This window comes from Diabrotica virgifera, chromosome 1, assembly GCF_917563875.1.
Source record: "Diabrotica virgifera virgifera chromosome 1, PGI_DIABVI_V3a".
NCBI lineage: Eukaryota > Metazoa > Arthropoda > Insecta > Coleoptera > Chrysomelidae > Diabrotica > Diabrotica virgifera.
The window spans coordinates 297,589,620-298,020,340 of NC_065443.1; the positions used below are offsets into that span (position 1 = coordinate 297,589,620).

The 430,721-nt window shown below is 33.1% G+C and overlaps 6 protein-coding genes and 1 long non-coding RNA gene across 20 annotated transcripts; 3 read left to right on the forward strand and 4 right to left on the reverse strand.

Moving 5' to 3' along the window:
- Window positions 1-955: 955 nt before the first annotated feature.
- On the reverse strand, window positions 956-108,652 carry LOC126879163 (transient receptor potential protein-like). Of its 6 annotated transcripts, XM_050642173.1 has the most exons (21): window positions 108,571-108,652; window positions 102,708-102,903; window positions 99,906-100,050; window positions 96,634-96,729; window positions 92,199-92,341; window positions 90,073-90,274; window positions 69,028-69,198; window positions 63,562-63,796; window positions 59,544-59,696; window positions 56,929-57,074; window positions 55,506-55,612; window positions 51,099-51,232; window positions 50,730-50,853; window positions 50,478-50,673; window positions 38,439-38,603; window positions 35,297-35,519; window positions 34,630-34,947; window positions 33,907-34,236; window positions 28,670-28,755; window positions 11,391-11,442; window positions 956-1,368 (listed from the first exon to the last, which is right to left on the reverse strand). In XM_050642173.1, the coding sequence occupies exons 2-21, from the start codon at window positions 102,863-102,865 to the stop codon at window positions 1,031-1,033; spliced, it is 3,522 nt and encodes a 1,173-aa protein (XP_050498130.1). In that variant the 5' UTR covers window positions 102,866-102,903; window positions 108,571-108,652; the 3' UTR covers window positions 956-1,030. The 6 variants fall into 6 exon arrangements, with proteins under 6 accessions (XP_050498130.1, XP_050498131.1, XP_050498132.1 ...); XM_050642174.1 differs by lacking the exon at window positions 108,571-108,652 and having other exon boundaries at window positions 102,708-103,015; XM_050642175.1 differs by lacking the exons at window positions 38,439-38,603; window positions 108,571-108,652 and having other exon boundaries at window positions 102,708-102,961.
- Window positions 28,773-204,124, forward strand: LOC126879162 (transient-receptor-potential-like protein). Of its 6 annotated transcripts, none has more exons than XM_050642172.1 (19): window positions 28,773-29,003; window positions 128,609-128,733; window positions 128,980-129,220; window positions 141,165-141,307; window positions 152,983-153,163; window positions 169,851-170,042; window positions 175,864-176,098; window positions 177,787-177,939; window positions 178,223-178,478; window positions 180,059-180,192; window positions 180,353-180,476; window positions 180,588-180,783; window positions 180,837-181,004; window positions 181,058-181,283; window positions 184,071-184,206; window positions 195,690-195,770; window positions 195,841-196,028; window positions 202,275-203,323; window positions 203,382-204,123. In XM_050642172.1, exons 2-19 carry the CDS (start codon window positions 128,648-128,650, stop codon window positions 203,496-203,498), a joined length of 3,906 nt encoding a protein of 1,301 aa, XP_050498129.1. In that variant the 5' UTR covers window positions 28,773-29,003; window positions 128,609-128,647; the 3' UTR covers window positions 203,499-204,123. The 6 variants fall into 6 exon arrangements, with proteins under 6 accessions (XP_050498129.1, XP_050498124.1, XP_050498125.1 ...); XM_050642167.1 differs by lacking the exon at window positions 28,773-29,003 and adding an exon at window positions 124,267-124,376; XM_050642168.1 differs by lacking the exon at window positions 28,773-29,003 and adding an exon at window positions 124,655-124,694 and having other exon boundaries at window positions 203,382-204,124.
- LOC126879164 (rho GTPase-activating protein conundrum-like) lies at window positions 71,416-74,378 on the forward strand. Of its 2 annotated transcripts, none has more exons than XM_050642179.1 (2): window positions 71,416-71,846; window positions 73,858-74,378. In XM_050642179.1, exons 1-2 carry the CDS (start codon window positions 71,453-71,455, stop codon window positions 74,370-74,372), a joined length of 909 nt encoding a protein of 302 aa, XP_050498136.1. In that variant the 5' UTR covers window positions 71,416-71,452; the 3' UTR covers window positions 74,373-74,378. The 2 variants fall into 2 exon arrangements, with proteins under 2 accessions (XP_050498136.1, XP_050498137.1); XM_050642180.1 differs by having other exon boundaries at window positions 71,419-71,846; window positions 73,854-74,378.
- On the reverse strand, window positions 164,552-166,302 carry LOC114325671 (uncharacterized). The gene is made up of 2 exons (XR_003651717.2): window positions 165,895-166,302; window positions 164,552-165,010 (listed from the first exon to the last, which is right to left on the reverse strand). It is a non-coding gene; the product is annotated as an uncharacterized LOC114325671 (long non-coding RNA).
- Window positions 204,125-215,565: 11,441 nt separating the features above from the next.
- On the reverse strand, window positions 215,566-287,528 carry LOC126879165 (calcineurin subunit B type 2). The gene is made up of 5 exons (XM_050642181.1): window positions 287,330-287,528; window positions 287,099-287,138; window positions 269,270-269,446; window positions 262,327-262,448; window positions 215,566-216,733 (listed from the first exon to the last, which is right to left on the reverse strand). The coding sequence occupies exons 1-5, from the start codon at window positions 287,330-287,332 to the stop codon at window positions 216,563-216,565; spliced, it is 513 nt and encodes a 170-aa protein (XP_050498138.1). The 5' UTR covers window positions 287,333-287,528; the 3' UTR covers window positions 215,566-216,562.
- Window positions 287,529-292,203: 4,675 nt separating this feature from the next.
- LOC126879166 (coronin-7) lies at window positions 292,204-371,349 on the forward strand. 2 transcript variants are annotated; one of them, XM_050642182.1, is made up of 16 exons: window positions 292,204-292,784; window positions 323,318-323,554; window positions 327,963-328,230; window positions 333,701-333,908; window positions 336,874-337,018; window positions 337,217-337,492; window positions 340,362-340,544; window positions 347,396-347,820; window positions 355,410-355,633; window positions 356,247-356,360; window positions 362,030-362,350; window positions 363,308-363,717; window positions 365,314-365,520; window positions 365,824-365,959; window positions 367,706-367,845; window positions 368,778-371,349. In XM_050642182.1, exons 1-16 carry the CDS (start codon window positions 292,440-292,442, stop codon window positions 368,868-368,870), a joined length of 3,732 nt encoding a protein of 1,243 aa, XP_050498139.1. In that variant the 5' UTR covers window positions 292,204-292,439; the 3' UTR covers window positions 368,871-371,349. The 2 variants fall into 2 exon arrangements, with proteins under 2 accessions (XP_050498139.1, XP_050498140.1); XM_050642183.1 differs by lacking the exon at window positions 340,362-340,544 and having other exon boundaries at window positions 368,778-371,348.
- Window positions 371,350-399,129: 27,780 nt separating this feature from the next.
- LOC126879167 (RNA cytidine acetyltransferase) lies at window positions 399,130-428,309 on the reverse strand. 2 transcript variants are annotated; one of them, XM_050642185.1, is made up of 12 exons: window positions 428,141-428,309; window positions 427,401-428,088; window positions 420,403-420,704; window positions 415,059-415,331; window positions 412,633-412,863; window positions 407,909-408,202; window positions 405,601-405,869; window positions 405,000-405,232; window positions 403,288-403,460; window positions 401,217-401,599; window positions 399,313-399,359; window positions 399,130-399,261 (listed from the first exon to the last, which is right to left on the reverse strand). In XM_050642185.1, exons 1-11 carry the CDS (start codon window positions 428,246-428,248, stop codon window positions 399,335-399,337), a joined length of 2,979 nt encoding a protein of 992 aa, XP_050498142.1. In that variant the 5' UTR covers window positions 428,249-428,309; the 3' UTR covers window positions 399,130-399,261; window positions 399,313-399,334. The 2 variants fall into 2 exon arrangements, with proteins under 2 accessions (XP_050498142.1, XP_050498141.1); XM_050642184.1 differs by lacking the exon at window positions 399,313-399,359.
- Window positions 428,310-430,721: the final 2,412 nt, after the last annotated feature.

Here is a 430,721-nt window from a genome sequence, read left to right on the forward strand (position 1 = left end):
CTTATTCTCCTACCACTACAACCCGGGATGGGTGTTGGGTTACATGCATAACTCGCTTCCATCTGGAACAGTCTTCCATAATAGTTGGGTCAGTGGTTAGTTCCATTCTTCTTAAATCTAGTCATATCTCTCCATGATTAACCTGGCAAAGCGGTTATTAGGGAGTCTATTGACATGGCCAGTACATCTTATAGGCCTGGATCCCGCGTACCAAAAAAAGTTTATTGATAGCAAGCTGAAAATTTGTTAATAGTTTAACGGTGTCTAGTCTGGCAAACTTTGATGTATGGGAACACTGGAACAGGGGAAGTTTTAATTGTGGAACAGGTTAAAAATTTGGAACGTCAGATTACGAAAACGTTCCATGTTACGAATGGTTACCATTTCATTAAACTCTCATGCAAAAATCAGACTGGTATTTATCACCAACTGGGCATTTTAATAAGTCCAACACAAAGAACATGACAAATGACAGGAATTATATTGGTGATAAATAGCCGTCTCATTTTTTTTTCATAAGAGTTTAATGAAACGGTAACAAATCAATTGGAAGTTCTGTCCGACAAAATACATGGAACGTTTTCGTAATCTAACGTTCCAAATTTTAAACTGTTCCACAATTAAAACTTCCTCTCTTCCAGTGTTCAAGTACATCAAAGTTTGTCCGACTATTGAGAAATTCACACCGAGAATGCAGTACGGCAAAGATATGGCAATACTTCTAATGGGGAATAAACGCACAGGGTTGTCGGTCTTCACCAGTTGTTGATTGCTCCCTCAAGAGCGCCGCACAGGAACTGTGGCAACACTGAATGCGCATTCCTATCTTAACCGTACTGCAATCCCAGTGTGAATTTCACGTTAGACACCGTTAAGCTATTAACAAATTTTTAATCAACTTTTTTTGGTACGTGGGATCTAGGCCTAAAACACCTAGTAAGTAAAACGCTGTTGATGTTAGATAAGTAAACTCTTTATTCTCAACGACATATTCTTACAAACTACAACTCATTAAAGCAAAAGTTACACACTATATCCATCCTGTACGAACGCGACCTGTCAGTTTTGATTTCGCTGATAAGGGAGCGCTAGGGGCTTGTTGTTTCTTGTTATCACCTGATGGGGCGTCCTTCGACTTTGGCTCCGGTAATGACTTTTTTACAGGATCGTCTTTTCTTTCTGAGACTCTGGGAGGTTTGGGACTCTTTGGTTTTTCCTCCGCACTTGGCGGCTTCATAGAGGGCTCGTCTTTTTGCTTAGATTCTTGTAAAAGCTTGTCAGGCCTTAGTGTAATAGGAGAGGACTCTGGTTTAGATTTCGCATCTTCTTGGAGTTTGGTATCGGTAGATGGTATAGTGCAAGAGTGACCTAAAATAATGTAAGTAATTAACAATAAAACAATAGGTAATAAAATGTGACAAAGGCAGACATTTTTTATGCTATAGACGTGGTATAGAAATGCATTTTTTTCTTTCTTGGTAATTTTTTTAAAAATGATTTCTTTTCGAGTTATTTGCAATGTTTTATTGAAAAAATGCAGTAGTTAGTAATTTTTGTAATTTTTTTTTCTAAGACTACTAAATGAATTTCAATTCTACACAAAGGTTTATTATCCTTAAACCTTCAAGTACAAGTGAAAATATCTTGATAAGGATAAATGAAAATATCTCGCTGAAAACATGGACCCAAATATTTTGAATATTCGTTTTGAGCAGTTTACTGCAAGTGGGGATTGCAATCCAGCAGCATTTTCAATCCAGCTGGATTTTTGCAAGATTGGCCTGAATCCAGCTGGAAATAAAAACACGATTTTAATGTTTTTTGCCTGTATGCTAAATTTCTAAACAACAGAAACATTAATTATTTAGTTTTTTGAAAGTGATACCTTAAAAACATAGGCCTTACCTACTTGGCACAGAACTGTATAGCCGGTTGCACATATAGCCCCTGTACTGGTCGGTTTTAAGGTCATCAAATAGTCATAGACCATTGACAAACGATCGCCGTTCACTACTTCGGTCTCATAAACCTCCATTTACTTTTCCAAAATATTTTCGTAATATTTTTGAGCACCAGTTTTTTTTTTGGCTATAAATGTTTTGTCTTTCTCGTTTCAATTTAATCTCAAGTTCTTGTTCCAAAGTAAAATTCATAGGCTCCGGATTAATTAGCCCATCTTCTTCCATTATCTCTTGCACTGGTTCCAGTTACTTGTTTATTTATACGAATCAACAAATGTTTCATCTCTTATCGCATTGCATTCTTTTTCGGCATGGGGAAGTAACCAGGATTGTTTAGTCCTTCGTCATACTTTTTTTGATTTTGTAAATACACTAATGTACCTGAAATGGAGGCGCCGTTCCCTGATTCTGTTGTATAGTGCTTCTGATAGATCGTCATTAAGGCTAGAGTCTTGGCTATTTAGTTTATCCTAAGACAAATTTCATGGTTGTGTCGGCCGTTATCAAAGTGGACTCTATTCTGCAAAGAGCTTCTACAGCCGGTTAAAAGTGGCGATTAACTCATTGATTATTGACAACTCGCCAGCAGAAAATTTTATCGCAGAATCAATGTACAGCTGGTTCCAAAAAAAACTGATACGACTCTTAAAGCGTATTTTGTAGAAAATTGAGCAGTGTATTTTCTTCTTCTTCTTTTTGTTTTTGGTCTCGCTGCAAGGCAATAACCAGCACGATTTATTGGCGATCTTGATGTAGTCTGGCTCTAAGCCATATCAAAATCGTCGACTATGTTCTTGTAAAAAGCTTTTGATGAGGTGTGATATAATGAGTATTAGATAAATTATATTTAATTTATTATATTTTGAAGGATAAATACTTATTATTTACATACTGTCACTGTCACTGCCAAATCTTAAAATTTGTCAGATAACTTCAACCTCAAAAAATGGCTGTTTGTTGTTTATTTTATTATTTGTCTGTCATAATAAATATAATATAATGTCAGACCAATCATACACTGCTCAAAATGATCAAATCTTACTAAGAGTCGTATCAGTTTTTTTAGGAACCAGCTGTACATATATCAACGGTTTATCAATGCAAACTTTTAAGCTATAGAAACTTTCCAGCATATTGAGCTATTGCCGCCGCGATAGAATGACAAGTTGCCGACTCACGGCTTTGAATAAAGAGGCTAATGAAGACATTAAGTAACTTATTTCGAATTTGACACGTTTGCGGATCCGCGCTGCTGGATTCAGCACAGCATGTAAAAAAAAAGCGCTGGATCCATCTGGATTGCTGGATGCTGGATCCAGCAATTGCAACCTCTAACTGCAAGTCTACTGCCGTTGCAGGGATGCAGGAGCGCGGCGCGTAGAAATTTTGTTTAATTTTTAATTGATTTTAGCAAGATAGAAACCACTTATTTATTTTGCTCAACAGGCCATGTAGGCCCTAGGCGTGAAAAAGACAATTACATTTTTTTTTTACTATACATATCTACAATATATAATATTAATTTGTCTATTTAAAAAATACATCATATAAATATACATATATGCTCTCATTTTACAATTCATCGCACATTCTTCTGTTACAATTTCTCTTTCGCTCTTCTTACCACTCCTCTCCATTCTTTTCTGTCTAATACCTTGTTTCTCCAGTTATCTATTTTTAATTCTCGTAAATCTGCTTGGACGCTGTCAAACCATCTTTTACGGGGTCTTCCTTTCCTTTTTTTCCCTACTGGTTTCCTGTTCAATATCATCCTGGTCATTCTATGGTTTTCCAATCTTTGCACATGTCCCAGCCATCTTATTCTATGCGCCTTTATTATTGCGGTTATTTTTGGTTCCGTATACAGCTCTTCCAACTCTTTATTTGTCCTTCTTCTCCATCCCATTTGTGTATTTATGCCGCCGTAAATTGATCGGAGAATTTTCCTCTCCCATCTTTCTAATCTTTCTTCATCTGCCTTTCTTAAAACCCATAATTCAGCTCCATATACAACCGTAGCTCTAATCACTGTCTTGTAAATTCTTTCTTTTGTTTTTCTTGAAACAAACTTCGACTTCATTAAGGATCTCAGCATTCCGTATTTCTGGTTGCCTTTTGTAATTCTGGATTCTATTTCTTTATCTTCATGTCCATTTTCCTTTACTTTCACACCAAGGTAAGTAAACTCTTCCACTCTGTCAAAACTGTATAATGTAATCTTTCTCCCCTTGTATTTTTATAAACTCTTCATTGTCTTGCTGTGTATCACCCATTATCATGTATTTAGTTTTCTTTTCATTTATCTTTAGACCAAACCTATTTGCTTCTTTTTCTATCTTTTTCACAATTCTTTTCAATTCTTTCTTTGATTTTGCTAATATTGTTAGATCATCCGCAAAAGCAATACCAACCAATAGAAACCACTTAGCCTTCTCAAAATAATCTTATCTGTACTTGAAAAAATATATATAAAATCGAATTAAAAAAATTTTGGTGCAGTGGAAACCCCAAAAAATTAATAATGTACTCTCTCTTAGATGAGCCACAAAATTTATTAAAAACAATTTTTAAATATTAAAATATTTAAAAATTGTTTTTAATAATATAAACAAGTTAAAACAATAATATTAATAATTAAAATATTAAAACAAGGTTAACTACAAGCAACTACAGGAACAACCGACCAACAGGAAGGAGAAAATTTAATTAGTTTAATTGATTGGTTCAACTTGATTAACAGTTAATTTAACTTTATCGAGCCTAATTGATTCTTTCTCCTTTCTGTTGGTTGGTTGTTCCTGTAGTTGCTGATAATGAATGGCCCGTGTAGGCCGAAACGCGTCCAAATATTTTAACCCTATAAGTGTTTTTAATAAAATTTGTGGTTCATCTTAGAGAGTACATTATTACCTCAAGGTGGTCTAGACTCTAGACTCTAGACCACATTTGTGAAACATGGATACTAGGGATGGGAAAAACCTACCGGTTTTAACCTAAAACCGGTTTTTTTTACTTCGCAATAAACGGTTTTACCGGTTGTTTTTTCGTCCCGGTTATAACCGGTTTTTTCTTTTTAAAGTAAAAACCGGTTATTAGGTTAGGTATTATTTTGGATCCCAATCATAAATATTTTTAAGTAATTATTCCTAACAAAACCATAATTCAAATTTTATTTTACAAATGCAGAAGCAAACTGAAAGTGCAAACTCACATCAGCCAGAAACAATTAAGTTTTATTATAATATTTCGTTGAAAAGGTATTTATTGTAATCATAATATTTACATAAGAAGTGATCTGGTTGACGTAGAGGCAAACATCATCTATTTTTCACACTTGACTCTTGACATTGAAAGTGGGTGAATGACTTTTTCGGATTACCAAAAATAATGTTCTGACTATGATCTGATTACGAATACGAATCTCCAAGGATTTCTCTACGTTTTCAAAACAATACACCCATACAGGAAATATTAAATGAGTTAAAATGTACCTATTATACAAATATACAAATGTGTTAAAAGAAATACATGATACATGATAAATTTTTGAAGTTACACTTCTTTGGGCGCGATATGAGGGTGATTATTTATTAATAATCTGCACGAATGCGCACACCGACAGTATGGTATTAGTCGTTATACGGGCTCTGATTGGGTGTTGAAATGATCTGTCAATAATAATTGTTTAATATGGAGGTAAACAAATGTTGTATAATATATTAGTTTTATTGTTGTGAGGACAGAAACAAAAAAGTTTATAATTGTAATGACTTTTTAAATAGTTTTTAAAAGCAACAGGTACGTAATAATTGTAAATGTTTCAGTGTCCTAATAAAAAATTTCATAGGTACCTACCTATTTGAACCTACCAAAATACATAGTATGTAATACTTTTATTTACATAATTTGATTACCATCAAAATTTCTATCAATATTCACCTAATATACTGTTTTCTTCTCTGTTTTGTTGTATTTTTTCTAAATCTAAATCTAAAAAAGTCTAAATCATTTCAATTCAAAATCAAAATAATTTGATTTAATTCAGAGTTGTCAAAAGTTTAATCGGTTTAGTTACTTGATCTTCGCACATGATGACGTATAGTCTCCGTGGATAAGCGTTTAAGCCGAATTAACCTCAACACCAACTGCGCCAATAAGCGGGTTCGAACCCCAATAGAAACTTTTATTTTTTTATTTTTTTATGCATTTTATGATTGTAAGTATATTTATTATATAATTTTATTTTCAGAAAATACGTATTTAGTTAAAAAATTTTCCGAAAATTATTGTTCAGAAATTATTTGCGGCATTTTTCAATGTGTTTGTGTGTGTTTTATTCTTTTATTATTTTAATTTTTGGCACTGTTTTAATAAAAATGTTTGAGAAGTAGTAAGTATAAATTAGTTTAATATTTAAATAAAATATAAATAAAAGTATATTAATTTCGTTTAAATCATATAATAGAAGTATAACTTCTTACGTGCGTACAAAATACACACACACACATTCTTTTTTTATGGTAGTAAAAATAAAAGATAAATTGCATTATCCAATTTATTTTTAAGTAAAATATTTATGTTGATATTATTTTTTTAAATCCCATTTTTTTTTATTTACATTAACGTGCCCGGCAACTATGGCCACTCGCACGGGACGATTACAAACAAGATTACAAGAGGTAATTAAAGAGCATTAAGAAGTAATATCATAAAAAGAAAAATTAAAGTTTATGATACAATGATATTTTTTTTTAAACTGAAAAACTCTGTCAACTGGTTGGTATCACTTAGAATGTCACATAGCTGCGGTTTGAGTTTGAGCTGTTGTCTTACTACACTGAACTGATGACATTCGGTAATAATGTGGTTCACGGTAAGTTGGCACAATAGGGCTTTTCATCGATTGTCATTTGTTTCGAGTTTCTGTCATGTGTCACATAATATTATAATATTAATATATCTACGTCATACGTCTTTGGTTTGTATGATGGGTATATACCAATAACATACGACGTAGATATATTAATATTATGTGACACATGACAGAAGCTCGAAACAAATGACTGTGAATGAAAAGCCCTATAATGGGTAAATCCCATTTGAAAGAGTCTGGGAAATTTTTTATAAGTTGAAATGGTTGGGTTAAATTGTATATTATTGCAATATGTATAACGCTATATTATATTTAATAATAATCAATAAATATATAATAATAATAAAATAATAAATAAATATAATAATTAATAGAATAAAATGGTTTTATTAAAAATTGTGTTTTATTTATATTGATATTGATGTTCTTTCGATAGTACTAATTTTGATCATATTGATATCGAGTATCGAATCGAGTGGAATATCGCAAACTAAAGTGCATTGTAAATGTAACATTGTAACCCATTGGATTAAAAAAAACGAAAACCGGTTTTTGGAAAAACCTGTTGTTTTGGTCGGTTATAACCGCCAGGTTATACCGTAAGCAAAAAAACCGGTATAACCGAAAACCGGTGTTTTGTCAAGAACCGCCATCCCTAATGGATACTTCTTTTCCTTAAAAAAATTAGTCGGTTTATACTCTGCTTATGGGGGTAAGACACTTGCCTATAACTAGTAGCGACAAATTGGAACTATTATTCTACGAAATAAACTGTAAGTTGTCAGTTTATAATATAAAAATATAGCAACTTGTCTCACATTCTTCTTCTTCTTCATGTGCCGTGCTCGATTACCGAGCATTGTCTATCAAATTGGCTGTAGTAATTGTGTTGACGGCAGCTCGGAAAAGGGATGCAGAGGATATGTTAAGCCATTCACTCAGGTTTTTAAGCTATGACGTTCTTCTTCGACCTGGCCCCCTTCTTCCGTCTACCTTGCCTTATATTATTAAATGGAGTTGTTCTGAAGCTATTTCCTTGTGGCATTTTTATGATTAATTATTTATATGGGAAATAAGCCACAATTAAAATGAAAAAAATAATTTTATTAACGTTTCGACGCCCAAATCGGGTGCCGTTGTCATAATACAAAATACTACTAATGGAAACAAAAATGTTGTTGCTTAGTAAAAAAAATTCTTCTAATAATTTATTTAATTTGACTCATTTATATCGGCAATTCAGATACAAATGATACATTTTAAAGTAGAAGACTTTAAAATGATATTGCCAATATTTATGAGTTGCGTTCCTGGGACGACTTTACTGAAAGATAGTTCATTCGATTACATGAAATCAACCCCAACTCAAGAATATCCGTCATAAAAAAAAATCATAGCATGTGATCTGTCTTTAAAAAGACAACCACATGCAACGGTGACATTAAAATTCTAGTGTTAGAGATCTCATAGTAAATCACGAGGGAAAACCAGGAAAAAACTCGTGATACTATCCCGACATCGTAAGTATTTGGTCTTAAATTTAAATTACTCTCAAAATTAATACCAAATTCTGACTTTACTATAATTTTGTTTAAATTATAAATAATATCAATAATATATGGATATATAAGTAATACTAAAATATAAAATATGTACTAACTCGACTATTGACTTATTAATTGTGGTATTTTCTTTCTATTAACTTCCTCTTTCAGTATGGGTATCCACATCCTACTGCATTCCACCGAGGAATTTGCGACACAATTGGTTTCGTTTAGCATAATTAGAGCCGCTTCTTTGATTTTCCTCTTTTTACTATCTGTTTCTTTCAGGACTATACTTGAATCTCTCCACTGAACTCTATGTTCATTATCCCATGCGTGTTGACATATTTGAGATCTATCAAACTCTCTATTTTTAATATAAGATTGATGTTCACTTATTCTAACGTTTAATGGTCTTGATGTTTCACCTATATAAAACTGTTCGCATTCACAAGGTATTTTATAAATACAATTCTTTGTCCTTTCTTGTTCATTGTTAGGTTTAGTCTTAGATAGAATAGATCTCAATGTGTTGTTTGTTTTGAATGTTGTTGAAATGTTGAATTTATTTCCTATTGTTTTAAGTTTCTCGGATAGTCCTTTTATGTATGGTATTGATATTTTCCTCGTATTATTTCCTGTGAATGTTGTAGGATCCCGTTCTATGTTGTTCTGTTCCATTCGATCCAATCTTGACAATTCCTTATTTATAAACGATAAAGGATAATCATTTTTTAATAAAACAGATGTTAAGAATTGTTTTTCTTCTAAAAATGAATTTTCGTTAGAACAAGTAATTTTGGCTCTATCATATAAGGATTTTATGATTCCCTTTTTAACGCTGATGTTGTGATTTGATTTGTAATTGAGATATCTGTTGGTATGTGTTGGTTTTCTATACACTTGAGTCTCATATCCAGTATCCTTCTTTGAGACTAAAACATCGAGGAAAGGCAGGGTGTTATTATATTCCTTTTCCATTGTAAATTTTGTTGTCTCTTCTTGATCGTTTATAATATTCAGGAATGTATCCAACAATTCTGATCTATGAGGCCATATTGAAAACACATCATCTACATTATTGGCTAATATATTTATGGAGGATTTCGAAACTTATATCATTTCTAAACAAAATTTAAAACCCACTGTATGGTGGAGATATGTAGATGATGTGTTTTCAATATGGCCTCATAGATCAGAATTGTTGGATACATTCCTGAATATTATAAACGATCAAGAAGAGACAATAAAATTTACAATAAAAAAGGAATATAATAACACCCTGCCTTTCCTCGATGTTTTAGTCTCAAAGAAGGATACTGGATATGAGACTCAAGTGTATAGAAAACCAACACATACCAACAGATATCTCAATTACAAATCAAATCACAACATCAGCGTTAAAAAGGGAATCATAAAATCCTTATATGATAGAGCCAAAATTACTTGTTCTAACGAAAATTCATTTTTAGAAGAAAAACAATTTTTAACATCTGTTTTATTAAAAAATGATTATCCTTTATCGTTTATAAATAAGGAATTGTCAAGATTGGATCGAATGGAACAGAACAACATAGAACGGGATCCTACAACATTCACAAGAAATAATACGAGGAAAATATCAATACCATACATAAAAGGACTATCCGAGAAACTTAAAACAATAGGAAATAAATTCAACATTTCACCAACATTCAAAACAAACAACACATTGAGATCTATTCTATCTAAGACTAAACCTAACAATGAACAAGAAAGGACAAAGAATTGTATTTATAAAATACCTTGTGAATGCGAACAGTTTTATATAGGTGAAACATCAAGACCATTAAACGTTAGAATAAGTGAACATCAATCTTATATTAAAAATAGAGAGTTTGATAGATCTCAAATATGTCAACACGCATGGGATAATGAACATAGAGTTCAGTGGAGAGATTCAAGTATAGTCCTGAAAGAAACAGATAGTAAAAAGAGAAAAATCAAAGAAGCGGCTCTAATTATGCTAAACGAAACCAATTGTGTCGCAAATTCCTCGGTGGAATGCAGTAGGATGTGGATACCCATACTGAAAGAGGAAGTCAATAGAAAGAAAATACCACAATTAATAAGTCAATAGTCGAGTTAGTACATATTTTATATTTTAGTATTACTTATATATCCATATATTATTGATATTATTTATAATTTAAACAAAATTATAGTAAAGTCAGAATTTGGTATTAATTTTGAGAGTAATTTAAATTTAAGACCAAATACTTACGATGTCGGGATAGTATCACGAGGTTTTTCCTGGTTTTCCCTCGTGATTTACTATGAGATCTCTAACACTAGAATTTTAATGTCACCGTTGCATGTGGTTGTCTTTTTAAAGACAGATCACATGCTATGGTTTTTTTTATGACGGATATTCTTGAGTTGGGGTTGATTTCATGTAATCGAATGAACTATCTTTCAGTAAAGTCGTCCCAGGAACGCAACTCATAAATATTGGCAATATCATTTTAAAGTCTTCTACTTTAAAATGTATCATATGTATCTGAATTGCCGATATAAATGAGTCAAATTAAATAAATTATTAGAAGAATTTTTTTTACTAAGCAACAACATTTTTGTTTCCATTAGTAGTATTTTGTATTTTGACAACGGCACCCGATTTGGGCGTCGAAACGTTAATAAAATTATTTTTTTCATTTTAATTGTGGCTTATTTCCCATATAAATAATTAATCATTAAATGGAGTATATTATATCTCTCTGGGTGTCGCATAACATGGCCAAAATATTCAAGTTTTGGATTTTTAACTGTTCTGACGACTTCCGTAACTTTTCCCATCCAGTGCAAAACAATCCGGTGTCTCACATTACTGATGAAAATTGAACATGATGGTTCTGCAATATTTATATTACAGAAACATATTGCGGTATTTACGAATTCTTTGAAACATTTAACTTTAACAGTATAAAGGCTACTTATAATATGTATATGAATTTTTGTTTAATGTATACTCACTAGGACTTTTCTCCAGTTCTATCAGTGGAGATAAACGACCTCTAGCCACGTTCTAAAACAAAACAAAAATGTATATAAGCTAAAAGTCAAACAATTAGGAATGCACGTCATTGATTTAATGACATCATAACCCCAGGGCCGGATTTAAGGGAGGGCAGGCTGGGCAGCTGCCCGGGGCCCCCACAAAATCCCAAACATAAAAAAGTCAGCACATTATTCACATAAAATAATTTTTGTTTTATGCAAACATAATCATGTATATCAAAAATAATTTCTTATTTACCGTTATTTTGACTTGGCACTACTCCACTGAGTATAATAACATTTGATCAAAACATTACTTACTCCACATTTACAAAGTCTGAACTTAAATTTAAGCCAAACTTGCCTCCTACGCCTACAATGATTTATTTGTCTTCTAAATCATATTCTACATCATGCATATTTTTTAGATACCTTTTTGCATGGATTGCAAAATACTCAAAACATAATCAAGTGGAATTCAGTTTTTTTGCTGTCATAATTTGGTTACGAGTTTGACCTTAAATTATCCCGTTGACAAAAATTGTTTCATAAGCAAATCTGAATATCTGGCGCTAAACCACTCATTTGTTTTGTGACTTTGCTGCTACTTGCAGAAAGAATAATAATTGTCAGCTGTAATACAATTTACGATAATCTAGTAAAGGCAAGCGTCCACAGACCCGCATCGTACGCATCGGACGCAACGTACGCAACGGATTTTAGTTTGCCTTGTACAAAAACTTATGTACCTGCGTCCACTGACCCGCATCGTACGGATCTCACCATCGGGAATGCCGAAGGGTTGCTTCGGGAGGCAACTTTTGCGATGCGTGCCGATGAATCATTCGGAATGCCGATCAGTGGACGCACCCGACGGAATTTCGCTTGGGCCAGTGGGAGCTAATATACGGCTATTTGCATTTTGACGATCGTCTTGTCCGTAATGAAACAAGTAAACTCAGTTTTAACTGATATTTGATATATAGGTATATTCAGAAAAAAATATTACAGGCCATGATAAGTTGATTATGGGGATTAAAATATCATAAATTACTCACTTTTCATGTTTATTAGTCTTTTTCAAGATATCTTGAGTATCTAACTATGAAAATTATTCTCCTTAAAAAGAAACAAACACATTTTTCTATCACAGCAATGAACTTTTTAAAAAATATTAGACGTGCTAATGATGTTTCTGAGAGAAGTGTAAAATTGATGCGAGACATTTTATTATCCCTCACAAAAGATGAAAAAGAAACCAAAGTGTGTTACAAGTAGTTGAAAACCAAAAAAAGTATTAAAGAGTACACAGTAGCGATCAACAGGTAGCAACAAACGCGGTGCAAGATTGCGAACTTTCAAAAGTGAGGCAACAGTGCGTAGGTAATTCGACACTGACAGTGACGTTTATGCTATCAAGAACAATAATTTTTATACACATATGCGCGAAATGTTGTCAAGTCAGTGACGTTCGATTTCTTGTTATAAAAAAATTGATTTTTAGTAGTTCCAATGTGACCCAAAATCTAGGCACGGGATAAAAAAGTTTATTTGAAGAATGTGTATTTTTTGTCTTTCTTAATGACGGTAGAGGCTCCTTTTTTCAATATTCTATTTAGTTATAGAGTAATTTCCACATACTAACATATTTCTGAAATTGGGCTCTGTACCGCCATTCTTTATTATATTACGAATATGTGTGCCAAATATCTCGACAAAATATTCAAAATTAGAGCCGCAATCTTGGAACGCGTTTGTTGCTACCTGTTGATCGCTAATGTTTGCTCTTAACCGGTTTCAGAAAGGCAACTTTAATTAATCTTTAAAGAAACTTTTACTAATATAGTTACTATTTTCCATTTAAATCAAATTGTAACATCTTTGTGTATTCCTTTATATTCAAATGTATAATTACTTAGAAAAATCGGTGCTATTATGCGGTCTACCATCGTGTTTCTGCTATACCTTGCGGTCTACCGAGAGAATTGGTGTGTAAGCTGTAGTATGCCGATAAAAAAATGTTTACAAATAATTTTTGAATCTATTTTTTAAAAACATGTAGAGTTTGTGTAAGGTTTTATAGGTCCAAAGTTGATAACTTTCGAAATATTTAAAATGACATATGAGAGTTTTATCAGTATAGTGTCATTTTTAAATAATTTAATATCTTTGACATAGGTATATGGTATATCAATATAAAATACAATGTGATCACTATTTGCAAATACATTTTTTTTCATTTTTTTAAGTGGTACACCCTGTATATTGTATATTAGTATTGCATTTTGTAGTACATATTACAGGCTTTCTTTTAATATCAGGTTGTATGTACCTAGCATGTTTCGTTTTGTAGATATTTAAAAAAGAACTATACATTTTACGTTTTTGTGGATTTTTTATTACTAAACAGATACATTAAAATATCATACTAATAAATGCAGTTAATATGCATAAATTAATTATTAAATTAAATAAACAACCAATAAATAAATAAACAACCAATTTTAAAGCATACCTTAGTAATTTTTCTACCCTAGCAGGTAGTGGCATCGGTAATCCGATCGCTGCCGATACAGTGGACGCAGTATGAAAAATTAATCCGATGCGTACGATGCGGACCTGTGGACGCTTGCCTTAAAACAGCAATATTACTCACCTGTTTGTATTATTTCGTACTGTTACCCCTGTTGAAAAAGGTAAGTTTTTACTTTATTTTTGTGATAGCCTAGAAGCCTAAAACGTACCTAATGGGTTCTCATCGCTTTTCGACAGTGTCCATGTCTCTGATCCATATAATATAAGGACCGGTTTTATCAGGGTTTTGTTTATTTTGCATTTGGTTTTTCTTGTGATATTGTTAGACCTTAGATGTTTAGTTAGTCCATTTAATGTTTTATTAGCAATATGTATTCTTCTCTTAACTTCTTCAATGACATTGTTGTTTGCGGTAACTAGCGAACCTAGATTATGTACAATTTTTAATGCTTTCGATATTATTGTCTCCTATTGTCAGATTCTGTAGCTTTTTTTTGGCCTGTCGATTTGCTGGCGTTTATGTATTTGGTTAATATTTCATTAATGTTTAGGCCACAGTTTTGTGTCGCTCTGTCTATGGCTTTAAATGCTTCTATCATCCCTCTTTCGCTTCTAGCTATGGTATCAACATGATTTGCAAATGCCAATATTTATACACTTTTTGTTACTATTGTTCGTCTAGTGTTAACTTTTGACTCTCTAATTATTTTCTCTAATGTGATGTTGAATAGAATACAGGATAGGGTCTATCGTAGGTCCGTTCTAACATCGATTGTATCTGTTAGTGCGTTTTGAATTCGAATTTGGATTTGTACTTTAAGGGCCGGTTGTTCGAACGCTAATCAAAACTGATCATTATCAAATATTTAATTACAATTATATTTGATTAAGCGTACTTCTGACAGATGTCGCATTTTTAGGTTATGTTGACTGATTTATTTTATTATTTTGGTTTTAATTTAAAATAAAACATAATTAAACTCTTTCTGATGTTAATTTCTTGTTTTTACTTACAAATCAATAATAATAATAAGCAATTTTTAATAATTTAAGAGCTGCGGCTATATTTTAATTACTGTTTTACCTACAATCAATAACTGATTAGTGTTTTACATGTATTTTTCATGTCACGATCTGATTCCCATCAAGAAAATTGATTACAATAAACTGATTGATTATAATCAAGTTCTTGATTAGCGTTCGAACAACCGGCCCTAAGTGTTTCTTTTACTATGAAAGAGTTGAGTTGGAAGATTAAACTCTTTCAGGGTGTGGATCAGAAATTCTGGATGGATGCTATCATAGGCACTCTCAAAATCAATGAAGAGATGATGTGTGTCTATATTAAATTCACTATCCTTTTCCAAGATTTGCCTCAAGGCTCAAGACGAAGATCTGATCTATTATGGACTTCTGCCTGCAGAAACCAAATTGATATCCCCCAACTATTTGTCCCGCATATGGTGTCAATCGCTCATACACAAATATTTGATAGTATTTTTGACAGGATTTTTATTGTTCATATTATTGCGACAGTCAGTACCGTCATTGCTCGGTAGTTTTTACATTGAAGCTGATCTCCCTTTTTGTGTAGTGGAATAATTACTCCGGTATTCCAGTATTGTGTCAGTGGTTTATTATTCCATATTTATCTTCACTATTAGTTTGTGTATCGCTTTCAATAGGGAGTATCGGCTTTTTTTTATTAATTCTGCGCTAATATTGTCTAATCCAGGTGATTTGTTGTTTTTCACTCTGGTTACTGCTTCTTGCATTTGGCATTTCAGCTATTAAAGAGGGTTGTTCCTCTGGTATCCGTTTGATGCAGTAAAATTCCATCATATAGTGGATCTCCGTTTTTTTTAACTTTTTTTTTTAAGAAGTCTGTTATTATTTCAGTTATTTGCAGTAAATTTTTAGAGTGAATATGTTCATTTTTCAACAAAAAAACATGTTTTAGACGGTTTTTTGCAAATGACTAAAAAAGTAAGTATTTTATCGAAAAAACATTCTTGTCAAAAATATAAGTGTAGGTTATAAATAAGTGAAAAAAATGGTGTATGTATGAATTCTAGAGAGCAAGTCCAGCCTTGCTGTCTTTAATTGCAGTGGATCATTCTCAAAACTAAAGTTAATTAAAAATCGACTTCGGTCTATGATGGGCCATGATGGGCGTGTCATCTCTCTATAATGAGCATTGAACACGATGTCTTAAAGGAACTGGATATGTCAGACATAATTAAGGAATTTTCAATTCAAAAATCTAAAAAGTACCCAGACTTTAACCATACATTTTACAATGTTTATTTTTAATATTTTACAAGTTACACCTCTTGTATTTTTTATTATTTAAAAATATATTTATAAATGTAGATCAACATTTTTTTTAATTTTTAACAGGGAAAACTCTGTACTTGGCTGTGTAGCAACAACAATTTTTTAATGGTAGGAGGTAGGGTCCCACACCAATTCTGCCCAGGGGCCCCCACTGCCTTAAATCCGGCTCTGCATAACCCACCGGGTCAAACTTGACGGCAAACAAATTCAACAAAATTTTTCTCATATTTTAGTTTTTTCGCTACTGTCTGACTATCAAGTTTGGCAGGAAAGCGCTGTTGCCAATTAAAAAACATATAATATGTATTTACCACAGCAACTACCGGCTACAATGTTTCTCTTTGTCTTTATTTAAGAGTGTGAAATAAAGATAACTATCTGTAATAGAAGTGTCAAAGTCATGTTGTCATATAAAAGGTTACGTAAGATTTTTGATTATTGAAGTTATTCTTCTTTAGGCGCGATTGAGAGTAAAATTTTTCATAAATCTGCGCGCATGCGCACAAAGACAGTATGTGGTTCGTTTCTAATCTTTCAAGATAGTATCTGTATCAGCGCAAATAAGTCATTAAAATAATATATTAGTGTTTTTAGTAAATGTATTATTGAAGTTATACTTTTTTAGGCGCGATTGAGATTAAGGGTGAATTTATATTGATCTGCGCGCATGCGCACACCGACAGTATGTTATTAGTCGTTATACGGGCTCTGATTGGGTGTTGAAATGATCTGTCAATAATAAATAATTGTTCAATATGAAGGTAAACAAATGTATAATATATTAGTTTTATTGTTGTGAGGACAGAAACAAAAAAGTTTATAATTGTAGTGACATTTAAATAGTTTTTAAAAGCAACAGGTACGTAATAATTGTAAATGTATCATAGGTACCTACCTATTTGAACCTACCAAAATACATAGTATGTAATACTTTTATTTACATAATTTGATTACCATCAGAATTTTTATCAATGTTCACCTAATATATTGTTTTCTTACTCTATGTTTTGTTGTATTTTTTCAATTCTAAATCATTTCAATTCAAAATCAAAATAATTTAATTTAATTCAAAAATGTCAAAAGCTTAATCCGTTTAGTTAGTCGATCTTCGCACATAATGACACATTGCCTTCGTGGCGAAGCGTTTAAGGCGAATGAACCCCAATATACCAACCGCGCTGATAGCTGGTTCAAATCCCAATAAAAACTTTTATTTTTTTATTTTTTTTATACATTTTATGATTGTAAGTATATTTATTATATAATTTTATTTTCAGAAAATACGTATTTAGTTAAAAATATATCCGAAAATTAATGTTCAGAAATCATTTGTGGCATTTTTAATGTGTTTGTGTGTGTTTTATTCTTTTATTATTTTATTTTTTGGCACTGTTTTAATAAAAATGTTTGAGAAGTAGTACGTATAAATTAGTTTAATATTTAAAAAAATATATAAATGAAAAGTATATTAATTTCGTTTAAATCATATAATAGAAGTATAACTTCTTACGTGCGTACAAAGTACACACACATTCTTTTTTATTTTAATTTTTGTGTCTTTGAATTTCTCTTCTTCTGTAGTAAGATAATAAAATATGTAGGTATAACATTTTTATCACGATACCACTCAATCTATTTGTCACCGTGTTGTGTAATTATATCCGAAGCTTACGTGTCAATAACAGGAGACTCGGTGGTCTAGTTGATGAGCGTTCTGTCAGAGATCGAAAGGCCCCGGGTTCCAATCCTGGACGATTCATTTTTTTTATTTTTGGTTGTTTTAATAAAAATTTTTGAAAGTGGTAGATAAGAAAGTTAGTTTAATATTTAAATAGAATACAAATAACCTGTTAAGTATATTTACTTAGTTAAAATTATATAATAGAAGAATAACTTCTTACGTGCGTACAAAGTACACACACATTATTTTTTTTATTTTTCTTCTTCTTCTTTTATGACCTTTGGGATATTATGGGGACTTTCTTTGTCAAATCACCATGGTGGCTTTACCAGTTAACTTTTTTATGTTGTTTATTCATACATAACATTCTCATGGAATGTCTAAAGCGAAAAGAAATAGACACAAATGATATTAACATAGTGAGAAATCTCTATTGGAACCAACAGACTGTTGTAACATTAAATGGAAATAGTACGGATACGCAACAGATAAGTAGAGAAGTGAGACTCGAGACAGGACTGTGTACTTTCACCATTACTATTTAATATATACTCCGAAGAGTTATTTACACAAGCACTTGGAAACTTTACAGAAGGGATCAAGATAAATGGTGAAAATATAAGTAACATTGTAGTAAAGAAAAAGAGAGACGTTCTCACAAACAATTTAGTTTTACAACTGACGACCGGTTTCGCTGTCTATACTTTGCACAGCATCTTCAGGTCCCAGTTAAAGTAAAATTAAATGCTACAAACAACAAAAAACCAGAGTTAGTTTAGTTAGTTTTTTTTGTTTTTTCTTGTTGTTTGTAGCATTTAATTTTACTTTAATCGGAACCTGAAGATGCTGTGCAAAGTGTAGACAGCGAAACCGGTCGTCAGTTGTAAAATAAATTGTTTGTGAGAACGTCTCTCTTTTCTTCACTACAATAGTATGGACTCATACAAGCAACCCATTTATTATTATAAATAACATTCTCTATGCTGACGATATCGCTGATCGCTCATTATCTCTGAAAGCGAGAAAGACCTGGAGACACTAATAGGTCTGGATCCCGCGTATGAAAAAAAAGTTGATTAATAGCAAGCTGAAAATTTGTTAATAGCTTAAGGGTGTCTAGTCGGACAAACTTTGATATATGGGAACACTGGAACAGGGGCAGTTTTAATTGTGGAACAGGTTAAAAACTTGGAACGGTCATACCACGAAAACGGCACATGTATTTTGTCCGACAGAACAGACTTAAACTCTCCGAACAGAGATTAAACTCTCATGCAAAAATCAGACTGCTGTTTATCACCAAACGGGCGTTTTAATGAGTGGAACATGTAGAATATGTCAAATGACAGGAATTATGACAGGTGATAAATAGCAGTCTGATTTTTGCATGTGAGTTTAATCTCTGTACGGAGAGTTTAAGTCTATTCTGTCGGACAAAATAAATGTGCCGTTTTCGTGGTCTGGCCGTTCCAAAATTTTAACCTGTTCCACAATTAAAACTGCCCCTGTTTCAGTATTACCATATATCAAAGTTTATCCGACTAGACACCCTTAAACTATTAACAAATTTTCAGCTTGCTATTAATCAACTTTTTTTTCATACGCGGGATCCAGACCTATAAACACAATTTGTGAAACTGAGGAACAGTTTGGTTTAACAATAAACATCAAGAAATCAAAAACCATGGTAATCAGTCAGAGGGACAAAGTCATTACAAGGATCCAGATAAAAAATGAAGTGTGAAGTGAAGGAGTTCAGTTTGGAAAAATTGAACAAGTGGACAAAATGAAATACTGAGGAGTCTGGATTACGGAAGATCTAAATCCGAAATCAAAAGTTCGATTAAGAACAGAGCAATCAAGAACAGCCATTTTGAAGATGAGTAAATTTCTGAGTGACCAAAGACTCAATCTACAAATCTGATATCGGATGGTAATAATGTTGTATCTACTATATTCTTATTTATGGTGCCGAACCCTGAACTATTATTGTTGACTTAATGAGAAAGCTGGAAGCTTTTGAGATGTGGCTTTCTAGGAGAATTTTAAAAATATAATGGATCGATTATATTATTGTATATACACCGTTCTTAGGCGTCAACGCCCTTCGGTAGGGCTCTATGGGGGAGTATCACCGAGCCGCAAGCCCTTTATCCCTTGTCATACTGCTCCCTCATAGGTCGATCAGATGCCCGCATATTCCAGATCGATTGGATCGATTATATTATTACGAACAAAATTGTGTTACAGAGAATGGAAAGAGACAGAGAACTTTTGACCACCATTAAAAGGCGAAAGACAGCATATTTGGGACAATACTCAGAAATGATAAGTAGGAGCAGCTGATTATGAAGGGTAAAATAGAAGGAAAAAAGAGTACTGGTAGATGAAAATTTACTGGCTGAAAAATATTCACGACTTCTTCTTCTTGCAGTATCGTCTCCTATCGGAGGTTGGCTACCATCAGGGGCGGCTCGTGATAGTACAAGATGGTGCGGCACACTACACTTGAGGATTATTATTATTATGATTAGCTTTTCTTTAATAGCCAGAAGGTCGATTTTGTGACCTCATAACGTCACAGAACGGCACCGTATTTATTTTAAGGCTTGCAAACGATATTAAATAACAATTTTATTCGCAAAAGAATAGCTACGAAAGTTCTAAGTCTCTAACAGGTTCATACTCATCGTAGCTGTTTTTTTAGCTAAAAATAATAATTAATATGATACCACATATCAAAACAGCATGAATCAGATGTTTTGTCCCGGGTCTCATCAGCGTTGAACACCTGAACAGCCATATTAAGCAAAATTTACATTATATACTACATGACAACAACGGACAACTGATTCCAGTGGCGTAACTCGGGGGGGTTGGGGGTTATAAGCCCCCCATACGCTTAACATCCTCCTTAAATCCATACCCCCAGAGACCCACCAGTTGTAACCCCACCTAGGATCATCCTGGTTTGGCCGTTGACTGATTCTGTTATGATTAATCACTTTTTATTTTCATTCATATTTTATTCATCACTTCAATTTCATTTTAGAACCAATTTTATTATATTGTAAATGTATTGAATATACAGAAATAGAAACAAGCAAGTAAGCAAATTACGCATATTACGGTAATATTATAAGATTGTTTTTTTATGTTAAATAAACTAAGGGTTAAATTTTAATTTTTTTTGGTTTTTTATTTATTTTATAAACAGCGTGCTTAAAAGTAAATGAATTATTATGAAAGAAATCATAATTTCTAATTTTTTTATTAATTAATTTATTTAATTGACATTGGCAAATGGCTTTCAGCCAGTCAGAGCATGATAACATATTCTAAACATCTAATTATACTAATAGTAAGTACACGTAACTAGAAAAACTGCTCCAACAAACTACCTAAAACTGCAAAACCCCGCTAGAGGCATATTTTTGCCTGCCTCTGAAAGGATACTTAATCCCGCTTCCAAAAATTATTCTGTCATGCTGCCGGCCGATCTCCGTCGGCGTCGTAATATGCTACACAAGGCACCATCAGAGGCACTGCCTCTGCTATATAATTTGAGTAGAGTAGGTATCGGTGTGTTTATGAAGAACGGGTCAGGGCCGTATCTATTTTTATTTTTTATCATTAAAATAAAGTTAATAAAAAAAGTTTTATAATAAAAATTAAATTATTTAGCAAATTACAAAAAGTTAAATTGTATTTAAAGAATTATTGATGACGAAATAACAAAAGTAAAGTTATTTAGCAAATTTCAAACAGTTAAATTGTATTTAAAGAATTGATGATGAAATAACGAAATAACGTAAATAGTCGATTGATATACTGGTGAGGCACTGCCTCACCTGCCTCATAGGACCAGCCGCCACTGGCTACCATCACAGCAATCTTAACTTTGTTATCTGCAGCTCTGAACAACTGTATTGAACTGCAGCCATACCACTCCCTTAAATTTCGCAACCAGGAAATCCTCATACGTCCCACATTTCTCTTTCACGAGATTTTTCCTTGGATTATGAGGCTTAGCAGAGAGTACTTTTCTCCTCTCATTATGTGGCCTAGATATCCCAGTTTTTTCGGTTATATGGTATTTATGACTTCGTATTCCTTCCCCTGGATGTTAACCAGGATATATATATATATATATATATATATATATATATATATATATATATATATATATATATATGTATATATATATATATATGTGCTTTATTGACTACAACAAGGCGTTCGATAAAGTTCGCCACGAACACCTGATGAGACTGTTGGTAGAGAAAAACTTGGATAAAAGGGACCTCAGAATTATTTTCAATATTTACTATAACCAGAAGGCGAATATTAGAGTAGAACGGGAAACAACCGAGGAACTCGAGATCAAAAAAGGCGTAAGGCAGGGATGCATACTTTCACCAACCTTGTTTAACTTATATTCAGAAGATATTATAAACAGAGCCCTTGCTGACCAAGATATAGGAGTTAAAATAAATGGCACTTTAATAAACAATTTGAGATACGCTGATGACACAGTATTAATAGCAGAAACCCCGGAAGATCTCCAAACACTGATAAACAGAATAGTAGAGTGCAGCGAAAAGTTCGGTTTATCACTTAACATCAAAAAAACAAAAATAATGATGGTGTCGAAATCTCCACAAAATTTTTCTGACATAACCGTACATTATCAAAGAATTGAGCGTGTTAGAAAATATAATTACCTGGGAACTGTGATTAATGAAAACAACGACAACTCTGAAGAAATCAAGATCAGAATAGAAAAAGCTAGAGTTATTTTTACCAAAATGAAAACAGTTTTATGCGGAAGAGAGCTAAGTTTAAATCTTAAAATTCGCCTGATGAGATGTTACGTGATGTCAGTTCTTTTCTATGGAATGGAAGTTTGGACACTGAAAAAGATCGATACAAGGAAAATAGAAGCATTCGAGATGTGGATGTACTGCAGGATACTGAGAATATCGTGTGCAGAGAGAGTGACAAACATGGAAGTGTTGCGAAGGATGCAGAAAGAAAAAGAACTTGCGCTTACTATTAAAAAGCGCAAACTGCAATACTTGGGACATATAATGAGGGGACAAAAGTACCAGCTACTACAATTAATTATTCAGGGAAAAATAATAGGTAAAAGATCCATTGGCAGAAGAAAACATTCATGGTTGAAGAATTTAAGAGATTGGTACAAGTGCAGCAGCTGCCAATTATTTAGATCTACGGTATCAAAAATACGCATAGCCTTGATGATAGCCAAACTTCGGAACGAGGACGGCACCTGAAGAAGAAGAAGATTCCTTCCCCATCTTCAGCAAAACATCTTGATTTGTTACTCTTTCTGTCCATGGTATTATTTAAAATATCGAACTACTTTTTTATTCCTTTTTTAAATTGTCTAAAATAGGTCTTTCATTTTCAATAACCTCATTTTTTTCTTCAAAATTATACAAGGAGAATTACTTTTCAAGTATTTGATCGATTACGCAGCGACACTCATCCATGGTTAATTGCACGCACACTGTAGTAGGTACTGTAACCAAATCAAGATCTGGTAACAGGCCTACTGATATACACAGCGCACCCACGCCGTTGTTCCTTCAAAATTTTCAGCCACTAGGCGGTCCCGACCGACAGCGAGGAGCATCACATTGTATCACATGTAATCACAACTGAAAGTGGTAACAACGTATAATAATAGGCTATTGATTATATTCAAAATAAGATAGCTAAAAGGAACTACAACGTTAACGGGGTTTTATTATTTCATATGGTCAATGGACATCTATATATGAAAAAACCGCGGAGTGCTACCACCTAAAGGGGTGCGCTTTGAGAAATGGGTGAATTAGTCCCTGGGCACAGGTTACATTAGGGTGAGTTCTATGCACTTTTGGTACAAACACATCTACATAAAAATTGTTCCTGGTTAAATTTCTTATCTAAATATCACTTTTTAAAGTCGATGATACTTTTTTTTACAAAAATATATTCAAAAGAAAAAGCACAAAGAAACCCAAAAGAAAGAAATTTTGTTTTTTGTCCCATAACTTTTGTCCACGAGGATATAGGTATAGACATTGAAATCTTGAATGGGTTGCATGTGAGAGTTCATTTTAAATGAAGTAAAAGTCAGACTTACTCTCAATCTTTAGATTCACTTAAAAGTCAGACTTACTCTCAAGATTGAGAGTAAGTCTGACTTTTACTTCACGTATAGACATTGCTTTACAGAAAAAAACCTACATATTTTTTCTTTAAAATTGTGTTTGGTAGAGGTAATTAGGGTTTATATTTTTCGAAATACGATTTTTCAAACTTCGCCACTCACAGCAATTTTGGGCAATTTTCCTTGTTATTTCGCAAATATTGTTCTGTAACTATTTTCTACGTAACTTTAGGTATATGCAATCATCATCATCATCATCATTTGGCTCTACAACTCTATGTGAGTCTTGGCCGCGTTTACTATTTCCCTCCATTGTTGTCGGTCCTGAGCAGCTATTTCCCATTGCTGTATTCCCATTTTGCGTAGATCGCTGGCTACTGCGTCCTTCCATCTCTTTCTTGGGCGACCAACTGACCTTTTTCCATCGGGCCTTTCCCAGAATGTGGCGTTTAGAAGTCTTTCGTCACTTGATCTTAGTACGTGACCCGCCCATCGTATTCTGTTTGATTTAATGTAGCGTACTATGTTTTCATCTCCGTATATTGTCTGAAGTTCATCATTGTGTCTTCTTCTCCATTCTCCTGTTATCTCTTCTCTGCAAGGCCCATAGATAGTCCGCAGTATCTTTCTTTCAAGTACCAGTAATTTTGTTGTTTCCCGCTGATTCAGAGTCCATGTTTCGCTTCCATACGTTATTGTGGGACGAATTATTGTCTTATATACTCTTATTTTTGCTGGTCTTGAGAGTATTTTTGATTTAAGTAAGGTCCTTAATGAGTAATATGCCCTGTTTCCTGCAATAATCCTGGCTGCCACGTTCTTTTCATAGTTATTTTCAGATGTTATGATCGCTCCCAGGTACTTAAATTCTTTGACGACTTCAAAATTGTATTCATCAATTGTTACGTTTTGTCTAACCCTTGGTCTTGGGTTCTTCGTAACCACCATGTACTTGGTCTTGTCCTCGTTGACCTTAAGACCAACTTCCTTGGCTCCGTTCTCGAATAGGGTGAAAACTTCTTTTGCATCTCTGGTGGATTGTGCAATTGTGTCCACGTCATCCGCAAAGGCTAATAGTATTTTTGATCCTTGGGCGGCAAATCCGTTTGTCAGTTGTGGCTGAGCTTTCCTCACTGCATGTTCCAGTGCGAAGTTAAACAGCAGGGGGGCGAGAGGATCTCCTTGTCTAAGTCCGGTGTCAATGAGGAATTCCTCCGACGTGGTGCTGCCAATTCTGATTCGTGCGGAAGCGTTCTCCGTGCTCACCTTTGCTAATCGTACCAGTTTTCCAGGTACTCCCATTTCTACCATAGTCTCCCACAATGCTTCTCTGCTAACAGAATCGTAAGCTTGTTTGAAGTCCACGAAGATTTGGTGGACATCGCGGTTGAATTCCCAGTTTTTTTCCAACACCTGGCGTAGGACGAAGATCTGGTCTATAGTCGACCTTCCCGGTCTGAATCCGCTTTGGTAGTCGCCTATTATTTCCTCTGCGTATAGAGTTAGTCTTCTAAACAGTATTATGGATATAATCTTGTATGTTGTATTAATTAACGATATTCCTCTATAGTTCCGACATATTTGTTTGTCTCCCTTCTTGTGAATAGGTATTATATGGCTTTCATGCCAGTGTTTCGGTATTTCTTCTCTTTCCCAGACTTCTCTTATAAGATGATATATCTCAAGATGTAGCTTGTCTCCACCTTTTTTTAGTAGTTCCGCCTGTATGCCGTCTGGGCCTGGGGCTTTATGGTTTTTTAGGGACGAAATTGCGGACTTTACTTCAGCTAGTGTGGGCCCTGGTATTTCAGGTTCGGCTAACTGGTACTGTCTTTGTTGCCCTGTCGTTGTGGGGTTTTCTGTATTTAAGAGTTGCTCAAAATACTTTCTCCATTGGCGGCGTATCTCGTTCGTCGTCTATGAGCAATTGTCCTGCATCGTCTTTTATAAATCTTGGGCTGTTGATCGTGTTGCCCGTCATTGTTTTTATGTCCCTATAAAACTGTCTAGACTGACCGGTTCTATGGTATATGCAATGGTACATGTAATAGGAATAGAAATCAATTACCTTTAAAATGGTCTACTGCATATCGTTGTACGACTTTTTTTTAAAGAGATTATGGTTTTTCAAGGTTTTATACCTTTAACGATTTTTTATAATATAATATAAAAATAAAATAATATTATTATATAATATATTACATATTATATAATATTATATTATATATAATATAATAGTATATTATAATATATTATATAATACCTAATATAAAATATAAAAAAATATTATTTCTTGCATTTTTTACGATTATTTTTGAAATTTGTCATTATAACTTTTTTTTCTTGTACATGAATATATATACTATATATTGCTCAATAAAGAGGGCTTACTTTCTGTTCTTTAAAATGGTGTATCATCTATATTTAAATATGTAATGGAAACCGAGTGATTCTTTGGTATTTTTTTACCTGTATTATTTAATATTATTTCTTTTACAAAAATTTCATAAACATTAGTCTTAGAAAACATCACTTTATTTAAAATTATTTAAATGTTGACATTTAAAAAATTTTCAAAATCAAAGTCCATCTATTCTTTATTATTAGCTTCAATAAATTCCTCTGACACCTCAGTTATCTTAGAGTTCCCACAATTAGTACCCATGCACATGCACCCATTGCAGAATATTGAACAACTAATTCCTATCTTCCTACAACCGCAGTTTTTTGTACATCCTTTGGTACATTTACATGCTATTTTTTTCAAGCAAAGCTTGTGGTGCAGGAGCTTTGACAGTAAGTATTGGAATTAATCCATATTTTGAAGTTTGCCCGGCCGTGTCAAGTGTATTCAAAGTATTACCTATAATAAATAAGATTCAATCATAACACACAATCACATAAAAAGTTATAATGGGGAATTTAAAAAATAATCCTAAAATCAAAAATCGTTGCAAGTACTTATTACATTTTGAAAAAGCATATCTTATTCACAAATAATCCTAGAATTTTTTATAATACACCATTTTAAAGTAAACAGAATAAGCTATCTTTTTTATTATATAATATATACCTAAATCTAGAAAAAAAGTTATAATGGAAAATTTAAAAAATAATCGTAAAAAATATAAAAACTCATTAAAAGTATAAAGTCTTGGAAAAGATAACTCTTTAAATGAAGTCGTACAACATTATACAGTAGAATATTTTAAAGGTAATTGATTTCTATTCCTCTTACATGTACCATTGCATATGCCTAAAGTTACGTAGAAAAAAGTTACAGAACAATATTTGCGAAATAACAAGGAAAATTGTCCAAAATTGCTGTGAGTGGCGAACTTTGAAAAATCATATTTCGAAAACTGTAAATCCTAATGACCTCTACCAAACATTATTTTAAAGACAAAATATGTAAGTTTTTTTTCTGTGAAGCAATGTCTATACCTATATCCCCGTGGACAAAAGTGATGGGACAAAAAACAAAATTTCTTTCTTTTGGGTTTCTTTGTGCTTTTTCTTTTGAATACATTTTTGTAAAAAAAAGTATCTTTAACTTTAAAAAGTTATATTTAGATAGGAAATTTAACCAGGAACAATTTTTATGTAGACGTGTTTGTACCAAAAGTGCATAGAACTCACCCTAATGTAACCTGTGCCCAGGGACTAATTCACCCATTACTCAAAAACGCACCCCTTTAAATGGTAGCGCTCCGCGGTTTTTTCATATATAGAGATTTATTGACCATATGAAATAATAAAACCCCGTTAACGTTGTAGTTCCTTTCTAGAGTACATAATCAATTGCCTATAAGTGCAACTGAGTCACAAAAACTCGCTAATATTTTCGTGTGTCTACGAGTAGTTGGCATTTCTCGCTATTTGCTGAATTAGGTACTAATAATATATTACATATCATATTAACACATAATAAATTTCTATTGGTAAAAAATAAATGTATTTATTTCACAGTAGTCATAAAATATTTATTTGCAATATTTTTAACTGTTACCAATGGTAACAGTGGTTACATGGACGCTTCGCCAGTGCCCTTACTGTATAATATAATATGTGTATCCAAAAAATGTATATTATACGGTGAGGGTTTTTCCCCTTACTGTACAGTGTTATTATCTTATTATATAACACCACGTGTTATATAACCCAAATATTGTAGTTTTCTTATTTTGATGGAATCCAGTATCTCCAAGCCGTTCTCTATTTTTCTTAGTACTTCTTCATTGGTTAAATTGATTATATAAAATATATAAAAGTGGACTTAAAATACTACCTTGTGGCCTATACTGGACATTCGAGGAGATAAAATTTTCTCATTGAGTCCTACTGTTTTATGTGCTACCAACATTCTATTTACGTTTGCTGAATGCTGAATATCGTATCTCTTTTAATATTTGATTTTAATACTCAACATATCCTAAACATAAAAACACATTAAAACTAGCCTTAAATCGTAAGTTTAGTTAAACTACTTGATATTTTAATAACTCATAAACAAGCACTCACCTCCTGCGCAGATATAGAATCCACGGAATCCCGTTTTCCTGGAGCGGCAATCGCAGGTTTGGCAGTTGTGTCTGCTCCCGCGGTTCCTTTCAAATGTAATCCAAATAAATATTACTACATCTTTTCCAGATTGAGTGTGTGAATGTTTGGCGATAAAAATAAACTGAATTATGGGTTTTTCTGTGATGATTCTATGAGTGTGCTGTGATTTAATACATTTGGAAGTTGTTATATAGTGGGATTGTAAAAGATAGCACAAAACTATAATACCTGCTTAATAATAATAATTAATAAAATAGTTGCCTTGGAAGAGTTTGCTGTTTATGGAATTGAGGTAAGTTATACCTTGATTTAAATATAAGAAGAAAACGGGGAAAAGTTGACCGCAATAATGGTTATCGGTAAAGGAGAAAAATGTTTATAATAAATAAAAAATAGTACTAATTTAGTTGGGAATAAGCCACAAAATTTTACTTTGAAATGATTCCCACTTTGGAAATCGTTATCAAAATACAAAACATTAATAAATTAAACAAATCTTGTTTTTGTTGCTTGGTTCAAAAATTTCTTCCAATAGGGAACTTGCATAAAATTTTAATTTCGAAAAAAATGTTATAAATCACAACAGAACATAATTTAAAACATTTATCAAAGATAAAAAAATTTGTTTGTCTTTCGTTTGGCCCCTAAAGACGATTAAAAATTCAACTTATACCAGCCAGCCCAAAACGCGTCGTGACGTCACGGGGTTATATGTTTACATTCGTAAACAAAATTGTATATAATTTTAAATTAGACATTATGAACGTCAGTAGAAAATACAGTTATGTGACGTTACAAGTGTTTTTGATCGTTTGAACTATTCATAGAAAACTTGTACTTTTACAAAATAGGTTTTATTTTCCATAGCAAACCTTCTTTACTTTCCTTCAAAAGCTGTATCCAACTCCAATCTGAACAAACTGGTATATATTATTACAATGACATACGATAAATGTCATTAGAATGTAAATATTTATCCTTTAACACGCGACAACGAGCTGGCCAAATACCCAAGTAGGTGGAGGCCAATAAACTAAAGAAGAAGAAGAAGAATATACCTAAATATAACCATGAACGGAACCATATAGTTAAACTCTGTGACCTCACGGATCGTTTGAACTATTTTAAGATACAGAAGACTTTAAATTTGTACTTCTAAGTTATTATCAGTTTTTAAAGCGTGAACTTTTGGAAATCTCATTTTTATACAAAACTGAACATTATTATGTAATAAAAAAAATGTGCAATTTCCCTATAATTTAATTTTATCTGACTCATTCATATTGACAATTATTTAGACATGATCAACATCTGCGACCACTGACAGCCCATGGAAGGTCATGGTCGCCTGTTGGGGTTTCTAGGCTCTAAAGTTTTAAATGGTGTGGAGCCCAGCCACACGCATAGCAGCCACATGCATAACCCCTTAAAAGTCCAACGTTTTATATCTAAAATAGTTACTTCCTAGTTTGTGTTCGGTGAGAAGATCATTCCAGTGTAATGTATATTTTGCTACCTTGACTATTGTTAACCATGTTTCTCTTTCCTTTGCTTGGGCAATGAAAAAGCAGATATAATTACGCCAGTCAATGGGAGCAAGAATAGGATATTACCTCCGAATTCTATCCTACTGCACGGATTTTAATGAAATTTTGGAAATAGCCTCTACTTATCTCCTAATTCAAAGTCTACCCTATGCCGATGTGTGCTTTTATCTTGGGGGTGGTTCCCACCCCTTCTCAGGTGTGAAATTTTTTTTGGTTAAAATAACCACGGAATTCGCTAGAGAATCTAATTCTAAGCAAAAACTGTTCTATATATTTTTTTTGAAAACTCAATACTTTTTGAGTTATTCGTGGTTGAAAATTGGTCATTTTCAGTAGTAATAACCCAAGGACATTGATAATTGTTCGAAAAAATTTTATAACAGATTTCGAAAGCTTGTTGCTTGGAAACAGACCGACGCCGTAGGCGGAGGTCTGTTGCCTGTAAGCAACAAGCTTGAGAAAGTTGTTAAAAAATTTTTGAGCATTTATCAATGTTCGAGGGTTATTCGGATAGAAAATTTTTTGCTGGTTATGAAAAAAAAATACAGAGCAGAAACAATTTATTTAAATGTGCAATTAACAATTCTTCCACCGTACGATTTCCATCTAATTCATATTTTCTATCATTGCAAAAGTCAATAAACGCTTTCCATACAAATTTTTTACTGTAAACAGTATTCTTTGGTATATTTGATTCGATAATTTCATTAATATTCTCATCAGTATTACAACCAAATCGTGACATTTTGAAATATTGAATAGTTGAAATGTCAAAATCGAAATGAAACGAAATGTAGGTATCCATAGCTACATGATTGAGTGAAAACAGCCCATGGGATCTGTTTTCAGTATAATGTTGGTTTTATTGGTTGTATTCAATCAGATGACCACAAATTAATTGATTTCATTGGATTTCTAATTGAGCAAAAAATTTTCACTAGTAATACCACTAGAGGTCAAATTATTTCCGGAAATTTTCTAAAAATATTCATGATAAAAAAAAAATTTCCGGATATTAATTTGACTTCGCTTGGTATTCGGTAAGAAAATTCCACACCAAATTTGCATTTGAAAATCCAAAGCTGCATGAACAGATTAATAGCGCGCCATAGCTTTGTCAGCAATTATTTAGGCTTTCAAATTCGTAATTTCTACTCATTGTAGTTGCATGGGAATACCATTTCAAGATAGAAAATAGTATATTCTTCAATTTTACATACGTTTTGAGTAACTACAAGTGATAGAAAATTATTTTTTGGCGTTTTATTTTAAATTATGTAAACAAATAAAAACCAGTCTGTCAAAAATGTTCTGTTATTGTAAACGTCAAAAAATTTCCACTATAATTCGCTGTTGGGTACCCCACGAGCAAAAATTTCCGATAAAATACCTCCGTTGCCATGGTGATCTGTCAAAATAACGTATTTTGATTGGTTCAAAATTACAGGTGTGGAATTTTCATTGAAACATAACAACTTTTCGAACGGTTTTTCGCAAATACCTTAAAAACTATGCATCTAATTAAAAAAACTATATAAAACATTTTTGTAGGTTATAAAAAAACAAAGAGACGCTTGCCTTCACAAATCTTCCACTTATAATACAAAAAGAGATATGGTAGATGAAAATAGTTTGTTTTTTTTGGTACATGCCCAAATTGATGTATTTAACTTGAAATAACAGAGACCCGGTGTTTTATGTGTATATTGGTTTTAGGTGTATTTAATAATAATTTTAGGTGTATAATGATCCTTTGTAGTACTTAAAAAGACCTTTAAAATGAGCAGTATTAAAGATCAATTTCATTCAAACTAAGCGAGATATGCTGCAAACAAAATTGATAACTAATGTATTTTAAGAAAAAAAGTGAGAAGTAATTTTAACCCCCATCCACCAGAATGTAAATGCATCGTTTTCTTTCTACAATACCTATTATTATAGTGTTATTTCTATGGTCAAAAAGTTGGACGGGTTTAAAATGAATGGTTTAAAAAAACGAGATCAAATTATAGAGCGAATTTTTAAATTTTCTTAAAATATTCCTTTTTCTCCATGTAACCCAAAAATGATGAGAGATACAGTAATAAAAAATAAAAACGAAATTTTTATCCAAAAGAACTTCATATTTTTATGTGGTATCTTTTTTTCGTATCTCTTATCATTTTCGAGTTATATGGAGAAAAAAGAAGATTTTCAAGAAAATTTAAAAATGAGCTGTATAATTTGATCTTATTTTCTTCAAAAACTGTTCATTTTAAACCAGTCTAAATTTTTGGACATAGTAATAACACTATAATAAAAAGTATTGTAAAAGCAAAACGATGTATTTTAATTTAATTCTGATGGATGAGGGATTAAATATACTTCTCATTTCTTCTTAAAAGACATTAGTCATCAATTTTTTGTAGCATATCTCGCTTAGTTTGAATGTAATCGACATTTATTATTGCTCATTTTAAATGTCTTTTCAAGCACTACAAAAGTTATTAGTATCATTATACACCTAAAATCGACCGTTTCTCTGTTATTTCAAGTTGAATACACCGATTTGAGTATGCACAAAAAAAAACAAACTCTTCTCACCTACCATATCTCTTTTTGTATTATAACTAGAAGATTTATGAAGGAACAAATCTTTTTGTTTTTTTATAAGGTACAAAAATATTTTGTATAGTTTTTTGTAGATGCATAGTTTTTAAGGTATTTGCAAAAATCCGTCCGAAAAGGTGTCATTTTTCAATGAAAAGGCCAATTTTCATTCACGAATAACTCAAAAAGTATTGAGTTTTCAAAAAATAATTATTGAACAGTTTTTGCTTAGAATAAGGTTCTCTAGCCTCTTCCGTGGCTATTTTAACCAAAAAATTTTCACCCACGAAAAGGGGTGGAAACCATCACCAAGATAAAAGCGCACATCGTCCTAGGGTAGACTTTGTTTCTTAAGCTATTCCCTACTTACTGTGAAAATATCAAGTAAATCGATGTAGTAGGATGGAATTCGGAGCCAAATACTCTCATTGACTACCTAAATGGCCAAACAAGGCTCATTAATACCATCAATTCAACTGGAATTCTTCTGCGACGTTGCAAAGGCGGTAAGACTATAAGAAAGTGGGTAGCACACAAATCTCTGGATTTTTGGAGGAATTCACAAGGACAAAGACAGGTGAAATAGTTCATTATAGAACATTCGCCAAAATTTACAGCAGACCGGAAAAAATGTCAGGAAAACAGTCAAAGCTATTGTAGGTCTGTTAACAGGGTCTGTAAGCTGAATAGGCAGTTAAGGCTGATGGCATTGGCAGATGATGACCTATGCAGAATATTATGTCACCTAGAGGAAGAAACAGCAGAGCACATTTTGTATCATTGGTAAATGTGCGGTTCTTTATATTAGGCGTAGAAAAGCCACAGGCAAAGTGCTATATGAAAGACTCAGTTTCAAAGTTATTAGATCTTTTAAAAAGGGTCAGGATACAGGTCTAATATAGGACTAGATGACCACAATTGATCTAAAAAGATCGCAGTGGAAAATACCAAATGCCACGTCATTGATTATACTTATCTATATTAAAATATGAATGTATAATTTCTACTCTTCTGTATTTCCAATAACCAATGAACTGATAATAAAAAACCTGTGCTTACCTCCAAATGTGACCGACTGTTTTCTCCTATTCTGCGCATCTGCGCCTTCTGACGTTACAGACCCTTTCCTTTTACCTTGATCATCTTTGCTTTCCTGTGTCATCGACTGTTTCCTCTTTTGTTCTTCTTTTGCTATTTGTGTCACAGATTGTTTTCTTTTGACTGATTGATTTACATCTTCTTTAGCTACCTTGGCATCTTTTGATTCTAGAGCATCAGATGGTATGTTTTGGGTTTCGGTATTGTAGTCACCTTGAATCTTCTTCGCCATAAACTTGACGTAGGCTACGCGTGCCTTTTTGGGTATTTCGGTTAAATTGGGGTTGTACTCTGCAACAAAAAAATCTTAGTTTTTTGCATTAGGGTCCGTACACATGAGCGCTTCATACCGCGCTTAACGTCACGATTATCACCGCGGTTTACCTGTTTACTTGTTTTGTTTAACAGATTCTTCTTTTATCAGGTAAAACGCGGTGTTAAGCGCTGTCATGTGTACGGGCTGTTGGTTCTTAAAGCCCGTACACGTGACAAGGCTTAACGGGGCGATTTATCTGATAAACCCTAACGTCGCCTTTTAAGTTACCAAGGAAACAGGTAAACCGCCGCGTTAAGTTCTCATGTGTACGGTACGGGCTGTTAGGGCCTGTACATATGAGGGAGCTTAACGCCGCGTTTTGCCTATTTTATTTTGTTAAATGTTTAAAAAAAAAATAAAAATCTTACCCAATAGTTTATCATCGTCTACAACAGTATTGCTCAAAATATGTCTTCTTAAACTCTGCCGCTTGATTCTAACAGCTTCCAATTCCTGGGCGGTACCTATCGGATTATTATGCAAACTCTTCTTTTTAACCAAGGCATTCCAGTCTTTCTTGGTACTCTTGAACGTAGCTCTTCTGCCGATTACTTTGGCAATGTGGCCAAAGACGTTCTTGCTTTCTGCTGGGTTCATTTTCATTTCTTGGACGATGCCCTCGACTATTCCGATGTGGAAGTCTTTCATAAGTCGCCTTTCCATCATTTTGCCTTTCTTTCCAGCCACTAAATTAGAGAAAATGAATAATAGTTAATCTAGTAATAACAGTAATAATAGTTAATTCATTCTAATAATTTTGGATTATAGGACAATCTATTATGTCCAGTTCACACGATTCCATTCCAGAATTCCAGTAGAGTGGTGGAATGCCAATGCTAAAATGAAGCATGCCAGTGATCAATCTAGTCCAGTGGACTGGAATGATGGTTCAATCCAGCTCACCAACTTCAGCTCCACTGAAGTGTTACCGATCTTACAGCTTTTGATTGAGTGGAATAATGTGGACGATATGATCTAGTCCAGCACTGTACTTGTGAACGGGACATGGCACAAAAGTTTTATTGCATAACTTACGTTGAGTATCCTCTAAATTGATTTGAGGTGTCTTCATTCCGTTTCTTCTAAGGATATCTATCAGTTCGTACCTCAGACTGGAAATGTCTTGTCTTATTTCCATAACGTCGTCTTCTGTAACTCCATAATCATCTCTTTTCCTTTGTTCAGCAGTGACGTATCGTCTGACCAATAGTTTCATCACTGTCTCGTGTCTTTCTCGAGCCATTTCCCTGGATTTTGCCTAGAAAGAAACGTAAAAACATTTAAAGTCTTTTACAATTAAAGCAACCTATAAAGAATCAATCGCATTTTAGCCCGATCAGGGAATACAAGATTTTACGAAAACCTCCAAAAAAATTAAGGAAGGATGAAAATTTGGGAATAGGTAGTTGAAATTGTCTATTATTATATAAGGAAAAGTTTACAATTCTACATCCCCTCCATTTTACAAAAATTGGGAAATACAGGGTAAAAAATATTTTCTCAGGGGTGAAAAAATATATATTCTAAATAAGTCCGAAATTGTACAAAATGACTAATTCTAAGTAACTTTTGTTCTTTAGAGTTTTTTTCACTAAGTTAATACTTTTCGAGTTATTTGCGAGTGAATATGTTCATTTTTAACAAAAAAAAACATGTTTTTGGACAGTTTTTCGAAGTTAACTCAAAAAGTAACTATTTTAGCAAAAAAATATACTTAGCAAAAATATAGCTTATAAAAACAGAAAAAAATTATGTATGCATGAGGTCTGTAGATCCAGCAGAAGCAGAGTTGTAGCTAATGAAAAGTAGGTTCTTCTTCGTCAAATTCCAAATCGAAATTTCAATTTGAAATAACCCAAAAACGGAGCTCTTTTCGGGAAAAATTCATTACAATATTTTTAAAGTGTTTAAAAAAAGGTTTATTTTTGTTTTATAAAATTTTCTAACATTAAAAGTAAGTGAGTTATGCTCAAAATATTGCTGGTCTTTTTTATTTTTTGCTAAAAAAATCGCGAAAATCACCCCTAATTAGCTTCCCAAATAAAATTAATCGTTACCGCTTCACAAGTTGTTTTACTTATGTATTGTTTATATTATCTATAAATTTCATTGGTTCAAAGTGCTCATTTTTGAAAAAAATTGGGTTTAAAATAAAACATTTTTTTAATTTTGAAAAAAATGAAATTTTTAAGGAAATAACTTAAAAATTATTAGTAAGGCCAAAAATATCAAAGAGTAATAAAATGTTCGTTTTGTTTTTCTGAATATTTTTGATTTTTTGTTTTCTTGTAAGACAAAAATTGGTTATGCTATGGCTGTTCAAAATTGGCCTAAACTCGTGATTAGTTACTCGTCCAAGCCATTTTAACTACAGTTTTTTCAAAAATAAGCACTTTGAACCGACGAAACTTACAGATCATATAAATAATACATAAGTAAAGTAACTTGTCAGGTGGTAACGATAAAATTTATTTGTGATGTTAATTAGGGGCCGATTTTTGCGATTTTTTTTACCAAAAAATAAAAGGGACCAACAATATTTTATGCGTAACTCACTTACTTTTAAAGTTAAGCGCGTGATACACACGCAATCTTTAAGTACGCGGATTTAAAGATCGCGGACTTACTCGGCTCGCCGTCGGTGATACACGGCAGACTTAAAGTACGCGGTTTTAAAGATCGCGGTCGCCGTCGGTAGCAAAAAATTTAGAAACTGTCCTCGTGGTTAAATTTTTTATTTTCTGTGTACCTAATTTTGCTGAAATCTTATGTTTTTTAGTAGAGTTTGATTATTTTTTTGATCAGGTTTTGTTAAATAGAAGAATAATTTGATTTTTTATAAGTGTGGTAAGCTGTCAAAATCATGATGTGAAGTATAGCACTTTTTTTGATCTATTTTAATTTAATACAAGGTAGGCATAAACAAACAAAATATCATAGATAAGATGGTAATATTTTCATCAGGAGGATAAAGCAGCCTATAAATAATTAGGTTTACTCAAAAACAAATAATCAAAATAATTTAGTATAGCTTAAAATAGTGTTTTACAGTTTTCTCAAAACTTATAAAATGTAACTTGTCTCCTTTCAATAATAAACGATTAAATTATTTCTAGGCAATTTGCTTAATTAGTGAAAATATAAGTGTAACTTTAAACGCAATAACATGATGGCTCGAGGCTCGTGGCTCGTGGCAGTGATACACCTACGGGTTACGAGTAAGATTTCAAACTTGTTGGATCGACGGCGTACTTACTCGGCGGACTTAAAGTACGCGTACTTGCGGTGATACACGCGCGTAAAAAGTTGCGAGCCATAAGTTCGCGTACTTACTCGCGTGTGTATCACCCCTTTTAGAAGTTTTTTTAAAAAACAAAAATTAACCTTTTTTTAAACACTTTAAAAATATTGAAATGAATTTTCCCCGAAAAGTGCTCCGTTTTTGATTATTTCACATTGAAATATTCGATTTGGAATTTGACGAAGGAGAACCTACTTTTCATTAGCTACAACTCTGCTTCTACTGGGTCTACAGACCTCATGTATATACCATTTTTTCAATTTTTATAAGCTGTATTTTTGCTAAGAATATTTTTTTCGATAAAATACTTACTTATTGAGTTATCTGCGAAAAACCGTCCAAACATGTTTTTTTGTTAAAAATGGACATATTCACTCGCAAATAACTCGAAAAGTATTGACTTAGTGAAAAAACTCTACAAAAGTTGTTTAGAATTAGTTCGAATTTTATCGAATTCCGGTCTTATTTTAAATGTATATTTTTCACCTTCGAGAGGGGGTATTCCGCTTCGAGAGGAAGTATGTAGAATTGTAAACTTTTTCTTATATTATAACAATAGACAATTTCAACTACCTATTCCCAAATTTTCATTCTTCCTTTATTTTTTTGGAGTAAGATTGTTCTTTGATCGGGCTAATTATGTTTATAAGGGAATTATAATGCATTTTTTGCATCTGTGAACAATAATATGGTGGGGCGTAGATCTTCTTTTTATTCTTGTAAAAACTCTGTTCTATAAAAAATATATCAATGACGTCATTATTTAAAAGTGGTTGATCGTGTACATTTTCTTGTAGCATAAAATTTGTTCCAGAACATTTTGACTTGTTCCAGAATTTTTTCGCAAGTTTAAAATTAAAATATTTTATGTCTTACCTTAAAACTCTTGGTATTTCGTTGACCTTTGTTACACCCCATACTTCGGGTGATAAATTTGGGACTGGGCATAATATTAAAAGGAGGGGGTAAAGTATCTCCAGATTCAAAATAGTTGACCCATAAGCGACTTCTGGCAAATTTCCATTCTGTATCTGATCTTTCCTATAGCATAATGTGACATGTTTTTAAAAAGAACAAATAATATCTACATATCGACGCTGCCAAGCCAAAACGGCATAAACGCCAAAATGACCAGTTTTGAGGTAGATGCACGAAAAAATAGGATTTTAATTTCCACACCAGACAGTCACCGCGGCATAACCGAAAACAAAGTGAAATAGGTGTAATATTGGTTTAAAGTTTTTATAAACGCCAGTCTAGTCACGCACGTGAAGGTCGACATGAACACTGATTGACACAACCGCCAGTGCCCGTAAGATTATCATTGTGCACAGTTCGGTCCAGTAATAATAGTAAAGGTATGTATTTTTACAATTTTTATGGATAAGTAACATGATACTACTTACCTCTGCAATATTTTCAATTTGTATTGATTTTTGAAGCGTAAACACCCTGAATTTCTTTAAAAACTATGAGGCGTTTATGCCAAAACCAAATATTTACATCGTGGTTGACACAAGCGCCATTCCTCAATGGTATTCTTATGCAAGTTTCTTTTTTAAAAATTGAGCAAATAAAAAATATATTTTAAAATTTTTTATTGTAACTTTGTACTAGTGTGATGAACAATTCCTTTTGTACTACCGCATATAGTTCAAATCAATTTTATATAGCTAAAAATGGCGATCGATTTTTGGCGTTTATGCCATAGTATTTTTGTTGCAGATGAATAGCAGAAGTAAAAAATAATGGTCTTGCTAAATGAAAATAAGCCATATACCGAAGTAGCACAAAATGATATACAGACTGGCAATAATTCCCCTATATTCCCCTTAGAGGTTTATGACATTTATAATGCCAACATGGCAGAAGATTTTAGCAATGACATTTATCATCTTTGAGGAACCATCAGACGTTGCAGCAGAATAAGAAATATTTAGTCACGATCTCACATTCATGTATCAACTTAGCAACAGAATTATTAAACCAGAGTATCATGCAGAATATTTATCTCTTAAAATGAACAACATAGTTCCAGATCAACTGGATGAAACAGATATGTAGATGATCAAACGGAGTGAATTTTTTTTTAAATTGTTTAAAAGTTAAAAGTTGTTAAATATTTTTCTGTTATTTTTCTGTTTTTTTTAATAACTTTTATTTTGAACTATATAAAAGAAGTAAATCTTATGTTATTTTTGTGAATAATTATTTTCTTATTTGTTTTAGAAATTAAAAAATAACTATTTTTATGTACACCTCTGATTTTTGTGTTTTCTTAGATTTTAAGTTGTTGTTCTTTGAAAGTGTTTTTTGAGTTTTATTTTTATACCAATTTTTGTATAGCTCTTCTATTTGAGTATTATTTACTTTTAAGTATTTCATCCTAGCACCAAAAACATGTTTAAAGAATTTAGGGTTTTGTCTTTAACTTAGAATGTATTTTTGATTAATAAAAAATAAAACCTATCAAAAATCTTCGTAATTTCATAATTTTTCTTGTTGACATAAACGACAATTTTTAATTTTCGATTTTTTTTCCATTAATGGCATATATCCCTTTTAAGCGCCATTTTGGCTAACCTTACAATAATGCGATCGACGCAAACGCCAGAGGTAAGTTTGGCATATTCACCAATGTTATATATTGCTTGGACATAAGCGCCATTTTCTAGTTTTTAATTTATTTCACATAGTATTTTCAGCCACATTAATGTTTACAAAATATTAAAATTTGAAAAAAAAAATCACCAATGTTTTTGAGTCAGTTTGCAGATACGCAGAATTGGTAAAAATAAAAATAATCAGTTTTTTGTGTCTCCTGAAAAATCAAGTTAATGTCGTTTATGCCGTTTTGGCTTGACAGCGTCGATATACAGGGTGAATCACCGTTGACCCGACCGACGGTCTATAGCCCATTTCAGGATTTTGACGTTAATGTCACCGCTGGGAGGAAATTAATAAGTGTATTCGCAGAGACAGTCAGGGACTAGTCGACGACAAGCGAAGCATTCCAAGACTAAAAGATATTGTGTTTCTTAAATTTTTTACCGCTTTAATAGTTTTTTAGTTGTATTTTGCGAACATTTTGTTGTTGATTTTGTGTAGTGTTTAGTTGTAGAAGTATTTGAACGCGTTTATTTAGTTTTAAGCAGTGAATAAATTTAGTGTTGACCAAATGCAAGACCAAGACGAGGACAGTCTTATGGTAGTCAATGGTAGCTCATTTCCATGTAAATAACAAACAGAACCACTGTAATGGTTTCTTAATTTGAAGTTCTAATTTGCGAATTGCACCATTATGAATGCCAGTATTTACCGCTGTTCCATCGCATCCAATTGCAACCATAGTAGAAAAGTCACATTTCGATTTTAAGAAATTGAATAAATTGTCTGCAATATTATTTGCTGAACCAGATTGTAAAGTAAGATGTCCAAAATACTCAGAGTTTGGTTCTGAAACGAACACAATATGTTCTTCGGTAATCAACTATTCTAAATGAGAAATAAGCCACAATTTAACTAAAAAAATGATTTTAATTTTAATTCATGAGGATTTTAGTGTCACCGTTGTACTTGGTTGTCTTTTTAAAGACAGATCACATGCTATGATTTTTTTCGACGGATATTCTTGAGTTGGGGCTGATTTCATGTAATCGAATGAACTATCTTTCAGTAAAGTCGTCCCAGGAACGCAACTCATAAATATTGGCAATATCATTTTAAAGTCTTCTACTTTAAAATGTAAAATATATATGTCTCAATTGCCGATATAAATGAGTCAGATTAAATAAATTATATCAGAATTCTTTACTAAGCAAGATAAAGCGTCTATTCACAAATGTGGGTGATTATAGTCGGCATATGAGAGAGAAAGTATTCGAAATCATGAAACAACAAATTTTATATTATTTGTTATTTGATTATTTCGAATATGTTCTTTCTTTACACCGACTATAATATTACGCATAGACGCCATCCCCATCGGTAACTTTAGATTCTCTACACTGTGACAGAGTAGGTACATTTTAATCTTGAATTACCATAGCCAAAGTAATGACCAATAAAATTAATAAATGTCTATTGGGTAAGGTGTGAACCCACGATCTAAGCGATCCGTGCCTATGCTCTAACTCTAACAGAACTATCCATGGCACACGATAGCCAGTCTGTTAACATGGTTAAAATACAAAAAACCAAATTAATGACATAAAGTTGACTGAAGAATGTATTTCAAAGAACATTATCTGTCTAGAAGGGGATTAATCGACCGTCACCTTATATGAAATGGAATAAAAGAGTATACATGCCATTTATTTAAATAAAAAATAAAATACATTATTACAAAGTAATACAATTATACAATTCTTTATACTCGTTACTATCCAATAACCTAAGTAGGATATTGTTATATGTAATTGTTTTTACTTTAACTTTTCCTATTCCAATACCCTACCCTTACTTCTTACGTTAAATATTTCTAACTCCAAAAGTTTTCGTTTTATCAAAACAACTTTACTTAACAAAAATGTACCTCTTGAAACAATAAACAAAACCGTTTCTTTTAGTTTTTTAAGACCAATAGTAATCGAGCTATACATTATTAAATATTAGCTCTTCTTCGTCAAATGCTAAATACTGTAGTTTCAAAGTCAAAAGACGGGAAAAGTATGCATTTTTCGAGGATAACTTGTCCAAACTAATTTAAAGCATTTTAAAATATCTATCTCCAGAAATAAAAACAAAGTCTTTAGCTCAAAAATTAAGTGACGTATATTGAAAAGAATGTTAGTCCCTACTTTTTTCAGCGAAAAAGTGATCCGAAGCAACCTCCTAATCACCACCCTAATTAAAATTAGTCATTATCCTTATTTGGTCTTCTTTATTTTTATATTATTAATAGGTTTTAGAAGTTTGACCGGCTTAGAATGATTAGTTTAAAAAAAAATGGCATTAGAAGCGAATAACAAATTTTTGTGGTTTGGAAAAAAATGGCCTTTTCTTCAGAATATAACGATTAGCATCAGAGATACGAAAAAATGATTAAATATGAAATTGTAGCTAATTTAATTGTCAAGAAACTGGTTTGCAAAAATTTTTACTACAGCAAAAATTGAGTGAGCTATTGATAATTAAAACTTGTAATAACATGCAAAAACCACCTTTACCAACCCTTTCAAAGTCACCTCTTTTTGTGACTGAGGATTTTAAAAAGAATTAATATTAATAGGCTTATAGACCTTACAACAGCCTACAAAATTCTTTTTTGCCAAACTTTCTGAGATAAAAAATAGAAAAGTTGCGGTTAAAAAATCAATATATTTTTATGAAAAAAAAAAGGAAAAATCCAATTGGAAGCATAACAATGTAAGTTAGCGATGTTTTTAGTCATTGGTCTTATTCATTCTTCTTTATTTATGTATTATTAATAGATTTTAGAAGTTTGACTGGCTTAGAAAGATTAGTTTTTAAAAAACTGGAGTTAAAAGCGACTAACGAATTTTTGTAGTTTGGTAAAAATGTCGATTTCTTCAGAATAGAAAGATTACCATCAGAGATACGAAAAAATATTTAAATATGAAATTGTAGGTTATTTAATTCCCAAGAAATTGGTTTGAGAAAATTTTTTTCTAGGCAAAAATTGAGTGAATCGTAAATTAGTATATTATTGAAAAACACTTATTTTTTCGATATAAAACTAACACTTTCAATAGGGAATAAATCGAAAACTATTCATTTTATTAAAAAAATGTATAGAACATTTTTTGCTTAGAATGAATGTTTTTATCAACTTTTGCGGTCAAAATATAATATAAAATTTCCACCCCCGGGGTGGGGTGGCAACCACCCCCATAGTAAAAGCGCTTTTCGGCATCATATAGATTTTAATCCTTGGACTATCCACTACTGGTTCTCAAATTTTCAAGCAAATCGATCCATTCTGTAAAAATTGCGAGGTGAAAAGCTTCAGTTCCTGGACTAATATAGTAAATTTGTATTTCGATATCTATTAACTAATCGTCCTGTCGCCAGTGGGGGTACAACGGCCTCCTTAATTCAGATGGACTTACCCAAGTTTTTTTTATGTATTTTGACCCGTAGAACACGAATCTTTTGGGTAACAGTCGATCCGGATGTCGATAAGATTGTTATAAACAAAGAACTTGAGGAATCGCATAACAACGATTTTTCGCAAAACAAAACATTTTTTTGTATTTTTTGGGTCATTCTAAGCAAAAAATGATTTTACAAGTTTTTTCGTAGGATGCATAGTTTTCGACATAAACACGGTTGAACTTCCAAAAAACCGAAAAATTGCAATTTTTGAAGCCGAATAACTTTTGATTGAAAAATAAAATAGCAATTCTGCTTACCGCATTTGAAAGTTCAAGTCAAATTCTATCTGCTTTGATTACTTTCATTGCTAAAAATTAATTTTTTATTGTTAAACAAAGCTATAAACACGTAGTGATTGAATGATGTTTTCAATGCATTTTTCATTTGAAATCGAACGAGTAGGCGCGCATACACACAATTTCTACGTAGATTACGTACATTAAAACGCATGCATTGGGCACGGGAAACACTATGTGTTTATGGCTTTGTTTAACAAATAAAAACCTTATTTTTAGCAATGCAAATAATCAAAACCGATAGTATTTGAATTGAATTTTCAAATGCAGGAAGCAGAATTGCTATTTTATTTTTTAATCAAAAGTTATTCGGGTTCAAAAATTGCACTTTTTAGATTTTTTTAAAGTTCAACCGCGTTTATCTCGAAAACTGTGCATCCTACGAAAAAACTTGTAAGATAATTTTTTGCTGAGAATCACCCAAAGAATACAAAAAATGTTTTGTTTTGCGAAAAATCGCTGTTAGGCGATTCCTCAAGTTCTTGGTTTATAGCAATCTTATCGACATCCGGATCGACTGTTACCCAAAAAATTCGTGTTCTACGGGTCAAAATACATAAAATAAACTTGGGTAAGTCCATCTGAATTAAGGAGGCCGTTGTACCCCCCTGGCGACTGGACTATAACTGATTTTAGATTTTAGAAGGAATAATCGAAAGATTAAATAAAAATAATATGAGGGAAATACTCACAGCCAGTTCGACACACAGCCAGAGCTTGCACTAAGTAGATTTTCCATATCAAACTGTACTCGTAACGCAGTGGATATTAATCCTGTTATTTAAATGAAAAGTCAATTAGAAGGATTGATCGCAATGCTATGACATGTACAAGGGTGAATGTAAGATACGTCAATGGATTAGGAAGTAAAACGTGCCTGATAAAATTAAGTAATTAAACGGAAAAATATAATGTGATGAAAATCAAAAGCAAATTAAAAGAAAAAAAGGGGAAAATATACATCAACCATGATATATCTCCATAAAAAGAGATATACGGGGAAAATTAAGAAGAAAGATCCAAGTAGAAAGAGACAATGGGAAGAATGTAGGGATCCAGAAACTTATAATAGACAAAATGGAATGGAGATGGAATAAAGAGAAGGACGAATTAATTTTCGAGAAGTCATATAAAATGCGAAAAGTCGCGATGAATACCTACACTCAATAATCTGAATAACAAACTGGACAAACCGAAGATGAAGACCTGGCAGAAAAGAAGGAAGACGAAGTAGCATGAATGAACAGACAAGAAACAGCTAACAAGAAAGGAAACGAACAGAGAAATATAAAAAATAGGAAAGCAAGAATTGTTACTAAGTTAGGGACCTGGAATATCAAAACAATAAATAATAAAAAGAACAATTCAAAAACGCGAATTTATATTTCCTCTAAAAGAAAAGAAAAGATGGTTCAGATTTGATTGCAGTACAGAGCCTCTACTATGTGCTTATACGTATTATTCCTGACTTATTAGACTTATGATTTATATTTCCTCATTTCTACCAAAACGAAAAAGAAAGGATAAGGAGAGGTTTATTCTTTGCGAAAATGAAAAACGCTATACCAAAAAAAAATAATGATATGTAGTTGAAATTATATATAATCAGAAAACCAAAAATTTAAACATCCCTTATGGACCGAACGAGGATGAAAAAGCAGAAAGAAAAGAATGTTTCTGGGAAGAATTATCAAAATTAACTGATGCTAGCAAGGGACATAAATATGCTATAGAAGATATTATTAACAGTATAAAAAAGAGTTTGCCAGTACCAGTACATCAATAATAGGGAAACAGGGAGAATCAAAAATAAATGATATATAAAGGTAGAAGACTGTTCGATTATGTCTAGTGCATAAATTGTTACCAATAACTTACACGAACACAAAGACATACACATGTACAGTATGTCTGCTATAACTTTTCCCATGCGGTACGATTCATTTTCAATCAAATTAAGTCAAAACATAAATTGAAACGAACGTCGATGTGTATATACATTTTGTATACTGTATACTATATACTACACACATCGGCGTACGTTTCACTTTCTGTTTTGACTTAATTTGATTGAAAATGAATCGTACCGCATGGGAAAAGTTATAGCGGACGGACTATATAATATAAGAGAAGAGCCTAATAGAGGCGAAAAGTCAACAAGAAACTATATATTGACAGAGAATGACAACAAAAGAAAATAACTGATGTAAGAGTGAGATGTGAATCCGAAATAAACAGCGACCATTATCTGCCGGTAGAAATAATAAAAGAGAAACTAAAAAACAGAAAATGAGAGTGGCATAATAAAACAGTATTAAACGAAAAAATTATACCCATTGTGAAATAAAATGTTAGCCAAGAAATATGATGAAGCAATTAAAAGAAATAGAAATAAAAGACTGGGACAAACAAAATGTGGAGAATGTATGGCAAACACTGAAAGAAAGAATACTGAATACATCAGAAAAAATATGGCTAAAAATAAAAACAAAATGATTGTATGGTAGACGAAGGAAACTAGGTCTCAGATACAATTAAAAAAAAAGAATGTGTGTGTACTTTGTACGCACGTAAGAAGTTATACTTCTATTATATGATTATATGATTATAAACGAAATTAATATACTTTTTATTTATATTTTATTTAAATATAAAACTAATTTATACTTACTACTTCTCAAACATTTTTATTAAAACAGTGCCAAAAATTAAAATAATAAAAGAATAAAACACACACAAACACATTAAAAATGCCACAAATGATTTCTGAACATTAATTGTCGGAAAATTTTTTAACTAAATACGTATTTTCTGAAAATAAAATTATATAATAAATATACTTACAATCATAAAATGTATAAAAAAAAATAAAAAAATAAAAGTTTCTTTTGGGATCTGAACCAACTTACCAGCGCGGCTGGTATTGGCGTTGTATTGGGGTTCACTCGCATTAAACGCTTCGCCACGGAGACAGTGTGTCATTATGTGCGAAGATCGACTAACTAAACGGATTAAACTTTTGACATTTTTGAGTTATGTAAATCAAATTATTTTGATTTTGAATTGAAATGATTTAGAATTGAAAAAATACAACAAAACATAGAGTAAGAAAACAATATATTAGGTGAATATTGATAGAAATTTTGATGGTAATCAAATTATGTAAATAAAAGTATTACATAATATTTTTTTTCTTAGGTTCAAATGATAGTTCAAATGATATTACATACTATGTATTTTGGTAGGTACCTATGATACATTTACAATTATTACGTACCTGTTGCTTTAAAAACTATTTAAAAATCACTACAATTATAAACTTTTTTGTTTTGCCATATTGGATAATTTTTGTCATGTCATTTGAACATCCAATCAGAAAAAAGTTGTAATGCGACTGCGCCGGGATCAAAGGTTTTAATCCTATTAAAATTCACCCTCATATCGCGCGTAAAGAAGTATAACTTCAAAAAAGAATGTGTGTGTACTTTGTACGCACGTAAGAAGTTACTTCTATTATATGATTTCAACGAAATCAATATACTTTAAACAGTTTATTTATATTTTATTTAAATATTAAACTAATTTTAATACTCACTACTTTTCAAAAAATTTTATTAAAACAATACCAAAAATTAAAAAAATAAAAGAATAAAACACATGCAAACACATTGAAAAATGAAACAAAAAATTAATTTCTGAACAATAATTGTTGAAAAAATATAATAAATATACTTACAATCATAAAATTATAAAAAAAATAAAAAAATTAAAATTTGCATTGGGAATCGAACCTGCGTCTATAAGGTTGTTAGATTTTGAACTCACTGCACGCAGAACTTAGCTAGCGAGACATTTGAATGATGTGGGAAGATATAGCAACTAAACGTTTTAAACTTTTTTGACAGTTGCTTATAGTTTAATAGGGAACTTGCATAAATTTTTAAATTAGAAAAAAATGTTATAAATCACAAACAAAAAAGTTTTGTTTGTCTTTCGTTTGGCCCCTAAAGACGATTAAAAATTCAAATTAAAACAGGTGGTCCAAAACGCATCGTGACGTCGCTTGGTTTTACATTTACATTTTTCCAATAAAGTAAACAGAATTTTAAATTAGACGTTATAAACGTCAGTAGAAAATACATTTATGTGACGTTACAAGTGTTTTTGATCGTTAGACCTATTCATAGAAAATTTGTACTTTTACAAAATGGTTTTATTTTCAATAGTAAACCTTCGTTCCTTTCCTTCAAAAACAGTATAAAACTACAATTTTAACAAACTGATATATTATTACAATGATATACGATAAATGTCATTAGAATATAAATATTTTTGACTTATTCCACGACGATGAGCTTGCCAAATACCCAAGTAGGTGGAGGCCAATAAACTAAAGAAGGAGAAGAAGAATATACCTAAATATAAGGTTGTGTCTAGGTATACGCTAACGTGTACGCAAATAAAAAGTTAGAGGGTCAGTGATTTCTTATTTTTTATTTGTTTAGTGTTTGTTTTTAAATTAACTACGGAGTGTGGACAATTATTTAGTTCTTTTAATGAGTTTAAGAACATTCTAAAACAGTACGAAAAAGATAAGAGACTATAGATTAATATATATTTTTTTTAGTTATAAATGAAATAGTATTACCGTAAAAGATTAAAATAAAAGGAAGACCTAAAGCTTTCACAATAATAATTAACTTATTCTGAAGCTATTATCCTTGTGGCATTTTTGTAATCAACTATTCTAAATGAGAACTAAGCCACAATTTAACTAAAAAATTGATTTTATTAACGTTTCGACTTCTTACCGGATGTCGTTGTCAAAATACAAAATATTATTAAATTAAACAAAAATGTTGTTGCTTAGTAAAAAATTTTTTCTAATAATTTATTTAATCTGACTAATTTTTGTATTTTGACAATGACATCCGATTTGGACGCCTAAACGTTAATAAAATATTTTTTTTTAGTTAAATTGTGGCTTATTTTGCATTTAGAATAGTTGATTATAATAATTCACTTACGTATAAAAATTATTTTAACAATATTTTGTACCTACATGTCATGTAAACTAAATACATATAATTATTTTGCTAACCTAAATATATACTTTTATATATACATTGATTTATTACAATTAAGTTTGAAACATTTCTGTCCTTGTGGGATCGGTACTCTCCGGAGGGACCGCAGACGTTCGGAAACAATTAGCGTCTCTTTGCAAAGACAATGACGTCGACTTTGTAAAGTAACAAGACACTTACTCAACACACACACTACACATTACTCCCCTGACTTAGTGATAAGTTATACAATTACGTGGCTAAAGGTTCTAATTCCCTTAACAAATATGTTTCTATCAAACAAACACTAAACATATCAAAATAGCATGTACCAAAATATATAGTCACTGCGCAAGCTAAATAATGACGTCACTGGCTTGATGAAGTTTAATTCGCGTCTACCTAACTTTTTTATTTGCGTACACGTTATCGTGTACCTAGACACAGCGAAATATAACCATAATAAAAACTAATGCAAAACTATGTGACGTCACGGGCCGTTTGAACTACTTTATACCGCAGAAGATTTTAAATATTTATTTCTAAGTTATTACGAGTTTTTGAAGCGTGAAATTTTGTAAATCTAATTTTTAAACAAAACTGAACATTATTATCTAATAAAAAAAATGTGCAAGTTCCCTATTAGATAAGTTTGATTCTTGCGTAATTAAAATATTAAAATACAACAAAATATAGACTAATAAAGCAATTTATTAGATATGAAGATTGGTAGAAATTGTATTGGTAATCAAAATATGTAAATCAAAGCATTACCTACTATAGGTACCTACATTTTCCAAATAGGTATGTAGATGTAGGTCCTAATCTTTTATTACAATACTGAAACATTTAAAATTACGTACCTGTTGCTTTTAAAAACTGTTTAAAAAGTCACTACAATTATAAACTTGCTTTTTGTGTCTATCCTCACAACAATAAATACTAATATACTACATACAATTTGTTTACCCATAACCATTGACGTATTAATAAAATAACCGACATATTGAACAATTGTCGACAGGTCATTGTAATTACCCAATTAGAGGACGTATAACGTTTAAGCTCCGCCGGGTACCAAGATTTTGATGAATTCGCGCACATATAAATTTACTCCCATGCGCCTAAAGAAGTATTACTTCAAAAAGATACATGGAGAAAATATCTAAGTAATAAAACAGACGAAACCTATAAACAATAGAAAAAAGCATATAAAACAGTAAAAAATGTAATATTCGATGCAAACCAACGATCCTGGAAAGATTTTTGACAGACTAGAAGAAGACTAAAAAATTGTCTATAATCATAATAGACCATCGCGTCAACCTTGACTCACCCTGTGTAAATTTAATTATAAATATCTTCGAAAATATTACATTAAATGTGACAATACAGTAGCGGTATTACATAAAAATATATAAAAAAAATGTACTTACTGATATAATTTGGTAAGAGTTTGACATCATAGCAATCAACATGTTTAGTAAAACGATTATATTAATAACGGAGTATGATCCAAACATTAGCAAAGCCCAGAACCTGGTAAATCCTTTTATTCCCGTTAATTCAAAACACATTAAGTCCACTAATCCGAAGCTGGCCCAGAAAAGTGACTGGGAAGTTTCAAACAAACTAAAATTGATTAAAAATCGGGCATTTGATATCTGTTTACAGATTAAGTGACTTACTTGGCGTATCTCCTCCAAATAGTGCACGCCTTGTCGTTGTTATCAAAATCTGGCAGACCGCTGGGCAGATGGTAGCATTTCTTCTTTTCCAATTCGGCATAGTACCAAAGTAACTGATTTAAGCCTGCAATGTTATGTTTATAGTAAATACACAGTGTTAAATGTTTGATTAGATATAGCTCACTGAAGAAAGCGCTAAAATCGGCAACATTGCTTATGAGAATGAGGTACATTATCACTGTAGAATGATGAGTAACTGAATGAATCGGCGCGAATGAGTTGCATTAGGCAGTGTTGCCATTTATACGGCGCATATCTAATTTAAAACTAAAAAGTCTGTATATGAACACGGTTAGTAAAAGTACTTACCACAACCAAACGCGAACAACACTAAAGTGTAGATGAAGAAAAATTTAACAATATCTATTATCATCCGTCCAAGGGATATTTGCAGTGGTCCAAGATGAGGGTTAACACTGAATATGTGTACCAATTTCAAAAAACTGCAATAAAATATAATTTTTAAACTTACTAGGTAGGTATATGGTTACAATCAAGAATGAAGGGAAGCCAGTAGGACAGTTCTAACTGTAGTTGTTCAGTTTAATGTCCAATTGATTTATTCGCAACAGTAGCGATCAACAGGTAGCAACAAACGAGGTCCAAGATTGCGGCTGTAATTTTAAATATTTTATCGAAATATTTGGCACACATATTCGTATAGTCAATGTGGTGAGACCGCTCCCGTCTGAAAAACATTTCTAATTCGGTTTATCTGGGGATTCATATTCAAAAATGTCCTCTTTAAACAAATCTGAAGGGTGCCGGACGGAATTTTTGGACAGAAATTGTTTAAACAATTTTTTTAAACAAATACATAAGGTCACCTTTTATTGCTCCAAAAAATATATTCTTAGATTTTTTGGGTCATTCTAAACAAGAAAGGTATCTTGTGATTTTTCTCAAGAGTTGACAGTTTTCGAGTTATAGGCGATTTAAAATCTAAAAAATGCGAAAATACGCATTTTCGAGGCTTAAAAACTCATATTTATATTAGTATTTTTAAGGGTGCCAATAACTTGGATTAAAGTTTAAACATTCCTTTTCAAGATTCCGAAGAGTGATCGGGTCTAACTTTAATTTTGACTGTAGTTTTTTAATTGTTAATTATGCGCGTCCATCCGGTTTTTTGCCGGTGCGCACTATTTTCAAAAATCTCCTATTTTCTCTGAAAAATATTTTTTTTAGATTCTTTGGGAGATTCTAAATAAAATAAGTTTCTTGACATTTTTCTCAAAAGTTAATAGTTTTAAAGTTATAAGCATTTTAAAATCCGAAAAATGACAAAAAAAAACACATTTTCGCATTTTAAATCGCTTATAACTTTAAAACTAGCAACTTTTGAGAAAAATGTCAAGAAACTTATTTTATTTAGAATGTCCCAAAGAATCTATAAAAAATATTTTTCGCAGGAAAATAAGAGATTCTTGAAATAGAGCGCGCCGCACCGGCCAAAAAATCGGATGGACATGAATAATTAACAATTAAAAAACTACGGTCTAAATTGAAGTTAGACCAGATCACTCTTCGGAATCTTAAAAAGAAATGTTTAAACTCTAATCCATGAAAAATACTAATTTAAATATGTGTTTTTAATCCTCGAAAATTCGTATTTTCGCATTTTTTTAGATCTTAGATCGCCTACTCGAATACTGTCAATTTTTGAGAAAAATTACAAGATACCTTTCTTGTTTAGAATGGCCCAAAAAACCTAAAAATATATTTTTTGGAGCAATAAAAGGTGATCTTATGTATTTGTTTAAAAAAATTGTTTAAACAATTTCTGCCGAAACATTCCGTCCGGCACCCTTCAGATTTGTAAAGGGGACATTTTTGAATATGAATCCGCAGAGAAACCGAATTAGAAATGTTTTTCAGACGGGAGCGGTCTCACCACATGGACTAGTAATATAATAAAGAATGGCGGTACACAGCTCAATTTGAGAAATATGTTAGTATGTGGAAATTACTCTATAACTATGTAAAATATTGCAAAAAGGAGCCTGTACCGCCATTAAGAAGAACAAAAAAATAAACTTTCTTCAAATAAACTTTTTTATCCTATGCCTAGATTTTGTATCATATTGGACCTAGTAAAATTTTTTTATCTCTAACAAGAAATCGAACGTATTATAACTAAATAATTGATTAGTCAACATAGAGAAAGTGTCACTGTCATTTTGACAAACCTACGTCAGATTTCTGTTCTGTTATCTGCATATAGGGATTACGAACACTCGATACGAATCGTATCCGCCATGTTTTACTGTAGTGCCTTACGGTATAACATGACGGATACGATTCGTATCGAGTGTTCGTAATCCCTATGCTCGGCCTCGGCCATACTTACTGGTGCGTCGGATACAGTGCCTCTGTGCTCGACATACAGCTTATAGGAAACCATATGAACCAGTAGTGGCCTCTGTAGTCTGTCGCTGCAGTCTGCGGTCTGCGGTTTGCAATTTGTGATTTGCAGTCGTGTTGGGAATCATACCTTTAAGTTTAAAGCTGTCATCCCTGATCCAAAACAGTCACAAACTGGTGAAATATACTATATATTTATGTCATATTCTCTGCATACTCCTATAAGCTGCATCTTGCATCACAGCATGATTGATTATTAAGGTTTTTTGTTTAGATAACTGGTCTATATGATCTACAGCTTAATTTCCGTATCGACAACCCGGACTAACATTCTCTCAGAAATAGAAAAAAAAATAGGTATCAATTCGATGGAGATACTTTCCAAATAGATTCCATTTCTCAATCGGATCAATAAAAGTAATTGTTTTGATACAAATAGAGTGAAACACACCCCAGTTTGGTTAATTATTTTTCTAGTGCTTCCCAAGCATTAGCGATATGATCATCCGTGTCTAATGAAATTGCTGCTGTTGTAGCGTCACTTTTCGCATTTAGCTGACAGTTATATTAAAAAAGTGAGTGTTGAGTTTTGAGTAAGCTGTCGGTGTTATTTGTTTTATGGTGAGTTATTTTTGATTGGTTTGAAATTCTAAGGTTATTTCATCTATATTGCCGGAACAAATCCGAAGAGTTTGTAATATAAAAATATGTATTATATTTGAAGTATAATTTATTTCAGCACATGCCTGCAAAAGTACACAAACTACTTTCAGATTTCAATATCGAATATCGCTCACACGTGAAGATATCTTAGGGGTCTGCAAGTAATTTTATGTGAAAATTTGAATAAGGTCCAGAAGAAAAAACAAATAACATTTATTATTTTGGTACATTCTTAATGATAAAACAAAAGACCTTAAATTATTGTGGAAAATTGCACCGACGGTCTTGAGCTAGTTGTTTTTAGTCTGGTTCTCGAGTCGAACACAATGGTCGAACAGCAAATTCGAAGTGTATCTTCGAGGTGGGTGTTAGTTATTTGGGGGGATATTTGTTTTTAAAAAAATTAATTTTTAAGAAAGACGTTTCGCACATGTACGTTGAGCCAAACATAGTGGCCAAATTGATTGCAAGTTGTCTACAATTTTCATATTTTGTTGGCCACATGTTTGGCCCAAAATTCTTCGGCTGATAGCGATTTATAAACGTGCATGGACAAATCTTTGTGTAATTCAATAATCTCCATTTGAAGTAATGCTTTTGACAGATTAAACAGCTTCGCAGCCATATCTGTTGATTCTGCTGCTGCATCAACTTAAAATGACGATTTTAGAAATGAAGATAGTTTGCTTACCTGTGCAAAGTCTTGGAATCTTGAAGCACATTCGTTCCTAAGATCACCCAGAAATTTTACGAACACTGCAATGTGAATAATTGGAAAATGAATTGCTTGATTTCCCCAGCTATTAATCATTTCAAAAAAGTTTTTCTCCAGTCCCTAAAGATTCTCAATATTGCCCGGTCCGCAGTTCAACCTTTCGCGGTCCGAATTCGGACTGCGGTCCGCCTGTTGCCGACCGTTGGTCGACCGAAATCTAAGACTTAGAGTCTTCTACAGAGATGTTAATTTGTTAATAAAGCGCTCACACTGTTCCTTGTTTTTTCTCTTATAACAAATCTACAGTAACATATCTGATTTCTTCCTGTGCGATTATCTCTTGATGAACTCTTTTACGGCTACCAAGTTTTGATCATTATTTATTAGTCAGATAGTACTTGTATGGTCAACTTAGTTTTAATTTATTTATTTTTGTCAGTTATATATCTATTTATTAAAATTACGGGATCACCCAATTACAGCATAATATCATAACAAATAATTATTTAAAAATAACACTAAAATTATCTAACGGTGCGCTTATACAGGCAATTTCTTAAGCAATAATTGCTCCACAACACAAATAGATAAATCTAGAGTAATTAGTGGAGTAATTTGAAGCAATTTCAAAAAAAAAAGCGCCAATTGTTTCATATATTCATGAAATAAGATTCACGAAACCCTATTCTATTCAATCTAATCATGGATGAAGCCATGAAGAGCGTCAATAAAGGAAGAGGTGTTAGTTGAAGATAGCACAAAAATTTTGGAGGAGAAGTTGGAGAGTTGAAGAAGAGCCATTGAACAGAGAGGACTTAATGTAACCTGGAGTAGATGTGGTTGAGAAGAACAGGAATGTTCGGTGACATAGAATTGGTTGAAGAAAAAGGAGAAGGAGGAGAATTTAAATATTTTGGCTCCAAAATGACAGAAAATGGGACACTATACAATTATTGAAATGTTATAAATATTACCTAAATATCATTCCAGCTGCAAAGGCTCCTTCTGATAATAACATCGGTTCAAAAGAGTCCCATTCTTCTCTTGGATACCATGTTGTTTTACCATTTCTTTCATCTCTCTACAAAGGTAACATTCATTAAATATATTGCATACAAACATATGTACAAGAAATATTTTCAAATATTGTGTTATACGGCGATATCAATCGAATAATACAATGTTGGTGAGAATTCTCTTATTATAAATGCAATGAAATATGAGCAAAATTTAACATATATTTGTGGTATTTTAATAGATTGGTTGGTGATAAATTACGTGACAAAAATAACATCCGATATGCGGACGATACAGTCGTACTTGCCAGTAGTATCGATGAACTTCAGTATCTTATGGACAGGGTACAAAGAGCGAGTGAAGAAAGTGGACTATACCTCAACATAAATAAAACAAAATGGATGCTGGTCAGCAAAACTCAAAAACCAGCCACACAATTGAAAATAAAAAACCAATTCATTGAACACGTTGACTTCTATATATACCTTGGAACAGTCGTCAATTCGAAATGGGATCAAACAACCGAAATACGATCTAGAATTGAAAAGGCCAGAGAAACATTTAACAACATGAGAAATATATTCACAAATTCCGACATATCCCTTCCACTAAAAATACGGCTGCTAAAATGCTATGTATTTCCAGTCTTGCTATATGTCGCAGAGGCATGGACACTAACGGAAACATTAATGAGGAAGCTGGAAGCATTCGAAATGTGGGTGTATCGACGTATCCTCAAAATATCCTGGACGATTCACACCACCAACGTAGTGGTATTGCGCCGAATGGGAAAACAAAAAGAAATCTCTTTCACAATTAAGAAACGGAAACTTAAATACCTCGGTCATATTATGAGACATGATAAATATCATATACTCCAACTGATAATACAGGGTAAAATAGAAAGCAAACGCGGACCCGGAAGAAGAAGACACTCGTGGCTTCAAAACTTACGTCAATGGTTTGGACTAACATCGAACGAGTTATTCAGAAACGCCGCAAACAAAATTAAAATTGCTATAATGAGAGCCAACGTTCGCAACGGACAAGGCACATGAAGAAGAAGAAGACTAGTTACTTGGACCTATCGAATAAAATTGCGCAATAGTTTAAATAGTGAGAATTATCTCTTCTTTTACAAAATAGGCCGCCAAAGGACCAACTAATCGGAAGAGTCGGTTTTTATTTTTGACTAGATTTTGAACCTCATGTCACGTTTGATGAGTCTATTGCATCTATTCCTGATCTATGTATATCACCATAACTTTAGGTAACCAAGGCTATGCTTATTAGTACAGATATGGCGAGGTCTTCTTTAGAATAGTTTTTTTCACAATCCCTCTAAAACTCGTATGAGGATGAAAAAATCCATATACTTACCCAACATATATACACTGAGGTCAGCCTTAGCGCCAACCATATGACATAGAAGATATTGGTAATGAAATCAACAATATTCCACAAATCTGATATATACTCTTCAATACCATCACACCATAATGAGCGTAATTCTCCCCATATTAAACCTAAAAAATTTAAATAATTATAATAAATCTTTCAGCCTAAGTCAATATACAATTGTGTTATAAATATGCTGAAGTTTTTGCTTTGGTGGCCTGCATTGATGAAATCATGAATTGAGGAGCTCCCAAAAGAAAGAGAATCAACATTTATACACATTGGCTAGTCTGGCAGTAAAGAGCCTACTTACCAATTCAAAACTGGCGAGGAACTGCAAAAATCTCCTCAACAACCTGGCGAAACAAAATAAAGTGTCTTTCATACAGGGTGAGTCATGAGGAACTGTACATACTCCTGCCTCGTGTAGAGGCTCCTATGAGGAATAACAAATGACCAGTAAAAAGTGTCTGCTCCCCTTGTTTAATAATATACAGGGCGAGTTTCGCATTTTGACAGAAATTTATATTCGTCATAATTTTTGAACGGTCAGATCGATGTGTCTCTTATTTTGGTCAATCATTACACTATTACCACCTAATCAACTGATTTATTAAAACAAGAAAATAATCAGGTCCGGCTTTAAAAAATTAGTTCGTTTGGGTCTTAGAAAAAATTTCACCCTGTATACGCTTTTTGAAAACTCTAATATGATTTTTACAAATTAGACAAATAGGCAATTAAAATGGCATATTTATTTTTTCCCCACGTGATTACTTAATGTTTTATAAAAAAAATCAAATTTGACTATGAATAATAATTAAAAGTTTGGTAAAGTGAACCATAGATTTTAAAAAAATTACTTTTATTACAAAAATAAATTTTTTTTGAACAAATATTTAATTTATTTTACCACCCAATCAACTGATTTATTCAAACTAGAAAAAAATCAGGCCCGGATTTAAAAAATTATTTCATTTTGGCCTTAGAAAAAATTTCACCCTGTATATATAAGCTTTTTGAAAACTCTAATACGAATTTTACAAATTATGCAAATAGGCAATTAAAATGGCATATTTATTTTTTCCCCACACAATTACTTAATTTTTTATTAAAAAATAAAATTTGTCAAGATCGGATTTTTAACCTAAAAATAAAAAAAAAAGATGAAATCACGGTTTTACTCGCTACAACGTTTCATTAAAAAAAATTTTTTCTGACATTTTTACAGCACATATCTCTTACCATTGTGAAGACTATGACAATTGTTGTAGACTTTCAGTCTACTTCTCGTAAAAGTTATGAATTTTTAAAAATAAAAGGTGCAGCTTCGTGAATTGCAAAGTTAAATCGCAAAAATTAAGTGAAAAAATTTAAAAATTTATCTATTTGATCACGTCTATGTTAAGCTATAGAGTCCAAAGAGAAGTGTTATGAGAAGTTTTAGATCTAGACGTGTTATAGAAAAAAAAATGGTGAAACTTCTAATTTTAAGAAAAACCTTGTTTAATTTTTTTATGGTAAAATTGTGATTTTGACAAATTTGATTTTTTAATAAAAAATTAAGTAATCGTGTGGGGAAAAAATAAATATGCCATTTTAATTACCTATTTGCCTAATTTGTAAAATTCATATTAGAGTTTTCAAAAAGCGTATACAGGGTGAAATTTTTTCTAAGACCCAAACGAACTAATTTTTTAAAGCCGGACCTGATTTTTTTCTAGTTTGAATAAATCAGTTGATTAGGTGGTAATAGTGTAACGTTCAAAAATTATGACGAATATAAATTTCTGTCAACATGCGAAACTCGCCCTGTATATTATTAAACAATGGGAGCAGACACTTTTTAATGGTCATTTGTTATTCCCCATAGGGGCCTCTATACGAGGTAGGAGTATGTACAGTTCCTCATGACTCACCCTGTATAGGTGTCAGGCTATGAAGGGATACATGGGAATGATGGAGCAGCTTTGTTGGAAAAACAATACTCAAGAAAAACCTCTGTAGGTCAAAAACCACTGTATGGTATCACAAAAGATACTACCGAAAACAAACTTCAGAAGTGGCTGATAAGGATTCATCAAAAGAAATTAGTAGAAACATTCAAGGGTAAACCAGACCAAGAAAATAATCGAGAATATTGACAAAAATCTATCACACAATTTGATGAATCTCAATAAAGGAGAAATTAAAACGGTCCCCAAAAATGGTGCCTGTACATTAAGAACTCATCTAAACCAAATAGGTAAAGTAAATGAACTAAAACTTTTACACTTAACTTTTATAATGCAGAAAATTCGAAATGTAAGACATGCCATTGGAATGTGCTTAATTATATGAGGCAGAAATTTACTGGTCAACTAAGGATTGACCAACAGGACCAACATAAGAGGTCCTGATACTCCCAATGAGGAAACTGTTAAAAAAACAGAGTCTGGTACAAAGGTATTATAACCAAGTTTCTCACGACTCACGTGAACTAATAAGAAGAAGAAGGCGATTTACATGATTAAATAACATTTCTCGGAGCAACAGCTATGATATGGAAAAAATATTACTCACTTCATGTAGTATTCACAGTATTTATACAAACTTACTAACAACATAAAGAATAACTCCACATTCAGCTATTCCGAAGAAGGCTCCTCTTTCTTTTCTCTTCCACTCTTTGACTATGTCTTGTACCCAATCCGTGCCAAACCATTCAAGAAACAAGATCTCCACCCTCTGTGACGCTGCTCCCAACAGGGCTACATGGAAAATACGGGATGTATTAGTACAAATAAATACAAAATAAAAACAAATAGTTAATACATAAAAATATGTACAAAATATAAAAATATAATACCTAATAAATATATCAAAAATATAACAATAAAAATGAGAAATATGTATGCGACTACTTTTCTCTTTTTTGTTCTACTATAATTTTATAGACAAGGCGAAAACGGCGTGTTCATTGGAAAAAATATTCCCATGAGATATTTTTGCATAATCACATTCGTGAAAAATCCTAGAATAATGCTCAAAAAAGGCTTCGCCCACGCGAAAAGTGGTCCAATTTTTTTTAAACATTGTTTTTAAATCAAATTGCAAAAATCAATATTTTCGGCCCGAACATTTTTTTATGTTTTTGGGACCATTCTGAATAAAAAAGGTCACTCATAATTTTTCTCTAAAGTTAATCGTTTTCGAGTTATAAGCAATTTGAAATTTGAAAAACGCGAAAATGGCCATTCTAAGACTTAATAACTCGGTTAAAAATTATTATTATGAAAGTCAGAAAGTGACTAAATCAAAGTTTAAAGCCTTCCCTAGAGGATCCTGAAGAAATTTGTGTCATGAATTTATTACTAAGCTGTTATTTTTAATTATTAACAATGAGCGGTAAGATCGTGTTAACGCGGCTGTAAATGTGAGTGCACCATTGGATGCACTATTAAACTGCCGGAATGGCATCTCTTTCGCACTCACCATTGACGGCCGCCTAATACGTGCATGGCGCTCATTATTATTACTTAAAAATAACAGCATAGTAACATAATAATTACAAAAATTTCTTCAGAATCTTTTAGGGGGAGATTTAAACTTTGATTTAGTCACTTTCTGATTTTCATATTAATAACTTTTAACCGAGTTATTAAGCCTTGAATATCGCCATTTTTCGTTCTATTCAATTTAAAAATGCTTATAGCTCGAGAACGATCAACTTTAGAGAAAAATTATAAGATACCTTTCTTATCCAAAATGGTCCAAAAAACCTAAAAAAAAACTTGTCTTGGGCCGAAAATATAGATTTTTGCAATTTGATTAAAAAAAATTGTTTAAAAAAATTTGGACCACTTTTTGCGTGGGCGACTTCTTGAACCTTTTTCTGGGATGTCTCACGAATGTGATTATGCAAAAATATGTTATGGGAATATGTTTTCCAACGAACCCGCCCTTTTTTCACTTTGTCTATTATGCATTTTTAGAAATTCACATTCCATTTATTTTGAAAAACCCGTTTTCACTAGCCTTTATTCTTAAAAATACCAATTTTTCTTAGTAACGTACTTTGGAACCGGAGAGACCGCAGACGTTCGGATACAATTAGCGTCTCTTTGCAAAGACAATTACGTCGACTTTACAAAGTAACAAGACACTTACTCAACACACATACTACACAAGATACTAAGTACCTCATGTTGTGACTTGCTGATTGACACACAATCCATGCCATTAAAAAAAAACGAACTTTGGATTTTTATTGTTTTTCCTTTTGTTTTCTTACTTTTTCTAGTTTCTTTAGTATATACTTACTCTTCTTGATTCTTGTAGTAAAGTTTATCTTCGTCCCCTATTTCACTTTTTCTGTTAATCTGCTTTTTATTTTTCTTTTTTATTTTATTGTTTGTCTTCTTCAGTTTCACGTTTTCATTTATATGATTACTTTTTTTTTTGACTTTTGCTCACTTTTTTATGTCCCCATTCTACTGATACGCTTGTCCTGATTATTTACTCTTTTTTCGTTTCTAATACTTCCTTTTTTCCTGTGTTGTTTTTCTATTGTTTCTTTGTTTTTCTTTATGCTTGGCGTATTTTTGATCCAATTTATTCGTTTCTCTTTGTATACCTCCATAAGACTTTTTAAGTTACCCACCAAGTCTTTTGAAAAAAATAAAACAGGTATTGTGGCATCGAAAAAAAAAGGATTTTTCTACAATACCATTACTTACTAGAAGATTCACTATTTGAGTCAGGAAACAGAGTATAGAAAACAGAGTTTATCTAGTAAGTATATTTTTCTTTGGATTTTGTAATCAGTTTTCTGTTATTTCTGATATTTCTCCTTCAATTTTTGGTATCATGTCTTCTCGATTTGTAAACTCCTGGACAAAATTAACGCACCACTCATATTTTTCTCAATAATCTTTATTTATTGATAATTTACTATACGACAAGTTGCCTATGGACTGTGTTTGACAGTGACAGTTGTTTTGTAAGCTAGTGATAGTCTTGTTTTAACAATAATTTATATAATAATCGTCTTGTTTTAACAATAATTTGTATTAAACTTCGTTTTAGACTAAAAGTGACTTAAACTTTTCATAAAAAGTGCCTATTAAAGCAAAGTGCTTGTGAGAAACAAGCTTATTATTGTGATATTTTTCATCACATGCATGTTTGGAAGTTTATTTGCATAAAAATCAAATAAAAAAATGAACTGCCAAAGAAATTTGTCAATGGAGGAGGCAGTGCGAGCATCGACTCTCCTAGATGAAGGATATTCAATGCGATACGTTGCAGGTTTGTTAAGAAGACATCATTCCAGAATCAGTCGCAAGGTGAGGCGACATAATGAAACAGGGTCGTACCTTCGAAGACCAGGGCAAGGGCGAAAACGTTGCACTAATCAAATTAACGATCGTTTTTTTAGACAACGTGCTCTCAGAGATAGGAGAGTCATCAGCAATTTGCTAAAAAATGAACTAGCAGATGTTCGAAATGTCACGATATCGTCTCGAACAGTTAGAATACGTTTACATGAAGCAGAATTGAGCAACAGGAAACCGGCCAAAAAACCCTTGCTTACCAGAGAACACAGGGTTCAGAGATTAAATTTTGCAAGATTGCATCAAAATTGGACCATCGATGATTGGAAACGAGTTCTTTTCTCCGATGAGACTAGAGTAAGCCTAAAAGCTCCAGATGGTCGTGAGCGTGTCTGGCGAAGGCGAGGAGAAAGGTTTGCCAGATGCAATATCTCTCCTAAAGTAACTTTGGTGGTGGCTCTAAAATGTTTTGGGGGGGAATTTGTTTTGAAGCTCGTATGGAGTTGGTCCCCATACGTACGAGGTCTATGAATGCCCATTATTATTTAGACAACATTATTGTCGAACATGTAATGCCTTTTGCTCCGTTTCTTGGACATAATTTTTTATTCATGCAAGACAACGCTCGTCCTCATGCGGCTCGACAGGTTATTGGCTATCTAAATGATGTTGAAATTCCATTATTAGAGTGGCCACCTAACAGTCCGGACATGAGTCCTATAGAGCATCTATGGGACTATCTCAAAAAAAAAAGATTCGAAGTCGTAGACCCCCTATTGCCAATCACAACCAACTCATTGAGGCCGTTATTGAAGAATGGGAGAATATTCCGCAAGCTTTTGTTGAACATTTGATATCAAGCATGCCTCGACGCATAAATGCAGTCATAAGAAGTAGATTAGGGCCTACACGGTATCAGTGTTGACCCAGATGTATTTTATTGTGTTACTTTACTGATTTTTTTTCTTTTTGCAATTTGGAGTTATGCTAGCTTATTTACACATTTCCGGCAAAAACAAATTTTTAAAGAAACAATAAGGCAAATTAAGGTCATGATAAAGTCATGTTGGACTTATTTGTAGGTGTTTATTATTATTTCAATGTAACTTAGGCTTATCTTGTGTTCATATTGTAAATATTTAGATTAATTAAAGCGGTGCGTTAATTTTGTCCAGGAGTTTATGATATTTTATGTTTATATTATTTATGTCGTTTTAGTACTGAAGAAATTATTCTGGCAGAAATTTCACTACCGTTTTTTATTTTTATTTTATAAAAGTTTTATAAATTAATTACTTACTTAGAAAGAACGCATAAGAAGCAGAATGAACGATAAACTTGACAAACGGTTTCTTCATAAATACTCCCATATTTGACGTTGGCGATATCATGTATATCATACAATATACTGGAAACATCATACCTATCTTGGCCACCTGAATTCCTTGACCGATCATGTTTTTTCTTCTAAATCCTGGTAATCCTTCGTACCAGATAGAAGCCAATAGTTGCTGGACGTTGGGATGGGCGATAAACTGGAAGAGATAAATAATCAGTTCACAAAAAAAACCGATACAATGGTCTAACAAAGTAGACAGAATTCTTTAACAGTACATACATCAAGTGGAAAATAGTTCGAAAGTTTTAAGATCCTATGACTATTCCTTCAAGAAATGTAAAGCTTATACATATGAGAAGAAGAAGAAAAAACATATTGAGCTCAAATTTAATAAGATTTTCCCTTACATTAAGGAAAACTTTTGTAAATAGTTTGAAGAAGTCGGAATGAAAACAGTAGTTAGAAGAATTCAAAACTTCATATGTTTGGTTTCAAGAAAAAGAAAACGAATAAAAATATTAGAAGAAGCCCTACTGACTTCAAGTTTCAAAAGGTGTTGCCTTCGCCAATAGGAACCTCTGTAATAAGTTTCAAGGTAATTGCTTTAAAAATCAAAAAGACATAAGAATAGGAGGATAACAAGACGACCTATTGACTCCAAAATCAATAGAATTCTTCCATTTCCTGAGAGGAACCCATGTTCTAAATGTCAAAACTCTAAAGACTTTTCCTTTATATCATGCGCGCCTTTTATCTTGAACTAATGCGTACGCCGCTGAGCATTCCCCCTCTGGAGATCCTTTCTATTGACCAATTGATCTGGAAATCTCAATAACCCTACTCAAGGGCCCAAAACCCGTGTATAAATATGAGTGATTCTTAGCTCATGTCAATCAGTCTTTCAAGGGCTCCCACACAGTGTCATCTATACTCTGGGAGCCATCTCCTACTCCACATCCAGTCTACCCTAGGTTCCGGGGTTAATTTTTGCTGTTTAAAAATGGGTGTTTATTTTTGATGTAAGAATAACTAGTCTTGCTTAAGGTTAGCTACTACTACCACTAACCTCGGAAATCCACCCATAGCTGGATTTGAAGATACAATTCCATTATGAACCTGTCGAGTCATTAATAATAATAAAAATAGTATGAGAAAAAGCATACAAAAGATAGACTAAGGCGATGGATGAATAATGAACTACAAGAATGAGGAATATATAAAGAGAAACCGAAGATACGAAGAAAAATACTAGATTTGATGTAAAAATATACAAGAAAGATAACAACATGGAACTGATAATAAAAAGAAGACTTGTTTACAGAAACCATGTACGCATAATGATAAATAAGTAAAAAACAGGGTAGCGTTCTATCATTTTTTGTAGCTGCCATATCGAAATTTGAAGAGTCGAAAAGTATTCAAAGCATAACAGAACTGTTTCGATCACATGATACTTAAACTAGGAAGTAAACACCAAAATATAACTGACAGTTTATGTCCAATGCAATAAATATAACAGCAAATCCAATGAGGTATAAATTAGAGCTGAAGGGGCAGATAATAGAACAAGTGATATAGTTTAAATATCTAAACATCATACTATCTAGCTACCGAAAGCTTGAAAGAGAAGTGGAAGCTTAAGTGAATAGGACAGAGCCACAGGTTGCCTAAATGAAACAATAATAGCCCAGTAAATGAACGGAAAATACTCCACTCCAATCCAATGAACTCCACTTCAAAGTTGAAATTATGCCGTTGGTTGCTTTTACTTGGGAGGTGACAGTCACCCTTTCTCGTGGGTGAGAAAACATACGTTCAAAATAAGACCGGAAATTGATAAACTGATTGATTTTAAGCAACTTTAATTATATAGAGTTTTTTATGTAACTCAATACTTTTTGAGTTATTCGCGATTGAAAATGTTTATTTTTCAAAAAAAAAAACTACGCTTTCAGACGGTTTTTCACAAATAACTCAAAAAGTAAATATTTTATTTATCGAACAAAATATTTTTAGGAAAATTATAGCTTATAAAAATTTGAAAAAAGGTGTATGAGTAATATAAAGTATATAAATTGAGTAAAAACAAAGTTGTAGCTCATGAAAAATACGTTCTTATGCGTTTAATTTAAAATCGAATATTTCAAGGTGAAATTACCGAAATATTAAGCACTTTTCGGAAAAAATCCATTTAAACTTTTTTTTCTACCACCACGTTAAAAATGCAATTTTTAGCACTCCATACGAGCTTTAAAAATGCTACTTTAAGGCACTAGTGCTTTAAAATATTTATAAGGCACTGCAGTTCGTATTGACCGTATATGCAATTTTGATTTAATGTCAAAAAAATATAAAATTGGAATGTCAGCCAAGTTCAAGTAAAAGTTTTTGTAGATATTGTCCTGTAATTACGTTTGTAGAAAAAATATTGTATGATATGCGTGTTAAAAAGTACATTTTTAAGGCACTCATGTGAATTGCAGAACTCGCTTTCGCTCATTCTGCAAACTTTCACATGCGTGCCTTAAATGTGTACTTTTAACACTTATATCATAAATAACTATTAAAGTTTTTAAGAAAAACTTTAGGTATTTTAATTTTTTAGAAAGGTTTTTAGCATTAAAAATTAGCAAGTTACGGTCAAAAATACGCTCTTTTTTTTTGGTAAAAAATCATGAAAATCTCCCCGTGTTTAGCTCCCAAAATAAAAATAATCGTTACCGCTTTACACACAATTTACTTACTTATTTATTTTTTATATGATCTGTCAGTTTCACCGGTTTAAAGTGCTTATTTTTGCCATATCTTAAACAATTTTTGTATTACGTAAAAATAAAATGAAACTAGCTTATTTATAATATTACCTACATTTACAATACAATAATAAACCTACATTTTTTACTCTTTAAAATTTTTCCTATGCCTAATACTTTTTAAGTTATTTTAAAACAATTTTTTTACTACAAAACCAATTTTTTTTTAAAATAAACACTTCAAACCAATCAAACTTACAGATCATATATAAACAATACACATATAATACAGTTAAAGTAAATGGTAAAGCGGTCAGGGCCGTAACTACCATTGGGGCAACCGGGGCGATGCCCCGGGCCCCCAGACAAAGGGGGCCCCGCAGCGGCCCTCGTTTGTTTGACCGTGCATATATTTTAACGAGGAAAATAAAAATATGTATTTTAAAAGCTAATTCCAACGAAAAACGAAATATTTTCAAATGACACAATTTTAAAAAGACCTACCGGGCACCCTAGACCTCAACATAAAGTTTTAATTTTCCACTGGGGAAATGAGTCTTTTCGACTAAAATTGGAACAGAGCAGGGGCCCCTTAGGCTTGAACTAAGCTGGGTCCCCCCGAGACTTTAACATAAAAATTTAAATAATGAATGGTTTGCATGTGTGAGTCCATACTATTGAAGCAAAGAAAGAAAGACGTTCTCACAAACAATTTATTTTACAACTGACGACCGGATTCGCTGTCTACAATTTGCACAGAATCCTCAGGTCCCGGTTAAAGTAAAATTAAATGCTACAAACAATAAAAAAATAAATAAAAAAATTTAAAAAATATGATTTTTTTTATTGTTTGTAGCATTTAATTTTACTTTAACCGGGACCTGAGGATTCTATGCAAATTGTAGACAGCGAAATCGGTCGTCAGTTGTAAAATAAATTAAAAATAGAAAATCTACGGTTTCGTTTTTGAGTTAAATTTGTCTCCTGCCATCCCCCGATAGTACTATTTCTAGGTCTACCTGTTATCAAGGAGGCTCTGCAGAAAACAAATTCACACCAACACGTCCGTAGTTTCTCGGTATAAAATAAAACTATTTATACCGCAGTATGTTTAGAACGCCCTCTAACGGGGAATAAGTGAAATAAATAACGGGGAATAAATTGTTTGTGAGAACGTCTTTCTTTCTTTACTACAATAAAAATTTAAATTATTACTTAGGAAATTAGTTATTTCGGCGTAATAAAACCTAAATTGTCATTGGAAGAGGGGCCCGGGATAAGCTGGGGACCCCGATACCATTCGTAAAGATATAAAAATGTCCGGGATACAAGTCCAGGAAGAAATGCCTCAGGGGAGTATTAAATCGCCCATTCCATATAACATTTTTGTTTCAGATTTGCCAACAGATGTAAGAACATTTTCTAAAAAATTTGTAACATCAGTTTCTATGGGTATGTCTTTAGAAACTTCAGTCATGGAATGCATTAAGATGCGTTTTCAAGGGGTTAAATATCAAACATTTTTCCCGAGCCCCCTTCACGTTTGCCCCGGGGCCCCAACATCGTACTTACGGCCCTGAAAGCGGTAACGATTTATTTTTATTTATAGTGCTAAATAGAGGGATATTTTCACGACTTTTTTTATCAAAAAAAGGAGCTAACTTTTGTTTCAGTATCTATTTATTTTTCATGCTAGAAACTTTTGTAAAAAACAAATATAAAGCTTTTTTTAAATAATTTAAAAATGTTAATAAGCTTTTCTCGAAAAGTGCTTAATTTTTCGGTGATTTCACGTTGAATCATTCGTTTTGGAATTAGACAAATAAGAACCTATTTTTCATGAGCTACAACTATGCTTTTACTTAATTTATATACTTTGGTGATAAACCATTTTTTTCCTTTTTTATAAGCTACACTTTTACTTTTTTTGATAAAATATTTACTTTTTGAGTTATTTGAGAAAAACCGTCTGAAACGTAGTTTTTTGTCGAAAAATCAACAGTTTCAGTCGCGAATAACTCGGAAAGTGTTGACTTACATAAAAAACTTTATAGAACGAAAGTTGCTTATAATCTGTCAATTTATCCATTTCCGGCGCTTATTTTAAACACGCGTTTTCACACCCGAGAAGGGGTGACTGTCACCCCTAAGTAAAAGCAAACAACGACACAAATTCAACTTTGAAGTGGAGGGTAAGCAGAACCTAAATCCAAATTTTCATGCAATTCGGAGTTGCCCCTGAAAATTATATTCCAAAACGGTCATTTATTGGGCTATAAAGAGAAATAAAATTATCGGAAAAGAAATGAATGATAGAATTTACAAAACAGTCATCAGAAAAATCATGACATACGCGGCAGAAACACGATCTGATACAGAAAGGATAAAAAGAATGCTAGAAAGAGCAAAGATGAAAACCCTTCGAAAAATCGATGGTAAGATACAATGGAACAGAGCTAGAAGTACACATATTATGTGACGAAGATGCAAGGTGGATAACATTAATAACTGGGTAAGAAACAGACGAGTAGAATTGAATGACAACATAAGCCGAAAGACAACAAATAGAGATAAAAGGATGGCGAGAGACGATTCCCCAATAGGAATACGACCAGTGGGAAGACAAAAGGAATAATAAGAAGAAGTTTGTGTCCAATAATTGCCTATTACTTACAGCTTTTTGCTTGTATTTAATTGCTAATTTCAGTCTTTCCAATGTCTGTCTTTCTCCTGTTACCCAGATATCACCTTCGGTATCATAATTTAACATTATCTCAAGTTCGTGGGATGTTCTGGCATGGTCTAACAAACTTGTGGCGAATTGCTGAACTTGATTCCTCATATCCTAGAAAAGATATTGATATTAGTAACACAGTGGGATCCAAAATTAACTGAACAGAATTAAAAGAAAATTATAAAACTAACCATAACTTTTTAAATATCTTCTTTTTTCTCTTCAACCTTTTCTCAACTTTTTCTATTTAACACTCAGTTATTAATATATTCTACTGACACACATCACTAAGCAGCAAGCACCGATGCAATCCTACTTTCACATGAAAGTCAGTCTCTCCCACACCTCTTCTAACACTAGTTGTTTCCTCATACATATCTCTCACAATTTTTAGATATTCACCGTCGGATCCTTTTTTTATTGAGTGCTCACCACATAGTCTCTCGAGGAGCTCTATCATACATGCTTTCTCAAGATAATGAATATCATATGAGTATTTGTTACTGTATTTTCCGTCAATTGCCTTATAATGAAAATTGCATCTGTAGTGGATCTGCCTTGCATAAACCAATTTATTTATCGGATATTACAAATTCTTCAGATCATTGTCTATCTATTACTCTGTCCCATATTTTTATGTCTTACTTTCATAATTCTATTAAACAAACCTGTTAACCAACATATTCCTCTCTCTCCCAAAGCTGTCCAGACTTTACTAGGAATATCATCTGGTCTAACTGCTTTAGCTTTTTTTTTTATTTTTTGAAGTGCTTCAACAATTTCCGCAATTGTCATTTTGATAAATTTGTAAATGATCATAAAGAGATGAAATAGATATTCTTGCCTTCCAGTTTTCTTGGATTTTTTTCTTATAGGTATATGGATATAAAATTGGTTAAATTAATTTATTAGTTTAACTAAGTTTTACTGAGTGTCGTGTCTACCCTACGAATAGCGTAGTGTCTACCCTCTTACGTATTTTGCTATAGCAAAAGCCTTTATTACTAATGTATACTAAATTTACATTCAAGATGTAGTAGAAATAAGCAAACCAAGACACGTTAAATGCTACTATAGTAGCACTTCCGAATCATGTCAATAGAGGCACAATTCAAAAAAGTAGATTTTTGGGAAATCGCGTTTAAAGGTTCTGGTTTCCAAAATTACCTACAGCTTTTTTCAAATAACATGCTTATTAATTAAGTTATAAATGTGAAATTTGGCAGATTTGTTATTTCATGAATGACTATAAATAGCGATGAGAAAAAAAATAATATAAATTCCATTAATTACATGTGATTGAAAAAAATACTTTCAAGTTAGTCCCATATAGTACAAAAAAACATAACAGAAATAAGGAACTGTTTAAGTTTGATCCCTTATATTATTAATGCCCTCTCACTGTTTATGCAAAACAACGATCTATTATAAATTAGACCCATTTATTTATTATATTTTGCATAATATAACGGCTCAACTAAAAACTATTCTATATAATACAAAATGTTAAAACACAAACTAACCAGGATTTTCGTCATAGAAAGACATGTTACTGATTACTTCCTTGTAGCAGTAAAAACCAGAGGTGGCCGAGGAGAGAGAGAGACATAAATATATTTACCGAACCATTCATGTTCTTTTCTCTCTCTGTCAACGCTAACCGGTAGAGAATTTCATTTTGTGCCCATATCATTCAAAATCACAGTTAACACAAATTTTGAGTTGAGCCCTTATATTACTGAAGGTGCGATATATACATTATAAATTATGATTCGGGAGTGCTCCTAGTAGCATTTAACGTGTCTTGGTTTGTTTATTTCTACTGCATCTTGATTGTAAATTTAATATAGGATCCTAGATAATTTGTTAAATAGCTAGATAACTCGTCACTCATTTCAAACTGATCCAAGGCTCCGATTATTTGGAGAGTTTGAATAATCGACTGTCACAATTTTTTTTGTTATTTATTGATCTTTCTACTGCTTTCGATTTCCACTAGCTGTAGGAGGCCTGCCATTTATTCTTAGGATGGAGTTATTAGATAGAGTTATCATCATCTGCATATGTAAGGTTTGAGATCATTTTGCCTGCTATAGAGATACCGCCATTCCATTCCAAGTACTTGTCTCATTATAATATATTCCCCATAGAACTGAAGATACTTGGAGATAGAAATACATCCTTGATGGATTCCTCTACTGACTTTAAAAGGGTTGGACTCACGGTTTGAATTCTTATTGTGGTCTCTTACTTTCTGGTGTGTAACTACGTCTCAATTTTATTTAATTTTCTTCCTCTTCTTCTTTTTCCTATGCCACATTTTGTTCTATCATTACTGACGTTTGTCACTTTTATTCTCCTCAAAATGACTGACGAATGTTCAAAAATATGCACATGTATTCAGTTTTTCGGAAGCTATGCTCATAAAGATATCGTGAGAGAAAACGTTGTAAAATACCTTGCTGGACTAGGTATACAATACCATCCGCCTGAAGTAATGAAAATACAACCAAGCAATAACAAGAAAGCTCCAAATAATGGGAAACTACAACCAACAAAATGGACACTTTGTCGACGAAAAGCAATTTTTGAAGATTATTTGTCACCTCTTGAACATTTAACAATGAGGACAGTGAAGTTGAAGACAAATCAAATGGTAGAGGTGCCAGAATACTTACACAACATGTGCAGTTTTGTTTTAAGACATGCTGATACAAAGGGTATTTTTAAGAAACGTGGAAGTAATACAAAACAAGAAGGTATGATTTAAATTCTTGTTTTTTACAGTTTATCATCATCCAGCCTCAAAATTCCACTGCTGAATATAGGCCCCTTTCTCGTGTTTCCAATCTCGTTTATCTTGTGCTGCTCTCATTCAGTTTTCATGTAACATTTCTAAATCATCAGTCCGTCGTGTAGGTGGTCAACAGACGCTTCTTTTTTCTTTTCTTGGTCTCCATTCCAACAACCTCTTTGTCCATCGCCAGTCTGTCATTCTAACTATGTATCCTGCCCATCTTCATTTTAGTCTGGCTATCCTTTCGATTGCGTCAGTCACCTTGGTTCTTCTCCTGATCTCTTTGTTTTTTATTTTGTCTCGCTGAGTTATTCCGAAAATGAATCGTTCCATTTTTCTCTGTGTAACTCTCAGCTTGGTAGCCGATGCATCTTTTTCTCTTGATCTACATGACTCTGTGTAAAACTCTTCTACTATTTTTAATATAATTTCATCTATGTTCGTAGTTTCTTCTCCAGGTCTGTTTCGTAGTTTATTAATTTCTATTTTTCCACTTCGCGCGCTCCGTCTCAAAATTTTCATGTCCTTAGTTTGCTCTATTACTAGTTTGTGTTGTGCTTTTTCCACTTTCTAGTTTTTTATCTTTTCTTATTGCCTTTGTGATCATGTTATCTCCTTTCATCTATCGTCTTAGATCTATAAGGGTTTTCGTCGGTTGGCTTAGTTTTTCATCCTTTTTGTTTGTTAGACAATATTTAGTTTGAGCCTGTTGCATTGAGTTGACTGTTTATTTGTTCAATATATACAAGGTGTCCAGAAACTCTACCGACAAATAAAGAAGGAAATTCTTCATATAACTTTAAGATAATTTAACCTGAAAATTCACTTACCCCGAAAATGAGTGAGCTAGAACTCTTTGAAGATGGCGTCTTGTAATTAGTTTTTCTTACATACACCAAGAACGCTTTTATTTAGAAAGACGAAAATTAGTACGCATATTTATCATCCAGAGATAAGTCAATTACATTTATTGTGAATTTCTAGTACCGGTCATAGGCGCCCGTTTTGGGTAGGGCAACGGTTATTTTATCCCATAACTCTTTTGTATTTAATTTTTAAGCATTTTTTACTGTGGATTATTAAATTTTGGAGTTTTCTAGTAATAAAAGGTTCTCTTGCTTTAAGTCCATAGCATACACCGTTTTCTAGAAAAATCGATTGGAAAATTTTTCGCTTCTTGAACTTAAAAAAAATAAAATAAAAACTATTTAGAAAAACGAAAACTGGTACATATTTTTATATTCCAGAGATGAATCGATTTCATTAATTGCAAATTTCTAGTACCGGTCATGTGCGTCCGTTTTGGGTAGGTCCACGGATATTTTATCGCATAACTTTTTTGTCTTTAATTTTTAAGCATTTTTGACACTAGATTATTAAATTATGAGGTATTCTGGTAATAAAAGTTACTCTTGCTTTAAGTTGGTAAGATACGTTTTTTTTGAAATTTTTTTTGAAGTTTTTTTCAAATTCAAAAAACGAAAAATTTTCAAATCGATTTTTCTAGAAAACTGTGTGTCCTACCGACTTGAAGCAAGAGTACCTTTTAGTTCTAGAATACCTCAAAATTTAATAATCCAGAGTCAAAAATGTTTAAACGTTAAAGACAAAAATTTATGCGATAAAATAACCGTTGCCCTACCCAAAACGGACGCCTATAACCGATACAAGAAATTCGCAATAGATGAAATCGATTTATCCTTGGAAGATAAATAAGCTTACCAAATTTCGTTTTTCTAAATAGAAGCATTCTGCAGGTATTTAAGAAAAACTAATTACCAGACGCCATCTTCCAAGAGCTCTAGCTTCCTTAGGAAGCATTTTCGGACTAGGTGAATTGGGTTAAATTGTCTTAAAATTATCTGAGGGATCTCCTGTCTTCATTTGTAGTTAGAGTTTCTGGACACCCTGTATATTGATGTCTGTTTTTACAGTTAGACAAATAATAATGTTTTGTCCTCTTTTTAAGGTAGCTGTTTTACAAATGATATTGCATGATCAATGCCTTCCTCTAGATATTTACTCACCTATAGATATTGCTATGGTAATCCTAAAATACCTTAAGAGGCTTCCCACACCACTAATACCAAGCACATACGACGAATTGTTTTTCAGCTGCTACGAATTAAATGAACGAGAAGAAGTCTTACTTATAGCTTGCTTGCTGCTGCCAACAGTACACATCAATGTACTGGCATACCTACTGCAGTTTTTCAATGAAATCACCAAGCATCAAGCTTCAAACCAAATGGACCTGGACACATTAGTGAACAACGTGGGTCCTCTAATAATGCCATCTATCAATAAAAAATCTACAGCTAACAGTATCGTGAAGATATTAATTTTTAGATCAGATGTGATCGGCATGATACCTGAAGCTATGACAGCGAAGTCTCCATTACGAAGAAATCAAACGATTTGCCAGAAACTTACTTCAATTTTTGTCAACTTTAACATTCGAAGACGTTTTGAGGAGAATAAAAGTTAATAATGATTTTTTTTTATTTTAAACTACGGCCTTTAAATTATTTTATATCATATCTTTTTTTAATTTCGTATACCATCAGCCTCTTTTATCTTCTGGTGTATTTGAATACCTCGTGCTTCTTTTGCAGATCTTTAATTTCCAGATATTTCTCTTCAAACCACTCTTCCTTTGCTGTTCGTATTTTTCTTCTTATTTTTTCTGTATCGTTAGCTTAGTGAGAAAACCTTGTATCTCACGATTTACAACTGTTAGAAAAAATCCAAATACACTACTATAGACTATTTTCTACAACCGAAAAAGAAACCACGTACACATACCCAAACTTATATGGAATCATCTGATATTTCTTATTATTTCGCGCGAATTTAAAAAAAACAAACACACGAAGTCAAACAATATTTATTTTAAAGCAACTTAATAACAAATACATAACGATTAAATAAAATAATAAAGTATTTAACAAACAAATTGAAACCAGTTGCTTTAAAGTCAATAGCATAAAAAATGTCAATGTAAAACGAATAATGTTTAAATTGTTTTTATTTTTTTTTGTTTTTTTTTTGAAGTCAGTGTTATCACCTCCAGTCCTTAAGCAAGCTTGTTTGCGTGGGCATGCTCCTAATCAAATTATCAATATTTTTTTGTGGTAGGTTGCTTCATTCTTCAAGAGCAGCTTGTACTAGCCGTGCGGTGTTTTGTGGATTATCTCGGCGAACTCTAATTTTTCTTTTAAGCATATCCCACAAATACTCTATAGGGTTAAGCTCGGGTGAGCAAGTAGGCCACTCCAAACAAGGGATACCTTCTGCTTTAATGATGTCTCTAGTCACTCTAATAGTATGTGGAGGTTCATTATCTTCTTCTTCTTAACGTGCCCTATCAAGTCCCCTTGACGTTGGCGATTAACATGGCGAAACTGTCTCTGTCTCGAGCTATTCTAAATAGGTGTTCTGCTTTCTTTATTCCTGTCCACTCCCGGATAATCTTCAACCAAGAGGCCTGCTTTCTACCAATTCCTCTGCGTCCTTCGATTTTACCCATCATAATAAGTTGAAGAATATTATACCGGTCTCCCCTTACTACGTGTCCAAAATAGGCCATCTTTCTATATTTGATGTTATCAAGCAGCTCGCGGGTAGCATTTGCTCTCTTAAGGACTGCCACATTTGTCAGCATAGCCGTCCATGGTATTTTCAGAATACGTCTGTGAAGCCACATTTCAAAGGCCTCCAAACGGTTAATGGTGGATATTTTTAATGTCCATGCTTCGACACCATACAAGAGGACTGACTAAATGTAGCATTTAATCATGCGCTTTCGAAGTTGAAGTTGCAAGGTATCATTACAGAAGAATGACTTCATTTTTAAAAATGTCGTGCGGGCTATCTCGATTCTACATTTTATCTCTTTATCTGTATCTAGTTGTTCAGTAATATGGCAACCAAGATATTTAAAACTGGGTACTCTTTGAATTACATGACCATCAACATATAACCGTGAATCTTGATGGGCCAAACGGCTAAATACCATGTATTTTGTTTTTGAACAGTTTATATTCAGGCCAAACTCTCTTCCCACTGTGTCAATGGCATTTAAAAGGTGTTGTAATCCATTCATATCATCACTTAAAATAACTGTATCGTCTGCATATCTGATTGTATTTATCAGAATTCCATTAACACCCCATTCCAAATTATGCAGCGCTTCCTTAAATATTCTATCTGAATACAAATTGAACAACAGTGGGGACAGTATACAACCCTGTCTGACACCTCTTTGTATTTTGCATATTTCTGTTGATTTTCCATTTATGCAAGCTGTCGCTGTTTGACGCCAGTATAATTTTTCTATGATTCGTACATCTTGACTATCAACTCCTTTATCCTTTAATATTTTAATTAATTTGTGATGTTGTACCCGATCAAAGGCCTTCTCATAGTCAATAAATACAGCAAAGACGTCTTTCCTTTGATCTCGGCATTTCTGCAATAACACATTTAGTGCAAAGAGTGCGTCCCGGGTTCCCAGTCCATTTCTGAAGCCAAATTGTGTTTCATCCTGGTCTTCTTCACATTTATCTCTGATTCTACTGTGGATGATACGTAGAAAGATTTTCAAGGTGTGGCTCATAACGCTTATCATTTTATAGTCGCTACAGTTTTTCGGACGTTGTTTTTTTGGTAGGGTTATGAATTCGGACTTTAACCAATCTTCAGGGATATAACCAGTCGAATAAACATCATTGAAAAGTTTGACTAGTATTCCAATGTTTTCCTCATTTATGAGCTTTAACATTTCTGTAGGTATGTTGTCGGGCCCAACGGCTTTCTTGTTTTTTGCCAATTTTATAGCATGTTGTATTTCTGATTTTAGTATTTCTGGTCCTTCACCTTCATCTAAAGTGTCCAGTTCTTCGGGTCTATCATCATTATACAGTTCATTTATATAATTATACCAGGTAGTTCGAATTTTTTCCCGACGAATCGGGAATAGTATGTGGAGTTTTCTTATAATAAAGACCAGCTACTTCTCTAACTTTTTTAAACATATTAAACGTATCATGTTTTTCATTCAACTTTTCTAATTCCTTGCATTTATCCTCCATCCAGTTTTCTTTAGCTACCTTTATTTTTTGTTTAATTAGTTTCTGTTTTTCTTTGTATTCTGTTTTGTTATCTTTCAGTTTTCTTCTCTGCTCCATCAATTCCAGGATTTCATCAGTCATCCATTGTTGTTTTTTGTACCTCTGCGTCGTTGTTGTATATTTTTCCATTACTTTCCAGGTAAGATCTTTAAACGTGTTCCATATTTCTGTATTGTTTTCATTTGTTGAATTCTTTAGCTGATTATTCAGGTCATTTTCTATTAGCGTTTTGTTGGATGCTGATATATGTAATTTTGGTGTTTTGGGGTTTTCTTCGACTTTTTTGAGCTTCACTTGGATGTCAGTTATTAGAGGGTTATGGTCTGAACCGATATCTGCACCAGGATATGTCGTTGATCTCTTGACACCATTCTTAAATCTCTTGTTTACTAGAATATAATCTATCTGATTTCTAATTATATGAAGTGAGTTATCTCCTGGTCCATTCCATGTATATAATCTTCTTTTGTGTAATTTGAACCATGTATTTGCGATTATCATGCCATGTTCTTGACAGAACTGGTATAATCTATCGCCTCTTTCATTGCTCTCCCCTAGTCCATATTCACCTATCAGGTCAGATCTTCGTCCTTGACCAATTTTCGCGTTAAAATCTCCAATAATATATGTGATTTCGTTCCTTTTTAGATTATTAAGTGTCTGTTTTAATTGACTATAGAATGATTCAACATCACTGTCATATTTCTTTTCTGAAGTAGGGGCATATATCTGGATAACATTGACATTAAATGGTTTACTATTTAATTGGAGTATCGCTAGTCTGTCGTTTACAGGTACAAATTTTTTTACATATTTCTTGAATTTAGATGTTATAAATATGCCAATATGGTTCATTATCATGCATGAAAATTAAATTTTCTCCTGTTGCACCTCTCCAGAGTCTAACTACAGGTTATCAACATACCTGTGAGCAGTTAAAGTTTATTGGATGAAAATTATAGGAGTTTTTGTACGAATCACAGTTCCTCTCCAGAACATTACACTTCCCCTTGTATATTTGTGAACATATCTGACAGTTTTCGTTCTTGCTTGTCTTCCTCGACCACTAAGTACACGATTTCGTGGGTCATCTGATTTTACACAAATCCTGACTTTTTCTGAAAATACCACATTTTGTCAATTCCAGTTTTGGTGTTAAAGACATCAATTTAGGTGATCAATCTTGTGCTGCCTGGATAACTTGAGAACCCATAACTCTCTCCTGCTGTATACTTCTAGACACGAACTCTTCTTCTTATCGTTTCAACTGAAACAGTTACACCTGTATCTTCCAAAAGCTGCCTTTGGAGCTGAAGGTGAGAGATGGGTAGGTGTCTTCCAGCTTATTGGACAATTAAACAATCGTAGTGAGCCGTTATTACTTTTTGGCGACTTTCCCTTGCTTTATTTTTGAGCTTCCTATTTCCTGTTATCCAGCATAGGTTTTGGACAGAACGCCCTATATTATGACTAGCTCTACCCCTATCTCCCTTTGAGAACATTACTTGCTCCACAAGACCAATAATCTTTCCCCATTCTAAGTTCGATAACCCCATCATGAGGCATATTTTTGTTTTTGGACGCAAAAGTTAGTTTACTTATTTTCGTTCAATTTGCAACTCAAGCAAATAACCTATACCGTACCGAGCTGTACTATCTGATTGTCTTATTGATCTGTTTATTTTCAATAAAAACCCTTATTCTTCGCAACAATAACACATTTTTTCAAAAGAAATAAATATTGCTTTGAAATACATGGTGATTCCATATAAGTTTGTGTGCGTATATCAATTGCTCTCTGGATTTAGTATGAATACCACGTATATTTATAACCAAGAATTTGGTACTTAATTTGGAGTGTTTGTTTGAGATATTCGACTCATAGAAATGTTTTTTGTGAACAATAAAAGGTAGTCCGGCATATAGAAATATTTTTTGAACTTTAAATCAAAAGATTAGTACTGTATCAAATCAAACTAGTAAACTGCTCGTCAAAAGTTAGGGATATAGAAAATTCTGTTGAATTTTTATAGTAGATTTTTTCGTGAACAGATTAAAGGATTCCGCTAATTTTTTTTTATTATTTTAGACTTTTCTTTAGTAATTACACAGTTATGCAAAGGTTTACTCAAACTTTTTTTTTGTACTTATAGCAGATGGAAGAAAAGAAATGTTTTTCTTATGTTAAGTTTGAGACTCCCTGTAGGGAGGACGATGTACAAATGGGAGTATGTATATATCGAAATCCTATTGTAGTCTTATATTTTGTGACCATTTTGTTTTTTAAATGTCCCTGATATCATTAAAAATAAAAAAAATAGCCGGTTTTGTAATTCAACATGTGTTTTAACCGAAACAAAAGTTTGAGACACCTTGTAGGGAGAAAAAGGCACAAAGGTGAGTATATTTAGATATTTTTTTGTAGTCTTATATTTTGTGAATATTTTATTTTTTTAATTTCTCTGATATCTTTAATAACAAAGAAACTAGACGATATTACTCTTTAATATGTGTTTTAACTGACGACATGCGTCACATCACACATGTGAAACATAGAAAAACATATTAAAGAGTAATACCGTCTAGTTTCTTTGTTATTAAAGATATCAGAAAAATTAAAAAAATAAAATATTAAAAAAATATGAAACTACAACATAATATCGGGGTATACTCACCTTTGTGCTTTTTGTCCCTACAAGGTGTCTCATACTTTTGTTTCGGTTAAAACACATGTTAAATTACAAAACCGTCTATTTTTTTGTTTCTAAAGATACCAGGGACATTCAAACAACAGCACGTTCACAAAACATAAGACTACAATATTATTCTGATGTATACTCACATTTGTACCTCGTTCTCCCTACAGGGTGTATCAAACTTAACACAAGAAAACATATTTTTTTCTTCCACCCGGTATAAGTACAAAAAATAAGTTTGAGTAAACCTTTGCACAACTATGTAAATACTAAAGAAAAGGCTAAAATAAAAAAAAATAGCGGAATCCGTCTGTTCGCGAAAAAATCAACTATGAAAATCAGCATAATTTTCTACATCCCTAACTTTTGACGAGCAGTTTATTTGAAGGTGTGCAATAAGCTATGAAAAATGAAAACCTCGTAAATAATAAACACAACCTCATTTTAGATGAAAAACACGTATATCAAGATATACGAGGTTATCATAGTTACTTGGGCAAAGGCTCTATATACTGTAAGGATATTTACGTGTTTTTCGTAGTTAATATTTGTATTTCCAATTTAATAGCAACATTCAACACTTTTGGCTCTAGGAAAATATCAGATATTTGTCTCAATGTGCTCGAATTAAAAATATGTAACGGTAATTTTTGTTTTTAGGTTATATTATGCAGAAAATCAGTTTTTTGCCTCTCCTGTAAAATTGTAATTTAATGAGATACGAGGTTTTCAGACTAAGCCATCGGTATGTCACTGTATTTTTGAGGATTTCTGTTTTATATATATATATATATATATATATATATATATATATATATATATATATATATATATGTATATATATATATATATATATATATGCTTTCTGTTGTTTTCCGGGTTTGACTCCGCGTTGAATAATTTTGGTTTTGATAAAAACCATTATTTTGACGACGTTTCGGCAAGATCTCACTTGCCATTGTCAAGTCAGGTAGTTCCGCTTCTCGCTGCTGCTTGAAGTAAACTGAATTTTTACTCACGATACCGTCGCTTATGTAGTTGATCCTGATGCTGCTTGCCCTGCGCGAACTCTGGCTCTTGTTATTGGTCCGGTGTAGGTTGCAGTCGTCGGCGGGATGTTACGCGTGGATGTTGCGGCCTGATTTATTTTGGTCTTTTTCTTCAATACCGTTTTCCAAGTTGTAGGAAGCCGTTGCGCATCATCTCTTTGGTTTAAGCCGTTGGGATTTCTTTCAATTTCTATCGATTCTCTGATTTCCCGTTTTCTTTTTATTTCGATGTTAGCTAACATCGTTGTTTGGTTCAGGTTTATTGTGTGTCCTGTATTTGCGACATGTTGAGCCAGGGATGACGTGGTTTCAATAGCATTTCGGTGTTCTTCTCGTCTTACCTGGATTCTTCGGTTGGTCTGTCCAATGTACGACTTTCCACAATCCCCACACGGAATCTCGTATACACCTTGGCTTTCTAACGATATTTTGGTCTTTGGTGTTGGTAAAATAGTTGAGATCTTTCTGTCCGTATTAAATATCGTTTCTATGTTGTGTTTTCTCAGCACTCTCCCTATTTTCTCTGTCGTACCCTTCACATATGGCAGAATGGTTTTGCCGATCGGCTTATTGTCTTCTGTAGGGTCCTTATCTCTTCTTCGAGCATTTTGAGCTTTTTCGATGTTGTATGTTAAGAAGCCGTTTTTTCTTAACGCTGTGTTCACGTTATGCATTTCTTCATTTTGATGTTCTTGGTCTGTCAGTCTTTCGGATCTTGTAATCAAGGTTTTGATGACTGAATGCAATTGTGCAGGATGGTGGTGTGAAGCAGCATTTAGATATCTATCGGTATGTGTCGGTTTCCGATACACTGTATGGCCTATGTGTCCGTCTTGTTTCTTTATTATTAACACATCTAAGAATGGAATTTGATCGTTTTCTTCCAGTTCCATGGTAAACTGAATTTTATGGTGGATATTGTTGATGTGTTCTAAAAAAGCCTTTAGTTTTTCTTCTCCGTGGGTCCAGATAATAAAAGTGTCATCCACATATCTAAGCCACAGTTTGGGTTTGTATTCAGCTGTTTCTATTGCCCGCTGTTCTATTTCCTTCATAAACAAGTTCGCTATTACTGGTGACAGTGGAGAACCCATCGGTGCTCCCTCAATTTGTTTATATCTTTGTTCCTTATAGATGAAATAAGTGTTATTTAAACAGTGTTTGGTTAGGTTTAGTGTATCCGGTGATATTGGATACTTTTTGCTTATGATGTCCAGTGATTCATCTATAGGAACATTCGTGAAAAGTGAGACAACATCGAAGCTGACTAGCAAATGTCCCGGCCCAAGAGTCACACCTTTTATACGCTCGATGAAGTGGCTCGCGTTCTTGACGTAAGACTCCGCTTCTGAACCAAACAACGATGACCTGAAACCTGAACCAAACAACGATGTTAGCTAACATCGAAATAAAAAGAAAACGGGAAATCAGAGAATCGATAGAAATTGAAAGAAATCCCAACGGCTTAAACCAAAGAGATGATGCGCAACGGCTTCCTACAACTTGGAAAACGGTATTGAAGAAAAAGACCAAAATAAATCAGGCCGCAACATCCACGCGTAACATCCCGCCGACGACTGCAACCTACACCGGACCAATAACAAGAGCCAGAGTTCGCGCAGGGCAAGCAGCATCAGGATCAACTACATAAGCGACGGTATCGTGAGTAAAAATTCAGTTTACTTCAAGCAGCAGCGAGAAGCGGAACTACCTGACTTGACAATGGCAAGTGAGATCTTGCCGAAACGTCGTCAAAATAATGGTTTTTATCAAAACCAAAATTATTCAACGCGGAGTCAAACCGGGAAAACAACAGAAAGCACATATAGCTCCCGCGGAAACTTCAAGTGTAACATATATATATATATATATATATATATATATATATATATATATATATATATATATATATATATATATATAAAACAGATGAAATAGAGAATGTGGAAAAATCCCCTTACGAACAATTCACACATCCACCATTTCGGGTTGGGAAAAATTTTTTGAATAGAATCAAAGATCCAAACACCAGTTCTTAGAAATGTGTTTCGCCCTCTTCAACCTCTCTGGGCTTATCAATAAAGATGAGAGGCTGAATATCTTTAGACACATTCCAATCAAAAAACAACATTCGAGACCTAGACATAGAAGGTGCGTAAATCTACGGCAAGTCCGACAATGACAGTCTCAAGTTTTAATTCCCTAATTACTTAAAGTAAGTAAAATATATGTTTAAAAACATGAGATGTAGATCCTTGAAACACACTCAGTGATCAAAAGATCCAAGGTTAATGGTTTGACGACCACTCGTACGAAATCAAACAGATGAAATAGAGAATGTGGAAAAATCCCCTTACGAACAATTCACACATCCACCATTTCGGGTTGGGAAAAATTTTTTGAATAGAATCAAAGATCCAAACACCAGTTCTTAGAAATGTGTTTCGCCCTCTTCAACCTCTCTGGGCTTATCAATAAAGATGAGAGGCTGATATTTTGATTGGAATGTGTCTAAAGATATTCAGCCTCTCATCTTTATTGATAAGCCCAGAGAGGTTGAAGAGGGCGAAACACATTTCTAAGAACTGGTGTTTGGATCTTTGATTCTATTCAAAAAATTTTTCCCAACCCGAAATGGTGGATGTGTGAATTGTTCGTAAGGGGATTTTTCCACATTCTCTATTTCATCTGTTTGATTTCGTACGAGTGGTCGTCAAACCATTAACCTTGGATCTTTTGATCACTGAGTGTGTTTCAAGGATCTACATCTCATATATATATATATATATATATATATATATATATATATATATATATATATATATATATATATATATATCATTGTTCATCCACTGTTATTTTTTATATTTGTTTTGTTCATTGCATTTTTAAAATGATGCTAGTGACCTTCAATATCGTGAAACTCTTGGCCTTCATCAAATTTATTCTCCAAACTAGTTGTGAGTGGTTGATGAAGGTAACTTAGAGCGTCGCGATCGAATCCGCTATGCTATAAGATTGCTGTATACCAGGGGGATGATGCTTTATAAGTTTCTTGAGTCTAAATTCCAAATCACCAACTAAAAGGACAAGATCGGATAGGACATCAGCTCCAAAATATATTTTGACTACTTTTAAGGAGTTTTGAAAACGCTCATTAATAGAGATAGACCAGTAAGGATCTGTTTTTAGGTGGATGTGAGAGGTGGCATTCAGATTTTTGCGAATAAAGTTAGTTGATAACTTCGTTAATAATAATTGATTTATGCTCCTTCTCAAATATGCCCGGAACATTAATAAAAAAATAAAATATTTAAAAATTTCAAGAAATTTCGTTTTTTTTTCTAATTTTTTTGCTTATAACTGAAAAACTATTCATTTTAGAATAAAGTCCTATAGGAATAAAATAAAGATAATTAAATTTTCTATCAGATGCGATTGGTTAAAAATGTCTTAATTTATCACCCTTGCTCAAAATAGCAATACATATAAAATAAGGGGGCAAAACAAGCCTGTCCTTATTCAATGATTTTCCATCACTTACTTTACACTAGGAACCTTCCTAATTCGCTTAGAAAATTTTTGTAATGTGCTAAAACCTTACACCAAATTTCATTAAAATTGACTTACTAGATTTTGCATAATAATTTTGCAATCTAAACTTTTTTTAAAAAATTAAAAATTTTTAAACTCTTACACAACAAAAACTAGAAAATACAAAGATTTGTCAATTTTTTTACATATAAAGAAGTACTCCACCTATCTAACGCACTTTACAGAATTGAAATCGGATTATTTAAGCAGCCTCAGCAATGTTTTAAAGTTATAAACAATTTTTTGGCTTATAAACAAATTAGTGCTGTGGCCAGGAGGGGGTGCTACGGGCTCCTTTATTTAGATGGACTTACCCAAGTTGTTTTATGTATTTTGACCCGTAGAACACGAATTTTTTGGGTAACAGTTGATCCGGATGTCGATAAGATTGTTATAAACAAAGAACTTGAGGAATTACATAACATCAATTTTTCACAAAATAAAACATTTTTTTGTATTTCTTGGGTAATTATAAACAAAAAATGTTCTTACAAGTTTTTTCGTAGGATGCATATTTTTCGAGATAAACGCGGTGGAACTTTCAAAAAATCGAGAAATTGCAATTTTTGAACGCGAATAACGTTTGATTAAAAATAAAATAGCAATTCTGCTGACAGCAATTGAAAGTTTAAGTCAAATTATACCGGTTTTAATTATTTGCATTGCTAAAAATTAATTTTTTTATTATTAAGAGGATCGGTACGTATTTTCGGCTGCAATGCTATTCAAGTGGGGATTAATTTCTTTCGAATCCTGAGAAAACTAATAAGTATTTTTGAAAAATTTAAACGCAGAATGAAAGATTACGTTATTAGCGAGGGCCGAAAGTCCCTGAGAACGTCTATAATGTTTATTTTAATAAGTTACAGGGGTGAAAAACTAAGAGAAAATTTAGTGTGATTTTTATTATCAAATATCTCATTCAAAATAAACTTTAAATTTATTCTAAGGGACTTTCGGCCCTCGGTAATAATTTAGTCTTTAATTCTGCGTTTAAATTTTTCAAAAATATTTATTGGTTTTTTCAGGATTCGAAAAAAATTAACACAATGCCGTGGTAATATTTTCCAAATCTATCTTTGTCTTACAACGCACTCAGCCGAATATAATATTGTCAGCATATATTGTCAGTCAGACACTGACAATCAGTGACAATTTTAAATATTTGACATTGCATCGGGAATATTTTGAGTTATTGATTAAATATTATTGATATATAGTGTATTTGATAAATAATTGATTTAAGACGTGAACTTAATAAAAATTTATTTATTGTGTATTATTTGTGGAAGATCCAAGCAGAGAATACATCAGGATAATATATTCTGTGATCCAAGTATTTTGTTGTTAAAGATGTTCAAAATTGTAAGCGTTCCATAATAACAATATATTATTAAAAAATCACTTTAACACTTTTCTTCTTTTCTCGATTGAGTATTAGTTTTTGTTGTACAAATAAATTATTACAATCACTGAATACATAGTTAGTGAAAAAATTATCACATTTATTAACTGAATTAATAATTTGCAATTATAAAAATAACAGTTATCCAAGAACATTCAAAAGCCATCTCTTTAAATTAATGATGACATTTTCAAGTAGAATGACATTTTAGTAATGTTTACATATCCATACCAGTATGAATTTTACTACACGTAATTTGCCGTGTAAAGACAGAAAAAGTAGGGATACACGTAAAATATTTACGAATTATGTACCCATAGCCTTAAACAAAGCTATTTGTTTATAAGCCAAAAAAGTGTTTATAAATTTAAAACATTGCTGGGGCCTCTTAAATAATCCGATTTTAATTCTGTAATGTATTAAATAGGTAGAGCACCTCTTTATAATGTAAAAAAATTAGTCAACTTCTAAATGGTCTACTTTTTCTTCAGAAAGATTTTAAAAAATTTGAACTTTTTTAAAAACATTTAGATTGCAAATTTATTAGGTCGATTTTAATGATTTAAGTATGTTACACGATATCGTGTATCGTACACGATTTAAGTATGTTACAAAGAATTTCCTAAGCGAATTTACTAAGGTTCTAAGTGCCACCAAAGTGGTTAAAAAATATTGAATAACAACAGACTTATTTTGCCCCCTTATTTTGTATTTATTGCTATATTGCAGAAAAGGTAATATCTTAAGACATTTTTTACCAGTCGTATATCATACAAAATTCAATTATCTTTAAAAAAAATATATCAATGGGAAAATCCCAATAGCTGGCTGTATACCATAGTTTAAAAAACCAATACAGAAGTAAAAACTTCGAGATGTATTCTGGTATAAAATCGTTTATTTAAAACTATAAAATGTCATCGATTGCAGAACGTTTTCGTTCTAAACAGAACATCTTCAGTGCATCCTGCCATCCAACTCAGTTGGTCTGTGCCCATTGAATTGGCAAGTACCTAGTATCTTCGAGCAGGGAACCATGGCACCCTTTTAGCATGTGTTCCACTTTATCCATTAACATCGACTTGTAGTCATAACATTTTAACATATTACATTATGTAAACCATATATGATGATGTTAACACTATTTACGGTGTGCTAGTTTCAAAATACTCGGCAGGATGCACTGAAGATGTTCTGTTTAGAACGAAAACGTTCTGCAATCGATGACATTTTATAGTTTTAAATAAATGATTTTATACCAGAATACATCTCGAAGTTTTTACTTCTGTATTGGTTTTTCAATTATCTTTATTTTATTTCTACAAGACTTTGTTCCAAAACGAATCGTTTTAAAGTTATAAGCAAAGAAAGAAGAAAAAAATCGATGTTTTTCGAAATTTTTAAATATTTTAATTTTTTTATTAATGTTCCGGGCATATTTAAGAAGGAGCAGCATAAGTCAATTATTATTACTGAAGGTGTCACCTAACTTTATCTGCAAAAATCCGAATGCCACGTCTGACATCCAAAAATAGACGTTTTTTCGCAGATCCTTACTGGTCTAAGATGTATTCTATCTGATTTCTTCCTATATTTTCAGGACCATCTGCTGAAGCTTTCCAATAGTAAACTCTCATTTTCGGCATTTTAAATTCATAACACACAGATTTACTTCTTTATAAAATGCAACAAATTGGTTCACTCTATCGTTGGTTCTCCAAGACCAAACTCTCCTACAATATTTTCTTCTTTTCCTTCGCCAATAATAGCATTTAGATATCCCATTAGTATTTTAATATCTCTACTATTTATCTTGTCAGTGACACTCGTCGCCAGCGATTTCTGCTGTTGTGTTGGTGCATGCATACTTGAACGACATTTATATCAGAAATTTTGGAATTCAAAAGAAATTGTAGTTATGTTGTTTTTTTTTTATTTAATGGCATAGACTGGGTGTCAATCTGCCAGTCACAACTTTTTTTTGTATAATGACCCGCAGAAACTTTATGGCAAATGGCTCTCTGTCAAATGCTCTGAAACTTTGGGTTCTGGTAGTCCTTGATGTGTAGAGCAAAAGACTTATTGGGCACATTGCTCTAAAAAAATCATGGTTTTAAGATATAAGCCTCTGAAGTTATAGGTACAGTGAGGACGTTTGAATTGGAATAATTTCATTTTCTCGATTAGTTTTTGTCCCATTCGAAAATCTTTTTTCACATAATTTTCGGACACATAATTATCAAAAATAAACTGATATTTATCTTGATTACTTACTAACCGACTTTATTTTAAAAAAATGTGTTGAATAGACGATCGAAGAATCCAAAACTATAAAAAAATGTACAGGGTGCTATTAAAAAAATTAAAGTTAGGGGTTGTAACTAAGGGATGAATATTTAGGGGATGATTTTTTCTAAGCCATATTACAGTGTATTACAAATGGAATAGATCAGTTTTTGTCCCATTCGAAAATCTCTATTCGTTTAAGAGATATAGCCTGGGTAAATTAGTCTGGGAAACCCTGTATATCATACTAGTGACGTCATCCATCTGGGCGTGATGGAGCAATCGATGATTTTTTTTAAATAAAAAGGGGTCGTGTGATAGCTCAAGTGAAAGATTATTCAATTCTATATTCAATAATATAAACATTAACATAATTATTTATACAAAGTGCCCAAAAATTTTTGAAGTTATTCTTCTTTAGGCGCGATTGAGAGTAAAATTTCATAAATCTGCGCGCATGCGCACACAGACAGTAATAGTTCGTTGCTAATCTTTCAAGATAGGTATGTATGTATCTGTATCAGCGCAAATAAGTCATTAAAAGAATATATTAGTGTTTTTAGTAAATGTATTATCTATTATAATTTTTGGATTTGTCTTTCTCTGTAGTAAGATAATAAAATATTATGTAGGTATAACATTTTTATGTGTCTATTTGTCACCGTGTTGTGTAATTATATCCGAAACTTACGTGTCACTTAAAGAAGCTCGGTGGCGTAGTTGGTAGAGCGTTGGGACAGAGATTGGAAGGTCGCGGGTTCCAGTCCTGGGCGATTCATATATTTTTTTAATTTTTGGTTGTTTTAATAAAAAAATTTTTTGAAAGTGGTAGATAAGAAAGTTAGTTTAATATTTAAATAAAATACAAATAACCTGTTAAGTATATTTACTTCGCTGAAATTATATAATAGAAAGAATAACTTCTTACGTGCGTACAAAGTACACACACATTCTTTTTTTTTAATTAAATTAATTGAGACAAAAAGAAGAATGTATATAATTTATTTACGAAATACATTTTACTGTTGTCCGAAAACAGGAAAAAATGTTTATTTTTCTGTTTTCTGACAGCAGTAAAATGTATTTCGAATTAAATAATTTATATACATTCTTCTTTTTGTCTCAATTAATTTAATTCAAAAAAAATTGGGCACCCTGTATAAATAAATATGTTAATGTTTATATTAGTGAATATAAAATTAAATAACCTTTCAAATGAGTTATCACACGACCCATTTCACTTAAATTAAATGTTCAAACTGCTAAGAGGCAAGTGGCTGGCAGCTTTAATTTATCAAATAAACATTTTTTCCTGGTTTCGGACAACAGTAAAATGTATTTCGAATTAAATAAATTATATAAATTCTTCTTTTTGTCTCAAATAATTTAATTTAAAAACATTTTTTGGGCACCCTGTATAAATAATATTGTTAGTGTGTATATTATTGAATAGAGAATTTAATAACCTTTCAAATGAGCTGTCACACGACCCCTATTCTTATTTAAAAAAATCATCGATTGCGTCATCTCGCCCAGATGGATGATGTCACTAGTATGATATATATGCCAAAAAATTATAATTTAAAAATAGAAATCGACCTGATTTGTAATTTATCTCCAGAGACGCTCATTCTCGAGAAAATGAATTTATTCCAATTCGAACGTTCTCACTGTACCTATAACTTCAGAGGCTTATATCTTGAAACCATGATTTTTTGGAGCTACGCGCCCATTGAGACTTTTATTCTACACATCAAGGACTACCAGAACTTAAAGTTTCAGAGCATTTGACAGAGAGCCATTTCTCATAAGGTTTCTGCGGGGTCCTTTATGTTCATATACAAAGAAGGCAATGAGGTCCTCAGACCTCAGAGTTATGTTAACATGATAAAATCACTCTCACTCACAAAAACAAGGTATTGGCTAGCGATGCTCCAGGGAGCTACGGGATTATAGGTTTAGTACGACACGGGTGCACTAGCCTCACTAACAGGTTTTGTTCCAATTTGAAATTGAGATTACTTACTATATACTCGTTTTTGAATTCGGTCTCCATCCTACTGAGTCTCCTAAGGTCCCAAGAAAGTTCAAAAGCTGTCAAAAGTGGATCGTTCGAAGACAAAGATATTAAAGAAGGGGATGATAGTGCCCTATATGCATTAATCCTTGATTGGGAATGCCTTAGGGAATCTGCCTTGCTTGAGAATACACATTCGTCACAACCGCACCTAAAAATTGTTTTATTTTCATTATAATGCCTACTTATGTCAAGGGGACTTTTACTTTCTCAATAAAATAATCTATTTTTTCCCAGGTTCCCATTGTTTTCAATCTGGTAGAATGTAGAATAGCATTTTTGGATGTTGTTTTATGCGCTATTAGATTGAAAACTTAGTTTTTTGATAGCAGTTGCCGCTAGGTCATCCCTGCCTTTTCGTTCGTTGCAATCCGTTACTCCACGCCGGGGTTTATCCTAGTTGGGTCAGAGAGAGCAGCATATGTGCCTTCTGATGAGAGACTAATAAGTTTGGAAACCGGTAGAGGTGCTTGCTGCACTCTCTGATTGAACTGGAATAATGATGCGGCTGTAGTTTCGTGTTGTAACGAAATTGAAAATGGTTATTCATTTTTTATTTACATGTTTACTCCGATCGGAGTACGAAGGGAACCATTCTCGTTGGAACTTTACCGCGCTGAGCAGATGGGACGTGAATTATAAATTATAAAGTTCCCTCGTCTTCCTTAGTCTCAGCATCCGTTATGGCTTGCAAATTGTAGAAGCCCCGGAGGTGTTACCAGAGAAGGTTCCCATTGTTTTCAGTCTGGTATGATGTAGAATAGCATTTATTTATGGATGTTGTTTTATGTGCTATTAGATTGAAAACTTAGTTTTTTAATAGCAGTTGCCGCTAGGGCATCCCTGCCTTTTCGTTCGTTGCAATCCGTTACTCCACGCCGGGGTTTATCCTAGTTGGGTCAGAGAGAGCAGCATATGTGCCTTCTGATGAGAGACTAATAAGTTTGGAAACCGGTAGAGGTGCTTGCTGCACTCTCTGATTGAACTGGAATAATGATGTGGCTGTAGTTTCGTATTGCAACGAAATTGAAAATGTTTATTCATTTTTGATAATCTATTTTTGTTTTTTTTTGCGTAAAACCGTTCCTTAGTTTCATAGAAATACTCTTCCAATTTGATTAAGAAATTCAAAATAGAAACGAAGTTATAGCTGTATTTATAACGATTACTAGAGCTAAAACTAGTTTGTATACAACAACGCGCGGGACGCCTGACCTGTGCAGCCGCAACTCGCACTTGAGTTTATAGGTAATCAATATCACAGTTCCTGTGCAAAAACAATAAAATCTAGTGATGCATGGTGTGCAACTTCTGGGAATAAAAATTGGAGGAATAGTAACGAGTTTAGAGATTATATTGCTCAAGCCAATAGAATGAGCAGCGAGACATGTAAAGAGGACAAAATTATGAAAAAAAGCTTTGACCTACCCTTCACAGATTTTACTGAACAGTGAGGGCATCCAATATGCACCAGTCGCTGATTAGAGAGAAAAAAATAAGAAGTATGACCATTTAGTCATTAAAATTACAGCAAAATACTTTAAACGCGTTTATCTCAAAATCACATTTTTCGAAACTGGGAGACATTTTTCCCAAAATCTACTACACCAATCTCAGTAAACCAAATTTTGTTTAATACTGATAAATATATACGAATGCTCAATAAACCTCTAACAAGTTATAAAAAAAACCATCTTTTTAGTACAGGAGTAAATTCACCCCAGAGGTTTTTTTCGAAATCTTTATAAAATCGCGTATATAGGCCATAAAAATATTAAAAAAAATTGCTTTTTGAAGGTTTATTTCTAGTGTTAAGTCTCACGAATTGAATTCCGTTGGAAGTAAAAAAAAATGTTACGGGAAGGCAGAAAAGTGTCTCCCAAATTAAAATGTATCTTTTGAAAGACGCCCTTGCCAAAGTTTTTGGTATACCTCGAAACCTTCTTAGCAATGTGTAAAAAAATTAAATCCATAAATACATATTTTATAATAATTTTTTCTTAAAAAATATTAAAAATTTTTTTTCAATTTGAAAGTAAAAGTGTCCTTAAGAGGAAGAAAATGTAATAGATTACCTTACGTCGTGGGGCATTGGCAAAGTTGCACCCCTATCTAGAAGTAATTTTATTATTTCGTAATTGTTTTTGTGAGCTGCTAAGATTAGTGGAGTTATGTCTGACGTAAATGTTGATGCTGATCTATCTATCCTTTCCCAACTCTGAAAAGTATATTTTATATTATATTTCAATATTTAATTTTAAAAACAAAAAATTAAAAGCAAAGCAAAAGTGGGGAGAAACTGGTACCAAATAGCATAAAATAGAGAAGAATGGAGAACTCTTGTGGAGGCTTTTGTTCAGAAGTGGATGCAAACAGGCTGAAGATGAAGAAGAAAATATAGAAAGGCAAGTTAATGAATTTTGACGGCAAAAATGCAAAGACCATAACATACAAAGGACAGGTCGAGGAAATGAAGCATTTTGGCTCGCAATTTTTTCGTCCAGCATGGATTTACTTCAAATTTTCACAGAAAGTAGGGAATAGTCCAAGGATCATTTTCTATATCATGCCGCTATACGCTAAAACCTTGGGGTGGTTGCCACCCCATCTCGTGGATGGGAATTTTTTATTACATTTTAACCATGTAAATCTACGTATTTTCTTCGTAAAACTAATATTTTTCAAGTTATTCGCGCTTGAAAGTAACAATTTTTCGTCGAAAAAATCGACTTTTTAGACGGTTTTTTGAGAATACCTCGAAAAATATGCATCTAATAAAAAAAACTGCAGATAACAAAATTGTATCTTTTAGTAACACAAACTAAATTCTTTTTCTAGAATATCTTTAAGACTAATACAAACCGAGATACGGCATGTTAATCGTTAGCTTTTCTCGTCAAATGCATAATTTAAAATATTTAAAGCCAAATAACGGGAAAACTTTGCATTTTTCGAGGAAAACTTAAATTATCTTTTTTCAAGTATACAATTAAACCTTTCAAATAATAATAATAAAAAATTTCTGGCATGAAAATATAGCGACTTATGATCAAAAAAAGGTCGGTACCTGCTTTTCTCTACGAAAAAATCAGTGAAAATAACCCCCTAACTACCTTCCTAATTAAAAATTGATCTTCACCTTTCTGTAATTCCTTGTATATTTGTATTGTCAATATACCCAAGAAGTTTGACCTATTTAAAGGGCCTAATTTTAGAAAAATTGGAGTTTAAAGAAAAATTGATTTTTTGCAATTTCGTATTTTTCACCTTCTACTTCAAAATATCTCCGAAAATACTGGATATACCAAAAAAAAATGATTAACTACTAAATTGTATCTTTTCATTACATTACTATATTTTCATTACAGTGAATAGTTACCGAGATATAGCTGTTTAAAGCCTCTATTTACGAGCAAACACCACCACATTCGAGCCCTTTAAACCAACCCCAATTAAAAACTAAGGGATCTAACGGAATTCTAATTTACACAGTCTTATAGCTTTTCAAAAATCCTACAAAGTCATTTTTGAAAAAACTTTCTATCGCCAAAAATGAAGGAGCTATGTTTATAAAACGAATTTTTTTTTTTTTTCGAAATACAGTGGAACCTCGATTATCCGTCTCTCCATTAACCGTCACCTCTGTTAACCGTCAGGGTACATACAGAAGTTGTATTGACTACATAAGCAAAAATTTTAAGGTAAAAAAATAAAAAAAAAGTTAATTTGATTTGTGATGAGGACACAAACGGCTATCCATTGCTTACAGATAAAGATATCGTTGAAATGGCATCAAAGGTGGACCAAACAGATTCAGAAGCTGACACAGACTTGGAATTTGACTGTAGCTATGTTGATGAACCTATTATAACTAACAAAGACTTGCGTAAATAATCTAGGGAAGCTGCATTACATATGCAATAATTCATCGAGTGGTATTCTCAACAAGAAGAAGCCAATAAAGTAGATTGCATGATCTTATGCCAATTAAGAAATTCAGCCGTCTCAAAATGTGAAGCAACAGTAAAACAAACACAGATTTCAGAATATTTTAAATTTATTCGATTGTACGAACACAAATCCCTCTTATATTGTCAAACAAACCATATAAATGAAATTTGAGAGTTGTACTATGAATTTTTAATTTTTTTTTAATGTTCTGTTAACCGTCTTTTCGATTATCCGTCATACCCTTGGTCCGGTGCCGTGACGGATAATCGAGGTTCTACTGTATTCGAATAGTCCGATTATGGAACATTTTCAATGCATGTATAATACCACAGAACTGGTTCGTATACTGGAAGATGACTTAAAAACTATTTGTATTTGTACTTCTACATATTTGTAAATTCGTATTTTTGTGTAAATAAATGTTATTGTAATTCTTTAATTCTACGTTTTTTTCTGTATAGATCTATTAAATTATCTACTTAAAAATATTAAATTGTAATGTTTTTAAGGGTGGTTTTTAAGGGTTGAAATATTATGATATTATGTCCTAAAGCATAAAACAATCATTATTTTTAGCCAATCAAAACCAAATTTTACCCATATAAAAGTTTACAATGTTTTTATATAATTTTTGACAATAAGGGGTAGTTTATACCCCTAAAAATAATCGACGCCCTTGAGCATGTTACAGAATCTGAAGTATAGGGTGAGATGATCCTAATCAAAAATTTTTATGTAAATCGATGCAAGCCGAAATTATTCTTTTAGGATAAGTAATTTTTTATATATAGCTCCAACAAGGGTGGTTTTAAGGGTTGAAATATTATGATAGTAAATCTTAAAGCATAAAACAATCATTATGTAACTAATAAAAATCAAATGTTGACAATATTAAAGTTTAAAATGTTATTTTATATTTTTTTACAAGTAGTTTTTTTAGGGGTAGATTTCACCCTTAAAAAACCAAAAGCGTACAACTGCTCAATATAGAAAATTAACTAGAGGGTGAAATGAGCCTAATTCCAAATTTTTGTACAAATCGATGCTGGACGAAAAAATTGCGAGGTTTTGCCATTTTTTCAGTTTCATTTCCTCGACTATAAAGGAAGTCTCCATATTTAAATACCTACGAAATATCTTTTCAAGTGAAGGAAAATTCGATTCGGAGATGAATACCTCATAAAAATTATGAAGTAAAAGTGATGAGTTAGTTTTGTTCAAACGTTTATTATTTTTAAAACACCTAAGAGATATTGATATCAAAGCTTCAACAAATCCTCTATTACATAAAATGTACTTTTATCTATATATTTATAGGCCAATCTGCTTTTGACCACCTGAGACTATTTTTTCAATACGTTTCATCGCTTTATACTGACATGTTTTATTTATTTTTTTAAGAAGAAAACTCAGAGATTTAAAATAGTTAATTATTATATACGGGTTGTCACAAATAAGTTGTCTAACTTATGTACTCGTAGATGTTATGTGCACTTACAAAAATGTGATGAGAGATTTTGATGTTGTGGTAAAGCGGTTTTAACGTAAAACTGTACATACAACTGTACGTTGTTAACACATATGAACCAACAAAACCGAAGATGCAATTTTTTCTCAAATTTTTGTTTATTGATAGAGGAGGTCACCACTTATCTGTCCCCACTTTTATGGTAGGTACATGTAAAAGCTTTATTTTGAAAGATACAGTTTTTTTTTAAACACCATCGTAAAAATAAGTTAAGGGGTTATCCTAGTGTAAAAGTACGAAATTCATATACTTTTTTTGGGAATTTCTTAAATAAAAAGTAGTGCACGAATTGTTTTGAAAATTAGCGTGAGCATTTATTATAAAAGAAGTACATTTGAAACAATATTTATAAAAATTTTTGAAAAGTAAACGAATTATGCGCCATCTACTGACGCCACGGCGCGCCGTGAAAATAAAAACATATCCACTGCTGCAGTGATTGGGACTAATAGAGATCCTGAAACATAAAATTTCAAAGTTATTATTGAAATATAAGATATTTTCTATACCATCAACTAGGGGTTTCTTGATCGGATAAAAAGTGTCAATTTCACGGTTTTTGAAACTGAAAATGTTTTAGCTAATTCTAAAAAAATTTTCACCACTCCGTCATTTTTCCTAATTTTAATATTTTTCAAAAATCCTAGTTGATGGTATAGGAAATAACTTATTTTTCAATAATCACTTTAAAATTTTATCACTTTTATCACTTTGATTTTTTATTGATAATTTTTAGGATCTCTATTAGTTCCAATCACTGCAGCAGTGGAGCCATGTTTTTATTTTCACGGTGCCATTAGATGGCGCATAAATCGTTTAATTTTCAATATTTTTTTATGAAAATTGTCTTGCATGTACTTTTTTTTTAAATAAATGCTGATGAAAATTTTCAAAACAATTGATACAGTACTTTTTATTTTAGACATTTAATCATTCGTAGTCTTACTTACACTTAAACGTAGTTTTCATTTAATCATTTAATGTCAAACACTATTACACAAATTAATATCATTATAATAATGGGTACTTACATACGGTTCTCCAGCAGCATGATGCTCTTCTTCCCAGTTCAACAAAATTTCAACTGCTTCGACATATTCTTCTTTAATTGCATGTAATAAACCATCCTACAAAAATATAAAGTACTAATAAATATGACACAATCTAAAGGTGGCTACGCAGATAAATGCAAAGCTTGACAAACAAGATTGTGAGGTCTGAAGGTTTTAGTTTCATTTTGTTCGATCTAAAACTTGAGTTTCTAACCCAGAAACCGTCTCCTATGATCTTCAAGATCATATCTCTGATGGGGTATCAGAGGAAACTAAAGAGATAAAGAAATAAAAGGACTATGACAAGGAAATCAACCCTCTGAGCTGGTCAAAGCAACAAGACATATGATTCCTCATTTCCACTGCTGTGTATGCTGGAAAATGTGGAAGAAAGCCAGTACAACCCCGTCCTCGATGACCTCACGAACCTACCTCTGCAATTCATCACAAAATAAAGCACTTCTCCAGAAGACTGTTGGAGGTAGCATATAGAGCACTGAGAGATGAAATTGAGGAAAGCCTTCTACGAGAGTTCACCATTGACGAAGACTCTGCATATGGCACATTAAACGGAGAACAGTGAAAGCTCGTAAGCTCTTAATGCTCATGAGCTGATATACTACGAGTTTACCCCGACTCTGAGAAAGCAAACCGTCCAGAACAGGACGAAACAATCACAGGTATTGATCAAATATCTGCTACTAGCCAATTATGTACAAAGGCGGTAACCAGGCAGCCACTAGCGCTTATCATACCTACAAAAAACTGCCATGGGAATATTCTTGAACAACCTGGTATCCTACTGAACAGCCCAAGACACCAATAATAAATACATTCTATTAGCCATGGATTGACTAAATAGTTGGGTGGAATTCCGTTGCATCCTATCTGCAAAAAGCCGGGAAATCATGTATTTCGTCCAGGATGAGATCTGCAACCTCTGTTGGAGAAAACCTTTTACCATCATCACAGACAATGGTTATCAATTACAGGTTGAAGCTTGGGAACGAGTCCTCAGTAGAAAAAAACAACATTGAAGCGGAAATGAGCCCGATATATGACCAACGAGATCAGTAGGAAAATCAGGAGAAACTTCATCAGAACTATGGCTTGAATACAGCAGAACTGTTACTTGAATACACTATCAGAAGAGCAAAAAAGAACAATCGGAAACAGAGAGAAGTTATTACCGCAGCTACAAAAAAAGGAATAGACAAACCTATCCAGAAGAGTGTACGCCACGAATTTGTTCCCAGAAGCTCCACAACACAGAAAACACGTCCGAGGCAGTGGCGTAGCTAGAATGGGTGACACCGGGGCGGTAATCGATGGTGTCAGCCCAAATCCTAAAAATAAAGATTGTTAAATTCAACGAAAATCCGATAAACATATGTTTTGAATAATGGAAAAATTAAGAGCTTTAATTAATGAAACTGCAGTAAATAAGATACATAAAGCAGTTTATTTATTTTTTGTTTTACATTATGTGAATGAATTAAACTATTTTTTTTCTAGCTTTACTAGCAGAAAACTCTGAAATCACATTTTCTCTAAGATGTATTTTTTGTGTTGCTTCATGTTCGATAGTTAATAAACCGAGGTTATTTGGCCTTGTTTGCACCATTGTTGCTCGCAAGTAATTATTGATTAATTTTAGCTTACTAAAACTTGTCTCACATGAAGCAACCGAGACACAAATGGTCATTATCAATTATTTTAACGTGACTATTAAGTTTGGGAGCTATTCCATGAAATCGTATTTCACAATGAATTTTAAAAAGTCTACAGCTAACCATTTAGAGGCTGTATTATTGGCCGCTTGTATTGAGACTGAGACTTGGTATTTCTAGCAGGAGGTCTGCTTCTGATACCTCTTCTTGGTAAAAGTCACAAATTGTTGAAACATATAATTTCATCTGTTCAATGTTCGTGAAAAGCAAAGTGTGTGTCTGTACAACCTAGAACAATGAAACCACATCATGAATGGACTTTGATCTGGTTTCGAGTCCAACAGTGAATCGGTCAAAACATTCCAACATGTCCTTTTGAAGTTCCGCTCGAAGTGTGAGCCTTATATCGGTAGCTAACTCACCATCCATTCGTTTTTGACCTCTAATTCGTTTTTCGGTGGGAATGTCGTCATCCTCATATTTTTTCGTGGCAAAATCTATTACTTCATCTATAATATGACCACATTTTTCTTCAATATAAAGACGAAGTGCTCCTCTTTTGGTCGCTGATTGATCAACGGTTATGCCTTTACTTTGCAATTCAATCTCAGCAAAATTTATTTTTCTTAGTACCTACATCGTTCCAAAAGAAAAGAAATGTGAAATTACATACTGCGGACATAAGATACTGTGCAGCACCTCTGATGTCTAAATTTTCTGGTTGATGACATAATTCCTCAATTGCAGCAACAACACTATCAACATGATCTACCAGTACTTTAACTGCAGCATAGTGAGCACTCCAACGCGTTGTGGAAAGGCGTTTGACAGATGCTTTGCTGTGTTTAATAAGCACTTCCTAGCGGCTAGTGGAAACAGAAAAAAAATTAAAATTGCCTCTACAGTTCCAAAAAAATGTTAGACAAGATGTATTTTATGCTAAAGAGTGCTGGCCATATAAATTAATTAAATGATCAATACATCCAACGAAAATAGCCTTTTTGTGTTTTGCTTTAATAATAGTTTGTATTCTTCCATGTATGCCGCTCATAACAGCTGCTTTATCGTATTCCTGTGAATGGACCTTCACATTTAAATCATCAATTTTAAGCTTATTGAGAATTTCGTTACTTAGATCAATCCAAGAAATGCCTCTTTGACCTCGACTTTTCTCGATTTCGTGTGTTCACAAAATAATATCGAATTGTATATTGATTGTAAAGTGAGTAAAGTTACAAATTAAAGATTCATTCTGTTGTGATCGGGTCTCTCGGGTGTCACCCCCGAACGGGTGACACCCGGGGCGGACCGCCCGCGCCCCCTCCGCCCCACTCTAGCTACGCCACTGGCCCGAAGTGAACAAGTCCTGTTAGAGGGAATTTTAGAACCTGGAGGGAACCTCAGATAATTCTGAGGATCCTGAGAAATCACACATATGAAGGACAATTTCCAAATCCATATAAGATCCACCTATTGATCAAAATCTGAAGATCAAAGAAAGTCTGGAGGTATTAGTCGAACTAAGAAATCGACGTCTAAGTTTCCAGGATGACAAAACACAATATTAAAACTAACTGTTACCTTGACTTGAATATTTTCGGCTAAAAGTAATTTAATAAGTTCAATATTTTCGTTTTCTATGGCTGAGATTAGAGCTGATCTATTAAGGGGATCCACACAATTGATATCAAACTCAGAGGGATTATTTCGATACTCATCGATAATTCTGAAACAAAAACAAACATTAAAGTGTATTATACTTATTTACGAAAATTTATAAAAAAAAAAGCAACAAGAAATCATTAGACTTCTCTTCTATATGGCAAATTAGATGAACTGCGAATCAAAGCTATTAGATGATGTTAGGAAGAACTTTTTATTCGAGCTCCATTATTCTTTTACACGTGTTTCAATGTTTCACCTCTCAGGAAGAAGACTTGTAGTAGCTCGAATTGAAATGAAATGCGGTTATCTATATGGTCATTATAGTAACATAGCATGCCTTAGTACGCTAGCAGCACCCTCTACATGACGCAACAAGAAATCAGGAAACTTATCTTCGATGGCAAATTAGATGAACTGATTATTAGACGATGTAAGGACTAACCTTTTATTTCTGCAAGACATCTACAAGTTATAGGCTATTGATTATGTATTTTAGAAAGGAACTACAACGTTAACGGGGTTTTATTGTTTCATATAGTCAATGGACCTCTAAATATGAAAAACCCGCTGAGTGCTACAATTTAAAGGGGAGCGTTTTTGAGAAAGGGGTGAATTACTCCCTAGGCACAGGGCGAATTAGGGTGAGTTCTATGCACTTTTGGTACAAACACGTCTACAGGAAAATTGTTTCTAAGTTAAATTTACTATAAAAACATCACATTTTAAAGTCAAAAATATTTTTTTGCAGAAAAATATTCAAAAGAAAAGCAAGAAAAAAACACGAAAGACAGCAATTTTGTTTTTTGCCCCATAACTTTTTTACACGGAGATATAGGTAGGAATTTCTACACATGAAAAAACTTCCATTCTTCCTCTTTAAAATGACGTTTAGTAGAAGTCTCTATAATTTATAGTTTCCAAAATATGATTTTACAAAATTCGCTGCTCCTAGCGATTTTGCCCCATTTTCCTTGTTACTTCTCAAACATTGTTTTGTAACTTTTTTCTACGTAGCTTCATGTATATCTAATGTTGCATTTAATAAGAACAAAAGTCAATTATCCTTAAAATGGTCTATTGTAGAAGGCTGTATGACTATTTTTAAGCAAGATATTATGGTTGTTCAAAATTTTATTCTTTTAATGATTTTTCATATATTTTACGATTATTTTTAAATTTTTCATTATAACTTTTTTTATTGCATATTTAGGTATATACATTGTACAATAAAAAAGAAAGCTTATTTTCTAAGATGTATTGTAAAAAATTCTAGGACTATTTTTAAACAGGGTATGCTTTTTCAAATATGCATGGAATAGGTCCCACTAAGTTAAAACCATATAGAAAACTTTTTTATTATTAACTTTTTGAAAACAAATTATCCTTTATAAAATGTGCTGTATAGTCTAAAACCTAAGATGCCATCATCAGATATAAAATTTTATCAATAGTGTACGAGGTATATTAAAAAACATGTATTTCGCTCAAGAATAAAGTACCTTTATATTTCACAATATCGAAAAGTGTTATTAAGAAAAGTTATTGGAATTAAAAATGGAAAAATATAAAAAAAATAAAATTTTTCTCAAAATTCGGACTCTTGGATATCCTACGGATATGTTGTTTAAAAATAGTCCTAGAATTTTTTGCAATACAACATTTTAAAGAAAAGAAAATAATCGTGTTTTATTCCTCTTCCAATGTCTATACCTAAATGTACAAGAAAATGTACATACAAATGGGAAAATGTACAAAAAGTCATAATGAGAACTTTAAAACATAATCATTAAAAATATCAAAAATCATTAAAAGTATAAAACCTTAAAAAAGCATAAGTTGCTTAAAAAGAGCCGTATATCCTTATACCTCCGACGCCCCTGAGGGGCATAAAGGGTTTCGAGAAAGAAGAAGAAGAGATATCCTTATACAATAGACCATTTTAAAGGTAATTGACTTCTCTTTCTAATAAATGTACCATTGCATATACCTAGAAATGCGTAGAAAAAAGTTACAGAACAATGTTTGCGAAATAATGGAGAAAATGGCCCAAAAACGCTGTGAGCGACAAACTTTGAAAAATACTATTTCGGAAACTATAAATCCTAGAGACTTTTACCAAACTTTATTTTAAAGAAGAAGGACGGGAGTTATTTTTCGCTGAAGCAATGCCTATACCTATATCCCTGTAGAAAAAAGTTATGGGGCAAAAAACAAAATTGATTTCCTTCGTGTTTTTCTTGCTTTTCTTTTGAATATAGTTTTGTAAAAAAATATTTTTCGCTTTAAAATGTAATATTTGGATAGTAAATTTAACCTGAAACAATTTTTCTGTCGACGTGTTTGTACCAAAAGTGCATAGAACTCACCCTAATTCACCCTGTGCCCAGGGACTAATTCACCCCTTTCTCAAAAATGCACCCATTTAAATGGTAGCACTCTGCGGGTTTTTCAAATATAGATGTCCATTGACCATATGAGACAATAAAATCCCGTTAACATTGTAGTTCCTGTTAGCCCTCTTATTTTGAACATAATCAATAGCCTATTACCCTTGCAAAACACCATTTGGTGCACTCTACATAAAGAGTTCAAAAATGCATAAAGAACCGACACCTACAGGAGGACAATAAAAAAATAAGACGAAAAAAATTGATAAAAAGGCATAGAAAAGTGCCTTGATGTTGATAGACTAGTTTGCAACAACGTAAAAGAACTTACCTTTGAACTGTGGCACAATCACCTCTTTCAGCATGAAGCAAAAAGGTTTTTTCAATTTGTGACAGAGGTCTATCCAGTGGGTCTTTGATGAGAGGCTCTTCGTCTACATCGTTATTCCCGTTGCCTATTAGCTGCTCTAGGGATCCCGTTTCCTTCATTATATTCTTTTAAATTTCATCTATCACTCTAAAAATATCTGGAAGTCATCAAAACAACAAAGTATATACATATTATTTAGTTAAACTAAAATATAACTATAACAATCGCATTCTTTAAATTGCAAAAAAAATAACTCATGAACTAATTACTATGTTTTCACAAAATTCTGTGAGTATCTTTATCTTAAGGATATCAAAACCAACTTATGAGATAAGTTTTAAAATTACATATTTATCCATTTCCGGGTATTTGCATTGGTTGTAGACTAATATTTCAAATTATTATTTAACTTTCATATTTATTTATATTCTCTGACAATGAGAGCATTGATAGAGAATGCAATAGTCCAGAAAGCCGCTGCGCATCCGCTAGGAAAAATATTCTAATTCGGATTTTTTGCACAATCTTACTCAAAAAGGACCCCTTTTAACAAATTTGCATGTTGCCAGGACCAAAAGTTGGTCAAAAATTTTTTAAACGTTTTTTTTTTTGTTTTTTTCCTAAAATTATTTTTTTTGCATGGAACAAATTTTTTTAGGTTTTTTTGAATCATTCCAAATAGAAAAGGTCTTTAGTGACTTTTCTCTAAAGTTGATAGTTTTTGACATATTAGCGATTAAAAATTGAAAAATTGCGAAATCGGCCATTTTTAACCCTCAAAAACTATGTGAAAAACTGAAAATTTATATGTTGCCAAGGTAGGTAGATATTCTATAAACATCGATTGATGAAATCCCGAAGAGTTTTTTGCAATACAATATCAAAAACCCCTTTGTTTTTTAATTGCCAATCAAGCGTGCGCGACACTATTTTCCACCTTTGCATGTGTATACAGTATGGTGGAAATGAAAGGAATAAATTCGTTATTTCGTAAACCGGTGACTTTAAGGAAAAATACCAAAGCAGGTCGGTTTTTATTTTTAAGTTATAATGTTGTGGCATATATAGTATACTAGTGACGTCATCCATCTGATCGTGATGACGTAATCGATGATTTTTTAAATGAGAATACGGGTCGTGTGCAGCTCATTAAAAAGGTTCTTCAATTCTCTGTTCAGTAATATAAACATGTACATAATTATTTATACAGGGTGTCCAAAAATTTTTATTAAATTAAATCATTTGGCAAATTGACAAAAAAATTAAATTATTGGACACCCTGAATAAATAATTATGTAAATGTTTATATAACTGAATAGAGAATTGAAGAACCTTTCAAATGAGCTAGCACACGACCCCTATTCTCATTTAAAAAAATCAACGATTACGTCATCACGCACAGATGCAGGACATCACTAGTATACCATATATGTCACAATATCATAACTTAAAATAAAAATCGACCTGTTTCGGAATTTTTCCTTAAAGTCGCCAGTTTACGAAGTAACGAATTTATTCCTTTCATTTGCACCATACTGCATACACATGCAACGGTGGAAAATAGTGTAGCGCACGCTTGATTGGCAATTAAAAAACAAAGGGGTTTTTGATATTGTATTGCAAAAATCTCTTCGGAATTTCATCAATCGATGTTTAAAGAATATCCACCTACCTTGGCAATACTTAAATTTTCAGTTTTTCACATAGCTTTTGAGGGTTAAAAATGGCCGACTTCGCAATTTTTCAATGTTTAATCGCTTATATGTTAAAAACTATCAACTTTAGAGAAAAGTCACTAAAGACCTTTTCTGTTTGTAATGATCCAAAATATCTAAAAAAAATTTGTTCCATGCAAAAAAAATAACTTTAGCAAAAAAACAAAAAAAAAACGTTTAAAAAATTTTTGACCACCTTTTGGTCCTGGCAACATGCAAATTTGTTAAAAGGGGTCCTTTTTGAGAAAGATTGTGCAGAAAATCCGAATTAGAATATTTTTCCTAGCGGATGCGCAGTGGCTTTCTGGACTACAAATGAATAACAACTACCCGTATTTCTTGATAGTATCGATATGTGGACCTTAGAACAAGCATATTCTACAATATTCTACAATACTACTATTCTACTATTCTATACAATAATTGTAGAATAGATTCGAGATATAGAAAACTAATACATAATATGTATGAAAACGTAACTATGATAGTACAACTATCTGGGAATTTGGTAAACTTAGTTGGATACTTAAGAACTGCAAAATACCTCAATACTTGAGAAGCAGAGTGTTCAACCAATTCATTCTTCCTACTTCTTCCTATCATGTCATATGATGTCAAACATGCACCCTGACCAAGGCCAACATGAATAAACTAGCCACAATAGAAAGGGCAATGGAAAGAGCAATGTTAGGTATACGACTGTCAGATAAAAAGAGGAACGACTGACTGGGTAAGATCAAAAACAAAAGTCGAGGACATAACAACAAAAGTTGCCAAACTTAAATGGAGCTTCGCAGGCCACAGTGCTAGACAAAAGACCAACGTTGGAATACAACAATACAACACTGGAGACTTTACTAAAGTAAACGACCAAGAGGAAGACCACAGATGAGATGGGCAAATGACATAAGAACAATAGCCGGAATAAGTTGGAAGTATGTTGCTCACGATGGACATCGATGGAAGAAGTTGGCAGAGAAGTCTTCCTAGCCTTTTATCGTCCATAAATGGACGATAGAAGGCTACGAAGAAGAATAACATTTATTTACGTATCCTTTTGTTAAGTTTTTAGTTAGAATAAATGTGTTAAAATCAATTTCCTCTTTTATATTTATTGGACTAGAATTAAGCCTTTTGGGAATCTCGCTAGTGTCTTAATTACACAGCTAACTACCTTTTATCAGTGAACCAGCTTCTGTAGAACCTGAGATTGATTCATAATGTCATACACATAGGGTCTGATTATAAGCTCCCTACAAAAACATCTATAAAAAAAGAATATTATGTTTATGATGAAGTATGCAGAAAATATGGGTCATACAATTTTACGACAGCCACCGTATAGCCCAGTAAATCAACGTGAAATACGGCGATACCGTGTAATGTTCCGTTTACCGTTGGTTTCTTTTACTAGTTTCTTTCACCCCCCTTCTCGCGGGTGAAAAAACATTCGTTTAAAAAAGAAATCCGGAAATGGATAAATTGACTAATTCTAAGCAACTTTTGTTCTATACAGTTTTTTAGCTAAGTCAATACTTTGCGAGTCATTAGCGAGTGAAAATGTTTATTTTTCAATAAAAAAAAATACGTTTTCAGGCGGTTTTTTCAAAATAATTCAAAAAGTAAGTATCTTATCGAAAACATATTCTTAGCAAAAATGTAGCTTATAAAAAAACGAATAAAGGTGTATTGTTGAAGTCTACAGACCTAGTAAAAGCAAAGTTGTCGGTTATGAAAATTACGTTCTTATTCATCAAATTCCAAATCGAATACTTCAACGTGAAATAACCAAAAAATTTTTTTAGTATTAAAAAAGTTTTTTTTATTTCTTATAATAGTTTATAGCATCAAAACTAAGAGAGTTGCGCTTATAATAAAGTTGGACAATTTTATATGGAAATATGGAATATGGAAATATAAACATTATGATATACATACGAAAACTAAAGTTTTTAAGTTAGAACCAAGACATGAGTACACCGCATTATGACGTACATTGCAGAAACAAGATCTGGTACAAAAGATCTAGAACAAAACGAATAATGCAAACAACGGAGGAAAAAGTACTAAGAAGAATTGATAACATTAAAATCATTGAAAATATTAGAATGTCGTACAGACACAGCATACCTATGCAGTACCTGATTTCGAGATAACAAAAGATCAGAACCAGAATAATGAATTAACATACACAACCACAAGACAAGAAATAATGGATGCCATTAAAGCACTGAAGAATAATAAAGCCCCAGGGATTGACACACACTGATAGATAGATTCCATAAACTAATACCAAACGTGTGGAACACAGAAGGAATTCCAGAAGACTGGAAAAAACCAATTATATGGCCAATCCACAAGTACTCTATGTGAGTTCTAAGGTGTTTACGTGGATCATAAACCGGAGATTAAGTCACTTCACAGGAAAAATCATAAGAGAATATCAGGACGGATTCAGACCAGGACGGTTTAATATTGACCAGCTATTCAATCTAAAATAAATATTAGGTAAAGCCTGAAGTGCCAGTATAACTTCAAAATCAATTGACAGCTCCCTTCCAGATAAGCAGATAACTAAATGGGTAAAGTAAATGTTTCCTTGACGGATAACTTTTAAAGGGTTTTTACCCACATTTTTTGCAATATTGTATTTTGGTGGTTAGCATGTCAGATCACTTAAGCACTGATGATGATTGGTCATCCAACCGAAAACTAGTTCTGTGATGTAGCCCTTTTTAGTGATTTTTAAATATATACCTTTTATAAAGGATTTTACTCGTTTTTACATTATATGGTATACAGCCAACTACAGAAAAACTTTTTCCTTGTGGATTTTTTAAAATTCAGTTTGGCAACATTATATGAATAATAAGGTCCTCTGATATCAACAAAACCGTATGGTAGGGGGGCCCAAGCAAGCGGGGATTTTTGCAGTTACTCGAGCGCGTCAGGTTATATGGGGAGAAACCTTGTACCCTGTAAATGTACCTCTACCATATATTGGCTCTTAATACAGGGGAGTTCGTTAAGGGGGGGTCCGAAAAAAAATCTATGCTTAGAAATACTCTAAAACGTCAGATTAAGATAAGGAAAATCTGACAATTTGAACAGGTTGTAAGGAAATGGGCGAGTTACTGTTTTATAAATAAATTTTTATAATTAATGTTTTATAAGTTTTACAAAAAAAAGCGAATATTTCGCGAAGAGGGGTGGGGGTATATTTAAAATTTTAAATACGAACTTCGCGATATTTCGCGAAATAAACATCAGATCGAAAAACTGAAAAATACACGTATTCAATATTTTTGAAAAATCTATCGAATGGCACCAAACACGACCCCCTAAGGAGGTGGGATGGGGGTTACTTTAAAATCTTAAATAGAAGCCCCCAATTTTTATTGCAGATTTGGATTCTTTACGTAGAAATAAGGAACTTTTATTCGAGACATTTTTTCGAATTATGGATAGATGGCGGTATAATCGGAAAAATCAATTGTTGGATATGGAAGATTAACTTAAAAAATGGAAAATCCCCACTTAAATCGAAAACTTGACTTAACATTTTTTGGTTATAGGACCTACTCTTTACAACCTAATAGGTCCCCATAACGCTCGAGTAATTGCAAATTTAGCATACTTTCCTTCCGTACTAGTAATTTAGTCCAGACAAATTAATATATATTTTTACCAACAAAAATGAGATATTTTAAGTAAATAGCGTTTCAAAAATGATGTGAAGAATAATTTTGAATTCGGTTCCGCTAATGAAATTGTCCTTAAAAGTAGAAAAAAAGTTAAATTTATCTTGCCTTATATTTTATTGTCTAATAATTGTAACTATACTAATATGCAAGTTGACTGCTAAGGACTAATCTACATGATTAATGGGATGTTAAAATATCGGCCAGCTCTTATTTTTAAAGGCGGCGTATCGAATTTCTTAAACCTTTATACCAAACATTGATATGGCCAATTTTTTGCGCATTCTGACAAAATTCCGTATCTACTACACCAGCTACAGTTTCACTACCCACAAATAACTAAATTTATATATATTCCTTGCACATATTTTTTCCTGGTTTCTTGTTTGATCGGAGTAACTTACTTACTTAATATTTGAGTGCTACGAGCACAAACATTTCAAGCCATCACTCCCAGATCACATCAATGTCACTAAGTCACTTATAGACTGAATATGATAGATAACAAGAGACAAATAAAACTACAAAAACCCTTCAAGTGCCATCTCAGTCGATTACAGGTCCTTAATTGAATTAATATTTACCAGATCGATTGCTAAAATGGGTAATAATCCTGAGATTAGCCGAGTTTTTTCTGTGGTTTCAGCGAATATTTTGAGGGACAAGTGTAGTAGTACATAAACTTGTAATGGAAGGGTCACCTAATGAGTCCCTAATGTGCCCTACTTTTCTCGATACCCTCTTATAGATTATCAATCATAATATGTCACTTTTATATACTTGGGCAGACAAAGTAGTAGGATTGATTTTAATTATCTTCTTAAAGAAGCAAATTTTGATATGCAAATAAATCCTAAAACCAAAATGTTTTCATAATATGTATATTCTTTTAGTATTGTCAATTATTTGCAAACAGTCCTATCAAATTGAAAATTTTTCAAATCACAATATTATTCTACATTAATGTTAATTCTTAAAGATAGAGGAATCCAAGAAAATCTCCATAATTTTTGCTTTCTTGCGAGATCTATCTAAAAATATCTAACTAAATGAGCCCAAATTGTTCACTGCTTAACGTAGGCTTCCCTAAGTTCTTGCCACTCCTCTATATCTTGTGTCCTCTTTATCTATCCATACATCCCTCCAATGGCACTACAGCCCAAACCGGGCCTATTCCTCCTTCAGCAAACTTCTCCAATCAGTTCGATTTACTGCTGTTCTTTTCCATGAATGCGTTTTTAGGGGGTTTTTGGCATCCTCATCTACTTTGTCCTCCCATCTATTTTATGGTCATCCAACAGGTCTTTTTCCTTGCATTCTTGCATTTAGCAAGTTTTCTGTGGATTATTTTCTCATGCATGCGGACCACGTGCCCTGCCCACCATAATCTCTGCAGTTTAGTGTAATGTGCTAGACTTGGTTCGCAATATTGTTCGTATATATTTATTTATTACATATACCTAATTCGCCAGTTGTTAATTTCACTTATTGGTCCCAGTATCCTACGTAATAGTATTCTTTCAGACACGTCTAATGCATTGACGTGATTTCTGTTACAGATAACATAACAGATAGCATAACTTACTATGGGCATGATTATTGTTTTATAAACCCAAAGTTTTGTTTTCTGGTGTACGTCTCTAATGTAGGCTTTATTTGCAAGCATAAGCCTTCTATTTATTTCATGTTCTTCTTCATTATTTGCGACCAGGTCCATTCCTAAGTACGTGAATCTATTCACATGTTCTATATCGTCTATAAAATGTTGTTGCGCCGGTCTATTTGATCTAGTTTGTATGAGTAGTTTTGCTTTATTTGTATTTATTGCTAGTCCTACAGCTTCTGCACTCTGTTTTAACATAACGTAGGTTTCTGCCGCCGCTTTCAGTATTCTGTTCCTTCTGTCTTTTTATGCAGTATCTAGCAATTATCTTTATATGATCGATCCACCTGATGGGCCTGTATATACTTCTGTACGTCTCATGTCTTGGATACCCTTCTACTATCTTTCTTGCCCACCGCTCAACAGTTATTCTACCAACATCTACGTCCCAATTCCATTTTTCAACTCCCATTTAAGGGGTGTCAACAAGGGAGAAAGATTTTTTCCACCTGTAGTGGTTACACCTGGTGGATGACTTTCACCAATTATGTTCCCTGAGGGTCCGTTTCGCAAACCTATGGCACTTGCGGGGTCCGGATTGAATGCTGCCTGTGTCTGGTTATTCTGATTCGGTTTATTTGCGGATTCTTGTTAAAAAATATCCCCTTAATAAATCAGAAGGGTGACGGGCGAAATTTTTGGACATAAATAATTGTTTAACATTTTTTTTTTACAAATTCAAAACATCACCTTTTTGCCCCCGAAAATGTGTTTAGCATTTTTTGGATCATCTTAAACAAAAAAGATCTGTCATTTTTCTCAAAAGTTGATAGATTTCGAGTTTTAGCGAATCAAAATTTGAAAAATGCGAAAATAAGCATTTTTGAACCTTGAAAACTCATGTGTAAATTATTATTTTTGAGGTTTTCAAGTACCTAAATTGAAGTTTAAACATTCAGTTTCAAGATTCTGATGAGTAATCGGGGCTTATTTTAATTCATTGTTTTTAATTGTTAATTATGCGCGTCGTCCACTCAACCTCAACCCTTAAGCCGACGCTGCGTTGCGACGCGCTATATGGTGTGTATCGCACTATATGATTGGCGTATTTAATTAGCACGTTGACAATAATTACCTGAATAAATAAATAAATTATTTAACAAAAACTATATTAATAATATATCACACAATTTTAATAAATTTTCGCTTAAGTACATAATATATACTATATAATTTCGCATAAGTATGTAAAATGTGTATGTATACGTGCGACAGAGACGCGCGCACATATAAATTGCGACGCGTGACGATAAACAATTAAAAAACAACGGTTTATACTAAAATAAGCCCCGATTACTCGTTAGAATCTCGAAGTTGAATGTATAAACTTAATTTTAGGCATTTGTGATAACCTGAACAATAATAATTTACACATGAGTTTTCAAGCCTCGAATATGCGTATGCATATTTTCGCATTTTTCAGATTTTAAATCGCTTATAATTCGAAAACTACCAACATTTAAAAAAAATAACAAGAGAGCTTTTTAGTTTAAAAATACCAAAAAAAACCTAAAAATACATATTTTGGAGCAAAAAGGTAATTTTAAATTTGTTTAAAAAATTGTTTCCTCTGTAAAAAAATAACCAACCTGTCTGAAGTTTGGAATGCGTTTAGTGCAACTGAATCTCATTAGGGAGTTGAGATATTCATATGTTAGCTGAGATGTGTACCGATTTTTAATAAGTTCATTATTGAAAAAGCTGCTTCGCACACATAAGTTGAGCCAAACATAGTATAGTCTGTTCGCTAAACTCAGACGCAACTTTCTAGATATTTTAGTCGGTAATTTTACCAATTTGAGCAAAATTGGCAAAAAATAATTTTTAAATAGTTAATAATCACTAAATATTTAGTAATTTTGCCAATTTTTGCAAAATTGGTAAAAAACAAAAAAAATATCGACTAAAATATCTAGCCAGATGCGTCTGAGTTTAGCGAACCGACTATACATAGTCTTATGTTTTAAAATTGCAAAACACTATATTCGGAATTTAATCGCGGTCCGCACAAAACTAGCCTACGGTCCGGATGCGGACCGCGGTCCGCCAATTGGTAACCCCTGATCTAGGTAATTATAATTGTAACGTGGTCGTTGCGTTTGTTGCTCCAGGTGACAAAATCAGTCGAAGACAAAAGTTCACTTTTTAAGACATTTTTATTTGGAATCAACACGTACAAAAGATAAGATAATTAGCCTTAATTACACGTTAATTTCGTTAATAAAATAATATTTATGTGACGATATTTTGTACATAAATGAATGAATTTTAAAGTCAAAAGGCAGATATCGAGCACTGAATTTAATTAAATCTTGCCCAAGTATACTTTCGCTCACAAGAGCATCCTCAGGGGCATTTCGTCAATAAAAAGAAGGTATCCTCGAATGTCATTTAATTAGTATAAATAATTTTGGTGGCAAACTTAAATTAACATCTAACTAAACACTGAACAAGGGATAAAACAGATAACTTAGATTGCCAGTAGGTTCTACATTTTACAATATGGAGGCAGAATGTAAAATTGTAAAATGTAGAACCTACTGGCAATCTAATTTATCTGTTTTGTCCCTTGTTCAGTGTTTAGTTAGATGTTAATTTAAGTTTGCCACCAAAATTATTTATATTAATTAAATGACATTCGAGGATACCTTCTTTTTATTGACGAAATGCCCCTGAGGATGCTCTTGTGAGCGAAAGTATACTTGGGCAAGATTTAATTAAATTCAGTGCTCGATATCTGCCTTTTGATTTTAAAATTCATTTATTCGAGCATTCAACCATTTCCTAATAAATGAATGATATTGATGATCGCGTGGATTAGGAATTACTTTTTAGTGGAGTCAATGAAGGTTTTCACCTCCGATTTCGTTGAACCTCCATCGATTTTCATGAAAATTGGTAAGTATCTAGAGGATACCTCAAGAAACAAAGGTGACATGGTTCCAACTTGCGCTTTTACCCTGGGGGGGGGGGATGTCACCCCTTCTCGGGGGTGGAAATTATTTTATTAGAAATAATACCACTAATCGATATGGGGACAAATTATAATTAAAATTTTTATATAAAGTTATTCCAATAAATCAATAGTTTTTGAGTTATTAAAGATCAAAAGTTTTGATTTTTCCTGAAAAAATCCATGTTTTAAAGCAGTTTTTCATAAATAACTCAAAAACCATAAGTTTCCTCAAAAAAGTTGTTATTACCAAAATCGAAGTTAATATAAAAATAAATGAGCTCCTTATTCGAAAAATCCTTTATTACATATACAAAGTGAGTTATATGCAATTGAATGTATATTTCTTTCCGCGAGTACTCAAATCTTAGTATTCAAGCTTAAAAGGAAAACGATGCACTTTGTTAAATATAGACACTAAACATTTTAATAAAGTGCTTAAAGGTAACTATCAAAAAGCTATATAAGAAGTCGATAGCATCAAAATTAAGCAAGTTATGATGGAAATAAGAGGACTCTTTCAGATTTTTTAGGGAAGAATGAAAAATTAAACATACGTCATTTCCACAAAAATTAAAATTTATAGTAACCCATTAAAAACTTTATTTATTTTAACATGTTTAATAACTTCAACAATTTTGACCGGTTTAGAATGCATATTTTTGAAAAAAAAATACGATTAAAAAAATTAGAACTTTTCAAATTTTCGTGAATTTCATTTTCTTTTGATAATAACTCCAAAAATACTCGATATACTTAAAAAATGGTGGAGAACAAAATTTTAGTTTTAACTTTATTTAAGCTTTCTCTTTTTTAATATTTTTTACGACAAAAAATAACCGAGATAGAAACATTTAAAACCTAAATTTTACTGCGAGAACCATGTAAGCGGGGCCCTTTCACCTTGTATTAAAAAAAAATAAAGGATTTAGAAAATTATGTTTAATACAGTGTTATAGACCTTTTACTAGCTTTGTAATGGATTTTGGATAAATCTCATATTTCAAAAATTAACGGAGTTATTTAAAAAAAAAAAACCAATAACATTTTCTTTGAAAAAATTTTATAGCGGAGATTTTGTATGTATACAGGTTGTGGGAAGTCCAATTAGTCGTTTGTTGTAGGAGATGCGAAAAAAGTTTATTTCGGTGAGATTGGGGCGTAGATAATATCAGAATTTAAATACATTTCCAAATATACAGGGCCACCCACATTGACAGGGTGAAACAAAATTATCTTTTGTTTAATGGAACACCCTGTATATTTTTACATTTTTGGATTTTCCTCTATGTTTTATTTCTTAAAATATCAGGTTTTGTGATGTTATACGAAGTAGTTTAAAAGATAATTACGTTTTTTTTTTTCAAATTTCATAGCAATATTCACCCCCTGTATAATTGTAGTGATTTGACATCAGAAAATCAATTTATGTTCAAGTGATTTTTAATGTAGTCTATTATTGTTAAAAATTATTAATCTAGCAAAACGTTTAATTTTAGCTAATACAGGGTTGGTCGAAACTGAATGACTGTTTTCTCAAAGTTTGAGAGTATGAGTTTTCTCAAACGGAGCAGCCTGTAATGTCTGTAATGAGCATTGTAATGAAATGCTATTGTATGGCACTTTATTATTTCCCACCCTGCCAGTGAGAACTGAATTTATTTTTGAAATCCCTAACTTTATGTCTTTAATTATTTTAAATATTGTAAACGATTAAAAAACAATCAAATTAAATTGAAATGAATAACCAGTGTATATCTTCCACATTTACTTCATATTTAACGTAGCCTGTACCATAACATTTCACAGATTATTATCCCTGTATAGCAACGATATACCATGAATGTGACTTCATACTTGAGAAATGTCCTATATCCAGTCTCACAAAAAAAGTGATTCCTCAAACATAATATATATGCAGACAAAATCAGCCAAAGTGATTTGCGATATCTAATTAAAGACCGTACCAAGTTGGTTTTGTTGAATATAGCATGAAAGCACGACGATACTTTAGTGATAAGCGTATTTTTCGTAGTAGCTACAGTATGTTGTTTTATATTATGTATTACCTATATTAAATTAATTTTAGTATGTTTCGTTTATCTAAAAAAATGTAAAATAAACAAAAATTCTGTTTTTCTTGTAGTTGTTTTTTCGTATAGATATTGTTTTATATTGTAGTAAATTGAATTTAGTTTTAGTTAGTTCCGTTTGTTTGTAGAATTATATTTAATTAGATTTGCTTTAATTACTAAAATAAATAAATTTTCAATTATATTTTATGTATTTGTGGAAAAGGAAACCTAGCATTAGCGGCCACATTTCTATAACGGCCAATTGTTTTCTATTTTTAGTGGCCGTTATTGTCAGGTTTTACTGTACCAATAATATTTTATTAAATTATGAAATATTATTTAAATAAAAAATTTATAAACTTAATAAAAGAAAGTTTGCTTAGAATTTACTCCTCTATCTAATTATGGGGTCATTTTAAAAAAAAAGTGTTCACCCATGAGAAGGGGTAACATGCACCCCCAGGATAAAAGCGCAAGTTGGTACCACATCATTTTTGTTTCTTGAGGTATCCTCTAACTACTTACCAATTTTCATGAAAATTGATGGAGGTTCAACGAAATCAGGGGTGAAAACCTTCAGTGACTGCCTTTTTGGGAATATAAAAGGATAATTTTTTTCGTGATTGTCGATTTGCTAATTTTCTGATTTTTGGTTGCTATAAGGTTTGAAAAATTAATAAAAATTATAAATCATGCACATAAATGTAAAAAACTATTTATTTTACTTAATTAAACGAGATTGCTTGAGCCAGAATGCTGAAATCTGCATTTTTATCATTAAAAAAAAAAAAGGTGGATTTCACCCCTAAAATGCAGAAAGCGCAACTTGGTGCCATATCACTTTTGTTTTTTGAGGTATCCTCTAACTAATCAACAATTTTCATGAAAATCGATGAAGGTTCAAAGAAATCGTGGGTGAAAACATTCAGTGACTACACTTTCAGAAATATAGAAGAATAAGGTTTTCGTGATTTTCGACTTGTTAATTTTCGGATTTTTGGTTGCTATAAGGTTTGAAAAATTAAAAAAAAATGTAATTCATGCACATAGATATAAAAAAAATATTTATTTTTCTTAATTAAACGAGTTTACTTGCGCCATAATGCGGAAATCTGCATTTTTTACAATTTAGAAAGTAGGGGTGTATTGCACCCCTAAAATGCAAAAGCGCAAGTTGATGCTATATAACTTTTATTTCTTGAGGTATCCTCTAACTACTTACCGATTTTAATGAATATCGATGAAAGTTCAACGAAATAGGAAGTGGAAACTTACAGTGACTGCACTTTCAGAAATCTAAAAAATAATTTTTAAGAAAGGGGTGTATTTCACCCCTAAAATGCAAAAAGCGCAAGTTGGCACTATGTCACCTTTGTTCCTTGAGGTATTCTTTAACCACTCACCAATTTTTATGAAAATCGATGGATGTTCAACGAAATCTGAGGTAATAACTCATATCCACCTTCATTGACTCCACTATTTATTAATATGAAATGGACGTATAAGGAGAGGAAATCTCGCTCAGCTCGCCAGGGGAAAAGGCATGTTGAGAAATACGATCACCGCTCGTATAAGGATAGGTAAAAGGAAAAACTGTCGGATTCGTTTTGCGCACCAAAACGACGGCGGAAAATAGTTTGGATAACTCACCTTTTATACCTCGTTGTTTTTTATTATTCTTCGATGAACGCTCCAATAATAATCAAATAGGCTTTTCGTTTCGACTTTTATATCATCCGAGGCCAACTATTATAGTTAATCAGGATAACCAGGTAATGCTAGGTGAAAAAGTGAAAATTCATATATGGGAGAACTATATCCAGGAGCTCTTTCATGACGAAAGACCCATGAGTGAAGTTTATACAGACGACCAGCTGACTGGCCCTTCAATCACTAAAGAGGAAATAGAAAAGGCAATATTATATTCAAAAAACAATAAGGCACCTGGACCTGATGAAATCCCTTCAGAAATACTCAAACTACTAGATGAAAGGGGAATCTCAGCACTACATAAAATATTTAATTTTATTTATGAAACTGGTTGCTATCCTCAGCAGTGGTTGCTCTCTACATTTATTCCCCCACCCAAAAAAGTCAATGCAAAAAGATGTGAGGATCACAGACTCATTAGCCTGATGAGTCACACTTCAAAAATATTCTTAAAAATACTACATCAAAGATTATACCAAAAATTAGAATGGGACATCAGTGATTCTCAGTTTGGGCTTAGGGAAGGTTTGGGAACAAAAGAAGCAATAGTAGCAACACAGGTCTTGGTCCAAAATTGTTACGATCAGAGGAAGGACGTATTCATGTGCTTTTTAGACTACGAGAAAGCCTTTGATCGTGTCCAACATCACAAGTTAATGCAGATCCTCAAGAAGCTTGATATAGACCAAAAAGACATAAGATGCATTGAAAACTTGTACTGGTATCAGGCAGCACAATTAAAAATAGACAATTCTATATCCAAATCCATACATATAAGAAGGGGTGTTCGGCAGGGATGTGTGCTCTCCCCTCTTTAATTTAACATTTATTCGGAAGCCATATTTCAAGAGTCTTTGGAAGATGCAGAGATGGGAATCAAAGTGAATGGAGTATTGATCAACAACATACGATATGCTGATGATGCTGTCTTAATTTGCGACAACATAGCAGATCTTCAACAACTTGTCACTATAATCGGAGAATACAGTAAGCGAATGGGATTAGAGATTAATACCAAAAAGACCAAATTCATGATGATCTCCAGAAACTTGAATGCATTTGAAAACTCCACCATAACACTGAATACTAAGTCCATTGAGAGAGTGATCAAATTCAAATACCTAGGAACATGGCTTTTTGAATACTGGGCATCGGACAGGGAAGTAAAATGTCGCATTGAGCAAGCTCGACAAGTTTTCGTAAAATTCAGGAAGGTACTGACCTGCTCAGAGTTCGACCTTACACTGAGACTAAGGTTTACTAAATGCTACGTGTGGTCGGTGCTGCTATATGGCATAGAGGGCTGGACACTCAAAACGAGGGATATAAACAGATTAGAAGCCTTCGAAATGTGGCTTTATCGCCGTATCCTAAAGACACCATGGACGGCGAAAGTCACAAATGTGGATGTCCTTAAAAGAATCAACCAAGAACGTCAGCTTTTCGAAAACATCAAGAAAAGAAAAACGGCGTATTTGGGTCACATCATGCGAAACGAAAAATACCAGTTTCTTCAACTTATAATCCAGGGAAAATTGAAGGCAAGAGAGGAATAGGACGCAAGAAAATGTCCTGGCTCCGAAACATAAGGCAATGGACAGGGATTAATGACATACAATCTCTGATACACATTGCAAGAAACAGAGAGTTAATGGAAAATGTGATCGCCAACATCCATTAGTGGATTTGCATTTGAAGAAGAAGAGACGGTACAAAAATACGTTTTACTTAATTCATTGGCGTACTCTAGACGATAAAATTATATTATCGTAACATAGTAAGAAGAAAATATGGTAATATTCTATCCAGCACACTCCAAAGAAGCCCGTGTAGAGACCTCGAGCAGACAGGAGAAGCAGAGGTAGACCACCTACATAATGGACAGACGACGTCAAAATGTTTGCTGGGAATTGGTTGCAGAAAGCCCAAGGCCGACAAAACTGGAAGAAATTAGGGGAGGCCAATGTTCAACTTTAGACGCAGAAGACTGAATCACAGTGTAAAGAGGGACAGTAGAACCACTCTCCGAAAAATTGGAAGTAAAATCTGTAGACGCGCATGGCGACCGCGCAATGTTCGTAGTCGCTTTTGCCCCACTCTCGCATTGCTAGTCGCATAGAAACGTATGTACGGATTTTAACAGGGAAAACCCGCATCCACCACTGGTGAATTGCCAATTGCGTACTGCCGGTATTACTTCTTGAGATCAAAGCGCCGACAGAGGAGTGATTTTACTGTGGAACCTCTATATACTGTGACTGAATGAAGATGACTATTTTTGCTGGTAAACTAATTAGAATCTATCTGTTAGATATAAGTCGGCTTTTAACATAAAATTAGACTGCCAGCTATTAAGAATTGCTTTAAAAGTAAATGTACACGCGATATCTTCGGCTTTCTACTTTTATGAGTTTTGTGGACACTCTTTATAAGACATGTTGATAGACGCCAAATATCTTAATGTATTTGATATCCAATAAAATTTAAAGTGCAGGTAATAAATATGTCCTTAATCTTTATTCAATATTTTATGTATCATCAATAGTTAGTTTGTTCGGTCCATTCTTTCGATCAGCTTTAATTTTCATTTTGAACTTTAAAAATCATAATTAAAAAAAAGTACTAATGCGGCATGTTACATTTGCAGAAACATTGGAAAACTTACTGGAGGTAATAATTATAAAATTTCCTATGGTATACGTCATCTTTATGTATGAGTTAAGAATAAAAAGAAAATAGCTTAATTTTAAAGTGAAAATTCCCATAACCCGTTTTCACGGATCATTTCAATTCAAAACAGTTTAGGTAGTATAAAATAGCACATCAAGTTGATTTTATTGGTAACATAAAAAGTTTCCTTTGTCACGTGATGAAAATTGGTATATAAATAATATGCAACCCAATAATACGCAACCTAAATAGCATATCTAATAATAAAATTATTTACAATAATAAATTAATAATGATAATAATTCATAATGATTCAATTAATAATCATAAGAATTAATAATTATAGAGGGAGTGTGAGCCGTACCTATGGCTAAATCTGGATAATAACTGTAATCGATTTTCTGCATTGACAAGCAATCATTCTCCCTCGATGTTTAAATACACAATGATGGTTTATATAACTTTTTTAGAAATGTTATTGAAAGTTTACAGTTTTGTTTCTTAATTGGACACATGTTACACTCTTGCAAAATAATAAGTTTAGTATTTGTACCACATTTGGGCCTTGTATTTTCTGCCGAATGTCCCGTTTCGATGTTCTTTTCTTCGCTATCACTGTTTCTAAGTACATATCGACGCTTGAAAGGTAAGGGTAAAACTGCTAATACGCCAATTACGAATTTTACAGGAGAACAGTTTAAAGTTTGAAATTTTATAAAAAAAATTATAATTTTTGTTGCAAGCTTACTATCTTGACAAATCTTAGAAATATAAATGTTTTAGAGTAGAATGCTTTCATGGTATAAATTTCTAAAAGAAATATTATTATCTAGTTTTAAAATTAATGGCGCATTATACAAAGTAATTCTTGAATGCAATCAGGAGAAATGTATTATAAGCATAATGCGTTATATAACCAGGTAACTGAAAACGGCTAATTTACCAAATGTGAGTAATTTTATGAGAAGGTGAAATGTTTTATAATATATTTATCTTATGAGTGCAAGCTTAGAAGTGTCTTTTGAGAAAATTACAAGAATATAAGTCATTCTCGGTTTAAATTCTAAAATTATTTTATTATACTTATTTATTGCATAATTATTAGATATTCTAGACATTTTACATTAAAAAACAAAAAGAAATAGTTCAAGTTACTAGATAATATTACTAAAGAAGTAAAAATCTTCTCTTGTAGATGGTATATAATTTAATTAAAATTTTCTAAAATAGATCCAAGTTGGACTCAAAGTGGGTACATCACTAGTACAATACAAACAAACATTTTCGGACTAATCAGTCCATCATCAGGTTAAAGCTCCAGATCCAAAGTAGTTGAAACTAGCTATTGAGGTAGGTCGAATGACCTTACCAATATAAAAAATTAGCCATTTCGGCTACATCGAGAGCGACAATAAGTCGATGTTACAAGAATAAAACGTATTTAAACCATAATGGAGTCTTCATCTTGGCTTCAAACTACATGAAGCATTCAAACTCGTGTAGTTTGAAGCCAAGATGAAGACTCCATTATGGTTTAAATACGCTTTATTCTTGTAACATCGACTTATTGTCGCTCTCGATGTAGCCAAAATGGCTAATTTTTTATATTGGTAAGGTCATTCGACCTACCTCAGTAACTAGTTTCAACTACTTTGGATCTGGAGCTTTAACCTGATGATGGACTGATTAGTCCGAAAACGTTTATTTGTATTGTACTAGTAATGTACCCACTTTGAGTCCAACTTGGATCTATTTTAGAAAATTTTAAATAAATTGTATACCATCTACAAGGGAAGATTTTTACTTCTTTATTAATTTTTATTATGGTATACAGCCAATGAGCGGGAGTCATTAATTTTTATAATACTAGAAAACACTTTATTTCTACGAAAAAAACAAGTGAGGTTCATGACAAAAACAATAAAAAACACATCAGCAATACAGTCGAACCCGCTTATTGGAATAGCCTTCGTGCCAAGCAAAAGTATTCCTATAACCGGTGTATTCTAATAACCGATCATTGGTGGCTATTAGAAACGTTTCGGGACCTCAAATTTGTATTCCTATAACCGGGATATTCCTATAACCGGTATTCTAATAAGCGGGTTCGACTGTATTAAAGTTGAACTCAATCTTCTTCATCAGTCTCTGGAAGGACATCATTTACACTATTGCCTCTAGGTAGATTTGAATATTCATTATGTTATTGCAAGGGTACATTCTATATTTCTATCTTAGAGAAATAGACAACAATAACAAGAAATAATAAGAGGAAAATAACAATACCCTATAACAGGATTATCGGAAAAACTTAAAACGACAGGAAACAAATTCAACACAATAACATTCAAAACAATAAACACATTGACATCTATTTTATCTAAAACTAAACTTAACAATGAACAAGAAAGAATAAAGAATTGTATTTATAAAATACCTGGTGAATGAGAACATTATTATTTAGGTGAAACACCAAAGCCATTAAATGTTAGAATAAGTGAACATTAATCTTATATCAAAAATGAGAAATAGGTAGATCTCAAATACGGATGGGAAAATGAACATAAACTTCAATCAACGAATATAGTATTATACCTATTCGTTGATTCAATGAAAAGGTTCAAGATAAGTTGTAGTTTCTTGATTGCTAATAAAGATTTGTATGAACAATACTGTTTAATATTTGATTTACATGACGAAAGGAACTTAAAACATGGTTTTCAACATTTGGAAAACAACATTTTCTGAAAGAAACAGAAGGTAAAAAAAATAATCGCACAAGGTGCTCTAAATATGTTAAATTATGTTAAATGAAACCAATTGCTTCCCAAATTCCCCTGCAGAATGCAGTAGGATCTGGTTACCCATATAAAAGGGATAATCAACAGAAAGAAAATAGTACTATTAATAAATCAATAACATATCGAGGATACATCATTTATATTTTAAGTAACATACATATAAATAAGAGTTTGATGTTACTATTGAGAGTAAACTAAATGTAAGACCAAATACCTACCATGTTGGGATAGTATCATGAGGTTTTTTGTTTTTTTCCTAGTTTTTCCTCATAATTTACCATGTGTAAGATATATCTGAATTATGAATATGAATTAGTCAGAAAAAATTAAATTATAAGAATTTTTTACAAAGCAATAAAAACAAAATTTGTTTAATTTATAAATGTATTGTATTTTGAGAACGATTTCCGAAGTGGGAATCAAAATGTCAAATAAACTTATTTTATCGCCAACCGTCACTAAAGTCATTCATTATTGTACTCATTTGACGCCATTTGCGGCAGTAAAGTAACACTTTATTGTACTGAAAGAAGAATTTTACTTTACCTGCCGCGATTAATCAAATTAACCGAGATTGAATGTAAGTGGCCGATGGCAGTAATCGAATGGCGAGTATTTGAGTAGACTTACAATTTATTTACTTTAATTATTAAAAATATTGTACGCAATTTGCGATATTATCAATTAAATGTATGTCAAAAAGTGAAATTCTGTAGTATTTTGTAATTATATTCGTATAAAATAAATTAAAACTATACCGATTGGTCAAATTATATTCATATAAAATAAATTAAACTGACCGAAAGCGGCCATCTTGCAAGTTATCTGTCACCACTGTCATGAAATTATTATGACGTTTAAATTTTTTTTTATATTTTATTCTGGCCTTGGTTCAGAACCTTTAGCCACTAGTTTAAACGTTTAAAAATTTAAAAAGTTCTTAAATTGTAAATTGCAAGTAAGTGTTAAAACCAATATCAAATTATGTTGGCAAATATTATTTTATATCAATAAAACATATCTTAACCGATTATTGTCAAATATACCAGCAAACGAGAAGTAAACTCAACCTTCCCAGGGACATATGTGAGCTTCTTAGAGACAATACAAATATCAACAATATCATACATTTTTTAACGGAAATAGGAATAAAAGACATTTAATTGTATCACAAATTTTTCAGGTATACTTTTTGTTAGTACATATGTATTTACTTAATATTAACCTCTTTTTATTTTTAATATGTATTTTCCATTGTTATCGTTTATAACCCCAGTGGTTCGGACGACATTAAATTTAAAAAATATATGTTGGCGATAGAATTTTGTATGCACCACGTCAGTAAAGACTCCTTATCGAACTCGTCTGTTACTCGCCCCGCTCGCTACGCTCGCTCTTCTCGTAATATCAGACTCGTTCGATAGTCACTTACTGACTTGATACATAAATAACTATTTTCTACAATCACTTGATAAAGAAGACTTTTTCGCTTGTCAATGGCAATGAAAAGTTGACGTTTACTGAGTACCGTCACTTTATCGCTCTAGCGCGTGAAGTTTGATTTTACGCGCGTTGTCCGTAACAACCGTACAACCATACAATACAAACACATTAAACGTTCATACTGAAAGATATAAAATGTTATGACATTATAATGACAGATATAAAATAGTTACAATAAAGTTAATGATTTAAAAATAGTTTCATTTTATTAAGTGATTGTAGAAAAAATGTTGTATCTATTACAAACGCAAAGTGACATTATTGCTTTCGAGTAATTACCGCTCTCCGCCACGCGTCGAGCGGTAACTCTTACTCTCAAGCAATAATGTATCACTTTTCGCTCTTAATACATAAATAACTATTAAAGTTAAATTGTGGCTTATTCCCAATAAACATAGTAAATTGCATTAAGATGCCACAAGAAAAAGTTTCAGAATCTTATATGTAATTAATAATTAATAATTTGAGTTCTCTAACCACCAAATACTTACCCAAACGGAAAACATTGTGCTTTAGCTTTAGCTCTACTGTACGTGAATTTTTCACCGAAAATAATAACATCGAAGGCATTTTGCTCTCGATATTTGTAGGCTAATATGGGATTATATAAAAAGGCCACTTTCCTCATTTCCCCATTGATTTTTCAAGGTCGTAAGTATAATCCAATTATTTAATAACCTGTAAGTCTAATGGAATTAAATCCCTGCGGCCTAGGAAAATAATTTGGTTTCTTGGTTTCGTCGTGGTCATAAGATGTTTTAGTTTCGTCAACTTTGGTAGTTTTTCATTTTTTATTTCTCTTTATGGTCTAGGCAATATTCTTCAAAATGGAGAAGGACGTAAGTGAAATATTATTTATTTGCAAAAACAGTTTGTTTGATATTTTTTTCTTTAGTAAACGATTTCTTTGATTCCTTTTATCCTTGTTTTTTTAGGTCTCATTTTTACCATTTACTTGAATTAGTGCAATTTCTGTATTATCTGGTTTATCCAATAAAAACTTATTGTAATTGTAATTTATTGTATTTTTATCTATTGATAATATCAAATCTACCGTTTCTGAACTTTTTTGCTTCGTCAACTTTGGTACCTACCTAGTTTTTCAATTTTCAGTTCTTTTTATGGTCTAGACAATATTCTTCAAAATGGAGAAGGACGTAAGTGAAATATTATTTTTTATTTGCAAAAACAGTTTGTTTTTCTTTAGTAAACGGTTTCTCTGATTCCTTTTATCCTTATTTTTTAGGTCTCATTTTTACCATTTACTTGAATTAGTGCAATTTCTGTATTATCTGGTTTATCCAATAAAAACTTATTGTAATTGTAATTTATTGTGTTTTTATCTACTGATAATATCAAATCTACCGTTTCTGAACTTTTTTGCTTCGTCAACTTTGGTACCTAGTTTTTCAATTTTCAGTTCTTTTTATGGTCTAGACAATATTCTTCAAAATGGAGAAGGACGTAAGTGAAATATTATTTTTTATTTGCAAAAACAGTTTGTTTTCTTTAGTAAACGATTTCTCTGATTCCTTTTATCCTTATTTTTTAGGTCTCATTTTTACCATTTACTTGAATTAGTGCAATTTCTGTATTATCTGGTTTATCCAATAAAAACTTATTGTAATTGTAATTTATTGTATTTTATGTACTGATAATATCAAATCTACCGTTTCTGAACTTTTTTGCTTCGTCAACTTTGGTACCTAGTTTTTCAATTTTCAGTTCTTTTTATGGTCTAGACAATATTCTTCAAAATGGAGAAGGACGTAAGTGAAATATTATTTTTTATTTGCAAAAACAGTTTGTTTTCCTTTAGTAAACGATTTCTCTGATTCCTTTTATCCTTATTTTTTAGGTCTCATTTTTACCATTTACTTGAATTAGTGCAATTTCTGTATTATCTGGTTTATCCAATAAAACTTATTGTAATTGTAATTTATTGTATTTTTATCTACTGATAATATCAAATCTACCGTTTCTGAACTTTTTTGCTTCGTAAACTTTGGTACCTAGTTTTTCAATTTTCAGTTCTTTTTATGGTCTAGACCAGCGTTTCCCAACCGGTGGGTCGCGACCCACCAGTGGGTCGCGGGCGGATTTCAGGTGGGTCGTGGCGTAGATCTTACAGTAGCTGAATAACGTACATATATATAATCATGGATGAGGGATGGGTCGCGAATATGAAAAAACATCAGAAGGTGGGTCGCCAGACATAAAAGGTTGGGAACCACTGGTCTAGACAATATTCTTCAAAATGGAGAAGGACGTAAGTGAAATATTATTTTTTTATTTGCAAAAACAGTTTGTTTTTCTTTAGTAAACGATTTCTCTGATTCCTTTTATCCTTATTTTTTAGGTCTCATTTTTACCATTTACTTGAATTAGTGCAATTTCTGTATTATCTGGTTTATCCAATAAAAACTTATTTTAATTGTAATTTATTGTATTTTCATCTACTGATAATATCAAATCTACTGCTTCCGAGCTTGTGGTCATGGAATTGTTGAATTATTTTGCATCGTAACATTATTCATTGGCTAATTGACAACCTACATCATCAGCCTTTATGATTTTGTTAAGAGATGTAGTGTTGACCACCATTTAATATGAAAAGCATTGGGTAAAATATCAAACATGACTAGCTGAATAAAACAGCAACAAAGAATCTCACAACAAATAAGGAATTTCTGAATGATAACATCAAACTCTCAGCCAATTACGCAAAAGGACTATGATCCAAAGATTATACAGATACGTCTACGGCTCATTATCACTCAATCGCATAATACCAATACATTTACAGTAACAAATGCGACTTTTCCAAAACTACTTCAAAACTTAAAAATGAATAACCATTTTCAATTTCGTTACAAAACGAAAAAGCACCTCTACCGGTTTCGAAACTTATTAGTCTCTCATCAGGAGACACTTATGCTGGTCTCTCTGATCCAACTAAAACAAACGCCGGCGTGCAGTCACGGATTGCAACAAACGAAATGGTATAGATTTGTGGCCTAGCGGCAACTGCTAGCAAAAGACTAAGTTTTTAATCTAATGGCATATAAAACAACATATTGTTACCCTACATTTCATTGTTTTCAGTCTGGTGGGATGTAGGGTAACATTATGTTGTTTTATATGCCATTAGATTGAAAACTTAGTCTTTTACTTCAAAACTCTTTATCAAAGGAAAAACATCTTTAAATTAAATATTAACATCCACATTGGTACCACATGCTTATAGTAGATCCTCGATCATTTCAAGTCTATTTAGCCAGTAAGTCCTATCCATTGCCAGCCGTTACTAGTTTAGTGTACCTATTTTGCTAGCATCTTAATCTACATCATCTTTCCTTCCAAGTTTTGGCCTATCTTTCCATCTACTTCCCACCAGCTGTGACATGAGGATTGATATGGGCGATTTGTCCTGCTGCGATTATGACAGGTGTGCTGCCCGAGATAGTCTTTCTATTTTTTTGGGAGATATCACGTCTTTACCACCAGATATCTGTTTGTATATGTAGTATATCTCATAGTTGTATCTCCTCCCCCAAAAAGGGTTTTCAGAGGGAGCACCGAATATTCTCCTCAGGATTCTTCGTTCAAATATGAGCAATAGGTTTTCATCTGTCTTGGTGATGTACCTACCATTCCGATCCATATGTCACTACTGACAGTTTGCTGGCAGTAAGGTTGCAGGCATAGTTTAGATGAGACCAAGGATGGATTTGGGTTGGAGCGTCATTAGAGAGACTGGACCGGCAATAACGGGTTGCAAGGGGTGAACCGCAGACGGGCGTCCATGTTTGAGGGGCGCCAAAATGGGCTTTTTTCTTCTACTAGTGTTATACAAAATAATAATTTGTAATAATAACACCAGTATATACAAAAAGAGAAAAGAGAGAGAGAGGAACAGAGAGAGAGAGAGAGAGAAAGAGAAAGAGAGAAAGAGAAAGAGAGGTGTATTATGTAGCGATCGAGGTTAACAATTTATTTATTTATTATATTTATCTTCCCGCGGCAACACCGCATTCGGAAACAAGCCAAACTCCAAGCCTATTCTATCTCTCTCATGAAAGCTTTTTTTCTATTTCCGCGCAAATGACCAGCCTTCTCGCTTGTTAGCCCTGTCGCCAGGCAGGGTACAACGGCCTCCTTTATTCAGATGGGCTTACCCAAGTTTTTTTTATGTATTTTAACCCGTAGAACACGAATTTTTTTGGGTAACAGTTGATCCGGATGTCGATAAGATTGTTATAAACAAAGAACTTGAGGAATTACATAACAGCGATTTTTCGTAAAACAAAACATTTTTCTCTATTTTTTGGGTCATCCGAAGCAAACAATGTTCTTACAAGTTTTTTCGTAGGATGCATAGTTTTCGAGATATACGCGGTTCAACTTTCAAAAAATGGAAAAATTGCAATTTTTAAACCCGAATAACTTTTGATTAAAAAACAAAATAGCAATTCTGCTTACTGCATTTAAAAGTTCAAGTCAAATTGTACCGGTTTTGATTATTTGATAGAATTTGACTTGACCTTTCAAATGCGGTAAGCAAAATTGCTATTTTATTTTTTTGTCAAGAGTTATTCGTGTTCAAAAATTGCAATTTTTCGATTTTTTGAAAGTTCAACCCCGTTTATCTCGAAAACTATGTATCCTACGAAAAACCTTGTAACAACATTTTTTACTTAGAATGATCCGAAAAATACAAAAAAATGTTTTGTTTTGCGAAAAATCGTGTAATCTTGTAACAACATTTTTTACTTAGCCTAAAAATACAAAAAAATATTTTGTTTTGCGAAAAATCGCTGTTATGTGATTTCTCAAGTTATTTATTTATAACAATCTTATCGACCTTCGGATCAACTGTTACCCAAAAAATTCGTGTTCTACGGGTCAAAATACATAAAAAAACTTGGGTAATCCATCTGAATAAAGCAGGCCGTTGTACCCTGCCTGACGACATGACTATGTCGTACTATACTTAATAAAATCCTCGTTGCCACTTTTATCATTTTTTTTTTGTCATCTAATCAAAATATATCATTTATCTTTTATGCAGGTGGATGTTGAATCACGCATCACCCGTAAGGCATTAATAATGCCCAAACTGCCTAATGTCCTAACACTAGAAGAAAAAAAATTTCTCTTGGCAGTTGAACGCGGAGATTTAGGCAACGTCAGAAGGTAAGCATATATTTGTTAAATAAAAAAATATCTATGTAGAATGTTTTTCTAAAAATATATAAATTCTAAAACAATATATAAATTCTAAAAAAAATACATATATTCTTATATCTACCTAATAACAGCCTCAGTAAGTAACTAGCTAAGTACCATAAAATAGAAACTGTTTTAACAATTTACTAAAAGATCACCTACTACATAAAAATTGTCACCTTGTGATATCAACAAAATGTTTTTTTATTACAGGATGCTCCAAAAAGCTTATCGAAAAAAAACCTCTTTGGACGTTAACTGTATGGACAGCCTCGGCAGAGGAGCATTAACAATAGCAATAGATCAGGAAAACTTAGAAATGGTCGAACTGTTGGTGGTAATGGGGGTGGAAACCAAAGATTCTTTACTCCATGCCATCAATGTCGAGTTTGTGGAAGCTGTAGAGCTGCTTCTGGAACATGAAGAGCTTATTCATAAAGATGGTGAACCATACGTAAGTTGTATAGTTTAGTTACTTCTAATACCTTTCAAAACATACTAGTACTTCGAGTACCAGTATTAGTGTGTTTCGAAGACGGAGAAAGAGCAGTAGAGAAGATGGGAAACCATCCGTAAGTGGTAGAGTTACTTCTAATACCTTTCGAAACATATTAATACTAGTACCTACTTCGAGTCTCTGCAGCCTATGGTGGTCCTCGACCTTACCACTTTTTCTCATTTTCTGACTCACAATTTTCTCAGATCTTCTTCAACACTGTGAATCCAGTAATCGAGGAGTTTTCCTTGATAAGGCATGCTTTTTATGTAAGCTAAATATTTTTGTACAGGTTTCTTTATCTCTGTAAAAGTTAAAGTGACAAAAACTTTTCTTTCTTTTGTATGCATTGCCATTAATCTTATGGAACAGTTACAATGTATTTTGCAAACAAAATTATATGTGACATCAAGTTGGTAACAGCTTCTTTTTATATGTTATTAAGTATCGCACCTCTATACTTTACTGACAGGTGAGAGGAACAAGTTATTAAAATAAATGGACAATAGGTATCTTAATCATCTGCAAGATTTAGGCGATGTAATTCTGATAGCTGATCCAGCAGTAGCCTAGCTAGCCCCACAGGGACCCCCTATCAAAGTTTGTCGCGTGGCTTTTTCCAGGACTGATCTGGGATATTGCTAAAAAATATTCAACAACAGCTGCAAAAACGCTTGTATTAGAATATAATAGAAATATACTTTATTGTCACTCAAGATTTTACAATTTTATGGACAAAGCTTACAAATGGTAGAAAAAAAAACAACAACAAATACAGTTTACTTAAATTGTAGTAGGGGAGGCAGGGATGCTAAATTTGCAGTTACTAAAGCGTTATAAGGACCTATTGGGTTGGGATGTGAAGATTAGGTCCTAAAACCAAAAACAGTTAAGGTAAGTTTTCCATTTTAGTGGGGACTTTCCAATTTTTAATTTAGTTTTCCATTTCCAACAATCGTTTTTCAGATTATAGCGCCATCTATCCATAGTTCTAAAAAATGTCTCGAATAAAAGTTATTTATATTTACGTAAGGAATCCAAATCTGCAATAAAAAATGGGGCTCCTATTTAAGATTTTAAATTAGCCCCCCACCCCATCTGCGTGGTGGGTCGTGATAGGTGTCATTCGATAGATTTTTTAAAAATTGAATACGTGTATTTTTCAGTTTTTCGATCTGATGTTCATTTCGCGAAATATTGCGGGGTTCCTATTTAAAATTTTAAATTTACCCCCACCCCTCTCCGTGCAGGGTCATCACATTCGATAGATTTTTGAAAACTATTGAACAACTATATTTTAGTTTTTCGATCTGACGTTCATTTCTGACGATTTCGAGTTTTTCTAAGGATAGATTTTTTTCGGGTCCCCTTAACGAACTTCCCTGTATTAAGATCCAATATATGTATATGCTAGGGGTACATTTACAGGGTACAAGGTTTCTCCCCATGTGATTTTCTGAGGCGCTCGAGTTACTGCAAATATCCCCGCTTGGGCTACCATTACATAAACTATCAATATTACAATATAAAACAAAAAAAATATATTGCAAAATTTAAATAAATTACAAATTGCATAATACAATCTTATAGGCCTGGATCCCGCATGTCAAAAAATAGTTGATTAATAGCAAGCTGAAAATTTGTTAATGGCTTAAAGGTTCGGACAAACTTTGATGAAGGCGAACACTGGAACAGGGGAAGTTTTAATTGTGAAACAGTTTAAAAATTTGGAACGTCAGATTACGAAAACGTCCCATGTATTTTGTCGAACAGAACATCCAATTGATTTGTTACCCTTTCATTAAACTCTCATGCAAAAATCAGACTCCTATTACTAACCAACACGATTCCTGTGATTTGACATGTTCTTCGTGTTCCACTCATTAAAATGCCCAGTTGGTGATAAACACCAGTCTGATTTTTGCATGAGAGTTTAAGAGGAAACAGTAGCGATCAACAGGTAGCGAAAACGCGTTCCAAGATTGCGGCTGTAATTTTGAATATTTTTTCGAGATATTTGGCACACGTATTCGTAATATAATAAAGAATGGCGGTACAGAGCCCAATTTGAAAAATATATTAATATGTGAAAATTACTCTGTAATTAAATAAAATATTTAAAAAACGAGCCTGTACCGCCATTAAGAAGAACAAAAAAATACACTTTCTTCAAATAAACTTTTTTATCCGATGCCTAGATTTTGTGTCATTTTGGAACTACTAAATTTTTTTATTTCATTAGTAGTTCCAAAATGACACAAAATCTAGGCATCGGATAAAAAAGTTTATTTGAAGAAAGTGTATTTTTTTGTTTTTCTTAATGGCGGTACAGGCTCGTTTTATTAATATTGTATTTAATTACAGAGTAATTTCCACATATTAATATATTTTTCAAATTGGGCTCTGTACCGCCATTCTTTATTATATTACGAATACGTGTGCCAAATATCTCGAAAAAATATTCAAAATTACAGCCGCAATCTTGGAACGCGTTTTGGCTACCTGTTGATCGCTACTGTATCACCTTAATGAAATGGTAATAAATCAATTGGAAGTTCTGTCCGACAAAATATATGGAACGTTTTCGTAATCTGACGTTCCAAATTTTTAAACTCTTCCACAATTAAAACTTCCCCTGTTCCAGTGTTCCCGTACATCAAAGTTTGTCCGACTAGGCACCGTTAACAGCTATTAACAAATTTCCAGCTTGCTATTAATCAACTTTTTTTGGTACGCGGGATCCAAGACTATTAGGAAATAAAAAGTTCTCCGTGCCACACCTAAATTTAGATAAATATACTTTAGTAACTTGTACATAAGGGTAATTGTACTTTCGTAGTTATTCAAAAAGAAACACTTCTACTGAATAATATGGTCTTTCAGATAGATAGGCTTTTGTCGTTTTGCGGAACTTGGGGAAATATGTTGCAGATTTAAGTTTTAAAGGGAGATGGTTGTATGTTTTTCTTGCAGAATATAGATAATATAGATTTCTTTACTAACTCATTGGACGAGATCAGTAAATAGATATCAAAGGTTGAATTTCTGGTGGAATCATGATTAGGTCTTGCTGGAAAGACATGTAGGTTTTTACAAATTAAGCAAACAGTTACTGAAATATAGAAGGAAGTGTTAAAATTCCGTGATCTTTGAAGAAGCTTCTGCAATGTGTTGTTCTTTTGAGGCCAAACAGATCTTATTGCATAGCAAACTGAGGCTAGTTTCTTACTTAACAAACCAAAAAGAAGGGACTATTGAAGTTTGCTGCCTAAAAAAATACCAAGAAATTTTACATAGTCTACGCAGCGATACTAATCTGGATGTTATTAAGAAAGAAGCAATGGTTAAATAATGCTGCTGCCTTATCCACCTTAAAAGAGAGTAAATTAAAGTCGAACCAGGTGTTTATTGTAAGTACATAGATCAAAAACTATAGTTGCATGAAGAGTTGCAATATTTGAGTTGCTCCAAGTGATACTCGTATCATCACAAAAAGAAAATGTTTCCATCGATTTTTAAATTAGTGATGTCATTTATAAAGATAAAAAAAAGTAGAGGACCCTGTGGTATAATTTTATAGATAAAGAATAGATTACAGGAAAATATACCCAAGCAATACACACTGTTTCAAATATTCAAAGGTATAGCGATTACAAAAATTGCAATTCGGCATTATACATTATACAGTGTCTCACACACAGCCAACGGTGAATGGACAATGAAAAGTAGCTTGAAAACAAAAAAGCTCTGTTGTTATGGAATAACGGCGAGCAGCAGCAAATAGATATATAGGTACCTGTACCTTCATACAATTTATAATAGATAAAGAATAATAGTAAAGATAGATAAAGAATACATTACACAAAAATGTTGATATCCAAATAATACACACTGTTTCAAAGCGTTTTAATAGTGAAATTGTAGAATATTTTGTTCAATTTTTTTAAATGGAACTTTTGTTTCGACGTGCAACTCCGGGGCCCCTGAATGTTGGGGCCCCGCATAATTGATACGGCTGATACGGCAGAAGCTACGCCTCTGTGATCCAGAAATATATGTTAACTTGGAAAAAGTTGGAAAAGCATGAATTTCTATGAGGCGCGAAGACTGAAGCAACATTTAAAGTTTTGTAATTAACTATTCTAATTGTGGCTTATTTCCTAGTTGGAATAGTTGATTACAAAAATGCCACAAAGAAATAGCTTCGGAACAATATTTAAATTTTTAAAAAAACAAGAAATTTTGGAGGCAATTCTTTTTTCACATTGATTACCTTTATATTTACCACGGCTATGTTTGTTGGAACTGATTTTTAATTATTTCAATTGCACTGAATTACAAATGGTATGTTGTTGCTGATCAGAAATCTATAGAATAAATCATGACGAACTGATGTAAATATTAAATGCACTTGGTCTAACAGCAGAGACCGCCGTATAATAAACAATATCTATTATGAATGAACTGTAACTGTTACTGACTACAACTAACTGAGTTAGGGGCCATTTTAACAGACGACATAAATATATAAAAGAGATACAGATGTTTACTCTCCAATGTATATTCAGAGCACAATATAAACCCAGCGCTAGCTGATTTAAACGAGGGAATACTACTTATAAATGGAGAACGACTAAACAACATAACATGGCAGTCTGAAAGGTCTGCAGACGCTTGTCTTCAGGCAGGGGCGTAACAGAGGGCCCCGCAGCATGAAGCTTGCGGGGGGGCCCAATCGCTTAAGGGCCCCATCTTGTCATCTGATATTATGTAAAAATCTGTTATTGTTATATTATTTTTACGTTGTCTGTTTAAATTTAAAAACGTAAAAATTTCTAACTAGACGTATTTGCCAAGTGAATCATCTCATAATATCTAGAAACTTAATCCCTTCCGGGCTACCGAAATTTTATGGCAGCGACAATAAACTATATAATGCTTTGTACGTGACTATTGAAAGATATTAGAATTGCAATTTGCCGAACAATGTTTTTAAATCTAAAAATGGGTTTTCTTTCTCTCTGTTCTTTACCTACTTTTAGTATTTCGATACAATATTATCGCCAGTAATAGTAATTTCATATTGGTTGTTTGCATTGACATTGAATGTTATTTATGTTTGTGTTATTTTACAATCAGTTTGGTACGCATTTATTTAACAATTATTGACGACTTTTCTTGTGTAATCATTGGACAATCTCTCAACAGATAAACGGTAAGATAAGGAAATTATAACACTTACGCTTTAGGGAAGTCAATGTAGAAAAACTTACATTGTTTCGGTTTCGGAAAAAATCAAACAAGCTTATATTTTTCTAAAACATTTTTTGTTAGTTTATATATCTTATCTTAAAGTGAAAAGTTCTACTCACAGATGCCTCTAATTGTTTATTAATTATTTAAACAATAAAACTGTTTTATATTAAATAATTTTAAAAGATATCGGTGAATTCATCATTTTACTTTGTTCAAAAATGTTTCTATTTGCTTTTTGATTATGCTGAATTCGAATATGTCATTAAATCAGGGCCATAAGTACGATCTACCGGGGGGTCTGGGGTTAATCACCCAGCGGAAGGAGTCCGGGAAAATTGATATTTAACCACTTGAAAACGCATTTTAATGTAATCCATGACTGAAGTTTCCTGTACCTACCTACATGTTGCTATTTTAGTTGACCAACACAAAAAAATTTTGAAATCAGATTATTTTAAGCTAAATATTTACCATCAATATAACATCTTTTTTGTTTTCATAAAAAATATACTGCATATAATGTTACTTACATTCTTCGGCTATAATGTAGGTTTTTAATCGCGTTATATTGCCTATAGGCAGTATAACGCGATTACAATCGCGGGGCCCCCTTCGCCGGGGGCCCCGAGGCACTGCCCCATTTGACCCAATGGTAGTTACGGCCCTGTCAGACATTACAATTTGAAAATTCAAAATAAATTTTTTTGAGCACTTATACAGTATGTCTGCGTGACTTTGAACCATATGGGAAACATTTTTATTATCAATTTTACGAAAAAAGTTATTCTTCATGAAATGCTCTGAATGGTCTTAAATCTGAGATACAAAATAAGCCAGATAAACCATCAGATATCAAAGCTTATCAATTTTATACGAGGTAAGTCAAAAAATAGGAATTTAACTCAAGGATAAAGTACTTTTATATTTAACAATATACGATTTTAATTTTAATATGTAATTACATCCTTGCAAATAAAAAACTAATTTTTCCAAATATTTCTCAAATTACCGATAACCAACATCATTTTATTACAAATATAATAACTATTTTATTATTAATTTTTTAATTTTACGAAAAAATTCTTTATAAAATTCTTATCAGATTCTTTATAAAAAGCTCTGTATTATCTCAAAACGAATATTCAATTGTAATATATCACATTTTACTAACTTTATACGAGGTATGTCGAAAAATATGAATTTCTCTCTAAGAGTTAAGCACCTTTTATTTATAGTTCACAATATTTCAACTGGAATGATATAATTGCATATTTAAACATAGTTTTTAATTGCGAACAACTTTTTATAATAAAATTTTTCAATATTGTAAAATATAAAGGTGGTATAGGTACTATTGAGCGAAATTAATATTTTTTGATATACCTCGTATAAAATCAATAAAATTTAATATCTGATTATTGCAACTTAAGTTTTATACCATGCAGAGCCTTTTATGAAGAATAACTTTTTTTTGGTAATATAGATATGTAATAAAAAAGTTTCCCATAGGTTCCAAGCTACGCAAACACACTGTATAAGAAATTAAGAAAGAATTGTTTGAAACATTTACTAGTTTTAAAGCTGGTTATTAAATGTATTGTAGGTTTGTACAGAAAACAACAAAAGAAGTTGGTTATTAGGAATGGGTCTGTATACCTACCAATAAAGATGAGAAATGTAAGTTGTTATAAACAGTGAATTATAACGCTAACACAAAAAAGTTTTTGTGTAAGTCGTATTTAGTAATTGTTTAACGCGGGAGCAGTCACGCTCACTTATGCCACGTAAGCAGTCACGCGTAGAACAAAATCTAACAATACGAATTTAAAACAAAGTTCAATTTTATAATATTTTTGTTTGCTTGTTATGTTACAAATATCTATTTCTAACAATTTTAAAACTAATTGGTTCCCACCAAAGCCATAAATTCCACAAAAAAAATAAAAATTAAATAAAAAGATTAAAAAAAAATTCTACGCATTACTACAATCTTCTTCGAGGCACTTACAAGCGGAAAGTTATGTTGCAAAATTTTTCATTAAGTTATCACGGAAAATGATAAAAAGTTGGATTTTTTCTAACGGCGCGACTGCTCCCGGGTTAAAAGGGGCCCCATTTCAAATGCTGCGGCGGGGCCCCGACGGAGTTTGTTACGCCACTGTCTTCAGGGTAGCAGAATTGAATTAAGGAGCAGATTTAGGCAGCTTTCGTCAAAGTGTAACTAATATTTAAGTCACGATATAAAATTGGAAATAAAAGTTCGTTTAAAATGCTACGTTTTCTCCGTTCTTTTATATAAAGTGGAAACATGGATCTTAACTAAAGCATCAATGGAGAGACTCGACGCATTTGAAATGTGGTGCATGTTGTGCATGTGGTAAAATAGACGCTTCTTGAGGATTTTTGGATAGACCTCATTAAGAATTAACATAAGTTCAATGAAAAAAATAAAAAAACGTGAAGTTCTTATTATAATAAGTAACGGAAAGTAGAGTACTTTGAACATATTATGATAAAGAATGAGATATATTGTTTATTTCAGTTAGTTTTAAAAAAAAGTGTTTGGTAATAGAGGCCCGGAAAGACAACATATTTTCTAGATCCATAATATGTTGTACATATCGCACCTCCGCTCAAATAGTGTCATAACTCAAAAAATTTTAAAATCGGTTTTATTGCACCAACAGTTTAATGAAACTTTAAACTCCTATCTCACAAAGTGTCACGTCTATGCTTCAAGTATTTATCGTTAGATGACACTAGTGTCATTATACGATTATCCAAAATCAATGACGCACCGAACACAAATAGTGTCACATATCGACTTGTGCAAAGTATTTGTCCATCTAAGATATGCATAATAGGGTGGGTCGAAAAACAATAATGTTTTATTTTTTAATCGCTATACCGCGGAAAACTTGCCTTTAGGGTATATAAGTAAAATGCAAAGTAAAATAAAGTTATATATTGAACCCCCAGCTAGCGCATCACACTTAAAATTTAGTTTTTTCAGAAATCAAGGCATTTTTCAATTATTTTTACAATCTTTAGCCAATAACATTTGAACGTGCCATAGTGAAAACTGTTCAGTTAATAGTTTAAAAAATAGGAAATAAATTTAAAACAGACAACATCTTTTAATTTGCGGTAGCGCAAAATACTCAAAAATTGTTAAAATACACATATTAGCACCTTAAAAGAAGGTGTGGTCTAGTATGTTGTGTTGGGTGTTATTAGCACAATCCCTTCTTTGTTCTTTTACTTTACACTCCATTTAAGTGGAATAGAATTATTATAGTGTGTTTAAAGTTATAAAGGATATAAATAAAACAACTTATAATTTTAATAACATGTTTAATTGAAACAAAAAAGAAACCAAATTATAACCAAACAATGTCAACAAATTAAATAAAATTTTGACTTTAGAAAGAGTCTTTTACTCTTGAGTGGGTACGTTGAAGCTGCGATTGCTGTCAAACTTTGGCATCAAAGCTCTGGATGCTACGGCAGATCTTCCATGTCATTACTTAGCACCATCTGAAACCATCTCATTACTTAGCACCGACGACTTTTTTAGATGCTTCAGTCACTAACTTGACGCAGCGTTCCAAGGCTTGAGTATGACATGGAAATTTTCCAAAGTTCCAATCCTCGGGTGTTTCACCAGCGTGATTTTAGCCCAAACTTCATCGTCAGATACTCTCCGTAACAGTGATGGTGATGTAATTTCAGTGGTGTTCCAATCAAATAATTCAGTAGAGTCAGTCGCATGAAAGGTGATTTTTGGAGGTCGAAAAACCCTAACTGTTTCATCCTTGCTTTGATTATTCTTCGGAATCCTAATTCTCTTATGTGTTTCCTTTCATCCACTATCATCCTCAGTAGTCAATTTTCTGGGTGGGAAAAAATGCATTTCTTTCGATTACAGGATCAACTACTTTAATTAAATTCTCTGGTAGAAATCTGGTTGATTTGATAGTCTCAAAAACGTGTTCAGGTCCATCTGTTATGTATTTGCTGTACTTTATTTTGAACCATACAGGCATGTATGATTTAAAAATGAAGAATACTAACAATCTATATTCAACTAAAGACGTTTCCACACTTACATACAGTCTCAAAACTCTGTTAGCTGTAGTCAACCATCGAGAGTGGGAAAGTGGACCCGGTTCTCGAACAGATAAGTCCACAGGGCAGTTGCCTGACTTTATCGCACAACTTATGTCTAGAAGATACTATTCTTCTTTACTCAAAAGATTGTGATTAACTAGTCCTCCTAGTGGTTAGAAACGAGATGGTTTCATAAGATCTGCCGTAGCATCCAAAGCTTCCATGCGAAGGTTTGACAGCAAGCGCAGCTTCAACGTACCCACTCAGAAATAATGAGTAGAAGACTCTTCCTAAAGTCAAAATTTCATTTAATTTCATGACATTGTTTGGCTACAATTTGGTTTCTTTTTGGTTTCAATTAAACGTGTTATTAAAATTATAAGTTGTTTCATTTATATCCTTTATAACTTTAAACACACTATAATAATTCTATTCCAATTAAATGGGGTGTAAAGTAAAAGAACAAAAAATGGATTGTGCTATTAACACCCAACACAAAATACTAGACCACACCTTCTTTTAAGGTGCTAATATGTGAATTTTAACAATTTTTTAGTATTTTGCGCTACCACAAATTAAAAGATATTGTCTGTTTCAAATTTATTTCCTATTTTTTAAACTATTAACTAAACAGTTGTCACTATAGCACGTTCAAATGTTATTGGCTAAAGATTGTAAAAATAATTGAAAAATGTCTTGATTTCTGAAAGAAACTAAATTTTAAATGTGATGCGCTAGCTAGGGGTTCAATATGTAACTTTATTTTACTTTGCATTTTACTTATATACCCCAAAGGCAAGTTTTCTGCGGTATAGCGATTAAAAAATGAACAATTATTGTTTTTCGACCCACCCTAATGCATAAAGGGGCTTTTGTCGAGTTAAGGCAGTATATGTGATTACTTTGTTCAAAACAATCTGCGTATGTGCTCAAGAAAAGTGACACATTTATCATTTATTCATCTTTCTGTTTGCAGTATTTTGTCTTTACCTAATGTTGTTACTTGTAATTAAATTTACATCATTAAAAAGTATAAGTCTGTTATAATGATGATATTATATTCTCTACTGCAAGTTTCACTTTTTACGTAGGATTACGTAGGATACTGGGCCCAATAAATGAAAATAACAACTGGCGAATTAGGTACAATAGAGAAATATACGAGCAATATAGCGAACCAACTCTAGCACAATATACTAAACTGCAGAGATTACGGTGGGCAGGGCACGTGGTCCACATGCATGAGAATAGAATCCCCAGAAAATTGCTAAATGCAAGAATGCAGGGAAAAAGACCTGTTGGAAGACCTAAAAAGAGATGGAAAGACGAAGTCGATGAGGATGCCAGGAACTTCCTGGGAACGCGTTCATGGGAAAGAACAGCGGTAAATCGAAATGATTGGAGAAGCTTGTTGAAGGAGGCCAAGGCTCGATTTGGGCTGTAGTGCCATTGGATGGGATGGATGGAAGTGTCACTTTTCACAAATAATATATCGTAAATTTTTCGTTATATTATCTGTATAGTGTCACAACTAAAAAAAAAATTTTTTTAAATATTTTTAATATACTTAATGCGCTATTTTATAGAGCTTCAAAAACCGTTGTAACTGACTAGAATAGTTATTATTCTAATTTTAATAGTTTTTAAATTAAATCCGAAAATGTAGGACAAACTTTAAACATCGCTTTCTAGAAAGTTTGCTTTTTTGACTTATGACACTCTTTGAGCGGAGTTGCGATATTATTTTAATATGACGACCAGCTACAAACAAAGTCAAAATTACCATGATGATTGTCAACTCCAGGAATTGATATGCACCACAAGAATAAGATAAATTAATATATTCTCTCATAAAGTCTACAACTTACATTCTGACACAAAGAAGTGTTACATACTTACATGATAATATTATATTTATGTTCTTTTTTTCTACTTAAGAGCGTAGGCGCAACATGCATTCTTTATTTCGAATCCTGAGAAAACTAATAAATATTTTTGAAAAATTTAAACGCAGAATGAAAGATTCCATTATTACCGAGAGCCGAAAGTCCCTTAGAATAAACAAAAAAAATTTAGACCTTAGAATATCAAAAATACTTATTAGTTTTCTACGGATTTGAAAAAAATTATTGCATTTAAAAAGCATTGTCCCGAAACTTAGTGTCTACGAAAAATTCTTTCAATAATTATTCATCTAATACCAAATTCTGCGTTTTATAAGTTAGTTTTTCTTGAAGCTATAATCTTGTTTTCAGTGTGAAACCAAGTTATACCGTTTGTTTACTTTTAAATTAGATATAGGAGTACACCCAATAGATGGCAACACTGCTTCCCCGCTTCCCACACCCGAGTCGCGCGGATTTATTCAGTCATTCGTCGATTCTACAGTGGCAATGCAACTCATTCTCATTAGCAATGTTGCCGATTTTAGTGTTTCCTTCAGTAGCGTATCTCTAACCTAAAACTAAACGTATAGTATGTAATGTAAATTTTTGTTAGAAATCTATAATTACATGTTAATTCTTATATTTTTCAGAGCTGGCAGAAAGTAGATATTAACACGGCTATGTTCACCCCAGATATTACTCCCCTTATTTTGGCTGCTCATAGGAATAACTACGAAATCCTTAAGATTTTGCTGGACAGAGGAGCTACGGTTCCAATGCCTCATGATATAAAGTAAGTATACTCAAACTTTTTGCTTCAAAATTCAAAATTCTTACAAGGCTAGTCAAATCAAAGAGAGGTTTTGATTACACAATGTTATAAATACAGGATGAGTCAAAGTGACAATATAAATATGGTCTACGAAAGAATGAAAGAATGGTTTAACAGATCCTCTGCATCCTTTTTCCGAGCTGCCGTCAACAAAATTAGTATAGTCAATTTGATAGCCAACGCTCGATAATCGAGCACGGCAAATGAAGAAGAAGAAAGAATGAAAATTTTCACATTTTCCTCTATGGTTTGCGAAAAAGCTGTCAATTGGTCCAAATCGATATTGGAACTTTTATTGTGTCTAAGAAGAGGTTTTCTATTTCCTAGCGCTGAGCTACATCTTGTTTAGTTGCACACTATCTTCCTTTCGATTAAAGTTGATTGGGTGTTTTTAGAGTTTGATAGCCTCTTTGAAAAGGCCTGTTTAGTAGTGTTAACTTCTACTAAACACCTCCTCATCATCACTGGCTCTACAACCCATAGTGAATCTTGACGTCTTCTAGGATCAACTTCCATTCCTTCCTATCCTTCACCTTTGTTTTCCAATTTCGTACTCTTAGCCCTCGTAAGTCGTCTTCCACTTGTAGACCAAGAGGCAGAGCTGAAAAATCTCTTTGAATTTACTAAAGCTAGACTTTCACAGTTGATTACTGTGTTTGTGTAGAGAAACATACTGCGGTCGGTGAAGCAAAACGTAGAACAGGGGTTACTGAGAGGGTATCAAAGTTGCTTACCTACGAAGGTAATTAAATCCATTTACTAAGGCTGAAAATCAGTACACACATTCTAAATTAAATATAAATAAAGGTTATTATAGTCGGTCAGCTGTATGACGGGACAGAGCCGGTCGGTCGGCCCCAATAGTCGAATGAGGAAATGAAGCATTTTGGCTCGCAATTTTTTCGTCCAGCATGGATTAACTTGAAATTTTCACAGAAGGTAGGGAATAGTCCAAGGATCATTTTCTATATCATGCCGCTATCATACGCTAAAACGTTGGGGATGGTTGCCATCCCATCTCGGGGAGTGGAAATTTTTTATTACATTTTAACAATGGAATTCGATGGAAAAAGTGATTCTAAGAAAAAAAATGTTTTTTACATTTTCTTCGTAAAACTAATATTTTTCGAGTTATTCGCGCTTGAAAATAACAGTTTTTCGACGAAAAAATCTACTTTTTTAGTGGGTTTTTTGAGAATACCTCGAAAAATATTTTATATATTTTTGGCGATAAAAAGTGTCTTCAAAAATCATTTTGTAGAATTTAAAGTACGTTTTAAAGAGCTATAAGACTGTGTAAATTAAATTCCGTAAGATCCCTTAGTTTTTAATTGGGGCGGGTTTAAATGGCTCGAATAAGGGGGTGTTTGCTAGTAAATAGAGGTTTTAAACAGCTGTATCTGGCTAAATATTCACTATAATGGAAATCTATGTACAGAGTAATTTTAGTCGTTAAAAAAGCTCAAATTTAGTGGTTTATAATTTTTTTCGAATCTTCAGTATTTTTGGAGATATTTTGAAGTAAAAATGAAAAATACCAAATTGCAAAAAATCAATTTTTCTTTAAACTCAAATTTTTCCAAAATTATACATTTTAAATAGGTCAAACTCCTTGAACGTATTGATAATATAAATATAAAGGAAACTACAGAAAGGTGAAGACCAATTTTGAATTAGGAAGGTAGTTAGGGGGTTGTTTTCACTGATTTTTTCGTAGAGAAAAGCAGGTACATGACATTTTTTTGATTATAAGGCGCTTAATTTTCATGCTAGAAACTTTTTATTACTAAGGTCTAATTGTATACTTGAAAAAAGATTATTTAAGTTTTCCTCAAAAAATGCAAATTTTTCCCATTATTTGGCTTTGAATATTTCAAATTATGCATTTGACGAAAAAAGCTAACCTTTAACATGCCGTCTTGCCGTTCAAAATAATTTGGTTTGTGTTACTAAAAGATACAATTTTGATATTTACAGTTTTTTTGATTAAATGCATATTTTTAGAGGTATTCTAAAAAAAAACCCTCTACAAAAATCGATTTTCTCGTCGAAAAACTGTAATTTTCAAGCGCGAATAACTCGAAAAATATTAGTTTTACGAAGAAAATTACATGGTTAAAATTTAATAAAAAATTCCCACCCCCGAGATGGGGTGGCAACCACCCCCAAGGTTTTAGCGTATGATAGCGGCATGATATAGAAAATGATCATTGGACTATTCCCTACCTTCTGTGAAAATTTCAAGTAAATCCATGCTGGACGAAAAAATTGCGAGCCAAAATGCTTCATTTCCTCAATCGACTATTGGGGCCGACCGATCGGCTCTGTCCCGTCATACAGCTGACCGACTGTAACAACTTTTGTTTATATCTAATTTAGAATGTGTGTACTGATTTTCAGCCTTAGTAAATGGATTTAATTGCCTTCGTAGGAAAGCAACTTTGATACCCTCTCAGTAACCCCTGTTCTACGTTTCGCTTGACCGACCGCAGTATGTTTCTCTACACAATCACAGTAATCAACTGTGAAAAATCTGGCTTCAGTAAATTCAAAGAGCTTGACGGCTTCTCCGTCTATTCCTCTTTAAATCGTGCTATGGGCCTGCACTCTTGTCACTCTATTCAATCTTTGGTTATAAATGTGTTTCGATAGCTCCATCTCGTTCATTCTCTCTATGTGGCCTAGCCACCGCAGCCTGTTTCTTTGATGGCGGTAAAGCTCAAAATTATAGCACCTATGCCATAATCCATTTTCCTGCAAGTCTTTATAAATATTTCTGAGGATTTTACGGTCAACACTTCCTAAACGTTCTTCATCGCTTTTCCCATTATTCCTCAAATAAAATTTAATGAATTTTACAAAGTGAAAGGCAGATATCGAGCACTGAATTTAATTTAATCTTGCCCAAGTATACTTTCGCTCCTAGAGCATCTTCAGGGGCATCTAAAATAAGTCATTAGTAATCATTCATAAAATAATCATAATCATTCATAGATTTTTTGAATAAATAGGCGTAACCGGAAGGGGTTTTGGGGGTTATACCCCCCATTGGGATCTGCTTTGAGCTCTATACGCTTAACACCATTATGTGTTGTTGACAAATCAAGCCATTTTGAAGTTGTAACTCCCCCTTAGGATCTTCCTGGTTACGCCGTTGTTTGAATATGCAGTTCACTCTGTAGTGACTGTACGAGTCGCGGACGTTTCCCCAACTGTCATCAATACGACTAACTTCACGCGTAACTTGATACGAGAATTATAAAAACAAATATGCATTGAAATCCAGATTACCGTAATTTTTTGAGCGTTATAAAGTGAGTACAAAGACATACATATTTCTTTTTTTGTAATTACAGCTTCAATTTACCGTACACTTCTCGTAGACTCTGCCGATAAGGTATAGTCGTGTTGGAGAAAAGTCGCTCGCCCTGAATGTACAGCCGGTTCCTAAAAAAACTGATACGACTCTTAGTAAGATTTGATCATGTTGAGCAGTGTATTTGATTGATCTGACATTATATTTATTATGACAGACAAATAATAAAATAAACAAACAATAAGCAACTGATTACATATTATGTTAATTCATAAATTGTACTAATTATTAAGGTCTAAATGTTTATATTATTTTGAATTCCTGTATTTTATAAAGAGTATATTATAAATGATAGTTTTTACATCAAATAGATCACATAATTATTGTAACCGTGGATTATACAACAAATTATACAACAAATACACAACAAACGTGGATTACGTTACGAGAGTACTGTCATTTGAATCGTAATATGATTTTTTTCGAATCATGAAAAAACTAATAAGTATTTTAGAAAAATTTAAACGCAGGATGAAAGATTACATTATTACCGAGGGCGGAAAGCCCCTTAGAATAAACAATCAGTTTCTATTGAATGAAATATTTGAAATTAAATATCACACTTCTCTTTTATTTTCAGCCCTGTAACTTATTAAAATAAATATTATAGAAGTTTTCAGGGACTTTCAGCCCTCGGTAATAATATAGTCTTTCATTCGGAGCTTAAATTTTTCATAAATATTTATTAGTTTTCTCAGGATTCGAAAAAATGAATACCTACAATTAAAATACATTGAGAATTTTGACATGCGTCACAATTTTGCATTAACTCAATGTAAAATTCTAAACTGTTGAATTCCAGCTTCCCTAATTATTTGACATCAAAGGACATTAGAAACTATTTGTAGAGTATTGAAAACAACTGTTAAAATTGGTCTACATAATTAAACATATTCCAAAATTTTGTAAAAATGTAATACATTTCAGTTTTCAGCCCAAACTTAGGCCACACACAATGCAATAATGTTCACATTTTTGAACTGTCAATATTTTTATTTTATCATCTATTGTTTAAAAACAATACAGTTGATAAGATACCCTCAGCTGCGGAGAAAGTATTCCTAATAATAAAGATTTATAATAAAGTCTAATAACCGTGGAACAGAATAAGCTATCTGACAAATTTTAAGATTTGGCAGTGACATTGACAGTATGTAAATATTTAGTATTTATCCTTCAAAATACACTGCTCAATTTTCTACAAAATACGCTTCAAGAGTCGTATCAGTTTTTTTTGGAACCAGGTGTACATATCACATAGTCATAGTCTTATCAAGTTGTCACTGTCAGTCATCACTCGAAAATTTACGTTAAATAAGAAATACTTCATTCTACCTCCATCTTCAAACAATGTAGAATTATACCGGCACCCGGCACTCAAATTTATCTGTTGGTCCTTTGTTTAGTGTATTGGTAGTTATACGTTAATTTAAGTTGCCAGAAATCTAATATTATAATAAATGACATTCGAGGATACCTTCATTTTATTGACGAAGTAATTTTAAAACGTTATTGAACTTTTTTATACACATCATCTTCGATTTTTTTGTCGAAGATTCCAACTTTTTCTTGCTTTACCATGCCCCTGAAGATGCTCTAGGAGCGAAAGTATACTTTGGCAAGATTAAATTAAATTCTGTGCTCGATATATGCCTTTCACTTTGTAAAATTCATAATATATTCGAGCATTCAACCATTTCCTGTTTTAAAATTTAATGGTTATCATAAAGGCCAATAGACTCAGATGGGCAGGACATGTGATACGCAGTAACGACAATCGCTTTATAAACAATGTGTTCTTCTTCTTCTTCATGTGCCATCTCCTCTAAGAAGGTTGGCAACCATCACGGCAATTCGCACTTTCGATACCGCTGCTCTAAAGAGATCAGCAGAAGTGCAATTAAACCAAGCTCTCAAATTGTTTAACCAGGAGATGCGTCTTCTTCCGCGACTCCTTCTACCCTGTATTCTTCCTTGCATTATCAATTGTAACAAGTTATAACGCTCGCCCCTCATAACATGTCCCAGATATTGCAGTTTTCTGACTTTAATTGTATTTAAAACCTCTTTATCTTTTCCCATTCTTCTCAACACCTCGATATTCGTGACTCTATCCACCCAACGTATTCTTAATATTCTTCTGTAGGCCCATAACTCGAAGGCTTCTAATCTGTCCGAAACATCCTTTTTTAATGTCCAAGCCTCCAACCCATAGAATAATACGGAGAACACGTAGCATCTCAGAAGTCTTATCTTTAAAGAAATTGTAATGTCCCTGCTACAGAGTACTTTTTTTAGTTTGTTGAAAGCATTTCTTGCCTGTCCTATTCTTGCTTTAATCTCTTCTGTGTACTCATTAGTTTCATTAATTATTGTACCCAAATATTTATATTTTTCAACCTTTTTAATTTGTTCTCCATGTATTGTTATGCTTTCTTGGCGCTGTTGAACTTTTGTGATTACCATAAATTGTGTCTTTTTTGTGTTTAGGGACAGTCCGTTTTCTTGGCTGACTTCTACCACTCTGTCAACCATTTGTTGTAAATCCTCAAGACATTCGGCTAATAAAATAGTGTCGTCGGCAAACCGTATATTATTGATTGGTCGACCATTTACTTTTATTCCCGTGGTTAGGTCTTCTAGTGCTTCCTGGATTATTTCCTCTGAATACAAATTGAACAAAGTAGGAGACAGGACACAGCCCTGTCTGACGCCCCTCTCAATACGTATTTCATTTGAAAAGGCGTTGTTCTCTTTTACCACAGCGATCTGATTATAATAGATAGCACTAATGATCCTGATGTCCCTCATATCTAAGTTTTTCTTTTCAAGTAATTCGATAAGGCGGTTATGTCTGACCTTATCGAAGGCTTTGTTGTAATCCAAGAAACACATATATACTGGCTGATTAACATCCATGCACCTTTGCACAAGTACATTTACAGCGAACAGGGCTTCCCTCGTTCCCATTGCATTTCTAAATCCAAATTGCGTGTCGCTTATGTCCTGCTCAAGTTTGTTATGTATTCTCCGGTGTATAATTTTTAAAAATATTTTGAGTGTATGACTCATTAAACTTATTATCCGGTGGTCTTGGCATTCTTTTGCATTTGGTTTTTTTGGCAGTGTTATGAACGTTGACAGCAGCCAATCTCTGGGAATGATTCCTGTACTGTATATTGTATTAAATAAGTCGACCAATATTCCAATTTGCTGGTCCTCTATTAATCGTATTATGTCTACAGGTATTTGGTCAGGACCTGTTGCCTTGTTGTTCTTTGTTCGCTCTATCGCCTCTAGTACCTCATCTTCTGTTATGTCTGGGCCGTTGTCGAACTTTTCCTGCTCTAGTACTATTTCAGTCCGTTCGTCTTTAAATAGCTCTTGAATATATTCCTGCCATCTTTTAAGCCTTTCACCGACGTCTATAATTATTTTTCCGTTTTTATCCAGCAGTATGTTTGATTTTTTCTTAATATTAGTGCCTGTTATTTCACTAATTTTCTTATGAAGGTTTAAGTTATCATGTTTCTCTACCAACTGTTCAATCTCTGCGCATCTGTCACTATACCATCTTTCCTTTGCCTCTCTGATCTTTCTCCTTATTTCTGTGTGTATAATATTATACATGTTTTTGTCTTTGGTTTTATAAGATCGCCTTGCTTCCATGAGATCTAGAATCTCCTCGGTCATCCATTCATTTTTATTCTTAATTAGTTTAGGTGTAAGTGTTGTCTCACATGTGCGGATAAGAGCATCTTTTAACATGTGCCATTTCCTGTTCGCATCTTCAGTAGGAATAATTTCTATTTTGGTGAGCTCTTCTTTAATTTTTAGTGTGACTTGCTCTTTTGTTGATGGATCTCTCAAACGAGATACTTGTATCGTCTCTACTTTAGTTTTAACCACAGGCTTCTTTAGATTAATTCTAAACCTTCCTACAACTGGGTTGTGATCTGATCTCACATCAGCTCCAGGGTATGATTTTACTGATTTTATGGAATTTCGGTATCGTTTGCAGATGAGAAGGTAGTCAATTTGGTTTCTGATGACGTTATGTTGGTTGTCTGCTGGTGATTTCCATGTATAGAGTCTCCTGGTCGGCAGATCATAATAAGTATTCGTGACAATAAAATCGGTCTCTTGGCAGAATTGAGCCAATCTTTCTCCTCTCTCGTTACGAGTGCCCAGTCCAAAGTTTCCAATAAAATCACCTTGACTTCCTCTACCGATTTTTGCATTTAGATCTCCCATTACTATTGTAACGTCTCTAGACTTGGTTACTTCTAAAGCTTGTTGTAATTCGTTATAAAACTGTTCGAGCTCTTCATCCGATTTATCTGCTGTGGGAGCATATACTTGAATTATATTGACTCTAGACTGGGCTGTTTTGAGTGTTACCATCATAACTCTATCCGAGATGGGTAAGAAGCCAGTTACAAATTTCTGGGTGGTTTTATCAACTAATATCGCTACCCCGTTCCAGTGATTTGGGTCATTGTCATTACCAGAGTAGTATATCTTTGTTTGACCTACTAAATATGTCACCTGAATTGGGCCATCTGGTCTCACTTAATCCTAATATTTTTATGTTAAGTCTTTCCATTTCCTGAATGACATTATGGACTTTACCTGCTTGGTATATTGACTTAACATTCCACGTGCCTACCTTCATGCACTTTTTGTCGATTTTAGTCTTCTTTTTGGACGATGTGTTACTGATGGGTATTTCACAGGGATTTCGTTTGATATCGACCTGAGAGGCCCTGTGGTCTATCTGTGATTTGCCTCCCCTGCCGGATCTTGGTCTCCGATATCCATGATCAGTAACAGAGTTACTTTTTTGTACAGCCATGACAATTGTACTAGGGATATCCGTATATGATCTTTAATGTAGTGGTTTCCCCTTGCCTTCTACATCCTTATGCCGTTGACCGTTTTTTTTTTTTTTTTTTTTTTTTTTTTTTTTGTTCATCCGCCTTCGAGGCCGATTTCTCAACCCCAGGACAAAAGAGTGCCCTACCACTTACTAACTCATCCGCCCGAAGCCGTTGGTCGGTAAGTGGGAGATTGCTTATACCGGCAATCACTCGGTGAAATTATCGCCATATCTGGCTACCCTCACTTAGTTTAGCCTGCAGACCAATGCAGTTGCCCGGGGTGTGGCACGTGGAGCCATAAGTGAGAGTTAGTTGTCTTATGAGGACCAGTTATCAAGAACCATCTCCCGTCTATGACGCTTGATGTGGTCGTTCCGATAAAAGGTGCTACCTCTATAACACAACCCTACAACCCCAATGTGTTCTGGAAAAGGCCAAATAGAAGAAGGTCTGTATGGCGGCCTAGAAAAAGGTGGAAAGATGCAGTCAAAGAAGATCTAGAGAAAATGGGAGTGCGACAATGGTAGTTAGTGGCACAGGATCGACAAACATGAAAGGCAATAGTAAACGCAGCAAATACTCACGAAGAGTTGCAACGCCATTGATGATGAGCATGCTGTTGTCTTGTGTGATGGTCTTAATCGTAGAGGGATGCTTATATCTCCGTTGCAGAAGAACAGTATACCCTCTTGCATCATTGCCTTAGTAACTCAAAAGATCAGCCATAACAGAACACACCATTAGACATGACAACTACCAAATTGTATTTTAGTAAACTCAAGTAGGACATCACATCAGTTTCCACAGGTATTCAGAAAGTTTATCGAATTCAAAAAACATTCGACTCATAGAAGATTTTTCCTCGTAAGTGTACCTAATGATCCTGATAGTGAGTTTCTCTGTGCACTTTGAGTTTGAGGTATATATATGTAGGTACTATGTACTAAGGATTTCCACAGTTTTCACTGCATTCCTTCACTCAATCCTTCTCTCCAGTTCTTTCTGTTTTGCCAGTCCTCTTCCTGTAGATTTATTCTCTCCATTGCTTCGTCCACTTCATCTTTGAAGAATCTTCGAGGTCTGCATCTCTTCCTTTTTCCTATCGGGCTTCACTCTGTTATTCTATTTATCCGACGATTTTGATCTGCTCTTCTGACATGTTCGTATCAGGTCGGGTACCAGAAGAGATTTTCTATTCGATGTAGTATATTATATCTGAGTTCACTCCCACTCCTTTCTTAATCTTTATGTTATTTATTCTATCTCTTCTTGTTACTCTGCAGCTTCTCCTTAGGAATTCCATCTATGTTGCTTCTATTTTGTTTTTGGTTTTCTTATTTATTGTCCAATTTTCACACTCATAAGCGAGGATACTTCGTGTACTACATCTATCCGATTATTTTATATCTGAAGTTACATAAAATGTACAGTTAATTGCGAAACAAATTAATTGTGGAGTTTAATTCAAGACGCAATCAATTTATTCATAAATAATACGTCACCTTATTCGTCACCTTTTAATAGTAGGGAAGCCCAAGCGGGGATTTTTGCAGTTACTCGAGCGCGTCAGATTATTACATGGGGAGAAACCTTGTACCCTGAAAATATACCTCTACCATTTATTGGCTCTTAATACAGGGGAGTTCGTTAAGGGGGGCCCGAAAAAAAAAATATATCCTTAAAACTATTCGAAATTGTCAGATTAAGATAAGCTAAGTTAAGTACATGCAAAACAGTGTATATTTCAAAAATCTGACGATTTGAGCGGGGCGTAAGCAAATGGGTGAGTCGCAAAGTTTCACAAAAAAAAGCGAATATTTAGCGAAATGAACGTCGTATCGAAAAACTAAAAAATTCATGTTCAATATTTTTCAAAATCTATCGATCGATACCAAACACGACCCCCCACGGAGAGGGGTGGGAGGTATATTTAAAATTTTAAATACGAACCCCGCCATATTTCGCGAAATGAACATCAGATCGAAAAACTGAAAAATGCACTTATTCAATATTTTTGAAAAATCTATCGAATGGCACCAAACACAACCACCCACGGTGGTGGGGTGGGGGGTTACTTTAAAATCTTAAATAGGAGCCCCCAATTTTTATTGCAGATTTGGATTCTTTACGTAAAAACAGGCAACTTTTATACGAGACATTTTTTCGAATTATTGATAGATGGCGCTATAATCGGAAAAAACGATTGTTGGAAATTGAAAATTAAATTTAAAAATGGAAAGTTCCCCACTTTATGGAAAACTTAACTTTTTTGGTTGTAGAACCTACTCTTCACAACCCAATATGTCCCCATAACGCTCGAGTAACTGCAAATTTAGCATACTCTCCTCCCCTACTACAACATTGAGATGATCCTTAAATAATCACACTCAGATTATGATACTTGCGTGAATAAAATTTATCTAAAAATAAAATTAATTTCATTTCAGTGTAATGTTTTGAAACTTCCATAAAATTATTTTTAGCTTACATAGAGATCTGACAAGTATCTACGTAGTAAATCTTTTTTTATGGATTTGCTTTCTTTAAGATAATATTATTATTAAGTTTGTGACTAGGGTCATGGTTAAGAATTATTGAAAACAGTTTTGAAGAATTTCCTATTCTGAGTCTAAAAAAAGAATTAAGAACTAAACATAATACAAAAAACCGATTGCAAAAGCCATCCTATCATATGGAAAGGGTACAACAGAGAAAATAGGCTAAGAAAACAAAAAACAGAAACTATATTAATTTAATACCGACAGAAAAATCTTAACTATTTTATCATTCCCAAAAACAAAAATATCGTTAGAAAATTAAGGAGAATAGGAGATTCCATGTGGGGACTTATACAAATCGTACAACGGACAGACCAATCAAAGAATCCATGTTAGAGGAGAAGGAACATCGAAATGCCATTGAAATGGGAGAAAAATCGTCGTTCCTTACATAACATGCCTCAAATACAGGACATACAATAAACCTGAGACAAACGACGATGCTAACATTAAAACTAAAAGACAACGCGAAATCACAGAAGCAATAGAAATTAAAAAAAAAATCAACAATCTAAGCTAAAGAGATGATGCTCAAAGGCTTCCAACACGGAGAACGGTATTGATGAAGAAAACAAAATAAACCAGGCGACAAAGCATAGGAAGAGATTAAAAAAAGAATTCCGGCAGCAAACAGATGTATGTATAGCCTCCACAATACTATTAAATCTAAGAGCTTAACACGAGCATCAAACATCAGAATATATATAAAACAGTGATTAGACTAGACCGGTGCTCATGTATGGGTGTGAGACGTGGACTCTGACCAAATCAAGCATGCCAAGCGTGCCAAAATTGACTATTCAAGTAATTATTTATTTTTAGATGCGGCTGTGATGAATGTATACAAAAATCCGAAGAAGATTCTCTTCGACACTCCTTATCGAGACTAAACGAATACAAAGCCCTTGCCAGTCCGTCCCTAATAGCTCTCTCCTCAAGTGATCCCTTACTGACAGCTTTCCAGTTGTCTTGGGAGCTACGAAATTTGGCATTCGCTGAACCTGTAAGTATATTCCTCTTATTTTTTTTTTCAAATATATTTATACCACTTAGTTTAGAATCATACTAATAAACAAGCTATACTGGACCACACTGTACTCACAGATCAAACAGTGGCACATAATAGACCAGATCTCTAAGATTGATTTATGTTAAAATGGGGCGTGCAAGATACGTGCCGTAGAACAATAGAAAGCGCATTTCTCCACTCCGTTGTCTCTCCGCCACGTTGTCGCTCCGCCCCGTTGTAACATAAACTAGACAATGCTTTTCATATCAGACGATCTTCAACGTGCCCCGTAATAGAAGGAGAGCTAGAGCCGAAAAATCATAGTCATAAGTAATTTTTTTTTATTAACTTCCCAATTTATTACAATTTGCCGTTTTTACAAAGTAATAAGCATTAAGTAATATTTAGGTCGGCTAAACTATTGACATGTGGCGAACATACCCATTAATATGACGCTCTTAATGTTAGTCTACTAAACTATTATTGGTTCTGGGAAAACCTAAATAAGCACTACACTTATTTTCAGCTCACACTAAATCACTAGTCACTTTACGTTGTGACCTGCGCACTGCACACATCCAGTGGCGGCCCGTGAGGTAGTGCCATAGAGCTATGGCACTACCTTGCTAACTATGCAGAAACATATTTTTTATCTTAAAAACATTTTAATGCCTGTTTATTTTTTTTTGTGAATATTTCTCTTTATTTTTATAAATTATATCAAATCTGGCAACTGTGTAGCGCAATGCAAATCTACCGACTCTGGCCACCCACAGCTGACCGGATAAAGGATGAAAATCATAAAAATCCCAGTGCCGAAAAAATATCTGCGCCTATTTTTTTTATTTATATTTTATATCCTTTTTGACCATATCGTAAAACCGCCACAAAAAATTTAGGCAGCTGCCCGGATTCTGGCACTACCTTCCTAAAGTTATACGAGCCGCCACTGCACACATCTGCATCAAGTTCCTTGCTAGGTGGTTTGGTTGTTCCCGCAATCGGTCCTTGTATTTTTTTTATTCGATATGTAATTTCTTCCTTTACATAAGTTAGCAGGTAGCAGGTAGGAACTCCTTTTGGATAGTCCTATCAGGGAAATTGAATCAATCCCTGCCTTCTGCAGATTCCAGGTGTTTCCTGACCCGGGAAACTAGTACCTGCTAAGGGTCCCCTGTCCAGGGTCACGGATGAAGCCCACAACGGCATCCAGGGCGGAGAAGAAGGTCTTCACAACGGTCTGGAGGACGGAGGGGGCAGCCCCCTGGTTTTAGGGCTTGTATAAAATCGAACCTGGAAATCGGCAGCTGGTTTTTCAGTATCTGTATTGAGCGGAAGTCATTTAGGCCAGAACGGTCAATACAGAATAGTACTCGGTGCGGTGGCAACCACTTAAACAGCGTGTACACAGCGGTGTAGAAAGCCAAGGGAATGACTACTACACTATTTTTCCCAGGTTAATCAATATGGCTGAGGAAATAAACGATGGCCCCGAGTACGGGCGCTTCTTAAATGGGGTAGGGGTGCGAAGAATCTCCCGCTTGGCCAAATTTGATATACAGAGAAGTTGTAGAATAGGCACATGGAATGTGCGGAGTTTATATGAACCAGGAAAAACACACAATGCCATAAATGAGATGAAAAGGCTGCAAATATCAATTCTGGGTATCAGTGAAATGCGATGGCCCGGATCTGGCCAATGCCATGTGGATGATCATGAAGTATATTATGCAGGAGAAGAGAGTAATTACCATCGTCATGGTGTAGGATTCATAGTCTCAAACGAGGTTAGCAAATGTGTTAGAGCGGTATGCCAGGTATCTGAACGAGTCATAATGATTCAGTTGAACGCGAAACCCAGAAACATAAATTTAATACAAGTGTATGCACCGACAGCGGAAAGTGAACTGGAAGAACTTGACAAGTTCTACGCCGATGTAAAAACTGTTACCGACCAACTCAAGACTAGAGATCTCACCATTCTGATGGGTGACCTTAATGCTAAGATAGGAAAAGGCAGACAAAGTAATATTATTGGCTGTTATGGACTGGGCGATAGAAATGAAAGGGGAGACTATTTCGCAGATTTTTGCAAAGAACATAATCTATGTATAATGAATACCTTTTTCAAATTACCTAAAAGGAGATTATATACGTGGAAATCTCCAGCAGATACCCCCAATAATATCGTAAGAAACCAAATTGACTACATAACCATCAGTGAGCGTTACAGAAATGCAGTAAAGTCTGTAAAAACCTATCCTGGCGCCGATGTGCCATCTGATCACAATCTATTGTTAGCCGAAATAAAATTAAAACTTAAACGGATAAAACAACCACGATCCTCTAACAAACTGGATACCGATTTTATTAGAAACAACAGTCAGGGGATTTCAAACAATTTAGAGAGCAATTTTGAGAATAGCGAACAACAAGAATCCATCGAGGATCATTGGAACCAAATCAAAACGATTATAAGCAACTCAACTCCAAACTTCAAAGAGAAAAATCAAAAGAAGCAACAGTGGATGAACGATGAGATTTTGAATTTGATGGAAAAAAGACGCAAATTTAAGAATCAAAACATCGAAATGTATAAACGCATTAATAAAGAGATAAGGACTAAAATACGAGCGGCAAAAGAAACATACTTTGAAAAAAAATGTTTAGAAATTGAAGAGTTGCAGAGAAAACATGATTCATTTAATATGTATAAAAAATAAAAGAACTCACCGGTCAGAACAAAAAACATGCAAATAACATCGTTGATAGAGACGGAAAACTGATTATCACTGATTTGGATAAAATAGACAGATGGAAAGAATACATTGAGGAACTGTTTAATGATGAAAGGCCCGAGCTTGAAATTAACGAAGTAGTTACAGGACCTGACATAACTATGGACGAAATTGAACAAGCAATAAGATTAGCAAAGACCAGAAAAGCGACGGGACCAGACGAAATACCGAATGAAATAATAAAGTTCTTCGAAAATTCAGGTAAAAGATCTCTCCTTCATCTTTTTAATAAAGTTTATCAAACTGGCTATATACCAACGGATTGGCTGCTGTCGACTTTTGTGACCACGTGACCATATCTAAAAAAGCAAGCGCGAAAAGATGTAGTGACTACCGAACCATTAGCTTGATGAGTTATGTTTTAAAGATATTTCTACGAATTTTGCACTCTAGGATGTACCAAAAAATAGAAGAACAGCTTGGTGATACACAGTTTGGATTCCGCAATAACCTTGGGACCAGAGAAGCACTGTTTAGTATTCAGATTATGGTACAGAGATGCAGAGATGTCGGACATCCGGTTTATATGTGTTTCATTGACTTTGAGAAGGCCTTTGATCGGGTAAAACATACGGAAATGATTGCTATTCTTCAGAAAGTGGGTATTGATGATAAAGACCTACGCATTATCAAAAATCTTTACTGGCATCAACGTGCAAACATCAGGATTGGCTGGGACACGTCTGAAGAACTTCAAATACGAAGAGGAGTAAGGCAGGGCTGCATTTTGTCCCCACTAATATTTAACATCTATTCTGAGTTTGTTTTCAATAAAGCAGTGGATAATGCTCAATGTGGTATCAAAATGAATGGCGTCAATATTAATAATTTGAGATATGCGGATGACACGGTGTTAATTGCGAGCAATTATGAAGAACTTCAAGATCTGATTAATAGGATTACCACAACGTGTGATGAATATGGACTCAAGCTAAACACCGCAAAGACCAAGGTGATGGTTGTCAGTAGGACGCCAATACAACCGGAAGTAGTAACAGCTTATGGTAAACAATTAGAGAGAACTAACAGTATCACCTACCTTGGTTGTAATCTAAATGAGAACTGGGACATGAGCAAAGAAATTAGAATACGTATAGAGAAGGCCAGAGCTGCATTCTTTAAGATAAAGAAACTTTTATGTGGAAACAACATTACTTTGAATCTTAAAATTAGATTAGTGAGATGTTATGTGTGCTCTACTCTTTTGTACGGTGTCGAAGGTTGGACTTTAACAGATACTCTTCTCAAGAAATTGGAAGCCTTTAAAATTTGGGTATACCGAAGAATCCTACGAATAAGTTGGGTGGATAGAGTTCGTAACGAAGTTGTTTTGCACCGGATGGGAAAAGTCACAGAAGTCGTCAGAACAGTTAAAAATCGAAAACTTGAATATTTTGGCCATGTTATGCGACACCCAGAGAGATATAATATACTCCATTGAATAATACAAGGCAAGGTAGACGGAAGAAGAGGGCCAGGTCGAAGAAGAACGTCATGGCTTAAAAACCTGAGAGAATGGTATAACAGATCCTCTGCATCCCTTTTCCGAGCTGCCGTTAACAAAATTACTATAGCCAATTTGATAGCCAACGTTCGATAATCGAGCACGGCACATGAAGAAGAAGAAGACATAAGTTACCTCTGCATCTCGATGTACGGCGTTGTTGGTGATATACCACGGTATATTTAAAATCATCCTTAGTATTTTGGATTGGAACCTTTGTATAATTTCTATACATATTAGAATTTGCGGCTGTTCCCCACAGTTCTATCCCATAGGTCCAAATTGGCCAAAAATAAGTAATATGGAGTTTGTTTTGTGAAATGTGTCCATTGTATATGGACAATTATGACCCCTTTCAGGCTGACACCTCAGTGGATACAGAAAGTAGCAGTAAGGGATGACAAGGGAAAGTTAGTCCAGTCATTAAAGGTTTTCACCTCCTATTTTGTTAAACCTCCATCGATTTGCATGAAAATTGGTGACTAGTTAGAGCATACCTCAAGAAATAAAACTGATTTGGTGCCAACTTGCACTTTTACCCTGGTGGTGAATACCACCCCTTCCCGCGGGTGAAAACAATTTTATTAAAAATAACCCCACAAATCGATAGAGGGACAAATAAGTAAAATTTGTTATTAAAATAAATCAATACTTTTTGAGTTATTAAAGATCAAAGATTTGTCTATTTAAGAGCATATGCGTGAAGTTACGGATGATAATAAGAACATATTAATTTAATTGTATGTAGTAAAATATTATTTTTATATTATTTCGATATTTCATTGAATTTTTTCTTGCAAATCGATGGAAGTTTAACAATATAGGAGGTGAAAACCTTTAAAGACTACAGTAACTTTCCCCTTTCATCCCTTATTGCTACTTCCTGTATCCACTGAGGTGTCAGCTTGAAAGTGGTCATAATTAGAGAGCAACGTCTTTTAAGTCGACCTGTAATAAAAGATCCTTTATTTTGACATATAAGCATGCGCAGTATTGGGATAAACCGTAATCGTACCCCCTCCTAACTGCCAAAGTGTCATGGCCGCCGTCGGGACCTATTGTGCTGACATTTACAATGTTTACATATAGAAAAGTTTGTTTTTTTCTGCTTATAATGCCGTTTTCTAAAGATATTAGTGAACAAAATCGATTTGCTAACAATATTTAATATATTTTAAATGTGCTAAAATTGGATTCAACAGCAAAAGTCGCATAAATAACATATAAATAACGAATTTGTTCACCTATTACAAATGGGGTTATGTGGTTGTAACTGTTTATTTTGGGAATAAAATGAAAATGATCAATTAAACGACTGGAAAACTGTAAGTATTACAATTAAAACATGTTTATCCTATCACAAGAGTTCACTTCATTTTAAGAAAGCTAATTATTATTATACAATAGACATTTATAAACTGCCATGTACTTTTAAGGTTACTTTTGATCTGTTTTCAAAGCTTATGATTAAATGTTACCTCTTTATTAATTAGATTTGCCAACAAAAGATGCATGATTAAGGCCAAATGCAATTCCTTTGCTAAAGTCATAAAAAAAGTACCAATACAGTTAAAAAAATTATTTTAAAAAGGTCTCTCAAAAGACATGAAAATATACAACAACTCAAAAAACTAGAGAATGTAAAGAAAGCCAGGTTATTGGAAATGGAATTCCTGTTTAATTGAAAGCCAGTAAACTATCCAAGACTTTTCAGAATCAAATGTGTCAACTTGTAAAAACGATTCTTCTGAAATTTTTAGTAAAAACCAGATTATCCTCAAGAAAAATTCTGTTTAAGTGAGAGTTTTAAACAATTTTTTTACCTAAACAATTAAATGTATGGATCTAATTAAAAACAATGCTGAATCAAGTACAGTTACAGAAATACAATCCTTTGAACTTCTAAATGTGATTGTTGAAAGTGTTGAAATAGCTACTGCATAGGGATTCGAAAGGGATAGACTTGTTATGAACGCACTTGATCATGTACTTCTTACTGTTATAAAGTTGAAACAAAACTTATTTTATGCTTTTTTATCAGTCACTTTTAATTGTGTATCAACTTTACGTGGTACATCGTGCAAAAATTGCTAAAAATGCAAACATTATATTTATTTTCTGTGTTACATTGGATAGTATGATTGAATGTCTTCCTCTTTTAGATAGTGAAGTGAAGAACATCTTGAAGTTCCAATGATGTTTCAAGATGAGGTAAATCGAAATAATTGTATGTTAGAAGGACAGAGAATATGAAGAAATGTTATTGCTGCATATTTAGTGTAGTGAAATACAAACTTCAAACATTATAATATATTTTTTGATTTCAAACATTTCATATGATTATGAAAGAACATCTTTCTTTTTAAAACAATGAAGAAGTGAAGAACATAATAAAGTTCCAACGAAAATGATTCCAGATGAGGAAAATCGAAATAATGGTTGTATGTTACATGTATAGAGAATACGAAGAAATGTTATTGCTGCAAACTTAGTGTAGTGAATTAAAAACTTATTGTCAAATACAAATCAATTTATTTCATACTTTTATAATATATAGTGATATAATTTTATGTGTTCAAATAAAAATATTAATAAATAAAATACAATAAACACAAATCATGTATATCTTACAATGAATTACAAAATCAAAAATTAATTACAAAAATATCAAAATAAATCTAAAATATTAAAAAGTTACATTTAATTTTTATAGTACCTACATACTTTGGTTGGTACTCTAATAATTTGGAGATCCATTAAAGTTTGTAGATGGAAATTGCAGGTATCTAAAAAATATAATAATATAAAGTAACTCAACAATCTCTTTTTAATTAGGGTAGCAGTTGATAAAGATGACCCTTGCTCGGGAAATCAAATGTATCTAAAAAAAAATTAAGTAACAGCTTTCTAACAAAACAATCTTAGCACTAAACGGAAACAAAGATACTGGTAAGTATTAAAACATTTTTTGAAAAATCTTTCTGAAAGTGAAAATAAAGACTTTTCTCTATGGGAACAACTAAAACTGGGCATGCTTTACAAAAAAATGTATCCAGAACAAACTTCTTCTCTATAAGGCAATACTACGACAAGTCTGGATGTACAGGATTTAAATCTGGGGAACTGCCAGTAATACAAATATGCAAAAACTATTAAGATTCTAATCCGAAGTCTTTTATGATGTCCGATGTTTTTAGTACCACTACCAAATATCATGCTAAACTGAAAATTATAGGGTAAAAATCTGTCTGATCACCCAAACTTTTAAAAGCTGGATGCTTATCTGATCTAGTCCAGAGGCTGGTTTCGGTATTGCAGCTATAAAATACTTAAATAGTAAGCATGGAAATTTTTATTATGGTCCGCCTTGAGGCAAACTAGGGCACTAGAGGGTTAAGAAAAGTTACAGATCTCTACACCACTGGGAAGTAGATAGTAGTTACTAATTTGTAAAAAAGTCAGAAATATGGTAATGTAGACTAAATTAATATAAATATGTAAAGAGTTCTCACCCCTGAGTGTAGTTCCCACTGTGTCATTTTTTATATCTGTCATATTGTTATAATGATAACAGATTGCATTAAAGTTAAAATAAAAAAGAATTAAAGAAGTTCATAAAAATATTCTATTTTTGAAAAAATATTTAAGTGATTAATTATTTATATGGGAAATAAGCCACAATTAAAATGAAAAAAATAATTTTATTAACGTTTCGACGCCCAAATCGGGTGCCGTTGTCAAAAAAAAATTATTTTTTTCATTTTAATTGTGGCTTATTTCCCATATAAATAATTAATCATAAAAATGCCACAAGGAAATAGCTTCAGAACAATATTTAAGTGCTTAAATACTTTTTTAGATAAAATATACATAAAATTTATTTTTTCTACAACTGTGTTAAAAATGCAACTTTCAGCACTCTATACAAGCGTTAAAAACGCTACCTTAAGGCACTAGTGCTTTAAAAATTTTATGGCACTGCAGTTCGTATTGACTGTATAGGCAATTTTGATGTAATGTCAAAAAAATATAAAAATGGAATGTCAGTTCAAGTAATAGTTATTTATGATATAAGTGTTAAAAGTACAAGTTTAAGGCACGCATGTGAAAGTTTGCAGAATGAGCGATAGCGAGTTCTGCAATTCACATGAGTGCCTTAAAAATGTACTTTTTAACACGCATATCATACAATATTTTTTCTACAAACGTAATTACAGGACAATATCTACAAAAACTTTTACTTGAACTTGACTGACATTCCATTTTTATATTTTTGTGACATTACATCAAAATTGTCTATACGGTCAATAAGAATTGCAGTGCCATAAAAATTTTAAAGCACTTGTGCCTTAAAGTAGCATTTTTAATGCTCTTATGGAGTGCTAAAAATTGAATTTTTAACACGGTTGTAGAAAAAAGTTTTTGTAGATATTATTCTGTAATTACGTTTGCAGAAAAAATATTGTATGATATGTGTGTTAAAAAGTACATTTTTAAGGCACTCATGTGAATTGCAGACTTTCACATGCGTGCCTTAAATGTGTACTTTTAACACTTATATCATAAATAACTATTAAAAAACTAACAGAAAATAGTAAAAATATTTGATTGAGCATAAGTAAAAAAGTCACTCTCTCAACCAATAAACATTTGTGATTAAAATTAATATACTTAATTGATTATAATATGAATGTGTTCTTGTAGAGTTTCATATAATAATTTCCATTTGACTAAAGAGACACAAGCTGGAATACTTAGGTCAATAATACTTAGGTATGAAACACCCTAAAAAATATGAACTTTTGCATTTGATAATTCAGAGAAAGATACAAGGTAAATGTGGTTCTGGTAGAATCTCACAATCATAGCTGAACAATCTAAGACCATAATATGGAAAATCGACTCCATCATCATTAGTTAGAGCTGCTGTCAATAAAGCCACAATAGCGAATATGGTAGCCAATATGATATCCAACAATTGATAACAGTCATGGAACTAAAAAATGTATTATTTCAAAGTGTTTATGGGATAAAATTAGTAAGAGTGACATGATACCTAACAAAAATTTGATTCAGAAGATTTAACATAAAACTTGTAATTCTCTTATACTAAACTCACAATAAGGATGCACCAGAAATAAACAACCCAAGACATGTTGAATGATACAAATAGCACTCCCGAATCATGATTTACAATGTATAAACTTTGTAAATCATGATTTGTGAGTGCTCCTCATAACATTCATCATGTCTTGTGTTTGTTTCTTTCTAGTGCATCTTTATTGTGATTTTAGTATTATAATTATATACAGTGTGTCCACGGTTGGGGTGCCCAAGAGGAAAAACTTTTTTATTTTCAATTTTAGCGAAAAATGTCATTATTGATAAAAAGTTTTGCTTGTTCTAAAACCCCATAAAACGAAATAAAATTCAAGTTTTTTAAATCCTGCTTAATTTTGTAGCCAATTTTATGTAAATCCCTATTTTATGTAAATTTTTGCACTAAGTTTGAAATCTTAACAATAATCTAGTGTTGCCAAGCCACAATGTAGCTTAGTAACTATCAACTTCGATAAATAATTTGCGAATTGTCAATTTTTTTGACAATGTTAAGCTATCAATAAAGAATTTATCTTGTGATAAATTTCATTATTAAAATTGTTGTATTAATAATTATTTAATTAATAAATAATTGGATGATTCAAGGAGAACGACAAAGTCTGGCTTCGTAATCCAGAGAAGTGAAAGGGTTGTTCTCCCAAGTTATTATTGTTACAATTTCGAACTTAGTGCAAAAATTTATAGGGATTTACATAAAATTGGCTATAAAAATAAGCAGGATTTGAAAAACTTGAATTTTAGTTCATTTTATGGGGTTTTAGAACAAGCAAAAGTTTTTATCAAGAATGACATTTTTCGCTAAAATTGAAAATAAAAAAGTTTTTCCTCTTGGGCACCCCATCCGTAGACACACTGTATTACTATTTTTATAATAAAAAGATTATAATTTATAAAATGTGATGCTGTATATGATTTCAAATATTAATCTTTTCTATTACCATACAAAAAAAAAATATTGCCTTTACTCAAAAACATTTTATTTATCATAAAATTTTTAAAGATATATTTAAAAAGTTCATAAATATTAATATTAATTTATACAAAAACATTAAATATTTTAGTTTTACGGGTTTATGGCTGTAAGGTGTCTCTGAATATTTTTCACTCTTTTATAAGATGTTTCGAAAATTGAAATATCTCTGAAAGTTTTTAATATTTAAAATCAGTTTTCATAAATTTATCATCGGTGAATATTAGAGATCTTAAGTTCACAGTGGCACAAACAACTGAAAATATCTTCTGCAAGTGGAAGAAGACTAACATACATTTTACATACATTAATTGTTTTTATTTATTTGGTTGGATCTATCTATGTGTACTCAAGCTTTAGCTATCTTCATTGTAAGAATTTTAAGTTTAGCGTGATATTTGGTAGTGGTACTAAAAAAATCGGACATCATGAAAGACTTTGGATTGGAATCTTTGTAGTCTTTGCATATTATGTGTTACTGGCAGTTCCCCAGAATTAAATCCTGTACATCCAGACTTGTAGTAGTATTGCCTTATAGAGAAGAAGTTTGTTCTGGATACATTTTTTTGTAAAGCATACCCAGTTTTAGTTGTTCCCATAGAGAGTAGTCTTTATTTTCACTTTCAGAAAGATTTTTCAAAAAATGTTTTAATACTTACCAGTATCTTTGTTTCCGTTTAGTGCTAAGATTGTTTTGTTAGAAAGCTGTTACTTAATTTTTTTTAGATACATTTGATTTCCTGAGCAAGGGTCATTCATCTTTATCAACTGCAACCCTAATTGAAAAGAGATTGTTGAGTTACTTTATATATTTTTTAGATACCTGCAATTTCCATCTACAAACTTTAATGGATTTCCAAATTATTAGAGTACCAACCAAAGTATGTAGGTACTATAAAAATTATGGGTTACTTTTTAATATTTTAGATTTATTTTGATATTTTTGTAATTAATTTTTGATTTTGTAATTCATTGTAAGATATACATGATTTGTGTTTATTGTATTTTATTTATTAATATTTTTATTTGAACACATATAAAATTGTACCACTATATATTATAAAAGTATGAAATAAATTGATTTGTATTTGACAATAAGTTTTTAATTCACTACACTAAGTTTGCAGCAATAACATTTCTTCGTATTCTCTATACACGTAACATACAACCATTATTTCGATTTTCCTCATCTGGAATCATTTTCGTTGGAACTTTATCATGTTCTTCACTTCTTCATTGTTTTAAAGAGGAAGATGTTCTTTCATAATCATATGAAATGTTTGAAATAAAAAAATATATTATAATGTTTGAAGTTTGTATTTCACTACACTAAGTATGCAGCAATAACATTTCTTCGTATTCTCTGTCCTTCTAACATACAACCATTATTTCGATTTATCTCATCTTGAAACATCATTGGAACTTCAAGATGTTCTTCACTTCACTATCTAAAAGAGGAAGACATTCAATCATAGTATCCAATGTAACACAGAAAATAAATATAATGTTTGCACTTTAGCAATTTTTGCACAATGTACCACGTAAAGTTGATACACAATTAAAAGTGACTGATAAGAAAGCATAAAATAAGTTTTGTTTCAACTTTATAACAGTAAGAAGTACATGATCAAGTGCGTTCATAACAAGTCTATCCCTTTCGAATCCCTATGCAGTAGCTATCTCGACACTTTTAACAATCACATTTAGAAGTTCAAAGGATTGTATTTCTACTGTACTTGATTCAGCATTGTTTTTAATTAGATCCAAACATTTATTTGTTTAGGTAAAAAATTTGTTTCATTCAAAGATGACACATTCACAAAATTATATTTATATATATGACTTTGAGTTTCACTTAAAACAGAATTTTTCTTGAGGATAATCTGGTTTTTACTAAAAATGTCAGAAGAATCGTTTTACAAGTTGACACATTTGATTCTGAAAAGTCTTGGATAGTTTACTGGCTTTCAATTAAACAGGAATTCCATTTCCAATAACCTGGCTTTCTTTACATTCTCTAGTTTTTTGAGTTGTTGTATAATTTTCATGTCTTTTGAGAGACCTTTTTAAAATAATTTTTTTAACTGTATTTGTACTTTTTTTATGACTTTAGCAAAGGAATTGCATTTGGCCTTAATCATGCATCTTTTGTTGGCAAATCTAATTAATAAAGAGGTAACATTTAATCATAAGCTTTGAAAACAGATCAAAAGTAAGTAACCTTAAAAGTACATGGCAGTTTATAAATGTCTATTGTATAATAATAATTAGCTTTATTAAAATGAAGTGAACTCTTGTGATAGGATAAACATGTTTTAATTGTAATACTTACAGTTTTCCAGTCGTTTAATTGATCATTTTCATTTTATTCCCAAAATAAACAGTTACAACCACATAACCCCATTTGTAATAGGTAAACAAATTCGTCATTTATATGTTATTTATGCGACTTTTGCTGTTGAATCCAATTTTAGCACATTTAAAATATATTAAATATTGTTAGCAAATCGATTTTGTTCACTAATATCTTTAGAAAACGGCATTATAAGCAGAAAAAAACAAACTTTTCTATATGTAAACATTGTAAATGTCAGCACAATAGGTCCCGACGGCGGCCATGACACTGTGGCAGTTAGGAAGGGGTACGATTACGGTTTATCCCAATTGCGTCTTTTATTTTTGTCTTTTAATAAAATACAGGCATTTAAGGAAAATTAGAGGACACCTTTATTTTAATAAAAGTTCCTTTATTTTGACATAACGTGTCAAAAATGTGAAGAAAGGTCTAACTTCACTTCTATTTTGAATTTATCTTGTCGCTTCTTTGGATTGATATATAATTTATGTATTGTGGGATTGATATTTGATTAAACTTTCATCATTAAAGTTGTATGTTGGGTTTTATTTATTAAAAACAACTCTAAGTAATATTCTGAGATATAGATTATTGATGTTTTGACCCAAACGAATATAGAAAAGAACATTTTATTGAAGCTTGAGTTATTACAAGAAGTTGTAAAAAGGAATATTACCTAAATAATTTTAAATTGTTACTAATTACAATGATCAGACTTAAAATATCAGTAACTCATTTATTAAACTCAATATATTTTACATTTTTCTATAGAAATAAATATTTATTGAAGATATAAGAGATTGAAGATATAAGATCAATAAATTTTAATGAAAGTTAGGATTTGTTAAAATTCTAGATTCAAAATAGAGTTCTATTCAACAGATATATAACAACAGGTTAACAAAATAAAACAAAGGTTCAAGTATTTATTTTTGAAAATTTAATCTTTTATAGATTAGATTCTATAAAGTTTTTAATCAAAAGTATTAATACACTTTCATTTTCATGCCATCTTCTTCTTTTGGTTCTTATCCGTTTCGAATGTTGGAAATCATATAGCAATCGTAACCTTGCTAGCTGCGATTCGAAACAGTTCCATTGATATTCTCCCTCTACCAGGTCTTCGCTTACCTTTGACTGTACCTTGCAATATGTACTGCAGCAGGGAGTAACGGTGCTGATTTATCATATGTGTCCCAGATACTGCAGTTTTATGCGTTTAATGGTAAACACAATCTCCAATTCCTTCTTCATTCCTCCTTGTTCGTGATCCATTTCATGCCATCAGTATTTGTTTATTTAAACATCGCCAAAAAAATTAATAAAAACCAGCATAAAGCTTAATTCTTCTATTATCTTTTTGTATATCGGGAAGTTTATCTGACAGATTAGAGGTCTTTTCATTTTCAGATAACTAATTATTGGGAAGTTTATATAACAGCATCCTTAGTATCTGTCTTTTCAGCTCCGGATAACTAGTTAACGGGAAGTTTTTCTCTGTCAGATATCTATTAGTATCTAATCTGTCAGATAAACTTCCTGATAACTAGTTATCCAGAGGTGAAAAGAAAGAAAGAGAGGGCCATAATGGATAAAAGATCAAACGCCAATAGCATGTATGTATATATTTATAAATTTATTATTTAAAACCTGCTAATGATCATAAAATACTTAAAATCAGTCACCAATATAATATTTATATTTATTTATAAATTTATTAACAAACTGCAGTCCAATAAAAATAAAATTAGTTTAAGCGCTAGCTTTAAATGTCGAACAATAATTTTAAACAAACACACACACAATTTAGTCGCATTAGATTAGCTCCTGGTTGAAAATGTACTGCCACAGCTTCTATATCAATATCAACACAACACTCATTTGCCAGTATTTCAACGTTTTCTCTATTATGTACTACTGCAATATGTAAAACTGAACAAGCTGATATTATTCTTTGAATAAAAGGTAACTTGCATCTCATTACATATGGTAAAATGGGAAATCTCTTCACAATACCAAATGTTCTTTCAATAACAATTCTTGAAGGGATTTGTGATGGATTATAAAAACACAACTTCTGTCTGAAAATTCTGGAATGGTGTCATTCGGTAGTTGTAGTTGAGGAATGGATATCCACTATTCCCTAATAATATATTCTCCAGAAATTCCCCATTACATATACCCATAATGCAAAAGTATTTAAAAACTCCTAAAATAGTATTTCCAATTTATTGCACTTCCATATTATTGAACGATGAGTATTATGGGATATATTATGTTGTTCTCTAAACATCTTTAAATGACAAAATAATTAAATTTAACGTTTTACTCTTCAATTATCTTATTTTAATTTATATCGACAAATGGAATTTTATAGGTTATTTTTATATTTACAAAAATATTTCATGTCATTTGTCAAAATAAAAGATTCTTTAACTGCGTTTGCAATACCACTCTTTTAGACCCGTCCTGTATTTGTCCTTTATTAAAGTATCCTGTAATAAAGGATCCTTTATTTGCCGGTGGCAATAACTCTCTATTATCGATATACAATACATTTCACATGCCAAACTCCATATTACTTATGACGATGATTAAAAACCTGATTTTACAAAGACTTGTCTGATACGATACGTTCCGGACAGTGTGAATTGTTCATATTTTAAACCACTAAAATTAATATTGTTCGGAAACTAAACGCTACGTGCCGGAAATTATACGTGCATGATAATATGCTGAAACCTTAAGACAGCCGTCCCGTCCACGTCCCCGTTGTAACATAAATTTGGCTTTATTAGTTAATAAATTAACGAGACCAACAACACTCATTGATCGATACCTAAAAACAATAACCTGCGTTCTAAATACACTGAAAAGATCACCAAGTACAGAGACCTGGAAATTCAAATACGAAGACAATGGAGAATGCGAAGTACCCAGACCATACCTATTATAGTCTCTACTACTGGAGTCATTCCGAAGAACTTCCTAGAAAACATAAAAAGCTCGGTCTGAATTAACATCTCTATAAGACAATGCAGAAAGCTGTACTACTTGAGACGGCCAGATTTGTACGAAAATTTTTGGAAGATACTCCTTCCTGCATACCAAGTCACCTAGAGCTCGATAACATGGAAAGAGTCCCACTAGAGCTCAATCCTTTTGATACCATAGGTATATGTGATGAGTGAATTGTACCCTTAGAGGGAGTGAAGACCGTATGGCTACATCTGGATATTAATAATAGAAGTTACCTGCACTATATATTAAAATGAATGCCTACACTACGCTGATCCATAGCAGATTACACAACAAAGGCGTAAGGACAGATCCTTGCGATAAATCTTAACTCTTGGAAAAACCAATATAATATTCACGGGATAATTGTTTTCACCCATTTTACAACATAAACAAAATGATGAAAATCTTAAATTATCCATGTCTGTCTGTCCGTGAACACAACTCCTCCGTTATTAGAACAAATGAGGTGTAGAATGAGAGATTATAACCCAAAGATTGTATTGAAGGTGAGAAATTTGACCTCAAACTGCCGGTTCCAAGTTGCAATCGAAGTACTTTTTTAAAGACTCCGAAATAGTACAAGCGATATATTATTCGGCGCGTCTTAGCAATGCAAGAATAAATAAATATATACCTCCGGTTTTATATTACTTTCGGTTAAAAAGTTTTTACCGAAAGTCTACCAAAATAAACAAAATAACTCTAAATTAAACAAAAAATCTTTTTTGAAATCACATTTAAAGCAATAAAAAACGCTAGATGAAGAGTTCAAATATCGACTTAACCTGGTCACGTTGAGTGAAAACCTAGGACTTCGAAGTTGAATTGGTTGTTTAATCCTTGATTTCAGTTTTTTGTTACTTTTAATCACTTCCAATACCTAGTTAATTTTTTTCTGGATATTTTTCTAGGAATGTAAATCGGAATATATGGATTTGCGTCTTCAGTGTCAGCAGTTCGCCGTAGATTTGTTACACCAGTCCCGAAATTCTCAGGAACTAGCTATAATATTAAACCACGATCCAGAGAATCCTCCGTACGAAGAAGGAGAACACATGAAACTAGCTAGGTTAGAGTTAGCTATACAGTACAAACAGAAAAAAGTAAGTTGATATCAATGTAAACTATATTTGATATATCAATATCAACGATATTTGATTTGTGTGTCTTTCTATATTTATATACCCCCAACCATTACCATCATCACCAAGAATTAAATGATTGTATGCAAATCGTTTTTCACTGTCCGTTAATCCCTGCTATTTAATTTTGCTTGTTTATCTTCTCCAATATTTTTTTGTCTCTATCTCACCCTGTTTCCCCTGCCAACCCTCCGATCTGTTAATGCTCTTAATGTCCGACTGGTCTATTATTTGACAAATAATGACATTATTTCGAAGTTTATCTATTAAGTACGATATACCGCCCAAGGACGTGTTATTGAAAAATATCGCCCTACGGCCTATTAAATTTAAATAACGAGTTAAATACTGTCAATTTATATTAATAGACCTGGATCCCGCGTATGAAAGTAAAGTTGATTAATAGCAAGCTGAAAATTTGTTAATAGCTTAACGGTGTCTAGTCGGACAAACTTTGATGCACGGGAACACTGGAACAGGGGAAGTTTTAATTGTGGAGCATGATAAACGTGTCGTCCTGACAAGTTTATGATTGTGAAAAATAGCAAGTTGTTTTTAAGTTTATTCGATAGCCAACGTTATGTAATATATGCGAAAATGTTTGTCCGACAAAAATGTTGGGCATTTTAATGAGTCCGACACGTAGAATATGTCATATCACAGGAATTATGTTGGTGATGAATAGCAGTCTGATTTTTGCATGAGAGTTTAATGAAAGGTTAAAAAAGCAATTGGAAGTTCTGTCCGACAAAATTAATGGAAGTTTTCGTAGTCGGACATTCTAAACAGGTAAGATATAGACAAAAATTCTGGTGATAAATAGCTTTCCGACAAAGACGAAATTTAATTAAGTAAATTATTCCTTACCAAGAATGACTGTTGTCGGAAAAAAATAAGGGGTAGATTTTGTAGTCGGACAATTTAAAAAAATTATTTTTGAAATTTCAATATGGGGTGATTATTCTATGTCAAAAGTACCTGCAATCAATTACAATCGATATCTTTCGATTTATCTCAACATCATTTAGATACCTCACTGTAATACATTTATAGTAGATCAGGCAAATTATATTATGGATTGAGTGGTCTAGTTATCTTTGTCTGCCACATGCGCGGGATCGCTTGGTTAAAAGAGATAGATAGACCACCTATCGACTTTTTGCACTGTATTCCCTGTCTACCCTTATGTCTATGAATACATTTCCATTTAAGAAAAACTGTCACTTTTGACAATAATTCATAATAAATTGCAATCGTAACTTCAAATTTAAACTAATCGATTTATTTTGGCAGCAAATTATTTCTTGCCATGTTACATATTAATTACATTATTATTTCATTTGTAGAAAGTTGAAAAAAAATTACGTTATACAATTTTAGTAATAATTTATTTAGGTACCCTTTTTCAATCAAGCAAAGCATTATTGGGACAGTGCAAGTTCGGCAAAGCGACCTCTATTTCTACGCTCTGTACTTTTATTCGCACTTTTAATTATATTGGCCAATTATATTAGTCCTGGTTGCTGGATAATTGTCAAGACCATAGTCCAAAAAAATAATAAGAAGAAAAAATAAGATGCAGGTTATGTTTAGCAAACGTAAACAATTGTATGTAATAAATAAAATCAGTTATTAAAATGCAGTACTGCAAGCAAAATACAAGTAATTAAATTTACCTTTATATAATAATTGCATATCATATCAATATTGTAGAGCAATATATAATTTTTCTGCGTCAATGACAGAAGGTATGAAATATACGTCAATTTGACAATTTCAATTGACAATATGAATTATTTAAGATAGTTGCAATATTTCTCCGCGACTCGCGCACGGTCGTTTCTCGTTTCCCTTTCTAAGTACTTGCACACCGCGAATAGCACGAAGAATGATATTCAATAGAACTTTCACAATTATCTGGCAACTGAACCTCATTGAATTGATGACCAAGTATTTTACTAACTTTGTAAAATGTTCGAAAATTACTCAAAAATGTTCCGTTGAATGGTTTCACTTTTGATTTGGCGACTTAAAATTTAAACTGTTGACACTCAAAAATAGACACAAAAACACTCCATAGTTAATATAAATTTTAATTTCCAACACACGTGGCAAACAGAAACTCAGAGACCATGTACTTTCAAATATGTACTACTTTGTATAGCACAAAGTGTCACACTGACAAATGCAGCCTTCTAATACATACTTCTAAGCATAATGTGTCATATCTACGTCTATTCTTATAAGCATCGAAGTTTTAGACTCTTCACATTTTTTAATGTCGTTTACAGGGTTAAGATTTGAGTATGGAAAAAAATGTATACAACGTTTTTTGTAGGAAATTTTCCGTACTTTCCGATGCGCCTAATTAGAAAACCGTAAGAGATTGCTTTCACATGTTCTTTGACATTTTTTATTGTCATTTTGAGAATATCTAGAACAAACTCCACCCAAAAAAATAAATGTTTTGCAATATATACATGCATTGATACTTACCTCACTGTTTTTGGAGTGTGCATGTATATATATGCACATGCAAATATGTGAATATAAATAATAAATATACAACTAAAATAGCTTTATCAATATGTGACTAAGTCATTCTGAAAAAATGTATTTTATTTATTTCCTTCGATTTGCCCAAACTTTTTGTCCGACATATAACTTTTTGCGTTACAAAATATAATTTGTAATAAACAAATCAAAATTAGCTTGCTATTTATCACCAACATTTTTGTCTATATCTTACATGTTTAGAATGTCCGACTAGGAAAATTTCCCATTCATTTTGTCCGACAGAACTTCCAATTGCTTTTTTAACCTTTCATTAAACTCTCATGCAAAAATCAGGCTGCTATTCATCACCAACATAGTTCCTGTGATGTGACATGTTCTACGTGTCGGACTCGTTAAAATGCCCAACCTTTTTGTCGGACAAACATTTTTTCATATATTATATAACGTTGGCTATTGAATAAACTTAAAAACAACTTGCTATTTTTCACCATCATAAACTTGTCAGGACGACACGTTTATCATGCTCCACCGTTAAAACTTCCCCTGTTTCAGTGTTCCCGTGCATCAATGTTTGTCCGACTAGATACCGTTAAGCTATTAACAAATTTTCAGCTTGCTATTAATCAACTTTTTTTTCTTACGCGGGATCCAGGTCTATAAATATTATAGATATTTATTAAATACTGTCAAGTTGACAAATAAAACTTTAAGTAAAATTATGGTTACCACAATTACGTTACGACTATTTCTGGTAAATGTACTTATTTGAAAATTAATTAATTCAAAATTCATTCAAATTGTTTGCATATAAAGAATAATTTAGTCGGACATTAAACGTTGAAGGCACCACGGGTATTATAATAATAACGCTTTCGGTCAACTTATATACCTCGGGCCGAAGGCCCTCGGTCTATACACCATTGACCTCAAGCGTTAGTATCCTTATAAGTTATAATACCCTTGGTACCTTAATAACTATAACAGAAGTGTCTTATCAATATATTACCCATAATTATTTTGTTATTTGTAGAGCACTACCATCTTTCTAAGAGACTTATTAATATTCAGCTCAGCGAGGTACTATTTTTCGAGGTATGAAATTCCATAAAAAAGGAATTTTCCTGTTTTATAAAATGATCCATTGTTTATGTAATTTCAGGCCTCGAAAAATTGCACCCCGCTGAGCTGGACATTAATAATATTTTAGAAAGATTGTAGTACTACACTAAGGTTACTCCGATATTTAAATGTCTTTTTCTTCTTCTTCATTCCATGGTTTAGGCGCATTGCCTATTCCACTATTGTTCGTCCGCTATAACTTTTCCCATGCGTCACGATTGTGGTGTGTTTGTGTTTTATTGGCACTGGTTTAAGCAACCAACTGGGCAGTCAATGTGTTTTCAGTTCTCACTTTTACAAAGGATATGCTTAGTATGTTAATTTAAAACTATTAGTGCTACTAAGTTTTTACTCTGTTTTTTTTATTTTTTTTTATTATATTTTTTAATTATATTATTTATTTATTATTTTATTTAGTTTCTTTTTGTTTTTTTTTTCTTTTGTTGTTTATTTATTTTTTTGTATATTTTTTTACTACGCTAAGACCTAAACCCGATTCAACACCTCGACCATTCGTCACGATTCATTTTCAAACAAATTAAGTCAAAACATAAAGTGAAACGTACGCCGATGTGTGTAGTATACAGGTTGTAACAAAAATACAGGTCATACATTAAACCACATATTCTGGGACCAAAAATAGTTCGAATGAACCTAACTTACCTTAGTACAAATATGCACACAAAAAAAGTTACAGCCCTTTGAAGTTACAAAATGAAAATCGATTTTTTCGAATATGTCGAAAACTATTAGAGATTTTTTATTGAAAATGGACATGTGGCATTCTTATGGCAAGAACATCTTAAAGAAAAATTATAGTGAAATTTGTGCACCCCATAAACATTTTATGGGGGTTTTGTTCCCTTAACCCCCCCCCCCCCCCCCAAACTTTTGTGTCCGTTTCAAATAAATTATTATTCTGGTGCCATTAGTTAAATTAAATATTTTTAAAACTTTTTGCTTCTTAGTATTTTTTCGATAAGGCAGTTTTTATCGAGTTGCGGCTTCTGTTTTAATATGTTTACATAAAAATTTTATGAGGGTTTTGTTCCTTTAAACCCCCGAAATGTTTGTATACGTTCCAATTAAACTATTACTGCGGTACCATTAGTTAAACACAGTGTTTTTAAAACTTTTTTGCCTCTTTGTATTTTTTTGATGAAGCATCTTTTATCGAGATGTGGCTTCTTTTTTAATATGGTTCAAAATATACCTAAAAATGTAAATCATAAATAAATTTTCATATTATTACCAAGTCTCCATAATCTTACTTTACCATATACAAATATGTGGTGGATTTGACAAATATTCAAATATCTCGATAAAAACTGACTTTTGGAAAAAGTAATAAGAGACAAAAAAGTTTTTAAAAACTTGTGTTTAACTAATGGCGCTACAATAATAATTAAATTGAAACGTACACAAAAGTTTGGGGGGGTTTAAAGGAAACAAACCCCCATGAAATTTTTATGGGGTGTCCAAATTTCATTATAATTTTTTCTTAAAATAATACTGCCATAACAATACGACATGTCCATTTTTAATAAAAAATCTCTAATAGTTTTCGATATATTGGAAAAAAGCGATTTTCATTTTGTAACTTCAAAGGGCTGTAACTTTTTTTCCGTGCACATTTGTACTAAGGTCAGTTAGGTTCAATCGAACTATTTTTGGTCCCAAAATCCGCGATTAAATTTATGACCTGTATTTTGTTACACCCTGTATAGTACACAGTATACAAAATGTATATACCTACACATCGACGGCGACGTTCGTTTCCCTTTATGTATTGACTTAATTTGTTTGAAAATGAATCGTGACGCATGGGAAAAGTTATAGCGGACGAACAATATCAGTGTTCACTCCAGTTTTTCAAGGAGTGTCCCACACTTCATCCTTCCGATTTTTATTTTGAAGTTTATTTTAATCGATTTTGATTCATTTTATTCATTTTCTAAGCAAAAGCATAAGCATATGTGTTCGCCTGGAAATAGATTTTAATTCTTTCCTAGCTTCCCAGTTTATTTTTTGTTTTCCTGTTTCTTGTTTTGCAAATATGTATATGTACTTATGATAAAATATGTATTGTTGTCCAATTCCATTTTTTAATATCATACATGCAATGAATATATGTGTACCGTTCTAGTTTGTATCGCATCCAAACATTCAACAACTGCTAGCAGCTATTTGGTACGAAGGTGTTCCAGGTTTTAGAAGAAAATCCTCAAAAGAAAAAATAATGATCACTGTAAGGGTAGCAGTGTTATTTCCGTTCTACTGTATGCTGTATATGATTGCTCCAGAAACACATACAGGAAAACTGATGAGGAAACCGTTCATGAAGTTCTTGATACATGCATCGTCGTATTTGTTTTTTCTATGTAAGTTATTTAGCAGTAAATCTATATTTTTCTATTCTCATACTATATATCAATTATGATGTCACTACCTGTATCATAATGAACTTCATTATGATACAGATTTTTAATAAGAATAAGATACATATTTTTAACCAATAGAATCGCGATATGGCATTCGCGATAAAGGTGGTACACGCGCAGTAATCAATGGCGAGTCAAATACATACGCTTTGACAGTTCTCAATATGTAAACAAACCCTCAAACTGACAAACTACTGAATTTATTTGTGTTACAAAATTAATAAATTTGAATGCATTTTTTGTTGTGAATGATCATAGAAAAAATAGTGTATACAACTTGCATTTAATTATCATTATGAAGCTCGTACTCTATACGAAACTCGCCGCATACGGCTCATTTCGTAACCCTCATACTCGCTTCATAATGACCATCATTAAATGCTCGTTGCATAATATACTATTATATTACTTATGAACAGCTAAAATCTATAATGTCTGATTTTATTCTTTAGACTTTAGACGACTATACGGCTTGTTTGAATATTTGCATACAAAACGTGCTGACACAGAAATTTACTTAACTAACGGTATATTTTTCGTTAGAGCCTTTTAAGGGATTAGTTTTTATATTAGCAGATAAAAGCTAACGCAAGTTAGTCAAAACATGTCGTAAAAATTATAGAGAAGATTCTCAATACAGTCATAAAACGATAAAGCTCAGCATATTTGGGTAAATATTTGGGTGTACAGTCAACAAAATGATTTCTTGAGAAAAAATTTACAAAAATTGAAGTTAAAATCCACGAAGAAAATAAACTTCCTGTAGCTGGCTGTATACCATAAATCACAAAAAATACCAGGTTTTTTGTAAAAGGTATATTTTAAAATACCCTAAATAAGAGTCACAATAGTACAAAACGTTTTCGGATTAAGAAATCCATCATCAGTGTTCTAAAAACCAAAAAATAGCATGCCTGAGCCACCAAAATGTGTTGGGTAAAAACCCTTTAAATGTGAACGGTTATGTTACGTTACATATTTATATACATTTAATCATTATATAAATATGTAACGTAACATAACCGTTCATTATACCGTAATACATTCAATCATTATATAAATATGTAACGTAACATAACCGTTCACATTTAAAGGGTTTTTACCCAACACATTTTGGTGGCTCAGGCATGCTATTTTTTGGCTTTTAGAACACTGATGATGGATTTCTTAATCCCAAAACGTTTTGTACTATTGTGGCTCTTATTTAGGGTATTTTAAAATATATACCTTTTACAACAAATCTAGTATTTTTTTAATTGAAGCCATATACTGGGTGTTTTTGATCAAATTTAATAAAATAAACAAAAATTGGACAAGATAATATAACGTACCGGATTTTTGACAAGTTACACTGTTTTCTAGATACCTAATACTTCTCTTGCTTTAATGATGCAACCCATTCACAACCACTTTCATTTTATCAATGCTGATTCAACTAAAAAAACTAATTGAAAACACTCTCCAATAAACGAAATAAATGCACAGTTGAGTCTATCATATCGTATCTATCGTATTTAACATCTGATTCTCTATCAAAAATCTGATTATTTGTAAAAACTTGGTTGTATTGAGTATTTTTGGTTTTCGTGTTTAAGTTTTTTTTATATCGTACTTATTTTTTTTTTCAGTGCTACTTATTTTGGTGTCACTAAGAGCTGATGACTTGGTCTTAGAACATTTTGGATCAGATTCTATGAAAGCATATGTGATAGAGAAGTATGAAAAACAAAGAGGGAATCCTCCCACCATACTGGAATATGCTGTTCTTCTATACGTCATAGGTAATTTTTACTGACAACTGTATAACACTTTTATTCAGTTGATTCAATATTTTTAAGTGAATCCATTTGATATTATAAAATTTTAACAAATCATTAAGATACCTACAGGAAAATTTTAGCAAGAATATTTTTCTTTATATTTTTATAGAGAATTTTTTCTTGAAATTTTTCTAGTTTCTAGAGGTCTTTAGAATATTCTAGAAATTGTTTAAAAACTGACATAACATTGCAATACGATTTAAAATGTTTGAAACATTGTATTAACATTCCAATACATCTTCAGGTTTCATTTTCGAAGAGACTCAGGAAATATTCGTTGAAGGGATAAAGTCGTACCTAAGAAACTTATGGAACTTCATTGATTTCACTAGAAACGTATTATATACAGCAGTATTCTTGCTGCGTGTGGCTTCGTACTTTCAGCAGGCGGCTGAGATTAAAAACGATCCGTCCACGGCGTACATCAGAAGAGAAGAATGGTATGCCTTTGATCCGCAGCTCATTGCTGAGGGTTTGTTTGCGGCTGCAAATATCTTTAGGTAAGTACCTATGGGATTGGTTGATTGTCTGATAACCCATTCTTTAGACGAAGTACTTGAAGTTTAAAATAATTTGTTACTTATTTACTTTATCAGTCCGGACATGTCAATTATACAATTTCGGCCCAGTGTCGGGCTACGTCGGCGTCAGTTCCATCTTTGTTAGCGAGCCACAAATCTTCGAAGCTACACCGAGGAAGACAGTTTCTGCATGTAAGAAGATGTTCCATATTCTGTATTTCTCCACAGTCACAGTCCACATTATTTTCGTCTATTTTCCCTCATTTTACCATATTTGCATACATGCACCCCATTTACTTCTTGTTAGCTTTCAGAGTATGCTGTTCCTACTTGTTACTAATGTCTGTAAGTGAGGGACCGGTCCAGAATTACTCCCAGATAATATACATAGGTTGGTCTGTGTGTTCTAATGTATTACCATTCCACGCAATTTGGAGTTTTCGCTTGGCTTCCTTTGCGCGAAGATGGAAGGCATAGACTAAGGTTTTAGAGGGATTGGATCTCAGGGCTGAATAACAGTTTCACAAATGTCACAATAGAGAGATAGAAAGATGTTTGTAGTAAAACGTACAGAATTAATTATGTACCTTAGCTATGCAACACTTGCTGGTTTAGTTTTATAAAGATAAATTATACTTTTCAAGTACCCCCAGTAACAATAATCTATAGGATTCAAATTGGACGAGCAAGGAGGCCATTCAATACTACCTAACCTACCAATCCATTGTCCGGGAAATGTCTGATCTTGCAACAACTGGATTTTGTAGGGTCTAAATGAATTCTTTTGTAAGACAAGCAAGAATGAAGAATGAATTACAGCATGTATTTGTGTAGTTCTGCGTGAGGATGTATGTGTCATCTTTAGTTATTAATACAATTTATTTTAAAAAACTTTGTAATAAACGCCAAGCTATTGTTAGTTTGATGAATTAATGTCAAAATAACAGCATTCTATATTTGAAGTTTTATTTATCTAAGACCTTCGTGACTAAATACAATACCTAAAGTGTTACATATGATTGAACTAGAATAGAATAGAAATATGCTTTATTGTCATGAAAAATTTAACAATTTTATAGACAAAGCTTACAAGAATCATAAATAAGAACAATAACAAATAACAAATACAATTTACTAAAATGATATAAATCGTCTACATAAATAAAAATAATGAAGATAAACAAAAAAAAACAGTAACAATCTATTGCAAAATTTAAAAAAAAAATGCAAATTGCATAATCTACCTTAAGAACTTGTATTGAAGTGAGGATTCCATGAATAATACAATATACAGAGTGCTGCATTTAAGAAACCAAAGTGACTAATGCTATCAAAAAAATAGTAAATGTGGCAACATTGCAACCATCAAATTTGAAATCTTCATATGGCAGAATAAGCGTATCCCGGTTTTTGTACAATTCAGACTGTCCATTTAAGAGATAATTAGTTGGTTCCATACTTTTGGTCCAGTCTTTATAATATACGTCCATTTTATTTCTCGAAATTATTAAAATAGTTAAACTTTTAGAATTAGAACTTAATATTCTCTTTTATTTTAGTGCCTTAAAACTAGTCCATCTCTTCTCTATCAATCCGCACTTGGGACCATTGCAGATATCTTTAGGCCGAATGGTTATCGACATCGTCAAATTTTTCTTTATATACTCATTAGTTTTGTTCGCCTTTGCATGTGGTAAGTAAAAATGTCCTAAATAATCCACAATTTTCAATAATTTGTAAATATACATAGTAGAAAATATTATGTGTTATTCATCAAACATATTATAAACTATAGAAATAAATAGTATAGACCACATCACCTTGTAGTGATTTAAGCTTTTTAAATATTTTAGGCCTTAATCAACTATTATGGTACTTCTCTGACTTAGAAAAAAAGAAGTGCTATCACCTACCAAATGGTGAACCAGATTTTGATGGAGCTGCAGATGCATGTATGAAGTGGAGGCGATTTGCAAAGTTAGTACTGACTTAAAAAGAGCAACCATAGTTTTTAAATACACCAACAAGTATTAAAATACGTCTTTCACTTTTTGTTATTTGATTTGACTAAATTGTCTTCCATTTCAGTGTCTTTGAGTCGTCGCAGTCACTGTTTTGGGCTAGTTTTGGAATGGTTGATCTTTCCAGCTTTGAACTGACAGGAATTAAAACGTATACCAGATTCTGGGGTCTTCTAATGTTTGGTTCATACAGTGTAATCAATGTAATCGTACTATTGAATCTTCTGATAGCTATGATGTCAAATTCGTACGCTATGATAGATGTATGTAATCATTTATTATTTTAGTTTTGGTTTTAATTCATAAAAATTTTTAGGAACACTCTGATACCGAGTGGAAATTTGCCAGAACGAAGCTCTGGATGAGTTATTTCGAAGAAACTGGAACACTGCCCCCACCTTTTAACATTTTCCCCAAACCAAAGATGTTGTTCAAACTTTTAGGATTAAGGAAGAAGGACAAAATGAGAAGAATGTCGACTAAGGTATCTGTCATTTGATCTCAGTAAATATCAAAATAATTTTTTGGTTATTTAAGAGGAGAAATCGAGAAGAGAAAGAAAGGGACTACCGATATACAGCAGTTATGAGAGCTCTTGTGTGGAGATACGTGTCTGCCATGCACAGAAAATGTGATGAGGCAATGGTTACCGAGGACGATGTTAATGAACTGAAAAGTGATATTTCTTCCTTTAGATATGAAATCCTAGAGGTTCTTGGAAAGAATGGAATGGATATTTCATCCGCAGAAAGGAAAGAAAAAGGTAAGTATACAGATTATTGTAATATACGAATCTAATATCTAAGTTTTTTCAAGATCAATGAATAACATTGATTACATTGTCTCACAACATTGTTTAACAAAATCTTAGACAGAGCTGAGATACCACAAGATTGGCACACCAGTATCACAATACCGATTTTTAAGAAAGGACAAATATCATGCCCGGACAACTACAGAGGAATAACTCTCCTAAATATGACAATGAAGTTATTCACAGGCATACTCACCGATAAATTGGAATCACATATAAAGAACAGAGAAGAACAGCAAGGATTCAGAAAAGACAGATCGACGACGGACGCAATACTTGTCATGAAACAAGTGAAAGAGAAGTCGATAGAATATAACAAACCTGCATATATTTGCTTCGTAGACCTAACGAAAGAGTCAGACTTAGCGATATAATAAATAAAATTAAGCAAAATAGGATACCGGCAAACATTGTTGAAGTCATAAAACAAATGAACAATAACAACACGACAAAAATTAAAACAAACGACACCACTACGGCCAACATACCAACACCAAGAGGAATCAGGCAGGGAGACAGCCTCAGTCCATTTCTATTCAATATGCTAATGGATGAAATAATAGAAGATGTGGAAGCGCAACAACTAGGATACAGACTCGGCCACAGTAGAATCAGTATAGTGTGCTTTGCAGATGATGCAGAACTGATTGCAGAGGACGACGATGACCTACAAAGACAACTTTATCGATTCTATCAAGCATATCGACGACTCAACATGAACATATCCACGCAGAAAACAAAATGCATTACCATTGCGAAAGACCCAATTAAATGCAAGCTCGTGGTAGAGGGGAAACCCATAGAACAGCTAAACCAGTTCAAATATATAGGTGTAAAGTTATCAAGTTATCATGACCCAGCCAGAGATCTAAGAGGACAAATTAACATGGCCGCTTTTTGTGAGGATGTTTGAGAGATGTGGTCTGGAATAACACATATATGAGAATAGACAGTAAAGTTAGAATTTATAAAACTTGCATCAGACCTGTTATGGCCTATGGCATTGAATTAAGAGAAGACACCAATAAAACCAAAAGCAGGCTACGAACAGCCAAAATGAAGACACTAAGAGCAATAGCAGGGAAGACAAGAAGAGATAAAATACGAAACAACATCATCAGGGAACAATGTGGCGTGCAAGATGTAGTCAAATGGGACAGGCAAAGACGAAGAGAATGGTTCAGTCTTGTAAAAAGAATGGAGGAGCACATACTACCAAGAATTGCGCTAGACGGAAAACCAGCAGGCAAGCGTCCACCGGGGAGACCACCAAAAAGATGGAGAGATAGCTGGCAGTCTACCTCTCAAGAAATACTTCAACGTCGGAATTAACAGATCGACAGATCTACAACAAGTATAAGAAGAAGAAGAATGAATAACATATTATGAGCGTATGTTTTCCTTTATTCCTTTTCAATCAGTTGTGTTATAATGAAAATTGAATCTGTTGTTATTCTGCTTTTACATATTATATATTTTCTTTATGTATACGTCTGTAAATTACCCCCTTCCATATTTGTTGGCTCCCATAACTTATATTTGTGGCTTGCAGTATCACCATTAACTGCACCCTTAACATTCACATATATCTCCTTTCGCAGTCATAAAGAGCCTATTTAAGAATGATCTTGTCTCTCTGTAGTAAGATCTAGGATGCTTTCAATTTCCATTCAACATTTCTTTTATCATCAGAATTGGCTCTACAATACACTGTCGATCTTGGCCTGCTCGCAGAGAAGTTACCACTCCCGTCGATTTCTAGGAACTTCCCTCCATCTTCTGACCATTATAATCTTAAAGTTTTTTTCCACATCATAATTCCATATTTTACGTCCTCAAGTCGTCTTTAACTTCCTCTGTCCTCTGGGTTTGAGAATATCAATATCTTCGTGTACTCCTTATCTGACATCCTAGCAATGTATTCAGCCCATATCAGTCTCTGCAGCCTAACTTCAGAATATCTGGATCTGTGTATAGCTGCTGTAATTCAAAGTTAGGTCTATCTTCGACGTCATAGACCATTTTCATTTACGGCCTCAAAATTATTTCGAAGTATTTTCCTTTCAAAGATGCCAAGTAGTCTCTTGTAGTTTTGGGACAAAGTCCATGTGTCAGCCCCATATATCAAAACTAAGTTAAACTGTTAAGTCAAACAAAAAATGTTAAGCTTTAATGCACCATCTAGGTTTCTATGTAACATTTCTTTATTAACTACAAATCACTCTGATATTCAACCAATTCTATCCTAGTGTTACTTTTCCCTATCAAAGTTGTTATCCTTTACCTAGTTATTTCACCTTTTGTCCTTTACATTTCGTCTTAGTAGAGGAGGTTATATTATTCCATCTCACTGGACGACAGTATACATTACGACAAGCCATAATTTTAATATAATTTTATTTTTATTATGTTTAAGTTTCTTTATTATTATGGCGCAATCATATTGAATACCTTTTGTATTAGCATCATGCTCCCCTGCACTATTTAGCCAATACACTCTCAATGCAATCAAAACACAGAACTATCTCCTTGCATTTTTCTGTACTTAGTTCCAGGATCCATGCTCTACCTACACAGTCCCCTGTATCCAGTTAATATATCAAAACTTACCAAATGCGTAAGATATTTAAGATGTTTCGAAATTTTGGCAAAATATTCCTCTGGTCCATACTTGCTACATAAAGAATTGCCTATTGTGTTGAAATACATAGGTACTTATTTTTTTGTATTTTTTAGCAATATTGGGTAAAAAGATGAAAGTTTGGGAAAGGCGACTAATGAAAGACTTCAAAGTAGCTCCAATATCTCAAGAAGAAGATGAAGATTTAGAGTTATTTGCGCCTCCTCCAGAAAATGAAAACTCCTTGGCTAGGTAAGATCAGTTAGTTGTATCTATACATATAATACTAATATCTACAGTAGTGTGGTCGGCTGACGAAAGCAGACATGACTAAAGAACCAAAAAGAAGAAACCGAAGTTAATAACAAATAGATCAACATAACATGGGAAGAATGTTATGAAAAAATATTATATATTAGGTATATACAAGAGTATACTCTTGGAACTACGGTATACAAAGAAGGTAACACGGCCAGCGCTAGTCTTCATCCGCCTATTATTACCCCTGGTTTTACCCAAGGTACTCATTTTATTCGGGCTGAGTCGACCTGCACCTCGATTTTTGACCCTTCGCTTGGTTATCGATCATTCGCTATCTGTATACTAAACAGATACGAAGCGAATACGTTCGATAACGAAGCGAAGAGTCAAACATCGAGCACCTGGGGCCTGTAGATATTTAAAAATATCTAGTTGTTGAGGCCAGCGCTGAAGATCGATCCCTGGTCTTCTGCGTAAAAGTCAGACATTCTACCGCCTAAGATATCTGACTTTCCAAAAAGGTATCTAATAATAAATAAAATCATACCAATGATCAAAATATGTAGGCCACAAACGATAAGATAGATGTGTGTGTGTGTGTGTGTGGTTGAAAAAAAATGACTGCGGATTACTGGATCCATTCGCCTAACCGATTTTTATATTTTGAGCTCATGAATTGCTGCACTTTATAATCTCTTTTTCATTTTTTTTTATTGTGGTTAACAAAAGTGTTTGGTTTTATATATTATATTTTTTCTTATGTATATATTTTTTCTTAATCAATTGGCGCCAAAAGTATCCACAATTCAACCTTGCGGATGGAAAACTTCTACCTATTGATATAATTACATTTTTTTTAATTCTATTTTTTTATCCTTTTTTTTTCAATTTTTTTTTTTAATTTTTTTATTTTTTTTATTTTTCTATTTTTTTATTATTTTTTTTTATTTTTTTTCCTATTTTTTTTTCTTTTTTTTATTCTATTTTTTTATTATTTTTTTTTCCAAATATATACATATAATTTACAATTTTAAACCTATATTACAAATGTGTTTATACAGTGTTTTATATACTTTTATATCTTTAGATATAAGTAATTGGGCAAGATTGTATGGATTTTTAATACATTTGAATTTATTCAATTCATAATTTAAATGTTGTACCTTATCCTGTATGGTGTTACAATTTAAGATCATATGTTCCGTTGTTCCTATTTCACCGCAATCACATAAGGGATCTTGCCTTAGTTTAATTTTAAAAAGATGTGATGGAACCAAAGTGTGATTAAATCTTAATCTACAAATCGTTTTGACGAATGCTTTTTCGAAAATGCCCTCTTTGAACCAAGTAGAAGAAGGAATAGAACTTTGTAAGTTTTTATAAAATTTTCCCTTGTGACTTTCACTATACCAACTTTCCCATTCCTGCTTCACTTGGTTTTTTGAAAATATATTTAAATCTGATGGGGTACATTTATAATTACTAATGTAATTTACATTTAGGGCCCCTTTTGCTAAGTTGTCGACTATTTCATTATGTTTCAAACCTCAGTGCGCTTTAATCCATGCTAGTTTTATGCTTTTTCCACTGTTCGTTAATTCCATAGTTTTTTTGGCTATATTTAGTTCAATATAATTTAAATTGGTTTTATTTGGAGTTTATTTAATTTTTCTAGGGCGCTTCTGCTGTCAGAAAAAATAATGAAATTTTCTTGATGGCAGTTAGTTTCTATATATAATAATGCCTCAAAAATAGCTGTCAATTCTGCGGAGTATATTGAGAAATGTTCATTTAATCTTTTTGTTACTTTATATTCGATATTTGGATCCCAAACTGCACACGCTACTCTATTATCTTTTTTTGAGGCATCAGTATATAACTGATAACTGTTAAGTACTTGATCATTAACATCTGATACAAATAATTGGTTTGGAATGAGTTGAGGAAATTAAGAATAATCCCTAAAGAAAATTGGTTCAATGTTAATAATATCTTTTGAATTTAGTTCAAAATATGGTAATATATCGGTAGTATGTACTAATTCTTTAATACTCAAATATTGGTTGTAAGCTTCTACTATTAATAAAGATTTTTTACTTTTCCAGTATGTACTGGTAAGATCTGATATAAAAAGTTGATGTATTTTTTTTATTAAATTACTGTTTCTAGAAACAATTTTCCATAGAAATTTTTCGGTTAAGTATTTTCTTCTTAACTCCAGAGGTGGTTCGCAGCATTCAATCATTAAATTAGAATTTGGTGTACTCATCATGGCTCCAATGCATTTTTTTAAACTTTTAGTTACTATACAGTCGAGTTTGTGAAGGTGGCATTTCGCAGCTTGTGAATAGAATATAGAACCGTAGTCTAATATGGATCTAATGTATGATTTATATAACAGAAGAGCAATGTTAGGGTCTGCTCCCCAGTTACAACCATTTACTGCTCTTAATACGTTTACGCCCTTTTCTGTTTTTGTTACTATGTGTTCTATATGTTCTTTCCATAGCAACTTCCTATCTAAAATAATTCCAAGATGTTTAATCGATGGTTGAACTTGAAAAGTAATATCTTTGATTGTTACTGAATTCGGTATCTGCCGTTTTCTGGAGAAAATAACTAGCCTTGTCTTTTGACTAGAAATATTTAGACCTATGTAATTGCACCAGCTTTTTAATTCACTATACGCTTTCTCTACCATATTGCTTCCGAAGGGGATTTCGCATTCGTCTTTGTAAATTATGATATCATCTGCGTATTCTAATATTTTGACATAGGTAATTTTGAACTTTGCTTTCGATTTCGGCTGTGTATATCAAATATAGTGTGGGACTTAAAATACTGCCTTGTGGAATACCGATGTTAACTTTTCTTTCACCTATTATTTTATTTCCTATTCTTAATGAAATTGTTCTGTTACTGTATAATTTTATAATTCGTTTAGCAAAATCAATATTAAGACCGATATTTTTCATCTGATTAAATAAAATTTTTAGGTTTACATTGTCATAGGCACTTTCTATGTCTACAAAGAGGCCAACTACTGATTTAGAATTTGAAAAGGAGGTGTTGATATCTGTTACTAAGTGTCCTATATTTTCCATTGTGGAGTGTCCCCTGCGAAAGCCAAACTGATACTGTGGGAGCTTCTTATTAATTTCTAACCAAGATTCTAATCTTCTTTTTATCATGCGTTCCAAAGTTTTTAAAACACATGATGCTAGTGAGATTCCTCTGTATGAATCTGATAAATGGGGTTCTTTATTTGGTTTCTGGATTGGAACCACTACGTACCTCTTCCAACTGCTTGGGTAATCTTGAGTTTCCCAAATTGAGTTAAGGATATCTAGCAAAATGTATTTACATTTTTTGGGCAAGTTAGACAGCATATTATAGTATATACCGTCTAACCCGGGAGCAGAATTTTTACGGGAACTTAGATTATCCTCCAATTCCATTATGGTGAATTGCTTTAACAAAGTGTCTTCTTTGTGATTTTTTTGTCTCTCATCGTTTAATCTCCATATATGTTCTAAATCCTCCTCAGCCCAAGCTGGCGCTATTCTATCTAGGAAGACTTCGTTCCAGTCGCCTTCAGTTATCTTGCTAACAGGTTCTTTATAGGTATTTTTCAACTTTTTAAGATAACTCCATATTAAGGTTAACGGAGTGTTTCTATTCAGTTTTTTAGCACAAAAATCGTTAAACGAAGCTCTTTTACTTTGTTTTATAATTTTTTTTGTCTGTGCTTCTATCTTACTTAATTCTATAAAATTTGTTATGTTTGTATTTCTTTTTAAACGTAAAAGAGCTTCGTTTCTCAAGTTAATCATATTTGTACACTCTTGGTTCCACCAATGTTTATTAAACTTAGCGTTGGTTATTGTTTTCTTTAATGGTATAGCGAAATCCGCTGCATTAAGTATATATTCAATAAATTGATCATAAGAAATTTTATCATTTTTTATTGTGTTTTTTTCTACTATATGAGAAAACAACATCCAATCTGCTTTATTAAAATTATATTTTTGACTATTTGTTACATTTTTATCTACACTTATGTTATTAAATATATCAATTATAATAGGTAAATGGTCAGACCCTAAGGAGACTTGTTCAACTCTCCAATTACAAAGTGTAGCAATTCCATTAGAGCAAAGTGTTATATCTACTGCTGATTTATGAACTTGCTGTGGAGTAGAAATCAAAGTTTCCTCTCCAGTATTAAGAATTACTAAATTGGTATTTTCTATTGCCGCGAGTAAATTATTACCAGCTACGTCAGTCCTTCCGCAACCCCACACACTATGGTGGCAATTAAAATCACCTGCCACAATAAAAGGTTTTTCTAGTTTTTCAAAAAATTTAGTCCAGTCCCTCTCACCTATTTTTAAATTTGGTTTAGCATATATAGAATATATATTAATTTGAGTATTTTTATCTAATAATATTTTAATAGACACACACATTAAGTCATTTATTCTGAAAAAAGGTTTAGTTTTACTGAATGCATATGATTTTTTTAGTAATATGGCAGAGCCAGCAAATCCATCCTCTCTATCATGTCTAAAAATATTAAAATTACTAATAGAAAATTTATATTCTTTTTTTAACCAAGTTTTGCATAAAATAGCTAAGGAAATATTTTTGTCTAACAGAAATTTTTCTATGCTTCCCTTATTATGAACTATAGATCTAGTATTATATTGTAAAACTAAGAAAACTGCGATATAAGACTCTGGTTTACATCTATTTTAAGTGACTCTAACAATTTTTGATCTGGTGAAACTTGAAAGTATTTTTGTAAAATATTCTTAATCATGTGTAACATGAAGTCCTTCATTTCTTGATTTATATTTTGTGTCTCTTCGGCCTGGCATCTATAATTTGGTATGCTTGTATATTGTTCAAATTCCACTGAAGCTGATGATCTTGGAATTTCAATAATTTTTTTATGTTCTTCTGAATAACCTGATCTATTGTTATTGTTTTCAATACGCCTTTTTTTATTTATGACCGCTGTATAATATGGACTGTCTCGTTTATTTTTGGCTACGGTTGCGTAGCTGTTTTCGTATTTATCTTTAGCTTCTGTGTATGAAATGTTTTCAGTTACCATCATTTTCTTAACCGATTTTTGTTTTGAAAATTCATTACAGTTTTTTCTATCCTTTGCTGCATGATTTTCACCACATAAAACACATTTTGGTTCCTCCTTTTGGTCACACTCATCGGCTTCATGTTCACCCCCACAAAATACGCATCTCACCCTTCCTCTACACTGGCCAGCAACGTGGTTGTACCGTAGGCATTTATTGCATTGAACGACCCTTGGAATATAGATTTCTACATCATAAATAAGTTTTTCTATAATTACTTGTGATGGTATCATTTGTCCTTTAAATGTAACAATAATTGTCGGTGTAATGATTTCTTGTTCACCATTTTTTCTTTTCATTCGTTTTACATATAAAACTTCAAAATTATTTCCAAATTTAGGTTTAATGATCTGGCCTAATTCCGATTCTGATAATTCAATATCAACTTGTTTAATGACTCCTTTTTTTTTGGGTAAAAAATGTGGGTACATACGCCTCGTATCCTTTTTCTTTCAACTTTTCTGGCCTTATTAATAAATTAGCGCTACTGTAAGAATTTAATTCAACTTTGATTTTGTTAATACCTACCACATCCATTCTTAGAATATTATTTTTAATTTCTGGGACCGCTCCCATAATCACCCTCGCAGATCCAATACGGTGAAGCCTCCCGATGTGGCCGTGGTTATTCTGAACGAATACATAATATGGACCGGCATCCGCGGCAGAATAAAAATTTATTGGCCTTTCAGATATATTAGTATTAGGTGTACTTACCTCTATTTTGCTATTATTAGATTTGTTATTATTTTGTATTTCAACCTGATTATTTTCCTCTCTTTTTCTCTTGTTCCTGTTACCTTCCTCGTCCGTCATCATCATTTCCGTGTTGTTCTCTTCTACATCTTGTTTTCCTCTATCTGGTGGGACCGTTTTTTCACTTTTAGTCATATTCACAACACCAAATACCAAACGTTTTTGTAACTAACCGTAACCAGTTCTCTCGAACACAAAATCCAACCGTATTGCTTGAATTATCGTACTCGACTCCCGATAAGATAGATAATTACAAAAGAAGTGGATATAATATCTTTACAATATGGAAAACCTGTAGCGAAGCAGAAGAAAAAAATAGAAATTTCTTTCGTCGTCTTATAAATTGTAAAAGTCGCAGATTAAGAATGTACCAGAAATAATTTCCAACAAGAAAATTTTCATATTTAAATAATCATTTACCATTTCGATTTTTCTTATAATGATGGATTCTACACCTGAGACTTTCCAGTTCATTTAAAAGATGTCGCCGAATTGCGTCCCAATGTGGCTTTCAAATGATCTTTGAAATTTACCTTAAATAGATGGGCTGGCTCGTTTTCGCCTCAGAGGTGTGAACCTCTTCTGAGGAAACCTGTAAGGCAGAAACAGCTGTCCAGAAATTGTGCATCCCTCTGAATCGAAAGCAACCAAAACCGTATTTTACTTTTCTATCTTTATTTAGATTTGAGTACTATTAGGAAGTTTCTTTCTGTCCTTTTCCTAGACGAATGAAAATGGAATGTGACTGCATATAGTGGAGTCCTTTTTGTTTTCTATATTCGTCGTCTGCTGTATTATAAATTGTAAAAGTCGCAGATTAAGGATGTACCAGAAAGAATTTCCAACAAGAAAAGTTTCACATTTAAATAATTATTTACCATTTCAATTTTTATTATAATGGTGGATTCTGTATCTGAGACTTTTCAGTTCATTTAAAAGATGTCGCTAAATTGCGTCCCAATGTGGATTTCAAATGATCTTTGAAATTTCACTTAAATAGATGGGCTGGCTCGTTTTCGCTTCAGAGGTGTGCACGCTAGCTCTGGTGAGGAAGCCTGTAAGGCAGAAACAGCTGTCCAGCGATTGTGCATCCCTCTGAATCGAAAGCAAGCAAAAACCGTCCTTTACTTTTCACCATTTTACAACCATCTTTACTCAGATTTGAGTACTAGGAAGTTTCTTTCTGTCCTTTTCCTAGACCAGTGGTCGGTAAAGTGCGGCTCCGGAGCCGCATGTGGCTCTTTGGGTCCTTAGGTGCGGCTCTGGCACAAATATTCACGGAAAGTGCAATAATATTATTTTCCTTTAAAAAAATTGGTAGGAAAAACATTGCATCTTATTCTGATAAATTAGCTTTTATCAAACTTACAAACTTTAGCATTTGTCAAAGATCCTCTTAATGCTACAACAACCGAGTTGAAATTTTCTACTTTTGAAATTGGCATTAATGGCTTTGAAATACAATATCTGGATTTAAGAATCAAGGAGGTATGGCGCTCTAAATGCGAACGTCTTTGTGTTGAATTAGAAATATTGGAGAAGAAAAAATATTCACAACACAAGAAGTAGTCTGCTTTGAATGACCTGGAGAAGGAAGACATAATCATTTTCATCGCTTGAAATAATATTCCTGATTCTTATGATCAGCTAAAAAAGCTCACGTTTCCTGTTCTTTTCCTATTCGGTTCTACACATCAACATTAAAAAAAATTGGATATTGCGCCAAAAATTTTGTAAAAAATACAGTGTTGTAGGAAATAAACCCCTACAAAACGAAAGAAAATATAAGTTTCTACGATGGTTAGAAACGAAGGTATCACCAAAAAAACAAAAAACACATTTTAATTTTTTGGGGGGTTATGGATGGGACTAGGCCTTTAAACATTTTTTGGTCCAATAATTTTTGATGTAGAACATTCTTTTATTTTTGGAATATCGCTGGGAGCATTTTTCACTATCTTAACCGACTGACTAGACCCTTTACTTTTATTTAGAATAATAAAAGTTTGCTGAACAAGAAGATTTGGCTCCCATTTTTTTTAAATTGTTGTAATTTTCATATTTGGCTCTTTGGCTAAAAGTTTGCCAACCACTGCCCTAGAAGAATGAAAACGGAATGTGACTGCATATAGTGGAGTCCTGCTTGTTTTCTATATTCGTCGTCTGCGGTCTTATAAATTGTAAAAGTCGCAGATTAAGGATGTACCAGAAAAAATTTCCAAGAGAAGTTTCAAATTTAAAAAAGATAAAGTCAGTTTTTGTTTTTATTCGCTACATTTCAGATTTATAACTATTTGTATAACAAGAGAGGAAAGTGCTACTTTTCCTCCCGAGAATGAAGTTTACTGCCCGACGCGTAGCGGAGGGCAGTAATCATTCAAGGGAGGAAAAGGCACTTTACTCCCATGTTATACATATGGTTTTTCCACCTTCCTCAAATAACAAGTCATTTTATCATTTTTACTTAATTTATTTATGTAACTAACCAACAAAATTTATTAGAACTAAAACTAACAAGTAGGTACAATATACCTGTCAGCTGTCAAATATAAGTCAAATTATTAATGTAAACATTGTTAAATAAAAATAACAATTTACTGTTTTTTACCATTCTGCAAAATACAGGATGTTTTATAAATAAACTTTAAAATGTATCGATACTTACGTAATAGAAAATAGATATTGTACAGGGCGTCAATAAGATATATTTCATGAATGAAATACCATGACGTCACTTTTACTTTTCCTCCCTAGGGAGGAAAAGTACAACTTTGCTCCCTACCAGGTCCGGAAAAGTATACTTTCGGTAGAGGTAGGTGGAAAAATAATTATTTACCATTTCAACTTTTATTATAATGGTGGATTCTGTATCTAAGACTTTTCAGTTCATTTAAAAGATGTGGCTGAATTGCGTCCCAATGTGGATTTCAAATGATCTTTGAAATTTCACTTAAATAGATGGGCTGGCTCGTTTTCGCTTCAGAGGTGTGCACACTAGCGCTGTTGAGGAAGCCTGCAATGACAGAAACAGCTGTCCAGCGATTGTGCATCCCTATGAATCGAAAGCAAACAAAAACCGTCTTTTACTTTTCTATTTTTACTCAGATTTGAGTACTAGGAAGTTTCTTTCTGTCCTTTTCCTAGACGAATGAAAACGGAATGTGACTGCATATAGTGGAGTCCATTTTGTTCTCTATATTCGTCGTCTGCTGTCTTGTAAAATGTAAAAGACGCAGAAAAAGGATGTACCAGAAAGAATTTCCAACAAGAAAAGTTTCAGATTTAAATAATTATTTATCATTTCAATTTGTATTACATATAATGGTAGATTCTGCATCTGAGACCTTTCAGTTTATTTAAGAGATGTCGCTGAATTGCGTCCCAATGTGGATTTCAAATGATCTTTGAAATTTACCTTAAATAGATGGGCTGGCTCGTTTTCGCTTCAGAGGTGTGCACGCTAGCGCTGTTGAGGAAGCCTGCAATGACAGAAACAGCTGTCCAGCGATTGTGCATCCCTATGAATCGAAAGCAAACAAAAACCGTCTTTTACTTTTCTATTTTTACTCAGATTTGAGTACTAGGAAGTTTCTTTCTGTCCTTTTCCTAGACGAATGAAAACGGAATGTGACTGCATATAGTGGAGTCCATTTTGTTCTCTATATTCGTCGTCTGCTGTCTTGTAAAATGTAAAAGACGCGGAAAAAGGATGTACCAGAAAGAATTTCCAACAAGAAAAGTTTCAGATTTAAATAATTATTTATCATTTCAATTTGTATTATAATGGTAGATTCTGCATCTGAGACCTTTCAGTTTATTTAAGAGATGTCGCTGAATTGCGTCCCAATGTGGATTTCAAATTATCTTTGAAATTTACCTTAAATAGATGGGCTGGCTCGTTTTCGCTTCAGAGGTGTGCACGCTAGCGCTGTTGAGGAAGCCTGCAATGACAGAAACAGCTGTCCAGCGATTGTGCATCCCTATGAATCGAAAGCAAACAAAAACCGTCTTTTACTTTTCTATTTTTACTCAGATTTGAGTACTAGGAAGTTTCTTTCTGTCCTTTTCCTAGACGAATGAAAACGGAATGTGACTGCATATAGTGGAGTCCATTTTGTTCTCTATATTCGTCGTCTGCTGTCTTGTAAAATGTAAAAGACGCAGAAAAAGGATGTACCAGAAAGAATTTCCAACAAGAAAAGTTTCAGATTTAAATAATTATTTATCATTTCAATTTGTATTATGTATAATGGTAGATTCTGCATCTGAGACCTTTCAGTTTATTTAAGAGATGTCGCTGAATTGCGTTCCAATGTGGATTTCAAATGATCTTTGAAATTTACCTTAAATAGATGGGCTGGCTCGTTTTCGCTTCAGAGATGTGCACGCTAGCGCTGTTGAGGAAGCCTGCAATGACAGAAACAGCTGTCCAGCGATTGTGCATCCCTATGAATCGAAAGCAAACAAAAACCGTATTTTACTTTTCTATTTTTACTCAGATTTGAGTACTAGGAAGTTTCTTTCTGTCCTTTTCCTAGACGAATGAAAACGGAATGTGACTGCATATAGTGGAGTCCATTTTGTTCTCTATATTCGTCGTCTGCTGTCTTGTAAAATGTAAAAGACGCAGAAAAAGGATGTACCAGAAAAAATTTCCAACAAGAAAAGTTTCAGATTTAAATAATTATTTATCATTTCAATTTGTATTATAATGGTAGATTCTGCATCTGAGACCTTTCAGTTTATTTAAGAGATGTCGCTGAATTGCGTCCCAATGTGGATTTCAAATGATCTTTGAAATTTACCTTAAATAGATGGGCTGGCTCGTTTTCGCTTCAGAGGTGTGCACGCTAGCGCTGTTGAGGAAGCCTGCAATGACAGAAACAGCTGTCCAGCGATTGTGCATCCCTATGAATCGGAAGCAAACAAAAACCGTCTTTTACTTTTCTATTTTTACTCAGATTTGAGTACTAGGAAGTTTCTTTCTGTCCTTTTCCTAGACGAATGAAAACGGAATGTGACTGCATATATAGTGGAGTCCATTTTGTTCTCTATATTCGTCGTCTGCTGTCTTGTAAAATGTAAAAGACGCAGAAAAAGGATGTACCAGAAAGAATTTCCAACAAGAAAAGTTTCAGATTTAAATAATTATTTATCATTTCAATTTGTATTACATATAATGGTAGATTCTGCATCTGAGACCTTTCAGTTTATTTAAGAGATGTCGCTGAATTGCGTCCCAATGTGTATTTCAAATGATCTTTGAAATTTACCTTAAATAGATGGGCTGGCTCGTTTTCGCTTCAGAGATGTGCACGCTAGCGCTGTTGAGGAAGCCTGCATTGGCAGAAACAGCTGTCCAGCGATTGTGCATCCCTCTTAATCGAAAGCAAGCAAAAACCGTCTTTTACTTTTAGAAATTTCTTAATCTCATATTTTTAGAGATTTTGAATATTTATCTGTTGTGACATACCGGGACAAATAACTTACTCTTCTCAGATTAGATCAATCTTATAAAAAATGTAGACGATTAATTCAATATTTTTTTATTATTTGCAGATTCCGAAGAATAGCCAAACTGGCGGTCCTGGACACGAACACTGTCAAGTGGAGACAAGTAGTAAAGAGTGCTCAGATAGCGTAAGTACTAATGATCAACATCCAACTTAACCAGCGATGTTATAAGTAAACTCTTCCTAGTTCTTTGTAGGTCTCAAATTGGTCGATGCCATAGAAAAGATTCCTTAAAGAAACAGCAGAATTTACAACGAGCCATCGAGGAAGCGAGACGAATATCGTCAAAGAGCCCTGAAAACCTATCAAGGGCAACTACGCCAGTAACTCCTATAACATTACCAGATCTGAGTGGATCAGAAATGGTGGGATTAATTACTGGAGGTAAGAAATCCTGCTGTAAAAAATATTTTTGAGAAATTTGGGATCTTCTTCTTTAAGTGCCATCTTCCAATCGGAAGTTGGATATCATCATAACTATCTTTATCCTATCTACCGCTGCTCTGAAGAGTTCTATGGAATTGCATTTAAACCAGTCCCCAAATGTTTCAACCATTACACTCTTCTTCTTCCTATATTCCTTCCTCCTTTTATCTTTCTCTACATAATCAGTCTTAGCATTTCATATCGCTCTTTCATATTACAGTGGAACCTCGATAAGTCGGATTAATCGGGACCGCCGCAGATCCGGGTTATCGAATATCCGGGTTAGCCGGAGAATAGGGTAAACATTAATAAAATACATATAAATAATAAACAAATACTCATTATAATTGCAAAAACATGAAATACATATTAGTCCAGAGAAATAAGAAAAAAAATATCATGTTGGTGACACAACCCCCTCCAGGCCGAAACGAAATTTTTTGAGTAGTATGGACATCTATAATAATAATCTATACGTTTACTGCAGCCGATTTTGATGATATACATAGTTATAAACAAATGAAGATCAAAAAACCGTAAATTTTCGCATTTTTCGTCTATAACCAAAAAGTTAAGTATCTTAAACAAATTTTAGAGTGAGAAACTCATATATCGTATAAAAGACTTCAATATATCGTTCGCTGAATATGTCCATCCTTATTGGTTGCTTAGAAAATTGCAAAATAAATAATAAATTTTGAGTTTTTATAAATATTCATAACTTATGTAAAAATTAACTTAGAACGTTCTTGTTACACGAATTGCTGAGACTTGTGGTGCTTAAATTATATTTTAAATTTTAAAGCAATTAGTCAAATAGTTTAAAAGTTATTTAATTTGTTTATCCCAAATTAATTTTTTTTGCAACGCTATAAGTCAGAAAATGGTGAAGTTACACTAATACTTTGGATAGTTTATGAAAGAAGAAAATTTATACTATTAATTTGATTAAAAAGAAATGACAAAAAATAATTCTAAATACTGCAAAATTATTTTGCAAAAACAGGTGAATTAAAAAAAAGGGGGGCTAACTTCGTCCCTAATTGTCCTAGGACAATTGTTTTTCTTTCTAAATGTGTATAAAAATTCAGTCTTTCCAAATCTGAAAAAATAATTTTTCTACGGGTAACGGTTAAAAAGTTATCCTAATTGTTTATAAGTAAGCAAAAATTCGACGTGTTCTTGCAAAATAATTTTACACTGTTTAAAATTAATTTTTGGTCATTTTTTTTTTTATTAAGTCAGTAGTATAAATTTTCTTCTTCCATAAACTGTCAGAAATCTTACTGTAACCTCATAATTTTCTGACTTATACTATTGCAAAAAAAATGAATTTGGGAAAAACAAATTAAATAACTTTTAAACTATTTGACTAATTGCTTTGAAATTTAAAATATAATTTAAGCATCACAAGTCTCAGCAATTCGTGTAATAAGAAGGTTCTAAGTTAATTTTTACATAAGATACATATATGAATATTTATAAAAACTCAAAATTTATGATTTATTTTGCAATTTTCTAAGCAGCCAATAAGGATAAACATATTCAGCGAACGCCATATTGAAACTTTTTAGACGATTTATGGGTTTCTTACTCTCAAATTTGTTAAAAATGCTTAACTTTTTGGTTATAGACGAAAAAAGCGAAAATTTACCGTTTTTTTGATTTTCATTTGTTTATAACTATGTATATCATCAAAATCGGCTGCAAGAAACATATAGGTTATTATTATAGATGTCCATACTACTCAAAAAATTTGGTTTCGGCCTGGAGGGGGATGTGTCACGAGAAAAATCTTATTTCTCTGGACTATATGCACAGTACATCTAAATCACGTACAGTTGTATACGATATTGTTTATTTCTTGGTAAAAAAAAACTCAGTCAAAGTTAAAATTGTTTGCTTTGTCCGATGAAAACCGGGGTTAGCCGGACTTCCGGGTTATCGGAGGCCGACTTATCGGGGTTCCACTGTACCTGTCCCAGATATATGGTAACTTTCTTAATTTTATTATGTTCACTATATCATATTTGCCCATTTCTCGCAATACTTCCGTCTTCGATTTCTTCTGTATCCATGCTATTCTAGGCATCCTTCTGTAACAAAATATTTCAAATGACTGTAACTTACTTATGTGTTCTTGCTTCAATTGTCCAGCTTTCAAGTGCTTATAGACCAGGGCGCATCTGTAAAAATATTAGTACATTTGGATGTTGAGGTGACTCATATTTTTTGCAGAAATTGCTTGAAAATTACTCATATAATAATATTCGAAAAAAAAACTAAGTTTTCAATCTAATAGCACATAAGACAACATCCAAAAATGATATTCTACATCCTACCAGACTGAAAACAATGGGAACCTTCTCTGGTTACACCTCCGTGGCTTCTACAATTTGCAAGCCATAACGGATATTGAGACTAAGGAAGATGAGGGAATTTTACAATTTATAATTCACGTCCCATCTGCTCAGCGCGGTAAAGTTCCAACGAGAATGGTTCCCTTCGTACTCCAATCGGAGTAAACATGTAAATCAAAAATGAATAACCATTTTCAATTTCGTTGCAACACGAAACTACAGCCGCATCATTATTCTAGTTCTATCAGGCAGTGCAGCAAGCACCTCTACCGGTTTCGAAACTTATTAGTCTCTCATCAGGAGGCACATTATGCTGCTCTCTCTGACCCAACTAGGACAAACCCCGGCGTGCAGTCACGGATTGCAATGAACTAATGATGAGAGATAAATAAGTTTCGAAACCGGTAGAGGTGCTTGCTGCACTCTCTGATTGAAATGGAATAATGATGCGGCTGTAGTTTCGTGTTGCAACGAAATTGAAAATGGTTATTCATTTTTGATTTACATGTTTACTCCGATTGAGTACGAAAGGAACCATTCTCGTTGGAACTTTACAGCGCTGGACAGATTGGACGTGAATTACAAATTGTAAAATTCCTTCATCTTCCTTAGTCTCAGCACCCGTTATGGCTTACAAATTGTAGAAGCCTTGGAGTTTGTCCAATATCAAACATTCATTATTCATATCCGATATTGAACAGTATATTTTTATCACCCCGTATATCACATGAGCCAATTTGTTATGGTATAATACATGTACGGGTTACTAATTTAGTTCACGAATTGTAAACTGTAAACAATAATTCGGGCAATTGCAATATTTAATTTGATGATCAAATATATTTCTTTGTTCTCAATATTTGTAAATATACTCAGCGCGTGGCTTGACACCAATACTAAGTGCCACCGCTGAGAAATAAGACACATTTAGAATCATTCTCAAGAATCAACTTAAGCAGTCAAGATGTAACTTCAAATAGAGTCTTCATCAGTCTTCAACTAAACGCGTACCAGTAACCAGTCAGTGTTCAAAAGTTCTCCCGGGGTAAAAATACCCTAGTGTCGGTTCTATAAATAAATTCCTTTATCGCTATTGGCGTTTCCATCTGAACAACGTTCTCCACTGAGCCCCAGAGGGATTATACATTATACAGAGGTGTTACCAGAGAAGGTTCCCATTGTTTTCAGTCTGGTACGATATAGAATAACATTTTTGGATGTTGTTTGATGTGCTATTAGATTGAAAACTTAGTTTTTTCCTAGGGCCATTTCGTTCGTTGCAATCCGGGACTGCACGCCGGGGTTTGTCTTAGTTGGGTCAGAGAGAGCAGCATATGTGCCCCCTGATGAGAGACTAATAAGTTTCGAAACCGGTAGAGGTGCTTGCTGCACTCTCGGATTGAACTGGAATAATGATGCGGCTGTAGTTTCGTGTTGCAACGAAATTGAAAAAAATTAATCATTTTTGAATAATATTTAAGTTATCCTCCCACTCAAAAGGGTCCGGAACATTGTTTAAATAATCAAAATGTCAAAAAATTAAGGAAAAATTCGATTTATTTCTTGGTTTTTTGATTATAACTATAAAAATATTCATTTTCTATAAAAGTTGCACTAATATAAAACTTGCGTAATTAAATTTCCTACAATATAGGATTAACTGAAAATTTTAAAAATTGTCACCCTTGTTGCAAAATAACAATAGTTTCGAAAAACCGATAAAAAAGCAAGTATTCGCATTTTACGTTTTTCAACCATTTTTGCTACACTTAGGACCTTCATATTTCACCCAGAAAAATTTTATGATATGATAAAACAATACTGTAAATTTCATTAAGATCGGTTTAATAGATTTTGCAAAATAAATTTTGCAATCCAGCTTTCGCAAAAAAAATTAATTTTTTCAAAATGTTGCAGCACTGAAAATAAAGCAGACAGCAAGTTGAATTTTTTTGTTACATATAAAATAATACTGTACCTTTCATTTGCAATTTGCAAAATTTAAATCGGTTAACTACCACGTCGTCAGGAACTTTTTTAAATAAACATTAATTTTTGGTGCTACGCGCAGGACAACGATTACGTTCGCTCTGATTGGTCATTCCAATGACCTTAGATAATGATTGATAAATTTTAATTTTTAGTACATTTCGAAATAAATAAATAAATTTGTTTATTACAAAATAAAAACACATACTCTGTCCTTTGAAATACTTTTTTTAGCAAAAACTTTCTTTGTTCATATATTTTAACTTATAAAATAAAAGTGTATTATTTTTAAACATATGCAATTGTTTAAACAATTTTTCACAAACAATAATCAAATTAGTTTGATAACTAAATGATGGTTTTGCTTGTTTTTTCTTATTTTTCTATCTTTACTCGGATTTGAGTACTGAAAGTTCCTCTTCTGTCCTTTTTTCCTAGACGAATGAAAGCGGAATGTGATCGTTTCCTTTTTGTTTTCTATATTCGTCGTCTGCGGTCTTATTAATTGAAAAAGTCACAGATTAAGGATGTACCAGAAAGAACTTTCAAAACGAATAGTCTCAGATTTAAATAACTATTTACCATTTTTGGTGGATTCTGCATCTGAGACTCTTCAATTTGTCAAATTAGTTTGATTTTTGTGGAATTAAAATATGAACATACAACAAAATATACAGTAAGAAAATAATATCACAGGTAAAGATTGGAAGAAATTTTGGTGGAAATCAACTTGTGTGAATCGAACACCGCTGTCCTGCGCTTAGCACCAAAAATTAATGTTTATTTAAAAAAATTCCTGATGCCGTGGTAATTAACAGATCTGCTTTATTTTCAGTCCTGCAACATTTTAAAAAAATAAATTTTTTTTGCGAAAGCTGGATTGAAAAATTTTTTGCAAAATCATTAAACCGTCCTAAGTGTAGCAGAAATGGTTGAAAAACGTAAAATGCGAATACTTGTTATTTATGTATTCTTCGCAATTAGTGCTATTTTGCAACAAGGATAAAAATTTAAAAAATGTTTAACCAATCTTATATTTTAGGAAATTTAATTACGCAACTTTTATTTTAGTGCAACTTTTCTTGGAAGTTAATACTTTTAAAGTTATAATCAAAAAACGAAGAAAAAAATCGAATTTTTCGTTCATGTTTTGACATTTTGATTATTTAAACAATGTTCCGGACCTTTTTGAGTGGGAGGCTAACTCAATTATTATTATATGGGTTAATTCCAAGTAATTTCTGCAACAAAAATTAGAGTCACCTCTCAACATCCATCTCAAAACAGATCCGCCCTGGACTATTGCAGTACCGAAAACAAGTAGCATCTCAGAGCTTTTACTTTCAGTCAGTGTTGCCAACCTGAGGGAAATTTCCCTTTTTGCGGGATTTTTTAACAGTTAAAAAGGTAAGAAGAGAAAAAATGAACTCAAAAGGGAATTTTTGTTCCAGTCCAAATTCTAAAATATTTAGAAAAAATGAGGGAAATTACCGATTTTGTAAACGGTAGGGAATTTTTTCATAAAAGTGGGAATTTTAGGGTAAGTTGAGGGAAAAAGCTCGCTTGAAGGTTGGCAACACTGCTTTCAGTTCTAATCGAAGGTCTTTGTTGCAGAGAATTGTTTTTATTTTTACAAACGCATTCCTTGCTATTTCTATCCTGGCACATATTTTTGTTGTTTGATTATTATTTTCTGAAATCCAGGTTCCGAGTTATTTGTATTTATCAACCCTTTCTACCGATACATTTTCCAAATGTGTTTGTATATTTGTTTTCTTAGTTCTTAGCCTTTTTTATATTCATTTTTAGTCCATGTTTTTCACATACATTTATTTCGTATACTTTCTGTTTTTAGAAAAAGGAAAGAAGATATATGCTTTGAGTCCCCATATAACAGTAAAAAAACCGACACCAACAGCAGCTACACCTACCATCTCAATTGATCCACCTAAAACTAATGCTACAAAAGAAACATCTCCTGCGGTTGCAAAACTTACTAAAGAAGAGAAAGATCTTATTGAATTTGATAGCGCCAAAGCTTCTCCAGTGCCAAGCATGAAACAATCTGAAGACTCATCCTCGTCTGACTCCCTAGATCAAATCCTGAAGGATATTAACATATCAGAAACTGACTATTCACAGGATACTATTACCTCACCTCCGATAATAGTGTCCCCTCCTCTAGAAGAGTCTGGAAGCCCAGGAAAGAAATCCATTGATTCGTACATTGACTCCAAACGTAAAACTAATGTTGAAGATGTTCTTGGTGAGGATTGGAATCTGTCAGAAGATGAAAAATCAATAATTGATGATATATCAAAAGAAGAAGCTATATCTATACCTAGACCGACCAGTCCCATACCTAAAGTATTATTAAAAGACCCACAGTCACCTAAGAAAAGCAGCCTTAAAGGAAGTCCAAGCAGAGGTCCTGCACCAAAGAGTCCAAAAAGTACTCCAGAACCACCCAAGAGCCCAAAATCTACTTCTGATATTATAAAATCTCCAACACCTATTAGTCCAGCAAGAAAAACACCAGAACCAATAAATGTAGAAGCTACTGTAGCTAGTCCAGTTAACGAATCAGCTATACGAAGATCACCTAGTCCAATTACCACGCCACAAATGGTGAAAAAAGGATCTTCAGATTCAAAGGAAGTAGAATCTTCTACTGAAGATGTTAATAAATCCATCGATGGTGATACAGCTACTTGTGAAGAAGTTCCCAAGACCAAAGATGATACAAACACTGAAGAAAAGGTGGAGAGGTCCAGTTCAGAATTGGAGTCTGAAGCAGATGCAGAGGTGGCAGCTTTAACGAAGGAAGAACAACCCGAGCATGAAAGTACGAAGACTCCAGAAAAAGTAAAATCTGGACCAAAGCATGTTGTAACTTTTGCAGACGTAAGTCATAGTAGCAGCTTTCATTTTTTAAATCTGATCACATTAATATTTGTTGTAGGAAAAGGATAAACTACAAACTGCACCACCGATGACTTCCGCCATGTCTCCCCTAGCTCTAAGAAATATTCAACGAGTTCATACTACGAAATCGCAACCAAAATATGGTTGGTTATAAATATTACAACCTAGATCATCATATACAAGAAATAAAAATAATGATTAGTTGTTCAAATGAACCCCTCAAAGAGTGCCTTGTTTTCAATTTTGGGTTTTTATAATAATTTCATATAACTTCTATAATTTCCTATATTCCAGCTAGGTACCGAGTCTTAAGGTGAAATAACAGTTATTTTACTGCTGTAATCGGAAGTCACCATTCACCACCATTGTTAACATATTATTATACTTTTTGTCTACACCAAGTGTCGACTATACCAGAACAACAATGATTTCACTGCTCTGCTGTATTCTTTCTGATCTTTATATGGGGAATTTGCTTTTCTCCAGATTTGAGTTTGTAGAAATCGATGCAATGCATAGCTGATGATAGACAATAACCTTGAAATCGCAGTGACATGGTGGTTTCTACAAATTCAAGAACAAAGGGCTAGCCGGGTAAGATGGTGAAAAGTGCCCCCAACCCAATTTAAATTCCATATAGGCCACTTTTTCGCACATATAGAGGAACTCACTTTCTGAAATTTTTATCCCTCTAGGTGGTCACGTGACCCCCCTAGAGCCTAATTAGGCTTTTTAGGTTTTTATTTTTTATCTCAGCCGCATCAAGAGCTAGCCAAAAACTTTATTTAAAAAAGTTTTAAGTTTCAAAAAGATCTATATGAAAAATTTTTTTTAGTTTTTTTGGCGGGAAATTCGAATTTTTAGAACAATTTTAAACTTTTAAAAAACTCTGAAAAAAAAATAAGACACTCGTTTTTACGAAAATAAATTATAATGTGATTTAATGAGGATTTAACGATGTGATCCTACACCATTTATTTGGTATATAAAATCTGGCATTGGCAAAGCTTTTGCCGAAGCCCTGCATGCAGGCAACTTTTAATACAGCTCAAAAGCTTGTGGAAAACTTCTCTTTTCGAGTCGTGTTTATCTTAGACAAGGAAAAAAGAGAGGACGGGTAACACTCATTTAAAACACACGTTCCAAAAGTGAAGCCAGTTTTTGGTTTGTTTGTCACCAGAAACATGGCGGTCACGTCAAAAATAACAATGGGTTGCCAGTGGTGGGTGTTCGTTGAAGGTTAAAATTTCATAAAAAATAAAGTAAATCATCATCTAAAATTCGTAATAAAAACATATGTATGTATTGAAACATATGTACGTAATATGAGCAACTTAATAAAACATTTACCGTACAAAAATTCTTCATTTTAAATACATTTCATGTTTTTATTTTAAATACTCAATGTATAACAATACCCCAAAGATACGTCGATGATCAAAATCTCTGGTGTCAGTTTGGCTTCACTTTTGGTCAAGGATTACTCGTCCTCTCTCTTTCCTTGTCTAAGGTGTTTATACTTCCTGGTCATCAGAGTAGATGGCACTTCTGTAGCTCGGCACTTGAGGTGCGAAATATTAAGACACATCATTGAACCGTCGGTAAATCAATTCGTACCTAGCCGAAAACTTTTTTTTTTATTATTTTTGCACAATATTTCACCCTGAATTTTTTCAGATTTTTAAAATTGGTGAAACGTACCTTTAAAAATAGAAAACCGCATTTTTCGGTTTTTTTTTTCGTTTTTTGATACAATTTTATACATATTTTTCAAAAAATTTAACACCGTCACTAGAATAGGTAAAAAATTGAAAAATAATTGGGGTTTGATTAATAAAAATTTTTTGTAACGCCATCCATTTACAAGATACAGGGCGTTGAAGAAAACAAAATTTTATATATTTTTTACGATTTTGCCGAAACTACTGGCATCATTGTAATAAAACTTGGCGTGTTTTAAGAGGTAGTTATTGTGCATGTTTTGACATACAATTAAGGATTTGATATTCATCATTGGCGCGCATAGGGGTAATGGTCTGAACTTTTCAAAGAAAAAAAGATAGTATGCCACTGACATATTTCAAATTAACAATCATTTTTGAATTCCTCGTTCAATTTGCAATAAAAAATCTATCTTCTCATTTTTTCATACGACGCGCCGTTTTGCTGCAAAAAATAAAATATCTTAACGCTTCCAAAGTATTCGAATTAATTTTGATAATGGATGTACGAGTTTATTATGTAGATGTAGAAACTAATATGTAGATGTAGTACTAGAAGTTCGAATACTTTGTAAGGGTTAAGATCTTTTATTTTTTGAATAAAAATGGCGCGTCGTATAAAAAAATAAGAAGACACATTTTTTGTCACAAAATTTAACGAGAAATTCAAAAACGATTGTTAATTTGAAATATGTCAGTGGCGTACTATCTTTATTCTTTAAAAAGTTCAGACCATTACCCCTATGCGAGCCAACGATGAATATCAAATCCTTAATTGTATGTCAAAACATGAACAATAACTACCTCTTAAATCCAGCCAAGTTTTATTACAATGTTGCCAGTAGTTTCAGCAAAATCGTAAAAAATGTGTAAAATTTTGTTTTCTTCAACGCCCTGTATCTTGAAAATGGATGGCGTTACAAAAAATTTTTATTAAGCAAACCCCAATTATTTTTCAGTTTTTTACCTACTCTAGTGACAGTGCTGCCTTTTTTGAAAAATATGTATAAAATTGTATCAAAAAACGAAAAAAAAAACCGAAAAAATGCGGTTTTTTATTTATAAAGGTACGTTTCACCAATTTTAAAAATCTGAAAAAATTCAGAGTGAAGGATTGTGCAAAAATACACATTATAATTGATTTTCGTAAAAACGAGTGTCTTAGTTTTTATTTCAGAGTTATTTAAAAGTTTAAAATTGTTCTAAAAATTCGAATTTCCCGCCAAAAAATTAAAAAAAAAAATTCGTATAGATCTTTTTGAAACTTACAATTTTTTTAAATAAAGTTTTTGGCTAGCTCTTGATGCGGCTGAGATAAAAAATAAAAACATAAAAAGCCTAATTAGGCTCTAGGGGGTCACGTGACCACCTAGGGGGATAAAAATTTCAGAAAGTGAGTTCCTCTATATGTGCTAAAAAGTGGCCTATATGAAATTTAAATCGAGCTGGGGGCACTTTTCACCATCTTACCCGGTTAGGCCCTTTGGAATAGCTTTGTTAAAAATAGAGGTGGAAACCAAATCACAAAATATGGATGCGGTATGCGATGTCTAATTATTTTCAAATGAATTCTAAAAAATTAGAAGAGAAGAAGTGATAGGGGCCGTTCAAGTATTACGTAACGCAGGTTGGGGGAGGGGGGTCAAAAATCTTCAAAAATCGCATTACGTAATACCTGAACGCCCCCTAATAGCTAATATAGATACTATTAGTAATTCAAATGAAAAAGATCCTGCTAATGGAACTAAACAAAGAACAGAAGATATTTTCAAAGGATTTGAAAAATTACCAAAACCCCATATTAAAGGAGGGAAATATCAGGAGGATAAAATCCATTTATTACCTCCACCAGTTAAATGCTCTTACCTCCACAACGTCGATTTAAAATAAACAACAGATATTAAAAGAGGGGCGCAAGAAATAAATACATGGTTTACGAGATACAAGATTACAAACAGAAAGTTCAGAATCTAAGACAGGAAACCGCAATTCAGCAAACAAAAAAGTTATGATAGAAAAGGAAAAAATGCAAACAACCTAGAACTCAGTTTACAAATTATGGAAATAGGTATCTCATTGGAAATTTTTTTCATAAAAATGGGGGTACCTACCTACAATCGGGCATTATAAAAGCATTTGAATACCTACATGTCTGAATAAAGAATGTAGACAACAAAAATGAATTACATAGGTAGGTACGTGAAATAAAAAACTAAACAAAATAAGTTTGAACTAATTTATGTTTTATAACTACAACTACAAACACAAATTTTAAAATTAGCAAGGGGGAAACAGTAAACCGGGCAAAAGTTCAATATGGTATATCGATATAGAGAAATTAAAATTTTACTTTTATACTGTACTTATCTAGATCCAAGTTCTAAATTTGATAGATTTAATACTGTACATTCTCATATTTTCCTTAGTTTGTTTTCAGCAGGTTGTGTAATATTAGATATGCATAAAATTATGGGAAACGTAGGTACCACCATACGATAGGAATGAAAGGAATATATTATTCCTAATTTTGGAATGATGTTTGCAAATGTTAAAATAAAAATAAAAAACAATCGGACCAAATGTTTAATAAATACTTCTCAAAATAATGTTGGAATTTTTATTGTAGTTAGTTTCCTTATGCAATTTCCTTATGAAAAAAAAACAGCAACCAATCAAGAGACTTATCTCATGTTTGTTGACCTCCGTAAAGCATACGACAGCGTTCCTGTGACTAAATTGTGGAAATCACTACAAAAAACTAACATATCAGCTACACTCTAGTCAAAGCCTTAAAAAATCTATATGAAAATTCTACATCACAAGTAAAAATTGGCAACACACTATCTAAAAAGTTCATAGTTAACAATGGTCTGCGCCAGTGCTGCTGTATTTCACCAACTTTGTTCAAGATATATGTTGCAAAAGCACTAAACCAGTGGAAACGTAAATGCCACGGTATGGGTATAGACCTCGGAGAGGTTTGTTTATATACCTCATAAATTACTGATGACCAAGTCATCATAGCTATAGCTAATGATAAAGACGACCTAGAGTATATGGCAAGAAAACTAAAGGAGGAATATGAAAAGTGGGGCTTGGAAATTAATGTGGAAAAAACTAAATACCTACCCATAGGAGCTGAGTTATCCAATATCGAACTAGAGGATAATGAACAAATCACATCCTGTAGTGAATACACGTACCTGGGAGTAATCTTCGATAGAACGGGAACAGACGATGAGGAAATAAAGAAAAGAGTAACACCAGCTAGAAGAACAATTGGCTGCCTAAATGGAATACTTTGGAGCTTCATCGGAATAGGAATACAGCGAAAATACAATATATATGAAACACTTATTAAAAGCAGCCTACTTTACGGAGCAGAAACTTGGAGAATAACCGAGAACAACAGGAAAAAATTAGAAGCTGTAGAAATGGATGTGTTTAGAAGATCGTTAGGTATATCCCATAGGGAAAGAGTTCGAAATGAGGAAGTAAGACGACGAATTAGAATAGATGGTTACTTAACAACAGACATTGAGAGGGAATAGTTGAATTGGTATTGTCATGTTCAAAGAATGGAAGACACAAGATTGACCAAAAAGATCATGCAGTGGGTACCACCAAACCGCAAAAAAACGATGAAGACCCAAAAAGACATGGAAAGAAGGGGTAACCAAAGCAATGAGTACAAGGGATCTTAGAGATGGCCAATGGGATGATAGAAGAACGTGGAAGTTAAGCATCGAACAACGTCGAAAGACGTTCTAAAACCGATACATACATACATAGTTTCTTTATCATCATCATTCTGGCTTTACAATCATGTGTGGGTCCTAGCACAAGATCCTAGCTTCCTCAATAATTTCTCTCCAGTCGTCTTTGTCCATCGCCTTTCTCTGCCAAGCAGGTATTCACATATTTCTCAGGTCTTCGTCGATGTTATCAAGAACCCTTGTTCTGGGTCTTTTCTATGAAATTCTAAGTTATCCGTGACAACAGGTACTTTAGACTTCCAACCGCCACTTCGTCCGGTTGTTCGATAGTTCCTCTTCTGTTTCTTTCTCTCAGATCTTTGTCTATTGCTTCTCTCCAACTTGTTCTCGGTCTACCCCGTTTTCCCTGTCCTTTTGGTTGCCACTTTAGCATTTCCTTTGGTATTCGTTGTTCCTCTATTCTTTGTATATGTCCGAACCAGATAACTTGTTTTGTTGATAAGTCATCTGTGATTGTTGGTTTGGTTCCCATTATTTCTTTAATGCGTTAGTTAGTAATCTTCCTTAGTTAGTTTCTCTTCTAGATCTTCCTGTTGATTTCCAAAAATCCACTTCAGTTGCTTTTCAGGTTGTCAGTGTTCTTTCTTTCAGTGGCCATACCTCACAGCTATATAGAGTGATAATTTGCACTACAGTCTCGTATACCCTCATTTTATTTTCTTTGTATGGCATTGGTTGACAGATTTACCAGTGTTCTTTCTTTCAGTTCCCATACCTCACAACTGAGTGCCTGAGTAAGAGAAGGGGCTATGCCCAGAGGCGTCTCTAGCCCATGTAGCGCCCGTGTGCAGTCGATGCCCTGGCGCCCTTTGGTAGACGCGCAGTCAAAATGGAATAGTCGAATAGGTACCTACCTAGTACTAGTACATAGGGTATTAGGTACGCTTATAATATAAACAAAAATCCAGATGCAAATAGTGCAATATTAAATGATGTCGGGAGCCACTAGGTATTCACGGCGTCAGAACAACCTATCCAAATCTGTTAAAAATATTTAATTAAAAATGAACTTTTTTATCTATGAGGTATGGTTGAAAATTAGTTGAGAAAATTTGACAGGTTTGAGTACACAAGTAAATAGTATTTTTAGGAATAAAAACCTATAAATGATATTTTATTTTGAACTTTGTGATTATTTAAAAAAAAAATACTAGATACATAAAATGCACGCGGGTTTAAGTCTAACGCTTTGGCCACACAAGCGATTTTTTACGGCGCCCATTGGTTTGACTACTTCCTCCACCCATTTTAGATAAATGATTTCATCTAAAATTGGTGGAGGAGGTAGTCAAACCAATGGGCGCCGTAAAAATCGCCCGTGTGACCAAAGCCTTAAATTCGTTGTTGTAAACCTATATTCTTCCCCTTCATATTTAACCCATTATCGTAACCTTGACCACGCATATCTGGTTTGTCAATTTCGTTCGAGATTAAATAATATTTTAACAAAAATTGAGTTAAGCCCTGACCAGTAGTATCTGTAATAGAAAAAAAACCTTGAAAATGTGTTTTTATTTCAGCCTTATTGCTACTTGCATTTAAAAGAACGTACCGTACGACAACCGATATTTTGTTCTTTGTGAGCAATATCAATATCTGTAGTGCAATCTAAAATAATTGAAAAAATATTTTGATTGTTTTAATTCAAAAGTAATATTATGTAGTTCTTTTTATTCTTTCTCTCAATAAATTTATTATTTCATTCTGAATATTATGGCCCAGATAATGAGTTAGGCGTGACTCAGATATTTGAATTAGAGCAATATGTTCTGCAAGCACATTATCAAGATTAGAAGTATATTCAACTAACCTTAAAAAATTACGATTGTCAGAATCGTAAATTTTTTCAGGCTTTCCCCGTAAAGTCAGACATTGCCTCGCTAAAAGATGAATTATGTTGATTATTCGTTCAAGTACTTCCACCCAACGTTTTTTTTCTCGTTCAATTACAACTTGATTCAAAAAATCTACCGACTTTCCTTTTAAAATAACGGTTTTTAATGTAATTTGTTTCCTAAGACATGATAGGTGCACTAAGCTTTTTTCATAAGCTCTAAAACTATAGACAAATGCTGCCAATTTTTATAATCCATTTTATCATTAAAAGATGTAACATCAGTATGAAAAAGTTTACAATGAAAATAATAAACAGAATCAGTCGGTTTAGAGAAAACCAGCCAAGTTTTTAAAACGGTTTCATTATTTAACATTTTTTTAGTACAATACGGATTTGAAAAAGATCTTTTCGAACTATTCAAAGTATAAGAACTCTGTTTTGCTTGTACTGGTCCACGCTCCATTAAAATTATCCTCTGTTTGTCGGATAAAATCTGTGGACATAAGGCAAGATTATTCATTATATCATTTTGAAGTATATTATCCGGGAACGCTTCGGCACAAAGGTTCTTCGTCTTCTTCCACTACCAAGGATGAAGAGAATATAGGTGACGACGTTGAAGAGAGGAGTTCTGGTGTAGAATTACCTTGGTTTTCATTTGCCCGACTGACAGTCGGGCGGGCGGTAATCCATAAATCGCGATAGGTGCCAATGTAATTTTTCATTAATCATTTTAAAGCATTTATTCTATACTGAAACAAAGTAAACGACCCGCTCTTTGGCGCTCGGCGCCCCCAACATCCCGGCGCCCGTGTGCACCGCACACCCTGCACAATAGGTAAAGCCGCCTCTATGCCACACAACTTGAGATTTTGGTTTTTTGTCGTTCTGCATATAGTGCTGCCACCAAGGAACAATAATATGAACTTCTTGTAAGTGTGGCATGTCTCCTTGTTTGTCTAAAATGCAATTGAAAATCCGACAGTTCGAGCGTCAGCTGTTTGTTGAGAAAGATAAAACCTTTAATTACTCAAAAAAATATTTTTGTGGCATAATCCCGTCTCTTTCTAAAACACTCAACTGTAGAAAGTGATACTTTTCACTATAGTTTCATATATCCTCTTTTTATTTTCTTTGTTGATGAATTGGTCCCACAAAATGCTTTTATCTTTATGATGACTTTTCTACCTGTCATATTTATGACAGGTAGAAAAGGCCTCTTATGGCTTTGTCTAATGTTCCATCGTGAGAAATATTTAGATTATAAATATTTAAAGATTTTCTGTTTATTGACTTCTAAACCTCATATATCACTCTTCAATCATTAATTTTTAGGCCATATAGTTTAAATCGTTTTCCTTGAGCCCCTATTAGGTACCTACTTGATCGTCTGCAAAGTTGGCGTATCTGGTGACGTGAGTGGTTTCCATGCACATTGTTAAAGCACTCTCGAGGTATATTTTAAATAAAGTGAGTACAGGTAACATCTTTGCTTCAATCCCTTTTTGCGCCGGACCGGCATAGTCATACGGCAAGTCTCACCTAGATATATACGGATTCGCGCGCTGAACGCAAACTCATGATGCACCAGCGTACGTAGCGGACAGTCAAGCATGATGCACACGGGTGCATCACCGTATGGAAGGGGTTGATGTTAAAAATCCTGTTCTTAGGGATTGATTGTATAGTACTTTGGCGGCTTGTATTAGTTCCATATAGTATTAATAATCGTGCTTCCCATTGATTGCCATAACTTATTAAGGCACATTATCGTAGGCTTTCTGTAGGTCACGCACAACATAAGTTTCGTGATTCCGTGCCATCTTTTTTTTTTCAATCATCTGGACTAGGAGAAAATTTGGTCAATAGTGGATCGACTCATACGAAATTCTGCTTGTTATTCTGCTTCAGAATCTAAATATTCTTTCTGGGTTCGATTCTTCAAAACCTCATATATTCTATTCGTAGATTCGGTTACAGATATTTCTCGGTAAGTTTCATAATTATTTTTATCTCCCTTTTTGTCTAATCTTCGGGCTGAGTGGGGATCTATCGACAGTTATTGAAACACCAAAAGCACCTTTATAATTTATTGATAGAGACTGACCCTAGGGTACCTCAAAACCCCGGGAGAACGTAGCTGTACTGATATGTGACTCGTGTGCGAATTAACGTAAGACTCTATAATGCTACATGTTGAATGTATGCGGTGACTCGAAGGAATGAAGTTAAAGGCACATCTTGCCTGGTTGACTTGACTTTAGTGAATCATTCTAAATGTATATTCTCTCTTGTTGGCCGCATGAATTAGGTCATAGCCCACACGACAAAAAGAACAAAGGTTTTACTTAGTCAGCTAAATTAATGTCCATTGCCAAAATATTGTTTATGAATAGCAACAATTAAACAAATGAAATAGCCCGCACATGGTTAAATATAATAACAAATCGGTTCATCTGATATACGGGGTGATAAAAATATACTGCTTAATATCGGATATAAATTATGAATATTTGATATTTAACACTTTTTGTGTATAGTACGGATTTTTCCATTCCATGGTCATTTCACTTGTGTTTATGGATTCTTGAAATAGTTGCCGAAGATGTTCGTATAATTCGTTCATTCCGTACCTACATAAACAATTTCTGGGTGTACCACCTGATCCAAGTGCTTTGTTCCTCTTCATCTGTTTACATACATTTTTAATTTCTTTTTTTGTTAACCTTATTGGCGAGCCTTGTTATTGCAATTCTACTTATCTTGGATTTGGTTTACATGTTTTTGAAATCCGATTCTATTCTCTACTATAAAAGTTCTTTGAAATAGTTTTCTGTCTTCAGGCTTTATGCTGTGTATTATGTTTTTATTCTTCCTCTGTTCCTTTAGTTGGCAGTTTGGTAGCAACAAACTTTAGTATAGCAATTCTGATTTTTATTAAGGAAACCCTTCGCCAATCAGCCCTATTCTGTAACTTTTAGCAAATCAAATAGAAATGACCAAGTCGAATCGTAATTATCCGAAATCGGAATGTTTGATATCTATCGCGTCATTTGTGTGTTTCGATTGGTATTCTGTAACTAATATCGTAATCAGAGTAAATCGAAATCTGACTTCTTATCACGCGGTTCGGAGGTACAGTAAAATCTCGATAGAACGGACCTCTAATTAACGGACTTCGGATATAACGGACAAAAAATAAGATCTAATGTAAAAAAATTGAATGCAAAAAAATATGAAAAATCGAATTCTAGAAGGAAAAACAACAAGGACAGGATCTCGTCACTGCTTTGTGCCAACGCAGATGGATCGATTTCTATAATTGTTGGTAAATCTCGTAAACCTAGTACTTATTGTCAAAGATATAATGATCAAAAGGCATCATCTGCCCGTTTCATAATTGGTTTTGTACCTGCAGTGAGAAAAATTCAAGAGAAGAAACTGAGTATACCGGTCACCCAAAAGAGGTGAAATGTTTATTGATTTTAGACAAAGCTCCTGCTAATCCCCCTGAAAGTATTCTAAATTCAGAAGATAGCAACTTTATGTTTTGCCAAAAAATACATCGCTTATTCAATCCCAGAATCTGTGAATTTTTGTCAACCAAATGAGTATATTTTATTACAGAAAGTTTTTAGATGAAGTAGAAAAGTAAAAAAGTAGCAAAGAAAACTGTATTCCTTTAACTTATAGATTTGTACACTGTACAAAGTAGGACCTACATAATTTCAAAAAAAAAATTATTGATTTTAAACCTATTTTTAGAACGGACTTTCAACTTTAACGAACATCCCGTCCCCCCAATTAGTCCGTTATATCGAGGTTTTACTGTAGTGGCAACCCCGCATTAACCAGCGAAATTAGTGTTCTGTGGCCTGTTTGTTACTGGATCTAAATTTGAAATATGACAGCGATGCCATATCCTCAATGTTTTCATACTTTCTTCATACTATCCTCAAGTTTTGAAAAGTAAATAAAATATTAGTGTAAATACTGGATGCAAAAAGCTCAAAAGAGGATAAATGGTTTTAAATTAAAGTTAATTAAAATTGATATAAAAAAGAAGATAATAAACTGATAAATAAAAAAGATAAGTGAAGATAAGAAGTATAAATGCTTTTATATCAAAGATATTTAAATTATTGTTATTAATTCATTATTATTCATAAATTATTTAAAATCGATATTACTAATAATATGCAATCTTTAAGATTCGATTCCAACTGAAATAACTGCTAAACAACTTTTCCCAAAAATGGCATCTTTTCTATAATTTGTCTAGGTCTTGACTGATAAAAAATATACAAGTATACTGGTATAATATACGTATTTATCAATCAACGCATAAGAAGTCTATCGTATGCTATTCTTGTACATTATACCATTGATTGAAATTGTACAAGAAATAGGTAAAAAAGTATGGCAACACTGTGAGTGGCAAACATTCAGATGCCAAATAGCAAATAAATAAGGTGAGGTCCAATTCATACTCGTACAACATGTCTAAATGAAATATATAATTCTCTAGACAAATAGCACCACAGACTAAAAATAAAGCAGCTTAAAAAAAGGTACAAATACTATAAATAATTATAAATAAGTAGTAATCAATTATTTTTATATATAAAAAATAAACGTCAAAACAAAATGCGCTTGCGTCAACCACAATTCCGAGAATCGAAATCTCATCTCGACAGGGTAAATGCTGTCGAAGTGATTTCTATTCACTATTACGATTGTAGAGATTACGAAATAGTTATGGAATAGGCATGAATAGAGTATGTCGTACATGGTAGTTTTTCCTTTGTTTAGCTATCTGTCCTGCTATCGCAGGCGTCTAATTCTTATTGCACAGATAGGGTATGAAATATTGAAATAAAACATCGGTCGCAGAGAGGTGAGTAACATTTATTACTAAACATAAATTTTAAAACATCTCACATCGATTAACATATGATACATTTGAATGAAACTTTCCAATCTATAACTAATGTATACCTACTTTTTGTGTTAGGTAAAAATCTCAACTAAAACGTCAACAAGACAATATTCGGTGTCTGGTTCCCGATTGCACACTTTTCGAGAACAGTCAGCAGCGAATTGTTGCCGACAGAACGAGCACGCTTCCGAAACATCAGAAGGTGTGTCGGAAGAGAAGACGGGAAAACGGCGCGGGCAAAACTAGTATGACGCCCGATCTGTTTTCCGCTTTTCCGACCCACGCTCGAGCGAACAAGTCTCGGAACCGTCCCATTGAGCTGTTGAACTCAGTGACTAGAATCAAAAAGTAGTTGGAGCAAGCGTTCTATCGCACCCTTTCAACCGAACGGCTTGGTCGAGTACTTTTCTGTACCTACGAACCCAGAAGAAAATTCAGTTTGTGTGAAAAGTTCAATAAGTTACAAGCATTATAGTTTAAAGCGTTAGGTTGATTAATAATATTTAAGTATATTTTTCTTCCTTATCTATACACACACGACATTAAGATTAAAGTATAAAGAACAACTATATCGTATCTTTTTCTTTTTGTTTTTTATAAAATATTTAGTAACAGGAAAGCACAAAACATGCATATGAGCTCTTTAGATTTATACAGTGAAATGGACTTAAAGCTATAAACTGCGCTACCAACTCGACCACCTGATTTGCTATGTGGTGATTTTAAAAGCCGTGAAGTCGATACATAGGAGTAAATATAGAGAAGCCGCCTCTACAAACAAAACACCGCCTCCCAAACGGACAGACGTCTCACAGACTCCTGTCGATTTGGACGGCGATGTTTCAGCGACAGGAAACAAAAATGTCTTGCTGTTCTAAGATTTTTTTGTAAATCGCGTATTTCTAAAAGACCAGGTGTCGAGTTGAAGTAGGGTGGTGGTGACGCCTAGACGTCAACGACCATTTTCTTGTGGATATCGGTGTTGCCGACCACGTTGCAAAATTCCTCGAAGGAAATTTTGCCGTCTTCATCTTTGTCGGCGAACAGGATGGTCTTGTCGACGATCTGCTGGAGCTGAGTGTCCTTCAGATTGTTTCCGACCATCATTTTGAGAACCTGAAGAAAAAAAATGCATTAAAATCATATTTCTATTTTTTTACACTTAAAAATTACTTAGAATATTAGTCTGGGCGGATTAATTATAATTATCGGAGAATAAGCCATTTTTGGGAAAAGTTATTTACCAGCAATTTTATCGCTGAAATCGAATCTTATGATTGTATAGATTAATAATATAGGTATGCAAAGTCCGCAGATAGTGTGCTACTTTTTTTATAAACAAAATGGCGCCCGAAAATCGTGTTTTTTCAATTTTTGCTCTATAACTCCAAAGATTTTAACTTTACACCAAAAACACTCAAATAAAAATTTACTGTAATTAAACTCTGCATAGAGGCGTGTTTCTCCCGATTTACTTAGACGAAAATTTTCCCCGGAAAATGCAGGTTTTTCCAACAAAATCTTTAATTTTCAACTAAAATTTTAGATAAGTAATTGTTTATTAATAATTAAATAGCTTAATAATGTAAAAGCCCTTTTCGTATAAATTATAATTCCAGAAGCTGATAGAAATTGAGTGAACAGTTTAGCAACAATTGAATGGTTACGGTGGTTTTCGAACCATCACCTTTTTATTTCGGTCCTCTTTCTCCACACCAATTTTCATATCTTTAAAATACTCATAACATATATTATTATAATAAAAACTATCAATATTACGAGTGAAAATTACCAAAAATAACAAGATTCCATTCAAAAACTAGGTTGGAGAAAATGTAATCTCAAAATTGAAAATCGGTATACGTTAAAAAAATGCATTTTCTCGGCTTCCCATGGAGCAATTGTCTTCATTCTTTTTTTGTTCCCAAGTAACTCGAGTAGAGCCATCTAACTAACGCATTATTAAATGTCAAAGTTGCTTTTGTTTTGTTATAATATATTTATTTATTTATTATAACAAAAATTTTTAATTTGTTTAAATAAATATTGTTTAAATAACTATACAGCTTTCAAATGAGAATATTTGTGTTTTTAACGTTAAAAGGTACAGTTGTGGTAAGTTTATCTAAAAAAAAAGTCTGCAACTGGAAAAAATATGTAATTTTCTTTTCTTATAAATAAATTAATTTATTATAACAAAACAAAAGCAAGTTTGACATTTAATAATGCGTTAGTTAGATGGCTCTACTCGAGTTACTTGGGAACAAAAAAAGAATGAAGAAAATTGCTCCATGGAAAGTTGAGAAAATGCATTTTTTTAACGTATACCGATTTTGAACTTCGAGATTACCTAATTTTTGATCGGAATTTTGCCATTTTTGGCAATTTTCACTCGTAATATCGATATTTTTATTATAATCATATATGTTATGAGTATTTTAAAGATATGAAAATTGGTGTGGAGAAAGAGGACAAAAATAAAAAGGTGATGGTTCGAAAATTATGATCCTATTGTTTATATCTTTGGCGTAAATGCCGGTCAACTTTGACCGGTTGTATCTTAAGAACCACTATCACAATTAAACGTTTTTTCTTTTAAAAGAAGCGCCCTGCCGCTTTGTTTCCAATGCCGTTTTCACGATTTAATTTAATTTAATATTTAACGAGTATTCTATTTGTTTATAAGCCAAAAAATTGTTTATAATTTTAAAATATTCCTGAGGCGGCATAAATAGTCCGATTTCAATTCTGTAAAGTACATTAGATAGGTACAGTGTCTTTTTATACAAAAATCATAGTTATTCTTATGTATCGTAATTATTGTGGTTATTATAGCGACCGTAAATTTTTAACTAACCATTCAATTGTTGCTAAACTGTTCATTCAATTTCTATCACATTCTGGAATTATAATGTATAGAAAAAGAACTTTTATATTACCAAATTATTTAATTATTGATAAACAATTACTTATCTAAAATATTAGTTGAAAATTAAAGATTTTGTTGGAAAAACCTGCATTTTCTGGGGAAAATTTTCGTTTAAGTAAATCGGGAGAAACACGCCTCTATGCAGAATTTAATTACGGTAAATTTTTATTTAAGTGTTTTTGGTGTAAAGTTAAAATCTTTGGAGTTATAGAGCAAAAATTAAAAAAAAACACGACTTTCGGGCGCCATTTTGTTTATAAAAAAAGTAGCACACTATCTTCGGACTTTGCATACCTATATTATTAATCTATACAATCATAAGATTCGATTTCAGCAATAAAATTGCTGGTAAATAACTTTTCCTAGAATTTTGCTAATTAGCCCAGAGTATATACAAAAGCCGGAACAATACTTATTCCAGCTAAGTATTATTCAATTAGCCAAGTACAGAAAACTTTGGTTTAAAATATGTGGGAGCTGAAACACAAAGCTACATCCAGGGCGCCATGTTACAATTCTAGAACTGTGTCTGCAATCTTTTCATACCTCCTACTAGGTGAGTAATAATTTTTTTGCCATGCGTTGAAGAGCTATTTAGCCAACCAATTGATTTGATAAAGAAAAACAGTTTAACATTGGCGTACTTTCTTTAAATTAATATCCTGAACAAACGCTTCATGCTTAGGTGCCCATGATAACACCTTTAAAAAAATACAACATACAACGGATACGGTACAATAACATAAAAGGAAAGACAGAAGGAAATATCACAACTAAAGTCCTACCGTTTCACATTCACAAAACCTATGTATTGTGAGAAAAAAAAGAGTGTGTACTTTGTACGCACGTTTCTACTATCATGATTTCAACGAAATAAATATACTTCAAACAGCTTAATTGTATTTTAATTTAAATATTAAACTAATCTTCAATACATAAAATAATACCAAAAATTAAAAAAAAGTAAGGCTACAACATGAAGTTTTCCCAAGTGGTCAATAACCCCTTTTAAAACTGTATCATAATCCTCAAAAACGTACATATTATGCATCGGTACATGTAGAGAAACCTACAACAAAAATTGGTAACCTCGCACTACTCGAACAGCCGCTGTCATATCTCGACCAAAAATATTTATTAGTTTTTTCAGGTTTCGAAAAAATAAACGCATTTAACATTGCAAGCAAATTTTGCGCCTATGCTCTTAATTAATAGAGGTTTTACTGTATATTGACGATGACCTTTGATCATTTCTTATTGAAGAAGCTTTTTGAAGGACCAAAAAATGAACTAAACTGTTTTCTGACAATTTTGATAATTTAGTGAATACTCGGTATTTCCGGTCCGGGTAGACATGCAAAATTATATGACAAACTGAAAAAAAAAATTGTTGAAAATTATCACCCCGAACGTACGTGATATTTCAAATTTTCAAAAATGGCTCGGTCTATCAAGGAGCTTGGCCACCCCTGCCATAAAATATAAAAAATGGTAGAGTTGGTGCAAAACCTCGTGAACCTTGAAAATGCGTATGTATAACCGAAATAAAATGAAGCCTAATAACATAAGACTATTTTATTTGCTGCGAATTGCGCGACAGGGTCCCATCTGCACCCTGATATTTTCAGTAATGTCGGATTCAGTCGTTTCGTATATTGACGTATATTGACGTCACCAAATGAATGAATTAGGTTCACGACTTACGAGTTCACGAGATTTTGTAACAGCAATATAAATTTTATACTGCAACGGGTACAATTTGCGAGAATCGTATACCAAATAGGTGCCCTCTTCGGCACAAAAAAGCCTAGCAAAGGAACTACGAGAACATTCGGAAAACAGTATTGAAAAAAAAATGCAGGGTTCATTTAGTTCGCTGGGTAGATAACAATGTTGTAACTTTAGCTTCAACTGTCTATGGAACTATGCGAATATCCAGTGTAAAACACTACAGCCAAATTCAGCGCAGAATTATTTTGGTTCGGAATAAACATCAGAAGTTAGACGTGCTGGTGGCTAATGTTTATTTGGTATGTTGATGTAGCTGTCAATAAAGCTTGCGACTTACACAAAAAGACCGATAGTAAGATAACTCAACTGGAATTTAGACGAAAAATAACAAATCATTTTCTTTGAAGCTCTGGGACTACAAGTAAATCTAGTGGAATACTTTCTACTATTCGCTGTGTGCAAGTACTTGGAGGGGATACGAGAAACGATCGTGCGCGTATAGCGGACAAATCTTGCAACTTTCTAACATATATTTCTTAAATAATTCATATTGTTAATTGAAATTGTCAAATTGACGTATATTTTATATCTACTGTCATTGAAGAAAATGGGATTTCGCAAATGATGTGTTATAAATTGTAAAATCTTATGTTGCTCCACAATATTGATATGATATGCAATTATTAAAGTGAATTTAATCAATGTTATTTTGATTGTAGTACAATGTTTACCTTTTAATAACATAACCTAAATCTTACTTTTTCATCTTATTCTTTTTTCGGGCTATGGCCTTGACAATTATCTAGTAGCCAGGACTAATATAATTGGCCAATATAATTAAAACTGCTAAAAATGTTGCTGAGCTATGAAACCAGGTGTCGCTCTTCCGAACTTGCACGGTCCCAATAGCAAGATGGAAAATATAAACAAGGAAAGTAACAAAAACAGATCAAAAGAGAACTGAAAGTGGATGAATGATAGCTGAAAAGATGATACTAGCGACCTGGAATGTTAGAACCTTTTATGACGGTACGTTACAAGAGCTAATTAACGAGATAAAGAAAGACAAAACAGATATCGCCCCTACAAGAAACAATGCAAATGGGAAATGAAATAACGGAAAGCGTTATCAAACCAAGTAGTCCTTCAAGCTGCGGCTAGATAATATAAAATTTACATATGGATAAATAATCTCCAAGGACCTTCAGTATATTTGCCACAACTGTTCCCCACCATCTCAGTCCAACATATGTAATGATAATGATACTCTCGAGTGTACTCAACAGCAAGATCGACAGCGAAAATACAACCCAATCTGAAAAAAGCTCTAATAGAAGACATTAGTAAATCAAACTTCCACAAAAAATTGAAAACTGTGTAACAAACTGTAATATTTCACAAAATGTTTGAATTTTTCCAAACCGCTATGTGCAAAAAGTTTTCTAAGTTAATAATAAACCCATCCAATATCCCTAGGGTTAAAAAAATAATTACTTAAAATTCTGCGGCCTGTAAAAGTGATCTACATTGGATGTCTGGTGTTAGCTGGTGTAGATATAGTTCTTCCACTATATCTTTGCCCATACATGAAATTATTCACTAGTTACGTTTTATAATAGCTCTCTTTTTTACTCACAGAAACTAGTAGCGAAAAATTAAGCTACTTTATCATTTTCAGTGACATTAGCGTTTTTCTTGTGTTTATTAGTTTATTTGAATTTATTGTTGGCTTTGTTTTTTAGTCCTGGTTGCTAGGGGGATACAACGGCCTCCTATGTTCAGATGGACTTATCCAAGTTTTTTTATGTACTTTGACCCGTAGAATACGAATTTTTTGGGTTACAGTTGATCCGGATGTCGATAAGGTTGTTATAAACAAAGAACTTGAGGAATTACATAACAGCGATTTTTCGAAAAACAAAACTTTTTTTTTTGTATTTTTTGGATCATTCTAAGCAAAAAATGTTTTTACAAGTTTTTTCGTAGGATTCACAGTTTTTGAGATAAACCCGGTCAAACTTTCAAAAAATCGAAAAATTGCAATTTTTGAACCCGAATAACTTTTGATTAAAAAATAAAACAGCAATTCTGCTTAGCGCATTTGAAAGTTCAAGTGAAATTCTATGGGTTTTGATTATTTGCATTGCTAAAAATTAATTTTTATATTGTTAAACAAAGCTATAAACACATAGTGCTTGAGTGATGTTTTCAATGCATTTCTCATTTAAAATCGAACGAGTAGGCGAGCGTACAAACTGGCTATTTCTACGTAGCATGCATTAAAAGTCATGCATTTGGCACGGGAAACACTATTTGTTTATAGCTTTGTTTGACAATTAAAAAAATTAATTTTTAACAATACAAATAATTGAAACCGATAGAATTTGACCTGAACTTTCAAATGCGGTAAGCAGAATTGCTATTTGATTTTTAAATCAAAAGTTATTCGGGTTCAAAAATTGCAATTTTTCGATTTTTTTAAAGTTCAACCGCGTTTTTCTCGAAAACTATGCATCCTACGAAAAAACTTGTGAGAACATTTTTTGTTTAGAATGACCCAAAAAATACAAAAAAATGTTTTGTTTTGAGCAAATCGCTGTTATGTAATTCCTCAAGTACTTTGTTTATAACAATCTTATCGACATCCGGATCAACTGTTACCCAAAAAATTCGTGTTCTACGGGTCAAAATACATAAAAAAACTTGGGTAAGTCCATCTGAATACAGGAGGCCGTTGTACCCCCCCCCCTGGCGGCAGGACTATTTCAAATTATTTAACTTTTAGTCTTTGTGAATGTCATTTTTATTTTCAAGCATAATTGTTAGAACGACTAACTTAACTATTGCTCTCTTAATTTCATTACTTCCGGTAAGTACCTATTTTTATTTTTTACGTAAATGTGACCAGTAACATTTTCTAACCTACAAATTGTCATTATACTACATGAGTCTGGCTACAAAAACTTACTTGTTTGTTTTTGAGATTACTGTTTAACTTTTGTTTTTTTTTTATTTATTACCGTTCTATATTTAGGTATATTTATAAAACAAATAGTCGGTATGATGTTCAAGCTATTTAATGTTGAGTCCATCAATCTCCTCAATAGTGAAAAAAGATCAAACACTTTATAAAAATAACTTTATAAAATACGTCCACTGGGATAATAGCCATTTCCTAATATTGACAGTACGTATCAATGATATTACACATCGACATACGTTTCACTTACTGTTTTGATTTAACTTATTCGAAAATGAATCATAACGCTTGGGCAAAGATAAAATAGAACAACTATAGTTATGAATTGATCTATTGTTTTGATTTATTTTTAGACCTCTTATTTCCGGCCCAGTCTGTTATTCACTCTGTATAAAAGATGATAGTTATCAGAAAAGTCTGGTCGTGAAATTTTCTCCAAATGAAAACCGATTGACTATATCGACAAACCATTTGTTTTCATCTATCCAAGTGCTTATCAATTAACCAGTTTAGGTCGTAGAAATAACAGGGTGCAAACAATTACACGCCGCCTTCGGCCCCACCCCGACGGCTTATACCAAAGATTTATTTATTTATCGATCTTATAGTGGAACCAGATTTATAGTTACGGCGGTAATAAAGAGTCAATTTGGTATTGTGGGTTCAAGTGCTTCAAGGGATTATTTAGGATGGGTCATGGACATAGGTCTATTAAAAATTTATAATCGTCCAGAGGGTATAAATATTTATTGACAACATAAACTTACAGGATATAATCGTGTAAGGTCGTATGTTGTTTAGATTTTCCGCACACTTCCACCTAAAAATATCTTTTGTGCATATTTTCAATACAAGCTACAGGGTAAGGGCATACAATTTTCGGCCATTATTATACACACACCGAAAAGTCTAGGGATATTTTTAGACAGTGACATAATTTCTTCTTTAATTGTTTTGGATAAATAAGCGATTTTAGTGATGTATTACACAACAAAATTTGTTGAACTATCAAAAATAACGAGAATGCTTTAAATGATAAGGGAGCCCAAGCGGCGATTGTTGTAGTTACTCGAGCGCGTCAGAAAATCATATGAGGAGAAAGCTTGTACTGTAAATGTACCCCCACCATATATGAAATCTTAATACAGGGGCGTGCGTTGGGAGCAGTCCGTAAAAAAATATATCCTTAGAAAAACTCGAAAACGTCAGGTTACGACAGGTTAAGTTAAGGGGGGGGGGGGATGGTTTGAAATTTTAGATTTTTTTATTATTGTAAATGAAAGAGCATAACTACAAGAACACTCTGAAAATTTCAGTTTAATCAGACCCAGTAAATGAACGGAAAATTCGGCGATACCGTGTAATTTTCAGGGACAACTCCGAATTGCATGAAAATTTGGATTTAGGTTCTACTTACCCTCCACTTCAAAGTTGAAATTGTGCCGTTGGTTGCTTTTACTTGGGGGGTGACAGCCACCCCTTCTCGGGGGTGAAAAACATACGTTCAAGATAAGACCGGAAATGGATAAATTGACTGATTTTAAGCAACTTTTGTTCTATAGAGTTTTTAGAGAGTTTTAGTCTATAGAGTAAGTCATTACTTTTCGAGTTATTTGCCATTGAAAATGTTGATTTTTCGACAAAAAAAAAAACTACGTTTTCAGACGGTTTTTCGCAAATAACTCAAAAAGTAAATATTTTATCGAAAAAAATATCCTTAGCAAAAGTGTAGTTTATAAAAAACCTAAAAAAAATGGTGTATCAGTAAAGTCTATCAATCAAATAAAAACAAAGTTGTAGCTCATGAAAAATACGTTCTTATTCGTCTAATTCCAAATCGAATATTTCAAGGTGAAATCACCGAAAAATTAAGCACTTTTCGGGAAAACCCAATTTAAACTTATTTAAAGTGTTTATAAAAAGCTTTGTTTTAATTGTTAACAAAAGTTTTAGCATTAAAAATAAGTGAGTTACGCTCAAAATAATGTTGGCCCTCTTTTTTTTTAAATCATGAAAATCTCGCCGTGTTTAGCTCCCCAAATGAAATTAATCGCTACCGCTTTACAAACAATTTACTTACCTATCTATTTTTTATATGATCTGTCAGTCTCACCGGTTTAAAGTGTTTATTTTTGAAAGGGTTATAATTGAGAAAGCTTGAATGGGTCACTAATCACCAGTGTAGGTATGCAAATTTTAAACAGCCACATCTTAACCAATTTTTGTCTTACGGGGAAACAAAATGAAACTAGCATATTTATAATAGCAAAACCTACATTTTTTTACTCTTTAAGATTTTTCTTATCACTAATACTTTTTAAGTTATTTTGAAAAAATGAAATTTTTCAAAAATTTTTTTACTATAAAACCAAATGTTTTAAAAAATAAGCACTTTAAACCAATCAAACCTACAGATCATATAAACAATACACATACAGTTAAAATAGATGGTAAAGTCAAACGATTAATTTCATTTAGGGTGCTAAATAGAGGGAGGTTTTCACAATTTTTTTTACCAAAAAAAGTGGTCAACCTTTTTTTTTCAGTGTAACTCGTTTATTTTTGATGCTGTAAACTTTTGTAAAAAACAAATAATAAGCTTTTCTCGATACTTTAAAAATGTTTTCCCGAAAAACGCTTCTTTCTTCAGTGATTTCGCGTTGAATTATTCGATTTGGAATTAGACGAATAAGAACGTATTTTTCATTGTAGCTCGATTAATTTTTTGAAACAGCCCCACGAATGGAAGCCATTTTATGTAGCGGCCCCACGATCTAGGGAGCCATTTTATGACGCAGGACAATGAATGCAAGTCATATGGGGCCATTTTAATGTAAGACAAAAGATAGCCCCTGTTGTTTTATGAAACATGACTAATTAAGAATTGGACAAAATTCGTGCTACATAATTTATTAAGTACCTCGGTTGCTACTGTCTCAGAGATTTTAGGGAGTGGATTATTTAATAGATGTTATGATATATACTCTCATTAGCTTAGAAGAATTAAAAAGATAGAAAAATCGAAATAAGGATGTGAAATAAAAAGATAAAAAAAATACAAAAAATAAAATATTGGGCGCCATTGGTTACCTAAGGGAAACCAAACTTTATACAAAAAAAAATAGAAATAAAACAAAGAAAGATAAATTAAAATAAAACGAAGAAACATAGTCAAATAAAATGATATACATAATATACAAAATGTTATAATGTAACTTACCTCCTTTACTGTACACTCAAAATTATATACGCAGTCAATGTTTTGTTGTTCCTACGATTCAAGAGAGAAGGGAAGAAAATAAATTATATGTTGAAAATCAAACATTATTTATTAAAAACAAAAAAATTAATCTCTGATCTCTCTGTTATAATTAGAGACCAGATTACCAATTAATCAAAGATGAAACGAACAGTTTTACAAATATAAAAATTATACCTTAACAATTAGTGTCCTGGCTTCTTCCTCGTAGCTTGATTGGAAAGTCCAAGGCGCTATTGCACTCGCGAAACACTTACTTCACTGTCGTTAATTACAGCAAACAGTACATTGTTTATAAACAAACATTATTATAGAAAAATTCAGCTTTCACTTAAAGATAAATAGTTTAAAAGTTCGTTAAACTGGATCAAATTTACTTTTACTCGAATAAAATTATTTAGTTAGACTCGAACATGATTATTGAAAGTTCATTAACTTTGACCAAAATAAAATATGTCAGCATACTACATGTTTTAACTGCACTGTTAAACATAGCAATGAGAAAATTGAAACTCTTCTCTCCTACTTCTTATTCTGACTGCTTAAATGAAATTAATGGATACCAAAATTGGTATAAAATGATAACGACGATTTGCTTAGAAACAGCGGGAAAATCGCCGGAGTTCACGATACACCATCACATTCACCGGGCTGGAATTAACCTAGCCGGCTGGGAAACTGGAAAACTACATTCCGAAACACTTAATGGAACTCAACTCCATGACGATGGCCCTAAGGGAACCAAAACTCAACTTAACTCGATGATGGCCCTGGGAGAACTCTTCTCCATGACGATGGCCCTAAAGGAACCAAAACTAAACTCAACCCGATGGTGGCCCTGGTGGAACTCAACTGAACATGATGATAGCTTATCTGGAACTCGACTGAACCCGTTGATGGCCCTGGGTGAACTGATCTCTAGGACCGCTAACTCGATCCTTCTAAAACTTGGGTTCCTCTCCCAAAAAAAAGTGACTTCCTACTTAGACCAATAGGAATCATACCAGATATCTCTCTACCAATCAAATGGTCAGAAAAACTCTCAAGACATCCCTCGAACGCCATGATGGTTTTACTCTCAACCAATTACAATTACTTAAACTTCGCAATAACAAAATCCCTCGAGTTTACACGAAATGCGATGACTCATACAATATTACAGTTAGTTTTGAGAACCAATATTACTAAAGGCATCGGCTTATTTTAGGTTGAGCCTTCCGGTTGCAATACACCCTCAATAAATTTGTGTCTGAGAAAGTCATAAAAATCTTTCATCTTCTAGACTGCAACAGCCTAACAGCATAGCAGGGGTCCTTCCTCTAGCTATTTGGATATACCGACGAAACATATAACCGACAAACCAAAACTGTAAATATCATAAAAACCTTTATACTCTGAGTCTTTACTTAACGTGGAATCTCTTTACCTTGCAAACTACTACAATTCAAGGGTTTATTGAAAAATATTCCGTTTCTTAAATGCGTATTATTTCAAGGAACGGATAAAGAAATAAAATTCGTAATGTTGTGGGAACGAACAAAATAACAAACTCACACCAATGCGGAAAAGCGATTTGAAACTGCGCTTCTCCGACTCAATATACAGGGTGTAGCGAAAGTGTACAACTGTAAACTGGGTCGAAATTTCAAATATTTAAACGGAGGACTTTCAGCGTGTTTCATCATGAGCTACAACTTTGCTTCTACTTAATTTGTAGACTTTACTGGTACACCATTTTTTTCGTTTTTTATAGGCTACACTTTTGCTAAAAATATTTTTTTCGATAAAATATTTACTTTTTGAGTTATTTGGGGAAAACGGTCTTAAAATGTAGTTTTTTTGTCGAAAAATCAACATTTTAAATCGCGAATAACTCGAAAAGTATTGACACGTAAAAAACTTTATAGAACAAAAGGTGCTTAAAATAAGTCAATTTATCCATTTCCGGCCTTATTTTAAACAAGCGTTTTTCACCCCCCCCCCCCGAGAAAAATGTCACCCCCCCAAGTAAAAGCAGCCAACGGCACAAATTCAACTTTGAAGTGGAGGGTAAGTGAAACATAAATCCAAATTTTCATGCAATTCGGAGTTGCCCCTGGAAATTACACTCCAAAACGGTCATTTATTGGGCTAAGAGTAAAATTACCAGAGACACAGCATGTTGAATATCACACAAGCGCCAACACGCTTGAGTGTAGTAGGAAATGTTGGACAGCTTGTATATTAGTGCACCCTAATATTTATCTGCGTATTTTGGCATTGGATCCGAGCTTGACATGTAACACCGTTGCCATATCCTCTATTTTTTCATACTATCACATTACGTGAAGTTGCATTTAAAACACAAATTAAGTAAAGTTTCTTATGTTGTTGTTTTCACCAATTTTGAAAAAATGTGAAAACGTTGAATTATCCACGTCCGTCTGTCTGTCTGTAAACTCAACTCCTCCGTCATTATACCGGGTAGAATGGCAAATGAGGTGTCAAATGAAAGCTTATAATCTAAAGATGATACTAAAGGTGAGAAATTTGACCTAGGCTGTCTGCCCGTCCGACCGCGAATATAATTCCTTCGTCACTATACCAGGTAAAATAACAAATTACGTGTCAAATGAAAGCTTATAATCCAAGGATGGTACTAACGGTGAGAAATTTGACATAGGCTGTCTGTTCGTCCGATCGCGAATATAACTCTTCCGTCACTATATCAGGTAGAATGACAAATGAGTTGTCAAATGAAAGCTTATAATCCAAGGATGGTACTAAAGGTGAAAAATTTGACATAGGCTGTCAGCCCGTCTGTATAATGACGGAGGAGTTATATTCGCGGTCGGTCGGACGGACAGACGGACAAATTTATCACATTTAGTACCATCCCTGGATTATAAGCTTTCATTTGACACCGCATTTGTCATTCTGCCTGGTATACAGGTATACGGAGGAGTTATATTCGCGGTCGGACGGACAGACAGCCTAGGTCAAATTTCTCACTTTTAGTACCATCCTTGGATTATAAGCTTTCATTCGACACCTCATTTATCATTCTACCTGCTATAATGACGGAGGAGTTCTGTTTACGGACAGACAGACGGACGGACGGACAGACGGACGTGGATAATTCAGTTTTCACATTTTTTCAAAATTGGGTTCAATTTAAACGTTCTTATAAAATTATTCTATTATTCGTGTAGGTACATTTAACATTGACTGAAATTATGAAAGAAATATTCTGGTTTTAATATAAATTGAATAAAATGATGTAGAACTATCAAATAGGTAACGGTAACTAGTATTCGATAAAATATCAACATATCTTCACAGTTCTTTCTTTTAAATGCCACCAAACTATATCACCAACAGTTCTCGATTTAATTAATTTTCGTTGTTACCCCGTAGTTAATCAAATACAATTTATTTCGTATACTACATAATAGTAGTAACATTGAATATCTCTTTAAAATATTAATGTGAATTCTAAATTTAACTCCCACCTCAACTTGAATAATTCACTTTCGACGATGAAATAAGTGATATTATATACTTATAATAATTAACTGGTTATTTTAAAACAAGAAGTGATGGGTTATTTACTAAAAATAAACTGAAACAAAACCGAAACTTTCAGAAAGTGTGAGACCATGACACCATGTGAGACTTTTCTCTAAAGTTGATAGTTTTTGACATATAAGCGATTAAAAATTAAAAATTGCGAAATCGGCCATTTTTAACCCTCAGAAACTATGTGAAAAACTGAAAATTTCGATGTTGCCAAGGTAAGAAGATATTCTTTGAACATCGATTGATGAAATCCCGAAGAGTTTTTGCAATACAATATCGAAAACTCCTTTGTTTTTTATTTGCCAATCAAGCGGGCGCTTGATTGGGAATCGTTGCATGTAAATGTAACATGCGTAAATATATGTGCGAAAAATATTTCGATTACATTTTTTTTCACCATCTTGCTTGAAAATATCCCCTCTTAACAAATCTGTATGTTGTCAGGATCAAAAAGTAAAAAAAATTCTTAAACGTTTTTTGTTTTTTCCTAAAACTAAAAATTTTTTGCATCGGACAAATTTTTTTAGGTTTTTTTTTTTTTTTTGCAATACAATATCGAAAACCTCTTTGTTTTTTAATTGCTAGTCAAGCGGTCGCTACACTATTTTTAATCGTTGCATGTATACAACATTGTATGTAATATGCGTAAATATATGTGCGGAAAAATATTCTGATTAATTTTTTTTCACCAACTTGCTTAAAAAGGTTCCCTATTAACAAATTTGCATGTTGCCAGGGTCAAAAATGTGTCAAAAAAATTTTAAACAATTTTTTTAAATTTGAAATGTTTTCCTATTACACATGCAACTACACATGCAACGCAACGGTTGAAAATAGTGTCGCTCCCGCTTGATTAGCAATTAAAAAAAACAAAGGGGTTTTCGATATTGTATTGCAAAAAACTCTTCGGGATTTCATCACTCGATGTTCAAAGAATCGATGTTCTTACCTTGGCAACATCGAAATTTTTAATTTTTCACATAGTTTCTGAGGGTTAAAAATGGCCGATTTCGCAATTTTTAAAATTTTAATCGCTTATATGTCAAAAACTATCAACTTTAGAGAAAAGTCACTAAAGACCTTTTCTGTTTGAAATGATCCAAAAAAACCTAAAAAAACTTTGTTCGATGCAAAAAATATAATTTTAGGAAAAAAACAAAAATAAAACGTTTAAAAAAATTTTGACCCACTTATGGACCAGGCAACATGCAAATTTGTTAAAAGGGGTCCTTTTTGAGTAAGATTGTGCAAAAAATCCGAATCGGAATATTTTCCTAGCGGATGCGCAGTGGCTTTCTGGACTAATTCACTTTAGTGGGTACAAAACGAACTAGTTCACTAAAGATTGTTATCACGGTGAGCGACAGGTTGTGTATGCAATTATAGATCCTCTTGTCGACTAATTCACCACTATTCAGTTTTGTATTTTCCATCTTAAAAAGCGCAGAGGATAACAATTCGAATCTTTTGACTAACTATAAAACCTTAGTTTGAGCTAAGAAAAATACTTTTTACTGCAAATTATAACAGAAACATTTTACAAGTCGATCATATGTTTTTGAGCACCTTGATATTTTAGTAGAAACTCGACGATTAAACCCAGACTTTTCAAGTGGTTGACAATCGTTCTAGCTACCTTTCAGACTAGACAAACAACATCCAACATCTATTATGCAAAATTCCTGTAACAAATCCACGCGGTGGGTGTTTCGCACGGCACAGGGTTTTATTGTTTTCTGAATAAGCGAAACGACGAAGCTATTACATTAAAGTGCAGGTAATAATAATATTGAGACAAGCAAAGCGTCGTAATTTTAATGTTGTTGGCACATCTCGAAAATAGATTTGTTGTAAACATAATGAAAAGTATACGGAAAAATTTAAAATAGTTCCAGAGGCCGGTTTCTTCGTTCGTTCATATTTTTGAAAACATGTGCCGAGACGAACAATATTAACAGTAACCATGACATGATTAGACACATTTCATTGGCACGTTATACAGGGAGAATCTAAAGCAGTGTTTCCCAACGTGGGGCCCACGCCCCACAGGGGGGCAATTTGATTGTTAAGGGGGGCAATTCGGATATGAACTGGACACGAGTTTAACCCTTTCCTTCCGGGCTATTTAATTGCAATGCTAGATTTCGGTGAATAATATTAAAGCCTCTATTTACTTCTCGTACTTCAACTACTAATCGTGTGTTTGAGGCTAGTTATCAGATTTCTTTATTTGTCGCTAAAACTGTTAGGAGAGAATTTAATAAAATCGTCAATATCAGTATTTCTTAAAACGGTTCTTGGAAAAGATAACAAAGATGTAAAAGCTCTGTCACTCAGTAAAATACTGTTAGTAGAAGAATAGACGAAATGGGTGAAGATATTGAAAAGCTGAAAACATGAAATTTATCAGTGCAAATGGCTGAATCAACTTTAAGAGACATTGAGACAGTATTGATAGTTTGCATCTTGTGCTGCTGATGGATTGATGGACAAGAAAAATGGCTGCTTAAAATTCATGAAAGATGCGAATCCAGGAATGATTTTTGTGCATTGTGGTATTTATAAGGAAATCTTGGTAGCTCAAAACATCTCACCTGTTCTAAATGAAGTAGTCATTACATTACAAAATAAAGTGTGTTAATGATATTAAATCTAACGCCAAATGTGAGCATCTCTTCAAGCTATTTTGTGAACAAGAAAATAAAGATCACGTGAGACTTTTACTTCATACTGAAGTAAGATGGCTATCTGAAGGGAACTGCTTGAAAATATTTATGGAACTGTTTGCTTCTGTTTTTTAAATGACAAACCTGAAATGAAGTATCTGTTCACTATCGATGATAAAGCATTTTTGAAAATAAATAAAGTGGAAATCTTTAAAACTAAATGTATTAAGAGACTAAGTTTTCACTCTAATGGCATATAACATATCCCACCAGAATGAAAACAATGGGAACCTTCTCTGGTTACACCTCCGAGGCTTCTACAATTTGCAAGCCATACGGATGCTGAGACTAAGGAAGATGAGGGAATTCTACAATTTACAATTCACGTCACATCTGCTCAGCGCGGTAAAGTTCCAACGAGACTGGTTCCCTTCATACTCCACACAGAGTAAATGTAAATAAAAAATGAATAACCACTTTCAATTTCGTTGCAAAACGAAAATACAGCCGAACCATATTCCAGTCCAATCAGAGAGTGCTGCAAGCACCTCTACCGGTTTCGAAACTTATTAGTCTCTCATCAGGAGGCACATATGCTGCTCTCCCTGATCCAACCAAAACAAACCCCAGCGTGCAGTCCCGAATTGCAACGAACGAAATGGCATAGATGCCCTAGCGGCAACTGCTAGCAAGAGACTAAGTTTTCACTCTAATGGCATATAACATATCCCACCAGAATGAAAACAATGGGAACCTTCTCTGGTTACACCTCCGAGGCTTCTACAATTTGCAAGCCATACGGATGCTGAGACTAAGGAAGATGAGGGAATTCTACAATTTACAATTCACGTCACATCTGCTCAGCGCGGTAAAGTTCCAACGAGACTGGTTCCCTTCATACTCCACACAGAGTAAATGTAAATAAAAAATGAATAACCACTTTCAATTTCGTTGCAAAACGAAAATACAGCCGAACCATATTCCAGTCCAATCAGAGAGTGCTGCAAGCACCTCTACCGGTTTCGAAACTTATTAGTCTCTCATCAGGAGGCACATATGCTGCTCTCCCTGATCCAACCAAAACAAACCCCAGCGTGCAGTCCCGAATTGCAACGAACGAAATGGCATAGATGCCCTAGCGGCAACTGCTAGCAAGAGACTAAGTTTTCACTCTAATGGCATATAACATATCCCACCAGAATGAAAACAATGGGAACCTTCTCTGGTTACACCTCCGAGGCTTCTACAATTTGCAAGCCATACGGATGCTGAGACTAAGGAAGATGAGGGAATTCTACAATTTACAATTCACGTCACATCTGCTCAGCGCGGTAAAGTTCCAACGAGACTGGTTCCCTTCATACTCCACACAGAGTAAATGTAAATAAAAAATGAATAACCACTTTCAATTTCGTTGCAAAACGAAAATACAGCCGAACCATATTCCAGTCCAATCAGAGAGTGCTGCAAGCACCTCTACCGGTTTCGAAACTTATTAGTCTCTCATCAGGAGGCACATATGCTGCTCTCCCTGATCCAACCAAAACAAACCCCAGCGTGCAGTCCCGAATTGCAACGAACGAAATGGCATAGATGCCCTAGCGGCAACTGCTAGCAAGAGACTAAGTTTTCACTCTAATGGCATATAACATATCCCACCAGAATGAAAACAATGGGAACCTTCTCTGGTTACACCTCCGAGGCTTCTACAATTTGCAAGCCATACGGATGCTGAGACTAAGGAAGATGAGGGAATTCTACAATTTACAATTCACGTCACATCTGCTCAGCGCGGTAAAGTTCCAACGAGACTGGTTCCCTTCATACTCCACACAGAGTAAATGTAAATAAAAAATGAATAACCACTTTCAATTTCGTTGCAAAACGAAAATACAGCCGAACCATATTCCAGTCCAATCAGAGAGTGCTGCAAGCACCTCTACCGGTTTCGAAACTTATTAGTCTCTCATCAGGAGGCACATATGCTGCTCTCCCTGATCCAACCAAAACAAACCCCAGCGTGCAGTCCCGAATTGCAACGAACGAAATGGCATAGATGCCCTAGCGGCAACTGCTAGCAAGAGACTAAGTTTTCACTCTAATGGCATATAACATATCCCACCAGAATGAAAACAATGGGAACCTTCTCTGGTTACACCTCCGAGGCTTCTACAATTTGCAAGCCATACGGATGCTGAGACTAAGGAAGATGAGGGAATTCTACAATTTACAATTCACGTCACATCTGCTCAGCGCGGTAAAGTTCCAACGAGACTGGTTCCCTTCATACTCCACACAGAGTAAATGTAAATAAAAAATGAATAACCACTTTCAATTTCGTTGCAAAACGAAAATACAGCCGAACCATATTCCAGTCCAATCAGAGAGTGCTGCAAGCACCTCTACCGGTTTCGAAACTTATTAGTCTCTCATCAGGAGGCACATATGCTGCTCTCCCTGATCCAACCAAAACAAACCCCAGCGTGCAGTCCCGAATTGCAACGAACGAAATGGCATAGATGCCCTAGCGGCAACTGCTAGCAAGAGACTAAGTTTTCACTCTAATGGCATATAACATATCCCACCAGAATGAAAACAATGGGAACCTTCTCTGGTTACACCTCCGAGGCTTCTACAATTTGCAAGCCATACGGATGCTGAGACTAAGGAAGATGAGGGAATTCTACAATTTACAATTCACGTCACATCTGCTCAGCGCGGTAAAGTTCCAACGAGACTGGTTCCCTTCATACTCCACACAGAGTAAATGTAAATAAAAAATGAATAACCACTTTCAATTTCGTTGCAAAACGAAAATACAGCCGAACCATATTCCAGTCCAATCAGAGAGTGCTGCAAGCACCTCTACCGGTTTCGAAACTTATTAGTCTCTCATCAGGAGGCACATATGCTGCTCTCCCTGATCCAACCAAAACAAACCCCAGCGTGCAGTCCCGAATTGCAACGAACGAAATGGCATAGATGCCCTAGCGGCAACTGCTAGCAAGAGACTAAGTTTTCACTCTAATGGCATATAACATATCCCACCAGAATGAAAACAATGGGAACCTTCTCTGGTTACACCTCCGAGGCTTCTACAATTTGCAAGCCATACGGATGCTGAGACTAAGGAAGATGAGGGAATTCTACAATTTACAATTCACGTCACATCTGCTCAGCGCGGTAAAGTTCCAACGAGACTGGTTCCCTTCATACTCCACACAGAGTAAATGTAAATAAAAAATGAATAACCACTTTCAATTTCGTTGCAAAACGAAAATACAGCCGAACCATATTCCAGTCCAATCAGAGAGTGCTGCAAGCACCTCTACCGGTTTCGAAACTTATTAGTCTCTCATCAGGAGGCACATATGCTGCTCTCCCTGATCCAACCAAAACAAACCCCAGCGTGCAGTCCCGAATTGCAACGAACGAAATGGCATAGATGCCCTAGCGGCAACTGCTAGCAAGAGACTAAGTTTTCACTCTAATGGCATATAACATATCCCACCAGAATGAAAACAATGGGAACCTTCTCTGGTTACACCTCCGAGGCTTCTACAATTTGCAAGCCATACGGATGCTGAGACTAAGGAAGATGAGGGAATTCTACAATTTACAATTCACGTCACATCTGCTCAGCGCGGTAAAGTTCCAACGAGACTGGTTCCCTTCATACTCCACACAGAGTAAATGTAAATAAAAAATGAATAACCACTTTCAATTTCGTTGCAAAACGAAAATACAGCCGAACCATATTCCAGTCCAATCAGAGAGTGCTGCAAGCACCTCTACCGGTTTCGAAACTTATTAGTCTCTCATCAGGAGGCACATATGCTGCTCTCCCTGATCCAACCAAAACAAACCCCAGCGTGCAGTCCCGAATTGCAACGAACGAAATGGCATAGATGCCCTAGCGGCAACTGCTAGCAAGAGACTAAGTTTTCACTCTAATGGCATATAACATATCCCACCAGAATGAAAACAATGGGAACCTTCTCTGGTTACACCTCCGAGGCTTCTACAATTTGCAAGCCATACGGATGCTGAGACTAAGGAAGATGAGGGAATTCTACAATTTACAATTCACGTCACATCTGCTCAGCGCGGTAAAGTTCCAACGAGACTGGTTCCCTTCATACTCCACACAGAGTAAATGTAAATAAAAAATGAATAACCACTTTCAATTTCGTTGCAAAACGAAAATACAGCCGAACCATATTCCAGTCCAATCAGAGAGTGCTGCAAGCACCTCTACCGGTTTCGAAACTTATTAGTCTCTCATCAGGAGGCACATATGCTGCTCTCCCTGATCCAACCAAAACAAACCCCAGCGTGCAGTCCCGAATTGCAACGAACGAAATGGCATAGATGCCCTAGCGGCAACTGCTAGCAAGAGACTAAGTTTTCACTCTAATGGCATATAACATATCCCACCAGAATGAAAACAATGGGAACCTTCTCTGGTTACACCTCCGAGGCTTCTACAATTTGCAAGCCATACGGATGCTGAGACTAAGGAAGATGAGGGAATTCTACAATTTACAATTCACGTCACATCTGCTCAGCGCGGTAAAGTTCCAACGAGACTGGTTCCCTTCATACTCCACACAGAGTAAATGTAAATAAAAAATGAATAACCACTTTCAATTTCGTTGCAAAACGAAAATACAGCCGAACCATATTCCAGTCCAATCAGAGAGTGCTGCAAGCACCTCTACCGGTTTCGAAACTTATTAGTCTCTCATCAGGAGGCACATATGCTGCTCTCCCTGATCCAACCAAAACAAACCCCAGCGTGCAGTCCCGAATTGCAACGAACGAAATGGCATAGATGCCCTAGCGGCAACTGCTAGCAAGAGACTAAGTTTTCACTCTAATGGCATATAACATATCCCACCAGAATGAAAACAATGGGAACCTTCTCTGGTTACACCTCCGAGGCTTCTACAATTTGCAAGCCATACGGATGCTGAGACTAAGGAAGATGAGGGAATTCTACAATTTACAATTCACGTCACATCTGCTCAGCGCGGTAAAGTTCCAACGAGACTGGTTCCCTTCATACTCCACACAGAGTAAATGTAAATAAAAAATGAATAACCACTTTCAATTTCGTTGCAAAACGAAAATACAGCCGAACCATATTCCAGTCCAATCAGAGAGTGCTGCAAGCACCTCTACCGGTTTCGAAACTTATTAGTCTCTCATCAGGAGGCACATATGCTGCTCTCCCTGATCCAACCAAAACAAACCCCAGCGTGCAGTCCCGAATTGCAACGAACGAAATGGCATAGATGCCCTAGCGGCAACTGCTAGCAAGAGACTAAGTTTTCACTCTAATGGCATATAACATATCCCACCAGAATGAAAACAATGGGAACCTTCTCTGGTTACACCTCCGAGGCTTCTACAATTTGCAAGCCATACGGATGCTGAGACTAAGGAAGATGAGGGAATTCTACAATTTACAATTCACGTCACATCTGCTCAGCGCGGTAAAGTTCCAACGAGACTGGTTCCCTTCATACTCCACACAGAGTAAATGTAAATAAAAAATGAATAACCACTTTCAATTTCGTTGCAAAACGAAAATACAGCCGAACCATATTCCAGTCCAATCAGAGAGTGCTGCAAGCACCTCTACCGGTTTCGAAACTTATTAGTCTCTCATCAGGAGGCACATATGCTGCTCTCCCTGATCCAACCAAAACAAACCCCAGCGTGCAGTCCCGAATTGCAACGAACGAAATGGCATAGATGCCCTAGCGGCAACTGCTAGCAAGAGACTAAGTTTTCACTCTAATGGCATATAACATATCCCACCAGAATGAAAACAATGGGAACCTTCTCTGGTTACACCTCCGAGGCTTCTACAATTTGCAAGCCATACGGATGCTGAGACTAAGGAAGATGAGGGAATTCTACAATTTACAATTCACGTCACATCTGCTCAGCGCGGTAAAACTGATTGGACTGGAATATGGTTCGGCTGTATTTTCGTTTTGCAACGAAATTGAAAGTGGTTATTCATTTTTTATTTACATTTACTCTGTGTGGAGTATGAAGGGAACCAGTCTCGTTGGAACTTTACCGCGCTGAGCAGATGTGACGTGAATTGTAAATTGTAGAATTCCCTCATCTTCCTTAGTCTCAGCATCCGTATGGCTTGCAAATTGTAGAAGCCTCGGAGGTGTAACCAGAGAAGGTTCCCATTGTTTTCATTCTGGTGGGATATGTTATATGCCATTAGAGTGAAAACTTAGTCTCTTGCTAGCAGTTGCCGCTAGGGCATCTATGCCATTTCGTTCGTTGCAATTCGGGACTGCACGCTGGGGTTTGTTTTGGTTGGATCAGGGAGAGCAGCATATGTGCCTCCTGATGAGAGACTAATAAGTTTCGAAACCGGTAGAGGTGCTTGCAGCACTCTCTGATTGGACTGGAATATGGTTCGGCTGTATTTTCGTTTTGCAACGAAATTGAAAGTGGTTATTCATTTTTTATTTACATTTACTCTGTGTGGAGTATGAAGGGAACCAGTCTCGTTGGAACTTTACCGCGCTGAGCAGATGTGACGTGAATTGTAAATTGTAGAATTCCCTCATCTTCCTTAGTCTCAGCATCCGTATGGCTTGCAAATTGTAGAAGCCTCGGAGGTGTAACCAGAGAAGGTTCCCATTGTTTTCATTCTGGTGGGATATGTTATATGCCATTAGAGTGAAAACTTAGTCTCTTGCTAGCAGTTGCCGCTAGGGCATCTATGCCATTTCGTTCGTTGCAATTCGGGACTGCACGCTGGGGTTTGTTTTGGTTGGATCAGGGAGAGCAGCATATGTGCCTCCTGATGAGAGACTAATAAGTTTCGAAACCGGTAGAGGTGCTTGCAGCACTCTCTGATTGGACTGGAATATGGTTCGGCTGTATTTTCGTTTTGCAACGAAATTGAAAGTGGTTATTCATTTTTTATTTACATTTACTCTGTGTGGAGTATGAAGGGAACCAGTCTCGTTGGAACTTTACCGCGCTGAGCAGATGTGACGTGAATTGTAAATTGTAGAATTCCCTCATCTTCCTTAGTCTCAGCATCCGTATGGCTTGCAAATTGTAGAAGCCTCGGAGGTGTAACCAGAGAAGGTTCCCATTGTTTTCATTCTGGTGGGATATGTTATATGCCATTAGAGTGAAAACTTAGTCTCTTGCTAGCAGTTGCCGCTAGGGCATCTATGCCATTTCGTTCGTTGCAATTCGGGACTGCACGCTGGGGTTTGTTTTGGTTGGATCAGGGAGAGCAGCATATGTGCCTCCTGATGAGAGACTAATAAGTTTCGAAACCGGTAGAGGTGCTTGCAGCACTCTCTGATTGGACTGGAATATGGTTCGGCTGTATTTTCGTTTTGCAACGAAATTGAAAGTGGTTATTCATTTTTTATTTACATTTACTCTGTGTGGAGTATGAAGGGAACCAGTCTCGTTGGAACTTTACCGCGCTGAGCAGATGTGACGTGAATTGTAAATTGTAGAATTCCCTCATCTTCCTTAGTCTCAGCATCCGTATGGCTTGCAAATTGTAGAAGCCTCGGAGGTGTAACCAGAGAAGGTTCCCATTGTTTTCATTCTGGTGGGATATGTTATATGCCATTAGAGTGAAAACTTAGTCTCTTGCTAGCAGTTGCCGCTAGGGCATCTATGCCATTTCGTTCGTTGCAATTCGGGACTGCACGCTGGGGTTTGTTTTGGTTGGATCAGGGAGAGCAGCATATGTGCCTCCTGATGAGAGACTAATAAGTTTCGAAACCGGTAGAGGTGCTTGCAGCACTCTCTGATTGGACTGGAATATGGTTCGGCTGTACTTTCGTTTTGCAACGAAATTGAAAGTGGTTATTCATTTTTTATTTACATTTACTCTGTGTGGAGTATGAAGGGAACCAGTCTCGTTGGAACTTTACCGCGCTGAGCAGATGTGACGTGAATTGTAAATTGTAGAATTCCCTCATCTTCCTTAGTCTCAGCATCCGTATGGCTTGCAAATTGTAGAAGCCTCGGAGGTGTAACCAGAGAAGGTTCCCATTGTTTTCATTCTGGTGGGATATGTTATATGCCATTAGAGTGAAAACTTAGTCTCTTGCTAGCAGTTGCCGCTAGGGCATCTATGCCATTTCGTTCGTTGCAATTCGGGACTGCACGCTGGGGTTTGTTTTGGTTGGATCAGGGAGAGCAGCATATGTGCCTCCTGATGAGAGACTAATAAGTTTCGAAACCGGTAGAGGTGCTTGCAGCACTCTCTGATTGGACTGGAATATGGTTCGGCTGTATTTTCGTTTTGCAACGAAATTGAAAGTGGTTATTCATTTTTTATTTACATTTACTCTGTGTGGAGTATGAAGGGAACCAGTCTCGTTGGAACTTTACCGCGCTGAGCAGATGTGACGTGAATTGTAAATTGTAGAATTCCCTCATCTTCCTTAGTCTCAGCATCCGTATGGCTTGCAAATTGTAGAAGCCTCGGAGGTGTAACCAGAGAAGGTTCCCATTGTTTTCATTCTGGTGGGATATGTTATATGCCATTAGAGTGAAAACTTAGTCTCTTGCTAGCAGTTGCCGCTAGGGCATCTATGCCATTTCGTTCGTTGCAATTCGGGACTGCACGCTGGGGTTTGTTTTGGTTGGATCAGGGAGAGCAGTATATGTGCCTCCTGATGAGAGACTAATAAGTTTCGAAACCGGTAGAGGTGCTTGCAGCACTCTCTGATTGGACTGGAATATGGTTCGGCTGTATTTTCGTTTTGCAACGAAATTGAAAGTGGTTATTCATTTTTTATTTACATTTACTCTGTGTGGAGTATGAAGGGAACCAGTCTCGTTGGAACTTTACCGCGCTGAGCAGATGTGACGTGAATTGTAAATTGTAGAATTCCCTCATCTTCCTTAGTCTCAGCATCCGTATGGCTTGCAAATTGTAGAAGCCTCGGAGGTGTAACCAGAGAAGGTTCCCATTGTTTTCATTCTGGTGGGATATGTTATATGCCATTAGAGTGAAAACTTAGTCTCTTGCTAGCAGTTGCCGCTAGGGCATCTATGCCATTTCGTTCGTTGCAATTCGGGACTGCACGCTGGGGTTTGTTTTGGTTGGATCAGGGAGAGCAGCATATGTGCCTCCTGATGAGAGACTAATAAGTTTCGAAACCGGTAGAGGTGCTTGCAGCACTCTCTGATTGGACTGGAATATGGTTCGGCTGTATTTTCGTTTTGCAACGAAATTGAAAGTGGTTATTCATTTTTTATTTACATTTACTCTGTGTGGAGTATGAAGGGAACCAGTCTCGTTGGAACTTTACCGCGCTGAGCAGATGTGACGTGAATTGTAAATTGTAGAATTCCCTCATCTTCCTTAGTCTCAGCATCCGTATGGCTTGCAAATTGTAGAAGCCTCGGAGGTGTAACCAGAGAAGGTTCCCATTGTTTTCATTCTGGTGGGATATGTTATATGCCATTAGAGTGAAAACTTAGTCTCTTGCTAGCAGTTGCCGCTAGGGCATCTATGCCATTTCGTTCGTTGCAATTCGGGACTGCACGCTGGGGTTTGTTTTGGTTGGATCAGGGAGAGCAGCATATGTGCCTCCTGATGAGAGACTAATAAGTTTCGAAACCGGTAGAGGTGCTTGCAGCACTCTCTGATTGGACTGGAATATGGTTCGGCTGTATTTTCGTTTTGCAACGAAATTGAAAGTGGTTATTCATTTTTTATTTACATTTACTCTGTGTGGAGTATGAAGGGAACCAGTCTCGTTGGAACTTTACCGCGCTGAGCAGATGTGACGTGAATTGTAAATTGTAGAATTCCCTCATCTTCCTTAGTCTCAGCATCCGTATGGCTTGCAAATTGTAGAAGCCTCGGAGGTGTAACCAGAGAAGGTTCCCATTGTTTTCATTCTGGTGGGATATGTTATATGCCATTAGAGTGAAAACTTAGTCTCTTGCTAGCAGTTGCCGCTAGGGCATCTATGCCATTTCGTTCGTTGCAATTCGGGACTGCACGCTGGGGTTTGTTTTGGTTGGATCAGGGAGAGCAGCATATGTGCCTCCTGATGAGAGACTAATAAGTTTCGAAACCGGTAGAGGTGCTTGCAGCACTCTCTGATTGGACTGGAATATGGTTCGGCTGTATTTTCGTTTTGCAACGAAATTGAAAGTGGTTATTCATTTTTTATTTACATTTACTCTGTGTGGAGTATGAAGGGAACCAGTCTCGTTGGAACTTTACCGCGCTGAGCAGATGTGACGTGAATTGTAAATTGTAGAATTCCCTCATCTTCCTTAGTCTCAGCATCCGTATGGCTTGCAAATTGTAGAAGCCTCGGAGGTGTAACCAGAGAAGGTTCCCATTGTTTTCATTCTGGTGGGATATGTTATATGCCATTAGAGTGAAAACTTAGTCTCTTGCTAGCAGTTGCCGCTAGGGCATCTATGCCATTTCGTTCGTTGCAATTCGGGACTGCACGCTGGGGTTTGTTTTGGTTGGATCAGGGAGAGCAGCATATGTTCCTCCTGATGAGAGACTAATAAGTTTCGAAACCGGTAGAGGTGCTTGCAGCACTCTCTGATTGGACTGGAATATGGTTCGGCTGTATTTTCGTTTTGCAACGAAATTGAAAGTGGTTATTCATTTTTTATTTACATTTACTCTGTGTGGAGTATGAAGGGAACCAGTCTCGTTGGAACTTTACCGCGCTGAGCAGATGTGACGTGAATTGTAAATTGTAGAATTCCCTCATCTTCCTTAGTCTCAGCATCCGTATGGCTTGCAAATTGTAGAAGCCTCGGAGGTGTAACCAGAGAAGGTTCCCATTGTTTTCATTCTGGTGGGATATGTTATATGCCATTAGAGTGAAAACTTAGTCTCTTGCTAGCAGTTGCCGCTAGGGCATCTATGCCATTTCGTTCGTTGCAATTCGGGACTGCACGCTGGGGTTTGTTTTGGTTGGATCAGGGAGAGCAGCATATGTGCCTCCTGATGAGAGACTAATAAGTTTCGAAACCGGTAGAGGTGCTTGCAGCACTCTCTGATTGGACTGGAATATGGTTCGGCTGTATTTTCGTTTTGCAACGAAATTGAAAGTGGTTATTCATTTTTTAAATGTATTAAATATGCAACTTCGAGAAACAAATAAAACTCTTGTCGATTTAAAGCGAATGTATTTGATATCATTACCCATATTGAGTTATGTCAGAAACATACTCACAACAAAACCTTCAGTTTGCGTCTGTCTATTCATACTTTTATTATCAGTTCATCCCACTTTCTTCTTCATCTTTGCATCTTCCTCTACTAATACTACCGCAAAAGTAGTATTTTCTTACTGCAGCATCTTCAACGTAGAAGCCACCTTTATTTTTTTGTTACATTAGTTCAATTTTTTTTTCTTTTCTACTTCTGTTGGAGTATATCGTTCTCCTTACTTTCACTCCAACAGAAGTTTTTCTTTTTTGTTACATTGGCATAACAAGAAGATTATAAGATGGTTATAAGATGGTTACAAGATTTTTTGATATAAAACCAATTGATTTTTCAAAATGGATCATGCAGCCAGCAGTATTAGGAAGGATTCGCAGAATTCCAAAATGATGAGTCAGTTGTTTATTGTATAAAAACTTACTGATTTACTGGTAAAAGAAAATTGGTTGGGCATAACAAAACGTGGAGACTTGAGACTGATGCTAACCAAATTCGAACCTAATATAAAATCTCTGACCAGCAAGCAGCAAGAATCAAGCAAAAGGATCTCACTAAATTAAAGTAGGAAAATCGTTATTAAAATTATTTGGAATTTGAATTTAAGTTTTTATTATATATTTTGAAAATTTAACTGTGTTTCGTTAACAATTTACTAGTGATTTCTTCCTAAAGTCTATCATTAAGTTTCGTTAGTGAACAATTAAATTTTTTATGTTAAAAATTATTATTACATAGGGGGCATGAGAATTTTAGAAAAGCAAAGGTGGGGCATGGCACAAAACAGGTTGGGAAATACTGATCTAAAGCAATGAGAGTAGTTTGTCAATTAAAAATAATCATAAATGTAGTTATATCTATAATATATCCGGTGATCCAAAATTATTGTCATCACAGTGGGATCTGAAGGATAGAGATAGCTATACAGTGCATGTCTTTTATTAATTCAGATATAATTCAGTTTACGTCAACTTTGACTTTTCAAGTTTTAGAAATTATTATTAAAGTTATAAATAAAATTACGAGGCTTTTAATTATTGTCTTAATAAAGTAACCAATAGTTTTTTTTTTCAATTTAACGAAAAATTTAATCACTGATAAAGTATGGCAAAGTGTTTTGAATCGTCAACAATAGATGGATGGGTTCATTTATTATTAGGTACTGCCGTTGAAGGGGAGGCCGTAACTCGTACAAACCTTTTTAAGTTGTTAATAAATTATTGCTTTCAAAATATACTCAAATTGCATTTTTAAACATCTTATTTATTTTATATAATAATTAAATTCACTATTAAATGTCATTTATATTTTATTAATAGCTAATTTAAAATTTAGTTTGACATTGACGGAGTGTCAAACTCAAGTGTAAATAACCTATGCTTTGCTTAACAAATTCAGATCAACCTTCGGATGACCAAGGGGGTAAATTTGGACCCCAATGGATGTTTTTATTTAATAAATTCAGAAATATTTTCAATTTTAAACTCATTATTTTTTTATTTGACTTTAATAATTATCATTCTAGATACCCTCATATTTTGCAATAAAAAAAATCCCTATATTTTACGAAAAAAAAAATATTTTCTGAATTTGGGGTCAAAGACGAACTCCCTTGGCAATCCATGTTCCAATATTTAAAAAAATTGTTTATTAAACCTGTGGCGACGTAAATTAGTGTATATTTTAAAATTTCTTTAGTTCTATGTTCAGAATGATGATTCTTATTTTTGTTCAGTTGTAATTAAAATATGTTTTACTAATGTTTATTAATCATTTATTGATGCAATACTAACATTAAAATTACGAATGCATTATTTTATTTCTTAAAACAACATAATTTTTTTGTCAATTGTCATTTGTAACTTTGGTCATTTTTGACCCCCGTTGGTCATCCGTGTAACAAAAAAAGGTTGGTCATCGGAAGGTTAAAACAAGAAATACGTAATTTTTTGCTTGGATGGCTTTGATGAAAATAATTGTGGATCGCTTCATTATCTTGTAATATAGAAACTAGAACAGCGGTGCTCAAAGAGTCGATCGCGATCGACCGGTCGATCGCCAAAGTTCTTGAAGTCGATCGCGATTCACGGAAAAAATACAAATGAAAAAGATGTGGACACTATTTTACTTCTGCATACATATGTGTGGTGGTTGAAATAATTAGTCCCGAAATAATTTCTTTTCTAGAACGAGGGGAAAATTTACTTCAAAACGAAAAGCTCAGTGATCTGGCTTTCGTATCAGATTTAGCAAATTATTTGAACCTCCTTAATTTGAAACTACAGGGTAAAAATAACAATTATCGATATGATGAGCGCAGTACATTCTTTTGTCAACAAATTGTTATTATTGATTAATCAAATGAACAGAAAGGATTTAAACAACTTTCTATCGTTGAAGAAAAGGTTAACTGCCCATTTGAATTATATTTATTATGAGACGGAGATGCAAGTAGTTCATGGCGAGTTTGAAAGATGCTTGGCTGATTTTAAGAAGCTGACAGATATTGTATCATTCATGTCTAATCCATTTTCTTGGGAAGACGCGGAAAAAATTGCCACTGAAATATTAATTACTTTCAATATGGAGATCATTTCCCTCCAACATGAGGCACTGAAAATAATTTCGGATACTTATATATGTTACGGACAATGGTGTAAATCCGGCCAATAACGTTAATGGCCGGCCAATAACGACAATGGCCGGTTGAATTGGTCATTGTCGACAATGGCCGGCCATTAACGTTATTGTCCATAGAAACTGGACATTGATGATAATTTTAAATTCTTGATAACATATTTCTATCATTGCCCGGCCAATGTCGACAATGCCCGCTGTTAATCGGTCAATGTTGATATTTTGAATAAAAGATAGGTTATGTGTAGTTTTACTATTGTTTACTTTATGTGTGTATATTGTGTATTGTTTTCGTGTTGAAATTAATAAAATATAAGGTTTATTTCCCCGATTTAAGATTATTTAGGCTTGTAAAATATCATGCATTACGAACAAAAATGTTTGAAATTCAACACAAATAGAAGAAGTACGGTTTAAATTACTATTTTGAATAAGTACAGAAGAAGAATAATAATAAAATAAACCAATGAAAGAAAATAATACTAAAATTGTCTTTATCTTTAGCATATAAGTAAAATACCATATACACTGTGGGCCGAAATAAAGGAGTACATTGTTTAGTTGAAAATAACTTTTTGGTTTTTTGAGAGATTTAATTTCTTTTTGCAGGGATAATAGCCTAAAATATGTCCTCAATATAACTGCAAATTTAGAAGCAAAAATAGCGTACAGGGTCGGACTTATTAAAAAATTTATGTAACGGTGCATTTGAGCTCGTTGCAAATGAAAACTGTCTTAGCTAAAATTGAACTGATTTGCTCTTTTGGTAGGTTAACTATCCAGAACATTTCAGTAAAGAGGAAATTTTTCAAAATTACCGGATTAGCAAAATACATTTTTTTTATTAAATTAGGAAAATATAGCATTTTAACAAAAAAAACATTTATGAAAACAGTATAATAATTTTAAAACTTAGACTAAAATATTATGAATGTGGCCACCATTATTGTTTACCACTTCTTAATAAATTGATAGCCCCATTTATTACACCCTGTCCAAAATTGTTCCAAACTGCATTCATTCTTGGAGCTGTTCGATGGTTTCAAATTCTTGTCTATCATATAAATTTTGTTCGAAAATTCCCCAAACGAATTATCAACTGGATTTAATTCTGGGCTGTTAGGTGGCCACAAATCTGGCTCAATATAGTCCGGGCAAACTGCATTCTTTCTTGGAGCTGTTCGATGGTTTCAAATCCTTGTCCGTCATATAAATTTTGTTCGAAAATTTCCCAAACGAATTGTCAACTGGATTTAATTCTGGGCTGTTAGGTGGCCACAAAGCTGGCTCAATATAGTCCGGGCAAACTGAATTCTTACTTTCGATGGTTTCAAATTCTTGTCCGTCATATAAATTTTGTTGGAAAATTTCCCAAACGAATTGTCAACTGGATTTAATTCTGGGCTGTTAGGTGGCAACAAATCTGGCTCAATATAGTCCGGGCAAACTGCATTCTTTCTTGTTGTTCGATGGTTTCAAATTCTTGTCCGTCATATAAATTTTGTTGGAAAATTTCCCAAACGAATTGTCAACTGGAATTAATTCTGGGCTGTTAGGTGGCTACAAATCTGGCTCAATATAGTCCGGGCAAACTGAATTCTTACTTTCGATGGTTTCAAATTCTTGTCCGTCATATAAATTTTGTTCGAAAATTTCCCAAACGAATTGTCAACTGGATTTAATTCTGGGCTGTTAGGTGGCCACAAATCTGGCTCAATATAGTCCGGGCAAACTGCATTCTTTCTTAGAGTTGTTCGATGGTTTCAAATTCTTGTCCGTCATATAAATTTTGTTGGAAAATTTCCCAAACGAATTGTCAACTGGATTTAATTCCGGGCTGTTAGGTGGCCACAAATCTGTCTCAATATAGTCCGGGCAAACTGCATTCTTTCTTGTTGTTCGATGGTTTCAAATTCTTGTCCGTCATATAAATTTTGTTGGAAAATTTCCCAAACGAATTGTCAACTGGATTTAATTCTGGGCTGTTAGGTGGCCACAAATCTGTCTCAATATAGTCCGGGCAAACTGCATTCTTTCTTGTTGTTCGATGGTTTCAAATTCTTGTCCGTCACATAAATATTGTTCGAAAATTTCCCAAACGAATTGTCAACTGGATTTAATTCTGGGCTGTAAGGTGGCCACAAATCTGTCTCAATATAGTCCGGGCAAACTGCATTCTTTCTTGTTGTTCGATGGTTTCAAGTTCTAGTCCGTCATATAAATTTTGTTCGAAAATTTCCCAAACGAATTGTCAACTGGATTTAATTCTGGGCTGTTAGGTGGCCACAAAGCTGGCTCAATATAGTCCGGGCAAACTGAATTCTTACTTTCGATGGTTTCAAATTCTTGTCCGTCATATAAATTTTGTTGGAAAATTTCCCAAACGAATTGTCAAGTGGATTTAATTCTGGGCTGTAAGGTGGCCACAAATCTGTCTCAATATAGTCCGGGCAAACTGCATTCTTTCTTGTTGTTCGATGGTTTCAAATTCTTGTCCGTCATATAAATTTTGTTCGAAAATTTCCCAAACGAATTGTCAACTGGATTTAATTCTGGGCTGTTAGGTGGCCACAAAGCTGGCTCAATATAGTCCGTGCAAACTGAATTCTTACTTTCGATGGTTTCAAATTCTTGTCCGTCATATAAATTTTGTTGGAAAATTTCCCAAACGAATTGTCAACTGGATTTAATTCTGGGCTGTTAGGTGGCCACAAATCTGTCTCAATATAGTCCGGGCAAACTGCATTCTTTCTTGTTGTTCGATGGTTTCAAATTCTTGTCCGTCATATAAATTTTGTTGGAAAATTTCCCAAACGAATTGTCAACTGGATTTAATTCTGGGCTGTTAGGTGGCCACAAATCTGTCTCAATATAGTCCGGGCAAACTGCATTCTTTCTTGTTGTTCGATGGTTTCAAATTCTTGTCCGTCATATAAATTTTGTTCGAAAATTTCCCAAACGAATTGTCAACTGGATTTAATTCTGGGCTGTTAGGTGGCCACAAATCTGTCTCAATATAGTCCGGGCAAACTGCATTCTTTCTTAGAGTTGTTCGATGGTTTCAAATTCTTGTCCGTCATATAAATTTTGTTGGAAAATTTCCCAAACGAATTGTCAACTGGATTTAATTCTGGGCTATTAGGTGGCCACAAAGCTGGCTCAATATAGTCCGGGCAAACTGAATTCTTACTTTCGATGGTTTCAAATTCTTGTCCGTCATATAAATTTTGTTGGAAAATCTCCCAAACGAATTGTCAACTGGATTTAATTCTGGGCTGTTAGGTGGCCACAAATCTGTCGCAATATAGTCCGGCAAACTGCATTCTTTCTTGTTGTTCGATGGTTTCAAATTTTTGTCCGCCATATAAATTTTGTTCGAAAATTTCCCAAACGAATTGTCAACTGGATTTAATTCTGGGCTGTTAGGTGGCCACAAATCTGTCTCAATTTAATCCGATCAAACTGAATTCTTTCTTTTTGTTTGATGGTTTCAAATTCTTGTCCGTCATAAATTTTGTTGGAAAATTTCCCAAACGAGTTGTCAACTGGATTTAATTCTGGGCTGTTAGGTGGCCACAAATCTGTCTCAATATAGTCCGGGCAAACTGCATTCTTTCTTGTTGTTCGATGGTTTCAAATTCTTGTCCGTCATATAAATTTCCCAAACGAATTGTCAACTGGATTTAATTCTGGGCTGTTAGGTGGCCACAAATCTGGCTCAATATAGTCCGGGCAAACTGAATTCTTACTTTCGATGGTTTCAAATTCTTGTCCGTCATATAAATTTTGTTCGAAAATTTCCCAAACGAATTGTCAACTGGATTTAATTCTGGGCTGTTAGGTGGCCACAAAGCTGGCTCAATATAGTCCGGGCAAACTGAATTCTTACTTTCGATGGTTTCAAATTCTTGTCCGTCATATAAATTTTGTTGGAAAATTTCCCAAACGAATTGTCAACTGGATTTAATTCTGGGCTGTTAGGTGGCCACAAATCTGTCTCAATATAGTCCGGGCAAACTGCATTCTTTCTTGTTGTTCGATGGTATCAAATTCTTGACCGTCATATAAATTTTGTTGGAAAATTTCCCAAACGAATTGTCAACTGGATTTAATTCTGGGCTGTTAGGTGGCCACAAATCTGGCTCAATATAGTCCGGCAAACTGCATTCTTTCTTGTTGTTCGATGGTTTCAAATTCTTGTCCGTCATATAAATTTTGTTCGAAAATTTCCCAAACGAATTGTCAACTGGATTTAATTCTGGGCTGTTAGGTGGCCACAAATCTGTCTCAATATAGTCCGGGCAAACTGCATTCTTTCTTGTTGTTCGATGGTTTCAAATTCTTGTCCGTCATATAAATTTTGTTGGAAAATTTCCCAAACGAATTGTCAACTGGATTTAATTCTGGGCTGTTAGGTGGCCACAAATCTGGCTCAATATAGTCAGGGCAAACTGAATTCTTACTATCGACGGTTTCAAATTCTTGTCCGTCATATAAATTTTGTTGGAAAATTTCCCAAACGAATTGTCAACTGGATTTAATTCTGGGCTGTTAGGTGGCCACAAATCTGTCTCAATATAGTCCGGGCAAACTGCATTCTTTCTTGTTGTTCGATGGTTTCAAATTCTTGTCCGTCATATAAATTTTGTTGGAAAATTTCCCAAACGAATTGTCAACTGGATTTAATTCTGGGCTGTTAGGTGGCCACAAATCTGTCTCAATATAGTCCGGGCAAACTGCATTCTTTCTTGTTGTTCGATGGTTTCAAATTCTTGTCCGTCATATAAATTTTGTTGGAAAATTTCCCAAACGAATTGTCAACTGGATTTAATTCTGGGCTGTTAGGTGGCCACAAATCTGGCTCAATATAGTCCGGGCAAACTGCATTCTTTCTTGTTGTTCGATGGTTTCAAATTCTTGTCCGTCATATAAATTTTGTTGGAAAATTTCCCAAACGAATTGTCAACTGGATTTAATTCTGGGCTGTTAGGTGGCCACAAATCTGTCTCAATATAGTCCAGCAAACTGCATTCTTTCTTGTTGTTCGATAGTTTCAAATTCTTGTCCGTCATATAAATTTTGTTCGAAAATTTCCCAAACGAATTGTCAACTGGATTTAATTCTGGGCTGTTAGGTGGCCACAAATCTGTCTCAATATAGTCCAGGCAAACTGCATTCTTTCTTGTTGTTCGATGGTTTCAAATTCTTGTCCGTCATATAAATTTTGTTGGAAAATTTCCCAAACGAATTGTTAACTGGATTTAATTCTGGGCTGTTAGGTGGCCACAAATCTGGCTCAATATAGTCCGGCAAACTGCATTCTTTCTTGTTGTTCGATGGTTTCAAATTCTTGTCCGTCATATAAATTTTGTTCGAAAATTTCCCAAACGAATTGTCAACTGGATTTAATTCTGGGCTGTTAGGTGGCCACAAATCTGTCTCAATATAGTCCGGGCAAACTGAATTCTTACTTTCGATGGTTTCAAATTCTTGTCCGTCATATAAATTTTGTTGGAAAGTTTCCCAAACGAATTGTCAACTGGATTTAATTCTGGGCTGTTAGGTGGCCACAAATCTGTCTCAATATAGTCCGGGCAAACTGCATTCTTTCTTGTTGTTCGATGGTTTCAAATTCTTGTCCGTCATATAAATTTTGTTGGAAAATTTCCCAAACGAATTGTCAACTGGATTTAATTCTGGGCTGTTAGGTGGCCACAAATCTGTCTCAATATACTCCGGGCAAACTGCATTCTTTCTTGTTGTTCGATGGTTTCAAATTCTTGTCCGTCGTATAAATTTTGTTCGAAAATTTCCCAAACGAATTGTCAACTGGATTTAATTCTGGGCTGTTAGGTGGCCACAAAGCTGGCTCAATATAGTCCGGGCAAACTGAATTCTTACTTTCGATGGTTTCAAATTCTTGTCCGTCATATAAATTTTGTTGGAAAGTTTCCCAAACGAATTGTCAACTGGATTTAATTCTGGGCTGTTAGGTGGCCACAAATCTGTCTCAATATAGTCCGGGCAAACTGCATTCTTTCTTGTTGTTCGATGGTTTCAAATTCTTGTCCGTCATATAAATTTTGTTCGAAAATTTCCCAAACGAATTGTCAACTGGATTTAATTCTGGGCTGTTAGGTGGCCACAAAGCTGGCTCAATATAGTCCGTGCAAACTGAATTCTTACTTTCGATGGTTTCAAATTCTTGTCCGTCATATAAATTTTGTTGGAAAATTTCCCAAACGAATTGTCAACTGGATTTAATTCTGGGCTGTTAGGTGGCCACAAATCTGTCTCAATATAGTCCGGGCAAACTGCATTCTTTCTTGTTTATTTATTTATTTATTAACGGGATAAACCCAATACATACAAAATACAATAAAGCAGAGCTTTTGTCATAATAATGAAAATATAAAATTTAGATACATGTAAAACTACAACTATAAAACACAAACATAAAAAATAAAAAAGAATATAAATTATTTGTAAATGATGAAAACAACTGAATTAACTATAACAGTTAAATCTATTTAATTTTTTAAATTCAAAATTCAAGACGCCCGAGTTCTTGTTTAATAGAGGAAACTGAAGAACCAAACAGATCTATTACATGACTAAACTTGTTTCCATACAGGGCCAATCTACTAATTGGTGCATATTGACCATAATTTGTAGCATGTCGTTGTTCCCTGAATATTTGTGGATTTCGTGTCAATCTAGCAGGTATATTAAAGTATACAAGACTTATCAATTCTTCGGAGTTAATAACACCAGAGATAATTTTGCGAAGACAACAAATATCCAACATGACTCTTCTGCGTTCAAGAGTTTGTAAATTTAATCTCTTTAATATATTATCATAAGTATAATTTCTAACTGTTAAACCCATCTTAAAAGCTGCGAAACGTAAAAATTTGTTTTGAACCTTTTCAATATTTAGGATTTGATATGCATAACTAGGTGACCAGATAATAGAACCATATTCAATAATTGATCTCACGATACTGCAATATAAGATTTTTATTGTGTGAATTGACAAATCTTTTGATGAACGCAATACAAAACCCAACATCTTAAATGCTTTCGAAACAGTATGGTCAATGTGAGAGTAAAATGTTAATTTACAATCAAATATTATACCCAAATCCTGAATTTCGTTCACACGTGTGACAGGAGTATTATTAATAAAATATTGATGGTGAATAGGCGAATGGGATCTAGCAAAAGTTATTAAAAAGCATTTATTAATATTAAGTTCCATATCATTTCTACCACACCACTCATAAAAATCATTTACTTGTGACTGAAGCTGAAAAATGTTATCCTCATTATTGACAGTCTTATATATTTTAACATCATCAGCAAACATTAAAAAGTTAACTTCCTTAAAAATAGAGTGAACATCATTCAAGAACAGATTAAATAGAAGGGGGCCACAGTGGGAACCTTGCGGTACTCCAGATGTAGCTGTAAAAGCATTAGAAAGAAAACATCCTATTTTTACACTTAAACTTCGATTAGTCAGGTAACTTTGCATCCAATCAAAGAGACTTCCAGAAACACCGTATGCTGTAAGTTTTGCAAGTAAGATATTATGATTGACCTTATCGAATGCTTTAGAAAAATCAGTATAGATGGAATCTACTTGTAATTTGTTCTCCAAAGCAATAACAATGTCATTCTGATAAAGAAGTAAATTAGTTACTGTAGATTTATTACCCTGTACAAAACCGTGTTGTTCATTCACCAGAATACTGCCGAATTCACAAGTAAGCTGCTTAGTAACTAAATAATCTAATAATTTTGGAATTGCTGATATAGTACAAACTGCTCTGTAGTTTTCCACATTTGACTTTGAACCAGATTTAAATATAGGTTTTACGTAACTTCGTTTCCAGCAATCAGGAAAAACCCCTTCTTGCAAAGATTTATTAAAGAGTATACACAATGGCTTAGATATAGTACAAACACATTGTTTTAATAGATAGTTAGGAATGCCATCAGGGCCAAAATTTAGTTTAGGAGCCAAATTGTGAATACTCTCAAAAATAGTATTTATGTTAAAAGAGCATGAACTCATGTTACCAGCATTTTCAAATTGATATTGTGGGGGGGTAGTATTATGGTCAGTGAACACTGTAGAAAAAAATTTGGCAAATAAATTCACAGCTTCCTCCCCAGAACTACTTTGATCATCTCCTAAATATAAATGGCAAGGTACATCATAATTTTTTTTGCGACTGTTTATATATTTCCAAAAAGTGCCTGGGTCATTATTAATTCTAAATTCAGAATCTCTAACATATAAATTATAACAATCTTTACTCAGTGTACTACATTCAGATCGTAAGTTATGAAAAATAATAAAATCATCATAATTGTTGAACATCTTATACTTTTTATGATATTTTTTCTTTTCTATTATTAGTCGTTTTAACTCCGGGCTAAACCAAATTGGAAATGTACTTGTCTTACATACTTTTTTAGGAACATAAGAATTTATTGCATGATTGACAATATCGTAAAATTTAGACACAGCGTCTTCAATATTCAAAGCCTTTAGTGAATCCCAATTTATTTCCGACAAGAAAAAGTTCATACCAATATAATCACCGTTTTTAAAATCATAATATGACTCTGCGTACTTTAAAGGATCACTGTTATTTATTATATTAACATCAAATGTTACACCATTGTGGTTAAGGGAGTTAGGAAAAATTAAATCAGCAGCATTTACAACACTCAACTCGTTACAATTAGAAAAGATTAAGTCTAAAATTACATTTCTACTATTGGACACAAAATTATTTTGAAAAAGGTTGTAAAAACTATAGCAATTGACCATATGTAAAGCTGGTGAATTTGGTGGATAGTTCAATAAACTAACTCCTAAATTATCGTTTGTCCACGTAACATTCGGAAGATTAAAGTCACCAGAAATAAAAACCTTAGAGTAGTTATTGTTCATTAATATAAAATCAAGGACATTACAATGATCTTCGTATATTTCATGATCAGACCGTGGCGGTATGTACACAGAGCCAAAAATAACTTTCTCTGTTCCAATATTAACTAGTACAAAAATTTGTTCAACTTTAGTATGAGGTATAGATAGAGCAAAACTGTTAAACTTTTTCTTAACGGCTATAAGGACACCGCCACCTCTTCCCTTATCTTTAAAATGATCAAAATTATCACGATCTGCTCGAAAGATATTATAATCAGAATCCAAGCCCAATTCTGAATCAGAATAGCTATTTGTCAACCATGTTTCAACAAGTATAATAACATCATAACTCGAACATAATACACTTAGACTAAAATCTATCAACTTCGTACGCATGCCTCCCACATTATGAAAATAAACAGATAGCTTTGAATGATTTAAATTAGATTTATCCCTACAGATTAGTTTTTTTCTTTAATAGGTAAAATTTTAGGAATTCCATGTACATACTTGATAGTCAGATTTGTTTCACCAGCACTTTTTTTTATTTCCAGTTCCTTTCTAAGTTCATTTAAATAATTTCGCTGACTGATAGTAAGATCGGAGCTAACTCTAATATTTGAAGGTAATTGACTTCGGTTTTTTAGTACACGAATAACACTAGCAGAACTGTCCAGAATTGCTTTAATTGGTCGAGGCCTATTTCCTTGCTTTCCAACACGAAACAACTTTTTTATGGATACTTCAGTAAAACCTGAAAGTAATTCTTCAACTGTTTTTAAATCTTCGGCAGATTCGTGAACATTGAACAACATAAGGTTATTTTCACGTTTACGACGTTCACTATATTCACTTATAAACGATTCATAATGATTACCAGTGTCAGTTGATTTCACATGATCAGAATTTGAAACAGTTAATTTGGAACTTTGAGTTACTTTATCAGCTTCGTAAATCTCCATTCTTAGTATCCTTTGCTCTAAAGTTGTGATTTTGCAATTAAGGCTTGATGAGAAATTTTGGAGTTCTAATTCCAGATCATTAACTTTTTTTATAAGGGCAGGTATGTTTAAAGCATCCCTACATGAAGGGCAAAAGAAAGGCATTATTCTATTAGATTTGTTGTTAGATATTGTTGTTCGATGGTTTCAAATTCTTGTCCGTCATATAAATTTTGTTGGAAAATTTCCCAAACGAATTGTCAACTGGATTTAATTCTGGGCTGTTAGGTGGCCACAAATCTGTCTCAATACAGTCCGGGCAAACTGCATTCTTTCTTGTTGTTCGATGGTTTCAAATTCTTGTCCGTCATATAAATTTTGTTGGAAAATTTCCCAAACGAATTGTCAACTGGATTTAATTCTGGGCTGTTAGGTGGCCACAAATCTGGCTCAATATAGTCCGGGCAAACTGCATTCTTTCTTGTTGTTCGATGGTTTCAAATTCTTGTCCGTCATATAAATTTTGTCTGGTAACCAGACTCATGAGCTGAAGAGAAGAATCGGTCTTGGGTGGGCAGCATTTGGAAAACTGAGAGAAACTTTTAAAAGTGAGTTACCCACATGTCTAAAGAGAAAGGTATTCGATCAGTGCGTCCTCCCAGTCTTGACGTACGGATCAGAAACACTTACCTTAACTAACCTCGGCTACCAAACTAAGAGTCACGCAGAGAAGAATGGAGCGGTCAATGTTAGGAATAACTCTGCGAGACAAAATCAGAAACGAAGAAATCAGGAGAAGAACAAAGGTGACTGACGTCATCGAGAGGATAGCCAGGTTGAAGTGGAGATGGGCAGGACACGTAGCCAGAATGACAGATGGGCGATGGACGAAGAGGTTATTGGAATGGAGGCCAAGAGAAGACAAGACAAGCGTCGGTCGACCGCCTACAAGATGGACTGACGACTTAAGAAAGGTAAATAAAAACTGGATGAGGGCGGCGCAGGATAGATGGGGTTGGAAACTAGGGGAGGAGGCCTATGTTCAGCAGTGGACTTTTGAGGCTGGATGATGATGATGATATAAATTTTGTTGGAAAATTTCCCAAACGAATTGTCAACTGGATTTAATTCTGGGCTGTTAGGTGGCCACAAATCTGTCTCAATATAGTCCGGGCAAACTGCATTCTTTCTTGTTGTTCGATGGTTTCAAATTCTTGTCCGTCATATAAATTTTGTTGGAAAATTTCCCAAACGAATTGTGAACTGGATTTAATTCTGGGCTGTTAGGTGGCCACAAATCTGGCTCAATATAGTCCGGGCAAACTGCATTCTTTCTTAGAGTTGTTCGATGGTTTCAAATTCTTGTCCGTCATATAAATTTTGTTGGAAAATTTCCCAAACGAATTGTGAACTGGATTTAATTCTGGGCTGTTAGGTGGCCACAAATCTGTCTCAATATAGTCCGGGCAAACTGCATTCTTTCTTGTTGTTCCGAGGGTTTCAAATTCTTGTCCGTCATATAAATTTTGTTGGAAAATTTCCCAAACGAATTGTCAACTGGATTTAATTCTGGGCTGTTAGGTGGCCACAAATCTGGCTCAATATAGTCCGGGCAAACTGCATTCTTTCTTAGAGTTGTTCGATGGTTTCAAATTCTTGTCCGTCATATAAATTTTTTTCGAAAATTTCCCAAACGAATTGTCAACTGGATTTAATTCTGGGCTGTTAGGTGGCCACAAATCTGGCTCAATATAGTCCGGGCAATTTTCACACAATAATTTCCTTGTATTGTGGGAAGGATGCGAAGGAGCACCATCCAGCTGGAAAGTACAATCATAACAGACTCCTTCAATTTCAGGTAATATGTGCTGCAAGATTTGTTCGTACCCCGGCATCAATATAAGTAAAACTTGTTTTCATCTGAAAATCATATTTTTCTAATGTCTTCACAGAGCGGAATCTTCTTTGCGGAGAGTCGCAAATTACATCTTTCCAGTCATTTTTCTCTTACATTGGCAGTAGGTCCTTGACAGTAAACTTTTTTAAATACTTTAAAATGGCAGTCTTCTTTAAGCGGAAAATCCTATTGTCTATTGCGATTTTCCTTGTTCCAACAGATTGGCCAGATTGCAAATTTCCTAAAACAACCCTTACTCTAGCAATTACTTACTAGCAACCCTTACTCTTCAGTTCTTGAGCTTCGCTTCCTTCCTCTTCCACATTTATGTTCAATAGACCCATGGGTTTCCTTTTTTTAGATGTCTTTTTTTTAGATGTCTTAAGAACTTTCCTATCGTTCCAATATGCAAATTTTTCTCAGGAAATGTATTTACAATTTTTCTGGCACCGTAATTATATTGTTCACGGTAATATTTAATTAACATTCTGTCCTCTTTGCTGAAAAATGGCATTATGGTCAATTTACTTATTTAACAATAAATGTCAAACAAATTGCATGGCAACCTAAGAAGTCATGGCTTACTAAGTAAAATTGACATATGTTTGCGTTTGAGAAATTCTTAAGATATTTAACAAAAATTACTGCTAATATGAGGCAAAAACGATGGAAAAGATGTAATAATAATATCGTATGGCATTTTTGCCGGGGAGATCCTTTCGGATAGTTCCAGCGCCAATTACATCTTTAACCCTGTTTCAAGTAACTAGTGTCGATGTACACTAGCCCAGGGGGACCGACGGCTTAACGTACTCTCCCAGGCACGGTGAGACGGCTCGTGTCATTATTGGAAATGAAAATGGTTTGTCTTTGGCAGGGATCGAACCCACGTCTACTGGCGTATGAGGCCAGCGTTTATGCTGTTACCCACGGCCGCTCCGTGGAAGAGATGTAATTTAGTGTCAAGAGGGTTTTGTTCAGAGAACATATTATTAGAAAATTACTTGAATAAGATTTCCTAATTTAAGTAAAAAATGATATTTTGCAAATTCGAGATTTTTTTAAATTATATGGCGAAGGCGTGTTCTGAACATTATTTAAATAAAAAAATGATATTTTGCGAATCCGGTAATTTTTAAAAATTTCGTTTTGGTTGAAGTGTTCTGGATAGTTAACCTACCAAAAGAGCATATCAGTTCAATTTTAGTTAAGACAGTTTTCATTTGCAACGAGCTCAAATGCACCGTTACATACATTTTTTTATAAGTCCGACCCTGTACGTTATTTTTGCTTCCAAATTTTCAGTCATGTTGAGGACATGTTAGGCTATTAGCCCTGCAAAAAGAAATTAAATCGCCCAAAAAAACAAAAAAATTATTTTCAACTAAAAAATGTACTCCTTTATTTCGGCCCACAGTGTATATACCATTCGAACAGAGAGTTCGACGGAAACGACTAAATTTTTGGTAGCTATAGAAAATGGGTAATAAATATAAGAAAACAACTAGGAAATATAAGAATAAGTAGAAGTAGATGAAAATAAGTAATAAAACAGGATTTAAATTCACTTTAGAGTACACAGTAGTGCGTATAAAAAGAATGTAGAAAAAATAGTATGTATAAAAAGAACGTATAATATGACAATGAATGGATATATTCTTTTGGGCTTTGGGAAGTTACGACAAAATAAGAAAGTAATTAAAGAAGAACTACCAAAAAAAAACTGTAAAAAGTATCAAAATGCTAAGAATACCAATATTTGCAGCTGTAAATATATTTTAAATCAATTATGCTGAAATATATAATTAAATTATTGTAACCGGCCATACTATTTTGACCCATAACATATGACATTATAGTTTAATATATAAATATTACTAAAAAAAGTAGTCAAAAAGTACCTAAATAGGTAGATATAGAATTACTGCAAAAATTAAATATAGAAATGAAATATGTGAAAATAGTATTTATTAATGCCTTGTATATGCTTGCCAACAAACGAAAAATTCACAGTTTCAAATCTTTAAAGCGTTGGTGCGCCAGTGAAACGAAATTTTGAGTTACTTGTCAAATTTTCCCTGGCATTCTCTGTCTCTCTCTAGGACCTCTCTCTTGTATGTTGGTCGCAATCTCGCTTCACTGTTTGAATGGGACGGGGCCATTCCATCCGAATTTCGTTGGTGCAAATGAAAGGAATAAATTCGTTATTTCGTAAACCGGCGACTTTAAGAAAAAATCCCGAAATAGGTCGATTTTTATTTTTAAATCAAGATATCTTGACATATATGTCATACTAGTGACGTCATCCATCTGGTCGTGATGAGTTAATCGATGATTTTTTAAATGGAAATAGGGGTCGTGTGCTAGCTCATTTGAAAGGTTATTCAATTCTCTATTCAGTAATATAAACATTTACATAATTATTTATAGTGTGTTCAAAATAAATTTTTGAATTAAATTATTTGACAAAAATAGAGGAATGGATGTAATTTATTTAATTCAAAATACATTTTACTGTTACCCGAAAATAGAGAAAAAGGTTTATTTCACCATTAAACATTGCTTATCGATTAAATTCAATGATCAAGCCAGCTCCCGCCAGCCACCTGCCTCTTGGAAGTTTAAACATTAATTTAAGCGTAAAACCATTGTTTATTTGTGAAATAAACATTTTTTTCTGATTCAAGACAGCAGTAAAATGTATTTTGAATTAAATAAATTACATACATTCTTTTTTTTTTGTTAAATAATTTAATTAATTTTTTTTTGTCACCCTTTATAATTAATTATATAAGTGTTTATGTTACTGAATAACCTTTCAAATGAGGTAGCACACGACCCCTATTATTATTTAAAAAAAAATCATCGATTACGTCATCTCATCACACCCAAATGGATGACGTCACTATAGTACGCCATATATGCCAAAATATCATAATTTAAAAATAAAAATCGACCTGTCTCGGAATTTTTTCTTCAAGTCGCCGGTTTACGAAATAACGAATTTATTCCTTTCATTTGCACCACACTGTATATAAAAATATTATTATTTCCTTGTTTGTATTTATGAATATGTTACCCATATTATGATAAATAAAGACGTTTTATTTGTTTTTAATAACTACTTATATTTCTGCAACTACGTTCAGACACATCTTAGTATCTCATTTTAAACACTTACTGACTCACACCGATTATTATCTTCTGAGGCATCGATTTATCAACATTGGCCATTTGCTTCTGGGCACTGTCGTTATTGACCGGTTATTGATGAAAAATCTAATTCTACGTTAAGTTTTTACAACATTGGCCAATAGCTACGGTTATTGTCGTTAATGGCCGGGCATTGTCGTTAATAACCAAGGAAAATGGACATTCACGACAATGCCCGGCCATTAACGTCAATGTCCAATTTACATCATTGACCGTAACATATACACACTAAGTCCAGAGCGGCTGATAAGAAATTTTGGTCTATCATACCGTATAACAAATGTCCATATTTGAGACAAATAGCTCTGAAGCTCATAGCATTCTTTGGATCAACATACTTGTGTGAGTCTGCATTTTCCCAAATGAAGGTAGTGAAATCAAAGTATCATAATCGGCTAACTGACGAACATATCTCATCATGCTTGCATCTGGCCCTCGGTAATTCTGTACCATCATATGAAAATCTTGTGAATATTATGCAGTGCCATGCATCAACATCCAAATAAAATTAGGATGAAAAACATGACTTTAATTACAACTCTCTGAAGTTACAACTTTTTATCAAATAGAAATGTGCAACAAAGTTTTTTATTTTCAAAACTGTTGTTTTTTAGTAGCAGTCGATCGCTGGACGCTTGCAGTTTATGTGGTAGATCCCACACAGTAAAAGTCTGAGCACCACTGAACTAGAATATAGTAATCCTGTAATATAGAACCTTACCTGAAATAGTTCTCCATTAGAGATGTATCCGTCATTATCCATATCGTAGATCCGGAAAGCAAATCTAAGCTTGGAGAGCTTGTCACCCTTTACGCTGAATTGAGACACACCCTGAATGAATTCTGAAAAAAAATTATACGGAGATTAAAGCTTTTTCTGTTTCTGTAGTTTCTTTCGAAAACATGATGGCACAAAAGGAATATAGAATTAATAACATCGTAAGTCAAAAATTTTATATTAATAAAATATTTCAAAATATATTTAATAGTTATTTATGATATACGTGTTAAAAGTACACGTTTAAGGCACGCATGTGAAAGTTTGCAGAATGAGCGAAAGCTAGTTCTGCAATTCACATGAGTGCCTTAAAAATGTACTTTTTAACACGCATATCATACAATATTTTTTCTACAAACGTAATTACAGGACAATATCTACAAAAACTTTTACTTGAACTTGACTGACATTCCAATTTTATATTTTTTTGACATTACATCAAAATTGCATATACGGTCAATACGAACTGCAGTGCCTTAAAATTTTTTTAAAGCACTAGTGCCTTAAAGTAGCATATTTGTATTGTAAAATTGTATTTTTAACGCGTAGTGTAGGAAACAAAGGTTGAACCTTGCAAAATGGACACAAGTCCGGTTTTATTTTTTTTCTGGTATATCAAGGGGTGCTTATTATAAGACTAACTTTTTCTGAAAAAATTTCGCTCCGGAACCTCCCTTTTCACCCCTTTAAAGGGGGTAATTTGTGGTTTTTGCGGAACGTAGCCCTTCCTGTAACTTTTACAAAAAATTTCTTTTATAGAAATATGAAGAGGACTATATTTTCTACGATTTACTTGCGACACGATCTCTCTATCATCCACCGTTTAGCGGGGGTGGCGCCCTAAATTTGACAAGTTTTTAAAAAAGATGTTTTTAAAAAATATATATTTTTCCCTAACTGTAACGGAAATTAAGAAGAAATCGTGCGGCAATTATTTACAAATAATTGACTGATTTTTTGGTATAGGCTTCACTTAAGGGTAATTGCCCTTTTTTTAATTACAGGGGGTTACATTTTAAAAAACCTCTTTTTATACCATCTGAACCGTTTATGCTAGAGTAAAAAGACTTTCAGCGATTACCCATGTACTGGTGCTATTTACAAATTTGTATAATGCACCCCCATTTTTTCCCCGGAACCACCCCAAAAAAAGAAGAATTAATAAATAAATTGATTTTCTTGGAATCCTTCACACACAATGCCCTTTATTAATATGCTTCATATATCATTTTGTGCACGTTATTATTACCCATGCATGGACACCAAAAGCAATTTCCTAGTGCAACCACTGTAGCAAAAAAAAATAAATAGAATGGGTGGTTGAAATTTTTTTTTGTTTTTTGCTTTTTGATCCATATGGGCATATGCTTCATCAATAGTGCTTTTCAAAAATATATATGGTTATTGCAACATCTCTGCGAAAACCACCCCTATCCTTGAAAATATACTGCAGAAACTACCCCTATCCCTTGGCGAGCATGTTTTTACGATTTTCTCATTACCTATGCATTATTTTTAAACAAAACTTATACAAGGTTAAAGACCACTATTTACTCTAAAAATTATGTCCTATTCATTTTTTCGTATAAGCAACCGTTACGGCACAGTGGCGCCGTAAACCTCATATATGCTTTGGCGAGCTCCAGTTTTTGTTTTTTTTTTTTTCGTCATCTGTTCGTTTTATTGATAAAGTACTTATGCAAAATAAAACAACACAGTGTAACCTACAAATTATGACTTATGCACATTTTACATTCTTTGCTCCCCAAAGCCACAGTGGTGGCCCAAAATAAATTTTTGCATATTTTCGCCACCTACATGCATTTTATTGCATTAATGCTACCTTAACAGCACAATATTTACCCTTAGGTGGTCGCTACGCAGTGGCGGATCCAGGGAGGGGTGATGGAGGTGATCACCTCCCTCCCCCCCTCTCAAACCAAGTGATATTATATTCAAAGATTATAAAAATATTCATTTATTTTTATAGAAATCTAACCAATTGGCACCCCCCTCTTAACGATGCTGGATCCGCCACTGTCGCTAAAGCATAAAAAGTCATTCTTATAAAAATAATATTAATATAATATAAGTATTTCTATAAAAATAAATGAATATTTTTATAATCTTCAAATATAATATCACTTGGTTTGAGAGGGGTGGGGGTGATCGCCCCTATCACCCCTCCCTGGATCCGCCACTGCTTAGCGACCACTTAGGGGTGAATATTGTGCTATTAAGGTAGCATTAACGCAATAAAATGCGTGTAGGTGGCGAAAATATGAAAAAATTTATTTTCGGCCACCACTGTAGCTTTGGGGAGCAAAGAATGTAAAATGTGCATGGGCCATAATTTGTAGGTTACACTGTGTTGTTTTATTTTACATAAGTACTTTATCAATAAAACAAACAGATGACGAAAAAATAAACAAAAACTGGAGCCCGTCAAAGCATATATGAGGTTTACGGCGCCACTGTGCCGTAACGGTTGCTTAAACGAAAAAAATGAATAGGACCTAATTTTTAGAGTAAATAGTGGTCTTTAACCTTGTATAAGTTTTGTTTAAAAAAAATGAATAGGTAATGAGAAAATCGTAAAAACATGCTGGATAAGGTATAGGGGTAGTTTCTGCAGTATATTTTCAAGGATAGGGGTGGTTTGCGCAGGGATGTTGCAATAACCATATATATTTTTGAAAAGCACTATTGATGAAACATATGCCCACATGGATCAAAAAGCAAAAAACAAAAAAAAAATTTCAACCCCCCATTTTATTTATTGTTTTTGGCTACAGGGGTTGCACTAGGAAATCGCTTTTAGTGTCCATGCATGGGTAATAATAACTTGCACAAAATGATATATGAAGCATATTAATGAAGGGCATTGTGTGTGAAGGATTCCAAGAAAATCACTTTATTTATTAATTCTTCTTTTTTTTTGGGTGGTTCCGGGGAAAAAATGGGGGTGCATTATACAAATTTGTAAATAGCACCAGTACATGGGTAATCGCTGAAAGTCTTTTTACTCTAGCATAAACGGTTCAGATGGTATAAAAAGGGGTTTTTTAAAATGTAACACCCTGTAATTAAAAAAAGGGCAATTACCCTTAAGTGAAACCTATACCAAAAAATCAATCATCTATTTGTGAATAATTTCCGCAGCATTTTTTTTTTAATTTCCGTTACAGTTAAGGAAAAATATATATTTTTTAAAAACATCTTTTTAAAAAACTTGTCAACTTTGGGGCGCCACCCTTGCTAAACGGTGGATGATAGAGAGATGCTGTTGGAAATATATCGTAGAAAATATAGTCCTTTTCATATTATGTAATGTAACACCCTGTAATTAAAAAAAGGGCAATTACCCTTAAGTGAAACCTATACCAAAAAATCAATCATCTATTTGTGAATAATTTCCGCAGCATTTTTTTTTTAATTTCCGTTACAGTTAAGGAAAAATATATATTTTTTAAAAACATCTTTTTAAAAAACTTGTCAACTTTGGGGCGCCACCCTTGCTAAACGGTGGATGATAGAGAGATGCTGTTGGAAATATATCGTAGAAAATATAGTCCTTTTCATATTTCTATAAAAGAATTTTTTTGTAAAAGGTACAGGAAGGGCTACGTTCTGCAAAAACCATAAATTACCCCTTTTAAAGGGGTGAAAAGGGGGGTTCCGGGGCGAAATTTTTTCAGAAAAAGTTAGTCTTATAATAAGCACCCCTTGATATGCCAGAAAAAAAATAAAACCGGACTTGTGTCCATTTTGCAAGGTTCAACCTCTGTTTCCTACACTAGCGGTTGTAGAAAAAAATATTTAAAATATCAAATTGAAAACTTATTGGACCATTTTCCTGGTAACACCTCCACGGCTTCTAAAAATTGCAAGCCAGATGGATGCTGAAGCAAAGAAGGCGCGAGGGAATTCTACAATTTGCAATTCACAACCCCGTCTGTTCAGCGTGGTAAATTCCCACGGAAAATGGACCTATGATATTCAATAGGAGTAATACTAATAGAAAAATAAAAATGTATACCATTTTTATTCAGTTGCAATGCAAAGCCAAAACTGTCTTAACTTTTACTTAGTTCAGAGAACGCAATAAGTTTTCAATTTGATATTATTTTAAATATTTTAATATTTTTATTAAATATTTTATTCAGTTAAAAGCTTTGACTTGTATCTAGCAGATGTCGCTAGGCACCTACTACCATCACGTTGGTTGCAATGCGGGGACTAATAGACAAAGAATAAGAGAAACTTACGAAAATAATTGTAAAACGGAGGTAACAAGGAGGTCATGTTAGGTTAGGATACATTGGATTAGCGTTTAGCCAATACATTCCACAAAGAGAAAGCCTGGTAAGCCAGCGAGGGGGGCAACGTCATTAAAGGACTGGTACGCCAAACAAAAAATAATAATAATCATTTCAAATACAAAGGGACCGCACACATCTTATGTGAAAATAGATTCGTCTCGAAATCACAATCTTTTCATATCATTGCGCTAATTCTGAATTTTGATAACGCCATAAATTGATATAAATAAATCTACAATAAAAAGGGAATGTACGTGAGTCAAAGAGGGAAAAGAGATTTTCTGGAACGCCAGTTCATAAATCTTTCTTCTGGTATTAATGTAGAGGCTTACTCTTACCTCATAGATAATAAAGTAGGTATAATTTAGTCAATCGTACAAAAATATATAGCTCCTCTAATTGGCTTAGTTCACTCTAGGTTAAGCTATTTTCAATAGCCACCTGACTAATAGCTAATAGTATTAGCCCGGGAGATAGTGTCAAATTTAACCGGAGCATTTTAGCATGGCCGTTTTCTTTTTATCTAGTTAGGTGTTCCAAAGCTTATTAACAAATGATGTGTCAGCTGGCCTAAAACGGGGGTTTTTGGCAAGAAAAGGTAAAATGTGAAACTTGATGGAAAAACGCTACAGCTTATATGTCAAATATTTATCTCCGTGACTTACGTGTATAATATCCAAGAATACCTAGCTACTGGCTTTCACCCAGACAACTCGGGTTCAATTCCTGGCCCTGAAAATCTTTTTTGTTTTTAAAATTGACATTTTGATTTGAAAAATAATTATTTTTTGATAATTAGTCCAGGAACCAAAGCTTTTCACCTCGCAATTTTTACAGAATGGATAAATTTGCTTGAAAATTTGAGAATAAGTAGTAGATAGTCCATGGATCAACATCTATATGATGCCGACAGGCGCTTTTACCATTGGGGTGATTGCCACCCCATCACGGAGGTGGAAATTTTTTATTATATTTTGATCGCAAAAGTTAATAATAATAAAAAAAATTTTTGATAAAATTAATAGTTTTTGATTTATTCGCTATCGAAAGTGTTAATTTTATATCTAAAAAATCAACTCGTTTTTCGCTTTTAACTCCATTTTCTTAAAAACTAATCATTATAAGCGGATCAAACTTCAAACTTCTAGAACCTATTAACAATACATTAATCAAGAAAATCAAATCAGGTCAATGACAAATTTTAATTAGAGTGGTGATTAGGGGGTTGTCTACGATCACTTTTTTGCTGAAAAAAAATAGGGACTGACATTATTTTCAATATAAGTCACTTAATTTTTTTACCTAGAGATTTTTTTTTATTTCTGGAGATACATATTTTTAAATATACCCTATTCCACAAATATACGTCTGTTTTGGATTATTTCGACAACGAATATTTTATTGTGCAAAATATGAAGAACGAAAATAAATTGCAAATTACATTGCTGTTTATTGGAATAATTATTAGAGCCATTTACTTTCGTACTTCTTATGTTGCACACTGAAATATTCGTTGTCGCGATAATCCAAAACAGACGTATGTTGGTGGAATGAATCATACATACTTTAAATTAGTTTCAACAAGTTATCCTCGAAAATGCCTAGTTTTCCCGTCCTTTGACTTTGAAACTACAATATTTAGAATTTGACGAAGAAGAGCCAACATAATAAAGTATAGCTCGATTACTATTGGTGTTAAAAAAAATAAAAAAAAAAATGTTTTGTTTATTCTTTCAAAAGGTACATTTTTGTTAGGTAAGTATAATATTATATTATCATATTATGATCAAATGCATAGTTTACGATTCTATAAAAGACAAACAGACTTTTTTATATTGTGTCGTATAAATAATAAAAACGTGGTATTAGCAAAACATAATTATTTTTCAAATCAAAATGTCAATTTTAAAAACAAAAAAAAAATTAGGGCCAGGAATTAAACCCGAGTCAGTATTGACTAGGAATTGAATCCGAATTGAAAGCCAGTAGCTAGGCATTCTTGGCTATTATACACGTAAGTCACGGAGATAAATATTTGACATATAAGTTGTAGCGTTTTTCCATCAAGTTTCACATTTTACCTTTTCTTGCCTAAAATCCCCAGTTTTGGGCCAGCTGACACATCATTTGTTAATAAGCTTTGGAACACCTAACTAAATAAAAAGAAAACAGCCATGCTAAAATGCTCCGGTTAAATTTGACACTACCTCCCGGGCTACATTTATGAATGACAATTTTATGGACTTCAAGAATGTGATTTCGATAAAGTTTAATTACAATTTAGGCCGATATTAATAAAAATTCATAGTTGACGCAATGATATGAAATGATTGTAATTTTGAGACGAATCTATTCATGTAAATTTTATTGCATTTGAGTGACATATTTTCCATAAAATGTATGCGATGTCCTTTCGTCACGCCTGTATAAAAGAAGTCAGTAGAATTTCAAATTTTATCTTTTGAAAAGAAATGTATATAGAAACGCTGTATATTCTGTATATAATATAAATGTAAATCCGATAAAAATAAAGAATAAAACATAAAGTTATCCCTTCTACTTACCTTTGAAATCGACTTCTCCGTTACCATCGGCATCGAAGATGTCAATCACACGTTGAACGAGCGGATTCTGCTGCAGCTCCGGCAGAGACATGAACTCGTCGATGCTGAGGGCCCCCGAGTTGTCCAGATCTAATTTTCTGAATCTTTTACCGAGACGTCGAATTTCGTCGGCGTCAACTGACAAAACAAATGGAAGATTAGGAGAAAGTCGAGACGAATCGGAAATGTTGGCGGTATACAATCACTAAATGCTATTTTAGACTATAAGTACAGCTTATATGCCGGAATGAAATTATATACATTGTGTAGGTAAAAGCCAAATAGAATAAATTCATTATTTCGTGAATGAACGATTTAGGAAATAAATCCCGAAACAGGTCGGTTTTTATTTTTAAATTATCATTTTTTTGGCATATGTATCATACCAGCGACGTCACCCGTCTGGGCGTGATGACATAATCTATGATTTTTTAAATGAGAATATTGGTCGTGTGCTAGCTCATTTGAAAGGTAATTCAATTCTCTATTTAGTAATATAAACATTAACATAAGTATCAAAATGTATACCATTTTTATTCAGTTGCAATGCGAAGGCAAAGAAATCTTATTTTTCACTTAGAATACGGAGCGCAGTCCAGCACTTTGAACCGACGATTTTCGACTCTTATTGGAGTCATCTTCGGACAGGCGTAGGCTGCTGCTCCATACTCGAAGTGACCAACCATTAAAGCTTATCCCCAGATTGCAACTGACTGACGTGTATGGATTAGGTGACTAGCGTCATCTGGCAATTGAAAGGTAAAGTTTTGAATCCTAATAGACGGCCGGAGTGTGACGTCACGGCCAACTGCGGCTATATTCAGTGTTATCACTTTCCAAACAAAGATTGTAAACACGTTGAAAAGATAGAGTTTACCGAATCTCATGACTTTTTAATTAGTATAAAGTTAAAATTTTGCTTCCTGTGCTATTTTTTATGTTTAATTATAGTGTTTTTTTAATTTCACTATCTTAATTCGGTCTCCTAAACGTTACTTTACCCATACATACATTTTATTGCTATTTATATAAAACATCATGCTTTATTATTTACAAAATCTTGTAAAATTGATATAGTAACTATAACAATACTTACATATTGCGAAAAACGGAAATACTCTCTGTAAAAACTGAGAAAACACACTAAACAACGTTTGTTTGGAAAGGTTTGGTAAAAATCTGACATATATGTCAATAAAAATTGACACTTCTCCGTCATCACTCCGGCCGTCTATAGCGACATTAATAATATTGAATAATAATAAAAATATTACTAAAAGATTTTTAAATTGAAAACTTATCGGTCCATTTCCCTGGTGACAGTTCTAAGGCTTCTACAATATGCAAGCCAGATGGATGCTGCAGTGAAGACAAAGGGGAAGGAATTCTATGCAATTCACAACCCCCGCCTGCAGCTTGGTAAAGTTCCAACGGAAAATGGACCTAGTTACTCTATAGGAGTAATACTAATAAAAATCAAAATGTATACCATTTTTATTCAGTTGCAATGCGAAGGCAAAACAATCTTATTTTTCACTTAGAATACGGAGCGCAGACCAGCACTCTGAGCCGACGATTTTCGACTCTTATTTGAGTCATTTTCGGAGAGGCGTAGGCCTGCTGCTCCATACTCGAAGTGACCAACCACAAAAGCTTATCCCCACATTGCAACTGACGTGTATGGATTAGGTGACTAGCGTCATCTGGCAATTGAAAGGTAAAGTTTTCAATCCTAATAGCGACATTAATAATATTGAAAAATACTAGAAATAATACTAAAAGATTTTTAAATTGAAAACTTATTGGTCCATTTCCCTGGTGACACCTCCAAGGCTTCTACAATATGCAAGCCAGATGGATGCTGCAGTGAAGACAAAAGGGAAGGAATTCTACACTATGCAATTCAGAACCCCCGTCTGCAGCTTGCTAACAGCTCTCTAACATAATTATTTATACAGGGTGTCCAAGAAAAAAAATGTAGTTGAATTTACTTACTTTACTTTCAGTAGACCCATTGATACCTTTCGGTGTTGGGCCATTTATAAAACAATTCATTACAATTACAATAATTTACAATCTTCTGAGGTGTCGAGTGTTACGTCTAGCACTTAATGAACTCTCTCCATTCCTTCCTATTGGTTACCATCTCTGTTGCTTCCTGTCAAGTCTTACCCTTACTCTGTAGAATTTGCGAGATGTCACTATTCCATTCTTTAATGGATCGCTCTTCTGTTCTTCCCTATTGGTGTTGCTTCCCACACTCTTTTCACTTGTCATTGTCCAGCCGGGTTATATGTCCGAAGCATGTCAATTTTTTCTCCTTACAATTGTCGAGTATCGGTTTGATTGTGAGTCTTTCTCTTATTTCTTCATTTCTTATTATATCTGTTCTTCTTACTCCAATCGTTCTTCTGACGTGTTTCATATCTGCTGCCTGAATTCTGCTCTGGTGTCTTTTGTTTAATATCCAGGTCATATATTGTCATCTTGGTCTTGGTTGACATTTCTTTATTATGAAGGAATCCTCTATTTAGTGCTTGGAATAGTTTTCCTGTGTTTTCCATTCTGTTGTTAAGATCGTCCTTAATCTCTTCATTGTTGTTGATTACTGTTCCCAAGTATTTTGTTGTTGATTACTGTTCCCAAGTATAAGTTTTGTTGGAATTTGTCTGTATTATTTTTTGTTGACAGATGAGAGTCCCCGAGTTGTCCAGATCTAATTTTCTGAATCTTTTACCGAGACGTCGAATTTCGTCGTCGTCAACTGACAAAACAAATGGGAGGATTAGGAGAAATTCGAGACGAATCGGAAATGTTGGCGGTATACAATAACTAAATGCTATTTTAGAGTATAGTACAGCTTATATGCGGGATATAATATACAGTAGGGAACTTGCACATTATTGTTTTATTACATAATAATGTTCAGTTCCGTTTAAAAATAAGATTTCTAAAATTTCACGCTCAAAAACTCATAATAACTTAGAAGTATAAGGATCCCGCAGAAACCTTATGGGAAATGGCTCTCTGTCAAATGCTCTGAAACTTTGGATTCTGGTAGTCCTCGATGTGTAGAACAAAAGACTCGATGTGCGCGTAGCTCCAAAAAACCATGGTTTTAAGATATAAGCCTCTGAAATTATGGGTACAGTAAGGACGTTTGAGTTGGAATAAAGTCATTTTCTCGAGAATGGGCGATTCTAGAGATAAATTGCGAATCATTCGTCGATTTATATTTTTAAATCATAATGTTTTGGCATAATATATCATACTAGTGACGTCATCCATCTGGGCGTGATGACGCAATCGATGATTTTTTAAAATAAGAATAGGGGTCGTATGATCGCTTATTTGAAAGGTTATTCAATTCTCTATACACTAATATAAATATTAACATAATTATTTATACAGGGTGCCCAAAAAATTTTTTAATTAAATTAATTGAGACAAAAAGAAGAATGTACATAATTTATTTAATTCGAAATACATTTTACTATTGTCCGAAAACATGAAAAAATGTTTATTTGATAAATACTGTTTTTCGCTTAAGGCCATCGGTACATAATTCGCAAATATTTTACGGGTATCCCTACTTTTTCTGTCTTTACACGGCAAATTACGTGTATTGGGACCGTGCAAGTTCGGCAAAGCGACCCCTATTTCTACGCTCTGTACTATCATTCGCACTTTTAATTATATTGGCCAATTATATTAGTCCTGGTTACTGGATAATTGTCAAGGCCATCGTCCAAAAAAAATAATAAGAAGAAAAAATAAGATTCAGGTTATGTTATGAAAACATCAACAATTGTATGTAGTAAATAAAATTAGTTATTAAAATGCAGTACTGCAAGCAAAATACAATTAATTAAATTTACCTTTATATAATAATTGCATATCATATCAATATTGTGGAGCAATATATAATTTTTCTGCTTCATTGACAGAAGGTATGAAATATACGTCAATTTGACAATTTCAATTGACAATATGAATTATTTAAGATAGTTGCAATATTTCTCCGCGACTCGCGCAGGGTCGTTTCTCGTTTCCCTTTCCAAGTACTTGCACACCGCGAATAGTAAAACTCACACTGGTATGGATATGTAAACATTACTAGAATGTCATTCTATTTGAAAATGTCATCATTAATTTAAAGAGATGGATACCTATTGAATGTTCTTGGATAACTGTTATTTTTATAATTGCAAATGCTTACAATTTTGAACATCTTTAACAACAAAATACTTGGATCACTGAATATATATTATCCTGATGTATTCTCTGCTTGGATCTTCCACAAATAATACACAATAAATAACTTTTTATTAAGTTCACGTCTTAAATCAATTATTTATCAAATACACTATATATCAATATTATTTAATCAACAACTCAAAATATTCCCGATGCCATGTCAAATATTTAAAATTGTCACTGATTGTCACTGTCTGACTGACAATATTCTATTCGACTGAGTGCGTTGTAAGACAAAGATAGATTTGGAAATATTACCACGGACATTTTGTTCATTTTTTTCAAATCCTGAAAAAACCAATAAATTTTTTGAAAAATTTAAACGCAGAATGAAAGACTATATTATTACCGAGGGCCGAAAGTCCCTTAGAATAAATAAAAAGTTTATTTTGAATGAGATATTTTAAATTAAATATCACATTAAATTTTCTGTAGTTTTTCAACCCTGTAACTTATTAAAATAAACACTATAGAATTTCTCAGGGACTTTCGGCCCTCGCTAATAACGTAATCTTTCATTCTGCGTTTAAATTTTTCAAAAATACTTATTAGTTTTCTCAGGATTCGAAAAAAATGAATCCCCATTTGAATACCATTGCAGCCGAAAATACGTACCCATCCTCTTAAATTCAATATTAAAGCTGCCACCCACCTGCCCCTTAGCAGTTTGAACATTTAATTTAAGCGAAAAGCAATGTTTATTTTTCAAATTAACATTTTTTCTGTTTTCTGACAGCAGTAAAATGTATTTCGAATTAAATAAATTATACACATTCTTCTTTTTGTCTCAATTAATTTAATTCAAAAAAAATTTTAGACACCCTGTATAAATAATTATGGTAACATTTATATTAGTGAATAGAGAATTGTATAACCTTTCAAATGAGCTATCATACGACCCCTATTCTTATTTAAAAAAATCATCGATTACGTCATCACGCCCAGATGGATGACGTCACTAGTATGATATATATGCCAAAAAATCGTAATTTAAAAATAAAAATCGACCTGATTCATAATTTATCTCCAGAGTCGCCCATTCTCGAGAAAATGAATTTATTCCAACTCAAACGTCCTCACTGTACCTATAATTTCAGAGGCTTACATATATCTTAAAACCATGATTTTTGGAGCTACGCGCCCATTGAGTCTTTTGTTCTACACATCAAGGACTACCAGAACCCAGTTTCAGAGCATTATTGACAGAGAGCCATTTCCCATAAGGTTTCTGCGAAGTCCTTTAAAATCTTCTGTGATTTAGATCATTTCAAATGGTAAAAAAAGCGCGCGAACCCTTGTGACGTCATATCGTAATATTTTGTAATGAGATTTCTCCTGTCTCATATAATAGCTATTTGTATAACAAGGGAGGAAAGTGCTACTTTTCCTCCCGAGAATGAAGTTTACTGCCCGACGCGTAGCGGAGGGCAGTAATCATTCGAGGGAGGAAAAGGCACTTTACTCTCATGTTATACATATACATATGGTTTTTCCACCTTCCTCAAATTAATAACAAGTCATTTTTCATTTTTACTTAAATTTATGTAACTAACCAACAAAATTTATTAAAACTAAAACTAACAAGTAGGTACAATATAACTGTCAACTGTCAAATATAAGTCAAATTATTAATGTAAACATTGTTAAATCAAAATACCAATTTACTCTTTTTTACCATTCTGCAAAATGGAGGGTGTTTTATAAATAAACGTTAAAATGTATAGATACTTACGTAATAGAAAATAGATATTGTACAGGGCGTCAATAAGTTATATTTCATGAATGAAATACCATGACGTCACTTTTACTTTTCCTCCCTAGTAATAGAGGAGAAGTACAACTTTGCTCCCTACAATCAGGTCCGGAAAAGTATACTTTCGGTAGAGGTAGGTGAAAAAAGTCCCTAAGGAGGAAAAGTAAAAGTGACGTCATGGTATTTCACTCATGAAATATAACTTGTTGACCTGTACAATACCTATCTATTTTCTATTACGTAAATATCTATACATTTTAACGTTTATTTAAAAACACTCTGTATTTTGCAGAATGGTAAAAAACAGTAAATTGTTATTCTGATTTAACAATGTTGTTTTCACCCAATTTTGAAAAAATTTGAAAACTTTGGATTATCCACGTCCGTCTGTCCGTCCGTCTGTCTGTAACCACAACTCCTCCGTCATTATACTAGGTAGAATGACAAGTGAGGTGTCAAATGAAAGCTTATAATCCAAGGATGGTACTAAAGGTGAGAAATTTGACCTAAACTATCTGTCCGTCGGTCTGTAAGACCGCGAATATAACTCCTCCGTCATTATACCAGGTAGAATGACAAATGAGGTGTCAAATGAAAGCGTATAATCCAAGGATGGTACTAAAGATGAGAAATTTTATTTTGGCTGTCTGTCCGTCGGTCCGTCCGACCGCGAATATAGCTCCTCCGTCATTATGCCAGGTAGAATGACAAATGAGGTGTCAAATAGAAGCTTATAATCCAAGGATGGTACTAAAGGTGAGAAATTTGACTTAGGCTGTCTGTCCGTCGGTCCGTCCGACCGCGAATATAACTCCTCCGTCATTATACCAGGTAGAATGACAAATGAGGTGTCAAATGAAAGCTTATAATCCAAAGATGGTACTAAAGGTGAGAAATTTGACTTTGGCTGTCTGTCCGTCGGTCCGTCCGACCCCGAATATAGCTCATCCGTCATTATACCAGGTAGAATGACAAATGAGATGTCAAATGAAAGCTTATAATCGAAGGATGGTACTGAAGGTGAGAAATTTAACTTAGGCTGTCTGTCCGTCGTTCCGTCCGACCGCGAATATAACTCCTCCGTCATTATGCCAGGTAGAATGACAAATGAGGTGTCAAATAGAAGCTTGTAATCCAAAGATGGTACTAAAAGTGAGAAATTTGACTTAGGCTGTCTGTCCGTCGGTCCGTCCGACCGCGAATATAGCTCCTCCGTCAATATACCAGGTAGAATGACAAATGAGATGTCAAATGAAAGCTTATAATCCAAGGATGGTATTAAAGGTGAGAAATTTGACTTACGCTGTCTGACCGTCGGTCCGTCCGACCGCGAATATAGCTCCTCCGTCAATATACCAGGTAGAATGACAAATGAGGTGTCAAATGAAAGCTTATAATCCAAGGATGGTACTAAAGGTGAGAAATTTGACTTAGGCTGTCTGTCCGTCGGTCCGACCGACCGCGAATATAGCTCCTCCGTCATTATGCCAAGTAGAATGACAAATGAGGTGTCAAATAGAAGCTTATAATCCAAGGATGGTACACTTCGCGTCATATAAAACTGGTATACTTTTTTTTCCCAATGTAAACCTGTGTTCAGACTGACAATTATTGTTCGTGAATCACTTCGTTGTTGCCATCACAGATAACGGAATTGCACTAAATCTAAATACAAAAAAATAACGTTTAAAATGTATATTTCGAATTGTAATACATATATTTAAATTCCATACTTGTTCACTGTAAAAGTTATTCATTTTGTATTAATTTCAAATTAAATTTTTAATTTTTCCAGTGTGTTTTATTTATTCTACACAACTTAATGCAGTTTTGTCCTACACTTTACGAGAAACCAATCACACCTCTCGATTTGACATTAAACATAATAATTTAAGGTCATGTCAAGATTTATATCTATCATTACTTTTGAATCGAAATATTTCCATAAATTATAATAAAACACGAATCAATGTATGGATATTTAATTGAGATGACGGAAAATTACCATTGTTTTTGTTTTTAGTATATTAAAAAAACGGTCTGTTGCTCAGCCCCGTTTTTACCTAGTTTGATATAATATTTTCGTTGAACTGGAAACGTTGCCCTAGAAATTAGAATGACACTTGTGACAAGATCAACTTACACAACTTGAAAAACACGATTTTCGGTTATAAGAGTTGTATCAGTTTTTTTTGACGCGAAGTGTACTAAAGGTGAGAAATTTGACTTAGGCTGTCTGTCCGTCGGTCCGTCCGACCGCGAATATAGCTCCTCCGTCATTATACCAGGTAGAATGACAAATGAGGTGTCAAATGAAATCTTATAATCCAAAGATGGTACTAAAAGTGAGAAATTTGACTTAGGCTGTCTGTCCGTCGGTCCGTCCGACCCCGAATATAGCTCCTCCGTCATTATACCAGGTAGAATGACAAATGAGATGTCAAATGAAAGCTTATAATCGAAGGATGGTAATGAAGGTGAGAAATTTAACTTAGGCTGTCTGTCCGTCTGACCGCGACTATAACTCCTCCGTCATTATACCAGGTAGAATGACAAATGAGGTGTCAAATGAAAGCTTATAATCCAAGGATGGTACTAAAAGTGAGAAATTTGACTTAGGCTGTCGGTCCGTCCGATCGCGAATATAGCTCCTCCGTCAATATACCAGGTAGAATGACAAATGAGATGTCAAATGAAAGCTTATAATCCAAGGATGGTATTAAAGGTGAGAAATTTGACTTATGCTGTCTGACCGTCGGTCCGTCCGACCGCGAATATAGCTCCTCCGTCAATATACCAGGTAGAATGACAAATGAGGTGTCAAATGAAATCTTATAATCCAAAGATGGTACTAAAAGTGAGAAATTTGACTTAGGCTGTCTGTCCGTCGGTCCGTCCGACCCCGAATATAGCTCCTCCGTCATTATACCAGGTAGAATGACAAATGAGGTGTCAAATGAAATCTTATAATCCAAAGATGGTACTAAAAGTGAGAAATTTGACTTAGGCTGTCTGTCCGTCGGTCCGTCCGACCCCGAATATAGCTCCTCCGTCATTATACCAGGTAGAATGACAAATGAGATGTCAAATGAAAGCTTATAATCGAAGGATGGTAATGAAGGTGAGAAATTTAACTTAGGCTGTCTGTCCGTCTGACCGCGACTATAACTCCTCCGTCATTATACCAGGTAGAATGACAAATGAGGTGTCAAATGAAAGCTTATAATCCAAGGATGGTACTAAAAGTGAGAAATTTGACTTAGGCTGTCGGTCCGTCCGATCGCGAATATAGCTCCTCCGTCAATATACCAGGTAGAATGACAAATGAGATGTCAAATGAAAGCTTATAATCCAAGGATGGTATTAAAGGTGAGAAATTTGACTTATGCTGTCTGACCGTCGGTCCGTCCGACCGCGAATATAGCTCCTCCGTCAATATACCAGGTAGAATGACAAATGAGGTGTCAAATGAAAGCTTATAATCCAAGGATGATACTAAAGTTCAAAAATTTGACCTAGGCTGTCTGTCCGTTGATCCCTCCGACCGCGAGTATATATCCTTCGTCATTATACCAGGTATAATGACAAATGAGGTGCCAAATGATAGCTTATAGTTCAAGCATGGTACTAAAGATGAAAAATTTTACCTAGGCTGTCTGTCCGTCTGTCTGTCCATCATTAATACAGATAGAATGACAAATGGGGTGTCGAATGAAAGCTTTTAACCTAAGGATGGTATTATTAAAGATGAGAAATTTGACGTCGGAGTTCCGGTTTTAGAATTGCAACCGTAAGTAAGTATTGACTATTTTAAAGTCGCCGAAAGAGAATAAGTGATATATTATTCAACGTGGCTTAGCAAGATGAGAACAAATGTAAAATTTTGGTTTTTATGTAATTTCCGCTTAAAACGTTATAACCGGAAATGCCATTATTCGCGGTGTGCAAGTACTTGGAAGGGATACGAAAAACGATCGTGCGCGAATAGCGGAGAAATATTGCAACTTTCTTAAATAATTCATATTGTCCATTGAAATTGTCAAATTGACGTACATTCCATACCTACTGTCATTGAAGAAGAAAAATTATGTGTTGCTCTACAATATTGATATTATATGTAATTATTATATAAAGGCAAATTAAATTAATTGTATTTTGCTTGCAGTACTGCATTTTAATAACTAATTTTATTTACTACATACAATTGTTTACGTTTTAATAACATAACCTGAATCTTATTTTTTCTTCTTATTATTTTTTTGGACTATGGCCTTGACAATTATCCAGTAACCAGGACTAATATAATTGGCCAATATAATTAAAAGTGCGAATAAAGTTGCAGAGCGTAGAAACCAGGTGTCGTTTTGCCGAACTTGCACGGTCCCAATAGACTCAGAAATAGTATATATGTAACACATAAATCGAAGCGTATTGAAAGGTTTGAATCTTTAGAGTTATTTCTGTGTAAACAGTTTAGTAAAAATGACTCAAAATTAGTAAATTTGTATATCAATCCACGCAGTTACACGAAGAATTCAAATATCGACTTCTAATTCTACTTTTGACTACTTTGGGTGAAAACCTAGGACTTACGAAGTCCAATTACTTGTTTACATTAATAATTGACTTATATTTTGACAGTTGACAGTTATATTGTACCTACTTGTTAGTTTTAGTTCTAATAAATTTTGTTATTTAGTTACACAAATAAATTAAGTAAAAATGAAAAAATTACTTGTTATTTGAGGAAGGTGGAAAAACCATATGTATAACATGGGAGTAAAGTGCCTTTTCCTCCCTTGAATGATTACTGCCCTGGGAGGAAACAGCCACTTTCCCGCACGCATTTCGTTTCCGAAAGTTGCACTTTCCCGCACGGCGTGCGGGAAAGTAGAATACTTTCTAATATGGCATTATATTGTACTATAATACATGCAATAAACTAATATTTAGATATTATTTACTAATTTATTTCAAATGTATCTTATTGTGTTCATGTTTTAATAAAATTAACGCAATAATTCGATGAAATAAAATTATTTTGACATAATATTTAAAAGTCAAATCAGTAGAAAATTACAATGGTCTTAAATCGTCGTCATGGAAACCAATGTCGTCGTCGTGGTAACCCATTATATTGAAAGTTTGGTTTTGACAACTTTGTCAAAGAATTAATTTGTGTATTTTCACTCTTAAATAAAAATTGATATGCTTATTTTCATGAGCATTTTTCAGTGCGTCACAAATGATAGAAAAAAAGGTAAGTCCGTGATAATACACATTTTAGTGACATGACATTTTAGTTCAATCTGACAGATGTCACATTTTATTTGCAATTTGGCATAAAAACAAATCAATTGTGTTTATTGCATTTATAAAATGGCATTTTCTTTTATTTGTATAGACTTATAAATTGTACAGATTATATTCGTAGATACATATATTATATAATTAGTAAAACATTTTTTTTTTTCGATTATAGCGCCATCTATTGACAACTAGAATAAATGTTATAAATGTAATCACCGACGTGCGTTTTTTTCTGTCACATGCAATTTAATGCGTTAGAAAGAAATCGAAAAACTGTGACGCACTGAAAGATCCTCATGAGAAAAAGCATATGACTCTATTTTTGTGGCTTTTTTTCCAAATGTACGGCCCTAGAAAAAATATTGTTCCTAACTCATCTTTCCGCATGAGTTAGGAACAATATTTTTTCTTCTCCGAGTGTCTTCCCCGCACTCGACTGCTTGCCCGATCTCCGCTATCGCGTCATTTGGGTCAACGGCAGTCTCGTGCGGGAAATTATCACTTTCCGCACTAGTTAGGAAAATAACTATTACGCATTTTGACATACAATTTTTTTCACTTCCTTGATTAATTTAAGTGTGTACAAAATTTATCGGTCTTTCAACTAGGTACTTAATTTCTTAAGTGAAAAAATAAAAACAGGAAAATAATACCAAAATGTAAGTAATACCAAAACTTAGAAACTAATCTAAAAACTAATAAAAAACTTAAAAAATAAAACTTTTAATGAAATATTGGTGCACTAGAGTCAAATATTTATATAACTTACAAAATTATCAAATGGAAACCGTAGTTCTTTTTGAGAAAAATAATCCAAATCAATATTCCAAGCGAACAGACTTTTAAACTGCTGAAAATTTTAGTGTTGAAACTTTCAATATACTTATAACCAACAAGAAAGTGAGAATGCTTGTTCAAACTTTTTAATTGAGTATCACATAAAAAGACAAAGATGGGTAGAAGATAGACCAGGAGAGATCAACGAAAAACAAGATTAAAAATAAGGTAATGTTTAAAAAGAATCTTTAGAAAAAGAAAAAATATTCTTAATTTGGTAATTTTGTACAATTATTATTGTTCACAACTTTTTCTAGACTGTAAATAAGTATCGATAAATGAAAGAAAAAAAAATATGATAGACAGACTAAAAAAAGAATGTGTGTGTACTTTGTAAGCACTTAAGAAGTTATTCTTCTATTATATAATTTCAACGAAGTAAATATACTTAACAGGTTATTTGTATTTTATTTAAATATTAAACTAATTTTCTTATCTACCACTTTCAAAAAATTTTTATTAAAACAACCAAAAATTAAAAAATATATATGAATCGTCCAGGATTGGAACCCGCAACCTTCCAATCATTGGCCCAACGCTCCACCAACTACGCCACCGAGCTTCTTTAAGTGAAACGTAAGTTTCGGATATAATTACACAACACTGTGACAAATAGACATATAAAAATGTTATACCTACATACATAATATTTTATTATCTTACTACAGAGAAAGACAAATCCAAAAATTATAATAAATAATACATTTACTAAAAACACTAATATATTCTTTTAATGACTTATTTGCGCTGATACAGATACATACATACCTATCTTGAAAGATTAGCAAGGAACTACATACTGTCTGTGTGCGCATGCGCGCAGATTTATGAAATTTTACTCTCAATCGTGTCTAAAGAAGAATAACTTCAATAAACAACAATAAACATAAAGCAAATTTGGACAGTTTTGTGCATAAAAAACTGAAGTTAAGATGTTATTAAGATGAATTTTGATCTTGAGTAACTTTTTTTTATTTCTGGCCTCATTTGAATAATTTTTTGGATGGATAAAAGGGCAATTATTATATCAGATTAATTGAAATATTTTATAGTTCCGAATAAGACCGGCTTTATACACATATACAGAGTGTCCAGAAACTCTCCTGAGAAGCGACGACCGAAGATTCCTCAGATATAACTTTAAGATTATTTAGCCGAATTCATCTAGTCCGAAAATCCGATTCTTCCTAAGGGAACTAGGGTTCTAGGTCAATTGCTCGAATGCAATTGCTCGAAAATCAATTGCTCGACATGAAAATTGCTCGAAATACAAATTGCTCGAATAAAATAAAATAAAAAAGAGAAGTATATATCTAAAATATTTATTCACAATAATCCACAAAATATCCACAGAAATCCAATACATACCCAATAAAGAAACATTGGTAATGGGTAAGCATGTTAATGGGTATTTAATGATTTTAATATTTCCCTAATACCTGGAAATTATTATAATACCTAATTATCATAATGAGAGAAAATCAAAACCGTTATTTTTCTTATTATTTTAAAAGTTCAAAGATAGTTTAGATTTGTAATAAATACTTTTTCAGCATAAATTAATATACTATTATATATGTGACATATCACATAATTTGTCCTAATTCAAGAATCTTTCTTATGTCTATATTTTGTATTATTTTGAATAAATATTTTAGATATATAATTTTCTTTTTTATTCGAGCAATTTGTATTTCGAGCAATTTTCATGTCGAGCAATTGATTTTCAAGCAATTGCATTCGAGCTATTTGGCTGCCCCAAGTAGAAACACTGTATATCCATTTTTTTCAAAATCACTTTTATTGCATTTTTGGATTTAGGGTGTTGTTATCTACCATTTACCAAGGAAAAAAAATAAAATATGAGTAGAACCGCAATTTAACATTGCTATGAATGAAACACATTATATCACATTCAATCTTCACTTCACCACTTTACGTTTTCTACTCTGGAGAACATTTTTCGAATTGGCGCTTACAGTGTTTCTACTTGGGACAGCCGAATTGACCGGTTACCGGGAACTAGAGCTCTTTGAAGATGGCGTTTTGTAATTAGTTTTTTTTTAAATACTTTCAGAACACTTATGTAGAAAAACGGAAACTGGTACGCCTATTTATCTTCCAAAGAGAAATCGATTTTATCAATTATTGCGAATTTCTAGCACAGGTCATAGGCATTCGGCATCTGTTATGGGTAGGGCAACGGTTATTTTATCACATGACTTTTTTGCCTTAAATTTTTAAGCATTTTTGACATGAGATTATTAAATTATGATGTATTCTAGTGCTAAAAGTTACTCTTGCTTTAAGTCAGTAAAATAGAGCATTTTTTTAAATTTTCTTAAAATTGTTTTCAATTTCAAATAACAAAAATTTTACCTCAAATACAATACCTCACAATTTAATAATCCAGTGTCAAAACGCTTAAACGTTAAGGGGATGGGTACGTATTTTTGGCTGCAATGTTATTCAAATGGAGATTCATTTTTTTCGAATCCTGAGAAAACTAATAAATATTTTTGAAAAATTTAAACGCTAAATAAAAGATTACGTTATTAGCGAGGGCCGAAAGTCCCTGAGAACTTCTATAATGTTTATTTTAATAAATTACAGGGTTGAAAAACTAAGAGAAAATTTAGTGTGATTTTTAATTTCAAATATCTCATTCAAAATAAACTTTTTATTTATTCTAAGGGACTTTCGGCCCTCGGTAATAATTTACTCTTTCATTCTGCCTTTAAATTTTTCAAAAATATTTATTGGTTTTTTCAGGATTCGAAAAAAATGAACAAAATGTCCGTGGTAATATTTTCCAAATCTATCTTTGTCTTACAACGCACTCAGTCGAATAGAATATTGTCAGTCAGACAGTGACAATCAGTGACAATTTTAAATATTTGAAATGGCATCGGGAATATTTTGAGTTGTTGATTAAATAATATTGATATATAGTGTATTTGATAAATAATTAATTTTAAAAAGTTATTTATTCTGTATTATCTGTGGAAGATCCAAGCAGAGAATACATCAGGATAATATTATATTCTGTGATCCAAGTATTTTGTTGTTAAAGATGTTCAAAATTGTAAGCGTTCGATAGTAACAATATATTATTTAAAAATCACTTTAACACTTTTCCTCTTTTCTCGATTGAGTATTAGTTTTTGTTGTACATATAAATTATTACAATCACTGAATACATAGTTAGGTAGGGCACATTTATTAACTGAATTAATAATTTGCAATTATACAAATAACAGTTATCCAAGAACATTAATGATGACATATTCAAGTAGAATGACATTCTAATTAGTAATGTTTACATATCCATACCAGTGTGAATTTTACTACACGTAATTTGCCGTGTAAAGACAGAAAAAGTAGGGATAGCCGTAAAATATTTCCGAATTATGTACCGATGGCATTAAACGTTAAAAACAAAAAAGTTATGTGATAAAATAACCGTTGCCCTACTCAAAATGGACGCCTATGACCGGTAATAGAAATTCACAATTGATGGAATCAAGTTATTTCTGGAGGAAAATAGGAGTACCAGTATTCGTTTTCTACATAGAAGCGTCTGGAGGTATATTCGTTATATATGGAGGTTCGTTTTCTACATAGGTTCAATATGAAAAGAACCCATTTAATTCCACAACTTGTGAACACCAAAAGATGACAATGGCAACTAACTCAAACTCAAGTAGAGCAAAATACCTTTTTAGCGACAGATGGCAGTGAATTTGTTACAATCACTGAATTCTCCATAACTTTCTTTCTAAATGGAAGATACTCAATCATGTTTTGTAGGTCATACACATCAGTGTAGCAAACATCAAGATATATTAATAAAATACAAAACCAAAAAAAAATCTGCAAAATTTAAATAGAAACAAATGGAAAATTCGCAGAACACTGTTTCTGACGAATTAATAAATGGGGTCTATACTAATATATGCAAACAGAAGAAAAAAAATACTCAACGAAATCACAGATAGTTTTGAGAAAAATAGAAGCATTGCAACTTAACACATTCGCTGCCTATGGAAAAGAATGGAAATGGAAAAGAATGGAATATATCGTGATATATATCAGTGGATATATATCCTCACGCCCTGGATGTAATCAGTAAACCCAACGTCATTGGATAAATCCCATCGATTAGAAAGAGACTTCCCACCTAATAGGCTCATTTATCTGTCACAATAATTGTCACCCAGTTTTAGATAGCAGCAAACAGTCTAGATATTATATCTCTACGGTATGGAATGTGGTGGCCATTGTCATTGACCATAGCTTGTATGGAGGGTGATAAGTATGTATGTGTCAACAATAGACTCCATCATCATCATTCTGCCATCCAGACTATCCAGCAAATTTAAAAGAAACAACAGACTGAAGCAAATTGATGTTTTATAAACTACATTTTTTTATTGCATGTTAGAAAAGGTTAGGTAAGAGAGAAAAATAGAAGAATGACACCTCTATGATTTATTGTTAAGCTAGACAAATATGAGACATGAAAATGATCATTAAAAGAAAAGAACTAAAAAGAAATTAGAAATTGTATTAGAAAGAAAACTGTAGAAAATAAATTAATAAGATTTCAGAATCACTATACAGTAGAACTCCAATTATCCGGATTAATTGGGACCTGACCCGATCCGGATAATTAAAAATCTGGATAATTAGATTTTTCTCGAAAAAGGCCTTTCCCAGTAAAGAAACGTAATTACAGCAAAACACAATGGAGAACATATACGGTATTTATTATGAAAAACAATACAGTAAGTATACACAACAATATGTAAACGACAAAGTTTACATTACGTAATATTGGCACACAATACTGAATGACAGTAAAATTAATTATTTTTTTACGAACTTGATTTTTTCTTTTTCTCAATCTGATCTGGATAATTGGCGATCCGGATAATTGGAGTCTGGATAATTGGAGTTCTACTGTAGTAAATTTTATTCCTGGTGACCCAGATATGAAAATTGCTAATAATTTTATCCTGTAATGATTGAACACAAAACACAATATTGTTGCTGTTTTTTATACATCTATACTGATATTTTTATAATTCTAATGATATTCTTAATTTATAATTGACTGTCAACAATAAATCATGAACTACTTAATTAACAATTAAAACAGGTGGCATTAAAGTATTTAAATCCACTTAAAATGCTCAATTTGCCACTTTAGAGGCTTAACTTATGGATTTTCTCTATGTAGGTATGTACATTATTGGTGGACTATAGATGTCACTAATAATTTATAATAACATTTAAGCATGTTATTTTATTAACAATAAAAGGCAGAACTCTTAAAGAAAAAAATGTACTGTACCTACTTAACACACATGGCCTATGATATTTAATTATTTCTTAATTTGCACAATTTATGTATTTTGTGCCATTTCTACAACATAATATAAATAGCACCTAGCTCCTAAAGCAATCATATATTTACACTTTTTTACTAAATTCAAACAAATATCCGGCATATAAGACCATATCAGCTATACCTTGACAAATGATCATTAGGTAGTTCAAAATATATCTATGGATACCTACATTTAGAGCTAAAAAACGAGCATGCATTAGAAAAATATGAATTAACTTACAGTTAGAGCATAGCTCCATGGGCAGAGAGCTCTCGTTACCCTGCAAAACAACATTTTCTTGTAAAGCATTGCAAAAAAATCTGGGTAAAAAATGGGATATTGAAATGGGCTTGTCCCTGAAAACTAGGCTAAAGCAGAGCAACCTTGAGGTATGCCAAAATTAAACATCGCAAGCAAATCTTTGAGATAAACGTGAAAATACGGTAACTATTTGTAAAATGGTATATTTACCATGGTCTGCTCCAAGTACTCTAACTTCTAATTGATTTATGATTCTTTTTAATGATCGACAAACTGAGGATAAATAATTTACTGTAGTTCGTGAACCGCTCAAAGAGGGCTCTGCATGCGTGACGTCGTTTGACAATTGGCGTAAAAAAAGTAATAAAAAACTACAGGGATAAATTTAAAACATGAATTTCCTTTTTCAACGTTCAAATATACATATTACTACGAAATGTTCAAACCTTTAATGATATACGTAAAAAGCATTAAAATACAATTAAAAATTTAAATTATTAGGCTCTGCATAATGGAACGTAACTAAGTTCTATGGGGACAACAGTGTTCAGATACTAGGTCAAGGGTCATCATCGGTATAATTTTCTAAGAAACGATAAAAAGTTTCCATAATAAACATTATAAATTGTAGAATATGAGAATAAAAGTAGAGCCCACAAGATACTCAACTAATTAAAATAAGCTTAAATAATTTGCATTCAAATCCGATTTATATAAATGTAATACTGGTTGCCAAGATTAGATTATAAAAAAGTATATATAGTTCTTCCAGTCTAACTTTTCCCATGCGTCACGATTCATTTTCAAATAAGTTGAATCAAAAAATAAAATGAAACATACGTTGATGTGTGGTATTGATACGCAGTACTGTCAGAGTGTCTGTGAGTAACTAACTGTGAGTTAAAAAGAGACCTTGTATAAATAGTAGTTCGTAAATAATTTCGTGCATGGGAAAAGATAGAGTGGAAGTACTTTAATATTAATCACAAAATAGTTATAATCATTTATAAAAGGTATATTTTATTTAAAAAATCCTTAAAGGTCTACATCACAGAACTTTTTCGAACAAAAAAGTTCATCATCAGTACTGTTAACAGTTGTTCTGAAGCTATTTCCTTGTGGTATTTTTATGATTAACTATTTTTATGGGAAATAAGCCACAATTAAATTGAAAAAAATAATTCTTTTTTATAATTAATAATTAAAAAAAAAGTTTAAATATCGTTAATAAATAAGGAATTGTCAAGATTGGATCAAATGGAACAGAACAACTTAGAACGGGATCCTACAACATTCACAAGAAATAATACGAGGAAAATGTCAATACCATATATACAGTATGTCCCTGTAAGTTGTATCGATATGGAAAACTTTTTTATTATTAATTTTACGAAAAAAAGTTATTCTTCATAAAAAGCTCTGCATGGTCCAAAACCTAAGATTTAACCATCAGATATAAAATTTTATGAATAATATACGAGGTATGTCAAAAAGTTTGAATTTCACTCTAGAGTAAAGTAGCTTTATTTTTCACAATATTGAAAATTGCTATTATGAAAAGTTGTTTGGAATTTAAAAACTATATTCTAATATGCAATTACATCCTTCTAATTGAAATTTTTTTTTTTTTTGAAAAATTATGGATAACTAACATTATTTTCAGTTATTTCAATTCTGTTAACTCTTTTATTATTAATTTTACAAAAACAAGTGATTCTTACTAAAAAGTTCTGCATGGTCTGAAATCTAAAATACAACCATATTATGTCAAATTTTATACAAGGTATGTCAAAAAATATGAATTTGCCTCAAGAGTACAATACCTTTATTTTTCACAATATCGAAAATTGTTATTATGAAAAGATATTAAGAATTAAAAACCATGTTTCAGTGTGTAATTAAATCCTTCTAATTTTGAAATATTTTAAACTATAAAGGTACTTTACTTTTGATCTAAATTTATCTTTTTTGACATACCTCATATAAAATTGACATAAGATGGTTGTATTTTAGGTTTTAGGGGATTTTAAACCATGCAGAACTTTTTATTAAGAATCACTTTTTTCGTAAAATTAATCATAAAAGAGTTATTAGAATTAAAATTACTGAAAATAATGTTAGTTATCCATAATTTTACAAAAAAAAATTTTTTCAATTAGAAGGATGTAATTGCATATTAGAATATAGTTTTTAAATCCAAACAACTTTTCATAATAGCAATTTTCAATATTGTGAAAAATAAAGCTACTTTACCCTTGAGTGAAATTCAAACTTTTTGACATACCTCGTATAATATTCATAAAATTTAATAGGTATCTGATGGTTGAATCTTAGGTTTTGGACCATGCAGAGCTTTTTATGAAGAATAACTTTTTTTCGTACAATTAATAATAAAAAAGTTTTCCATATGGATACAACTTACAGGGACATACTACTGTATAAAAGGACTATCCGAAAAACTTAAAACAATAGGAAATAAATTCAACATTTCAACAACATTCAAAACAACAAACACATTGAGATCTATTCTATCTAAAACTAGGAGAGGTGATCCCGATGTTCTGTCTAAGGTCACGCCATCGTGAAGTTTCCTCGTCGAAATAGAATAAAAATACATAATTAAATATCACCTATTACTTATAAACTCATTGGATCTGTGATTTCTGATTTCAATTACTGTATAGTTAGATTAAAATGTTATTTATAGAATGATAGATTTTACATATAAATGTTTGTGTGAAAATAATTTTGGGGGTTCACGTGCACATGTGCACTTATGGAGAAACCGCCACTGTCTAAAACTAAACCTAACAATGAACAAGAACGAACAAAGAAATGCATTTATAAAATACCTTGTGAATGCGAACAATTTTATTTAGGTGAAACATCAAGACCATTAAACGTTAGAATAAGTGAACATCAGTCTTATATTAAAAATAGAGAATTTGATAGATCTCAAATATGTCAACACGCATGGGATAATCAAAATAGAGTTCAGTGGATAGATTCAAGTATTGTAAATCAGATAGTAAAAAAAGAAAGATCAAAGAAGCGGCTCTAATTATGCTAAATGAAACCAATTGTGTCGCAAATTCCTCGGTAGAATGAAGTAGGATGTGGTTACCCATACTGAAAGAGGAAGTCAATAGAAAGAAAATACCACGATTAGTAAATCAATAACATATAGAGTTAGTACATATTTTATATTTTAGTATTACTTATTGTATACCTATGTATTATTAATATTATTTATAATTTAAACATATTAAAATCAGAATTTGGTATTAGTTTCTTGAGAGTAAATTAAATGTAAGACCAAATACTTATGATGACGGGATAGTATCACGAGGTTTTTTCCTGGTTTTCCCTCGTGATTTACTATGGAATCTCTAACGCGAGAAGTTTACTATCATCGTTGCATTTGGTTGTCTTTTTAAACAGATCACATGCTATTATTTTTTGTGACGGATATTCTTGAGTTGGGGTTGATTTCATGTAATCGAATGAACTATCTTTCAGTAAAGTCGTCCCAGGAACGCAACTCATAAATATTGGCAATATCATTTTAAAGTCTTCTACTTTAAAATGTATAATATATGTACATATGTCTGAATTGCCAATATAAATGAGTCAGATTAAATAAATTATTAGAAGAATATTTCACTTATAGCAACGACATTTTTGTTTATTTTAGTAGTATGTTATATTTTGACAACGACACCCGATTTGGGCGCCGAAACGTTAATAAAATTATTTTTTTCAATTTAATTGTGGCTTATTTCCCATAAAAATGCTGTTAACAGGTTTTTTTACTTGCTTTAGTCACAAAAATATACGGGTAGAAACCCTTTAAATGGTATAGTAGAATTATAGAAATTTTTCATGTTTATACCTATATTAAATCACCCCATGGCCGTGCCCCCCAGCTTTTCGGGTCCTTTAAACTATATATGGTTATCCAAAGTATACACAATGTAATGTGCAACATCTTCACGTCTGCCCCCTAAGGGGCTTTAAACTTTGATTTGGTTACTTTCTGACTTTCATATTAATAATTTTTAACCGAGTTATTAAGCCTTGAAAATGGCCATTTTTATGTTTTTCAAATTTTAAATAGCATATAACTCGACTAACTCGACAACAGTCAATTTTAGAGAAAAATTACAAGAGACCTTTTTTGCTCAGAATAGAATGCCCCAAAGAATCTAAAAAAATTGTCCGAAGTGAAAAAATTTATTTTTTCTACAACCGTGTTAAAAATGCAATTTTTTTCACTCCATATGAGCGTTAAAAATGCTACTTTAAAGCACTAGCGCACTAGTGCTTTAACATTTTTAAGGCACTGCAGTTAAAAGTGAATTGTCAAATTGTGAAACTTCAAAATATTTTTATTTCATTTATTAACATTAATATTAATAGGTGTTAATAGTACAACTTGCGCAATTTGAAAAAAGGGGTTTAAAAGGTTTTTTAAAATTTAATTTAAACTGTATTATTGCATTTTTAACACGTTTGTAGAAAAAACAAGTTTATTAATTTAACGGTATAATATTTTCGCTAAGAATTTTTACACATTCTCCTCGAGTGTAGACAACCAGTTCTACCTTTTAGGGGTCATAGGTTTCATGGTTTCAGCAATTAACAAAAATATTGTATTTTATAAATTTATAACGTTTGTAGAAAAAATATTGTATGATATACGTGTTAAAAAGTATATTTTTAAGGCACTCATGTGAATTGCAGAATTCGCTTCGCTCATTCTGCAAACTTTTACATGCGTGCCTTAAAATTTTACTTTTAACATTTATCATAAATAACTATTTTGAATTTGTTTAAAAAATTGTTTAAACAATTTTCGACAGCGGTACTTCCTGGCACCCTGTAGATTTGCTATAAGGACTTCTTTTTGAGTAAGTTTGTGCAAAAAAATCGAATCGGAATAATTTACCTAACGGGGACGAGCATACGAGCTGGACTAAAATGTGTTAATAGTGTTGCCTAAAATTGGGTGAAAATTGTGAACCCACTACAATATTGACATTGTTTTGATTTTTGACATGTTTTTTGTTTGACCGACAGAAATGTCAAGCTTTCCCGGTGATGGGCGTATGAACATTTAAGTTGAATCTTTTATAATCAATTTAATATTTCAAACACGTCAAAATAGCATTTAAGTATCAGTGTTCGTAACTAGTGTCATATAGTTTTTACGTATTTAATATTTCCTCGCCTTCAATACTTTTTAAGTAGTTTATTCCATATTAGGCTTATAGATTTTTATGTGAGTGAGTAAGTGAAAAAACCTGTAGTATAACAAACAATGGCCTGGAGATTCAAAGCCAGCAAGTATAAGAATGCAGCCCCAATTGTCCCCAAACCGGAGAACTACGTCAGGGACATCAGTGTGGGGTCATACCAGACTTATGGAAACAACATTGCTGCTTCTGCCAAGTTTATGGCATTCAACTGGGATCATGCCGGGTCCAGTTTGGCTGTGCTTCCTCTAGATGACTACGGCAGAAAGGGTAAATTGATGCCCCTTTTACATGCTCATTCTGACACTGTGACTGATATTTCTTTCTCCCCATTCCATGATGGACTGTTGGCCACTGGCTCACAAGACTGTTTGGTGAAGATTTGGCACATTCCCAAGGAAGGACTGCAAGTGAGTACTGTTTCAAATGCACTCTTATACATAATACTCATGTCAACTTTATTAGTAATGCTAGAAGTATGTTTTTAGTTATAAAATGAAAAATATAAAATTTATAACATTGTCAATCATTTTTCTTAGTTCCAGTAAATTGAGCTCTATTTCTATGAATAAAGACCATTGCAAAATAATTCCCTATATGAAAGAAAGAGAAGATGAATTTGTTTCTTTCCTCAGCATCCCTGTAATATATTTTTTTGTTAAATACTTCTAATTCAGAATAGAAATGACCTTCACCTCTACAATTTTTTTTGGTTTCAGTTTGGCCCAGTTGTGCCACACCTAAATTTAATATTTTAATATTTTCCCTGTGGGCATATTTTCATTATAAAACTGAAAATATTCAATGAATTTGAAAATAAAAAAATGATTTAACATTTTTTTTATTTTCATAAATAACACCTGACAGATCAAAATGATATGAGAAAAAGAAGTATTTTACAAACAACCTACCTTTATTGTAATGCCAAATGATTACATATATTTATGTATCTTTATTTTTATCTATTTTTATCACAATTCTATTTTAATGAATTATGTGACCTCATTCTGTTTAAGTTTTGTGTTAAATGTTACTGTTTTGTGGTATTATCATCTTTTATTGTTTTTCATGATTATTCTTGTTCTACTTATTTTCTTTTCTGATTCTGCACTAACTCAATCCATCTATTTTCTCTCATACTTGTTTCATTTTCATTATGTTTTTTCTGTTATTCCATTATAATCAAATGTATATTTTTATATCTCGTTATACTATCATTAGTTTTATCTTGTAGTTTTTCAGTTAACATGTTATTGTTGAAGCGAAGATCGGTGGAATATGCGCATTTTATCAATGAAATTCGATATTTTTAAGGTATTCCAGAAGCCGCTATAGATAAAATGTTTTAACGACCTATTCATCATTCAGAATTACTCAACGGATATTAGTACAGTTAAAATAATTAAGACGAGAACCGGACAACATTGATTTAATGAATAAAATTTAGTTTTTTTTACTTTAATGACAAAAAAATCAAGCCCATTAGCAGAACCCGATTAAAAATTGTTTTACACATCATATTTGAAACATTATTTGGTTGAAAAATCTCATTTTTGTTGGCAAAAAAATATATTAATTTGTTTGGACTAAATTACAGTTGTGCTTATCTTAAAAAGGATATGTTACTATCAACATTCGCACAGTGTTGCCAAACTGAATTTTGTTATTTTGGGTGTAAATTTTTTCCACGGATCTCCGAGGGTACTATACCTGAGCGAACAGTTTTTGAGTAACTTCCTATCTGACAGAACAAGGTCTTAAAGACCTCATCATAAAACTTCTTATTTGGTGGATAATTTTTTTTTAAATCTTCCCCACCTGCTAAGGCTGTAAAATGTTTATTTTTAAACCATTTTTAATGTTATTGGTACCATTTAATATATTGCGTGTGGATATCAGATCCTAAGACTTACTCTGAACGAATAAAAAAACACATGTTAAAAATGTTTATATAATCAATGGCATACATAAGCGCAATCTGCACATTGGTGATGGAATCATATATGCCATCCGCATCCATCCATCCATCCAATGGCACTACAGCCCAAATCGAGCCTTGGCCTCCTTCAATAAGCTTCTCCAATCATTTTGATTTACCGCTGTTCTTTTCCATGAACGTGTTCCCAGGAAGTTCCTGGCATCCTCATCGACTTCGTCTTCCCATCTCTTTTTAGGTCTTCCAACCGGTCTTCTTCCCTGCATTCTTGCATTCAGCAATTTTCTGGGGATTCTATTCTCATGCATGCAGACCACGTGCCCTGCCCACTGTAATCTCTGCAGTTTAGTGTGTTGTGCTAGAGTTGGTTCGCTATATTGCTCGTACATTTCTCTATTATACCTAATTCGCCAGTTGTTATTTTCCCTTATTGGGCTCAGTATCCTACGTAATACTTTTCTTTCAAACACATCTAATGCATTGGCAGATTTCTGTGTCACCACCAGAGTTGCCAGATGCGATTTTCTAAAACCCCACTTTTAAACTAAAATTCCCCCAAATTGAAGCTCAAATCCCCCAAATTTAATAGCTTTGTTCATGGAGGCGGTCCATGGCTGATTTCTGACTGAGGCGCATGCGCAGTTCCGTTTTTAAGAGCTTAAAAAAGCAGTTCCGTTTTCAAGCTCTTAAAAACGGAACTGCGCATGCGAGTCAGTCGGGTGCCAGTCGTGGACTGTCTCCGCGAACAAAGCTAATGAATTAGTAGCAGTAGTACAATGGTAGTACACGGTAGTACCCAAATGTAGATAACAGCAAACCAATATACACGTTCTACCTTGATAAAATCTAAATTTATGACACTTTTTGACATTTAGCTCCATTTCATTTTCTTTACACCAATTCTGTATTTTATTTAATTGAAATTGCAGATTTTCGGAATCGTCAGGACTAGATATTTTCGAAAAGATTTTTAAATCATCCGCAAACAAAAGCTTATCACAGTTTATATCTGCAATATCATTTATAGGATAGGATTTATAGGATTGCAAATTTTTATTTTTAATTTTAATTTTAACTATGATAAAAATTGTTCTATGTACTTTAGATTTATACAATCTCTTTTCTTTTTACTTTTACATTTACTTGACGTTATTTGCTCAAATATGTAAAAATTTTATGCAAATAAAAATTATTCTATTCTATCCTATTCTATAAATATAATAAATAATAGCGGACCCAGATGTGAACCCTGAGGGACCCCAGAACTGACAACTACATCCTGAGATAGACAATCCTGGATCCTTACTGCTTGGCGCCTTCCTATTAGGTAGCTTTCCAGCCATTCAAGCAGTTTCCCATCTACTCCAGCAGCTTCTAATTTAGACAATAGGATGTTATGATTTACCCTGTCAAATGCCTTGGAGAAATTATTGTTTTATATACCCGGGGTTTTGTTTTCCGGTGTACGTCTCGCGATTTGAATATGTGGCCCATCGCGAAATAGGCTTTATTTGCCAGCACGAACCTTCTATTTATTTCCGGTTCTTCTTCATTGCTTGCTACCAGATCCATTCCTAGGTACGTGAATCTATTCACATGTTCTATATCGTCAATAAAGTGTTGTTGCGCCGGTCTATTTGATCTGGTTTGTATGAATAGTTTGTTTTATTTGTGTTTATTGCTAGCCCTACTGCTTCTGCATTCTGTTTCAACTCAACGTAGGTTTCTTCCGCTGCATTCATTGTTCTGCTTATTATGTTTATATCATCCGCGTATGCTGCTAATTGGGTAGATTTGTTGTAAGTATGTTATTTCCGCTTACCCTCAACCGTCTAATTACATATTCAAGAACAAGATTAAAAAGCGTTGGAGTCAGTCCGTCGCCTTGTTTCAGTCCTTGCGTTATCGTAAACGCATCAGTGATCTGTCCTTGAATACATACTTGTGTTTTTGTCATTGTCATTTGCACTAGTCGTATTAATTTTGATGGTATGCCAAATTCTTCCAATATATTAGGTAGAATTGTTCTATCTATTGAATCATAGGCTTGTTTAAAATCTACAAAGAGATTGTAAACATCCATGTCATATTCCCATGCTTTGGCTAGTATTTGTTTAACTGTAAATAGTTGGTCAATGGTAGATCTATTTTGCCTAAACCCTGCTTGATATTCCCTGATGATTTTTTCCGTGAGAGGTTGAAGTCTTCGATTAAGGATGTTTGTGAATATTTTGTATCCCGAACAAAGTAAAGAGATGCCTCTATAATTCCGACACAACAGTTTGTCTCCTTTTTTATGAATAGGGCAGATTATACTTTTCTTCCATTGTTGGGGGATTTCTTCTTCTATCCATATCTCTCGTATTAGCTGATACATCTGTTGTGTCAAATTCCTTCCTCCTTGCTTGAGTAGTTCTGCCGGTATTTTATCTATTCCCGGTGCTTTTTGCCTTTTTTTTATGTGGATTGCCGTTTGGACCTCCTCTAGCGTTGGGGGTCTAGTTAATTCATTTTCTTCTCCATCTTCCCCCAGCTCTTGTTGTTGTACCTCCTGCCGTGCCTGCTGCTGTCTCTGTTGTTGTAATGGTGGTTGTGCCCCTTTGTTTAATACTTCCTTAAAATATGTCGTCCAGGTTATCTTAATTTCGTCCATATCGCTAATGATTTCACCCTTCTTATTTTTGCAGAGGCTAGTCTTCGGTTTGTATCCCTGTCTTAAATGTTTAATAAGTTGGTATGCACTACGTGTTTCGTTTTCCTTAAACTCCCTCTCTATGTTTAGTATCTGTTGGTTTTCGTACTTTCTCTTTTTCTACCTGCACAGTTTATCTGCTCTTCGTCTTTTGTTCTCAAATTCTGTTTTTCTCTCTCTAGTACGTCTGAGTATGTAATTCTTATGTGCTTCATTTCTTTCCTGTATAGCTTGTTTGCATTCTTCATCGAACCATGTTTCTTCTCTCTGTTGTGTCTTTGTTCCTATGACTTCTTTCGCTGTGTTTAGTATGATACTGCTTATGGTGTTCCATTGATTTTCTATTGTGGAGTCTGCTCTGTTTTCATCTAGTAATTTTTCATCCACTGTTCTCTCAAATCTTTCTTGTACCTCAGGGACTTTCAGGTTATCTAAGTTTAGTTTGCCATCCGCATGGAACAAGTTAAATCCTTAAAGAGTACTCTAGTCGAATTATTTTAAAAAAATGTACAAGGTTGATTTGACCCCTTACAGCCATAAAGTACGATTTTTACCCATTTGACAACTACTAGGTAGATGTTTTCAGTAGGTAGATGTAGATGAAAACATGAACTTATGTTTTCACGGTGTGGCCATCTGATTGTCTTAACATCATCCATTTTCCTACATACATACAGTAGAACCCCGCAAATCTGAACGTTCGGCAAATCCGAACCAACGGAAAGTGAAAAAAATTAAAAAATTCAAGACAAAAACTTAAAAACGTGTTTATTATACAGAGTAAAACTAGAGAATTGAACAATGTAGGATTAATAGAACTTTGGCATTTAAAATTTGTTAAAAATGAAGACATAGTTTAATAATTATGTAGTGCTTATTAAGGTTTTTTTTATTTACATATAATTGGCTTTGGCATAAACCAATTAGCCAGACTTACTTATAAAGGTTAAACATAAACTTACTTCGATTCTCTCGTAGTCAACTTGAGTCAAAAAATATTGTCAAAAAATTTTGAATTACTAGTTAGGCTAACTTTCAGATAATCCGAACTTTTCGGAATCTGAACAGGCTGTCTCCCCAATTAGTTCGGATTTTCGGGGTTCTACTGTACATACATACATAATTGATTACCTCTTTTACCCATAGGTGTTCTTCCTTCCTTTCCAAAGTTTTTGGGTGTGTTCATTGATTGTAATCTCAAATGGTCAGAACAAGTGAGTTCAGTGACCATGAAATTGAATAAAGCTTTTTATGCTATATCTAGAATTAAAAACACACTACCCAACTTGGCATTAATGAACATTTATTATAGCCTTGCTTACAGCCTCATGTGTTATAATGTAATTTTGTGGGGGAACTCAGTAGATAGTAACAAAGTGTTCATTACCCAAAAAAAATTATCCATAAAATTTTTAATTTGGATTATGAACAATCGTGTAAACCAATTTTTATTAAACATCAAATTTTAACTTTCTACTGCCTATATATCTATAAATGTTTACTTTATGGAAATCCTGTATACCTTTATAAAAGAGGAAATCAATATATTTCCAGTAAATTCAGACAATCACTATTACAATACAAGAAGTGCTGAATCTTTACGAGTTCCTAAACACAGAACATTGAAATTTCAAAATTGCTTCAAATATACGGGACTAACCTTGTACAATCATTTGCCAAAAACTATGAAAGAAATACCACTTTCCACTAAATTTAAAAAAAATGTTAGATTTACTCTTAAGAAAAGCATATATTCTATAAAAGAATGTTATTTTATATATTTTATGTTTTGTCAATTTTTTTACACTGTGAATATTGTATTATACACTACACTACTACACATTAATGTTTTTATACTGAATTCTGTAGTGATGTATCCTATACATTTTTTTTAATGTCTTAAAGGATCAATAAAGTATGACTATGATTATGACTTTATATGCTACTCTCTGAAAATTTACTCCACCTCTTCGTATCTGCTGCTAAAACTTTTGCTTCTTGCCACAATGTACCTCTTTTCTTAAGTACAGTAAAACCTCGATATAACGGACCTCTATTTAACGGATTTCGGATATAACGGACAAAAAAATCTGCTCAAATGTGAAAAAAATTAAAACGTCTCTGTATTTTACAAAGAATTTCAATAAAATTTTTATTATAGCATAATGCGGACATATTTCTAATAATAGTATAAAAACAGCAAACTTCAAAAGTGCAAACAAAATTTTCAAAAAAAGTTTTTTGATTCATTTTAAACGTATTTTTGTATAACGGATTTTCGGCTTTAACGGATAACCCGTCCCCCCAATTGGTCCGTTATATCGAGGTTTTACTGTATTTCGTTTACAGTAGTGTTCCAGCTTTTCCTTTGGTCTGCCCCTCGTGCTTCTACCCACTGCTTTGGCCTCCCATGCCATTTTCACTTCTCTGTCACCACTCATTCTTATCATGTGTCCAGCCCATTTTAACTTCTTCTCTTCAACTTTTTCGTTGAGCGATTTTCCTGGTACTATCCATTTTCAAAAGTTTAAAAAATATCAGATGATTCCATATACATTTGGTTGACTGTATTATTTAATTACAGTAGACTCGCGATTATCTGAGACTCAGTCATCCGAGCCCCTCAGTTAACCGAGGCAAAAGTCATAACTGGTGAGTTACAATTTTCAACCTTGTCGCAACATCGCCGCCTCAATATCAAAAAGAGGAATAAAGCTTATGCAAAATCAAAGACCTTTTTAAACAGTAATATTGATAAGGTAAATGTTTTTATCTTTTATAGACAGTACTGTATTAATTTTGTCATTAAAATATTCACAGTTATGATTATTTACGTGTTTTTCTATCAATATAACCAATCTCAGTGTTAACCGAGTTTTTCCGTATCAGAGGTAGTCACGGTCCCAGTTACCTCGGATAATCGCGAGTCTTCTGTACTACTAATTGCATTAATAAACAACTCAAAATATTCCTGAAGCTGTGTCAAATATTTAGTAACTTTGTTTGTCACTGTCTTGACCACATTCTGTTCAACTGAGTGCGTTGTATGACAAAGATAGCGAATGTTCGATTTGGAAAATATCACCTTGGTGACATGGTGTTCATTTTTCATCAACACAATTCGCAAGATAGAGAATGTTTGATTTGGCAAATATCGACTAGGTGATATGGTGTTCATTTTTTTCGAATCCTGTAAAAACTTATTTTCGAAAAATTTAATGCTGCATGAAAGATCTCATCATATCATTACCGACGGTAGAAAGTCCCTTAGAATAAACAAAAAGTTTCTTTTGAATGAGATATTTGAAATTAAAAATCACACTCAATTTTCTCTTCTTTTTCACCCCTGTAACTTATTAAAAAAAACATTATAAAGTTTTCAGGGTCTTTCTACCCTCAGTAATATAATCTTTCATTACTTATGTGTTTAAATTTTTCAAAAATTCTTACTATTGTTTGTTTTTAAACCAGGAAGAGTAAACTAAAAAGACAGATTCACACCCAAGAAAGTCACTAGAAAAATCACCAAATGCGTCTTCGTTTTTGGTTGATCATATCGGCCTTTGACAGTCATCCATACATTATTATACTAATATTATACTAATACGTTGCTAAAGAGTTCTAAAAACAACTGTTTTTTATATAAAAGTAGACTAACAATCTAAAAATTAAAGGAATAACGCAGAAAACACAAAAAATCTCTGATATAACTTTAAACTATGAAATGCCTGTAGTGTCAAAATTTCATAATGTCATTAGTGTCAAAATTTCCTAACAGTGGAGTAAACTTGCTTGAGGTTGGACCAATTATTACAAACAAGCATTATGTAGCGGTAAATTCGAGTTACTCCTCTTGGTTTAAAAACAGACCATAGTTTTCTCAGGATTCGAATTAGAATGAAATTTTGCACCTATGCTCTTAAGAGAGAAGGAATCATCAATAGCTAAATTACTAAAATCGGACAACAGGTTTAGGAAATACGAGACATCAAATATGTCCCATTTTTAAGGTGGTTCGTTAATTTTGATGCTTAGTGTATTTGTTTAACAACTCTCTGAGAAAAACGCAATTGTTTGATTTATTAATTTTTGTTTATGTTATTTAAGTTTTATTGCATGTTTTTTTGTTTTCTTTCATTTGTTAATTATGATAGATATATCTTTTCATTAAATTTAATTAAACAACAAACATAAAACTATTCTTAAGGTACTAGTACACAAAGTACACTCAAGAAGACCAAAAATAATCATTTTTTTCAAGAATTTTTTTCTCATAACCATTGATTAAAAATGAACATAGAACCTTTTACATATTAATATCTAACTCTTAGAAAGTACAAAAAATATATCTTTTTTCGTTTATGTACGTACACTAATATTGTAGAGGGCGCAAAATCGAGGCCTCGAAAAATGATGGCGGACAGTTAATCTCAGGATTGGAATATCTGAAACAAAAAAATCATACCTACTGCATTTGAAAAAAGGAGGGTTTCTTACGTGACAATTTATGACAATTTGACCAAAAAAATAAAAAAATAAAAAATTTTAACGATGAAAAACTGAAGAAAAACGGGCGATTTTTTCACAAAAATTTTTAAAATTTCCGTAAAATCTTTTTTTTTTTGCGGAATTTTTTACTAACGGTGCTAAATTGTCACGTAAGAAACTTTCCTTTTTCAAATACCGTACGATTTTCTTGTTTCAGAGATTCCAATCCCGAGATTAACTGTCCGCCATCGGACCTATTTTTTTTTCGAGGCCTCGAATTTGGCGCCCTCTACAATATTAGTGTACGTGCATAAATGAAAAAAGATATATTTTTTGTATTCTCTAAGAGTTAGAATTTAATATGTATGTAAAAAGTTTTATGTTCATTTTTAATAAAGATTATGAGAAAAAAATCTTGAAAAAATGCTTATTTTTGGTCTTCTAAAAAGTGTACTAGTACCTTAATGTAAGGTCAATGTATTACTAGGTATTTCGTTTTATTTCATTCAGGAAATAACCTGAAAATGCTTTGTGCGTGTTTAGAGTCTTCCTAAACATTTCGCTAAATAGTGAGGGAGTTTGTGGAGCTTAAAAAGTACGCTGAATTTTCATTTCCTTTTTATGTTGATGACTTTTGTGTTGATCCTATCCGTAATAGTGTGATTTCTGAGTTTTTATTTGATAATATATTTTTCATAATTTCAGTTCTGGGACAATGTACGGCCTATTTATAGCATTATTAAGTACATTTAAAAAAAAGAAAATATGAAAGCGGCATTACAGTATTACAAGTTGATCACATCTTAATTTAACACGATACACGATAGATGTTGGCTGAAGTGATACAACGTGTGAAAGATAGGAATTTATTGGCTCTAAAAACACTAAATTACACAGTAAAATATAGGATAAGTCCGTTTGCACTTTAAACTGTCTAAGCTTGATAAAACGACAGGAACCACTTGAAGAGATTGTTGCACTCTTAAGGGATTGTCTCACCCTATGACTTGGCTGTGGTTTTTGACGACTCGACAACTGCTTTGCCACTGCCTTTTTCGGGTGAGAATATGTAGATATATTGGTATATAAATACCACGTTGCCACGTCATAAGAGGAGGCATTAAAATTAAAATAAACTAGAAGAGGGCATAAACAACATCAATGACAGAAATATATGGATTTCACTTCGAATTTCTTTCTTTTTCCTTCTCAGATTTTCCCTTTTTATTGGCCACTGTTCCCCACTCTTCTCATTTCTGTCCATCGTGTTTTCTTCATTTAAACCTTTCTCTCTCAAATCATCTGCCTCCCTTTCGAACATTTCTTTGCTCTCCTTAACTTCCAGTTTACATCTTATTAGTTATTAGTGATTAGTTCACTACTGATTACTATTGTATCCAGTATGCTTGTTGAGTTGCAATGATCATTTTAAATTCTTTTGCTCTTGTATTAAATCTGTAAACTAGTACTTAAAGGCTATATTTTCAAAAATCCTTTTTTCCGATTATAGCGCCATCTATGCACAATTCGAAAAAATGTCTCAAATAACAGTTACGTATTTTTACGTAAGGAATCCAAATCTACAATAAAAAATGGGAGTTTCTATTTAAGATTTTAAAGTTAAAGAGTGGTGGGTCGTGTTTGGTGACATAGATTTTTGAAAAAATTGGATAAGCACGTATTTTTCAGTTTTTCGATCTGATGTACATTTTGCGAAATATTCGATAGTCCCGCTTCTTTTACCACACTCTATGTGTGGGTTTAGCTATATCGCCCCATGAAATACGTCGGATTACATTTTTTCCGTAATCTATAAAGAATTTCCTTCAAAATAAAAAACAAATCAATCGCTCTTGAGTATTTCAATATGAATTTTTTTTGTACAACTTTGTGACTCGCCTCTTTTCCTTACGCCTTGTTTAAATCGTCAGATTTTCGAAATATACACTGTTCTTCATGCACTTAACTATTAGACCTGGATCCCGCGTAAGAAAAAAAAGTTGATTAATAGCAAGCTGAAAATTTGTTAATAGCTTAACGGTGTCTAGTCGGACAAACATTGATGCACGGGAACACTGAAACAGGGGAAGTTTTAATTGTGGAGCATGATAAACGTGTCGTCCTGACAAGTTTATGATTGTGAAAAATAGTAAGTTGTTTTTAAGTTTATTCAATAGCCAACGTTATTAAAATATATAAAAAAATGTTTGTCCGACAAAAATGTTGGGCATTTTAACGAGTCCGACACGTAGAACATGTCACATCACAGGAATTATGTTGGTGATAAATAGCAGTCTGATTTTTGCATAAAAGTTTAATGAAAGGTTAAAAAATTAGTTGGAAGTTCTGTCCGACAAAATTAATGGGAAGTTTTCGTAGTCCGACGTTATAAACATGTTAGATATAGACAAAAATGATGGTGATAAATAACAAGCTAATTTTGATTGTTTTATGTACAAATTATATTTTGTAACGCAAAAAGTTATATGTCGGACAAAAAGTGTGGGAATATCGAAGGAAATGATTAAAAAATCATTTTTTCAGAATGACTTAGTCGCATATTGATAAAGCTATTTTAGTTTTATATTATTATTTATATTCACATACTTGCATTTGTATGTACATATATGCACACTCCAAAAACAGTGAGGTAGGTATCAATGCATGTATATATTGCAAGAAAATTATTTTTTTGGGTGGAATTTGTTCTAGATATTCTCAAAATGATAATGAAAAGTGTCATAGAACATGTGAAAGCAAGATCCTAAGGTTTTCTAATTAGGCGCATCAGAAAGTATGGAAAATTTACTACAAAAAACGTTGTATTCATTTTTTTCCATAATCAAATCTTAACCCTATAAACGACGTTGGAAAATGTGAAGAGTGTAAAAATTCGGTGCTTATGGGCCATTTCACGAACATACGCCTGTTTTGGATTACTTCGACAACGAATATTTTACTGTGCAACATAAGAAGTACGAAAGTAAATGGCGCTAATAATTATTCCAATAAACAACAATGTAATTTGCAATTTACTTTCGTTCTTCTTATTTTGCACAGTAAAATATTCGTTGTCGAAGTAATCCAAAACAGGCGTATGTTCGTGGAATAGGGTATATAAGCATAGACGTACAAATGACACATGCTTAGAAGTATGGGGTGGTATGGTATATATAATATAATAGAAGGCTGCATTTGTCTGTGTGACACTTTGTACTATGGTCTCTGACGTTCTTTTTGTCTCGTGTGTTGGAAATTAAAATTTATATTAACTATGGAGTTTTTTTGTGTCTATTTTTGAGTATTAACAGTTTAAATTTTAAGCCACCAAACAATTCGACGGAACAATTTTGAGTAATTGTCGAACATTTTACAAAGTTCGTAAAATACTTGGTCCTTAATTCAATGAGGATCACTTGTCAGATAATTGTGAAAACTTTTCGTGTTATAATGCTATTGAGTTAAAACGGGCTGGATTGAACAAGGGTACCTAAAAAAATTATTTATTAAAATTGTATATCGTAATTTTTCTCAAATTTCTACAAATGAAATATTAAGGGCCGGTTGTTCGAACGCTAATCAACAATGATCACTATCAAATATTTAATTACTGTCACCAAAACTGTCAATGTCAACTTTTATTGGGTTGCTGAAAACATAATTGAGTAAAATTATGAGGTTAGTTAATCAATTAACATAACAATTATTAACATAATTGATTAAGTAATTTCATATTATGTTTTTATCAACCCAAACAAAGTTGACATTGACAGTTGGTGACAGTAATTAAATATTTGATAATGATCATCGTTGATTAGCTTTCGAACAACCGGCCCATAATGTAATATATCACATGGCTAGAAATAATTTGCTGCCAAAATAAATCGATTAGTTTAAATTTGAAGTTACAATTGCAATTTATTATGAATTATTGTCAAAAGTGACAGTTTTTAAATGGCAATGTATTCATAAACATAAGGGTGGGTAGACAGGGAATACAGAGCAAAAAGTCGATCGGAGGTCTATCTATCTCTTTTAACCAAGCGATCCCGCCCATGTGACAGACAAAGATGGCTAGACCACTCAATCCATAGTATTGGCGTTACACCTCGATGCACAGAGCGGCCCATACTTTGCCTAATCTACTAGTTAGAATGTATGACAGTGAGGTATCTAAATGATGTTGAGATAAATCGAAAGATATCGATTGTAATTGATTGTAGGTATTTTTGACATAGAGTAATCACCCGATATTGAAATTTCAAAAATTATTTTTTTTAAATTGTCCGACTATGAAATCTACCCCTTATTTTTTCCGACAACAGTCATTCTTTGTAAGGAATAATTTACTTAATTAAATTTCGTTTTTGTCGGAAAGCTGTTTATCACCAGCATTTTTGTCTATATCTTACATGTTTAGAATGTCGGACTACGAAAACTTCCCATTAATTTTGTCGGACAGAACTTTTAATTGATTTATTAAGCTTTCATTAAACTCTCATGCAAAAATCAGACTGCTATTTATCACCAACATTTTTCCTGTGATGTAGCATGTTCTACGTGTCGGACTCGTTAAAATGCCCAACATTTTTTATATATTATATAACGTTGGCTATTGAATAAACCTAAAAACAACTTGCTATTTTTCACAATCATAAACTTGTCAGGACGACACATTTATCATGTTCCACAATTAAAACTTCCCCTGTTCCAGTGTTCCCATGCATCAAAGTTTTTCCGACTAGACACCCTTAATCTATTAACAAGTTTTCAGCTTGCTATTATTCAACTTTTTTTCTTACGCGGGATCCAGGTCTATATCTTTTATTAAAAAAAAATTATAAAAAAATAATAAAATAAAATAAAAAGTTACTAAGAAGATCTAAACATCCGAGAGGTTGAATCGGGGTTTAGGTCTTAGCGTAGTAAACAAAATATACAAAAAAATACATAAAAAATAAAAGAAAAAAACTAAATAAAAAAGAATAAAAAATATAATAAAAAAAATTGTTAAAAAATATATATTAAAAAAAATAAAAAAAAACAGAGTAAAAAAAACTTAATAGTAGTAATAGTTTTAAATTTAGATATTAAGCATATATTTTGTAAAAAAAAATAATTTAAAACACATTGACTGGCCAGTTGGTTGCTTAAACCAGTGCCAATAAAACATAAAAACACACACACATTAATTTGTCACGTTCGAGTTTTTCTGAGGACAGATTTTTTTACTAATCTATCGGAATGCCCTGAACGCATATCTCTGTTTTAAGAGCCCATATGTGGTAGGGGTACATTACAGGGTACCCGGATTCTCCCCATGTGATTTTCTGACGCCATAAATTGGCGTCATTGGGCTCCTAGCATAAATTACAATATATTGTTTTGTGGTTGCTATTGAATGACCTTATTTTTGTTCTATTTCCTGAAAACAATGATCAAATAAGTTAAATAAAAAAATCTTCCTTCTCTTATCTATAAATAGTTTTTTAATAAACCACACTATAATGAATTGTATCATAGAAACAATGATGCCTCTTCCCACTGATAAGATCAATAAATTATGGAAATACCCAGTAAAAAACATTTATCATGTACTTAAACACCAATACCTAGATAAAGGAAATTCATATTGGAATATTTATTTTGTCAATAAATTTAAGTGGTTGGCAGAATTTATCTACCAAACTTGTAAAACAAGGGTTAGTATCAAAATATTAAATAAACATAATAGTAATATACACTGACCGACAAAAAACTGCCACCCTGAAATGTTTCAAAAAAGCAATTAAATTAATTAAATATTAAGGCCATCGGTACATGATTCGCAAATATTTTACGGCTGTCCCTACTTTTCCTGTCTTTACACGGCAAATTACGTGTAGTAAAATTCACACTGGTATGGATGGATATATGTAAACATTACTAGAATGTCATTCTACTTGACAATGCCATCATTAACTTTAAGAGATGGCTTTTGAATTTTCTTTGATAACTGTTATTTGTATAATTGCAAATTATTAATTCAGTTAATAAATGTGATAATTTTTTCACTAACTATGTATTCAGTGATTGTAATAATTTATATGTACAACAAAAACTAATACTCAATCGAGAAAAGAGGAAAAGTGTTGAAGTGATTTTTTAATAATATATTGTTACTATGGAGCGCTTACAATTTTGAACATCTTTAACAAAAAAATACTTGGATCACAGAATATGTCCTGATGTATTCTCTACTTGGATCTTCCATAAATAATAAACAATAAATAACTTTTTATTAGGTTCACGTCTTAAATCAATTATTTATCAAATACACTATCAATAAGTCAAAATATTCCCGATGCCATGTCAAATATTTAAAACTGTCACTGTCTTGTCAACATATTCTATTTGACTCAGTGCGTTGTATGACAAAGATAGCGAATGTTCGATTTGGAAAATATCACCACGGACATAGTGTCCATTTTTTTCGAATCCTGGAAAAACTAATAAATATTTTTAAAAAATTTAAACGCAGAATGAAAGACTAAATTATTATCGAGGGCAGAAAGTTCCTTAGAATAAATAAAAAGTTTCTTTAGAATGAGATATTTGAAATTAAAAATCACATTACAATTTCTCTTAGTTTTTCACCCCTGTAATTCATTAAAATAAACATTATAGAAGTTCTCAGGGACTTTTGACCCTCGGTAAGAACGTAATCTTTCATTATGTGTTTAAATTTTTCAAAAATACTTATTAGTTTTCTCAAGATTCGAAAAAAATGAATCCCCGAGTTTATAAATAAACAACATGACTTAAATTAACATATAGAGAAAAATTAAAGAAACAGCTGGCATATACAAAAAAAGGGGTATTGGAAATGGAAACATAATGGACAAAATCAACAAAATAATAATTGAAAGTGCAGAGAAAATAAATAGATAGAAAGAATCATAAAAGAGCTATTTGAAGACAAGAGGTAGAAATGGAGCTACATTTACCAAAGAGGAAATTAAAAAAGCAGTAAAACGTAAAACGTATAAAAAATTATAAAGCCATGGTACCGGATGGAATACTTACAGAAATTTTAAGGTTACTAACGAAGAAGCACATGAATATACTAGTATTAGAATTATTCAACGAAGTTTACAATACTGGGGAAATTCTGAAAGAATTATCCCAATACATTATATATATTATATATTATAATATCTGAATTCATCCCAATACCCAAAAACCCAACGCAATGAAATGTGAGGAATATAGGACGATCAGTTTGATGAACCATGTTTTAAAAGTTTTCTTGCGAGTGATCCATAAACGTGTCTACAAAAAACTAGACGATAGCAACTAGAATTTGTAAACGGCTTTGGCACTAGAGAGGCATTATTTACTATACAAACACTCATAAAACGGTATCGAGATGTCAACGGTGACGTATTCATATGTCTGGTTGACTTTGAGAAAGCCTTCGACAAAATACAACACAGTAGCCTTTCAAACATATTACGGAACACAGAAATAGATGATCAAAATGTGAGAACCATTATAAATTTATACCGATATACTTGTACTATTGCAATATATACTTGAAAAACTTTAAAAATAGTTGGCTTTATGAAAATTAATTAAATTTGGTTGAGTGGAGCTGCAAGGAACCGGATGAGGTAAGGGAACTTGATTGCCTTGTTCCTTAGCTTTTTTGGAATTGCGCAAATGCTATTTTCAACATAGTGACGGTCAAGATTACAGTGACAATCGTCACTATTGCCGTCGTTAAATGAGGATACCAATGATAGGAGGCAATGGTTTTTTTTTATGTATTTCCGGTCTTTGTCTGCTTGTTATGCGTCAAGTACGAGTAGTGTTGCCAGGTCAGATTTGTTTTTAATCGGTACATAAGCAAAAACAAATCGGGATTTAGGGTTGTAGATCGGGACAAATAAACAACAATAGCCCAGTAAATAACCGTTTTGGAATGTCATTTTCAGAGTCAACTCCGAATTGTATAAAAATCTGGTTTTAGGTTCTACTTACAGTCTACTTCAAAGTTGTCCTTGTACCGTTGGTTGCTTTTACTTGGGGGGTGACAGTTACAGTTACCCCTTCTCGGGGGTAAAAAAACGCGCGTTTAAAGTAAGTCCCAAAATGGATCAACAGACAAACTCTAAAAACTTTTGTTCTATATAATTTTTAAACTTTAAGTCAATACTTTTCGACTAATTTTATCGAAAAAAATATTCTTAGCAAAAATGTAGCTTTTAAAAAAGCAAAAAAATTGTATGTTCAGAAAGTCTATAAAACCAGTAAAAGCAAAGTTGTAGCACATCAAAAATATGTTCTTATTCGTCAAATTCGAAATCGAATTTTTCAACTTGAAATAACCAAAAAATTAAGCAATTTTCGTGCAAAACCTATTAACATTTTTTAAAGTGTTTAAAAAAATCTTTAATTTTGTTTTATATAAAGTCTCTAGCATTAAAACTAAGCGAGTTACGCTCAAAATAAAGTTGGCTCCTTTTTTTGGTAAAAAAAATCGTGAAAATCTCCCCCTATTTAACACCGTAAATAAAAATAATCGTTACCGCTTTACCATTTACTTTATATGTGTATTGTTTATACGATCTGTAAGGTTTACCAGTTGGGAGTGCCTAGTTCTAAAAAAAATTGGTTTTATACTAAAAAAAAAAAGTTCCTAAAATATTGGAAAGTGCCCTTTTTTCAAAATACCTTAAAAAGTATTAGGGATACTAAAAATCTCAAGGAGTAAAAAGTAGATGGGCTTTGCTTTTATAAATATGATAGATTCATTTTGTTTTTCTGTAAGACAAAAATGGGTCAAAAAAAAATTTACCAAAAAAAAGAGTCAACTTGATTTTGAGCATAACTCGCTTAGTTTTGATGCTAGAAACTTTTTTAAAACATAAAAATATAGCTTTATTAAAAAAGTTTTACTTAATTGTTTTTTCCGAAAAGTGCTTCATTTCTTGGTTATTTCACGTTGAAATATTTGATTTGGAATTTGACGAATAAGAACGTATTTTTCATGAGCTACAACTTTGCTTTTGCTGGGTCTATAGACTTTACGAGTTCACAATGTTTTTTTCATTTTTTTATATTATGCTACATTTTTGCTAAGAATATTTTTTTCGGTCAAATACTTACTTTTTGAGGTATTTGTGAAAATCGCCGAAACGGCGATTAACTCGAAAGTATTAACTAAGTTAAAATTCTATAGAACTAAAATTGCTTAGAATTAATCAATTTATCCATCTCCGAAATTAATTTAAATGCGTGGTTTTTCACCCCCGAGTAAAAGCAACCAACGGCACAAGCCGTCCAAATTTTCATGCAATTCGGAGTTGATCCTGAAAATTACACGGTATCGCCGTATTTTTCTTTCATTTACTGGACTACAACAAGGTGTTTCTATAATTTGTATTTAATCCTACATAATAATAATAATCAGACGAAATTACAAAAAAAAAAAAATCGTAGATAAGTAAATTATTTATTTTTTATTAAAATTATATTTTTCATCCGATTTTGCCGCTTAGGAGTGCCTTGTTTTTATAACATAGTTATAGAATTCACTGCAAGTCCTCCTGAAATTGGTTTTCGTGGGTGAAAATCGGGACATTTAGTGTCCCGATCAGGTACAAATCGGTACGCGTCCCCAGACCCCTGAAAATCGGGACGTCCCGCGCAAATCGGGACACCTGGTAACGCTAAGTACGAGTAATATGTTTCATATTCATATTTGCGAACATCCAAGTTTTATACTGATCATGTTGATTGGTCTTCAACGGAGCTTACGGGAGCCGTTAGGTAACTTTCAATTGCTGTTTCTAATCCACTACTGAACGTGACAATGTTACATTCCGGGTGCGAGCAATGCATCTCTGTGATAATTTTATAAAACTCCTTTATATTTCAAAAACGAATAACCATTTTCAATTTCGTTGCAACACGAAACTACAGCCGCATCATTATTCCAGTTCAATCAGAGAGTGCAGCAACAAGCACCTCTACCGGTTTCGAAACTTATTAGTCTCTCATCAGGAGGCACATATGCTGCTCTCTCTGACCCAACTAGGACAAACCCCGGCGTGCAGTTACGGATTGCAACGAACGAAATGGCAGGGATGCCCTAGCGGCAACTGCTATCAAAAACTAAGCTTTCAATCTAAGGCAGGCCGCACATCAAAGAAACATGAAATGTAAATCACGTTTCATGAAAATAAAACACTGCTAAACAAATAGACGTCCGGCCATTTATGAAACTCTCTGAAAATAAAAATGTTTTATGAGCAAGAATCACACTCGTTTCATTGGTAGGCGGACTTCAAGATTTGTTTACCTGTGTTTTATTTTCATGAAACGTGTTTTACGTTTCATGTTTCATGTTTCTTTGGTGTGCGGCTTGCCTTATAGCACATAAAATAACATCCAGAAATGTTATTCTACATCCTACCAGACTGATTGGTGTTATTGAGCATACCAGCTCTCTCCTGCTTATATTCTATACCTGTTTCTTTGTGTTTGTTTGCCACTCTAAGATAGTGCAAGTGTTATTACACAAAAGTACTGACTGCAAGTAGATTACTTGTGACTTGTGACCAACAATGAGCGAATAATGACCGTTCTTTTAAAGTGTCTCTTTACAGATTGTATTTTGCCTTGTCAATTATTATGAAATAGATAATAATTAAGATATGTCATTCCTGTCGTACACATGTGTCTTATTGACTATTTTTTTGTTTTCACTCCAGGTGAAAGCAACAAGCAACCTTGTAATATTTGTTATAATTAACTTTATGTGTCCTGGTTTTATGTTTATTAAGCGTCCATTGTTATATAGGTCTGGATCCTGCGTACCAAAAAAAGTTGATTAATATCAAGCTGAAAATGTGTTAATAGCTTAAGGGTGTCTAGTCGAACAAACTTTGATATATGGGAACACTGGAACAAGGGAAGTTTTAATTGTGGAACAGGTTAAAATTTGGAACGTCAGACTACGAAAACATCAGATGTTTTTTGTCGGACAGAACTTCCAATTGATTTGTTACCCTTTCATTAAACTCTCATGCAAAAATCAGACTGCTAATTACTAAACACCAGTCTGATTTTTTCATGAGAGTTTAATGAAAGGGCAACAAATCAATTGGAAGTTCTGTCCGACAAAATACATTTGACGTTTTCGTAGTCTGACGTTCCAAATTTTTAACCTGTTCCACCATTAAAACTTCCCCTGTTCCACTGTTCCCATATATCAAAGTTTGTCCGACTAGACACCGTTAAGCTATTAACAAATTTTCAGCTTGTTACTAATCAACTTTTTTTTCTTGTGCGGGATCCAGATCTAATAGTTCAAATATTGTTTCGCATGTTTTCGTGTATTCTTTTACACATTTCGTAGTGTATTCGTATGCTGCTTCCACTCTATCAGTTCTGTACGGTACATCGCTTAAGCCTTTTGACATTCGTGAAGTTACTTTCACCAATGCGTCTTGTAACGTATTCAAATACCACGTTAGTCTTTTGCCCGTAACATTTATTGAACCTATCGTTTGTAACATTAATGTTGTCAGATTCTAATGATACATTGCTTCCTGCTATGTACCTCTTTTAATTCTTTTGTATTTCTTTATTTTGTATTCGAAATTTTGCTTGGGACTTTTACTACGTTCTGCCAACGTCGAAATTATTTTATTCCCGTCACTATGAAAGTTATTTGTGAATTACTTCATATTGATTTGGAATACTTCTCAGTTTCACTCCCCTGAGTAAACAAGTAATGCTATCAATGAGATTATAGTGTAAATGTAAATGATGGTTGATTCACTTTTATAACAAAACATGATTAAATGGAATATCATTAAGTAAGATGATTCAATATATGGGGCTATTAGAATAAACAACCCACATTTAAGTAATATTCACATAATCTGTAATTTCTTAAATTCAAATAAAGAATGTACCCTATTCACTGAACCATAAGTTAGAACAGGAAATGTAAAAGTTTCCAATTTGTGAGCTGGTCCATCACTAATGAACACTTTACATAATATGTTATATTCTTACCAAAACTCATTATCTTAAGACAAATGTAAATTCATTATATCAGTGTTGAACCAGACAGACCTGATAATGATCTGCTGGTATTTGGTTTTGATAACGGTGATACAAAATGCTTCTTAACTTTTATTTTAATTGTTATTTTTTATACATTTTGGATGTGTAGTGTATAAAAACAATACACAAGACTAATTAGACTTCTGTTAATGCTGTTATAAATACATAAGCATAGACGGCCACTTGCTAAAAGCAAAGAAGCAATGTAGACAGTGGCTAAAAGTGTTGAAATCGAATAACACTATTTTTAGAAGAAATAAGAACTGGTCCTAGGAGTGTAAGTTATGATAACACTACCTATTTCACCAAGTATAATAAGTTCATTTGGAGAGATTTACATATAAAAACAATTTCTATGAGAAATTATTCTCTCCCCTGTGCTTTCTTTCTCTCCCCTGTCACCACGCACAAAGAAAATGGTCATTGCAGGCCATCTGGTAGAGCTACTGATTTGCTGACTTTGGATTATGAAATCTCTAGATATAATCTAGATTTTATTAGCAAATTGAATTAATTTTAACACAAATTTAATATATATATATATATATATATATATATATATATATATATATATATATATATAGTGTTATGATCTTGATTATTGATATGAGATAATATTTTTATATGTCATTTAATTTAATCAATGCTTTAATACTAATCTAATTAATTTACCAGATCACATATCAATGTGTTTTCAATCTCAGGGCTTTTTATAAAATTAAGTACTTACATACGTGGCTTCTAAGTATTTCTTAATGGTTCCTAATCGGGATAGGAAAGAAAAGAGTAAAATAATAACACATATGGGTTACAATTGTAATCAAAATATTGTTTATTTTATTTAAATGGCAATCACTGCTTAATATTTGCTATATCTTATTATTCTTAAACATAACATTTACACATGGGAATCTTATTTCCTTTTTGTTTCCAATTGAAAGTTTTTATTAACATTTAACTATTATGATTTATTAGCAACAATTCTATTTAAGTTTGATGAAGCTTTTCTGATATTATTGATTATGTTTCTTCAATTTTAAATGTGGTATTTAATACGAAAAACCCATACATTCATGTCCAAACAAATGAGACTGACCTTTTTCTGGTGCTCTGAGAATGTCTTCACACAAGACCCGTTTCCTGCTATCCTTGGCTGCAATCAAAACCTCGTCCTGGCTTCCAGTAATGTTCTCCTCTGAAACTAGCTCGTATAGCTCTCGTTTCCTGCTTCTGTCGTGATGCTGTGTTCTACCTTTTTCGAAACTGCAATCAGCTACCGGGAACTCTTGGCTCAAGGAGGTTCTTTTACTCTCAACCTGGCCTACCTCTCGTTCTACGATCGATAATCCACACTCACGGAACTACACCGGCTTTCTCACTCTCCGTACACTACCGTCTACTACTCGACTTCACTTCTCGACAGCTCCTAACATTCTGATCTCTATTTCTCATTCATTCCCTACTTTCTAAATATCCCTTCCAGATTCACAAACCAAAATTCCACCACCAACTCTCATTCGCAGTATTCCTCAAAACCAATTTTTAAACTTTCTAAATATGCTTAATGGATTTCAAAGAAAATAGTTAATTCCCATTCTAAAATTACTTTCTACTATATACAAATTTTAATGACCTTTTAACGATTTCACTTGAGTCTTATTTAATCACTTCTTAAAATTAAATATAACAATTTGTTGTATACAGGTTGTTCTAAATTTATATGCCCGTGGTTGAGAAAATTGAAAATATTTTATATTAAATTGAATTTTGTCTATAATTATCAAATTTTAATTTTCATATCAAATAGAAATATAACAAATCCCCGCCTTGTATTCGATAAAATTTATCTGCATTTTTAAATAAATTTTCTCGAGGCAAAACCAACTCCCTGTATATTTCCTTACTTTAATCTACGTCTTATATCCTAACTTACTATCTACTTCATGTAATTCTGTCTTTTATTCGTGATATTTGTATACATCGTGAATATTATAAATTCCTCGGATCTTTTCCGAGTTCCTGTGCCTCAACTCATAACTATTTATCCCATTTTCATTATTCACGATATACGGGCCTTCGAAAACAGGCATCAACTTTGCGCAAATGCCCCCAGGAAGATTTGATACTCGTAATGCCCTCACGAGTACTTTTTCACCCTTTTGGAAAATCACTGGTCTTCTTTTTCTATTTTGTTCCTGTCTTTGGATATATTTTTCGTTGCTTCGCCGTAATCTTCTCTGTACGGTTTCAATCACCTGTTGATATTCTTTTGGCTCTTGGTCTTCCCATGGCCTTATCGGCAGTACACCCTTCATGATGTATTCTGGGGTCTCTTTTGTTACTGTGCTCGGAATTGTATTTAGATACCTTTCTATTTCCACCATTTTCCTGTCCCAGTGGCGATGTTGACCATCTGTTGCAATGCGAAGAAATTTCGTCACTTCCTGTATGAATCGTTCCGAAGGATTACTCTGTGGATGCCTGATGCTGACAAAATTTGTCTCTATTCCTCGTTCTCGAAGTTGTCCCTTGAAACGATCATTTCGGAAATACGTTGCATTGTCCAGTAGAATCTTTTTTGGTGTTCCTACTATGGCTATAAAATTGTCGATTTTTCTTAATATTTCTTCCCCCTTTGTGGTGCGGCAACTATATAATTTTACGTATTTTGAAAACACATCCACCATTACCAGAATATGTTTGTTCCTTTTAGTGGTCATAATTAGATCGCTTAACATATCTATTGCTACAATGTCTAGTTTGTTTCGGGCTTCAATATTTTTGGCAACATTTTCGTTTTTGAAATTCCGACTCTTATACTTTTGACATACATCGCACTTCTGGGTAATTTCCTTTGCAATGCGGTAATCCTGTCGGCTGATGTAATTTTCCCTAAAAACGAGCCAAACTTTTCTGCTACCGATATGCCCATTGTCCTCATGTAATTTCTTTATTATCTTTTCGGCCAATGTCTGTGTCACTAAATATAGTTCCTTTCCGTCTATTCTCTTAAAATATATGTTATTTTCTACTTCCGCTCTTCTTTTTTCTCTTTCCTCTAGGTCTTCCTGGTTTGTCCTTATCTCATTTAACGAATATATCCCTTCTTCTTGTATTAATCTATTTAGTCCCACCTGTAGAGTAATTGTTTCCTTTTTTCCGGTGTCCTCATCCCGTGTTAGAGCGTCGGCTATTATGTTGTCTTTCCCTTTTATATATCGGAACTCAAAATCATACTCCTGTAATAATAGAATGCCTCTATGTATTCTATTATTTACTAATCTATTCTTCATGATATGTACTAAAGCTGCATGGTCTGTTTCGATTGTGAATTTTGCTCCCAATAAGTAAAACCTCAATTTGTTTACGCAATATAGTACACTGGCAAACTCCAATTCTGTAACACTATATTTTCTCTCATGTGTTTTAGTCACTCGAGATATAAAACATATCGGCACTTCTTGGTCGTTTTGTATTTGAGACAGAACTCCTGCAAATTTTTGTATGGACGCATCAGTTCGGAGTATAAAAGGTAAATTGTAAATGGGGTGGTATATTTTCGTTCCTTTTGCGAATTCTCGTTTTAATGTTTCGAAAGCTTCCTCCTGTTCTTCTTTCCAATTCCATTTTATTCCTTTTTTAAGCAATTTTATCAGAGGGATTTCCTTTTGGCTCAAATCGGGAATCAGCTTTTTAAAATAATTTATCGTGCCAAGAAAACCTCTCAATGTTTTCAAATTCGTTGGTCTTGGGTATTCATCTATGAGCTTGACTCTGTCTTCGGCTAATCTTACTGTTTTGGTGTCCAATTGAAAACCCAAATAAATGACTTCTTTTTGAAAAAATTGACATTTTTCAATGTTTAATTTCAATCCCGCTGTGTCCAATTCTTTCAGAATTATTTCTATGTGTTCCAGATGACTCTGAGTATCTTGTGAAAAAATTAATAAATCATCGATATAATGAACTATGAAATCTTCATGGCGATTCAAAATGGTATGTAGAGCTCGGACGAGTGCAGCACAAGCACTCTGCAATCCAAATGGCACTACCTTAAACCGGTAGACAATACCATCAATAGAAAAAGCGGTGTAGTTTCTACACTTTTCAGCTAACGGTATCAACCAAAAACTGTGTTTTAAGTCAATTTTCGAAAATATGTGTGACCCGGTGATTCTTCCAAAAATGGCCTCGATGTTTAGGGGTGATTCATATTGTGATACAGTGTGCTGGTTGATATTCCTGGCATCTAAACATAATCTCAATTCTCCATTGCTTTTCTTTACTATCACAATCGGGTTAACATACGGTGAATCACATCTTTCGATGATTTGATCTTCCAACATTTTATTTATTTCTTCTTTCACCTCTTGTCGATACTTGTATGGAATCGGGTAGGTCTTTGATCGAAAATTTCCCAAGTTTTTCACCTCAAATGAATGTTCGTACTTTTTCGCCACTCTGTTTTCCTCATTGATCAAATTTTCGTAGTTTCTTAACATCAACCGCAATTCCTTTTCTTTCCCTTCTCCACATATCAATTTTCTGTCTTTTTTTTCAGATTCTTCACACATGTTTACCGTGCATTCTGCATCCTCGTTTGCATATACCTCCTCTTCAAATACGACTGTTTCAATCATATTCTTTTCTCTTTCATTTTTTTGCTTTATTTCTTCTTCTCCTGAGCTCGTCTCTTCTTTTGAGGAATCCCAGGTTTCCTTTGTTTCTGATACTCCCAAATTTTCTTCTTCTGGGCTCAACTCTTCTTTTGAGGAGCCACAGGTTTCATTTTCTTTTATCTTTTTCTGACCTTTTCTCCTTTTTTTTCTTTGTCCTTGCTTCGCTGCCAAATTCATTTCCACTGTTTGTTCTTTACCTGATTCGTCCGTATTTTGTTTCTCATGTTCCTTGTCCTGTTCTTTTTCTTTTTCTTCTGTTAGTTTCATCGTATTATTTTTAAAATCTATCACTACATGTTTTTCTGCCAATTCGTCAACTCCTACTATCATGTCATGTGACATGTTTGGCATTATTACACATTGTAGTGCATACATATTCTTACCCAGTCGTACCATTACTCGTATGCCTTCATTTATAGTTGCCAATGTCCGTTTGTTTGCGCCCACTAAATTTACCCTAGGTATTTTGTAAATTAAATTTGTTAAGTTAACTTCTTCTATTAGTTTTCTGTTGACCAATGTTATTTCAGATCCAGTGTCTATCATAATTTTAATTGGTTTCTCGTTGATAAATCCATCCACAAATTTTAAATTAACTCCATTTTTCTTTTCGTTGTTTCCTGCCAATTTAATAAACTCCTTGGGGTGACAAAAGATTCCTGTTTGATTTTTGGTTTTTAGTGAGCGCCGTCGTGAAAAGACGCCGGTTGCTCATCGTTGTTTATATTTTCGTCATACTGTCTCTCTCCGTCATATTCATCTGTCTGGGTATTATTTACTTCTCTTCTATTTTCTCTTGGTCTGTCGGATCTGTTTCGGTTTTCTCGATATCCCTGTTCATTTTGTCTACCATTATTTCTGTTTTCTTGATTTGAGCGTGTGGTGTTTCTATTCTGGTATTCTCGATTTCTATCCTCATTCCATTGCCTATTTCTTTGTTCATAATTTCCTCTTCCGTTGTCTCTATTTTCGTTTTCCCTTCTGGGATTAAAATCTCGTCTTGTATAGTCCCTCCTATTTTGATTTCTATCTCTGTAATCCTGTGTTTCTCGGGGCCTGTAATCTTCTCGCGACCTTCTTGATTTTCTTTCTCTTAGACGTGATTCTCTTATTTGTAGGAATTGGCATAAACTATCTATGTCTTTGTAATTTTGCAATGTGATATGGTCTTCCAGCGTTTCCTCGAAATGTCTTGCAATCAGTTCGACTAATTGTTCCGATGAGTAATTATATTGTAAATGCTTTGCATTATTGTAGATTTGTAAAGCATATGTCCTTTCTGATACCCCCATCCTATCATGGTATTTCCCATTTTGCAATTCCTTGTTAATTTCCAATTGTTGGACTTTTCCCCAGAAATAATTCAAAAATTTTTGTTCAAATTGTTGCCAATTGCCGAATTCTTCTTCTTTACTATCGAACCATAGGCTTGCTTCATATTTGAGATGGTTTCTGATAGTTTCTTTTGCTGTTTCGAAATTTCCGATATGCTGTATTTTCTTTTTCAGGCTATTTATGAACGGCACTGGGTGTAATCTTCTTACATCCCCGCCAAACCTTATCTTCACGTCATCTGTGCTATGTATAATCATTTCTCTTCTTTCTCCGACATTCTGTTGAGTATTGATTTCCGCAATCTTTCTTTCCACTTCTTCTATGTCTGCTTGAATAGCGTTTTGCAACTTGTTTTCCAAACTTTCCATTTCTTTTTTCTGGCAATTCGTTATCTCCTTTATTTTATTTTGAATTTTCATTTCTTGTTCTTTCATGTGATCCTTAATTTTCATTTCATACTTTTCTATGCGTTCCTCCATTTTCTTGTTGTTCTCTTCTATGGCTTGTTTTGTTTCCTTCAGATTTTCTTGCATTATTCTTTTTGTTTCATCCATTTTCTGTTGTGTTTCATCCATTTTTTGATCCAATTTTTGTTGTGTTTCATCTATTTTTTGTTGTGTTTCATCCATTTTTTGTTGTGTTTCATCCATTTTTTGATCCACTTTATCCATTTTCTTTGATGTTTCTTCCTGATTTTTCTCCATTGCTTGTTTTGTTTCCTCCTGATTTTTATCCATTTTTTGTTCTATTCTTTGTGACTGGAGTTGCATCATTTGTAATAATTTATCTATTCCTGATAATTCTTGCTGTTCTGATGCCATGATTGTCGTGTCTAAAATATCTTCTTGGTCTGAATTATTCTCTTGATTTGAATGTTCTTTTTGTTTTTTGTTGTCTTTGCTTTGGCTTCTTGTCACAGACATTTGTTTTCAAGAAGTACTGTCCCCGCCAAATATGAAATTTTACTAGTATGTTACCAAGACGACTTTTTCTCACCCAAATATTATAAATTGTCAATAAATATATCAAATGTAAATATCGTAAAAATAAAATATTAAATCAGTTATGTAAAATTTGTACCTAAAGAGATCTAAAATTTTATGTTATCAAATGTAAGTATCTCACTTTTTACCACAGGCATATAAATTTTCAAATACCGGCTTTACTCTTTCTATCCTTCAAATTTGCCACTAGAAATACTTTACAATGCCCTCCACGTTGGACGACAGTTGATGTGATCTTGATTATTGATATGAGATAATATTTTTATATGTCATTTAATTTAATCAATGCTTTAATACTAATCTAATTAATTTACCAGATCACATATCAATGTGTTTTCAATCTCAGGGCTTTTTATAAAATTAAGTACTTACATACGTGGCTTCTAAGTATTTCTTAATGGTTCCTAATCGGGATAGGAAAGAAAAGAGTAAAATAATAACACATATGGGTTACAATTGTAATCAAAATATTGTTTATTTTATTTAAATGGCAATCACTGCTTAATATTTGCTATATCTTATTATTCTTAAACATAACATTTACACATGGGAATCTTATTTCCTTTTTGTTTCCAATTGAAAGTTTTTATTAACATTTAACTATTATGATTTATTAGCAACAATTCTATTTAAGTTTGATGAAGCTTTTCTGATATTATTGATTATGTTTCTTCAATTTTAAATGTGGTATTTAATACGAAAAACCCATACATTCATGTCCAAACAAATGAGACTGACCTTTTTCTGGTGCTCTGAGAATGTCTTCACACAAGACCCGTTTCCTGCTATCCTTGGCTGCAATCAAAACCTCGTCCTGGCTTCCAGTAATGTTCTCCTCTGAAACTAGCTCGTATAGCTCTCGTTTCCTGCTTCTGTCGTGATGCTGTGTTCTACCTTTTTCGAAACTGCAATCAGCTACCGGGAACTCTTGGCTCAAGGAGGTTCTTTTACTCTCAACCTGGCCTACCTCTCGTTCTACGATCGATAATCCACACTCACGGAACTACACCGGCTTTCTCACTCTCCGTACACTACCGTCTACTACTCGACTTCACTTCTCGACAGCTCCTAACATTCTGATCTCTATTTCTCATTCATTCCCTACTTTCTAAATATCCCTTCCAGATTCACAAACCAAAATTCCACCACCAACTCTCATTCGCAGTATTCCTCAAAACCAATTTTTAAACTTTCTAAATATGCTTAATGGATTTCAAAGAAAATAGTTAATTCCCATTCTAAAATTACTTTCTACTATATACAAATTTTAATGACCTTTTAACGATTTCACTTGAGTCTTATTTAATCACTTCTTAAAATTAAATATAACAATTTGTTGTATACAGGTTGTTCTAAATTTATATGCCCGTGGTTGAGAAAATTGAAAATATTTTATATTAAATTGAATTTTGTCTATAATTATCAAATTTTAATTTTCATATCAAATAGAAATATAACAATAGATATCTCAAATTACCACTCTTTCGTAGAATGACCCATATATTCGTGGATTTTACTGCATATGTTCTGCCGTTTCTTTTTTGTTGTCACAGAAACGACAGTTCTCACGATCTGATTTGCCCATTTTTTTGAGATGATATCTCAGACGGCAGTGAACAATGGGACGGCCAATGACCATTTTTATATCTTTCTTACTCATTTCGAGAAGGCGGTTCGTTGCAGTAGTCGACACTTTTATGAGCCTTTTGCTTGCCTTTGTTTTGGTGTGATAGACCAATCTTCTTCTTCTTAGCCTTCTATCGTCCACGTTTGGACATAGGCCTCTCCCAACTCCTTCCATCGGTCTCTATCCTGAGCAACATATTTCCAATTCGTTCCGGCTACTCTTTTAATATCATCAACCCAATATAGTTGTAGTTAATTGAGTTCTCAGATCCAGACTTCCTCTCTGATGTGGCTTTTCGATAGTTTACAGAAGGGTTCTGGACCTTGGAATGGCGTATTAATTAGTTCCTTCTTTTGCGAGACTGTTAGCTTCCTCATTTCCTGCAATTCTCCTGTGAACTGGCACCTATATCAAACTTTTTTTTGCGCGTTCCACCAGCTTATTGAGTGATTTAACAAGCTGTACACCATAGTCTTTAAATATGACAGCTTAATTTTCAACTTCCTGTGGAACTATCATTTCTGTCTTGTCATCGTTCGGGGGTCTCTATCCATTTCATTGTCACTTGCTGTCATACTTTCACCATGTGAACAAGTCAAATCCACAGCTCAGATGTTACCTGGGGCAGATTAGAAAAATATTTTAAAAATCCACGCTTAATATAGCATTTTAAACCAATGTTTCCTTGACAGACTACTTTTACTGGGCTTTGACCCACATATTTTTGTTAAATAATATCATGGTGGTTAGCATGTACATTGCACGTGAGTATAACCTATAACTTTTCTTAACCCTAGTCAAAATTTTAATATCTTTGCATTATTTTACCAGGTTATATTCATTTTAGGTAAGTACTGATGATGACTGGTAAACCAGTCGAAAACTAGTTATGTGATTTTGATGTAGCCCTTTTGAGGGATTTTAAATGTACCTTTTATAAAGGATTTTACTGTTTTTTGTATTACATGGTATACAGCCAACTACAGGAAAACTTTTTCCTTGTGAATTTTTGAAATATATTTTCTTATACAAAGTTTTCTAATATCATTTTTTTTCTTTCAGGAATCTCTTAGCAATCCCGAATCCACTTTTTCCCACAAGCAACGTAGAGTTGAAATCGTCGGTTTCCACCCCACTGCAGATTTTTTGTTGCATTCCACATCTTTCACCACACTCACTCTGTGGGACTTAATGACTGAACAAGAGATATTTTCCAACTCAGACCCATCAGAAGTGATCCAGTCGGTGAGCTGGAAAAGGGATGGTACTTTGCTGGCTACATCGGCAAAAGATAAACAAGTGAGTATGATACCAAAAATCGTGATAGTTTTTACCATTTAGACAATAATAATTGATAAATTCTACAGACCTGAGCAGATTATGATCAAAAACACCGATATGTACTTCTATGCTGCACTTTTACTGGAACTGGACTTTATTTTCTAACAGGAACAAACTTGTAACAAACAATAAATATACAGTCGGGAAAATGAAAGAATCCCCTTGAACGATCACATTAATCACTTATTTTGTATTTGCTGTCTTTTTGTTTAAATAACAAACGTTTGTTCCTAATCGTGCCTAAAGAAGTATAAAAAAAAATGGAATTCTGGGAATGAGAGCATTATGCCTATCTTAACGGCCCTTTATAGAAACGTTATCAGAAAAGAAAATGAAAAAAAGCCGTAATTATATCAGCGTAGGAAGCAATTATAAAGTACTCTTGACAAAAACAAAACCATAAAAATATACTCTTGAAATAAAATACGAAGATAGAAATAAACGAAGCTCTATGGCCCCCAAACAAAAAAACACTAAAAAAAATTTATCCGGATTAGCCCTTGGGTAAAAATATATTTATTTTGTAGAGAGTGTTGTTGTTTTTTTGGCTTTATATGACTGCGGACACTAAATCCATTCGCCAATTTTACTATTTTTTATTTTATTAGTCATTTTTTCGTATCTTATCCTAAAACTAATACTAATATTAATCTCTAATAAACAATAGGGATGTTCACAAAAAATTAAAAAGTCATTTTAAACATGTAAAACGATTAAGAAACACCCTAGGAATAATTGTCCAAAATTTCAACAAAATTGAAAAAGCCTTTCTATAAAAAATCTTTATTAGAAATCTAGCATTATTTTAAATTTCAAGAACGCTTCTCTATTGGCCTGACGTCACTAGTTGCATACCCCAAGCGCGCGCCATTCTCATAGTGTTACTGTTTACCTGTTTGACGTTTCAGGTCATTTTATTTTGTTCTCTTCTTGTTTTATCAGGGTTAAAGTGGAGTTTTATAGTGAATTTGTTTAGTTTAAAGTGGATAGACTGTTTGTAAGGACATATTTTGGGTTTTACAAAAATAAACAAATAAAAGGGAAGAAGGTTTTCAGAAAGCCGATTCGTATAAACTACCGACTGGAGTGTAGATGTAACAATGGTGTATGATTTATTGGCATCTTGTAAAAAAATAAATCTACCACAGCTTTACTGAGTGTATATTCCATATAATTTTCCATGTCTTCTTTAAGCTAAAAAAATAAATGCTTAATACTCCACAAAAAAAAATAGAGAAAGTTGTATGCATGCATTGTACGCATGCATATTGTATACATACATTGGCTGGTTATTACTTTACCTTGGTTAGGTGTATTAAAAATATTTTTATTCTTCTTCATGTGCCTTGTCCGTTGTGGACGTTGGCTATCATCATGGCAATTTTAATTTCATTTGAGGCGTTTCTGAATAACTCGATCGATTTTTGTCCAAATCATTGGAGTAAGTTTTTAAGTCATGAGTGTCTTTTCTTCCGGGTCCGCGTTTGCTCTCTATTTTACCTTGCGTTATCAGTTGGAGTATACGATATTTATCATGCCTCATGATATGACCGAAATATTTAAGATTTCGTTTCTTAATTGTAAAAGAGATTTCTTTTTGTTTTCCCATTCGACGTAATACCTGTACGTTTGTGTGGGTCGCCCAGGATATTTTGAGGATACGTGGGTACACCCACATCTCGAATGCTTCTAGCTTTTTCATTAATGTTTCTATTATTGTCCAGGCCTCTGCGCCATATAGCAAGACCGGAAATAATAACATTTTAGCAGCCGCATTTTTAGTGGGAGAGATATTATGTCGCAATGGGTGAAAATATTTCTCATGCATGTTGTTAAATGTTACTATGTCCTTTTCAACTCTAGATCTTATTTCGGTTGTTTCGTATTTCGAGTTGACAACTGTTCCAAGGTAAAAAATATTTTTGAACGTGGGTATTATACATTTTCATTTCAACCAATCTTTTCACTAAATTATTAATGATTTTAATATAATATAAAGTCATACCTACATCCACATGTAGTTATTTCAAGGTTTCCTTTTACTGTATGTATTATTAGAATCCCGTTTTTAGGAATATCCCAGTTTAAGGAATACAAATTTGAGGTCCCGAAACTTTTTCATTTACTCTTTAAGGGGGTAGGTGCAAAATCTTGGTCCAATGCTATTTAAATTCATTCATTTTTTTCGAATCCTGAGAAAACTAATAAGTATTTTTGAAAAATGTAAATGCAGAAAGAACAATTACATTATTACCAAGGGCCGAAAGTCTCTGCAAAACTTCTATAATGTTTATTTTATTAAGTTAGTTCTTTAAGTTAGTTATTTTAAGTTCTAGCTGCAACAAACCATTTCTTTTTCTGTTTTAAATTGGCTGGAACGGTAATAAAAATCTTGTCAGAACTGTTTTTTGATGTATTTACACACCCAGGAACAAAACACCACTTATTTGGCTTTATTTTTAATAATTAAATACGTAAAAAACTGCGCACATTCAAATACACTGAGTAAATAAGTATACAAAACTAGTCGTCGATCAAAGACGTTACGACTGCTGACGTCACAGACCGTAGCCTCGCTGCAGGGTACCGTTTTTCTAGCCTCCAAGAAAATCAACATTATGAACTCATTTATCTTAAAAAATATACATTTTTAAACAGTTTTATGATTGTTACGTTATTATATACCTTGTAATATATTAAATTTAACTATATTTAAAAATTAGTGAACATCCCTATTCTACTAATAAATAATTATCTTTGTATTTTTTTTTAAATAATTTTTTATAATATATTTTTTTTATTTATTTTTTTCTAAATGATGTTCTCAGAGTTCCACAGCAAAAACTGCAACATTCTTCTTTAGCCCTCTACTTAATTCGAAAGCTATTTTACTATGGACTGTCCAAGTTCGTCATTCATTTTTATCTACATATTTTTTTTATATTTTTTTAATTATTATATATTTTTTTTCTATTATATTTTTTTATATTTTTATATTTTTTCTTTCTTTCTTTTTTGTTTTTTTTTTATTTTTTTATATTTCTTTTCTTTTCTTTTTTCTTTTTTTTTTAACATATAACAATTTACAAGAAATATTAATATCTAAAATATGTTTATACAATAGTCGGTATACCAACTCATTATTTTCTAATGTTAATAAATAATTTAAATTAATGTGATGGTGGACATCAGTCAAAGAAAACAGTGAATTTAAAAACATATTAACTTTATTAGATTGCCCAACTGTCCACAAATACATTGTGGACTATCAGCTGTATTAATAGCCCAGTAAATGAACGGTAAATTCGGCGATACCGTGTAATTTTCAGGGGCAACTCCGAATTGCATGAAAATTTTAATTTAGGTTCTACTTACCCTCCACTTCAAAGTTGAAATTGTTGCCGTTGGTTGCTGTTACTTGGGGGGTGATAGTCACCCCTTCTCGAGGGTGAAGAAACATACGTTCAAGATAAGACCGGACATGGATAAATTGACCGATTTTAAGCAACTTTTGTTCTATAGAGTTTTTTACGTAAGTCAATACTTTTCGAGTTATTTGCCATTGAAAATGTTTATTTTTCGACAAAAAAACTACGTTTTCAGACTGTTTTTCGCAAATAACTCAAAAAGTAAATATTTTATCGAAAAAAATATCCTTAGCAAAAGTGTAGCTCATAAAAAAACCCAAAAAAATGGTGTATCAGTAAACTCTATCAATTAAATAAAAACAAAGTAGTAGCTTATGAAAAACACTTTCTTATTCGTCTAATTCCAAATCGAATATTTCAAGGTGAAATCACCGAAAAATTAAGCACTTTTCGGGAAAAACCCATTTAAACTTTTTTAAAGTGTTTATAAAAAGCTTTGTTTTAATTGTTAACAAAAGTTTTAGCATTAAAAATAAGCGAGTTACGCTCAAAATAAAGTTGACCCTCTTTTTTTTATAAAAAATCAAGAAAATCTCGCCGTGTTTAGCTCTCCACATAAAATTAATCGCTACCGCTTTACAAACAATTTACTTACCTATCTATTTTTTATATGATCTGTTAGTCTCACCGGTTTAAAGTGTTTATTTTTGAAAGGGTAATAATTGAGAAAGCTTGAATGGGTCACTAATCACGAGTGTATGCAATTTTTGAACAGCCATATCTTAACCAATTTTTGTATTTCGGAGAAACAAAATGAAACTAGCATATTTATAATAGCAAAACCTACATTTTTTAACTCTTATAAAATAAAATATGATGATAATAAATAAATATGATGGTGTAAGACAGTGGTCAAATCTCATTCTGCATATGGTTCTTGTCATCTTACAGAAAGAGTTTTTTATATATAAAATGGTTTCATAAACGTAATGTTTCAGGTTAGGATTTTGGATCCTAGAGCAGAAAACTGCTGCGTGCAGTCGGCAAATTCTCATCCAGGGATCAAAGACTCCAAGGTCGTATGGCTGGGTGACCAAAACAAAATTCTCACCACAGGATTCGACGCTCAAAGACTACGCCAAGTGATTATCAGGGACCTACGAAATATTGTAGAACCAGAAAAGACTTTAGAGTTAGATTGTTCGACTGGAATACTCATTCCTCTTTACGACGCCGACACGGGAATGCTGTTTTTGGCAGGAAAAGGTAGATATTGTATTTTTTTGTACACTTTTTATTGTTGGACTTCAGAATTATCGTTAAAAGCAGATAATAATTCTTCTTCCTCAGCTTTTACCGTTTCAAGTATCGCTGTTCCTTACTCTTCTTCGCCACTTATTTCTGCCCATCGTGGCTTCTTCACCTAAACCTTTTTCTCTCAAGTACCCCGCTACACAGTCCTTCCATCTTCTCCTCCATTTTCCTCTACCTCTTCTTTCATCAACTTGTAACAGCTCTATCCTTTGTCGCACATAGTTTTCATTTCTTTGTCTAACGTGACCAAGCCATTAGTTTTTGTTTTTGAACTTTTTTGAGACTGTAGCAGTGGCGGATCCAAGGGGGGGGGGCGATCGGCCCCCCCTCTCAAACCAAGTGATTAATTTTTTTATATACAGTTTCATTAATAATTGTCCATATAGTAACTGAAGAAACCTTAGCTCAAAATACGAAGATTTAACCTAAAACACTTAAATAAAATGTGGTTCTTTACTGAGTTACAGGGTGTTTTATCTAAAAATTTAAAAACTATTTTTGCTCAGCAATTTAAACTATTCGACTTATATCCCTTTCATACTTGGCAGGAAGTGTAGGTACTCTACAAACTATCAAATTATGTTAAACAAACGTTTCTGTCTATTACCACAGGCGTAAGACGGGGGAAAGTGAATGGTTGACCCTTTCCAAATTCAACGCCACTGGCGGAATTGCTATTTTAGTTAAATTTTTGAATTCTCCAATACTTTCTATGAAAATCATATACTCTTCATTCGTAACGATAAAGTCTTTAGTTTTTGAGATCTTTGAAGTTAAAAATGAAACGACACAGTGAAGAGTATATTATTTACATAAAAAGTATTGAAAAATCCAAAAATTACACTAAAATAGCAATTTCGTCAGTGGCGTAGAATTTGGGAAGGGTCAACCAGTCACTATCCCCTGTCGTACGCCTCTGGTAGTAGCTAGAACCGTTTATTATCTTAATTTAGTAGGGTGTACAGTACATACACTTTCTGCCAAGTATGACAAGGATATGGCAAAAAGTTTTAAAGTACTGTGTACAAATAATTTTTAAATTTTAATCATACTGCGTAACTTGGAACCATATGGGAAACTTTTTTAATATCAATTTTACGAAAAAAGTTATTCTTTATAAAATGCTCTACATAGCCTAAAACCTAAGATTCAATCATCAGATATCAAATTTTATTAACAGTATACGAGATATGTCAAAAAATATGAATTTCGCTCAAGAGTAAAGTGACTAACAGATCTGACAGTTTTCGTTCTTGCTTGTCTTCCTCGACCTCTAAGTATACGATTTCGTGAGTCATCTGATTTTACACAAATCCTGACTTTTTCTGAAAATAGCACATTTTGTCAATTCCCAATGTTCCATTTTGGTGGTGAAGACACCAATTTAGGCGATCAATCTTGTGCTGCCTGGATAACTCGGGAACCCATAACTGTTTCCTGCTGTATACTGCTTGGCACAAACTCTTCTTCTTATCCTTTCAACTGAAACAGTTACACCTGCAGCTTCCAAAAGCTGCATTTGGAGCTGCAGGTGAGACATGGTTGGGTGTCTTCCAGCTGATTGGACAATTAAACGATCGTGGCAAGTCGTTATTACTTTTTGGAGACTTTCCCTTGCTTTATTTTTGAGCTTTCCTAGTTCCTGTTACCCAGCATAGGTTTCGGACAGAACGCCCTGTGTTACGCCTAGCTCTACAGCTATGTCATTATGAGAACATTACTTGCTCCACAAGACCAATAATCTTTCCCCGTTGTAAGTTCTATAACCCCACATGAGGCATATTTTCGTTTTTGGACGCAAAATTTAGTTTGTTTATTTTCGTTCAATTTGCAACTTAAGCAAATATCCTATACCTTACCGAGCTGTACCATCTGATTGTCTTATAGATTTGTTTATTTTCAATAAAAACCTTTATTCTTCGCAACAATACCAAGTTTTTTCAAAAGAAATAAATATCACTTTGAAATACATGGTGATTCCATATATGTAAGTTTGGATGTGTGTAAAGTGTATACATAATGTTGTCTCGTCATTGAGAGGGATTCCCATGCCATTACATTTTCTTTTCCACAGCTTGAATGCTTGTTCCAGATAAATTTTGAAAAAGGTAGGCCAAATACATTTCAATGCCTTTCAATGCATCAGAAAACCTTGATCCAGTTTCAATTTTTACAGTCGTTCCATTACAGACTTTGGACTGCTTTGATAAAACCATGTTTAATGTTGGTTTTCTGTAGAGTTGACCATAGTTTGCTAAGGGGCACACTGTCATATACTTTTTGTAAATCTACGTACATCAGGTAAACTTCTTTATTTACGGCTGTTTTTTCTCAATAACCTGCGTAATAGAGTACAGGTGGTCTATTGTGGACCGCCCAGCTCTAAAGCCAGCTTGCTCCTCTGCTTTATAATTTCTATAATCATTTTCTATTTTGTGCTTAATATAGGCCAGGAACCGAAGCTTTTCACCTCGTAATTTTTACAGAATGGATCAATTTGCTTGAAAATTTGAGAATAAGTAGTGGATAGTCCATGGATCAAAATCTATATGATGCCGACAAGCGCTTTTACCATAGGGGTGGTTGCCACACCATCTCGGGGGTGGAAATTTTTTATTATATTTTGACCGCAAAAGTTGATAAAAATATTCATTCTAAGCCAAAAAATGTTCTAGACATTTTTTTGATAAAATTAATAGTTTTCGATTTATTCGCTATCGAAAGTGATAGTTTTGTATAGAAAAAATCAATGTTTTTCGACATACTCATTTACGATTCACTCAATTTTTGCCGTAGGTAAAATTTTTTCAAACCAAGTTCTTGGGAATTAAATAACCTACAATTTTATATTGAAACATTTTTTCGTATCTCTGATGCTAATCTTTCTATTCTGAAGAAAATGGCATTTTTTACCAAACTACAAAAATTCGTTATTCTCTTTTAACTACAGTTTTTTAAAAACTAATCATTCTAAGCCAGTCAAACTTCTAGAATCTATTAATAATACATAAATTAATTAGAATGAATAACGCCAATGACTAAAAACACCGCTAACTTACATTATTATGCTTCCAATTGGATATCTCCTTTTTTTTTTTCAAAAAAAATATATTGATTTTTTAACCTAACTTTATTATTAATTTTTTAACCTAGAAAGTTTTGTAAAAACTAATTTTGTAGATTTTTACAAGATCTATAAGCCTATTAATTTTAAATCTCTTTAAAATTTTCAGTCGCAAAAAGAGGTGACTTTGAAAGAGTTGGTAAAGGTGGTTTTTGTATGTTATTTGTCAATAGGTCACTCAATTTTTACCATAGACAAATTTTTTGCAAACTTGGTTCTTGGGAATTAAATAAGCTACAATTTCATATTAAACATTTTTTCGTATCTCTGATGCTAATCTTGCTATTGTCATTTTTTATCTTTCATATATTTCATATCTTTGCTATTTTTTCCAAACTACAAAAATTCGTTATTCGCTTTTAACTCCATTTTTTTAAAAACTAATCATTCTAAGCGGGTAAAACTTTTAGAACCCAATAATTATACATAAATAAAAAAGACCGAATAAGGTCAATGACTAATTTTCATTAGGGTGGTGATTAGGAGGTTGCTTGCGATCACTTTTCCGCTGAAAAAAATAGGGACTGACATTATTTTCATTATAAGTCACTTAATTTTTGAGCTAGAGACTTTTTTTATTTCTGGAGATAGATATTTTTAAGTGCTTTAAATTAGTTTGAACAAGTTGACCTCGAAAAATGCATAGTTTTCCCGTCTTTTGACTTTAAAACTACAATATTTAGCATTTGTCGAAGAAGAGCCAACATATAATAAAGTATAGCTCGATTACTATTTGTCTTAAGGGGTCATATACGTTTCTCGGCTTCAAAAAATCGATTTTATTTTTTTGCTTATTTTAAAAGGTACATCTCTTAGAAACATTTTAAGACCAGAACGAGTTCGATATTCGAATTATTGACGAAGTTACAACTGCTTTAAACGGAACTAGTCGGGTCGCTCCGCAGGTCTTGCAAAACTTTAAACACGTTTTTCTCGAAATAGCATTTTTCATAACGGTGGGCATGATAACTGCTTAACGGTTCGTCCGATTAACTTTATTTTTGGCACACATATTCTAAATTAGATTCACTATCGTGCGACGAGAGCTTTTTTGATTAAATTTAACCATTTTCGAATAGCAATAAAAAAATAGACAATTCTTTTGGTGAAAATTACGACTTTTTTTTAAATTTCGACCGTTTCCGTAATTAATTTTTTTTCTTAAATCCCTCTCGTCACACGAGAACTATGACCCTAAAAAATGATAAAAAATAAACAATTTTTGTTTCAAATAAATATTACGAGCTGAATCATGCCCACCGTTTGACCTGAAAAAAAAACACGTTCTACGCCACTGGACGCGGCCGCCATGTTTTTAATTATTTTTTAACTTTTACCATATGTTTTATGCTCCTTAAGAGTCCACCTTTAAAATTAAAAAAAAATGAAGTCAATTAGCCCAATAGTTTTCGTACAATTTATCATTACATTTAGACTACTTTTTAAGCTCGAGAAACGTATATGACCCCTTAAAGAAAATTAAAAAAACGGTTTTGTTTATTTTTTCAAAAGGTACAATTTTGTTAAGTAAAGTTCTTTTGATAAAACGAAAACTTTTGGAGTTATTAGCAGAAAACTTGTTAAAAACATTGATTTTTTCGATATAAAACTAACACATTGGATAACGAATAAATCGAAAACTATCAATTTTATCAAAAATAATGTATAGAACGTTTTTTTGCTTAGAATGAACGTTTTTACCAACTTTTGCTATTAAAATATAATAAAAAATTTTCACCCCGAGATGAGGTGGCATCCAACCACATGGTGAAAGCGCCTTTCGGCATGATATAGATTTTGATCCTTGGACTATCCACTACTTATTCTCAAATTTTCAAGCAAATCTATCCATTCTGTAAAAATTGCGAGGTTTTGTCCTATTTTAAGCTACATTACTTGGACTAATAAGTTTCCTATGCACCCTACTTATTGTGCTGTTTGCCGCAATTTCTCTGTAATTTTCACAGTGATCCTTGCTGCCCTTTTTGTGGATGGTTGACATGATAGATAATTTCCATTCTTTTGGCAATTCGGCACCATTTAAGCAGTATTGGATGAGTTTTCTTAGCTGTTCCTGGAGTTTGTCTGTACCGGCTTTCACTAACTCTGCAAGGATGTCACCATGACCAGGTGATTTTCCATTTTTCAAGGATTTAGTTATTTCTTCCATCCCTGATTTACTTATTTGTAGCGGTGATGAAATTATATGTATACATATCGTGTTGTCTTCCATGTTAGCAAATTCTGGTCTTTGTTAATAATACTAACATTAATTATTTCACAACAACCGTTTTTCAGGTGATACCACCATCCTGTACATGGAAGTAACTGACAAGGATCCTCACCTTATCGAAGGTATCAGACATTCCGGAGAACAGACCAAAGGCGTGTGTTTAGTGCCAAAACGTGCTTTAAATATAATGCAAGGTGAAGTAAACCGAATTTTACAATTGACCAGCTCTTCAGTGGTTCCTGTAACGTACCAAGTGCCCAGAAAAACTTACAGGTAAGCTACAGAGTATAATAACATTCCTGTATTCAACGGAGCTTGGAGACAACTTTTTAAAACGTTCTTTGAAAAATGTTTAAAAATATTGTAATATTCAAACGAGCGTTCGTATTTAATTACGACTTTATTAATTTATTTATACAAGCTTTCTTTTACAAACTCTAGCTTAAACTAACTCAAATAAAAGCGCGCTCCACTTAAATAACAAATAACGTTATTCTCGATCATTCCAGACTTCGCCACCTCTAGCTATTGTGTGACCTTCCACATACCGCACGTCTCTCTCCACCGATTCCACGTATATCGTGTTTCCGCTAGAATGTTCTCGGCCGGTGATTCATTGTTTTGCTACAATATCATCATCCAACCAATTCACGTCCACTGCTGGACATAGGTCTCTCCCAATTGTTTCTACATTTCAAGGTTTTGTGGTGATTGTTACCAGTTTGTACTGATCCGCCTGATATCATCTGTCCATCGTGTAGGCGGCCTTCCTATACCGCGTTGATCTTCTCTTGGTCTCCATTGCATGAGCTTTCGTGTCCATTCGTGGTGATACGTTCTATAACATCTGCGATACCGGTTCTTTGTCTGAGATCTTCATTTCTTATTTTATCCCGTAGGGTTACGCCCAGCATGGATCTTTCCATACGCCTTTGAGCAACCCTCATTTTCGACGCTGTTACCTTGGTTAGAGTCAGTGTCTCTGCTCCATATGTCATTACTGGTAGCACACATTGATCAAACACTTTTTAAACTAATCTGTATACTGCTCTCATATTTCTCTCACCGCTCCGTAGGCTGCCCAAGCAATAGTTATTCTTCTTTTTATTTCGCATGTTTGGTTATCTGTGCCAATTCTAATTTCGTGAGCTAAGTAAATGTATGGTTCAAGTGGAAATCGGTGGGACTGCGCATTTTATCAATGAAATTAGATATATCTAAGACACTCCAGAAGCCGCTAACGATAAAATGTTTTAACATCGCATTAATCATTGTAAATTAGTCGACGGATATTAGTACAGTGAAAATAATAAGACGAGAACTGGACGATAATGATTATAAAGAATAAATTTAAAGTATTTTCTACTTTAATGGCAAAAAAGGAAGCTCATTAGCAGAACCCAATTCAAAATTATTTTGCACATCATATTTGAAACATTATTTGGTTGAAAAATATCATTTTTGTTACCAAAAAAAATATATTAATTTGTCTGGACTAAATTACAGTTCTGTTTATCTTAAAAGGGATATGTTACTATCAACATTCACACAGTGTTGCCAAAATGAATTTTGTTATTTTGGGTGTAAATTTTCCCACCGATCTCCGAGGGTACAATACTTTTTCATTAGTTCTACTTCTTGTTCACGTATTATCAGTTGCCAGCTAGGAATCAGATTAGTCGTAAATTTAGTTTTAGTAAAATTTATTTTCAGGCCTATTCTCCAGCAGATAGCGTCTAACTCATTTAGCATTTCCTTTACTTCTCCTAGGTCATCAGTTATAAGGATTATGTCATTTGCAAAACGAAGACGATTTAACTTTTCTCTATCTATTGTGATCCCTTTATTGTCCCAGTTGAGCATCTTAAAGGCATATTTAAGAAAAGTTATGAATTGTTTTGTCGAGAGTGTGTCGCCTTGTCTTACGCCGCGTTCTATGCGTTTTATCATGTATCTTAACACTCATTGTTGACTCTTTATAAATATTATAGATGAGTGTACAATAACGATAGTCAGTGCGGCATTCTTTAAGAGCTTCTAAAATGCTATCCAGCTCTTTCGTATCAAAGGCTTTATGAAAAACCACGAATGTTTCAAAATATGCGTCCCTACAATTCTCCAGGATTGGCAGGTTTAAACCAACATGCTTAAAACCGTGGTTTAAACCATGGTTTAAACCAAATGTTTTTTTTAACCTCCAAACTGGTGTTTTTATTTAAAGTCTTTAATACAGCTGCCGCAAATGAAGAAAATAAAGATAAATAAATTCTATTTTTTACTTTCGAACTTAGCTATTTTGAATATTATTACGTTTGACGATGTTTTTTTTTGTTATTTTAATTTTTTTTGTATGTGTAAATAAAAATAAAGGGCCTCTTAATCATTTTTTCATTGTTTATTACTATTATTTTATAACATAATTTATTCATGTTTAAAGTATTTAGACTTATGATACTTTGTATCAAATAAACCTTGTTTTAACCAGATAAACCTGGTTTAAATAAAAAAACCTGGGTTTTTGGTTTTTTTTTTGAAAAAACCTTGGGTTTTGCCAACCCTGCAATTCTTGCACTTCTAGATCTGGATCCGCGTACCAAAAAAAAGTTGATTAATAGCAAGCTGAAAATTTGTTAATAGCCTAACGCTGTCTAGTCGGACAAACTTTGATGTATGTGAACACTGGAACAGGGGAAGTTTTAATTGTGGAACAGTTTAAATATTTGGAACGTCAGATTACGAAAACGTTCCATGTATTTTGTCAGACAGAACTTCCAATTGATTTGTTACCATTTTATTAAACTCTCATGCAAAAATCAGGCTGGTGTTTTTCACCAACTGGGCATTTTAATGAGTGGAACACGAAGAACATGTCAAATGACAGGAATCATGTTGGTTAGTAATAGCAGTCTGATTTTTGCATGAAAGTTTAATGAAAGGGTAACAAATCAATTGGATGTTCTGTTCGACAAAATACATGGGACGTTTTGTAATGTGACGTTCCAAATTTTTAAACTGTTCCACAATTAAAACTTCCCCTGTTCCAGTGCTCCCGTACATCAAAGTTTGTCCGACTAAACACCATTAAGCTATTAAGAAATTTTCAGCTTGCTATTAATCAACATTTTTTTGGTACGCGGGATCCAGGTCTATTATTTATAATTAGTCTTATTTATATTAACAGACCAAATAGTTTTTTGATTGCACATTATTATTTTTTATGTTACTGTTTAATTGTTAGGGATTTCCATGCTGACATATATCCAGACACTCCAGGTTATAAGACTGATTTGGTATCCTCAGACTGGTTTCAAGGTACCAACATTCCACTACAGAAAATGTCACTAGATCCAGCTAAGAGAGAACACGGCGAAGAACCCATAGTGGTTAGTATAGTATATTCATATTCGATAAAAAGATAATAATCCAGTGCAAAAGAAATTACCTGACATATATTGACATTTCACGTTGTATTGTTGACATATTTGACAGTGACACTGACGTTTAACATCATTTAAATCAGTATACACAGTATTACTTCAAAAAACACTATTCTATTAATACGTTTTATCTATTTTGATTAGATTCATCGAGGAACTTTGCAAGAAATGCGAGAAGAGTACAATAACAGAAAAATAACTGCAAAACCCGAACCCAAGGCTAAGCCTGCTCTTGCGCAGAAAATCGAACACCATCCAGTAAAAGGAATTATCAAAGATTTCGAAAAGGACAACAAGCAAATGGAAGCTTCGAACAAGCAAATCGAAGCTTCGAACAAGCTAATCGAAGCTTCGAACAAGCTAATCGAAGAAGAAAAAAATAACATTAATATGAAAAGTACAGAAGACGATGGGGATAAGGTGAGTAATTTTGTCTTTATTTGTTGTTTTACTGGGAATTTAGAGAAATTTTTCAATTCATTATCAACATGATTAAAATGCATAAAAATGTTTCTGTAACTTCCATCCTCAGAAATATATACTTTTCTGAGTATGGCAACTTCCTAAATTTATAGTCCATTCACTAGCGGTCAAATATTGCAAGACCTCCGAATTTTAAAAAACCGTTTGGGTTAACATGAAATTTGGCATACACATAGCCAACATGTCGAAGAAAAAATATGATACTGTGCCGATGTGTGCTTTTGACCCAGGGGTGAGTACCACCCCTTATTGGGAGTGGACCAAACATATGTTCAAAATAAGTTCGGAAGTGGATAATCTGACTAATTTTAAGCAGCTTTTGTTCTATTTATTTTTTCAATATTCTTCCAGTTATTTGCGAGTGAATATGTTCATTTTCAGCAAAGAAACCACATTTTTGGACGGTTTTTCGCAAATAACTCAAAAAGTAAGTATTTTATCGAAAACAGTATTCCAAGCAAAAATATAGCTCATAAAAATGTGAAAAAAATCATGTTTGTATGAAATCTGTAGACCCACTAGAAGCAGAGTTATAGCTAATGAAAAGTAGGTTCTTATTCGTCAAATTCCAAATCGGATATTTCAACGTGAAATAACCAAAAATCAAGCACTTTTAGGGGAAAACTCATGACAAATTTTTTAGTGTTTAAAAAAGGCTATATTTTGTAAAAAAAAGTAAAAAAAAAATTCGTGAAAATCATCCCAAATGAAATTAATAGTTACCGCTTCACAAGTTATCTTTAAATTTCATCGGTCCAAACTGCTTATTTTTGAAAGGGCTGTAATTAAAAGGGCTCAAACGAATCACTAATCACGAGTGTATGCAAATTTTTAACGGCCATATCTTCACCAATTTTTTTCTTCCAAAAAAAAAATCCAAAATGTTTAGAAGAGCAAAACCTAATTTTTAAGTTTTTTTGAAAAAAAAAGGCCTTTTTGTCATGCCTTGTATATCATATAAACAATACACAAGTAAATTATAAAATAAAGTCTTTTATACTTTACTTTACTTTACTTTACTTAAAGTAAAAAAATTTCATGAATTTTCCCCGAAAGTGCTTCAGTTTTTGGTTATTTCACGTTGAAATATTAGATTTGGAATTTGACCAATAAGAACCTTCTTTTCATTAACTAAACCTTTGCTTTTACTTGGTCTGTCTACAGTTCTACAGACTCCATACACCATTTTTTTTTCACTTTTTATAAGCTATATTTTACTTATATTATACAGGGAGTAACAAAAATACAGGTCATAAATTAAAACACATGTTCTGGGACCAAAAATAGTTCGATTGTACCTAACTTACCTTAGTACAAATGAGCACATAAAAAAGTCATAGCACCTTGAAGTTACAAAATGAAAATCGATTTTTTCCAATATATTTATTAGATTTTTATATATATCTATTAGATTTTTTATTGAAAATGGTCATGTGACACTCTCATGGCAGGAACATCTTTAAAAAGAAATAAAAGTGAAATTTGTGCACCCCATAAAAAATTATGGGGGTTTTGTTCCCTTAACCCCCTCCCCCCCAAATATTTTTCTACGTTCCAATTAAATTATTATTGTGGTACCATTAGTTAAACAAATAAAACTTTTTTGTTTGCAATTTTTCGATAAGTCAGTTTTTATCGAGATATTTTGAACATTTGTAAAATCCAACACAAATTTTTACATGGTAAGTAGGATTATAGAGACCTGGTAATAATATGAAAATTGGTGAAAATTTATTGTGAATTTACATTTTTTAGGTATATTTTGAAACATTAATATCTCGAAAAAATCCTAAGAGGCAAAAAAGTTTTAAAAACATTGTGTTTAACTAATGGTACCACAATAATAATTTAATTGGAACGTTCACAAACATTTGGGGTGTTTAAGGGAACAAAACCCCCATAAATTTTGTATGTAATTATTTTAAACAGAAGCCGCATCTCGATAAAAACTGACTTATCGAAAAAATACTAAGAGGCAAAAAAGTTTTAAAAGCATTGTGTTTAACTATTGGTGCCGCAGTAATAATTTAATTGGAACGCACACAAAAGTTTGGGGGGACGGGTTAAAGGGAACAAAACCCCCATAAAATTTTTACGGGGTGTACAAATTTCACTGTTATTATTTTTTTTTGGGATGTTTCACCCATAAGAATGCCACAAGTCCATTTTCAATAAAAAATCTCTAATAATTTTCGACATATTGGAAAAAATCGATTTTCATTTTGTAACTTCAAAGGGTTGTAACTTTTTTTATGTGCATATTTGTACTAAGGTAAGTTCGGTTAAATCGAACTATTTTTGGTCCCAGAATATGTGATTTAATTTATGACCTGCATTTTTGTTACACCCTGTATATTATATAATTATACATAATATAAGAATATTTTTTTCGATAAAATTTTTTTCTTTCTTTTTTTTTCGAAAAACCGTATAAAAACGTGCTTTTTTTGTTGAAAACTGAACATATTCACTCGCAAATAACTCGAAAAGTATTGACTTAGTGATAAAACAAAAGTTGTTTATTATTAGCGAGTTTATCCACTACTTGACTTGTTTTGTACGTGTTTTTTCACCCCCGAGAAGGGGTGGTACTCACCCCCAGTGTAAAAGCACACATTGGCACAATATCACTTTTTCTTTGACATGTAAGCTATGCGTATGCCAAATTTCATGTGAATCCAACTCGGTGCTTTAAAATTCGCAACTTTAAAAGACCGTGATTAAATGGACTAGGGTTCAGGCTCTCAAATTTAGTCAAAGTTCACTTAAATATAGACAAAGGTTTTAAGTTGAAAAATTTTCTTAGATTCCCTCTATAATCCCCCCCAAGCCTTTACCAAGGACATCCAGAACGAGCTCAATGTGCGATTCCCAACCCGCCGAAGACGCAAACAGTGCCCCCAAACCCGTTGCTAGACCCCGAACTAACAGTTGTGTCCCTGTCGTTACGTCTGTCAGTCCTGTTGCGCCTGTTTCAGGAGGATATAAGGTTATTAGTGTGGTCTTTGATGTTTAGATGTCGCTTTTTATTTTTTTGTTTATTGTATCTTTTGCTTTTTTAGGTTTGCGCACTTAAATTTGGGTTATGCACTTTTGAGTGTTATTTTATGATTTTTTGTACTTGTAAGATGATAACTCCGCTGTAACTACTGATAACGCCAGTATCAAAGATACATTCAAATACAATGAGACAGAAATACTAGATATATATCGGTCATTTTAGGAACAATTAGCTGAACAAATGACGTTTCATATTTTGACTTCTACCTCTAATATTTTGACGTAACTATACATTTTTACATATCGTCGCTTAAGATGCAAAAGCTAGCAACCCACAAGTAAGTTTTTCCACAGGAGAACAAAAAAAACATTATCTGCATGCCAAAATCGCCAAACCTAAATAGAGAATTACTGATTCAATAACAAGGTACTAATAATAGACCAGGACGCATCTGTAAAAATATTAGTACCTTTGGATGTTGAGAGGTGACACATATGTTTTGCAGAAATTGCTTGGAAATAACTCATATAATAATATTTGAGTTATCCTCCCACTCAAAAAGGTCCGGAACATTGTTTATATAATCAAAATGTCAAAAAATTAAGGAAAAATATTCGATTTTTGTCTTTGTTTTTTGATTATAACTTTAAATGTATTCACTCCAGAGAAAAGTTGCACTGACATAAAAGTTGCATAATTAAATTTCCGACAATTGTCACCCTTGTAGCAAAATAGCAATAATTGAGAAAAAAAAAACATAAAAAACAAGTGTGTATTCGCATTTTACGTTTTTCAACCTTTTATTTTACACTTAGGACCTTCATATTTCACCCAGTCAAACTTTATGATACAATACCAGAATACTTTAAACTTCATTAAGATCGGTTTAACAGATTTTGCAAAAATAAATTTTGCAGTCCAGCTTTCGCAAAAAAGAATTCATTTTTTTTAATGTTGCAAGACTGGACATAAAGCAGACAGCAAGTTGAATTTTTTTTACATATAGAAGAATACTGTACCTTTCATTTGCAATTTGCAAAATTAAAATCGGTTAACTACCACAGCGTCAGGAATTTTTTTAAATAAACATTAATTTTTGGTGCTACGCGCAGGACAGCGGATTCGTTTGCTCTGATTGGGCATTCCAATGACCTTTGATAATGATTGATAAATTTTAATTTTCAGTACATTTCGATATAAATAAATAAATTTGTTTATTGCAAAATAAAAACACATACTCTGTCCTTTGAAATTACATGATTTTTTAACAAAATCTTTCTTTGTTCATATATTTTAATTTAGAAAATAAAAGTTTATTATTTTTAAACATATGCAATTGTTTAAACAACATTTCACAAACAATGATCAAATTAGTTTGATTTTTGTGGAATTAAAATATTAAAATACAACAAAATATAGAGTAAGAAAATATTATATTACATAAAGATTGGAAGAAATTTTGGTGGAAATTAACTTTGTGAATCGAACACCGCTGTCCTGCGCGTAGCACCAAAAATTAATATTTATTTAAAAAATCCTGACCCGGTAAAAGTTAACCGATTTTAATTTTTCAAATTGCAAATGAAAGGTACAGTATTTTTCTATTTGTAAAAAAATTCAACTTGTTATCTGCTTTATTTTCAATCCTGCAACATTTTGAAAAAAATTTATTTTTTTGCGCAAGCTGAATTGCAAAATCTATTGAACCGATCTTAATAAAATTTACAGTATCGTTTTATTATATCATAGAGTTTTTTCTGGGTAAAATACGAAGGTCCTAAGTGTAGCATGAGTGGTTGAAAACCGTAAAATGCGAATACTTGTTATTGATGGTTTTTTTTCGCAATTATTGCTATTTTGTACCAAGGGTGACAATTTTTAAAATTTTTAACCAATCCTATATTGTAGGAAATTTAATTACGCAACTTTTATGTCAGTACAACTTTTCTCTGAAGTGAATACTTTTAAAGTTTAAAGAAAAAAATTCGAATTTTTCCTTCATTTTTTGACATTTTAATTATTTAAACAATGTTCCGGACCTTTTTGAGTGGGAGGATAACTCAAAACCCACACTGCTAAAACAATTTCCCTTCCAGACCCTGAAAATCTAAATGAATACTTTGTTAATGTGAGTAAAAATATTACATCAACTATTTTGCCACAACAAGATCCCATTGCTTATCTCCCTAATTCAAGAAAGGTCTCGAATTCATTCTTTATAAAACCAGTCGATAAATCTGAACTGATCCAAACAATCAATAGTATCAAAAGCAAATCCTCCTGTAGTACTGATGGTCTATCGATAAAAATTTTTTCTAATCTCCCAGAAAATGTGTTAGAAGTCCTCATCTCACTAATTAATGATTCCTTTGAGAAAGGTAAATTTCCAGAGTGCCTGAAGACAGCCATCATTATTCCCCTTCATAAGGGTGGTGAAATATCTAATACCTGCAATTATAGACCTATTGCACTACTACCGGTACTCTCCAAAATTATTGAGAGACTCATAAAAGCCCGACTTATGTCCTTTCTAGTTGAAAACAACATTTTATCACAAAATCAGTTCGGCTTTTTAAATAATAAATGCACCACTGATGCCATCTTTTCTGTACTACATGAGGTTTATCAAGCACTGAACAATAATCTTCACACTGCCACCGTTTTTTGTGACTACGCCAAAGCTTTTGATTGTGTAAATCATAACATTTTGATAAGAAAACTAAATTTCTACGGAATTCGAGGTATTTCTTTAGATTGGTTCCAATCTTACTTGGATGATAGGAAACAACTGGTTAGAGCAAATGATACAGACTCTAGTCTCAAAAATATTGTATGTGGGGTACCTCAAGGTTCAGTATTGGGTCCTCTACTTTTCCTTATCTTTATTAATGACATCACTAGTTTAAAAATCGATGGAAAAATCTTTCTTTTTGCTGATGATACCAGTATCACTTGGAGCAACTCAAATATTGCAACTCTTCATGCTACTATAACTTCTGATCTACTTACAATAAAAACCTGGTCTGACTCTAATTTACTCTCGTTTAACGTAGATAAAACAGTAGCATTGTCTTATAAAGGAGTCCTTCAACCCTTACCTCTTAATAACAGCCAGATCAGTACCGTTGATTCTGTGAAATTTCTTGGTATTTTTTTAGACAGCAACCTTAAATGGTCCCACCATATCGATTTGTTAAGGAAGAAACTATCCTCAGCTTGCTATGCTATAAGATCTGTTTCGAATGAACTCAATTTAGCATCTTCCAAAATAACATATTTTTCTTTGTTCGAGTCACATCTTCGTTATGGTCTTCCTTTTTGGGGTTCTGGTACAGCTGCCCAATTCGATGTTATTTTCAAATTACAAAAAAGAGCAATTAGATATCTGTTTGGCCTCAGAAGAACAACACATTGCAGAAGTTACTTCAAAGATCACAGAATTTTAACCCTTCCATCTTTGTATATTTTAGAAACTGTTTGCTTAATTCGTAAACATCTACATGTCTTTCCACCAAGACCTAATCATGACTACTTCACGAGAAATTCTACGTTTGACGTCTATATGCCGACCCCGTCCTCTGAGTTAGTAAAGAAATCTATATTATATTCCGCAAAAAAACTTTACAATCATCTCCCTCTACAACTTAAATCTGCAGCATCTTTCCCCAAATTCCGTAAACTGACAAAAGCCTACCTATCTGAAAGACCATATTATTCAGTAGAAGATTTTCTTAATCAATAACTAAGAAATTACAGTACCCTTTGCACAAGTAGTATTTTTATTATCATTTTTTTTTGTCTATATTTGGGTGTCATATGCAGCAGCTTAACTTTTAAACTTATTAATTACTAGGTAGACTATGCATTTGCAATTTACTTAAATTTTGCAATTGACTACTTCTGTTTAACTTCATTATTATTGTTATTATTGTAAATATATTGACGATTTATGTAATTTTAGTAAATTGGATTGTTATTGTTTTGTTGTCTTGACTTTTTATAAGCTTTGTCGATAAAATTGTACAATTTTTCATGACAATAAAGCATATTTCTATTCTATTCTATTCTAAATATTATTATATGAGTAATTTTCAAGCAATTTCTGCAAAAAAATATGAGTCACCTCTCAACGTCCATCTCAAAACAGATGCGCCCTGGACTATAATACATTGATATTAAATCAACAATTCTCCATTTAGGTCTAACGACTTTCGCATGCAGATAATGTTTTTTTTACTCTCCTGCATAAAAACCCATTTGTGGGTTACAAGCTTTTGCATCTTAATATCATGATTTTGCATCATGATATATGATCTTTCACTTCTTATTGCGACATATAGAACAGGACGAACCACAGACCATACATACTCATAGACGGTTCACGGCCATGTTAATCTTTCGGATCGAATTAACGCCATCTCTTGATTGGAATGGGAACTAAATTGACAAATTTTAGTTACATGGAAATGTCAAATTATAAATTTTGCGGGATTTTTGATGAAATTTCGCAGGAAATTAAAACAATAGAAAGATAATTCAATGTTTTATTCAATGATTTACTGAAAACTTCAAATATTCCAATTTGTTTTTAAAATGCTACTGCCATGTGTCACGTGAAAGCACTGATGTGTATTGAGTTGAATGAAAATTTTTGAAAGAATCTTGTAGGATGATTGTTTAGATAAATACCTTTATAATCTTTTACAAACTTCCAAAAATATATAGGCCCGAAATGTTGATGACACACTTGTCTATTGGAATAAACTGTTTCAGGATCTATTATATTGTTTTTTTTAATGTGAAGAAACACAACACGGGATGATCAATGTAAACTAAAAATTCTACTCATAAAAACGGAGAGGAGGTTAATACAATTGATTAAAATTGTGGTTAAATCTAATTAAAAACGTAACACCACTATAATAAAACAATTAAAGCCACAAACATGACACAAACTATAAAATAAAAAGTAAATAACGAATTAATTTAATTGTCAACTGTCAGTTGTTAAATATGACAAGAGAATTGACTGACAGCGACATCTCTGGATTGGAATGGTAACTAATTTGCTGTCTTGACCTTGACAATTTACGTGAAACGTCTATGAGTATGTATGGTTTGTGGGACGAACCTTATAGTAGGGGAGCCCAAGCGGGGATTTTTGCAGTTACTCGAGCGCGTCAGAAAATCACATGGGGAGAAACCTCGTATCCTGTAAATGTACCCCTACCATATATGGACTCTTAATACAGGGGAGTTCGTTACGGGGGCCGAAAAAAATCTAGCTTTAGAAAAACTCGAAATCGTCAGATTAAGATAAGGTAAGTTAAGTACATGCAGAACAGTGTGTATTTAAAAAATCTGACGATTTGAGCGGTGCTTAAGGAAATGGGCGAGTCATAAAGTTTCACAATAAAAGCGAATATTTCGTGAAATGAACTTCATATCGAAAAGGTAAAAATACGTGTTCAATATTTTTCAAAAAAATATCGAATGATACCAAACACGACCCCCACGGAGAGGGGTGGGGGTAACTTTAAAATTTTAAAAGGGAACCCGGCGATATTCCACCGTGGTGTTGAGGTGGGGTTACTTTAAAATCTTAAATAGGAGCCCCCATTTTTTATTGCAGATTTGGATTCCTTACTTAAAAATAAGTAATTTTTGTTCGAGATATTTTTTAGAATTATGGATAGATGGCGCTTAATCGAAAAAAACGATTGTTGGAAATGGAAAAATAAATTAAAAATGGAAAGTCGCCACTAAAATGGAAAACTTATTTTTTTTTTTGTTTTAGGACCTACTTCACAACCCAATAGGTCTCCATAACGCTCGAGTAACTGCAAATTTAGCGTACTTGGTCAAGTGGTCTATAGCTTATCTTCTATGGGACTCAAAATATCCTGCAAGTGGCTAAAAATGATTAATTTATTGTTATAATTGATATCTGCGTTAGAAAAGAAGAAAAAACGGAGAAAGTTAGTAAAGTAGAATTTTATTCTATTATAGATGACAGAAAAATAAGGTTTTACCAATCAGGAAATGGCGTTACAAAAGGTTTATATTATATCAAAAAAATATAACGATTATACATATACGAGAATGATGTAGACCACATTGCTACAGTAGATTGCAACCTGGAAACCAGGAAACCAGTTTTATGTAACAGAAACCTGTCGATGAATAATCGAAAGAATGTCCTGAAATGTTATGTGGGGTCTATTCTATTGTATGGTTGTGAGACAAAAACCACAATGCTAAACAAATTAGACGCATTCGAATTGTGGTGCTATCGACGCCGACGGATCCTAAAGGTATCGTGGGTTTCGCACATGTTCAATAAATATGTTCTTCAGATGATGAATTCAGAATGTGTGTCCATAAACATCATAAAGAGGAGAAAAACAGAATACTTCTGCCATATAATTAGAGGACATAAATACTATCTACTTCGTACAAACAAAAATGTAGAGGAAAAGAGGTGGATTGGTCGAAAGAAACTTTCATGGCTGAGTAATATTAGACAATAGTGCGGTTCCAGTAGAAGAATTATTTCGCGCAGCAGCCGATATAGAATGGGTTCAGGAAATTGTAAACACGATGACGGCTAACGTCTGAATACAGACACGGCACCTAAAGAAGAAGAAGATTGCAAAACTGCCACGTAATAAATGAAGAATTAAAGACACCTCTAAAACTTTTATTTACCTGCGTTGCATGTGTCTGCTTTTCGAGTTATCACTGTTTTTTGTTTACTTTTTGTGCTATAGATCCACCCATGTGATTGCTATATAAAAACAGGTCTTTCCGTATTGTTTCTAACATGCTTTCTATTTTAGCCACGTCTTGGACCCAAACCGTTCACTCCTCCCAACCTAGCCGACACAGAGAACACCTTCTCGAAGGTATTCTCCGTGCCGGCCGTACCAGGCCAGACTACCACATCGTTTAGTCAAGAAAAAGACAAATCACCCACAGTGGAGGAAATACCGGAAAAAACCGAAGCGGTCAACGGAAAATCGGAGGAAAATCACACCAAGTCAGATGTTGGCAACGGAAAGTCTGCTTCTAGCGGGGAGGAGGAAGCTAGTAGCGATTCCGGGTATGTTCCGAGGACTCCGAGCACCGCTGAACGTCGGAAACTGTTCGAAACTAAGCCCAATTCCAAGGAAAACGATACTGAGGAGCTGGACTCCGTGGATTTCGAAAGAGGATCTTTGCAAAGGGCTAGCATAGCAGAAAGGAGGAAAATGTATGAAAGCAGGTAAACGATTTTTAGATAAAAGATCATTTTTGTTTATTTGAATCGGTGTAAACAAAAACGTTTTAAGTCATGGAAACCATTTTTACGGAAAACTGGAAAAATACTTATAACACTAGAACTACCACAGATAAATGGGAAGTTGGCGTAGAGCACGCATACAACTTTTTAGTCGAATCGTGACGGTATTGCAATCTGTTCTCGACTAAACTATTTAGTTGTGTAGGATGCGCATGCAGTCGATACTTGCATTTGGAGATTTCAGTGTGCTATCATGTCGTATAATAAAAAAATAATTCCTTGTGCATTATTGTACATGGAAGATAATGAAAAAAGGAAAAGAAAATTCGGTGTACATCCCATACTAAGCGACGATTATAAAAATGGAAAATTTCATACGCTACATTGCAATCTGAAGACTCAAGGCTCAAGAGTAAAGTACCTTTATAGTTCACAATATTTAAATTAGAAGGATGTGATTGCATTTTGATTGCAAGGCTCGGTGCTTAGTCCTTATTTATTCTTATTAGTTTTGGACCAGATAACAGCGAAACTACAGGGTAACATTCCATGGTGCTTAATTTATGCTGATGATGTAGTGTTAATAGGAAATAATGAAAGAGACTTAGAACAAAAACTGGAACAGTGGAGACAAGCTCTGGAGGAAAAAGGTTTAAAACTTAGTAGGACAAAAACAGAGTATTTGGAATGTTCATTTAAAGATGGAGTTACTACAAATAAAATGGTATCTTTGGATGGTGAAATGATTGTGAAAAGCAATAGTTTTAAGTACCTAGGATCGGTATTACAGAGTAATGGAGGAATAGATGGAGATGCATGCAGTAGAATTAGGGCTGGATGGATGAAGTGGAAGGAAGCGAGTGGTGTGTTGTGTGACAGAAAGATTCCAATGAAGCTGAAGGGAAGCTATGATGTACGGAACTGAATGTTGGGTAGTGAAAAAGAAAGAGGAACAAGGAATGCATGTGCCGGAAATGAGAATGCTTAGATGTATGAGTGGAGTGACAAAAAAGGATAAAATTAGAAATGAGTATATTAGGGGAAGTCTAGGTGTGGCACCAGTTGATACCAAAATAAGAGAGCATAGGTTAAGATGGTTTGGTCATGTTCAACGTCGAGACGTTAATCACCCAATACGAAGAATAGCTGAAGTGCATTCCTGGAAGGAGTAGGAGAGGAAGACCAAAGAAGACCTGGGGCGAGACGATAAGGCAGGACATGTTGGTAAAGGGGATTAACATTGATATGACCTAAGATAGAATTGTGTGGAGAAATGCAATTAGGAAGCCGACCCCGCATAGGGAAAAGGCAAAGAGAATGATGATGATGTGATTGCATTTTGAAACATAGTTTTTAATTCTAAACAACTTTTCATAATAGCAATTTTCAATATTATGAAAAATAATGGTATATAAGTACTTTACTCTTGAGCGAAATTTATATTTTTTTACATACCTCGTATAAAATTGGTAAAATTTTATATACAGGGTGTTTCATTGGGAAACGGAAATACTTTAATAGTGAATAGAGGTCACCGAGGCGGTTCTAGGTATACTACATTTTTTGCCCTACCGACTTTTATAACCGAGTTACAGGGTGTTTTATCGATTTGCCAATTTCTTGCAATTTCTTTCCTAAGCCATAAATTTAGAATCACCCTGTATATTTTTTTGATATTTGGTACACATGTGTCTCATCCAAAACCCAAACGACCGACATACTAATCACAAGAAAAATCCAGGTTCGGATGAAAAAAAAATTATAAAGTAATTGTGACCTTAAAACAACACCCTATATATTGAAATTCTGAAAATCTGTTTGCATATTTGAAAAGAGCACAAAAAACTAAGTCGTTGGGTTGCTTCAATTTTTCGGCCAGACAATTTTATGACTTTAGTTTTAAAATTATATTGATTTTTTTAAGAACTCTGACATTAAAAAGAAGGTATTATTAACTTTTAATTATAAATTATTAAAGCTATTGAATAAATACTTATTTTAAAATTAATCAATACTTATTTACCACATTGGAACTACCCAATTAATAATCACAAGAAAAATCCAGGTCCGGATTAACAAAAAATAAACTAATTGTGATCTTGAAACAACACCCTGTATATTGAAATATTCAAAATTTGTTTGCACATTTGAAAAGACCACAAAAGTCTGAGTTTATCGGTTTGCTTTAATTTTTCGTGAAGGAAATTTAATGGCTTTAATTTTGAAATTAAATATATTGATAATTTTAAGAACACTGAATTTAAAAAGCACATTTTTAAAGCACTTTTAACAATAAATTATTAAAGTTATTAAATGAATACCCATTTTAAAAATAATCAATACTTATTTACGACATTCGAATGACCCACTTACAAATCACAACAAAAATCCAGGTCCGGATTAACAAAACAATATAAAGTAATTGAAGGGCTGAGTGGATGAAGGAGGTATGTAACATTTTTACAAAAATCTAGTTATTCTCGTAGATGAAGGAGGTATGTGTTAATATGTTTTGTGGAACTAACAGTAGCACTCTAAGAGCCATATTAAGAGAAATACTAATGTCCAGAAGGAGGTATGTATCAACAACTACTTATATTTGTAGTGGATGAAGGAGGTATGAAACATAAATAGCACATACCTCCTTCTTCCACTAGTGTCCTGATCAAGTTCTGTAACATACCGCCTTCATGCACGTAACAGCTAGCTGTGAATGAGCTGTTCACCATTTGACAAAAAACGATTGTTGTGATTAACACGTGTTTTGCGAATTTAAGTTGTGTTAAGTAATATTGCTCACATGGATAATTGAAATGACTTCAAGGGGAAAGATAATGTTACAGTTAGCTTTAAATGATAATATTTTAACTGCCAGCGAGAGTATTGACAAAAATATAATACAAACCATGAAAAATGAGAATTCTAACCTACAAATGCCAATTTCATCAACAAGTAGTGACTATTCTACAGGCAAGAATGAAGTTCGCCAAGAAGAATGTAAGTATCTTTTTTATAAAATATGAAATTCACGTAGGAATATTTTGTTATATTCAATGGTACCTATTTTTTATTGTTATAGGGAAAGTGCCATATACTTTCACAATGTGTCCAAGTGTTAACTTGGAGGTCAACAGTTCTGCTCTGACTTCAAATGTATAGTTTAATATCTTTTGTTTTTTTAATCAAACATATATTCGAAATTACAAGTAATACTACAGTTTTCCTTATGTAAAAACTGACATTAATTAAAATTAAAAAATCTAACAAAATATTTCCAACTGTTATTATTATGAATATGGAAATTAACAAATTTGGCAAAAGTTTTATGTCATGACTTGGTCAACTGTTTTGTTATGATTATTATGTAATTTGTCATAGCAAGACACGACTTATAATGTGCTAAGGGTAGATTAAGGGCCTTATAACTACTTCAGTAAATTGACTATATCTTTTGTTTTTCAGATGATGGAGAAGACAATAACTACGATTCAAGTTGCGATACCTTATTCGGGGACAACTCTAGTGATGAATACGTGCCAGATCCGGAAGATTACATCAACTCATCATCAGACAACGAGATTGATAATGAGATGGTAGATGCACAGAGTAATAATGAACCGATGGAAGAAGAGAATGATATACTAATGGAGGATAATAACATACTAGTAAGTCAGGCAAAATCTAATGAAAATATTGTTGGACAAAATGAAAAAGAGCATATCGATGGTGCAGAATGGAAACCTTCTATGTCAAAAACCTCAGTTTTTCAGGAGGAAGAAATAAGTCTCTAAAATTCCTGAAAAACTGATGATTTTGACATAGAAGGTTTCCATTTCCATAGAAAATTAATTATAATTATTGTATTAGGAAATCAATTGCCGTGAAAGAATTGGCTCAAAAACTATTTTAGAGAGTTATTTCTTCCTCTTGAAAAACTGAGGCCTTTGGCATAGAAGGTTTCCATTCTGCACCATCGATATATTGCCTACAGTCCATCGCAAAAAGAAACATTTCCAACCAAAAATAAAAGTAAGTAGAAAAAGGCAACGAAATGTTGATGGATGGAAGAAACGAAATGCTACACTCTGCAGGCAAAGAGGAGAGGCCTACACAAATTATAAAGGTGAGTTGAAACCTGCTAAGAATATTGTCAAAGGTACTAATTTATGCCCCGAAAAGTGTCGCCGACAGTGTTCCCAGGTATTTACAATTGAAGACAGGGAAAAAATTTTGTCATCGTGGTACAAACTGGATATAAATGCTAAAAACTCTTTTCTGTATAACAATATCAAAATAATCCCCACACACCGACAAAGAACTGGAGCTTTAAAACACAAGACCGCCTCATTCCAATATAACGTAACATACGGGGCAAAACAAACTATTACATGTAAACGAGCTTTTATTTCGTTATACAACATTAGCATGAAGAAGGTTGACTTAATCCAAAAGCAAATTAAGATGGGTTTAGCTGCTCCTCTACCAGACAAAAGAGGAAAACACTCAAATAGACCCAATAAAATTCAAGATGATGTTGTAGCTTATATAATCCAGCATATTTCAAGTTTCCCTTCAGAATTATCTCATTATTCAAGAAACTGCAATATCCATAAGAAATATCTGTCTCCGATTTTATCGCTTCCTATTATGCATAAACTTTATATTGATACATGTAATGCAGACAAAGTCCAAAATCGATTTAAAGTTAAAGAATGCACGTACCGCAATATTTTTAACAATGAATTCAACTTATCGTTTGGACACCCGAAAAGTGACACTTGCAGCACTTGCGATTCTGGTGCTGCAAATGAGGAACATATTGAAAATTATAAAGCAGCGTTTGAGGCTCAGAATATCGACAGGGAACTAGCCAAAAATTCAGATGGTGTTGCATATATGACATTCGACCTCCAACAAACGATGCCGTTGCCTAGACTCAGTACTTCTAAAGCATTTTACCTCCGCCAAATGTGGTTCTATAATTTAGGCATACATATTATAACTAAAGAAGTTGATAAAACCATTTTTTGTACATGGACTGAAGACCAAGCATGCAGGGGCAGTAGTGAGATCGCTAGTTGTCTTTTAAGAACCATTGAAGTTGAGCTGGCACTTAAACAAAAAAATCATTTAATTATTTGGACAGATTCGTGTGCAGGGCAGAACAAAAATTTCCTAATTGTGTGTGTTTATGAGTATCTTATACAAAAAGGAATATTCCAAATAATCGACCATAAGTTTCCTGAAGTAGGTCATTCCTACTTGGATTCAGACCGGGATTTTGGCCGAATTGAAAAAAGATTAAGGAAACATCAAACTATTTGTACTCCACAACAATACCGTGAAATTATTGCATCTGCCAATAAAAAGAATAATATGGTTATTGATATGCAACATCATTTCAAAGACACCGAGAACCTTCTAAATAAAATGCAACTGATGAATAGAAAAAAAGATGTTCTAAATGAAAAAGTATATTTCCGTGATGGCATTAAATGGATCCGTGTAGATACCTATGGGTCCTACCTCTTCAAGGAGAGTTTCGATTATGGTACTCCTTTTAAAAAAGTCAATATTTTTAAAAATTTGAAAAAGCCCTCCACACTTTCCGAAGATTTTGACATTCCAAGACTTTTCAGGAAAACCGGTGCACTATCAAAAGAGAAAATTGATAACTTAACACAACAACTTCCCTTCGTTCCAGAACAACACAGGTGGTTCTATGAGCTTATTTTGCGTGAAAATAATGAATAAACTTAAGGGGTGACAATTTTCGATATCCTTGGTGTTATTAAAATATGTATACGTATTAAAAATAAATATTATTTTGAATATCTACACAACAGTATTTTCAATTGTATGCATATAACCTGTTTTATCCTTTAGACAAAGATGAAATATACAAAATATTTGTGGAAGAACGAGGTATGTACACAACATCTTTTTTTTTGTCTGGTTAGCAGATATTTAAACATTTTCTCAACTTCCATATTAATTTCACCACTCATGAGAACAGTATGATTATTTAAGCATTTGAAAACCAATAACTACAAAAAAGTTCTACAATGAAAACTTTGGGGTCAAATATCTCAAAACTTACTTTTTGTTACATACCTCCTTCATCCACTCAGCCCTTCAATTGTAACCTTGAAACAACACCCTGTATATTGAAATTTTTAAAATCCGTTTGCACATACATAGGTATGAAAAGAGCACAAAAAACTAAGTTTAATCGTTAGCTTCAATTTTTTGGTCAGACAATTTAATGAATTTAATTTTGAAATTATGTCGAAATTTTTAAGAACTCTGGGAACTCATAATAAAAATTTCGATATAATTTCAAAAGTAATGTCATTAAATTGTCTGCACAAAAAATTAAAGCTGGACATTAAACTTAGTTTTTCGTGCTCTCTTCAGGTGTGCAAACTGCAAACGTATTTTAAAAATTTCAATATACAGGGTGTTTTTTCAAGGTCACAATTACTTTGTATTTTGTTGTTAATACGGACCTGGATTTTTCTTGTGATTAGTAAGTCTTTCTAATGCTGTAAATAATAACTGATTATTTTTAAAATTAGTATTTATTCATTAACTTGAATGATTTATTAATAAAAGTGCTTTAAAAACCTGCCTATTAATTTCAGGGTTCTTAAAAATTTGAATATATTTAATTTCAAAATTAATGTTAATTAATTTTTGCACAAAAAATCAAAGTTAATCGATAAACTCGGATTTTTGTGGTCTTTTCAAATGTGCAAGCAATGTTTGAAAATGTCAATATACAGGGTGTTGTTTCAAGGTCACAATTGCTTTATGTTTTTTTGTTAATCCGGACCTGGATTTTTCTTGTGATTAATAATTGGGTCTTTCCAATGTGGTAAATAAATATTGATTCATTTTAAAATGAGTATTTATTCAATAAATTTAATAATTTATAATTAAAAGATAATAATACCTGCTTTTTAATGTTGAGTTCTTAAAAAAATTCAATATAATTTCAAAATTAAAGTCAAAAAATTGTCTGGCCAAAAAATCGAAGTAAACTATTAGACTTATCTTTTTGTATATATATTTGAATATGCAAACAGATTTTCAAAATTTCAATATACAGGGTGTTGTTTTAAGGTCACATTTAGTTTATAATTTTTTGTTAATACGGACCTGGATTTTTCTTCTGATTAGTATGTCGGTCGTTTGGGTTTTGAATGAGAGATATGTGTACCAAATATTAAAAAAATATACAGGGTGGTTCTAAAGTTATGGCTTAGGAAAGAAATGAGCAAAATCGATAAAACACCCTGTAACTCGGATATAAAAGTCAGTAGGGCAAAAAATTTAGTATACCTAGAACCGCCTTGGTGACCTATTCACCATAAAAGTATTTCCGTTTCCCAATGAAACACCCTGTATAATGGTTGCATCTTAAATTTTAGGCCATGCAGAGCTGTTTATGAAGAATAACTTCGTAATAATATAATAATTCGTAAAATTAATAATAAAAGTGTTATCATAAACTCTATTTTAACATATATGTATATGTGGTCTTTACGCTACAGATGAATTATTTATAGGTCTATATCTGTACAAGAACAAGGTTTGGAGAAAAAAGAAAACTCGCCAGTGATGATGCGCCGGAAAGATTCGTTCAAGAATCGCAAAAACGCCGAGGATCTACTTAAAGACGATAACAACAGAAAGAGTATGCCTATTGCAAAACAGCAGTCTCTGGATCCCGTCGGGGTTAGGAAATCGGAAGTATCGATGCCTACACCTAAGAGGACATCAACAGTTTTTGGTAAGTCATATTGTTAAAAAATTGAAAACATTTCATAAGATAATTCGAGATATTTCTTCTGTGTGTTCTCTTTGAGGGTCGAAACTAGATAGAAAGTGTTATTTGTACGTCTGTTGCCTGTGGAGATCAACACAAGCGAGGGTTTTCGTTTTGCTGTGTCTAAGAATGTCTGTATTTCTAAGGGAGTGGGATCAAGTCAGGAGGAATTATTGCTAAGGGTTGGATAAAGGAATAGTTTTTAATATTGAGGTTGAGAATTTAGGATTAGATACAGTGAAAAGTATAATATTTTTCGAATGTGAAAAATTGAACATACTGGGGGGCGAGCGAGAAGAGTTATGCCACTGAGCCAGTGGCATAATTCTTCGAGCATCACAGGGTTACCATTAGGATAAAAGTACAGTGGAACCTCGTATATAATGGAACTCCATTATAATTACAAAAACATGAAATACATATGCATAGTACATCTAAATTACGTACAGTTGTATACAGCACTGTTCACTGTTCATATCTTAGTAAAAAACTCAAACTGAAAAAATGTTTGTTTTCTCTGATGAAAATCGGTCCGACTTATCAGGGTTCCACTGTAAAAACATTTTTTTCTTTGCAGGTCGTGTATCCAAGTTCAGGCATTTAAAAGGAACTCCTCTACACAAGTCTTTCCACATAGAAAATATTAGAAATCTCAGTAGGCAGATTCCAGGTGAATGTGATGGATTCCAAGGTAAGTTTATGTTTAATTTATCATCATCATTCAGTCTCAAAGGTCCACTGTTGAACATAGGTCTTTTCCTCGTATTTCCAACCCCTTATAACTTTTTTTTATCCTCCTTAAATCGCCAATTCATCGTGTAGGTAGCTGGTCGACGAATGCTTCTTTTGTCTTCCCTGGGTCTCCATTCCAATAACCTCTTTGTCCATTGCCCATTTGTCATTCTAGCTAGGTGTCCTGTTCATCTCAATTTTAGTCTGGGTATCATTTCGATGAAGTCAGTCACCTTGGTTCTTCTCCTAGAAGAACTTTTTTATTTTGTCTCGCAGAGTTATTCCTAACATGGATATTCTTCTCTGTGTGACTCTCAGTTTGGCAGCCCAGGCTTTTGTTAAGGTTAGTGTTTCTGATCAGTATGTCAACACTGGAGGACGAATTGATCAAATACTTTTCTCTCCGGGCATGTGCTCAGCTCACTTTTAAAAGTTTCTTTCAGCTTTCCATATGCTGTCCATCCAGTACCGATTCTTCTCTTCAGTTCATGTCTTTTTATAACTTGCATCTACATCTAAATAGTACTCAGAATTAAAAATGTTAGTGATTTGAGAACAAAAAAGCAGTGTATACGAAGTTTAATATCTTCAGCAAACCCTCCTCAAAAACCCGAGCGACGTTTAGGTAGGATTTTTTCTGCCCAGAATGTTTGTAAATTCCAAAATTTATGCTTAACTTCTGAGTGGCACTTTCCTTCTATAGGCGTGGACTGTAATTTCAGTGTTTTTCTAGATAAGCTTCTCCGCATCTTCAATAATGCATTTCCTTTAATTCCTATTAAGCCAAAACATCGGAAACCTTGGATTACGAAAGGTATCAGCATATCAGCCAAGAATATGCGTTCACTACTATACATCAAGAAATTTACTACCAATGTTTCTGTCACTGAATATATCACGAAGTACAGGACAATATATCTAAAACTTGTCAAATCAGCTAAAAAAGCCTATTATCAAAATCGTCTGGGAAACTCTAAAAGTGTTGCAAAAGAAACTTGGTCTAAAATAAACGATCTTCGAAATAAAACTCACACAGCTCAATAATTTTCCCTTCCAAATCCTGAAAGTCTAAACGACTACTTCGTTAATGTAAGAAAAAATATAACATCAACTATTTTGCCGCAACAAGATACCATTTCCTATCTCCGTAATTCAGGAATGGTCTCGAATTCATTATTTTTAAGACCAGTCGATAACTCTGAACTGATCCAAACAATCAATAGTATCAAAAGCAAATTATCCTGTTGTACTGATGGACTATCTATAAAAATTTTCTCTAATCTCACAGAAAATGTGTTGGAAATCCTCGTCTCACTAATTATTAATGATTCCTTCGAAAAAAGTAAATTTACAGAGTGCCTAAAAACAGCCATTATTAATCCTCTTCATAAGGGTGGTGAAAAATCTGACGCCTGCAACTATAGACCTATTGCCTTACTACCGGTACTCTCCAAAATTATTGAGAGACTCATTAGAACTCGACTTATGTCCTTTATCGTTGATAACATTTTATCACAAAATCAGTTCGGCTTTTTAACAACAAATAAATGTACCTCTGATGCCATGTTTTCTGTACTACATGAGGTTTACCAAGCACTAAACAATAATCTTTATACTGCCACTGTTTTCTGTGACTATGCCAAAGCTTCTGATTGTGTAAATCACGACATCTTGATTACAAAGTGAAATTTCTATGGAATTCGAGGTATTTCTTTGAATTGGTTCCAATCCTAGTGAATAATAGGAAACAACTAGTTAAAGCAAATGTTATTAACTCTAGTCTCAAAAACATTGTATGTGGAGTACCACAAGGTTCAGTATTGGGTCCTCTTCTGTTCCTTATCTTTATAAATGACATCACTAATTTAAAAATCGATGGGAAAATTTTTCTTTTTGCTTATGATACCAGTATCACTTGGAGCAACTCAACTATTGCAGCTCTTCATGAAACTATAACTTCGGATCTACTGACGATAAAGACCTGGTCTGACTCTAATTTACTCTCTTTTAACGTAGATAAAACAGTAGCATTATCCTATAAAGGAACTCTTCAACCTTTGTCTCTTAATAACAGCCAGATTGGTACCGTTGATTCTGTAAAATTTCTTGGTATTTTTTTAGACAGCAACCTCAAATAGTCCCTTCATATCGATTTGTTAAGTAAGAAACTCGCCTCAGCTTGCTATGCAATAAGATCTGTCTCAAGGGAACTCAATTTAGCATATTCTAAAATAACATATTTTTCGTTGTTCAAGTCTCATCTTCGATATGGTGTTCCTTTTTGGGGTTCTAGTACAGCTGCTCAATTTGATGTTATTTTTAAATTGCAAAAAAGAGCAATAAGATATCTGTTTGGCCTCAGAAGATCTACACATTGCAGAAATTACTTCAGAGATCACGGAATTTTAACACTTCCATCTTTATATATTCTAGAAACGGTTTGTTTAATTTGTAAACACCTTCATGTCTTTCCAGCAAGGCCCAATGATCTTTACTCTACCAGAAATTCAATCTGTGATATTTATTTACCGATTCCATCCACTGAGTTAGTAAAGAAATCTATATTATATTCCGCAAAGGAACTTTACAACCATTCAATCAATCAATCAATATTCTTTATTTCATCTGACTTTTACAAGTATTGAAATGCGCCAAATACAATCTATAATCAGTAAAAACTATAAGTACATAAAAACAGTTAACAGAAAAACATATAAAATATACACAAAAGCATACAAATTGTTAAAAAGATGCCTGCAAGTATTCATCTAACGAATAGAAAGTGTTTACCAGAAGTAAGTCCTTAACTGTTCTCTTAAATATATAAATATTTGACTCTTTAACATAATTAGGTAATTTATTATACAAACGAACGCGTGCTGGGTAAGGACCCTTGCCCACAACGGTCAAGTGGCGAACAGGGGTCACCAGATAATTTCTGTAACGAAAATTGTAGCCACTCATTAAGGAAACATCATTTCTGCAAATAAAATTGCATATATGTGACTTTACATAAACAACACAACTGAAAATATACAACGAAATTACAGTTAAAATATTTAATTGTTTAAAAACTGGTTTACAGGAATCCAAGCGCCTTCTAAACATCATGGTACGAATAATTTTTTTTTTGAAGAACAAGCACATCATTAATTCGCGAGCAATTTCCCCAACAAATTAAGCAATATTGCAAAATTGACTGTACATGAGCAAAATAGTAAAGTTTTAAAATATCTAGGGAGACAAAATTCCTAAGTTGCCATAGAACATAACAGTGCACAGACAATCTTCCCACTACATAATCAACGTGAAAGCTCCAAGACAAGTTAGAATCCAGGTAAACACCTAACAACTTAGTGGAGTGGCTATTTACCACCGACCCATTGTCAAGTTTTACTAATGGACTCATCTGCATAGTAGAAGGTGAAAAGGTTACCATATTGGTCTTTGATCCATTTAAGATTAGGGCATTATTTAAACAGTAATGAGTCATACTTTTTACAAGACAGTTTGCTTTTTGTACTACATGAAAAAAATGATTGGAATTTAGTGCTACTGTGGTATCGTCAGCAAATTGAGTGACAAAACAGCCAGATTGCCGTTCCACGTTTTCTACTCGAAGGCTTATTGCATCAGAAAAATTTTCTAATGGATTCCGAACCAAACATGTTGAGCTATCGTTTATCATTTGATTTAAATCATTGACGAACATCAAAAATAAAAGAGGGCCAATGGTACTTCCCTGTGGAACTCCGGAGAGGACACTTTCTTCAGAAGAAAATATTATATTTCCATTCACATTGACCCTAATTTTTTGAAACCTGTTCGATAAAAAAGTGTGGATCCACTTTAACGCAGTTCCTCTAACACCACAATGATAAAGTTTTTCCAGCAGTATTGGATGATTTACAGTTTCAAAAGCTCGTGCTAAGTCAAAAAACAAACAGATAACTTTATTACCCTTATCAAAGTTCACGGAAACCAAATTGATACTTTTCTATAATGTTGTGCTTGTTAATATACGAGAGGAGACGTGTGTCAAATGCCTTCTCATATATTTTTGAAAACACAGATAAAAGTGATAGGTCTCGATAGTTATCAAATTTGGATTTGTCACCCTATTTATGTATAGGCACAACTAAAGCAGTATTTAGAATTTGAGAAAAAATCCCTTCCTGAAATGAAAGGTTTACTAGAAATGTTAATTGTTTATATATGTAATTGATGGATTCGACCGTTACTTGATGGAAGTTCATTTTATCTAACAATAAAACACTGAAAACGTTTGTTTTCTATACTTCCACCACCACAGAAAGAACCCAGTACCTTCTGCTCTCTCACATATACTGGCAAGATAACAACAACAATAGCCAGATACATAAAAAAGAAAGGAATAACACCAGCTTTCAGAACTAACAACAATTTAAGCAAATATATTAAGAACAATAAAAGCCGAAAGAGAAAGCAACTACAGAGTGGTGTGTACAAACTAACTTGTGGTGACTGTCCGAAAACATACATCGGTCAAACTGGCAGAACTTTTGACAAACGGATAGCAGAACACAAAAGGGCATTCAACAATAGAAAAACAGACACTTCTACATACGCACTTCACCTTCTAGATCATAATCATTCTTTCAACGAAGAGTTTCAAATTGTACATATTCAAAATAAAGGCCTTAAGCTATCTTTTTTAGAATCTATGGAAATTAATAAACTGAAAAATACAGATATAATTCTGAATGACCAACTCGAGACAAACAGCTCCCCACTCCTCAACCTCTTCAGTTGAAGACTTAAAAAGGCAAACACATTGTAAACTATATCACTTGAGAAAGGCACTCCGCCGAAACAGCTGTAGTCACTTAGTTATAATAAATTTTGTGGAAGTATAGAAAACAAACGTTTTCAGTGTTTTATTGTTTATATATGTTATGAGATACATGTGTTAACATAGAATACGGGATCTCATCCAGTCCAGCCGAGGTTTTTTTGAGATATCTTTAATTATACTTTTTATTTCTTCATCACTAACAGGATAAAGGAAAAGGGAGTGTATAGGCGAAGAAAGATTCTTAGGATTATAGTCAGGTGAAGTTTGACTAATTCAATTTTTTACGGAATTCGAAAAATGTTGACTGAATGATTCTGCTAACCATCTCCCGTTACAACTTGAATCTGCAACATCTTTCCCAAAGTTTTGTAAAATGACAAAAGCCTATCTTTCTAAAAGACCATATTATTCAATAGAAGAATTTCTTAATGAATAACTAAGAAAATTGGGTTTCATACGCAGAAACTTGTCATTTCCTTATGTTGTATTTTATTTGTTGTAAGTATGTTCAATTTGCAATTTATATAAATTTTGCAATAAATTGTTTTTGTCTTTGCCTTTATATCTTATATACGGTATATTGACGATTTATCTAATTTTAGTAAATTGTAGTTGTTATTTTGTTATTGATATTATATTTTTCTTTTGACTGTAGGTAAGCTTTGTCCATAAAATTGTAAAAAATTTCAGTGACAATAAAACATTATTTCTATTCTATTATATTCTCTTATATTCTAAAATGTCATGATTGGATACTTATTGTTATGTAAACTTTGCTTTATTTTTCGGTTTAGCAAATCCCGAAAGAGTGGCAGTACCTCTGAGCGGACCCGGCGGAAAAATCGCAATATTCGAACTGAGCAAAACGGGTAAACTGCCGGACGGCGTAATCCCCGCCTTGGTACACGGCAATAGCGTCATGGACTTCACATGGGATCCGTTCGATACGAAACGACTGGCAGTGGCGTGCGATGACGGGGTCGTAAAGTTATGGAGGATACCGGATAACGGTCTCACGGAGCAAACCAACGAGGCGGAGGCAGAATTTTGCGCTCACTCCGATAAGATTTACTTCATTAAGTTTCATCCCACTGCAAAGGACGTTTTGGCTTCAGGTAAGCATAATCTCCACACTTTATTTTAAAGCTTGTATTTGTATTATATTTGTATAACACACATCTGTTACTTCAAAGTTATTTAGGTTAAGTAGGTAAATAAGTAACAGACGTTTTCACAATAATTTATTTACATGATTGTTATTGTGACGACCTGTTTCGCTATCTACAGTTTGCACAGCATCATCAAGCCAATATTAAAAATTAAAAAGTATTAGAAATATATTAATATAAACATTTTTTAATTTTTTTAATATTTTTTTAATTTTTAATATTGGCTTGATCTTGATTGGTTGATACACACCAGATTGATTAACTAACTCTGGTTTTTGTACTTTGCACTTCTACCGGAGACCTGATGATGCTGTGCAAACTGTACACAGCGAAACCGGTCGTCCTATGTAAATAAATGATTGTGAGAACGTGTGTTATTTCTTTACCTACTTAGTATGGATTCACACATGCTCAATTTATTTAGGTTAGTTAGGAAGTTTAATTTTCATATTTTATTCAATCATCTTTGTTCAATCCTCTTCTCGATCTTCTGTAACAGGGAATGCCTTTTCGAAGTCCACGAAGCATGCAAATACATATTTTCTTTGATCACGGCATTTTCGTAATAGGATATTTAGCGCAAACATTGCCTCTCTGGTTCTAAAACCAAATTGGAGATCTTCGAGATTTTCTTCCCATTTGCGTCTAATTATGTTGTGAAGTATTCTTAGGAAAATCTTAAGAGTGTAGCTCATTAGGCCACAAATAGGCCAAAATACATATTATATAATACGGTATTCGAAGAATAATTCTGTTCTTCAAAATATCGTTTCCCGTTCACAAATTTTATAAATTTCTGGAAGTTGGATGAAAATTACAGAGAGAGCAAAACCTGTCACATATAGCAGGTCTTTTACAATACCTACAATGTGAAGTATTAAACAATATTTGACATTTTTCTAGGTTCGTACGATATGACAATAAAACTATGGGATCTAAGCACGTTGATGGAAAAAATCGTCCTCAAAGGCCACACCGATCAGATTTTCAGCTTCGCTTGGTCTCCTTGCGGCTCATTTTGCGCGACAGTGAGCAAAGACAGCAAAATCCGCATATATAAGCCTCGTAGCAACGATAGTCCCATTAGAGAAGGTAAAGGTCCTGAAGGAAATCGCGGAGCGAGAATCACGTGGGCTCTGGATGGTCATTTCATCGTCGCAACTGGTTTTGATAAGGTTTCCGAAAGACAGATTACTGCCTACAAGGCAAATGATTTGTCTAATCCTTTGAATACAGTTGGTTTGGATGTATCCCCTGCTATCCTGATTCCTTTCTATGATGATGACAGTTCAACGTTATTTGTCACTGGAAAGGTAAGTGTTTAAATACATTTTTTGTCAAACTCACACTGTATTCTTTGTTAAATTAAAATTTTGGTTCCTTTAGTTTTTGCGATCATTCTAGTTCAGTTGTAGAGAGATGTACTTCATATGAGAGTACAATTTTGTCAGGGTTCGGTGTTAGGTCCCTGTCAATTATCATTCCTTCTGGATTGTATCCGGAAACGATCAGAGAGAGGCAAAGAGAGAGAGAGAGAGAGAGAATACAATAGTACAATATTACAATCGACAATTACAGTTACAATAGTACAATGACATTTCACTGCAAGAACCGATGCCCGTGGTGTAGTCCTATACAGCTTCTTTTAATCGAAATTTTAATCCTATATACTTACGGTATTAAACGGATTGAGCTCTGTAGAGATTCCAGAGTTTGTACAGAGTTGTCGAGTCCTAGGTGATATGGTTTTCTGGGGCATCTCACAAAAATATTAGAGACTCTCATTAAGATTTAGTTGATATTGTTTAGAAAGTTCTTCCGAATGACGCCAATATTAGAGGATAATAATAGATCTGGGTTCTTTACATGCTCCATTCTCTCCTTGGGCTATCAATATTGGGTTGTCTGAGTATTTTTACTTCTTTGTTTTCCATTTTGTATCATCTTCCTTTCTTGAAACTTTTGATGATTTCATTCATGATTAAGTTGAAGAGCAATGAACTGCTGTCTCTTCCCTAGCCTTTGAGCTGTGGCAAAAGGAGCTTCTCTCAAATAATCTACTAACATCTCATCCTCTCGATCTGTGGAGATTTTCTTCCTTTTTGAACCGCCCAACCGTGCTATAGAGTGAAAATTATCCAATCTTTGTTTAATTATCCATATGCACATATGGATCACGTTCAAATCTGCAGCAACTTGCCTTAGTGACCAAGCTTCTTCGAGTTTGGCAATTGCTCTTGCTTTTTGCGCCTCATTCAAATGCATTCTAACCATTTTTGAGGAGTTTTATACAATGAACTGTCAATACGGATGGAATGGCTCCGTCCCATTCAAATAGTGAAGCAAGATTGACGCCAACATACAAGAGAGAGGTCCTGAGAGAGACAGAAAAGAATCTGGTAAAATTTGACAGGCCGTATAATATATCAACTTAAATCGGGGAAATGGACCTCATATTTTTTTAAATTGGTATCAGGGCTGGTAGGCAGTATTTAAAAATTAAGTTAATAAAGTTAAAAAAATATGAGGTCTATTTTCCCGATTTAAGTTGATATAGGCAACTGAAATTACACGGCCTGTCAAATTTTACCTGAAAAATTCTCTGTCTCTCTAAGACCTCTCTCTTGTATGTTGGCGGCATTAATTTTCTTCATGCCTATTAATTCCATCAGTATTGACAGTTCGTTGGTTTTATATCGTTTTGTTTTATTTTTCAACACTCGCAAAATTGTTGACAAGCATTGACTTTTTCAAATTTTTTGATTTTGACATTTATCAAATCCGTACGACACCGCAATTTTACAGTATTACATTATAAAAATTAAGGTGTAAACTATTCAGTGATCGTAACTGTATATTTATATATTTGTTTATTACACTTGCTTATTAAACTCTGTTTATTATTTTAGGGTGATTCAACAATCTACGCCTTCGAAATAACAGAAGAACACCCTTTCATATGTCCCCTGAGCCACCACAGGTGTCCCACCCTACACCAAGGTCTGTCTTTCCTCTCTAAAAACGTCTGTGATGTATCGAATGTTGAGTTCGCCAAAGCTTTGAGGCTCACCAACAACTCGATTGAGCCTCTATCTTTTACTGTACCTAGAATAAAGGTATGTATATCTATATATTTAATTTAAAAATATCGAAACTATAAACGATATTAAATTTAAATAACAAAAAATCGAAATATCGTCAGATGGCACCTCTTAACACATAGTGTTGTCAAGTCTTAAATTAATTTCAAATTAACTCTTATTATTGGACTCGTTAAGAAAATTATAACAGACCGATTCGTATTTTACAACATAAATATGTTGTTGGCGGCGTTTAATATGAACTGATGCATCAAATTTTATAATAATAACATCATATAATAATACTTCTACTATTTCTTTAACTTACTATATTTGTAGACCGATCTATTTCAAGATGATCTCTTCCCACCTACTAGAGTGACATGGAATCCAACAATGTCCAGTTCAGAATGGTTTAGCGGCAAAGAAAAACCTCCGCAGAAGATTAGTTTGCAACCCGAAGGGATGGAATTATGTAAGTTTGAAAATTTTACTTTAGATAAAGGCGGGTTGACACGATAGAAGTGTACTTAGTCCAAGTCTACTTGGACGCTGCGCGCGCAACACTTGGAAACTACTTTGATCGTGTGAGCGGGTTGACACGTTCCAAGTGTTCTTCATCTAAGTCTATTTGGACGCTGCGCGCGCAACTTTTGGAAGCTACTTTTATTGTGTCACCTACTCGTCCAAGTACATTTCTATCAACAGGTTCTATCCAAGTTTACTAGTATTTTTCTACAAAGTAAATTATTAATTAGACACTCCCAGTTAATGTATTGTTCTAAACTCTTACAAATGGAAGAGCCTGTTGACGTTTTCCCAATATTTTCATAAAGAAAGTTTGTTTTTAGACGTTCTCATATACAAATACACATATACAAAGCACATATACAAATGACAAATACGTTGCCGATTTTATAACTTTTCCTAAGTGATATCTCTTTTATAATGTCATTTAGGGCCGGTTGTTCGAACAAAATCAACAATGATCATTATCAAATATTTAATTACTGTCACCAAAACTGTCAATGTCAACTTTTTTTGAGTTGCTGAAAACATAATTAATTACAATTATGAGATTTATTATTAATTATGTTAATAATTATTGTTATATTAATTGATTATAGACTCCACAGACTTTTTAACAACCCAAACAAAGTTGACATTGACAGTAATTAATTATTTGATAATGATCATTGTTGATTAGCGTTCGAACAACCGGCCCTTAGAGTAGGTGTGTTTAGCATATGTTTGCAACAAAGTTTAGAGCACTAAGGTCCGGTTTCACCAACAACAAATAAATCAATGAATAGTTATTCGTCGAACAATAGTTATTTATAAGTGTTAAAAGTACACGTTTAAGGCACGCATGTGAAAGAATGAGCGATAGCGAGTTCTGCAATTCACATGAGTGCCTTAAAAATGTACTTTTTAACACGCATATCATACAATATTTTTTCTACAAACGTAATTACAGGACAATATCTACAAAAACTTTTACTTGAACTTGACTGACATTCCATTTTTATATTTTTTGACATTACATCAAAATTGCCTATACGGTCAATACGAATTGCAGTGACATAAAAATTTTAAAGCACTACTGCCTTAAAGTAGCATTTTTAACGCTCGTTTGGAGTGCTAAAAATTGCATTTTTAACACGGTTGTAGAAAAAATTTATTAGACGTTTATACTTTTATTTTGGTTCAATATAATTTTGATAATTTAAAATTAAACTGACTGATTTAGTTTCTTATAAATATTTACAGCGAGATTAACTTGCCAATTTATTCGAAGAGTAAATATTTATTTGATAAATAAATAAAAAAAATCTTATTTGACGTTAGTAAAATGGAGAAATGTCAGTTTATTGGTCGAATAACTTTATTCATAGAATAAACTACTATTTGTCGTTGGTGAAACCGGCCATTAGGATGTTGATAAAAATCTAATATATCTCATAATTTGTTGAAAGACAATATGACCATCTTTTAATGATAATATTTAACCAATTTGTATAATCTAACTAATAAAATAAGTGGATTAAAGGAACTTATTCAAAACAACACCATGTCGACATAGTCTAGTTAATCTCCGAGGTCCATATTTGTACTTTTTTGTTCTAAATTCATAAGACATTTAGAAATTATACAAGACGTCTTCGCTGTTGCTGATTCCACACATTTTCCTAATGATAATAAAACACTATGCATTTTTTAGTATCAGAATCCCAAGGACAACCGAATAGTGCGACTGAGAGGACAATAAACAAATCTGCCTCTAGTCCTTTCATTGGAATCAATCACGGAAGAGTTGGATGGGATGTCGATGCCAGTGATGTGAAGAATAAACAAGATGAAGTAAGTAAAAAAATCTAAGACAAGTAGTCCAAGTAATGAAGCTTCAAATAGGACAAAATCTCGAAATTTTTACAGAATGACTCGATTTGCTTGAAAATTTGAGAATAAGTAGTGGATAGTCCAAGGATCTATATGATGCCTCCATCTTGGAGGTGGAAATTTTTTATTACATTTTGACCGCAAAAGTTGGTAAAAACATTCATTCTAAGCAAAAAACGTTCTATACATTTTTTTGATAAAATTAATAGTTTTCGATTTATTTGCTATCGAAAGTGTTAGTTTTATATAAAAAAAATCAATGTTTTTATTAAGTTTTCTGCTAATAACTCCAAAAGTTTTCGTTTTCTCACAATAACTGTACTTAACAAAAATGTACCTTTTAAAAAAGTAAACAAAACCGTTTTTTTTTTAAATTTTCTTTAAGACCAATAGTAATCGAGCTATACTTTATTATATGTTAACTCTTCCTCGTCAAATGCTAAATATTGTAGATTCAAAGTCAAAAGACGGGAAAACTATGCGTTTTTCGAGGATAACTTGTTAAAACTAATTTAAAGTATTTAAAAATATCTATCTCCAGAATTAAAAAAAAGTCTCTAGCTCAAAAATTAAGTGACATAATGAAAAGAATGCCAGTCCCTATTTTTTCAGCGAAAAGTGATCGGAAGCAACCTCCTAATCACCACCCTAATTAAAATTAGTTATTGACCTTATTTGGTCTTATTTATTTATATATTATTAATAGGTTCTAGAATAGGCAATATTATTGGATTATCTCTGAACAAACTAAATTTCGAGCTGCCCAAATTTTGTGCTTTATATACCAAGTTATCTATTGGCACATGCGCACACAAACAACCAGTGGCGTCTAGATCCATACGCAGTAGGAAAAAATTAATCAAATCAAAATTAACGTATGGTTTATTTTGTAGATCAAGAGATCAGTCAGCAATAAACTTCAAGTCAACAAGACGCTAGAACAAGACGCCATGGAAGGCGTCGACGAAAAGGAATGGCTGGAATAAATCCACATAACTTAGGTAAAAATTAGGTACATTATTCATAACCGAATAACAAAAAAATATACAGGACGCTTTTTTTGTATTTAACAAATTTATTTTTTATATGTTTGTACTCAAAAGATGGATCTAGTTTTTATGGTGTTGCATGGAGTCGTAAAGAGGGATGGAGTCGTCACTTTTTGGATATAATCTTTATGCTGAATGTTAAAACTAGGATATAGGACTAGAAATTTGTTAGTATGTATACTATACGGGTACGGTACCAAAAAATAAAATTTCCTCAGATCTGGGGAAAACTGTGCATTTCACAACATCTGGCATCAGCGGCTTCCATAAGAGCCAATGTGTTAACGTTTGAGGTTCAATCTGGTTGTTTTTGACACTTGTTTGTGGTGGAGATCGTGGTTCTCGTCGGATCGTGACGTAAGGGGTTTCGATGGAAAGTATGCAACTCACAATACCATTTGTAGTTGGTAATTTTCATAAAAATGATACGCATATTCAGAATATTAGTGCTGTATAGTAATGCACGTTAAGTGGAGATCCATGTATAGTAGTACTCTATCAGAAAAGACTTGTATAGTGGATGTTTGTACATACTTTCCATCGAAACCTCTTACGTCACGATCCGACGAGCCGCGACTCCACTACAAAAAGGCGTCAAAAACAACCAGATTGAACCTTAAACGTTTTCAAAAAATTCCATAGAATCTGGGGAAAATTGATTTTCTATCTCACTCTTAACACATTGGCTCTTATGGAGGGCGCTGATGCCGGATGTTTTGAAATGCACAGTTTTTCCCCAGATCTGAGAAAATTTTATTTTTTTGGTCCCGTACCCGTATAGTGAACATACTTTTGTTCTAATCAGGATTTTAATAGCGTCTCGTAAAATCAATGTTGCAATTTTAAATTAAACCCTTGATAAGACAGTAGCTCCATCTATGAGGCTTTATGCAAAGCTCCAAAGACAGTATCCCCAGTGTTAGAACGAAACTGCTTCATAATTTGTAGATAGGTACGATTTTTAATGGTTAAGATACTGAGCTTTTGTTATGCTTATTTTTGGTGAAAGGACGGAATAGTAGATGATAATGTCGTACTTTTCGTGAAGCTTGCTTGAAGTTTAAAAAAAGTATCCAAGATATGGGTATCGGAAAGAAGACGAAACGTGTTTCTGAAAGAAACGTAATATTTTGTTTATTGGTTTATTATGAGTTTGAAAATGTTTATACTTGTTTTGGAATTGATTGGTCTAGGTTAGTTTTTATGGGAATTTTTTGAGGTGATGTTAATGAATGGTACTAAATGGGCAGGAAAAGTTATCATTTACGAGGGGTGATCAAATAGTTTCAAGACTAATGATTATTAAACACTTTATTTAAAAATATTGTAAATCATTTAACAGGCTCATCTTCAAGGTACTCCCTTTGGAACATGTGACACTTCCTCAAGTAGTGTTTCCACTTCTGGAAGCATCCTGAAAATTGTTCTTGTGAAATACTCTTTAGCTCATGCAGCGATTTTTCTCCAGGTTTCAGTCATGTCAAACGTGGGCCCTTTCAAAAATTTCTTGAATTTAAAAACAAGACAAGTCCGCACGGGTTAGGTCTGGCAAGTAGGGAGGCTAAGTGATGACAGTGTTGCCGTCTTTTATGCGTTTTTCAAAGCAGAATTAACTATTACTTTGTTAAAAATGATTCATTGTTTCACCTCGTTGGAAATATTCGTAGTACAACCACATACTTACAGTTATAAACAAACAATAAGCATGACTATGTTTTCCGTGCTCTTTTCCATTGAGATGATTTATTCTTTGTCTCCACATCGTAAACATAAACCCATGCAAATAGTCTGGTTCACATTGATAATGCATTTCAAACATTTTCATCACCATTTGCCATTTCAAGAACTCAACAAGTTTCCTGTTTCTGGTGTTGTTTTTGTTTCCTAATGGGAACAGTCTCAGAACAAATCTTGTAGCCACGAATGTTTAGACGGCCATTTGATCAGACTTCACTCTTTAAGCATGCCCTTCATCAATCAAAGTTGACGGCCGTCCTGAACTTGATTGCTGACAGTCTCAGGTCTTCTCTAAACCACCAGCTTGCCTTGAGTAACTTCTCCCTGTTGAATAAGCTGTCACAAAAATCAAAAAGTTTTGGAACTTGATGATCACTCCTCGTATACCGTTTAAAAAATGTATGGGTATAATGATAATGTATGTATTGTCAATTGAAATAGCAAAATAGATTAAAGCTGGCGGTGCCTTATCTCGAAAGCTACGGTACTTATCGGAAATAAATCCAGATCTTACAAGCCATCCTAAGACGGAGACGAAAATACGTTCTTTCGCAGACCTCGTCATGATTGGTCTTTTAGACCAAGAGGCAGCGCTGAAAAATCTCTTTGAATTTACTAATGCTAGATTTTTCACAGTTGATTACTGTGAGTGTGTAGAGAAACATACTACGGTCGGTCAAAAGAAACGTAGAATAGGGGTTACTGAGAGGGTATCAAAGTTGCTTTCCTACGAAGGTAATTAAATCCATTTACTAAGGCTGAAAATCAGTACACACATTCTAAATTAAATATAAATAAAAGTTATTATAGTCGGTCAGCTGTATGACGGGACAGAGCCGGTCGGTCGGCCCCAATAGGTCGATTGAGGAAATGAAGCATTTTGGCTCGCAATTTTTTAGTCCAGGATTCACTTGAAATTTTCACAGAAGGTAGGGAATAGTCCAAGGATCATTTTCTATATCATGCTGCTATCATACGCTAAAACCTTGGGGGTGGTTGACACCCCGTCTCGGGGGTGGGAATTTTTTATTACATTTCAACCATGTAATTCGATGGAAAAAGTGATTCTAAGAAAAAAATGTTTTTTACATTTTCTTCGTAAAACTAATATTTTTCGAGTTATTCGCGCTTGAAAATAACAGTTTTTCGACGAAAAATCGACTTTTTTAGAGGGTTTTTGAGAATACCTCGAAAAATATGCATTTAATAAAAAAAAACTAGATATCAAAAATGTATCTTTTAGTTACACAAACCAAATTCTTTTCCAATAATATCTTTAAGACCAATACAAACCGAGATACGGCATGTTAAAGGTTAGCGTTTTTCGTCAAATGCATAATTTGAAATATTCAAAGCCAAATAATGGGAAAAATTTGCATTTTTCGAGGAAAACTTAAATAAGCTTTTTTCAAGTATACAATTAGACCTTTGAATAAAAATAATAAAAAGTTTCTAGCATGAAAATTAAGCGACTTATAATCAAAAAAATCTCGGTACCTGCTTTTCTCTACGAAAAAATCAGTGAAAAAAAAACCCCTAACTACCTTCCTAATTCAAAATTGGTTTTCACCTTTCTGTAGTTCCTTTTACATTTATATTATCAATACAATCAAGGAGTTTGACCTATTTAAAATGCCTAATTTTGTAAAAATTGGAGTTTAAAGAAAAATTGTTTTTTGCAATTTGGTATTTTTTACCTTTTACTTCAAAATATCTCCGAAAATACTGAAGATACGAAAAAAATTATAAACTACTAAATTGTAGATTTTCTAATGACTAAAATTACACTGTGCATAGATTTTCATTACAGTGAATAGTTAGCCAGGTATAGCTGTTTAAAACCACTATTTACCACCAAACACCCCCTTATTCGAGCCCTTTAAACCCGTCCCAATGAAAAACTAAGGAATCTTACGGAATTTAATTTACACAGTTTTAAAGCTACAAAAATCCTACAAAATACTCATTTTGAAGAAACTTTTTATCGCCAAAAATATATAGAATATTTTTCGAGGTATTCTCAAAAAACCCTCGATTTTTTCGAAACCCTAAAAAAGTCGATTTTTTCGTCGAAAAACTGTTATTTTCAAGCGCGAATAACTCGAAAAATATTAGTTTTACGAAGAAAATGTAAAAAACATGTTTTTCTTAAAATCACTTTTTCCATCGAATTACATGGTTAAAATGTAATAAAAAAATTCCCACCCATGAGATGGGGTGGCAACCACCCCCAAGGTTTTAGCGTATGATAGCGATATGATATAGAAAATAATCCTTGGATTATTCCCTACCTTCTGTGAAAATTTCAACTAAATCCATGCTGGACGAAAAAAATGCGAGCTGAAATGCTTCATTTCCTCAATCGACTATTGGGGCCGACCGACCGGCTCTGTCCCGTCATACAGCTGACCGACTATAATAACTTTTATTTATATTTAATTTAGAATGTGTGTACTGATTTTCAGCCGTAGTAAATGAATTTAATTACCTTCGTAGGAATACAACTTTGATACCCTCTCAGTAACCCCTGTTCTACGTTTCGCTTGACCGACTGCAGTGTGTTTCTCTACACACTCACAGTAATCAACTGTGAAAAATCCAGCTTTAGTAAATTCAAAGAGATTTTTCAGCACCGCCTCCGCCTATTTGCTGTGCACAAATTTCTCGTAAGCCGTCATAAAATGTGAAATATTGTCAGCTTTTGTCTTTGCGAACCTGTAGGCTCATTTCAGTCCTAAAAGAAATAACTTCAAACAATAGTGACAAGATTATTTTGCAAACAGTTACTTCAATAGTAGTTAACTTGCTAGTCAATTGACGATAGATACACTATACAACTTTTACTGTGTGAGAAATAAAAAACGATAATCAATTTATTTTATTGACGATGTAAACATTTTCAAACACTCATAAAATCGTATATTTAAGTCTATATATTACAAATATTAACTTAAAAATTATATATGTATAGAAATAAAACGTTCTCCAAAATAAGTCCAAAAAGCAACATTAAAAATTGCTCAAATTAGATCAAAATACTTCTCTTCCAAACTAAATCCCCATATTAACATGTGTATATGAACTAATTTGTTACTTTGTGTAGTAAATGGTAGAGTCTAACTAAAGTTGTGTGGGAAATAATAGATTACAAGAACAATTATATACTGTTGGGGAAAAATGGTTTTAGATTTGTTGAATCCGAACAAAAGATCTAGTAAAAACGTAACTAGGGACAACTTTTTTACTACGCTACAACTGGCCCATACATTAAATTCTTGGACATGAGTTTAGTTGGTACAGGGAAAAAATCAGCAGTTTGTATCACAAATGTGCAACCTTCGAACTCGAATTACTCGAACAAATCTAGATACGCCAACATGGTTAGGAGCACCAAGAAACACAACAAACAGCGAAAGACAAGAAAAAGTTTCAAAATCTGTTTTAAGCCGGTGTTTGATCAACATTCATTAACCATACCAACATGCAACAATTTCTCTACATAATTGGCTAATAAGATAAATAATATATAATAAGGAGCCAAATAAAAAGAATTTAAAAAACAAGAGTTACATGTATACCTTCCCATTAATTTAAAGGTTAATTTCGGTCCTTCAACTAAGTTTTTATTTAAATATACATAACTTCTACCAACTTTTTTTAGGAGGTGACAATCTTCTAAATACTTCTGGGAAGGTGTCTTAGGCGTGTTGGATTCAACTCGTTAAGTCTAACGAGCCGCCTACCAACTAAACTCACCCTTTCTTTCTCCAACCTTCGGGTCAGGGAACCGACCTTAGCGGGCATTGCTCGTCACCCCCATCTAGCAGTTTCTGTGTGCGCTCTGTGACTGTCATATCAACCCGGTCTCGTTACCCCATTCACGCATGCAGTCAGCCACGGTCCGTAAGGCAACCGACTTATCTGCATGGTAATGGGTGAGGGTGCGCAACCACTTCATCGTTCCACCCACCATAAACTGGCAGATAGGAACAACTAAACTGTCATTTTCCACCCCCGAACTTCTATCAACCTAAATAATAATAAATCCATGTTACGAATCCTTGAAATTTTGTTCGGAAATATACAAAAGATTTGCGAATCTTGGTTGTGGTGTTTTCAATTCTCACACAATTTTTGTACCGGTATAGACGTTGTAGTGCCATTTTTAATCGTAAAACATTGGCTGTTGAACGGAACCATATCTGTCTACCTTGAAAAGGTGTCGAACATGTTTTCGTAAAACAAAATCTTAATATATTCGACGAACGTTGTTGTTATGTTTTCGAATAGGTTGGTATCACTGCTCGCATCACTGTACTCCGTTTTGATATTGATTGAATTAGAAATAGGGGGTGCTCCGCGGATTGGACAAAAATGTAGGGAAGAAATACAAGAATATAGTAAAATAGAAGAGATTACTGTACAAAAAAATGTCGGTACTTGAATACAAAATGACCAGAAATTAAGCGTGACAAGTGTAACAACAACTAAGTATCTTATACATAACCTAAAAATTGATATCTATATTGATTGAGATAGAAAGTAAACAGAAGTAAACCTAGGCCTATGTGGAGCATGAAATAGCCAAAGTATGAAGAAAATTTAAGATATTTCAATCCATTCAAAACAAAACCTGAAAATATTCAAAGAAAACTAGTACCAAAAATGGCTACAAATTATTGAAAATTGTGTTATCTCAAATCGGAATTAATTATCATTAAAGAAGAAACAAATTTAGGTAAACCTGCAGATAACGACATCAGTAAAATAACAAGTATCTTTCTAAGATAATCATTAATATTCAGCTCTGCGGGGTGCTATTGTTTTGAGGTGTCAAATTCCATAAACATGGGATCAACCTGTTTTATGGAATTATTCCTTGTTTATGGAATTACACAGAACGAAGGTTTTGTTACAATAGGACAAATATTTCAAAGAAAGTGCGATAGAAAGAACACCAAGGAAAGTTATAAAATAAGGATAAAAACAAGAAAACTGGGAAAACCAGATTATAATTGGACAAGAGTAAAGATATTTAAGAGAGACAGAAAAACATCAAGAAAGTCCAGAAAAAATAAGTAGAATGTAGAAACAATCTAGAGATGTAAAAGAACAAATAAGTATCTTGCGAGTACTGAATAGAGAACATAATACAAACAGAAATGCTCAGAGATAAAAACTTTTAGATGTAGTAAATACAGTACAGTGATCGTTCATAATCTTCTACATGTTTGTTCAAACTGTCGAGTTCTTCACCAAGCACAATTTTAATTTTAGTGTCATTAACTTATCACATATTTATCAAGGTAATAGTTATACTGATTATTTTTCGCTTGTCCAAAAATAACATAGCAAGTGTTCAAAGCTTTGGTCTCAACAGGGAATATTTAGCAGTTGAAATACTTCCAAATAGTAACGCTTTTAACACAGGTTATTTGTGTTAATAGCTAAGATGAACATAATTAGAACTGAACTGATGTTTTATATGTTTTGGACAAGAAACATACTAATTCATACTTTAAACCTATAGTAATTTCTATATGATGCCTATACTATGCATAGTACGCTATATTAAATATAATTTAAAAGTTTCCAAAAGATTTAAGTAAACTGATAAGAATATGCACAACGAAAAATTTTCCTGTAGTTGGCTGTATCCCATTAATCACAAAAAATTTATTGAAAGATCCTTTATAAAATACATATATTTATTAAAACATCCTCAAAGGACCACATCTAAATCACAAAACGATTTCGATCTACATAGATCATCATCTATGCTGATACAAGCAAATCGCATGCTGAGCCACCAAAAATACATGGGCAATAAGCCTTTAAATGTTAGAAAATATGTTAGAATTACATTATCATTAAAAAATCTTGTTTGAAGTGTAGTTAGTATGTCTACATTACGGATGGTAGGTAGTGCTACCTTTTGATTTGCTGATTTGCCTGTATCAGCATTGAGGATGCTCTATGTAGATCGAAGACGTTCTGTGATTTAGATGTGGCCATTTGAGGGTTTTTAAATAAATTTATACCTTTTATAAAGGACGTTTTAATACATTTTTTGGATTGATAATATTTATGGGATCTGTTTCCATTGCAAAGACACATATTGAATCTTCATTTTTGTTACTTTCTAATTGTTTTTTCATATATTTTTCATGCCATTTTTTGAAGAATTTTGTTTTTAATCTTCTCAGTACTTTTTTTCTATTGTATAGACTTTTTATCAAATATTTTTAAGTTTGTATGCATAACTATTATACTGTTGTCAACTTCCAAAACTACTTTGGCTACATTTTTTACAACCCAAGAATGAATGCTATAATTATTCAGACACATTATATTATAGTTTTTTATTTAAATGAATTTGAAAATACTACCTACCTATTTTAAAATTCGTCTTCCGCTTTTTGTTTGTTAGCGGGTTTTCTAGTGAATATCTAAACCAATTATTTCACTATATTTATATGCCATATTTTATAAGCTTGTGTTTTTATTGTACTTCGTGTATTCATCAGCAAAAGCAATAAAAATAATGAACATAATAAGAAGTAACAATCACATTTCCTATATACTGTGCCAATACTAAATAAGTATCTTAAATAATTAAGTTTTCAACTGCTAAATTATTCATTTTCTCATATTTTAAGTATTATTTACATCTATACACTTTATTTTTACACAAATTTGATGATAGGATATGAAATGGGTGAGTTTGGTTTAAAATGACTAACAGAGTATCACATACATGTTTCGTGTTCTATATTTAATTTTTGAAGAATAACTAAACTTTAGAAAATCCACAAGTAAAAAGAATTTCCTGTAATCGGCTGTATACTATCAATCCGTGACCGGATAACTGGTAACAGACAATTCGTAACAGCGACAGTTCGTAATGACGACAGTTCGTAACAATACAAATTCGTAACGGACAATTCGTAACGTCCAAATTGAATTATTCTCTTTTATTTTTGTTAACGTGGAAACTAACTGTTATTACAGTTATAATTAAAATTATGTTTATTAATTTAACGAATCAGTACCGAGATAAACATGTAACACATTTTATGTTGCGTATTTCAGAATATATTAAAAGTCTTTAAACACAAACAAATATTTAAATACATAAAAACTTTTAACAATATTTTTAAAAGTTTATCCCTCTTATTCTTCCTTAAATTTGCATATACATAGACAAAGGAATAATGAAGTAATTCATGAAATATTTAAGCCAACAACCGTCTTTAGACATTCCCAATTTTTTAGTAAACATTTTGTAAAGGAAATATTATAATTACCTGTATAGTGAAATATTATAATAATCCTTGTGATTAGTTATAACGTTGGGTTATTCAATCAACGGTTATAGTTGATACGAGGGATGGCTTTTAATACTTTAATACTTGGTTTAAATACTTTTATTATATTCTGAAACACGAAATATGAAATGCCTTAAAAATGGCTTAAAAATCCTGATACTGATTCGTTAAATTGATAAACATAATTTCATTTATAATTGTAATAACATTTAGTTTCCACGTTAACAATAATAAACGGAATAATTTAATTTGGACGTTACGAATTGTTCCTTACGAATTTGTATAGTTACGAACTGTCGCCGTTACGAAGTGTCGCCGTTACGAATTGTCCGGTTACGAACTGTCTCGTTACGAGATGTCATGGAACCCCATCAATCATAACAAATTAGTTAAAATTCGTTATAAAAGGTATATTTAATTTTGAAAAATCCCTTTCGGGCTACATCACAGAACATTTTTGAACTATATACAGGATGTTCCAAAAATAAATTCCGGGGACAAAAATAAATTGATTGAATCCAACTTACCTTGGTACAAAAGTGTACACAAAAAAAGTTACAGCCCTTTGAAGTTACAAAATGAAAATCGATTTTTTTTCATATATCGAAATCTCTTAAAGATTTTTCATTGAAAATGGATATGTGGTATTCTTATGGCAGCAACATCTTAAAAAAAAATTAAAGTGAAATTTGTGCACCCCATAAAAATTTTATGGGGGTTTTGCTCCCTTAAACCCCCCCCCCCCAAACTTTTGTGTACGTTCCAATTAAATTATTATTGTGGCACCATTAGTTAAACACAATGATTTTGAATATTTGTCGAATCCACCACATATTTGTATTGGGACAGTGCAAATTCGGAAAAGCGACACCTATTTCTACGCTCTGCACTTTTATTCGCACTTTTGATTATATTGGAAAATCATATGGTCCTGGTTACTGGATAAATTGTCAAGGCCATAGTCCAAAAAAATAATAAGAAAAAATAAGATTTAGGTTATGTTATTTAAACGTAAACAATTGTATGTAGTAAATAAAATTAGTTATTAAAATGCAGTACTGCAAGCAAAATACAATTAATTAAATTTACTTTTATATAATAATTGCATATCATATCAATATTGTGGAGCAATATATAATTTTTCTTCTTAAATGACAATAGGTATGAAATGTACGTCAATTTGACAATTTCAATTGACAATATGAATTATTTAAGAAAGTTGCAATATTTCTCCGCTATTCGCGCACGATCGTTTCGTGTATCCCTTCCAAGTAGGTACTTGCACACCGCGAATATTATTAAGTACCTATGATACCTCGTATACTTACCTGTTAATTATCTGAAAATGTATTTATAATTTACATGTTTAGGTATATTTTGAAGAAGAAGCCACATCTCGATAAAAGGTGACATCAAAAAAAAGATTTTAAAAACACTGTGTTTACCTAATGGTACCACAATAAGAGTTTAATTGGAACGTACACGAACATTTGGGGGGTTTAAAGGGACAAAATCCCCATAGAATTTTTATGTAAACATATTAAAGAAGAAGCCGCATCTCGATAAAAATTGGCTTATCGAAAAAATACTAAGAGGCAAAAAAGTTTTAAAAACGTTGTGTTTAACTAATGGTACGACAATAATGAATTAATTGGAACGTACACAAAAGTTTGGGGGGTTTGAGGGAACAAAACCCCCATAAAATTTTTATGGGGTGGACAAATTTCACTATAATTTTGTTTTAAGATGTTTCTGCCATAAGAATCGTACATGTTTATTTTCAATAAAAAATCTCCAATAGTTTTCGACATATTGAAAACAACTTCAAAGGGCTGTAACTTTGTTTGTGTACACTTTTGTACTAAGATAAGTTGGATTCAATCAATTTTATTTTTGTCCCCGGAATGCGTGATTTAATTTATGATATACCTTTTTGAAACACCCTGTATATACAGCGGTATTTAGGCGTCAACGTCCTTCCGGTAGGGATATATGAAGAAGTACCACTGAGTCAGAAGCCCTTACCCCCTGCCGTATTGCTCCCCTATAGGCCGATCAGGCGCCCGTATATTTCAGTCAAAGCCGCAGATTCCTATGAATTTTAAACTGCTGCGTTAGCCTTTTTATTTTCCGTTCACCGGACTGGGAATAATTGAACTCAGATTCATCACGGCGAAGTGAAGTGCAGGCAACCTCTCATGCCGCTAGGCTATCTGATCGACTGTTTCTAACTAAAGAGTTCATAGTTAGTGCTGTTAGCAGGTTTTGCATGCTGGAGCCACCAAAATATATGAGTGAAAACACTTAAATGTTATACATTTAAAGAAAGGCAGCTTAAGATTTAATTCGATTCCGGGGCCAGCACCATCGGCTGACCTAGGTTTCTTCTTTTCCGAGTCTTCAGTGCTGCCTGTAGTGTATCCCGAAGCAAACTAATTCTGGCTGTCCCACTAGGCAAAAAAATAAAATATATGCGTACGGACGCATTAGCGACATTTATCTAGAGAAAGAGAAAATTCTCTATAGGTCGGAATGCAGAATCCCTGGTGACTATCTATAGCTTTTTGCAATTTTTAAAGCATTCAAGCCGATAAATAGCGGACAATGGGAGAATTTACAGTATACATTCTTCACCTGCCCGCTTATCTAGTTAAAATTCCAACAGAATTCTGCATCCTTACTATCCATTTTACTCATATTTGAGTACTAAGGATGCAGAATTCTGTTGGAATTTTATCTAGATAACCGGCAGGTGATGAATTTATATTATACGAGGTGTTGAAATTTTTTTTTCAAACTGCGAATTTTTTTATTGCTCTAAGACCTTTTAAGCTATGAAAATTAAATTTGGTGGGTTTCAAGAGGTAGTTATTGCGAATTTATTGGCAAACAAATAACAATTTTATATTCATCGTTGGCGCGCCTACGGGTAATGATCTGAATTTTTTTTAAGAAAAAAATAGTACGCCACTGAGATATTTCAAATTAAAAATTATTTTTGTATTCCACGTTTAATTTATGATAAAGACCCTTTCTTGTCTTTTTTCATATGGTGCACCGTTTTTATGCGAAAAAATAAAACATCTTGCTCATATTTTTCATTTTGTAATACATTATCAAGAACTCTCCAATATAATAATGCCAAACTAGAACAATAACAGAAAATATTTCTAAAAAGATTTTAACTATGTGCAAGGCTACAACAAATGTTCAAAATTATCTCCTTTAAAGGCGACAAAGTAATTTTATATTCACCATTGGCGCGCGTACGGGTAATGGCCCGAATTTTTTAAAGAAAAAAATAGTACGCCATTGAGATATGTCAAATTAAAAATCATTTTTGAATTTCTTGTTCAATTTACGACAAAAAATTGTTTTTGTCTTTTTTTCGTATGAGGCGCCGTTTTTATGCAAAAAAAAATAAAATATCTTAACGTTTACGAAGTATTTGAAATTATTGTACGTTTGTAAATTATTTGTACGTTTCTATGCATATATGGAATCTACCTCGAATAATTTGTAAGCCTTAAGATGTTTTATTTTTTTGAATAGAAACGGCGCCGCATATGAAAAAGACAAGCATGACTTTTTGTCGTAAATTGAACGAGGAATTCAAAAATGATTTGTAATTTGACGTTTCTCAGTGGCGTACTATTTTTTTTTCTTTAAAAAATTCAGACCATTACATGCACGGGCGCCAATGGTGAATATAAAATTATTCTGTCACCTTTAAAGGAGGTAATTTTGAACATTTGTTGCAGCTTTGCACCTAGTTAAAATTTTTTTAATAATATTTTCTGTTATTGTTCTACTTTGGTATTATTATATTGGAGAGTTCTTGATAATGTATTAAGAAATGAAAAATACGCTCGAATATGTTTTATTTTTTCGCAAAAAACGTTGCACCATAGGAAAAAATACAAGAAAGGTTATTTCTCATAAATTAAACGTGGAATACAAAAATAATTTTTAATTTGAAATATATGAGTGGCGTACCATTTTTTTCTTTAAAAAAATTCAGACCATTACCCGTAGGCGCGCCAATGATGAATATAAAATTGTTATTTGTTTGCCAAAAAATGCGTAATAACTACCTCTTAAAACCCACCAAATTTCATTTGCATATCTCAACCGGTTTTAAAGCAATAAATAAATCGTCAGTTTTTAAGAAAAATTTTAACATCCTTTATATCGGAAACGAAGCATTTGCGGACATACGTTTATAGAGCAAACTGCCATTATTTTTTCATGTAGAATTATCCCTTAAAGTTTTTCATACTTATTTACTAACACCCTGTATTTGTAGAAAATTTACATGTTTATATGAAATTAAGTGTGATGTTTAAAATATTCCTAGACTTTACATCAGGCAACATAGCACTCCACCACAACACGTGGGTTGCAAGTCTTGAGGGGCAAATCCTCACATTCTTCTTCTTTTGGCATCATAACCCTGGGTGGGCCTTTGCCTGTCTGGTTATGTTCTTCCAGACAGATTTATCTTAAAAAACAAAAACCGTTAAAACCTAAAAACCGTTAAAACAAAAAGCAAGAACTTTATACGGAATTGAAAAAAAAAAAAAATCGAGCGTTCACTTTTTCAAATTGTGTAGGTATACGAGATTTATTGAAACTAGAAGAACTGTTAGTCATTATCAAACACTCCCGTTCCCGTATAATATAAACTTTCTTTACAGTGAAATGAGATCTAGTCACTTCACGCATGCTTTAATTATGATATTTTGTGATCTCCGATTGGATACTTCCAACATTTTTTATGATATTAGATTCGAGTAATTTTAATTGAAACATCTCAAAAAACAGTTGGGTTGTGCCAAAAGGAAGCAAAGAAACGACCAATCGTCTTTCTTTTTTTTATTATATACATGACAGAATATGTGCTCAAAATGTCTTACGAGGTGACCCACCAATGCTCATTCGGCTCAATCAGATCTCGAATTTAAAGGGCCTTTATCATGTGCTAATTAAAGAAACTATATATTTTGGAATTTATTATGTAAGTTTTATAGTATATAAGGTTCTACATTTTTTTTGGCTTAATAAATGCACTCTTAAGAGGAAACAGTAGCGATCAACAGGTAGCGAAAACGCGTTCCAAAATTGCGGCTGTAATTTTGAATATTTTTTCGAGATATTTGGCACACGTATTCGTAATATAATAAAGAATGGCGGTACAGAGCAAAATTTGAAAAATATATTAATATGTGGAAATTACTCTGTAATTAAATACAATATTAAAAAAACGAGCCTGTGCCGCCATTAAGAAGAGCAAAAAATACACTTTCTTCAAATAATTTTTTTTATCCGATGCCTAGATTTTGTGTCATTTTGGAACTACTAAAATTTTTTATTTCATTAGTAGTTCCAAAATGACACAAAATCTAGGCATCGGATAAAAAAGTTTATTTGAAGAAAGTGTATTTTTTGTTCTTCTTAATGGCGGTACAGGCTCGTTTTTTTTAATATTGTATTTAATTACAGAGTAATTTCCACATATTAATATATTTTTCCAATTGGGCTCCGTACCGCCATTCCTTATTATATTACGAATACGTGTGCCAAATATCTCGAAAAAATATTCAAAATTACAGCCGCAATCTTGGAACGCGTTTTGGCTACCTGTTGATCGCTACTGTATCACCTTAATATATGCAAAAAACAAGGTTTTATTAATTATCAGCAGTAATTACACGAGTGCTCTAAAATTACCGATTTGTATCCCGAGTGACACTTCGACAGTTTTAATTGTCAAAGTGTCACGAGGGCAAAGTATTGCCCTCGAGTATTTGCTAAACCTGTTTCTTGGTGTTCTCTGTGACAAGTTGTAAAACATTAATTGTCTTTAATGTCACTGAATGTATTTTTGCGTAGCAACGAAGGGCATCTGACGTAATACTTGGCGACGGGAAATTATCGAAAAAAATTACCGCTGTAATTTTTATTTTTGTAGCTTTCTATTGGTCAGAATCTCTATGAATGAATGAATGAATATATGGCCGATTTTCTCTGACTGTCTCAAAATTGACGGCAGCCATAATTTTGTACTGCAGAATTATCTGAAACATAAAATTTACAAAGGTATGAACTAAAGGTATTCTAGTATGAACTAAAAAACTATAGCATGAACTAAAAAAAAGTTCTATAAAGCAATGACTGAATTTGACTGAGTTTAAAGACAAAATCTTCGAAATTTTTTTGTAGTTTTTGGCAGTTTGACAAACGAAAAAGGTAGAAAAACTTAAAATTTATAGTTATTTTAGTTACATAGTTCATGCGGTACTCAAGTGTGTGACAAATACTTGGTCAAAATTTCAGAAGAATCGGTCGAATAGTTTTTGAGAAATCGTGGTTGCCATATGTAAAAAGGTGATTTTGAGAAAAACAGTTTTAAATCAAAATCATTGGGAAAGTCCCAGTAGCTGGCTGTATACCATAATTAAAAATCATACAGAACAAGTAAAAAACTTCGTTTTTATAATAGTATAAAAAGTTTATTGAAAAACTATTAAAAAGTCATCCAAAAGGATTCGCAAAACGTTTTCAATCTAGATCAGATCAGAACGCACTGAAGATGATCTGATCTAGATTGAAAACGTTTTGCGAATCCTTTTGGATGACTTTTTAATAGTTTTTCAATAAACTTTTTATTCCATTATACAAACGAAGTTTTTACTTGTTCTGTATGATCACTCGTACATACGACGACCACAATTTTTCAAAAACTATTTGACCGATCCTTCTGAAATTTTAACCAAGTATTTGTCACACATTTGAGTATCGCATGAACTAAAAGAACGCTATAATTTTAACTTTTTTATCTTCCTCGGTTGTCAAACTGCCAAAAATAAAAAAAGAATGTGTGTGTACTTTGTACGCGCGTAAGAAGTTATACTTCTGTTGTATTTATTCTTCTGTTGTATTTCAGCAGTAGATAATTTTTTTATGGGTGTTTCTAATGATTAAAATGTTTTTCAAAAATTGACTTGTCTACTTTTGTCCGCCGACCACACAATACATATAGATTTCAACGAAATAAATATACTTTAAACAGTTTATTTTTATTTCATTTAAATATTAAACTAATTTTAATACTTACCACTTTCTAAAAATGTTCATTAAAACAATACCAAAAATTAAAAAAAAAAAATAGGAATCGTCCGGATTTGAACCCGGGACCTCTCGATCTGTAGTCGAATGCTCTACCAATGACCCCACAATCGTTCTGTTTACATGATTTCTCGGACATAATGACAAATCACGGTAACACATAGACGAAGTGAAGTATAAATATAAAAATGTTTTAATAATACTTATTATCGTACTCCCGACGAAGGCAAATACACAAAAATTATAATAAATATATTTACTAAAAACAATAATATATTCTTTTCACAGCTTTTATGCACTGATAGATACATAACTTGAAAGATTTAGCAACTAACTCAATTCTGTCTGTATGCGCATGCACGTGGCATAATAAAAATCCACTCCCAATCGCGCCTAAAGAAGTATAACTTCAAAAAATCGAAATTTCTTTCTTTAAACTTTGGGACTTTCTTTCTTTCTTTAGGACTTGTTTTTAGTTCGTACTATAGTCATTAGTATACCAAACAGAACCCTTTGTGAAATTTATGTTTCAGATAATTCTTTAGTACAAAGACATGGTCACCGTCAATTTTGGGACAGTCACAGAAAATCCGCCATTTTGAATTAACAAATATAATGTTAAACATAATGTTAAAAATTAACAAAAAAAATTTTGTACATTAAGAGTGCATTTATTAAGCAAAAAAATGTAGAAGCTTATATACCGTAAAAGTCACACAATAAATCGCAAAATAATTAGATTTTTATCGAAATTGAGATTGATAAAGGCCCCATAACAAAGAATTATTACTCAGAATTAAACACAGCAAAATTGAGTTAAAGTAGTTCTGACAAAATAAAAAGAATCCCGTGACTTATAAAGTTAAATCAGGTTAAAAGTTGAATTAGGAAAATCAGGAATCAGACAAGCGATTATTAAACAAAAGGTTGATAGCAACTCATATTTAATATGACAAGCTACGGAGAAATTCTGATTTATCAATACCTTGTAACAAGGTAGATAATAAAATAAGTGAGAAAAAAGAGAATGTTTGCATTATACATTTCGAAAGTCCATAGTATCACAGTATTAAAAACAAAGAGTAGTGGCACTGTCGTTTGAAGTTTGTGAAGTCTCGTGTTGTAGAGACAGCCATCTTGTTATCTGCCATCCGAGGAGTTAGGACCGGACTGGTTCAATGATCGCAGTAGTTCCAACAGCTTCAAGAGGCAATATATTAAGGCCCGGTCTTTTCACCTCCGAATAAAAGTTATTCGGAGGTTTATTTGACAGATTTACATGTAATCTGCCGGATAAACTTCCTAATAAATAGTTATTCGGAGGTGAAAAGACCGGGCCTAAAACGAATGTAACTAAGCAGTACAAGGTAAAACAGCAGCAACTTTGCAACTACGCTACTACGCACCTGAGTTGCTAGTCAAACCTTCAAGATTGAAAGTATGCAGAAGCGCAGTGAGTTCTGCGACTTTTTGTCGCAATCTGTCTGAGCGGAAAAATGCGTGACTTCATCAAGGTCTCAGAGTGTCATTACTGTTTGTTATGCAGGGTTGCGAGAAAGTCTGGCAACACATTATTTTCTCGGAAACCGCTAGAACGATTTTTATAGATTTTGGTGGGTAAGGGTCTTTTAATGCGGCCGATATTATAGTGGTAATTACATTGTTGTCAAATCTTCAGTTTTTCTGAAAATCTAACGAACTTTCTTATTTCAAAAAATGGAACACCCTATATATTTTTTGAGTTTTGGAATTCTTAAGGGATGCTGATTATTTTTCATATGATATTCCCTATACCTAAATGCCATAATTTCGGAGTTATTGCTACATTATTTATTAAAAAAAAAATTTTAATAATTTAAAAAAAATCAATTTTTTCGGCCCAAATAGACATGATTTTAGGGTCTTTGGTCCACTGGGAACAAAAAAGGTCTTTTGTAATTTTTCTCTAAAGTTAATCGTTTTCGAATTATAAACAATTTAAAACTGAAAAAATCGAAAAATGACGGTTTTCTAGATTCAAAAACACGAGTAAAAAATATTATTTTTGAAACTACGAAGTGCCTAAATTCACGATCAAGCCTTAGTTTATCAGCTCTCGATAAGCAATTTAGTCTTGTTTAAAATATTATTTTTTAGTCGTTAATGCAGCCCGATCGCCCGTTCGCTCATATGCGCTTCATTAACAATTAAAAAAAGACAATATTTTAGAATAAAACGTGCCAAAAATTCTTACAGGTATCTGATGGAAGGTCTGATCTTGAATTTAGGTACTTTGTAATTTAAAAAATTATTTTTCTTACTTGTGTTTTTGAACCTGGAAAATCGTCCATTTTTCGTTTTTTTTTTCAGTTTTAAATTGTTTATAATTCGAAAACGATTAACTTTAGAAAAAAATTACAAAAGACCTTTTTGTTCCCAATGATTCAAAGAACCTAAAATAATGTCTACCCGGGCCGAAAAAATAGATTTTTTAAAATCATTTAAATTTTTTTCTCTAATAAATGTAGCAATAACTCCGAAATTATGGCATTTAGGTATGGGGAATATCATATGAAAAATAACCAGTATCTCTTAAGGATTCCCAAACTCAAAAAATATATAGGGTGTTCTATTTGAAATAAGAAAGTTCGTTAGATTTTCAGAAAAACGGAAGCTTTGACAACAATGTAATTACCACTATAATATCGGCCGCATTAAAAGACCCTTACCCACCAAAATCTATAAAATTGGTTCTAGCGGTTTCCGAGAAAATAACGTGTTGCTAGACTTTCTCGCTACCCTGTATAAACTGGGGTAGTATTTGGATAATAGAAAAGAAGTAATTCAGCTAAAGTGGCCATAATACAATAAATATAGTCAAAATCATCAATAAAACAAACTGAATAAGAAATGAAACTAGAGAAAAACAGGCAAAAGTGTTTTTAACATTGGATTAACCGAGACTGAAGAAAAAGAACAATCAATTTTGAAAAATTTTTAAACTGCTTTTACAGATAAAGAAATATGGTGTGGTCACCTCACGGTATATTAAATGAAGCGCAATATTAGTATGTTTTAGTCTTAAGAGCTATATTATATATATTTTATACAGTGGGGCAAAAAGCTCTTTTATATAAAAAAGTATGTAAGCTAAAGTGAAATTTTTTAATTATCTTACGTAGTGGTAGTAATTTTGACCCACAGTATACATATACAACTTTTTTATTTATTTTCGGTGTATTTTTTCACTTTAATTAATGTTGTGAATGTAGCATGTAATTTGATATTAAAAACAATCATGTAATAATAAATTATTTCTACCCTTGTAATTGTTTTCTCCTTATGTTTTCTTTTACGAAAAATTCAAAGATAAGCATGTAATTTGCTTGGTGTAAAACTGAAGATGCATTTCACAAAGTAACATTATGAAAAATTAGTCGGATTTCTAAAGACAAAAAGGACTTAAGAATAATAACAATCCTTTACTGAAAGAACACATATTGTAATAGATAACGAACCCAGTTCAGAAATTAAAATCAAGAGAGGAGTTAGGCAGCAATATGTTAGGTCTCCATTACTATTCAATGTATATAAATAGTGAATCCATTTTTAAAGAAGCACTACTATCTGAAAGTGAAGGAATAATAATTAACGGAAGAAAGCAACTATTAATAACATAAGATATGCAGGTTAGAGCATGATTATGGCAAGCTCTGCTGAACAACTGCAACTGCTACTAAATAAGACAAGCTTCTGTGAAAAATAAGGGCTAAAAGAGAGATCTATAGAAAGGGTTGAAAAATACAAATGGATTTCAAAAAATAATGACAAAACAACAGAAATCAGGGCCAGAATAGAACTAGCAAGAAATGCGTTTGTAAAATTGAAAACAATTCTCTTCAATAAAGACCTTATTAGAACAGAATAAGAGCTCTGAGATATTACGTATTTTTGATAGCACAACAGACTTGAAAGTTGGAAGCTGAAGTAAGCACACGTAAATAAACTAGTCATTTGAAATGTGTTACAGAAGGATGTTTAGAATAGCATGGACACGGAAAAAAACGAATATGGAAGTTGATAAGATTCATAATACAGGCAAACAGTTGGAAAATGCCGAGATGGATAATACAGGCAAAGCGGAGAAAGGAGAGTATCATGTTTGAAAAATTTAAGGCACTGGTTTAAATACAGTTCAATAGAAGTCTTAAGGGAAGCGGTAGATAAAGTAAAGATAGTGATGATGATATCCATACTCCGTGTTGTTCTGGAGCTATTTTCTTGTGGCATTTTTATAATCAAGTATATTCAAATGGGAAATAAGCCACAATTTTACCTAAAAATGATTTTATTAACGTTTCGACGCCCAAGTCGGGTGTCGTTGTCAAAATACAAAATAATACTAAATAAACAAAAATGTTGTTGCTTAGTAAAAAATTCTTCTAATAATTTATTTAATCTGACTCATTTATATCGGCAATTCAGACACGTATTATACATTTTAAAGTAGACGACTTTAATTAGACTTTAATTAGACTTTAAGTAGACTTTTTAGTTGTGGAAAGCTTCCTCAACGTTTCTAATTCCATTGGCGACATACACCAAATTGAACAAAGCTCGTCTCGAAAGCTAAATTATGAAGATTATTTATCTCCAGTTAACTGTCATTTAAGTAATATTCGTGCGACAGACTTCCTTACTAAAATAGACCACCTTCAGTGTGTACAAAAAAACTGGGGGAGTTATCAGAAATTATATACGGATGGTTCAAAAATGGAAGGAAAAGTTGGATATGCTATATATTACCCACAAAAAAGTATAAAAATAAACAACAGATTACCTGATAAAATGACAATTTTCACAGCTGAACTCATTGCAATCAAAGAAGCATACAAAATATGTATTAATCAAAAAGAACTCAATTATGTTATATTTACAGACTGCCAAAGCATTGTAAAGACATTGAAATATAATGTACATAATTTTGCAGAAAATTATATCATCAGTGACATCATAGCAATGAACAGTGAAGCTTTGAAATCGGGCAAAAATATAATATTGTGTTGGATAAAAGCACACATTGGTATAAAAAACAACGAAATAGTAGATGATCTGGCTAAAAAAGCAACAACGAAGGAATCCACTCTGCATACTTATCAACTTCCTATGGGAGACATAATTTCTATTATGAGATCTATCAAACGGACGAAATGGCAGGAACAATACAATAATTCAGACAAAGGAAATTATTACAAAAAAATCCAGCCTACACTTCCCATCAAGACATGGTTTAATCAAGTTTCCAACAAAGGCTTTATCAAAACTATTTGTCGAATAAGAAGTAATCACTGTCTGACTCCAGTCTACAAAAGAGAAATAGGACTTGTAGATAATGATGAATGTTTATGTGGAGAGCTAGCTGATCTACAACATATGCTATTAGAATGTCCTTTACATTTTATTGAAATATCAAACTTTTTTGCCAATCTAGTTCAAGTTAATGTACAATTTCCTTTTAATCTTATATACCTTTTACAATCAAACAATCTAGATGTTTATAAAATTTTGTACAACCATGTTAATTGTTTAAAATTAAAGCTCTGAGAAAAAAAGAAAAAAAAATAAAAAAAAAAATAATTTAATAAAATAAAAAGATACTAAGATCTAAACCTCCGCGAGGTTGAATCGAGTTTAGGTCTTAGCGCGATAAAAAAATATACAAAAAAAAAAAAAAAAAAAAAACTAAAAAAAAAATAAAAAATGTAATAAAAAAAATGTTAAAAAATATAATAAAAAAAATAATAAAAAAAACAGAGTAAAAAAAAACAGTAGCACTAATAGTTTTAAATTTAGATACTAAGCATATATTTTGTAAAAGAGAGAATTCAAAACACATTGACTGGCCAGTTGGTTGCTTAAACCAGTGCCAATAAAACATAAACACACACAAAGTAGACGACTTTAAAATGATATTGCCAATATTGACGAGTTGCGTTCCTGGGACGACTTTACTAAATAATAAACTTTATTTGGGCGTCGAAACGTTAATAAAATCATTTTTAGGTAAAATTGTGGCTTATTTCCCATTTGAATATACTTGATCCATACTCCGATTAAGAGACTGCACTTGAAGAAGAAAGCTGAAGAGGCAGCTAGAATACAGGATACAACAACACCGTGAAGAAAAACAAAAAGTATTAATGGTACGGAATTAAACAAAAGTTTAATAAACGAAAAAAAAAGGGTAAAGTAGATATTACACCTGGATATATCAAATTTTTAGAGATATAGGCCAAAGTGGTGACTAAAATTTTTTTAAGCTATCTGCACTACATTCCTTTGTACCAGTAACAATAATAAATATGGTTAAAAGAATAAGGAAATATGAGATTACTAGCGGCTGTAGTGGTTAATATTCAAAATTATACATCCTCTAATATTATATCATTATCGATGATGCTACAACACTGTTGTAGAGCCTCAACCTTCTTACGTCAGCATTGTCAAGCGTTGACCGTTTGCTGTATGTACTTATCTTGCTCTTGCTAGCATTGTCATCTACATTCTACATCATCCGTCCATCAGTGGCGGATCTAGAAATTTTTTTTGGGGAGGGTCATGGGTCTTGATGGTGGTTTAATTACATTTCTCTGATGCAAGGTCACTTAGTCTTACCAACCCTAGGATAAGTGAGTTTACAATTTGGGGGGGGGTCATGACCCCGTGACACCCCCCCTGGATCCGCCAGTGCCGTCCATTCAAGTTTTTTCCTACCTCTCCGTCTACTTCTCCCAGCTGTGGCAAAAATTCGCTTAGGATTGTATTTTTATGAGAGATACCACATACTTATGTTTACCACCAGATGTCTGTCTCTTATTTTGTATATTTTTTATCTAAGTACATACTTACAGCTAGAATCACAAACCATACATACTCATAGACGTTTCACGTAAATTGTCAAGGTCAAGACAGCAAATTAGTTATCATTCCAATCCAGAGATGTCGCCGTCAGTCAATTCTCTTGTCAGATTTAACAACTGACAGTTGACAATTAAATTAATTTGTTATTTACTTTTTATTTTACAGTTTGTGGCTTAATTATTTTATTATAGTGGTGTTACGTTTTTAATTAGATTTAATCACAATTTTAATAAGTGTATTAACCTCCTCTCCATTTTTATGATTAGAATTTTTAGTTTACATTGATCATCCCGTGTTGTGTTTCTCACATTAAAAAAAACAATATAATAGATCCTGAAACAGTTTATTCCAGTAGACAAGTGTGTCATCAACATTTCGGACCTATATATTTTTGGAAGTTTGTAAAAACTTTAAAAGTTAAAAGTTTATGGATTATAAGGTAATATTTATCTAAACAATCATCCTATGTACAAGATTCTTTCAAAAATTTTCATTCAACTCGATACACATCAGTGCTTTCATGTGACAGCAGTAGTGTTTAGCATTTTGAAAACAAATTGGAATATTTGAAGTTTTCAGTAAAATATGGAATAAAACATTGAATTGTCTTTCTGTTGTTTTAATTTCCTGTGAAATTTCATCAAAAATCCCGAAAAAATTTATAATTTGAAATTCTCACGTAACTAAAATTTGTCAATTTAGTTCCCATTCCAATCAAGAGATGGCGTTAATTCGATCCGAAAGATTAACATGGTCGTGAAACGTCTATAAGTATGTATGGTTTGTGGCTAGAATAGTAGAAATAGAAAGAATATGTTTGACGTGATAAGGCCTTCTCCATCGATAAGTCCTCTTCAACCATTTTGTAGTTCTGCTGGCCAATTCCTCTTGAGTCTTCTGGTATGGGGCTGTAGTAGTGGGTGAACCAGCTTTCTGTGTGGGTTTCTAATTTATTATCGTGCTTTGAATTTAAATGATGTCTTTAAGGGAAGACAAAGTCCGAAAATTGAATTTTTAAAGTTTTTTTGGGTTATGATTGAAAATTATTCTCTGAAATCTTCTCTCTCCAACGATATACAGAATAAGCCAAATAAAAACGGAACATACGCAGTTAATACAGTGTATCGGAACTACATTTGAAATAGTCGACCAATATAAAAGTTCCACATATGTAAATGTGTAGTGGGTGGCCAGACTGAGCTGTAAAATATCGCGCAACAACATCGAACGGGCCCATCTTCGGCGTCGTGTCGTAAACAAATGGACCTGGGTCCAAATTTGTAGCTCATCTAACCACAACAACGAAAAAACCAAAACAATGTATTTACATCTCGCGACACGCCGTAATTTACATCCCCATCTGGTAATGATTTTTACTGCCGCTTCACTTTACTGCTCTTACGGCGCTGTAACAGCAGTAAAATGAAGTGGTAGTAGCTGCAGTAAAAAGCATGGCCAGACGAGGATGTAAACTACGGCGTCTCGCGAGATGTAAATACAGTGTTTTGGTCGTGGTTGTGGCTAGATGAGCTACAAATTTGGACCCAGGTCCATTCGTTTGCGACACGACGCCGAAGATGGGCCCGTTCGATGTTGTTGCGCGTTATTTTACAGCTCAGTCTGGCCATCCACTACACTCACCGCGGGACCCATTTTGCCGCTTCATTTTACTGCTCTTATGTCGCCGTAAATTGTCGCTTGTCTGGGCGTAGCCTTAGCCTAAAAGGAGACAGGTAGTTGAGTTGCTATTATTTATGTGTGTCAAACTTTTATATTGGTCGACTATTTCAAATGCAGTTCCGATACACTGTATTAACTGCATATGTTCCGTTTTTATTTGGCTTATTCTGTATAACACATTATAGTAGAAAATATCCATGGTTACAAAATTAGTTGTTTTTTGAATGTACCGGTACCCGTACCAACTTACCCTGTACCGGTAGCTTTATAGCCCATTAGAGTGTTTAACGTTTTTGCGATTTCCCGAATAGGGCTTTTCATCGATTGTCATTTGTTTCGAGCTTCTGTCATGTGTCACATAATATTAATATATCTACGTCATACGTCTTTTGTTTGTATCATTGGTATATGCCAATAACGTATGACGTAGATACATTAATATTATGTGACACATGACAGAAGCTCGAAACAAATGACTGTGAATGAAAGGCCCTATACCTACTAGATGCTACTAGGTTTTTAACTTTTGATGTCAAATATCTCTGGATCCTTAGACTATATAACGTCCAATATTTTACAGTAGTTGTAGATCGATAATATCAAGTCCCGCGTAAAGTTTTATTGAAAAATGTACAAAAACAAGTAAAATAAAAAATAAAATCTAAACTTTTTTGTAAGAGTATTTAAAAAAAATTAAAATAAATGTTTCTTTCACTCTAACTTTACAGAAATCTACGCAGGACTAAACAATGCATCTAGTTTCAAAATAAAAAATTAGGTCTCTAAGTGCTTTGGTTACAGAGCTATGTGACATAATGTTAACATTGTCGTTAATAGTCCAAGTAATAGGACAAAACCTCGCAATTTTTACAGAATGAATCGATTTGCTTGAAAATAAGTAGTGGATAGTCCAGGGATCAAAATCTATATCAAGCCAAAAGGCGCTTTTACCATGGGGTGGTTGCCACACCATCGCGGGGGTGGAAATTTTTTATTATATTATAATTGCAAAAGTTTGTAACAACGTTCATTCTAAGCAAAAAACGTTCTATACATTTTTTTGATAAAATTAATAGTTTTCGATTTATTCGCTATCGAAACTGTTAGTTTTATATCGAAAAAATCAATATTTTTAATCAGTTTTGTGCTAATAACTCAAAAACTTTTCGTTTTATCAAAACAACTTTACTTAACAAAAATGTACCTTTTGAAAAAATAAATAAAACCGTTTTTTTTTATTTTCTTTAAGACCAATAGTAATCGAGCTATACTTTATTATATGTTGGCTCTTCTTCGTCAAATGCTAATTGTAGTTTCAAAGTCAAAGGACGGGAAAATTATGCATTTTTCGAGAATACCTTGTTGAATCTAATTTAAAGTATTTAAAAATATGTATCTCCAGAAATAAAAAAAATCTCAAGCTAAAAAAATTAAGTGACTTATAATGAAAAGAATGTCAGTCCTTATTTTTTTCAGCAAAAAAGTGATCGTGAACAACCCCCTAATCACCACCCTGATTAAAATTTGTCATTGACCTGATTTGATTTTCTTGATTTATGTATTGTTAATAGGTTCTAGAAGTTTGATCGGCTTGAGTGAATAACGAGTTTTTGTAGTTTGGTAAAAAATGCCTTTTTCTTCAGAATAGAAAGGTTAGCATCAGAGATACGAAAAAATATTTAAATATGAAATTGTAGCTTATTTAATTCTCAAGAAACTGGTTTGCAAACATTTTTTACGGCAAAAATTGAGAAAGCTATTGACAATTAAAACTTGTAATATCATGCAAAAACCACGTTTACCAACCCTTTCAGTGCCACCTCTTTTTGTGACTGAGCATTTTAAAATGATTTAATATTAATAGCCGTATAATAGATCTTGTAAAAACCTACAAAATTCTTTTTTAACGAACTTTCTAGGATAAAAAATAAAAAAGTTACGGTTAAAAATCAATATATTTTTTTTGAAAAAAAGGAGAAATTTAATTGGAAGCATAATAATGTAAGTTAGCGGTGTTTTTAGTCATTGGCCTTATTTTTTTATTCTTCTTTATTTATGTATTATTAATAGATTCTAGAAGTTTGACTGGCTTAGAATGATTAGTTTTAAAAAACTGAAGTTTAAAGCGAATAACGAATGTTTACAATTTGGTAAAAAAATGCCATTTTCTTCAGAAAAGAAAGATTAGCATCAGAGATACGAAAAAAATGTTTAAATATGAAATTGTAGTTAATTTAATTCCTAAGAACTTGGTTTGATAAAATTTGTTCTACGGCAAAAATTGAGTGAATCGTAAATGAGTATACCATCGAAAAACATTGATTTTTTAGATATAAAACTAACACTTTCGATAGCGAATAAATCAAAAACTATTAATTTTATCAAAAAAATGTATAGGACATTTTATGCTTAGAATGAATGTTTTTATTAACTTTTGCGGTCAAAATATAATCAAAAATTTCCACCCCCGAGATGGGGTGGCAACCACCCCCATGGTAAAAGCGCCTGTCAGCATCATATAGATTTTGATCCATGGACTATCCACGACTTATTCTCAAATTTTCAAGCAAATTGATCCATTCTGTAAAAATTGCGAGGTGAAAAGCTTTGGTCCCTGGACTATAAATGGGACTTCGGGTGCCCTTAACATAATCTATTTTTAGGTCTTCATGTAATGTTTGATTGGGAACATACCATGGTGTATGTGTTATCATACGGAGTATTTTGGATTGTCTTCTTTGCATAATAAGTATGTCCAAATAGGTTCCATTCGTTATGTCCATTTTCTAATGATACTTTAAGACAATTGGATATGGTAATTGAGTCAATACTCGCAATCTATAGTTTGTATTTTTTATTAGTTGTTATGTAATCATGGGGCAACCGGTTTCGAGTCTTACAATATATGACTCATCATCAGGACCAGTACAAAAAGTCTTCTCTATACAAACTACAAGCTAAAAAACACAAAACGAGAGACATGTACACATATATATAAAACATGAAAAACAACTTTGTCTTGGTTTCAATCACATACAATAAAGCCAAGCAACTGTTTAGTATTGAACTCAACAGTCCATATCATGTAAAATGAGACAATCATGCCTATTCTGTAACTCATTTCGATGATAGAAGTCAGTAAAATCGAATAGAAGTGACCAAGTCGAATAGAAATAGTCCAAATCCGTATTCCATAACTACTTCGGAATCTCTACAATCGTAATGTGAATAGAAATCACTTCGACAGCATTTACCCTGTCGAGATGAGATTTCGATTATCGGAATTGTGGTTGACGCAAGCGCATTTTGTTTTGTTTTGACGTTTATATTTTATATATAAAAATAATTCATTACATACTACTTATTTATAATTATTTATAGTATTTGTACCTTTTTTTAGCTGCTAAATTTTTAGTCTGTGGTGTTATTTGTTTAGAGAACTATATATATTTCATTTAGACATGTACGAGTATGAATAATTGGACCTAACCTTATTTATTTGCTACTTGGCGTCTGAATGTTTCCCATTCACATTGTTGCCATATTTTGTTCGCATATTTCTTGTACAATTGCAATCAATGGTATAATGCACAAGAATAGCATACGATAGACTTCTTATGCGTTAATTGATAAATAAATATTATACCAGTATACTTGTATATTTATCAGTCAACGCTCATAGTCTGAACAAATTATAGAAAAGATGCCATTTTTGGGAAAAGCTGTTTAGCAGTTATTTCAACTGGAATCGAATCTTAAAGATTGCATATTATTAGTAATATCAATTTTAAATAATTTAATAATAATAATGAATTAATAACATCAATTTAAATATCTTTGATTTACAAGCATTTATACTTCTTATCTTCACTTATCTTTTTTATTTATCAGTTTATCTTCTTTTTTATATCAATTTTAATTAACTTTAATTTAAAACCATTTATCCTCTTTTGAGCTTTTTGCATCCAGTATTTACACGAATATTTTATTTACTTCTCAAAACTTTGAGGATAGTATGAAGAAATTATGAAAACATTGAAGAAATGGCAACGGTGTCATATTTCAAGTAACAAAATAGGTCACAGAACACAATTTCGCTGGATACTGCGCGGTTGCCACCTCCTCAGAACCGCGTGAAATAGAAGTCAGATATTTCGATTACGATATGAGTTACAGAATACCGATCCAAACACAAAAATGACGCGATAGATATCAAACATTTCGATTTTGGGTAATTACGATTCGACTTGGTCATTTCTATTCGATTTGTTAAAAGTTACAGAATAGGGCTGATTATATCATTGGGAGCGACCAATCTGATGAAAAGTGCTTGGTATATAATTTGATATATATGCTACCATCAATCCTTAACTAGTCAAGGGTCGATGGAGTCTTGGTAAAATAGTATGCGATCAAAAGACATAATACAAATTTTCTTTAGTAAACGGTATCTACTTACATAACAGCCATAGAAACTGTTCCACAGCTAAAGATGTACCTGGAAGTCACCAGCCCCATAAGAAAAGTTGACCAATCTCTAGAGAGACTAAGGGCTGTTTGATTGGTCAACTTTTCTTATGGGGCTGGTGACTTCCAGGTACATATTTAGCTGTGGAACAGTTTCTATGGCTGTTATGTAAGTAGATACCGTTTACTAAAGAAAATTTGTATTATGTCTTTTGATCGCATACTATTTTACCAAGACTCCATCGACCCTTGACTAGTTAAGGATTGATGGTAGCATATATATCAAATTATATACCAAGCACTTTTCATCAGATTGGTCGCTCCCAATGATATAATGTCTCATTTTACATGATATGGACTGTTGAGTTCAATACAAACAGTTGCTTGGCTTTATTGTATGTGATTGAAACCAAGACAAAGTTGTTTTTCATGTTTTATATATATGTGTACATGTCTCTCGTTTTGTGTTTTTTAGCTTGTAGTTTGTATAGAGAAGACTTTTTGTACTGGGCCTGATGATGAGTCATATATTGTAAGACTCGAAACCGGTTGCCCCATGATTACATAACAACTAATAAAAAATACAAACTATAGATTGCGAGTATTGACTCAATTACCATATCCAATTGTATAATGGACTCGCATTGGCAACCCTTTCATCATTTGATACTTTAAGAGTTTAAAATGGTTTTGTTCTATCCACTTAAGTATGTTGTTTGAGTTCACTTGTGACTTGTGGGAATTGATGCTTCCTCAGGTTAAAGGTGAGGTTTCGTTTTATTAATTCTGATTTTCCGTTTTTGCAGAAAGTAATTTTCTTCAATGCTTTTCGTAAATTTTATTTTTAGTAAACGCAAATGAAATAATTCTTAGACAAAAGTTATTTTGTTGTATGTTAAGGAAACAGGAAAATATTTAAAAATGACTTAGAGGTCAAGGCAGAACTAATAACAATATTTAAAAAACAAAAATATATTTATACTTATAACGTTCTATTTTTGTTCTTATTTTTAAATTTCTTCTTCTTCACTTTCACTTCTGTTTCTTCACCTTCCGTATTGTTCGTCTCGTGTAGTCGCTTTTCCCCACTAAAACAAAAAGAAAGTAGTAAATAAAAAATAAGTTATCATTTCATTTACCTTTTTACTTAACAACTAGGATTCATTCGTCTTGTAAATCAGATGTACTAAAACATATACATATTTAGTTAATGTATTATACAGGGTGTGTCATTAGTGTGAAAATATATGACATTTTTACTCTACAAAAACATAGAAAATGAGATTATCCGGTTCGCATTCAAATTTGTTTTTCTTCCAATATTATAAAATACTCATCGAGGACATTCTACGGTAGGTTTATGAAACCTAAATCTTCAGCCAGAAGATTCTCAAACTGTCCAATGTGATCTCCCGAGGTTTCTACTAAATTTCTCCCGGTTGCTAGCTGATTATACAAAATAATAAGCCATTTACATCTCTTGAAAGAGTTTTTTTTGTGTGTAGACATGACTTTGTCTGTTTTTCAATGTGCCATTCTTTCGTTATTCCATCATTTTCGTGGTCTTCCCACTGATCTGTCTTCTCATTGGAAAATCGTCTCTCGCAGTATTTACAACACTTTGTTTTGTTGTCATTCGGCTTCTGCCATGATCGTTACATTTTATTTTTCTCTTTCTTCTCAGTCCTTGACGTTATTCTCTTTTATCTTCGTCGTATATTTGTACTTTTGGCCCTATCCTATAGTGTCTGGCCATCGGTTTTTCTTCAATTTTTTATTGTGATATTCATATTCATTAGATCTTTTCGATTGTTTCGATTATTCTTCGAATTATCTCTCTTGCGTATAATAAGTATATACACTTCTTTACTCTGACCATTGATGTAGAATTGAGTAGTCCATGCCTATTTAATTTAATAATGGATGAAGTTATAGGTAGTGTTAACATAATGAATCAGGGATACAAAATGGGTAACCGAACCATGAGAATACTTTGCTACGCAGATGATGCAATCTTAATAGCCGAAAACGAAGATGACTTACAACGCCTACTACAAAAATTCAAAATAACCGCCGAAAAGTATAACCTGACACTATCCAAAGAGAAAACCCAATCGATGGTAATATCCAGGAACCCAATTAGATGTAAATTAGTAGTGGACGACCATATAATCGAACAGGTAATGGATTGTAGATACTTAGGTGTGGAAATATCTAGCGACAGGCATCTGTGGCAAGAATCAAAACAGCAGGCAACGAAAGCAGCGAGAATATCTGGTTTCCTGAGGGATATAATCTGGCAGAACAAATATATGAGCACCGAAAGCAAAGTCCGCATTTATAAGACATGTGTTAGACCCGTACTGACATACGCAGCTGAGACAAGGGCCGAGACAAAAAAGACCAAACAAATAATGAGAACAACAGAGATGAAATCCATAAGAGGTATCACACTTAGAGATAGAATACGAAACGAAGACACATTGAGAGAGCTAGGCGTTCAAGACGTAGTGACATGGACAAGAGCGCGACGATGCATGTGGAGAGACCACATAGATCGGATGGACCCTGAACGTATGGCGCAATGGGCGAAAACACAGAAGCCCAACACCAAGCGACCCATAGGAAGACCCCAACAACGATGGTACGAGAGTTGGAGCTCCGGATCCCAGCAAAGACTGTAACAGAAGAAACAGGACATAGTCCTATTACAAGAAGAAGAAGAAGACTCTGACCATTTCAAATGACTTTTAAGGCCACGAAACATACATACTCTGATTTGTTATATTCGAATACACTTCTCTTGGACTTATTATAAATACAGGTTGTTTGCCAATGAATGGGCCATAGCTTAACCGTAGGTTAAAATACGTCGATTTAAGCGAACTTACTTTAGTACGAAAGTTGATAATAACCGAAATACAGGGTGTCAAAGTTAAACTTTTATTTTATTTTAAGTTAATTATGATATTATTATTATATATCATTATATTATTATTTATGAAGTAAAGTATGATATTTATACTTAAATAAAGAAACATACCTTTTAACAGTAACGATAGACTTCTTTCCTTTCCCCGTCAGCACCTTCGACCATTCGCCTTCTCCCCCTTTAATGGCATACTGTTCCAAGTTCTCATTCTTTAACTTTTCTAATTCTTTCTTCTGCTTCTTCTTCAATTCTTTGGCGGCTTGCTCGAGTTCGTCCTGGACGCTCTGTGGGAACGGCGTCATCTTCAGATCTTCCGCATCTTTCCTTGGCGCAAGCTTCCTCTCGATATCTTCTTCCAAAGCACCGTTGAGGTACTGACTGAGCCGTCTGATTAAGCGGTTGAACAGTCCTAGAAGTTGGGTGGATGGTAGATCTAGTTCTGTGGCTAAGTCGTCCACTGTTTTGTGTTGGAGACCAAGACCCAGCAGGATTGCCTATATAAAAGTAAGTTTTGAGTAAACGTGAATAGAAACGAAAAAGGTATAAAAAAGAAAAGATAAAAAACACAAAAAGTACTGGAAAATAAACGCAAGGAGAGAATTAAAAAGAGAACATATTCAAATTATATGAATGTAAATATAAAAGGGAAGTTAAAATACAAAATTTGGAAATAGATGAAAAGAAAACAAATAAGAAAATAGAATAAAGACGAAAATATATCTTTCATCAAAGTTTATATGTAACAATATTCTTCTTGTGAAACCATTCATATTAGATCAAATACTAAACAAAAAAAAACTAACGGAATAATCGGAACCAGAAACGAAAGAAAATTATACAAAAAGCAATATAGAAGATAAATAAAGAAAGAAATAAACAAAGCAAAACATGAAAATAAACGAGACAAATAACCCTACTTGTAACTTTTGTTACTATTAAAATGCCTATTCATATTGAAAAAGGAAAGAAAATAATCGTTTTCGTTTTGATTCAATTCGAGTCTCTTGCCATCCTCTGACACCGTGTTTCGGGGTCTCTACCCCTTATCAAAGAGGCTATGCAAGTAGACTGAATTGAATCAACTCGAAACGAAGAAGAACTGCATATATTAAAATATCTGCAGCAGAGTGTGGTTAGACTGTCCTCTAACGGGGAATGACAAAATACATAAAAATAAATTTCGACCACGAGTCAGGATTCTGTTAACCGAGATACGATAGTACCAAGCGGCGCCGCTAGGAGGAGCACTCCAACACTGCGTCTCGGAATACTTTAACGAAACGTGGTCATTTTGTACTCTAAGCCGAGTAAGGTATGAAAAAGAAAAGAAAATAATCGTTTTCGTTTAATTAAATTATTTAGATTATTAGATTATTTTCTCCTGAGCAGAATCCTGACTCGTGGTCGAAATTTATTTTTATTTATTTTGTCATTCCCCGTTAGAGGACAGTCTAACCACACTCTTCTGCAGATATTTTAATATATGCAGTTTTTCTTCGTTTCAAGTTGATTAAATTCAGTCTACTTGCATAGCCTCTTTGATAAGGGGTAGAGACCCCGAAACACGGTGTCAGAGGATGGCAAGAGACTCAAATTGAATCAAAACGAAAATGATTATTTTCTTTTCTTTTTCATACCTTACTCGGTTTAGAGTACAAAATGACCACGTTTCGTTAAAGTATTCTGAGACGCATTGTTGGAGTGCTCCTCCTAGCGGCGCCGCTTGGTACTATCGTATCTCGGTTAACAGAATCCTGACTCGTGGTCGAAATTTATTTTTATTTATTTTGTCATTCCCCGTTAGAGGACAGTCTAACCACACTCTGCTGCAGATATTTTAATATATGCAGTTCTTCTTCGTTTCGAGTTGATTCAATTCAGTCTACTTGCATAGCCTCTTTGATAAGGGGTAGAGATCCCGAAACACGGTGTCAGAAGAGACTCAAATTGAATCAAAACGAAAATGATTATTTTCTTTTCTTTTTCATACCTTACTCGGTTTAGAGTACAAAATGACCACGTTTCGTTAAAGTATTCTGAGACACATTGTTGGAGTGCTCCTCCTAGCGGCGCCGCTTGGTACTATCGTATCTCGGTTAACAGAATCCTGACTCGTGGTCGAAATTTATTTTTATTTATTTTGCTATTAATATTGTTAATTTTTTTTCATAATATACTCTACCGATTGAACAGCAGACATTTGGATACTGCCCAACTGGTTTAGGAAATAGAGTCTCGCCAGAGTGGGCATCAAGTCCATGATGAGATGATAGTCAACCAAATTATTGCTGTACATCTCCAGACGTTTGAGGTCGTACTTCATGAAGTGAATGTCCAGTTCCGTCTTAGTTAAATCTAGAAGCAAAGAATAATTATTATTGTTTAAATCATAAATAACATATTGTACGATAAAATCATGTAAATATGTGAAATTATTAATATAATTTCATGTGGCGTGGACTGTGATGTTTGCTGGTTCAAATGGAAAATTTATAGAGATTATGATAAACAGACAATATTGAAGTTTATAAAAAGTCTTACCAAAATCCTGTCACTGACTACTGATCGCGTTTTGATTAAACACATATGCCATTTCACTCGTGGATTAAACTGGTTCACGAGTTTTAATTGTTCTTAACGGTTATTTTATATCGGATTACTGTCTGATTTTGCGGAGATGTGTTGCCAAACGTAAGCTAACACACGAGAGAGAGAAAGAGAGAGAGAGAGAGAGATTACTAATCACAATGTTCCTTTTTGGTACTGAGATTTAGCTCAAAAGAAAGTATCAGGTAAACACAAGATCGATGAGTTCACCCTTCAACAAGTGTCGATAAAATGAGATAGTTACCTCTCTCGCAATGTCCAAGCATAATTATTATTGTCTGTATTGGGTAGGGATGAATAGGTACTATTAAACAGGCTTTGGCATTGGCTTAACAATTATTTAACTAAGGATTGTAATAGGGAACTTGCATAAAATTTTAAATTCGAAAAAAATGTTATAAATCACAACAGAACATAATTTAAAACATGTATCAAAGATAAAAAAGTTTTTTGTTTTTCGTTTGGCCCCTAAAGACGATTAAAAATTCAAATTATACCAGGCAACCCAAAACGCGTCGTGACGTCATCCGGTTATATGTTTACATTCTGCACCAACAAAGTAAACAAAATTTGTATATAATTTTAAATTAGACATTATAAACGTCAGTAGAAAATACAGTTATGTGACGTCACAAGTGTTTTTGATCGTTTGAACTATTCATAGAAAACTTGTACTTTTACAAAATGGTTTTATTTCCCATAGTAAACCTTCTTTCCTTTCCTTCAAAAACTGTATCAAACTCTAATCTCAACAAACTGGTACAGTAGGAAAAATGAAAGAATACCCATGAACGAACATATAAAACACGCTGTATTTTCCTGTCACCGTGTCACACAAAAAATTTTCCAGCGCAAGTACATGTAATAATTATTGTTACATGTACTTGTACTGGACAATTTTCTTTGTGACACGGTGACAAGATAATACAGCGTGTTTTATATGTTCGTTCATGGGTATTCTTTCATTTTTCCGACTGTATATATTATTACAATGACATATGATAAATGTCATTAGAATACAAATATTTTTCCCTTATTCAGCGACGATGAGCTGGCCAATACCCAAGTAGGTGGAGGCCAATAAACTAAAGAAGGAGAAGAAGAATATACCTAAATATAACCATAATCTGATCATTATTATGTAATAAAAAAAATGTACAAGTTCCCTATTGTGGGTTTCATACAGTAAAAAATATAAGATTATTTTTTGGATGTGAAAATTGAACATATATAGAAAAATATCGTGTTCTTAGCTTGCATATATAATTTTAGACGTTAATACTTTACCTTTTGTTCGTAATTTGACTGCCTTATTTGATAGCACTCCTAAAGACAAGCTTGGAGAAAATTTACAGAACTGATAGGCCAGTAAGTTGACGAATCTCCTCCTGAAATCTGTCCAATAAGCGGCTAGCCAGTCAGTCTCCTTAACTTCTTCAGTGTTTAACACGTTCAACATTATACACGAATGTTCCCCTGTCAAATCATTTGTAGTTTGTCGAAGGTAGACAGGAATATACCTAGAAAAATTATTTAAGGAGGTTATTGTGGAATATACAATGTTGGCAATACTTTTTTTGAACAATGGCTTTGGCAGAGCCAATTAGCCAGACTTGTTTGTGATTGATTGCAGATTCATAGTCATAAATTTCTTATTTCATAACATACATAAGTACATACAACAATATTATTTTTAGATACATAGGTACATTGTGTTGCTTTGAAATGTATTTTAAAAAATGGAAATAGGTACAGAACAACGTTATTTTAAATAATATTTTTTAAATAATTCCTCTAAAAAAAGATATGAATGAAATCGGTAACTCGTTCCCAAGTTATGACATGACAGGGAAATAGGGATTAATTTTTATATAAGAGATTAACTTACCCTGCCTTTTTCCAAAATTTCATAAGCTGCTCTGTCAGTCCGAACGATACACCGAGATAGTCCAATTTCTCTGGAGGTCTTTCGCTTAATTTGAACAGCAATGGTGGCAGTGAATTTCGTGGCTCAACAGTCTCCTCTAATAGACCAACTTCAGAGTCTTCAACATTATCAATTTCCTGTTTTGGCAGTTGAGAATCTTCGTCTAAACTGGGAATTTTGAACTCATAATATTGTTTGAGGATGTCTAAAGCTCTTGCTCCATAGCCCATCTAAAATAAGATCAAACAATTTTATAGTAATTAACTATTTAGATGGGAAATAAGCCACAATAAATTGAAAAAAAAAATAAAAAATGAATAACCATTTTAAATTTTTAGATTTTTGAAAAAAATAATTTTATTAAAAATAAAAATTTATTTTAAACTTTAAAAATGGTAAACCCTGTAGTTGGCTGTATACCTTCGATATAACAACGTGGAATGAAGTAAACACTTATGTTGTATGTAGCTATATAAATTTATTAAAATTCTTAAAATTTATCCACAAGGAAGTGGAAGTACAAAACGTTTTCGGTCAAACTGACCATCATCAGTGTAAACTTTCAGTGTACAAGTAATTGTAACTAGCCACTTCAATGGGTGTAAAAACCTCTAAATTACATTATTGTTACATTATATATTAAAAAGTAGTCGACATTAAGTCGATGTCCTAAGATTTTAAAGATCACATGTGGATGTATTGCATCCCTGCTCGAAAATTGCACAAGGTACTTGTGTTCTAGTGAGAGGTTAACGACCAACTTAGTTTACATACAACAGAAGTGTTTACTTCATTCCACGTTGAAAAATTTATTTTAATAAAATTATTTTTTTTAATTTAATTGTGGGGTATTTCCCATCTAAATAGTTAATTATAAAAATGCCACAAGAAAATAGCTTCCGAACAATTTTATAGTAAAGAAAACCGTTTAACTAACTCTCCAAATAGTTGTAACTTTCTTAATTTATATAAAAAAAAAGCTAAATAAAGGACATTAAAAAAATCTAAAACTGCTTTTAAAAGCGACTTTCGTGTTCTTTGACGTGTCAGTCTTTGACAAGTGACGTAATGGTAGCCATCTTGAAAGGAGCATGGTTTTGCGCAAAAACAAGCAAGATCTGTGGACAGTATTTGAATACTGCGAACACGGCAGAGTAGATTTCAAGTTTAACTCCGTATTCACTGCAGCTTGACATAAATTATTTGGCTATCATAGTTTATAAGTAAATGTGGTTTCCTAGTTTTCTGTCAGACTCACCAAGAAGCGGTAGGGCTGGACGTCCCTAAAGAAGTCTTCTATTCAAAAATGTATTTCGTCGAAGTGATGACGGTCACTAATTTAATACTTTTTCCCCATTCCAAAAAGTGCACAACGACCCTCAAGAAGTTTTCACTTCAAAAATTTATTTCTTCGAAGCGATGACGGTCGCCAATTTAATACTTTTCCCATCCAAAAAGTGCACAACGCCCCTAAAGAAGTTTTCACTTTAATATATATACGTACAAAATTTATTTCGTCGAAGAGATGACTTTGGCGATGACGGTCGCGAAATAAATTCTTTTTCCCCATCCAAAAATAGGTTTTACATTTATTTTAAATTTAAATATTTCTATACAATTTATATATACATACAAATTATATATAGCATAAGCGATGACGGTCGCGAATTCAATGCTTTTTCCCCTATCCAAAAATTGCACAACGTCCCTAAAGAAGTTTTCACTTAACGACGTTCTACACTTTCGGCAAAGAATTAAGGATTTGCATGAAGTTTTAGTATGTTATAGTTTACTTAAAAAAACTAAGACTTGATTTTTTAAAAATTGTTTTACCGTGCCGTTTAATTACTATTAAGGGTCAAAGTTAAATTTTAACATGGGCTCTTATGGGAATTCTTAAAAAGTTAATAACTTTTGACCCAAATTTACGATTTTTAATTATTTGTGCTTAATTAAAGGTTTTTTTTGTAAGGAATAACATATTAAAAAATGAGGATTGTTTACCGTGCCATTTATTTTTAATTTATTTATTATAATTAATTCCGTAATTTATTCCGTAAATTCCGTAATTTATTATAATTTATTTTGATAAAGTATTCAATACTGAAACATATGATTTGAGTATTCTGCTATAAATGCGTTGTTACCAACTTTCGCTTGCATATAAGTTTCCCCCTTTCCTCTGAGAGGCATACCCCGAACGTCGTTAAAAAATCGACGTTGAACAAAACACGGTTATTGGGCTAGATCTTAAATAAAAGTTACTTACACCTTGATAATCAGGATGTGTGGCAATTCGAACTATCCTAGCCCCTGCTAGCTTAGGAAAATCGGCATCCTGATACTGCTGACCAATTGTCCAAGGAATCAAATCCCCTGCGGCCCTTTTGCCTCTTGAGAACCCGTCAAGGATAGAATTTTTTGATATTTCACCTTCGAGACAGACTTGAATTATGACTAATACTTCTGGTAATGTCCTTTTCTTGGGATCTACAGGTCCTAGGAGGCAGAAGAGATGATGAGCTGGTGCGTCTGACATCATTTGGAGATCGTTTGGAGTATTCTGAAAAAGTTTTTGAAGTTCATCAGATGACTTACCCTTATTATTTCTATTTGTCATATTTATTGACATTGGCCTATTCTTTATTAAAATTTGCAGTTTTAAAAACTATACAGTGAATTGTTACATTAGCTACCTATCAATGACCCCCTAGTAGATAATTCAAGTAACTGAACCCCCAAGTAAACAACGCTCGACTATCTGCGTTAAGGTATGGCGTTTCTACAGCCGCCTCAATGTCTCCGCAAAACTTCTACTTATTCCAAACAAGATCTTGGAATGTTCTGGTATAGAGATAGTAGTCGAGAGAAGATTAGAGTATTTAAATAGAGAATTTGTATTATACAGTCTGAATAATAACCGGGTATAAAATTGTACGCTTCGTAAGTCGGGAAATATAAATATAAATGTAATATTTATATAAATTAATTATATTTTAGTGTAAGTAGTGTTTAGTAAAAATAATTGTAAATAAATTAAAATAAAAACTAAATAAATTAAAATGTTGGATGGGATGTGTATGTATATGTATACACACATACATATATACACGTATCTATATGTGGTGGTATCTGATTATGTCATGTATAAGTAGTGTATTTACATGCCGATACATAAATAAATTAGGGGACATCCATAAACTTCGTCGTTGAGAAGAGGGAGGGGGGGGGGCTTGCTTATTTCGACGAAATACGACAGGGGGTGAGAGTATGAGTGCACATTCGACGTCATTTAATATATTGGTATATTTAAATTTGTCGCTATTGCCCTTATAAATATAATTTTTTACTAGTTTTTACCAGCATTAAAGTATCAGATATTCAAAACGTATAGTTTCTGAAATGAAATTGAAAATAAAACAAAACGTTTACGAATAAAAATTAAAAATAATTTTCTCATAGAAATTAAAAGAATTTTCTTTGTTAAAATTAAAAAGAATTCTCTCGTAGATACTTTTATCGGATACATTTCGTTTTTATCAGTCACAGCCTTAAAATAATATTACTTAGCACTTTTGTACAGGACAACAAACAATAAGACATTGTTCTTTGGGTTTAAACAAGCCCTTCTATATATACAGTACAGAACAACGTCTGGAAGCAAACAATATTAAATTGTTAGTTCATTTATGTGCTGCATACTGTGAGTGAAAAAATAGTTCTGAAAGAATTAATGGAAATAAAATATTGTGTTCTATTTAGTTAGTAAGTCGTATGTATGCTTAGAGAAGATTTATAGGCAAAATCTTGGTCCAATGCTATTTAAATGCATTCATTTTTTTCGAATACTCAGAGATTGAGAGATTACATTATTACCGAGGGCCAAAAGTTTCTGAAAACATCTATACTGTTTATTTTAATAAGTTACAGCGATAAAAAAAGAGAATATTTAGTCTGATTTTTAAGTTCAAAAATTTCATTCAAAAGAATCTTTTTGTTTATTCCAAGGGACTTTCAGCCCTCGGTAATAATGTAATCTTTCATTCTGCGTTTATAGTTTTCAAATATATTTATTAGTTTTAAGAATGCATTTAAATAGCATTGGACCAAGATTTTGCGCCTACCCCCTTAATTGTTCTTGTTATGATACATTCGCAAATAAAGTTTCAAGGTTGATTAAAAAAAAACAGAAATAACGTTGAATTTTTTTAAATCACTGAAAGGGGGTCGTGAATTGCAATGACGACGTCGACATGGGGGGGGGGGGGTTCGTCTGTAAACGACGAATTACGACGGAGGGGGGAGGGTATTAAAAACTCCAAATTTTTTACGACGTAGTTTATGGATGCCCCTTTAAATGTTAAAATCATTGCAGAATCATCACTATAAACGGTGGGCTGAAAAGTTTGTAGGCTAACATAGAAAAAAAATTTTTGATAAAATTTTATTTTATTATTCATATAGTTACCTTCGAGGGCGATATAACGATTTTAGCGGTCATACAACTTTTCAATATCATTTTTAAAATGCAATTCGTCTTTAGCCTCAAAATAAGCCTCAGTTTCGACGATTACCTCTTCATTGGTGCTAAATTTCTTTCCAGCGAGCTTTCTCTTGAGGTCAGCGAACAGCTGGTATACGTTGGGAGCCCATATCTGGTGAATACGGTGGCTGCGGAAGCAATTTGAAGCCCAATTCATGAAATTTTGCCATCGTTTTTATTTATGTGTGATCTTGTGTAATTATTCGTTGTCTTAATGAAATAACACTCTCTTATTCTTCAAATGGGGCCGATTTTTCGCCATTTCGTCCTTTAAACGCTCCAATAACGCAGTGTAATAGTCGCTGTTCAGTGGCGGTTTCTCCATAAGTGCACATGTGCACGTGAACCCCCAAAATTATTTTTAGAGAAACATTCATATGTAAATTCTATCATTCTATAAAAAACATTTTAATCTAACTATACAGTAATTTAAATCACAAACCACAGATCCAAGGAGTTTATAAGTAATAAGTAATATTTAATTATTTTTATTCTATTTCGACGAGGAAACTTCACGAATGCGAGGCTTTAGACAGAACGTCTCGATCACCGCTCTCACGGGGCCTGCTATCCCAATGACTTTATCAATGCTTTATCATAAGGCAAAATACAACTCACCAGACACCCCTCTTCCCGCTATAGCCCACAAGTTTAGATAGCCACGAGAGCACAAATCGACTGTGATCGTATGGAATTTTTAACGTGCACAACGCATATAATGAACATTTAAATTTTGTTTTCGCGAAGTTCGAATTTCGGAACAATATTAAGCATGAAGGGATTTGTGGATATGAATATTAGCGTGGAATATTTAACATCAATTAAATTTTCTTCTTTATAAGTATTTAGAAGAAAAATTATCAAATTTCTTAATTACGAATATACCTACCAAAGTGCAAAGGTCCGGATTATAAATGATCATTTTTTAATATGGAGATTTATGAAAAAACTTACTGATTGTGTAGGTGCTACTATCAATACTTTTTACCTCTTTCCATGTTTCCTACATATTTGGAGAAGAGAAATTATAAAGAACAAAATAGAAGATCCGATTTTAACTATCCGGGAAGAGTCCACTTAAGTGAATTTTTGATTGAAAATAATTTACAAGATGATTTTTCTGGAATAATTTGAATTCTTCAATTACTTGTTACGATGTCAGTCAACTACAGACAACTGCAGAAACAGAACGATGTTTCTCTGCATTGAAACTTATCAAAACCAGAACTTTCCTTAGAATGGCTATGGGCTAGGATCGACTAACAGCACTCACAATGTTTTCAAAAAAGAAATAATTCAGGAAATTTCAAATTTTACTGAATTGGTTATTGCAGAATTTATCTAAAAAAAAAATAACAGGCGACTTGATTTTCGTTACAAAGCTTGCTTGTAACTTTTAAACACTAAATTATAATTTTAAGTAAATAAAATACATTATTTATTGCAATTTTTTAAAAATGTCCTTTGATTTTTACAGTTTGACGACACTCTAAAAATTTTACCTAGGGAAATAGGGCCTCAAGGGCTTTTTATCTCTTACTATTATGTGTGCACCCCCAATACTTTACACCAGGCGCCGCCACTGTCGCTGTTAATGGTTTTCCCTTTTCAAGATAGTCGATGAATATTATACCATATGCATCCCAAAATACTGACGCCATAACCTTGACAGCCGACTGTTGCATCTTTCCATGCTTTGGAGTCGGTTCATCACGTGCAGTCCACTCGGCTGACTGTCGATTGGACTCCGGTGTGAAATTATGGAACCATGTTTCATCCACTGTAACATATCGGCGCAAAAATTCGGTTTTATTACAATTGAACAGCTTCAAAAAATTTTCAGAATCATCAATTCGTTGTTGTTTTTGATCGGTTGTGAGCTCTCGCGGTACCCACTTTGCACAGGGATTTTACATACCCAAACATTCATGCATAATATATCCAACAGCTTCCTTTGATATCTTTAGAGTCTCAGCTATCTCGAACAACTTCACTTTACGGTGATAAAAAATTATTTTGTGGACTTTATTAACGTTTTCGTCGGTAACAGCCTCCTTGGAGCGTCCACTGCGTGCATCGTCCTCGTAGCTCATTTCGCCCAGTTTAAACTTAGCAAACCACTTATCAACGGTTGATTTTCCTGGTGCAGACTTTGAATATCGTTTATCAAGCCAAGCTTTGGCTTCAACAGTATTTTTTTGCCAAAAAGCAATGCTTCATTAAGAGAAGAAATTACTTTTATCCATTTTTTTTAAACTAACACAAGTTGCTTCACTCACAATGCTATATCTCATAAACTAATAGTTCCGACAGCTGTCAAATTTATACACGCATCTTTTGACTAAAAATCATATGGCGTTAATATCAGTAGTGCCATCTATGTGTCAGTCTACGAACTTTTCATCCCAGCTTATGCTGTATGAACCATCGATATCCTTATTATCACTTACCTTGTAATGTGAAGCAACATACAATGCTACCAATCTTTGCAAAAACTCTTCCGACGCTTTGTGGTAACAGAAAAGAGTGTCTCTGTTGATATAGTACAGATCACAACTGTCAGGAGGAGGACAACCGGATAATATAGGCGAGACAGAAGTCGAATCCAAACACAGCAGTTTTACCAGCCACGTTTCTACATCATCGCCTGGTTTGTAACGAATTGACTCATTCAGAGTTACCTTTAAAAAAAATTAACTTGTAATAAGTAATAAATACAATTAAAAGTAAAAAAAGTAATAAATACAATTATAAGATGCAACAATCTGTTCCTAAGTAAATAGCCTATTAATTATTATAAAACAGATGCAACATATCTCTTTAGCAAGCATGGATATACACTCGAGTGCAAAATAATTGACTCAAAAGCAAGATTTGAGATTACACCTCCTATTTCAATGTAAGATGTATGAAAATAAAAATATGTAATGTGTAAACAATAACTTTATTATTCAACTTAATATTTGGAGGATTCATTATCAAAACAATATGCAATACGAACAGTGTTTCCAAAATATTCATCATTGAAACCAACGCAAGAAATACAATATGAACAGAGAAATCATCAATTGCAAAACGAATTTCTTTATTTTTCAGTATTTGATATTATCACCCCCTACACATAATTACATTTTTCAATCAAATTCGCATGGATAGTATTACTTTTCTAATAAATTCTTGAAGCATTGCTTCCCATTCATCATTAAGCGCAGCCCTCAATTCCAGTATGCTTCCTGGTGCAAGATTTCTGTCCCAAACCCTTCGTTTAAGCTCAACCCAAACATGCTCTATTGGATTTAAGTCCGGGCTCAATGCAGACCAATTTATTGTAATCAAGTATATTTAAATGGGAAATAAGCCACAATTTTACCTAAAAATGATTTTATTAACGTTTCGACGCCCAAGTCGGGTGTCGTTGTCAAAATACAAAATAATACTAAATAAATAAAAATGTTGTTGCTTAGTAAAAAATTCTTCTAATAATTTATTTAATCTGACTCATTTATATCGGCAATTCAGACACGTATTATACATTTTAAAGTAGACGACTTTAAAATGATATTGCCAATATTGATGAGTTGCGTTCCTGGGACGACTTTACTAAAAGATAGTTCATTCGATTACATGAAATCATGTTTATTGGTTGATTTGTTTTTTGATTTAAATTAATTGAAATTATTTTAAATTAATTATTAATAATATAAATTATTAATAATAAACAAAATTGATTTAAAGTTGGGATTGATTTCATGTAATCGAATGAACTATCTTTTAGTAAAGTCGTCCCAGGAACGTAACTCATCAATATTGGCAATATCATTTTAAAGTCGTCTACTTTAAAATGTATAATACGTGTCTGAATTGCCGATATAAATGAGTCAGATTAAATAAATTATTAGAAGAATTTTTTACTAAGCAACAACATTTTTATTTATTTAGTATTATTTTGTATTTTGACAACGACACCCGACTTGGTCGTCGAAACGTTAATAAAATCATTTTTAGGTAAAATTGTGGCTTATTTCCCATTTAAATATACTTGATTATAAAAATGCCACAAGAAAATAGCTTCAGAACAACAATTTATTGTAGGTATACCAATCTCAGTCAGATAGGTGGTGGTGACTCGTACAGTATGGCATCGTGCATTAAAATAAAGGCATCACCAATAAATCCCGCGTATGGAAGCACATGCTCCTCCAAAGTGTCTCTGATGTAATGATCTGCCGTTAAACCTCCTCCACGTCCTCCACCAAGTATGAAAACCATCTTAGTTTTCCCATCCGTGGAAATGTATGCCCAAATCATACAGGAACCACCTTATGACAGTTTCTCGTATACAACATTCAGCAAATCACTTTCCTGGCCTTCTACAGACACTGTCGAAAAGCGATGAGAACCTATTAGGTACGTTTGAACGAAAAATCCTTAGACACGTATATAAGGGGGTGCATGGGGAAAATGACGTATGGCGCAGAAGATATAATTTTGAACTATACGCAGCATACAACGAACCCGACGTCATAACATCCATAAAGATCAGACATCTGCGCTGGATGGGCCATGTTGAACGGATGTGGGAGACTGAAACACCAAAACATATAATGAGGCAGACACCAGTAGGGAAAAGGTCAAAGATAAGACCCAAACTTAGGTACATGGAACAAGATTTGAAAACACTTATTAAAAACTGAAAAAACAAAGCAAGGAACAGAACAGACTGGCCGAAAATCCTAGAACAAGCCAGGATCCAAAAATGGGGTTGTCGAGCTACTGATGATGATGATGATTTTTCACTCAATTGCATAAAAACATTGTTTTAAGAAGTTTGTAAGAATAAAATTATAAATCTACGATAATAAAAAGAGTTTCTTACCTCATGTAGTGTTCTTCCTGTGGCAGCACCAGAGTCTTTCTTATTGACTGCATTCGTGTTAGCTCCTATTGGTGCAGCTTGAATCCTTAGTTGGTTTAACAGCTTTAGAGACAATGATCTACCTGTTCCTTCATAACCATTTATAGTAGAAGCGAGAAATACTAAATATGGACCCAGCATAGCTTTAACATATGGCAGAGGAATGGCTGCAGCTTCATCTATAACTAGTAGCTCCGCTTGAGATAATCTGTGGCTGTCAGTTGGGTGGATATACTAAAAATGTTTTGTACATTAACGTTTTTATATCAGGGAATATTCATATATTGATGACATTGAAATTATTAGACATTCAAACCAAATTGATATCTACAGAACATCGATTAGACAAAAAAAGATAACTCAAAACGACGAGATTAATGAATTGAATGGAGGGTATGATATTGTAAGATTTGTGAAAAGTCAAAGACTGTCATGGCTGGGACATGTCCAGAGACAAGAAGATGCAATAACAGTAAAAAAATACAATGGAAGCTGATAGGAAGATGAAAAAAGGAAGGCCCAGAACGATATGGTTGGATGACGTGGAAGATGGCCTGAAAGCCATGAATATAAGACAATGGAGGAGAAGATAGAGATTTGAATGAAAGGACATTTCCAGACAGGCAAAGACCCATTCATTATTATGATGCAAAAAGAAGAAGTGTGAATAGCTGACAGAATATGTTACAGTCGGAAAAATGAAAGAATATGCATACGAATCAAATCAAAAATTTCTAATCAAAACAACGTCTAAACTAAGTTAATATTGTAAAAAAAACGGATGTGACTACTACCCCACCGTACGATTTTTCGCTACGTAAATGTGTCAAAAAATTTTTATAATGTTATTCTTTTTCTGATAATACCCTTTATTTATAGTATCATGATAATACCTTACACATGAATACATTATTTAAACTACCTAAAAGAAGACTTTATACCTGGAAATCACCGGCGGATTCGGAAGATCACATTGTAAGAAACCAGATAGATTACATTTTAATCAAATCCAGATATAAAAACACTATAAAGTCTGTGAGAACATACCCCGGAGCTGACATAAATTCAGACCATAATCCACTAGTAGGCGTAATGAAGATAAAATTAAAAAAGATCCAAAAACAAACAAATATACCACGATTCGATGTCTCAAAGATAAAAGAAGAACCTATACGTCAGAGTTTAAAACAAGAAATAAAGGATAACTTAAAGAAAATCAAACAAGACGTGATAAAGACAACAGATGTTAATGACAAATGGAACATGATACAAGAAACGTTAGTAGAGGCAGGAAAGAAAATATGACAGACAAAAATAAGAAAAAAACAGAGATGGATGACTTCAGAAATCCTAGAGTAAATGGAGGAAAGAAGAAAACATAAAGGCAGGAATAAGGCAAAATACAAAGAAATACAGAGGTTAATAATAAAGAAAATAAAAGAGGCCAAATCCACCTGGCTGACAAATCAATGCAGTGAAATAGAGGAATATTCTAAAAAACATGATAGCTTTAATATGCATAAGAAAATAAAGGAAATCACAAATACACAGCGAAAAAAGAAAGATGGCCTTCTTAAAGACATAAATGGAAACATTATTATAGAAGTCAAAGAGAAATTAAAAAAGTGGAAGGCGTACGTAACAGATCTGTTTGAGGATAATAGACAAGAACCGGAAGAAATCGATAGCGAAACGGGACCAGAGATCATAATGGAGGAAATCGAACAAGCAATACGAAACGCAAAAAACGGAAAAACTGTAGGTCCAGACGAAATACCTGCAGAATTACTGAAATGTCTAGACGATGAAACTCTACCTGTACTACTGGATCTGTTTAATGAAGTATATAAAACCGGAAAAATACCTCAGGAATGGTTGGTATCCACCTTTGTAACAATACCTAAAACAATATATGCCAAAGATTGTTCAGACTATAGGACAATATCACTAATAAGCCATACCCTCAAAATATTTCTAAAGGTGATTCATGGAAGATTATACAGAAAGCTAGAAAATGATATGGATGATACCCAATTTGGGTTCCGCAAAGGACTTGGAACAAGAGAGGCATTGTTTGCATTTAATGTCCTCTCTCAAAGATGCTTAGATATGAACCTGGATATTTATTCCTGTTTCATCGACTTCGAAAAAGCGTTCGACAGAGTCCGACATAAAAAACTAATAGAATTATTGAAAAACAGAGATATAGACAGACGAGACTTACGAATTATCATCAATCTGTATTGGAATCAAAAGGCCAATATAAAGATAGACGAACAAGAGTCCGAGAATATTGATATAAAGAGAGGGGTAAGACAGGGTTGTGTACTGTCGCCGCTACTGCTTAACGTGTACAGTGAAGCCCTATTTCAGGAAGCGATAGCGGAACTAAGTGATGGAATCTCTATAAACGGAAGAACAGTAAATAACATAAGATTCGCTAATGACACCGTTATAATGGCAGACACCCTTGAGTCGCTACAAGAATTGTTAAATAGAATTAACGATTATTGCATTCGATATGGACTCAAAATAAACAAGAAAAAAACTAAATTTATGATTGTCTCAAAAACACAACATGGAAATGAAAGGTTAATACTAGAGCAAACCCAAATAGAAAAAGTAAAGACATACAAATATCTGGGAACCTGGGTTGATGACAAAAATGACCAAAGCAAAGAAATTAAAGTCCGAATTGAAACTGCAAGGCAAGCATTTATAAAAATGAAGACACTGCTTACAAACAAAGACCTTCAGTTGCCTCTCAGATTGAGGGCTCTAAGATGCTACATATTTTCTATATTACTATACGGAATGGAAGCTTGGACATTGAAAAGGCAACATATAAGAAAAATAGTAGCGTTCGAAATGTGGTGTTACAGAAGAATGTTGAAAATTCAGTGGGTTCAAAGGATTACCAATGTTGAAGTGCTACGACGTTTAAATAAGGAGTTAGAAATTATGAACAGTATAAAAACAAGAAAACTAGAATATTTGGGTCACATTACCAGAGGAGAGAAATATGAGCTGCTGAGAGTTATTATGCAAGGAAGGATCCAAGGAAAAAGAAGCATAGGAAGAAGACGCATCTCCTGGCTGAGGAACCTTAGAGAATGGTTTAACTGTAGTTCATTTCAGAGCAGCAGCCAACAAAGTGACCATAGCCATTATGATATCCAACTTCCGCTAGGAGATGGAACTTTAAGAAGAAGATAATACCTATATATTTATTGGTCATAAATGTTACTTTTACTACCGTAATTAATTATTTGATATAGATTAATAATACAAAAATAATGAGTTAGCAAATATAGTATTATGAATTTCTCCATGTTAAAGTTGCCGGACGTAAATAGTAACAGGAATTTAGAAAATGTCGTTTATGTCAGTTGCATTAAGTGACTTAAATGAAAGTAAACTTAATGAATTCAGATCATTTTCCAGATGTTATCTGCAAATAAATGTATATTCGTAAAAATATACTAATCTGTAATTTTATACACTATGATTGAAAAGTCAGAGTAATGTGTACACGTTTGACAAACTCATAGACAGAAGTTAACCATATTGACACATGATTACTTACAAATTTTATTGACTTATTTTAATTAAATAAATACTTACCAAACCAAAAATACAATATAATATCAAAATATCTTTTAAAAGAACCGAGTTTATTCAAGTAAATACGACTGATTATTAAAATTTATAAACTCTACCGAACCTAACCCAGTTTCACTGTCAAAGTGACAGAAATTGAATCTGACAGATTATAGTTGACCAGCACGATTACTCGAACAGTAGTTTATACAATCATTATCTCTACTGATGTTGAATGTTTTTCTAAGAATGACATTAGAAGTACAGAAATAGTCAAGTGTGAGTTTAAATTTTTTACTAAATTAATATAACTACGTTGAACAATTGTATCACTGTCTCACTCTGTTGTCAATTATAAATATGTAACTGCGTATGTCTTGGATAACGCTTTTGCTTAGTAGACAATACTTAATAATCTATCTCTCTCGTTTGTTATTTATAGAAAAAGGCAGCAAATCCAAAATATGTGCTTGATATGATCGTTTATGGGTATTCTTTCATTTTTCCGACTGTACATAAACGTTATAAGTTAACAAAATCTATTAAATTGGGGTAAATAATACTTTTTATTAATTTATATTTTGCAATGGTTGAAAATTTGTTATAAAAAGGTTTTTGACCAATGCATTCATAATGTAAAGGTATATTTTGCATTAGCTCTTACAGTCAGTTCTAGGCAATTTCAAAAATTTGGTAAATCAGAGAAACCGTTATATGGATGAGTCCATGATTGTTTACCCGTGCGTCATCACTTAAAGCATACGAAATTAGTCGGAAATCTATTCCACGCAACAGCAAGTGACAGAAAGTGGGTACTGCTACGATCATGGATTATATTATAAAATTTGAGGTTATCAAATAAATAGAACTTAAAATTTTGGTGCAGAATTACAGCTGCATTTGAAGTAGCTCAATAAATTCTTTTAATATCATTAGTGATAATAATAATTTGTTAGAATAAAAATTTGAAAATAAAATATTTTCTTTTTGTTATTTATTTCACTTTTACGGAAACTTAAAAAAAACCATTCCTTAACTGTGAATGAGGTGAACTTTGTATGTACTTAAATTCATGGTAAAATAAAATACACTTACCATAAAATTTCAAACTCCAGAATAAAATTAGTTGTGAAAACAACGATTTTGTTTAATGTAAATAACTTCTAAATGCAAAAACAGGACAGGAAAACAACAAAAAATCCAACAAACTGACAGTAACAAGTAAACAAACCAGAAACGTCACAAATTATACTTAAAATTTGAAAACGTCCACAAGCGGCTTTTTTGTACCTATCTCTTTTCGATGTAGAGTGTAGAGCACTTATAAAAATACCATGTGTCTCTACTTAATAACGGGAGGTATCTCTATGTTTGTCTTTAATTTCATGCGTGAAAGACAATGATGTTAGATAAAAAGTATGTGTTTTATCTTGCCAGGCATTAATGACACAGGTAAAGAACCCTGGACTCAACTGTATTGAAGGTTGTTATACTAAGGTTGCACTATGTTTTATTTTTAAAACTTGTTTTTTCATTTCTTGCAATAACTTTTATTTAAAACATTGTAATAATTTATTGCAATGACATGTTTCTTACAAATTCAAAGAGCTTAAAATGAACTACTGAGATTTCATTTGTTTAGAAAGATACCTGTCAAGAAAAAATGATGTGAGGTCTTAGGTTTACTACATCTAGTGAAAATTACCTGAATTGTTTGCCTATGGTCCCTAAACACGTTTACCCTAATAATAGCCTTATTAAATTCGGGGTTGGTACTCTGAACAAGCCCATAGTCAATGTGTTCTTGATACTCCAAGGCATCAAAACCTTTGAACACAAACTCGAAAAATGTGTTCAAATTCTCAGGGCTTGGACTAGTTACAAATATGTTGGAGTATCCGAAAGCTACTGCTGCTGAAACTGCCAGACCCAGAGCTGCAGATTTTCCTCTTCCTCTAGATGCTGTAAGTGATACTGTGGACCTCAAAGTTTTCTCGGAAATAGATTCTGAAAAAAATATATATTAATTCCTTTCCCTGTAATGCAATTTACTATTTTTATTGGGAATAAGCCACAATTTTACTTTGAAATTATCTCAAAATTTGAAATAATTTCAAAGAAAAGTTTAGTTCTCAAAATACAAAACATGAATCAATTTATTAATGTTTTGTATTTTGATTTCAAAACGATTTCAGAAGTAGAAATCAAAACATAAAATAAACTGAAGTGGAAATCAAAATATAAACAAAAAATTACAGTAGACTCGCGATTATCTGAGTCTAGGTTATCCGAGGCAAAAGTCATAACTGGTGAGTTACAACTTTCAACCTTGGCGCAACATCGTCGCCTCAAAAAGAGGAATGAAGCTTACGCAAAAAATTAATCAGACATTTTTAAACAGTAGTATTGATAAGGCAAATGTTTTTATCTTTTATAGACAGTACTGTATCAGTTTTGTCATTAAAATATCCACAGTTATGGTCATTTACGTGTTTTTCTATCAATATAACCAAGCTCAGTGTTAACCGAGTTTTTCCGTATCTGAGGTAGTCACAGTCCCAATTAACTCGGATAATTGCGAGTCTACTGTATTTTAAAGTAAAATTGTGGCTTATTCTCAATAATAATAGTAAATTGCATTACCATGTCGCAAGAAAATAGCTACAGAACAATATTTCCCTATAATGGTCTATGCCAGACATAGGGCAGTCAATGAGGATATTTGGCTCCAAATTATATCCTACTACATTGATTTACTTACTTGATATTTTCACAGTAAGTAGGGAATAGCTCAAGAAACAAAGTCTACAATACATACTATGGCGCTCTTATCTTGGGGGCGGTTCTCACCACATCAAGTGGGTGGAAAATATTTTTGTTAAAATAACCACAGAAGTGGTTAGAGAACCTAATTCTAAGCAAAAATTGTTCTATATTTTTTTTTGAAAACTCAATACTTTTTGAGTGATTCGTGGTTGAAAATTGGCCATTTTCATTGAAAAATGACCAACTTTTTGGGCGGTTTTTTGCGAATAACTAAAACTATGCATCTAACTAAAAAAACTGTATAAAATATTTTTGTAGCTCATAAAAAAACAAAGAGATTAGTTCCTTCATAAATCTTGTAGTTTTAATACAAATAGAAATATGGTGGGTGAAGAGTTTGTTTTTTGGTGCATGCTCCAATCAGTGTATTCAACTTGAAATAACAGAGAAACAGTTGATTATAGGTGAATAATGCTACCAATACTTTTTGTAGTGGTGGAAAAGTCCTTTAAAATGAGCAATATTAAATCTCCATTACATTAAAACTAAGCGAGATATGCTGCAAAAAAATTGATGACTAATGTATTTTAAGAAAAAATGAGAAGTATATTTAACCCCTTATGCACCAGAATTTAAATGCATCGTTTTATTTCTACAATACCTTGTACTATAGCGCGCATTTTTAAATCTTAGAAATCTTCCTTTTTCTCCATGTACCTCGAAATTGATAAGAGATATGAAATAAAGCTACCTTACAAAAATGTACGGTTCTTTTAGATACCAATTTTATTTTTGTTTTTCATTACTGTATCTCATCATTTTCAAGTTACAATCAAAACATTTTTTTGATCTATTGTTCAAAAGAACAAACCAAGCAAAAGACTACTGGCTAAAGTTAGTCTGATTTCTAACAATCGCTTTGATTTGTCAGGAACATCAACAGGCTCAGGAGGTAACTCAGGCTGAATAGCAGAAACCACTTGGCTCTAGTACTCTTTAGATACCTCTTCTTCACAGAATTTCAAGAACTTTTAGATCAGCACACTTTTCTTTGGGCAAAGGTATTATAAGCGTTTGGTAGAACTGATTGGATTTGTGAAGTTTCAGTACCTTTGATTTCCCCTTCCGGTTCTTCCATTGATCTTTTACTAATGACGATATGTGATCCCTGTAATCTGTGGTTTTGCATTTTGTTTCAAAGATCATTAAATGTTTTAATAGGGAACTTGCATAAATTTTTAAATTCGAAAAAAAAATGTTATAAATCACAACACAACATAATTTAAAACATGTATCAAAGATAAAAAAAGTTTTGTTTGTCTTTCGTTTGGCCCCTAAAGACGATTAAAAATTCAAATTAAAACAGGTGGTCCAAAACGCTTCGTGACGTCACTTGGTTTTACATTTACATTTTTCCAATAAAGTAAACAGAATTTTAAATTAGACGTTATAAACGTCAGTAGAAAATACATTTATGTGACGTTACAAGTGTTTTTGATCGCTTGAATTATTCATAGAAAAATTCGTACTTTTACAAAATGGTTTTATTTTCAATAGTAAACCTTCGTTCCTTTCCTTCAAAAACAGTATAAAACTACAATTTTAACAAACTGGTATATATTATTACAATGACATACAATAAATGTCATTAGAATATAAATATTTTTTACTTATTCCACGACGATGAGCTTGCCAAATACCCAAGTAGGTGGAGGCCAATAAACTAAAGAAGGAGAAGAAGAATATACCTAAATATAAGGTTGTGTCTAGGTATACGTTACCGTGTACGCAAATAAAAAAGTTAGAGTGTCAGTGATTTCTTATTTTTTATTTGTTTAGTGTTTGTTTTTAAATTAACTACAGAGTGTGGACAATTATTTAGTTCTTTTATTGAGTTTAAGAACATTTTAAAACAGTACGAAAAAGATAAGAGACTATAAATTAATATATATTTTTTTTAGTTATAAATGAAATAGTATGTATTACCGTAAAAGATTAAAATAAAAGGAAGACCTAAAGCTTTCACAATAATAATTAACTTGTTCTGAAGCTATTATTCTTGTGGCATTTTTGTAATCAACTATTCTAAATGGGAACTATTTTCGACGTCTAAATCGGATGTCGTTGTCAAAATACAAAATATTATTAAATTAAACAAAAATGGTGTTGCTTAGTAAAAAATTTTTCTAATAATTTATTTAATCTGACTAATTTTTGTATTTTGACTATGACATCCGATTTGGACGTCAAAACGTTAATAAAATCATTTTTTTAGTTAAATTGTGGCTTATTTCCCATTTAGAATAGTTGATTATAATAATTAACTTACGTATAAAACTTATTTTAGCAATATTTTGTATGTGTCATATCAACTAAATACATATATTTATTTTGCTAACCTAAATATATACTTTTATATATACATTGATTTATTACAATTAAGTTTGAAACATCTAAATAGTTCTGCTTCCCTTCCCTTAACAAGTATTTTTCTATCAAAGAAACACTAAACATATCAAAATAGCATGTACCAAAATATACAGTCACTGCGCACGTTAAATAATGAAGTCACTGGCTTGACCAAGTTTAATTCGCATGTACCTAACTTTTTTATTTGCGTACACGTTAGAGTGTACCTAGACACAGCGAAATATAACCATAATAATAACTAATGTAAAACTATGTGACGTCATGGATCGTATGAACTATTTTATACCGCAGAAGACTTTAAATATATATTTCTAAGTTATTACGAGTTTTTGAAGCGTGAAATTTTGGAAATCTCATTTTTAAACAAAACTGAACATTATTATGTAACAAAAAAAAATGTGCAAGTTCCCTATTGCCGAATAGGAAAAGAAAATTTCTTTTTGGAGAACTTCAGGGACAAAAATGTACCACACCAAAACTTTCAAAAAAGATTCTTAAAATCGTAGTGTATCCATACAATCATCTATCCCAAAATTATTTGATAGTCTCATGTATAGTTATTTGAACTGGCATTGCAAACACATCATTATTGATGAACAGCATGGTTTTAGAGGAGGTCATTCCACAATGACCAACTTGCTTCTATACCATGGTAGGTTGTTGGATGCCTTGGAGAGGGGGTATCAAGTTGATGCTGTGTATACTGACTTCTCCAAGGCATTTGATAAGGTCAATCACTTGTTATTGGTTGAGAAGCTGAGAAATATAGGTTTCTCTGATAGATTGGTGGAATGGTTGCGTAGTTTTTTGTGCGATAGAAGGCTAGTAGTTAAAATCGGTAACTTTATATCTAGAGTGATTGAGGTATGTCCAGGGGTTCCTCAGGGGGGACACTGCTCTCCTTTGTTATTTAATCTGTTTGTTAATGACCTCAAAAAGGTCTTGAAGTATTGTGACTTTCTCATGTTTGCTGATGATCTCAAATTATTTTTAACTATACGTAATGATCTTGACATTAGTTTACTACAAAAAGATCTGGATAGTCTTTCTCAGTGGTGTGAACATAATCTCTTAGACCTTAATATTGATAAATGCTTTCAGATTTCATTTCATAGGAAAAAAAATAGAATACCATCATTCTATTCTATAAATGGGCAAAATCTTAAAATAAATGAGGTAGCTAAAGACTTGGGTATACTATTTGACTCCAAACTGAATTTTAGTGATCATATAGATAAACTAGCAGTAAAAGCGAACAGGATGTTAGGTTTTACACTAAGAAATTGTAAAGGGTTATCTTTGGAGGAAGTGAAGACAGTATATGTTGGGTTGGTCAGATCACAGCTTGAATATGGGTCAATTATCTGGTCTCCTCAGTATAATGTCTATAAGTCATTACTGGAGAGTGTGCAACATAAATTCCTACGATATTATAACTCAGTCGTGTGATGGATGACCGAAGTTAAGTTTAACGTTTGAGTTAAAGTTAAGATAACTCTCAGGAATAACGTGCTCATAACTGTATAGGTAAAATTTGGTGTGATGTATCGCTCCCAGTTATGAAATAGTTATATCATCAACGTTATATTAGAAAGAAGTTTTGAGGAACAAATTTTGAAGTAACAAAGAGAACCTTATGTACAAATAGTACAAGTTGGAGTGAGCGCGAGAGATTGTTCCGAACATACCCGTCGTCGGCTACTGCCGATGACCGAACAGCAAACAGCTGTTTGGGTTCCTTGGTGTTTCTAAGTTGCTTTCAAACGGTAGATAGAAACAGGGTTGCCAGATTGGTGTATTTTCCCAAAATTTTGGGTTAATTTGAAAGCGTCTATTGAAATTTTTCTAAGCAGAAATTGTAGTGGGATTTTTTGGGGGCGGAAAATTATGGATGATTTTAAGGGGTCATGGTAAATTAAATTTGCGAATGTACATAGAACTGTATATTATACTCCCATATAATCGAAGACGATAGGAACTATGAATTATTTCCATGGCCCTCGTTGATATTGTAGTATGAATTTTGCTTTACTGTTCTCTTCATTTGACTAATAATTTATTAAAATGCGGCAACAATTTAAATTTGGGGACTTTGGGGTATTTGAGCTTCAATTTCAGGGAACTTCAGTTTCTAAGTGGGGGATTTATAAAATATCATCTGGCAACTCTGGATAGAAAGCTCAGTAGGTACTTAAAATAAAATTTCAACTTATATCGCTCGATTTGATTTTTGTATAATTTTTAAAATTGTATTACCCTTCTATTCTTAATTATTAAATTACTAGCTTCTAAATTCACTTGATTTCTGTCTAAAAACAAGTCAAAAGATGAACCTAACCTTGCATAACTACAGAGTTATCTCATAACTTGAGGTTTAACGTCGCGTTATAAAGTGACCAGATAACTCAAGAACTGTCAAGAAATAACGCAAATAGTTAAGTTAAGTATGATACATCACACCAATTCGATGGTTATAACATAACTACAGGATAACTTTACGTTAACGATAACTTCGGTCATCCATCACAGGGCAGATTATATGTTCAATCTGAATATGATTTCTGACCACTACTATTCTCATATTTTAAGGTATCTTAAACTGGATACATTAGAGAAGAGAAGAACCATGTTTGATATTTGCTTTGTTTTCAAACTATTGAATGGAAATATATCATGTTCAGAAATTCTTTCACAAATCAAATTTGCTGTTCCACAGAGAATGCTTCGACAAAATAACTTATTTTTTATTGGCTTTCATGCAACAAATTATGGTAGACACTCATTCATGAATCGATCCCTAGAGTTTATGAATAGAGAAGATAGATTGGATGTGTTTAATAACTCTTTTCAGTCATTTAAGAGAACTCTTTTGGAAATATGTTAATGTTATATTGCTATTACATATGTGCCAGTTTATTAGTGATAACTTATGTACCTAATGGATTTATTATTTAAATAACTTTTTGTTCATTCTGTATGTGATATATTTGTACCTATATGTATCTTTTAAGCTTTTTCTAATAGGATGCTATTTAGATTAGTTTTGATATAGCCTTTAATCAAAAATGTACTATTATTTTTTTTTGTAATGGGGGTTTCCCGTCTAATAATAAATAAAAAAATGAATAAAACTGAAGAATACTGAATACCTCTTAATAAACTTGCTTCACTAAACGTGTAGATAAAACAACTAATAAACACAGCTGAGATGACCTGATAGAGCAGAATAACAAATTTTTTAATGGACTGTGTTTAACATGTTAAGCACCATGGTGGCCCCTAGGCACCGATATAGGAGGTTCCCCATATGCCTTAGAGGTCCCTAATGCGTAAGGACTCATTTAAAAAACAACCCTTAACGATTTGTCAACATAAAATACATGGCAACACGTAAGTGCGGAAAGGTAAACCAGCTTTTTTCATTTTTGGACTGTTCGCTTTTCACTTGTACCATTCAAATATCCTAGCCATTTTATTATTTTTAAATGATTGGTTTTTCAAACTTACCTATAAATTTAAGCAAAGCTTTTCCCTGATCCAATGTCTTACAAAGATTTACTAAATTTCCTACAGGCTGAGTATCCCGTAACTGCTCCTTCAAATCATTCAGTTCAGTAGTACTTTCATCAACTTCCTGTACATTTTCTACAGGTGCAACATGTAGGTTATGTGACGAAATAGGAAGAACAGTAAGTTGATCATCCACTACTAGACATCTTTTACAAGAAGCTAAAGATAGTAAGAATCTTTCATTAAACCTACATACTACATCCTGGTGTGCTTCAGTTCTGAATCTTTGGTGGACATCCATGCTCATGGTGTACAGTTGTTTCAGAGAGTTAACAGATCTTAGTAACAAAACGACTAAACCGCCTCCTTCAACTGTTTCGATAGTTCGAGCTAATAAATTTGGAGTTAACGCTTCGAAATCTTGTAATACACACATTCCAAAGGTATTTCCAAGAATCTTATGCGTCTCTGAATAATAACAAAATCTTATCTTTGTAGAAGCTAAAAACAATTCAAAAGGATCATCTTCATTCACATTTAACTTTCCTGCTTGTATCTTATGTTGTACTTGTTTCATTCTCTTTTTTCTGTGACTGCTGAATCCTAACTCTTTTTTGTAGCACCATAGAACTGAAGGTCTAGCTTTAACTTCTGCTTTGGCTAACATGTGGTGCAAAATAACTACCTAAAATATAAATATTAGGATGGTTGACTATGTTTCTAGATTTTGTTCTTACCTGATCTCTGCCTTTATCGCCCACAATAGCAAATAAAGTCCTGTGGCCCAGTTTAACACCATTTTCGATTAAAACTCTAAGTCTGTTGTCAATCTTTTTTCGAACCATGTTGTTAATGTTTAAAACGTTTAAAATGTTCACTCATAAAATAACCTCTCTTTAAAATAAGGTTAGAAGAAAACTATGTGAAGTTAGCTTTTTCAAAAGTATTTTCAACCAATTACGTTAATTCTACTATATAGTCTAGAGGCCAGCTACGTTACCGTAGCCTGATGGGTGCACAAGAATGGCCTCTCCCATATCAATGGATGCACCGGATGCACCCAGTGTCTCCCATATCACTGGGTGCACCCAAGTCTTTTTTATTTTAGGTCATTTAGGTATTTTGGCTGCTGATTTCGAAAAATTCTCAACTGGAAACAGTATAGTTACCGCATATGATTTTTTATAGAAGTATAATTTATTTATTTATTAACGGAAAATCTCCTTTACCCAAAATTACCCAATGAAGAAAAAGATCTCAAGTAACAAACAGAATGAAAAATCGAACAAACTGTTACTATAGCACTGACGATACCGACCATACTAGTGAAAATTGAACTTTGCAGAAAAGGCATCTTCTTCTTCTAAAGGTGCCTATCTTTTGGAGATGTTGTCGACCACATTGACCCATCTTTCTATTTACAGCAGCTTGAAATAGATCAGTTGACATTAGACCAGTCCACTTCCTAAGATTGGCCAGCCGGGATATACGTCTACGTCCATGGCCTCTCTTGCCCTCAATCTTGCCTTGTAGAATCAACTGTAGTAGTCAGTTTTATCATTACGCATAATGTGGCCGAAGTAAGCCAAATTTCTTTCAAACAGGAACCAAGAATGAACAAAATAATAAAGAGACAAATTACACTGGTATGGACATCTGACGAGAATGAAACTCAGGAGGAGTAGACTAACGAGAAAATTCACAAAATGAGAAATATCACGAAAAAGGAAAAAGGCAGACCGAGGAAAAAATGGATACGTCAGTAAAAAAGTAGAAGCGGGAAAGAACAAGAACCGATTGAAGATATTTAGGTCATCTGTGGACAAAGTATACTTTGTCCACAGCTGTGGAAATAGTGTCGTGGTCGTGGTGCTCACTCCATATCACTGGCGTGGGGCATTTTAAATCAAAGTTAATTAAAATTGGTACAATAAACATAAATAGAGATAAACTGTATAAATGTTTTTAAATCATAAAGATAATTTAAATAATTGTTTTTATTAACTATTACTATTAATACATTAATTAAAATTTAAAATTGTTAGTAGATTATATTCAAAGTTAACTAAAATTATTGTTATAAAAAGGAAGATCAACTGATAAATGGAGATAAACTGTATACATTTTGTGTATACCCCATTTCACGAATATATGACCCTCTTGGATTCAACGGCGGATCCAGCAACCTTGCAAGGAGGGGGCAATGAAATAAAAATTTTCTCGTCACTCGCGTACGCAGGATTCTTTTTTGGTATGGGCTGTTACTTTATTTTTCTTCATGTACCATGCCCTTTCAGAACGTTGGTTACTATCATAGCTACCTTAATTTTATTCACTGCCACCCCAAATCAACCACGAAGTGCTTTTTCGTCCTGGACTGCGTTTGCCTTCTATTTTCACTTGCATAATATTTTGTAGCAACCTATATTTGAAACTTCTCATTACATGTCCAAAATACTCCACTTTTCTCTTCTTGATGCCTTCTATAATCTCAGTAGTCTTGCTGAGACGTTCTAGTATTGTGGAGTTTCGAATCTTCTTCACCCAAGATACTTTTAAAATTCTTCTATAGAACCACATTTCGAAAGCCTCAAGGCGATTTAGGTAAGTAGATCGATTTTATTCACAGTCCAAGACTCGACACCATACAATAAGACCGAGAACACGTACTTTGGAGAAGGAATTCTGTTTTATGTTTCATTCCGTTATTCAGTTGTCAACAGGACACAAAACTCACTATTTATTTTCAATCGTAATTATCTCTTTTTTTAAAAAAAGGCGACACCAGGCGAAGTCTCAAGGAGGGGGCAATTGACCCCATTGACCCCCCCTAGGATCCGCGCCTGCTTGGATTATCGCAACAGCGAATATTTTTTTACTGTGCAAAATATGAAGAACGAAAGTAAATTGAAAATTATATTGTTGTTTATTGGAGTAATTATTAGAGCAAAATACTTTCGTACTTCTTATGTTGCACACTAAATTATTCGTTGTCGCGATAATCCAAAACAGTCGTATATTCGTGGAATACACAATACACCATATCTCGATCTATATTTACGTTCTTATACAAACTTATTATTCTTGTACATACTGTATGTGAATTACATTTGATTACACTACCGCTTCATTCGGCATTTTTGTTTTATTTTTAAAACCGATATTTACATTAAGCTGACAATTCTACATTTCTGCTTAAGAAAACAACTTCATTATTAGGACAAACAGCAGTAACTGTTGAATTTTCAGCCAAAAAACAAGTTACACAATTGTTTGATTTGTCAAAAATTAATGCATATTTTTTAATGTTTTTTAACG

Excerpts from the sequence above, each read along its gene's own strand:
- LOC126879165 (XM_050642181.1), bottom strand. Across the intron at positions 269,447-287,098 it reads CATGGAGCTATGCTCTAACT|TTGACGCCGACGAAATTCGA; the intron begins GTAAGTTAATTC and ends TTGTTTTGTCAG. Across the intron at positions 216,734-262,326 it reads CTAATGGAGAACTATTTCAG|GTTCTCAAAATGATGGTCGG; the intron begins GTAAGGTTCTAT and ends TTTTTTCTTCAG.
- LOC126879167 (XM_050642184.1), bottom strand. The coding sequence starts at position 428,248 with ATGGTTCGAAAAAAGATTGACAACAGACTTAGAGTTTTAATCGAAAAT. Across the intron at positions 405,870-407,908 it reads CACATCCTGATTATCAAGGT|ATGGGCTATGGAGCAAGAGC; the intron begins GTAAGTAACTTT and ends ATCTTATTTTAG. Across the intron at positions 405,233-405,600 it reads AAATTTTGGAAAAAGGCAGG|GTATATTCCTGTCTACCTTC; the intron begins GTAAGTTAATCT and ends TAATTTTTCTAG.
- LOC126879166 (XM_050642182.1), top strand. The coding sequence starts at position 292,440 with ATGGCCTGGAGATTCAAAGCCAGCAAGTATAAGAATGCAGCCCCAATT. Across the intron at positions 340,545-347,395 it reads CTGTTTCAGGAGGATATAAG|CCACGTCTTGGACCCAAACC; the intron begins GTTATTAGTGTG and ends TTTCTATTTTAG. Across the intron at positions 367,846-368,777 it reads TGAAGAATAAACAAGATGAA|ATCAAGAGATCAGTCAGCAA; the intron begins GTAAGTAAAAAA and ends TTTATTTTGTAG.
- LOC126879164 (XM_050642179.1), top strand. The coding sequence starts at position 71,453 with ATGACTGACGAATGTTCAAAAATATGCACATGTATTCAGTTTTTCGGA. Across the intron at positions 71,847-73,857 it reads AAGTAATACAAAACAAGAAG|CTGTTTTACAAATGATATTG; the intron begins GTATGATTTAAA and ends TTTTTAAGGTAG.
- LOC126879162 (XM_050642167.1), top strand. Across the intron at positions 178,479-180,058 it reads GCGGCTGCAAATATCTTTAG|TGCCTTAAAACTAGTCCATC; the intron begins GTAAGTACCTAT and ends CTTTTATTTTAG. Across the intron at positions 195,771-195,840 it reads GTAAAGAGTGCTCAGATAGC|GTCTCAAATTGGTCGATGCC; the intron begins GTAAGTACTAAT and ends AGTTCTTTGTAG.
- LOC126879163 (XM_050642173.1), bottom strand. The coding sequence starts at position 102,865 with ATGAAGGAAACGGGATCCCTAGAGCAGCTAATAGGCAACGGGAATAAC. Across the intron at positions 55,613-56,928 it reads CCTCAGTGTATATATGTTGG|AGAGATGAAAGAAATGGTAA; the intron begins GTAAGTATATGG and ends TTACCTTTGTAG. Across the intron at positions 50,674-50,729 it reads ATTTGGAGGAGATACGCCAA|TTTGTTTGAAACTTCCCAGT; the intron begins GTAAGTCACTTA and ends AATCAATTTTAG.